General features: G+C 43.0%; 4 protein-coding genes, 1 long non-coding RNA gene and 1 pseudogene across 8 annotated transcripts; 4 read left to right on the top strand and 2 right to left on the bottom strand.

Annotated features, from left to right (window-relative positions):
* Positions 1-86,424: 86,424 nt before the first annotated feature.
* Positions 86,425-95,089, top strand: LOC133091306 (uncharacterized; annotated as a pseudogene).
* A 32,627-nt stretch (positions 95,090-127,716) lies between these two features.
* On the top strand, positions 127,717-426,176 carry SLC35F3 (solute carrier family 35 member F3). 2 transcript variants are annotated; one of them, XM_061198571.1, is made up of 8 exons: positions 127,717-127,855; positions 128,213-128,442; positions 341,234-341,558; positions 412,727-412,946; positions 419,748-419,873; positions 421,946-422,138; positions 423,163-423,252; positions 425,903-426,176. In XM_061198571.1, exons 1-8 carry the CDS (start codon positions 127,803-127,805, stop codon positions 426,136-426,138), a joined length of 1,473 nt encoding a protein of 490 aa, XP_061054554.1. In that variant the 5' UTR covers positions 127,717-127,802; the 3' UTR covers positions 426,139-426,176. The 2 variants fall into 2 exon arrangements, with proteins under 2 accessions (XP_061054554.1, XP_061054564.1); XM_061198581.1 differs by lacking the exons at positions 127,717-127,855; positions 128,213-128,442 and adding an exon at positions 325,125-325,301.
* Positions 381,717-382,080, top strand: LOC133094357 (putative uncharacterized protein FLJ46204; the record flags this gene model as incomplete). Its single annotated transcript, XM_061195267.1, has 2 exons — positions 381,717-381,770; positions 382,015-382,080. Coding segments are annotated over 2 exons (120 nt in total), but the record flags the coding sequence as incomplete, so codon positions are not given.
* A 15,870-nt stretch (positions 426,177-442,046) lies between the features above and the next one.
* LOC133096801 (uncharacterized) lies at positions 442,047-451,665 on the bottom strand. The gene is made up of 3 exons (XR_009701835.1): positions 451,018-451,665; positions 442,438-442,542; positions 442,047-442,324 (listed from the first exon to the last, which is right to left on the bottom strand). It is a non-coding gene; the product is annotated as an uncharacterized LOC133096801 (long non-coding RNA).
* A 59-nt stretch (positions 451,666-451,724) lies between these two features.
* LOC133085353 (cytochrome c oxidase assembly factor 6 homolog) lies at positions 451,725-457,382 on the top strand. Of its 2 annotated transcripts, none has more exons than XM_061182362.1 (3): positions 451,725-451,755; positions 452,495-452,654; positions 457,096-457,382. In XM_061182362.1, the coding sequence occupies exons 2-3, from the start codon at positions 452,511-452,513 to the stop codon at positions 457,189-457,191; spliced, it is 240 nt and encodes a 79-aa protein (XP_061038345.1). In that variant the 5' UTR covers positions 451,725-451,755; positions 452,495-452,510; the 3' UTR covers positions 457,192-457,382. The 2 variants fall into 2 exon arrangements, with proteins under 2 accessions (XP_061038345.1, XP_061038335.1); XM_061182352.1 differs by lacking the exon at positions 451,725-451,755 and adding an exon at positions 451,820-451,959.
* A 4,908-nt stretch (positions 457,383-462,290) lies between these two features.
* On the bottom strand, positions 462,291-525,399 carry TARBP1 (TAR (HIV-1) RNA binding protein 1). Of its 2 annotated transcripts, none has more exons than XM_061182331.1 (30): positions 524,449-525,399; positions 519,567-519,664; positions 517,994-518,063; positions 515,673-515,821; positions 514,536-514,588; positions 512,727-512,824; positions 510,127-510,262; positions 509,062-509,158; positions 507,812-507,901; positions 504,524-504,665; positions 499,691-499,790; positions 498,593-498,765; positions 490,331-490,440; positions 486,963-487,124; positions 484,591-484,778; positions 483,897-484,158; positions 483,600-483,788; positions 482,038-482,219; positions 481,790-481,861; positions 480,330-480,450; positions 479,370-479,480; positions 478,631-478,780; positions 473,089-473,175; positions 470,861-471,057; positions 469,172-469,253; positions 467,046-467,217; positions 463,870-464,061; positions 463,561-463,685; positions 463,011-463,147; positions 462,291-462,677 (listed from the first exon to the last, which is right to left on the bottom strand). In XM_061182331.1, the coding sequence occupies exons 1-30, from the start codon at positions 525,380-525,382 to the stop codon at positions 462,509-462,511; spliced, it is 4,848 nt and encodes a 1,615-aa protein (XP_061038314.1). In that variant the 5' UTR covers positions 525,383-525,399; the 3' UTR covers positions 462,291-462,508. The 2 variants fall into 2 exon arrangements, with proteins under 2 accessions (XP_061038314.1, XP_061038322.1); XM_061182339.1 differs by lacking the exon at positions 524,449-525,399 and adding an exon at positions 516,271-516,502 and having other exon boundaries at positions 519,567-519,650.
* Positions 525,400-540,568: the final 15,169 nt, after the last annotated feature.

The following is a 540,568-nucleotide window of genomic DNA, read 5'->3' as shown; positions in this document are numbered from 1 at the left end:
CTCAAAGACATCAGCATAATTTACCTGAAACTCCTGTGTTACTTTGTTCATGCTCTGTGTAAACACTGTTGCCTCAAATTGCTGCATTATTGGGAAAAGTGTCCTTTTTTTCATGTGCTCGATTGCATAATGAAAGCTTTCCTCTGTGCAGGTGTTCCCAACTTGGTACATGGTGTAATGATTGCAGTTTAGGACAGTGTGACCTTAAAACTGGGACTAAGCCTATTCCCACCCATTAAGCAGTGACCAAGCTAGATTTTAAGGATCACTGTAATTATTTTTTTTTTTTAATTGAAGTATAGTTGATTTACAATGTTGTGTTAATTTCTGTTGTACAGCAAAGTGATTCAGTTGTACACATACATTCTTTTTCATACTCTTTTCCATTATGGTTTATCACAGGTTATTGAATATAGTTCCCTGGGCTGTACAGTAGGACCTTGTTGTTTATCCATCCTATAGATAATAGTTTGCATCTGCTAACCCCAAACTCCCAATCCTTCCCTCCCCCACCCCCCTTCCCCTTGGCAACCACAAGTCTGTTCTCTATGTCTGTGAGTCTGTTTCTGTTTCATAGATGCGTTCATTTGTGTCCTATTTTAGATTCCACATATAAGTAATGTCGTATGCTATTTGTCTTTCTCTGTCTGACTTACTTCACTTAGTATGATCATCTCTAGGTCCATCCATGTTGCTACAAATGGCATTATTTCATTCTTTTTTATGGCTGAGTAATATTCCATTGTATATATGTACCACATCTTCTTTATCCATTCATCTGTCTATGACATTTAGGTTGCTTCACTGTCTTGGCTATTGTAAATAGCGCTGCTATGGACATAGGGGTGCATGTATCTTTTTGAATTAGAGTTATGTCCAAATATATGCCCAGGAGTGGGATTGCTGGATCACATGGCAACTATTTTTAGTTTTTTGAGGAACCTCCACACTGTATTCCATAGTGGCTGCACCAGCTTACATTCCCACCAACAGTGTTGGAAAGTTCCCTTTTCTTAAAGGTCGCTGTAATGTATGGCAGGTGCCATTGCTGTCAGAACTCAGTTAGAGCCAGTAGCAAGCAAGAGTGACAGAATGCTGGACAATGCCCCAGTCGTTCCTCCTCCCCCCGCCCAGGGCCGGTATCGGGCACAATTTGGAACATGGCTGAGCCTACATGCAGGGGGTCCAAGAGCTACAACGGACCCAGTTCGGGCCTGAGGGCAAAGAGGTGGCAGGACAGTCACAGAAAGGCAGAGGGGTTTGTATTATTATACTAGCCTACTTCAATAATTCAGGTTTTGTGTTTCAGGTGAAAGAAAAGGAACGGTGGGAGGCTCTGATTAGGGCCATCCTCTACTCTTTCTTGACATAAATTTAAACTTTCAGTAACTCTTTTCTGGTCTCCTCTCGCTTTGCTAGTCCTCTCCGTGCTTCTGTAACGTAACTACTGACATTAAGCTGCTGATGGCCAAGGCGTCCCTTTCCAAAGCCATCCATCTTGAATAAGCCCCTGCCAGCCTTGTGACATAGCTACATAGCTACCAGCCCAACAACCAGATAAGGAATTAGGCCACCCCCCGACCCATGAAGTTTCCCTCTATCAGGAAGCCCTGGGTGACCCAGATAACGGACCACTTGCGTGGCCCCATTTCTCCCTTCCGCACCCTAATTCCCACCCTTATGTCTTAAATTAGCCAATAAAGAGTGAACCCATGAAACCCTAGACACCCCACCCTTGTATCCTAACAACGGCAGAACCCCAGGTCCACACTCCCTTTACCCGTGACCTCACTGTGCAGGCCCCGGGCGTGCCGTGCATCCTCCAGGACCTGTGAGTAAGAAATCTGGATCCTCAGAGTTCCCTGATGGTTGTTGTGGAGATGCATCCTGCAGTCATAATAAAAATCCCAGGGACTGGTCCAGCCACAACCTTGACTCTGGTCGGGAAACGTCTGTGGGCTCAGTGGCCGGGGAAGGCCTCAGGCATCCCTAACCAATAGCATTACTATTAATAGGCGGGGACAGACACAACTTCATTTATTCCACTCATCTTCCTTTCGTGGACTCTGTGTGCCAATAACTACTGGGGGATAAAGGCACATTGGGAGCCAGATGGGCTCCTCGGGAGAAGACGCACCTCCCTGGTGAGGGGCTGCGTGCCCCCCTGACACCCCACGCTGGGTCACTGCCGAGTTCACGCAGGCCTTTGATGGCTTCCCAGCAGCTTCGTTGCTCAGAGCTTCTCAAATCATCTTCCTCTCCAGGACAGCACTCAGGAACATCCAGCCTGAGTGTACATCCCCACTGGCTGTGGGCAGTATTGAATAAGAAAGGGAGTTACTGGGAGCTGAATGCACCCAGGGCAGATTCAAGGTCTGTTAAATCACCTTGAGCCTGAAACTAACAGTGTGAGAGCCACAGCCTCAGAGCCATCCCCTCTGCTGGCTCAGAGCTGCTGGGGACGCTCCTCAAATGCTCACGGTTTCCAAAAACACAAGAAGGTTGCTTCTCCAGGAAAGCAGAAAGCCCTGCTGGAAGGGTGTAGGAATTAAGTGAGAAGAGAGGCAAGTGTGGACAAAAAATGTTGCTGCCATCCCAGTAAATAACAAATGTTGGGACTTCCCTGGTGGCACAGTGGTTAAGAATCCGCCTGCCAATGCAGGGGACATGGGTTCCAGCCCCCTTCTGGGAAGATCCCACATGCCGCGGAGCAACTAAGCCCATGCGCCACAACTACTGAGCCTGCGCGCTAGAGCCCACGAGCCACAACTACTGAGCCCACGTGCCACAACTACTGAGCCCACGCACCTAGAGCCCGTGCTCTGCAACAAGAGAAGCCACTGCAATGAGAAGCCTGCGCACCCAACGAAGAGTAGCCCCTGCTTGCCGCAACTAGGGAAAGCCCGCATGCAGCAACGAAGACCTAACACAGCCAAAAATAAATAAATAAAATAAATAAATTTATAAAACAAAACAAGTGTTGCCCTTCATCAAGCTATCAGCCACTGCAGCTGCCCCCTGACTGTGCACAGTCAGGGGATTCAGGGTGGAGAAAAGCAGGATACTGGCCCTAGATAGTTAAGATGCCTATATACACACTATTATATTTAAAATAGATAACTAATAAGGACCTACTGTAGAGCACAGGGAACTCTACTCAATGCTCTGTAAGAACCTAAATGGGCAAAGAACATGAAAAAGAATAGATACTTGTATATGTGTAACTGAATCACTTTGCTGTACACCTGAAACGAACACAACATTGTTAATCAACTATACTTCAATATAAAATAAAATTTTTTTAAAAATCAAAGGAGTAATTCCAATGAGCCCAGACCCTTGCATCTTCCCATACATAGAAAAGCACTAAAATCATTAACTGGAGATGTCTGTTTTTTGTGATCAGCAGTCATCTTTTGATGTTCAACTACATGTTTGTCTGTTTGTTTTTCAGCAAAAACTAGATATCCAGGCTCCTCCCTTCCCTCTTTGAACAGTTCCTCAGAGCGATCTGAGAGGCTGTCTCCTGGGCTATAGTCCTCAGTAAGGTCCCCAAATAAAACATAACTTGCAACTTTTAGATTTTTCTTTAGTCAACGCAGGTTAAGACTGTAATTGAAAATCTTTGTAAGAGTAGTTTTCATAGAGATGAGTGGATTCGACTTTCTATTTGCGAAGGGAAAGAGCTAGGAACTTTTACCCTTCCAGGTCTGGAAAGACCTTAGTCCTCACAGGGGAAGGGAAGTACGTCTGGTTGGAGCACACAGGTGTCAGGAAGATAGTAGGAGGCTTTTTGTTGTTTGTTTGTTTTCTGTACCCATCACCGTCAGTATTTCATTGTCCTCATTCTGATATTACATTTTTTTCTATAATTATTTTCCAGGCATTACCATCTCAAAGCACTTCATAAGTATTCAATTTTTAGCTATAAAATAACTGTCATTTAGGAAGCAAAAACAAAAGCAGAAAAGCAAGGAAATGTGTGGTACCCAGTACAATTAATGACATCAGCAAAGAGAGTCAAGTTTTCTGATGGACCTCAAGGGTCTCCCTCCCTATCGAACTTGACTTGCCCTTGGCTGATGAAAAACACAAGCAAGTGAAGAATTGTTTGTTACCCAAATTACAATCGAAATGAGAGTCTCATCGCATTGCGTAGTAGGACGGAATGTTCGCTGTATGAGAACCTGAAAAATGGCTTCAGAGCTAGGTCTCCTTAGGGTGAGCACTTCACATACCTTTTATGATCGTTAATGCCCACAGTATTTCCGTGAGATAAGTCAGGGTCCTTAGCTGTATAGGTAAAGATGTTCCAAAAAACACAAGATAGTTTAATCAACAGAGATAGAATGTGTGTGGCCTTGGCTTGGGCTGATGGTTTACAGCGGAGCAATATTTTGCCTAAGAGCTGCTTCCCTTTTGTATCAGTGATGATGGGGCCACCTCGAGGCTGAAGAAGCAGAATTTGACTTTTTAGATCTTCCAGCTCAACTGCCTCCTGGAAACTGAATTTAAAAAACCGTCACCTTTTTTTCTTCAAGCGAGGCATTATTCGATTTTTCCAAGCAGCTCTCTGACATCTGTACCATTCATTCTTCTCTTTACAATAAGAGTCTTTCCAGGAGAAAACAAACAAAATGTCACGGGATATCCTTAAAGTAGGTTTATTAACCTATTTCAGTGTAAGTCGTCTTCCTTTGGTAAAAGCAAAAAACGTATGCTCTTTCTTTGGTATAACAGGAAGCTCAAAATCTATTATTTAGTCTAAGACTGAGTGGCTGCAATGGAACAGAGAGCATGATTGCTTCCCAAGTGCAGCAGCTTCTGTGAGATTCCTATACCCTGTCTCTACCTGTCACCAGCACCCTCTCTGCCTCTGGCCCCAGAACGCTGGGACACTATTCCGTAAAGCATTCAAAGAACATTTATTGTCACTGTCTTACATTTCAAAAAAGAACTCCAGATGTAGCAGAAAGGAAGTCTTATGTTTCCATCTGTCAGCTTCTAAAACCACATTGTTTCCTTTCTAGAGCAAGAACTTGGAATGGCTGTGGCATCTGCCATAGGGTGTTTGATAAGGTCAGCCTGTAACCTCCACTCCTCGTGCTTCTGGAGACCTGGGGGCTAACCCTGGACGCTGTAAACCCACTTTGTGGGCCAACGGAGGGGACTCCCAAACACTGCCTGGTCACTGCAGATTATTTCTGCAGCTCAGAGATGTAGAAATGGGGCTGTCAGACCACCTTCCCTTAACTCTGCTCCTGACTCAAGCCAAAGGGGCCTAAAGTGGGGGGCAAATCTCATCAGAATTATCAAAACCCAGAGAGGCCTTTTAGGACCAATGGGCAGACAAAGCCTGGGTGGAAGATACGCTTGTGCTGTGGATATAAGTAAGCTGAAAGGTTAAATGTAAGGGAGATGCTAAAGGCAGTCGGAGGGCTTTGAGATACTGAATCGCTCCCCTCGTGATCTGTCCTCAGTGTTGGCTTCTGATTAAATAGCGCATTAACCATAAGTTTGATTTCTTAAACATGGATGGAATCCATTTAGCAGCTCGCTTCCTCAGAACCTTTGATGTGACTTTCTATCCTCAAATTTAGGCTGTCTCACCACCTACTGAGAAGGTCTGACACTTTCACAATGACAAGAGTGACTTAATTCAAAATGAGGCAGACTCCTAAGACAATGTGAATTCTTTGCAGGCTCCATGGGGGCCTTGGGCAATCAGTCTCACTATTTAAGTTTCATTTCCCTCATTGCCAGCTTTGCCTTCCCTTCTCCACCTTTTTTTTTTAATTGAAATATGTTTGACATATAACATTGTGTAAGTTTAAGGTGTACAACGTGTTGATCTGATACATTTATATGTTGCAATTTGATTGCAATTGTAGCGATAGTTGGAACTTCTATCACATCACATAATTATCATTTCTTTTTTTGTGGTGGGAATAATTAAGATCTAGCCTCTTCATATATCCAGACAAAACTATAATTCAAAAAGATACATGCAACCCTGTGTTCATAGCAGCACTAGTCACAATAGCCAAGACATGGAAGCAACATAAATGTCCATCAACAGAGGAATGGATAAAGAAGATGTGGTACATATATGCAATGGAATATTACTCAGCCATAAAAAAGAATGAAATAATGCCATTTGCAGCAACATGGATGGACCTAGAGATGATCATACTAAGTGAAGTAAATCAGAAAGAGAAAGACAAATACCATATGATATCACTTATATATGGAATCTAAAATAGGACACAAATGAACTCATCTACAAAACAGACCTCACAGACAGAGAACAGACCTGTGGTTGCCAAGGGGGTGGGGGGATGGGGAAGGAAGGAGTGGGAGTTTGGGATTAGCAGATGCAAACTAGTATATATAGGATGGATAAACAACAAGGTCCTATTGTACAGCACAGGGAACTATATTCCATATCCTGTGATAAACCATAATAGAAAAGAATATGGAAAGGAATATATATATATACATATATATATATATGTATGAATCACTTTGCTGTACAACAGAAATTAACACAACGTTGTAAATCAACTATACTTCGATAAAATTAAAAATAAAAAAGATCTAGCCTCTTGGCAAGTCAAAGTAAACTTAGAATTCTGCATCTCGAAAGATGGAGTAGAGGTACTTTCCCTACTCCTCCCATTAATTCAACTCTGCACATTATGTGTAAGATAAACACGAGAAGAGTGAAAAGTGGAGCCATGAAAGCATACCAGCTATGGAACTCAGGGTCCAAGAAAGACACACCACAGAAAAAAACTGTCATCCCACCTCATTTCATGGCAGCAAAGACAGAGTAGGGAGCCTAGACTTCTACCCTCTCTAGGCTATAACAAGCCACCCCCATGCCCCGACTCAGGTGGTGTCAGAAAAAGCCAAACAGGGGCTGTGGACTGCCCGTCAAACGGAGATAAGCCTCCACTTGTGCCCACTCACCCCACCATACACACAGCATCAGCAGAATTAAGACACGTCAGTTCTTCAGTGTTGGGAAATAACTCTCCGTGGGCATTTTCATATCCATACACAGAGGCTTCTGAGCAAACCTTACTGGCAACCTGGGTTAAAGGATGATTGAATGGCAAACATGCTTTGGAACTGAGATCCTGTTTATTGCTGTGGAGGAATTGAAAGTCTTATCTCATCTGGAGACATTTGCTTACATTCAAAAGAGTGAAAAAAAAAAGCAGGGCGGGGGGAGGGGGGAGGGGTAACTTCCTCTCCCTAGAGAGTATCTGTTTACAATGCAAAGCAAAGGCCTTTCTCTCTCTCTTTCCCTCCATCCCTCCCCTTCTAACCTTCTTACCCTCACCCACCCTGCCCAGAGAGGAAGAGCAGGGCAGATGCGCCAGCCAACTATATAAACTCCGAGTTTCATAGCTTGGGGGGTCCTCTCCTGTGGTACAACCCTGCACGTGCAGGTATATCACCCCACAGAAAGCTGGTCCTGCTGCAGCGCTCTGTGACCAAAGGTCTATTCTGTGATCCAGAGACATCGTGTTTCCTGTCCAAATAAATTAATATAGATATAAAAACTTGACAGACAGGTTCTCTTGCAAGGCAAGCCTTACCTTCTGAGAGCAAGGCTTTTTTTATTGTTTTGTTTTTTTTTTCCAAAGTTGAGGGTTAGCAATCAAATTCTCTACCAAGTGGCACGTTCCCTTTCCTCATGCATTGCAGATTTCCTACCCTCCTCCCGTTTCTTTGAAGCTTTGACACACTTGTCTGTGATTCATCCCACACAACAGATCTGCCCCTAGAGAGCCCTGTTATCCATACAGAGCCATCCTATTACAGGGTTCTGCTGTTCCTATAGAAACTGCTTAGTCTCTGGCATCCCCCAAAGAACCGTCATTTCTTCTTTTGTTTACTCCTTCTAGGTATTTAGGGGAAGTATGTGCCTGATGCTGAGGGAGAAAGAACAGGCCATGTAAACCCTTCAACTCTATGTCTCATCAACGAAGTTCCAGGTCCCCTGCCTAGCTCAGTCCCTGCCACATAGTAAGGACTTGCTGCCATATTACTATTGAATGCTTAGCTGCATGAATGAATGGGTCTTAGGCTACATGTTCATCCTTCTAACTTTACTTTTACTGCCACTTCAGTTTCCTCTTGCTTCCTGTTTTATTTGCTGCCATCGTTGGCTCCAGCTCGGTGCCCATGTGTCCTGACCGCAATCCGCTGGTGTTCTAATAGCCTCATCCTGCACTAGTGCCAGCCTTCACCTCAGTGTCTGTGCCGGTGCCAGTTATAGCTCTGTCCCTGCAGTTTCTAATTCTCTCTTCCTCCTCTTTTCTACTCCACCCCCTGCTAGGTACCAATATGGCATTCATTTCTAGATTCTTCTGTTGTTGTTTCAAAGCTGTTCCCGTGAGTCATGCTGTTCAGTCCCAATATTTTCTCTTATCCCCTTCCCCTCCATGGTTTGGCCACATGTCACACTCTATCTTCTTTTTTCTCCCAGATGGATGTTTTATATTTTGCTATTAAGTGATTTTGTCAGGCCATTGAACAGGAGCCATGGCTAATTCTGCCTTATTTCTAGTGTCTGGCAAAAGTGAGCCAAATATATGCCCAAGACAGGCAAGCTACGTGGGGAGCAGAAACTTCTTAATGCTTCGTTTATAGTGAGTAAAAAAGTGGAAGTGAGGATAGGGAACCGACATTTATTTTATCAACACATATGTCTTCAGTTCTTACAATGCAGCAGGCACAGTTCTAGGTACTTGGGACACATCAATGAACAGAAGACAAAAATATTGCCCCTCAAATACTTGCCCTTAAAAGAGCTTACATTTAAGAAGCCACTTACTCTGCACCAGGCCCCACTGAGAGAATTACATATATTATTTCATTTTATTCTCACAGCGATCCCATAAGCCAGGTACCGTGCCCAAAATGGCATTGGGAATGTTCTTTTGAATGTCTTTGTTCTCTCATCTGTGAAAAGTGGTGCATGCCCGTCTCATAAGGTAAATGTTAGGCGAGGACACTAATAATTGTGGAGCACCTACTGTGTGCTTGGCATTTTTTTCTAGTTACTTTGTAAGCTTTTCCTCACCAACTCTATAAAATGAATAGTCGTGTCTCAATTTCCAGATTAAAAAATCTCAATTGCCAGAATAATAGAATAATTTATGAAAAAGAATATATATACATATATATGTATAACTGAATCACTTTGCTGTACGCCAGAAACTAACACAACATTGTAAATCAACTATACTTCTATACTCTACTTCTATACAACTATTAAAAAAAAAAAAAAAAAAAGAACTCAGGAGGAAGTTATTTTTTATTGAGTATCTTATGTAAAAAGTAATAATACAGTGCCAAGATAGGTTAAAACTGCAGAAATAAAGTTCCTGCAATAAATAACTTTACAACCTATGGAGGAGATGTTTCATCCAGCTGTTAAAATTAAAGCAATTTATGAGACTATGGGAAGGTAGGATAGAGTCCAGATAAGTTGATTTAGGACACGGGGAGATTTGTCTTCCATTCTGGGCCTGATGCATCTTGGTTTTAGGGATCCTCGGGACATTTAATAGTTAATGGCCAAAAGGCAATTAGGCATGCGGTTGTAGGTCTCAGACAGGAGATCTAGGCAGAGCTGTGGCTATGGGCATTGGAGCTGTGAAGTGGATGGAATTGTCCTGGACAAGACAGTAGAATAGTGAGAAAAGATGCTGGCCCAGACAGGAGAACCCAAGGAACACCAGCATTCAAGGCAGTGGTCCTCAAACTTGACGGTGCATACAGATTACTTCGGGCACTGCTTCCCAAACTCTGTCACCTCTTGGCATCCACAGAAATGATTCTATTGCTAAGAAACCTGGGATAAATGAATGAAGCCATTCATGTAGGAGGACAACCAGCCCAGAGCCTATGCCTTCCTTTGCCACCAGCCCCTAGAAAGCATCTACATCTTGTTTAATTCATTTGTGGCTTGCTGGTTGGGAAGTTCAGACTTACAATGTATGCTAAAAATTGAGATTCTCAACCCATCTCCCCTGCGATTCTGGTTTAGTAGGTCCGGGACTCTAGATTTTTCATTAGCACCTGCCATGATTCTGATCCAGGTAGGCTGACGATCTTTCTTTAAGAAACATAATTCTCAGGGTCACATGGAAGGGGGATGGCCAATTCTCTGAGAAGTCGTGTCCAGAAAAGGAAAAAAAAAAAAAAAAGGAACAACTAGAGAGATGTGCTGTCATGAGAGCCAAGCAAAGAGTGTTCCAAAGTGGAAGGAGAGGCCAAGAGTTGTGATGCTGCCAGGAAGCCCAAGAAGGTATGAGCTGAAAAGGTGCACTCAGTTAAAAGCCAAGGGTAGGGATGGTGAGTTTGGAGATCTCAGGGGGGCAGTGAGCAGAACATAGACTAGAGAAGAAGAGATAGTGGAGGGAGGTGTAAGGTTGAGGAAAGATTTTTTAATTGTCTTTAAAGATGGAAGACACTTGAACACATTAAATGCTTGAGAAGGAACCAGTAAAGGGGAAGAGGTTATCATTTATGAGAACGATGGGATAATTTGATCTCTAGAAGTCTTCTAGGGGGATGAGAGATGGAGGAAGGTAAAGGGGCTTAATCTCAGAGAACAGCTATAATCATTTCAGGAGCGCTGTTCAAAGTCGGACTTTTCCCCAAATGCATAATCACCAGAATTGCTAGGGAATGTAGAAAAGATCAAATTTCTCCCCTTCTACCAACCTCTGGAGAGTCTAATTTAATAAATATGGAGATTTCAGTATAATAAAAAACACAATAACTTATATTTTTTTAAAAGCCCTCCAAGGAAATCTGATAATTAGCCAGGCTTTAAAACTACTGGCTTTTAATGTTCATTAACTCATGAAAAATCACTTTCTCTTAGTCTTTCCCGGAAAATAAAGACTGGAACACTTCACTGAGGTAAAAACAAAATATTCTGGGTTTGAGTATTTGGAGGTTGAGAGCAGGTTCAGTTAACCATTCAAACAACATGCAAAGACCAAGGTTAATCTCTTTCCAAAATATAGTAACAGCTTTTCATTATTTGAGGTGCCAAGGACCTTGAACATGCTTTTATTTTGTCATTTACAGCTGGTGGGAGTGCAAGAGATTAGCAAACTCAATTTCAGAAATTACAGCATGGGGATAGACTTACCCTTAATTTCACTTTAGAAACACAAATAGGGCATAGGGATTGGGCAGTGACAACAGGGAAATCAAAGAGCCCAGGGCTTGAGCATTTGGGGCAAAGGACCAGGGCTGCCACTGTAGAGAGCGGGTTCAATTACCAGTTCTATCAGTATCTGCATGTGTCATTAGGAGCCACACATCAGTTTTCTGATCTACAAAACTGTGGGTAATAGGTCCAGTCCCTAACTGCCTTCTGCAAAGGTCCTAGCATTAAAATGACATAATCGATGTAGTGGCATTTGGCATAAACATGCTGTATAGACCCAGTCATTGTACTGGTCAATGGCCTCAATGAAAAATGTATCACTCTAAACAGTTTGTCCGAGAAACTGGGCTATAAATCGTGAAGGAACTTGGCTTTCTACATGACACACTAATTCCATCTACTTCCTATCAGAATGAAACTAAGGTAGCAGAATTTTCTGGCACTTTAACAGTTTACTGATTATGGTGACATGATATACGTATGACATAAAAATATGTATAAAACGGCAATGTTAACCTTATTCAATTTTTTAAGCTATCAATTTCAGAGATCCCTGGTTCCCCGATAGACAAGGAACAAAAGCCTTTTTATGTCTTGAGTTTTAAATGAGTATTAAATCCCCTTTTAACCCTCCTCCTCTTCGTGGCCACTTCAAATATACGATAGGTCTAAAATGAACGTCTTGGCGACCCCAGAGCCTCTCCTATCTCAGTTCCAAAGCATGTTTGCCATTCAATCATCCCAGTAAGTTTTGCTCAGAAGCTTCTGACTGTGTATGGATATAAAAATGCCCACGGAGAGTTATTTCCCAACACTGAAGAACTGATGTGTCTTAATTCTGCCGGTACTCTGTGTTTGGCGGGGTGAGTGGGCAGAAGCGGAGGCTTATTTCCATATTGGATCTATTCCTTCAGCTCCAACTTTTGTTGCTGTTTTCTGCTCTGTTGTGCTGAGTCATGCTGGCTCTGCACCTTTTATAAAAGAATGTTGCCTAGAGCATGAAATATACATAATAGCCCTTTCTTAATGTTCTCCCTCCCAGGCTTGACCTTTAAAGGTAGTAAAATACTTTTCCATTCAACAGAGATAAAAAGTTGTAGAACAGAAAATATCAACTGTCTTGAAGGTTTACAGGAACCTCGTGACCAGACATATACAGACAGCTGCAAGAACAAAGGATGCAGGCACCAAGGAGTCTGCAACAACCAGCCACAGCACGCTGACCCCTTTTAGTATAAAAGAAGCCTGAATCCTAATTCAGGGAAGATGGTTCTTTGGGACAGTAGTCCACCTTCTTCTCAGTCTGCTGGCTTTCTGAATAAAGTCGCTACTCCTTGTCCCAACAACTCGTCTCTCCATGTGTTTGCCTGTTGTACAGCAAGCAGTATGAACTTGAACTCAGACACAGTAACAGTGTGTTAGTGTAAAGAAAAAATATCACCCATCATTCCAGTTCTACAAGGATCAAGTCATTAGCCATCCCAACTGCCCACTGACACTGCACCCTGAGGGGAATTCAGTATAGAAAAGACAGGAAACATTCTGTGCTTTGGATAAATGGGCCCCTGGATAGTTAAGATGCATATCTAAGGAAGAATTTCAATGACCTTAGATCCTTGCATCTTCCCATACGTAGAAGAGCACTAAAATCATTAACTTGACATATCTGTTCTTTGTGATTATCAGTAATCTTTTTATGCTTGACTACATGTATTTCCCAGCCCCAAAATTCATACATATACTGGGTTTTCCCTTACTTCTGCAGAACAGTTCCTCAGAGCTATCTAAGAGACTGTCTCCCAGGCTATAATCCTCAGTAAGGTCCCCAAATAAAACTGAATCTCACTGCTCTTACATGTGTTTTCAAATTCAGTAACAGTTTTGGTGACCATGAAGGGACGCAGAGCATCTTCCCCACCACCTGAACTCTACAAAGATCTGGAGCCTTGGTACCAGCAAGGGCCCTCATGCCTGTTCACCTTCTCAGCAAGCCCTGACGAATTTGGCTGAGTCTCTCCCGGTCTTGGGTCACCCATCACTGGTTGACAATCTTGAGTTTTATCCAGTGGTGGATAAGCTCCTGTCTGTGAGGATTAGGTTTTCTTTGAGATTACGTTCAAAAAGGGGTACCTGTATTCCCCAACTGGGAGACATTGGGAGATTTTTCTCAGTTGAGAGACACTGAGCTGGTTGGATTGGGTGACTGGGTGATGAGGTAGGTAGCATCTTTCCTCAGTTTGGATGCCTTAACAGAGTTTGTCAGAATAAAAGTAAAGGTACCATAGGAGACCTCTTAACGCCGAAGATAAGGGACACAGCTCTTCCCAGCTGGTAACGGCTTTCTCAGGCAACTAAGAAATTTACAAGAGTGGTGGAGGCCAGTTCTCATAACCGTGCAGTGGCTCCATAGGGAAAACCACTTATTGCTTTAAAGAAACTCATCCACCTGTGGGCATACACACAGGTTTGGCCATCCAGCGCTCTGAGTGCCCATGGTGGTGTCAGACTGCGTGAGGGAGAAACACAAAAAAGAGCTGAAATGACTCTATGGCGACACCTAGAGGAATTAAGCTCAAAAACAGTACACTGGCTCACCACACAGTTTCGTTAGCAATTGTACTCTGAAAAAACAGCTTTAAATGGGTAACAGTTTCCCAAACAGAGAAACAAGGGGTGTCAGCTAACCTCTGACAACACCCCAGATGGGTTTATGGAATTTACACTTGCAAGTACTTACTTGATTTGGAATTAAAGAAATCTCACCCTAAAAATGGCCAAGATGAGGGTCTTTTGACATTCCAAAACTGGTTTTTGTGTATGCAGTTAGAGAAAACCAGATTGATAAACCATCTTCTCAAAATTCTGACCCTAAGGGAACAAAAGCCCTTCTAGGAGCAACTTGCATTTTTCTCCCTATGCCTTTGAGATGTAAATGTTCTAACAGGGCTCTCTGGAACTCTTATCTTACTCTTATCTAGACCGGCTCCAATTCCTGAGACTGAGAAGAAAAAAAAGAGAAAAGAGGTCTTTTTAAATTCAAATGAGTAAGCTTAACTTATTCCAACTGTTATTTTTAAACTAGTAAGTTTTGTATTGTAATACCTGATTCATGACTAAATTTTAAAATGAAACTAAAAGATTTCTGGTTGTGTCTGTTTATATTCCATGTGTATGTTTTAGATACCTCTGGATGGTATTTCCAAAATTAATTTGTAAAAGAGCTCTATTTGGTTGGCTTAAAGAAAATTAAGTGCTTACATAACTTCTCAGAAATATAAATAAATAAGTAAAAATTTTTAAAAACTAACCCAAATGAATTTCAGGTTCATGTAATCTGGGAAATATTCAGTATTAAATTAATAGTTGGTATTAAAGTTAGCTTAAATTTATTGGTTTAGTTAATACAGACATGTCTTTAGAGTCATCAACGTTAAGTATACTTTTATTTTACCTAGGTTTACTAGAAGTCAAATAAGATCTTACCTCTGTTACAAAATTTGTCAGCAAGAAAATGAAATTGGTATGATGGAATTTTTGTAAGTAAATTAAACATAAATGAGATAAGATTTTTTAGGTGAACTCTTTAGGAATAATTATGTTTCATGCCCTGTCTACTTCAAAATAGTCGCCCCAGATTTTTAGTAACTTAAAACTTTAAAGTTTTGCTAAATTAAGTTAGACAATGAAAGTTTATTGATGATCTAGATCATTCTGAAACAGGAGGGAACGGGGCAGGGCACAACCTTTAAAAGAATGACATAGCCTGAGGACACAAAATAAACTGATTAGAACAAAATAGGTCCAAGATGACAGACGAGTCAACTTCCACTAGACCTTGAGCCTCAGTATACACTCACTGTAACACATCAGCAAGCTAAATGACACACCCACAGGCGCCATGACAGTTCCAAGGCTGACCATAAAGGTCAAAAAGTGGGTGGTGGCCCAGTTCCTGGAAAGTCCCACCCCTTCCCCAAAATAGCTGGAATACTCCTCCCACTTTTTAGCCTATGAAATTACCCACCCCTATAAAAACTGACAACCCCAAACCCTGGTGCCACTCTCGCCTTCTGAGATGGCCCACACTCTGTCTGTGGAGTGTATTTCTCTCTAAATAAATCTACTTCTTACCTATCACTTTGTCTCTCACTGAGTTCTTTCTGTGATGAGACATCCAGAACCTGTGCTTCATTAAGTCCCGAGACCAGGTGTGTGATCTCAATTAAAAGACCATGGGTTCAAGTCCCAATCTGAGCTGCATGACTTCAATTCCCAGCCAAACACATCCAGAATTCCTGAGAAGCAGGGGCCTGGCTACAAGCTGAAGTGTCGAGAACCTGGGAAGCAGGACCAGCCCTTGTGCAGACCAGCATTAAAGGAGAGGACTGGGGCCGAAGACGGAAGATCCAGGAAGGAAAGGAACATTCCTCGCTGTCTCAACTGAGGTAGGGAAGCCGAGAGGGGTGGAAATAAGGCCTCCTTATAAACCAGCAAAACGTGATGATGTAGTGGCACAAGGGCCCTTCCTGCAAGGTTCATGAAGATGTCTCTTCCTCAAAAGAAAAATCAGTTTCCAAATTCCTTAGAGTGAGCGCTCCATGGAGACAAGGTTGCAGGCCTCTCATCCTTGCGGTTTTAACCCATAGTGTGGAGTCAGCCCTCCTCGTGTCCCTGTGTCCCACCAGCCGCATGGAAAGCTGCGAGCATCCCAGGGCCCCCAGGCTGCAGCAGAGAGATGCATGTTTCTTGCCTGGCTGGCCTGTTTCTCTCTGAGTCATTTTGAGTCCTATGAAATGTGAACATATGTCACATCTGAAAGGAAAATGCCCTGGGAATCTTGCCACGTGTGAAGACCAGCACATGGTGCCGAGCCTGTGGGAACCACATGAGCACGCAGACCGTTGGCAGGTTATACCCCGGGTTTACTCACCGTCCACTCGCACCCCAGCCCACCAAAGCCTGCCGCTGAGAAGCGCTGATTCTCACCCCCTAGGTCCCCTGCTTCAGGGGCCTCCAGCTCTTGGAGGTTTTCCTAAAAAACCACATGCTGTGTTGACCTCTCTAAGTAGAGGAAAGCAACTCAAGCTTCATTTTTTTTTTTTTTTAGGTGATGACATTTCTTCACACCCCATGAGCTATTCTGACTCAGTCTTTCACTCTCCGGTTTTACTCTGACATTTAAAGTAAAATGCTGTCGTACTCACAGACGTGGAGAACAGACTTGTGGTTGCCAAGGGGGAAGGGTTTGGGGGAGGGATGGAGTGGGAGGTTGGGGTTAGCAGATGCAAACTATTACATAAAGGATGGATAAACAACAAGGTCCTACAGTATAGCACAGAGAACTATATTCAATATCCTATGACAAACCATAATGGAAAAGAATATAAAAAAAAGAATGTATATATATGTGTATAACTGAATCACTTTGCTGTCCAGCAGAAATTAACATAACACTGTAAATCAACTATACTTCAATTAAAAAATAAAATACAAATTTGTAAATGAAAAAAAAATTTTTTTTAAATAAAGTGAAAAAAAAATTGCTGTGAAAACAAATGGAGGCCCGGAATGGAAAAGGAAACAGTCATCTTGACCAAAAGCTTCACTTGAGGGTTGCCAGGGATGCAACAGCTGCTCTAGGCTCTGGCTACGGAGGCTGTGCTTTTCCCTAAAATTGAACAGAGAACCTACTCCTTGTAGCTGAATCCCAGTGCTGAAGGAAGCAGATGGAGTCCAGCGGTGCTGGGAGAAGCTCTCGGTTCCTGTGGGATTCTTCACTTGGCCCTTAGCTCTGCCCTCCACGCAGCCCAAACGGGATCTCCCCCGGTTACAGTGGTGCCAGCCCTGCTGCGGCCCCAGCAAGATCTTTCATTACATGGAATATAAAAACCTCGTGTTCCTGACTTCCTTGCCACGGCACTCCTGGTACCCAGGAGCCACTGGGCAGGACACCCTAAAGCCTGGATATGGCACTGCTCTCCAGGCAGAGTGGCCCCTTAAAGGCAGGCTCTGACCAGCATAAGTCCTGGATACTCATTAATAAATTGTACCGTTACTGTTTCGAATAAGTCATATGTGAATGAGTCATTTCTCTACAAAACTCATCACTCCCCTGTATCAGCAAGGCAGATGGCAGGAGGAGGGCTGGCCAAGGGCACAGAGCACTGGCTGCTAAGGGGCCTTTTGTTTAATGATGAAGGTGGCCCACGTGAGTCAGGAGCATAGTAGTCTGCACTCCTGGCCTGGCTGAGTAACAAGAGGCTCTTCCAGGCCCCAGTGACGGGTCGGGGGGACCGGGTGAGTGCACTACTCTTCCGGCAGCCGCTCTGCAGCTGTGAACCAAGGTCACACTGCACAACCTAGATGTCCTGTGTATTTGTGAAAGGAAGTAGAAACCCTGAACAGATGCATCAGCCACCTGCACCTCCTGGTTTGCTTCCTGCTTTATCTTCGATAGACTCTAAGATCACGAGGATAAGGAGGTTGGAGGTGTGTAAAGGGAAGGGTCTTACTCTTGACAAAGAGGTGGAGTTGATTCCAGGACCAGACAGACAGCCTGTGAGGCCAGACAGAGTGCAGGGAGCACCTGGCCATCCTGCCCTGGGACAACAGGCTGGCATGTCGGTGACTTGTCACACACTGGCAGACCCATGCTCTAGATCACAAAGCTAACGGCCTCACAGGTGTGCCCACCTGGAGTCCTGTTGAACAGGTAACCCCCCTGCCCACGGGAGGGCTAGCTGCTCCTCTGGACGTGGTCCTGTCTTAGGCAGATGAAGACCCCAAAATTGTCCTCGGAAACTTCCCATGAGTCTCCAATTACTCTGGCTGTTGTTCTCCAGACCAGACGATGCCTTCCAACAGGTCTTTTCTCGGAGTCCTGTCCCTCCTCATTCCCCAACCTTAAAATGCAAATTTTAAGATGTTGCCCTCCAGCTCAGAAAACCTCTGGGCTCGGGACTTCCCTGGTGACACAGTGGTTAAGAATCCACCTGCCAATGCAGGGGACATGGGTTCGAGCCCTGGTCCAGGAAGGTCCCACATGTCACAGAGCAACTAAGCCCGTGCGCCACAACTACTGAGCCTGCGCTCTAGAGCCCACGAGCCACAACTACTGAAGCCCACGTGCCACAGCTACTGAAGCCCGAGTGCCTAGAGCCCCTGCTCCACAGCAAGAGAAGCCACCGCAATGAGAAGCCCACACACCGCAATGAAGAGTAGCCCCTGCTCGCTGTAACTAGAGAAAGCCCGTGCACAGCAACGAAGACCCAACACAGCCAAAAAATAAATAAATAAATATATTTTAAAAAATTAAAATTAAAAATTAAAAAAAATAAAAGAAAAGAAAACCTCTGGGCTCCGCAGGCCCTGGTACACTAGCCTATGGAGAGCTCAGGCCACCTAGCCTCACCTCCTCAGGTCTGCTGCCCACCCTCCATAACCAACGACAGCAGGCTCCCAGGCACGGCAAAGGACAGACCCATCCCTCCACGTGGGTTCTCGAACCCGGATGACAAGGCCTCTGATGGAGCTGAATCTGTGGTTGTGCTCTGGTAAACTGGGAACCAGGAAGGTGCCCAAAGATCTCTTCTCTCCCTGACACACAGGAAACATGTACTGTCTCCAGTGTGGAAGGCTTAGTTTGTGTAACAAACCCAGTCTCCTTTTTTGAGCCCTGAGCTCCTGAATTTTTTTTCCTCTACTGTCCAAAGAACAGGGAAAATCCTTCCAGGGACTTCCACATTGAAACCCAACATGAGGTGACCAGTTCTCTCAGTCATGAAGAAATGGCTTTCTACTGCTTGGAAACAAATTATTGGAAGTCTCCCAGTAATGATGTATCAATGGAATGACACTATTTTTGGAAACAGAAGTTTGCTGTAACAATACCACTCTTACTTAAACCTGGTTCAGATGGAAAATTCATCCCTGAAACTGATTATATAAGTACAGAAAAAATTAGTTGATACGGAAATGTAATATACTTTTGAATATATATATATAATGGTTTCAACCAAGATGTTAAGTAGGAAACTTTCCTCATGATGCGTTCTTATTCTAATTCCTTCTTTAAAATCTTAAATTCTTCAAAATTTTAAATTTCAATTTAATTATTTTCCAAAAAACCCCAAATGTTTGTGGCTTGAGGTGTTCTGTGCTTCCTATTTTTACAATGCTTCAAAATTAAAACTTAAAAAGTAACATGCTAGAGTTGAAAACCCCGAAATGGATGTGTCTTGATATTACAATGTGGGATTCTCAAAGCTCATTCATCTAGAAATTCCTAGAAGGTATGATTTGAAAATGCAAAACCATTTAAGTGAAGCCTCAGAGAAATTGTAGCTTCCTTTGAAACATTAATAATTTCCTGTACGAGATGTGAACTTGGAGCAGAGTTCAACAGAAGGAACACAGCAGGGCAAGAGGCACCCATTTGGCTGTGGTGATCCTGGGAGCCCTGTAGAACTTCCTGATCTGTCCAAAGATTGAAGCCAGGGTGGTGTGATCCTGAAGTCACTCGTTAGGGCTTTGGCTTCCTAATTCTCCAGCTTCCTGGCAGTGGCAGAGTTAGCAATTATTTGGGGTGTTGTTCTGAGGGTCCTGCCAGCAATTCTGTAAGCCCTTTGCTCCTTGTATTAAACCCCTTTTGATTAAAATACCTGGAGTGGTTTGGAGTCGCCTTGTGACTAACACAATGCTAATCCTTCCCTTTATATCATAAGGTAGATATTATTTCCCCTATTTTATAGGTGAGGAATGTGAGATTTCCTGATCATTTATTTCAAAGAGTTATCCTTGCTTCTCTTACCCTCTTGGCTTAAGGAAAAATACTCATGGTTATATGAGAAATCATGGCTTATCACTGTGGGAAGTATACTTAATCACAGTTAAGAAAATATGTGAGATGCTTATTAAATAAATTGAAGAAAGCAGCCTTGGACTTGAAAAAAGATTGGCAACAGAAGGCATAAACTACTCCAAAGAAGGTAAATTAGAGACATTCCAAGGGCCAGGCTCAGATACAGTAATTAAAATAACAAGATTAGAGTGTGTATTTAAATACTTACGGTGTTCCTAAGAAATGTATCTCCTTTATTAACCTTAAGATCTACATATTTGTAAGATAATCATACCTGCCAAAGCCATGATGCAGGAATTGTTTTTGTTATATGTTGAGGCAGAGCAATTATACATACCATGGGCCGTGAGAATGCATTTCACAGATCTCCAATCACAGGGAGTTTAATTGAGCAAAGGCTCGGGCTGTGGTGCCCTAAAATCTATCACTGCCTTCGCCCTGAAGCCATGATGCTCAGTCGATGACTGAGAGAAGCCGGGTCAATAAAGCAGGCCATTCCCAGGAGCCAGTGGACATCCTGACATCTGATTTGGCTTGAGGACCTCCTGATGGTCCCGCTGAACCTTCCTCAGATGGCACCGGGCACAGTCATCTGAGATGGACGCTTCCATTAACCATGACCTTCTCTCTCCTTCACTTGATCTCGAGTGTCCTAGGCCTGCAGCGGCTTGAAGCAGGATTTCAGTTCCCCATCCAGAGACTGAAGTCAGGCCCTGGCAGTGAGAGCACCAAATCCTACTCACTAGACCACCAGGGACCAGTGGCCAGTGACAAGACCCCTGGCCCATCGACTAATTCCCACAAAGAGGCGAAAGAAGTGAAACAAGTAAAGTGTTTATTAGGAGGAAAAAGAATTCATGTGAATAGACTGATACGGGCAGACGCATAGAAAGAGTCGTGCTCTCGTGGTAGTTTGAATCACTTATATGGGACATTTCTTCCGGGTTTCCTCTGGCCAATCATCTTGCTTTGCCTGGCTCTGAGTCTGTATTTGGTTTGTCTCAGGGTCCTCCCCTGGGTGCACACACATCTCTTAGCCAAGATGGATTCTAGCGAAGAGGCCTATGGGTAGGTTGACATCACCTCCTATGGAGTGACGCTCCCTCCCTTTTTGAACTCCCAGGAGCTCTTCTGTGCGTGTGCAGTTGGGAAGGTCTCCTTGACCTCGAGAATGAGAAATATGTGGTCTCTTTATCTCTTATCTGGGCAGGGCTCAGCTTCTCCTCCCTCCTGCTATTTTGGAGTATCCGCCCACAGGGGACGAACTCCAGCTCCTCAGCCTGGGGCCCATCTATCTCCTGCCTCATACTCAGCGTCAGATTTGCATCAGGGTCCAGCAGCCTTCCTGGACCTCCTCATTTACCCTTTAGTAGAAGCTATAGCAGAGGTATAGCTTCTAATAAAGTCATTGGTGTTTAATCCCACCCTGGCATCAGCTTCCCAAAGGACCTGGACTAACACATACACGAAGTACCAAAGGAATACAATCTCATTCTCTGCAGTTGAGCCCAGGGAGTAAGGATACACTCCTACAATGAACTATATTTCATGGTCCGTACGTACTTGTGGGAGGCACCTTAAAATGCCTTATACTTGGCACCAGGCACCGAGATAAAATGTGTTTTCATATTTGTAGTGAGGTCATAGTTTCACTAAGGCTGAAATTCAGATGGGCAGAGTCCCTCTACTATTTTAGTCTTTCTATTGAGCCCTACATACCAAGCATAAATAAAAATTTAACTTTATTCATGTTTTACAACTTAGACTGATCTGACAACTGGGATAGTCTCATAAGTGCCTAATTTTTCTTGCATTAAAAGAATGTTCTTTCTCTAATAGCGTGTCCCATTCCCTGCCTCCGGTCCTGAAATGGTGGCCAGGCATACGGAAGGGATGTCGTAAGGGAGCCTGTGGGGGAGGCATAGACTCTGGGTTCTCAGCTCCTCACTGTCTGATCTCTCCCTACTTGTTCAGAATCCCACAGGGCCAGCAGTGGCTGGTTTGTCCTCATCTTGGTTTCTGCAGTGCTGGTCCCGAAGTCTCTGTCACACCCTCCATCCAGCCCCTGAGCCTGACGGTCCATTGCCAGTGTCTGCCATGGGGTCACCTGGCCCCGCCACCACTGGCATCACGGTCAGACATCTGGCTCTCATCTCATTGTCCATACTCTGTGGGGACTAAGCGTGGCTGCAGCAGGTAATACTCCCACGGCGACGTGGCCATGCCCCAACGGGTGAAGAGGCACTTTGAGAGATGATGATTTATCAGAGTTTGAGTGGGGACAGAGGCATCAATACCTCCATTCCCACCCTCTGCGTAAGTTTCACCTCCCTAAACCCCCCCCCCCCATAACACACACACATACAGTTGACCAAAGCCCCGAGGGGGAATGTCTACTTTTCCTCCTCCTTTGCTCCCTTCTTTCACCATCTCCCCAAGCTTTCTCTCATGTTATATCCTTTTCAGACCTCACTGAAGTTCCACTAAGCCTTAATGAAGAGCAGGGAACCCCGACTTCAGAATGTACATGGTGGGGAAGCAGGGTACAGAGTGTCCATTCTGCTGTGCAGGTCAGGGCAGAGGTAGAGTGTTTTTGGAACCAGCAACTGCTAATTCCTCAATTCCTCAGACAGCCTCCTGGCTCTTACAGCTCCCTACTATGTCAGGGGACACTCTCCACAGAAGCTCAGGTAGAGTCAGTTCTTCCACCAGCGATTTTGTAAACCACGTAACGCCCTGAAATAAGTCTCCTCCCACTTAAGGTAGCAGTAGTGGATTCTGTAATCTGCTGCCGAACACTGACCAGAGCAACGCCATACGGAAATTGCTTAGTTGTCTCTCTGCCTCACTTCGCTGTGGAGTTCCTTGAAGACAAGGACAGTGCTGGCATTTCTGTAGCCCCAGTGATGAGCACCACACCTGAGCCCTAGTAGGAACAAGAAACAATTCTTCCTAAAGGGGGAGATACCATGGGCATGTGGAGCACATCAGTTGCATGAGTCGCACATGAGTTGCTAGTCAACTAGCAACTTTGCATCAGGGTCTTAAACTTTTCATTCTTCATTCCAGGCCACCAGGATACTGGACCTCCCGTTCATAGTTTTCCTTTAGCACTTTATCATTAACTGTGTTTGTGCTGGCCATCGTCTTGTGGGTAAAAAATCTAATAAACTGTGTTATTTGCATGCTATGTATTTTGCCTATCATAGTTCCTTAGTTTTGTGAATTTATGGTGCTTGTCAATAGATACTTCATGTCTTTATATGAACTCATTTTGTCTTCTTTCATGTCTTTTGTGGATTTGTTCAACTTGTCTGAAAAAAAAAGATTTTATTACAGTTCTCCCAAATATTGATCGTTCCCCCAAGAAATGTCAAACTCAGATGAACAAACGTGGTAAGAGTTTCATATGACGTAGATTTTTACAGAAACAGTCTGATACGTTCTGAATTGTTATTAGTATCAAATGAAATTGTTCTCAAGTTTTCTTGGAGCGAGAGAGTTGCTTTCCCAGAGATTTTCTCTTTCTTGGTGATAGATACAAAGGTCAGTCTTCTAAGTGGTGGTCTAGTGTAATGTTTTTAAAACATTCAGTCTTGAAGAAGAACATTTATTTGTTCTAAAGCCCTATAACAATAATCTTATAACTTTAATCCTAAATCACTAGCTTGTAATCAAGAAAAAATTCTCTGCCCAGAAGGCAATATTAAACCACCTTTCATGCTGCAATTTCAGATTTCTCCATTGTGTTGGGATTAAATCCATGTTACTATGCTAATGGATTTAAAGGTTTTAGAAGAGGGAGAGAAAAAGGAAAACGTATTATAAAATTATTATTAACTTCTTGGTCTCCTTGACTACACAAGTCATGGTGCTAATCCCCTGACTACGAGCATAGGGGTCGCTAAAATGGTCTTACTGATAACCTGCATAATGTCAAGGAGGGTAACTGAGTTTGCTATGTTTCTGTAGAGGAACTGACTATACTTGTGTCAGATTATACACAATATGTTTACACACTCAGTCATGGAACATCCACAGTCCTCTCCCCTCCTTCCCTCCCTCAGTTCCTCTTCCCTGCCCACCTCCTCTTCCTTGCTTTCTTCTTTTTTCTTTCTAGCCTATTTTTATTACAAAATACGATTTTACTAAACCCCCTTAGGTCCTCAAACTAAGCAAGTTAAATTTTGTCATCTTCATAATTTTGCCTACTCTCTGCCTTTGATCAACAAAAAACTTTATAAAAAGGCATATTTGCATATATATTAAAAACTAAACCCATAGAAGGGTGTACAGTGAAAAAAAAACCCCAAGTCTTTCTCCATGCTTCCTGGCTCTCTCAGTATCACTTACCAGAAATACCATTATTCACTTAAAAAAAAATATATTGTATATGTATATGTATATTATATGTAAGGATTAGATATATATTTGTGTGTTTATATATATATATATAGGTAAGGATAGATTTCAATTGTGTGTGTGTGCGTATATAGATAGGTACAGATATAGATGTAGATCTACCATGTGTATGTAAGGATAGATGTATATTTTAAAGTTAATAATATTGTTATTATATAGCCTTGATGTTTTCATCTAACGCTACATTTTGGACTCCTTTTAATTCTTCATAATTGCCACATAGTATCATTGTATAAATATACCATAATATGAGCTTCTCTTTTTTTTTAATTAAGTGTTTTTTCCTGTTTTCAAAAGTCATTTAAGTTTATTATTGAAAATTATTAATAATTTTTAGTTATCAAAAACATTTTCTTCAAACTATCAAAATTATGCTTGATTGCATTTATTATGAATTCATTGCAGAGGTTATATCACAGTTAATGATCTCCTATTATTCTGAGTGCTACAGAGGTTATGCTTTGTTCTTTTCATGCAGCGGACTGTATCAAATAGAAATTCTATCACCTGCTTAGTAAGTAACTTGTATGCTACTAGTGAAATCAAATCTATAAATCCTGTAACTATGTTATTTTAGAAATTACCCTTGATTTGTGAAGGATGTTATCCAGGCTGAAATTGTACAACATCATTATTTTTTGGCTTGTATGTCAATGTGCTTTCAAATTAATAGACCAATTTTGAGAGTGCCTTATATTTTCTACAGGCTGGCTGAACACACAGTATGTGGAAGAGAGGAGCTACAGTACACGCAGGAGACCCACATCCACATACATCATGTCTCAGTTATTTTACAACAGTGTCATATGAGACAATAGACTCCTTTTCTTTTTTTCCTGGCCCACCGTCCTTCCCAACCCAATTATCAGATGTGGGAAAGAGGAGGAAGAAGTTGTTAAGCTTAAGAAGATGAGGGACTTCCTTGGTGGTCCGGTGGTTAAGACCCCACGTTTCCAACGCAGGTAGTGCAGGTTCTATCCCTGGTCGGGGAACTAAGATTCCACATGCTGCGTGGGACGGCCAAAAACAATTTTTTTTTTTTTAAATTAATTTATTTTATTTATTTATTTTTGGCTGTGTTGGGTCTTCGTTGCTGTGTGCGGGCTTTCTCTAGTTGTGGCGAGCGGGGGCTACTCTTTTGTTGCGGTGCGCGGGCTTCTCATTGCGGTGGCTTCTCTTGTTGCGGAGCACGGGCTCTAGGCGCCGCGGGCTTCAGTAGTTGTGGCACGTGGGCTCAGTAGTTGTGGCTCGTGGGCTCTAGAGCGCAGGCTCAGTAGTTGTGACGCACGGGCTTAGTTGCTCTGCGGCATGTGGGATCTTCCCGGCCCAGGGCTCGAACCTGTGTCCCCTGCATTGGCAGGCAGATTCTTAACCACTGCGCCACCAGGGAAGCCCAAAAAATTTTTTTTAAAAAGAAGAAGATGAGGGGTTTCTAGGTATATCAGCTCCCATAATGCAAGCTTCTGTACTAGCGAGCCCCAAATGCCAGAAATTTACCGCAATGGAATTTAATTCATACTGACGTCACAGCCCAGTGTGTGTGGCAGGGGTGACTTTCCATACAATGACCAAAGATTGAGCTCATTCCATTTTGTGACTTTAGAGTCCTTTAGTTCCGGCCAGAAGACAACAGTAGTATTTTTAAAAATATCAGATGTTGTTTCAATGTCAATAGAAGCCGAACAATCAGCAGATTGCCTGGCGAGGAAAGAATGAAAGCAAGGCTGGCCGTTATATGAGATGAATATTCAGTGTCATCAGGGTTCTCTGCAGGAAGGTGAATGTCTCCTTACAGACAGTACTTGGATGAACACTGCCCACTCTGAGACTCTCCTTTTTCCATGATTCCATTGCTAATTGACTCCTTCTGACCTACCCATTTTTCTTTCTAGCACAGGTCTGCCATATCCAGGAGGCCCCAGGCCACACTGATTCAGGATAGAGTTCTCGGCCTTGCCCTAGAGCAAGCACTAGTTCCTCCGTCCACTCCCCCTTCTCCAACAGTGAGGGCCCCCTGCACAGCGTTCACTCTGAATACCTGGTGGATACGGCTCACACTTTAAACTTAAGGAGATTCATCACTGAAACAATTCTAAAGAATGCAGGGAAGATGGAGACATAGGCCAATGAAGCTTCAATGACATTTACATCACATAGACAACATTATGAAATGCTGTAAATGTCGTGTACTCACAACGTATAAATGTGTCTCATGAGCCTGTTTAGGGAGGGATCATCAAGGTTCCCATTTCCAGAACCACATCCCAACCCTTCACAATTATGTCAGGATGTGCATGTGACTTTTTTAATGCTTATTTATGTATTTATTATTTTATTTATTGTTTATCTGTATCCCTACTCGTTTTCCCTCTCTCGTGTTACTTTGATGTAAATCATTTCACCTGTGAATATGTCAGTGTGTATCTCTAAAAGATAAGGACCCATTTTTAACATTACCACAATACCATTATCACATCTAAAATATTACCAGTAACATCACCAAATATCCAGTTGGTATTCAAATCTCCAATTGTCTCATAAACGTCATGAATTTTTTTTTTTACAGTTTGTTTGAATCTGGATCTGACTGGTTCATTGATTACAATTAGTTGATTTCTTTTAAGTGCCTCACCTATGTTTCTTTTTTCCTTGTTACTTATTTGTCGAAGAAGTCTGGATTCTATTTTTTTAATTTTTTAATTTAAAAAAATTTTTTTGCATGTGACTTTCAGTGAGGTTCTGACAGCCTAAGATCTCAGAGCCCTTCTCTTTAACAAGAACTCATGTATCTCTGCTGTAGGACAAGGGATTGTTTTTTTTTTTTTTTTTTGGCTGCATTGGGTCTTTGTTGCTGCATGCGGGCTTTCTCTAGTTGCAGAGAGAGTGGGCTACTCTTTGTTGCGGTGAGCAGGCTTCTCATTGCGGTGGCTTCTCTTGTTGTGGAACACGGGTTCTAGGCTCGCGGGCTCAGTAGCTGTGGCTCGTGGGCTCTAGAGTGCAGGCTCAGTAGTTGTGGCACACAGGCTTAGTTGCTCCATGGCATGTGGGATCTTCCCAGACCAGGGCTTGAACCCGTGTCCCCTGCATTGGCAGGCAGATTCTTAACCACTGAGCCACCAAGGAATTCCCAAGGGATTGATTTTTAAGGGCTTCAGACACCTCGCAGTTGTCCACTTCCACCCTCACACCCTCAAATGACCACAAAAGACATTCACTAATTATTTAGTACGGTATTTTATGCCAAACAAACAAACAAATCTAGAAATGCTACTAGAAGGAAATTAAGCAGTTTTGAGAGAAATGGTTGGATTAAAGAGAGCGTTTTCCATGAAGTGAGCTCATGGCTCTTGTGAAATAATAGAAAATATATATATTGATCTCTTCCCCTGGTTCCTGGCGCAGAGCTCTTAAAACCCTAAGTAATAAAACCACTACGAGCATCTTTTGTCCTTATATTTAGTCTCTGACCTGGGTTCCTGACACAGGGTTCCTAAACCCCTTGGAATTTCCTGGGTGATAATGTCTATGTTTGTTTTTTTTCCCATTTATTTACTTATTTATTTAGCTGTGCCGGGTCTTAGTTGTGGCACACAGGACCTTTAGTTGCGGCATGCAAACTCTCAGTTGTGGCATGTGGGATCTAGTTCCCTGACCAGGGATTGAACTCGGGCCCCGTGCATTGGTAGCACAGAGTCGGAGTCTTAGCCAGTGGATCACCAGGGAAGTCCCAGATAGTGTCTATGTTCTAATGAGGTGACTCTAGGTGGGCTCCTGGATAGGGGTTTGTCACCAGAAGGACCAAGCCAGCATTAGAAGCTAGAAATTTTCAGCCCCACCTCCAATCTCCAGAAGGGGAAGAAAGGCTGGAAAAGAAGTTAATGATTGACCATGCCTGCATGAGGAAGGCTCCATAAAAATCCCCGAAGTATGGAGTTTGGCAAACTTCCAGGTTGGTGAACATGTGGAGGTGAGGGGAGCATGGCGAACTCAGAGAGGGCATAGTAATCTCCGCACCCCTGCCCACATACCTGGCCCAATGCATCTCTCCACCTGGATGTTCACCTGGATCCTTCATCATATCCTTTTTTAATAAACTGGTAAATGGTAAGTGAACTTCCTGAGTTCTGCAAGCTGCTCTAGCAAATTAATTGAACCCCCGGAGGGATTTCTGGGAACCTCTGATTTATAGCTGATGGATCAGGAGCTCAGATCCAGATGAGAGCTAATTTGCACAGATATCACATCTTTATTCTAAAGAATTTTAAAAGTAAGTTACCATACTGTTACTACAACAGGAGCACTGTTCAGGGGTGGCCCCAACATAATAGGGCTGTGAAATTATACTAGAGATAGGAGGAGAAGCTCCCTGAATTCGCACAGGTATCAGAATTTTATTTATATGCTTATGTCTCATATCACTCACCAACCCTCAAACATAGAGGCATTTTTATAATACTTCATTTAATAACTGTATATAGTTCCCACATGTACCCTTCAGAGATTCTGAGGATCTCCCCACCTACCTCCCATCCCCGACTAATCTCTTAAGCTTTCCTTTACCCACGTGTGTTCATATCCAGCAGAAGCTCGATGACTGTGACTTTGACCATCGTTCATTGCTCAAAGGTTTTATCCACAACATTTTTTGTTTTAACTACAAATGCACTTTATCCCTCATATCCTGTGCTTGGGGAAAAACTCTTCAACATCACCTGAAAAAAGGGCAGGCTTGTCACATGTATTGGGTTATGTGACACATCTCCACCTACGGCTGCTGATAATTACCCTGAGTGTCTGTCGAAGAGAGCACGTCTCCTCCGCGTGCCTTCATCTCCCGCTGCAGCTGAAAAACTAATCCCACGACTCCACGGGTTCCAGAGCCGTTCATTTTAACAGGACGCGTGCCAGGTGCGCAGGAACGAGGCTACACTAAAGATGCACAGAGGCCAAAGCGTTGCCCGGGGAAAGGCCCCCGGGGGACAGCTACGTCCACTACAAGTGGAAGCACGGGTTCCTCCACGAAAGGAGCACGTGGCCACCCTCACCTGATGTCTCAGAACTCACATCTCCCCATCTCTGTCCAGAAGCCCCCTGATTGGTAAACGTGTCGGATGTGCTGACGTAATAATGGTTATTAGCAGGAGAGTGTTGCTTTCATTCATTCATAGGACAAATTCTTTTTAAATTTTATTTATTTGTTTGTTTATTTATTTACTTATTTATTTATGGCTGTGTTGGGTCTTCATTCCAGCGCGTGGGCTTTCTCTAGTTGCGGCGAGAGGGGGCTGCTCTTCATTGCGGTGCGCGGGCTTCTCATTGCGGTGGCTTCTCGTTGCAGAGCACGGGCTCTAGGCGCATGGGCTTCAGTAGTTGTGGCACGCGGGCTCAGTAGTTGTGGCACGCGGGCTCAGTAGTTGTGGCTCACAGGCTCTAGAGTGCAGGCTCAGTAGTTGTGGCGCACGGGCTTAGTTGCTCCGCGGCATGTGGGATCTTCCCGGACCAGGGCTGGAACCCGTGTCCCCTGCATTGGCAGGTGGATTATTAACCACTGTGCCAACAGGGAAGTCCAGGACAAATTCTTCTGAGCACCTCTTTTGGTTCTACTATGAACCAGGCACTCTGAATCAAAGGTGAATAAAACCCAGTTACTGCCCTGAAGGAACACAAGGTCTAGCGTGGGGAGGTGACATGTTCCAGGGTGCGGTGACAGAGGTATCCGTGGGGAATGATGAGACCGGAAAGTGAGCCCCAAAACCAGCTTGGGGAGGCAGGGAAAGCTGCCCAGAGGAAGGAAGGCTCGTGCTGACTCAAGTTATGATGCTTTTTAGTGTTGGAGACAGCACTAACAGGGGAGTCTTCAGGCGAACGGGAGAGGTAAATTGAGTAACTATTTCAGAGAGATGGGGAGTTGGGGATGACTCTCAAATCACAATATTTGAGTGGTATGTCTTCTGCACAAAAATAATTACTTTTACTTTACGTAGAATCCACAAGAATTACAGTGAACTCTGTTGGAGGAATAGAAACTCCTCAGTTAGGTGCTTTTTCATCTTAAGGTCGAGGTAGATAGATGGTATTATTCAACTCTCACCCTTCCAGCTCTGTAGCCAGCAGGTATTCTGTTTATTTGTTTACTTCTGGCTGGCTGGCAGGAGGTAAGACTGGGTGCTAGGCAGTGGTTTGAGGCCTGAGTCCTTCTTTCCCAGAGAAGCCCTTGCGATGCCCCCTAGTGGAGACCAAGGATGATGCTGGCAAACACAGTCCAGCTCAGTCCACCGTGTGGGGAAGACCGAAGGCCAGGGCATCCTTGGTCATCAGCACTGCTCGTGAGCCGGGTGGGCACCAGCACTTACACGTTGGTAATACTTGCAGTGGGAGGAAAGTTTGTGTTGTTCTTATTGTTTTCTGGAAAATGTAGTTGTAGTAGGGCTACCATTTTAATCCTAAAAGGTGTCCCTTGGAGGATGCAGCCATGTCTGACAGAGTTGTAAAAGGCTGGTGGTTGGGGCTCTGAAGGGGTTTATTTACATGATGCAAAAACAAGCTGCTTGAGAGAATGAGTCATCTTAAGACACAAGAGGCCCTTAAAAAGCTAAAAATAGAGCTACCATATGATCCAGCAATCACACTCCTGGTCATATGTCTGGAGAAAGCCATAATTTGAAAGGATACATGCACCCCAATGTTCATTGCAGCACTATTGACAATAGCCAAGACATGGAAGCAACCTAAATGTCCATCAACAGATGAATGGATAAAGAAGATTTGGTACATATATACAATGGAATATGATGCAGCCATAAAAAAGAATGAAATAATGCCATTTGCAGCAACATGGATGGACCTAGAGATTGTCATACTGAGTGAGGTAAATCAGACAGAGAAGGACAAATATCATATGACATCACTTATATGTGGACTCTTGTAATGAACCTATTTACAAAACAGAAATTGGGTCACAGATGTAGAAAACAAACTTATGGTTACTAAAGGGGAAAAGGGGGGATAAATTAGGAGATTGGAATTGACATATACACACTACTATATATAAAAGGTAACTAATAAGAACCTACTGTATAGCACAGGGAACTCTATTTGGTGCTCTGTAATGACCTATATGGGAATGGAGTCTGGAAGAGAGTGGATATATGTATATGTACGGCTGATTCACTTTGCTGTACAGCAGAAACTAACACAACATTGTAAATCAACTATATTCCAATAAAAAAAAATTAATTAAAAATAAAGACACAAGATGACCACGGTGTTGAGGTTTATTCCAGGGCCAAAGGAAGCATGACAGGGAGGGATGATTTTGAGAATAGTGTGATATTTGCCATCTGCATTTTTGATAAGAAGAATCTTCGGACAAGACAGTTATCAAACAAAAACATGTTACCCAAAAACAACAAAAAAACAACAACCCCATTAAAAAAGGTATGAAGGACTTGAAGAGATATTTCTCCAAAGACGTACAGATGGCCAAAAAACACATGAAAAGATGCTCAACGTCACTAATCACCAGGGAAATGCAAATCAAAACCACAATGAGGTAGCTCACACCCATTAGGACGGTTACTACCAAAAACCAGAAAACAAGTGTTAGAAAGGATGTGGAGAAATTGGAACCATAAAAAAGAATGAAATAATGCCATTTGCAGCAACGTGGATGGACCTAGAGATGATCATACGTGGTTCCTTCTTACCCAGAGGTTTTGCCACTTGCTGGCCAGGCTGGAGAAGATAGCGATTTTGGCAAAAGTGGGAGCTGCAGAGCTGGATCTGATTTCCCCCGGGTATCATTCAGTCATTCTCCCAGAGGTGATGTCCCCTTTCAGAGCTGTTACCAGAGCATCTGGTGAAGGTCCTCCTGCTTCCCAAAAGCACCCTCACCCTCTCCTCTCCTCAGGCACATCCAGGGACCCGGGAGGAGCCTTGATTTGAGGCTGCTCTTGCTTTGCAATGCACGCCCCCCTCTGAGGCAAGAGATTCCAGAGCCTGGCTGCTTACTTGATAGTGGGAGGGGGGAGCAGATAGAGGGAAGAAAAACACAATATAATTTTTTTTTAACATCTTTATTGGAGTATAATTGGTTTACAATGTTGTGTTAGTTTCTGCTGTATAACAAAGTGAATCAGCTATACATATACATATATCCCCATATCTCCTCCCTCTTGCGTCTCCCTCCCACCCTCCCTATCCCACCTCTCTAGGTGGTCACAGAGCACCGAGCTGATCTCCCTGTGCTATGCAGCTGCTTCCCACTAGCTATCTATTTTACGTTTGGTAGTGTATATATGTCCATGCCACTCTCTCACTTCGTCCCAGCTTACCCTTCCCCCTCCCCGTGTCCTCAAGTCCATTCTCTACGTCCACATCTTTATTCCTGTCCTGCCCCTAGGTTCTTCAGAACCAAATTTTTTTTAGATTCCATATACATGTGTTAGCATACGGTATTTGTTTTTCTCTTTCTGACTTACTTCACTCTGTATGGCAGACTCTAGGTCCATTCACCTCACTACAAATAACTCAATTTCGTTTCTTTTTACGGCTGAGTAATATTTCATTGTATATATGTGCCACATCTTTGTTTTAAATTTAATTTTATTATTATTATTTTATACAGCAGGTTCTTATTAGTCATCCATTTTATACATATTAGTGTATACATGTCAATCCCAATCTCCCAATTCATCACCACCCCCCTGCCGCTTTCCCCGCCTTGGTGTCCATACGTTTGTTCTCTACATCTGTGTCTCTATTTCTGCCTTGCAAACCGGTTCATCTGTACCATTTTTCTAGATTCCACATATGTGCGTTAATATACAATATTTGTTTTTCTCTTTCTGACTTACTTCACTCTGTATGACAGTCTCTAGATCCATCCACGTCTCTACAAATGACCCAATTTTGTTCCTTTTTATGGCTGAGTAATATTCCATTGTATATATGTACCACATCTTCTTTATCCATTCGTCTGTCGGTGGGCATTTAGGTTGCTTCCATGACCTGACTACTGTAAACAGTGCTGCAGTGAACATTGGGGTTCATGTGTCTTTTTGAATTATGGATTTCTCTGGGTATATGCCCAGTAGAGGGATTGCTGTGATAAAGTATTGTGAATGAAAAATATTGCCTGCCGTATCAGTAAACAAAGGCTGTTGCAGCCATCAAGCCATCACCTTACAGCCACCTGGATAGTGAGCCCTAAAGGAACTCAAGATGGAGACAAACAGGCTGCCCACTGCCAAGCCCTCAGCCACTGCAGTCACCCCCAACTGTGCACCCTGAAGGGATTCAGGATGGAGAAAAGCAGGATGCCAGCTTTAGATAGTTAAGGTGCGTATCAAAGGAATGATTTCAATGAGCCCAGACTCTTACATCTTCCCATACAAAGTGCTAAATTCATTAACATGAGATGTCTGGTTTTTCTTTAATTAAGAATAATCTTTTGATGTTCCAACTACCTGGGCTTTGTTGCAAAAACTCCTCTATATCCTGGCTCCCCCCTTGCTTCTTCAGAGCAGCCCCTCAGAGTTACCTGAGATGCTGTGTCCCAAGCTTGAAGTCCTCAGAATGTCCGCTGAATAAAACATAATTCTCAACTTTTAGGCTGTGCATTTTTTTCAGATGACAGCATCTTGCCGTGATGGATGGTGGGCCCAGTAGCAACAATGCTGTCTCCTTAGCACAGCTGTCACCTGCCCTTGATCACTGAGTTCCCCGGAGAGTCAAGATCCTGTGTCACAGGAGGAGCTGGTGATAATTCAGTTCTTAACCGGTGCTGACAACCCCTGCCCTCTTTTCTGAGATCCTCTCCCAAGGGGGAGTTCAGCAAACTTCAGAGATGTGGCAGAAAAAATTGCCTTGTCAATAGGGTTATGTGGAGTAGACTTTGAGATCTATTAGTGAATCACCTGGTATATATACCTCTTTCCAAGTAATAGGCCTAGAAAATGGAAATTCGGTGTCTCAAAGTACCTCTTCCAAGAAGCCTTTCCCAGAGATACCATCACCCTGGTCGCTCCAGGACTTCTGGCTGCTGGCTGTGCCTTTACTGGTGACTGCTTTTAGACGTTGAAGATCTTGCCAAAGAAAATTTGAGCCACAAGAGTACCTATCCCAGTGCCTTTTGAATAGTCAGCTCTGAATAAGTATTTGTTGAGTGAGTGAATGGATGGATGTCCTTAGGGTTCATGCCTTTGTAATTCTATTCAGGCTCCTTATCCTACCTTTCCAGACACTCTTTCCCTGAATGAAAGCAGCCTCTCTGCCAGGAGGGATCATTAACTCCCTTGTTCCATCTGATTTTCCTTCTGGAAGGTACAAAACAATCGGCAACCCCCCCCCCCCCTTGCAGGGACATGAATTCCTTCAGCCCCGCAGTGCCCACGGGGACACATCAGCCTCACTGTGCTCCTGGCAAGGGCTCGTCTGCACAGCCAGACTGTGTCCCCGAGGGCCCTCAGACCTCCAGCACTGCTGTCCCCCGGAGCCTGACACCTGGAGGGAAGCACTTGACACGTGCTTAGGAAAACTGCTCAAAAATTTTGACATTTGGTCCAGAGTCAGAAACCTGGCAGGTACCTGCCCCATCCCTTCTGGGCAGTCACTAGGCCCCCAAACACCTGAACTTTGACATCCTCGGGCTTGCCTCCCACCAGCTCCTTGAAGTTCTCCAGGAGGAAGGAACCAGGTCATAGCAAGTTATGACTCAGTACATCAGACAGCCCGATCTGTTCATGCGAAGAAGAGGGACGCTTTGCCGAGCACACCCAGTGCCCTGGTGCCCCTCAGAGTCTGGTTATGCTTGCCCAAGGGAGGCCAGGGCGCCTCTGGACAGCTGGCCCTGGCCTCTGTTCACGGGTGACTGTAGGAAATGCTATTTCCTTCTCTGACTGTCCCCGTCTGTACCATTCTGCACACCTAAGGTCCTAAATTACCCTGTGCTTTCTGCATTCATAACCAGCTATTTATCAACCATTTCTTATGTGCTGGACCTGTTTCTGAGCACTTTGTGTGTTATCAATTCACTTGATCTTCAGAACAACCCCAGGAATGACCACTCTTATTGTCTCTCTTTTTCACATGAGGCATAGAAGTTAAGTAACTGGCCCAGTGTCACCCCGATCATGAGTGATGCAGATGGATTTGAAGTGAGGACTCCAGACACCAGAGCTCGTGCCACAGTGAAATTATTACCAAGTCCAAGCTCGCTGTGCTAGCCGCACGACAGGCCAATGAATCGGAGACATGGTGTTGAGGTAGGGAATACGACTTTATTCGGAAAGCTGGCAGACTGAGGAGATGCAGACTAGTGTCTCAAAAAGACCATCTTATCGGGGTCTGGATGCCAGTTTCTTTTATAGCACAGAGAGGGGGAGGAGATGAGGAAGTAAAGTAAAAAGGCCATAAATTTTGCAAATATCCCCTGGAATGGCCAGCCTCGGGCAGGGGGTGTGTTAATTTCTTCTTTCTTGCAGCCATCCACAGGTGCATGGGGTCAGAGTGTCTCCCTGTGGGCTGAACAGAGGCTCTTTAGTTTAACTTTCAGGCAGAGGGGCAGGGTTCCCTGAGGCAGGCCATTATGTATGATTATAATAACAAAAGCAACGAAAAGCAAAGCTTAAAGTCAAAGATACAGACTGAACATGGAGTCCGATTTAGCTCTTCCCTGTTACAAAATCCTGCCTTCCGTAGCTGTGTTTTTATCTCACAGTCTGTGCAAATGTCTTTGCACATAATTTAGTGCGGTGATATAAGCTTCGATGCATGCAGCATATGTTTTTAATTTTTATGATAAGCAAGCTTCATCTATCTTGGTGAAGATGCTTGGACACCATCCAGTTTCCACTCAGGCTGTTCTCTTTATCCTCTGGCCCAACTGGTCCACTGGGGCCACTGAGGAAGCTCACCTCCTTGGCTTCAACTAAGCCACTGGTTTCCCCTGGCTTTTGGGGTAAGAGGTGCGTGATATGCTAGGCGGTAAAAGCTGTAAATTGTAGGGAAATGATTCCCTGTCAATTTCCGCTTTCTACCCTTACCTAAAGGGGCCTCACAGAGCGATGCCTGATGGCCCAGAGCAGCTTCGGCAGGTGAAGAATTTGCTTTACCGGCTTCCAGGCAATTTATTGCCATTAAGAACATTCTGCCCTCTCTTTGCTGTGGCCTATCATTTTGTGACAAAGCCCATATTTCATGTGGCATTATTTCTTTTCCCCTAGCGACAGCCTCTTCCCCTGAGATCTGAAGGGATGCTTGGGGGCACTAAACACTGGCTCTCTGTTCTTTGTCTATAAAACCGTATTAGCCCTGCTTCCAGGGCTGCTGCAAAACAGTGATAAAAACGGTTCTATGGCCACCGCAGAGAAATTAAGCCGGGAGGCAACATGTCCATAATTAGCTGTGATAATTTTCTAGGAATAAGTTACAGATGATCTGTTTCAATTCCGTATAGGTCCTTGAATTCTCATACAGTCCAGAAAAAGCTGATCCTTTGCCCTTGGCAGTGACAGGCAGGTCTTTTCAGACACTTGGAGCAGCCAAGATTGCATTTTTCAAAGTGCCACTCTATATTTACCTGGCCACATTGCCTGGGGCTCACTCTCCCTTTGTATCTGCACCACCTAAAAAAGTTCCCCTTCACATGCAAGGTCATAACAGGTCAGGCAGACAGTGATTCTGCGGGATGCCATTCCATTTGACTTTGGCAAAGTGCAGACACTGGAGAGAATTTTCACAAGTTTAGAGCATAGGGGTCCTGGCCTTCCCCTGGTAAGTGAACTTCAAGTCAATGTCAGGCCAGAATGAAGTCTCTGGATCAGTGAGTCTTTGGCAAGATGCCTTAGAGCTCCCATTCCAACTTCTTATTTTTCTTCTTCTTTCTCCTTCTTTCCTTCTTTCTATTCCATTCTCATTCATTAAGCTCTCACTCTATTTTGTGCAGTGTGCAAGGCACCAGTATTACTATCCTCGAAGGTTATTAAATAAAAAAAATTACTGCTCCTATTAGAGGGCTAGACAAACCAATGGGCAGTCATAGGAAGTATCATAATGGGATGGCGTGGAAGGAGGGAGGGAGGCAGGGAGGGAGGGCGCTCAGGCAGCCTGAGAGATGTCTGGGAAGGCCGCCCAGTGAGGGTAGCACCGAGCTGAGTTACTGCTCTCCCTAGCAGATAAAACCTATCCAGTCTTAGACTACCAGGTGCAGAGGGAGCGTTTCCTTTCTTGCTCCTCTGTGAAGCTCGCATGGGGACCAAGAAAGCGCTGTCAGTGACACTTCCTCTTGGGAGCCCCATCACCAGCTCTGTCGGGCATCACTCCTGGGTTTCTTCCACTCCTCTCATTCTGGCCTGGGGTGACAGAGCCCAGACCTCTTCTTAGAGGTTAAGAGAAGGTCTAGACACAGATGTAGAGAATGGACTTAAGGACACGGGGAGGGGGAACGTAAGCTGGGACGAAGTGAAAGAGTAGCATTGACATATATACACTACCAAATGTAAAATAGATAGCTAGTGGAAAGCAGCCACATAGCACAGGGAGATCAGCTCGGTGCTTTGTGACCACCTAGAGGGGTGGGATAAGGAGGGTGGGAGGGAGACGCAAGAGGGAGGGGATATGGGGTATATGTATACATATAGCTGATTCACTGTGTTATATAGCAGAAGCTAACACACCATTGTAAAGCAATTATACTCCAATAAAGATGTTAAAAAAAAAAAAAAGAGAAGGTCTAGAACTCAGAAAATCACAGAAGGAAAACAGTCATACTCCATTATACGAGGCAAATGTTTTAAGACTAATTACCTACCTGTTCAAGAAATGAGAGCTCTGAGAGTCGATGCTGTGCTCGCAGCCACGCTAAATCAAATATAAACTGCCTAACCAGTGAATGGAGATACCTTGTACTGAATATGCTTTGTTTACCTGAGGTGAGTCTTCTAAATAAAAGAGTTTACTCTTGGCTAAAGTTGTCTTGAAAATGAAAAGATGTCTTAGGGCATCTGTCCACAGTCACAGGTTAGATCTGATATTGAGAAGAATGATGTAGGGCGAAGTCTCCAATACTTAGGCTTCTGCTAGTGAATGACTGTGTGAATTATTAGAGATGCAACTTTTCATGTCTGAAAGTGAACTCTAGATTCCGCATTTGGAATCTTGATCTAGATCACTGGGTTTGCATCCTGGTACATTTAGCTATGGGATCTTGGCCGGTCTTTCTGTGTCTGGTGTTCTCACCTGTAAAATGAAGGTGATAATAGTCTCTGAGTCACAAGGTTGTTGGAAGAATGACGTGAGTTAATACATGTAAAACTCTTAGAACGGTATCTGACTCTGACGTTTAATAAATATTAACCAAGATCTATTTGGAGATTGTTTTTCCATTGTGAACAGAAAACACTAGATCTCTAGGTACTTCTCTTTGACTGAATTCTAGAATCTGATTCCAGTTCATTAGGGTCATATTAAATGATGTAACTTTTGCTAGTTCCTATTCCAGTATATTGTCCTTGACATAATGCCATTGTATATATACTTTTCTTGCCAACAGAGCTCTTATGAATGATGTAGGTAAGTTCATTGTTTTTTTTCTTATAGAGCTTTTCCTCCTAATTTTCAATTGAAGTCATATTTAATCTGCCTCTCCCTTCAAAATGCATACTAAAAAATCTTCAAAGCTGACAGTTTATGAACAACATGCCAGAAATAAAGGAATCATCATATTTGTATGCCTCCTTTACTTTTTTTAATTATGATTAAACATTTTTTAAAATTTTATTTATTTATTTTTGGCTGCATTGGGTTTTTGTTGCTGTGCTTGGGCTTCTCATTGCGGTGGCTTCTCTTGTTGCAGAGCACGGGCTCTAGGTGTGCGGGCTTCAATAGTTGTGGCTTGCGGGCTCAGTAGTTATGGCACACGGGCTTAATTGCTTCACAGCATGTGGGATCTTCCCGGACCAGGGCTCGAACCCATGTCCTCTGCATTGGCAGGCAGATTCTTAACCACTGTGCTACCAAGGAAGCCCTTCCCTATATCTTGATTCTGGGCTAGGATTGTCTCTTGCTTTGACCAATGAAAATGCAGCAGAACTGCAAAAATAGACAAATGGGACCTAATCAACTTAAAAGCTTTTGCACAGCAAAGGAAACCATCAACAAAACAAAAAGATAACCTATGGAATGGGAGAAAATATTTACAACTGATGTGACTGACAAGGGGTTAATAAAAAAAATGTACAAACAGCTCATACAACTCAATAACAAAAGAAACAAACAAACAAACAAGCAACCCAATCAAAAAATGGGCAGAAGATCTAAATAGACATTTCTCCAAAGAAGGCATACAGATGGCCCACTGGTGCATCACTAATTATTAGAGAAATGCAAATCAAAACTACAATGAGATATGACCTAACACCAGTCAAAATGGCTGTCATCAAAAAATCCACAAACGATAAATGCTGAAGAGGGTGTAGAGAGAAGGGAAGCCTCCTACACTGTTGGTTGGGAATGTAAATTAGTGCAGCCACTATGGAAAACAGCATGGAGGTTACTTAAAAAACAAAAAATAGAACTACCATATGGTCCAGTGATTCCCACTCCTGGGCATATATAAGGAGAAAACTCTTATTAGAAAAGATACATGTACCTCAATGTTCAGAGCAGCACTATTTACAATAGCCAAGACATAGAAGCAGCCTAAATGTCCATCAACAGAGGAAGGGATAAAGATGTGGTATATATATACAGTGGAATATTACTCAGCCATAAAAAATAATGAAATACAGTAATGCCATTTGTAGCAACATAGATGGACCTAGAGAATATTATGCTTAGTGAAATAAGTCAGACAGAAAGACAAATACCATTATGTTATCACTTATATGTGGAATCTAAAAACTAATACAAATGAATCTATATACAAAACAGAAACAGACTCACAGACATAGAAAACAAACTGTGGTTAACAAAGGGGAAGACAGGAGGGGAGGGGAGGGACAAATTAGGAGTATGGGATTAACAGATACAAACTACTATACATAAAATGGATAAGCAACAAGGATTTATTGTATAGCACAGGGAACTATATTCAATATCTTATAATAACCCATAATGGAAAATAATCTGAAAAAAATACTTATATATAAGTGAATCACTTTGCTGTACACATGAAACTAACATAATATTGTAAATCAACTATACTTCCATAAAAATAAAAATTTTTTAAATGCAGCAGAACTGATATCCCAGCTCCAAGTTAGATCTCAAAAGGTCTTGTGTGCTCTGATCTCTCTCACACAACTCTGCTGGCTGCCACGTGAACAAGTTTGGGTGGACCTGCTGGAGGATGAGAGTACATGGACCACAGATGAGCCTTTCCCGCTGAGGCCCACCTTGACCGGTCATCTCTAGCTGAGACACCAGCTGATCAGAGATACAGGAGCGAGTCCAGCCAAGACAAGCTGAGCCCAGCCCAGATCATCAGAACTGCCCAGCTGCCACACAGACCCATGAACTCAGAATGCTTGTTGCTTCACCCACTAATTTTGGTGGTGGTTTGTTACACAGAAATAACTAGCTGATACAAAAATTGGTACTTAGAAGTAAGGTGCTGCCGTGATAAAAATCTAAATTGGCTTGGAGACTGAGCGACAGGCCAGTGATCACATCGTAACTCTTGGTATTTGGCAATAGAAGAGGCTGGGCCCTGGAAATTGGAAAAATAAGTTACTGCCTCTGCATCCCTAACTGTCCTCAACAAAATCTTCTTCTAGAACTTATTATGATCACTGATAACTCATATTTCAAAGGAATCGGGAGTTGGGAGGATGAATTTAAAAAAAAACAAACAGGACTTTGGAGTCACAAAGTTTAAAAGCAACTACCTTTGGGACTTCCCTGGTGGTCCAGTGGCTAAGACTCCGTGCTCCCAATGCAGGGGACCCAGATTCGATTTCTGGTCAGGGAACTAGATCCCACGTGCCACAACTAAAGATCCCACATGCCACAATGAAGATCCCATGTGCTGCAACTAAGACCCGGTGCAGCCAAATAAATAAATAAATATTTTAACAAATAAATAAAAGCAACTACTTTTTCAGGATGCTGTAACAATGGATTTTGATTACATTATTTTCCTAACATAAAATATAAAGATGCAGTGTGGCTAGGTCAGACCTGGATGGGACGCGGCAGTGAAAGGAGGAAGAGGTTGAACAGCCAGAGAGCGATGGTACTGCACCAGCGGTAGGTAAGGAGGAGTGTATTGAGGTGACCAGCAAATGCAGAACTCTGGAATGGCACACTTGCACATGTGTACACACGTGCACACACCCTTGGGGGCACACGCCATAGATTCAGGCATTTTTCACAGCCCACCTGCTCTCCCTGAACCATCTAGCCCTGCTTATTCCATCTGGACTGGTGAGATGCCCATATGGGGACTATGGACCATCCTTGGAGAGCTGGCTATGTGATGCTATTTAACCTGAAGCCAGACTGGTAGACAAAGAGAAACCATGAGCTCAGGAATTCTTCGTGCAACTCTGCACACTATAGGTTGGCAGAACTCGTGCTTATAGGGATTTACTTTAAAATGAGGTCATCAGAAATAAATTTTCTCTGATAGCAAGAATTGCCTTGCTCTCCTGAAAGTGTTACCATGGGAATCACTCTCTAAGCTGCTTATTTGCTCTTCCTTGAGGCTTTCATTAAAAAAGTTAGATTCATCTCGTAATCTAGAAAAAAGTATGACTCAATTTTGTCAAATGTGCATCTGTGGAATCTATCCTTTGAGGAGAGTCCTGAATGACTGGCAATTAATTTTGTCCATGTGCCCCGAAGACCTTCAAGATAGGAAAGGAATTAAGACCTTCCACTGAAACAGCATCAGCTAGGGGACAAAACTGGTCGATTCCAATCACATATTTCTTGTGTCTGGGCTCTGGGCACGTCTTGCAGCAGTCTCTGCTATGACTTCATGCTTCACTTACTTGAATGAAATTGGCCACTTCCAAGAGCGAGTTAAGCCCAAGGCTGGCTCAGAGCTTGAAGAATGAACCTGCATTGGCATACCAGGCAAAGCTCAGCAAAAATGAGGCATTCTGCTGGTCTGATTTTCATTGACTACATTTTTAATTACTTCCATTTTGCATCTGGTCCAAGTGGAGAGGAGATGAAAACAAAATATAAATCACACTATCATAGTTTTAGGAATTAGGAGAAATAGCAGCAGGCATCTCATTAGAGCTCTGTGTCTGTAAGGAGAGCAAATCCTCCCAGAGCAGAGACATTGTGATGGCTTTGAGGCTGTCAAATAATAAGTGATAATAACCTAGAGAAAAATTTGAGTGAAGCTCAATTATGCTTGTGCTTGCTACAGGATCAATGTGTCAGAGTAAAACTATAAAATGGATTTAAAATGATAAAAATCTATGTGAAAAAACTTAGTTCTGTGTTGTTATTTTAAACGTAATACTTCTTTTGAATTCCTATCAATTCCTAGTCAAATCCACAAACCAGCCAAAGTCCAAATTTGTGAGATATATTTGTGTTTACAAATCTACCCTCATTCTAATGATGTCTGGTTCCTGAAGGTTTTAAAACATGGAATGTTTGACATATTTACCCCTAATAATTTGTTCCTAATAATGGGAATAAATACAAGTTACATTTATTATGTTAATATTCTCAAACAGTACTATCTTAATATTTAACAGCTTTATTGAGGTATAATTCACATACCATACAATTCACCCATCTGAAGTACATCAGTCAATGATTTTTAGTATGGTCACAGTTTTGCAACCATCGCTGCAATCTAATTTTAGAATGTTTTTATCAACCAAAAAGAAACTCAGTACCCATGAGCAGTCAATCCATATCGTCCTCTCCAATCCTCCCCACTTTTGGTCCTAGGCAGTCACTAATCAGCTTTCTGTCGCTATAGATTTGCCTATTCTGGACATTTCGTGTAAAAGGAATCATATAACATGTGGTCTTTTGTGACTTGTTTCTTTCACATAGCATCATTTATTGAAGGTTCATCCATGTTGTAGCATAAATCAGTACTTGATTCCATTTTATGGCTGAATAATCTTCTGTTGTTTTGATATACCATACTTTATTTATCCATTCATCAGCTGATGGACATTTGGGTTGTGTCCACTTTTTGGCTATTAGGAATAAGTGTGCCATGAACATTATCGTTTGACCATGCTTTTTATTCTTTTGGGTATACACCTAGGAGTGGAACTGCTGGATCATTCGGTTCCTCCATGTTTCACATTGGGAGGACCTGCCAAAATGTTTTTCACAACAGCTGCACCATTTTACATTTCCACCAACAGTGTATGAAGGTTCCGATTTCTCCATAGCCTTGCCAACACTACTGTCTGTCTTTTAATTATAGGCCTTCTAAAGGGAGCAAAATGATATCAAATTATGCTTTTGATTTGTGGTTCCCTAATATCTAATGATGCTAAGTATTTTTTCATGTGTTTATTGGCCATTTGTATATCTTCTTTGAAGAAATGTCTGTTGATACCCTTTACCCATTTTTTTGTATACTAATCTTTTTTATAATTTATTAATTTTTAAATTGAAGTATACTTGATATGCAATGCTGGATTAATTTCTACTGTACAGCAAATTGGGTTATCCTTTTGTTATTGAGTTTTATAAGTTTTTTAAGTATTCTGGATACAAATCCCTTATCAGAAATATAGTTAGCAAATATTTTCCCCATTCTGTGAGCTGTCCTTTCACTTTCTTGATGATATCATCTGCAAAAAAGTTTTTAATTTTTATAAAGTCTAACTTGTCTATTTTTTTCTTTCATTACTTCTGTTTTTGGTTACTTGTGCCTGTTTCAAGTTCATGAAGGTTTACTTCTATATTTCTTGTCAGAGTTTTATAGTTTTAACTCTTACATGATGTCCGTGATCCATTTTGAGTTAATTTTTGTGTATGGTGTGAGGAAGGTGTCCAACGTTATTCTTTCGCATGTAGATATCCACTTGTCCCAGAATAATTTGCTTGAATGACTATTCTTTCCCCCATTGAATTGTCTTGGCAACCTTGTGAAAAATCAATCGACCACAAATGTAAGGGTATATTTCTTGACTCTCAATTCTATTGCAATGGTCTATGTGTCTATTCTTAGGCCACACCATGTAATCTTGGTAACTGTAGTTTTGTAGTAAGTTTTGAAATCAGGAAGTGTGAGTCCTCCAAATTTGTTCTTTTTAAAGGTAGTCTTGGCTTTTCTGGGTCCCTTAAATTTCTACATGAAATTGAGGATCCTATATGAAATTTAGGGTCAGCTTGTGTCCATCAACAGGATGGACACAATTTTAGAAATTCTTATTTGATTTCACAGTATTATGGAATTCACATTCCTGCTAGAGTTAAGATATCGACAGAATAGACTGGATTATGTAGAATGTATCTATATGATGTTGACCTAGGTTTCTAAAACTATGGAAATTTTCTATCCATGCTGACAGCTTGTGGAATATCACCGTAGTCAAAATATTACATAAGAGTGCATTTCGCACACTAAATGATTGTTACTGTTAGATCTATTAACATATTACAATATAAAGTAGTTGAGGATCTTGCCCTTGATTTCCTGAAAAAATCTAACAAGATTGCTTTTTGCATGTATATAAATTTTGACTTAATTGGTTTTCTTTTAAGTAGTACTTGTGGCTGTGTATTTGTATACAATTGATATTACTCTCTAAAGGGCTCTAATGGTGGAAAATTTTGCGAGCTTTTCTTTTGGGTTTAGATCAGAAATTTAGTTGACTAAATCTAGCCCTTTGAGCCTATTAAAAAAAACAAAACAGGAGATTTGTTGTAAATTCACACTGTGGAATACTGCTTACCATAAATTGGAATGGGCTGCCACGTGCAACAATAGGATGAACGTCAGAAATTTGCTGAGTGAAAGAGTGCTTCCTGTATGATTCTATTTGTATGAATTTCTAGAATAGGCAAAACTATTGTATGAAAAAAATCAGAACTTTGAGGGAATGGAGACATTGAAATGATCTTTCCGAGGTGAAGATAATGCACTGTATCTTATAGGGGTTTGAGTTTCAAGTGATATATTTAAAGGATTTGTACATTTTATTTACTTCAGTTTAACTCAAAAGAAAAAATCTATCAGCAAATATGGCATTCTAATTGTATACAGCATGCATGCTGGAGTTTTTTGAGGTGTGTCTGATGTCTTCAACTTACTTTGAAATGCATAAAAATAAGGTGGATGATGGTTGGATAGATTGATAGAGAGATGGATACATATGTAATAAGTCAAGTACAGAAACTGTCATGGTTCAGTCTAGGTGGTAGGTATATGGGTGTTCAATGTAAAGTTATTTCACCTTTTCTGTATGTTTAAATTTTTTTATAATAAAATAGAAGACATTGGGTGAGGGTATCACACCACTTTGGTATTTAATATAAAAGGTAAATGTAACTGTTATGTCTTAAAATGACAATATGTACAATACTCAGAAATTATCATCTTTGCAACCGTATAAACTTAAGATAAAAAATTTTGTTGTCAACCTCACAATATGCTAGGTGATAGATTTTACATATCTTTCAGGAGCCCACAGGCCAAAGAACTTTGAAGACAGGTGCACTAATATTCCCCGAGGCTAACTGTCTGTGTAGCATTGCACCCGGACCTGCTCCTTCTCTGCGGGCTTTCATATTAGGGTGTCTCTCACTTCCTCCCCATTCCCACCTCAGATCTGAACATTTCTGCCCAATTTCTATTACTTCAGGGATGCATGCTCTAATACAGCAGTTAATGTGTTCAATACATGAATTCATGCCAAGCTGTTTGTTCTACGTCATTTCCAGGTAACATGTAAGTTTTGCAGTGATGCTCTGAAGAAAGCATATTAACTCAGACTAGTGATTCTAAGGGTAGACAGTTAAGGACTCTTGGAATCCAGTTGGGGAGATCATTTGGGCCAGACAGAGCCCAGAGAAGGCTGGCTCTGTCAGTGTGTTTTGGAAATTTGTGCAAGCATTTCTTGTTTGTCATGATTATTGGGGAGTCAGGTGGATATTGGCATTTAGATATGGGCCAGGAATGCTAAATATCCTTGGGCAAGAGTCACACCCCATAAGGAATTGTCCACACCTCCTGCATGATTTTCAGATATCCCACTGGACCTTTATGTCAGGAAAACCCGATTTATGTGTATCTAAGTCCATTTTATATGTAAAACTTTCTTTTACGTAGAAGCTCAAAGTATTTTCCCATGACTTAAATTCTCCCAGAATGTTACTGTAAGACTGTATTTTGTTTGTCTAGAACATAAACAGGAGTAATTTCTGGTTTCAGAAAATTCCATTGCTTCTGTCACTGCTCTCTCGACACTAATATAATATACCCCATCGTGTTTTTGTTTGTAGCTGTTGCATCCTGGTGATTCCATATACAGTTGGTACAAACATCCAACTACACCACCCACGATGTCCTGTAGTGCGGGCAGACCTGAGCATTTCCATATGGAAAGACACAGGATTTTATTACAAGCATCTTTCCTGTGGGTTTAATTTATATTGCAATTAGAATGATTTGTTTTCTTGAAATTCTACGTGTAGGTGGTAATATTTATAAATTTCATTTCAGAATAATGAGGAGGAGGTTACAATGTATTTGTTAAAAAGGAGCATTGGTTGGAGAGTATTGAGAAACTCTGGCCTATAACACCCCTGGAACTCCTTAGCACACCACACTTTTTGACCCTCCAGGCCATCACCTCACCAGTTTACACGCTCAAAGTAACAGCTGCGTCACCTGTGATCTTTCTCTGAAGATTCCTTTGAGTCCCCTGCTGGGCTGGTGGGTGAGTGTCATGAACTACATGTTTGCGTCCCCTACAAATTCATAGTTTGAAACCCTGACCCCTGAATAGGATGGTATTAGGAGGTGGGGCATTTGCAAGGTGATTAGGTCATGAGGATGGAGCCCTTAGGATGGGATTAGTGCTCTTGTATAAGAGAGAGGAGAGCTTGTTTCCTCTCTCTCTGCTATGTGAGGACACAGAATCTTGGATCTGCCAGCTCCCTGATGTTGGACGGCCAGCCTCCAAAACTGTCAGACATGAATTGGTGGCCAAGCAGCCCAGTCTATGGTAATTTCTTACAGCAGCCAGAAAGACTAAGACAGTGGGCACCTCTGGGACAGCCTCCGCAGATGCTCTTCATCTAAAAAGAAGCCCAGTCAGGTACATGTCAGCACCATTACGTGTCCCTTTGAGAACTAGGGCCCAAGATGACAATCCTTCACAAAGTAAGGCAGCGACATGTGCTGTCCACACGACAGGCACACAATTTCCAGATGGCCTAATGAGAGCAGGAGTGAGGAAAACAAATACGTGCAAAGGCAGAGCCGGAGTACACAAAAACACATCTGGTTATGGGACTCATCAGTGTATCTCTGCAAACGTACCCAACAGGCTAGTGTCTGCATGTGGAGAGGGAACACAGGGTAAGGAAATGGGGAAAATGATTGATCTTATGCCAACCAGCTGGCCACCTGCTAAGGAAAGGAAAACAGGTTGCCCCTGCCCCTGGGCTGTGACCCAGTGGGATGAGACGGAAGTGGATCTCAGGATTGAACCGCACAAGCATCAGGGTGCCATCTAGGGGTGGAGGCTGAACTGTCCCTGATGCCAGGCAGCCTTTTCCACAAGTTTGTCCAGGATCTTACGTGCAGGATTTTGCTTTGCAAGCACTATTATCAGGTTTTACTCCCATTGATTTTTAGGTTTAATAATTTTGTATATTGCACACATTTTCCATTTTTTTTTAATTGGAGTAGAGTTGCTTTACATTTCTCTGTCAATTTCTGCTGTACAGCAAAGTGAATCAGTCATACGTATACATATATCGTCTCTTTCTTGGATTTCCTTCCAGTTTTTTTATTAACAATATTTGGATAGGTAATATTTGTACATGTCATGAGATTGAGAAGTACAAAAAAGTATTAGCCATAAAAAAGGATGAAATAATGCCATTTGCAGCAACAGGGATGGACCTAGAGATTATCATACTAAGTGAAGTAAGTAAGACAGAGAAAGACAAATATTATATGATATCACTTATACGCGGAATCTAAAAAAAGATACAAATGAACTTATTTACAAAAGAGAAGCAAACTCACAGACTTCAAAAACAAACTTATGGTTACCAAAGGGGAAGGAGGTGGGGAGGGATAAATTAGGAGTTTGAGATTAACATATATGCACTACTATATATAAAATAGATAATCAACAAGGACCTACTGTATAGCACAGTATACTCCATATTCTGTAATAACCTACATGGGAAAAGAATCTGAAAAAGAATGGATACATGTATATGTATAACTGAATCACTTTGCTGTACACCTGAAACTAACACAACATTTTAAATCCACTATAGTCCAATATAAAATAAAAAATAAATTAAAAAAAGATATTTATTGAGTCATGAGATTATCCATTAGTTTATCCACTATTTTTTCAAATAATTAACTTAAAAAAATTTTATTAGCGCTAGTTTTATTGTTTTTAAAATATTATATAATATAAAAATAAATACTTATTTTTCCTATTAATTAAAAAAAAGTATTGGAAGAAGATAAGACGCCCTCAGCTCTCTGGTCCTCCAGCCACATGATTCTCCTCTCCAGGGGCACCTGTGTATCTTTCCAGAGGTGTTGTCTGCACACACATGTAATTGTTTTTAGACAAATTATTGCCAACTGTACATACTGTTCTGCATCAGGCTTTTTTTTCATTTATCAATGTATTTCATAGATGACTCTGTGTCATGATAGATGGCGTTGATTTGCTATTTTCCCAATTGCATGGAATTGCACCGAACTGTGACTCCTTTAACCTATTCTCTTTTGATGGCTATTTAGGTTGTTTCAGTATTTTTCTAGCATAAATAACGTGATTAATATTCACATCTTTTGTGTATGTGTGTGTGTGTGTGTGTGTGTGTGTAGGTATTTTGCACATGTATGAAGTATCTCGGAGAACACATTCTGGTGAGTGGAACTGCTAGGCTAAAGGGCATGTGTCTGTAATTTTGAAAGCTTTTTGCCAAATGTCCCTTCAGGGAAGTGACAACAATTTACATTGCCATTGGCAACATATGAGAGCTCCTGTTTCCCCATCTTCACCTGCACAGCGTATTATCAGACATTTCTATATTTGCTAACCTGACAGGTGAAAAATGCTCTCTCACTAGGTTTAATTCGCATTTACAAGATACTGTCATCATTATCCATCTCTCTTCATCCCCATCACAACCCTGTTAGATATCATTTTGTTAATTTTGCCCATTTCACCGGAGTGTAGAGAGGTTGAATGGTTTGCAGAAGGTCACACAGCTGGAATTAGAACATAAACCCAGATGTTCTGTGTCCAACACGGTTCTCTTTCTCCAAGAGCATAGTTGCCTCCACTGGGTAAAGTAGCTATGGCCCAGGGAGCAGGAGATTTGGGTTTTTGCTGAAAGAAAAGCCTAGATGCCTTGGTGGAAAGATACAGCGATACAAGAGAGGAACTGGTCACTGGAAACTGTCTTCTGAGATCTGGGGACCACAGCCCAGGCAACCTCAGACACGCTGTCCATTGACCTGAGTCAGAAGGCAAAGCCAGCAGCACCCAGGGAACATTGACTTCTTCCTGGGCAGCCAACCCTCTCAGGAAAGGACACCTCTGAGGGGGCAAAGAGACCAAAAGGGACCGCACTTCCCAGAAGTCAGGGTGTAGGAGGAGTCTGGACGCCGATGCTGTTCACAATTGAGGGACCTCTCAGGAAAACAAATCTGCCTCAGTAGCTTCTTGTTGGAGCCTTAGTTGCCCCTCTGCACCTGTTGAGACCTCTGGAAACTCTTTTTTTTTTTTTTTAATTGAAATATAGTTGATTGACAATGTTGTGTTAGTTTCGGGTGTACAGCAAAGTGATTCAGTTATACATACATACATATATATTCTTTTTAATATTCTTTTCCATTATGGTTTATTACAGGAAATTGAATATAGTTCCCTTGTGCTATAAGTAGGTCCTTGTTGTTTATCTATTTTATGTATAGTAGTTTGTATCCTCTAATAGAAACTCTTGCAGGAAATTCTTTCTTTGAGAAGACTGGCCAGAAAATAGGATGGCTGTTATTAGTGCTGAGAGACTGAGGTCAGGGCTTGGCTGGTTTTGGTCCAGTTTTCCCCACAAGTGAACCCCTGAGACTAGGGTTCAAGTGCAAGTAGTTTTCTTGGGAGATGTGGAGAAGACCACTAGGAGAGTGGGGAGGTGATACAGGGGTGGGAAGATGGCCCATATGCGTGCATCATTAAACCAGCTTCCACAGTGAGCTTTAGGGGCTTAATCCCGTGGTGTGTGTGTGGGACTCTGGGAAATGGTATAAAACACGCATCTAAGGATTAGCCCAACTGAGGTGTGCGTGAGCTGGAGTATTTATATACCAGTTCCCAAGAGTCACTGATCCAGGGCTGCTCTCAGGGGAGGTGAAGTCTCCAGTGCGTTGGGCTTACCATGAAGGAGGGAGAACAGCTTCCTATGATCCAGAAAAGGGCCCAGACAAGCCCATCCTGGCAGCCACAACTGGCTGGAGGGCATGGAAATGGCACCGTGTGAAGGACAAAAGCCGGGCACAGACAGGGCTGCGATGGCTGTGCTCGTCAGCATGGTGACCGGGAGGTGCCCAGGGCTTCAGGCAGGGACAGTGAGGTCAGGGAAATTCATCGCACTCTGCACCTCTGTCCCGACCGCAGCTGAACGGAACCTCTGTTTACACAGACCCCTGCCCCTCTCCTCTACTCCAGACTTGACCACTCTTATCGGTATCATATTTGAATATCCAGAAGTAAATGAATCACTTGAAAGTTTGATAGAAGTTATACTTCTCACAAAGATATACCATTTTGAATATAATGGCAGAGGTTTCCCCAGAAGGTCATCCGTGCACCGCTGGAAGGTCATTGGGAGCCCCAGATCTAAATTTCCCTTCCCTCTGAGTGTGGCTGCCTGCCTATCAAATACACATGCGAACCCCTACTGTTCCCCAAGTGTCAAAGCCTCCTGATTATCTTGACGCTAAAACTGATGACCAGATGGATTGAATTGCAAGGTTTTATTTTTGAAGGTTTTATAATAATAATAATAAGTATTATTATTATTATATTTTATTTATTTATATTTATTATATTTGTTTAATATTGTATTTATCCTTATTTAATTATGTTTATTTAATGCTATTATATTTATTATTATTTAATTATTATATTTGTTTAATATTATAGTAATTTAATTTATTTATATACATTTATTTATTATTTGTTATTATATTTTTATCATTTATTATTATTATATTTATTATTATTAATTATTTATTTTATTTTTGAAGGTTTTATTTTTGCCATTTCACACTACGATTCTCTATTTCCACAGGTTCATTAGGGGAAATTAAGAGCAATTATGCAAAAGTTCAGCCAGGAAATACATGACAGCTTGTAATCAGATGTAGTCCTAGCAGTCAGAGCCTTGAACTTAATTACCGTTCTCTTATTATGAATTTATATAATGTGCGTTTGGACATCCTTTTAAAAACATCTATGCTCTAAGACTATATGTGTTTTTTACCCTTTCTTCAGCAATAGTATATCTCAGGATTGATCTCAAAGGCATATTGATAAAAACTGCTAAAGATGATGTCACAAGTCTATTCATTGCAGCTGTATTTGTACTAGCAAGAGTAGGTACAACCAAAGTGTCCATCAATAGAAGATTAGTTGACTAAATTGTGGTACATCCACACAATGGTGTACTCTGTAGCTATTGAAAGGAGTGAGAGATATCTCTAGAAAGCCCTATGGAGTGATCTCAAGGGTATTGTTTTCTCAGCTTTTTTGGGGTATAATTTGTATACAAAACCTTCATGTATTAATGTATACAACTTAATGAGTTTGGACAAGTGCGTACATCCATGTTACCATCTCCACTATGAAGGTAATAAACATATCCATCACCTCCAAAAAAAAATAATAAAAAAAAATAATAATAATAACATCTACGCTTTACTTTTGTGCTACTTGTATTGAGTTGGGTGTCTCTTTACTGCATCTGTCACTAGTATTATTAACCAGGGCACCTGAACTACTGATCTTCTAAGAATTTATTTACTGGAATAATATACTAACGTAACTGTGTTACTGTGCATGAATAATGATCAGATTGCCAAAATGCCCTTAGGATGCAGGCTGCACCTCAATTTCTCTATTTGTACCTCTAGACAAATAATGTTGACTCAACTCTCAGGAGAATTGATTAAATCACGGTTTAACGTCCAAACTTCACTTTCTGGCCAAATCAAGGAAAGTCTAATTTAGAGAAACGAACTAATTATGATAAAGTAAAACCTCAATCATTTTCCATGTTATACATCTCTCTTGAAAGTTGCCTCTTCAGTTTTTCTCTGTGAGCACATTGGGAACTGCAGAGAAACAAGAGACTAAATGAATTCTGTGTGAACACGGTAAAACAATGCAGAGCCAGATGGCGTTCAGACTTCAGTATTGGGTTTGCCTTAGGAATAAAGGCAGAACAAAGACACTACCATTTACTGACTAGCCTTCTAAGGTGATTACGTAAAGTTGGGGAGGAGCATGGGCAGGTGTGAGAGTAGATGCTACCGTGATTGGTGCTATGGAAGGTTCAACGTTTTTCCTTTTGTCCTCCCTCTCTTTGGAAATACAAGAATGTCAAGAGTCACAGTAATAATATGCTTTGAAGGATATGGAATAGATAACGATAAACTTTCTAGAACCGAAATGTGTCTTTCACATGAAAAAGAAAGAGGGGACTTCCCTGGCGGTCCAGTGGTTAGGACTCCGTGCTTCCGCTGCAGGGGGCACGGGTTCGATCCCTGGTTAGGGAAATAAGATCCCACATGCTGCACGGTGCAGCCAAAAAAAAAAAAAAAGAAAAAGAAAGAAAGAAAGAATCCCCTTGTAGACTACACAATGTGCTACGGTATTCTCAAGAATTCAATTGGCAATACCAACAACTCTTTCTCAGAACAGAATGAATCCAGAGAAAAAGTGTAATTGTTGTCAATGGTTTCTTAAAACATACCTCACAGGATGTATTCCTGGAGCGTTTAGAAAAAAGCTTTGGTTCTTTTTCACTTTCAAAACAACAAAACTACTCTCGTTGTATAATATGAGTCACCACAAAATTGTTGGACAAGGAAAAACTTTAGCTTCAGTTCATGAATACCAATGAGTACGTGCTTTACATGCTGAAATCTAAAGGGAATAACAATGGATTAAGTGTTGGCCTTCATACAAGCACTTGGTCCATGCACTGACTGTTCTAAGACCTAGCAAGTGTTTGCTTTGAAATTGTTAATATTTTTTCGGTGCAAAAATGACACTGTGGTTAGGTTCTCTTTTTTTGAAAAAATCATATCTTTTAGAGGTATACACTGAAATGTTGAAAGATGAACTAATACAGCATCTCGGATTTGGTTCCAAATACTCCGAAGGGGAGGGCAGACAGAGTTGATGGGGAACAGATTGGCCGTGAGTTGATAACTGTCAACGCTGAGCGATGTGCCCATGGGGTTCATTATACTGCTTTTCTCTACTTCTGCTTATATTTGAAATTTTCCATAATAAAAAGGTTTTTTTAAAGTATTTTCTTGGAGGCCCATAACTAGTAACAACTAACTTACAAAGCACATACGGAATGTCAAGCATTGTTCTAAGCACATTACCTGTTTAATACTTACAGGGACCCCCGTGAGATAAGTACTGTTATTAAGCCCATGTTATATCTGGGGAACTGTAGGCGCAGAGAGCTAAATAATTTGCCAAGGACAGCATAGTTATTAAGTGGAAGAGCAGAGATTGGAATCTTGGCCGTCCAGCTCCAGAGTCTGAGTGCTTTAGCCACTTGGTAAAGAAACACGTCTTATTTGGACCCATGATGGAGAGGCAAAGAGCCCAGCTGTAGACATACAGTCTGCTAGGCAGCTCCATCCCCGAAGCTTTCCCCCTGAGGTTTTCCACTCCCGGAATCCCTCCTTGTGATAAACTTCTAGTTTAAGAAAACATTTTGAAATACTCATTTCCAAGGATTTTGTATTTTTATGGTTTTTCTGCTTATTTTCTTTACTATGAATTTTTTGTTAAATAAATCTTCTATAGCCTTGGGTTTGTGTTTGGGTTGGTACATGCTGTACTTATCCAACTTCACCATCTATCTTTCTCATCTTCATGATTCCTAATTTTTTTTTTTTTTAATATGGTATATAGGTTTCCTTCCTAGATGACCATCATCTTTTATTTATTTGTTTGTTTGTTTTGGCTGCACTGGGTCTTCCTTGCTGCGCATGGGCTTTCTCTAGTTGCGGCGAGCGGGGGCTACTCTTCATTGCAGTGCACGGGCTTCTCATTGCGGTGGCTTCTCTTGTTGCAGAGCACGGGCTCTAGACGTGCGGGCTTCAGTAGTTGTGGCTCGCGGGCTCTACAGCATAGGCTCAGTAGTTGTGGCACACAGGATTAGTTGCTCCGTGGCATGTGAGATCTTCCCGGACCAGGGCTTGAACCCATGTCCCCTGCATTGGCAGGCGGATTCTTAACCACTGTGCCACCAGGGAAGCCCCCATGATTCCTAATTTTAAAAATTTTTGCCTTTTTGGTTATCATTTTCTGCCTTTGCCCTTTTAAAGTTTATTTGTAAATTTTAAATTTCTTCTTTTATTTCATTATTATTATTATTATTTTTCCTATTCTGCTTAGGAGGTTTTGCCATTCTTCTTTATTTTTAAATTCTAGGGAATTCCCTGGTGGTCCAGTGGTTAGGACTCCGGGCTTCCATGGCAGGGGGACCGAGTTCGATCCTAGGATGGGGAACTAAGATCCCACAAGCTGCAGCGTGACCAAAAAAAAAAAAAAAATCTGTTTATAGAAATAATACTGACTTTGAATTTCTTTATGTAAAATAATATTTATTTTAAATTTTATTCATTTTGAAAATTTCAAAGACTCCGTTTTTTTAAACTTTTATTTATTATTCTACTTTCTTAATCGTTTTATTGTTCTGGACATCATGGGAAACTAAAGTTTGCTGACTTTCCCTGGATCTAAACCCTGAAGATGACAGAAACAACAGGCATGTAAATACAGACCTGAGAAATGGATGCAGAGACTGGGAGAAACCCCGGGGGCGCAGCAGGTGGCCGGTGAGAGCTTTGTCCACAGAGCCCTTACTCTCTCTCTGACACTGCATGAGGAGGTGCAGGGTCACCCCGCTGTTACTGAAATACAGCATTACACCAGCCTCACACCAGTGGACAGAGGGATGCATGAGACCAGCCCCTGTGCTTTTCTGTGATAGGCAGAAAATCATTGCCGTAGGCAGCGAGTGCTGGCTTGGGGAAAAGATGAGTCACCCAGTTAGACCTAAATTTTCCTTTTTTGCGGAGTCTGTCGAGTATCTGAGGTGTAACTCTTTTAAGTCATGGCTGGCTAAGCTCTTAAAACAAAAATCTCAGTTGTTGGCCTTTTAGATGTGAAGGATGATAAGAAGTTGTCAAAGACAATTCTGAAGTCTGAAGTCTGGATGATTAAAGGAAATGAAGAAAGAGCTATACAAGAGCCTAGGGTTTTGTTTTGTTTTGTTTTGTCTTGTTTTTGAGGGTGGGAGAGGTCATGTATGAGCTCAGTATTGAATCTGAGGAGATGCTGGCCCATCAGGTGTGGTCCCGAGGGGGCAAGGCAGTTCTGGGACTCAGGGCAGACAGTGCCAGGCTGCAGATGCAGAGGAGGAGGGATGGCGGGCAGAGGTAGAAAAAGGATACCTTACAGCCCAAAGATGGGGAAAAGGCACGGTGATGAGGATGAGATGGAGAAGACAGGGCGAAGGTTAGGTTCAAGTAGAAGCCAGAGTGTTTATTACAGAGAGAGAGGCTGGTGGAGAACAGACCACAAAGGGAGCCTGCGTCAGGTGACCTTAGTGATTTAGGAAATTCCATGTGGAAATTGTCAGCTTAGAGGCAGAGTTGATTCTGGGGACTTAAAGGGTGAGGGGCTCGTGTGGAGCAGCCCCTGTGGCAGCTTCAGTAGAAACAAGCAATAAATTGAAAAGAACCAAATGGAAGGAAAGGCAACAAGATCAACAGAGAAAGGACTTTGTGAGTGTCCATAACAGCAGTGGCCACACTTCCTCTGCCCTTTGGATGTGTCTCATCTTTGGCTCTCCTGGTCCCGTGCAGCATCTGATGAGATTTCACTGATGTCTGCCTCCAGTGTTTCTTTTCCTTTATGCCCCGTGGTTTGATCCATTTCAGAAACTCTTGTCCGATGATATAGCCTCCGTTGTAGGCAGAATAATCACAATCTCTGCTCCTCTTCCTCCACACAATCGCCTCCGGCCAGCATTTCTTCTTCTAATGACTCTCCGCCCTCACTTGCAGCCATCCTAAACTGTCCTAGCATCCTCGAACATTGGACAGATTTGGAGCAACCTCACAGGTGCAGTTTGGAGAGATGCTGTTAGTTAGGATGATACAAAGGGAGTGAAAAGCCCCATCATGTCCTGTGTGGTTCCAGAGCCATTACCTGCCCTGATCCACAAATTAGTAGAAAGAAATGATACTGCTGTAAAGGAAAAAGCGAAATCTCCCAAAGCCCAAGTCACATAACCACTTAGCAATAGATCGGAACCTAGAAACACCAGGTAGCCTGGCTGCTTGTGTTATGTCTTTGTTTTTATTTTATATTTTATTTTGTTGTCACACAAAAAGGACCATTTGAATTTGAGGTAGAGTAATCATGTTCACAAAAATCATTGCTCCCAGAGCCAAAATTTAACGTTTTTGAGTGTGAGCTGGATAGAAACTGTTAGGTCCTACCCCAACTGGAAAGATCAGTTTCCCAGGAGCCCAACTGAAGCACCAAGGTTTGCTTTCCTCCAAGCTGCTAAAAATTATAATATACGACACAGTGCTGATTTGCATTTACACAGCTCCCCCGTCCTCTGGGGACCTCAGAGTTCGTAGCAAACACTCACTTACCTATTTCCATGTTGAGACGGACAATGCCCTTCTTTCGAGGTGCCCAATGCAGCTGGCATATATTCATCTGTCCAGCAAACGTCGTAGCAGGTTTGGGAGTTAGGGAAATTGATCCCAAGCCTGCGCACATGTAGGGGTCATCTGATCCTATAATATAAGCAGACTCCAAGCCAAACATGGGGTAGATTTTCATAAATGGGGTTATCCAGGACCCAAGATTGTCATCCAGCTCCGTGTCACTCAAAGTGGGCTCAGGGAACCACCCATCTGAGAACTACTTGGGTGCTTAGTAAAAACGCAGATTCTCTGTCTCCAGCTCAGACCTACTGAATCAGGATCTCTCTAACTTTTAACAAGGTCATCTTTGAGCTACTTCAATGAGAATGCATCCGGTTCATTATTCTACTCTGAAGGTGATAAAAACACTGCCCAGGGAGGTGAAAAGACCCAGCTAAGGTCACACAGCCAGCTCATGGCAGAGCCGGGGCTGAATCTCAGGACCCTAAGCCAGCCAAACACTATTTTCTTGCAAAATCCCCCATGAGCTTCAGGGCTGTGTCTTTGTGCTCCCCCAGCTGTCATCTGACAGTCCTCAGTGGACATTCTCCACCCGACAAACAGGTGCGCTCTATTTCACCACTGTGCTCACATTTCAGGAGTTGAGCCTCACCATACTCTGGATGAGAAAAGGCGGGCAATCGAGGTTTATTTGAACTACGGGTAATTATTATGACTTAGTATTGAGAGCTGTCTCCACTGGGCTTCTTCACTTTGTGTGTCTGATCCCACTTAGGGTTCAAAACAAGAATTCATAAATCCCTTAATGAGGCAGGGAGAGGTGCATGGATTTACCCCAGGACGTGCGACTGGTTAGGGAGCAGCTGGGGTTTCCATGCAGAAGGGAACCTCTGTACCCCCTCAGACTCAGCATCACCCCGTAGGAGACCGGATCTGCCCACGAGCCCGACCACTCCATCAGCAGGATCTGTCGTCGGTGGTCACTGAGCACTTTGACTTTGTCACTGAGGTCATCCCTGATCCTCTAGCTGAAGCAGCCACCCCTACACACACACGCGCACACACACACACACACGCACCCCAGCCCTCCTCATTTGCTCTTGTCTCCCTGTTTTATTTTCTTCAGGGAATCTGCCACTAACAAGAACGCATTGGCTTATTCCTGTGCTCTTGTCTATCTCCCACTGGAATTTAGGTACCAGGAGCACAGGAATCTTGCAGTTCTTGCTCACCTAGGTATCGTCTACACCCAGGACAGCGCCAGGCACACAGAAGGGCCTTGGTGAGTATCTCTCACATCAATACGTGAAAGAATGCTTCACCTTTGGTTTCAGTGTCTTCCCAGCTTCTGTAGAAAAACTTCATCATGCTGGACTCCATCTGCTACTTCTAAAACGGTGTCTTTGGACCCACTTTTCATCCCTGATCCTCTGGGAGGAGTGTCGTGCAGCATTTAAGAAAGCCCATGTGTGTGTGATCGTTACCAGCTCTTACTTCTGACTGCTAGTCTTCTGCCTTCTGGAACCCTTTGGTGAATTAGGTACAACTCCCTATTTGTCCCTTGTCCCTGTGTTTACCAGGTCTACATAGGCTAGACTGCAGCATCCTTGTTGAGCTCTGGGACCACCTTTAGGTCTAGGTAAGCGGAACCCCTAACCTGGACCTCAAGGTAGAGAGGCCCTTTCACTCTGTCTCCTCTGGCTATGCCTCTCCCATGGAACGAGGAGTCTGCAGGGCCAGTGGGGCCTGCCCTCTGGGACCCCATGCCATCCCCCCTAGACTATGTGCCACGTATTTAAAAGCTGGGAATTCCCTGCCCAAATGTCCCAACCCCACAGGGGTGATGGGACCTGCATAGGCCTCTACCCTGAGTCCACTCCATTGCTGGTGCATACCCCGATATGCACCCAGGCCCCAAGGTCAAGCCCCTGCAAGAGGGTGTGAATGGAACCTGGCTGTGTTACCGAGGCAGGGGGTCCACACGCACATGTAAGGACCTTGCAGGGCAGAAGGGAAGCAAAGGTGGGAAGAAAAAGGGGTGGGTTTTCCCTGCCCCATCACCTTCCAGCCCTGGACAATGCGCATCTCAGGACCAGCCTGGTCTTCAGATCACCGTGAAGGTAGATGTGGTGACTAGGATGAGAAAACGTATTTTAGGTAAGTTTGCTGACTTGGTTCTAAGTAGTAGGTAGCCTCTATTGGTGCCCTCGCCTGGGCCCTGCCAGTGTTGGTGAGAACCCTGAGCGACTTCGGAAAGTTAGGCTTGATCGCAGCAATATTCAAATGTTCCATGTGTATATCTTACCTCTCAACTTAATTTTCAGGGTTTTTTTTTTACGTCTCTTCTTGCCTTAGTTGTGCCTAACACCTTCATACTTATGACCACTTCTGCAAAAAGAGCAGATCAATGTCTGGATAAACAAGAGAGTCAAACCCATGGTGATCTGGTGATCTGGAAACTGGCGTTCGCCTTTCCAGACTCCCAGCCGAGGGTGGACGTGCTCCACTAGTGTGAATTTTTACACAACTTAAGGCAGAGCCTGCAAGAATCCAACTGTTACTAAATGCAAGTTCGCACGCCCAATGCACAGTGAGACCAAACAATACCAAAACATCAGAGTTTGGAGCAGAGAAAGGTTTACTGCAGGGCTCAGCAAGGAGAATGGGTGGCTCGTGCCCCAGAAGCTCCAAACTCCTCAAAGGGTTTCAGCAAAGCATTTTTAAAGGCCAGGTGAGGGAGAGGGGTTGCAGGGTATGTGATCAGCTCATGCACAATTCTTTGATTTGTTGATGGTGAGGTAACAGGGTGGTGTCACAGGGGTCCTTAGGTGCCAGTAGGTCTGGGGGCTCCTGATCATCGAGTAGTGAATTTCTTCCATTTGGTGGTGTTTTTAGTATCTGTAAAACAACTCAGGAAATGTGCATCAAATACTGTTATCTAGGTACTTCAGAGAGAAGCTAAAGCAGAGGATATGGGGGACGGTCTGTCCCAGGGAGGCCTCATAGGGTCCCACTTGGTTACACAACCATGTTTGTGTGCTGCCTTTACTTACACCTGCTTAGAGGCTGTGTCATTTGCAGCAAATTTCTTGTCCTAAACTTTTCAATCATTCTCATTATGTAGATCATTATGTAGATGGAAGTGGTTTCAAGAATTCATGTCCTAACTGCATATGCAACCCTCTCAACACAGATACATGTGTACTTTTTTTTTTTTTTTTGGCCATGCTGTGCAGCTTGTAGGATTTTTAGTTCCCTGATCAGGGATCGAACCTGGGTCCTCAGCAGTGAGAGCATGGAATTCTAGCCACTGGGCTGCCAGGGAATTCTCTCTACTTATTTTTAAATGTTTTAAAGGGTTTTTTGCTTTGACAAATCAAGCAATTTAAGGAGCATCATGCAGGTGTCTATTTACTCCTCGGATGCTGCTATACAGCCATGTTGTTTGGAAGAAAAAGGTTGTTATCTAGAGGGAGCCGTATCACCTCTAACTGGACAAGTTTGCTTTAAAAGTTTATGTCTCAGTGACCGATAGAGATCAAAACATAAATAGTCCACCCCCCTCTGGGAATGTGCTGATGCCTTATTTACCACTGAAATAGCTTTTGGGGATGGAAAAATGTTCCATTAACCTTTAGATTTATAATATCATAAAGACATTATAATCTTTTAAATTTATTATTCAGAAAAGTGAGATAAAACCAAACTGAACCCTTAGATACAGAGAACAGATTAGTGGTTGCCAGAGGCGGGGGAGAGGGTATGAAATGGATCTAGGGGATCAAAAGGAACAAAGTTCCAGTTATAAAATAAATAAGTCCTGAGGATGTAATGTACAGCCCGGTGACTATAGTTAACAATTCTCTATTGCATATTTGAAAGTTGTTAAGAGAGTTGATCTTAAAAGTTCTCATCACGAGAAAAAAAACCTGTAACAATGATGATGGATGTTAACTAGACTTACTGTGGTGATCATTTTGCTACATACAAATATTGAATCATTATACTATACACCTGAAACTAATATAATGTTATATGTCAATAATATCTCAATTAAAAAAAGAAAAGAAAAGAGATATGAAAAGAGGGTTAAACAGTCTCAAACACAAAGAGGCTGCTTTCTCTGGGATTATTTATGTCATTTCTGGCCCAGCCACACCTGTGACTGGTTCCTTCTCAACCTCTCAGAAATAACTTGTTATTCCCCAAATAAGTTTCCTAAAGGGGTGGAAATATAAGTGATTCCTTAGTTAATATCCCAGAATATAAAACAATAATTGTTACACCTTTAAGTATGTAAAATCTCATCGACAGGAGTTTGAAAGCAACGACCAGAACTGAGGTGATCAACATTTATTGAGGACCTACAAAATAGATAAAATTCTGCCACATTGCCCTCTGCTACGTCTTGTCCGGATTTGGAGAAAAGAGGCCCGGACACAGGCTTGTGAGTCCTGACCATGGAAGACACACATGCAGTTAATTTACTGATCTGATGCTCTCTAGCCACCGAGACAAGCTCTCTGCGATACTCGAATCTGTGGAGCAGTCCAAGCTTTCTCTGCTTTTATTTTTAGCAGCTTTATTGAGACATAATTTACATACAGTAAAATTCACCTACTTTAAGCGTTAAGTTTGATGAATTTAGAAAATATATAGAGTCATGTAATCACCACCATAATCCAAATACACAATGTTTCTATCACCCCTAAAAGTTGCCCTGGGCCCCTTGCTTTCCTCTGTTGAAAGACAAGATAACCATTCAGCCTTAATCAGTGTTAAGGTTCAAATGAAGCCACAGACCACCATTGCTGGTTATTTGCACATCTTGCCAGCGAGAAATGAGAGATCACTTCTTTACACTCAAAATTTCTTTCTTTTCTTTGAGAAAGTAAACATTAAAATCCCAGAAAGCTAATGTTTGGTTGTTGTGTGTGGATATCAGGGTTCACTTGCAGCGCCTGAAATTGAACTTTCCCGAGGTGATCTGAAGCTACGTGTATGCAGTAGGCCCACGGGATTCTTTATTGCTCGAAGCAGAGTTATTTACATCAGCTCGGCCCCTCCGGAGCACACTGGGGATGAGGTTTAGGGGTGGCAGACCGAGCACAGACCTCTGGAGTCGGACAGATCAGGATTTCAATCCAAGGCGTCCAGTTTCCTCTCTCTGTGACCTTGAGAAACGTACTTAACCCCTCGGTTTTCTCCTCTGTAAAGCAGTAATAAAAACGTCATCTCATGGGAATACTGAGGGTTAAAAAGAATTGATGTGGGGTTTCCCTGGTGGCGCAGTGGTTAAGAATCCACCTGCCAATGCAGGGGACACGGGTTCGAGCCCTGGTCCGGGAAGATCCCACATGCCACGGAGCAACTAAGCCCGTGTGCCACAACTACTGAGCCCACGAGCCACAACTACTGAGCCCACGAGCCACAACTACTGAGCCCACGAGCCACAACTACTGAAGCCTGCTCACCTAGAGCCCGTGCTCTGCAACAAGAGAAGCCACTGCAATGAGAAGCCCGCACAGTGCAACGAAGAGTAGCCCCCGCTCGCCACAACTACAGAAAGCCCGTGCAGCAACGAAGACCCAACGCAGCCAAAAATAAATATAAATAAAATAAATAAATTTATATAAAAAAAAAGAAAGAAGAGTGTGACAGTTCCAGGGGCAGTTTTGCAACACGGCAGTTACTTTATTAAGAGAGTCACCTGAAGATGTGCTATGTTCACCTCATCAACTGGCAATGTCAGAAGAGACATTCCAAAAAAACACTTTGATCCAGAGCAATTACTGTGAGCACGTTTGTACATGAAGGATATTATCCTGTGGACAGAGCACGCGTAAGAAATCACAGCTTGGTATTCACACCTCTGTGTAATTAATGGGTAAAACATCATAGAGGCAGACAGAAAGTGGATGTTACGGGCAGGTCAGAGAGGAGGTCCATGTTCACATGCGAACTAGTAATAAAACAGAACTCCACGTGGTGACGACAGCATTCTACCCTCACCTGTGTCTCCTATTCTGTATTTTTTTTACATTCTTTTTTTATATTGTTTTCCGTTACAGTTTGTCACAGGATATTGAATAGAGTTCCCTGTGCTCTACAGTAGGACCTTGTTGTTTATCCATCCTATATATCATAGTTTGCATCTGCTAATCCCAAACTCCCAGTCTTTCCCTCCTCCATCCCCCTCCCCCTTGGCAACCACAAGTCTGTTCTCTATGTCCGTGATTCTGTTTCTGTTTCCTAGACATGTTCATTTGTGTCCTATTTTAGATTCCATATATAAGTGATATCATATGGTATTTGTCTTTCTCTTTCTGACTTACTTCACTTAGTATGATAATGTCTAGTTGCATCCATGTTGCTGCAAATGGCATTATTTCACTCTTTTTTATGGCTGAGTAATATTCCATTGTATATATGTACCACATCTTCCTTATCCATTCATCTGTCGATGGACATTTAGGTTGTTTCCGTGTCTGGGCTATTGTGAATAGTGCTGCTATGAACATGGGGTGCATTATAGTTTTGTCCCTCTCCTATCCTTCATTTTTTAATGTCCCATTGCCTGACAGTTATGACTGTACTACATCTCCAAGTGTGTCACGTAGCCTTCATTTTTTCTTCTCTCATCTTATTATTCTATTACAGTGTTTCTCAGCCTTTTCCTGTTATTGCTCCCACTAAAGGGAAAAAATAAATTGAACTTAAATTTTAATTACATATTTATTGATTATATTTATTTAAATTTAATTTCCTTGTAATGAGAGAAATTAAATACTAAAGAATAAGACTTTGTTGGGTAGAGGGGAGCTTTGGAGGGCCACAAACTATTATAATATCTAAGATCTTTTAACCCTCCAAGCACCAGTTTTCATCCCGTTGGTGGTGATATCATCCCCAGTGAGAATGCATATTCTCTTGAGTGTATGTGGGTATATAAATAAATGCATGCATATTTTATCATAAGCCATCCTAAATCTGTCTAGAAATAACTTCAGTATAAATTATAAACACCATTTATGACACAGATGCAGTAAGCTTTCATAAAGTAGAAGCTGAATAGGAGCTACTAAACCTAGCCAAGGAACTCATTTAAAAGGAAAACATCAGTCTGTGAATGATTTATTACTCAAGGGGGAATGTGGACCTTTATTTTTTAATTGCTCCTATACAAAATGTTCTGGGCCTTCCAAAGAGCATCACATAAAAATAAAAATTGTAAATGGCAGTGCCATTTAATGGAGAAACCTGGAATGATGTGTACAAGCCATAGGGCAACAGGAGCTGCTGATTCAAGGCGTTGGCCTGAAATTTAGTAAAGACTAAGAAGAAGAGAAAATAATTACTTAATGAGAAATTCCAAGGCGTTATAATAGATGAAATTTGAGTTGAGATTATTCAACTCCAAGAAAAAACAAATGAAGCTTCTCTGCCATATGAAATCCAAGACATAATTTAGTCCCAAAGTCCCTGGACATGATACTTGGGGCCTTTAACCAAAAAGCCTCAGTGAAGAGATTTTTCTCTGCAGACTGAAGGAAGTCTGCTTCGCTTATCTTCCTTTTCTTTTTTTCATAATTAGCCTTCAGTTTTCTTTGAAAATTAAAAAAAAAAGCACACAGCCTCTGTAGTTTTGTGAAAAAAGAATGTTATATGTGTAGAAGAAACTTAAAAATAATTTTGAATTGGCCTCTTATAGACAACTACTACAAACATCTTGTTAGATTTGCTTCCCTCTTTTCTTATATTTAAATATATAGATTTTTAAAATAAAACTGGGATAATACTGGTAGAGTTTTGAACTCTATTTTAAACAATCATGTTGTCAGCATTTCCTCATGGATTTAAATAATGTTTAATCAAGATTTTCAGTGGTTGCATAGTAATCTGTTATCTAGAGGTACAATATTTTACGTTTGTACATTTATTTTGTTTCTAGTTTTTTATTAGGATAGATAACACTAAAATAAATATCCTTGCAATAAATATTCTTTGCATGTCTGATTAATTTCCTTAGAAATGAAATTTGAGGTCAAAAAGATGTGGATGAACTTTTTAACATGTCTTTGATATGAGATAGAAATCAAACTTGATGCTTTCCAAATTTTTAGCCAGCTATTCCAATCTTTCTTCCCCACTCTCTTATATTTACACACACACACACACACACACACACACACACACAGGAATATATATGTACGTATGTATCCGCAGGTTCTGCATCCCCGGATTCAACCAACCACAGATATAAAATAGTTGAAAAAAAAAATTCCAAAAAGCAAAACTTGAATTTGCCACACACACACACACACACACACACACACACAGAACTATCTACATTGTATTTCCAACATTTTATATAGCATTTACAATGTATTACATTGTATTAGCAATCTAGATTTAAAGTATTCGGAGAATGGCGAATACTATGCCATTTTATATAAGGGATTTAGGGACTTGAACATCTTCAGATTTTGGTATCCCCAGGGGGTGGGTCCTGGATCCAATCCCCAATGGATACCAGGGGATGACTGTATACACATATATGTATACACAAACACACACACACGGACACACACACATTTTAGTTTAGCCTTTTTTTCTTTTTATTTGGTTTCTCCCCTGAATCAACATTCCTCTCCCTTCCTTTCTCTCCACCCAGATTACCCATATTGACAGCATACTTTGCATCCTTCCATATTTTAGTGTAAATATTTTAAATATTCCAAATTTTCCTTCAAAAATTTAAAACCAATTTGCTATCTTACTAATGAAGTATTAAAGCAGCTATTTCACAGGGTAACATTTTTTAACCGGAGCTTATTTTATTCCTAGTGAGTTTATTTTTTCAGATCATTAATTCCTTATATTATTCTTTTTAAAAAAAAAAAGCTCTATTCTTGTTTTAGCCCTATTTCTTTCTGCACTTGGATGCAATTTCTTTTCTTATTAATTTTTAAAATGTCAAACAGGTTGCAAATGTTCTTTCTCAGTTTTTTGCACACATGTAAAGTTGGACCAATTTTTTTCTTATTGTGGTAAAATATGCATAACATGAAATTTACTATCTTAACCATTTTAAAGTGTACAGTTCAGTGATACTAAGCATATTCATATTGTTGTGCAACCATCACCACCATCCATCGCCAGAGCTCTTTCCATCTTGCAAAATTGAAGCTTTGTCTCCATTAAGCAATAATTCCCCTTCCCCCTTTCCCTCAGCCCCTGGAAACCACCATTCTACTCTGTTACTATGAGTCTATGTTATATGTAGATATCACATACAAATGAGGTCACCCAGTATTTGTCTTCTGTATCTAGCTTATTTCACTTATAGTATAATTTCCAGGTCAATCCATGTTGTCACAAATAGCAGGATTTTCTTCTTTTTTTAAGGCTGAATAGTATTCCATTGTGTGTATATATAACTCATTCATCTGTCTATAGACATTTAGTTTATTATTTCCATAAATTGGCTATTGTGAATAACACTGCAATGAACATGGGGGTGCAGATATCTCTTCAAGATAGTGATTTTATTTCCTTTTCATATATACCCAGAAGTGGGATTGCTGATTTTTTGGAGGAACTGTTTTCCATAGTGGCTGCACCAATTGACATTCACACCAACAGTGCACAAGGGTTCCCTTTTCTTTACATCCTCACCAACACTTGTTATTTCTGGTCTTTTTTATAATAGCCATCCTAATAGCGTGAGGCGATATCTCATTGTGGTTTTGATTTGCATTTCCCCGATGATGAGTGATGTTGAGCATATTTTCATGTATTTATTGGTCATCTCTATGTCTGCTTTGGAAATATGATCACTTTTTTAACATAGAAAATTTAGATACTTTTCATTAATTTTATTAATCTTTACCTCTATGCTTTCTTTCCCCTAAGATAATATATTTATATTTATATTCACTTTTTCTGCATATTTTCATTTTTTAATGTTAAATACTGACTTATTTGGAAATTTATTTTTTTTAATTATGTGAGCTGGACTCCAATTTTATATTATATTAATGCAAATACTTTCTGTAAAAAGTAAGCATTTCCCCTAAATCTAACTATTCTCTTTCCCAACTCTGCTCTTTCAACTTTCAAGATTTTTAGTTTTGTTACTTTTTGAATTGGCTATTAGTATTTGTAATTAAGTAAATTAAGTTATATGTAATGTTATACCTCCCCCATTTAAGATTCGAGCTCCAGATAATGGTTTAACCTATGATGTAGATGTCTTCTTTGTTTGAAATGACTTGTATTATTTTTCTCCAGGTAAATACCAAGAAAACCAGACTTGGTCAAACCAGTGGTCCATTCACTTCATCTTTGAAAATCTTTCCAAGCGGTAGCTTTGAAAGACTATAGCCTTTAAAGATTGTATGATTGAAAAGTATAGTCTTTATCATATAGTCCTTCTAAGTTGTTGGGTTTCTGGAAAAAAATTTCAGTACCTCCTAATAACGCATTAGATCCATGTGACTTGGTGCATGTTTCTTAAATACTCTGCACCTCAGTTTTTTCACTTGCAAAATGGGGATAATAAGAAATAAGAATACCTACCTTATACTGTTGTCATGACTAAGTGTGTTAATATGCAGAAAGCATTTAGTACTGGGCCTGGTTGTTAGCCGTTATTATTATTAATGCTTATCAAATTTCAAAATTACCTATAAATGAATCTTTATGCTTAATTAAGGTCTTTGTAATCTCTATGTTCCCATCATACTAAGCTACCTGCAATTTCTCCAATGTATTTATCTTTCACATCTCACTCAGCATCTTTGGACATGCTCCCCCCTTTGCCTACAATGTTCCATCCTACTGCCACCTCATCTTCCCAAATCCCCTGCCTTCCAGCCATCCTTCAGGCCTCCTCTTCCCCAAATCCCCCCAACACCTCCTCTCTCCACCCCTCCTTTCATGATTCTTCAGCACCCTGTACTTTCTTCTATCATAACATTCATTCACTCACTCACTCTTTCATTTATTCACTCACTCACTCTTTCATTTATTCATTTAATAAACATTTGTTGAGTGGTTACCACACACCAAAAACTTCCCACACTACTGAATTATCAGTCTACCTGCTCTTGGAGGGCATGGTTTCCAACTGGCATAGAGTAAAAACTCAATAAATAATGATTAAATTAAGAAATGCCTTCCAATGTGTGTGCTGCCCTTAACCTTTATTTTCTGGGCTCCTTTCTCAAGCCTCAAAATCATTTGGGGGAATTCTAAAGTAGTCTGCAGTATAATCTGAGCCTAAGGAAGGAAGGATCCTCCTTACTAGAAAACAGATGAGAAAGTGATAATGTAACTTGGACATTCTATTTTCTTCCTGGGAGAAATAAATTACTTACCAATTTTACCACATGAGTGTGGACAGTGTTTTCTATGAGCTGAGTTAAAATAAAATGAAAAAGGCTTTCCTGCTGCTACCCGCACTGGAAAACACTTTCTGGTTATTAGGATTCAGGAGATGTTTCCCAGCTCCTGATCTAGTAGGAGACATTGGAAAGATTTTGCACAATTAGAGAATCTGCCTATGGCCCTAGACACACACACACACACACACACACACACACACACCTCTCTATACCACCCCCTCTCTCCATGGGGGTTTGCCTGGATTCCACGTCAGAGAACCCACACCCTGACCCCACCCAAGGAAGGCAGGTTGGAAACTGATTGAGGCCTTCTTGAGGTCTGTGCATTCCTGGATGCCCTTGCCCTAAAACTCTTTAACCAGGATCGAGATGCTCTCTCCTGTCTGCTCTTGGTGTTCCTGGAGTTTCCAGGAACAAAGGACACTCTGACAGTGAAACGCTGCTCTCCCAGTCTTATGATTGAGTTTGTTGCCAGTTCATTCAGTATTTTTGCAGAACAGATACCAAATGGAAGCATGGATATTGTGTCCTAAATTCAGTGGCAAGCATCCTCAAAGGTGCCAGAGTTCTGGGGACCAGGCATGTTAGTTAGCTTGTGCGCCCTCTAGTGGCTGTGCAAGAGCACAACACAGAAGTTCAGATAGAGCCATAGGTGACAGGCTTTAGGGTTCTGCACTTTGTTTCCCTTAAGAGTTAGGGGTGGGCCTGTTTTAAATTGTCATTTATTTCAAATATTAGGGACAATAGTAGGAAAACCCTACTTTGCAATTTAACATGAAAGAATAGTCAAATTTGGTGTTTAATCCTTCTTCTTGTATTTTAAAGGGTATTTCACTTTTAAAAAAAGTTGTAATTTGAACATAATGCAAAGGGGAATGCAAAATTCTAATTCATACTCTTATCTTTGAATTTCCAGTTGCTCCAAACTAGAGTAGAATATAACATGCTTACGTATTAAGCTTCTGAATAAAATATGACAAGCGGGGAGGCAGCTGTCATTTTGTGCCTTGGTTTGTGCTGTAATTTTCAGCGTGGCAGACAGAATGAGGGCACATCACGTATGGACAGTGAAGTTTAAATCTGTGCTTGGCCAGAGCTGCACTAATGCTCTGCATAGTCTGGCAGCAAGTTTTGTGTCTCTCCACACATCACATGCTGCAGAATCTATATTGCCTTAAAGGCAGCCTGGCCATGTGTCCTGGATGCCTCCTGGCACAGACAGTAATAAACCAGCAAGGCCAGCAACGGCTTCACACCATTAGATGGCTTATTTTACAGGCTCAGCCCTCCTCGCTGCAGTGTGATTTATTCAGCTCCATGTACTCTGGAGCGGCTTGTGCCTTTATTACTTAGCAGAAGTTTGAAAATAAGTAATCTCTGCCCCAAGCCATTTGCCACTGCACAGATGGCTAACCCAATCATGTGTCTTTTTGCAGAGTTTAAGCCGTGCTCACACCACCTATGTGAGGGCTAATTTTATGTGTCAACTTGACTGGGTTGGGATGCCCAGATAGCTGGTGAAACCTGATTGCTGGGTATGACTGTGAGGGTGTTTCCAGAGGAGATTAGCGTTTGAATGGGTAGACTGAGTAAAGAAGATCGCCCTCACCAACGTGAGGGAGTGTCAGCCCAATCCATTGAGGCTCCAGTAGAACAAGAAGACAGAGGAAGGGTGAATTACAGTAAGTCCCCTACATACGTACCTTCAAGTTGCACACTTTCAAAGATGCGAACATGTGTTCGCATGTCCGATCACGTAAGTTAGTTCACATGTCTGGTGTACATTGTCACGTGCGTGCATCCTCTACAAGTGGTTGTGCTTTTGTGTACTTTACTACAGTACTGTGGAGAGTACAGTAGTACAGTATCTTTATTTCTTGCCTGTTCACTAGATGCCAGCCCCTGTACGCCAGCTGTTGTCCTGGACTACTGCACTTTTCAAGGTACTGTACTGTAAGATTAAAAATGTTTTCTTTAATTTTTTGTGTTTGTTTTTTAATGTATTATTTGTGTGAAAAGTATTATAAACCTATTACAGTACAGTCCTAGATAGCCGATTGTGTTATTGGGTACCTAGGCTAACTTTGTTGGACTTACAAACAAATTGGACTTACAAAAGCGCTCTTGGAACACAACTCATTCGTATGTAGGGGACTTACTGTATCTCTCTTGCTTCTTGAGCTGAGATGACTGTCTTCTCCTGTCCTCAGACATCAGGGCTCCTGGCTCTTGGGCCTTGGGGCTCAGACTGGGACTCACACCATTGCCCCCCCTGGTTCTCAGGACTTCAGACTCAAACTGAACTACACCACCAGCTTTTCTGGGTCTCCAGCTTTCGGACGGCAGATGGTGGGACATCTCAGCCTTTATAATCGTGTGAGCCAATTCTTGTAATCCATCTCATCTTATCTGGATCTCTCTATATCTTATTGGTTCTGTTCCTCTGGAGGACCCTGGCTAATACACCACACAACATCCATATTTTCCGGGTGTCCTGAGTCCTTCCTTAAATGCCTTGTGTTGGGGTCCCTCTTTAAGGTACTTTCTAAAGAAACAGATCAGGTAATTGAGCAAAGGCATCAGGCAATGGGACCAGTTTACCAAAAAGCATCTATTGAAATCCAGTCAAAAAACCAAGAAAAACTGGGGAAACCGGGGTTTTGAGAAATTGGACCTAAGAGAGTTGGGTCAGGGAAGGCCCGTTCAGGGCAGCTAAAAGGACACAGGTGACAGAGATGAGGGGACCTGTCTCATGAGGTCTGAGATGCTAGAGCAATGCCTACTTCCTCACCTGCTGACTCTCATATCCTCAGTCTCTTTCTGAATCACAAACTGAAATTAGGCCTGAACAGAAGACAGTGAGAGTTGTTTTATTTAATTATTCATCATCATCATTGTTTCATTCTCAGCCAGCTTCCCCTCTCCCCCAGCACTCACCTCCAACGTAGCTGTTGCTTTTTCTGTGGACTTAGTGGGATACCAGGGGCTGAGAGAGCCCAGCCAACAGTCTAGGGGGTCCTAGAAAGTATGGAAATATTATCAGATATAAAATATGAAAGTATTATAAGATTCATTAAAAACTTTTCTTTACAAAGCAGCAGTGACTTTGGTAATTTAGCCTAAGCCCTTTGGAAAAGGTCAGTGTCACTTTGTAGAATAGAACATCTTAGACACACTGGGTTGTTTTCTAAGACTTGCTAGGATTGGTGGTGTTGTAACTAGACAGGATCCTATGGGGTCTTCCCAGAACAAACCACACCCCCTCCATGTCCTCTGCCTGCCTCTTGTCTGTAGAGAAACTTTAGCCTCTGAGGCCTTCCCCCAGTTCCAAAGGTAAATTTAATCAGAGAAGTGAGAAAATGCAGAAAGAAAGAAAAGCAGTCAAGCAAGACAAAATAATAATAGTCTAACCATTAAACAAAATCAAGGACCTTTCATTCCTCCTCAAGGGATATAGATAATATTCTGAGCCAAGTCCTTTGAGCTCTTTGGCAGATACTGAAACCCTCACCAGGTGGAAGAAGTTAACTGTACGCTGCTCACATACACCCCAGACCGGTTGGAACCAGAAGGATGACGAGGTTGACCTCCGATTACCTCTCCATCAGCCAATCAGAAGAATGTCCACGAGCTGATCACACACCCCACAAGCCCTCTCCCTCCCCCTGTCTTTATAAACCTTCCCCTGAAAGCCTCGGGTTGTTCGGGCCTTTTAAGCACTAGGCTACCTTGACTCCTTGCTTGGCGCCTGCAGTAGATGCTGCACTTCCCTTCACCACCACCGGGTGTCAGTAGATTGGCTTTACTTCTTGGGCAAGCAGACCCAAGCCTGGTTCGGTAACAGTGTCAGTGTCCTCGTATTCAAATCCCTGTGGGAAAGATAGGGTTAGTTAGAACGAAAGCCCGCGTTGGTAGTAGCAGTATTAGCAGCACTTGCTGAGTGCTTACTATCTGCCCGACACTGCTTTCAGTGCATTAACCGATTTAGTTAACAGGCCCACAAGCTGGGGACTGTTACTGACCTCCATTTTACAGGATGAACCTGAGGCTCGGAGCCTTTGGCCTCAAGGTCACACGGGGGCAGATTCTGAGTTTTGAATACAGGCTGCCTGACCCCAGATCCTGTGCTCTGAACCACCCCCTGCCTCTCCGCCACCGCGTGCCCTCTCACAGGACAGGGCAGAAATCACCGAATTGCGTGCGGTGAGGGCATGCAGTCCACTTTCTCAGAGACCAGGGCAAGAATTATTGCTTTCAGTTTACTCCCTAATATTGTCAAGTCTTGGTTCATGAGCCCCATTGTCTGGGCTTCTGCAACTTTTCTTCTTGATGTTGGTACTAGGATAATCTGAAGGCATTTTCTAACTCAATTATGGCTCTTTTTTCATGTGTGGCAGAGAGCAATAGGTGGGTAATGGCACATGCAGGTGTCTGAAGGCTTGTCCAGGTTGCATTGTCAAGGGAACTGAGACATCGTGACCGCCAGGTGAGTGTAGACCCCATCCAGCAGACATGGCACAGAATAAGACGTGTCCGGGCTTGGTCCATTTCATTCCTCTGTGAAGAAAAGAGCTATGACAGATGTGTTCTCAGAGCAAGACGTAGCCTGAGAGAGTGAAAAGGACTTTGCAGTTAGTCAGTCTTTGGTCCACATTTCAACCCTTCCACCTGCAGGCCTAGGTGACACCAGCAAAACTGTTAGCCTCTGTGAACTCAAGTTCCTCAGAACCGGGTATTACCGTGGCCCTGGTTGCTCTATATGGGTCTGGGCCTCACACATGGAAGGTGCTCAGTGAATATTTGTAGAAGGAAGGAAGGGAGTGGGGGAGGGAGGAAGGACATGGTCAGTATAAGATGCTTGGCAGGAACAGGGGGCAGTCAGTAGACCTTCCGTCCTCCCCCTCTCTGGTGTCACCTTCTCCAGGCACCTGAGGCCACCTGCCCCTGTCGGGGGTTGGTAGCGGCTGCACAGATGTTCAGAGATGCTCATTCCTACTGAAAGGGTGGGTCAGGCACAGGGACCCACCATCCTAGCTGAGGAGCCACCGTCCCTACAGAGAGGCCAAAGACAGGTGCTCCCGTTCCTGTCCCTTCTGCAGGCCACCCAGCCTCCTGGTTTGGGCAAGGATTTGGCTGCCGAGGAGATGAAAACCATCCCTGAGTCCCTGCTAGGCAGCTCTCCCAACAAGGACACTGAAAGTCGTGTTTTCCACCCCACAGAAGAAGTGGCCTGGGAGGGCCATGCTTGCAGGGTGTCCAGTGAAGGGGTGGGAGTGAGGGCTCTGCTGGGCAGCTTTCATGCCCTCCAGCCCCCCCTCAGCAGCACCTGCACTGGCTTCAAAGCCCGCTGCTGCCCTTGGAGAGGGCACGTCTGCTCTGACTTCCTTCCAAGATGGTGCATCGTCCCGAGGAGACAGAGCACGGCCAGGTCCGTGGTTGGCGTGGAGGAAACACTGCGACCAGGTGTGGGATGAATGGCGGGTGAGTCAGGATCCCCGATGCCCCGCCTCCACCATCCATCAATGCCACGGGTCACAATACCCACAGTGAAGGACGGAAAATAGCCGTGCTTGCCCAGGTGGTTCCTCTGTGTCTCCAGGAATGTCAGAGACACTCCTTACAAAATACTTAGGGCTGCTTTAGGGAAATGTGCCAGGGGCTCTTTCAACACTAACGTGTAGGATTTGGGAGAATTTATTTCAGCCATGCAAATTTCAACGCCCCACGCCCACCCTGGCTCCAGGGCCAATAAGTTAGAAGAGGCTCAGACGGAATCATTGAAATCCAAAATAAAACACCTCCCGGGTTTTTCTCAGACCTCTGCTGCCCTTCCTGCCACATCTGTCTTCTATACATCACTCTTTAGGGCCACCGTCGCGGTGGCTGCTCCCAGAGGTGGGGTGCCACCCACGGCAGCATCTGAAATCACCTGCACATTTCTGCATCTCAATCCTGAGTCCCTCCTTGACCTTTTCCTTCTTCCTTTCAAGTCTTCCTGTCACACGTAGCATCAAAGAAAAGGTACCTTCACTTCCTCAGCTTTGAAAATGCTTCTCTCCCTAATGTGTTCTCTCCTTCCCTTTTTCCAGGTTCTTTAATCATCCCAAAGGGCAAGCCTGGCCGTGTGTAGCTTTGCCAGGGTCGGTGCCTTTCATATAAGGGTAGAGGCTAAAGGTCTAAGAGTGAGATTTTGCGCTACTGTAGAGTGATCATGAGATGGGCTGGGAGATGGACAGATTCCATCATGGGGGCAATTCCTGTGTCTTCTAAGGCTGGATGACTTTCCAGGAATGGGGAAAGCTGGTTCAGGGCTCCACACCTGTTCTCGCTCTCCATGTGTTTCCCTGTACCAACCACAGGTACATGGGCTCTTCAGAACCTGTGATGTTTGACACCAACCCCATACGCTGGTTAATAATATTTCCTGTTATCTGCAGTGACATCATAAAACCACAACAGCCAGAGTAATTCTCTCAGTGAGTTAGAGCAGTGGTTGGTAAATGGGCTCCAGGTCTTAGACGAAAGGGGCCACAGTTTGGCAAATCTGAGAGTCAGCCCATTTTCGGGGAGCAGCCCTGAGTTCACTCAAAGCTCTGCGTGGTCACGGGAGCCGCTGGAGAGACGTGAAGAAGTGGGATGTGATTGCCCCGTGACTGGGATTGAGACAGATTTATTAGCCCACTGAGTTTTGCAAATTGTCCTAAAGCTTCATTCATTCAGATCCACTCATCTGGAATTGTAGGGTAATTCAGACAGACTAACTGAGGTTTGCCTTATTTCCTGGGGCTCTAAGGAGGTAAGCGAGATGGTGATGGGAAAGTTTAAGTCGAGAACATATTTTAAAGCAAGTCAGAAATTCACATTCCCATGAAGACAGCAAGGTGGTGAAAAGGTACAAAGTTCCACCTATAAGATAAACCAGTACAGAGAGGTAATGTACAGCATGATAACTGAACACCGCTGTACGTTATGTATGCAAGTGGTTAAGAGAGGGACTCTTAAGAGTTCTCATCACAAGGAAAAAGGTTTTTTTCTTTTTCTTTTATTTTGTATCTATAGGAGAGGATGGATGGTCACTAAACTTACTGTGATCGTCATTTCATGATGTGTGTAAGTCAACTCATTACGCTGTACACCTTAAGCTTATACAGTGCTGTATGTCAACTATATCCCAATAAAACTGGAAGGAAAAAAAAGATTTAAAAAACCCCCAAGGATGTGCGAACTAAACCTTCATTAAAGCAGATTATAGAGTCACAGATGTAGAAAACAAACTTATGGTTGCCAAGGGGGGAGGGGGGAAGGGATAAATTGGTAGACTGGGCTTGACATATACACACTACTATATATATGTATTTATTATTTATTTTTGGCTGCGTTGGGTCTTCGTTGCTGCGCGCAGGCTCTCTCTAGTTGTGGCGAGCGGGGGCTACTCTTCGTTGCGGTGCGTGGGCTTCTCATTGCAGTGGCTTCTCTTGTTGTGGAGCACAGGCTCTTCGCGCACAGGCTTCAGTAGTTATGGCTCACAGGCTCAGTGGTTGTGGCTCTTGGGCTCTCAAGCGCAGGCTCAGTAGTTGTGGCACACAGGCTCAGTAGTTGTGGCTCGCGGGCTTAGTTGCTCCGTGGCATGTGGGATCTTCCCAGACCAGGGCTCGAACCTGTGTCCCCTGCATTGGCAGGAGGATTCTTAACCACTGCGCCACCAGGGAAGTCCCCACACTATGATATATAAAATAGGTAACTAATAAGGACCTACTGTATAGCACAGGGAACTCTACTCAACACACTTTAACACACCTACATGGGAAAAGAATCTAAAAAAAGTGGATATATGTATATGTATGCACTTTGCTGTACAGCAGAAACTAACATAACATTGTAAATCAACTATACCCCAATAAAAATTTAAAAAAAAACAGACTCAGAGATCTAAATGAGGTGAAAACTCCGGATATTATAGATGTATGGAAGAAAACTTCAGTTGAAAATGGTCAGCAACTCAAAATCTCACAACTTCTAACTGGCCTTTTCTATCTTGCTCAGACTCGATTTAATTTAATCATTAGTCGCTAGAGGCGAGAGAGTCCCACACAAGCGCTGACCACCAAGCGGTGCCTATTTGAACCCTTTTACCTCTGTTGATCATGAACTTGTCTTAACCTCTCCTCAGTCTTTGACCTGGGATCACTGTTTCCCCCCAAGTACCTTTAATTCTTCTTTTGCAAAATAGGAAAAACAATTTATGATTGCCAAGGAAAACAAAGCTAATTAAAGAAAAAACTTGTACAGCATATCTGGTATCAGAAGAGTATTTTGACTTATGAAAGTGCTGATTAGTTATGGGCAATGATTGGAAAAACAAACCTTTCTCTCCCTGAGAGAGAAGACGGTATCTCACAGCAAACAATCGTGTGTTGACTGAGTCTTATCTCTTGTAAGCTCCTAAGGGGACTGAGAGAAAAGAGAATTTAATCTTTATTCATGAACTTCTTTCTCTAAGGGGGGAAAAAAATTGTAAGATGAACTGAAATGGTTTCTGTCTTTTGGGTATGTTCCAGTGAAATGAGTTGGGATAGCAACTATTATTTTGAGCACTGAGGCTCTGCTACCTTAAAAGCACTATAATCTTCACCTGGAGGGAAGAGTAGCAGATGGGCCAAACGGTTACTGAAGCAGCCCGTGGTAATTTTTGTTCACGGAAGTTTGGAATCAGAGCAGTGGTTGGTAAATGGGCTCCGGGTCTTAGACAAAAGGGACCACAGTCTGGCCAATCTGAGAGTCAGCCCATCTTCGGGCTCCATCTCATGCCCCATCTCTCCTGCATGGACCACATTGATGATGCAGTGGCCGTGATGAATGGAATCTCCCTGGTCTCATGTCCACTGCCATCACCAAAAACCTATGAAAGGGCCAGCTCGTTGGATTCCAGTTCATGGCTCAGATAGAGCCGTGCTTATTTCCACAGACACCATCACCATAGCGGAATATTTTTTGAGGGAACAGGACTTCCTGCCACTTTACTAAAGTGTTTACAACTTTAGTAACAGGATTCCTGTTTCCTGGATCACACATCCTTTGAGAGTTCATGTTCTACCAGAGTTTCTTCTCTTCCAGAGAACATTTTTCTCACAAAGATGCTCTCTGAGATTTTTCGTTTTCCGGTTGAAGGGAGAAATCTGGGACAGACCACTTGGTTGGTAATAACTGCTTAGCTCTGTTTGAGATTCACCTCTTTCGCCGGCACCCACCACCCACCTGCAGCTCTAGTACATCTGCTCTCACGGTGACTCCGTTGGCCGCTCAGTAGAAGTACTGGTCCTCATTCTGGAATCTTCCACGTGATTCGGGAAACGTGGAATCTGGGCACTGGGGCAGAGCAGTACGACTTCCAGGATTGATGGTCCAATCTTGGGCTGTGAGTCCTGAGACTCAGCGTGCTATGCTTTGCCTGTGTGGGGAAAACAGTAAGCATGAACCAGAGGTCCCTAAAATTCCCAGTGTCCAATCAACATCTCACGTCAAAGAGCACTCAGTCGTGCTCTCACACAGTGACAGGGGCGGAGAAAGAGAGAGTGCGGATCACCCAAGGATGAGCAGACGTGATCCCTGCTCAGTATGGGAAATGTTTTGACTTTTGACAGTTATGGTTGCCCCATTCCTCAGACTGTCCTGGGAAGGCCCCTTAGGGCCCTGCTCTGTTACACCATCTGATTTTGGGACCTCGTACTTGCTATTTTTTTTTAAATTAATTAATTAATTAGGTTGTGTTGGGTCTTAGTTGCGGCAGGCAGGCTCTTTAGTTGTGGCTCAAGGTCTCCTTAGTTGTGCCTCACCAGCTCCTTAGTTGCGACACATGGGCTCCTTAGTTGTGGCATGCGGTCTTCTTAGTTGCGGCATGCATGTGGGATCTAGTTCCCAGACCAGGGATTGAACCCGGACCCCCTGTATTGGGAGCGCAGAGTCTTAACCACTGCGCCACCTAGGAAGTCCCTTGTTGTTTTATTCTTAACTGTTTTATAGCCAAAAGACATGATCAGAATATATGTCCTTTTTTTTAAAGGTGTTCGCTCACTTTATTAACCATGCCTCATGCTTTATTGTCCCTCAGGCATGATACATTTATATACAGATACATATGTAAATTCCTACCAAATTGATAGGCAAAAAAATACATATATATCCCTGTTGTTTCAATTTGCATTTCTTTCATCACAAATGAGGTTGAACACATTCAGAATATATGTCTTAAAGAGTTGTTGAAAGGATGAGATTTTATAATATAGATAAATGGCCTAATTGAGAGCCACATGTATTCATTACTAATAAATGGGTCTTAGAACATTAAGAATACTAGGCCTTCCTCTGAATTACAGAATATATTTGGTTCTTTGCGGAAGTAAGGATGCATATAATAAATTCCACAGTAAGATGGGTTGTTTGAGGGAAGTTTTCATGCAAAATTGCTATTTACTTCTTTCTTAGGTAAATAAGGCAAAAGAATATCAGAACGGGCTGATTTGCCTTGTAACAGTGATATCAAGATGGTGGGGGCTTCCCTGGTGGCGCAGTGGTTGACAGTCTGCCTGCTAACGCAGGGGACACGGGTTCGAGCGCTGGTCTGGGAAGATCCCACATGCCGCGGAGCAACTGGGCCCGTGAGCCACAACTACTGAGCCTGCGCGTCTGGAGCCTGCGCTCCGCAACGAGAGGCCACGATAGTGAGAGGCCCGCGCACCGCGATGAAGAGTGGCCCCCGCTTGCCACAACTAGAGAAAGCCCTCGCACAGAAACGAAGACCCAACACAGCCATAAATAAATAAATAAATAAATAAACTAAAAAAAAAAAAAAAAAAAAAAAGATGGTGGAAGGCGCCCTTCCCGATATCCCTACCTCTGCAGGAGTACAGCTTACATTAGAACGTGTTCATGTTTTAGAAACAGGCGCATACTTACGGTTTGTATAGAAACCAAACTTATGGTTACCAGAAGGGAAAGGGGATGGGGGAGGGATAAATTAGGAGTCTGGGGTTAGCAGATACAAACTACTATATATAAAATAAACAGCAGGGACCTACTGTATAGCACAGGGAACTATACTCAATATCCTGTAATAAACCATGAAAAAGAATGTATAGATATGTTTAACTGAATCACTTTGCTGTACACCTGAAACTAACACAACATTATAAATCAACTGTACTTCAATTAAAAAGAAAGTGTTAAAAAAAAGATATGATCAGTACAATTGTTGAATGAGAACCTTGTCAGTGTTTCTGGCATCTTCCCCAAAGCATCTGCCAGAAGCACATGTAGACGCTCCTGATTGACTAATACAACCTTTTCAGTCTCAAAGCCAAGTCTTAATTATCTGCTTCAAGGGAGAAGATGGATTATCAAGAGGGTTGGTACGTAATCCAGTGTTCCTCTTTTTCTTTTTTTAATTCTCCTTAAGGAAATCCCCACCTACCCTTCAATATGCAGTTCAACTGTCACTTTCTCTGTGAAACCTTCTCAGATCTCAAGGCAAAGAATTTTTTTTTGCACATCTATTCTCAAATGCAACTCTGTTCTAGCACTTTTAATATTTCATTGAAATTATTTATGTTCAGGTTGCCCCCCATCAAAGGCAAAGATGGTGCATTGTTCATCTCTACGGCTCTACCAGCTTGGCACGAGTAGAAACTCACTAATTAATGAGTCAAACAGTACAAATTCTTATTAGGACCTAGGTAACAGATTTTATCCTCACCTGACCATTCTCTTCTCTTTACGCCTCAGTTACAAACTATGCCTCTGTCCCTTGTCACATGCTTAAGCTTAGCAAGTGTCCAATAGGCAAGTCATCATTCGTAAGAGACTGAGGACCTTTCACTTGAGAATCTGTCATCACTGCTAAAAAGCATCACGACAGACAGCAACAATAACCACAAAACCCAATAACAACAGCAACCACAAAATGCCAAGTGAACGCCCTCCTAATGACAGATCCACAGTCCCCTCCTTATAGAAGCAGAAGCGGTTGTATTATTTATTTGAACGGTCAAGTAGTATCCCCTCAGTCTGAGTGATCCTGGTTTCTTCGGGGATCCCCGCCTATGCATAAATTATTCATTGACATTTGACTACCTCCTGCCTAACCCACACACCGTGGACAGCCCTCCTCTTCTCAAAGTCCCACGAGGCAGGAATTGAGGTCTCTAAATGCATCTCTCCCTTCAGGCCCCTTGCTGACGTCCACATAGGCAGAGACCCTGAGAGCCGTCTATAGGCTGCACTGCTGCAGGGCTATTCATGGGGTTGGTGCTGACTCTCCAGCCAAGGGCTGGTCCTCTGAGGCCACCAGCGGCAAACCCAGTGTCCAGGCAAGGCCACACTTACTGTGGGAAGCTGCACCCAATGGAGAGTCTTCCCTCGTGCTGCACGAAGCATCCCACCTCGGTCCCCGTGACCCTGACTGCCTGCTCCCCTCTCTCCACGGGGCACATGAAAGAGTCTGTGGAGGGGCTTAGGACAAGCAGAGAGAGGTACGTTTCCTCCCCAGGTCTCACCTCTGCCAATGGGACTCACATCCAACCCTCATTTTGACAAGACTTCTAATGCCAAAAAATAAACAGATTTCTCTGGGCTGCTGCCATGTCTGAATCCCAGTGTTGTCTCTATAAAAACCCCCATGACAGACAGAAAGCTTACTGAGTGTTTACATTTGAATGTATGACTCTGATAGTCTTAATTATCATAACCCATATGGAAACAGCTTAGAGCTGGTCCAGACTGGAGGCGAGTCTCCCCATGCGAAGCACCCAGAAAAAAAAACACAAAACAGACTGGAGAAGATCACCAAGGACCGATCCTCACCCATGATACTTCATGAGAAGCAAAGAGCATTTCTGTTGCCTGTCACCCAACAGGACTTCCAGGGAATCCTCTTGAGACCTCTCCCCCTCCCCCAACGTTCTCTTCCAAGCAGAAGCGGTTTTCTTCCCCTAAGTTTCCAGTCACTTGGTGAGGGTGCTGGGGCTGGGGGGAGAGCGCCACCCAGCGCAGACTGGCTCTTCCAGCAGGCTCATGTGCTTTGTCATCAGCAAATGAGGGGAACCAAATTCCCCTTTCCAAAGAAATCTTGGTAAGACAATCCGTCTCTTGAAATTATTCATTTGTTCTCGTAAACTCCACCACTTAAGTGGAAAGCTGGTGAATTTTTTTTTAATCCTAAATTTCAATAACACAAAGTATGGTGTGACTACTGTATATAAAATAGGTAATCCACAAGGACCTACTGTAGAGCACAGGGAACTCTACTCAACACTTTGTAAAAACCTATATGGGAAAAGAATCTGAAAAAAGAATAGATATGTGTATATGTATAACCAAATCACTTTGCTGTACACCTGAAAGTAACACAACATTGTAAATCAACCATACTCCAATATAAAATTTAAAAAATGTTTACAAATAATAATTTAAAAAAGGTATGGAGTATGCCATCCCTATCCAAGATATTCGAACCATGTTCACATATAACAAATATGAACTAATGTAAGTTCACATACCAGCCCTGGATGGCTGTCTTGGGAATAAAACACCGTGGAATTTTCCACAGGGTGCTGTGGGTGTCTTTCCCAGGTCCCAGGGTCTAAGGCTTCTGTTAGAGGAGAAAGATGGGGTTTTCACAGAGTTCTCTCCTCATGGGCACAGACTGCCACCAGGCGTTTCTCAGCATCAAAACCCTGCCCAGTGCAAGGATATATGGATTGTTTCAAGTCCTAAGTGGTGTTCAGGTTTTCGTATCACTTCCATCACCTGAAAGCAAATCGGAGGCATCCTATATGATCCAAACCAGATGACTGGGGGGCAGGATACAGGTGGGGGGAGGCCCTGATGAGGGTTAGGAAACACATTTATGACCACCTACTAGGTCCCTATTTGCAGCATACTGAGTCACATATATGGCGCTTCCCGCCCCCTCCCAGGTCTCCAATGCCAATTTTGGTGCTGGTGTTATTTGGTCTTGTTTTCTGAACACAGGCATTGCCATATCCATCTAAATTAGTTTTGCTAGTTTCTAGAATTCATATGGCTTTTGGAGAAGTTTAAGTTTTTAAAGTAACTCCCAGCTACAAATTCTTCCTATGGTGACGTGATGGAGCCACGTAGGTTCTACACCCGTGTGACCCTATGACACCAGGGCAGTGCAGCAATTGTCCCGTAGGGAAGTCAGACATCTCTCCCCTTCCTACAGAATTGTGTCTCCCCAGAATTTGAGCCAAATACTCATTCCCAGCCTGCAAACTTGTGAGAAACTTTCTTAGGCTTTCCCTATCAGAGAGTGGGAGATCCATGCAAAGGGTTGGGTTTCCATGTGATATATATAGACTCCCGGTGCTTTCTCCCCAAAACAGTAATTCTGAACTCAAGAGTAATTTCCTTCACTTCTGTTCATCACAGATGGTGCTTGTTACACCCTGAGCCCCTCACAGCACCGGTCCAGTACCTTGGCAGTTGTGGTGAAATCACTCTGATGACCCAGTTCTAGGCTGGGATTTCAACCAAGGTATGGTTGGGTACATTGGCCTCCATTCCCAGTTGGCAGTCCACCAAACAAACCAAACCATCAAACAGGCCCCTTTGCTCCTACCTTGAACAGCACGGCATCCAGAAGACGCAAAACCCAACACCACAAAAGCACTGCAAAACAATGCAGGTCTTTTCTGAAAGTTTACTGGGGAAGTGTAGACAGCATGAGGGTGAGGTGGGTGTTTACATCCTACAACACATGGAGAGACTTATGAAAAACCTGTTTTGGACATCTCTCTTTCCCAAAGCATCACTTGTCACAAGGACTGTCCCCAAGTCCTGCTGCCTGCTGCCTCCAGACATTCCCAAGTCACGTCACTGTTTTCTCACTGCCCTTTTACTTTGGCCAAGCTCTCTCAGCCCTCCACACCTTTCAAGTTTTTGTTGTTGTTGTTATTATTTGCTCCAGGAATCTGTCTTGATGACCTTCCTCTTACAGACCATTCAGCCTTTCTCATTTTCTCCAGATCTATATCTCCACATCTAACACTATTCAGGGAAAACTGTTCACCCACCTTAGTTGGGGAACAGGGAAACCATGGGTTCTCCTTTGAAAGACTGGTTGGGGATGGGGGAGAAGTCACCAACAACCAGCATTTCTGTTCCTGTTACACTGAGTTAAGCTGTACTTTGAAGACCCAGTGGAAGGTTTATAAAAAACACTCGCTGGGGCTTTCCTAGTGGTGCAATGGTTAAGAATCCGCCTGCCAATGCAGGGAACACGGGTTAGAGCCCTGGTCCAGGAAGATCCCACATGCCGTGGAGCAACTAAGCCCATGCGCCACAACTACTGAGCCTGTGTTCTAGAGCCCGCGAGCCACAACTACTGAGCCCGTGCACCACAACTACTGAAGCCCGCATGCCTAGAGCCCGTGCACCGCAACAAAGAGTGGCCCCCGCTCGCCGCAACTAGAGAAAAGCCTGTGCGCAGCAACGAAGACCCAACACAGCCAAAAAAAAAGTAGACATGTCAATCTAACTTTAAAAAAACAAAACAAAACGCTCGCAAGCTTTTCGTTCCTGGGCTGCTCAGTCTCTCTGGCTCTGTTTAGCTGATGGGAAGTACCATCTTTCCCCCACTAATGAGAGAAACCTGGCTAAACACGGGTACACTTAGCAGCTCCCAGCTTGCTTCCTGCTGCAACAGTACCTGTCGATGAAGGACATAATTAAGTGTTTTGGTTGAGAGATGGATTCTGGAAACGCCTTCCTCTCTCTTTTCCACAGGGATGGAAACATCCATGTTCCTTGAGAAGCGGAGTTGATAAAGCCACATGGGAGCTGAGAACAGAGTCGAGGGAAGAAATTGTAAGAGTGGAGAGTTGCATATTTCAGTCAGTGCAGCTGGGAGGCTGGAGGGATCCCTTTAATAAGGGCTCATTGGGTATTCGTTTGGGACGTCCTCGTGGAAGAGCGTTTTGATCAGTATTTCAAAGACAGCAAGGTCGTGTTTTTAAAGAAAGAGGTAGAAAACAAGTTTCCAGGATAGATGCACCCCCCCACCCCCAGGGATACTCTGTGTAAAAGCTTCCCACCTCACAGAATGACTGACATACAGCAGATGCAAGGGGGCGATCATAAAGGGAAATGATGCACTACCTGAGATTACACGTGGCTTTCTGAGCGTTCAGACCTGCTCCTGGAGCTGACAGGGTCACACGAGGGAAAGAAGAGCAACCCGGTACAGGGACAAATAAAGAGATGTTTGTGGAGAGACTTCTGATAACCGTTATTGGGTCCAATCCAGTGTCAGGGAGCTTCTAAATTAAACATGGGACCTGTTTGTTTCACCTCAGAGGGATATGGACACTTCCTTGCTCTTGTCTGTAACCACTGAATTCTTAATTTTCTAGGTTTCAAGACAAATATTTTTTAAAGGAATACTGTTTAAGAGGTACATAACAGAGATGGAAATGAGTGAAAGATTGCTGGGAGGGGGTGGGGTTGGGTGGGAGCAGAGCATAGGGGGAGTTAGGTAAGAAAGACCATACGGTTGTCTCATGTAGAAACTCAAAATTACAAGCTACTTGTAAGTTTCCTCCTGGCTCCCTCTGGAATTTTAGTGTAAGCGCTGTGTGAATACAGCTACTACTTTATAAAGAGCGTAAGAAGAGAGTGTTGGTTTAGATCATTTTCGTTTGTCTTCGTTTCCTTTGCTGCGCTCTAACATCTAGAATATTTCAAGTATTGATAATTTTACACTTCGGTGCATATAATAATTTTAGATGCAATTATTAAAGGGTCATAAGATTGCCTATGGGTAAGGGAGAAGAAAAGTAAAAGATGTATTGCTAGACGTTAAAATAGAATCTGTGTGTGTGTGTGTGTGTGTGTGTGTGTGTGTGTGTGTGTGTAGTTTATAAATGCACACACACGTCAGCTGATGTGTGGCTAATTTTCAAGGAGAAATATTATTCCTGTGGTTAGAGTTGTCAGCTACTGGTTTTCCTTTTCTTTCCACTTTTCTCATTCGCTTATTGCCTAACAGGGGATAAAATTCTTTCCCCTTCACCTCATCCTTTATACCAAATAGAGAAAAAAAATCTACATCTATACCTGTACTACCTATACCTTGCTGCTATGCCTCACAAGAAAAACTGTTTTTCAAAGATGAGAATACTATCTTGTCTTCTCATATGTCTAAAGAATTTTCCAAAACCAATCGTCTTGCCCTAACTCCCCCCTTTTAAACAAATTAAGCTATTTATTGTTCACTCTCAGGAGCATGCCAAGAGAATAGCTAAGAAGGCAAAATCTGGAGCTGAGAGCTGGAGGCTGAAGATTAAAGCTGCTGGGTCTGAACAGCAGGGTGGCGATGAATGGAGACCCACCGGATGGAAAAGTGAAGGCTGTTTGTATTCAGAGCTTGCTGGAGCGAAGGAGTCAGACACCATCACTGGGAGACGCTGAAGGGCCGACAGAGGAGAGGGAAAGCTTCACAGTGGAACAAAGGAAGGTTCCAGGTGTGACTGGAGGCTCTTGGCCTGGAGAAGCTGGAGGCGGGGTAACTAGAGCGTCCAATGTGATTGGTTAGGGGAGCATATCTGGCTTCTTCTGATTGGTTAGATTTCTCTGGTTGGAAGCAGGGACAAAAATTAGGGAAGCTGTTATTAATCAAGCCCTGGCCATTTGGGGCCAATTGTTACAGAGGTTATTGTTTAGCTTCCTCGACTGTGACTAGAGACAGTAGTCTGGCTTCCTAACACGTCTGCCTGGTAGCCAGCTGGCCTCCTAGCCTGGTTATTGTAGATACAGGGGTTGGTTTCCTGGGCAGGTTGCTGCAGGTTCTGGGTCAGAGTTTTATTGTTTTACGTGTGGTCTGGCTGCTGTCCGTTTGTCCATTCAGTTTCTCAGCAGTGTTGCAAGAAGCGGAGGGAAAACTTGGCTCTAAAGCCAGCAGCAGGGAAAACTGGAATTTCTGAAGGCACAGAAGCTCAGAAGAGATTATTTGCCAATTTACATCACTTTGTGTGATAGCAACCAAAGCAGCATTGCAGCGTGAGTATTGGGATCAAGCCCTCCCACTGACTCCCCGACCCAGGCAATTGCCGATGGTGTTGGGTTGGAAGGCTGTGCTCTCTGAGACCCACTCCCACACTGTGGCCGGGTGGCTTCTGAGCCCCTGCGGAGCTCAGCATGGTAGAGGGAACACTCCCTCCCTTGGCGGTAACTGCTCTGTAATTTATTCATAAAGAGGGCACTCTACACTCGCCTTGCCAGGCAGAAGCATCTGAAACTATCCACAGACATTGAGCATGTTAAATGTGGCTCCCCATCTTCCTTTCCATCTCAATGAGGTTGGCCTGACCGTCCAAATCCCTGAAAACAAGACAGCAATCTGGGGAAGCTGTTTTTCCCCTTCATTTCTTAGTTTGATCTGGCCTACATCTTCTCCCTATTCTGCCCAACTCTGGGATTCCAAGGTTTGGAATAAGCAAAACAAAAATTCTCTTGGTGCTAAAGATTGAGAATCTGATCAGATGGCTAATTAAGGAGCAATTGTGAAGCAATTGATTTAAAGACTCATTTAATTGCACCCCTATGTTCATTGCAGCACTGTTTATAATAGCCAAGATGTGGAAGCAACCTAAATGCCCATCAACAAAGGAAGGGATAAAGAAGGTGTGGTACATATACATAGTGGAATATTACTCAGCCATAAAAAAGATGAAATAATGCCATCTGTAGCAACATGGATGGACCTAGAGATTATCATACTAAGTGAAGTTAAGTCAGACAGAGAAAGACAAATACCATGTGATATCACTTACATGTGGAAGCCAGAAAATAGTACAAATGAACTTACTTACAAAACAGAAATAGACTCACAGACACAGAAAACAAACTTATGGTTACCAAAGGGGATGGGGGCGGGTAGATAAATTGAGTTTGGGATCAACATATACACACTACTGTATATAAAATAGATAAACAACAGGGACCTACTGTATAGCACAGGGAACTATCTTCAATATCTTGTAATAATCTATAGTGGAAAAGAATCTGAAAAAAAAAAAATATATATATGTATAACTGAATCACTTTGCTGTATGCTTGGAACTAACACAACATTGTAAATTAACTATACTTCAATTTAAAAAAGGCTTGAGTTTTTTGTTTTGTTTTGGGTTTGGGTGGAGAACAGAAGAGAAAGCTGACTGGGAAATATATGATCTCTAGGTAGCTAATTTGGAGTGATACCAGCCTTTCCTTTTCAAAACAAAGCTATTCTAATTCCTTCCATGTGAAAGATCTGAATTTAATCTCCTTTTCTTGCAAATAATAGTCATGTGTGGTTTTATTTGTTTAAGAATAGCCCTTCTGGGGAATCAGCTGGCGGTCCAGTGTTTAGGACTGCGCCCTTTCACTGCCGAGGGCCTGGGTTCGATCCCTGGTCAGGGAACTAAGATCCCACAAGAGGCACTGAGTGGCCAAAAAAAAGAATAGCCCTTCTGCCAAGGCACCTGCGACTTAAAGGAGCTGGCTTCCTTGCGATGGTTTATGATGCTTCTCTTATCTTGAGCACCTACCCAGATATGTGGGTGATCTATCCATCCTGTTGCACAGCCTGGCAAGAATTCCCAAGAGCTCATAACCTCAGTGATTGTGCATTACAATCTGTAACCCACATACAGGACGCCCACTTCCTCCTCCATCTTTTGGGGGCCATCACTTACTGTCATGATTCCCTTCCCTGTACACATGTGGTCTGCTACTTGTCTTGGGTATGGTACCCCCAATGAACTGTTAATGCATCAAAAGAATTCCATTGTTAGCTAGCATTTGATACTCCAAAATCCCCATCACTTCACCTTGATCCCTTTCTAAAGACACTCAGTATTCCTGTGGCCTCATAGACTGCTCTACTGGCTGTGGTCCGGGATCACGTTGCTAAGGGATGTCTCCTCTGATCCTTTGTGATGCAGGAATCATGTGACAGGTCTTGTCCATGAGGCCACACTTCACCTTTTATTGCAAAGACCCTATATAGCTCAACTCCCACGTATTATTGTTAGAATTAAAATCAATAATCATCACCCATTTTTACCTTGTTAAAAAGTCTGCTATATCCCAAAGCAGAGATCACTGTATCGCCTGAAGACATAACCCAGCTCCTTTCAGTATTTCTTATCCCGTAGCTACTGACCAGGAATTGATGACTTTGACCCACTGTAGATTTGCCCCAAGTGTCTTCATTTTGGGCCTTCTCCTTAGAAAGAGGTGCATTCTTACATGAAATAGTGTACCCCAGCCTTCATCGACTGCCAGGGATGCCACCTTCATTGATCTCCAAGTCTGCCCTTCTCCAGTGAGAGAGGCGTTTTGTGCAAAAACTTGGCACGTAGGAAGCAACAATCACAACCACTGCTACTAAAACAACAGCCAATAAGGATTAAAGGCTTATGTTTGTTTATGTGTAGATTCTCTGTTTATTAAACAAACATGTGCAGAGCTTTCTTTGACACTGGGCAACAGGGGTAGGAAGATGAATAAGATGTGGTCTGTACTTCAAGATGCTCCCAAGCTAAAGGGGGAGATGCCATCTTGACACTATCTGTACCGTTTGGCAAGTACCAGAGTAGCTCAGTCATGCTTTGCTTCGGAGTGGCAGGACAGCACTGCAACGTAGCGGGGTGGAGGCTCTGAATTTGGCCATAAAGAATTAACGGGAGTTTGGGACAAAGGGAAAAACCTGGGGAAGACCATGGACTGCCAGGGCATTGGACACTGCACACAGATGTATAGAGGGAAAGGTCAGGGGGTGAGTTAGATAAGCTATATGGGGGTTAAATTCTTTAGTGGCTTAAGCTTCATGTTAGGGAATTTGATATTTTCTGTAAACAAATGAGTGCCACTTAAATATTTTGAAAGCAGAAAGTGATAAAATTAGTCTTGTGTTGCTCATGTTGTGGTGGTTTTATATTTTCCCAGTGTTGTTTATGTACTTCAGTGCTGCCTGCATTACTTCTTAAATCACTTGGCAGCAAGAGCTGGATCTGTGTGATGATTTATGAAGGGCTTCATACAGCATCAAGCATTGAGGTGTGCTTTATTAGAATCCTTTGATGATTACTTGTGGAACTAGATGATCTCTAAGGTTCCTTTCAGCTCTGAAATCCTGTAAGTCTAAGAGATTAACTGTTCACTACTGTATTAGTCAGAGTTCTCCAGAAGAACAGAACCAATAGGAGATTAGCAAGATAGATACGTAGATGGATAGATAAGAGATTTATTTTAAGGAACTGGTTCATGCAATTATGGAGGTGACAAGTCTAAAATCTGCAGAGTGGGTGAGCAGGCTGGAGACCCAAAGAAGAGATGATGCTGCAGTTCAAGTCTGAAGGCCATCTGCTGGCAGAATTCCTTCTTGCTCAGGGAGGTCAGTCTTACTTCTATTAACACCTTCAACTGATTGGATGAGGCCCACCCCCATTATGGAGGGCAATCTGCTTAGTCTCCCAATCTAAATGTTAATTTTGTCCAAAAATACCCTCCCAGAAACACCCAGAAAAATATCTGACCACTATCTGGGCCCCATGGTCCAGTCAAGTTGAGACATAAAATAACTATCACAGCTACCTAAATGCAAAGAAGAGCAATACTACATTTATTTCATTTTATGTAAAAAATAAAAGAAATATATTTTGAGATTGAACTGGAGACTTTGGTAGTTTATTGCTCATGTCTATTTAATATTATAGATGACTGAAATATATAGTTGTGGGTATTTTTTTAAATAATTAATTAATTTATTTATTTATTTATTTTTGGCTGTGTTGGGTCTTCATTTCTGTGCGAAGGCTTTCTCTAGTTGCGGCGAGCGGGGGCCACTCTTCATCGCGGTGCGCGGGCCTCTCACTACCGCGGCCTCTCTTGTCGTGGAGCACAGGCTCCAGACGCGCAGGCTCAGTAGTTGTGGCTCACGGGCCTAGTTGCTCCGCGGCATGTGGGATCTTCCCGGACCAGGGCTCGAACCCATGTCCCCTGCGTTGGCAGGCAGATTCTCAACCACTGCGCCACCAGGGAAGCCCAGTTGTGGGTATTTTTTATGAGACTGAATTTCCTGATGGAATGAAGCAGTGCGTTTCTCTCATGTTGGCATCTTCCACCATGATGCCCTCAGAGAGCCCAAAACACAGGAATGATGATAACACGGCATCCTTGCCATTTTTGGAAACCATTCAAAGAAGAGGCAACATCAATTGTGAATGCAGACAACTTCCACTTTAAAATGGCATCTAACTGGCGAGCCCTGTGCAACCTGTCTCACAAACACACTAAAATGCTTGTAAAAACAGAGAGAGAGCACTTTTATTAATTGTGAAATTTAATATTTATACTCAAGCTATTACCATTGATTTTGGTGCAGCCAGAGCCTGTACTCATAGACAAATTTATAGCCTTAAATGCTTTCATTCTTTAAAAAAGCAAACAGAGTGATAATGACAGAATGAGTGAACCACCCATACTATCCAAAATAATTGGAAAAGGATAATTAACATGAAGATAATAGGGAAAAAACTTGTCAATAAAGATAAGATGAGAAATCAATTCATTTGTAAACAAAAGCAGTAAAATTGATGGACTTCCCTGGCAGTCCAGTGGTTAAGACTCCGTGCTCCCAATGCAGGCAGTGTGGGTGCAGCCTAAAAAAAAAACAGTAAAATTGAAAACTATATTCAGGACCTAGTATTCTGGGTGAAAAATCAATATTTTAGAAAACGTTATGGAAATTTTAATTTTAACTGAAGAAAAATATAATTAATAGAATTAAGAATAGCAGAGAAGGGCTTCCCTGGTGGTGCAGTGGTTGGGAATCTGCCTGCCAATGCAAGGGACAAGGGTTCGAGCCCTGGCCCGGGAAGATCCCACATGCCGTGGAGCAACTAAGCCTGTGCGCCACAACTACTGAGCCCACGTGCCACAACTACTGAAGCCTGCGTGCCTAGAGCCCGTGCTCCACAATAAGAGAAGCCACGACAATGAGAAGCCCACGCACCGCAACAAAGAGTAGCCCCCGCTCATCTCAACTAGAGAAAGCCTGCACACAGCAACGAAGATCCAACACAGCCAAAAATAAAATAAATAAATAAATAAATATATAAATAAATAAGAATAACAGAGAAGCCGTAACTGTGAGAATGATCATTAAAAATGTTTAAGGATATATTATTTATTCTAATAAGATAAAAGCTTTCAAGGAAATGAATATATTCTTAAAAATATGAATTAGCAAAATTGGCTCAAGATAAAGCTGAAAATTTAAGCGGAGAAAAATCTATGAAAGATTGGGGGAAAAGTTGAGCAAATTTTTCTTTCCCTGCTGGTCTTTGTGGGATTGCACTTCACTGTGCTTAATATTTTATGTATACTATTGAATCTCCATGGTTGGTTCAGCACACAGAATTCCCCAAGCTTAATTTGATTTCAGGAACCCATTGTGAAACTGTTTATGAAACAGTTTGGAAAATTCTTCTAGAGATAAATTTTACTATGAATATAGATAGGGTGATCATAAATAAAATGCTAAGAAATAAAATTCAATGGTACATTAAAAGAATTCAAGTGTAGTTTAATATTAGGCAGTCTATTAAATCATCACTTCAATTGGTCCAGGAAAACAACCATATGATAATCTCAACAGGTACAGTACAATGTAAAAATATCAGAAAAAAATCTTTAATAAATTTATTAAAGTCTTGTGAAAAAAATGCTAAAATTGTATCAACATAAAAAGTTTTGAAGAATTGACAGCCCACCAGGAGTATAGTCATACTGTACAGAAGCATGAGAAATTATTCTTAATTAATAATTCTTTCTGAACTATTCTGGCTGTACCCGTGTGTATTGTAACTCTGAAAGCCTGATTCAATCTTTACAAAAACATTCATGACCATTGCTATTGCAGGGCAGAATTTCTCCATGCTGCTCATAATATTTCTTTCTCCTACGGGCAGCAATTACAGGTATGACAGGAAAAACACGCAGTAGAAAATATTTTAGCAAAACATAGCCTTGTAAAGCTTTATTCATTTCTATATCTTTGCAGGAGGTATGTTGCCATGAGAGGTCTATTCAGTAAGGGCCCCATTTTAAGAATGATAGCTGACTAGTGCATTTGTGTTTTACCTTTAAAGGAGACGGATGTGTGGAGAAGGGATTTAGAACTAGCCTGGTACAGACTGTACAGCATCTCCCTGCCTGAGGTCTGAAGAGGTGAGAATCATAATGGGCGGTATTTGTCACATATGGTTCCTCACATTTTCCCCACTTGCTGTGTTTAGGCCAGAATATAGAATGAGTAATTACATCTATAGGCAGACCAAAATTGCTAAAATATCTTTCAATTCTATGTAAAAGTTTTATTCACATATACAAAAACACTTTACATATTTCAGACATTCATCTCCACTAAACTTTATTTAGGTGATAATCATTATCATACCATTAGGAAGATATTGAGGCACAAGTCAGGTAAATGACTTGCCCTATCCTAAAACAAAATAGCAATTCGGAAAAAAAAAAAAAGGAATTATAAATAATATTTTCAGATGTCTTCAACTAGAGAAAATTAATGATGCAATGGTTGTCTAAGTCAGTGTCTTTCCCCTTCTCCTCTTGTAAACTATTCAAAAGCAACAAGGAGGAAAAAAATCCTGCAAATTTTTTTTTCCATGACACTAAAACACATGTAATTTACAGATTCAAAAATATATGTGAGTATACAAATGGCTGACATTGGGCCAAATTTATGCAGATAGAAATGAAGAGAAGAAATGTGAAAAGTAGCAAGAGGATCCAGAGAAAAATGGCACATTGCATGCAGCGGATCAAAGATAAAAATCACAGCCACATTCTCATCAGAAGCATAAGGGGAGAGAAAACTAGAGAATGAAAAACATCTTTAGAGTGCTCCAAGTAAAACGCAGTCCACCTAGAAATCTATATCCAGTGAAAATATTTTGCAAAAACTAAGGTGAAATGAAATTTCTCAGTAAAATTCTCAGTAAACAAAAGCTGAGATAATTCTTTCCCACCAAATCCACCCCGAAGCAAATGCTAAAGGAAGTACTCCTTCATGCTAAAAGGAAATGACGTCTCATGGGAATTCAGATCAAAAAAAACCAGATCTAAAACAAGAATGAAATCACCGTAGAGCGCGGCTCCCAGCAGCTCGGGCGGCGGGAGGAACGGCAGGGGCCGGGCAGCCCAGCTTCGCGGGCTCTCGGCGCGGCTCCCGGGCCCCCGGCACGCGCCCGCCCCGCCGCCGCGATGCCCAGGAGGAAGGTCAGCTCCGAAGGAGAAGCCCGAGAGGAGATCGGCGAGGTTGTCAGCTAACCCGGCTCCTGCACAAGTGGAAACGAAGCCAAAAAAGGCGGCAGGAAAGGATAAATCTTCCGACAAAAAAGGTGCAAACAAAAGGGAAAAGAGGAGCAAAGGGAAAACAGGCTGAAGTGGCTAACCAGGAGACTAAAGAAGACTTACCTGCAGAAAACGGAAAAACTAAAAACGAAGAGAGCCCAGCTTCTGATGAAGCAGGAGAGAAAGAAGCCAAGTCTGATGAATATCACACACCCGGTCCTATCAGTGGTCCCTGTTTCCCTTCTTGTACAATCCAGGGGAATATTTTTATCAACTATTTTGTAAATGCAAGTTTTTTAGTAGCTCTAGAAACATTTTTAAAAAGGAAGGAATCCCACCTCATCCCATTTTTTAAGTGTAAATGCTTTTTTTAAAGAGGTGAAACCATTTGCTGGTTGTTTATTTTTTGGTACAACCAGAAAATAGTGGGATATTGAATATGGGAGGCTTTGATTGTCTTGGGTGTCAGCTTAACATTCCATAGATGGGCGGTAGCTTTTATATCCTATAATACAAAGCATACTAAATGGCAGTTTGGAGTCAGTTGTGCATTTAATGTCTTAAACACTTTAAATTACTTCTCTTCCCACGTTGTTTTGGGTAGAATTGTTTCCTAAAGCAAACCACTCACCCCTTGATCTTGGCTCTCCTGGGCAGAATTTTGTGCACTCTGTAACATCTTTGGTCGTGGTAGTCCAGTTCTTCTAGTAACTGTTAATGTGCTGTGAACGATTGACAATTTGAGTATGTAGTGTATATGATATTAAATTGTGAATTAGTGGGACTTACGATGTAACAGCATATCAATATTTGAAGATATTGGTACTTGATATCCTGTGAAGGAAAATTTGCCCCCAAATTTTAAGCTGGAAAGTCACTGGAATAACTGTTCAGAAAAGAATCACAACTACATGATTTTTTAGGTTTTTGGTATGTATGTTAAGAATTGTGTACAAATTGAAATGTCCATGTACTGATCCTCAAAACAATCAATAAAATCTCAATTATGAAAGAAAAAAAAATCACCTTATACAGTAAATAATATGTGAATAAATATAAAAGGCTTTTTTCCTCTTAATTTCTTTAAAGACAATTGACTATTAGAAGCTAAAATAATAATGATGTATTATAGAATACATATGTTGATATATAGAAGTAAAATATTTGACAAGAGTAACACAAAGAACAGAAGGGGTTAAATAGAAATACTTTGCATAAGTTCTTACAATATATGTATAGAGGTTTAATATTATTTCAAGTTGAACTGTGATAAGTTAAGGGTAAAAACTGTAATCACTAGAGCAATAAATAAATCAAGCAATCAATAAAAAGTAATACAAAGAGTTAGTTAAATACTAATAGAGAGATAAAATGGAATGTTAGAAGGGACTTGATTTCCCCTCCAAAAAAAGCATGACAAAAAAAGGGGGAAATAGAATAAAATAGCAAGGTGGTAGATCGAAACCCAACATATCAATAATTGCATTAAGTATAAATGGAATAAATGCTCAAACTAAAAAAAGAACTTGTTGAATACAAATCCTTGGATTTGTTGGATAAAAATGTGTGATACAACTAAATACTGTCTACAAGAGATGTACTTTAAATATAAAGACATAGGCAGATAGAAAGTAAAAGATGGAAAAAATATACTATGCAAGCACCAACCAGAAGATATCTGAGATGACTATATTAACAATCAAACAAAGTAGCCTTCAAGAAAAGAAGCACTACCAGAGGTAAAAAATTCAGAAAGATAAAAGGATCAATCAATCAAAAGGAAGTAAAAATTTGAAGTGTATAAAAAATTCTAAAGAATCCACCAAAAACCTGTCAGAGCTAATGCATGAATTCAGCAAAATTGCAGCATATAAGATCAACACACAAAAATCAGTTGCATTACTATACACTAGCAATGAACAATTTGAAAATGAAATCAAGAAAGCAATTCTATTCACAATAGCATCAAAAGAATAAAATATTTAGAAGTAAATTTAACCAGAACACAAGACTTGTACACTGAAAACTATAAACCATTCTTGAAAGAAATTAGTAAGACCTAAATAAATGGAAAAACCTCCTCACAGTTAGAATGCTCTTTATTTCATGATTGCTTGATAAGGCTTTGGATCATAAAACAGAGGCAGTTTTAGAGTTAGAAACGTGATCAATCGTAAATAAGGAAATAGTAAATGTGCGATAGGCTTCCCAGATACTTCTGAATTTTCCCCAAATTTGTAGTCTTCAATATGGTTTTGTATAAACACATGTGTATGCACACATGTGTAAGTGTGTAGTACTGAACAAAGCTCATGATGTAATTCTGACCCCCCACACTTCCCCATTGACAACCACTATTACGAAATGTATAACCAAAAAAAATCGCAACATGTATATTTTGAATATATATATGTATCAGTGACATGTGTAAAGTCCCTCAATAAGTGGTAATTGACTAAATTGCAGTGTAAAATGCAGCATCATAGAAAATATTTTCAATGTTCATGAAAACATTCATTTTTATAGCTCCTCCTACTGGAGGTCCCATAATGCTCATCAACAACTCGACACTTTGTTAGCTCTTTGATGCAAGGGACCAGGTCTCTACTGACAAGTATGTACCCAGAGCCTAGCCCTGCATCTGGCGTGTCCAGCATGACTCCCAGGTTTCTGGTTTGGGAGTCTAATTGGATGGTGATGACAAATAATAATAGAAAGTGTACTCTAGGGACAGAAAGAGTGAGGAAAAAGCCATGAATTTGAGACAGCTATGGGAATATAAAGAATAGAGTATTCCACAGACTTGAATGCTGTCAAGAGAGCAAATATGAAAGGGCTACAGAGTGAAGGTCATCACTCTGGTGACCTTCATCAGAAGAGATTGTTGGTTACCATGGCAAGAACAATTTCAGAGGAGTGATGAAACGGAATCCAGCTCCACACTCTCCCCCGAGATTCTGGCACAACCTAAATGGTCTCCCAAGATGTACATTCCTCCATAGTGCTTATCACCTTCTAGCCCACTATATGCCTTTTTTTCTATTTTGTTTATTGCTTGTCCCTCAGTGGAGTCCAGCGGAACTGTGAATGGCTATGTGAGCTAGCTCTTCATTGCCTGGCAACAAGCCAGCTGGGACCAGAGGCTACACATTCCCCCAGCTGGAGGGACTACACATGAACTCATCTCCTTAGGGAACCAGGGATCCCAAGGTCTTGAAGTGCAGAGCAGCAGGCGTTTTCCAGTCCTCACCTAAATAGCTGGTAGCTAAGCTCAGATGTTTATTCTCTTGTGCAAGGTTACTCTCGCTTCTACCTGATAAAAAGGAGATCAACGAGGGCTGGGGTGTCTCTATTGGAACACAGTCCCATAGCACATCAGCCGTGATCTGTCTAAACATACCTGTCTGTAGATGCTGTGAGGATGAGGGAGGGGGATGACTATGGCCCTTCTGCCTGTGAGTTCCAGATGGCACCAAGTGATAGCTCAAGTCACACTATGACAGAGGGGTTGCTGAAGGGGGGGCAGAAACCACTGTGCCCCCAGAGCCTGGCAGAAGACTGACTAGACCACCTCGAGATGCTTTCATCACACACATCCCATTGGTGGCAAGGGGAGGTCGCTGGGAAGGTCAGCTATGGGCAGGGGAGATCTCATTAACTACGTCTGCAGGCTCTCCTGGCTAAGCTTGGCGATATGGTTTCCAGGGGCCACTAGAGCCTGGGAGTGAAGAGGTCCCTTGAGGACCAGGAGTCCATGATTACCTTGTCTCAGGAAGTGAAGTGGCCACTATGGAAACCTCAGGGTAGGGGAGCTGCTGAGCAGGTTCGTGGACCACTAAAGCCCAAAAGCAATTGGATCCCTCGGAAATGTGAGAGCAGCACATTCTCCATGGAAAAGGAATCCAGGCTGATGAGGAGACTGACCGATTAGGAGGGGCAGGTGTACATAGCCTGTTCTTGAGTTGGGGAATTTGAGTTCATTAGGAACAAGGAGAGGAGACCGTCAGGCGGTCCTAACTACAGGGTGAAGGGCCCCTGTAGCGCCTGCAACAGGGGACGCCCCTGGTAGTCCCTTCAAAGCTGTTGCAAGACAATTAGACCATCATCTCCATGACAACAGCAGGGGCTGTGTCTTTTTGTCACCACCGTATCTCCGGTATCTAGAACAGCTCCTGGCACGTGGTAACTGCCCAATAAATATTGGTTGAGTGACATGAATGAATGAATTTTTGTGTTGAGGAACAAGCGAGGAATAGAGAGGTGAAGTTATAGAGACATTCAGCCCCTACACCAGAAAAGGAACACAGTTCCTTTGGTTGACCACTCTACTCTTGGTTTAGCAATGCGGTTGTAAGGCTGTATAGTGGGTGTGTCACTCAACAATGTCACCTTGTGGTTCCCTCTCAGAGTTCACCTTCTCCTTTTCATGACCTGACCTTACAGAATGGAGTTGAGTATATCCCTTACTCCATGCAAGTCCTCCACTTCCTTCTGTATTACCTGTTCAGCTCTCATTCCCTCCCCAGCTAGACCCACTCAGGGATGAGCACAGAATGTCCTCACCATACACTTCTAGGTGTCTATTGGTATGTTTATCTGGGCTGACGCACAGTTGGCACACATGGGCTCAGAACCTCAGAAGAAGCTCATTCTGATGGGGTGGGGCCCATGCCACACCTATTTTTTTTTTTTAATAGATTTTAATGAGTTATTTTATTTTTTATTTATTTTTGGCTGCGTTGGGTCTTCGTTGCTGCCGCGGGCTTTCTCTAGTTGTGGCGAGCGGGGGCTACTCTTCGTTGCAGTGCGCTGGCTTCTCATTGCGGTGGCTTCTCTTGTTACGGAGCACGGGCTCTAGGCACGCGGGCTTCAGTAGTTGTGGCACGCGGGCTCAGTAGTTGTGGCTCGAGGGCTCTAGAGCACAGGCTCAGTAGTTGTGGCGTACGGACTTAGTTGCTCCCCGGCATGTGGGATCTTCCCGGGCCAGGGCTTGAACCCGTGTCGCCTGCATTGTCAGGCGGATTCTTAACCACTGCGCCACCAGGGAAGCCCCCATCATAGCTTTTAAACCGATTTATTCTAGCAGTGCACTGTGTCTCCAGGTACGAGGAAGGCAGTTTGGGGATGTAGAAGGAGCCTCTGCTGACTGTGGTCATTCACTGGTTGGCTGTCCTTGGACAAGACGCGTCAGCTCTCCCAGCCCCATTTCTTCATCTACAAATAAGGGGTTGTACTGTTTAGATCTGCACACCTTGCTCTCTAGGGCCCCCTGGAGAGAGGGAGGTGGGGTCCAGCTCCTCCCTCTGCCTCAACCCAAGAAGCTACACTTCGGGCCCCCGTGCCAGCTTAGATATGCTTGCATAGCGTGTTTGGGGCTTAAATTAAAAAAAATAAGGTACTTCCCTGGCGGTGCAGTGGTTAGGAATCCGCCTGCCAATGCAGGGGGCGCGGGTTTGAGCCCTGGTCCAGGAAGATCCCACATACCGCGGAGCAACGAAGCCCGTGCACCACAACTACTGAGCCCACACGCCTAGAGCCTGTACTCCATAACAAGAGAAGCCACTGCAATAAGAAGCCTCTGCTCGCCGCAACTAGAGAAAGCCTGCGCGCAGCAAAGAAGACCCAACGCGACCAAAAATAAATAAATAAATTTATTTTTAGAAATTTAAAAATAAAAATAAAAATAAAATTAAAAAAAATCACAAGCCATCACTGTGGACATTCCCAAGGCTCCCTCGCCCCAGTTGTAAATGTTACAGGAGTCTAAGGGATATTGCAGAGAAAAGAGAAGGGTGGGCCTCAAAGGTCAGAGAAAAACTCAGGCAATCAAGCAAGTGCTGACGCTGACCATCAAATTCTGCGCATGAAGCCTTATTTGCTCCTCTTTCCACGAGCTTTATTTTCCTCTTGTGGGTAAAATAGGATGTGCTTCCTTTCCAAGTGGTGAAATATTCTGCCAAAAGAAAGTGCTCTGGGAATGCTAATGAAGTTTTATGAGAGCAGATTTGGGGGTAGAGGCTGGACAGAGAGGAGAGAATTTACAGGCAGCCCAGGGCAGAGCTTAGCTGGAGCCCGAGACATTTTTTCAAACAGCATTTCTGTGTCCAGGTTATTGAATGCTTTGCTACTTCAAATATGAAAGGCTCATCAGCTACAGAAGTTTTCTTTCTTGTTTTCTTCACTCAGTGCATTTTCAGGGGCTAGAATTCTTTTCCTCAACGCTGGATCCACATGCCAATTTCCTGGGAAGCTTCTGAACAATACTGATGCAAAGCCCTCGTTCCTAGGGGTTGTGATTTGACTGATGCGAGGTGAGGTCTAGGCATTAGGTATTTTTTTTTAAGCTTCCAGGTTCTTCTAACGTGCAGCCCCAACTGAGGACCACCTAAGATGTGTGCAGATCTATCCTGGTGCTGAGGAGGAAATGCCAACCTGCTCAATGTGCCCCATGGGTGCCATCCACTCACACTTCCCTCCTGAGATGGAGGAGAATGGCCTCTGCTCAGCACCAAGGCCGGTTGCAACAGTGTGCAGTGGGTTCCATCCCTGCCTCCTTTACAGCATCATACTTTCTCCCCTGGCCGTTCCATCTACATGCGAGCATGCTGATACCAGACCCCATCAGCATGAGGTTGATCCCACGTCCCACGATGGACCAGTTGATCCCACATCCAAGTTCAACTGCTGCCCAAGTTCCCTGCAGTCTCTTAGATTCAAGTTTAAGAGTTCTCTGAACTTGAGATTATATATCTTTACTTCCCAGTCCTTTTTTTCATTTTTCTTATGATATATTTCATACCCAAAAAAGAACAAATGCAACGTATGTGTAATTTATGAAACCTCGTAAGACAAATACTTGTGATCCTACCGTCAAATTAAAGATTATGATATTACAACACCATGTGTGCTTACCATTCACTCGTTTTTATTTTTAAAATTATTTTGAAAGAAGTTGAGTAGGGACAAAAGATTGTCTATAATATTGTGCCAGGTAAAGAGATATAAAGAATAACAAGAAAGTGAGCATTCATGAATCTGCTCTCCTCTGAGCTCCAATATGAGTATCCAACAGCCTCTTTGACATCTCACTTTGATATCTAATTTAATATTAGCATGTGAAAAATATAATTCTTTGTTTTTCTTACCCAACTGCTTCTCTCCAAGTCTCTCCTATCTCAGGAAATGGCAATTGCATTCTGCCAGTTACTTAAGCCAAAACTCTTGGAGTCATTCTCAAATCCTCGTTTTCTCTCAAATATCACATCTATGGCGGATCCTGTGAGCTCGGTCTTTGGAATCCATCCTGAGTCTGCCCACTTCTCACTTCCTTCACAATCGTCCTAGTGAGAGCACCTTTCATGTCTTGCCTGGATCCTGCAAGAGCAGCCCGTCTGGTCTCTTTTTTCCCCATCTCGCTTGCCCTCTGCCCACTCCCACCCCAGTTAATTCTCTACACCCCAAGTAGAATGATCACTTAAAAGCATCTATCAGACAAGGCTCTCTCCTACTCTAAGCCCTCCAGGGCTTCCCATCACCCTACAATCCAAATCCAAGGCCCTGTGGGACATGGCACCTGGTTCCCTTACCAACACCACTCCCACTTCACTTTTCCTTGCTTACTCCAGAGTGAGCACGGGCTCACTCCCACCCACTCTGGGCTCACTCCCAGACACTCTGGGCTCACTCCCAGACACTCTGGCTTCTGTTCTTCAAATGCCAAACACGTTCCCATCTCAGAAACTTTGCCTTTATCATTCTTTTGCCTTCAGCATCTATGTCTACTCCCTAACCTCTGTCAGGTTTCTATTTAAATATCTTCTTTTCAGAGAGCCCTTCCCTGACCATCCTGTCTACTGTAGCACATCCTGATATAAGCATTTTCAATATCATGTTCACTATTGTGTTCTAGGCTCCTACACCAGTGTTTGGTACATAGTAGGTGCTTATTAAATATTAGTTGAATGAATGAATGAATGAATGAATGAAATAAAGTGCCATATTTCTTACGGTTAAGGCCTTGCAATGGAGTTGGGGAAAGGAGCCATGCCTTCATTCTACTTATTAGGAATTCTGTTTCAAAGCAACATAAACATATTAGAGCCAATTTACACAGAAAAGGGGAGTTCATCACAGATGTAGGACTATACCATTGAAGCCAGTGTTTTGAAATATCTCTGATAAATAGGGTATGCCTGGACTTTGTTTGATTTTTAAGCCAATTTTCATAAGAAATTTTAATTTCTTCATATATAGTTTCATTGATATGCTTTAACTTATTCCTCTCATTTTATCTTTTCTATTTTCTTATCTATTATCTATTTTTTGTTCCTTTCCTTTCTTTTAAAAGTTCTTCATTTAATTATGAAAAACTTCCCCCCCACACACAAATAGTTTGGAAGATATATTTTCTATTTCTAATACTCTTACCTTTTAAGCACACATATTTAGATGTAATATCTTTTCAATAGCTAAATAAATCATCATCTGCATCCTGCCTATTATTATGAAAAGAAAAACATTGTAGCATGATTTAACTTACCTCATCCCTCTCTTCTTTTGCTACTTCTTCTATGATGTTATCTGCGATTTTAATATCGCCTGTGGTTAATTTTTTTTACCTAATGATTGATACTTATGTTAACTTAACTTTGGCTGTTTATTACTATTTCTTGTATCTCACAGCTTCCTTCTTTCTTGAAAACATTCATTTGATTAGAGTATGTTTTCCAATAACTTTTCAGAGAGAATTGGTGGTCAATAAGCTTTATTCTTTCCACTTGCAATATCATCATTCTTTCAGCCATACATTTGACCAGTTTAGCTGGTTATAGAATTCTAGGTTCAAAGTCTTTTTCCTCAGACCTCTGAATTGATTTCTCCCATCACACAGTTATCAGTGAGGTCTGGTGCCCTTCTGACTGCCATCCTTCTGTAGGGGTGATTTACCCCATTAAGGGCCTACCAGCACCCATTCTACCTCTCTTCTTCTCAACACCTAGATTTTCCTTTGCAGGTTCATCTCTGTCCCTCCTACTCCATGCACTTTGAAGGAAGATGAATCTTCACACAGCTTCAGGGTCCTAGGTTGGCTTAAGCCAACGATCACAGCTCATTCTTGCGGACCCTTCATTGATCCATGTGTGGGTATATGTCTTAAAGAAATCCGCTAAGCCTAACCTTGGTTAGAATCCTGAGGTTCTAAAACAAAAGCTTTCTCTCGCGCGCTTTTTTATAAACAAAGAAGAATGTAGCTCCAACTGAGACAGGCAGTCAATATATAAGCCAGTCTTAGAAAGAAAAATTAATTCTGTGTATAGCAATCAATACTTAACTGAGATGGGGGGCAGCTGGAGGGGAGTGTGGGGTAGGAGATGATTCAAAGGCAGATTTCAGATGTGTTATTTCATCTCTAGGTAGAGGTGTCATATAAGCTGTTGGATGTATGAAGCTTTGTTTCAAGAGAAAGGTTCAGCCTGGAGATATAAGTTGGGGAGTCATCAGCATACAGGTGGTGTTTAAAGCCATCAGAATGAATCATACCATTGAAAGGGTGACTGTGAATACAAAAAGAAGTCCCAGAGCTGAAGCCTGCAACATCTAGAGCTCAGGAAAAAAGAACAAGCAAAATAGAAAGTGTTAAAGAGAGGGCTGGAGTGAGACACTTGGGTCAGTGGCTATGCACAAGTTTTTCGAGGAGATCTTATAAAGAAAGCAGAGAAATGGGGGTGGATGGAGGGATCTTAGAAGAGTTATTGATTTCCTTAACATGGAGGACATTTCAGACTGTTTGATGCTAATTTAGGTCTCTCTCTCCTAAAAATTATTTTCTCTCCATGGAAGTAATGGGGAAATGTTGATCAAAGGGTACAGAGTTGCAATTACATAGGATGAATAAGTGTGGAGATCCAGTGTACAGCATGGTTGACTCTGGTTAGTAATACCGTATTGAATACTGGAAATTTGCTGAGAAGATAGATTACAGGCTCTCTCCTCACACATAAATAACAGTAACTAGGTGAAGACATGTTAATTAGCTTGACTGTACTAATCATTTCACTATGTATATGCACATCAAGTCATCATGCTGTACACCTTAAACATATACAATTTTTATTTTAAAAAATCGATAGCTGTTTGCCTCTTAGGCAATGAGCGTAGAGGGGAAAAATTATTTCCTCCCTTCAATTCTCTGTGTTTTCTTAACTCACATTCAACATCTATCCTCCAGGTCTCCAAATTTTTCCATTATGATTTGCTTATATTTTGGTAGTTTTGCCCAGCATTCAGAGAGAATCTCTACTTGCATTTTCCAGTTCACTACTTTGCTCTTTGTATCTGTTATTTGGCAATTCACATCATGTGCTAAGGTTATTTTTTTAAATCCATGCTTATATATTTTTTCTAAGATTTAAAAAAACATAATATGTTCTTGTTTTTTGATGTGAAACCGTTCTGAGTCTCTCTGAGACTATTAATTATATCTCTTTAAATCTTCCTCGATTGTCCTAATAACTCAGGTTTTTGTGTTATTTTTAAAATTTCATTATTTGTGCCTCCCTTTTGTGTCCTTGTTTTCTTCATATATTTGGTGACTTTTGAGTGCTTGCTCATTTTGCTGTTTCCTGCACTTTCAGGTAGTGTCCAGTCCTGCAAGTAGAGAGCTTGGAAGGCATCAGTCCAATTTTTTTCTTTTCTTTCTTTTATTTTCCTCAATGCAACTTCAAGTAGCATTCTTAGAAACATCTTTATAACAAGAGTTCTTAAACACTTTTCAACATGCTTTACAGAATGGGTATAACTTTAATTCACCGATGAAACATGGTCTTCAAAGCAGCTTGCAAGTAGCATTCTTAGAAACATCTTCATAACAAGTGTTCTTAAGCACTACAGGAACTGAAGAACGGGTATAAGTTTCATTTACTAATGGAACACTGTTCCCAGTGCAGCTTACAAGTTGCTGTCTTGAAACATCTTTATAACAAGTGTTCATCACTCCAATTTTTGCAACAAGGGAAAAGCTGAACAAACTGAAAATCGATGACTCTTCTAAGATCTCTCAAAGAAGCATGGTCACAGGGCAACGACGACCCTGAAATCTGGAGAGAGAAGGGTATGCTGAGAATCGCAGCTTACCAGGAGCAGAAACCCAGGAGCCTGCCCAGGAGCCAGTACCGGCAGGAACACTTAAACTCTAATTGATAATTGCAGGAGACTCAGTGTGGACAAACTTGAGCGTTCAAAGCTCCAAGGGCCCAGTCTTAGAAGGGGCCCCATGCTTTTGTGAGCCCCACCAAGTTCTCACTGTGAAGATCTTAGAAAAATCCTCATTTGCTTTTGGCAGGGGGAGAGGAAAGTAGCCATTTTGAAATACGCTAGAACAGTTTGTTCTTAACAAGGCCTCCCTTCAAAGGAAGCTTTTTTGCCAGAGCTAACTACCTGGGGAAAGGGAAATACCCAATCCTAGCCTGCTCTATTCTTTGAAACAGGGGAAGGGAAATAGCCAACTCTAGCACTTTTTAGCCTCCGCACTAGGGGGAGGGACACACCTAACTCCAGCTCCCCTGGAAGCTTCCTCTCTCATCTAAAGGGGAAGAAGAAAGCTGTGAAACATTTGTGATGGTCACAGGCACTGGGACACAGGCTCATGAAAAGACTGAGACCTAATCGTAAGATTGTAGAATGCTTCCCTTCCCCCAGTGCCCTCCACCACATCAGTAGAGCTTCTGTATAAGAACAGTGGATTACAGTTTAAAGAATTGCAAGCCAAAACAGAAATGTAGATCAATGGAACAGGATAGAAAGCCCAGAGATAAACCCACGCACCTATGGTCACCTTATCTTTGATAAAGGAGGCAAGAGTATACAATGGAGAAAAGACAGCCTCTTCAATAAGTGGTGCTGGGAAAACTGGACACCTACATGTAAGAGAATGCAATTAGAACACGTCCTAACACCATACACAAAAATAAACTCAAAATGGATTAAAGACCTAGATGTAAGGCCAGACACTATAAAACTCTAAGAGGAAAACATAGGCAGAACGCTCTATGACATAAATCACAGCAAGATCCTTTTTGACCCATCTCCTAGAGAAATGGAAATAAAAACAAAAATAAACAAATGGGACCTAATGAAGCTTAAAAGCTTTTGCACAACAAAGGAAACCATAAACAAGATGACAACCCTCAGAATGGGAGAAAATATTTGCAAATGAAGCAACTGACAAAGGATTAATCTCCAAAATTTACAAGCAGCTCATGCAGCTCAATATCAAAAAAACAAACAACCCAATCCAAAAATGGGCAGAAGACCTAAATAGACATTTCTCCAAAGAAGATATACAGATTGCCAAGAAACACATGAAAGGATGCTCAACATCACTCATCATCAGAAATATGCAAATCAAAACCACAACGAGGTATCACCTCACAATGGTCAGAATGGCCACCATCAAAAAATCTACAAACAATAAATGCTGGAGAGGGTGTGGAGAAAAGGGAACCCTCTTGCAGTGTTGGTGGGAATGTAAATTGATACAGCCACTACGGAGAACAGTATGGAGGTTCCTTAAAAAACTAATAATAGAACTACCATATGACCCAGCAATCCCACTACTGGGCATATACCCTGAGAAAACCACAATTCAAAAAGAGTCATGTACCACAATGTTCACTGCAGCACTATTTACAATAGCCAGGACATGGAAGCAACCTAAGTGCCCATCGACAGATGAATGGGTAAAGAAGATGTGGCACATATATACAATGGAATATTACTCAGCCATAAAAAGAAATGAAATTGAGTTATTTGTAGTGAGGTGGATGGGCCTAAAGTCTGTCATACAGAGTGCAGTAAGTCAGAAAGAGAAGAACAAATGCCATGTGCTAACATATATATATGGAATCTAAAACAAAAAAAAGGGTTCCAATGAACCTAGGGGCAGGACAGGAATAAAGATGCAGATGTAGAGAATAGACTTGAGGACACGGGGAGGGGGAAGGATAAGCTGGGACGAAGTGAGAGTAGCATTGACATATTGACACTACCAAACGTAAAATAGATAGCTAGTGGAAAGCGGCTGCATCGCACAGGGAGGTCAGCTCCATGCTTTGTGACCACCTAGAGGGGTGAGATAGGGAGGGTGGGAGGGAGACGCAAGAGGGAGGGAATATGGGGATATATGTATACATATAGCTTCACTTTGTTATACAGCAGAAACTAACACAACATTGTAAAGCAATTATACTCCAATAAAGATGTTAAAAAAAAAATTGCAAGGCTGAAATTCAATATCAGACATGAAAGAGGGGCCACCACTGCAGATCCCATGGACATTAACAAAATAATAAAAGACTATTATGAACGACTGTATTCTCACAATTTTAATAGCTTCGATGAAATGGACCAATTCCATGAAAGACACAATCGACCAAAGCTCACACAAGGAGAGAGATGATTCGTGCTCAGCTGCACGTGGGCGTGCGAGGGACAGCAGGGTGTGCCAATGGCTTCTCTTCTTTGTATGGCGATTCCTGTCTCCTCTCTGGAGTCACCGCCTGGACCACTCCCCGTCTCTCTGGTTCCAGGGCGCTTGCCCATAAATGGATCTGAGGCAAAGGCTGCTGAGGCCACCGCTCAGAACAAGCCAGGAAGGAGAAGGCTTCTCTGATGGTCCAGGAGCTCTCAATGACTGACCTTACTCTCTCTGCAGACTTGGCTACTCCACTTGGGAGAACGTCCAGAGCTCATGCAGAAGTTCTGTCTTGGGCGTGTTTGGATTCTAGTCCCTCTAAATATTTCTTCATCAATCTTATTGTATCTGGTTTCTATCTTTTTAAAATTTCTCAGCATTTCCGAGTTACTCATGGTACACTTTCTTTTTTATCACCCCTCTTAATGGCTTTTTTTTTTTTTTGTAGATCTCTTGTCATTTAAAAAATTTTCAGATGGTACCAGTGACATGTGCAAATCTAAATCTGCTCGTTTTATCCAATCTTATATCTATTTTCTGAAAAAAAAAATGTATCCTTGACTCAAGCAGAACACTTGGAATATGATTTAGTAAGATATCAACTATTTCTTAATAATTAACATATATTTTAATGGAAAATTCAGTTGATTTTCCATAAAAGTTCAGGGTTTTGTATACGGTTATTCTTTGATATTTTCTTTGATACTCTTCAACTACCTCATTTCATGAACTGCTTTAAACTCTCTGCTTCTTATAGGGATGAACTGTAGTCACATTTCCCCTAACTGCTCATTTCAGGATTACTCATGCTTTTCTTTCCCTTTAAACACACATCTTAATTCCAAAATAATTGGTCACAACTATTTTTCCTCTCTCTATACACCTGTGTATAATGAGGTCTTCAAAGGGAAATAACCATGTACATAAAATGTTTATTGTCATTGTTTTCATATTATAGCTGTTCAATAAATATTTGTTGCCTAAAAAAATACAACTCTCTGCTTTTGTCTAAACCCCTGCTTTACAAGGTTAAAATATATATACAGTTGATTCTCGAACAATACAGGTTTGAACTACGTGGGTCCACTTATATGCAGATTTTAAAAATACTACAGTACTGTACAACCTGGGGTTGGTTGAATCCATGGATGCAGAACTGCTGATACAGAGGAACTTCATATATAGAGGGCTGATTATACACAGATTTTCAACTGCACAAAGGGTCAGCACCCCTAACCTCTGCATTGTTCAAGGGCACAAAGATTTGAGGCTTTCATAATGCAATAAAAGCATTTTCCTAGGAGACACATATGAGCATTAAGCTGTGTCACTGTCCCACTCTCATGGAGATCACCATGGTGAGAAAGAAGAGAAACAGGACTTCCCTGTCGGTCCAGTGGCTAAGACTCCACACTCCCAACGCAGGGGGCCCGGGTTCGATCCCTGGTCAGGGAACTAGATCCCGCACGCACAACAGCGAAGATCCCGCAAGACACAACTAAGACCTGATGCAGTCAAATAAATAAATAAATATTTTTTTAAAAAAGAAGAAGAAAGAATAGTAATCCTATTTTATTTTCTTCTCCATTATCTCCAATCTTTATCCACATGTACATACTCATTATCTGCAGATTCCTTATTTGTGAACTTGCTTCCTCACTGAAATGTATTTGTAACCCCAAAACCAATGCTTGCCGCGCTTTCTTGGTCTTTCACAGACTTGCATAAAGTGGTGGAAAGGTTGCGTCGCCCACATTCACCTCCCAAGCCGGGGACGAATGTGGTGATGCCCTGCCTTCTTGTTTCAGCTCTCAAAAAAAATAAAATAAAATAAAAAATAAAAAAGAAGAAGAAAGAAGAGAAAGGATTTCCCAATCCTCATCCAAGGAAGATGAAATCATTTTGTTGTTTTTCTTTCTCAGGCAGTCAGCAGAATGCTGTTTGGCTATAGTTAACAACTGACCATAGAGTTATAGCAGATAGATCGTTGGAACAACGTATTTGTCGAGCAAGTGTGTTTAAACCTGGTGAGGATGTGTGATGCTGAGTATACCTGTAGTAATGTCGGCTGAATAGGAAAGCCATGGCCTTCACTTATCATTGGAACCACACTGAAAAGGCATGGTGACGTGCGTGTGGGTCACAGCCTTTGCCCCCCATGCTCCCTGTGCCGCTAAACCGAGGTCGGGTCATGATTTCACCTGTGAGTTACCCTCCTCTACCCACTCTCCACCCTATGCCTCTGGTCACAGCAGAAGCTTTCTGCTCTCAAATACTTTTTCAACAGCAATACAATCAAAGAACCCTAACTCCACATCCGTGCACCAAATTTCAATGAGCTCTTCAGGGGACCAATGCTTTTGTTATCCTGCTAAAGCTGCTTTTATTCCGATTACTAGGCAAAGGCACACAATGACTTTCTCTTCCATCACTTGCCTGGCAGGATTTGGTCAGATTTCAACTAGGATCTTCCATGATGCCACAGATCCATCTGGGTGGCAGGCTGGTGAAAAGATGATATGCACTGCGCTGTCATTTAAATGTAGCCGAGGCAGAGGCCACAGATTTGTTTAATGTTCCTGCCGGGGAGGGGCAGGATGCAAGAAGGAGGCATAAAGAAATCACAAAGAAGCATTTCTGAGGGTGCCTGAAGCCAGTGTCAAGAAACTGTTTCCAGCAGAATCAATTTTTCACTGACTTTTTAATTTAAATGCATAGGATGTCCAGCATTCACTCATGGCTGAGACTTGACTTGTGCTAAAGCAGACAAGACACCAGAGGTCCAGGTGCAGAACTTGACATTGGGAAGTTTCCAATCCCAGAAATGCCTTTCAAGGGAGAACTGAGGTCTCTGTCCCTGAGGAGGGGAGGGGATGATCCGGGTCTGGGCTATCTATTAAATTTAATTCAGCAAATCTTTATTAAGTGCCTGTCTTGCACCGGGCATGATGTGAAATGCTGGGGATATATCAGTGAACACAACAGACAAAATCCCTGCTCTCATGAAGGTTGTAGTCATGTGGCTACAGTAAATAAGAGGCTTCAGGCTGGGAGGATGTCGGGAGTTTTCGATGGGTAGCAAGGAGGCCCCCGTAGCTGTTGATCAGTCAACTGCGCCTAAGAAGAGGAAATAATGAGATCAGAGAAAGCAGAAGGCTTGGAGGCTGTAAAGTCTTTGGTTTTTACTCTGAGGCAAAAACCATTGGATATTTCCCAGCAGGGGAGTAACATAATCTGACTTTATTATAATAGGATTATTCTGAATGCTGAGTTGGGAATGGACCCTAAGGAGTAGAGGGTAAGGGTAAAATCAGGGAGAATAATTAGTAGATTATTGCAATCATACAGAAAGGCAGCCATAGTGGCTTAGAGAGGGCTGGGGGTTTAGTAGTAGAAGTTGTAAGAAAGTAGCGCTAATGTGACTTGCTGATGGTTTGGATGTGGGATGTGAGGGAAAGAGAGGTTTCAAGAATGACTTCAAGGATTTTGGCCTGAGCCAGTGGGAGGATGAATCAACTGTTAATCAAGAGGGAAAGACTACAGGAGCAGTAAATTTCATGATGGAGGGGAAAATTGGGAGTTTGATATATTTTTTTGGACATGCTAAGCTCGAGATAGCCATTAGACATTCATGGGAAGATGGCCATTGCAGAAGTTTGGGCTGGAGATACATATGTCAGAATGTCAGATGATTGAGAGAGGTACTTCTCCCTTATGTCCAGTCCTTTCAGAAGGGAAATTATGGTTTTCACCTTCTCAAGTTCTTAAAACTATACACCACGCTCCCCAGCACTGTCACCTGACTGCCCCCAGGCTTAGGGATCCGCTGTTTTATGGTTCTATGATTTAAGAGTTAGCAAGGTTTATTATGATATCTTTGTCCATCCTAATTACTGCGTGCTCTTCATTTTCTACAGTCAAGATGAGCATCTGATCAAGATCTTTCCAGGTGTGTACCGTGCATGGATCCTGGAATAGTTATTTGGCAGGCAGGAGCAGTAGCTACAAGCAGACAACTTCTCCTTTGTGACTCGAGAAGCAGAGAAGGAAAGATCATAGCAGAGACATATGGCAGCATTGAATTGTAGATCTGCTGATGGAAACATTGACCTTATAGCATAGGAGATAATACCCACTTCACACTGAACTTGTGAGAGTTGAGTGAGACAATGTATGTGAGCCTATCTTTTGCACAAGTGAAGGATAATACATAACTTAAGATTTATCTCCTTTCACTGATAGTCTAAGAAATAAAATCATTGGATCAAGGTCTCAAAGCTGTTTAGTTGCAGTGAAATTCCAGAGTCAACATCTCCTGACCTTTAGTCCCATGCTCTTTCTCTGCCTTCAAATGGAAAACTGTAGCATACACGACAGTCCTTGTGCTTTAGTTGGAGCAAGCTTCAGTGCATGTTGCTGCATGGCAGGGTACAAACGAGTAGCTGTTAATCAGAACAAAGACTTCACATCACATTTTGGATAAAGTTAAGTCAATTCGCCAAGTAGACAGCTGGCATATTAAAATAAGCGTAAGAGTAAAAAGTGTCAAATGAGTGTTTTTGATTGGCAATAAGAGGTTTGAAGATGTTTGGAAAGATGTTGTGATGATGTAATGCTGCTTGAGGTAAGTAACCTTGTGTTCCTTCTTACACTGTAACACACGTCAAAACTTTCACTGGTTCAAGTGTCCTATGAACTTTAACAGAAATGCCCAAAGCAATAAAAGTAAATAAAGATGCAGATCCACTACACAGGAAAAGGTTAATTGTGTGAAAATTATACCAGGATGAGATTGTGGAAAGAATACTGTCATGGGAGTTCAAAACTTGGCTCTAGAACTAGGTTCTCATCCTGAAAAACTGAGTGACTTGAGACTCCGCTAGTACTATCTGCAAAATAATGAATTGCATATGGTGAAAATACAAAGCTTGAGCATTCTATGATGCTCTAGGGACAACACCTGTAAAGACTGTGTCCTTCTTTGGGGTAATGGTGACAAAATGTGGGTATAAATTGTTGTGATGGTTAATTTTGTGTCAACTTGACTGGACATGAGGTGCCCAGATACTCAATCAAACATTATTCTGGGTGTTTCTGTGAGAACATTTTGGATGAGTTTAACACTTAAATTGGTAAACTGAGTAAACCAGATTGCCCTCTGTAATGTGGGTGAGCCTTGTCCAATCAGTTGAAGGCCTGTGTAAAACAAAAGGCTGACCCTCCCCCTAGTAAGGGAGAATTCTTCAGCCTGCCAGCTTTCAGACTCAAACTGGATGTCTGCTCTGCAGATTTTGGAGTTACCAGCCTCCATAATTTCATGAGCCTATTCCTTTTTTTTTTTTTTTTAACATCTTTATTGGAGTATAATTGCTTTACAATGTTGTGTTAGTTTCTGCTGTACAACAAAGTGAATCAGCCATATATATACATATATCGCCATATCTCCTCCCTCTTGATAGGGAGGGTGGGAGGGAGCCTATTTCTTTTAATGTGACTTTCACAAACTCTTGAGGAAATGCCCAGAGATGAAGCAAAGGATTTTTGGTTTATTATTTTGAATATGATCTGAAAACTAAAATGAAGTTAACAATAGAAAAATGACAATGTCTTGGAGAGTCCAGAAAACATATGTGGCAAAATTGTTAAATGATTAAATGTTCATTTGTTTCTTTGACATAATGCATTGTTTATGTAGATTTTACTCTTTACCATCAAATAGTCCAGGAGAATCATCATGTAAAAACTGAAGCATCTGAGAGATTTTGTGCAAAAGAAAAAGACTGTGCTATGGCCCACTGATTGGTTTCTGTCTCCTGAGAATTCTCCAAATGTGTGAATATTTGGCAAAAAAAAAAAAAAAAACAACCCCACAACAAAAAACAAAACCCTAAATTGATTTCACTTTAGCTCAATCAACCACATTTTAATCAGAGTTTGATCCAAATGACTTTTGACTATTTTCCAAATCCGAAGCCACCTACATTAATAAAGATCATCACCACAGAAGATATTGAAAAGTTTGTGCTATAGAATCTACAAACAATTTCAAAAAATTTTTTGAGCATTAGCAATAGGATTGAATTGAAGGGGTCCCTCATGGGTGGCACTAAAGAAAATAGCACTTATTTGGGTCTATATGCTATATATACGTATAGGCTCTCTCTCTATATGACCTTAAGTCATTATGCTTTCATGTCTGTTTTGTGGTGAAATCAGACTTGAGGCTCCAGAGCAGTGGGTAACAATAATGAAGATAGGATGTCTGTACAACATTCATCCTAGTGGGCATGAAACAACAAAACCCTAGGGAAGCAGTATGTGAAGATCAGTCCCAGTGTAACTAAGCAGGATGCTATGGGGCCTTCTCGGAACAGACCCATGCCCTCCATGTCCTTCCCCTCGTCTGTAGAGAAACTTCAGCCTCTTAGGCCTTCCCGAGTTGCAAAGAGTAAACTTAATCATAGAGGTGAAAAAATACAGAAGGAAAGGAAAACAGTTAAGCAAGACAAATTAATAATAGTTTAGCCATTAAACAAAGTCAAGGACCTTTATTTCTTCCTCAAGGGCTATAGATAATATTCTGAGCCATGTCCTTTGAGCTATTTTGCAGATACTGAAACCCTCACCAGGTGGAAGAAGTTAACTGCCCACAAGCATGTAGGCCCCAAGCCGGTTGGAACCAGAAGGTTGATGATGCTGACTTCCAATTACCTCACCCCCAACCAATCAGAAGAAGGTCCATGAGCTGATCACACACCCCACAGCCCCCCTCCCTCACCCCGTCTTTATAAACCTTTCCTTGAAAACCATCAGGGAGTTTTGGCCTTTTGAGCACTAGCTGCCTGGATTCTTTGCTTGATACCTGCAATGAACACTGCATTTTCCTTCACCACATCCTTGTGTCAGTAGATTGGCTTTACTGGGCGTGGGCAAGTGGACCCAAACTTTGTTCCATAACACCAGTGTCCCAGTGCCCCAGGATGGGGCATTTAGTCTTGCAATGAGAGTATAAATAGCTTTTAAGTAATGGAGGACGTTTTTCAGGTGCCACCCATAAGCTCTTCCTCTTCCACCGTCAGCCATGGGACTTCTTGACTGCTTCCCATATAGAGAAGGAGAGAGGCTTGTTGCAGAAAACTGGGTCAGATATAGGAACAGAAATAGATGGGGATCTCGCAATGCAATTAACCATAGACTTGGTACTGGAAAGTCTAAACGTTCAGTCATTGCACAGATTCTCCCACAAATCTCTGTAATTAATTAGCATACCGGCAATGACACCAGAGTGACCAGACGGAGGTGGACTCCTGAGGATTAGCAGGAAACGTGGACTGGAGTCGGGTTCTGAAAAGGATTCTGGAAGCACGTGCAAAGAGGAGGAGGCTTGGGTGGGATCATTTTTCTGGACACTCTTGGCTGCCGGTTTCATCAGTGCCTGATAACATATGACACAGAGTTATAACTTAAAATATTTTAATTCGATGCACAGGGATAAATATATATTAGTGTATGTTTATATCCTTAGATTAACAGTTACGTTACACCATTCTCAAGTTATCCTTCTTTTCCTTGCTTCTATAAGGTCTAGAATAACAAGAACCCCTTTTGCTCTTATTAGATGTTCCAAATCCAAGTGGGCTCAGCAGACAATGGCAGGAGGGTGGAGGTGGCTGAGTGAGCAGCGCCCCTTGTGGCGAAGTGCTGGAGCGCATGAAGAGGATTGAAGGCTGCACTAGTGTGGTCCTCCAGCTGGGACCTCAGGACTGTCACAGGTGATAAAGCTGCTAGAGCTGGTGGGACCCAGACAGGAAGACGAAGTTGTCTTCTTTGAAATTCTCTTTTTTAAAAATATTCATTTTATTTATTTATTTATTCATTTCTTTATTTTGGCTGCGTTGGTTCTTCATTGCTGCGCATGGGCTTTCTCTAGTTACAGCGAGCGGGGCTGCTCTTCATTGCAGTGCGCGGGCTTCTCATTACAGTGGCTTCTCTTGTTGCGGAGCACAGGCTCTAGGTGCGCGGGCTTCAGTAGTTGTGGCACACGGGCTCAGTAGTTGTGGCTCGTGGGCTTAGTTGCTCCGTGGCATGTGGGATCTTCCCAGACCAGGGCTCGAATCCATGTCCCTTGCATTGGCAGGCAGATTCTTAACCACTGCGCCACCCTGAAATTCCCTTTTATCTATTCCTTTTTCAGAAGTCAGAGCCAAGAATGACAGGACCTCTGTGGCCTTGAATAGATGCTACCCTGGGTGATGCTTCTGCTTGTGAAGCAACTTTAAGAAAATTCTCTGGGATAGTTCTAATTGTAAATCCTTCTCAAGGTTATCTTCCAGAACCTGACCCTCTCCTCCACGCTCTTGGTATTTGCATTCTAAGAGTGTGATGTGCAGATCTTTCTCTACAGCTGCCCTCGGGCAGGATGAATCATTACTATTGCCAATTCTGTGCAACTCCCAGCAACTTTACCAAAGTTCCTCGACCTTTTATCAACTCTGAAAATAAGATCTACTCACAGTGTTAGCTCTATAGCCAAAGTCACCCAAACGTCAAGCCATTGTTAGAGGAAAGCTACTCTGAGAAATACCGTTGAGCCCTGGTTCCATAGAGCTGAGGGTCTATGACCTAGTGTGAAATGCAAACCCAGCACTAAGTTCTCCTACCTTCTGACTGGTGCCAATTCGTATCATTCACGTCAGTTGATTACTGATCCTCAGCCTTTCCATCCAGACCATGGACATAAAGACACATTACATAAAAATCAGTTAATGTGTATGAAGATATTTAATGAGATTAAAGATTGGGCTCAATGTTTGTGAATTCTAACCCGAGCTCTGCAGTTAAGGTGTGATTGTCTCCAGCCAACTTGTTTACCCTCCGGAAATGAGTCTTTTTCTCTATAAGGGTAACGGATGTTCTGTTCATCAAAAGATCTTAATTATTCAGAAGCTAATTATTCTGCCTCTGCACTGTCTTGGTTATCCTTCCTCTTCGCTGACTGTCTCTGGCAGTCTTTTCCCTCATGATTAGTAGAGTTTTCCACTCTGCCCTCAGTGGTGCAAAGAAAATTGGCTTTTGTAATTATCTACCCTCTTTTCCAACTCACTGGATAGTGGGGAAACTTCAACCAGCCCATTAACAACATATCTGTCTTTTTCCAGTTTAAAGGGTCTCCTTTTGTATTAAAACAATTGCTTTCATAATTGTATACCTTCTCCTTCTCCTCGAAGGAAGTATCTTAGCGTTGACAGTTAGTTGAGACTGTCCTGGATCAACGCAGGGTTCTCTGGATCCCTTCTGGTCTCTGTTGTGAAATAGTTAGTTGGGCTGGGACCAGTATCTTCTGAAGTGCAACTGGTCCCTCTGGCCTTTTGGTGAGTGATGGCATCTGTTGCCACTGACCACTGGCTTGCCTTGCCCCTAACCATTGGGAGCCCCTTGCACAGTGGTTTTGTCTGGCAGACCTTAGGATTGTGCCAATACTGTGGTCTTCTCATCAGTGGGGCATGTGGCCAACATTGGGAGGGAAGGGGCTAATGCACTCTCTGTTTCTGTCTCTGTCCCTGTCTGTCTGTCTGTCTCTCTCTGGCTCCTTTATCTGGAAGTAGCTTCTAAGTCTGGAAGTAGCACACATACCTTCTACCCACCTTCTCACTGGCTGCCAGAAGTGCCAAAGGCAGGTCATCTCCTCTATTAGGAATCCACAGCCTGTCTTTCTTCTGCCCAGGGAAACATGCCACAAGCCCTGATGTTCTGGGTGTCCCCGAGACTTACCAAGAAGTTTTACAGCACCTTGACCCCGCTCTTGGAGATGTAGCCTCAACTCTGGGACAAATGGGAACCTTGACTTCCAACTTCTTTGCTCTAATTTGGTCTCTCTCGCTCATCTCCCACAATCCAGGTGGGAGTTTCCCTTCTTCTCTCTATTTAGGTAAGACGTCCCTGACAGCACACTCTTCTCCTCCTTCCTGAGGCAACGTCAGCCCTCACCCACTTCCCCAGAGCTCTGGGGAAATGGCTGCCAGAGAATAGTCATTTACAGAGAGAGGAATGTGAAACACACTGGTTAAAGTTATCAAAGGGTCATCTTTACTACATCAAATTTCTATCAGATAGACAAGGGAAGAGGAAAAGAGATAAGAGCCCAAAATTTGGTTATTGACTGGCAGTTCTGTTGAATGATTTGATGAGATATTAATCAAAACTGTTGGTTTAAATGAATGATGAGGGAATCCTATCATATACGCATGATCTATTTCCTCTCCTCTGGATCACTGAGGGTTGGTTACAACGGCTGTTCTAAAGAAATCATTATTAAAATAGATCTTTGGGAGCCTGGAAGATGACTCATCAATGATGGTAGCAAGGAAGTGGAAGCAGACGTGGACAAAGGGGTGTGCCTAATGCTGATCCAACCCCTGGATTTAAGTGGATTCGGCCCACTGAGAACATACTGCTGTGACACAGGAAAAGCCCATCACAGCAACGCTCATAATTCCTGTTATTTGCCCGGACACCCTCCTGCTTTTCTGTGCAAATCCACTGACATTTGAATCTTTGACCTTATGGCTCCGCATCTTAACTTCAGAAACGTGCCTCGGTTCTCTTCCTCGGAAGCTCCCTTTTGGTCCTCTTCTCTGACACTCAGAAGCTTTTCTCTCTGGGACATGACTTTGCTTTCATCCACCTACACCTGTGTCCAAGAATAAGAGCTTCCTCCCCACGCCATGCCAGCTGGACCAGCTGCCTGGCCTTACTGCAGTTGGTAGGATGGAAAAAAATTACAAAGCCAAGTGCCGATCAACTCCAGCAGTGACAAACTATCTCCAATGAAAAACATTCCAGACATTCTTGCCAGTCTCCTAACTACCCAGGGTGGCAAGGATGTGATGATGAAAGACTGAACGTAACAGCCTTGCTGTTGCAGGATGTTTTCACATAGCCCCTCAATAGTCACAACGAAGTCCACTCGGCTGCAATCCATCTCGTCTCACTAGAAGCTCATTTAACCACCATTATGCATCAGAGACTGCTCTATATTACTACCGTATAATCCAGCAATCTCACTCCTGGCTATATACCCAGAAAAGACAAAAACACTAATTTGAAAAGATACATCTGCCCCAATGTTCATAGTAGCACTATTCACAATAGCCAAGACATGGGAGCAACCCAAGTGTCCTTCAATAGACCATTGGCTTAAGAAGATGTAATACATATATACAATGGAATACTACTCAGCCATAAAAAAGAATGAAATATTTCCATTTGCAGCAACACAGATGGACCCAGAGAATATCATACTTAGTGAAGTAAGTCAGACAAAGACAAATATCATATGATATCACTTATATGTGAAATCTAAAAATATAATATGAATGAATCTATATACAAAACAGAAACAGACTCACAGACATAGAAAACAAACTTCTGCTTACCAAAGGGGGGGAGGTGGATAAATTAGGAGTATGGGATTAACAGATACAAACTACTATACATAAAATAGACAAGCAACAAGGATTTCCTATACAGCACAGGGAACTATATTCGACATCTTGTAATAACCTATAATGGAAGGTGATCTGAAAAAAATGTCTCTCTCTATATAACTGAATCACTTTTCTGTACACCTAAAACTAACACCCTATTATAAATCAACTATACTTTGATAAAATAGAAGAAAACTTGCTCTATTAAAATTGAGTGTATGTCTACTTCCGCTTGAGAGGGTGTGTCCTTGTGTGTAGAGACTGTGCTTTCTTCACGTCTGACTAACGCCCAGTGCTGTGTTTGACCAGAGTCCGTGCTCAGTAAGTTCTTGGTAATTTGAACTGGATGCGAGGAGTCAGTACTCAGCTCTGTAGTAAGGCTCAGAGTCTTAACTTGAGGTTCATAGGTCCCCTTCAGGTCTGTGAATTTCTTAAAGTGATACTCAGAATCATATGGATGTGTGTTTGTGCACTCCTACACATCCCCCCAGACCCCTGGGGGATATTTCAGTGTTTGGCAGCAGCATCTTAAAGAGATTAAGGGGCCAATGTAACAGAGGACAAACTGTGCTGTGTTGAGCGCATCCATCACCAGTTCCCCCTTGAGTCTCCACCCCCCTGGAAGGGCACGTGGGCCTGAGCAGATAGAAACTGGAAACGCTTCAAACAGAGCTTTGGCATCACTGGAGAGTATGAAATGGTTCAGAGTGATCATCATGGAGTGGATGTAACGCCCCAGGACTTACTGGATAAAAAAACAAACATAAATCACGGGCAAAGCCACGAGCAGGAGGCACCAGGGTCAGGCACCTCTATCCTTGAGTAGAGGGGCTGTGGACAAATATCTATAGCTTCTCTCATTCCTTTGGTTTTTTTACTATGTAGGTATTCTTTTCTTTCAACTCCATATAACAACCCTTTCTCAATGAAGAAGTATTAGAAATAACAAAAGAGTTGAAGAACCAATGAATCAATGAAGAATTATTTGAAGTAATTATTTGAAGTTCAAAATGAAAGTGATTTATCTGCTTAGATTGATAAAAGTGGAGCTGGGTTTTAAGTTATCCATCAGCAGGAAAAGCTTCTTTGGAAGTCACGAGATCCCAGACACTGGGGGTATTTAAGCAGAGACTAGATTTCTCCCTCTTAGAGATGCCACGGAAGAGATTTCTCACTGAAAAGGCAGCAGAAGTAGCTAATTACTCAAGTCTTTCTAGAAAACTTAAATTTATTTAGTTGTTAGGAATCTTACATTGATTACCCGTGCATATAGAGGGCAAAGTCACTAAGTATGCAATACTTAAAGAACTTATGTTTGTTTGTGTGCTCTGTTTTTGAAATCAGTTTTCTGTACCTACCAATATCTGTCTTGGTTAAAACTGGAATTGGTTTAATCCCCAAAGCTCACATACACTGATAGGGGTTGACAATTCTGATATATGTTGGGTGACAGGCAGGAATCAGCCAAGAATTTAAAATCTGAAGCAGATAAAGTGTATGTCCAGGTGAAAAATAATTAGGAATGGAGGGAGGGGCATATTCATAATTTCTTAAAAATCAGGGCCATGGGTTTATTTGCATTTAATTTGCAGTACAGGAAGTAATCACTGGCTCCTCCAAATTCTTACAGAACTCTGTGTCTAACTTAAGCACCTTGTACTTTTTAGCTTTTATTTTAGTCATTTGTGCAGGTGTCTTGTCTCCTACTGCTTTGCCATTCCTTGAGGGCATAGCTTTCAACTTTATATCATTCAGAGTGCCTAAAAATCTTGGAAAGATACGAGTGGGTTATGTTTCTCCTGAAGCTAATCTTTTTTTCTTTTTAGTTTTCTGTGATTAAACAGAGGTGCCAAATGCAAGAACTCTGTAGCTAAGAGGAAATATAGGGCCAAGTAAAAGGGGAGAGGAGAACCACTGAATCTGTGGTGGTGCACTGTATTTGCCAAGACAAGCAAGTCAAGACAGTTCTTCCACGCTGCGGTGACAGAGACACTCGGACATGTCCATGGGTTAGTGCACATACAAAGTTTATGTTTATTTTTATTTTAATACAATTAAAGTTTTGCTTTTTGCTCATGAAATGTCCAAAAGGGATGTTGCTGGTTGGGTGGCTCTCCAAGACAGCCTTCCTCCAACTGGACACTCTGAGACCCAGGCTTCTTGTACCTAGTGGCACCATCATTCCCTAGCGCCAAAGCAAATAGAGAACTGCTCTCTGATGCTCCATTTCCTTCTCTACTCTTCTCCCAACACTGACTCAAAAATCCCTCTTCCATGCTTTCATAGAATCATTTGCTTACATCAGTCCTGGCCTGCATTGTACTATATTTCAATTGCTTGTTTATTTGCTTGTTTGTCTGTTTATTATACCGTGGGTGCATTAAGGGCAGAAAATGTCTCTTATTTGTATTACTAGACTCTATCACAAAACCTAGCACATGCTATACACTCAATAAATGTTTAATTAATTGTAAAATAAACATATATCTTAATATCATAAGTATTTCAAGGTACTTGGATCTTTTGTGAAGAATACATCTTTCTCATGTCAAACAGCATGCTTTTAGTAAAGTGATATTTAAAAGTTAATGAGGCCAACTTCATTTATTGATTTAAAAATTAAGCTATAGAAACATATTTGCAGAATATATTCCTTATTAACAAGCAGCAGTTGATTAGCTTGGCTTGTAACGCACCACCCATTTTGATGAACTTACTAACTGAGGTTTTATTATGGGCAGAAAATGAAAAATACATAACCTCACTCAGGTTAAAAAATTAGTAGGATTTCTTCTGACACAGCGTGCAGATATACAGACTCAGATTTCAGTCTCAGAACTGAAATCATTCAGAAACGAATAAAATACCAACTAAGCAAAATGAAGCCAGCACACAATCATTTCCATCCCTGACCTCTTTCCTTCAAATTAACCCAGGAGCCAAAGGGAAGCCAACTGAAAAAAAGAATCTTAACATAGCAAATTTATGAGGGTAGCTTGATAAAATGTGTTAGCTTTGATATAAGTACATGACTGCTTTAAAAAATGAAAAATACAGATCTATAAAAATAAGTATCAGGAAGACATCTACATTCAGGTAGGATGTACCAGGTGTTGGCAGATCACCAGTTTCATTGCAACAACTTGGAAAGTAAATAATGTTGGTGGCGCAGCAGGTGACAATAATTGCTATTGCTACTATTTATTGAGTACCAAGCCCAGGCTCTCCACTGTGCTAAATTCTTAATATACTTGAACTTAGTTAATCTTTGTAATAACTATTTGAAGTTGATATGAAAAAATGAAGCTTAGAGGAGTTAAATTAGGTTCCCAAGGTTATCTAGCTGGTGAGTGGAGAAGCCAGTATTTAAGGCATTTTATCTGACTCTAAATCCCATGCTAGGGGCTTCCCTGGTGGCCCAGTGGTTAAGAATCCAATGCAGGGGACACGGGTTCGAGCCCTGGTCCGGGAAGATCCCACATGCCGTGGAGCAACTAAGCCCGTGCGCCACAACTACTGAGCCCGCGTGCCACAACTGCTGAAGCCTGTGCTCCTAGAGCCTGTGCCCCGCAACAAGAGAAGCCGCCGCAATGAGAAGCCCGCGCACCGCAACGAAGAGTAGCCCCTGCTCACTGCAACTAGAGAAAGCCCGTGCACAAAAACGAAGACCCAATGCAGCCAAAAATAAATAAATAAATAAATTTAAAAAAATAAAATAAATTCCATGCTATTTATTTTTAAAAAAAGAGGGGAGTGATGTGGCTTAGCAACTGCACATGTAAAAATTATGTAGACAATTTAGGAAATAAACTTGGATATGAGTCAACAGTGTGATGTGGCAGTCAAAAAAATATAATCAATTCAACCTTTTGCTGCATTGCTAATAATAATAGCTCATATCTTTTAAGTGCTGGCCCTGGCCATGTGCTAGGCCCTATTCTAAACACTTTACATGTATTAACTCATTTTATCTTCACAACAATCTTACAAGGTGATCTTTTTTATACAGTTGAGGGGACTGAGGCTCAGAAAGGTCAGAGACCTTGCCCAGGGTTACAGTAGCCAGAATGTGGTGATTGAATGAAGAGAGACCCCCGTTTTCTTCTGGCTGTGCCCAGATCTTTCCTTGGGGTTAGTATTTGTGTCTGTAAAAGCAAGGTGGAGGATTCTGAGTTCATGAAACTTCACTTCTTATTTACATGAGTGGTTCTGAGCGTGCCTAGGGCCCATCCAGGGAATCGGTGGCATGGAGAGCTCCATGCCCACACTCAGAGGTGATAATTCAGGATCAGCATTTTAAACAACATTTCTGAGCGATTCTGACATCACATGGTCCTCTGAGGATGCTCTAGAAACACCAGTTCATGGCAGTCCAAGACCAGCTTAAGATGAGATAGGTCAGGTACAAGGGAAAAAGAAGAGTTGTTTCAAGTCTCAGAAGAAGAGATTAAGAAGAAAGTCTTCAGGGACTTCCTTGGTGGTCCTGTGGTTAAGACTTCACCTTCCAATGCAGGGGGTGCGGGTTCCATCCTTGGTCGGGGAGCTAAGATCCCACATGCCTCGCAGCCAAGAAACCATAACATAAAACATAAGCAGTAGTGTAACAAATTCAATAAAGACTTTAAAAATAAATGGTCCACATCAAAAAAATCTTTAAAAAAATAAAAAAAGAAGAAAGTCTTCACATACAAACACACGGGGGGTGGGGAGAGGGAGAGAGAAGTGCCTTGTTCCTAAGTCTCTCTCACACACACACAAAAGGATTAAAAAATATGTACAAAGATAGTAACTTTTAAAATTTATATACCTGATATTACTTGTTACTTTATTTTATAATGGTTTTGTTGCTTGTATGATCGTAACAGTCATAAAAGTTAAAATGCATCCAGTAAAACAATCTTTTAGAAGAATATTATGACACTGGAAAGCTGAAAAATATAATTTTTAAATCAATAGACTTTGTTTCTTAGAGCAATTTCGGGTTCACAGCAAAATCGAGAGGAAAGTAAAGAGAGGCCCCAAATTCCTGCCACCCCCATGTACACACACAGCCTCCCCACCAATGATCAACATCCTGCGTTAGTGTGGTATGTTTCTTACAATCAGGGAACCGACACTGACACATCATTATCAACCAAAGTCTATATTAGGGTTTACTCTTGGTTTTGTATAATCTATGGATTTTGACAAATGTAAAATGACATGTATCCACCATTATAGTATCATACAAAAGAGTTTCACTGCTCTAAAAATCCCCTGTGCTCACTGTTTCATTCCCCCCCCCCTACTTATCCCTACACACACCAGGAACCCCTGGTAACCACTGATCTTTTTTACTGTCTCCATAACTTTGCTTCTTCCACAATGCCATATAATTGGAATCATATACTATATAGCCTTTAAGATTGGCTCCTTTCACTTGGCAGCATACATTTAAGGTCCCCTCATGTCTTTTCATGACTTGATAGTTCATTAGTTTTTGTCACTGAATAATATATCATTATATGGATGCACCACCCTTTATCCATTCACCTATTGAAGAACCTATTGGCTGTTTCCATATTTTGGCAATTATGAATAAAGCTTCTATAAATATTTGTGTGCAGGTTTTTGTGTGGACTTAAGTTTTCAACTCAATGTAGATAAATACCTAGTTATGCAATTGGTGGATTATGTGGTAAAAATATATTTGGTTGTGTAAGAAACTGCAACACTGTCTTCCAAAGTGACTGTACCATTTTGCATTTCCACTGGCAATGAATGAGAGTTCCTGTGGCTCCATATCCTTGTCAGCATTTGATGTTGTCAGTGTTTTGTGACTGTATCCATTCTAGTAGGTGTGTAGTGGTATCTCACTCATTGTTTTAATTTGTAACCCCCTAACAACATATGATGTTGAACATCATTTCATATGCTTTTTGATGGTCTGTATATCATCTTTGGTGATATATCTGTGTTATCTTGCCAATTTTTTAATTGGATTGTTCATTTTCTTATAGTTGAGTTCAAGAGTTCTTACTTTGGATATTAGCCCTTTATCAGATATGTCTTTCACACGTATTTTCTGTCAGGCTGTGGCTTATCATCTCATGATCTTGGCAGAAGTCTTTACTTCTAATGAAGTCCAACTTACCAATTTTTTCTATCATGGAACATACTTTTGGTCTTATATCTAAAAAGACATCCAAAGTTATCTAGATTTCCTCCTATGTTATATTCCAGAGTTTTCTAGTTTTGTGTTTTATATTTAGGCCTATGATCATTTTTTTGCAAGTGGATGTCCAGTTGTTCCAGCACCATTTATTGAAAATACTATCCTTTCTCCAATGAATTGACTTTGCTCATTTGTCAAAGATCACTCGACTATATTTGTGTGACTATTTCTGGGCTCTCTATTCTGTTCCATTTACCTATTTGTTTATTATTTCCCCAATACCACACTGTATTGTTTACTGTAGCTTTATAGTAGTCTTGAAGTCTAGTAGTGTCGGTCCTCCAACTTTGTTCTTCTCCTTCAATATTGTGTTGCCTATTCTGGGTCTTTTGCCTCTTCATATAAACTTTAGAATCACTTAGTTGATAGCCACAAAATAGCTTGCTGAGGTTTTGATTGGGATTACATTGAATCTATACATTAAGTTGGAAAGAACTACATCCTAAAAATATTGAGTCTTCCTACCAATGAACCTGAACTATCTCTCCATTTATCTAGTTCATCTCTGATTTCTTTCCTCAAAGTTTTGTAGTTTTCCTCATACAGATCTCGTATCTCTTATGTTCTATTCATACCTGAATACTTCATTTTTATGTGCTAATGTAGGTGGTATTACATTTTCAGTTTCAAATTACAATGGCTTATTGCTGGTGTATGGGAAGCTGATTGACTTCTGTACATTTACGTTGTATACTGCAACCTTGCTATGATTCATATCTGTTCCAGGTCAAGTTTTGGCCGATTCTTCGAGGTTTTCTACTTAGACGATCATGTCATCTGTGAACAAAGATAGTTTTATTTCTTTCTCCCCAGTAGATAAACTTTTTAATTTCCTTTTCTTATCTAATTGCATTAGCTAGGACTTGCAGTAGAATATTGAAAAGGAGTGGTGAGAGAGACATCCTTGCCTTGCTCCTGACCTAAGTAAGGAAGTTTCTAGTTTCTTTCCATTCAGTATGAATGGAGGTTTTTGTAGATGTCTTTTTATTAATGAGGAAGTCCCCTCTATTCCTAGTTTGCTTAGACACAATATAATTTTAATATAAACAAGTACCCAAAATAGTGTGTACAGTTTAATCCTGATTTTGTGAAAAAGGTATTTTACATTGAAAAAAAAAGAAAAAGAGTGGAAGGACTACTTTGTGGACTACTTAATTCAAAGTAGTCATTTTTGGCTGGAAAATGGGTATTTTCTTCTTTACATATTTCTGTATTTTCTAAATTCTCCCCAATGAACCTATATGTATTTTGTATAACAGAAAAATAACATTATGAAAAATGATTAAGTGTTCTAGAAAGAATGACTTGCAGACAGAAAAAAAAAAATTAGAGGCCAAATAAAATGGAAATCTAAGAAGAGAGAACTGATGTAGACCAGGTCAGCAACGAGGACGTAAGCTCTCTGAGGGCCAGGCGTTACCGAAGTACGCCCACAGCGCAATAAATCAAGTCACATTGCGTCTCAGCTTTGACTATGAAATGCCGTTTATGTATTTGGCATTCTGAGCGTGGTTTTGGAACCAGGTTTGGAACCAGGTTTCTGTCTTCCCAAGTAGTTTTGCTCATTATTTTAGAATGCGGAGGCAGAAGAGAGAGAGAAACTGAACTGAACTACTGAACCAGGAACAGAATGATCTGATAGGTCCTAAGAGAGGGGAGGAGGAGCGCGCCCCTAGCCCCAGGGTTGCGGGGCGGAGCGCGGGTGCCGCGTGCCACACGCTGGCGGCGGGAAGGGGGCAGCAGCGCCCCCGCCTGGTTCCCGCGCTTGGGGGCCGGGCACGTCCCGCCCGCCCAGGTGCTTCGAGAGCGCACACCGCGGCCGGCGCTCTCCCGGATTCGGCGGCTCCCGCGCCTGCCGTGTGCCGGGGCGGCGGCGGCGGCGGCTGCGACAGGCGAGGGGCGCGGCGCCCACTGACCTGCGGCCGGCAGGCTGCAGCGAGCGCCGCGGACCGGCTGGAGCCGGGCTGAGCCGCCGCGCCCGCCTCCCGCCGCACACCGCGGGGGCGCTCGGGGACCGCGGCGCGGGCGCGCACGGGCGGCGCGGGGACCCTCGCCCGGCCTCGCGCCCACCTTCCCAGGGGCCGCGGCCGCGGGCAGCTCGGGCCCGCGGCCCCTCCGCCTCCAGTCTGGGAGCTCCCGGCCCCACTCTGCCATTGCCTATGGGGATCCGAGAGTTTCCCGGCGGCGCACCCGGGGGCAAAAGCATCGCCATGTGAGTAGCGCCCCGCGTGCGGGTGCGCGAGCGGGCGGCCGGGGGCCCTCGGCAGCCGGGACGCCGGGCGGTCTGGGGCTCGGGAGGGGGCGGCGCGCGCGGTGCAGCTGCTCGGGAAGTTTAGGGCATCCTCTCCCTCTCCACTCGCCCCAGCCTGCCCTGCCCCGAAGCGCCCGGCGCCGGGCTCCGGAGACGGGACCCGACGCCCAGGCTGCTGAGGGAGCTGGGGAGCGGCGGGAGCGGGGAAGCGCCGGCCCTGCGGCCGCACCTGCCCCTAACGGGCCCAGGCTGCGCCCTGCTCGCCCTCCGATCTCACCGCCCTTCTCTCCCTCCCCGCCCACCTGCCCGCGGCCTCAGTGGCATGAGGAGGTCGCCGGACGTCAGCCCCAGGAGACTGTCCGACATCAGCCCCCAGCTCCGGCAGCTCAAGTACTTGGTGGTGGACGAGGCGATTAAGGAGGATCTGAAATGGTCGCGCTCGGTGGAGGACCTCACCAGCGGGCCCGTGGGGCTCACGTCCATCGAGGAGCGGATCCTGCGCATCACCGGCTACTACGGCTACCAGCCCTGGGCGGCGAGCTACAAAAGTAAGACCCCCTCGCCCCATTTCCCCGGTCCGCCGGCGCATCTCCCCCTGCGGATGGCACGGCAGCCTCGGGGAGCGCGCGCAGCCCCGCGCCCAGCCGCCGCGCTCCCCCCGCTGCCCTGACCGCAGACACTGACCCGGGTTTGCGCCTTTTAGGAAGAGGCCCGGAGACGGTTCTCCGGGACCTTTGGGAATATCTGAGCCATTTTCTTAAATCTCCTCTCCTTCCCACAGATGCCTCTCTGTCTTTACCCCCTTGCGCTTGAGATGTCACAATAAGGAGACAGATTGGGAACTCAGTGTGTCCTGCACTGAGTGGCTTCTCTGTGGATACGAACGTGTCAGTCGCCCCGGGTCGGGGCTCAGCTGGCTTGGTTAGAGACGACAGACTTAGCACGCCTGGATTTTAACTCTTCCCTGGGTCCCCTTGGCCCCGATGATGGAGGACAGTTCTCGGGGCCTTCATTTTAGATCTCATTCACTCCCTTTGCCCCAGGTCTTTAGCTGTCTTCAGTGTGGAGGTTCTATATGGATCATTCTAGCGATTGGCATTTGGTCCCTGAGAGATAAACGGTCGGTGCCAGGCGGAGCAGCTGAAACTTTTCTTTGCCCGTGGGCCCCAGCGGATGGCTCTGGCAATGCCGTGATCAGTTATACAGACGTTACCTGTGTGACCAGGACTAATTTGGTGGACATTTCTTTCTCTCATTTTGGAAGGGAGAAGTTGGCTATAACAAATTCCAGAACCTATAACTGTAAAAGCCACAATTCGGTGGCCTCACCACTGTCGTTTGACAAGCAGAAAGAGAGCCCTTTACCACCTCAGTCAGTCAAAGAAATGAGTATTGCTTCGTTCCATTTGTAATCAAGACTAACAGCTTAATGATTCTGAGATATGGTTTTACCCTTCATGGCTTGAAATTGGAACATATTTCATTGGTCCTTAGGAACAAAAAATCAGGCTTTTGTAAATTAGTCATATTGAGTTCTAAAAATACGTCTCCCTTTAGTTTTTTCATAAAACCCTGGATTCCAAGCCAAAGGTCAGTGGTATGCTAGCAGTTAGCTGGTTACTTTTAAGTTATTTGCAGGAAGAAACATAAGATTTTAATGTTTTGTTTCATGCCGTTACTTGTTTTTAAAGGACGGTGGTGATTGCCTTTAACTCTGTATCAACCTTTAAAAGGTTATCTGCCTCTCCTGTAATCTGCTTTTGCTGCTAAAATTGTAGCTGATAAATTGGCTTTGGATCCCGGAAGGGAGACAAGGGACCAAGTTTTCTTTTCAGCTGAGAAATGTCAGGTATAGAATAAAAGAATGAAAACCCATTGGAAACCATTTCTCTTATAGATAGGGGTAGGACACTCAGTTTCTATTTCCACTTTCTAAATTTCTTTTAGGAATGGTCTGTTTCTTATTTCTCTTCTTAGCTTTCTTAGTAAGAAATTAGAATTGTCTAAAGACAGTTGTACAAATTACAGCCTTCATAGAGTCGTCTATCTAGCCCCTGGAATCATAAGGTTTATCATTGTAATTCTAAATATTTGCAACTGGCCCCATGAGCTTTACACAAATTTTCACCAAGGCTTGTGACTCTGCGGGGTTGGCGGGGAGCTTTCAGCAGTGATTGACTGTGTTTGGTACAAACACAGTTTATAATTAAGGCAGGGGGAAGGCCGTATGGAAAATGAGTCCCTTGTACCACCGGTGGTATTCTTAAATACCCTCTCTCTGAGGCTTCATTGAAAGAATAAAGAGGGTCAGACAAGGGTACAGTGGTCATTGTAATCAGAAGAAAATCAGCTCACTCCCCCCTCTATTCCTGTGAAGATTCTTCTTTATTCCAAGAGATTTCCTTTCTACTAAGATGCTTTAGGTGACACCTGACATTTTGATGAATGAATTGGATTTTAAGTTTAAATTTAGAGAAACTTATGTTTTATTAATGTAGCCAAAGACGTTTTAGGGTAGTACTTTGGCTGTTTGCTATTTCTACCCAAGTAGAAAAAAATAATGAAGAGGCTTATCTATCTGTTGGTATCAGTGAGTTATTTTGTTTGTCGGTTAATAATCACACTCAGCTAACTGGGAGAGATGATGATTATGAAATAAATATTCTTCTCAGGGTCTCCAGAGTAAGTTATGGGATGTTCCAAGCCTCATCCTTGACATTGTTGTGTCACCTTTGAGTCATCTTGCAAAGTGGCTTCTCTGTGTCCCCACTGAGGGAGTTGACAGTGGGAGTGTCTGGACTAGTTGAGAGTGTAAGTGAGCTGCCTTTGTAGCAGCAGAAATTATTTGAATGACCAAGAACTGACTGTTATCCTCTTAATTTTTAGACTTTGTTTGGGGTGGTGAAGATAAATGAGGTAATTGCAAACAGTGCAGAAATGATCTTTGTTTGGGATTCTCAGCCCAATCAGTGAGTTGAACAGATTTTACTCTCGACAAGTGACTTCTTGTGAGGAATTGTTTTAAAAAATCCTAAAGACCCCTGGGTCTGAGAGGGTCGGTTTGTATGTAACATTCAACTGAGAATTAAGCTGTTGATACAAACAAGCAGGTGGGAGGGTTGAATTCCTCTTCTCAGTAGCCACGGTCCTCCGATTCCACATTGCCTGTGTTTGAACCAAACCCCTGAGCAGTTTTCCTGCAGATTCCTTGGCTTCCCAGCTGCGCGTGTACCCAGAGCCCAGAAGGCGCGTGGTCCACAGTAGTTGCTCAGTTAATGTTGGGATTTAAAAAATATATATTAAAAAAAATTTTTTTTATTGTGGTAAAAATCACATAACATAAAACATATTACTTGAACCGTATTTAGCTGTACGGTTCAGTGGCACTAAGTACATTCACATTGTTGTACAACTCTCTCCATCATTCATCTCCCGAATTTTTCACCTTCCTAAACTGAAACTCTGTTCCCTTTAAACACTAACTCCCTATTCCCCCTCCCCACCTCCACCCCCGGCCCCTGGCATCTACCAGTGTACCTTCCAAGTCTATGAATTTGACTCTTCTAGGTATCTCGTATAAGTGGAATCAAACAGTATTTGTCTGCACCTAATGTATATTGGAATTCATTTTTAAAGTTAACTTCAATATATGTCCTGCAAACAGATTGTACCTTCTTTTTTTTCCCCCCCCCGTGCTATATAGTTGGCCCTCATCAGCCATCTACTTCATACATAGTAGTGTACATACGTCAATCCCAATCTCCCAATCCATCCTACCTCCCCCTACCCCCTTGGTGTCCATACGTTTCTTTTCTACGTCTGTGTCTCTATTTCTGCTTTGCACATAGGTTCATCTGTACCATTTTTCTAAATTCCACATATATGCATTAATATATGATATTTGTTTTTCTCTTTCTGACTTACTGCACTCTGTATGAGAGCCTCTAGGTCTATCCATGTCTCTACAAATAGCGAAGTTTCATTCCTTTTTATGGCCGAGTGATATTCCATTGTATATATGTACCGCATATTCTTTATCCATTCCTCTGTTGATGGACATTTAGATTGCTTCCATGTCCTGGCTAGTTGCTCAGTTAATATTTGTTGAATGAGTGAATGGATGCGGCCTGAAACATCGACCTCTGGAAGAGAGAACCTTTGAATGTGCCTTCATAGTGATCTGTATTATTTAATTCTCTTTTTTGGCCGCTCTGCACGGCTTGCAGGATATTAGTTTCCTGACCAGGGATTGAACCTGGGCCCTCGGCGGTGAAAGCGTGGGGTCCTAACCATTGGACCACCAGGGAATTCCCTATTACTTAATTCTTTATGCTGACTTATGTTAGGTTGGAACTGCTTTACCCTTTCCTTATTCTTCCATGGTAAGTGCCATCCTTGGCTTTCTGAACCATAGACTACACCAGAATCCTTTTTTTTTGGAATTGTCTTCAGTTTATTTAAATATAATGAATTACGTTGACTGATTTTCTAATATTAAAATAATCTTGCATGCCTACAGCAAACCCTCATGATGTTTTTGTGTGGTTTTGGTTTTTTTTTTAATTGAAGTATAGTTGATTTACAATGTTGTGTTAGTTTCTGGTGTATAGTAAAGTGATTCAGTTATACCTATATTCTTTTTCATATTCTTTTCCATTATGGTTTATTACAGGATATTGAATATAGTTCCCTGTGCTGTACAGTAGGACCTTGTTGTTTATCCATTCTATAGATAATAGTTTGCATCTGCTAATCCCAAACTCCCAATCCAATCCAACCCTCCCCCGCTCCCCTTCCTCCTTGGCAACCACAATAGACCAGAATTCTCGATGGCAGGCTTTGACTTAGCCCAGGGTTTCTCACCTTCAGCACTACTGACACTTTGTACTGAATAATCCTTTATTATGGGGAGAGGGGATCCTGAGCATGGGAGGGTGTTTAGCAGCATCCCTGGCCTCTAGTTCACACCCCCCCCCCAAGTTGTGACAACCAAAAGTGTTTCCAGACAATGCCAGATGTCCCGTAGGAGTGATGAGAAGCCCTCATTTAGCCTCACCCCAAATTTCTGCTGCAAGTGAACTGTCTTCCGTAGAGCAGTAGTGCTAACTGAGCAGGCCTGCCTTCTGAATTCCGGGCCTTCTCTTCTCTTCCTTCTTCCTGGACCACTTCTTGGGTTTCCAGGAGGGGCCAGGCTAGAATAAACAGCTTTCTGAAAGAGCCGGTTGCTTCTACAGCTAACGTGATTCCACACCCACTCACCATAAATGGATACCCTGTAGAAAGTGCTTCAGAACTCAGAACAGTTTGGAAAGCTTTTCTAGAGATTTCCTTTCCGCCTCCCACCTGTGCCACAGCAGAAGAGAAATGACTGGCTGGAACCTCTTCTGCCTCCCCCTTCCTTTCTTATTCCTCTGGGATAGATAGCAGCTGGGGAGGAGATGGCTGTGAAGAGGAAGAGGAGGGGCAGAGAGCAGGACTGAGCCATCCCGATAGTGAACAGCGAGGCCCAGGCGCTGGATGCAGTGGGAGACTGGCGGCATTTGGGCACAGGGATGCTTGAAGTAGTGGGTCTTGGAGATCCCAGACACAGGTTCTCATGCAGGATGAAAGAACATCTATATATGCTCCTCTATTTTCATTTATTCACTTAGCAAAGTTTTTGAGAGCATTTATGATGCCCATGGCTGAGGTGTGCCCTTGTCGAGAAACAGAAATCCACAGACACATTGTTTACAGGTAGCAGGGATGCGTTACTTAGCAAAAGGTTTCCCTAAAGGATGTTTTCAAAGAGTGAGCTCACAAACTTTTCTAGTAAAGAAACTTTCTACGAGTAGCTTTTGGAGCTATACACTTGACTATACTATACACTTGACTCCTGGGTGGGCTTATTCATACTTCATGGTGCTGGGATGTGCAGATACAAATGATGTTTTTTTTTTTTTTTAATGCTGATGGGTTTAGTTTTTAAGTCATTTTTAGAGTAGACGGTAGGCTAGTCCCAAATGACCACCCCATCTCCAGCCTATCCCACCCGGCCTGCCATTGGCGACTTGAATCAAGGTTAAGAGCCTGTGGATTACTGAGCAAAACCCAGTTTATGTCGGGGGAGGTTTCGTTGTTCAAGCTGAGAAAACGTAGGGGCATTGAATAGCTCACCTAGCGACAAGGAAATCGCATGTTTCAGGATCCTCCAGGTTTCAGATGTTAGGAAGGGTTTGTGTGAGGTGAGGGGGGAGGTCTATGGAGAAGGACAATCTTTCTACTTCTGTGTGCCCTTTCAGACCAGACCGTGAGTAGAGGCTGCTGACGTGGCTTCCAGTGATAACCGGAACAGTGGCTCATAGCATAATTGAATTCATGGTGAGCAACTTCTGTTTGATCCTCCCAACATAGTAAAGGTCAGGTCAGCAATTCAAAAATGGCCCACTTGGAAGAGATGTATAATTTGGTTGTAAAAGTTTATTCTAGAATGGAATTCATTTTCATAATCTTTTCCATTATGGTTTATTATAGGATATTGAATATAGTTCCCTGATACTGAATATAGTTTATTATAGGATATTGAATATAGTTTCTGTTACGGTTTGTTATAGGATATTGAATATAGTAGGACCTTGTTGTTTATCCATCCTATATATAATAGTTTGCATCTTCTAATCCCAAACTCCCAATCCGTCCCTCTCCCACCCCCTCTCCCCCTTGGCAACCACAAGTCTGTTCACTATGTCTGTGAATCTGTTTCTGTTTCGTAGATAAGTTCATTTGTGTCCTATTTTAGAGTCCACATGTAAGTGATATCATATGGTATTTGTCCTTCTCTGTCTGACTTACTCCACTTAGTATGATAATCTCTAGGTCCATCCATGTTGCTGCAGATGGCATTATAGATTGAAAAGATTTCAAAAGGAAAAAAGTTGGAGGGGGGCGGGGTAGGGTGGGGAGGGCATAGAACATAACATTTTCTAATGTCTCAGAGAATCAGTTTTATTCCTGAATATGAATCCGTGCTAACAATTTAGTAAAGAGCTTTCTGAGATTTGAGAAGATTAAAATGCAGAACTCTTCTTTTTGAAGGGAACACATTTCTCCCCAGTACACTCAGATCATTGACCGGGAGTTATAAACCCTTTGCAAATGGTCCCAGATTCTCACCTCCAGGAAAAGCCTAGTCTTCCTGGCTTTGGAAGAGGCTTGGGCAAGGAGATTTCTCACTGTTCTTCACAAGTCTATCCTGAGTCTCTACAAAGTGCCTAGTCTGAAATAAAACACTCCAGTGTTGAGTGTTTCTCCTTTCCTTAAGCAGCTGGAAAAAATCAGGTGAGTTGCATTAAAAAATGAATCCACATGTGTATGAGCCATTGAACTCTGTTAAGTGTTTCACTGAATGTTGATAAGGATACTGACTGAATTGTAGCCCCTCATGAAGGAGGGGACCACCGCAGTTTTTTCTGTGTTGTCGGGAGAAGCAGAGGGAATGGAATCCACACGGGGAGCTCTCTTCACATCCCAGCAATGTCTCTGCTGGCAAGTTGCTCACCTCTGTGAGCCTCTGTTTTCTCATCTACAAAATGGGGGCGAATATAACTGCTTTTCAGGATGGTCATGAGGATGAAATGAAATAATGAATATCTAGCATCTAGCCCTTTGCCTGGCATCCATAAATGCGCCTTTATTTTCATTTATTCACTTGGCAAACTTTTTGAGCATGTACCAGGTGCCAGAATATAGAGATAAGTGATGGGAGACAAGAGCTCTTTTTTTTTCTTTCTTAAGTAGCAAATGTGGAGTAGTCTGTTATTAATAAATTTCAGTATTTTTAAGACATTCTAAAAAAGAAAAGCCAGAATAGAAAGACAAGAAGATTCTTAAAAATTTCTTAGCCTACTTTTTAAGTTTAATAGGATTGAATCTTCTGAATCTGCAGGAAAACACAGACGAAATTAATAATAAACTTCAGTCTGACATATTTTCTAATTCTATGCAAAATTGAGAAAAGTCTAAAATACCATTTGATACTGTGCATGAATTACTACAAGACAGTGTACAAATTATTTGTATTGGGAAAGGAGTTCTTGCCTTCAAATCTTACAGACTGGAGGGAGAGGACAGTGAAATTATAGGGTGTGATAAAGGTTGGCTCTGGAGTGGTGAGTTTCAGGTGAGAAGCTGGAGGAGTAATAAACCACAGGAAGTGGGTGGAGGGGAGGTTGGCATTTCAGGCAAAGGGACAGTATACGCACAGCAGTGTACATGAGCTGTTACTGGAAGGTCATCCAGCTTGACTGGAACATAGCGTCACAGAAATGTACAAGATAAAGTTGTACTGTGAGTGGAAACTGACATTATGCTCTGGTCATTTGACGGGTGTCATCAGGAGGGCCATTAATGCACAAAGGCCACCTTACTCATCCAAGGCCCAGTCTGAGCGTCACTTCTTCCAGGGAGCCTCCCTGACCGTGTTGGATCCGGTGAGGTGTCCTTGCTTGGGCTCCCATGGTGCTGTCACTTCCCATACAGATTGTCATGGCTAGTTTAATCGTGTGGCTGAAACCTACAGATGGAAAGCTCTGCAAGGACAGGGCTCTTTGCCATGTCGCCAGCCCTCAGTGTGGCTCTTGGAACGTAGAACTGTGATGACTCTATCCCCAGATCACAGAGTGTCTCTGGCACCTAAATCGATAAACATTTGTTAAACGTACTAGCGAAAGGCCATTTACACACACACAGAAACAGTTCCTAAGCATCTCCGTTTCTGTGGGGTCTTCCAGAATTATCCTGCATAGAACACTTCTGATTGCCTTTCGCAGTCAAGAAATGGGACGCCCACTGCTTGGTCACCTAAAAACACTGACAAGCAATCTCACTCCTAGAGCTCACACTCGTCAGTCTCGTGTCAGAGTGTTTTGCCTCGTTCTGATAACCTCTCTTTAAAAGCAGTTTGGAAGAAATGAACAGGGAAGAAGAGAAAATGGATCAGTGAGATTTAAAAACGTGTTCTATAGGCAAGGTTTAAATATTGGGGGAGAGAGAGGTGAATCAGGCAAACAACATGTCTTTATGAGAACAATTGGAGTAGACACCTGTGGGAGTGGACACCTTCCCAGCTCACCGTAACCCCCTTAACTGCCCTGCACCGTGGTGTCTTCAGGGTGTGCCCTTAGCATCACCTTCCTCCTGGACACCATAGATTAGATTGGGGTGGACCCTTGACCCACAGTCACTTGATCAATATCTCCCTCCTGGAATTTGAGATTAAAACCAGGAGATTGTGGTCTAGTTGGTGTGGTCTTTTAAGTGGAGGAGAAGCTATGAGGGAGCTAGCCTGGCTTTCGTGTGGAGGGAGAGGCAAAGAAAGCTGGTCCACATAGAGGGAAGAATAAAGCAGGTGTGTAAGCAACCCAGAGAGAGCCTTGACGTTTTCCTGCAGTCCACGCTGGGTACCATTTCCCTCCAACGTCAAGATCTTGCTGTAGCTCCTCCAAGCTCCAGGAGACAACCACTGTTGCAACGCAGCAGCCCCTTCCTGTGAAGTGACCGGAAGCTAAGTTTTGTCCCATGCAACTGCGGACTCCTAGCTGAAAAAGATTTCTGAGCCACTTCTGCTCAGGCCCACGTAGGACAGAACAAGGATGTACATACCAAAGAATTTTTCATTGGAAATGAGAAATCACTTCCTGACTGCTGAGATAAAGAAGGTCCTGGAGCCTCCATCACTGGAGAGCTTCAAAAAGAGGTGGACACCCAACAACCCCAGGTGCATTGAGTATTTCCTTACCCTGTGTCAGGGGATTGAAGTAGATTTTTTTTAATACATGATGTCTTTTGGTTCAATTCTTTGGTGAATGTGCATTGATCAGTAGAGTTATAGACCAGTTTTGTTTTCTTATCTTATTGCAAAGCCTAGAAAGGGACTGGGACAATTAGGAATCCGGTCAATTCTTTTGGTTAATGATGGTGACAAGCCCTTGAACAATTGCCTGGGACGTGGGCACATTTTTCTCTTATGCAGCTGGAGGTAGCCTTAATTTATGACAGCCTTCGAGATGGTAGGAAATAAATTGCTCCTCTCAGGTGATTTGCAGCCCAGAAGGCTCAAGGCTGTTATGGAGCCCTGCGACAGAGAGATATTCAGTGTAACTTCTCAGAACCGCTTTCCAGTTGTGATACGTGTTTTCTGTGACATTCACATTTGCTCCTTGTCAGTCTGCGGCACATCACCCACAGTACTTGACTAGATAAGAATTTCTTAGGAGAATTATTTTTCTCCTTTTTCATCATCTACTTTGTACCCATGTAGTGTTATAAAAACTTGCATATGTCCTCAGAGTTTTATTCAGAAGGGCCAGAAGAAAGATGCTACTTAATGAATACCATCTTTCCTTCCTGAATTTTCTTTTTAGGAATTGTGTGCTCATTTTCAGTGAACGTATATGAAGATGTCCTGTCCTTAAAAAAAAGAATATAATTATGATCGTAGGTATGAAACAGTTCCGTTTTGTTTGTGCAGTGTTCTTCTCATGCCATGCACGTGTGAGAGTTTAAGAAACACTCTTTATTGACAAGTGCGTTATGCTAGCAGTCGATACCGAGGAAGGACTTGAACTTCCCACCTCTATACCATTTTTTTAGGAGAAAGAATGAAATCGTTTGAAGACCATTTAAATGCCATAATCCAGAACAGCAGATTTCAAGGGTTTATCCAAACTCTTTCCTTTTAAGTCAGCATTTGGTTTTATTAAATATTTAACATGAACATTTTTGGTAGGTGTATCTGATTTTATGCTGTCGGTGTGTTTTCAGTTCCATGTCAATGAAATTTATGTAATTCGAATTTACTCTAAAAACACTAGGAAAACTAGTAGTGGTGCATGTGTCATTGTGTTTGTTCTATCTGTAACCTGCATGTGTCTTGTGTTTCTCTCAGAATACATGGAAGAGTTTCAGTGTGGTGGCTGGAAGGTGGAGAGAGGAACACTTTCAGACCAGACCCCACTGCCACAATTCTCCCTCTTGAGAAGCCTGTAGGCCAGGCGGGGGCTTCAGAAAATCACTGCATGAAGTTTCAAACACTACTCATGGAAGGGTTCATTGGTCAGTGGTTTGGAAACAGATCAAACAATGGAACCTGCTGTGAATGCGTATTCGTTGATCCATTCATCCATCCATCCATCCCTCCAATCACTCACTCACTCACTCATTCATTCAGACATCAAATAGTTCGCTGCTTCTAATAGGCAGTAGATATTTTCACTTCTAAGATAAACATACACTAAATATATGGCGTATTTCCTGGTTACTATTTCCTAGAAAATTACAGAGCAGGGAGACAAGACAGACATATGCTACTCCATGAAGTCCCATACTTTCCTTGTTTTGGGGCCATCTCACAGGTGGATTACATGTTTCTTTTTGGTGCTTCCCTAACTAAACATCTTGGGGTATTTTGGATGCACATTGACCAGCCTTACACTAAACTCTATTGTACACACATTATTGCATAATATTTTATTATGGGCACCATGAACAGCTAGTTAGCGTCAGGATAGGGTCTGAGCCTCAGTGAAGTTCTTTTTCTCTTCCTTTGGAAACTTGAGTTCTGCTGTTGTAGTGAGAGTTCTCATTTGTTCTTTTGTTTTAGCCCAGGCATGAAACATTTTTTCTTTTTCATGTAATCATGCAACAACAAAGATTTTTGACTGAGTTGATGAGATGAAGCTGCTAAGCCCACACGTTTTTTTCCCTAATGTTTTCTGCCGCAGGCATTCCGTTTCTTTCCAGCTCTGAACAAAGCTAGCCTGAGACCTGAGACCTTTTTTCTTCCTCTAACTAGGGTCCTAACAGAAGTAGCAGTAGACTGGATTTCAAGGGAGTTGGGATTTACTTCCAGCTCTACGTGTTCTTTCCCGTGCTGCTGCCTCTTTTGCTTGTGCCGTTGTTCCAGTTCCTTTAAGAGAAAATCCCCATGTCCGTAGAAATACTCCTTTAAAGCTGTTCTCTTGGTTGTTCAGCTTAAGAATCATAACACTGTCCAGTTCTTCTAGACGTGAAGGGAGTGATTTTCTAAGAGGCATCTCGACTTTTCTCTGTTAATAAAAATCAAAACATCCTGATTAACGTGCCTGTTACTTTGAATATAGATATATGTATATATGTATTTTATTGAAATATAGTTGATTTACAATGTTGTGATAGTTTCAGGTGTCCAGCAAAGTGATTCAATCATATATATATATATATATTTTTTTCAGATTCTTTTCCCTTATAGGCTATTACAAAACATTGGGTATAGTTCTATGTGCTATACAGTAGGTCCTTGTCGGCTATCTGTTTTATACATAGTAGTGTGTTTCTGTTAATTCCAAATTCCTAATCTGTCCCCCGATCCAAGCGTAAGTTTGTCCTCTATGTCTGTGGGTCTGTCTCCATTCTGTATACAAGTTCATCTGCATCATTTTTTTTTAAGATTCCACATATAAGTGACATCATACGATACTTGTCTTTCTCTGTCTGGCTTACTTCACTCAGTATGATAATCTCTAGGTCCATCCACTTTGCTGCAAGTGGCATTATTTCATTCCTTTTTATGGCTGAGTAGTATTCTGTTGTATAAATATACCACATCTTCTCTATCCATTCATCTGTCCATGAACATTTAGGTTGCTTCCATGTCCTGGCTATTGTGAATGGTCTGCAGTGAACGTTGGGGTGCATGTGTCTTTTCGAATTATGGCTTTCTCCGGATATATGCCCAGGAGTGGGATTGCTGGATCATATGGTAGCTCTGTTTTCAGTTTCTTAAGGAACCTCCATGCTGTTCTCCATAGTGGCTACACCAACTTACATTTCCACCAACAGTGTATGAGGGTTCCTTTTTCTCCACACCCTCTCCAGCACTTATTATTTGTAGACTTTTTGATGATGGCCATTCTGGCTGGTGTTAGGTGATCCTGGAACCACTTCCCCATGTGTGGGTGAGTCTAAGACTCAGGGATGAGTTTGAGCTAAAATATAGGATGAGGTTGAGTTGTTGGAGGACAGTGTCTAGCTCCCTCCTCCTTTCCTGTCTTGCTTGCCTCCTTCCTAGGCCCCCACCTTCTCTTTGAACTGCACACACGGAAGTCTGAGCGTGGAGAGGAGGCTGTGCGTCTTTGGAACCGATGCTTCCTGATGGTCAGCAAGTGACCAAAAGTCACTCGAATCAGTACCTAGGGACCTGGATTTCTTTACTGTTTTCAGGTTGATGTGGCTTCTGTAGGGGAGGGAGGTGGCTTAGTCAGCCAGGGTCCCTTGGCCACCTTGCACTTTATGAAAGGCCAGGAGGTGACAAGATAATAGTTATCTTCTAGTGGCTTCCACCTCTTGTCCCAAGACCTTAGCAGTGTACTGAGGCTGCCCCATTTTCTGTGTAGAGGTGTCTGTGTTGCTTTGGGGGAAACAATAAAGAAAAACCACACTATTGTTTTCCTTTACATTATACTCTCTGAATAGTACCTCACTTCTGACATTTCTGGTCACCAAATGTGTGGCAGTTTTTCCCATACCAAACAATTCTGTGACACCAGCTAGGTGTGCTACAATTTAACTCATTTCTGACACTGTCTACCTGGAGATGGCATCAGATCCCACAGGTTAAGGGCTCTGTCCCTCAAGACTGCCCCTCACTTCAGATGCCAATCACTAGTAGAGATTCCTACAGTCCCCTCCTTGGGTTCATTTAAGTTGCTAAAATGGCTCACAGAACTCAGGAAAACAATTTACTTACTAGATCATCTGTTTATCATGAAAGGATGTAACTTAAGAACACCCTGGTGGAAAGATGCATAGGGCAAGGGAGGTGGGAAGGGGCACAGAGCTTCCATGCCCACTCTGGGTGCACCACCCTCCCAGCACCTCCACATGCTATGTCCATCAGTCTGGAACTTTCCAAACTCCCTCCTCTTGGGTGTTTTTGGAAGCCCCATTACCTAGGTGTGACTGATTAAATCACTGGCCAGTGGTGGTTGAGTCACCCTCCGGTCCCTCTCCTCTCCTGGAGATGGGGGTAGGTGGGGCAGAAAGTAAGAACCCTCTAATGAATTGGTTCCCCTGGCAACCAGCCCCCATCCTTAGGGGCTTTCCAAAAGTCACTTCATTAACATAAACTCAGGTGTGGTTGAAAGAGGCTTGTTATGAATAACAAAAGACATGTTTCCTGTTTTTATCACTTAGGAAATTCCAAGGGGTTTAGGAGCTCAGTGCCAGAAATGGGGATGAAAACCAAATACGTATTTTTTACTATAAATCACAGTATCACCCCTAGGTATAAAAGACATTTTGGAGGCAATTGGAGGAAATCTGAATGTCTACAGTTTATTAAATTATTTTATGGAATATTGTTATTTTTCTTGGGCTTAATAATATTAACGTGGTTATATGGGAGAATGTCCTTATTCCTAAGAGATACTGAAGTATTTAGGGATAGAGTGTTGCTACGTTTGTCATGTACTTCAAGTAGTTCAACAAAATCAATTATAGATAGATAGGTTGAATGACAGATGAACAGAATGTGGCGAAATTGTAATTTTTGGTGAATCTAAATAATAGATATATGTGTGTTCATTGGACTGTTTTCTCAGCCTTTCGGTAAATGTGAACATTTTTGAAATAAAAATGTCATTGTTTCAGCCAATGGCATAGCATAGCCCAGGCCTTAAAGGGTTAGAGCTGTTGTAACCAAGACCCTACCCTACGGGGCCTCCCCGGGACAGACCCTTCCCCCATATCCTCTGCTGTAGGTCCTCTCTGAAGCACCCAAATAATACTACCTCATGCATATTTCCTGAGTAGTTTTATTTATATTTATATATATATATATTTAATTTATATACTTTATATATTTTAATATATAAATATATTTATATTTATATATATTTATTTATATTTTGAAATCCTAACCCCCAGTGTGATGGAAAAAGGAGGTGGGCCTTTGGGAGGTGATTAGGGCATGAGGTGGAGCCTTCATGAATAGGGTTAGTGCCCTTCTAAGAAGAGTGCGGAGAGCTAGGTCACTGTCTTTATACCATGTGAGGACACAATGAGAAGATGGCCATCTACAGCCCGGAAGAGGGCTCTCACCAGAACCCAACTGGGCTGGCACCCTCATGTCAGACTTCCAGCCTCCAGAACTGTGGGAAATGAATTTCTGCCGCTCAGTCTGTGGCACCTGTGATAGCAGCCCGAACCGACCAAGACCCTCAGGGGGCATCTGCCTTGGTCTCCATCCCCCACGTCTGGCCACATCACTCTCCCCCAAACATGCGCTTCAGCTGGACGTGTTTGTGGCATAGATTGTTTTCATCAATGTATACCTATCCCCAAACTCATCCATTTGTATACATGAAATATGTATGGCTTTTTGTATGTTAATCATACCTCAATAAAGTGTGTTTTTTTTTAAACCTTTAATTTTTAAATTTTTTTGGCTGCATTGGGTCTTTGTTGCTGTGCACGGGCTTTCTCTAGTTGCGGTGAGCGGGGGCTACTCTTCGTTGAGGTGCTTGGGCTTCTCCTTGCGGTGGCTTCTCTTGTTGCGGAGCACGGGGTCTAGGCATGTGGGCTCAGTAGTTGTGGTGCACGGGCTTAGTTGCTTTGCGGCATGTGGGATCTTCCCGGACCAGGGATCGAACCCGTGTCCCCTGCATTAGCAGGCGGATTCTTAACCACTGGAAGTCCTGCACTATTGTTTCTTGACTATTCTTCTCTTGTCTCTGCATCGCCTCTCTTCCCTGATTAGCAACTGTTTGAACCTGCTCCTTGGAACTCAGAGAAGGTTGTAGAGGCTGAATGAAGCCTATTTCCTGTAATCAAGAAATGGGGGACACAGAAAGGCTTTTGTGCCCAGGAGCCCCCCAGGGTTCTGTTCGGTTTCAGCCACTCAGGGATCATATTACTTCTGCCTCAAGGTGAATGCATGAGAATTAGAGGCATTATTATAAGTTATGGGGGGGTTCCCTTGTTAAAAAAGGGAAGATCTTCTCCTTAAGAATAAGAAAAAGGGAGACCCTTTTGGAATCTGCAATGGAACAGAGAAAGCAGAAATGCTACAGTGTATTAAGACCAAGGCTCCTTGAGCTGGGGCTGGGAAAGATTGATTGGTTTCAGAATCAGGTCTGCTTGCAAGGTTGCAGGAAGAGTATTGAGTGGTAGGCAAAAGTGAGGTTTGAATTTCAAACAGCTTTTATGAGAAGAGGCATGTGTGAAGGTGCTAAGCTGAGGGAGGAGAGGTGACAAGTACCTTATAAAGCCGCTGTGAACATCTTTGTAGTTGTGTTGGATGAGCATTGGCACCCATTTCTTTTGGATACACATCCAGGAGGGGAATCCCAGGGTTGTAGTGTCATGGCGGACAAACTTGAAGGTGTTACGCATTGATGCCCGCTTCTGATCAACCCTTGAGTAATTCCCTCTTTTTGAGTGTGGGTGGGCCCTGTGACTTGGTTCTAACCAATAGAATATGACAGGTGATGGGATATCCCTTCTGTGATCGTGTTGTGTTACGTGAGATTCCATTTTGCCAGTAAACTTGCTTTAGATCTTCTCTCTCCAGCCTTGATGAAACGATTGGCCATATTGGGAGGCCTGTGTGACAGAGAACTGCAGGTGGCCTTGAATACTTGAGGATGGCCTCTGGCTGGCAAAAAAACCTGAAGCTCTCAGCCCTACAACCACAAGGAGCTGAAGGCTGCCCAACAGCCATACAAGTGGAAAAGCAAATCCTTCCCTAGTTGAGCCTTCAGATGAGAACCAGCCCTGGCTGACATCTTGCCGTCAGCTTCAACCCTGGCTGACATCTTGCCTTCATCTTCCTATATAGAAGTGAAGAAAAGGATGATAATGCAGTCTACCACAAGGGTAAAGAAACGAGCCAGGCATTAGGGCATACCTGAAGTCTGGGCTTGGTTCTGCCATTTACTAACTGGGTGTCATTGATCTGGTCCCTTACCCAGCCTGCCCAGGCCTTACCTTTTGTGTTCAAAGAAGGGATTTGGCAAGATTACCTCCTGAATCCCCACCAGCACAGAATTTTAATGAGTCTAAGATTTATCCACAATATCTGAGGAAGTCATCTCTTCTGTAAATGAGAGTTAAGAGGTCAAAAAAGAAAATTAGGAGGCTAAACAAATCTGGCTCCTATCTAGAAAATCAGCCCCGTCTGAATCACTTCATCTGTTTGTACGAGTTCATGCCCTGCTACTAAGTCACTGGAAAGGGAAACACATGGATAAAAGAGTTCCTTTTTATTCCACTACTTTTTCTCATTTCTTTTGGTACCTTGATCAAAGATATATTGACTGAATCTTCTTTGATTAATTATGTTATGATTAATTATAATCAACCATGGTAGATTCAGTGTTTGCATTTCAAAGCTTGGCAAATAAGAGAAAAAGCAGTTCCAGTTTCTAATGCAGCTCTTAAAGAAAATGAGGATTTCCTTTTGGGCCACAGGAGTACCCAGTCCTGGGGTTACACTTTTTAGGGAGCAGAATAGGTGACCAGGAGACTTAACATGGCTTTCACTGCATTGTCTCTGTAAGACGGTTTTAGGGCTTGGAATAAATTCCTTGCAGCCTTTGTGGTGAGCAGCTCTGCAGAGATGGTGCCGACAGATTAAATCTGGTGGGGAGCTCTTCTTGGAGGTGAGAGAGAAAATAGAAGTGGAGAAAATTTGAGAAGTTGTTGAGAGGACCAGCTCTGGGGAGTTGCCCCTTTAAGAGCAATTGATAAGGGAAGCTCCTGCACCCCAGACAGAAAGTGCTTTATTCTACCATTGCCAGTTTCTCCTGTACAGAGTCGTCCCTGGGAGCAGCTGCTCAAGTGTCAGAGGGGGAAGGACCCCGCTGTCCTTGGTCTTCATCCCTCTCTGCCAGGGCAGCAAGAGTTTCCTTTGATTTCTGGCGGGAAAGTGAGCTATGATTGGCTTTTTGATTTTTTTTTTTTTTTTCTCACTGCAAGGCGGTGTTATAATTTCCCACCTGGCCAGCTGTGGAAGCCAGAAGTCTGGGACAAGGGCCGTTGAACAATCCATTCATAGAACCCTCGTACTTTTATGTGGTTCTCTGAGTACCTTTGAAGTTGGTAAGCTTTGCAAAAGAGAATTATCCCAACATACTGTATGATTCCATCTATATAAAGTTCAAAAGCTGGCAAAACTACTCTGTGATGATGAAGTTTGGAAGAGTGGTTACACTTAGGGTTTATGGGCTGGGAAGGGCCATTAGGGAGCCTTCTTTCTGGTGTGGTGCAAATACTCTATGTGGGGATCTGGGTGGCAGGGTATATGTGTGTAAAAGGGTCTATGGGTATAAAAATGTATCAAGTGCTTTGCTGTTTGTGTTATAACAACGTAAAAGTCTCTTTTAAAAAGGTGGTCACTGGGGGGAGGGGACTAGTCTCTATAGAGACGTTGGTGCCTGGATGGATCAGGTTGTTTATGGGGGATGGTGACCATCGAGGACCTATGGGAATCAGAACTTGAAATTACAACTCTGGCTCTGCTGTTGTCATTGTCATGGTTCCACTGAAGTCCTGAATAGCAGGATCACTCTAAAACCATAGTTCCACTTGTTTTGAACATCTAGATGTTTGTAAATAGAAGCAGATCTCATTTTCCCCTTTTTAAAGGAAGGCCACTTTTCTTCTCTTTTTTGCAAAGTCAACTCACAGATTTAGGTACTGCTTTAGTGCGGTGGAAGTTCTGAAGAAGTGTGTGCCTAAAGAAAACCACAGGTTTTGGCTCTTTAAGTAATGGCGAGGCCATAGTAAAAATAATTGGGACTTTGGCTATGACCCTTTGTGCCGTTCCTCACCATCATTTTACTACTTACTAGTTTTCCGCCAGGAGATGACAGAGGTTGGTGAAGCACAAATTGTTTCACTTAAAAGTTTTATCCATGTTAATTGCAAATTTTTTTATAGAAGCAGCAGCTAAAGCTAAGGTTCGAGGGCTTTTCTTTGTTTAAATTTCTGTGCTTCAGTTAATTCCAGCCAACTTATTGTTGGCTATAATTTTGGATACCGTTTTCTCTGTGAATTTTGGTCTTCAGAAAATTGCACGTGCAAAGTGGAAGTTTGCAAACATGTAGTCTATCCGCCTGTTATCGAATGAATCAGGTCCTGCTGTTCACCGCTTACAAAATTAATTCTCACAGAAAGGAAAAGTGCCTTTAATCAGAATGTTGGCAATCTGGGGAGGTGGTGGACTCAGTGACCCCCCAAAACTACCTCCCAAGATTCTGCTCGGCCATGAAAGCTTTTAAAGGGAAACAGGGAAGTCATCTCAGTGAATCATTGAGATAGGGGGTCAGAGTCGTCGCCATACCCCACTGCGTGCAGGTGTGTGTGCAGGCTCGTTGACTTCTTGTGATTTTCCCTAGATGTTATCACACAGTTTGGTGACACAGTTTGTTCGCAAGATTACTGAAGGGGAAGCTAGGGAAGAGATCTGGCCATCTGTTCATTACTTATTCCTCATTTCCACTTTAATCTGCAGAAAGAACCAACAAGTTAGGCAAAGTAATGTGTGATTTAAAGATTTGAAAGCTGTGCTTGGGCAGGAGATGAGTAGAGCATGGGGGTGCCTTGTTTAAAAGTTAGTTACCATATAGCTTTGCTAAAGTGACAAGAAAAGGGGCTTCCTGCTGAGGGTGGTTTCCTGCAAAGAGCTGCTAACAAGCCTGTGATTTTTTTAAAAAATTGCAAAATATACTCAATATACTTAGAGCCATACTTTTAATACTATTCTTTACATGTTAAAAAGGGTGATATAGGATATCAATTATTCATCTAAGGAGTTGAAGTATGTCCTCAGGTTCAGATGTGCCCAGGCTATAGAATGGATACATATTTTATCCTATGAATCACAAGTGGCCTCTATCCATGTGAGCTTCCCTAAGTAAAGTTTTAGAGAAAAGTGAAGGCCTCAGGGATCCATATCCAGATCCTCATTTCCCAAGATATTTTTGCTGCTTGTGTTTCCATTACGTTTGCTACTAGATCTTTTCTATGCACTTGACTTCCTTATTCTTAAAAGAAGTCTTTATAAAGCCACTCATGTAATCCAGATAATTTCCCTGATAATAAGTAGTCAGCTAGATGGGTTATACTATTGAGTTATATAGCCCATATGTATTTAAGTTGCTTTTAAAAAAACTACCATTAGACAAGATAAAAATTAAAATTTTACCAGGAATATTTTAATGAGCTGTTTAAAAAATTTTTTTTAATTTTTTATCTTATATTGGAGTATAGTTGATTTACAGTGTTGTGTTAGTTTCAGGTGTACAGCAAAGTGATTCAGTTATACATATACATGTATCTATTCTTTTTCAGATTCTTTTCCTATATAGATGATTACAGAACATTAAGTAGAGTTCCCTGTGCTACACTGAAAATGAGCTACTTTAAAAAGACATTCTCTGGAATTCCCTGGTGATCCAGTGGTTAGGACTCCGCACTTTCACTGCCTAGGGCCCGGGTTCGATCTCTCTTCTGGGAACTAAGATCTCACAAGCCGCGCAGTCAAAAAAAAAAAAAAAAAGACATTCTCATTGAAGTAAAATATCCATAATGAAATGAATGTAAGTTTTAAGTGTATAGCTCGATGGATGAATTTTTACAAAACGAATATACTCATGCTTTCCGTATCTGGATCAAGACACAGAATGTTATAGGCATGTAGACTGTTTATTTTTGTGACACCTGCATGGGTGCCCTCCTTACTTAATTTTAAAGTGATCAAAAAAGCCATAGGCTTTCATTCTGTTGCAAAGGTGGCTTCCTACAGACATGAAAGATGTTTTGATGAAAAATCTGGCTGTATCCTGTCCTTTATAAGGAAGCCTTTTGTCTAGCACTGATATTTGCTGCAGTGATCAAGGTATCTTTCATACATTGTAATACGAGCATCATATGAAAAATGAGATCCCATCACGCTTCTTGGAAGCTCTAGGTTTACTTTGTAATGTTAATGCCCCTTTGGAAGAGCTGTCTCCCAGGCAGATTTCTCTGCTGAAATTCCTATCTGTTCATGCATGTTTGCCCACCTTTTCCATTAGATACCTTAACATTTTAATCATAGTTATTAAAACAAAGTTCCTCTCTGACAGAACCAATATCTGGTAGTCTTTGTATCTGCTTCTACTGATTGCTTTATTTCTTGATAGAGGGTTGTTTTTCCCTTGCTTTTTGTGTATCTAGTAATAGTTGATTGAATACTAAATACTATGTGTTTAAGAACAAAAGAGACTGGGTTATAGATTATTGATGCCCAGAAATGTGCACGCATCTTCTTGTATCAGGCCATTAGTATGGGGAGTTGAGCCAATCTAGCTGGGAATTGATCTGGGTTTGGGTTTTTTCGGGGGGGGGTTCCATTTTAACCCTCTCTCTCCCGCTGTGGCAGTGGCAGTGGATCTTTGCTTGTATCCTGGGGTCAAGAGGATTTCCTACTTCACCCCCAGAGTGAGCTGGCTTTGCTCCTACTTCTACCCTAGAAGCAAGAGATTGTTTTTCTTGGCGCTGGCATAAGAGAGTTTGCTGCCCAGTGGCTTAAGACTTTTTCTTTGTATGAGAGGAGGGATAGGGAAGTGGACAAGGGGCTTCGTGCCTGCCTCCCGGTAGCCCCTGGTCACCTCCGAGGAGCCAGTGCTGCCCTGAAAGGCTCTCTCTGTCTCCTGCCTGCCCCTAATGCTCCTAGAGAGCTACTTGGTGGAGGCTCAGGGAATAACCTCCCCTTGTGTCTGAGACTCCCAGCTCTTCCAAATTGATATACCAGTCTGTATTTTTCCTTTAAGAATTCATTAAACATTTTGGTGATTTCTTCTTACCCACTTGTATGGAAGCCTCCTCTTTCTTCCATGCTGTGCAAAAGGTGAAACAGGTGGTGTTTTCATGTCAGCTTTGAGGCCCTCGTCCCCCTTCGGAATTCAGTTTACTTGCTTGCTACCTCTGCTGTCTGCTGGGCTCAATAAATAGTACAATTTGTATATTATCCAACTCGTTGTTGTTGTTTGGTTAGAATAACGTTCTCTTGAGTCTTTCTGCATTTTGAGGAGAAGTAGAACTTGGTTCTAAGTTTTAAATGAATATTAATTATGTATTTGCCTTCTTTTAAAGATTGTTTTTTGATGTGGACCACTTTTGAAGTCTATTGAATTTGTTACAGTATTGCTTCTGTTTTATGTTTCTTGTTTTTTTTTGGCCACGAGGCATGTGGGATCTTAGCTCCCTGACCAGGGATCGAACCTGCACCCCCTTCATTGGAAGGTGAAGTTTTAACCACTGGACTGCCGGGGAAGTCCCTATATATTTTGTGTTTGGTCTTGGTAAATATCCCCAACTTACCAAGAGGTAAGGGATGATAAGTATTACTACACATCTTTCCTTCTAGGTTGCTGTGTCCTCTCTACAGTCCCTAGTGTTAGCCTAGTGAAGACAGAGATACATCTTAGGAAACGTTATTGACCTTTTGATAATTGTTTGTAAAAGGGGAGCAGACAAAGTGACATCTTTAGCTCAGGTCAAAGGAGTAAGCTTCTCCTGGTTCGGTAAGTTTTTATAGGTTACTTACTGTCTTGTCTGTATCTATGGGTCATATAGTCCATGCCTGTCATTATCAAAACCTACATCTCAGACCAAGACAGGAAGGGGTAGGGGAGCATTTGGTGCTTCCCTTTCTCATCCCCATCCAGAGCCTTGTTGTAGATTTTTGTGATAGCAAGACCTGCCGCTTAGCACTGAACGATCCCTCCCTCTCCTCCCATCTACCCCCATGAAGCCAGCAGTTCACAACATTTGGCACCAAATGCTTCCGCCACAGCAAAATGAGACACTCCCACAAGTTTCATAGAAAGGGAAAAAGATAAAGAACACCACCTTCATGCAGTAAGAGGCAAGAAAAAGCCTTTCGGTGAATTAGAAGGCCGTGTATGTGAGGACCTAGCCTTAGAAAAGGAGATGAAGGGCATTTCAGAAAGTGATTATCTTTGATAAAGGCTTTAGCCAGGATACAAAATGATCTGAATGTAAACCGAGTGGGTAAAGAGGGTTTAAACATTCAAGATGGGATATACCTTTTTGATTAAAAAAAAAAAAAAAAAAAAAGAAAGGGTAAGGAGAAAAATTGTCCAGGGCTGTCTGTCTATAGATCTCTGCCCTAGTAGAGATAAACCCAGCCCGTCTGATTAGCTCTCTGTTTATGCTTGCCCATTATTATGAAAATTAAGACTTTTCCTATGAATTTGAAGATACCAGTTATTTTATATTAACACTAAAGTGCCCTGTTGGAGTTGTCTAACGTTTGGAAGAACAGGTTTGAGGTTCTCTGATGGAGGCAAAGAAGACCCTTTGAAGTGTTTGGAAAAGGGAAGTGATAGGATCCTATTTGCATTTAAGAAAAGTCCACTTAACCAGCATGGAGACTGGACTGAAAGCATTGCCCGGTTAGGAAGCTTAAATGCTGTAATTTAGGCAAAAGAAAATAAACATCACAACTAAGTCTAGGTCACTAGGGATGAGGAGAGGCTGACATTCAAATTTCTGACTTGGGTGACTGGGTGATCTTCAGGTAATGAACAGCCATTAATTAGTTGGAGGTAGTTTCCAGAATTCGGAAGAGAGGTTTGGGTCAGCTCTTGTTATCAAACTATAGGTGACTAGAGATAAATGAAGTTTATCATTGCCATTGCTCTTATGGATTAGTTGGTGTTCTTGGTCACAAGCAACAGATATCCAGCCTGTTAATCATATGCAAAAAGGTACTTTCTGGAAGAGCACTGAAGACTCATATAAACCAAAGGTGATCAAATTGCCAAGCCTGAAAAATGGAAGTGATGCTGGGTCTCCAGATATTAGGAAGCAGAGACCACAGCAAAGTCCATACCTAAGAAGAAGGCCTGCAACTGATAAATCTGATCTCCAGTTGGTCCCTCTGTCTTTGCTTCACTTGCTCAAGATTTACAGACATCTGATTGGCTGAATCTGGGTCAGGGGATCTTCCTCTGGCTGTACCAGGAGGTAAGATGTTGAAGAATCTTGGGCCTCTAGCTTAGGTGGTTGGAAGATGCATTGAGAGTCATGCTCAGAATATTGCCTTCTGTCAAGATGATAGGCAGTGAGAATTTCCCCCCAGATGGATTTTGGGATACTAATAGAGGGAATGGCTTTCAGAAAACAACAAAAGGGTCATTATAACTAAGGAAGGTGCGGCCAAAGAGGAAAGAAAAGCTAAAACCAGGATGGATGGATGGATGGATGGATGGATGGATGGATGGGTGGCTGGACCGATGGATGTATAGACATACCGAGGTAAAGGAACTCATGTTGGCAAATGCAGTCAGAAAGACTGAAGGAGAACAAATAAAAGAATATAGGCTTACGGAAGCCAGGAAAAGAAAAAGTGATAAGGAAGCAGGACTGGTTAATAACATTAAATGCAATGTAACATTTAAGGAAGATGAGGACTGAAAAGCATCCGTTTGGTTTCTTAATAGATTATTGAAGCTCAGAGCACCCACTCGCCATTATCGACTGTAGAATTTGGAATGGCAAGCATATCTGTTCTTGCCAATCTTTCTTAGGATGTGTCAGTTTCTTTCAAGTTACCAGGATCTCAAAAGTGGTAGCTAGTGCTTGGAACACTGAGCTAAGTGCGTAAATCCTACTTCACGTCTAATCGGCTTTGATAATAGTGCAGTGAAGTATTGTTGGGAACTTTGGGAATCTCTATTTGCAAAGACAAGGTGAAGTCTCAGGTTGTGTTGGAAATGTCTTTATAACATCGAATAATAATGGGAAGCGTGTGTCACGGAGAGTTGTGGAGCATCATTGCCACGGCTGGGAGGTGTCAGAGTGCCTGAATCATAGGCATGGCTCAGTCCTGCTCTGACACTTGCGGGTTCACTTGTGGGAGAACCGCTTACAGAAAGCAGCGTGAATCCCATTTAGAAGAATGGTTCGTCACTTAGACTCTCTTGGGACCGAACATTTTTTGAAGCAAGGCAGAGCATGACATTCAGGGAAGAAGAAGAAGCTGAGGAGCTCTAGGAATCACCAAAAGCTCAGAGGTCAAAGGCCACAATGGCCTTTGTTTCCATATTTTAAAATATTTTAAAGACCATCAAAGTATTCTATTACATTTAAGCAGTGCGCCCAAGGAATAACATAACATAACTACCCTGCCCAATTTTCTGAAACTGCTCCCAAGAGGTGACCACTGTTTATATATTGATGGGAGCCTGACTCATTTATCATAGGCGTTTACACTCATATACATGTATTCACACCTGTATTTTTTTAGAATGGGATCATAATTGGCACATTGTTCTGCTTTTTGTTCGCCTAATAATACACACACACACACACACACACACACACACACACACAATAATGCTAGTACCTATCAACCATACGGCGAAAGAGCATTCTATGCATACTGAACTTATTTCCATTGAACTGTTTGGGCTTGACAGAAGGAGACCCAGAAAAAGACAAAGAGGTGCAGAGATGCCTGCACGGAGATCAGGAATGAAACACGATTTAAGTGGTTGGGCTGATCCTGCTTCCCCGCTGCTCTATCCGCTCCCCACTCCGGCCCCCCCCACCCCCTCCCCCCCATCCCCACCAGGGCTCAGGCCCGGCATCCTTGCCGCGTGCGCTCGGCCACACCGAGCCTGCGTCTCCCTTCCTGAGGATCCCTAAGCAGGGTTCCTAAGCACAAACCAACTCCTGCCTTTCCTACTCACCCGAGGAAACAGCAATCAGAGATCATTTCGACTAAGTCAAACCTCACTCCTGTGGAAGATGTATTGCCTCGGTTCCCCTGTTGGCAGGGGACTGTCGTTGATTTAAGCCTCTCCCTGGTGAGGGACAATGAGGTCGTTTCCAGTTGTTTTTTTTTTTTTTTACTATTATTAAAATTTCTGCAATCACCATCCTTGCACGTTTATCTCGTGGATTTGTCTTTGGTGTTTGCATCAGACAAGTACTTAGAAACGCAATTACTGGGTTGAAGGGAATGCATGTTAATATTTACCGATAAGATGCTATCACTGCGGAATGCCTTCCAGAAAGCGTGTACAGATTTACAACACTTGCACTAAGTGTCCATGAGGATGCCTAGTTCCTCGGGTACTGGATAGGCCATAGCTTCTTTTTCTTTCTTTTTCCTCCGTAAGAATCCTTGCCACCATAAGAATCCCTTGACTGGCTGCCGCACTGTGCCTGCATTTAGTGTAGGTGGTTGGAGCAGTTAAGGGAATGAGCTCTTCTCTTTCCAGGCACCTTATATGGATGTAGCTAAGGTACCGAGTCCCAGGAAGCACGCCTTTCTCTCATTTTTGTAACTATGGTATTTCTGTCCCTCCGTGATGCTACTGATGTTTTCATTATTCTTCACAGCACATCAGGGCCTTTTTCTGGAAAACTATTTAATCGGAGCTGTTGTGATCTTAACATCATAACTTTGTTACTGGAATAAGTACAAGCTTTAAAATCTCATAACAGAATTTGCTGGGAAGAGGGAAGAGATGTGTCTTTAAAGCTACTATAGAAAAACTGTTGCTGAATAACTATTTATTTAATGTGAATCTCTCCCATTAGACCAACCCCATTTAAGGACCCTCCAGAAAGGCAGGGATCACTTTGCTGTGCATTTTTGTACCCCGGCAGCTGGAACAGTGCTTGACACATGGTCTGTGCTCACAGCATCTTTGTGGAATAAATTAATCAATCAATTAAAGCTTTGTGGGTTTAAAAAAACCAATTACGCTACAAATTGGACACCCAAATGACTATCATAGCTACATGGTGGTCAAGTCGAGATCTACCCCTAATTATATCCGTGGTGCCAATGCTCAGACTATTTTTAGAATCCTTTGAAGGGAATTTCCTTGATAAATTGCATCACAGGAATACTTTTCTTTTGATTATCCTCGGGATGGCAAATCATTAACCTTTGAGGCTAGATTTTTTTTGACAGCTTTATTGAGGTATAGTTAATATTCAAAAAATTGCACACATTTAGCGTGTACCATTTGATGGGTTTGGATATATGCATATAGCTATGAAACCATCCCCTTATCAAGGTACTGGACATAGTCCATCACCCCCAAAAGCTTCCTTGTGCCTCTTTGTTTTGTTTTGTGATTAGAACACTTAATATGAAATCTACTCTCTTAAATTTTTAAGTGCACCATACAGTATTGTTAACCGTAGATACTGTGTTGTACAGCAGACCTCTAGAACTTTCTAATGTTGTATAACTGGAACTTTAACAACCTCTAATTTCTTTCCCCTGCCAGCTCCAGGCAGCCACCATTCTATTCTCTGCTTCTATAAGTACTATTTTAGGTACTTCATATAAGTGGAATCATATAGTATTTGTCCTTCTGTGTCTGGCTTATTTCTCGTAGCATAATGTCCTCCAAGTTCATCCATGTAGTTACAGTTGGCAGGATTTCCTATTGTTCACAGAAGCCATCATATGGAAACAACCCAAATGTCCATTGACAGGAGAATGGAGGCTAAATTTTGTTTTAGAAAATAGCCAAACATTGTTCTGAGGTAATTCAGGTGATGAAAATGGGAGACCATAGTGGCTAATGCTCTTTGACATTTGAAACAAACCTTGCTTACAAAGCAAGAAGACTATTGATCTCATTTGGAGTCTGTAGATCTCTATCAATCATCAGTAGTCCAAGGGGAATTTGGTAGTTATCTGAGGGAAAAATGGAGAAATAATCTTTTTCACAGATATTTTCCCAATTTGAAGAGTAAAATTGCACATGATTTTTCCATGGTCTCATTAAATTATTAATTATTTTGTTTTTTAAAGCTTGGTTAGCCGATAACACAAATCATGTTTAGTTAACAGAATGAAAGTAGATTTGGCTAGTATGTTTATGTGTCATTTTCCTGTTATTATTTCTACTATGTTTGCATTTTTCATGTTTCAGTTGTATTCCTGATATTAAAAAATGGATAAGTGATGCAACTCTGGTTCATCAAAGTGTAAAAGCATGGATAAAGGAATAACATAAATACTATAGTTTTAGGATAATCTGTTGAATTTAAAGAATGCAGAAGACCCCAGTGCAAATGTAGAACAAATATGTATGGGCTGGGCCATGTATATCTGTTAAGGTGATAACTTTATATAAGCAAATGAAACGAAAAGTGTAAAAAGATGAACCTTGATGAATAGCTAAAAATTGAAATTTGTTGGGTAACCAATCCATTTGCCTCTAGGCTCAAGTGTGTCATGATAAAACTTTACAAATATTGGGATACATATATTTTTTAAAAATTCAGCATCAATTTTAATTTTTCCCTTAATTTGGGGGAGGTTCCTGCCATAGTTGTTTTTTATTTGTTTGTTTTTGTTTTAGCTTCCTGGGTTGAACACTTGCTTCATCTATTCCTAAAAGTGATTCTGTTTAAAAATATGTATCTAAGGTGCTAAGTACCAATCTAATTACATTCTATGTTTTGCTCTATGGTGCTTATGTGGGCATTCAGTTGTAAATATTAGCCAGTTACCTAATTTCTGTTGTGGTTTCCAGTTTTCACTTTAGTTTCTGGGCCAGGGCTTCCACATTGAGTAGGAAGTGTGACAACTTGAACCTCACGTCTGGGGAAGAGCAGGTTCCAGTCCTTGGGGTTGACTTTGGTGACACCCAGGGTCTGGGGCAGGCATCTAGAGTCTGTTGTTGGTCAGTTTCAAGCAAAGTCCATTGACCTGCTGTAAATCAGTCCTTTCCAGAGAAGCACAGAATACATTTTTTCCACCACGAGAGGGTTGAATTTTGTTGCTAATGGTAGAGAAGAGATCCAAACTAAGGAAGGAAGCATCCATCATTAGTGGCCTCCTCATGGCAGAAACAGGTACAAGTCGTACCACTGCCGAGAAGCTTGTAAAACCAGCTGCAAAGCTAGTGATAAATTATGTTTTTATGACTGTGGAGAGAACAGAAGGAACTATGGCAGAATTCCTTAGTTAAAGGACACTGTTGGAACTTGGATGATATGCACCGCATCTAATTGGAAGAACAGTTGCTATTGGTTATGTATCCTTGGAGATATTTTGCTTTCACTGGGATGAAACCACCTATATGCAGAGTATGAATTAATATACTTGCACACATATAGGAGAGGCAAAGGCTTAGTGGGATTTGGTTGTTCTGTTCATAATTGAAAACCTATACAAGTAGAAGAGGTTTGGGGAGTCTAAATTAGGAGTGTGGGATTAACATATGCACACTACTATGTATAAAACAGATAAGCAACAAGGACCTACCGTATAGCACAGGGAACTATACTCAGTATCTTGTAATAACCTATAATGGAAAAGAATCTGAAAAAGAATATATGTATGTATAACTGAATCACTTTGCTGTACAGCAGAAATTAACACAACATTGTAAATCAACTATATTTCAATAAAAATTTTAGAAAAAGAAGAGGAGGTTTCCATTTGGTTAATGATTATGTTGCGAACTCTGATGTAGACCGGAAAAGGTGATTCAAGGTCAGTACTGATGGAGCGCCATTGAAATGTGCAAGCTGAAAGGGCACTGCTATAAAAGCCAGTTACCTGCCCTGTTCCCCCTCCCTCCCCCGCCCCCGGCAGCCAGGCTTCACGCAGCCTTATTCATAAGAGCACAGACTGTGGTCCACAGAATGCCTCTGGAATGTGATTCAGCAAGAAGAGGGAAAATGACCAATTCCGTTACGTCATGAGCAGTAAGTGTATTTCTTTTTGGAGGATGTGTAGGAAGAAATAGGAAGCAGGTACAAAACTATTCTTCCACAATGAAGGCTGGGCTATCCTTCGAGTACACAGGCAAGATGGGTGGTATTGAGACTCTCAGGATTGTCCATGGCATTGTGAGTAAAAACTCTTAAACTTTAATATTTGCAACTAATTAAAGCTTTTAAAAAACACTATAAAAAACTTAGCCAAAAAGTACACTTCCGTGAGCTGGATGCTTCTTGAGATCTGCCAACTTCTGTTTTTTGGTAAGTAATTTAAAGTCTGTTCCAACACAAAAAAATATTTAATCTATGAAAATTTATCTTATTAGTCAACTATGCCTCATGTGACCTGAATTTTAACGTGTCCCATGGGGTGTGTGTCCACACTCCTTTGAGCAGTAAAAAAAAAAAAAAAAACTAAGAGAATATGAAGATCTGCCACTTGATTCTTCCAGCTCCATTTTTCTTTCTTGGGATTCCTTTGGTTATTCGGGGTCTTTTGTGTTTGCATAAAAAGTAAAAAAATTTTTGTTCTAGTTCTGTGGAAAAATGCCATTGGTAATTTGATAGGAATTGCATTGAGTCTGTAGATTACCTTGGATAGTACAGTCATTTTGACAAGATTGATTGTTCCAATCCAAGAACGTGGTATATCTTTCCATCTGTTTGTGTCATTTTCAGTTTCTTTCATCAGCGTCTTATAGTTTTTGGAGTACAGGTCTTTTGCCTCCTTAGGTAGGTTTATTCCTAGGTATTTTATTCTTTTTGATGCGATGGTAAATGGGAGTGTTTCCTTAATTTCTCTTTCTGATTTTCGTTGTCAATATATAGAATTGCAGCAGATTTCTGTGTATTAATTTTGTATCCTCAAGATTCTGTAATAGTCTATATGGCAAAAGAATCTGAAAAGATCTGTCACTTGAAAACAAGTGTAAACAAGTAGCAAGATGACATATTCTCAGGGCAAAGAGCCAAACAAAGAGAAATCTTAGTCTATCACTCTCTAAATTTGTTCTTCCTCCTGTGCCATCTTTGGTTCTGTTTGTCCCCCCACCCCCTGAGGAAGGGGCCATTTCCATGTTAACCTCTGTGGTTTGCAGTTGAGGTCAATGTCTTGCGAAGTCAACAGCTCGGATGGGCATCACAGTAGTTAAAGTGTAAAGGAAGAAACTTTAGACGAACGATTGCAGCCTAGGCTAGGAAGAGGCAGAAATTTAGTTAAGGTGCTTCCCAGATAGGCTTGCCTGCCTGAATACAAATACAGCCCCAGCTTAGATGCTTTCTCCGATGGGAGGAGCTGGCTGAGCTGGCCTGAGGACACCCAGCTCGTGGTGGAACCAGCACTAGAGCCCTCAAATCCCGGCTCCAGGGCCCCTTCCATTGGCGTGAATGTGATCCTCATCCAGAAATTCTTCCCTTTACCCCACTCTGCCCTGTAGACCCGCTGATGGCTGGCTTGTTTTCTCATAATCTGACTAAACTTAATGAGAACCAAGAATGTCCAACATCAGGGAACCTAAGCTGCTGCTTGTGGTGAGGCAGCCCCGAACCAGATGTTGGCAAGGAAGCACCGTAAGACCCCAAGGGCACACCGCAGTTCCCAGGCAGAGATGCACACAGCAAGGATGTTCTTCAGAAGCAGAGGCGGTCTCTAGTCAGACCTGGTTGGAAACAGTCTGTTAGTCCCAAGTTGGTTTTCTCAGACACCTCTGCACTCGAGGTACGAATGCCTGTGCGCAGCAGCGTTTCTGGACACAAAAGCCAGCCGTCTATTTCCATTGTATTGATCAGTCCTCAGAGGGAACACTCCACGGAGGAAAAGGACAAAATAAGCTGGAAAACGGACATCAGTCAAGAAATGTTTCCTTCTGTCCCTCCCTTCTTGTGTTAAAGGGCACCTCAAACCAAAAACTGCCCAGAAAACAGGTTTTTCTAGGAAAAAAGAAAGTCTAAAAGAGCATCCCCTATTATGCTCTACCCCTTTACCTTGCCTTATTTTTTCCTCATTGGACGCTGCCCTTGATGTTACATATTTTTAGTTGTTTATCTGTTGTCTGCCTTCCCTCACTAGAATGGTAACTTTGGTTTGTTCTCTGCAGTATCTTCAGTATCTAGAATAGTGTCTGATTTTAAGGACACTCTGAACAAACCTAGCTTTTAGAGTAGTAAGCTCTAAGGATAGTAACCCCAAATGAGGAAAGAGGAAAGATTTCTTTTTTAAAAAATTTTATTGAAATATAGTTGATTTACCATATTGTGTTAATTTCTGCTGTACAGCATAGTGATTCAGGTATACACATACAAACACACACACACATATTCTTTTTCGTATTCTTTTCCATTATGGTTTATCACAGGATATTGAATATAGTTCCCTGTGCTGTACAGTAGGACCTTGCTGTTTATCCATTTTCTGTAAAATAGTTTGCATCTGCTAATCCCAAACTTCCAATCCTTCCCTCCCCCCAACTCCCACCCCCCTGGCAACCACAAGTCTGTTCTCTATGTCTGTGAGTCTGTTTCTGTTTTGTAGATAAGTTCATTTGTGTCCTATTTTAGATTCCACATATAAGTGATACCATATGGTATTTGTCTTTCTCTTTCTGAGTTACTTAGTATGATCATCTTTAGGTCCATCCCTGTTGCTACAAATGGCATTATTTCATTCTTTTTTATGGCTGAGTAATATTCCATTGTATATATGTACCACATCTTCTTTATCCATTCATCTGTCGATGGACATCCAGGTTGTTTCCATGTCTTGGCTATTGTGAATAGCGCTGCTATGAACATAGGGGTGCATGTATCTTTTTGAATTATAGTTTTCTCTGGATATATGCCCAGGAGTGGGATTGCTCGATCATATGGCAACTCTATTTTTAGTTTTTTTGAGGAACCTCCATACTGTTTTCCATAGTGGCTGCACCAGTTTACATTCCCACCAACAGTACAGGAGGGTTCCCTTTTAGAAAAGATTTCTGATAGACACATTTCTCCCTGGACAGTTTGAGGTGGGAGGAAGAAGGGGGAGTGGAGGCAGATTTCTCAGAGAGAAATGCTTTTCATGTACAGTGTACATCCTTGTCCTCGGCAATATGTGACACCGTGTCTCTTAGAGCAGGTGTATCTAGCTATGGTAGCTGAGGGCTTTGAAAAAATATAGTTCTGAAAGACAAGGCATCCATTAGCGTAAGCACGAGGTATAAGGTATTTCATGCTGCGGCATGCCCTGGGTATCTGAGCAGGGACTTCGGTGGCGCTACTTCTAAAATGCCCCATTGTGAATGGTTGGGATCCCCTGTTTCATAAAAACAGTGAACTCTCAAAGTATAGGAAGACATGGGTTGTTAAGGTCATCATTTCCAAGAGGATGGGTAATCAAGAGGGGCAGCTCCATCACACCAGACAAGTTGGCCTTGCTTCCATCTCCAAATCCTAGGAGAAGGATGGGCTCTAGGATTACACACTGCACGAGTCTGAGGGGATGAGGCAGAGTCACGGAGAACCTTGGGCTGCGTGTCAGGAGACCTGGGTTCTGATCCTGTCTGTGCTCATTCAGGGTCTGACCTGGAGCAGGTCACCTGGCTTCACTATCTCTCTTACCTTGACTGTCCTGTACCTGTCCCTCTGTGGTACCACAGAGCGGTAGCGCTAGGTGTGTTCATTTCCTGTGGCTGCCATAACAGATGACCACAAACCTGGTGGCATAAAACAACAGAGATGGATTCTCTCGCAGTTCTGGAGGCCAGAAGATCAACATGCGTTTCACTGGGCTGGAATCAAGGTGTTGGCACGGCTGTGCTCCGTCTGGAGGCTCAAGGGGAAAGTCTGTTCCCTCCTTCTTCCAGCCTCTGGCGGCTGCTGGCGGTCCTTGGCTTGTCGCACTACTCCAGTGTCTGCCTCTGTGGTCACATTGCCTTGTCTTGTGCGTGGTATCTAATCTCCTTCCACCTCTCTTATAAGGACACACAGGGCTCACCCAGATCATTTAGCATAGCTTCTTCATCTTAGAATTCTTAATTTAATCACATGTGCAGAATCTTTACCATAAAATGGAACATTCAGAGGTTCCAGGACTTCGGGAGCTATTATCGGCCCCGCCCACTAGGATCATCTCCATCTCAAACTAGGAAACATCGTTGATATTCTGCTCCATGCAAGGTACTGTGCTGGGTTTAATGGAGAAACAAAGTTATATGAATACAGTCCCACCCTCAAGAGGATACAGTGCGGTAGGGGAACAAAGACGTGTATAAACGACTAACAAGAAAGAGAGAATGAAAATATGATTGTAGGTGCTAAGGGTGAATCAGAACAGACAATAGAGCTTCAGGAGTTTATAAAGGAGGGAGCTCTGAGGTTGAGGTGGTCAAAGAAAGCTTCAGGGATCATTGAGATGAATCTGGAAGGCTGGGTACATTCACATAGACAAAGGAGAGGAAATCACAGCTTAGAGAAAGATACCCAGAAGCTTGGAAGCCAGATTCTAGGTAAGTTAAGAGGGCAGTGATGAGAGCATCCTGGTGAAAGCCAGTGTACCATAAAGCAGGGTGGAGAAAAGTAATTCTAGGCAGGAAACGTGTAGCCAGAGTGGAGATGGCTTTCCATTTCAGAGTGAACACTTGAAAAATGAGTTATTTATTGAATACGTAGTACATTCACATAGCTCAAAAAATTTTTTTTGTTTAAATTTATGTATTTTTTTATTGAAGTATAGTTGAGTTACAGTGTTGTGTTAGTTTCTGGTGTATAACAAAGTGATTCATATATATATATATATTCTTTTTCATATTCTTTTCCATTATGGTTTATTACAGGATATTGAATATAGTTCCCTGTGCTATACAGTAAGAGTTTGTTGTTTGTCTATTTTATATATGGTAGTTTGTATCTCACATAGCTCAAAATTTTAAACGAACAAGAGAGTGTACAGTACTATTAATGTTATCTGGTTTTTATTTAGCCTACCAAAGAAATGGGTTGTGTTTATATCTCTTACACACACACACACACACACACACACACACACAGTGGTACATGCATCTGTATGTAATTCATCTCCTCGTTCGTTTTTATAGCTGTATCATATTCTGCTGTATGGCAGAACCATAATCTATTTAACTAGCCCTTACTGAAGAACAGTTGGACCATTTACAATCTTTTGTTAACACAAACAAGGCTGTAAAGAATAGGCAGTACACACTCTGTTCCCATGTTTCTGTCTGCTAAGATGTATTCCTAGAAGTGAAATTGCTGGTCAAAGAGTATCCATTGGTGGTGGTGATAGGTACTGCCAAATTGTTCTCAATAAAGGTTATATCAGTTGGCACTCCTACTAGAAATGAATGAGAGTGCCTTTCCCCCATACCACTGTCAAAGTGGTGATATCTAACTAATTTTTGACAATCTGGTAAAACATAGAACCTTTGGTGGAATTTAATCTTTTCTCCTTTGATGATTGAGTTTAAGTATCTTTTTATATATTTAAGAGCTATTTGAATTTCCTTTCTGGGAGTTCTTTCTTTGTATCTATTGCCCTTTCAGTCAATTGCTTTTTTAAAATTTGATATACAGGTATTATTAAAGTTATATATCAAATGTGTGATGGGATTAAAAATACCTCCACATTCCATGCAGCTTTTTCCATCTGTGTTTCCATGCCTTGAATTGGGCCTGGTTTTGTGACTTGCTCTGACTTGCTCTGGATTGTGGACGGAAGTGATATTGTTTGAATTCTGAGCAAGGCCTCAAGAGAACTTCTCTCTCATCCCTTGCTGCCTTGAGAGAGTCATGTAAAGAAACTGGGCTAGCTTCTTCAAGGTTGAGCGATGACAAGGTACTGCCAGCTATGAGGCCTGTGAGTGAGGTCACCTTGGCCATCCAGCCATTCCCCCCACCAGCTGACTGTGATTGTGTATAAGTGAACCCAGAGGAGACCAGCAGGAGAACTGCTTAACTGAGCCCAGCCTGAATTGCCAACTCAAGGAAAGCGAGCAAATAAATGGCTAACGGTTAAGCCATTAATTTGTGGCCTTTCCCACTCCTCCCCCCCAAAGAAAGAACCAAAACCCAAAAAATACTAATTTGTAATAAAAATAATAAATCATTTTCACAGTTGGTCATTTGCTTTTGACTATATTTTGGTGCTTTGGCCATGAAGACTTTTATAAAAATTTTATTTTATTTATTTATTTTTGGCTGCATTGGGTCTTCATTGCTGCGCGAGACTTTCTCTAGTTGTGGCGCGCGGGCTTCTCATTGCAGTGGCTTCTCTTGTTGCGGAGCATGGGCTCTAGGCGCGCAGGCTTCAGTAGTTGTGGCTCTCGGGCTCTCGAGCACAGGCTCAGTAGTTGTGGCTCACGGGCTTAACTGCTCCGTGGCGTGTGGGATCTTCCCAGACCAGGGCTCGAACCCGTGTCCCCTGCATTGGCAGGCGGATTCTTAACCACTGTGCCACCAGGGAAGCCCCTTGAAGACATTTTTTTAATAGTCGAATTTATCAGTCCTTTTTTGTTTTTGTTTTTTGGCTTCTAGGTGTTGTGTGTTTATTAGAAAGGCATCTTTCACTCAGTGTTTTTTAAAAGAAGCAGGTACCTCTGCTTTCTCCAAGTAATTTATTTATTTACGCTACCTTTAAATGTTGGATCCATTAGGGATTTTTCCTGTGTTGAGTGTGAGGCATGGGTCTAGCTTTGTATACATTTTCTACATTGTCATGGTCTGCAACGTTGGTGTTCTCTTCCATTTCTTTAACTCCCCACATTTGTTTTAGTTTTATACTCTTGTAGTTAAATAAATTTGAGGCTCACCAACAATCCTTGTGCCAGCTGTTTCATCTTTTATTGTTTGAAGTTTGTCCTCTAGTGTTTTCCTCAATAAGGGATGATGAGGACATAACCTCGGTTGGGTTGGGTTATCCCTTCTTCCTTTGAGAATTGTGTAGTTGTGGTCCCACTGGGTCCCAGCATTGAACGTTCCGTGAAGAAGTCTGAGTTCAGCCTGAGTTCTAGTTCTCTGTTGTAAATGGCTGGATATCTTTTGCCTTACTATCCAAAGAGTGTTTTTTCCCCCTTCTTTGAAATGTAGTAATTTTACTACTGTGTCTTACAGTTGACTCTTCTGTGTCAATTTCTCATGGGACATATTGTAACCTTTCAGCATGTAGATTCAAGTCTTCTGTTTTATAAAGTATATCTTTAAGTATTTACTCTGCCCATTATTTCAGCATTCATCTTCAGGGATTACCATTATATGTATGTTGGCTGTCCTTTGCCTGTCTTTCACATCTATCATTTTCTTGGGAATCACATTAACTTCTGTATTTTCTTGCCATTTTGCTTGATTTTTCATTTCTAACCTCCGTTACCTGTGCTCTTAGCCGTAGTTCTTCTTCCTTGTGTTTCTTACCATTTTGCATGTATTTGTCATGGGTTTGTTTTGTTTTGTTTTTTCTTCTGCTGCTTTCCTGATTCCAAAGATATAAGAGATGTTCTTACTTCACTTTGTTCTTATAAATGCATGGAAGATGGTCACATTTTCTGTCTGCTCCAGTGGAAGCTCTTTTCTGTAACTTTCCTTTATCTGCCACTTGGTTTTACTGTGGCTTTCCTCCTTTTTTGATTACTTGTCATTGAAGTGGTGACTCTCTCCTAGCACAGTTATTTGTGGGAAGCTGGGGGTGAAGTAGCTACGAGCTGTGCTCCACGACAGCTGGGAACTCCTAGTGATCCAGGGATTTATGTTTAAATTCACTTAGATTTTATTTCTCCCTACCTACTGGGGCTAAGCAGTGTGGTTTTTCGCAGTGAAGTGTCTCTTTTCCCCACTGCAGCCTCATTCCTGGGTCTTCTCCTTTGACCCTGCCCCATTTCCACGCCCGGCCCAGGGTCTGCCATACGCCACACCGCTGCTGCAGCACCCACAGCCTTTAGGTTTTGCACCTCCGGAAACGCCTCTTGACTTTGAGAATGATGCCTTCTCAGCTCTTTTTAATCCTCAGCCTCTGATTCTTCTCTCCTCTTCCTGCCACGTGGACTCCTGTTCATTTGCCATTGATTCGAGGTAGACTTTCCACCAGTTTTTGGAATTGGGGATGTTAACTCTTCATTTCACCAAAAATGGAGTTTTGTCCTCATTTTGGGGGGCTGCTTTTGGATGATTTCCAGGAAGATAAGGGGAAAACACTGACTTTATGCCACCCAAAACAGTGGTCCTCCCAAGTGGAGGGCTTTGCCCTTTAGCCTGTGATGATGGATAGCCATTACAACACTTGAATAGTGAAACAAAATGGAAGAAAAGCTTGAGGATTAACATTGTGGTTGGATTGTGAAGGATCAGTTCAAAGTAAGAAACACTAGAGCCTGGGCAAGAAGCCTGAAATCTAAGGTAGCATCCTGGTGTGAGACAGTAATGGGCTGAGCAGAGTCAGGGATGATAGGATTGCCAAGGAGAGAAAAATACAAGAAATAGTGAGACGGAAACATCAATAATGCTTGAAGGTATATTAGGTTTGATGGGGGAAAGAGGAGTTAAGAATGATTTCAAGTTTGAAACTAAGGGAGAAATAGAATAAATGAGTCTGTGGCATAATGGCTGGGATTTCACTGAGGCTTAGTACTTTTTGATAAAAGAAATAAGATTACCCTCTGAGAGTGAAGTTAAAGTCAACACAAAAGTAATCATCGTGGAGCTGTACAGTTACCTTAAAATGATAGATTGGAGAGACACAGATGTCCTTCAATCGCATTCCAAAGGAGAGCAGTCTTGGTGGGCCATCTATCATGGCTCTGTTGGCACTGTCATCCCTGTGGAGGAGATTGATGCCCTGCATTGCCTTGGCTGATGGCATCTGTCTCAGCAGGAGTGAGATTTAGGAGAGAGGTGACAACTGCACAAATACAGGTGATAAGGAATCCATGAAGTTTCACAGGCTAGGATGAGAGAGAAAATCAGCGACTAAAGATAGCTCTTTTCGGAGCAATGATATTTACAGAATGGCAGGAGGAAGAGGACCTGGATCAGAACCAAGTCAGAGAGGCAGGAACAGTATTAGAAAGGTGCAACATCATAAAGAAAAAAAAGTGCAAACAACGTGAGCCAATTGGAAGATACATCTTGCTGAGAAAGCTAAGGCAGGGCCAAGCTGCATTACTGAAGATGGCATTTCCAGGCAATCATGATAGATAATAAACCCATTGTATTTCTTCAGTGCTAGGCTTCATGTGAACACAGCTCCAAAACTTAGAACCTCTTTTAAAGAAAGACACTGAAATTCTGACAACATAGGGTAGGGGCAGGGACCAGACGGTGAGCCCTGCCCTGCATCATGCAGAAGTTAGGTCAGGGGAAGAGAGTATCAGGGAAGAGGTGCTAGAAGGAGTCTCAGAAAACTGAAGGGCCTTTCTGGCTGACCTGTCTCTTTTCCATACTGGCAAGCAACTCAACCTCTAAGCATCCTTTGTAGCTCAGGGTGGCTGCCATAGTTTTGGGCAGTGAAATATCCATGGGAATGCCTGGGAAAGGAGTCCCTTACCAAATAAAAAGAAGCCTTTCTAAGAGAAAATGCTGTGTCCTTTGCCCTCCCACCTCCACCCTGCTGAGATATGGACACAGTGCAGTAGCCCTCTTGCAATCATGAGGATGAAAGCTCCCTGAGGAGGGTGCAGGCTGGGAAGGTGGAAGCAGTCTGGGTCTTGGCTGGCATCCATAAAAAGCCACACCAGCCTGGGAATGTGCATCTCCAGTCCTACTCCTACCTGAGAAAAATCGACCATATCTGTTTCAGCCAGTGTTGGCTGGCTTTCTGTTATTTGCGACTGAATTCATTTTTAACTGAGACAGGTATCCTATTCTGAATTGCAGGAAGAAAGATTTAAGTTCAATCAAGAAGGCCTTTCTATTGATTGGGGTAGTTCAGCGATAGAATGGACTTCCTTTATCTTTTTCTCTGAAACAGCTCTTACCCCCCTGTAACTCCCACCTTGTATCCCCACTTGATGAATGTCCGCACCAGCTATCTGGTCGACCAGGCCAGAAACTAGGAGTCAACCATCACTCCCTCTCCTACAACCTGCACATCTGATTGTGGACTTAGGTTGAACTTACCTCTGTAATGTTTGCGAGGTTGTGATGGAAAGTATACACATGATGATGACATGCATGAAGTACATGACATTATTTTCAGGTCACCCCGTTGTCCCCCTTCTTGCTGCCTTGGTCCAGGCTCTTACCATCTCTTATGTGTGCGACTAAAGGGCATTTCTAACTGTCTCCCAGCCTCTAATCCTTCACATGAATGCTAAGAAACTTCCTAATGTTAAGAAACTTCCACATCTGTTCCTGTTACATCTCTGCTTAAAAATCCTAGAGTACATCTCCACCACCCAAACTATTAAGTTTGTTTAAAAGTCAGAAGTTGAGTATGACTTTCTGCGTTGCCCTGGAATTGGCAGCAGAGTCTGTACTTTAAACAAAGTCAGCAAACATTGGGACCAGAGCACCCCGCTTGCCCACACGCAACCAACCAGGTGTCACTAAGGAAGCAGCAGAAGTGGCCCTGCTGCCATCACCTCCCGCAACCCCACACCAGTTCTAGAGGAAGAGGATCAGGCTGTGCCTTGTAGATGTAGCTGTTATTGGGCTGGGGGAAGGGCGGTGTTTGTGTCGAGACTTCCCTTCCCTCCTTCGGGTTCTTCCTCTCTCTGGAGGCCAAAGGAGGGGAGACAAGTGCCAGTAGAAGAGGAGAGTGGACATCTGCTTATGCACTGGGCCCATCTGAGCAGGAAGATGAATCGGAAGGAAGTGGCAGGGCAGAGAGAGAGGGCAGCAGGGAGCAGCCTGCATGCACCATTAACATAGTTGATGATGTGTGAGTTTTCCACGGAAGGTAACTAGATTTGAGACCTCTTACCAGTACCCCACCAAGGAGGCTGCCCATCAGGGAGGGGACTCCAGCAGCAAGCTGTGGATGAAATGCCTGGGGGATGGAGTGTGGAAGAGACGGAGCAGAAGCCTAGACTTCCCCATCAGGGGTATATGCAGTGGGGAGGCTTCCAGGGCTCCCAGGGACCCTACACTGTGCCCCACCACAGAGCTCGCATGTGGAGGGCATCACCCACTTCTGTCAGCTGTGGTGACTAACCAGGAATGGATGACAGCTGCCCCCAGTTAAATGAAGGGGCCTTTGCCTGTTCTGCTGTCCTGTTGTTACCCTGAAGAACCAAGATGCTCAGAGGGTCAGGTGGGAGGGGCATAAAAGAGCCCCCATCCCTGCTCCAAGACTTCAAGTCTACAGTCTGGCCTCCTGAGCAGGTAGAGATGGTTTTGTATCAGATGTGAAATTGGAGTTTTAAGCTGGACTAGTTCACTAATGAAAGGAGGCTGAAGGATAAAGGAAGATTAAGCACACACAGCTAGGAGTGACAGGCGGAAGTGAGACCACTGTGTCTTCATTCCACTAACTGGTGTTCTCGGTCCTGCTAGATCTGGGCGTGTCCCCCTCTAGCCTCATTACTTTCCTTCTTTCAGGATACTCTATATTCTAGCCTTACTATATAGTGTGAAGTTTTCTGAACATGTCAGTTATCTATTGCTGCATGACCAGCCACATCCAAACCGCGTGGCATGAACGCAGCCACCGTTTGATCATTGTTCGTGGCTCACGGGTTGACTGGGCTCTGCTGGGTGGTTCTTCTGCTGGTAGTTCTCGAGTCTCTTGTGGTTGTGGTCAGGTGGCGGCTGGGACTAAGCACATCCGGAAGCTCAGCTAGGATGCTGGGGAGACCGGATCTCTTCCAATTTTAGGACCTCTCACTCCACGTGGCCTCTTCATGGAGCATCTCCACGTGGTTACTCCAGTATCCCAAAGGGAGGAACTAGAAGCTGCCTCTTAGAGGCTAGTTCAGGATGGGCACAGTATCTCTACTGCTGAATTCCGCCTGCTGAGGACCCTCTTCTGTTTTATGTTTCTGATTTTTGGCTTGTAATAATCCTTCTGGCTGACACATCCTACCTGGTCCCTAAGTCTTCTCTGAATAACACTTATCAACTCGACTCAGGTCTGGTAACCTTTTGTGCCCTGAACATAGATTTTGGTTTCATTGCCATTTTCTCCCTGGTTAGACTATAATCTCCTGAATGGTCCTGACTTTCTCACTCTGGTTTCATTAGTGCTAGCAAGAGGACACACGATAGGCATGTAGTAAGTGTTGAATGAATGAGTGAATGAACCCATTCATACCTGTGAGGCCTGTTCCAGTAGGGGAGACAGGACCATCATAAGGATTTTTGTAAGATGTACCCCTGCATGTGTGACCAAGTGACATTTGAGGTCCTTTCCAACTTAAAGATTTCACGAATCTTGGTCAAGAGAGAGTTTCAAGACAAGAGTGAGACAATATATTACATGTAATAATACAGGAGGAAATATTTTTAAAATTACAAAATATAAAAGCAAAATGCTTTGTGATTGTCAATTTCCGTATACCCCTTGATAGCTATACCAGGGCATAAATCCAAAGTTACCCCACAATTTTTGGAGGGGGAGAGAGTTAAAGATTAGTTCCAAGTTACAAAATATAAAATAAGAAAATACAAACAAGTTCTTTCAAATTTGCTCACGTTTTACTTGACCTTTGAAGACTCAAGAAACACATGAGCTATTGCCCTAGCCCTTACCCTTTTTTCCATGGCAGAAAATAGAAAAACATCTCAAACAACTGTTTATATTGTTTTTTTATTTTTGAACTATGGATATGATCAGGTACCTCCAAGATGAACAAAAATAATAAAAAAAAAAAAACCTTGCTTCCCAAGGGAGCACGGTTTACTTTCCATTTGCCAGACATCTCTAGAGGCTATTATAAAATTATAATACACATTTGAACAGCCAGTTAAATGGTTTTTAATGGCATTTGCATGTACGACTAACTCTCACGCTTATTATTTTCTAATGACCTAATTTATTCCTCAAAACAGTAGTTATGCATCAAAGTTACTTATCACTTATTTAGGTTTTTTTTTTTTTTTAAAAGGCAGCTTAGTCTTATCTGCAGTTCCAGCATTGAATATTTTGACAGCCAGATATTTCAAAATACTTAAGGACTTTTTGCCTGCAGCTGTTGCGGAAAAGAAAAAAATGCAGTAAGTACACATAATGGAAATCTCTCCCCAATGGCCTTTCCATTTCCTCTCGGCCCAGGGGGAAAGTCATTGGGGAGCAGAAATAGGGAGGGTTTGCAGCCAGCAGTATTAAAGGGTGGAAAAAGACACAATTTTTTTCAGTAACAGGTCACCCTGGGAAACTAATGGAATTCTGTGGTTTGTTCCCTGTAAGTACTATGGGTGTCAGTCAAATTTTAAGACTACATGAGTAGAAACAACTGCAAGCTTTCAAAGTTTCGTGGAACGATGGAATGTTTATTACTGAAGGAGACCCTACGGATGGATCTTTCTTGTGTCCGGCGACTTGACCTGGGTTGTTTAGTTGGTGGCGGGGCTAGATCCACGCGTCCCACCTCTGCCTGCACCTTGCAGTCACCTGGGGGTTTCAACAATCCTGATGCCTGGGTCCACCCCAGACATTCTTACTTAGTTGGTCGGGAGTGACCTGCACATTGGGGGGCCTGCGTCACCAGCCTTCCTTTGCAGTTTGTTTTCCTGGCATCGTCTGTTCTGTGCAGGATTTTGTGGTTGGCAGCACGTATATTTCTTCCCTTCGTACAGACACATGTCTGCTCCCATATCCCATTTTCATATCCCTACAGACTCATCTCTGGGTCTCGTGCCTGCACAAGATCATTAAAATTGGGATCACAGCTGGTCTTTCTGGGTGTGGGTCCCCCTACTCATATCAGACTGTGTATTTTGATGTGCTAATTGGTACCTGCAGCTTCACTGTTGCTATGCCCTCTTGCTCTCCTTCCTTCACCTATGTGAACAGCCGTACCTTCTTACTACTTTCCCCTCACCCGTGACCTTGCCAGGAGATGACAGAGTACGGAAGTGCCTCTGTGACCTTCAGGTGAGGCAATTAAACACCTGTCTCTTTTTTCTTTATGTTCCAATACAGAGGACCATTTTTCTCCCCAGGCAGGTAACCCCGTGTCCCTTTGAAACCCAGAATTTAGAGTTGGAAAGGGCTTTGAAGATCATTGGTGTCTTGCTGGGCAGAAGTTCTCTCTCTGCATGCCTGGCAGATGGCTCTCCGGCTCAGACTTGGATGCCCGCAGAGAAAGGAGTCATTTCTCCCAGCGCAGGCTATTCAGCTGTTGGACGATGCTAGTTATCAGTGATCCTTCTTAGGTTAGATCATTTCTCACGTTGCCCCAGCAGACTCCCCTTGTTATAAATTCCACGTTAGGTCCTAGTTCACTCTGTGTTTCCTGAGGGAAGGCATGTTTGGAAAAGTGGCCAGAGCAGAGACCCACTGCTGGCATCCCCTTAAGGCACGGGTACAGTGGGCTGCTTGATAAGCTGTAAGTTCCTTCGACCCTGACATCGGGTAGAACTCACTTTCTCCATCCGCCTGGCCTGGGAGGAACAGCTGCTTCCTGTGCCGGGGCCAGCTTGCCAGACTGCTGAAGGGAGCCCTGTGCCCCTCGGGTCTTCCATGCCACCTCACCGCTGTCTTAGCCTGGACCAGAGAGAGACTTTAAATTTATTTATTTATTTATTTTTGACTGTGTTGGGTCTTCGTTTCTGTGCGAGGGCTTTCTCTAGTTGCGGCGAGCGGGGGCCACTCTTCATCGCGGTGCGCGGGCCTCTCACTATCGCGGCCTCTCTTGTTGCGGAGCACAGGCTCCAGACGCGCAGGCTCAGTAGTTGTGGCTCACGGGCCCAGTTGCTCCGCGGCATGTGGGATCTTCCCAGACCAGGGCTTGAACCCGTGTCCCCTGCATTGGCAGGCAGACTCTCAACCACTGCGCCACCAGGGAAGCCCCCAGAGTGAGATTTTAAATGGTTGTGGGATCTTCCGAGACCAGGGCTCGAACCCGTGTCCCCTGCATTGGCAGGCGGATTCTCAACCACTGCGCCACCAGGGAAGCCCCCAGAGTGAGATTTTAAATGGTTGTGTTACTGCTTATCCATGTCCTCATTGCTGGAAATTTAATGTTTTTTCTTTCCAGCCCTCTTCCTATATAAGTAACACTGTGTTCATCATTCATGTCCATGAATCTCTGGGAACACGGCACGTTTATCGAGTTCCTACTGAGCCTGCAGCTGCTAATTACTTATTGGCAGAGAGTTCGTAGTAAAATGAGTTGAGTGCTTTGGTAGTTTCTACAGAGGGTCAGAGTCGGTATGCTAATATTTTACCCTGTGTGTGTGTGTGTGTGTGTGTGTGTTTAGTTTCTTCCTTGAGGAACTGCTGCTTCTGACGTTTCACAGGTGACACAGCCCTTCATTGCTAAAGTAGACAACGTTGATAAGAATTTATCCTTGAGCATACAATGGTCAATGACTCAGACAGAACCTAAACATCACATTTTCGGGATGTTCTCAGACCTCTCCAGTGCATCCCTTTTCATAGTTGAGCCTAATGACTTAGAAGGCCCTGGAAGAGGAATATGGCATCTGGGGGCCTGGCACTGATGAATTCATTGACACTGCTCTCACAGGCCTCATAACAAAGAAAGCTGTTACTTGCATAGTAAAATAGCTTAGCATTTTGGAAGAGTGAATTTTGTGCGTAACTGCAAGCTTTTTCAACAGCCATGAGGATGTTGTCCGAAATCCTCAACTGTGAGCCCTCCTGGGGTACAGAGGCAGACATCAGGCAGATGGCTGTTTGGGGCTCTCTGTGGCCGTCTCCACTTTTGCTCTTGCAAACTTCCATTGGTATCATTGGGACTTCTCTCTCCACATCTTAAGTGATGGACCGCTCAGCTCATAACGGTGTCTTTCACGTACCTGACTCACTTTGCCCACTCTGTCTGTCCCCAGTGTGGAGAGCCTTTTGGGATGGCGAGGGCTCCTGCCAGCTGCTTGGGCACCCTTTAATCCAGGTCAGCTCCTATCAGAGAAAGTGCAGAGTTTCACAGGCCAACACAGGCACCTTGTAAGCTGTCTGACCTTGTAGGTTCAGGAGGTGAAGGTCTTACTTTGCCACTTGCCAGTGACAAATCTAGAACTGTGTTGGAGTACCTTACTGCAAAGCTGTAGTCGGTCATTTACTATAACCCAATTACTACCCCAGCTTTGCGCTTAAGGTTTGCTGTCCAGGTCAGCTGGAGATACTCCGGGTTTGAACCTCATTTCTTCCCGGAATCAGGTTGGCTGATACCCATGTGGACCCGTACCCCAGATCTGGGCTTCCCTACCCTGAGGAGGGCTTTGCCCACTCAGAGCAGGTTGAAAGAGTTGCCATCATTTCTAAAGAGTTCAACACAAACCAAGGCCACTTTCTGTATAAATATGGCAGTTAAAACTTATCATACTCCTCCTGGACACATCCGTGTCACCAAAACTTTCTAACATTCTGAGTTACTGCACCCCACTTTCACATCTAGTAAAGCTGGGCTCCAGCCCCGTGAGCTAATAAGAGATTTGCCTTGGACCACACTTGGGCCACTCTGAACTGTTTCACGTTTTGTTAAGGGGCGAAAATCATGTTTCTCATCTCCCAGAGGAGAAAACCACATCAGAAGGCAGATGTGGGATGTGACTTGAAACAGGTGCATCGACCCTTAGAAGCTGCCGTCAGCCCTTCTTTCTGAAGTGGCCAGGAGTGGAATGAAGGCTCTGGTCCACTTGTTCATTCATCCAAAAATACTCACCGGAGCCTCCTAAGTGCCAGGCATGTTGTCAGCATCAAGGACCCGATCGTGCATGAGGCAACGTGGAGTGAGTCCAATGACGTATAACAACGTAAATAAGGGAGGAGATTGCTTCCAGGGCCAAGGTCAGTGCTGTGAAGGGAGCAAATCAGGGTGATGAGACTGACCAGAGGGCTGCTTTGGCGCATGTGTTCAGGGAAACATCTCCAAGGAGCTGAATTCAAGTCAAGACCTGGACAGCAAGGGAAGCCAGCCAGTTGTACCAAGGGTCAGAGGACATGTTCCAGACAGAGGGGCCAACAAGTGAAACAGCTGTGCAGGAGAGAGCAGCATGCCGTGGTCCTGATGTTGCGCCCTGTGTCGTGCTCACGAGCGCCTCCCAGCCTGGCTGCCACCATTGCTTGTCCTGCCTTTGCCCCGACCATGATGTTTCCCCACTGAGGACATGGTACCCACCCCTGCCGTGGAGAATTGGGAAGACCACACCGTCATTAGAGGAGCTCAGAATACACCACCCTCTTGTGGAAGTGGAAGGAAATTGATCTGGACCAAGATTTTTATCAGTAAAATTGTCCCCAGCCCTCTGCCTTACTGATGTCACCAAGTTGCTATTGCTGTTAGACTCTGAACACTGGGGTCTAAAGAAAAGTAATTCCAGTAATTGTTTTTGATAAAATCTTTACCTATAGCCCGGTTCCTTTTAAACCAATTCAGGCTTTGGGTCTGTGGTCCTTCTGAAAATGTGCAACTAGAGAAGTTCTCTAAGAGTTGGTAATTTTAGAGGGACAGTAAATGGTGGTTGTTCAGATATGTGACTCAGAGAAGCAAGACACCAAAGATATACACATATTCTTTAGAATTGTTACTTGCACTTGGAATCCACAATAAGATGTCTAAGCAGCTCCCCAGGCTTACAGCTTGAGGCCTGAGCACTCATTCTTCCTCCTGGTTCTCATCCCTTCGTCTGGTCCCCTCCCCTGAGTCTGGGTGAGAGCTGTGCCTTGCTCCTAACCAGTACAGTATGGCAGACATGATGGGCTCTCACTCCTGTGGTTATGTTACATTATATGAAACTCTGTTTTGCTCGCAGACACTAGAGAGGCTGTCCTGTTGACGTGATGAAGCAAGTGACCATGTTGAGAAGCCCACATGACAAGGAACTAAAGGTGGCCTCTAGGAGGTGAGGACAGCCTCCAGCCAGGAGCCAGCCAGAATCCAGGGCCCTCATTCTTACAACCCCAGGGAAATAAAGTCTACCAATAACCTGAGTGAGCTTGGGAGTGGATTCTACCCCAGTCGAGTCTCCAGATGAGAACATAGCCCTGGACCCCAGCTTGGTTGCAATAGAAGATCCCATTAAGCTGTGCCCAGATTCCTGACCCATAGAACTGTGCTAATAAATGTATAAACCTTTAAATTTGTAGTAATTTGTTATGCAGTAGCAGGAAAAGTTGGGGAAGTTTTCAATAAACAGAAATGGATCTGGACTCTGTCAGACCTAATCTGGATGGGGGTGCTCACTTAGTACCACTGCTTGGCCGGCTAAATAGCCTCAAGACTGCCCACATCAAGAATTTCTAAGGATTCTTTGAAAAAAATAACAAAAGTAGAGAAACAGTCTCTGGTACTCTTAGAAGAGAACCAGAAGTCATCCATTTAAAGAATGACTTTAGTATTTCCTAAGTCATAGAGAGCCTTCCTCCTCTCACATGCTAATTTTGCTGAGGGTCAAATACAGATTTATGGGGGTGGTTCTAGGAATTTGATAGAAAAGCAAAGGAAACTCATGATTGTATTTTAGTTCCTTTGTTTTCTTTGGAGAGAAATCATCAATGCCGGCCTTGAATGAACAAGTATCAACAGACCTCCAGCTCTGTATGACGTGGTACTGAGATTGGCTTTTCCTGGATTAAAAGCTCCTTTCCATCAGTGGAATTTACCTATGGCAGTGACTCAGCTTTCCATCTATACTTTCAAAGTAGGGTTGCTAGATTTAGCATATAAAAATATAGGACACCCAGGTGTATTTGAATTTCAGATCAACAACAAATCATGTCTTCGTATAATTGTGTCAGATATTGCGTGGGACATCCTTATTCTGAAAAAAAATTAACTGTCGATCTGAAATTCAAATTTCGTTGAGCATCCTGTATTTGATCTGGCAATCCTATTGTAGAGTCATTTCATCTGAAAATTAGAGCCCTGCCCCAGACATATATTTTAAGTAATCTTTTAGAAATACTATTCCACTTTAAAGGCTGTAAAAAAGGAAACAGGATCATTGGTAAGGAATTCTGTGTATCCATATGTAGTTTTAATTTTATTTTATTAGGTAAGAATGATTTTTTTAAAAAAATTATTTATTTATTTTTGGCTATGTTGGGTCTTCGTTGCTGCACACGGGCTTTCTCTAGTTGTGGCGAGCGGGGGCTACTCTTCGTTGCGGTGCGTGGGCTTCTCATTGTGTGGCTTCTCTTGCTGCAGAGGCTTCTGTTGTTGTGGAGTACGGGCTCTAGGTGCACGGGCTTCAGTAGTTGTGGTGCACAGGCTTAGTTGCTTTGTGGCATGTGGGATCTTCCCGGACTAGGGCTCAAACCCGTATCCCCTGCGTTGGCAGGCGGATGCTTAACCTCTGTGCTACCAGGGAAGCCCAAGAATGATTTTTTAGATAGATTATATGACTAATGGAATACCCTGAATGTTAACAGTTGGGGGTTCATAATATCTTTTCCTCAATCTTTGTTTACATAAGAAGGAAATGTAAAATTTGATGTTGAACTTCAGTATTACTGCATTCTGTACAATATGGGAACCTTATTTTAATGATCATGTTTATGCTAATTAGTTAATGTGACAGCATCTTATGAGTTGAGACCAATATGGAACCGAATCAGAAGAAATTTTATACTAGAAACTACATGCAGGTGACTTTTCATTAAAAGAATCGTTTTAAAGCAGATTTAAGTGAGTCTGAAAAACTCCAGCCCATGCCTCCATCAGTTTTTCTGCTCTGGAGTATTGAAAGGCATTTATTTATTCTGAAGCCTAAGATAGATTTAATTACCATCAGAAAAAACTAAGTTCTTTGATGTTTTAATGTCAAATTATGTCTTTTGATTTAAAAAGGGGAAAAAAAAAAAGAGAAAACCTTGCCTCCAAACTGAAGCTACAATTTCTCCACTGAATGGAAAGTTTTAGGAATATAGGGTGAATTTTTTCCCCTAGGGCTGCTGTAACAAAGTACAGCAAACAAGGTGGCTTAAAATAGCACAAATTTATTGTCTCATTCATCTGGTGGTTAGAGGACTGAAATCAAGGTGTCAGCAGGGTTGGTTCCTTCTGGAGGCTCTGAGAAGAATCTGTGCCAGACCTCCCTTGTAGACCCTAAAGGGGTTGCCAGCAATCCTTGGTGGTCTTGGCTTCTAGACGCATCACTCCAGCCCTGCCCCCTTCTTCCCATGGCGTTCTCCCTGTGTTGCTGTGTCTTCACATGGCTGTCTTCTCATAAGGACACCAGGCATGTTTTATTAGGGGCCCACCCTACTCCAGTATGACCTTACCTTCAATAATTCATCTGCACAATGACCCTACCTCCAAATAAGGTCACATTCTGAGGTCCTGGGGGTTAGGACCTCAATGTATCTTTTATATATATATATATATATATATATATATATATATATATATATATATATATATATATATATATACACACACACACACACACACACACACACACACACACACACACACATACATATATATATTATTTATTTATTTATGGCTGCGTTGGGTACTTGTTGCTGCGTGCGGTCTTTTCTCTAATTGCAGCAAGCGGGGGCTACTCTTCGTTGCGGTGTGCGGGCTTCTCATTGCGGTGGCTTCTCGTGTTGTGTAGCACAGGCTCTAGGCATGCGGGCTTCAGTAGTTGTGGCACGCGGGCTCAGTAGTTGCGGCTTGCAGGCTCTAGAGCGCAGGCTCAGTAGTTGTGGTGCATGGGCTTAGTTGCTCTGTGGCATGTGGGATCTTCCTGGACCATTGCTTGAACCCGTATGCCCTGTGTTGGCAGGCGGATTCTCAGTCACCGCGCCACCAGGGAGGTCCCGATGTATCTTTCTTGGGGACACATTTCAACCCATCACATAGAGTATGCATGTTGCAATCAAAGAAAACTTAGGAAATGTTATTACATTTTCCCTTCTTTCTGCAATTCTCAGGTTTTCAGATGGCTGTGTATGTGGCTCTCCTGTGCTGTTTTGATAGATTTCCCATGGAATGTTTTCCCTTCCGTGAGCATTGTCAATTCAGAGGGGCTGTAGGGAGGGCCGGTTTTCAGTGGCCCACTCTCTCCTGCACTAGGACAGAGTTCCTTGTGGCAGCCATGTGTGTGGTCATCAGTGGCACTGCCCACAGAGAGGTGATGTGGTCTCCATCAGGAGGCCTGACTCGAAGGCTGGCCTGGACGCCTGTATGGTCAGGCCCCCCAGGATGGCTGTGCTCTTACTCTCTGTACAACCGCTGCTTGGACAGTCCATGCCTCACCCACACCCCACTCCCATGACTGACCTTCTTAATCAGTAAATGCATCCAGCCCCTCCAGTTATTGTTCTGACCTCTAGATCGGAATGGCTCCACCGTGATAGCTTATCAGAGGGGTGGTGTGAGGGGCGTGCCCCTCTGCTGGTTTCCCTGGTAACCGATGAGTCAACCTGACATCAGTTCCCCTATAACTGGTAACCTCCCTCTCCCCCTGGTCGCAAAGGCTGCCACACCCTGCCCGCCGTCTGCTGCACACGTTGGCACGGCGTGCCCCCCCAGGGCCTTGCTTCAGACGTGTAAGCTCCCCCATCCTTTAAGGCAGTGATGTCTCTGTTGCTGACTCTAGCTCTTCCTTTGGTCTCAAGGCTGGGCAGGTATAGGGCTTGAAGGCCTGTGGGTGCTGCCCAACAATGCTGCCTCCTACACATAGCATTGCTCTCTGGTTGCCCTTCCTCCTTCCTTTCTCCTCCCCCGTGCCCTTCCTGCCGGTCTGCTCTCCTGGTGTCCCTGCACCCCACGTTTGACAGAGGCAGATTAACTGGGTGAGGCTTCTCTCTGCAGCATCCCTGATTCTTCAAAGACAAACTGTCACATGAAAGCCACAACTAATTAAGTCCTGAGTGTGGACTCTAGCACACGCCTAGTGTCAGAAGGCAAGTTCTCTTTAATGGCTTTGTTAAGAGACCCGAACTAGTCCCTTAAAAAGATAGGTATCTGTCTTCTGTTACTTAACGTGAGTTCCAGAAATACACAGAGCTAATGAAGTGGTGTGCAAACCGAGCGGGACCCTGTGGGGCTCCCGGGCACAGAAGCCTTTCCTTGTGCCCCACTTCTTGTTTGTAGGGCACAGACTCCAGCCTCCATGAGCGGCCCTGAGTCCCAAGGGCAGATTCAAACAGTTGCTAATCAGGACAGGGAGGGGATGCAGAGACAAGGGAGTAGTAGTCAAGAAACAATAGTGCAGTCTTGGGGCAGGGTCCTGGTTCCCCCTCAAGGGATACACATAACAATATCTTTGAGCTCTTCATAGAACTAAAACCCCCAACAAATGGAAGATGTCAGCATTCTTCACTCCAGAGAAGACCCCCTGAGGCCAGACTAAAGGAACCAGAGAAGCTCATCAAGAGATTACCTGAGACCAGATTAAAGGAGTGCAGGCCCTGCACACACTCTAATCTTATCAGCAACCCTACCCTTGAACCATTGCTATAAAACTCACCAAATCCTCCTGGGTTGGGACACACCGTTTTGAGGGGCAGGATCCCACTGTGGCCCCCTTTGCCCGGCAAAACAATAAAGCTTTTCTCTTCTACTTCACCCAAAACTCTTGTCTCTGAGATGTGATTGGGCACTGGTGCACAGAGGCCAAGTTTTCGGCATCAGTGCCATGAGACCATGAGAGACTTGGGCCCTCTTGCTTTCCTGCTCCACCTTCATTGAGGCTGGCTTCTATTTTCAAGTCATGGGATCTGTGCTCGAGGCAGGAGCAATGAAGTGGGGGAGGGGAAGGGGACTCTCTGCTCCCCGAGGTCGACCCCCTTATAGAGCTCTTCTGGGCTTCCAATCTCATTGAACCCCCCTCCCCTTACAGGAGGCTTGGAAATATATTTCTAGTGGAGCAGGTTGCTACCTTTCACCAACACAGGGGTCCTGTTAGTGAGAAGAGGGGAGAGGTGGTGATGGGCAGACGCTGGTGGCCTCTGCCACAGCGAGCATGGCCCAGCCTTGCAGTGACCCTGGGGACCAGCTGCACCACAGAGCCTCTTCCTTCTCCTGTCTGCTGAGTGTACATCATAGTTAGAACCCAGCCACCCTCTAGGGGTGTTGGAAAGGGCCTAGTGGCGAACAATCAGTAAGAGCTTTCTAAGAAGCTACACACTTCCGGGGTCTATGACACAAAGAACGATAAGACCTGTGGCCTTAGGATGAACCATACCGCAAGTCTCACCCAAATCTGATTTAGATGAGATTTAGATGCGATTCAGTTGATGCTGCAATGGATGAAGACTTTGGGGCTTTGGGGATGGGACTGAAAGTTTTCTGTATGTGAGAAAGACATGAATTTTGCGGGGACAATGGGCAGTGTTACGGGCTAAATTGTGCCCTCCCGCAAATTCATACATTGAAGTCCTAACCCCCAGTACCTCGGAGTGTGATTGTATTTGGAGATGAGGGTCTTTAAAGAGGGAATTAAGTTCAAATGAGGTTAGTAGGGTGGGCCCTAACCCAATCTAACCCAAGAAGAGGGATTTGTACTGTATTGAGTTCCTAAACTTGCCTGATAATCTTTAGCTGGGCTTGTTCAATGGCACATAAACAGCAAGAGTGGTTTTGTTATTCTTTTTATGTCTGTGGTTATTCTCTTCACTCATCTCTAGACCCTGGTTCAGAGGCAGCATGTCTAAATCCAGGGCACTTCCAGATACAGGGCACTTGAAGCTGATGTGCAGGATTTGAGTGCTGAGCACGTTTGAATAACACTGATGTCCACGGCCCCTTCTCCAGTCACAGACTTGTCAGCTGTTTGGAGGAAGGATTGGATGCCCAGAGAGAAGAGATGCCCCTTTCCCATACCCACCTCGTCAGAGTTCTCTCTGACCAAAACTCAACATCGTTACAAAGAGGAAAGACCACTTCCAAGAGACATTGGCAAACAAAAGTTTAATGTATCATCTGGTGACAGCAATAAAAGAATGGAGAAAAAAAATCATCATTCAGGTCAAATCCTACGATAATGAGTAGGGTTATCAAAAGATGTCCAGGTCTCTTCTGCTGGCTCCCTTGTTGTAAGCAAGGAGGCCACAGTTAGTCTTGGACCAGGCCTCATTGGTGTGGGTACCAGCTGGACGAGAAGAGACACAGAGCCATCCTGGAAAGGACCAAACATCCACATAAACCCTGGGTGTCCCAGGTCTGTCACCTGATGGGAATGGATATCTCCCACGGCCCCAAGGGCTTGGCGGGGGCCCCTTGGCCATACAAGCCTCACCCTGAGTCAGTGGCATTCAGGGAGCAGCGACCATAAGTACAAGATGCTCCCGACAGCCATCGCTCTTCTCCCAGCCGTGCCTCCAGACGTGTTGGGAAGGTATTTGAAGCATTGTATTAAGGCAGTTTGGCCATTAATTGCCAACATTGCTGGCTCCAAATGTGTGACTGAGCATTTGCTGTGGAGGCAGTGTGGTGGGTGGTAAAACCCAGGAGCTTCGGCATTTGACTGCTGGGCTTCAGATACTGCCTCGGCTTCCCCAGGATCATACTGGTAAATTTAAAGGACTTGTCTGAGCCTTAAACAGCATAACATGTCTAAAAGCATTTTACACAATGTCTGACCCGTTATAAACAGTCATTGTGAGCTCTTTGTTATGATTTTACTTCCCCCTTTTCCCAAGGAGGGGGTAAAAATGAAGGTAGTGATTAAGGGCACAGTCAGGTTTGAATTCCACCTCCCCCACCTGTAGCTGTGCGACCTTCTCTACACCTCAGCTTCCTCGTCTTGAAAACGTGGGTGATGCTAATAACTATCTCATGGTTGTTTAGAGGAGTAAACGGGCCAAACATGCAGAGCTTGGTGAGCTCAAGACATCATGCTTGTCACCATCATTGTCATCATCACCATCACCATTATCATCATCATCACTATCATCACCATCACCGTCATCATGACCATCATCATCATGACCATCATCATGACCATCATCATCATCACTATCATCATCACCATCACCACCATCACAACCATCATCATTATCATCACCATCATCATCACTGTCATCACCACCATCATCGTCATCATCACCATCACCATTATCATCATCATCACTATCATCACCATCACCGTCATCATGACCATCATCATCATGACCATTGTCATGACCATCATCATCACTATCATCATCACCATCACCACCATCATCATTATCATCACCATCATCATCACTGTCATCACCACCATCATCGTCATCATCACCATCACCATTATCATCATCATCACTATCATCACCATCACCATCACCATCACCATTATCATCATCATGACCACCATCATCACCATTACCATCATCATCATCATCACTATCATCATCACCATCATTATCATCATCATCATCACTGTCATCACCATCATCATCATCATTGTCATTGTTGTCACAACAGAGTAACAGGAGAGGTCAAGATAGACAGCAACCATTTTTTTCTTGTTTCTATGTTCAAACGCATTACTTGGGTTATTGAACAAGGCATCCTGGTGACTTACACACCTGGTATAATTGCATCGTTGCTAAATGGTTAGCTGTTGTTACCTTATTTTAGAGAAGAGAGAAGTAAGATTCAGGTGTGTCACAAAGTGACAGAGCACCCTGCCCCACTGCCCCATGAGCTGCCCCGACACCTTGGTCTCCACTGTGACTGCAAGACAGACCTTGGACTCATCATGTCTCCATGTCCAGACCTCACCATTCTTGTCCCTGGCAATGAATGGATGTCCATTAGGGCCTAAAGACATTGTCACCATGGGTAACGATACAGCTGTGTGGCACGGGGGCCACATCTGCAGTCCCCTCTGTCATTGGAGACGTGTGACTCCAATGTCTCCTGTGGAGTCTAGAGTAATATCTTCTCTTGGTGCTGAAACTGACCATCCCTGATAGTCCCAGGTTGAGAAGCAGAGCCGTAGGACTTGGGGTCACAGTCGGGGCACCTCCGGCTGAGGGGCGGTGCCATGGAGAAGTGAGCAGTTACCAGGAGAAGTTACAGATGCTCTGTATCCCCTGAGCATGGTCCTGGGGGACCACATCGGTGCAGGTGAGGTGGACCACCAATCCCTCCAACTTGCACATCATGGGGTCCAGTCTGACACTGCAGAAGGGGACCTGCTGGCATTGACCCTGATTATAAACTGACCTTCGGAAGTACTCAGACATTTATAGATCTTCTCTTACATCCCAGGGTCTTGGGAGGAGTTGAGGATTCAAATTCCTGTTTGGAGTGTGTGTTTCCTGTTGTTGAGAAGCTTGTGATATAGAAGGGAGACTGAGGACGAAGGACATGGTTGTAATGCAGACAGGGAAGCCCAGAGGGATGGAGCCCAGGCCGCTGTAGCCACGTGGATGGGGAAGCAGGGTGGAGGCCCTCCTCCCCTGGATGCGGAAAGAGGGTGGGTTCAAATGCACGTAGGCAAACTGGCTTTATGGGCGGTTTTTGCTTTGGCTCTTTTTATTTTTTATTTTTTTAAACCTGTGCAGACTGTCCTTTTATTACATGACTGATGGCTGGTACAACATTTTTCAGAATTCTGAACAGACCTGGCTAGACAGTCGACTCTGAAGAAACATTTTAATCCCTCTAACACCTTCATACTGATTTTTAATTTTTTTCCAAGCCTCTGGCTAAACTAAAATCCTTGCTGATGACTTGGTGTGTTTGCTCATTATAGAGACCCTCTCTGATGGCAGTTTTCTCTTAGAAAGCTAGTTTTTCAGGAAAAAGCTAAATGCATTCTAGAGGCAAGTGATTATAACTTTGCAGGATCTATTTCCATTTGGTTTCTAATAAAGCTGATTTGATTGGTGACCCTGTAACCATGTTGGGTTCTTCCTCTTTACACAAAATCAGGGTGCCTCAGAGGGGTTCAGTCCTTTTATTTAATCTACCATCTCCCTTTACTCAGTGTTCAGTTCTAATAAAAAGTATGCATGCATTTGCTGTTTCGTATTGGTTTGCTCTCCTTGATTTCTGGAATTACTTTCTGTATTTTTTGAGCACTGACTTTATGTTTTCCAGCAACAGGGCAGTGACAGTAACAGGTTGAACATCCAGCAAAGGCCCCTGAGTTTCCTCAGAAGCCACAGTTTAGTTTGTTCTGTGTCTCAGATAAATGTGATGACACAGATAGGGGTTTGTACTACACACAAGAGATGTAGAGCTTAATTATTTTGAGATTGTAATACTTGAGGAGACATACCACATAAAATAGCTAGTGTTAGAGACATCCGTGTCATCAGATCCTAATCTGTGCATTGAAAGATGCAAATGCCAGAAAGTTCAGAGAGGAGGACAGACACGAGGAGGGGCTGGAGAAGCTGTGGACAGAGCCCAGAGGCGTGGAAGGCGAGCCAGGCTGCAGAGCAGAGGCTTTGAACATGTGAAGCACATCATTTATAGAAAAGCTGAAATGAAGATTTCCAGGCCCCATTCCCAGAGATTGGGAGTCAGGAAGTCAGGGCTGGGACCTAAGAATCTGCATTGTGATGCCTGCCCCCTATCCTTCTGCTATAGGTGGTCCATAAACCGTAGTTTGAGAAATAATGCTTTAAAAAACTGAGAGAATTTCTGTAAATGAAGAAGGTAAAGGAAGGCACTTTGATGTTAAAAGCAAAGCACTCTGCTGGGAAATCGTAGCTACCTGGCCGTTGCTGCTGGCCTGTGTCTGCGTCACTGGGGATGTCTCCTGCTGATGGGACCTTCTGGGTTGTGAGTTGGGATCTTGTAAAAATAACCTTACCATGTAATATCTGTGCAATACACGCCTCTAAGAAGCTAGAATAACCTTTGCAGGTTGCAGCCCTGTGCGTTTGGAGGATTGTGTGCTGGCAGAGAATGAAGGCAGAAGTTTCTCTCTCTCCCATTTGACAAAAATCACGGTGCCAGAAGGGGCCACCATTACTGTCCATTAGTGATGGACTCGGTGTCAGTAATGGGACCCAGAAAGAGCCCGGCCATGGAAGGGCCCCAGGCTCTTCCTCCTGAGCTGCCATGGGCGGGGTGATGGTTGGAAGGTCAACCAGAAGCCATCCATCGAGGAGTTAGTCAGCCAGAAACTCGAGCAGACGCATGAAGGACTGAGGGTTCTCCCTGGCCAAGCTCACATGTTCATTTGGGGGTACAGGTTGCTGGCATGGAGGAGGGCTGTGGCATCTTTTATCCCTGGGTATCCCGGCTTCTGCCTTGTGTATGGTAGTCCTGTCTCATTCCAAAAAGGCTTTGGGGTGTGCGTGGATAACTGACATGGGTGTGTCATGTCCATGGTGAGTGCGTCCAATGTGTGTGGTATAGAGATGGGCCTTCAGAGTCATGGGAAAGGGAAGAAAATCAGGTAACTGTGAGAGCTCAGGTCATTACCATAAAGGAGCCAGGGGCAAAGAAGAAAATATCTTGGTTGTGTAATTTTTCTTATCTTAAAAAAAAAAAAAAGGAGAGAAGGAGAAGGGGAGAGGGGAAGGGAGAAGAAGAAAAAAAATATAACAATACTTCAAAATCTATTTTTATGGCACACATTTTTAAAGTAGCCTGGTTTCTTCTTATAAAATATAATAGTCTTGTAGAAAATTTTGAAACTGCATATAAACAAGAAAAAACAGAAATCATCACTAATCCTACTACCCAATATTAAACACAGTTGGCATTTTATTGCATTGCAAATTTTTTTCATTCTGTTCTTTTAAACTTTTAATTATGGAAAATTTCAGACGTAAGGCAGAGATAGAGCAGAGTAGTGATTTCTCATGTATCAGACATGAAGCAATTACCAGTGTTCTGCTGTGCTCTGACAGCTTTTTAAGCTCCAGACTATATATCAAGATGCACCTCTTGTTTTCTCAATTAATATCCTATTGTGAGTTTATTTTTACTGCCATGTCACTGAAAATTATTTTTTTTAAACATAATGTGTAATGTTGTGCCTTATTTCATGGTATGGTTGGCATTAAATCTGAAAAACAAGGTATCACCCAGATGTGATCCTGGTAACGTTTTGACAATTGATCTGACAGTGGGTTTACAGCAAATACAGGAGCCACCTCCCTGAGACCTTTCTCAAAGCATCCTTGTTAAAGGCAAAGGCGATAACATTCAAATATCGCTTGGCGGACAGGATCCTGTGCATGCCCCGTGGTTAGCCCAGCTGTGTCTCGTCTACCTGCTCCCTGCCGGTCTGAGAGCTGGGCTTCTACCTGGCATGCTGGAGCCAGGCATCCCTCTGGGCTTGTGTTTTGCAGCCCTACATAGTTGCAAGGATTCTTTTCTCTTCCCACAATAGCTGTTCCTTGCAAGTAACTTTATTGGAGGTTTGAGCAAATCATCCACCTCCATATGCCTATGGAATTACAAAGTTGCAGTTTTGGCTTTAGAGGAGAAAATTCACAGTGAAGATAGACCTTTGTAACCACAGCTCTCAGATTGAAGAAGTATAGGTTTCTTCAGTTCCCTCACCTCCTGACGCACCGGAGCACCTAGTTCTCTTGTCCCCTGATGGGAGAGGGAAGTACGCTACACAGGAGGGTCTCTGCTGGTGTATTGCTTTTTCTGCTGCAATAATGACCTGCCTGCATTCATAATACTTACTGAGGGCTACTCCCTATTGTATATGTCAGGCACTGTTGCTCTGTGCTGATACATCACATGAATATCATCATCAGTCATGAAGCATTTTTGGCCAGTTGCCTGCATAAGTTATGGCACCAAGCCTATACTGTGCTTTACACTCACTATAGCAGTTTGGTTCCTCAATCACTGAGTGCCCACTGTTTTGCAGGCACTGGATGCAGGTACAGGTCTTATAACACTAGGCAAGATCTGCGATGGTCAAGCCAGGATGTTTAGGCTGGGTCAGTGGATGCTGTCCATTTCACAGTGGAAATGAGAAGGGACTCTGATGACCTCAGTTGGCAGGAAGGGGCTGCACATGTGCTTTATGCAGGTTCAGAGACGAGAAATGATAGTGACCCTTAGGTCCCCTTCTCAGCTGTAAGTCACGGGTCCCGCAGGATGTTTACACGTCCGGTCACTGTTTCTGCAGGTGGCTGAGATGTCTCAGGTGCTAGATTCCAGCGAGGCTGATCACAGTGGCTAGAGGCTAGCAGGTGTCTGCCAACCAACAAGGTACACCTCTGAGGAAGGAGAGAGGTGGGGAAGGAAGGGGGCCGGGACAAAGCAGAGGAGCTGGGTGCACGGTGGTTGGTTGGACCAAGCACACCTCACTCCTTCTTGGCCACTGTCAATCTGCGTGACCCCTCCCATAGAGATTGGAGGTGGCTCTTGTATTTGGAACCACGGCTTCCTTCATCCATGCAGAGATGGCAGCCTTCTTATTTTGCGAAGAAGCCTTCCTAAAAAAAATATGTAAGGGGATGAGTGGTCGTCTTCTGCATAGATTGTGGCTAGAATAGATTAGTCTTCAAAAGAACCTGGTTATTACCTAAAGCCATTCTTTAGTGCAAGACAGTGAGACCCAGAATGACTCTGTAAATAGCTAGACTTCCTGGACAAAACCTCAGTGATGCAGGGACTGCAGCTGCACAGAGATCAGGGACCCTGTGGAGCATCCAGGGCTCCTGAGCGTGGGTTTGTGAATTACTTTACGTCACCGCTCAGCTCCTGGGGTCTCACCTCGTCGTTCTGTCCATGACTGAGTGTGGTATCCGTGATGTTTATGGAACATCACCTCTGTTGACTTCATGCGGGAGGTAGAGGGAAGAGGGCCGATCTGTGTGGTGTGGTGAGTAAGAAATAAACGAAGTGGATGGTGTGATGCAGGGCAAAGATCACAGGGCGCAGTTTCAGAGGACTTGGGTTTGAATCCTGACTCACCTGCTCTACCCTGAGTGCCAGGAAGATCTGACCTTCCAGCCTCAGTGTTCTCATCTATAAAGTGGAGGAAGTGATTCCACAGGGACTTCAAGTCTCCCTGCCCAGTAGGAGATTTTTAACTCCCCCAAATGATTAGAAGAGCAACTTGAGTCAAAAAGCCCACGGGAATAATAACAGCAAACATATGGTGAACTATTCAGGCCACACAGAACCCAAGCCTGTCAGGCAGCGTGATTGGAAGAAGGTCGTTGTGTCCTGATGTCTGGCAGCCTGTCTTTGCTCCCTGACTTTGACAAATGACCGCAGCAGGCTCATTCATCTTGTGGAGACCTGACCAAGATGGACTGATGTTAAATAGCTCGTGCTCTGTGCCTAGATGCGCTGTCTTGTCATGGGCGGGCTGGGCGAGGTACCAGAGCAGAGAGGAGCAGCTTGACTTGATGCACTGAGATGCTGACCGTCACGCTTTGCTTGTGGGGGTGATGCATCGGGACCGCCTGCTCCTGTGGGTGGGTCGTCGTGGGTTCTGCACGGGCCGCGCCATCTAAAATGGAAGGATAATGTGAAGATGGAAGGAATCTCATCGACAGGGTCTTGTTCTGTAGTTTGACAGGTGAGGGATCTAGTGGCAGCAGGGGCTGTCTTGTCACCATCAACTTCAGCTGACCCAGTGAGGCGTAGGTGGGCTCCCAGAGCAAGCCGAAGTGTCACCTCCCCACCTGGTCCCCACCAGCTGTGCCTTCTACCGTGTAACTCGGCTTCCTGGCAGGGACGGGGAGGGCTCGTGTGTGTGTGTGTGTGTGAGAGTTCCAGCTCCTTGCCAGCTTTGCCTTCACATATATTTCATTTAATCCTCACAGCAGCCTCATAGGAACATATGATTTACCTTTAAGGATGGGTAGGACTTCGCCAGTTGGAAGGAGCATGGGAGGCATTACACAGCCTCGATTCAGCCAGTATTTATTTTGTACTCACTACATGCCAGACCCTATCTTGGGTTCTAGGGATTCAAGAGTGGCCAGCCTGGCCCACAGGACGGAAGGTGGGGGGCAGCTTAGAAGTAGAATAGATCAGCGGCCAGCTGGGACTTGGCCTTGGTCTCTTTCATCATGCTACCCGCTGAGGGCCTGTGGCTCCCAAGCCTGCATCCCTTGAAGATTCTTTCTGACCCTCCTGAGGGGAGGAAAGGGACAAGACCGAAGACTGAGGGCGGGTGGTGGATTCTCAGCCTATTTCAGCCCAGAATTTCCAAATGGAGTGAAATGATATTTTCATCATCGTACTTTTGTGAAACCACATTTTTTCGTAATGACTGTGATTTGGGGTAATATACTGAAATAAGTTGGAAATTGGAGCTCCCTTCACATTGTACCATCAACTGTAATCATGATAATTCTCATTATTATCATCAAATGATAGGAGCTGGCATTCGCTGGCACTTAGTTTGTGCCAAGCATTGTCTTAGCATCTTCTTATGCATTAGTCAATTTAATCCTCACGAGAAATCTAATAGGTAATATTATTTCCCCCATTTCAAAAGTGAAGAAAGTATCGCATAGATCAGTCATTTTTTTCCCCCTCTCCTAAACTCACATAGCTGGAAGGTGGCAGAGATAGGATTTGAACCCAGGCAGTCTGGGGAATCCTGTCTTGTCTTCTTTTAGGTCTGGCTGGAGAGAAATTTAAGAACAGAGAAACACTTTATGCTATCGCTTATATGTGGAATCTAAAAAATACAGAAAACTAGTGAATATAATGAAACAGAAACAGACTCGCAGATACAAACTAGTGCTTACCAGTGGGGAGAGGGAAGGAGGGAGGGACAAGATAAGGGGTATGGGAGTAAGAGGTACATACTGCTGTATATAAAATAAGTACGCTACAAGGATATATTGTAGAGCACGGGGAATATACCAATATTTTATAGCAACTATGAACGGAATATAACCTTTAAAAATTGTGAATCACTATGTTGTACCCCTGAAACTTGTATAATATTGTACATCAGCTATACCTCAATTTAAAAAAAGATGACCTCACTCTAAATATTGAAACTGACAGAAGTCAAGAAAAAATGTAACATGAAAAGTAATATTCTGAAATAAAATTTTATTTTGCCTGCATTTTAAGATTTTAAAAACATATCCTTTAAAACAATGTAAAATTGCTGTCTTTTTTGGAGAAGGGCTATCCTTTCTTCTGAGATCTTGTCCTGCCCACATTTTTTATGTTAATTTTTTTTTCTTTTGTCAATGTATAGTCATTGTCGATGGTCCTGGGTATGTCAGATATCTTACTTGGCCTAATGAAATGATGGAGAACGTAGTTTTTAAAAAATTTTATTGAAGTATAGTTGATTTACAATGTTGTTAATTTCTGCTATACAGCAAAGTGAGTCAGTTATACATATATATATTCTTTATCATATTGTTTCCCATTATGGTTTATCACAGGATATTGAATATAGTTCCCTGTGCTATACAGTAGGACCTTGTTGTTTATCCATCCTATAGATAATAGTTTGCATCTGCTAACCCCAAACTCCCACTCCATCCCTCCCCTACTCCCCTCCCCCTTGGCAACCACAAGTCTGTTCTCTATATTTGTGAGTCTGTTTTTGTTTCATAGGTATGTTCATTTCTGTCGTATTTTAGATTCCGCATATAAGTGATATCCTATGATATTTGTCGTTCTGTTTCTAACTTACTTCACTTAGTATGATAATCTCTAGGTCCATCCATGTTGCTGCAAATAGCATTATTTCATTCTTTTTTTAGAATGAGTAATATTCCATTGTGTATATGTACCACATCTTCTTTATCCATTCATCTGTCAATGGACATTTAGGTTGTTTCCATGTCTTGGCTATTGTGAATAGTGCTGCTATGAACATAGGGGTGCATGTATCTTTCTGAATTGTAGCATTGTTTGGATATATGCCCAGGAGTGGGATTATAGGATCATTTGACAGCTCTGTTTTTAGTTTTCTGAGGAACCTCCATACTGTTCTCCATAGTGGCTGCACCAATTTACGTTCCCACCAACAGTGTAAGAGGGTCCCTTTTCATTGAGAGCATATGTTGATACCCAACATTTTGGGAGAGATTTGGTCCGGGAACCCTAAGCCATGGGTCTCCATCATGGGGGCTAAGATTGGTGTACCAGTAATCAAGATAAATAATACAGTCAATTCTTGTTACTCACAGTAATTCTGTTCTATAAATTTGCTGTGAACAGTGAGTCTGTGAATAGTGACCCATGTTCCCAGGGGAAATATAGGGTTAGGCTCCTGAGAACCTCTGGTCACAATACATTTATCCATCAATACATAATCCCGTTTTGTGTGTGTTTCTCTTTAATGACACCTTATTTAATGTATTACGTTTCTTCATTAACACTGAACTCACAGCCAACAGCTCTGTAACTCATGCCTGAGTAAAGCTTATCTAACATGTATTTTTTCCATAAGGCACATCGCAGCCTTTTGCGCTTAGGAACACCTGACAGCACTTTAGGATCATGCTGGGGACTATCCTGAACAGCAAAATCACCATTACAAAACACAAAAATGTGAAAAATGTGGCACTGAGTAGATCACAAAGAGGACACCTGAGAAACAAAGTTTCTTTAGGGTTACCTTGTTCATCCCCAGCTGGGAACGTGAGCCTTTGGTGCTTTCAATCTTTTGCCCCCTGCACGTGCCCACAAATGACCCTGAAACTTGCAGGTATTGATTTTGAGGTTTCACATACATTTTAGTAAGTAGGCAAATTCACAGATGTGTAATCTGCAAATAATGAGGATGGACTCTATTTTGATGCAATATTTTAAAGAATCAAAGTTAATACCAAAAAATCCAGGATGAATAAAATAGAAAATTTTAAGTCAAGAGAGGATTAGTATGACTGAGTTTTCCTCGCCCCAGACTCCCATGTGGCTCCTTTGGCCCCTGCTTATTTACTCTGCCCCCAGCCATCTCCTGAGTCCCTGCCAGGCCCTCTTTTCTAGGGTCTTGATCATGTCCTCACCCTCATCCTGCTTTAAAGTTTTTTATCCTTATAAAACCATGATGGGGTCACCTCTAAGGGTGTCCAAATAATTTGCCACGCCCCCGGGCCCTCCTAAATGTGAAAGATGTTGCTAAAAAATCATTCCAGGTGTTAATTGATGTTCCCTTGAAGTACACTGAGGTGCACTGAGGTATGAGGCCACCTTACTTGGCCTGAGCCCTTGGGCTTTGACCGCCTCTACCCAGAGGTCCTGGTGCCCGTGCTGGTTGAGCCCAAGCTCAGCACATCCTTGGCAGCACGTTTAGTCTGACGATAAAGCCTGTGTCCTCATCTGCATTCATGCTCTTGCCAGTTTCCTGCTTCACCCAGGTCCTGCACAGCCCTGTTTTGTGGACCCTCGCACGCAAGCCCCGGTTGCTCGCCAGGGATACTGCTTTCCCTCTGAGCCTGCGGTTTCCCTCTCTACATGCATTCTCCTCAGCTCCTTTTACCTTTTTATCTGAAATAGTTAAACATGTACAGGAAGATGCAGAAGGAGAACAGAGAGATCCTGTACAACCTTTGCCCAGTTTCCCATGCTGGTAACATCATGCATAACTGTAGTACTGCATCATAACCAGGAAATGGACATTGATACCAGCCACAGACCTTAATCAGATCCTACCAGTTTTGTGTGTGTGTGTGTGTGTGTGTAGATTTGTGTAATCACCACCACACTCAAGGTACAGAACAAGTCCCTCACCACAAAGGTCTCCCTCGTGCTACCACTTCACAGTCATATTCAATCATATCCACCTCCTGCCATCCCTAACCCCTGACCCTCACTGACCTCTGCTGCATCTCTGTAATTCTGTCATTTCGGGAATGCTGTACAAACGGCCTTCATAACCTTTTGAGATCAGCTTCTTTCACTCATCAGAATGCGCTGGAGATGCATCCAGGTGGTTATGTGTTGCATGTTCGTTCCTTTTTCTTGCTGAGTTAGGGCTCCGTGGTATGGCTGTGTCGCGGTCATTTGACCTTTCACCTACTTGAGAACATTTGGGTCATTATCAGTTTGGGGCTGTTACGAATAAAGCTGCTGTGAACATTAATGTACAGGTGGGCAGATTTATGTGGACAGATTTTTTTCCTTTCAGAAAAATGCAGAAATGCAAATGTTGGGTTATATGGCAAATATGTATTTAGTTGTTTAAGAAACTACCCAACCATATTCCAGAGTGACAGTATCATTTTATATTCCCAGCAGCAAAGTGTGTGAGTGATCCGATTTCTTTGCGTCTTCATCAGCATTTGGTGTAAAGTCACCTTTTTAAACAGTTGTTCTAATAGGTACATAGTAATACTCATCATGGTTTTACTTTGCATTTTCCTAATGACAAATGATGTTGAACATCTTCTCATGTGCTTACTTGGATTCAGATATCCTCTTTGATGAAGTATGTATTCATCTCTTTTGTCCATTTTCTAATTGGATTGTTTTCTTTCTTTCTTGTTTTTAGTGTTCAGTTTGAGAGCTCTTTATATAGTCTAGATATGAGTCCTTTGTCAGGTACCCACATTCATTTTTATTGAGAGCTGACTGCATGCAAGGCACTGACCCAGGACCTGGGGATTCAGCAATGAACAGATGGTCTTTCTCTCTGCCCACAAAGAGCTTCTACTCTAGTGGGGAGGGAGACATTAACAACTGTTTATTACACTGTTAGAGATTTTTAGCTGTGGTCGTGAAGGGTCACGAAGGAGAACTGTGGTACCTGAGAGCAGGCAGTGGCTAGAGGGACGTCACCTGACCTGGGGGCCGGGGAGTCCAGGAACTGAACCAAGAACTGAAGGAGGAGGAGGTGACCTGGAACAGGTGTGAGTGGGGCAGGTAGGGGTGGGGTTCCTCCAGGTGACTTTGCATCTTCCCCTGCCCTTGCCTGGAACTGAGTTTTAGTCCCCGATGAAGAAATGCATACACAGCAGTAAAGAAACCCCAGAACTATGTCTTCCTTCACCTCTGAGATCAGATCTCCCTCCCCACTCTCTACCTGTAACTGCTCAGCCATCAGAAAGTATACTTCACCTTTTTTGCCATCATGAAACTTGTGATATTAAGATAAAAAATGTGACAACAGGCTGACCAAGCCAAAAGAACTACTGTTCTGTTCTTTTTACGACCCGATCCTTAGCTGAATTTGGGAACAAGTGCCCTAGTACAGGGGAAAGCTGATCATTCTATGTAGAACAGAACTGGATTTATAAATCATATATACCTCATGCAAATTTAATGTTTGCAAATTGAGTAATTTTACCAAACATCTAGAATCTAATTCTGTTCAGTACCTCCATAGAAGCTTAGCAAGCTTCAGGAGTGTAAAATTTGAAGAACTTTGGCCTCGATGCACACTATTTCTTAACTTATCTTTTTTTCACAGGTAGAATTGCTCACAAAGTATTCTCTCTTGTCTCCAAGATTGCTGACTTCATACTTCCCTCGCTAGTAATCCTTGCCAACTAACTCCTTTAGCAACCACTTCACCAACAGCATTTAAGAGAGTCTGGATCCAATATGCATAGTTTCAAATTAAAGTGAAAACCCCCCACTGGTTCCCTCACAGTCATAAGCGATACACAGGGCCCATTTCTCTCAACTGGAATTTTAGAAGCCAGTAGAAGAATCCCAGAGGTAGAATATCTAAGCATGTGTGGGTTTCCTTTAGATTTGGAGACAGCACTTCTTGAGCTGAAATCAGACTGCGTGGCCTGACACCAAGACACCATACAGGCGGACCTTGGAGATATTGTGCGTTGGATCCCAGACCATTGCAATAAAGTGAATATTGCAATCCAGCGAGTCACACGAAATTTTGGTTTCCCAGTGCATAAAGGAGTTTTGTTTACTGTAGTGTATTAAGTGTGCAATAGCATTCCGTTTCAACAGTGTACACACTTTAATTAAAAATACTTTATTGCTAAAAAATGCTGTCATCTGACAATGCAGGGTTGCCACAAACCTTCAATTTGTATAAAACACAGTATCTGTGAAATGCAGTCAGAGTGCAGTAGAAGGAGGTTTGTCTGTAGAGTCATGACTGTGACAGTTCAGGAAACGGGGTGCCCGTACTCAAGGCCTTTGACTTGCTCCTCTCTGTTGCCCTGATGCACCCTCCATTGTCCCCCCCCCCAGCCTCTGCTCGGGCCCTTCCCCTTCCATGTTGTCCTCAAGAGAAGTTAGATCAAGAGCGGGTCCCCGGGTGCTTGGTGACCGAGCAGTGGTGCTCTCTTTCCTGAGGTTAGGGGTTCAAAAAGCCCCATGACTCTCTCTCCTGGGCTCCTGGGCAGACTCATTGTGGGCATTTCTCTGTGTCCCTGCCGCCGCCGCTCTGTAGAATTGCGCAAAAACCCAAGGAGAGCAACGCATGTTTTGAAAAGTGTACAATGGGGTGTGAAAGCCTGTTAATGATGACGGCTCTCCTGGTATGAGGCCCACTCAAAGGCACTTGAAGGATAGGAAGAATTCCCGTGAATTCATCCAGCTCCCTTTCCTAGCAAATCAATAAGACCCCGCAATGACATATGACATCATGATTCCAGAGGAGCCTCTCCCTCTCAGAAATAATAACATTTACCAAACAGCGCTCAGGATGGTTTACAGAGAAAAATCGACCCAATGAGGCTTTTCATGCCATTTCTCTTTGTGCTCCGTGAGGATTCTTTGTGTCATGTCAGTTAAGTATTATATTAATCACGCAATCATTGTTTGCTTTTCTCTGTTCGTCCCACCCTGATTGAATCTGTATTGGAAGAATCTATCAGCTGCTTCCAAACTTAGACATATGGAAGATTGATTTGTCTGTATTTTCTTAATATTTCGTGTGGGTGTGCTGTGCTTTTCAGACCACACAGTTTTTCTTCCCCCTCATTCTCCTTACAATTACTGGTACCTCGTGTAAGTTAATGAGGGTGTGTGTTCAGCACAGCCCTTAGTAATCTGCCTTTCTGTAGATATTCTGGGGGTGCTTTATTAGGCCTTTTTTTAAATGGCTGTGTTGGATAATTCACTAAGCTAAAATCATGCATAAAAGTATAAGGCAGAGAATATTGGAACCACAGCTGCTCACCCATCTACGTGTGGGCACAGACCCAGAACTGTTCTCGGAGAAAACTCCGGCTTGCAGGAACCCCTTGCAGAGGTGGATGGGCTTTTATCAGACAAACGTTCTCAGTCTGCCTTTTAAATATCTTCCATTTCAGTATAGCAGAGTGGTTAAGAATGCAGGCACTGGAGCCATGCTGTGTGGGTTAAAATTCTACTTTTACTGCTTCCTAACTGGGCAACCTTGGGCATGTCACTTAGGATCTGTAAGCCTTAGTATCCTGGTCTGAAAATGGGTCTTATGATAATAAGGCTTTCCTCATTGGGTGGTGGGGCTTAGAAAATAAGTAAATATCTGAAAAGTGCTTCAAAGGTGTGTGCAGTATATGTTAGCTATTATCCTTTCATATAGGCCTTAATATTCTAATTGCTTTTCTTTTGATTTACTTTTTATTTCTTATCAAAATAATGCATGTACCTTAAAAAATCCATGGAGTTTTTTGAGGCTTATGTTTCACCCACCTTCTCTCCACCCCAAGTTTCCCACTTATGAGGGGCGGCCGCCTTCAACTCTTGTCTTTTTGTCTTGTTAATTACTTCCATTCTGAACATTTTCCCAGTTTTTAAAATGACTGTTTGATTTCCAAGTATAAAAAATAAGGAGTTAGCTCTCATAGTCCTCGCATCCCCTAGATATTAAATCAGTATTTAGAGTAGCTTTTGTGTTGGTTGGCTATCATATACATATGTCCGAGTCATCTTTTTTTTTTTTCTTTAAAGATTTAATTTTATTTTTATGTTTTTGGCTGTGTTGGGTCTTCGTTGCTGCATGCGGGCTTCAGTAGTTGTGGCGCACGGGCTTAGTTGCTCCATGGCATGTGGGATCTTCCCCGACCAGGGAGCGGACCCATGTCCCCTGCATTGGCAGGTGGATTCTTAACCACTGCGCCACTAGGGAAGCCCTGTACCTTCCTTCTGTATTGGATCCCCTGTTTCCTGGGCTCATTTTTCCCTTTCTGTTTTCTTCCTTATTTTGTTGAACCACGTCCTTTAGTAGCTTCTTGAGAAATCGTGTAAGATTGGTACAATTTTTGTGAACTTGGGTGTATGAAAATGCCTTTCTGTGAACCTCTTCTTGACTGAAAGATTCGCTAAGGATGGGATTCTAGGTAGCAAACCATTTTCTGCCTGAATTTTGAAGACATTGTGCATTGTGTTTTAGTTGGATTTCACTTTTGCTAATGGGATGTCTGAAACTATTCTGACACACCCATCTTTTGATTTTTTTAAAATTGAAGTGTAGTTGATTTACAATGTTGTGTTGGTTTCAAGTGTACAGCAGAGTGATTCAGTTATACACAAACACACACACACATATATATACACTCCATACTTTGATTTTGATTTACATTTTCTCTCTGGCAGCTTTTAGGATATTACTTTTATCTCTGATAGTTTGACACCTTTCAATAATACGTCTTGGTTGTAAGATTTTTAAAATTTTATTTCTGCTGACCACTTGGTGGAATCTTTCAATCTAGAAATGTATGTTCTTTCAGATTTGGGAAATAATCTTAGTAGTATTTCTTTGATAATTTCTCTCCCTGTAATTTTCTCTCTTTTCTTCTTTTGGGCCACCTGTTACTCAGATGTTGGACCTCCTGGATTAATCTTATAATCTAACCTTTTTACGTTTTATCTCATTTTCCAAATATCTATCTTTTATGAAGATTTCTCCAAATTTATCTTTTAACTCTTGTATTAATTTCTTTCCTCCTGAGATCATATTTTAATTTTAAAGAGCTTTTGTATTGTTGTTTCAGTTTCTTCCCACCTCTCAAGTGTTGAAGGTTTCTAATTATAGAAATAGTTTTTAAGCTTTCTTCTGCTCCTCCATTGATTCTGTTTCTTCCCATTTCTTTTCTTTGTTGGTTTGATTTGATCTCTGTCTTTTATGTCAGAATATGTCCTCTCATGTTTGATGACTTGCTGGTCATTCAGATTAAAGCAGAAACACACAAAATCTGTGTACAGGGAGCTCCAAGTGCAAGGGTAGTCTTTAGCAAGTGGTGAGCTTCATTTTAGGGTTAGTAGCTAAGGATCAAGTGGTGTCATTGGAGGACTGCAAGTTGTTAGTAACTGGAAATTTTATCTCTTGATTGTATCAGTTTCTCCAGAAAGCAATCATTCAGTTCGTTGCCTGAAAAATACAGATCTGGCTGCTGTTTTTTAAGGAAATGAGTGGGGAGGGAGGCTGAGCAGGGTCTTACCGTTGGATATGTAGACTTGAACTTAATTCCATACTTCCAGTTGAGTAAGCCGAACTTGGCATCCAGAGGTCTTGCCTAGCTGCACGATGATCTAGGGTCTAACTGCTTCTTATACAGAGTTTCTACCAATTCCCCTGTTTTCTTTGCCATCTGTATGTACCCTTGCCTTCAGAAGTACTGTGTGCTAATAAAGATTGAGCTCTTCAGAGGTCCTATCACTCAAACATGCTTGCTTCCTGGCTTACTTCCCTCCCTACACACGCTTTGTTTGGTCTGCTAAGTCACTTGCCATTTATCCATCTGCTTTTCTGCTTCTAAAATTATATGGCCGTCTCTTGACTGTTATGGGTTTCTCTCCTGTTCTCTCTGTCCTTGTGGAGAGTTTTGCCCTTGTTATCCCGTTACTATCATTTAAGTGTGATTCCAGAGAAATTGAGGTTGAACAGGCATTTACTCTGCCAATTCTTATCAGAAGTCTCCCTTTAATTTTCACAGGAGAATTTCAGCTCTGCTCTTTGCCTGGTTGATTGTCAAAGTAAGGCTGTAGTGGCTGTAGGACATCACGGTCTAGAGCAGTGGTCTCCAATCATAGCATTGGCATTAGGAAGATATTAGAATTTCCATTTATATTTTTAATCGAAAAATAAAAAGAATTTAAGCTTTGCTAATACTGTTAATATTATAAACTTTTTCTGATTTGATATATTTGTCAAGATGGTCATGAATCACCCGTGGTGCACAGGACTTCCTGATACCAAAGGAGTACAGGCAAAATGGACAGTGGGCCCCTTTCATTCTCATTTGGAAAATCGAAATATATTGCCCTTATAGTGCTACAAGTTATCTGGATCTGGTTAATTTTACAAAAACAGGATTGAAGTAGTATATTCGCACTGCACTTTATAATGAGATTGAGAATCGCTATGGAAATCTTTTGTTCCATACTAAGAGTCTTTGGTCACAACAAAGTACTTACTAAAAATATTATTGAACTTAAGGATGTTGTACATTTTTTTTTTTACAAGAAGGCAAAAAATATAAACTGTGGCCTTCTCTGTTACAAGAGCCGCTATCGGAATACAATGCTAAGCAAATATTGCAAACAAACACAGGCGTCTGTCTCTAAGGCAAAGGTGATGTTTTAACACTGAGTGAGAAAATAATATAATTTTAAAAGGAACTGGTGGTCTTTAGGGAGCATTTTGAAACTCAGTGTTTTATTTATTTTTGGATTCTTTTATTTTTTTTATTTTATTTTTAATTGAAGTATAGTTGATTTACAATGTCGCGTTAGTTTCAAGTGTACAGTGCAGTGATTCAGAGAAATATATATGTATGTGTATATATATATATATATATATATATTCTTTTTCAGATTCTTTTCCCTTATAGGTTGTTACAAAATATTGAGTTTAGTTCCTTGTGCTATACAGTAGGTCCTTGTTGGTTATGAAACTCAATGTTTTAAATGTGTCTGGAATTATGTAAATGTTTTTGTTGAAAACAATATTTCACACGTTAAACTTGTGCCTACATACTTTAAAAAAAAAAACTTGGTAACAGATTTTCTAACCAGTTTAAGAATATTCCAAATGAAGAGTGTCAGTAGGTTTTGAAACTATGAAAAATACAAAAACATCTTGCCTTGTGATTAGTTAGCAGCTAAGTTCAAGAAAAAATGGAAATTTTCTAGTTGAATTATGACAAAAATCTTTCCCTAGTTGGTGGGAAAGATTGAAAAATGAATGTCATTTAATAAGAACAAAGATGTACTGCATTTTTATCACCATATTTTAGTGATGAGTATCTGTCAAAGTAAACTTAACTTATAATCAGATCTTGGATTATGGTGTCATAAAGTAGTAAACCAAGACTTAAAAAAAAATAATATGTTGTTCACAATGTTAGTGACAGTGAAATATTGTACTGGTAATAAGTTTTTGAAAACTTAAATGTTTATTTCATCTTTAGCCTTAAAATATATGTTTTAGCAGTTTTACAATGGACATAATTATTCATTTATTAACATATATAAATTTTTAAGTGATATGCATATCATGGGGGGGCATGCTCAAATTTCATTTTTAGTGTTAGGGGTGTCTGAACTAAATTAAAAAATGAAGACTGAGTTTAAAGCCAAGGGTTTGGAGGAGACTGACCTAGATTCAGATCTCAGCTCTGTTACTTACTAGCAATGTGAAGGTGGGAAAATTAGCATCCAGTTTTCTGTTTCCTCAACCCAAATAATATATACACAATATATTAAAGTACTTAATTAAATGCCTAGAAAAATGCTCAATCACTGACATCTGTTAATAATTATGAAATGTTGATGGTGATAATGGTGACATGGCATGTGGACCCAGTTACATGTGGTAAAACTGGACACCTAGTATCTTGAACTCTCGGATGCCCTACTTTTTCAAAAGCTGAGTTGTGTTAAATAATGTGGCTCTCTCAAAGAGAGAAGACAAATGTCCTGCCTCTTACCCTACACTCATGTTGGAGAGCTGTGCCCTTCTTTCTTGGGAACAGAACCCTATCATGGCATTGGAATCCTCCTCCGGGAGCCACTAGAGTGAGCTGAAGAGGTAGAATTTTGTTGCCAACTTTGACCCAAAGAGTATTCAGTTGCTCCTTCATCCTTGGGTTGTGATCTCCCGTCGGAAAGCTATGGACTTTGCCACACCATTCAGCTTCCTTATAAACAGAATATCTTTAAGGAAACGTTGGGCTGACTTGTTTTTTACTTTTAGACTCTATGAATCTTTTAACTAATTATACTTTCTCCTTTGCTCTGGCCACCAGGAAGCTCAGCAACTAACGTAATCCATATTTTACAACCCTCTGGGAACCTTCTTTCAGCTTGCATTTGGAGGGATAAACCTTGCCTGTAGCTACTTAAAAAATATATTATTACTATTTTCTCATTGCTTTAATCACCATATCTATCTCATATTATACTACTGCATTATATGTTTTAACGAAATACTTCAAATTCTTTTTTTGGGGAACCAGATTGAAGAAGATAAAAAAGTCTATCTGTTCCTTCTCCCGATAGGAAGAAAACCAACAGCTCTTCCCTTTAAATGTTTAATGGCTAATTGCTAAAGCTTTCATTGTACTGGTAAGAGCTGGAACTACTGAGGAGAGTAAAGGAAGGAATTGGTAAAGTCTGTGGAAGACCGGAAGTGGACATTTCACTCACCGGAAGGTGAGTGACCTTCCTGACACAGGAGGCCAGGGTGCTCTTTGGACAAGAATGGGAAAGGACTGGTCTGTGGACAAAAGGCAGAGGGCAGGAGGAGGGACCCCTCCTCCACTCACTTCCCTCGAGAATTGTTTACTGCATCACTTTGTAAAAACAATAAGTAAATACTATTTTATTTGGTATAGGAGCCCATCTTGGACAATCCAGTTATGCAGCTCTTCTTACAAGAGTCTGGATAGGTGGACGGCATAGCAAGGGGATTGCAAGAGCTTCTTAGAAAACAGGGCATGTGGGGTAGGGCTGGGGCAACGGAGAGAAGAGAAGGCAGGAAGGAAGGTGAGAGGGAGGCTTGTCTGGGCTCCTGTGGAAGCACCGAGAATATTTCCCACAGCCTCGCTCCCCATGCTGTAGAGGTGTTCACTAATACACTTCGTCATTCGAACACGTTTGACATGCCTGTGCCTTGTCTGCTGCGCCCTTTGCTATTCACACGGGGAGTTCTTAGCTCATCAAAGCCTGCCACTAACTTCAAAGGAAAGAAAAAGAAAGTCCAAAGGATACAGTTGATCCTATCACCTAACTCGAGTGAGCGCAGCTTCATCCGTCTTTCCGGACTGGTTGTAGAGGCCAGAGTCCGCCCTGGAAGAGGACGAAATGTGATGGATTTGAAGATCTCCCGTCTTCAGCCTTGTGGGGAACCTGCTTTGAAGCCCCGACCCACTAGCTAAAAGTCATGGGTTTGTTTATAATAGGTTGATCAAAAATCTCTTTTAAATCTGAAGGGCATTCTTTGTAAGGGAATGGGTTTTTCCCATGCAAATAGCCGTTGTTATTTAATCACAGAGATTGAGGGCTAAGAGGCTCTTTGAGAGGTTCTCTACTTTTTTTGGTAGCTTATTTTATTTTTATTTTATTATTATTATTATTTTTTTGCCACATCATGTGGCATGTGGGATCTTAGTTCCCCGACCAGGGATCGAACCTGGGCCCCCTGCACTGGGAGCACAGAGTCTTAACCACTGGACTGCCAGGGAAGTCCCAAGAGGTTCTCTACTTTAACATCCTTGTTTCACAGGTAAGGAAACGGAGACCCAGACCATTAAATGACTTGTCTAGGATCACATGGCTTGGTGTGGGGCAGAGCCAGTCTTTTGAAGTCTGGTCCAGTGTTCATTCTCAAAAACACACCACCTCCTGAAAAGCTCTACTCCTAGGCCCCGGGTCCATGTGGAGTTCATGTGCACTGGAGATTCTGCCTCTGTTCTCAGCTTAGCCTAATACCTGGGGAATGATGCGTGGTTCTGCTAAAAACCATGGTCCCTAATTGTACCTCTCAGGAAGTACAGATGACTCAGCTGCCCAACTGGCTGCCTGCTAAAATGAATCAGAGTGAAGCATTTGCAACATTTTTATTGTGTGAAAAGACTGTCAGTTGCCTGGTTACCAGAGTGACAAATACAAAGTAATTGTGCTTCTGTGTGGCCATGGGGGCAGGGTATTTAATTGTCACCATGAATTTGGAGAAGTGGAGTCAAAGGCCACATCCCTGACAGATGGGAAACATTTGCTACTTCTGGTGGGTTTATCTTGCCGCGGTATCAGCATCTATTCCTAGTGCCATTGCAGAGACAGGCCACTGAGACAGGACTAAGTGAGAGACAGGCCAGTGGAGAAGTTAGTAGTAATGCTATTAGTAGTAATGATAGATAAACTTTGATGGGCCCTCACTATGGACCAGGCCTGACCTTTGAAACTTTATAAGAGCATTTTGTGGCATGTATTCTTATATCCCCATTTTACAGATGAGAAAACTGAGGATGAGGAAGGTTATCCAAGATGGCAGATGTCATAAGAGGTAGGGTAAGAATTTACACTCAGGTTGATGTAACTCTGGAGTGCAAACTCTTAACCACAATACTCGTCAGCCTCTCTATAAATATAGCAGAATGTCGTGTGGATTAGTTAATCCTCATGGGCACACGGCCCATTTTCTGAGACCACTAGACACTGGTTAAGTTGTGATCCAGAACAGAAACAATCTGCCTTACTCCTTTCTTGGCTTTCGTTTGAAGAGACTGCTCAGCCCCAAGGGGAATTCATCAGACCTCTTTAGCTTTCTTTCTCTTCTTCCCATGATGCAGTCAAATATTGTGGCTGGAGAGTCTTCCTGGTATCAATTAAAAAGTACCTCATGGGAACTAAGTGACTGGGTTGTAGCCCAGGCTCGACCACTACCTCCCACGTGACTTTGGAAAAGACAGTTCCCTGGGCCTCAATTTCCTTATCTCTGAAATGGAAGATTTTCAAAGAGGTGATTTCTAAGGTCCTTCAAGCTCTTTAAAAAATCCTCCAAGTATAAAAGTACTTCAAAGCTAATGGGAAGAAAGCCAGCTCTGGAGACAGCTCACCTTGGTTTGGATCCCTGTGCTTTCACTTTCTAATTATGTGCTCTTGTGCAGATTTCTTAATCTCTACAAACCTCAGATGTCACATTTGTAAGAATAGAGTGGTCTACCTCACAGAGTCATTGGGAGGATTAAACAAGCTAATATGCATAGCACGGTACCAGCCACACAATAAATGCCCAATAAATATTACCCATTATCACTGTCATCATCATCATCATCATCATCTGTATCATTATCACCACCATCATCATCACCATCATCTGTATCTTTATCACCACCATCATCATCATCATCACCATCATCGCCGTCATTATCATCATCACCATCATCACCATCATCACCATGATTGTCATCATCATCATCGTTATCATCACCATCACCATCATCGTCATCATCACTATCATCATCATTACTAATGGACAATATGAGATAAAAAATAGTGTAGAACTCAATACTAAAAATATATCTAAAACATTCCCATGTACACATTTTTTTCGACAGGACAGAGCCAGATACACAGGTTAGTGTAGTAAGGATTTGCAACTAGCGTTTCTAATAACAGAGGATGATTTGGCGAGAAGGAGACGGAGGGAGAATCAGGCAGTGGGTAACAGCATGATTGAAAGCTGTGGGAATAGGAACGGGGAGCCCCTGATAAGAAGGATGAAGCTGTGCCTGGCTGGACCGGCAGCCTGCATGTACATGAATGCTGTTTATTTGAGAGGAACTGTCGTCAGTGCCCGGACCCTCCACTCGTGTGAAGACTGATTGCTGATCTTTAAGGGGGAAGCTGCTTTGGTCTCTGATAAAGCCAGCCAGGCAGTCATATCTGAGTTGCTTTTAAATACTTTGTGATGCCCTGAGAACGGAGACTTTGCTTAGACAAGTCTCGGGGCACCAGCAGCGGAAGAGAGGGGAACGTAAGGCCTCCCTTCTCATCCCTGGTGAGTAGCACACGTGTAACAGCAAGCAGCTGGGCACGCCGTTGCTCACACGCCCGCCAGCCTCACAGAGTCCAGAAGTCACGGGAGGGGCCCTGTCTGTGGCCGCCATCCCTTCCCCAGCAAGGAGGCAGGGCTGGGATTCAGGAGACAGATGGGACCCCTGCCTCTGCTTACGTCCAACATCTGCAGCCTCTTGGTAAAACCCCATTGTAGTACATTTTTCTAGTGCGTCTTTCTGGGTACTTTAGGAATAGCATAGCCTGAGAGACGAGGTAGGTGAACGAAGCTTTGCTTATCTGGACTCTACTCTGGATGCCTGCACAGAGTTTCAGCTAACTAAATTGAATTGTCTTCACCTGTGGGCATTTTACTGTCATCTTTGAGTAGATGGAACATTTTATCAGTGATAAACACACACACACACACACACACACACACACACACACACACACATTCTGTTCTAATGCTGAACTCATCAAGGGTGAATTTGGAAGGATAGTTCAGCTGAGAAACAGTGAGCCAGGGGAGGTCCTCTGGGAGGATGAGGACTCGGTGGGCTCCCTGGAGCACTCACACTGGTTATCAAAACGTTCCCTTTCTGGCAAGTGCCGCTGAAGGCATCTTTCGGCTCCTGTGGTGAGCATCTCAGCGCCCTGAATTGTGTTCATCCACATGTAGAGTGTGTCTGAGGACGCCCCATTCTACAGTGATTAATACGGATTCACCATCACTAGGGGCTGATGGGGGTCCACGCCCTGTGCTGAGTGGTACTTCTTTGCATCCTCTCATTTGATACTGACAGCAAGCAGGTAATCTTATCCCCTTTTCATAAAGTGAAGAAACTGAAGCTTGACTTCGTTAAGAAACTTGTCAAAACTTGGTAACCGGTGGAATGAGATGTGACCCTATATGGGGTGACCCTGCAACCCAGGGTCATATGTCTAAGTTCTCCTGCTTTTATGGGTTGTGGTTCTCCTTCTCCAGGTCATGATTATTCCCTAATCTTTGGGGGCTTCAGGGTTTTTTTTTCCCAGTGAAATATAAAGGCTGTGTGTTTTTAACATGTAAACTCACAGAACACCGTGTAAATGTTAAGCATCCAGAGAGCAAGACCCACACTTCTGTTCAGTTACTTAGCTTCTCAGGGATGTCTGTTCCTAGGGAAGCCCTGGGACTTCATATAAAGAACCAGGGCATGTTTTTCATAATTCCTCTATTTTAACTACTAGTTAAGGACATGATTCCATCCCATATAAAGCACTCTTTTTGCAACAAAGCTCTATTAAGCATTTGCTATGAACGAGGTGCTGAATGAGGCTCACTGCATCCGAAGATGAATAAGGTAACAGCAGAGGAGGATAAATTGCTCCCAGGGTAAATGAGTGCGTTGGTACCCTCTCTCCTGACTGCTGCACAAGGATGCATTTTGCCAAAACTCGTGTCCTTATGGTGCCTCTTTTGACACCTGGGACTCACCTTCCCCCTTCCCTTTGTTATGTTCCTGGAGTAAAAGATGGTCCTTGCCCCCAGGGAGCTCACCGCCTAGTAGTTAGACAGATGGAATCAAAATAGCAATTGTGATATAAGTACAATTTAAAAGATACTGTATCAGTCTGGTCCAATCAGGAGATGGAAACCACACAGTGATTTCAACAGAGGATTTTAATGTAAACACTTATTAAGCTGTGATGAAAGAGTAACTATAAGGTGTAAGAGAGCTCTACAGGGTACCTTGGGGCTGAGAGAGACTACCCAGGGAAGGACAAACTTGGATGGAGGCCCCCTCTCCAAGGCTGGAAGGCTCACCCTACTGGAAAAGGTTTGGTAGCCTCCCCCACGGGCAGCAGAGCAGTTTCCTGGTTTGCTAGGGCTAGAGGTGGTCTGCAAGCAAAAAGCAACCCTGCAAGGCACAGGTGAATGGAGCTTGCATGGTGTGCAGAGGTTGTGAGGGCACCAGGGTGGGCGGGAGGCCGGGAGCACGCAGTGTCTGTGCAGGTAGAGCCATGGGAGACCGACCTCCTGGATGGGGGCAGGTGGACACAGGGAGTCAGGGCGCTGGTACAGGTGGGTCTGCACCGAGCGGTCTGCGGGAAAGGTCCCCAGGCTGGGCCAGTGCCATGAGGTTTCAGGGGGACCTTGAGTTCTGGGGTACGCCTGGGACAGAGCACCTCGACCCTCCATGTCCTCATGGCCACCTCGCTGGCCGCTGGCACCGCCCTGGAATCAGGCAGAGAAGTCCCCGCTTCCTGCAGGCTCCCTTAGCATCCTCCACTGGGAAAGTGTAACCTTGTGCTCGTTGCAACAGACAGATACCGAAATGAATCCATTCCGCTCACTGTCACGGAGCAGAGGAAGGGGGGATTTGGGGCTGAGAGGTCATACCTGGCCTAACCATCTGGAGGTTCGTTCAGGAACAGCTTGGCAGTAACATTTGAGAGGAGCCCTGAAGAATTCGCTGAGCACATCCTCCAGTGCCGCGCAGTTCTGCTTTCCTTGCCGGTCGGCTCTGGCCTCTCTGACTCTCCAGTTAGCTAGACTCTCCTGTGACTGCTCACAAGAGCAGAGAGGGACTCTCTCAACAGTCTTTCTAGAAAGACCCTGCAGCAGATGGTCTTTAGTGTAACGGTCCTGCCATCCTACAGCCCCAGATGCCTCAGTGGCCCCCCACTGCCTGCAGGGGAAGAGACTGGATGGTTAGTGGTGTATTTAAGCTCTCCAGTGACCCAGCTGCTACGTGCCTGTGCAGCGTCTGTCTCCACCCCCCAGCTCTCTGCTTCGCTTCCATCCAGACCAAACTGCTTCGGGGTTTCCCGAAACACCATTGCCGCTTCCTACGCCTCATTTTTGTCCCGGTGTTTGTTCCCACGTGACTTATCTTTAGTGATTCAGCCCTCGTGTCGCCTCCCCTTCAAGCCTCTCTGGATCCACCGGCTCTCCCCTCCTTCTGTTCTGCACGGGCTCCCTCCTTCCTTCACCGGAACACTGATTCTTTTCTTTTCTCTTTTTCTGTGCTCCTTCACTTCCTTCTTCGATTTTGTGTAATGTAATAAATAGTCTCAGTTGGGATGCACAACTGCTCACATGTTCCTATTTGCTTCAGGTCTGTCTTTAATGAAACATAGAAACGTTCTGGGTAGATAAGTATATCCACAAACATCATATGCTATTGCTCTGTGTCTTTAAATTTTATTAATTTATTATTTTATTTATTATTAATATTATATTTATTTTATTAAAATTTAATTTAAAATTTTATAGATTCTATTATTAATTTTATTTAAAATGTATTCATGTTTCTACCACAGCAGAAATATTGTTCCGTGATTTAATTTTTCCCCTCCGTGTTTTGATTGTATGACTTACCCATGTTGATGTGTGTCATTCTGGTTCAGTCATGTAAACTGCTCCTGTGGTATTCTGTGCTATGAATATGCCACGATTCAGTCATTCTCTGACGGAGGTGGTTTCCATATTTCAGATATCAATCGTTTGTCATGTATGTTGGAACTATGACAACATCTAATTATATTTCATATAGCTCTTCTTCCTCTTTTAGACTGTAACTCCTTCAGGGCAGAAATCGTGTTTGACTTTGGTTTGTGTCCCCCACACTTAATGAATATTATAGCTGATGGAGAAGAGATACCAAACAATTGCTTGCTGAAATTCTACAATGTCACTGGGGTGTAGAATGTGGAGGGCTCTTCAGAGAAGGTGGTCTGCCTGACTAGGGCAGGGACTTTCTACCTGGGAAAGTTTTTCTCCTAGGAAATCGTCTGAGGTTATAGAGCAGTGCTGTCTAAAAGAACTTTCTGCAGTAATGAAAGTGTTCTGTATCCGCACTGCCCAGCTCGGCAGTCACTGGTCATATGTGACTACCGAACACTTAAAATGTGGCTAGTTTTATTGAGAAACTGAGTTTTAAATGTCATTTCATCTTAATTACTTTAAATAGCCCCATACGGCTAGTGGCTATTGTATTGGACAGTTTTAGAAGCAGGATTTAAAGAAACACCTAATCACAGGAAGACAGAGACTGAGTGGTATCACTTATATGTAGAATCTAAGAAAGCTGAACTTGGAAAAGCAGAGAGTAGAATGGTGGTTGTAGGGGGGCTGGGTGGCGTGGGAAATGGGGGGACGTCGGTCAGAGGGGATGAAGTTTTAGTTCTGCAGGCTGAGTTCTGCAGATCTGATCTACAGCGTGGTGAGTATAGTTAATAATACTGTATCATATACTTGAAATTTGCTAGGAGAGTAGTTCTTAAGTGTTCTCCACACACACACAAAGGTAACTATGTGAGGTGATAAAAATGTTAATTAACTTGGTTGTGGTAATCATTTCACAATGTACACATATGACGAAACATCTACGTCTTAAATATATACAGTTTTTGTCAGTGATATCTCAATAGAGCTGGAAAAAATAAATAAAAATTTAAACTCAGTATCTGCTGATAGTGGAAAAGACCGTGTTTTTGTTGATGTGTCCGTAAATGACCAGTTTTGCTGAATGATGAATGATGAGTAATTTGACAAATATTTAGCAAGTATCAGCCTACTGGATGCCAGGTAGATTCCTTGTCTGTAGAATAGGGCCTGTGATGCCTGCTTTCTAGGATTATGATAGAGGCAAAGCCTTTCAGCCTGGTGTCCATGGAAGATGGCAGCTCTTCGTCTCCTTGTCAGTCCATTATTACCTTGCAGTAGGCACTAGAGATTTGGATGTGACTTAAAGTTCCTGGCCTCAGGTCTGGGAGGGAAGACAGATGGGGTAGACATGAGCCATGGTTCCCCCTTGATCTGCGTTCCTGCACAAGTTGGGGTGATGTCACTTTTTTCACTCCGCCTCCTATGTACCCACTGGCTTAGAGTGTGGACCCCAGGGTACTTTAACACCAATTCTTATTTATTTATTTGTTTATTTTGAAGTACAGTTGATTTACAGTGTTGTGCTATAGCTGTACAGCAGTGATTCAGAGATAGATATATATACACACACACACACACACACACACACACACACACACACATTCTTTTTTCTTTACATGCTTTTCCATTATGTTTTATCACAGGATATTGAATATAGTTCTCTGTGCTGTACAGTAGGACCTTGTTGTTTATCCATCCTATATGTACTAGCGTGCATCTGCTAATCCCAAACTCCCAATCCTTCCCTCCCCCAAGCCCCTCCCCCTTGGCAACCACAAGTCTGTTCTCTATGTCTGTGAGTCTGTTTCTGTTTCATAGATAAGGTTCGTTTGTGTCCTATTTTAGATTCCATATATAAGTGATGTCATATGGTATTTGTCTTTCTCTGTCTGACTGACCTGACAGTCTGATAATCTCTAGGTGCATCCATGTTGCTGCAGATGGCATTATTTCATTCTTTTTTTATGGCTGAGTAGTATTCCATTGTATATATATATACCACATCTTCTTTATCCATTCATCTGTCCATAGACACTTAGGTTGCTTCCATGTCTTGGCTCTTGTAAACAGTGCTGCAGTGAACATAGGGGTTTAGCACCAATTCTGGATGCCCATTCATAGCAGAGATTCTGGACAGCCTTCCTCTTCTCTGCCTTCTTTTTCATGCGTTTTGGGACTTGTTGCCCTGTGTGCCTCTCTCACCTGCCCCCACCCATCCTTTAAACATTTTGCAAGAACAGCAGCTGTGACCGTGTTCCTTCACTGCTCCTCTCCCTCCTTTGCTTGCTCTGCTTCTTGTCTGCACTGCCTGTCCTGTTCTGGCTGCCACAATGCCCGTCTCTCTCCTGCCTACTGAGACTCTGTCCCCCTGTGCCCAGCTCGGAGGCTGCCTCTGACAGGCAGGTGCTGGGACCTCGTGTGCTCCCCTCCCGCGCGCCTTCATCCCTCTGTTTGTGTATCTGTACTGCCTCACAGCATTTGTATTTGCATACATTTCCTTTCTAGACTTTAAAATCCACAAAGACAGGGTTGGTGTCTTTATCTCTCTGTGTTCCTCACAGTATCACCGTACCAAACCCAGAAGATGTTAAAGATTAATTAAAATGAATGAATAAATGAATGAGAATAGTTCAACATTTACGATATGATTCCTCTTCTAAAGCAGTCCTTTTATAATGAGAATTACCCCAGGCACTCACTCACAATGGGACCCTCTTCCTAGGAAAGCCCTTCGTTTATAAAATCACAAAGTACATCCTCTTCATCACAGGAAGTCTGATCTCTATGTAATTAGGATATTTTAAAATGAATATGAACACTGCCGGTGAATGACAAAGGTTCTAACTCAGGGAGGAATTCATGTATGCATTTAGTAGAAAACATGGACTGCTTTCATTTCTTTGGTAAATAAACAGCTTCCTATTCCTGGTGTAATAAGCATATATGTAGTTAATTAGGAGTGCAGTCTAACTCAGAAAAAGTCTTTGCCTTTCACTTTGATTTAGATTTAGGTTTGGTGTTGTCATTAATGTGAAAATAGCCTACTTTTGTTCCCAATTTTAGGCATGGCAGGGGACATATTGCTGGTTAGCAAGCCTATCTGAAATTGACAATGTATTCATGACATCCTGGTGGGCGTGACCCGGTACTAAGTGCCATAAAGAATCCTTAAGAAAGACACAGGAACACTCACCATGTCAAACAGGAGATGGTTTTATAAGCTATTGTTATTATGTCTGAGGATGCTGCTGATTGCTGGATTAGAGTCCAAAAGCAACTGTGGAGTGCCCCTCTGTGACCAAAACCAGTAATGGAACAGAAGCTAAGAAAGGTCTGAATTCACTGCAAATGGAAATTTAAAAATCCAGCTGTTTCTGATTTTTAGAGTGGAAAGGGAATTAACACATTATCGAGCTTAGAAATGAAGCTTCTCAGTTAGACCTTTGTCAGAGCCTGGAGGAGGGACGGGCCAGAATGGATGAGGAGTTGTCGTGGAAGCCAGTTTCTTTGTTCAGGGTGAGCTCTGCTTCCTTGGGCGATTTTTGCTGTAACTGGCATCAAGAGAGGATGACTGCTACTGTTTTAACAGTGACAGTGACATTCCCCTTGAGGGCTAATACTTTAATTTAGGGAGAGGCAAAGAAAAGGAGCAAGTCTTAAGCCTAGAGGCAGGAGTTCAGAGAATTTGATCCTTGCAGAGGCTGGCTTCTTGAAAATAAGAAGAATTGGACCCTAAAATGTGTGGCCACATGACAAAGCCCTGGATAAAACCATTTTCTTTGGGGTGATGCCTGCGGTTGGCTTGCTGGATCAAGATGATCAGCAAGGCAGAAATCTGCCAACCTCAAAGGGTTTTGCACCATCAGAGATGGAATCCTGCTTGGTGACATATCGGGATCTTAAATTCATGATCATTTTTCTTAATGAAACGGGGAAGCCAGTAACGCATGTGGTATCCCTCTCCTCAAACACCACTTGCTAAACAAGCAATACTTTCTGGATAAGCTCCAGAAAATATAGATAAGGCAGTACTACATTCTGTTCCTTTATCAAGCCACAGGTATTGGAAATTGGATTTCCAATATTGAATGAATGGCTCTTGGCATCATTTTTGCCAGTCATGCCATTGAAAGTTTTCATTTGTTTTGTGCTTTGTAAGACTCCAGGTGTCTTTACCTCAATAGTTCCTCTTTTCTCACAATCACCGTGGCAGATAAATGAGGTGGGTACCATCCCCATTTTACACTCAAGAGAATTGAGCCTTACAGAGGTTTTCACGAGTATGACTGATGCAGTAAAGATATTATTACTGCTGGTAGTCAATTTTCTCTAGGTCCTACAGTTGAAGAAATCTTTCTTCCATTCAGTGGAAAAGAAAAGAGTTTAGCAAGGAAGGTGGCAGAACCATAGCTTGGTTATATTCTGCATGCGGCTATATATATTGAAATGTCCTGAATCAATCCCCTGATCCCCCATCTTGGGGGGAGATAATCCCTGACTGATTGCCCATTTTGATGTATCCGTCATCTGCCCTGCTGGCTGTCATCATCAAGCTGTCCTAAATTTCTAAAGGCTTGGTAAGAGCAGTGGAAGGGTGGCAAACCAGTTTAAATGAGTTTGCTTCAATTGCTGAGAAGCAGGCATTGTCTCTTTCTGTAGGAGGACCAGCCTCTGCCTGGGGACCAGTTGGGCTCCTGGCTGTAGAGTTTTCAGCCTGTCTGTCAGTGACGTCTGCATGAAAAGATAGTCTCGCATATCTCCACCTTACCTACATAAGCATTTTATTTTGGAAGAGTTTGAGATTTACAGAAAAATTGTGTAGTATACAGAGTTCTCATAGATCCAGTTTCTCCTATGATTAACATCATACATTAGTGTATTATGTTAGTCACAATGATGAACCAGTACAGATACTTTATTATTAATATTAAGTCCATACTTTATTCATGTTTCCTTAGTTCTACTCAAATGTCCTTTTTCTGTCCCGGGATCCCGTCCAAGACACCACATTACCTTTAGTTGTCATGTCTCCTTAAGACTCTTCTTGGCTGTGACAGTTTCTGGGACCTTCCTTGTTTTTGGTGACCTGCACAGTTTCGAGGAAGACTAGGCAGGTATTTTGTAGACTGCGCCTCAGTGGGGCTCTCTCTAATGTTTTTCTCATGATTAGACTGGGGAGGTGGGTTTGGAGAAGACCATCCAGGCCATTTCCATCACACCATGTCAAGAGGACATGCCACCAGCAAAACTTTGCCCTGTATATATTGGCCTTGGTCACCTGGCCGAGGTAATGTTGATCACGTTTCCCCTGTGCAGAGTTGCCCCTCGCCCCATTTCCGTACCAGCCTCTTTGGAAGGACATCACCATGCTTAGCCCTCACATATGTAGTGGGGAGCTGTGTTCCACCTCCTTGAAGGCTGAGTGTCTGCGTAAATCATTTGGGTTTCTTCTTCAAGGCAGAATGGTTTCTCCTCCCCTGTTTATTTATTTATTCAGTCAGTTATGAATGGACTCGGATATTTATTGTATCCTTTGGGTTACAATCCAGCACTCTTTATATGCTTGCCCAAATTGTTTCACTTGGTCCATCAGGAGTTCCTTCAGGTAGTCTCTGCGTCACTTTGACTCACCTCCGTCTTGTGGATGGGATTTTTGTTATTGTTTTGTTTTGACCGTTTCCTTCCTTCCTGATACTACAAGACGCTCCAGGGCACATTTCATATGCTTCCTGCCCTAGTCCTAGAATTAGCCATTTCTCCAAGGAGCCCTAGTTCCTTTTATTGGAGAATAGTATTAGAAACCAAGGTGAGGGACTTCCCTGGTGGCGCAGTGGTTAAGAATCCGCCTGCCAATGCAGGGGACATGGGTTTGATCCCTGGCCTGGGAAGATCCCACCTGCTACGGAGCAACTAAGCTCGTGCGCCACAACTACTGAGCCTGCGCTCTAGAGCCCGCGAGCCACAACTGCTGAGCCCGTGTGCCACAACTACTGAAGCCGGCGCGCCTAGAGCCCGTGCTCCGCAGCAAGAGAAGCCACCGCGATGAGAAGCCCTCGCCGCTCAATGTAGCCCCCGCTCGCCCCGAGCGCAGCAACGAAGAAGTTAGAAGGTCAGTGCTATGGAAAGAGAGAACATTGAGCAGGGGAAGGGGGGATTGAAGTGCTGGGAAGATGAGGGCGGTGCCTTTACATAAACTCAAGGGGCTGCCTGAGCAAAGTTTCGGAGGTGAATGAGTCACATGGCTTTGTGAGGGCATCGTGTTGTGGGCAGAGGGAAGAGCTGGGCGAAGCCCCGACCATGAGGACGCCTGGTTCTGAGGAAGCTGGCCAGCTTGGCTGTAGCAGAAGGAGGGAGGGGCAGGAGTGGACGCTGAGATCAGAGAGGGAGTAATAAGGGCCAGGAGAGGGGGCCTTTTACCCTGAGTGGGACGGGAGCTGCTGCAGGTGTGGATTGGCCTCTGCGTGTGTGTGACCGTCCTCTTGGGTGTCATGCTTGCTTTGGTTCTCTTGCTCTCAGCAAACTGATAAAGCAGCTGTGGAAGGAGTAGGACAGCTTGGAATCCACAAGAGCATAAACTCAGATGTGAATGCTGCACTTTGAAGCTTTTGGTTAACGGGTGGTCGCTAAGATGCTCTGAATACGCTTTCATTATTATTTTAAAGATTATCATTAAAATGAAAGTATAAAAATGTTTAAAACCTACTATATTAAAATCATGGATTCCCCAGGAATATGTCCATAAAAAATGATTTCTAAGCCAAAAAAACTTCCATACACTGCAGGCTTTTAGCCATCTTCCTCAATCAGATCTGACTTTGGCTGGTGCAGGGAACCTCAACCACGGCATCCGTGGAAAGAATTCATGGGAAAAGGGAACCTGCATTGGGCGGGAGATGGAAGACAGGATCTATTTTGCCAAATTCAGACTGAAATTTAGTATTTCCTTCATTTTGGATGTTTGCAAACGCTACATTGGAATGCACAGCGGCCATGACTTTGTTACCAATAGAAATAACATTTTCATATCACATTATATTAGTTGAAGGTATTTTTTATATTAATCAATACTCCAAAATTGGAGTACTTATGGGGACCTCTGCAAGATCTTATTGTTGAATGCATTCATAAATGCATAAAGTACATATATGATTGTGCTCTAGAACTTTTTAGTAATTTGATCAGTGAATTTCAATAAAATGGATTTCTTTTGTAATCCTATGTGCTTTCTTTCAAGAGGTTAAAAACTTTATTCCGGAAAGGAGTCCATAGGCTTTATCAGTCTGCCAAAGGAGTCTGTGGCATAGCAGTTAAGGAACCCCAGCCTGGTGTCTCTGCAGCCACTCACCTGCCTCTGTCCCCAGGAGGGGTAGGAAGGTGGGTGGCAGGCGGTGTAGCCCAGAGGATCCATGTGTAGGCTCTGGAGTCAGACTAACTGGATTTGATTCCTGGTCCCTGCAGTTACTGGCTCTGTGATTACCTTGGGCAAGTCACTTAACCCCACTAGACCTCATTTTCTCAACTCGTAAGTCTTGGTGATAATAAGTCTTCGTGATAAGAGTCCATACCTTATAGAGTTACCAGTGAGGGTTATGTAAAATAATAAGTGGAAAATATAGGCAGTTCTCATTATTCCTGGTCGTTAAGTTCCGTGATCACTATGGACACTGAGTTAGTGAAAACTCACCTCTTGCCCCATTGGCTTCCAGCACTGGGGCCAGGATTAAGGTGGCAAAAAACTCAGTAATCAGAAAGATAATCATAACACAGTCAGTTCTCATTATTTGCAATACTTATGTTCTATGAAGTCACCATGAGCACTGCATTAGAGAAAACTGTAGCATCACTCCTAAGAGAAATACAGCGATAACTCTGTTTTATGTGAATTTCTGTTTAATGACACCTGATTTAATACATATGGTTGATCCATTAACCCTGAACGCGTGGCCAACAGCATTGTGACTTGTGCCTGAGTGAAGCTTATCTCACACAGAGGGCACGTCACAGCCTTCTTGCATGTAGGAACACTAAACGTCAGTACTGTGCTTGAGGGTCATTTTCAACAGCAAAATCACCGACAAAAATGCAAAAAATATGGCACTAAATAGAGCACAAGAAGGGTATTTCTTTATAGTCTGAGAGCTGGAACAAGAAGAGCAAAGGTTGCTCTTGTTTGACCTTGGGTGGACAGTGGGAGTCTGGGGACACAAAGAGTTCACCTTTCTGTGCGTGTCTGCAAGTGACTGTGACAGCACTTGGAGTCTTGATTTGCGAGTTGCCAAAAAAAAAAAAAAAAAAGTTACAAAAAAAAATGTTACCAAGTTGGAAGACTTGCAAACATGGGATCTGAATAAAGAGGATCAACTGTACTTGAACCTCTTTGCTGTTATTGCTACTCTCGTTACTTTAAGCTCCCAGAGGAAGACAGTGAAGGGCCAGGACACATCTGTGCTCCACCTCCTCCATTCCGATGGCTCTCAGGGGGGTGTGGCCAGAAACACAGGAAACAGTAGTGGAAGAGATCCTCCTGATTTCTCTTTGCTGACTGTCTCCTGTGTATTCTCTCTCTTCTCCTTCTTCTTTCTTTCCTTCCCTCCACACTTCTTACCATGTGCAAGGGTCAGCTTAGTGTGATAGTGGATGCAAAGACCCCACGACATTGCCCCTTCCCTCCAGGCATTACTGTACCAGGTACTGGGAAGATAGAGAAATACCAGCAGCCATGGGACTGGTGCAAACACACCACTGAATCTGGTCAGAGATCTCTAGATCCATCCTCCCTACCTCGCCTTCCCGTGTTTGTTCATAAGGTCAGTCATAAGAAGCAGTGATACAGCATCTCTGCCAAAAATTCATTTTAGCTCACCTTTCCTTGACACAGAACTTATGTTGCAATATGGTCCAGGGTGTCATTTGGGAAATTAAAATTTTTTTTCTGTAAATTTATTTAAGGTTCTATTTTTTTTTTCTTTCTAATATAATTTCCTCATTGACCTACAGTGATTATATGCTGTCTTTCTGGAGAGGGATCAGTTGCACGCATCAATTCCATTGGTAATTCAAGGAATAGCAGCTAGATATTTGAAGATGAAAGAAGATCAAAATCAGCTTCCATCTGGTTCATGTTCCAACCTGACCACGTGGGAGCAGGCTTCCATTTGGCCCAGAGGAACTGCCCGGCACGTGTCTGCCAGAACTGGAATTGAGACCAAATAACAGGGAGGCATATTTCACCAAGTCTAAGAGGAAACTTTCTTGACAACTCCTCCAGAATTCATGAGGTGGTGACTTCTCTGTTACTACGGTTTTCAGGCAGAGGTCAAGATGGTCAGGAAAGATGTAGTTTCCTAAACTGTTTAGTTACAAGATTGAGGGGGTGAGGTGTGGTCATGCTCTGTATTAGTCAGGGTCCTCTAGAGAAACAGAACGAATAAGATATGCATATGTAAGGATGTGTGTGTATCTGTGTGTGTGTGTGTGTGTGTAGAGAGAGAGACAGAGACAGAGACTGACAGAGACACAGAGAGACAGAGACAGAAAGATTTAATTTAAGGAGCTGGCTCATGAGATTATGGAAGCTGACAAGTCCAAAATCTACAGGGCAGACTGGCAGGCTGGAAGCCCAGGGAAGAGTGGTAGTTCAAGTCCAAAGGCCATCTGCTGGCAGAATTCCTTCTTGCTCAGGGGAGGTCAGTCTTTTTTCTACTAAAACTTTCAACTGGTTGGATGAGACCCACCCGTATTGTGGAGGGCAATCTACTTGACTCAGAGTCTACAGATTTAAAAGTTAATCACATCTGAAAAATACTTCACAGCAACATCTAGACTGGTGTTTGACTGAACAACTGGGTACCGTAGCCTAGTCAAGTGGGCACTTAACCATCATATTTCCTCCCTCACTAAGATGTCTTCAGACCCATCTATAGCTCAGCAAATGTGATTAAAATTCAAGCCTCAGGGGGAAAAAAAGCCATGCATTTCCCCTGTCTTAAGCATTTAGGAACTCCTGCTGGATTGGGTGGCTAAAATTACAACTGTGAAATCCGTAAATGCCAAGAGCCAGGGGTTAATCAGTTGACACATTCTGATGGTCCATTCAAGGGCAGTTTGAGATGCAGTGTGGCCTCATAACTATCGCTCCAAGAAGCTCATGAACAAGAAGATGTATGTTTAGGTTGGTGATATCAAGTTAGACAACAGGGTTGAAAATGAGATTCTGGATTGTTGTAGGGATTCCTGAGGCCACGTGGGTAAGCTCTTGCATGCCATTCTATCTCCTGCAGAAGTTTGGAAAACCAGTTTTGAAGAAGTAGTTACTTTATTGTTATCTTAGGGGATTTCATCCTGTTGTAGTGTTAACCATTCTGACCAATTTTTTAAATGTTTTTGGTTCCTATTCGTTATTTCTTGGCTTTCAGAGATTTCGTGTTCCTCTGTAGTTATTTATTTACCCTTGGGTGAATTCTCTAGTATGATATATTTCCATTCCCATTGTAACAAAGTGCTCTCTTTGTACTTAGAAATCTAGCTAAATCCATGGGCAGAGAAGCAGGCTGTTACTATAACCTTGTTCTTCCTGAAGTCAGCAGTCAAATATTCTGGCAGTAGAATACCTTTCCCTTTCTTTTTTCCCCTCCCTGCCTTCCTTTTCTCTTTTAGATTGTGCTTTATCTGTATTCTAAACTGACAGTAGGAGGATTCGCTTGCTACAAGTTTGCTTGAATTCAGACTACTCTTTAGAAGTTCATTCTTTCTCTTTTAGTAACGCCCAGGAACATTAGGTTGTAGAAGATTCTAATTAGCAGGAATTCTTTTGGTGCTACATAATTTTTTTTTATTGTGAGTTATTTTCTTTCTTCTGAAGAAAGAAAGAGCCCAAGATCGTAGGCTGGGAAATGGCTTCGAAAGTTGAGCACAGGTCTCCAACCCTCCCTGAACCTTGCAAATTCACCACACTGTTCCTAGGTTTGTCCTGCTTAAGAAAAGCATTTCATAGTTCACTCCTCAGAGGTACCATTTAGCACATGGCCCCAGAGTATTCAGTTGCTGCTTCAGGATCCTAGGAATGCAAGCTTGATGCAGTAAATGAGCAGCTCGTTCTCAGAAAGCCTCATAAAGGCATAGCTATGGAGAATTTAGATTTTGGAAAGACCCCCTATCCATCCTTTCCTTTTGTAGCAAGGAAGTTGAGGCTCTGGTTGCCCGTGGGATACATCAGGCCACCTGGCCTGCAAGGCAGAATGGGTCTTGTGCACAGGTCTTCTGATGCCAAGACAGAGCTTGTGACCCTACAAGATACTGCCCCATCCACAGTATCCCCAGGACTTTGAACATTAAGATCACCTCTGAGGCTGGCAAATCACCGTAAGTTGGTGCTCTGATAAGATGTGTTCCGGTACTGGGCAGTAATGTAAGGAAGCAGACAGCAAGGGTGAAGGAAGGGATTCTGCTGTTGGATTCTAAAATAGGCTTCTTGTCTTCTAGATGGTCGTACCCACCATCACTCATGCGGAATCTTTAATCCCACATTTTATCCTTTATTTGAAATGAAAAAGTAGAAAAGCTTCCCAAGGGCTCTCTACATTTTGAAATAGTTTTATCTACCCACTGGATTTATTGAGTGACTAGTTATTGCCTCATTGTTCATCCATCAAAGCCATACATAACTCTGTTTAACAACTATTGACCAGTGTGATATCCAGGCCTGCCACCCAGAGTGTTATAACCTGGCCAGATGCAGACACTTAATGATGTAATTAGGCTATGCTGTCTGCCAGGTTGTTGAAACTATGGGAAAGAGCTTGAGGACTCTCATGCTGCCTTTGGGAATCTGTCAGGTCTGGAACCACCTGTTGGTCACCACTGGCCTTGCTCTTTCATACACCATTCAGACTTATATTCTTGGTTAAGTGTCATTTTCTCAAACTTTTATCTACCAGAAAAATTAAAAAAGAAAGATGTTGCTGGTGACATGTAGCGTGATTAGCCTCAGATTTATACTGTCCTAAGGGTATGTTTTATGCCCAGCTTCCCTCCCATAATACAGCACCCTGGCTTGAGTCTTATATTAAGCAAATTCATTAGTTCCTAGCTCAGGCATTTCTGGGAAGTGCTTCTAGGGATGACATTGTTCACTAGTCTCAACAAGGTCCATGAAGAACATCAAAATATTTTGCGCACAAGATATTTAGTCAGGCATTTATGAATGCATTTGCCAAAAGAAATATCTAGTGGTAGGGCCTTTCTGAGTCTCACTCTTTTCTTAGAAGCTGAAAACACAGTCTGTGCCCAAAGGCAGCTAAGCCAGTGGAAGAGTCAAACAAATGGACTTCAGTACAATGCAGTGCAAAAGGGGCTCGTGTGACAGCAGAGCAGGACCCAACCCTCTACCTTGGAGGGAAGGCAGAGAGGTTTCCCTGTTAAAAGAGGTACCTGCACTGAGCCTTGAAGATAATGAAGACTTATTTCGCAGGGAAGAGGGACGGAGCGGGGAGTAGGGGTTCCGAGAGAGGCGGCCCGCGAAGGAAGCACGGAGGTGAAAGACCACTGGGTAGGCGCAGTGCACGCGTCTTCATTTCCAATACCCTTCTCCAGTAAGAGGAACCAAGACTTCCTGGAGACATGCTGGTTTTAGGGCTGGGGCAGGAATATGCAGATGAGCCTGGAATGTCTTGTCACGCTAAGAACATGAACTAAGGATGTGCTTAACAAAATGATGGGGGTATGGCTTAGGGGCACAGGAACCCATGGAAAGAGCTTCCAGTGGACAAAGTTGCAACAAGTGAACAACGAAATAAAGCAGTATTTGATTATAACACAAAGTATAAAATAAATATGCACGAATTCATACTGATATAAATAAACAGTTGAATAAATTAATACATGAGGGAGAAGGCAAATCTCCCTTGGAGAAGAATTCCAGATAATTTTTGTAGACAACTCTGCCTTAAGGAGGTGTCTTAGTGATGTCCATAGTGATGTCCTTCTAAAGAGGAGAGTTAAGGAGGAGAGGAGAGTGGAGTAGTAACTTTACAGTAGAGAAACTGGACAAACACGACCTTAGCCAAGTGATTAGGGTCAATATCACAGTAAGTCATGTTGGTAGCATGTCCCCTTGATAAGATGTGATGAGAAAGGCACTTTATCTCTGTGGTCTTCCTTCCCAAAACCCATAACCCCAGTCTAATCATGAGAAAAACATCAGACAGATCCCAACTGAGAGACACTTTATGTTAACACCTGGCCAAGTACATCTTAAGATCATCAAAACCTAGGAAAGCCTGAGAAACTATTACAGCCAAGAGGTGTCTAAGGAGACATGAAAACTAATTGTACTAACTAACTAATGTAACTAATTCTGGATGGGATCCTGAAGCAGAAAAAGGACATTAGGTAAAACGAAGGAAACCTGAATAATGTATGGATGTTAGTTAATAATATATCAATATTCATTAATTGTGATAAATGTATCAAAGTAATGTAAGATGTTAATAATTGGAGAAACTATGTGATGCCTATGTGCAGATATACAGATATATCTGTACTATCTTTTCAACTTTTCTGTAAATTGAAACTATTCTAAAGTAAAAAGTTAATGTTTAAAAAAAGAAGCATGGAATATTTGAGTAATGCAGATCGTCCGATTTAACTGGTGCAGAGAGGGTGACGTAGGAAGTGGTGCAGGAGGTTGCTGAGAACAAGAACAGGCCCAGGTCACAGAGGACTTTTTTTTTTTTTTACATCTTTATTGGAGTATAATTGCTTTACAATGTTGTGTTAGTTTCTGCTGTACAACAAAGTGAATCAGTTATATATATACATATATCCCCATATCCCTTCCCTCTTGCCTCTCCCTCCCACCCTCCCTATCCCACCCCTCTAGGTGGTCACAAGGCACCGAGCTGATCTCCTGTGCTATGTGGCTGCTTCCCACTAGCTATCTATTTTACATTTGGAAGTGTATATATGTCAGTGCTACTGTCTCATTTCATCCCAGCTTCCCCGCCCCCCGCCCATGTCCTCAAGTCCTTTCTCTACGTCTGCATCTTTATTCCTGTCCTGCCACTAGGTTCATCAGAACCATTTTTCAGAGGGCCTTTTATACCACGTTCAGGGCATCAGATCTTGCCTAGTATAGACCATGGGGAGTCATGGGAAGGCTCTAAGCGGAGCAGTGACATGACTAGTTTTGTGTTTCAGTCCATCTGGTGGTGATGTAGAGAAGGGAGGATAGAGAGTTAGGGCAGCCATAGGTAGACCAGAAGGCTGTTTTCTCACCTAAGCAAGAAAAAGTGAGGGCTGGAACTAACGTGGTCACAGATGATGGAGAGGAAGGAAACACGTGTGAGAGATATTTAAGAAATACAGTTGGTAAAACTTGGTGACCAGTTCTTTGGATGAAGAGAAGGAAATTTTGTTTGTTTGTTCATTTATTCACTCATTTAACAAAATTTTATTGGGAACCTACCATGTTTTAGCACTAGGTATTTAGCGGGAAAGAAAAAAGCTAATGTTCCCACACTCAGAGCTTGCATTCTAAGGAGAAGAGACAAATAATAAAAGAATAAGCTAGTATAAAAGCAAGATAATTTCGGATGGTGAAAGCAAGCAGGTTGATTAGCAAGCATCATCAGGTAGCAGGTGGGAAGGAGAAAGTGCCTGCAGGTACCCACGGGAAAGTACCACAACTTCTGTAATAAATAACCCCAAATTCTCAGTGGCTTACTGCATTAAAGGTTGGTTTCTTACTCTTATCACTGTCTGATGTGAATCCAGTGGGTCTATCTGGTCTTTCTCCTCCATGTTCTTTAGGGATCCATGCTGCTTCCATCTTGAACTGAAGACCTTTGGCACATGGTCTCCACGGAAGGGAAAGAAGAATATTTTTCCCGACCTTGAAATGGCATACATCCCTGTCACCTAATTTCACTGGCCAGAATCCAGTAACATGATCCCAGCTTAACTGCAAAGGAGACTGAAGGTGCAATGTAATCTTGCTTGTCCAGGAAGAGAAAATGAGATTTGAAAGCATATATTGAGCTATCCATCCAGTCTGTCTATCTATCTATCTATCTATCTATCTATCTATCTATCTATCTATCTATCTATCTATCATCTGTCTACATACACACACACACACACACACACACACACACACACAGCAGATTTAAATGACAGTAGCAGAACTGTAGCATGTTTTACAGTTATTCTGGTAAATGCTGTTCCAGTCCTGTGCCCATTTTATAGCAGAAGTTTTGTTTGCAAACCAAAGCAGCATTACAGCTTACCTGAAGGTGAATGAGGTTATATTCTGTTACAGCTAAATGAGTCCTGTGAAGCCTCAGTTTCCAGTATAAGTACATCGTACCCAGCACAGTGCAAAAACATACAGGTGTTCAGTAATCATATTGATGAGTAGATCCTTGGATGGGATGATGAGTAGACTGAACAAAGCAGAAATATTTTTTTTTTTTTTTTTGCTTTGGAGGAGTTAAAGGACTTTCTGTGCGGTGAGTGTTGTTAAAACAGAGTTCTCTCAAATGGCCTATCTTTCATCAGTTTCCCTTCAGTCGTGACAAGAATTGGATTCAGTGCGCATGTGCCTTTAACACTTTTATTTTGCCTGGCTTCTTAGAGTAGATTGAATACTATACCCCCAAACTCATGTCTACTTGGAATCTCAGAATGTGATCTTATTTGGAAATACCATCTCTGCAGATATAGTTAATTAAGGATCTTGAGATGAAATCATCCTGCATTTAGTGTGGACCGTATGTCCAATGACTACTAGTGTCCTTATAGGAAAAGAGGACACAGAGAAAAAGATCAGGGGACAAAGGAGGCAGAGATTGAAGTGATGCAGCTATAAGCCAAGGAATGCTGGCAACAATCGAAGCTCAGAGAGGGTGGAACAGATTCTCCCTCGGAACCTCCAGAAGGAACCAACTTTGCTGACACCTGGATTTTGGACTTTTCACCTCCTGAACTTAAGAGAATAGTTTCTGTTATTTTAAGCTACCTAATTAGTGGTAATTTGTCTTGACAGTCCTAGGAAACTGATACACCCCTTGATCACCCGCTGAATGTTCGTTTTTCCTCAGAAAGTATTTACTTATGATTCCATATATAGAAATTCTTTTCTTCATTTTTTCATCTAACCTGGCCACAGCATAGGCATGGTCCTTTCAACTTTGCCCAAATAAAGCCTTTGTCGCCACCTTTTGGGGAGACTTCCGTGAAACTGCCTTCCCTTAGTTTATCTCATACCCTGGAAGTCGTTCTTTAGATGCTCCATATTAAAGACAAAGCAAAACCTCCTAGACCCTTCCTTGGTCACTGCTTCTCATGATGCACGGGAAGGGGTGCCGGTCAGTGCCCTCTGGGCTCAAGCCATCATCTTTACGGACATGCGTGTCCACCTTGACTGCTTCGGTCCAGCCCGTGAATATAGAGCCAGGCCAATTCCTGCCTGGTAAATTCCCCTCTCTCACTGCCAGACTCCAGGGATTCTGCTTTTATCCAGCAAATAACTGTTAGACTGACAGAGTGAGAGGAAATGGTACGTAATAAAAAGCACAGTAAATAGTCCACTTGGACCTCTGATCTGGATCATTATCAAGTCATTTATATCAAAATTAATATTTGATTTAGTATGGTTGTAAGAGAACACTGAAAGAGACGTTGTCATGGTTAACACACTGATGACATGGTACCAATTTTGTATTATTTCATGAACTTAATTGCGTCTCTAAAGAGAGGCTCCTATAGTTACAAGATAAAAAAAGAATCTACCTGTGATAATAGTCTTTAAGGTAAAAAAGATTGGTAGCTACTGATGTAAAAAGAACCAAAGGAATAAAAAAACAAAAACAAAAACGATGTGACAGCCACAATCAGTTTCTTCCCCAGGAGAAAAAAAAAAAATATTATGTGTCTTTTTTGATACATTGCTAATTTTAAAATAATCCGCTATTGTATGAGCAACACATGCATTACAAAATATATGGAAATGAAAGAAAAGAAAATTTATCCATAATCCCAACATTCTAATACAATTGTTTTTTTATTTGACTTCATTTCCTTCCAGATTTTATTCTCATCTCTATGTTTTGCATAGTTCACATAATTTTTTCCTTTTTTTCTTATTTGTTGGGATGATTCTATTTTTATGAAAGTGCAGTGGGTGTACATCGTAACAGATGAAATGTTACAAAAGAGCTGCTGTGAAGAGCTGGCATCTTCCACTTTGCCCGCCCACCTCTAGTCTCAAGCCCGATTGGAAACTTCTTAACTATTTTGGTTATTAGCATTTCTGGTAATTACTTCCATCCCTCTAAATAATATGCTTACAACTGTATTTATTTTTATTCTGAACTATTTCAAATACAAAAGGTACAAAAGACAATGTAACCACCATCCAGCTCTGTTGAACTCTGTGTTGCTGTACCTTGCTTCAGTTTTTTAAGAAAAAAAATGTTGCAGATTTGTACTCCCCTGTCCAGTCCCCACGCCCAGACCCCATCATTCTGTCTCTTCCTCCCTTCCAGGGAGTAACTGGAACCTTGAACTTGATAGTCATCTTTCCCACATGTGCTTTTATACTAGCAGTGCTCAAACATTTTGGTCTCAGAATGCTTTTGCATTCTTGAAATTTATTGAGGACCCCAATATATTTTTCTTTATGTGGAATGTCACTCTCCAGATTTACAGCATTTGAAACAAAGACTGAGAAGTTTTAGAAATATTTATTAATTTATTTAAAATGGTAAACTCATTACACATTAGTGTAATTAACATTTTAATGAAAAATAGCTACATTTTCCAAAGTAAAGGAAAAGTGACATTGTTTTATATTTTGCAAATTTCTTTATGTCTGGCTTAATAAAAGGCAACTGGATCTGATATCTATTTCTACATTCAGTTATTGTGATGTCACATGTCGTGTGCCTCTAGAAAACTCTGTTGTACCTTCATGATGGAATAAGATTGAAAAGAATCTCAGTATTGTTATGAAAATAGTTTTGACATCACAGAATCCCTTGGAAAGGTCTCAGAGACCCTTTGAGAACCACTGTTTTGTGTCATCAGTAGATAAATATAACCACAAACTATATAAAATTATTTTGTTGGTTTTCAGACTTTATGTAGTTTGTGCTATTCTCTGCATATCATTATGACATTTGCTCTATTCTGCTTTCAACATTGTTTTTTAATATTTATGAACTTGCAACTCAAATTAATTTGTTTTAACAATTGTATAGTACATAAGTCTATGAATATATCATACTTTTCCTAGTCTTGTTGGTAGCTATTTGGAATGTTTTTAGTGTTTTCCCTGTTAGCAGGAAAGTTGCAATGAATATTCTTGTCCTTGTCTTCTTGTGAGATTTTGTATCAAATGGAGCTAGATGGGGAATTGTCCTGCTGAAAGGACTATGTACCTTTGACTTTTCTAGATAATTGCCAAATTGTTCTCCAAAGTAGCCACACAGATTTACACACCTACTGGATGTATGAGAGTTCCTTCTGTTCTACAAGATTGACACTTGCTGTCATCAGATTTTCAATTTTCGACCAGTTTGATGGATATACATTTATATTTCATTATTATTTTAATTTGCATTTCTTGGATTCTTAACACTTTTCTGTTTCCTCATCTCTGCATTTCCTGTACATTTCCTTTGCCTGTTTTTGTCAATTGAGTTTTTTTTATCATTTTCCTATGAATTTGTCAGAGCTCTTCATAAATTCTAATTCCTAATTCTTTGCTGGCTATATGGATGGTAAATATCATATGTTTTATTTTTTATTTTATTTTATTTTTTATTTTTTTGGCCACACCGGCAATGTGGGATCTTAGTTCCCTGACCAGGGGTCGAACTCGCACCCCCTGCCTTGGAAGGCGGAGTCTTAACCACTGGACCGCCAGGGAAGTCCCTACTTTTTAATTTTTTTCAACAATTTTTTATTGAAGTGTAATTAATTTACAATGTTATGTTAGCTTCAGGTGTACAGAAAAGTGATTCAGTTATATATATATATATATATATATATATATATATATATATACATATGTATATATACACATACACATATATTCTTTTTCAGATTCTTTTCCATTATAGGTTATTACAAGACATTGAATATAGTTTCCTGTGCTATACAGTAGGTCCTTGTTGTTTATCTATTTTATACATAGTAGTGTGCATATGTTAATCCCAAACTCCTAAATTATCACTCTCCCCCTCCCTGCCTCCACTATCTGCTATGGTAACCATAAGTTTTTTTTCTATGTCTGAGAGTCTATTTCTGTAAAGGTCATTTATATCATCTTTTTAGATTCCACATATAATTGATATCATATGGTATTTGTCTTTCTCTGTCTGACTCACTTCACTTAGTATGATCATCTGTAGGTCCATCCATGTTGTTGCAAATGGCATTATTTCATTCTTTTTTATAACTGAGTGGTATTCCATTGTGTATATATATCACATCTTTATCCATTCATCTGTCAAAATATCATCTGTTTTTATAAATGAAACGTTTATTTATTTGAGAAGCATATGGAGATTAGGAACGTAGACTCTGGAGCCAGACTGGTTCGAATCCTGATATATAATTCTTTGTATATTCTGAATACTAGTAAATCCTTTGTCAGTTTTCTACAATGCAAAATCTTTACTCATGAGTGACCTTCGACGAATCACTTAACCTTCTTTGTGCTTCAGAGTCGCTATGAGATTTCAGCAGTCCACATATATAAAGCATGTAAATAGCGCCTGCCTGGTTAGGAAGCACTTTGTGTGTGTTTGCTGTTATTACAGATGGTTGAAGTGCTTATTGATGGATGGATGAATGAGGGGGATCTCATTCCCCTCTCCCTCTCCAGTGGTAACCAACATGCAGAAAGGTATATAACCTGGGTTTATGTTTTCCTATATTTACCTTCGAGGTATACCTTTATAAACAATAAAGCTTGCATAAATAGAATCAGATTTTATTTATCATTCTACAACTTGTGTTTTTTAATCAACATTTTAATGTATTTCAAATCTTCTAATAATAGCTGATGTCTATTTAGGGTTCACTATATGCTTGTTCCTAGGCTAAGTGATTTTGATACATTAACTCATCTAATATCACACAGGTCCTCTGAAGTAGGTACTATTATTATCCTTGTTTCACAAGTGAAGAAACTGGAGAACAGAGAGCTTAAGTAACTCACCTAAGATCACACAGCTATTAAGTGCAAGAGCCGGGATTCCCAACCAGGCAGTACAGCTTCAAACTTGCACTCGTGACCACTAGCTCTATGCCTAGAACAACCCACAGAGAAGAGTAGACAACAGCAGAATAAATCTACAGGACTGCACCACCCAGCTTACTTAACACCTACGATTGTGCCATTTTCTTTTTTTTTTTTTAAAGAAATAGAGCATTAAAGATAGAATTGAGACCTTCCTACAACTTTAGAGACAATCGCTATGGCAAGTTGAGTGTTTATCATTTTTATGCATAGTTTTATGCTTTACAACATATCTATAGATGTATAAAGATTATATACCATCATTAGGTATGTTTTCAAATGTATGTAAGAACTGTACTAGCATTCAGCCACCTACTTGTTTAACTAACATTATTTTTTATATTTATTTATGTTGACACATAGATATGTTTTTATCTGCCACATGGTATTCTACTCCATTGCAGCTGAATAATGCTTTATCTTTTTCCTGTTGGTAGACATTTAAGCTATTTCCAGTATTGTGCTACTCAAAACAGCACTGCAGAAAACATTGGTATATTTTTGTTGTTGTTTTTGTTTGTTTGTTTTGTGCACGTGTAAAAGTTGCTCCAGGATGTGTACCACAAAATGAGATTCTGAGGTCAGAAGTTAGGTGCATATTCAGCTTTAAAAATGTATTCCCAATGACCAATATCTTACTATCTAATTATCAAGCTAGATAATATCTAACAATTAATATCTCCAAAGTGTTTAAACCTATCTGAGTTTACACTGGAAATGTGTAAAAGGAGTATAAGGCTGAATATAGTGGATTATTCTATATCCTTACTAATATTTGGTATTGAAGACTGGATATTTTGCCAATCTGATGCTTATGAAATAGATGGTATTTTATAGATTTAATTAGCAATTCCTTCCTTACTAGTGAGGGTGACCGTATTTTCATATGCTTATTGGCCATTTGGATGTCCTCTTTGGCAAATTGCTGTGTTTGCTTTTCAATTAAGTTGTCTTTTCTGTATTGATTTGTAATTCTTTATATAGTCTGGATAAGTCCTTTGTCAATTATCTGCATTGCAAAATAATTTTTTGTATTGTGAGGTTTTGTGGGTTTTATTTGTACTTTGTTTATAGGGTCTTTTTTATTTGTATACATTCACATTTATGAATACTTTCATTTGTGGTTTATCAATACATGTTTCTTGTCTAAGAAATACTTCTGTCTGCTAAGATTATAAAAATATGCTTCTACATATTTTGAAAACGTTAAGCACTTCTTTGGCCATGAACTGAATCATAATGTTGTTATTGCTGCAATAGATTTTTCTCTTTTTTTATTCTCAGCTTTTAGCATCAGTGTGTACAAAGAGCTAGAAAGGCATGGTTGTACTTGCAGGTCAGAATGTAAATGTCACTAGACTTGACATGTTAATAGTACAAGTGTTGTCTGACAGAGGGGGGTGGGAAAGAGGAAGCAAAGGATGGGGACTTGAATGTCCTCATCCTACATAGTAGGAATCAGGAAATCAGAGGTACTGAAAACTGACGGGATCAAATGTTAAGTGTGGGTATATTATTTAAAATTAATAAAGAAACCATTATTTATATATATGTATAAATAATTTATGTACATATATATACACACACATATATACATTGAAAGAAGAAAGGGGAACTATAAATGAATTGGACACCCATCTTTCAAATTGAAGGAACAATAGATAATCTAAGGCTGATTATTCGAGAAACAGAATTTTGGCCAGGACAGATCTGTGAGTTCATGCTTTGAAACACTTCCTATATTAATCATGTTTCTGTTTTCTTTATGATGTTTTGACATCATAAAAAACCTTTCTGGGGGCTTCCCTGGTGGCACAGTGGTTAAGAATCTGCCTGCCAATCCAGGGGACATAGGTTCGAGCCCTGGTCCAGGAAGATCCCACATGCCACAGAGCAACTAAGCCCATGTGCCACAACTACTGAAGCCCATGTGCCACAACTACTGAAGCCCGCGTGCCACAACTACTGAAGCCCGCATGCCACAACTACTGAAGCCCGCATGCCACAACTACTGAAGCCCTTGCACCTAGAGCCCGTGCTCTGCAACAAGAGAAGCCACCACAATGAGAAGGCCACTCGCTGCAACTAGAGAAAGCCCACGCTCAGCGAGAAGACCCAATGCAGCCAAAAATAAATAAACAAAATAAACAAATTTATTTAAAAAATAAATTAAAAGCCCAAGGAATTATAGGGAAAATAGGAAGAGAGAAAATAAGAACAGGTAGATATCTAATTATAAATTTTAGAAAAGAAAAATTCTGTCATTGCGATAGGTATATGCTATAGATGAGAAGTTCTCTCGACTAGATACAACTGAAGATGATTAGTAATATGAAGGTAGTACTGAGGAATTCATCTGAAAAGCAACAAAAAGAGAAAAAACAATTTTTTAAAAACTAGAAATAGTAGTTAAAAGACAAGGAGAACAGATCGAGGAAAAAATTCACCATTCAATTATAACAGAAGTTCCAGAAGAATAGAATAAAGGGAATAACAGAGGAACAATATTTAAAGAGAAAATAGCTGAGAGTTGTCCAGAGTTGAAGACAGAGGAGTTCTCAGATTGGAAGTGCACCCTAAGTAGTGAACAGACCCACATGGAGACCGATCAAAGCAAAGCTGCAGAGGATCAGGTCTCAGATGCCAGAAAGAAAACATAGATTTTTCTTGTCTAAAAAAATATATATTTTTATTTTACATTAACAAATATTTGGATATAGAATTTAGGTTAGAAAATAATTTTTCTTCAGACTTTGAAGGAATTTGTCCATTTTTCGTCTGTCGTTCAGTACTGTAGATTCCAGGATGATATTTCTCCTTCTGAAGCGACTTTTTTTTGTTTTTTTTTTAATCTCTGTGGCAGCTTTTTAGGATCTTTCTCCTTACATTTATAAGGTTAACAGGTTTTGTCTTTTGAGTTTTGTTTTGTTTATTTCTTTGAATTCTTTGTGCTAGGAATTCAGTGAGCCTGTTACTCTGAAAGGCCGTGTACTTTAGCTCTGGGGAAAATGTTCTTCTTTTTTCTTTCTCCCCTCTATTTCCTCTGTTCTTTCACTCTCTGACCCCTATTAGTTCAAAATTGGGTCTCCTGAATTGATTCATGTATCTCTTTTATTATTATTATTTTTTATGTTTTCTTTCCCTTGTGTTTTGCTCAAGATGCTAAGTATTAATTTATTCTCCACGTTATTGATTCATTTTATTTATTTTTAAAAACATTTTTGTTCATTCTCTTTTATTATACTATATTCTTATTTAACAGATATTATGAATCCCCAGTTTATTAAATCTCTTTGAGCACACTGATCACAATTAATTTTTAAAATTTTCTTCTGTTTCTTGAAACATCTGTTTTTTTTAACAGTTTTTTGAAATATAATTCACATACACAATTTGCCATTCAAGTGTACAATGCAGTAGTTTTTAGTACATTCACAGATATATGCAACCATCACTACAGTCCATTTTAGAACATTTTCATGACCTCAGAAAGAACACTGCACCCTTTAGCCTTACCCTCTTCCCCACTCTATCTACCAGCACTAAGCAACCACTAATCTATTTTCTGTCTCTATAGATTTGACTGTTGTGGAAGTTTCATTTAAATGGAATCAAGTAATAAGTGATGTTTTATGAGTGACTTCTTTCACTTAGCATAATGTTTTCAAGTTTCATCCAATTTATGTTTTTTCTTTTGCTGCTCATGCTTTTGGTGTCAAATCTAAGAATCCTTTGCCAGATTCAGTCATGAAGATTTATTCCTATGTTTTCTTCTAAAAGTTTTATTGTTTTAGCTCTTATATTTTGGTCTTTGATCCATTTTGATTTAATATCATATATGGTGTGAGGTAAGGGTCCATTGTCATCCTTTTTCATGTGGATATCCAGTTATCCTGGTACCTTTTGTTGAAAAGACTGTTCTTTCTCTGTTGGATGGTTTTGGCACACTTGTTGAAAAGCAGTTAATCATAGATGTATGGGTTTATGTCTGGACTCCCAATTCTATTCCTTTTTTCTTTTTTTTTTTTTTGGCCACCCTGGGCGACATGTGGGATCTCAGTTCCCCGACCAGGGATCGAACCAGTGCCCCCTGCATTGGAAGCGCGGAGTCTTAACCACTGGACCACCAGGGAAGTCCCATTGATTCTATTCCCTTGATTGATATGTTTATTGTAATGCCATTACCATGATGTCTTGGTGATAGTTTCTTTGTAGTAACCTCTGAAATCAGGAAGTCTGACTTTTAAAATTTTGTTCTTCTTTTTGAAGATTATTTTGAGCATTTGGGTTCCTGCTATTCAATCTGAATTTTATAATCAGTTTGTCAATATCTGTAAAGAGGTCAGCAGGGATTACTATAGGCATTACATTGAATACGTAGATCCATTTAGGGAATATTGCCGTTTAACGATACTAAGATTTGTGATCCAGGAACGTGGGATGTCTTTCTATTTAGATGTTCTTGAGTTTCTTTCAACAATGTTTTGTAGTTTTCAGAGTATAACTTTTGGATGTATTTTGTTAAATTTATTACTGAGTATTTTTTGTGCTATTGCAAAAGGATGTGTTTTCTTAATTTCATTTTCTGATTATTTATTACAAGTGCAAAAAAAGATTTTTATGTATAGGGCTTATATCCTGCAAAACTGCTGAACTAATTTATTAGATCTAATAGTTTATTTTTAAGGACTTAATTTTTTTAGAGCAGTTGTAGGTTCCCAATAAAAGTGAGAGTTAGGTTCAGGGATTTCCCATATAACCCCTGCCCCACCACCACACGCACAGTCCTCTCCCATTATTAACATCCCTCACCAGAATGGTGCCTTTGTTACAATTGATGAACCTATATTGGCAAATCATAATCACCCAAAGTCCATAGTTTATATTAGGGTTCACGCTTGGTGTTGTATGTTCTATGGGTTTGGACAAATGTATAAAGACATATATCTATCAATTATAATATTATATGGAATATTCTCAATGCCCTTAAAAAAAAAGTGGCTGTACTATTTTGTATTCCTACCAGCAGATACTGAGAGTTCCTGTTGTTCCGCATGCTTGCCACCTCTTGGTTTTGTCAGTGTTCCAGATTTTGGCAGTTCTGATAGGTGTGCAGTGGCATCTCCTTGTTGTTTTAATTTGCATTTCCCTGATGACATATGATGTGGAGCATCTTTTCACATGTTTCTCTGCCATCTGTATATCTTCTTCGGTGAGATGTCTGTTAAGGTCTTTGACCCATTTTTTAATCATTTTTAAATCATTTTTGCTTGTTTTCTTATTGTGGAGTTTTAAGAGGCTTTTGTATATTTGGGATAACAGTCCGTTATCAGATATGTCGTTTGCAAATATTTTTTCTCAGTCCTTGGATTGTCTTCTAATTCTCTTGACATTGTCTTTAACAGAGAAATTTTAAATTTTAATGAAGTCCAGCTTATTGACTATATTTTTCATGGATTGTGCCGTCGGTGTTGTAACTAAAAAGTCATTGCCATAATCAAGTCATGTAAGTTTTCTAGTATATTACCTTCTAGGAGTGTTATAGTTTTGCATTTTACATTTAGGTCTATGATTCATTTTGAGTTTATTTTTGTGAAGGATGTAGGGTCTGTGTCTAGATTCATTTTCTTGCATGTGGATGTCCAGTTGTTCCAGCACCGTTTGTTGAAAAACCTATCTTTGCTCCACTTTATTGCCTTTGCCTTTATAAAAAATTAGTGACGATATTTATGGGTCTATTTCTGGGCTCTCTATTCTGTTCCATTTATCCATTTATTCTTTTGTCAGTACCATACTACCTTGATTACTGTAGCTTTATAGTACGTCTTGAAGTCAATTAGTGTCAGACCTCCAACTTTGTTTTTTTCCTTCAGTATTGTGTTGGCTATACTGCCTCTTTTGCCTCTTTATAAAAACTTTAGAATCAGTTTGTCCATATCTACAAAACAATTTTGCTGTGATTTTGATTTGGATTGCATGAAAGCTATATATATTGTTGGGAAGAATGACATGTTGACAATATTGAGTCTTCTTAACCACAATCATGGAGTATCTCTAAATTTATTTATCTAAATTATCCATATTTTTTGGTGTATTTCTCAGGATTTTCTGTAGACAAGCTCAAATCATCTGTGAATAGAGATAGTTTTACCTCTTCCTTCCCCAGTATGGATGCCTTTTGTTTCTTTTTCTTACCTAATTGCCTTGGCTAAAACCTCCAGTGTGATGTTAACTAGAAGTGGTGAGTGATCTGTATCTTTGTCCTGTTTCTGATCATAGCAAGAAAGCATCCATTTTTTTCACCATTAAATATGATGTTAGCTATGGAATTTCATGGGTGCCTTTATGAGGATGATGAAGTTCCCTTGTATTTCTAGTTTACTGAGTGCTTTTATCATGAAAGAGTATTAGATTTTGTGAATTTTTTTTCACCTATTGAGATGATCGTGTGGTTTTTGTTTTTTATTCCATTGATGTGGTATATTATAGTAATTACTTTTGATATTAAACTAACCTTGCATTCCCAGACTAAATCCCACTTAGCAATGGTATATAATGCTGTTTGTATATATTGGTGAATTTCATTTCCTAGTATTTTGTTGACTCTTTTGCACTCATTTTCACTAGAAGTATTCGTCTGTAGTTTTCTTGTGATGTATTTGTCCTGTTTTAGTATGAGGGGGTAATGCTGGCCTCATGGAATGAGTTGGGAAGTGTTCCTCCCCTTCTTTTTTTGGAAGAATTTGTGAATAATTGTATTTAGTAGAATTCAGCAGTTAAGCAATTTGGGCCTGAGCTTTTCTTTTTGGATAGTTTTTAGGTTTTTTTGTTTTTACTTATTCAGTCTCTTTATTCATTATAGTTCTATTCAGATAGTCTATTTCTTCTTAAGTCAGTTTCAGTAGTTTTTGTCTTTCTAGGAATTTTTCCATTTCATCTAAGTTACCTAATTTATTGACATACAACTGTTCATAGTATATTTTATGATTTTTTTTTCCTGTAAGTTTATTTGTAATGTGCCTTCTTTCATTTCTGATTCTACTAACTGAGTTTTCTCTCCTTTTCTTCTTGGACAATCTAGCTAAATGTTTGTCAGTTTTGTTGGCCTCTTCAAAGAAATTGCTTTTGGTTTCATTGATTTTTCTCTAACTTTTTTTGTTCTGTATATCATTAAATTTCACTCTCATCTTTTTTATTCCCTTCCTTCTTCTTGTTTTAGGTTTACTTTGTTCAGCTCTTCCCACTGTCTTATGGTGGAAGGTTAGGTTACTGATTTGATATCTGTCTTCTTCCTTAACAAAGGCATTTACAGCTATAAACTTCCTTGTAGACACTGCTTTAGCTGTATCCTGTACAGTTTTGTAAGTTACGTCTTACAAAATTTTCATTCATCTCAAAGTATTTTCTAATTTCCCTTTTGATTGCTTCTTTGACTTATGGTTATATAGAAGTGTTTTAACTTCCATTTATTTGTGAGTTTCCCCAATTCATTTTTTGTTATTGATTTCTGATTTATAATTTCATTCCATTGTGTTTAGAGAATATACTTTGTATTGTTTCAATACTTTAAACTTTGTTAAGATTTATTTTATAGCCTAGCATGTGGTCTGTCCTGGAAATGTTCCATGTGTACTTGAGAAGAATGTGTATTGTGTTACTGTTGGACATCCTATAGATGTCTTAGGTGTAGCTGGTTTTCAGAGTTCAATTCTTCTGCTTCCTTGTTTTCGTTTGCCTGGTTTTTGTATCTATTATTAAAAGTGGGGTATTGAGGTCTTCAACTATTATTGTTGAATTGTCTGTTTCTCCCTTCATTTCTTTCAGTGTCTCCATCATGTATTAATACTCTGGTGCTCTGTTGTTGGGTGGGACTTTTTACTGGGAAATTGTTGGGGTTTGGAGCTCCAAATGTTAGACTAAGAAGGGCTTTATTCAGAGGTTAGTATAACATTCAACAGATCAAAAAAAAGTGTCTTGTTTTAATTTTCATTTATTTATCGGGGTTTTAGAAAGTTCTTCTAAGATCTTTTACAGCTATTATATTCCACGATTCAGTAAAGTTGTCATGATTCTGCTCCAAGATTATAAGTAAGTCCTACATGTTTTCCCCCAGCAGGTTGTGTCACATAACAAAACTGCAAATACTCCCCCAGGGACCCATGGCTCACCCTGACACACTTAATCACATGTAATATCTTTCTGTGTCATATTGGTGCTGTGGCTAATTCTATTCATTTTACATAATTAATTCCATAGGATTTTCATGTGTGCTCTTAAATCAAGTTAAAACATGAAAATTGTTTGACTTAACTGTCTTAAAATACCGTGTCCAAACAAATCCCAGGGTAAATCATGTATAGTTTAGGCATTGTAGTATCTGGGGACATGGATTATTTATTACCAAAGTTTCTTCTCCTCTTAGGGGATCCTGGTGCATTTATCCCTGACAGTTTGGGAAGCAGACACTCAAAGCCAGAGTAGGATATTAGAAGATTCAGTATCAAAACGCTGAAGCCTTTATTTTTGTAAAATTTTACTTCATTTTATTTTAGAATAACTTAAAAAGAAGACAATGAAAAACAATGCCAGTTGCCTCAAGTAACCTGAAAACAACAGAAACATGGAGCATGTCTATGATGAGAGGAGGGATAGTAGCACACTTGGTGTGTGTCTTTGAAAGGGTTGATTATATGATCCAAGGGCTCGCAGTCGTGAGTGTGGGAAGGGAGAATGTGAAAGGGATATGAGATCTGCTGATAAAATGTGCTTCTTTTTAAAAGAAATAGGCTTCTGGTTTGACAGTTACATTTTCAGGTCTCGGAAGATTCAGGACTTGAGGATGGAAAATTGGCTTTTATAGACATCTCTTTTCATTGTTGTTGTTTTAGAATAAGGTTTATATATCGTAATATATAAGTCTGCTGTGAGTGCTGTGAAGAAAATAGACCATGTCCTCCTTTGGTGGGTGTGTAAATTTAACATAAACGTTTAAGAACTCTAGGTATAACCTTTTGGGTTTTTTGGCTTGACCACACCTTAATGAGAGTCCGTTTCCTGCAGCTCTCCATGAACATAACTTTTTACTTCCAACATTGACCATTTCTCTTGATGAATGAGAGTTTAGCTAAGTGTGCTCCTGTTTCAGAAAATCCAATGAATGAAAAATTAAAATGAAAACAAATTAATACAGTCAAGATTCACCATCTGCGGGGTCCAGAAATTTCAGTGGCATAAGACGTGAGCTCACATTATTATGAGGTCAATGAAATGACCTAGCGAGCCCAGCTCCTGCAGCAAGCCATGATGGGCGGTCACGGGTCCTCTGAGGCCAGAGCCAAATCCATCCCAACCTGACTTCATCTCGGCGCCGACCTGGTGGCAATCTCCTGCTTTGCTTAAACATCAGTGGGAATGATTTGGGGGGTCCTGTATTGGGCTGGTTAAGGACTTAGAAAGAGAAACATTGTGAGTTGCCGGGACCATGGTTTTATCTCCAACCACCAGTTCCCCAGGCCTTTTCCTCATCACTGCGGCTGTCAGGCTTTCAGATCTGCCTCCCCGACTCCTGGGACAAGGGTGGGAAGTCTGCTCTCCCTTCTCCAGCCCTGGGCCTCGCCAGCACACCTTCCACCTGGCTCAAGAGGGAGAACTCGTCCAGCTGAGGAAGAAAGAAATGCCAGCCTCTTAAATGTGCTCTGAGCAGGAGTAAAGACTCATCCCTCTGTACTGGCCAGGTCCCCTGTGCACGTGGTAACAAGATGATCAAAACAGGCTGAGGAGGGCAAGAAAAAGTGGAACGCTGCTGGAGGAGGTATCTGCAGCTGAGGGATGTGTTTGCCAGATGCAAACACGTTAGCTAAGGCCGGCGCTCACTCTCCACCAGCTCTGTGCAAGCAGTGGACCACCCAGGTGGCAGGCGGGCGCGGCAGCAGAGTTTCCTTTGCACAGACCTGCAGTCATGTGCCTTCAGCTGTCAGATCAGACTCCCAGGAGGACTGGTCAAGCTGGGGTCTCCTCTGTCTCATTTCCTGCAGTGGGAACTTGCCTTTGCCTCTCGGAGCTGAGTCTTTGCCCAGAATTTGGTTCTGTCTGTTAATAGCAGCAACTTCCACTTGAGAGAAGTATTAGAAGCCTATTATTATTTTTTTAATTAATTAATTAATTTATTTTTTGGCTGCGTTGGGTCTTTGCTGCTGCGTGCGGGCTTTCTCTAGTTGCGGCGAGCGGGGGCTACTCTTCATTGCGGTGCGCAGGCATCTCACTGCAGTGGCTTCTCTTGTTGCAGAGCATGGGCGCTAGGCCCGTGGGCTCAGTAGTTGTGGCTCGCGGGCTTCAGTAGTTGTGGTGCGTGGGCTCAGTAGTTGTGGCACGTGGGCTGCAGTAGTTGTGGCTCGTGGGCTCAGTAGTTGTGGCACACGGGCTTAGTTGCTCCGCAGCATGTGGGATCTTCCCAGACCAGGGCTCGAACCCGTGTCCCCTGCATTGGCATGTGGATTCTTAACCACTGCGCCACCAGGGAAGCCCCCTAGAAGCCTATTATTTTTAAGACAAATGAAGGAGTCTATGCTCATCCCTCCTCTGCCTCCATTTTTGGAGGGAGGCCAGCTAAATGATACTCAGCTTCAGAATCCAACTGGAAGTGGTAGGAAATTGATTTGCCTTTTAAATCCTCTAAGTCCATGCTTCATGCAGTGATTTGAAGCTGGGCCTCAAATGGTAGAAGCACCAAGTGCTCATGGCTAAGTTTCTTAAGCCTGCTCTGCATCAGAGGAAAGATGCCCTGCTATCAGAGAGGCTGTTTGGGTGCTACAGGCAATTCTCAGTTGATGCCTGATTGTGTTAGTAGTTTCCATAGAAACAGCATGTAACTGATGGTCGTTTCTGAGGACAGCACTACCTAACCCTTAGAGGAACTGTGCACTGATCCAGAGCCCCAGGGTTTGAGGGCCACTAATTTCCAAATGCCTCTCTATTTCATCCGTTTCTGAATCTCATGGCAGCATGGGAGTTGGGGGTGATGGAGCCTCAGGGAGGCTTGCTGGTGAAACCGAATGGGACCCTGTGGGGCTCCTGGGCACAGATGCCTTTTCCGTGTCCCCTGTTTCTTGTTTGTAGGGAATAGACTCCAGCCTCCGTGACCTTCCCTGAGTCCCAAGGGCAGATTCAAACAGTTGCTAATCAGAGAAGGGAGGAGATGCAGAAACAAGGGAAGAGCAGTCAAGAAACAATAGTGCAGCCTTGGGGCAGGGTCCTGGTTCCCCATGAAGGGATACATGTAACAATATCTTTGAGCTCTTTATAAAACTAAAACCCAGTGGAGGATGTCAGCATTCTTCATTCCAGAGAAGCTGCCTGAGGCCAGATTAGAGGAACCAGAGAAGCTCATCAAGAGATTACCTGAGACCAGATTAAAGGAGTGCAGGCCCTGCACATGCCCTGATCTTATCAGCAGGCCCACCCTTGGACTGTTGCTATAAAAACTCCTCACCAAATCCCCCGGGGTTGGGACACACAGTTTTTAGGGCATGAGCTCCCTGTGTCCCCCTTCGCCTGACAAAGCAATAAAGCTATTCTTTTCTACTTCACCGAAAACTCTGTCTCTGAGAGTTGATCTGACACAGGTGCACAGAGGCCACATTTTCGGCAACATCAGGGACTCTGGTGGCTCCAGTGGCAATTGTGGAAGTAGATTTTTATCTAAAGGGGCAGGTTTGGCAAGTGATGGCTTAAAATGGCAGGAGGGTGAAGAGCTCTTTCACTCTATCTATCTACGTGGATATACATACCTACACATTTATGTACCCGTATGTATCTCCATACATACATGAAAGGGACAGGGAAGAAATATGCCTGTTTACCTGCTACACTAACTGGTCAGAAGGCCATTGTTGGTGTTACAACTTCCCTCTCACACTGTACGTCATGACCTTTACCCTCAGCCAGGTACTTGGCTGGTTGGGGTGTTTTATCTGATGGCATATCTTAAACCTTCATTCCTGAAAGGCCTAAATTGTCAGTGGTGCTGCCCTTTTCAGGTTGCTATCATTTTCCATGAATTTTACTGCTGAACCTGAAATTACCCCCAGAGAAGGGAGCAAACCATCTAAGCTTAGGAAACTCTAGCAAGATTGCAGGAAAGCACCAAGGGCCCACATGAAGTTAATGGTCATTCACTTCAAGCAGACCAGCCAGTATGGCCCTGTGCTGTGTGATTAACCAGATTGGGGCTTTTGCTTGGTGAGTATGAAGGTGGGACTGTATCTAAGAACACGTACATATGATGACGAGCCACGTGGTCCAAGCTGGATGAGGGGAGGGCAGGCGTGAAAAGGGAACAGAGTGTGAATTAGTTAAGACTGATGGACTCAAAGCCAAGAGAAGTGATGTGACTTGACGTGTGTTATTCTGCAGGTGACTTGCACTCCTTATAAGTCCGTACTAGTGATTTGGAGACCATATGAATTTCTTAGGCACACTTTATTTAAATGAGAGAGGATTTGATGTGTCAGAACGTGGGAATCAGTATTCTGAAGGGCAGCAAGGTGTCATAAGTTGATAAGGGCTTCCCTGGAGCCCAGCTGCCTGGAGGCCAGTGATAGATCTGCCACTTACTCACTGGAGGAATTTGGCAGGTCGTTCAACTTCTCTGCGCTTCAGTCTTCTCATCTGTGAAATGGGAATAGTAGCAGTAACTCTTATAGGGAGGTGGTGAGGACGAAGGAGTTCATGGGTGTAAAGCACTTAGAAATGTGCTTGGTACGTCACGAATACTCAGGAAGTATTAGCTATCACTCTTGTAATCAGAGGATACTTTGATACCGTGTAATGAGGGAGTAGATTTAGTCCTCGTGTGTGGAACAAAGCTGATGTCCAGTAACTGTTGGATGACCAAAGGAACGAATAGGAAAACATCCGAGCGGAATGTAAAATGGAAACGTTTTGCACCTTTGAGTTGATGTGAATTTGTTATCACAAACCTGATTTAGAAATAGTCACTAAGTTCACAGCCCAGAGCATCCTACAACTCTATTAACAGAGTTAATACAAAGAAAGTTCTTAGAGTGTCAGTGTGCTTTGAAGGACAGTTGCTTTCTGTAATACACACCAGTCGTAGGACATGAAGACCCAGTGTATTCTAAATGATTGGGTGTGTGGACCTTATTTCTTAATTAAGTAAATATAAACTAGGTTTCGTGTTGTTCATAAAACATGACAGCTAAATAACACTCAAAAGAAGAGAAAGAAACAAAATGAGAACAAGTGAATGGCATTATCACCACCATCGCACGCTAGCTTTCCCTGAACAACAATTACCTTTGGGTCACAGTTCCGAATAAAACCTTCCTGGAAAGAACCAGACCTTCTCAGATACTTGACTTCTTCCTGCAGCACCCCTCAAAGAAAGCAGCCCCTCCGCCTGTGCTGCAACATCTCCAATAACAGTTACAATGGATATCATTATGTATATGCACCCACAGTACCCTCTCATTTTCTGTATGTTGTTCCTCAAGGGGTATTTTTGTGTGAAACCCACTCTGAAAAGTAAAAGGGCTCCCAGGAAGCTGGTGTCGCCTAATAGATAGATAATTAAAGAGGATTGGTGAGTTCTCCCCTTTGGAATCCCTGGGAGATTTTGGTCAATCCCTCTCTATATATTTCAAGGAAATGTTCAGAATCTTCCCTAAATCTGTTTGTCGTTATAATGAATCCAAAGAGTCCGGGAACAACTTGGTGCTCTAACTTGGAAATAAATAGAGTGAAAGTGTGGACACACATATGCACATTTCTGCTCTGTGGGAGGAAGACAAGAAGGAAGGGGGGGAAGGAGGGGGTGGTCCTTTTATCTCCGCCTGACACGATGAACTCAAAGTCAAATGCAGTCTTTCCAGGGAGCCCAAAATTGGTGCCTTGGATTATGGATGTGTTTCTTCCCTCAGAACATGTAACTTCTGCCAGAAAGGGCACTGCCAGGATGGGGCAGGGACCCGAGCTAAGCCACTCTGTTATTCATGCCCTTTGTTACATATCCTCAGAGAGTTTTCTAGAGCTCTTCTTTGGTGGTGACCAGTCTCATTAGCCTCCCCTCTTATCCCTCTTCCTTTCACCAACTATACTTCAACCTCTTGGGTCTTCTTTTAGTCCCCAGAACATGGGCAACTTCCCATCAGAAGGTCTCCACCCATGCCTTGCCCTCTGCTGGGAATGCTTTTTAGTCTAACCTTTCCATCCCAGGTAAGCTAACTCCTCTTCCCCTGGCAGGGCTCAGAGAAGACATCCATCCCTGAGCCACCGAGGCAGCCAGGTACCCTTGGGACAGTCTCAGCCTCTGTACTTCCCAGCACCTCCCTGCAGTGGTCATTCATTCAGCAGTTGGGTGTGCCTTCCTTTGCATGCTCTGAGCTCCATGTGGACAGACAGCCTCCCTTTCTCACTCAGTAAATATTCTTATTCAATGAATACTTCCTGTTGATTGCCTGTGTACAAGAAACATGCCGTCATGGTTTGGCCTCAGTGCATCTGAGAGCTGGATGGCACGGACATTACAATAGACCCTCACCTGGCTGATGTCACGGTCGTGCCACTTTCTCACCTACTATGTCTGTTGTTAGTCTCTACAAATTATTGTTAATTTGGGAAGTTAGCACACATGTTCTGTCCTTAGCAGAATTACTCTGAGATTATCTGGGTTGTTGTGAGGATTAAGTACGACAGTATAAGCTTCGGATGGTTCCTGGCACACGGTAAGTACTCAGTAAGTGTTGGTTATTTTCCTGAGCCCAGGAAGATCCTTAGAGCCATCCTCCAGGTCATTTTGTGCCCAAGGATTCTCAGGCGCAGTGGTTGGAGGCGGAAGCACTGTGATAAAATTTAGCAAACGAGTCAGGGCCCGTTGTCTTTCCACATCCTTCCAGAAACGTATTGGAAGGCCCGTCGGTCAAACCATGGCAGACGTTCTTCATCCTGCAGAGTCGATTAACTCTGGGCAAAGCATTTGATTTTTGTTGTGGCAATACCTAGATAAGCTTAAAATTGGCCAAGTGCATTTTCTGCCTCGGATTCAAGAAGCCTAAAGCATAGATTGGAGGAGGCCCGTCCTACTCAACAGAGAGGAGAATGCCTGAACCCCACGTGGCTTTTCACCGGAGGAGTGCGGGCCTGCCAGGCCACACGTAACTGCCGTGGAAGTTTCTGGGTCCAGCTTCCAGCCCTTCAGAAAGCATCAGTACCGAATCTGAAAAAGCACGGATACGCGTGCACGTGTAATTGAATCACTTTGCTGTACACCTGAAACTAACACAACATTGTACATCAACTATACTCCAATATAAAAGAAAAAGAAAAGAAAAAAAGAAAGTACCAGTGCCAATAGTTACGTAGAATGAATTTATGACTCTTCCCTTCTTCGTGTGGGAGGAAAAGAGGAACCTCATAGCTTCTATGTCCTGGGAGCTCTTCAGAAAAGAGATGCCCTGTCTGTCGAATAAAAGCTTGAGTTGTTTTTTTTCTAATTTTTATTTATTTTAAAAAAATTTTTTATGGAAATATAGTTGATTTACAATGTTGTGTTAATATAATGTTTATAATGTTGTATTAATATATATTCTTTTTTTAGATTCTTTTCCATTATAGGTTATTACAAGATTTTGAGTAGAGTTCCCTGTGCTGTGCGGTAGGTCCCTGTTGGTTATCTATTTTATATAGAGTAGTGTGTATAAAAGCTTGTGTTTTGAAGCCAGATCTGCCCTTGCATTCTTGGAAACTTGAGAACAGGATCTCAGCCCAGATTCTTATCTGGCTCAGTTTTGTTTGGGAAGATTTGTCGTTATTGTTGCTGTTGTTCGTTTCTTATCTTGATTCCTTGTTTGGGAGAAGACAGAAAAGCAAGGTTAGGGATGTGTCTTGGATTGTCTGAGCAAGGAAGGGGATGGAAGGCCATTCTTCCATCCAGAAGAATCCAGTCTTATGCAAGATCCAGCCTTTCAGCACATGTGCTCATTTCCTAGTCTGTAGACTGTGAACATTATTTACATCCTCCCCAGGGTGGATAAAAGATGAGTGAGTGAGTGAGGGCCTGGGCTCCGACATGTTTCGTTGCCTGGGAGGTGAGAATCAAACTGGGGTGAAAAACACCGAAACCCAAGATGTCGCCCCAGCTGTGACTGCTGCCTGTGACATAACATCTTCAGGTCCCTCCACGTCCCCTCTCATTCCGTCTGCAATTACACACCCCAGTAAACACGCCCAGGAGTTACGCTGCTCAAGCAGCTGTCGGCTTTCCACACGAAGGTTCCAAACCACAGCAGCTGAAGTCTGAACTTCTGAAAAAGTGTTTGGCAGGAGACACCCACAGATGGCTCAACAAGCTGATTTATCTGCTTGTAACTGAAACAGAAGCCAAACACATGGGAGAGAAGGAAGAGTGGACGGGGCAGAGCCTGGGAAACTCACTGATGGCAGTGTTATCTGCCTAAATCCACCTTGTGCAAAGTGACATGTCACTCTATACACGCATTCGAGTGCTTTGGGAAAATAAAAAGAAACAAAATATACATGTAAGATTAGACTCACTATAAATACATGGAAGTTGGAGGAGAAGGCACAAAAGATGAATGTAGCTTTCTGGGCAACATTTGTAACCCAGCCTTCTGGTTAATATGTGAGAGAGACAGCAGTGCATTAAGGTCAGCCTGCCTGTCCGTGTGTCCATGGAAAGGTGACTCAGGAAAGGATGTGCGTTCATCTGCCTTGGTAACTTCTCACTCCCACCCCTTCTCAACGCTTCCCTGATGTTGCCTTGGCAATTCTGTTTCATTATTATTCATGAGAGAAATGCACTGCATCTGAGCATCTGCCTCTGATCACAGCTACATCTGGCCTTCAAGGCCACCCTCAGAGGCCAAGGATCGTAGAGCTTGTGGGTAGGGGGAGAGGTGGCCTGATCTTCAGGGCTGTACATAAGCAAAAGTTATCAAGGACCGTGTCTTCTGAGTGATGGGCTCTGTAACGGTTACTCACAAGCATCAGCAGGCTGGGTCATGGCCACAGGTGTGTAGGTACAACATGGGATGTCCAACACCATAGCAGCAGACTTTACACTTGGGGAAGTTTTAGTAATAGCTCTTAGAATGATTCAAGTCCAAGCTGAAATACTGAGTCCAGTTCTCTGTCTAGGCAAGAACCTCCGATCTGGGGCAGATTCTACTTGCCCAACGGCTGTTCCCTCTTTGTTAACAGAAACATCCTGCTAGGCTGCATGATTGTTTCCAAATATGCACTGTCCTTCCTTTGGGAGAGGACTCCACTTCCCCGCTCATTGACGGCAGCTTGGCCGTGGACCTGCTCTAGCCAGTGAAGTGTGAGCAGGATTGATGTGTGTCACTTCTGAACAAAAGCCATGAAAGCACGCATGTGGGCCACCATGTCACTTTCCCTCAGCCATGAGATCAGCAGCATTTCAGAGAGAGGAGTCCCATCAGCCGAGGTTACAGAATGAAGTCAACACGGAGCCCAGTCACAGCTGACCCACCAGAAACATGTAACTTGGTTTTTTTTTTAGCCACTGACATTTGGCTGTAACCTTGCCTACCCCCATTAACTGGCACCGGACATGGACAACGTTGGCTTTGGTTCTGGGACGTGGATACAGAGGGAACTGTAAGAAGGTGAAAGGATGACAACCTGTGTTGTGCAGTGGTGAAAAATTAGGTCAAGTTCTCACCTGAAATAACTTGGAAGGCAGATAATGTCCTTAATGTGTCTGTGGCTTTAGGCAAAAAGGTGGGAAAACAGTGTTAATAGCAAATTTTCACTGCTCTTGGGTGTAGTTAGCAAAGTACAAGAAAGGAACGATAAGAAAAGGATGAACTGCTCTGTCTGCAAACAGGATTGAAAGGGAATAGAGTGCCCAGAAGTTCAGGGACATGTACCATGAAATGATGCAAAGGATAAATGGTCAGACTGAGTAGGCTTTCAAATGACAGTGGCCAATTAAAAGTCAGCCTTGAGCTGAGGCCCACATCAATGATGTAGCCATGGTGCCCTTGGGTAAAACACCTGAATTCATCGAGATGAACTCTAGTAAATATATTCCTTTGAGCAAAATGGTTCAAGTGAAAGAGACTAAGGGCATGGCTGTGCCAGTCTCAGGGTACGATCCGTTACGTCTAGGGATACCATACATCTCAAAAAAAATAAAAATGTAGGCATGGTGACCAGCGTATGGTGTTGACTAAGAATCAAATTGGTGTAATACAGACAATGGAATACTGCTCAGCCATAAAAGAAGAGTGAAATGATGCCATTTGCAGCAACACGGATGGACCTAGAGATGATCATACTAAGTGAAGTGAGCCAGACACAGAAAGACAAATATCATATGATATCACTTATATGTGGAATCTAAAAAAAGGATACAAATGAACTTATATACAGAACAGAAAGAGAGTCACAGATGTAGAAAGCAAACTTATGGTTACCAAGGGGGAAAGCGGGGGAGGGATAAATTGGGAAATTTGGACTGACACATACACACTACTATATATAAAATAGATAACTAATAAGGACCTACTGTATAGCACAGGGAACTCTACTCAATACTCTGTAATGGCCTATATGGGAAAAGAATCTAAAAAAGAGTGGATATATGTATATGTATAACCGATTCACTTTGCTGTACACCTGAAACTAACACAACATTGTAAATCAACTATACTCCAATAAAAATTGTTTAAAAAGAATCAAATTGGTACAAATATGACTGCGTGTTGAGAAAGTGACCCTGACCAATGAACCACCAGCCTGGACTACGGAGTTCGTGTCATTCCAAATTTAAAACAACCCTTGAGCAGGGCGTGATACAAGCATGACTGTGGCATAAGACACCCCTAATTTCCCCCCCTTCAACAACAAAATTTGGCATCCATCCACAGACAGAAATGTTTGAGAGTCGTGGGACCCAGCATCATATGCAAGGGGCCCAGGACGAATCTCGCCCACCAGAGCCCTGGGTGGTGGGCAGATGGGCTTTGTTATGGGCTGTGGTCCCTGCAGGAGACTGTGAACCAGCTCCGGCCCCTCTGGGTTGTGGTCCAGGAGTGCCTACAGAACACTGATTTGGGCGGTCACCTATGGACGAGTGAGCCTTTGTGCAAGCCCAGGTTTCCAGAGGAGAAGTTCCAGCACCTCACTGGAGGGAAAAAAAAGAAGAGTTTGGACACAGCGTGAATGTGCCAGCATCACTTCCCTCCCCAGGCAGCACACTTAGGGCTAAACAAGACAGCCTGTGATTCTCCTGTGGGAGGAAGGGAGAGCCAGTGAGTAAAGCCCAGCTCGCCCAGTTTGGCAGGATGCTGCCAGAGGGACTCATTTCTATCTCTCACAGCATCCAGACTATTGAATTAGGAGCTCCGTGGCTGGGGAGAGGGAGGACGTTGGGAGAGCAGCATTTAAGATTCCTGGAGGGCAATAAAAGAAATGGTTCCTGCTGACAGCCTTCTGGGTTCCATCAGGAAGCCAGCTCATGAGCTGCGGGGAGAATCTCACCCACAGATCTCCCCAGCTGGCCTGTGCGCACCCCCAGCACACCATGTGCCAAGCCCACACCTCCCCACTTTGCAGCCCGGCTCCCTGTGTGAGGGCCGCAGGGCAGCGGCAAGAGTGAGCCCTCCTGGACCTGGAGCCCAGGCAGAAAGCTGGCGGAGTCCGCCCGCCAGGGAGAAGCCACAAACTTGAGCCGCAGTGCCACCTTCAGGAAGACAAGGGAAAGGCGATCAGCAGCCCACCTGGTGCATTGTAGGAGGGATAGAAGACCCTCAAGCTTACGAATTCTACCACGAGAGGGAAGCTTGGAGCAGGTGTATGCATACGCGGTCTGAGAAAGCCTCAGAATCTGTAGCAGGGCTGACAAAAGTTATTTTACCCTGAAGGCACTTAGTACAAATTAGACAAAGTGACTGCTACCCCAAATATGAAAACAAGGGGACTTCCCTGGCGGGCCAGTGGCTAGGACTCGGCGCTCTCACTGCCCAGGGCCTGGGTTCAGTCCCTGGTTGGGGAACTAAGATCCCGCAAGCCAAGTGGCACAGACAACAAAATGAAAACAACAACGCAAAACTCCAAGGACCATGAAAAACCAAGGAAATGTGACATCACCAAAAGATCACAGTAATCTTCCAGTAATCGAACCCAAAGACATGCAGGTCTGCAATTTACCCAATAAAGAATTTGAAATAGCTCTTTTAAGGAAACTCGGTGAGCTACAAAAACACAAAGACAATTCAATGAAATCAGGGAAACAATACACAATCAAAATGAGAAGTTTAACAATGAGACAGTAATTAGAGAAAAGACCCAAACAGATTCTGGAGCTGAAGAATTCAGTGAATGAAGTGAAAAATGCAATAGAAAGAATCAACATTATAGTAGATTAAATAGAAGAAAACAGGCAGTGAGGTAGAGAATGGGAGCTTTGAAATAACCCTGTTTGAGGAGAAAGAAGAATGAAGAGGAGGGAAGAAAGCCTACGTGATCTATGAGACAACATTAAGAAAACCAATAACTAAATCATTGGAGTTCCAGAAGGAGAAGAGATGGAAAAGGGGATAGAGCACTTATTTAAAGAAATAATGGCCGGGTGCTTCCCAAACCCAGGAACAGGTTTGGAATTCCAAGTTCATGAAGCTAATAGATCATCCTGTTACTTCAAACCAAAACAATCTTTTCTAAGACACATTATAATAAAACTGTCAAAAATCAAAGACAAAGAGAATCCTAAAGGCAGTAATAGAAAAGATTATAATGTACAAAGAAACCCCTACTAGGCTATCAGCGGATTTCTCAGCAGAAATCTGAGAAGACCTGTAAGGTCTCCCATTTTCCAGGAGAGAGTAAGATGATATTTTCAAAGGGCTGAAAGAAAAAAAATGGCAACCAAGAATACTCTATTCAGCAAAGTTATCTTTCAGAAATAAAGGATAAAGACTTCTCAAACAAAAGCTGAAGGAATCCATCACCACTAGACCTGCCTTAAGAGAAATGCTAAATCAAAAAGATACATGCCACCCCTATGTTCATAGCAGCACTATTTACAAGAGCCAAGACATGGAAACAACCTAAATGTCCATCAACAGAGGAATGGATAAAGAAGATGTGGTACATACATACAAAGGAATACTACTCAGCCGTAAAAAAGAATGAAATAATGCCAATTGCAGCAACCTGGATGGACCTAGAGATGATCATACTAAGTGAAGTAAGTCAGAAAGAGAAAGACACATATCATATGATATCACTTATATGTGGAATCTAAAAAAAAAAAAAAAGGTTACAGATGAACTTACTTACAAAATAGAGACAGACTCACAGACATAGAAGAGAAACATGGTTACCAAAGGGGAGAAGCAGGGGGAAGGATAAATAAGCAATTTGTGATTAAAAGATACACACTACTATATATAAAATATATAAACAATAAGGACCTACTGTATAGCACAAGGAACTATATTCAGTATCTTGGAATGAACTGTAATATAAAAGAATCTGAAAAGGAATATATGTATGTATAACTGAATTACTTCACTATACAGCAGAAATTAACACAACATTATAAATCAACTATACTTCAATAAAATACATTTGAAAAAGAAAAGAAAAGGGAAAAAAGACTCTTCTTTAAAAATAGAGGAGACAATAAAATGGGGCTTCCAAGACATAGTGAGACATTTAGGGGGAGGCTGACCTTGTCTCTCTGTGTCCTGTGGAACCCCTGTCAGGATTCTGGGGGAATTGGTAGTCACTCACCCTTGCAGTGGGGCGGGGAGAGTTCAATGCAGGCCATCCTTTCTGCAGCACCTTGGGTCTCCTCCCATCCTTGCTGTGGCTGCCTGGTTAAATCTGTGCTGAGACACACAGAAATGTATTCTTACCATTAAAGCAATGCTCAGAACACCCTGCTCCCTGTCTTCTCTCAGAAAAATCACATATCAGAATTTATCTTCTACCCCCTATTTCCAAAAGAAATCTCAAACATCCATTCTTTTTTAAAAAAATTTATTTTATTGTAGTAAGTTGATTGACAACGCTGTATTAATTTATTCTGTACAGCAAAGTGATTCATCTATCTATCTATCTATCTGTCTATCTATCTATCTATCTATCTATCTATCCTTTCTTTTGTTATATTCTTTTCCAGTATGGTTTATCACAGGATATTGAATATAGTTCCCTGTGCTATACAGTAGGACCTTGTTGTTTATCCATCCTATATATAATAGTTTGCATCTGCTAATCCCAAACTCCCAATCCATCCCTCTCCCACCCCCTCTCCCCCTTGGCAACCACAAGTCTGTTCTCTATGTCAGTGAGTCTGTTTCTGTTTCGTAGATATGTTCATTTGTGCCATATTTTAGATTCCACATATAAGTGATATCATATGGTACCTGTCGTTCTCTTTCTGACTTACTTCACTTAGTATGATAATCTCTAGGTCCATCCATGTTGCTGCAAATGGCATTATTTTTAGCTCTTTTTAATGGCTGAGTAGTATTCCATTGTATATATGTACCACATCTTCTTCATTCATTCATCTGTTGATGGACATTTAGGTTGTTTCCATGTTTTGGCTATTGTGAATAGTGCTGCTATGAACACTGGGGTGCATGTATCTTTTTGAATTATAGTTTTGTCCAGATATATGCCCAGGAGTGGGATTGCTGGATCATATGGTAATTCTGTTTTTAGTTTTTTTGAGGAGCCTCCATACTGTTCTCCACAGTGGCCTCACCAATTTACATTCCCACCAACAGTGTAGGAGGGTTCCCTTTTCTCCACACCCTCTCCAGCATTAAACAACAACTCCTTTGCATTGTACTACTTGGGAATTCTACCCAGTCTTAGGGAGAAGTTTATAACTTGCCTTCTTAATGGCTGGTTCCAGGAATAATGATATCAAAATAAAGTTTCTCAGGGAAGCAAAGAAGTCTTATAAGCCTCTCCTGGTTCCCACATGTATCCTCTCTGTCCAGCTGCAGATGTAATTGCCATAGTCATCAAAGTAAGCTCTGGGACTGAGGGCCAGGACACAAAAGAACTAGGATGGGACCAGTGAAAACCTCGGAGCCCTTCAGGAGATCCCTTAAACATTTGCTTTTTGCTTGCCTTTCCAGGAAATTTGATTTTGGGGGAAAGCTCTGAATATACTTGCTACAGGTTGATATTTATGGTCTTTTAAGATTAATGTTGAGAAAAGATGATAGAGGAGGAGGGAGCTGATATATGTAGATACAGTGTTGGAGGGTACCATTGGGATTAAAGATATTTAACTGTTTAATTATATATACCCTGAAATGAAGTCTTTCTCTTTTCCTTGGCTTTATTAGTTCATGGCACATGGTGACACGTAAGATACTTCTCGCCAAAGCATGCAGGCTGATGCAGGTGTTCTCTTGCCCACCTTATGCATTGATGCACTGGTAAATGTTTCACAACCAGATCTCCCGGAGTGGAGGGGGAGCTCTGCTTAGTACCATTTGTCAATTTCCATAGTGGCAATGCTGCCACCATAGATGATTTCAAACTTCCAGTGTGACATCGCCAAATGTGTGTTTCGGAAAAGATGTACACAGTAGTCTCACGAACCAGCAGGAATTAGCTTGAACACATCACTGCATACCATTAATAGATTTCTACTGTTATTTGGAAGGTTATAGTATGTGTCTTCATTGCTGATGGAAATATACTGAGTTTTTGCTTAAGTATGGAAAAAAACAAATTTGAAAATGTGCACTTGAATCACTTGAATTTCTGTGAAAGGTTTATAATTCTTTTCTTTTTAAGATTGCTTATTTGCTCCTTTAGATGTGAGAAAAGGAGAGTGAATAAAACTACATATTTAATGTGGCTGATTTATCTTTAATTATAAACTGACATATTTAGGAGAGGTTCCGTTTTAATGGCGGACTCTTAGTTTAAGGGGAGAATTGCAAAAATACTGTATGGTAGTTAAAATATTTGTGAGTCATGACTGATTTGGTTTTGTTATCCTACTTTGTACAGAACCATCAATCTCTCCTTGGGTTCATGTACACTTGACATTGAAAATGATGTCCTTGTTTATTGAGAATATAGATCTGATTGTTTTTAATCTGTTTTTTTTTTTTTAAATTCAGCCTCAGAACAAGAGATTTAAGCACCTAGCAGAATTTTAGGTTGGCCTGAGAAGGAATGTCCTTTCTTGGACATTTGGGGGAGAATTGGGAAGAGAAATTTTTCGTTACGTAAATGCAGACGCAAGATGGTGCTGAAGGAGTGTCTTTAAGCATGGCTCTCTTGTTTTAAAAGAGTATTTAGAAATGAGTAATTTTAAGATGTGATCTATGTGTCGATGTGTGTGTGTGTGTTTTTTTAAGGATCTTTAAAGAGGAGATTGGTACTGAGTTAATATAAAAATGTGGTGGAAAAGAATTCATCAAGTCTGTGAAATGAACAGATCAATGTGAGGAGGGCAAAAGGCTCTGCTTCTGTCCCCTGACTTCCCTTCCCTGCAAAGAAGCACATTCGTCTTTCCTGCTGTTGCTTGTGGTTGACTAAGAGCTCAGGTTGGTTTCTGCTCCAGGAAGGAAGCGTGTCAGAATCTCCTGGAAGGACCTTGATGTGCAAGGTTTCTCTCTGCCTTTGGGAGGACTTCTTAGTCTGACCACCCATCCCATCTTTACTTGCTCGTATCTCTGCCCCTTTTGCCCACTGCTGCCCATATGTCTGTTTATGTAGATGCCTCCACTTGTGGTGCTTTGGGAATTTGTGGTTTTCATTTCTGTCTCTCTTTGTCATCTGGTCCCTGTATGCACTTACATATGGGCTGCTCAGAGGACCAAAACTCCTGGCTGCTTTCTGATTGCCAACCCAAAGCCTTTCCCTGGGACTGTTCTACTCCCGTGTTTACCCTGTGCTTCGCTTTCAGTTTTGTCTCAGGGCTTAGGACCCCAATTTGTTGCCCTAAATTACAACCCATTTCTGAAGTCCAAATGATGGAGAATAAGGTAAACCCAAGATCTAGTTACTAACCCCGCTTTACATGTCAAATTATTTTGAGATAATTTGAGACTTAGAAAAGAAGTTACAAAAATAGTAAAATAATTTCCATATATACTCAGATTCTTGAAATATTAATAACTTACCACAGTTGCTTCATTATTCTCCCTCTTTTCCGAACCATTGGAGAATCAGATACGGTTATATTACTCCTAATCCTTTACCTCTGAATACCTCGAGTGTATTTCCTAAAAAAACAAGGACATTCTCTTATATAATCTTAATACTTTTATCAACGTCAGGGAACACTGATGCAATATATTCCCTAATCTGCCTACCTCTTCAAGTTTCACCAACCATCCTATTAGTGTCCTTCATAGGAAAGGAAAAAAATGTTTTGTCTGGTCCAGCATCTGATTCAGAACACATATCGCATTAGCTGTCACATCTCTTTAATCTCCTCTAAGATGAAACGGTTTCTCTGTCTTTGTTTGTCACGGCCTTGACATTTTTGAAGAGGCCATTTGTTGTTTTGTTGTGTTTTTTATTGAAGTATAGTTGATTTACAATGTTGTGTTAGTTTCAGGTGTACAGCAAAGTGATTCAGTTATACATATTCTTTTCCATTATAGGTTATTAAAACATACTGTGCTATACAGTAGGTCCTTGTTGTTTATCTCTTTTATATATAGTAGTGTGTTATCTGTTAATCCCAAGAGAGGCCATTTTTTTTTTTAAACATCTTTATTGGAGTATAATTGCTTTACAATGCTGTGTTAGTTTCTGCTGTATAACAAAGTGAATCAGCTGTATGTATACATATATCCCCATATCCCCTCCCTCTTGCGTCTCCCTCCCACCTTCCCTATCCCACCCCTCTAGGTGGTCACAAAGCACCGAGCTGATCTCCTGTGCTATGCAGCCGCTTCCCACTAGCTATCTATTTTACATTTGGTAATGTATATATGTCAGTGCTACTCTCTCACTTCATCCCAGCTTACCTTTCCCATCCTTGTGTCCTCAAGTCCATTCTCTACATCTGCGTCTTTATTCCTGTCCTGCCCCTAGGTTCTTGAGAACCTTTTTCTTTTTTAGATTCCATATATATGTGTTAGCATATGGTATTTGTTTTTCTCTTTCTGACTTACTTCACTCTGTATGACAGACTCTAGGTCCACCCACCTCACTACAAATAACTCAATTTCGTTTCTTTTTATGGCTGAGTAATATTCCATTGTATATACGTGCCACACCTTCTTTATCCATTCATCTGTCGATGGACACTTAGGTTGCTTCCATGTCCTGGCTATTGTAAATAGTGCTGCAATGAACATTGTGGTACATGTCTCTTTTTGAATTATGGTTTTCTCATGGTATATGCCCAGTAGTGGGATTGCTGGGTCATATGGTAGTTCTGTTTTTAGTTTTTTAAGGAACCTCCATACTGTTCTCCATAGTGGCTATATCAGTTCACGTTCCCACCAACAGTGCAAGAGGGTTCCCTTTTCTTCACACCCTCTCCAGCATTTATTGTTTGTAGACTTTTTGATGATGGCCATTCTGACTGGAGTGAGGTGATACCTCATTGTAGTTTTGATTTGCACTTCTCCAATGATTAGTGATGTTGAGCATCCTTTCATGTGTTTGTTGGCAATCTGTGTATCTTCTTTGGAGAAATGTCTATTTAGGTCTTCTGCCCATTCTTGGATTGGGTTGTTTGTTTTTTTGATATTGAGCTGCATGAGTTGCTGTATATTTTGGAGGTTAATCCTTTGTCAGTTGCTTCGTTTGCAAATATTTTCTCCCACTCTGAGGGCTATCTTTTTGTCTTGTTTATGGTTTCCTTTGCTGTGCAAAAACTTTTAAGTTTCATTAGGTCCCATTTGTTTATTTTTGGTTTTATTTCCATTTCTCTAGGAGGTGGGTCATAAAGGATCTTGCTGTGATTTATGTCATAGAGCGTTCTGCCTATGTTTTCCTCTAAGAGTTTGATAGTGTCTGGCCTTACATTTAGGTCTTTAATCCATTTTGAGTTTATTTTCGTGTATGGTGTTAGGACGTGTTCTAATTTCATTCTTTTACATGTAGCTGTCCAGTTTTCCCAGCACCAATTATTGAAGGGGCTGTCTTTTCTCCATTGTATACTCTTGCCTCCTTTATCAAAAATAAGGTGACCATATGTGCGTGGGTTTACCTCTGGGTTTTCTATCCTGTTCCATTGATCTATATTTCTGTTTTTGTGCCAGTACCATATTGTCTTGATTACTGTAGCTTTGTAGTATAGTCTGAAATCAGGGAGCCTGATTCCTCCAGCTCCGTTTTTCTTTCTCAAGATTGCTTTGGCTATTCGGGGTCTTTTGTGTTTCCATACAAGTTGTGCAATTTTTTGTTCTAGTTCTGTGAAAAGTACCATTGGAAGTTTGATAGGAATTGCATTGAATCTGTAGATTGTTTTGGGTAGTATAGTCATTTTCATAATGTTGATTCTTCCAATCCAAGAGCATGGTATCTCTCTCCATCTGTTTGTATCATCTTTAATATCTTTCATCAGTGTCTTATAGTTTTCTGCATACAGGTCTTTTGTTTCCTTAGGTAGGTTTATTCCTAGGTATTTTATTCTTTTTGTTGCAATGGTAAATGGGAGTGTTTCCTTAATTTCTCTTTCAGATTTTTTGTTGTTAGAGTATAGGAATGCAAGAGATTTCTGTGAATTAATTTTGTATCCTGCTACTTTACCAAATTCATTGATTAGCTCTAGTAGTTTTCTGGTAGCATATTTAGGATTCTCTATGTATAGTAGCATGTCATCTGCAAACAGTGACAGTTTTACTTCTTCTTTTCTGATTTGGATTCCTTTTATTTCTTTTTCTTCTCTGATTGCTGTGGCTAAAACTTCCAAAACTATGTTGAATAATAGTGGTGAGAGCAGGCAACCTTGTCTTGTTCCTGATCTTAGAGGAAATGGTTTCAGTTTTCCACCATTGAGAATGATGTTGGCTGTGGGTTTGTCATATATGACCTTTATTATGTTGAGGTAAGTTCCCTCTATGCCTACTTTCTGGAGAGTTATTATCATAAATCGGTGTTGAATTTTGTCGAAAGCTTTTTCTGCATCTATTGAGACGATCATATGGTTTTTATCCTTCAATTTGTTAATATGGTGTATCACATTGATTGATTTGCGTATATTGAAGAATCCTTGCATTCCTGGGATAAACCTCACTTGATGATGGTGTATGATCCTTTTAATGTGCTGTTGGATTCTGTTTGCTAGTATTTTGTTGAGGATTTTTGCATCTATGTTCATCAGTGATACTGGCCTGTAGTTTTCTTTTTTTGTGACATCTTCGTCTGGATTTGGTATCAGGGTGATGGTGGCCTCGTAGAATGAGTTTGGGAATGTTCCTCCCTCTGCTATGTTTTGGAAGAGTTTGAGAAGGATAGGTGTTAGCTTTTCTCTAAATGTTTGATAGCATTCACCTGTGAAGCCATCTGGTCCTGGGCTTTTGTTTGTTGGAAGATTTTTAATCACAGTTTCAATTTCAGTGCTTGTGATTGGTCTGTTTATATTTTCTATTTCTTCCTGGTTCAGTCTTGGAAGGTTGTGCTTTTCTAAGAATTTGTCCATTTCTACCAGGTTGTCCATTTTATTGACATATAGTTGCTTGTAGTAATCTCTCACGATCCTTTGTATTTCTGCAGTGTCAGTTGTTACTTCTCCTTTTTCATTTCAAATTCTGTTGATTTGAGTCTTCTCCCTTTTTTTCTTGATGAGTCTGGCTAATGGTTTATCAATTTTGTTTATCTCCTCAAAGAACCAGCTTTTAGTTTTATTGATTTTTGCTATTGTTTCCGTCATTTCTTTTTCATTTATTTCTGATCTGATCTTTATGATTTCTTTCCTTCTGCTAACTTTGGGTTTTTTTTGGTTCTTCTTTCTCTAATTGCTTTAGGTGTAAGGTTAGGTTGCTTATTTGAGGCCATGTGTTTTTGTAGAATGTCTCTCAACTTGGTTTGACTGATATTTCCTCTTTATCAGATGCAGGCCATGCATTTTTGTCAGAACCACGACAGAAGTGATACTGTGTCCTTCTCAGTGCATCCTATCAGGAGGCCCATGATGTCACCGCTGCTGATGTTAATGTCAGTCCCTCAGTTAAGGTGGTATCTACAGGTCTCTCCAGTATAAAGTTACTTTTTATTACCTTTGTAATTAATAGCTATGTTATGGAAAGACACCTGGAGACTAAATTAATATTGTGTTTGTCATTACTCTTTTCCCATTTATGATTCATGTCTGAAACTAGTATTATGATGGTCTTTGCCAAACAGTGATTTTGTTTTTTTAATTCCATCATTCCTTCTACACTTATTGACTGGCTTTCTGCTTTAAGGAAAAGCTTTCCCTTCTCCTCAATTTATTTATTTGTTTGTTTATATCAATAAGGGTTCATGTATTCTTATTTTAAATTTTTACTGGAATATAGCTGCTTTACAATGTTGTGTTAGTTTCTGCTGTACAGCAAAATGAATCAGCTATGTGTATACATATATCCCCTCTTGTCACCACAGAGCATTGGGTAGAGTTCCCTGTGCTATACAGTAGGTTCTCATTACTTTCTGTTTTGTACATAGTAGTGTATATATGTCAATCCCAATCTCCCAATTCATCCCACCCCTCCTTTCTCCCCTTGGTGTCCTTACATTTGTTCTCTCCGTCTGTATGTGGACCTGTTCCTATTATTATTTCTTCTAATGCTTACATTGTCCCAGTTTCCCCAGTGAAGTTTGCCTTGAAGCTGGATGTTGTATCCTTTTGACAGGTTCTAATCATTCATTGATCAGTTATTTACTTTCTACTGCAACAAGAAATCCAGGTTTATCTTGTACTTTCTCAGCCTCAGCCCTGGAACCAAGCCATTTTTCCAAGGAGTCCTGGCTCATTTTGTGGAGGATGGTCTTTAGTAAACAGAGATCTAGACTCTACTGGAATTATCTCAGGATAGATTGCTTTTTTTATTACCTGTCTTTATTCTTGTCACCAAAAGCAAAGCAAATTCAGTAAAAGAAAGTTCATTAATATCTTTCCCTGGCTCCATCTATGTATTCCAAGCTCTAAAATTTCTGGGTTCCTCAAAATATGGAGACTAAGTGTTGCTTTGTTGGGCTCACCTCTGCTCCCAGGACCCTGGGCATGATTTTCAACTCTGTGGGTTGAATTCAGATGTTGATTCCAGACAGCTCTAGTTTGAAGTGTTTTTGTGCACGTATCACCTCAATGCAATAAACAAGAAACCACAGAAAACTGTGAGCTCTGCAGAAAGAACTCTAATCTACCTTTAAACCTGGAGTCCATTTCACTCTGCCAGGATGTGATAAGACGTGGGATACCCAAACTATTGAAATTACTGGTTGACATTTTTGTGGGTTTGTTTCTTTCTTTTGTGGGGTTTTTTTTTTCCCTCAGATAGAGTATCTAGTCTTCTAGAAGATAAAACAGTCCTAATGTGTAGCCATCACTTCCTGTGTCCTTATGCAGAAACTTGATACCCTGTAGATGCTAACTAACATCTCATCCTGATTCGGTGATGCCTGGGCCTGTGCTCGTCCTGATGCACTTCTGTCCCCCAGTTCTGCTGACACCGGGCGGGGACTGGGAACGCACATTTTGTGTAATGAGTTTATCACCCAATTTCCACCACCCCGATCTCAACCTTTTTGCCCATTCATGATCCTTTCACATTCTAGGCTCAGCAAAATAGGGCCAGAGACCCAAATTTGTCCCAAGCCCTGTTTTTGTATAAGAACTGGTTTTATAGTTTCAAAGTGTGGGAGGAGGAAGAAAAAAGGAGGAAGAGGGGGAGGAGAGAAGAAACAAGAGGAAGGAGAGTTAGGGACAGAGACCAGAGGTGGCTCAGAAAACCTAAAATATTTCCTGTCTTTGTGATCCTCTCAGCATCAGTGTGAACAGCAGAAGGATTCTTAGTCTCATTTTAAAATTGAGGAAACTGCGGCTCCTGAAGGTCAAATGACTTGCCCAAGGTCACACACTGATGCTTGGAGGACCTGTTACCAGCTCTTCTGACTGAGAGCCCTTTAGATGTGTTAGTTTGCTTCTCCTTTAATGAGATGTGAACACTGTTTATTCTTCATTAGAGGAAGGTGACAGAAACAGAGCCCAGGAGGTCTGGGTGTATTGTCTGAATTATACTGTGTTGATTGGGCTTGGCTGCAAGGGTCAGAAGCCAGAGTTGGCAGGAGCTCAGGACCCCTCTGGAAGCTTCTACCTGGACAAGGCACGTGTTATCTCCACACACGTCAGCTGTGGCACCCCTGACTGAGCTCAGGGCACTGGGGGGGTATCTGCTCCCCCCACAGGATCTGCAGAAACCACATGGCAGAGCTAGGGTGTAGGAAGGGGCATGCGTACCGTGCACAGTAATACAACCTACCCGCCCCCCAAATCCTCTGCTGCCCAGACCTTGGACTCTAATCCAGTACCCTTTTCATAACCCCACAGTGCTGAAATTTTTTTTTTTTTTAATAAATTTATTTATTTATTTATTTATTTTTGGCCGTGTTGGTTCTTTGTTTCTGTGCGAGGGCCTTCTCCAGTTGTGGCAAGCGGGGGCCACTCTTCATCGCGGTGCGCGGGCCTCTCACTATCGCGGCCTCTCCCGTTGCGGAGCACAGGCTCCAGACGTGCAGGCTCAGTAATTGTGGCACACGGGCCCAGTTGCTCCGCGGCATGTGGGATCCTCCCAGACCAGGGCTCGAACCCGTGTCCCCTGCATTGGCAGGCAGACTCTCAACCACTGCGCCACCAGGGAAGCCCCCTGAAATTTTTTATTTCAAAGTGTTCGTGAAAACAAAATCTCTTAACTGCCACAAAGTCATGAAGGTACCAGGGATGGAAAAATCAAGTTAATCACGAAAAAATCTGACTCGCGGCCACCTGTAGCTAATTCGTTATGAGGATGTTGAGAATAACGTGATGGGTCAGCCGTGGTGTAGAAATGTCCCATGTTTATCAGCAGCGTTACAAAAGCTCTGGTGCAGGGGAGTGGGTCCTTTGTGTGTCCTATGCTGAGCTAAAGGGGAAATGAAGCCCTGTTACTTCCTATGTGAGCCTGGCATCTACTCATTAGATAATCTCTGAGGTGCAAGTCAGAGCCACAGGGATGAGGATGAAAGATTACTTTCTCGGTGCAGAGTAAATGGAATGTATTTTTAAAGAGAAACCTGGAGATGTCAGATGCTTAGTAAAGCTTAATAGTAATTCAAGTATTAATCATTCAGATAGTTTAAGTTTGACTTTAACGTTAATGCCTACAGTAATTAAGAATTTTGCAGGTTGGTCAAAAGCATTCATAGGTCGTCATGATCCATCAGAGAGCCTTTGCATAGGATCAGGTACCCTCTTTCTCTGTTAACAAGTCGTATGCCTCACGTCATGCTCATCAGAAATGAGAGGCACTATTTTAATATACAAATGGCTGTACCAGTATTTCAGTAATGATTTTGGAAAATCTGGCTTCAAATGGCCTCCTATTTGGAGCCACTTGGGCATATTGGGTGGGTGCCATGTTAGCACACATAGTACCAAGCATTGACGTCTAGTCCAGGGCTGTTTGCAGTGACGTCCCCTCTATCCGTGGAGGGGAATTAGGAAAAGCAAAGTGATAATGTGAGAGACAACCTGAAAGCCTATCTTTGGACCTCCAAATCTGGGTCAAAGGGGGTCAGCCTACCTTAGCCTGGTGTGCAGCTTGTATTTGTACAGCTGTGATTTAAAAGAGCATTCGGTTTAAGACACCAGTTCTTCGTTCATGTGCCTTGGTGAATCGAATCAGCTTAGCAACCTGTTGGGTCCCAGTGATGGTTGGTCCCTTGGGGCTGGTCCCTCTGATGTGCCCCCTGCAGGAAGCCATCTATGAGTCTGACTTTTGGGACTTGATGATGTCACAGGGGACAGAGCCTGCAGCAGAGACGCAGTGTCATAGAGGGCGCGTAGTTTTCCTGTTAAGGGTCTTCAGTGCTCTTTATACCAACAACTTTGAATGCTTACTGGATACCAGCCACTGTACTAGGCACTGAAGATACAGGGACAAATAACGGAGCATCAGTGAGCTAGAAGCTGCCCGTGGAGCTGCTGGACAGTTCCCAAATGCTTTCTAGGCCATCCAGCTATCCTGGATGGGGCAGTAAAGAGAGCATTTTGTCCAAGACTCAGAGTTTATCACTACTAATCAAATGCCTTCCAACCAGTATTCCTGCTGAGCTTTCCCCACAGCTCCTGTTTGCACATCTTTGAAGGTAAATAGGGAAGTCAGGCTTGGCTTTCTTCTTCCTCTTCCCCCACCAACCTGAGGACATGTTGCTCCCTAGAGGTTGAAATGAGTCATGACCCTGCAGCACAGTCTACAGGTGAGAAAATAATGAAAACAAAGATGATGAAAACAGAGATCAGAGAGGATTACAGAGAAAGAATGAAGCTAAAGAAATTGTGAATCCCGAGATTCTTAGTTCTGGTGATGGGGATCGTGTGTGTGTGCAGGTATTAGATGTACTCAACTTTTCTCAGTTCTGTTTTGGTTCATAAGTGAACCCCTGGTGACGTCTAGGTGGCAATGCCCAGTGCCAGATTCTAGACATTGTACTTTATAGTCTATCCCTTCTACTGAGATTTGGATGGAGAATATCTCAGAAAATAACCCAGTGTGGCTCCTCTATGTCGCCTTGGATGGGCGGGATGTCTTAGAAAATAACCAAAAAAAAAAAAAAAGGAAAAAAAGAAAGAAAATAACTGGTATGGCTCTTCTATGTCACATGACCATCCTGCCTTCCAGCCTGGATACAATAGCAAGTGGTGAGACCAGCACTGCTTTCCTTTTACAACCTCGCACCTGACCTGGCCACTTAGGTCCTTTCTCTTCCCTCTTATTATCCTGCTTGTGTCAGTCAAGGTCACCCAGTTTATGCTGCAGTGACAAATGACCCACAAATCTCAACAGTTAGTAACAATGTAGGTTTGTTTCTCACTTGAGCTGCACGTCCAATTTGGGCAGACTTAACTCAGTTCGACATCATCTTAATTGCAGGACTACCTGTCACATTTCAATGTCCGACCAATCAGATGAGTGCTCTTGACTTTGTCTACTCAAGACGGGCACCCTCAGTCCCTTGACTGTGTCTGGTATCCGTGGAGGAAGGAGATATAACCCACCCCATCTCCATCTCCATCTCCATCTTCCCCCATAACTCACAGCACCCCTTACACCAGCTACTCAGAACCCCTAGCTCCTCTGGGGACATAAAGGATGTGATTCAGAGTGTGGCCTCTGAAGTTATACGGCTGCGTCACCCTGGGCTTCTAAGTCAGCTGTTGAATGGGGATCATCGTGTCCACTTTTCGGGGTTGCGTGGCATCCAAGGGGTTAGTGTATGATGAGCTTATGCCTGGCCGATGTGATGCTCAGTAAATGGGGACTCTTGTTTCTGCTGCTGTGACTGGTTTTATTATTATTGTTTTAGGTGGAAGAGCTTTCAGATTCACCCATCTCAACCCAAGCTGCTTCTTCCACCCTGAAGGCTTCTCTTTCCACCTCACCCACACTCAACTCAGCTCTGCCTGTTAAAGTCCTCCTTACCTTTCTGCTTTAACTGAATTTTTAATGGACGTAACCATAAATTCACACGCAGTTTTAAGAAGTAACACAGAGATACCCCATGTACCCTTTACCCAGTTTCCCCTGTGGTAACATCTTGCGAAACTATAGTCCAACCAGGAGATGGACATCGATACAATCCAGTGATCTTAGTGTCAGCAGTCTCACTTGTGCTTGTGTGGGTGTGTGCGTGCACGCATGCACGTGTGTGTTTAGTTCTGTATCATTTTATCACGTATGTAGTTCGTGGTTCCACCAACTCAGTCAAGATACAGAATAACAGCTCCCTCACAAGGGTGCCTCATTGCCCTTGCATAAATGCACACCCCCCCGTTCCCACCACAGCACCCCTTCCTTAACCCATGGCGACCCCTCACCTCTTCCTCCATCTCTACAATTTTGTCATTTCAAAAATGCTACATAGAGGGACCCATACAAGATGCAACCTTCTGGGATTGGCTTTTTTCTCTCAGCATAATTCCCGGGAGAATCGTCCAAGTTGTCGTGGGTATTCATACTTTGTTCCTTTTTACTGCTGCCTACTCATCTTTGAAGGCTTCATGACACCATCTCAGGGCCCCCGATTGGAATTAATCACTTGTTCTGTGCTCGCTTACCAACCTTGAATACTTCTCTGTGATTCAAAGCTATATAATAGCCAGGTTTTATATTTGCATAACTCTTCAGGGTTTTAAAGGTATTTCTGCACACCGTATTTCACGTCATTTCCTATAAAAGCCTCTGTCGTGCCATTGTGTGCATCTTGATACAGAAGAGCTGTGCCCTCTCCTGGCTTTGTGAATGTCAAGGGCAGCCCCTCTCCTGGTGGGCCCCCAGTAACTGCTAATGGTGAGACTCTTTGAGACATATTTTGTATGTGAAGCCGTCTCCTGGTATGATTCAAGAAGACTGAATAACCCTGTCATTTGGGTACAGCTGAAGGGGCAGATGCTCCTGGCTCTGTGTAGAAGAAAAATTGTAGAACAAGGAGATTTTTTTAAAAAAGTAAGATGATATCATAAATACACTGATTTAAAAGCCTCCTTTGGGGGATGATAGCTTAAGTGTTGTGATATATAAGTATTACCATAGTAAAAGCAGAGTATTAAAAATATGATGCCCTAGGTTGTCTTTGAAGGGAATAAATTGAACACCGGTTTAGAGCAGAAGAGATTAGTAAGCGTGGCAGTGTTCCTTTTTAGCATAAATCTGGAAAGATTATATGTTGCTTACGAATGCACTGGAAGTGTCAACATAAAAATATACTTAAACATCATGTATACATACATAACCCCCCACACACATACATTTAGGGCTGAGGTCCTCACAGGGCATGAGTCAGCTATGGCTGGTGATTTACAACATGCATTCGAGAACCATCTGTCCATTGCTCCATCCAGAGGACCAGGGCACACTCCGCAGGCCTGACATCAGGTTGGGGTCCCGGGAGGGCTCAGAGAGGCGAGGTGGTGAACAGAAGTCAGCAGAGCCAAAGGGCAAGTGCCAGCCAGCTGTTTCCTCAAAGTGGCGAGAGCAAAACTGGAGAAAATGAATTGGCATCATGATCATAAAGAAGAATCAAGTCTAGAAAGGTCAGGAAGGAAGTGTGTTCAGAAACACAGTAGCAGTCAGGAAGGAAGCGAGAAGATCCAAGAAACTTACTCTTCGGGGAGCAGTTGTGTCTGGGGTGCATCGTGATTTCATTTCCAACTGTTGGATGCAAATGCACAGCAGGGCCATGTTCTACCCTTCACTCTCTCTCTTCAGCTGGCTAAGGAGATTGGAAAGGCCAGCCCTGAAAGCCACGGTCATTGTGGATTGAGTTCTCCAGGATGAGGCTAGTCAGGGGAGAGGCACATCCTCGGGGTCTCCGGGGTGGAAGGTGCTGCTGACTCCTTGGATGGTGGGATGAGGGATGAGAATCAGGGTAGACTTAGCAGAGAGCTGGAGAAAAACTGCAAATGAACAAGAGCAGTGTCGGAGACACAGCTGAGAACCTACTTCAGTGGGGAAATATACGAAGAAGAGGTGATGTTTGAGCTTAATTTTGAAAGATAAGTAGAGATCAAGTGGAAAGGGCATTCTAGACAAAGAAAGAACTTCCGAAAAGACCGTATGGAAAAGACAGGTTATGTTCAGGGAATTATCATAGTTCCTTGGTGCTGTAATGTGGAACCTGTTTCCTTACCTAAATTTTGAGAGTCTGGAGATCAAGGATTGCACCTCACACCTTTTTTGGTTTATCATAAAATCTGGGACATCTCAGTAGACTCATAACGTAGGGGACGGGCTCTAAAGGCAGTGTGCAAGGGAAAAATTAGAGGTTAAAGTTGCTCTTGAAAAAATCTCTGAAGTTGTCCGTAAAATGCTGTGAATTCAACACAAACATGTTTTCCTCCAGCATTGGAAGAGATCAATATTTCTGCAGCTGAACACGGAGTGAAGTGGTGGGTTTGTACTTTTGCTCATCAGGAGAGTAAAGTGGTAAGCAACAGAGCAGAAGAAGATATTTGCAACATGTATACCCTAAAAATGGCCTGTGTTCAGAATATATAAAGAGTCCCTGCAAATAAAGAAGAAAAAGGCAGACCGTTTTTGTTGACATGACCTAAAAACATCAACAAGCACTTTACAAAAGAGGCGCTCCATTGGTTAATACACATGAAAACGTGCCCAACCTCATTGGTCATCAGGGAAATACAAGTCAAAACCAAAATGATATACCAGTACCTCCATCCAGTGGTCATAGTTTAAAAGAAAATAATAATACAACAGACCCCCAAACCACCAAATACGTAGGCATAAATACAACAAATAAAAGATGTACAAGACTTTCTGATGAAAACCATAAGACGTTGCTGAGAAATACTAGAGAAGACCTAAATAAATGGAAAGATAACATCATGTTTATATTATGACATCAATATTAAGATGTCGGTTCCCCAGAATTGCTCAATAGAGTCGGTGAAATCTCAATCAAAGTCCTTGAGAACTTTTTAGAAATTGACAGACATTATAAAATTTATAGCAGAAAATCTAGACCAGCAAAGAACAACTTTAGAAAACTAGACCACCAGATTCTAAAAATTATGATGCTACACTGATTAAGAGTATAGAATTGGTATTAGGATAAACAAATAGATAATAGAAAAGAACACAGAGGTCATAAATACAGCCAGCCCCCAAAGCTGCTTGATTTTTCATGAAGACGCCAATGACACAGTAATATGAAAAAGAGGGTCTTCTCAATAAATGATGCTGACACAACTGAATACCCATGAGGGAGAAAAAATAAACTTTGACCTGTACCTCTCACCATAAACAAAAATTACTTCTAGATGAATCATAGGCTTAAACGAAAAAGCTAAAACTATAAAACCTCTAGAAGAAAGGACAGAAAAATATCTTTATTACCTTGAGGTAATATTTCTTTAAAAAGGGCACAAAAAGCACTAACATGAAAGAAAAAAGTGATAAATTCATGTCACCAAATATAAAAACTTGATGACCATTAAGCAAAACCAACCACAAACTGCAAAATATATTTACAATGTGTCCATCTGAACAAGAAATTCCCAGGTATATAAATAATCCTTTAAATTAATGATAAGAATTCAAACAACCTGGTTTTTTTAAATGGGCAAAAGACTTGAACAGGCGTTTTACAAAATAAATTACCTAAATGAACAGTAAGCAGATGAAAAGTTGTTCAGCGTCATTGCTCTCAGATAACAGCGTATTAAAATCACAGTTTACGAGAAAAAGACTCACAGACGTAGAAAACAAACTAGGGTTACCAAAGAGGATAGTGGGAGGGGCGGGGGAGATAAATTAGGAGTTGGGGTTTATCATATACACACTGCTATATATAAACTAGGTAAACAACAAGGACCTACTGTACAGCACAGGGAACTCTACTCAGTATCTTGTAATAATCTATAATGGAAAAGAATCTGAAAAAGAATATATATGTATATAAAACTATATATAACTGAATCACTGTGCCGTACACCTGCAACTAACACGACATTGTAAACTATACCTCAATAATAATAAAAAAGAAAAAACACAGCTTATACCACCTAGCCATTCTGCACCCAAATCCAGTGTGTTTTTTTTTACACACCACCAAGCAATGAACTCAATTCTGACACTATCTACCTGGAGAAAGCATCATACCCAACAGGTTAAGGGCTCAGTCCTACAAAACTGTCCCCCAACCCCCCTACTTTAAGACATCAATCACAAGTCCAGGTTGTCACCCATGTTTCTGACTGACTGGCTATAGATTGGAAGTTTCAGTGACCCCCCTCTTGGGTTTAATTTGCTAGAGTGGTTCACAGAACCTGGAAAAATATGAGTATTTTGCCAACTAGATCACCAGTTCACATCCACACACACCCACTCAATAATTTAAATTTTTAAAATTTAATTTAATTTTTATTTTATATTGGAGTATAATCTATTTACAAGGTGGTGTTAGTTTCAGGTGTACAGCAAAGTGATGCGGTTATACATATATATATATTTTTCAGATTCTTTTCCCTTATAGGTTCTTACGGAATACTGAGTATAGTACCCTGTGCTCTACAGTAGGTCCTTGTTGGTTATCTGTTTTACATATAGTAGTGCGTATATGTTACTCCCAAACTCCTAATTTACCCCTCCCCCACACCTTTCCCTTTTGGTAACAATAAGTTTGTTTTCAAAGTCTGTGAGTCTGTTTTATAAATAAGTTCATTAGTATCATTTCTTTTTGGATTCCACATGTAAGTGATATCATATGATATTTGTCTTTCTCTGTCTGACTTACTTCACATAGTATGAGCATCTCTAGGTCCATCCATCTCGCTGCAAATGGCATTATTTCCTTCTTTTTATGGCTGAGTAGTATTCCATTGTATATTATCTACCACGTCTTCTTTATCCATTCGTCTGTCGATGGACATTTAGTTTGCTTCCGTGTCTTGGCTATTGTGATAAAGGACACATTTAAATTATCTTTCTCTAAGTATCTTACCATGTATTTAAAATTTAATTTAAATTTTAAAAGATTCTTAATACCAAGTGTTGGCAAACGTGTGGAGCAAGTGAAACTCATATACTGCTGGTGGGAGTGTCAATTGATAACAGTCACTTTGTAAAAAATGTGGGACAGTATCACTAAAGTTGAAGATGCCAAGTGACCCAGCAGTTCCATTCTGAAGCTTAATCCACTAGAGATGCAGGCGCAAGTGGATCAAAAAACCTATGTAAAAGGCATTACTCATGACAGCTGAAACATGGAAGCCACCCAAACGTTTAGCAACAGTCTAATGGGTAAATAAATTGTGGTCTATTCATATATTAGAATACTACACAGCATGAAAATGAAGAAACATGGTTAAATGAAACGTGAAAAAAAATCTCACAGACAAAAGCATGCTGTACCGTGTTATGTTTATATAGTTCAAAAAGAGGCAAAACGAATCTCTAGGGTTAGAAGTCTGTATATTGGTTAATTTCGGGATGAAGGAAGGAATAAAGATAAGGAGGGCCAGGCAGGTAATTTCTGGGGTCCTTCCAGCTCTTGATGTGTATGCTTAGGATTTGTCATCTTTCAACGTTGGTGTTATACTTAAATAAAAAGTGGATTAAAATGTTATTATCTCTTTAAGATGTGTTTAAGATTTTAGAAACTGTGGGAAATAGTTAACTGAATATTTTCATGTCCTTTTTTTTTTCACAGCTTCGCTCTTTATTTTCATTTGTTTTTTTAATTTTTTAATTTAATTTTATTTATTTTTCTATACAGCAGGTTATTATTAGTTATCCATTTTATACATATTAGTGTATACATGTCAATCCTAATCTCCCAATTCATCCCACCACCACCACCATCCCTGCCGCTTTCCCCCCTTGGTGTCCATACGTCTGTTCTCTACATCTGTGTCTCTATTTCCGCCTTGCAAACCGGTTCATGCATGTCTTATTTGCATATCTATCTTTCTGGTTTTCCACTGTGGGAGGAAAGTCAGAAAGGCTGTTTGCTGCTCCCACCACCTATCTGGCTTCAAGCGTGTGAACCATCCTCCCCCGCCCAGGCCCCCTCCTCCCCAGCCCTGTCTCAGCAGCAGCTATTCCCTTGCTTGACATCCTCATGGAGTACTTATGGACACCATGTGAATGCATAAATTAAGCCAAGGTCAAAAGCAAACCAGAGCTGGAACTAGGGTTGAAGACTTTCACTGTCATACATCACATCGGTCTAAGCTCATGGTTGTGGAGAGAAGGGATCCAGCCCAACATCCATCAGCACCTGTGTTGGTGGGCACATCATTTCCCAACTAGAATCTGTAGCAGATTCAACCATGCCGTCTTCCTCCTGATTGGAGAGAGGAGTCTGGAGGGGAAGAGCTTTTAATAGACCCCAGACTAGAAAGCATTTGGCAGGTGGCCATGTTGCCGAGAGCCAGGCACTTATTAGTCAGCCTAATTTAGAACAGATCGCTCGTCTCTTTTTATAAAGAACTGTTGATGCTTAGCAAATAATAAGTAATAATAATAAGGCTGTCTTGTGCAAACAACTTTCTTGTTTATCCTAGACTGTGGATCATCTGGGGGGAGTGGGGCGGAGGAGAGGCTGCCCCCCTAGTTCTTTTTCCCTAGAAGCAGCTGAGATGGGGAACATCACAAACATTGCCAGAACACAGAGGTGAGAAGGAAAATAGTAGGAAGGGGTTTTGGAGCGTGTGGAGCATGAAACTTACTTCATCTAGCAAGGTGGGGGTCAGAGAGGACTGCTGTCCTCCTGCCTTCCTGTCTCTGTCTGTCTGTCTGTCTCTCTTTCCCTCTCTCTCTGGGGGTGTGCGTCTTGTTAACTTTTTGCCTATCACAAAATTAATTCATGCCCACTAGAGAACATTTAAGACAAACAAAAAGAAAGAAGGCACCTACCACGTCATTGCTCAGAGAGCGCCACTGTTTGTTTTTCCAGTATTTCTTTCTGTTTGCATATGCTTTTTAAGAAAAATTTGCTGTTGTGCAATCCTGTCTTTTAATTGCGTTCATTACTGAAAAATATGTTTTGAACATCTCACATTGTAGCATAACCCGCTTCAACACCATTTGTAATTGCTGCCTAATAAATTGATAATTTAAACAATCTCCTTTTGTTATATATTTAGTTTATTTAAACTGTTTCTTTGCTCTTAGCAGTGCTGTGATGAGTATACATTGGTATACGTCCATAGTTATTTTCCTAAGACAGCTGGAAGTGGATTTGTTGACTCTAAGAATATGCAGATTAAAAAAATTTTTGGCCTTATGGCCAAGTTGGCATCTGAGGTTGTAATTCCTACCAGCAGTGTGTGAGCACGCCAATTTCCTTGCACCCTTGACAACATTGTAAATTAACGTTTTGTCTGATCTTTGCAATTTGATTTGATAGAGGAAATATTGTATGTTGTGATGTAAATATTTATCTTTTTATGACACTTTTTTCATGTTTTGACCATAGTTTTCATTTAAGAATTGAGTTTTTCAATCTTTTGCCCATTTTATCATGGTGTTAATTTTTTTATTATTGATAGGTTAGAGCTTTTTACATATTGAGGATCTCATCCTATGCTACAAATTTTTTTCTTTGCATTTGTCTGTGAATTTTATTCATGGTGGTTTATGATTTCAATCTGTTTTGTCATACTTGGAAACGGTAATCCCATTCTAATATTATATGACTATTCACACATATTTCTTTTAGAACTTTTATGTTTTAATTTTCACACTATATTTCTAGTGATAGCCAACAGCTATTAAGTGCTAACTTTGTGCTGGGCACTGTTGGGAGTGCTTTACATGTACGTAATCATTTAACCCTCCTTACTATCTATGAGGTAGTCTATTATTATTGTGCCCATTTTACAGATGAGTAAACTGTGGCAGAGAATGGTTAAGTAACTCGTCTACGGTCCAAAGCTAGTAAGTAACGAAGCTGGAATTTTAATGTAGTAAGTCTGCGCATGATATTCTCTCTTTCAATTTTTTTCTGGGAGTGCCTTTTCAAAGAATTATAGCAACTTCCTTTTTTATTTACTGAAAACTCACCCCAAAATAGCTGGAATAATTTGGAATAAGGTCATATTTTTTTGAAAGTATAAAAATCTCTAAATCCACTCTACAACAAGAAAAACAATATAAATTTTTGAGACCCAGAGAAGTGAAACGTCACTTAGATTCCTGAGGCAGCTTTCCTTTGACTCGTTTGAAGAGGCATCCGGAGACCTAAGTGAAGGTTTTCCATGCTCTGGAGGACCAGCTATACTGAGGAAGCATCCTCCACCAAAGGATCCCCAGCTGTTCAGAATTCAGATTCCCTGTTGCACATGAAACACAGAAAAATTTGACACGGGATTAGTGTTGGAACTACCACTATGACCTCTTGGAAGACTCGTCATTTTCCATTTTCTACACCAGGGTCTCAAACCTGGCCCAGCTGATCAAGAGTTGAATGTAGGAGAAAAGAAAGCAGGCATTGGACAGTGATGTCAGGCATTTTAGCAATCAGTCGGAGTTCCAAGTTAGGAATAAGATAGCGGCTGTAACCTTCTCTTCTGGTAAGCTGTTCCTTCAGCGGCTTAATTGAAACCAGTGGCTTAATCCAGTGGCTTAATCATCCTTTCTCTGAAATGTCATTGACTTTATGGATCCAGAACACATTCAGTGCAATCCACAGGCGGGACACCTGCTTTGAGCAAGGCAGCATCCTCAGTGAGCCGTGGGAGACAGATCTCCCGTCTCGTGGAGGAGGTGGATGGGTATGTGCCCAGATGGGTCCAGTGTGGAGAGACTGGGGTGAATATGAAAAATGAGGGGAGCCAATGTAGCCCATGATACATGGAGTATATTTGAGAGAAGAGAATGAGAAAGGCAGGATAAGCTGGCTTTTTCAGATCACAGAGAGCTCTGAATGCCACACCAGAGGATAATTTATTCTTTCATTTGAAAAATATTTACTGAGCATCCACTGGACGACAGGTACCATTCTAGGCACCAAGGAAATAGCAGTGAAAAAAAAAACTCAGACCAAATTTCTACTCTTACGAAAAGTATTTTCTAGTGGAGAAGACAGGCAAAATCTTTTAAAATTATAATTATAACTTATTAGGTAACACTAAGTACGATGAAGGAAAATAAAATAGGATAAAGAGAGAGAGCTGTGGTCCTCAGCCTCAACCCTGCCTGCACACTGGAATCTTCCAGAGAGGTTTGGAAAACGGTGATACCCAGATCCCTGCCTGAGGACAAGGGGATTAAAACCTTCGGGATGGACCCTGGAGGTGATATTTTCTGATGTGCAGCCAGGGTGAGAACCACCAAGTCAGAGAATGAGCACAGTGCCCTTTAGAAGGGCTGGTCAGAGAGGGCCTCTCTGTTTGAGCAGAGACTAGGGTGGAGGGACAGGCCATGCGGATATCCAGGAAAGCTGTGTTGCCAGCATCCAGCCCGACATCCGGCACTTAGTAGTCATGGAAGAGTGAATGAATGAATGGACAGACTGCATCAGTATATGGGCTGGTGTCAGCGAAGCTTGTTTGGAGAGGATTAAATTAACTGGGCACCTTAGGTTGGGGGTTGCCAAGCCCACCCCAAGATTCCACGATTTCCTAGGAGGACTCACCATATGGTCGTACGCAGGACTGAGGTTTCTTACAGCAAAAGGATAGAAAGCAAAATCGGCAAAGGGGAAAAACACATGGTGTGAGATCTAGGGGAACTGGCTGCAAGTTTCTGAGAGGCTTCCCTCCGTGGAGTCACACAGGACACGCTTAAGACCTGGAGAGACAAGTCGTGACAACACGTGTGAAATGCCATCCACCAGGGAATCTCCTGCGACGCAGTGCCCAGGGTCTTTCTTGGGGGCTGGTCCTGTAGGCGCCCTCGCCTGACACATACCAAGATTCCAGACTCCCAGAAGGAAAGCAGGTGTTCAGTAGAAACCACTTGTTTGTGATTTCTCTGAAATCTGAGTCCCCAGACGCCAGTCTTTCTAAGGAGAGCAGTCTCAGGCCTGCTGTGTTAACCCTTTTTCTGCACGGTGCCATGTACCAAGGGTCCGATGGGTTCTCTGTGTCTTATAACAGCCCTATGTAATTCCCAGAGGGGCCATTTTTTAAAGTTTCACAAGACTAAAATCCGTTACTGCATGGCTACGTACAGTTCCAAATTTTTCCTTCCTTGAGATATTAGGACAGTTTTAGAGAAATGTAGTATGTCACCTCTGATATCTATTCCAGTTCAGGGTCTAATTCAGGTTCTTGTATAAGATGTAGGAGCCTCAAATGGACAGCAAACCATAGTTATTCTTCTTGCTGAAACAGTGCTGTATGTTCCCCAAAGATAGGTACATTACCCTTAAAAAAAAACAACCCTCCAAGTAAAGGCACTCTGTAATATTCTATAGAAATATCATATAGGACATGTGAGTATAAGACATACAGCTTTTATATCACCCTTTTATATTAATTCATCCTTTTTTCAATGAATAAAAAGATAAATGAATTAAAACATAAATAGATAAATAAAAAATTTTAAAAAAGAATAGTGAGATACTGCCCTCAGAAATACTTGTAAGTGAGAACGAAATGAGTCTACCGCCACTGAACTGCTTCTCCCCATCCTTTCTAGAATTTAGGCTTTAGTAAATCATACAGAAGTTCAAAAATGAGAGGTGAGCCCTCAGTAAGATGTTCATATTAGAAATTCAGCAGTGGAAACAATTTGGCATACTCATTCCTCCCTTATCTCTGCTTTGGGTTCAGGGAGCGTTACTGAGCCGGCTTGCCTTATCTAAAAAATAAGATTAATAAGATTGACCTTGTCTGTCTCACATCCTTTTCCCGATCAGTTTTGCCCGGAGGCAGTTTGATTTATGCCTGGAGTTGTTGCCAAGGAATCACTGTTCCCCTGGGTCGACAAAACGTTTCACTGCACAGTAAGCTCTTCAGAATCCTTGATGGGTGGACCTGAAACTTCAAAGAGGGAAGGATGACAAGGGAGGGGGCAGCTATTAATTGGACCAGGTGGAATTTATCACTGGGCATTTTGCACAAGGTGGCAGTTCAATTATGGAGCGGCCATGCGGTTCACAGAAGCCAGTTTTCAGGGCAGTCACTGAGGCTGGGCCTGGCAGAATGACAGTCTGCATCCTCTTGTTTGAGATGCTGGTGGTGTCCTCCTTGGCTTCTTCCTGGATAATGTATTACCAAAAGAAGGCCTCTAATAAATGAAGAAGTAAAACTCGAAATAATAACAGAGCATTATAAGCTGTTGGGTGACATCCTTTCTAAAGCCTTTCGGGTGTTCAGTGCGTCTCCTGTTGCATCTGGTGTAGGTGGACACCCAGGTCCTGGGCCCGGCACTGCCCCTCGCTGGTCCCGTGGGATGAGAAGCTCACCTCACCTCTGTTTGTCCTTCGGTGGCTCCACGATGCCTTTCAGATCAATTCCAAACCGGTCCACGAGGGTCTTTACAGGCGCCAGCTCTTCTTTGAAGAAACCCCTCTTTGTATCCAAGTTCCACCCAGTGAACCACTTGCTAAATCCTCTGGAATTCCCAGACCGTTGGCCATGGTGAGCCCTTGCCTGAAACACTCCTCTCTAGTTCCCCCTCCATCCTACTCACCCTTCAGACGTGTGCCGAGTATCGTTTCCTCCCATCCCCACCGTCCTGGGAGCCCCCGCGGTGGCCTCAGCCCCTCTCTATCCTAGCACTTGCTTCACCGTATCGTAGTGATCTTTGCCCGCATCAGACGTAAGCCAGGCCACTTCAAAGACCACATCTGCCTTATTCACCGCTCTATCCCTCACCACCTTCCACAGAGCTTGGTCACGGTCACCCCTCAACAAATATGTAGTGAATAAAGGTAGATAATCATAAGAATAAGCTCACGCTACTAGAAAGCAGACTTAAGAAATGCTTGCACCTGTGACTCTGTTTCTGTTTTGTAGATGAGTTCATTTGTACCCTTTTTTTAGATTGCATATATAAGCAACAGCATATGATATTTGTCTTTCTCTCTCTGACTTACAGATGTAAAAAACAAACTTATGGTTACCAGGGGATGGCAGGGAGGGATACATTGGGAGATTGGGATTGACATATACACACTACTGTATGTAAAGTAGATAAATAATAAGGACCTACTGTATAGCACAGGGAACTCTCCTCAATATTACGTAATAACCTATACAGGAAAAGACTCTGAAAAAGAATGGATATACATATATATGTATAACTGATTCACTTTGATGGACACCTGAAACTAACACAACATTGTAAGTCAACCATCCTCCAATAAAAATTGAAAAGAAAAAAGAAAGTTGGACAAAGTGACTTTCAAGTCCTACGCTTCTGTGAGCCTTTTTTTCTTAAAGTCCAATCCGAACGCTCAGTCTTTCTTTACAGCATTGACGTTTTTAGTTGTTATGCATCATTAAGGACTCAGTGATGGTTTTCGAGCACGGTAATGTGCCTACCGATTGTTAGGAGATATTCCAAGCGGCCGTGATCCTGTAACTGTGACATTTGCTTGACTGGCTTCCACACAGTAATTTAATGCTGAGAATTCCCTGACAGTTTACTCCCGTCGATCAGCTTGTCCCTGATGACTTCCTCCGAGAACCAAAAAAAGGCATCCCTGATCCTGTGAATTCCAGGACATTTCATATGCTCTTTTCTTCCTCCCCTTGAGAAACACCCTGGGAGCTATGTTCTCATGATTGATATTTCAGAAGGAAGGTGAGCTGCCTCGTGTCACTGGCCAAAATCAGTGGAATCAGGAGCAGCCTTTTCGGGTGACTATACATGGTTTTGAATTTTCCTATAAGAAGTCATTGCATTGTTCCTATAAGAAACATTTACAATGTAAATAAGTCAATAGTTTGTATCTTGGTCATGCGCAATTGATTGTAACTGCCCAGAACAGTCCAATCTCCAGCAGACCAGATGGTACCTGGAAATCAGATCCTTTTAGCAGGGTTAATGGTAAGCACGTGGTGTGGGTAGCATTTTATGCCTTTCTCCAGAGAGATGCCTAGTGCTGATTCTCTGCCATGGAAAGGTTCCAGGGCCTCCAGGTTTCCCCACACATCCTGACCCCGTGGGCTTTGGCCCTCCTATGGCCTATGGAACTGGAAGTGAAACCACCCTCTGATAGTATTGGGTTGGCCAAGAAGTTCATTCAGGTTTTCTCTGGAACATCTTGCTCACCCAAACCCAATACTCAAAACCACAAAGTCTAGGGAACGAGATTTATTCTTTCAAGTTTCAGCTAATTGTCTGCATTTAAAGTTTGCTCAGACGTAAGGGGTAATTATCTGTACTTCCTGAGGCAGAGTATGTATGAATGGAAACTCATTGTAAATAAAGCAACCAATTTTCTTTGAGTTTCTTAAGGGCTAGCCTTATGTGATGACCCAGTTGGAGGGAAAGATGCTATTGGTTTTCAGACTGTGGGGTAGGAAGGACCGGTGACTGTGGCATTCTCTGGGCTTCTCTTTTTCTCCAGACAGTGCTATACCACCATCTCATACATTTTTGTCAGGTCCATGAGTCGAAACTTTGTCTACTTCTGTGCTGTCTAAGCATACTTAAAGACCTCTTTGCGATCCCAAGATTATTTTTTTAAATGCGTGTTCACCTTCTTTTTCATCCTTCTCCCCTCCCATATCTTACCTTGTTGGATAATCTCATCAGAATATATCTCATTGAAATCTGCCAGTGATTATCTAAAGGTTGGCCAGGTGTGGAGAAGATTCCAGGAAGATGGTAGCAGTGACAGTGTAAGTTTTTCTATCTGTCTGTATCCCTGACAGAGGAATGGATAAAGAAGATGTGGTACATATATAGAATGGAATACTACTCAGCCATAAAAAAGAATGCCATGCCATTTGCAGCAACATGGATGGACCTAGAGATGATCATACTAAGTGAAGTAAGTCAGAGAAAGACAAGTATCATATGATATCACTTATATGTGGAATCTAAAAAAATTGTACAAATGACCTTATTTACAAAACAGAAACAGACTCACAGACTTTGAAAACAAACTTACGGCTACCAGAGGGGAAAGGTGGTAGGGAGGGATAAACTAGGAGTTTGGGATTAACACATGCACACAACTATATATGAAATAGATAACCAACAAGGACCTACTGTAGAGCACAGGGAACTCTGCTCAATATTCTATAATAACCTCTATGGGAAAAGAATCTGAAAAAGAATGGGTATATGTATATGTATAACTGAATCACTTTGCTGTACACCTGAAACTAACACAACACTGTAAATCAACTATACTCCAATATAAAATAAAAATTAAATTAAACTTTTAAAATAAATAAAATAAAATAACTAGATAGCAAAGACAAAAGCCCATGGGAATTTGTAACAGAATGAAATGAAAAGATATCCCAGGACCCCAGAATACAGGGGGGTAGAGACCGACGATCAACAAGCCACAGGTCCTGCCTGGTCCTGGCACCTGTGAGGGAAAGAAAGAAGATGCGAGAACAAGAGGACTCCAAATAGCCAACAGGTATTCTCCGGAAGGAACAGGCCATTTTAAGAACCTCCCTAACACTGAATGGGGCTTTGCCTTTTCTGATACCAAGTCAGTGTAGGGGGCCCAGGGCAAGGAAGACTGAAGGGGCTGGAGCCAGAGCCCCTGTGATGCTGGAGATGACCCCCCTCAGCTCCCTCCTGAGACGAAACCCACAAGGAGGGGCTGCTGGGAGGGGTCAAGATTGAACACGATGGGGACAAACGGGAAGGAAGAAAAGAGAAATTCCAGAGCACAGCTGAGGAGGGGGACAGAGCCAGGACAACCCAGAGACAAGTTGCCATATATATAAACTACACACAAAAACAAAGCCCTGTAGAGCTAGAGAAACTTTTCCAAATCCCATCTCATTCTAAAAGTTCAGGGAACAGGGCTTCCCTGGTGGCGCAGTGGTTAAAGAATCCGCCTGCCAGTGCAGGGGACACGGGTTCGAGCCCTGGTCCGGGAAGATCCCCCATGCCATGGAGCAGCTAAGCCCGTGCATCACAACTACTGAGCCTGTGCTCTAGAGTCTGCGAGCCACAACTACTGAGGCCCGCGCACCTAGAGCCCGTGCTCTGCAACAAGAGGAGCCACCACAATGAGAAGTCCGTGCACCGCAACTAGAGAAAGCCCGTGCAGCAACGAAGACCCAACGCAGCCATAAATAAAATAAATAAAAGTAAATAAATTTATTTTAAAAAAAGTTCAGGGAACAATTTCACATCAAAATGAACAACAGAAAAATATTATAATCAAATCCCATACAGAGTTATTATAAGAAAAAAGAGACTAAGGAGCAGAATAAAAACCCTACACAATAAAAGCATGATGGAAAGACATGCTCACAAACAGAATAACAATGTCACCTAGAATTTCAAAATAGTGGGAAATTCTATAAGATATGAAAGAAATAACATAAGTCAGAATTAGCCAAACTCAGAAAGGAGGTGACACACAACTCAGGAAAGAATTAGAAATAAAAGGAAAAGTCATTTCAGAGATTAAGATCAATCTAGAAGGAACACAGGAACAAACAAACCTAACACAATGCCTTAAAAAAAATAGAAGGTAAAAAGGAGAAAAATGTTACAATCAAAAAGAAATGAAGAGATGAAAAGAATTTGAAAGTTGCAGATATGGACAAAAGATGGACAAAAAAGATCAAACTTACGGCTAACAGGAGTTCCTTAAGAGAAAAACCAAAGCGATGGAACAGAACAAATACTGAAAACTATAATTCAAGAAAACTTTCCCAAAATAAAGAAAAATTGAAACTACATGTGAAAAAAGCATGATGTGTGTCTAAGAAGAATGATCCCAGAATGGCCAACACCAAGACTTTGTCTTGCATCAATAAAACAACTGGATTTTAGACACAAAGAAAATAAATCCCTTGGCACTTAGGAAAAAAAGAATACATAATGTAAGAGGGAAAGAAAAATTGGTTATCATCAGTTTTTCAACAGAAATCCCAGAAGAAGATGGAATAACCTATTTACTCAAGTAAAAAAAAGTGTGATCCAAGGGCTTTATATCAAGTATAAAGGACAAAAACTCTTATCAGCATGAAAGAACTCAGGGCACATTGTTTCCATGAACACTTCCTGTGGAACCTTCTAGAACACTGGCTTCAGACAACCAAATGACGAGCAAGACGTTGATGTAAGGACTGGTGTGGAGCGTTAATCTAAGTTGAGGTGAGCTCAGAGTGTTGGGGTGATGCTCTGATAGTGCAGGTAGAACCCAACTAAGAAAAGGGGGAAGGCTGGGAAGAACACATTCAAAACCTGAGTATTTTCAGCAATCACGTGGGAGGTCGCATCAGACCGTTATTCAGAGACTGTTGTGTGTGTACTATTAGATGAAGCAAGTGAGTAATTATGATAGGCTGTATTTTAATTCTGTCATCCCCTGTAGTCTTCGAAAGCCCACATTCTGTGTGTGCAAGAAAGGACATCAGGTACAGCAGGGGATGGTAAATAAGAGCCCTGAATCTTGCACTTGACTTGGAACTCTCAGTAAGAACTCATGAGGTATTTCACAGATGTGTTGTCCAATATCTGTCTCCGTACAACCCACGAGCAATGAGCATGTCTCACTCATTAATAGAAACCAGGGATTCTTGCAGGAATAGCTGATTCCAGGTCTGGGTAGGAAAGATACAAAATGAACCTGGATTCTCTTGGAATATCAGATAGTGAGGAAGCCATCAGAAATCACAGAGTCATACTGTACTGTCACTAAAAGCGTAAAAACCATCAATGAGAATGAATATGGGTGCAGTAAATGGACTTTATTTCATTTTCTGGACGATCAAGGTTTCACTGAGAAAGCATAAAACAAAGCATGGTCGTGCAGGGGCACCAAAAGCAAATTCAAGGAGAACAAATTTGATGTTGGACATTTTCCCCCCCGCTGCCCCCATCAGAACTAAAATTTTAAAAATCAGATCTTTGTCAGATTTCCTTACACTTCCTTTCATGTCAGCAAAATTTATTTAATACATGGGCACAGAATGCCCTCATAAGCATTTTTAGTGCTTGGTATTCTAAAGGTTTTAAGCCAGCCTCCTTCAGCCTGTCCAAGAGCCCTGATCCACCACTTAGAGGGGCCCCTGCCTGCTGTAATGACAGAAGAAATCCAGCAGGGGGCAATATAAGCAAGTACAGGCAGAATTCGTTTCCTTGTTTTTGTTTCTTTGTTTGGTTTTGCTTTAAGACAACTTTACTTCAGGGAGAAATATTACTTAGGGACAGATTGTCTACTAAAGGTTTCTGTCATGACTAGTGCCTCGTCCCCTTCTTTTAAAGGGTCTTGATAAATTTCCCTGTCTTTCTAAGTGAAAACTGCTGTTCGCTTGCTTGTTAGCTTCCAGGTTGAATCAGATAGCTGGCTGACCCCTAGGCTTTATCAATTACAAACGCAGACACACTCAAAACATCCAAGGTAACTGATCGGAATTTAAATTGGAGTCATTTAATTGGAAGCAAGTTCTATCACCGATATTGACAGATTTTGAAAATTGTTAGTTTCTCATTCTTATGCCGAGTCAATTCGTAATTGTAAGGTTTTAAAGGATTTCCTTTCTTTTTATTAACAGTCCACCAAAACCTCGTTCATGTCCTTCTGTCTACTTTAAGAGGTCAGATCTTCATATCCACATAGTTGATTGACCACATCTTAGATGCTAGCATAGTGTTCTATAAAATTTCTTGGATTCTTTCATAGCCCAAGAAGACCTGAGCAGACCAGCTTATGTGATTCTCTGAATTGGGTTGTCCGATGAGTTTTCCCCTGCACCCGTTTTGCATCTGCAGCAGGGGGTCCTAACATGGGGCTCCATCAGTGACCCGTGGGACCTTGGGCCTGCATGCCGTTCTGCAGCCTGCTTTGTCCTGAGTACCAGGGGGTCAAGAGCACATCTTCCCACCATGTGAGGTGGTCATCCATCTCTTTAGAAGTAAGGCCTAAAATTATGTGTTTTCAGAAGTTCTCCAGGCAGTGAATCCGAGGCACAGCCAGATTTAGAGACCCCTGATCAGGTTCCATGTCTGGGCTGGAGGACGCCATGAACGTTTTAGTCGGCTGTTTACATGTGTGTATGCTCATGTGCACAGCTTTTCAGGCAGCAGGAGCCATGGTTTTCAACATGTGCTCAAGAGAGCCTGCAGCCCACAAAGGGGCATGAGCCACTGCTGTATCAGGAGTGCCTCCATCGTGGAGTCCCCACGCCTGCAGCAGAGGATCAGTCACCATGGCGATGACAAAGTGCTTCTCTCTTCGATTGAATTCTACCAATTAAAGTTTCAGTGCCTCATGCGGGACCCTTGAGTGGACACAGGCTTCTGGTTAATAAAGGCTGCAGCCAAACAGGCACTCTTGATCGCAGAGAACCAGGAGGCGTGAAGAGGTTTGCGAGCCTCTTTAATGACCTGGCCTGGGACATGCTCTCTGGGGGGCTTGCCTGGCTCCAGAAGATGCTCCGAGAAAACATCGAACATTCGCATGTCTGCATTTCGTATTCATTCAGTTGAGCAGCTCGTGTACCTTGAGGAGTCGACAGATTCTTGATTGTAATGAATCCGTGAATATCAATGAGGTGCCTAGCTTGGACAGAGTTTGGTAATGATTTTGACTGTGTTAATAACTGTCAGAAAGATGATGGTAATAAATAGGACTCCAGTTTCTGAGTGGCTAAGGTGATCTAGAATCCCAGCTTCATCCAAATCAGTTTTCCTGGGGCACGCAGGATCTGTCAGTCTCGGTTCCAAATTGCAGCAAATGCTGCTGAATGGCGCCGGCTTGCAGTGAATGTCACTTCTCTTCTCCTCCAGACAGCTGAGCTGTAGACCAAGGCCCCTTCTCATGGGCCAGGAAATGCCAGGGTTAGAATGGACGGGGACAGTGGAAAGGGCACAGTTACCTAAGCCACCACCAATCCTGATGAGCCTAGCCTGAGAGGGAAAACATAAAACAAACCTGTTAGAAAGATAGATGTAAACAGCAATGAGGTAACCACCTCACACCATTCACGGGAGGCAGCTGTGCTCACCACTATACCACCAATGCCGATTCACACCAGTCAGAATGGCCATTATTAAAAAGTCTACAAATAATAAATGCTGGAGAGGGTGTGGAGACAAGGGAACCCTGCTACACTGTTGGTGGGAATGTAAATTGATACAGCCACTATGGAGAACAGTATGGAGATTTCTCAAAAAACTAAAAATAGAGCTACCATATGATCCAGCAATCCCACTACTGGGCATATACCCAGAAAAAAACTGTAATTCGAAAAGATACATGCACCCCTGTGTTCATAGCAGCACTATTTATAATAGCCAAGACATGGAAACAACCTAAATGTTCATTGACAGATGAATGGATAAAGAAGATGTGGTATATATACAATGGAATATTACTCAGCCATAAAAAGGAATGACGTGGGACTTCCCTGGTGGCGCAGTGGTTAATAATCCACCTGCCAATGCAGGGGACACAGGTTCGATCCCACATGCCACAGAGCAGCTAAGCCCATGCGCCACGACTACTGAGCCTGTGCTCTAGAGCCCGTGAGCCACAACTACTGAGCCTGCGTGCCACAACTACTGAAGCCTGCGCACCTAGAGCCCATGCTCCACAACAAGGGAAACCACTGCAATGAGAAGCCTGTGCACCGCAACGAAGAGTAGCCCCGCTGACCGAAACTAGAGAAAGCCCGCGCACAGCAACAAGGACTCAACGCAGCCAAAAATAAATAAATAGATAAATTTATTTTTTAAAAACAGCATGAATTAATGCCATTTGCAGCTACATGGATGAACCTAGAGATAATCATACTAAGTGAAGTAAGTCAGAAAGAGAAAGACAAATACCATATGATATCACTTACATGTGGAATCTAAAATATGACACGAACTTATCTATGAAACAGAAACAGACTCACAGACATAGAGAACAGACTTGTGGTTGCCAAGGGGGAGGGGGATGGAGGAGGGAAAGACTGGGAGTTTGGGATTAGTAGATGCAAACTATTGGGTTGGCCAAAAACTGCGTTCGGGTTTTTCCGTAACATCTTACGGAAAAACCCGAACGAATTTTTTGGCCAGCCCAATATTTTATATATAGGATGGATAAACAAGGACTTACTGTGACGCACAGGGAACTGTACTCAATACTGTGTGATAAACCATAATGGAAAAGAATATGAAAATGAAAATATATATGTATAACTGAAGCACTTTGCTGTACAGCAGAAATTAACACAACATTGTAAATCAACTATACTTCAAAAAAATTTAAAGGAAAAGATAGATGTAGAAATCCTAAATAAAAGACTGGCAAATCCAACCCAGCAGTACAATAAAAAGGGTAATGTACCATGAACGAGTAGGGCTAATCCAAAAATGCAGGAATCATTTGATAATTAGGAAAGCTATTCATGATGGTTATATTAATGTATCAACAGTGACAATCCATGGTATTCTCTTGTTAGATGCTTAAAAAGTTTTCAGTATAAGAACTGATTCCCAATTTTAACTAAAACAGTTCTCATTAAACTAGGAATTAACAGATACTTCTTCCATCCAATGAAAATGTGTGTGTCTCAGACCCAAGGCCCACACTGGGACCCTATGGGGAAGAAAAAGCAGCCAAGGACGCCCACTAGGATCGTCCTTATTTACTGTTGTCCTGAAACCTCTGGCCAGTGCAGAAATAAAACAGAAGTAAGAGCTATGCGTTGGAGAGGAAGCTGAAAGACTACCATTTGTGGGTGATAATGACTCTCTACCTGGAACCCAAGGGAATCAACTAAAATCTATTAGCATAATAGGTAGTGTAGTAATATAGCTGATGACATAAGGAATGTGAAAAAAATCAATGCTCTCCTACCTACTAAAAATAACCAGTAAGAAATACATTAATTTTAAATCCTGTTCAAAGTAGACACAAATGTAAAGGGTTTAAAATAAACTTAGCAAGAGGAGTGTAAGATCTATGACGATAAAAGAACAAGACATCTAAGAACCATAAAAGAAAACATGAGTAAATAGAAAGTTCTCTCATCCTTGCATTGGCAAATTCCATGTTATAAAGATGGCTGTGCTTACCTAAGTTAGTCTGATTTAAGTAGTGTTTAATTTATAGATTATCACTGGATTTTTTTAGGTAGGAGCCTGAAAAATATCAAAATTCACTTGATAGCAAAAACAGAAGATAATCAGGAAACTTTGGAGAGGGGAAAATACTAAGGGGATATTTGCCTTAATAGATTTTAAAATATCCTTTATAAAATACAGCAATTAAAATATTGTGGAACTGTCTGAACATATATATTTTAATAGAAAAGAATAGAAAGTAAAGGGATTCATGAACATGTAAGAATTAAGTAAATGCTAACAATTACTGAAAAAAATGGTGAGAAAAGGATGGATTATTCAGAGATGAACGAGAGCTCTATTTCATACCACCTCCAAAAAAATAAATAAATAAAAGAATGAGGGTGGAATAATTTTTAAATGTGAAAATGAGAACCTAAAATTACTATAAGAAAATAGCTTTATATTTGTGTATTCTTGCGGGAAGTAAGACTTTTCTAAGCATGATATCAAATGTAGAAACAATAAAAATGATATTGATAAATGTATCTACCTAAAAATTTAAACTTCTGTTTGGTGAAGAATACCATGAGGAAAATTAAAAGGTAAACAACAAATTGGAAAAATGACTTCTAACTTATACAATAAAAAGTTTCTGTCCTTAATATATGAAAAATATTATTTAAAATAAGGTAAAGAGCAACCCAAATGAACACATTAAAATATATTTTAAATTAACAATAAGTCAAAGAAATATAACAGAAACAGAGATTGCGTGTTTTCATACTGGATTGGAAAAGATTAAAAAGAATAGTATTGCTCATCGTTGTTGAGAATGTGTGAAATTGTCAATTTTATGCCGTCTGTGCCGTTACAGATTGGTACAACCTCTCTGAAAGATAATTTTGCAGTATATATCTGATGCCTTTGAAAAGTACACACTCCCTAACCCAGCACTGCTACTGAGACTTGAACCCGGTTCCTGCATGTCTCAGTGTCTCAGAAAAACCTTCTTCCCTGCCAAGGAAAACAACCAATAAAAAGAACTGCTGGTACTTCCAATACTGAAGAACCATGAGATCTACAGAGAGAAGAAAGTTTTAGAAATAAAGCATTAAGATGACATTACCTTAGGAATTGTCCGATATGCTTTACCAACTAGGACCATCATTTCTCCCTATGCGTCATCTCACCCCTTTGATGACCTTCTTTTCCATCTAATCAGATTTTGGTCCAGTTCTAGAATTTTCCTTCTAGAATTGACTTTGTAGACCTCTGATTCCTTCCTTCCTTCGTTCCTTTAGTCAGTCACATATCTGCCCTCACAGTCTGGTTGGAGAGGTTAACAGTAATCACCATACAGGGTCATGGCCAAAATGGGCATGAGGTGACAAGGGTGTACCCTGTTGTCTGGACTGATTTCTCTTAAAATTCTAGACCAGGATGGGTCTCAGGAATTCCAAGATCACTGTTATCAACCAGGAGTTAGATTCAAGGATAAAGCCTTCTATTTCTGTATCAAGGGCCCAGCCTCATGCCATATGGGCTAAGGAGAATTGCCATGGAAACTCAGGATCCTCATTAAGCAAACATGATTATCTTTTAGAATTGAAATATATAGCAGGCCCATACATAACAACTTTGAAAATATGACCCCTGCCCCTCTGCCCACTGCCTACGGTTCTGGAGTAGACAGACCAACACAAACACAGAAACCACGAAGGACCCAGGCCCGTACTTTGAAAGGAAGTCGGAGAGACCTGACAGCAGTCACTGATGATTGGAATTGCTGGGGACAAGACTGTTTCCAGCTTTGGCAGTCGGAGGGACAGCAGCTTTGGAGGCTGGTACCCCAACTCCAGCGGTGAAGCTCACAGCTCCATCCTTCCCAGAGCGAGCATGGGGGCTTCACGTGTAGTCTTTCCCTTTAGAGTTAGATTAAACATGGGTCATCCAAACCGGGATGCAGGAGAGAGCAAAGGAGACACCATCAATATTCACCAGGGCAATTGGAAAAAGAATAGATATGTGTATATGCATAACTGAATTACTTTGCTGTACACCTGAAATTAACACAACATTGTAAATCAACTGTACTCCAATATAAAATAAAAAAAATATTCACCAGGACAATAGCGTAGACCAGGACTGTCCCAGGAAGACCAGGGCATATGGTCATCTTCCTTATAATAATTCCCAAATCTTCTCCCCTGTCCCAGCCAACCAAGAACATCAAGACGCACTTAGCTCCTTGTTAAGGAGAATTTTTCACCAGGTCTCTCTGCAGCTGTTCCCTGCTCAGTGATAAAACTTTAACCCAAGTTTATGTGGTATATACATCGAAGCTGAAATACATCTGTGACATATACAAACGGGCATTCTTTCTGTGTGTGGATCAGCATTTATCTCTGTCAAACTCCAGGTTACTCCTCCATCTCTCGTGGCTCCCGCCCTCCTTGCTTCTCTCCATTTCTGCAGCCCCAGTGGTCCAGGCCCCAGACCTTGCGCTTGACATTCACCTCCCACTTCTACCATCTAGTCTACGATCGGCAAGAAGAATCACCAGCTTCTGTTCAATTATTTTCTTATTGTTTGCTCTGTGCCAGCCATTGGGCTGAGGATTATTCATTCAGTATCTCACAGCAGCCCTTCAAGACAGGTAGCGTTTTTATCGCGATTTTACAAATGGAGAAACAGGGATAGAGGTGTTAAGTAACTTGTCCAAGATCAAACTGATAGTAAATTTAGAGGCTGTCTTTCTCCAGAGGTGGAGCTCTTAATGCTACGCTACCCTGTTGCCCATCATTTGGCAAATTCTGCCTCTTCCTGGGAACTTAGAGTGACTATCACTGGCTCTCCCATCAAACCCAGACACGTTGGTTTGTACATAAACTCCTGGTCTGTGACCCCTGTGTATCCTTTCTGGACTTGCTGGGGTTTTTTTTTTTTTTTTTTTGGCCACACCCCGCAGCATGCAGGAATCTTAGTTCCCTGACCAGGGATGGAACCTGCATCCCCTGCAGTGGAAGCGTGGAGTCTTAACCACTGAACCGCCAGGAAAGTGCCTGGACCTGCCGTTGAGCCGAGGCTTTGATGTGTGCCCTCCTCTGTCCGCACCCACTTACTGCCTACGAGTAGTAGCAGGCTAACACCTCCGCTCTGATCAGTACCTGAGCCCAGCATCCCCCCAGCCCCTGCCGCCCTGGACTTGTGTGTGCAATGCCTGTGCTCTGTCTGTCCCAGTGCCATCCTTGTCTAATTGTCCCTGCTGTCTGGGGCTCCCACCTGCCTCGTTACTTTATTTTCCCTGAGGGCAGGGTTTGTCATTCCTGGAAGGCAAGCTTTGAAACCCTACTCAGCGGCAACCCAGGAGCCCTCAGAGCTCCTGGGGACCAGCCTGGCCCGAGGTGTAGACTCAAGTGAAATGCCACCCGCCAGAGTGAGAGTCGCTTGGGAGTGCTGGCACCTGCCCTCCCTCCCGTGGGTGCTCAGGGTGTTTTCTCCTACCCACCCCCTCTCACCCCTGCTGCCAACTCACCGCACCCCCAAGAGGGGAGGGGTACCCAGGGATTTCAGGAACACAGCCAGGCTTCTGGGCTCAGAGCAGGAATCTTCACCAGGAGGAGAGAGTGTCAGAAGGGGAACCTGGGCGACACGCTCTTGAGTCGTGTCCTTTTTGGTGGAAGGTTGTCTATCCTGTGGGACAGGGCCGCCTTCTCCTCGCGCCCCTCACCTGGCACTCCTCTGCTCTCCCCCCTCAACCCCTTCCCCCAACTCCCACCAAAGGCCAGCAAAGCTGAGATGGATCCAGGAAAAGGATGCTCGGAATAAGTGGCTGAGGCCACCTCTGCCTGCCCTGGACCTTAGGGGAAAAGACCACCTCACGTGGGGTTCCTCTTTACTTGCCCTTTCCAGCTACTGAAGCCTTCATACCTCAAGGCCTTAGAAAAAGGGACCAGGGACGTGAGAGCAGGAAAGTCACAGGAATCATGACGGCTCTGTGCAGCTTGCTGGGAGGATAGCAGGAGATAAGGAGCAAAGCCCTATGTAACAAGCCAGGTCTGCTGGCCTGAGGTTCCCGTGGCATAATTCTCTTGGGAACCCGACGTGTGAAGGTGGCTTACTATGGCCGTGTTTCTCCTAATTAAGAGTGAGGTGTCCCGTGTGCTACTTCTCTTGGATTTCCATATAATGCTGCGTGTGTTAACACTGAAAAGGTAGGTGGTAATCAGAACAGTGACCTAGGTCTCATGCTGCGCGTCTGTAAACTTCAGGTCCCCATCACAGCTGCCGTAGCTGTTTGCAGACAGCTTTGCCCCTTGGGGAGTATCTCTCTGCCTTGCAGTTTGCTTTGGATGCTTTGCCCCAAAAGACTGTCTTATTTCTAAGGCCTCACGACATTTTGAACTTTCATCAGTTGTTTTTTTTTTTTTTTCTGGCAGTATTCGATATTTCTACCACAGATTGCTGCATATAGCTGGATGCTGATACTAATATATTCCTTCTCGCCTACACACCAACGGGTGTTGGGAGTGCAACACACCTCTTATCTGCTGGATGCTGGTGTTCGGGGGAAAGTGGAGAAGAGCAGTGTGGTGGGTGGCACAGGAGTGATTGCAGGCAGGATGGAAAGGAGGACCAGGCAAGACAGGAGGAGATGTCCTGCAGGACAGGGTCTGCTCTGCTGAGGCAGAGGGGGTGAGGGGGAGAGTGTTTGGGCGGCGGGGGGCAGGGGAACAGGATGCTGACCGTGCTGGTGATGGAGGGATGGGGAAGGAAAGCAAATGGGCCGGTGAGAGGGATGCACTTGCGATGCCAAGAGGAAGGGCAGCCTGGAGCCTCTGTCCATTCCATAGGAAACTCTCTCATCTTGACAGATTTCCCAGAGGAAATTCTTTCTAGAGGGGAGGAGACCACGAACCAAACAGATTTGTCTGCGCCCCATCAAAGAGCTGGTCATGCTTTTAAATGCATTGACCAGACTTGGCAAGGCCCTTTCTCTCCCGAGCCACCTCTGAACTGAACTCTGATTGTCCTCCAGCTCTGCCAGGCCTTCCTCCTGAGAGGGTTCTCTTTTGCCGTCCAGTGTCCTCAGAATCATTTATCTTCTTCCCTTTGCTCAGTGCCCAGGGGGAAAGAACTTATTCAGAGACTGTCAGCTTTCTCCTCTCCGTTTCAAAAATCAAAGTAATATTCCTCCTCAAAAAGAAAGAGGGGGAAAAAAAATAATCTCTCCCTAATAATGCCAAAAAAGGGCTTCCCTGGTGGCGCAGTGGTTAAGAATCTGCCACCAATGCAGGGGACACAGGTTCGAGCCCTGGTCCGGGAAGATCCCACATGCCGCGGAGCAACTAAGCCCGTGCGCCACAACTACTGAGCCTGCGCTCTAGAGCCCGTGAGCCACAACTACTGAGCCTGCGAGCTGCAACTACTGAAGGCCACGCACCTCAACAAAGAGTAGCCCCCTGCTCCCTGCAACTAGAGAGAGCCCGCACGCAACAATGAAGACCCAATGCGACCAAAAGAAAAAAAAACGCCACACACACACAAAAGTCTGATTAAAATGCAGGAGAAACGGTAGAGAAGGGATCTCACTGGTAGAAATTTTCCTCTCTGTTCCCCCTCCTCTGTTTCTCTTTACCCGTCCCTCCTCCCATCTTTCTCCCCCCTCCCCTCCCCTCTTCTTGTCCCCCTCCCCCAGGCTGTGAGTGACAGCTGAGCCTCTCACTACCTCTGTCACCCCAGGCCCAGTGATTAGAACCCTGGTTCATGCGGCTTACGCGGTCAGACTTTAAATACAGATGCCCAGGCTTTTCCAATTGTCGTTTTTCCTTCTCGTTCAGCAGAGTGCAGGGTTGCCTCGCTCCTGCTGGCCCATCCCGGGTAGCGGAGATGAAGAAAGAATCCTCCCTTCGACTAGGACGGCCTCCTGGTGGGGGGTTGCTGGTTTCATTTTGTGGTCAACTTGTCTCTAGCTTCGATTTTTTTTTAAAAAAACAGTAGGCTTTATTTTTTGGAGCAGTTTTAGGCTCACAGCAAAATTAAGAAGAAGTTACAGAAAGTTCCTAGATACCCCCTGCTCCCCATCATCCCTCAAAAAAAACATCATAGCCCAAAGCCATGGCTTACCTTAGGTTCACTCTTGGTGGTGTACATTCCGTGGGTTTTGACAAATGTGAAATGATGTGTGTCCATCACGATCATGCCATGAGGAAGCCTCGGTTTTAATAAAAGAGGAAATAGGAAAGTCTGTCTCCATGCCCACGTGTTGTCCTGGCAGGGAGGGCAGCTCTGTCTTGAGGGGGGCTGTGTGACTGCCTGTCCCACGCGGGTGGCGGCTTCTCTCCAGGGACGTGTCAGGCAGGACAGGCTGGGGGAGCCCTGGGAATCTGAAGGGGGGATTGGGTGGTCCTGGGGCCGCAGCTCCTGAGTTTCTGTGTCCCTCCAAGACAGGAGGGGGCAGGGGAAGCCCCTCTGACCTTGATCAGACAGAGCATCATGTCAGTGGCACTCAAATCAGGGACCCTTGAACAATTTTGGATGAGGGAAGGCCTCTTGGCTCACACCGAGGCATCTTATGGTCTTTTTATAAAGCTGAAAAATCCTCCTTGAGGTTCCCGTCTGAATTTGCGGTTCTTCAGTGTTGCTTTCAGGGGAGTAAGAAATATCCCCGATGACCAGCAAAAACTTAAAACCTGCCTGGCTCCCCACTCCAGTTCCATGGGGGCAGGATTGTAAAGGCTTTTTCACCTCCTCTTACTGGTGTTGGCCGCCCCTAGTGTGTGGGAGGATCACTTAGGGTCCCAGGTCGCTCAGGGGTCCACCCAGGGATGGAGAGATGGCGCCTGTCCCCCGGGGTCGGACCCACTGCAAGGGCCGCGTCAGGACCACATACCTTTGTGGATGGAGGATTCTTCATCATTCTCTCCCGCCATCTCAGGCCCCGTGCAGATCAATCCCACTCTGCCAGCTATTCGCTGCAACTGTGGCTAGAATGACAATGAAAATAATAACTAACATTTTAGAACTTCCTGTCTGGAGTTCTTTGTGTGTCATTACATCTTATTATGTCCTTACTGCACTTCTCTGAGAAAAGTGTGATTGACATCACTGTTTTTCAAGTGAGAAACGGAGGCTCGGAGAGGCGAAGGAAATGCCCATGGTCTCACAGCTCACAAGGGCTGGAGCCCTGGTGGGAAGGCAGGCCGCCTCCAGGAAACCCCGTGAGGATGCAAGGGAACAAGTAATACAAAGGGCTTTGAGTTCACATCCGTGGCTGGGCAGGTTTCTCACTGACATGTTAATCAACACAGAACTATTTACATCCACCTTGGCGTGCAGCTCCAGACTTCTCATCTCAAGAATAATACTTGTAATGGGGTCTTACAACTACAGAACACTTTTAACTTTTCAGAGTGCTTTCACATCCATGATAAACTAATAAACACTTTTGAAGCGGGTCGGGCCGCCATCAGCAGCCCCATTTCGTAGCAAGCAGAGGGAAAGATGACTATTGAAAATGTCCCTTGTGCCAGGAAATCACATCGTCTAATCCCCCCACATATGACTTGGTGAAGTGGATATCGTGATCCCATTATACAGATGAGAAAGCTGGGGCCGTGGTGAGGCTAATTTGGCTAAGGTTCCCTGAAGGAGCTGACCCACTGCCCAGCCCATGTTCTGTCCCCTAGTCCAGAGGACAGCAAACTTCTGGAAAGCGTCAGATAGTCAATATATTAGGCTTTGTGGGCCATGTGGTCCCCAGTCACAGCAACTCAGCTCTGCACTTGCAGCCCAGAGAAGCCATTGACAATACCTAAGCAAGAAGGTATGGCTGTGTCTGATGAAACTGCACCGACCAAAGCAAATGGCGAGCCAGACCCTGGTCCGCATAGCTGTTTGGAGTCCAGAACCTCTGATGCAGCTGAACTACCCTCAGGTTGTCCTGAAGTCACAGCACCAGAACCCTGCACCTTAGGGCCAGAATATGACTTTCAGATGATCTAAAGATTTGCTGCAGCTTCGTGTCATCGAGCTTCTCAGAGAACCGATGGTGGCCAAGATGCTCCCTCAGGGCTCCCTCCAGGTCACCCCACACAGCCCAGCCAGGCTGCAGTCACTTCTCCAGGGACTTCCAGAGCCCTGCATCCTCATTTCCCGTAATGAATGAGGCAGAGGTGCCGGGCTGTGGCTCAGCCCATCCTGGAAGTGTTGGTGCCATTCCGGCCATAGGCATTCCAAGTGGACAAGACAGGACAGCTGGCCGGAGGGTCACCGTTATTTACCGCAGTGGCTGTTAATGGCTCTTGGCCTGCGGAACACAGCATCTGCGATTCTGCTGCTGACTGCCTGCCAGGAAATGCAGGGGGAGGGTTCAGGGCTGCGATTTACCATTCCCGGTACGTGGTAAGGCTGGGACGGCTGCAGGGGGAGCCTCTGGGGTCTCAGGAGCTTGACCCGCCCCCTGGGGATGCCCTCCAACCAGATGACTCGGGGCTGGAGCAGACACCCAGCCAAACGCCCCACCCCTGCCTCTGAGGGACTCAGGGTTCGTCCACACGGAGGAGGCACACGTCTGCCCACCTGCCTCCAGTGGCTCAGGGGCCAGGGCTGTGGGTACCACACCTGCACACGCAGCATCGGGGCGTGGGCTGGGCTTCCGGCTGCCCTAAGCACAAAGGAAATTCTGGAAGAGGACCTGAGGTGTTTCCCCGGAATCCACAGAATTAGGGGACAGACGGGCCAGGCGGCGGAGGACGGGACCGCTGTGACGCATGACCCGCAGCATGGTGGCAGTGCACGGCCGCCTTCAGGAACGCGGCCCCAAGACTCCCAGTCTGTGTGTCTCGGCCCATGTTCTAGTCCCACCGAGAGGGAATTTGATTGGCCTGGCTTTGGTCAGGTATCTATCGTGGACCACCAGCTAGAGCTGGTACGGATGCCCATGTAGACAGGTCGCAGGGGAGGCCCTCCCCCAGGAGGTGTGGCTGCCTTTGGGGGGCTCCCCACCTGTGGCTGCAGCTGGTATAGGAGCTGTAGTCACGGGGCCTGGGCTCTCACACCAGCTCTGTAACCAGTTAGTGACATCACCTTGGAAAAGCTGTCCCCTGCTCCCCAGTTTTCCCATCAGGGCCTCTGGGCGCTGACATTCTGTGGCTCTATAGCATTGGGCCGCCAAAGGGCTACTGGCCTCTGCCTGGAAGCTCCGGTGGGTTCGCAAGTGGTCCTGGCTGTGACTGTCTGAGAATAATGCCCTGGACAGGGGCGTCCTTCCTGCTCCCAGATGCCTTGTTAACCACGGGGCTGACAGTCCCACCGTGGGAGGCAGCCACCCACCTGTTCCACAGGGAGTCCATGCTCAGAGGCTGCCACTCTCTGGTCCAGAGGATGGATGCAGAGCCCCCAGATGCCCAGCAATGAAGGTGAAGCATGTTATCCCTGAGTGAACATCACTTTATGTCATCAGCCTTTATGTGTCTTCTCCAGCCCTGCCCTCAGTCTCTGTGACGGTTAATTTATGTGTCCACTTGGCTAGGCATAGTACCCAGCTATTTGGTGAAACACCAGCCTATATGTTGCTGTGAAGGTACTTTTTATAAAAAAAACTTATTGAAATATAATTTATTTACAATGTTGTGTTAGTTTCAGGTGTACAGCAAAATGATTCAGTTATACATATGTTACATATATACACATATATATTCTTTTTCAGATTATTTTCCATTATAGGTTATTGCCAGACATTGAATATAGTTCCCTGTGCTATACAGTAGGTCCTTATTGTTTACTTATTTTATATATAGTAGCGTGCATATTTTCATCCCAAACTCCTAATTTATCCCTCCCCCTGCTTTCCCCTTTAGTAACCATAAGTTTGTTTCCTATGTCTGTGAGTCTATTTCTGTTTTGTAAATAAGTTCATTTGTATCCTTTTTTTAGATTCCACGTATAAGTGATAACATATGGTATTTGTCTTTCTCTGTCTGACTTACTTCACTAAGTATGCTAGGCCCATCCAAGTTGCTGTAAATGGCATTAGTTCATTCTTTTTTATGGCTGATTAGTATTCCATTGTATATATGTACCACATCTTCTTTATCCAGTCACCTGTCGATGGGCATTTAGGTCGTTTGCATGTCTTTGCTATTGTGAATAGTGCTGCTATGAACACTGAGGTGCATGTATCTTTTCGAATTAAGTTTTCTCCAGATACATGCCCAAGAGTAGGATGGCTGGATCATATGGTAACTCTGTTTTTAGTTTTTTTAAGGAATCTCCATATAGTGAAAGCGTTTTTTTTAGGTGAGATTAATATTTAAATCAGTAGACTGGGGAAAAAGCAGATTTCCCTCCATAATGTGTGTGGACCCCATCAAATCAGCTGAAGGTCTTAAGAGAAAACAATTGACCTCCCCCAAGCAAGTGGGCATTCTGCCTCCAGGCTGCCTTTAGATTCAAACTGTAGCATCAGCTCTACCCTGGGTCTCCAGTCTGCTGGCCTGGCCTGAAGATTTTGGACGGGCCAGGCTTCACAATCACGTGAACCAGTTCTTTAAAATGTCTCTAGGCAGACATGAGGCCCCCTGTGCGTCGGGCCCTGTGCTGGGGACATCACATGCATCCCCATCTCATTTCATCCTCACCAGAGCCTTGAGAGGCAAGTAGCCTGCCCCCATCACAGAGGAGCACATTGTGGATCCCAGAGGATGAATCACGTGCTGGGAAGGGAAGTTGCTTGGGCTCAAGCTTAATCTAACTGATGCCCAAAACAAAGCTGTTTCTCCCTCACCATGCCGCCTTCCGAGTAGGGGCTGAAGCCCAGGGACCGGCACAAAGGTGAAACTTCAGGCACTGCAGCTCATGCATTTTGGCTGGTGGTCCTTAGGGGGCTCCGTGGTGGTTAGGCCACCCACTGGCAGGCAGACCCCAGGGTAGGGAGCACCCATTCCAACCCAAGTCCAGCCCCAAGTAGACAGCGGACCCTGCCCAGGTGCCCACCCCTTCCTGGGCACAGAGGCGAAAGCTCCGTCTCCCATGGCGTCCTTCACCCTCTCGCTGCAGCCCTGTGTGTGTCCTGGCTCCTAGGAGCCCCAGAATCCAGCTTTATAGTGGCAGGATCCACAGCACGTACAGAGGCATCCAGGGAGTGTTCAAGGAAGTGCATTTACAGCAAGTACTTAAATTGCAGTAAAGCATCATTTCCTTTCCTCCCAAGTCACTGTGACGTGGCCCTGCCACGGGCACAGTCACCCTCTCAGGATCTTGGCAAGCCAAACTGGTCCTTGTTGGGTGACACCAAGAGTACAATTAAGAAACTTAATTTGCAAATTCATGCTTAGCTCACTTCAGAGACGCGTCCGTACATCCTGTGATAATGTAAGTAGGTTAAGTACCTCACGGCCGCGAGAAGCCACATTCTGTGCAGTGGTTCTCAAAGGGTGGTCCTCGAACCAGCAGCCTCAGTATCTCCTGGGAGCTTGGTAGAAACACCCATTCCCAGGCCTCCCTCCAGACATCCTGAGTCAGAAACCCCAGGGCTGGGGCCCAGGAATCCAGATTGCAGCAAGCCTTCCAGGGGACTCTATTGCACGCCGCCCAAACGTGGCTGCGCGTGGGATCACCAAGTGACCTCTGAAGAGTACCCAATGCCCCAGCCCAAGTCTCAGAGGTCCTGTTTACTTGGTCTCGGGGGCACCTGGACACAGCAAGGGATTCTCAGACTACGATGTATGTAGGTAAAAATCACCTGGAAAGCCTATAATGCATGTCTATACCAGGGCTGGACCCTCAGGGATTCTGATTCTGTGCAGCAGGGCTGGTCCCAGGAATCTGCATTCAGAATACACTCTCTAGATGATTTGGACATTGATGGTCTGCCAGCCTTAATCTGAGAAACACAGGCTCAAAACACCCAGCTGTGCTTATGCCCACTTTGATGTATAGACTACAGAACATGGATGTATTCATTTCCTAGGGCTGCTGTAACAAATAGCACAGACCTGGTGGCTTAAAACAAGAGAAATTTTTTCTCTCACAATTTTGGAGGCCGGAAGTCAGAAATCAAGGTGTTCTCAGGGCCACGCTCTCTGCATAGTCTCTAGGGGAGGATCCTTTCTTGCGTCTGCCAGCTTCTGGCGGCTCCAGGTGCTCCTTGACTTGCGGCCGTGAAACTCTAGTCTCTGCCTCAATCGAATCACCTGGCTGTCTCCCTCCTGTGTGTGTCTCTGTGTCTCTCCTCCTCATCTTATGAAGACGCCAGGATTATTGGATTAGGGGCTCCTGACTCCAGTATGACTGCATCTTAACTAATTGTACCTGCAAGGACCCTATTTCTAAATCAAGTCACGTTTTTTTTTTTGTTTTTAATTTAATTTTTATTTCATGTTGGAGTACAGTTGATTTACAATGTTGCATTAATTTCAGGTGTACTGTAAAGTGATTCAGTTATACATATACATATATCCGTTCTTTTCCAGATTCTTTTCCCATGTAGGTTATAACAGAATATTGAGTAGAGTTCCCTGTGCTATACAGTAGGTCCTTGTTGATTATCTATTTTATATATAATGGTGTGTATCTGTTAACCCCAAACTCCTAATTTATCCCTTCCCCAACACCTTTCCCCTTTGGTAACCAGAAGTTTGTTTTTGAAGTCTGTGAGTCAGTTTCTGTTCTGTAAGTAAGCTCATTTGTATTATCTTTTTAGATTCCACAGATAAGTGATATCATATATTTGTCTTTCTCTCTCTGACTTACTTCACTTAGTATGATAATCTTTAGGTCTATCCATGTTGCTGCAAATGGCATTATTTCATTCTTTTTGATAGCTGAGTCATATTCTATTGTATATGTGTGCCACATCTTCTTTATCCATTCCTCTGTTGATGGACATTTAGGTTGTTTCCATGTCTTGGCTATTGTAAATAGTACTGCTGTGAACACTGGGGTGCATGTGTCTTTTCAAATTAGAGTTTTCTCCGGATATATGCCCAGGAGTGGGATTGCTGGATCATATGGTAGCTCTATTTTTAGTTTTTTAAGGAACCTCCATATTGTTCTCCATAGTGGTTGTACCATAAATCAAGTCACATGTTGAGGTGCTGAGGGTTAGGATTTCAACACGTCTTTTGGGGGGACACAATTCAACCCCAGCCGTGGGCCAGGTCTGAGTGAATTCCAAATGTTTAGATGGCGGAGGGCATGGGAGAGGCGGGGCGGGAGGTGTGGGAGTATGAAAGCCCCAGAGTAAGAGTGCCTCACTCCTGCCTTCTGTAAACACTGGCCTGGTGAGCGCCGGGCCCTCCCTACCCAGGCTCCTCTGCCTTCTCTCCAGCCCTGTTTGCTCCTGTGAAATCTCCTGGCACTTACGTCCTATCTGCAGAGCAGACAGCCCTGCCAAGCAAGACAACAAAATGACACAGAGCTCTTGTCTGGTCTGGTTCTTCTCAAACAAACCCAGGCCACTCGTGTTCCTCACGTCATTGCATTTGGATGAGAGGACACTGAACGCCATTCCTTACAGAGCTGAGGCAGAGCAGGAACCTCTGGCGCCAGCTCTGGCCCGTGAGGAAGGCCTCAGCACCCCCTGACTGATGCCCGTCTCTCCCCAGTGCAAAGCGATCAGGAGTGTCTGGGTCATCTCTGCGTGAGCACAGGTTTGCACCTGACGGTGGCCTGCATGGATTTCTGTGTCCTGACCTTTCCTGACCTCCAGCCTTGAGCCATACTGCTTCCTAGATTTCAAGCGGCCACCTGCCCTTCTAACTAGCTCCTGACCTGAAATCTCAGGATGCCTTGCAGTGTGGTCAGTGTCACAGCCCCAAGAAGCTACCTATCATTTTTTTAACGATCACTTTTGAAATCGCTTAGACTCATAGGATGTCGTGAAAATGGGATGAAGACGTCCCGAGTGCCCTCCATCCAGCTGCCCCAGTGGTAGCATTTTACCTGCCTGTAGTTGAGTCATATAGGTACCAGAGTGTTAACTAGATTGGAGACCTTATTCCCATTTCCCCAATCATTTTTTTTGTGCTTTTGTAGTGCCTGTGTCCCATTTCCTAAGGGTTCTGATAGCTAGCTTACCAAGGAGTGGATTTCCCAGTCCAGCCTTACATCGAGAGCTAGTGGAGGGGCTGGAATAGAAACTATGATCTTCTGCTTCCCACTTAAAAGCTCGTGAACGAGAATCATGAAAATATCAAACACTTTCATGATATCATTACTTGCCAGGCATGGTTCTCAGTACTTTATGTATATTGACTCGTTAGTCCTTACAAAAGTCCTATAAGGTAGATACTCTTGCTGTCATCCCAGGATCACAGATGAGGAACGAGAGGCACAGAAATGTTAAGTGACGGACCCCGAGTCACAGAGCAGTAAGGAGGGGGGAACCGGAATCTCAGCCGGGCAGCCTGGCTGCAGGGTCTTTGCCCTTCAACCCTTTGCCCTTCTCCTTCTCACACTGTTAAATCCACATTTCCCAACCTGGGGGACACACAGCCCCTCGGGTCACAGAGTGGAAAGCCACGGGTGGGGAAACAAAAGCATTGCTTACCCCAGGGCCAGATTTGGGGAGGGTGGAATATTTGATATTACTCCAAAAGTAGTCATCCTGAGGAGGAGAATGCAAAGTCCTTGGGAACTTTGAGGATAAGGTGTGGGATTTTTAAATACATTTTGCCTTGACCGAGGGTCATTCTGACCACAGCGTCTGCCTTCAGGGGCCGTACAGCCACCCGCTAGGCCATTGGGACTTTCTCCGTGGGAAGCAAGGGCTTCCTCTTCGCCCTGACAGATTCATCAGACCTAAGAGTGAGAAGATGGGCTTGTGAGTGGTTTTTTTTTTGCCCTGGACACTGGGCAAGGTGCCCCTGGGCGCTGAAGAAGGGGAGGCTTCCCTCCTGTTCTCACAGCTGCTGCAGGCATCTGGACCCTTCCTGCCAAGTAGCAGAGGGCTCCCTGGGTAATTAGACCAAGACCTGGGCTGGGGTTGTAGGGGTGGCTTGGCCAGCAGAGCCTGGGCAGGCGCAACCCCCATGCATCCTCGCCTGGTGCAGGTCCAACCTGGGCAACCATGTGAAGCTCCTGTGCTGCCGTTGCCATGGTGCCACGGATGCCTTGTCCCTGTGCTGGCGGCCTCCATGTGGCCACCAGCTCTGCTACTTCACTGCACATCTGTGACAAGAATGTGGGACCAATCAAGGGAGGCTCCTGGGGCCCCTGCTCGCCCCGTGCTCACGCCAAGGGCAAGCAGACAAGACCTCTAACAAGACCCAATGGAGATGGAGTCCCTAGCACTCCCAGTACCCCCCATCCCACCTTCTCCTGTTAGCTTATGACAACCTGACCTTGCATCAGTGGATTAAAAAAACAGTAGTTTTAGCCATTTTGGATGCATAATGATTATAATAGCTGCTGTTTATTGAGCACCTACTATGTGCCAGACATTGTGTTGATGTGTTACAGACACCATTTTTAAACATTTATTTTATTGAAGTATGGTTGATCTACAGTGTTGTGTTAATTTCTGCTGTACAGCAAAGTGATTCATTTATACACAGATATACATTCTTTTTCATATTCTTTTCCATTATGGTTTATCACAGGATACTGGATGTAGTTCCCTGTGCTGTACAGTAGGACCTTGTTGTTTATCCATTCTCTATATAATAGCTTGTTTGCATCTGCTAATCCTAAGCTCCCAATCTACCCCCCCCACCCCGCCCCCCTTGGCAACCACAAGTCTGTTCTCTATGTACAGACATCATCTTATTTAACTGCCCAGGGTCTCTAGGAGAGAGGTGGTTTTGGTCCCCATTTTGCACACGAGGAAGCTGAGATTCAGAGCATCAGCGACCTGCCTGAGGCCAGGTACCAGGTGCTGAAATAGATTCCACTCCACCGTGTGCATGTACATGAGCGTCTGTGTGGATGCAAAAACTCATACCTCCCAGCCAGAGGTCCCAGGGAAGCCCCATCGCTGAAGAAAACCCAAAATATCCACAACAGGAGGGTATGAGATCCCCTTTTTGAACAGGCAGTCTTGGAAAACGTTTGTAGGAAATGTCATCCTTGATAACCTGTCAGTCTGATTGAGGGAACAGCCCTGATGCCTGCCCACCAAGAACAACGTTCTCACCTGAGCCACAGGGGAAAAGCTTTTGCTGTCAGGGAGCGTCAGGCAGGGAATGAGGGAGAGAAGGCTGAGGTCCTTTTCCAACAAAGATTTCAGTCCCAGTGGGGACTGAAAGATCCTATTATCTGCTGATGGACCAGCAGATTTGAAGGTTCATTTTATTACCGCTCACCACCCTGTATTTTTTGTTTTTCGATCTCTTGTGAATTTCAGAATTGTCTTGGGCTCAGAAACAAGCCTACAGGTTCTGTATCTCAAGTGGAGATGTCACCATAGTTAACCTGTCCAATAAACTTTTTCATTTCTGTGCCTCTCAACTTCCATGTATTATTTTATTCAAATCTCTAATCAAGGAAGCTCCGGTAGTATCTACCCTGGGAAAATCCTCTTCATTTGGATCAAAAAGAACAATATTAGCTATTTTTTTTCCCCTCGCCTTGTTTAGAAGGAGGACAATTAATTATTTTTCATTCTTAAAAACCATCTTCACTTCCTCTGGTGCACAACAGGCAGGAAGAAACATTTCTTCACCCTTGGGTGAAGACAAGGAGACAGGGGCAGGAGGAAGTGGTTAATGAGGGCCGCTCTACAAGCCTAGTTAAGTCATCCTGTGTCTTGGAAGAAATGGCGGCTGTATATACGTCGGCTAGAAGGGAAGTCTGGATAAGGCAGTGGTCTGAAAGGCTGTCCGTGGATTCTAGACAGCAAGGAGCCATGGCCAGGAGCTCAGGTGTGTGTGGAGGGCAGGATGGCTTCCATCCTTCAAAAGTAATCGAGACTTTTTTCCCAAGTATTTTTACAAACTCATGGTTTCAAACGCATTTGGTGTGTTTGAATCCATTATAGTTATTACCGTTATTGATATTCCAGTTGTATCCAGAGACCCCAGTCACTGCACTGGGAGTGCTTGTTGCTTTCTTTAGCTGCTTAAGACTCTGTCACGTGATCATGCCCTGGTTTACTCTCCATCCCCTCTTGGTGAACATTTGTGTTCTTTCCAGTCCTTTGCTGTTAAAAATAGTGCTGCAACTAATACCCTGTACAGATGTCTTTAGGTACCTCTCTTGAGATTGACTGCTAGAAGAGGGATTATCGGAGCACAAGGTAAATGCATAATTCTTCCGCATCAGCCTGATCTCGAATATTCTGTTCTGTTGACACAACTCGCATCCAGTGAATCCGCCATTTCAGCAATTATTGTCAATAACCGTGGAAATAGTGACTCACTGGGTGCAAAGTGCTGGGCTAGGCTCTTCGTGAGCACGCCTCACCTAATCCTCACGGCACCCTTTTGCAAGGTCATAATCTCTATTATTATCACGATGATGATGGGGCACCATGGCAGGAGGCCAGTCATGAGCCTGGCCCTTGAAAAACGCTCGGGGCTATGGAGCCTCTTCCCTTTCCCTTGGCTCTCTGGCCTGGCTCTGAACCCTCCTTCCTCATCTTAGCTACCCCAGCTTTCCTACCCTCCCCTGTATGCCCAGCCCTCTTGGCTCTCCAAGGAGGGAAATTGGTCTGATACACATAGCAACTCTCCTATCGGGAGGGGAAAATTGACGGTAGTTCCTTAGGTTCTTAATTCTGGGGCTCTTGTCACTTTCCATCAGCACCTCTGCAGGGGCCCCAGTTATTACCCGCTGATCCCACCTTGTGTGAAAGAAGATTTTTAAATCAGATGCTCTACCTAAAGCTTCCAACCTCCTAGGTAAACGGAGAACCACCCAGGCTCGCCCATACAAACACAGGGTTGTCAGGAAGTGACTCAGGTGGGGAAGAGAGCAGATCCCAGACACAGGAAGTGAGGATGAGCAGCTCCTGGATACACAGAGGGTCAGCAGGACCCCTTAAGGGCTAAGGAACAGACGTGAGCACTTACATAAGAAGCCCTGGGCATCTCCAGACTCTCTCTGTGATAGGAGGTGACTTGTCTATGTGCATCCTTGGTCCCAGAATGTTCCAATCCTGGTGATTTTCAACCCATTTCCCTGTTTCCTACCATACCCAGTTCTGCAGAAGAGCAGTTAGAAAGACAGACAAGAGGGACTTCTCTGGCGGTCCAGTGGTTACAACTCCGTGCTTTCAATGCAGAGGGGGGCGGGTTCGATCCCTGGTCGGGGAACTAAGATCCCACGTGCCTCACGTCGCAGCCAAAAAAAAAACAAAAAACAAAAATGTCTGTATGTTTGGAAAGAGCTCATATGCCTGGAGCCTTGTAAGCATCCTTCCTGCCAACCTTTCAGTGAGCTGGAGACACTCCTCTCTGAGCAGGGGATAAAACAACAGTTCAGCATTCCTGCCTCTTAAAACTGCACGTGGCTCTGAGAAAGGCAAGGAAGACCAACCACAAGCAAGTGGACTGGTGGAAAGGGACGGAGCGACCAGAGGGCACGTGAGGTCAGAACCCTTCTGCTGTCTGCTGCTTTCTCTGCCCCGCGGCTGTCCTGGCCAGGCCTTCCAGGGAGCAGTTGCTAAGACAGTCTTTGTCAAAGAACTCACAAGCCATCCCAGCACCCCTTTCACTCCAGCCTCCCCCAGGCATGCAACGATCCTGACTATTGCACCAGAAATTTATCTCTTGCCTTATTTCCATCCCATTGCCACAGTACAATGTCTTGATTCAAATTTGACTTTATTCCACCTGGTTTCCCGCACTTTTGGCTCCCCACCATGACCCTGGCCAGGTGCAGAAGGAAATAAAGGAAGATTTTAATAATCCGGAGGTATCGAGGCCTCAAGACCAGGTGGGTTGGGTCCCTACCTGCTCTTTCAGCCTCACCTCTTGACGCACGTCTTGCTTGCTCTGTTCTTGGGACATGCACCTCCTTTTCTCATGTCTCCTTTGGCTGCAATGTTCTTCTCCCAGCTCTTAGCTTATTCTTCCTTCAGGTTTCAGCTAAGTTTTCACATTCTCAAAGGGAGCCTCCCTGACCCCCACAGACCTAGCACGTCACCCCACTTCCTGCTCTGCTTCTTCACTGTCTCCCACTGAAGTGTAAGCCCCGTGAGGGCAGGTGCTTGATCTTGTCCAAGATGAACACAGCTGGATGTCAGTAAAAGCAGTAAAACGGGTTTTATTCAGTGACCGCTGATGGTAGCGGAAAGCACTGAGCTCCACTCTGATGGTACAGATGTCGACTGAAAAAAAAAAGCACAACCTAAAAGTTCAGAGTTACGTTCTATTCGGCAGACATTCTGAGGACTTTAAGCCCGGGACACAGCATCTCAGATAATGCTGAGAAACTCTTCCGAAGAGGCAAGGGGGGGAGCCAGGATATATAGGAATTTTTGCAACAAAAGACCAGGTAGTCGGAACATCAAAAGATTACTGTTAATAAAAGAAAACCAGAAATCTCAAGTTACGGAATTTAGCACTTTACTATGTATGGGAAGATGCAAAGTCCGGGCTCACTGAAATCATCCCTTTGATATGCACCTCAGCTACCTGGGGCCAGTATCCTGTGCTTTCCCATCCTGAGTCCTCTCAGGGCGTAGGGTTGGAGGAGGCTGCAGCAGCTGAGGGCTTGGTGGTGGGCATCCTGTTTCCATCCTGAGTTCCCTCAGGGCTCACCGTCGGGGTGGCTGTAATGTGATGGCTTGATGGCTGCAACATCCTTTGTTTACTGATATGGCAGGTGGCATTCTTAGTTCACACAGAGGTGACTGGAAAGGGGTGGGTGTGGGACTCAGCAGCGTCAAGGACAGTGGACAGTAGAGGCAGGGAAGTGAACAATTAGAAAATGCAGGACGGGGGTGGTTCCTAAGAAACCCATCTGGGTTCGTTACCTGGCACTTATTGAAATCTGACTCCTACCCTCCCACAGAGACCAGGAGACAGGGTATCATCAGGGGTTGGCTGGAACAAACAGTAAATTCTTTGGGCAGCCTTGAGTTTTCACAGACAGGCTCTTTAAGGGAAGGGGCGTCATCCCAGGGATGTGCCTTGGAGCTGTTAGAAAGTATACACAGGGAACTATACTCAATATCCTGTGATAAACCTCACTGGAAAAGAATATGAAAAAGAGGGGACTTCCCTGGCGGTCCAGTGGTTAAGACTTCGCCTTCTAATGCAGGGGGTGTGGATTCAATCCCTGGTCAGGGAGCTAAGATCCCACATGCCTCGCGGCCAAAAAAACCAAAACGTAAAACAGAAGCAATATTGTAAGAAATTCAAGAAAGACTTTACAAATGGTCCACATCAAAAAAATCTTTAAAAAAAAAGAATATGAAAAATAATATATATATGTATGACTGAGTCACTTTGCTGTACAGCAGAAATTAACACAACATTGTATATCAACTATACTTCAATAAAAAAAATTTTTTTTTTAAAGTATGTTAGTGTTTGTTGTAGTCTCTATGGGCCCGATTGAGAAGTGGGCTCAGGGGAGCTGGGCTGGACTTTGGTCAAGGACAGTCTTTGTCAAGCTCCAGCCACCGGCACAGTGCCTGCTGTGTAAACTAAAATCCTGCCTGCCGTATCAGTAAACAAAGGATGTTGCAGCCATCAAGCCATTACATTACAGCCGCCCTGACTGTGAGCCCTGGGGGAACCCAGGATGGAAACAGGATGCTCCCCCATCTAGCAGTCAGCTGCTGCAGTCACCCCTGACGGCGCACCCTGAGGGGACTCAGGATGAGAAAGCACAGGATGCTGGCCCCAGGTAGCTGAGGTGCCCATCAAAGGAGTGATTTCAGTGAACCCAGACTCTTGCATCTGCCCATACAGAGAAAAGCACTAAAACCACTAAATTCTTTAACTTAAGCTATCTGGTTTTCTTTTATTAACAGTAATCTTTTGAGGTTTCTGCTACTTGGTCTTTGTTGCAAAAACTCCTCTGTATCCTGGGTGCTCCCTGCCCCCACACACTTTGCCTCTTCCGAACAGTTTCCCAGAGTTCTCTGAGATGCCGTGTCCCGGGCTCAAGTCCACAGAACGTCTGCTGAATAAGACATAGCTCTCAACTTTCAGGTTGTACATATTTCTTTTCAGTCGACAAGTAAGTACTCAGTAAACATTCATTGAATCAAGGAACAAAGGAGTGAATGAGCAACAGCCTGGTGTAGGCTGGCAGGTGGGTGCAGGGAGAAATGTAGGACATTCTCTTGCCCATGAAGAACCCCAGGGCGGAGGGTGACATCTCTGCAGACTCCAGGCTGTGAAATCAGGCCACGTGCCTCCCCCAGACAACACTGCAGTCCTTGTTCAAGAGCAGCTGCAGAGATGCTTCCGAACCTTCATTGACCTTGACTCAATATCACTGATTCCAGAGAACAGAAGTTTTAAAAGAACCAACATCAGGTTGTAATGGGAGCGTATTTGCAGTAATAACACATCTGTTGTGATGAAAGACCAACCAGAAAAACACAAGGCAGCTGAACGACACCCACATTCTTTATTCTTAACAAGATTAAGGTAGATTTACTTCTCTGATATCCTGTACACACCGTGATCATCATTAGCATTGAGCTGTTAGAAATGCCCTCCAGGTTTTTCCCCTCACCTGTAACACACTGTAAATATAAACACAGGAAGATGTATTGACACATGGATACCAACTCACACCCCAGAGGCACTGGAGAGATTTTTAGTAGATGGTTAACCTAGTGAGTATCAACTCTGGCAGCTGAGCGATTTCAGAGGAAAAAGAAAGGAAATATCTTTTCCTTTCAAAGGAAAAAGAAAGGAAATAGAAGAGCCCTCAATCAGTGTTCTAATGTATTGAGTAACATCTTTTGCTGAAGTAAGAAATGAGTTCCTGGGAAGGCGTTTTGCTCATTTTCCTGTTGATTACCAGGATTATGTATTTCTTTTAAAAGATGAAACTGTTCCCGGGAAACTGTGATGGATAAGAGAATAAAACATTCATGACAGTTGGATGGAATAGGCAAGAATTACACTCCAGTTTCTAAATTGCCGTGGAGTTGGTCTTTGTAGGAACGGAGCAGAAACTCAGCATCCCCCTTCTGAGCAAATATTTTGAAAAAGCAAATGCCGGAAATCCTGAGAGTTGAGATTTTCAGAGAAAAGTCACGAGAGGTAACAAAGTATTCAACAATTTGTTCAAGAAACGCATGCTAATGCTCAAAGTTTGCCAAGTAGCAAAGATGGAAAGCTAAATAGACATGACCCCTGTCTTCCAGGAGCTCAGAGACCAGTCCGGAAGAGAACTATGTTTAAACAAATAATTACAGTAACTCCTGAGGAATATTCCTAAGTGTTGGGCTGAGGAAAATGGGCCCGTGATCAAATAAGTGTGAGAGACAGTGGGTTAAATCAATTTCAGCGGGTTTTTGTTTTGTGTTCATTGTTTTTATTGCAGATCTTCTCAGAGCCTTTAATAAGCTAAGGTACACTGTGGATCTTCTGGCGGGGGGTGGGGGTTGGTGGGTATGTGTTGTGCAGCCCTTAACGTCTCCCGTAGTCCCCACCCCTAGAAGCTAGAGTTCCAAGGAACACACTTTGGGACCTGCACGTGCAACACAGTGCTGCTGGAAGCATGCAAGAGAGCAGCTCTACCTGGAAGCATCAGGAAGGGCTTCTCAGAGAAGAGAGCATCTGATCTGGGTCTTCAAAAGTGCGGAGGAGGAGTTTTCCATCCAGAGGGCGGTGGAGGTGGAAGAAAGGCATCTCCAAGGTCATACAGCTGGTTCTAGAAGTCAGGGATGTGAGAGGTGGGTGTGGAGTCTGGGGAGGGCTGAGGTGTTGTAGGGGTTTATCCTCTAGGTGCGTGGTCCTCTGTCCTCATTCTGCAGCAGGGTCACCTGGGATGCTCTTCAGGAATGCAGATGCCGAGGCAGGCCTCATCCCTCCCTCCCTGAGATGATTTGGTTGGTCCGAGATAGGAGTCTGAGCATCTGTATTTTCACGGGATCCAGTGAGCAGCCAGAGTTGCAAACTCCTGCTGTAGACGATGGAGAGCAATCAGGGGGGTTAAGTGGACAAGTTCAGAGTCCTTTCTCAGCGCCTCACATCTGTCCTCATGCCAGTGACTGAGCAGCTCCCCCTGTGCCCTGCATCATCCAAGCCCTAGAGATGAGGCTGGACAGACGCCTGCCCTCCCGGAGCTCACTCAGATCAGGAAGAGCCGAGGCTCGAAGAATCCGTGCATGGCGGCCTATTTGGGGAAAGGGTGACGGATGCTGCAGAAGGCGGCCGACCACCACGAGTGTGTGTGTGAGACATGGACCAGAGGGCTGAGGGCCAGCGGAGGCATCCTGGTAGAAGTGACACTGAAGCTGAGCTCAAAGGAGTAGAAAGCAACGGACAGGAAGGAAAGGTGCGCAGGGAAGCTGAGCATGTCTGCAGGGAGAAGGCAGGTGGGTGATGGTTGGGATGGATCATCCGAGCCTGGAGCGCTTAACGTTTCCGAAAGACCCCTCTGGTGACAGCAAGCGGCCATGAGAGGCTAGGACTCAATGCCAGGGGACCAGTTAAGAAACCAGCAACCGTGCCGGCCAGGGCGCTTTGGAAAATGAATGAGAGTGGAGACAGAGGAGGGACAAGACAGTTTAAAATATATTCGTGAGAGTCAGCAGAATTTAATGAAAAGCCACATCGGAAAGAACGTTGAAGCTACGATAGACTGGGTTTCGATATAGCTGTCAAAGGACTGGGCTTCCCCTGTCTTCGCCGTTGCAGCCAGCCAGCCCAGGGCGGGTTAAAATGTGATGGATAACTGGGGTCATGTGAGCCTCAGAGTCCGAGGACCATAATGGGCAGTTAAGATTGAAGAAGTATGCTTTAGTTGATTCACTAACCCCTCTTACTGATACGTACTCAGACCGTGGTGCTGTAATCACTGACCTGGGTGGCCTAAAATTTTATTATCCTTCATGTGTTCTTAAATACACCTAGTGGTATGCTGAAGCGGGCTTATGCCAGTTCACAAGAGGCAATTGTACACATCTCCCAGTTTCAAGTTCAGTGACATCATATTGATAGCCTGAAATGGACCGTATCATCAGTATTTACATCAGGGCAGTTGGCAAATGCTGCACATCAGGGCTTTTATTTTTGGAGAGCTGGTTTAGCACTTCCCAGGATATAGAGTAAATCATCTGGATTGGACTGTGTGTGGCCTTCAAGGATTTTGAAAAAGAGAAACATACAAGACTCACTGTAAGGTGTTTTCTCTATGCTTGGTCAGTATAACCTTGTCCCGAGTGGCTTTGATAAACTAGTTCCCTTGGGAAGCCTCCTGCTTGGTTGGTAGAAGGCACGTGTCCAGCCTAGTTTGATTGCCTTTGTGAAGGGGGTAGATATTCTGATTTCCTAGAAAGAAAAAAAAGTAATTATACTGTAGAAAATCATGGACTGTAGAAAAAAGGGAAGAATGAGTCCCTATTTTTTGGCATTATTTTCCCTATTTTGGCATTTAGGGAAAACATACATAGAAAAGGGGAAAAATTAAGTCTGGGATAAGCACTGACGAGAGAACTTTTGTTGGAAATCTACAGCAGCCCTTGGCATTCCTAGACTTAACTCTTGCATTTTTGGGCCATTTGTAAGCACCCTTGACACCCATGATGTGGGCGGCTTGTACTTTGCTGAGGGACAGAGTTGAAAGAGTCACATGGGGAACCAGGCCAGCACCTGGCGACCTTGCCCAGCCAATGAGTGGATGAAGTGGTTGGCTCCAGGCCACATTGCTGCACTGCTGGGCAGTTCTGATTGATGCAGGGTCCCACTCAGTCCTCCCCACCACCATGCCAGGAAGATAGGGGCCGGCCCGCTTCACAGAGGCAGGAGGTGAAATATTTAGGTACGGATTATAATCATCTCTAGTGATTTAATGGGCTCTGAGGACAAACGCTTAACGATGTCAAAGGCCTGGGACTTCCCTGGTGGTCCAGTGGGTAAGGCTCCGCTCTCCCAATGCAGGGGACCCAGGTTCAATCCCTGGTTGGGGAACTAGATCCTGCACGCATGCCGCAACCAAGAGTTCACATGCCGCAACTAAAAAAAGATCCTGCATGCCAAAATGAAGATCTCGTGTGCCGCAACTAAGCCACAGTGCAGCCAAATTGATTAATTAATTAAACTAAAAAAATATTTTAAAAAAACAAAGAATGTCAAAGGCCTAAGGAGTATACGGGTAGTGAGTAGATATATTGAACATTTGGTCTGAAGACTGTATGTAGCCAGTTTTAAAACCTGACCAATCTTTTGTTTGTTTTTATGACAACATTTTTAGTACATATTTGCTTAAGAAAAATCAGTCCCAAAAAATGGAACAAGAGAAATGATTTTCAACGTCACCTCGCAATGCCACCAAACACAGTAAACTACGATTGATATTTTTGTGAAAAAACCTTACTATTTAATAATAGATACCAATAGATATGTGTGACTATAGTTCAGAATAAACTTTTATATTAGATTTGAAGAAGCAGTTTTAAAGATTTTAAGTTTTTTCAGTAAGTTTTATTGAGATGTAACTCACAAACCACACAATTCACCTAAAGTGTGCAATTCAGTGATTTTTAGTATATTCACAGAATTATGTAACCATCACCACCTTTAATTTTAGAACATTTTTATCACCCCCAAAAGAAACTTCTTACCCATTAGCAGTCCCCCCAATTCTCCCCCCACCCCAGCCCCCTAGGAACCACTAGTCTACTTTTTGTCTCTATAAATTTGCTTGTTCTGGACATTTCATATAAATGGGATCATACAAGATGTAGTCTTTTACCTAGCATGATGTTTTCAGGCTTATTGATGTTATAGAATGTATCAGCGCTTCATTCCTTTTTACGGTTGAATACTATTCCTTTCTGTGGATACACCCAAGTTTTCTGTATTCAGTTCATCAGTTGATGGCCATTTAGGATGTTTCCATGTGGGGCTGTTATGAACAATGTCGCTATGAACATGCATGTACATGTCATTGTATGGACACGTGTTTTCATTCTCTTGGGTACATACCTAGAGGTGGGATTTCTGGGTAATAATAATAACTCTATGTTGAACCTTTTGAGGAACTGACTGATTGTTTTCTAAAAGTGTCTGCACATTTTACAATTCTACCAGAGTGTATGAGGTTTTCCTCTCAATTCCTCCACATCCTCTCCAACCCTTGTTATTGTCTGACTTTTTGGTTCTCGCCATCCGAATGGGTGTGAAGTCATATCTCCTTGTGGTTTTGATTTGCATTTCCCTGAGGTCTGTTGATGTTGTGCATCTTTTCATGTATGTTCGTTGGCCATTTGTATATCTTTTTTGGAGAAATGGATATTCAGATCTTCTGCCCTTCTTTCTTTTTCATTTTTTAAAGATTGAATTGTTTTGGAGCAGTTTCAGGTTTATAACAGAATTGAGAGAAAGGTACACAGATTTCTCACACACCCCCGACCCTGACACATAAATAGCCTCCATTATCAACATCACTTACCAAAGTGGTACATGTTTTACCAAGAATGAACATACACTGACACATCATAATCACTCAAAGTCCATAGTTTGCCTTAGGGTTCGCTCTTGGTGCTGGACAAATGGGTAAGGACATCTCTCCATCATTATAAGATCATACAGGGTATTTTCACTGCCCTAAAATTCCTCTGTATTCTGCATATTCATTTTGCCCCCCTTCTACCACACCCCCTCTCTGGCAACCACTGATCTTTTTACTGTCTCCATAGTTTTGCCTTTTCCATAATATCATATTGTTGGAATCCTATAATGTATAGCCTTTTCACATCAGATTCTTTCACTTAGTAATATTCCATTGTCTGGATAGACCAGTTTATTGACCCATTCACCTACTGAAGGACATCTTGGTTGGTTCCAGGTTTTGGCAATTATGAACGTAGCTGCTGTAAACATCCGTGTGCAGGTTTTTGTGTGGGCATAAGTTTTCAGCTTCTTTCAGTAAATACCAAGGAGCACGATGGCCAGGTCATATGGTAAGAGTAGGTTCCGTTTTGAAAGAAACTGCCAAACTGTCTCCCAAAGTGGTTGTACCATTTTGCACTTCCACCAACAATATATCAGAGTTTCTGTTGCTCCTCATCCTCGCCAGTATTTGGTGTTGTCAGTGTTTCAGATTTTGGCCATTCTAATGGATGTATAAGGGTATTTCATCGATGTCTTAATTTGTACTTCCCTGATGACATATGATATGGAGCATCTCTTCATCTGCTTATTTGCCATCTGTACATCTTCTTTGGTGAGGTATCCATTGGTGAGGTATTTGGCCCATTTTTAAATCACCTTTACCTATTTTTAAATTGAGTTGTCTTTTTATTATTGAGTCATCAGAGTTCTTTATATATTTTGGATAAAAATCCCTAATCAGATATGTGGTCTGGGAATATTTTCTCCCATTCTATTTGTTATCTTTTCAGTTTCTTGATGGTGAGAAGCATATGAGTTTGCTATTTTTCCTATGTCTTCCTTTCTGACAAAACCAGATGCTCTAATTCACCTAATTTCACCTTGTGAAACCCCCGTCTCCCAGAGAACTTCCGTGTGGAGCTAGGAAGCACTCATATTGTCTTTTTTTTCTTAAGATTGAATTTTTTTTTTCCTAGAGGCACAACTTCCTTTCCTAAAAACGAGTCACTTTAAAGGCATTAGAATTTTCCTGAATCTCGTCCAAAGTTTAAAATTGAAGTCCAAGGAAGAATAACGTCTTTATTTTACCTCCAGAAGAGTCTCTGAAATGCAGGTGGGTCCCATCGATCTAAAATACTCTCAGCTTCCTAGCAGCAGCAGCTGCAAGACAGACCTCCTCATTTTGGCCCTTGTGCACTTCTGGAGGTATATTTAGGTTGCCTCTATTTAGTGTTCCCAGAATAGCCATAGTCTTTTGTTTCTCTGCATTCCTGTTAGTTCTGTTCCTTCCTGGCCCAAATTAAGAGTGATGCACTAGATGATTTCCAAAACCCTTTCTACCTCAGAAGGTCCGTGCTCTTAACCACTTGCACTGGGCACAGGGTGTCATCTGTAAGCCATACCCAAAGCCCAAGCAGGACTGAACTTTTGCCAAAAATCCAAAAGAGGCCCCAGCTGTGAATCGGATTAGGCACATGCTTTCCAAATCCCAGCTTGATTCTGTCACGACCATTCAGATTCATAGAGAGGTTTCCTATAAATATGTATCTGGGTGGAGACAAATTATGTTTACCTATATCATTTCTGGGCAGGGTTGTGGATAAATACTTTGCAATGAAAGTGACTTTTTTATTCCAGTTTAGGCTAACACCTTAAGTTATCTTTTTGGTTTTGGTTTTGGTTTTTTTTGTTTGTTATCTTCAATTAGCTCCAAGGATAGTTGGATTGAACCCTCTGTGGTTTATTTTTCCCATCTCATGAATGAACCAAATAATGCTTCCAGGGCCACGGGTGAAGTGTGCCTTAAATTCTGAGAATGCCACTGCCGGGGACGGATTTTCAAGCATAGTCATCATGTCTTAGATGTTTTAGGCTGCTACTCATCCCAAATTAGAATACTGCTATCAATAGAGCGTTTGATGCCAGCTCACTTTAAATAAGCAGTCAAGGTTAAAACAAAAATCAATAAGTTGCTCTCATGTTTCCCATAAGTTGGGCCCCTCACGGAGCTGTACCAGGCTTGGTTCTCACCGCCAAAAGCAGGGAATTCAAGACTTGAATGCAAGTGTCCATGACAGTTTCCTTTTTAAATTATTTATTTTTTTTAATTAAAAAAAAGTTTTTTTATTGAAGTATAGTTGATTTACAATGTTGTGTTAGTGTCAGGTATCCAGCAAAGTGATTCAGCTATATATATATATATATATATATATATATATATTCTTTTTCATATTCTTTTCCATTATGGTTTCTCACAGGATATTGAATACAGTTCCCTGTGCTGTACGGTAGGACCTTGTTGTTTATCCATTCTATAGAGAATAATAGCGTGCATCTGCTAATCCAAAACTCCCACTCCATCCCTCCCCCACCCCCCTCCCCCTTGGCAACCACAGGTCTGTTCTCTATGTCTGTGAGTCTGTTTTGTAGATGAGTTCATTTGTGTCCTATTTTAGATTCCACATATAAGTGATATCATATGGCATTTGACTTTCTCTTTCTGACTTGCTTCACTTAGTGTGATAATTTCTAGGCCCATCCATGTTGCTGCAAATGGCATTATTTCATTCTTTTTTATGGCTGAGTAGTATTCCATTGTATACATGTACCATATCTTCTTTATCCATTCATCTTTTGATGGACATTTAGGTTGTTTCCATGTCTTGGCTATTGTGAATACTGCTGCTATGAACATTGGGGTGCACGTATCTTTTTGGATTATAGTTTTGCATGATGGTTTCCTTTTGATGGTCTGGTTTTTTGTTTCCATTTTTATAGTTTTACAAGAAGAATGGGCTTAAAGGAGGGGTGAGGTGGAGATGGAAAGGGGCATGTTTTAGACAGCATCAAGGAAAGAAATCAAGCTTGAGAGAAGGAGGGGAGAGTGAATTGTGTCACACTTTGTACATTTGAGCTTTCAGGAAGTAGAGAGAATGGATCAGACCAAATAAATCCAAGCTGAGAAGTATTTGTATTAATAAACAATATGTAATGGGTATACACAAATCCATTAATAAAATAATGTCTTATAATAATTTCTACCCCGTGCCCTGAAACTGAGGTGATGGGGCAGCAAGGAGCCCAGCCAGGATGCAAGGCGATGGCCATCCTCCTGTCTAAGACAGATGCTGACCCATTAGCCTTTTCACTCATGTACACTCAAGGGCAAAATCTAAAGCTACATTGAAGCAGGAATGAAAAGATGAAGGAGACAGAGGACAGGGAAAGATTTCACTGAGACTGGCGCAAAGGCAGAAGCAGTCAGGTCAAGGCAACTGGTCATTGCTGAGCCCAGGAGATCTCCACCCAGGTAGGAGGGGCACCAGTGCCTCTCACCAACTCAAGAGCTTTCAAGGTCTGCATTCCTTCCCTCCTGCAGGAAGAAGTCAATGCTGTTATTAAAGCACCTTTCTCATTCCTGCCTTCTCTTTGCTCATTACTAGCATGTTCTGAAAATTTATACAGCAAGGATATAAAAAGGATGTGAGAAAGCAAAATATTTAAAATACAGAGAACAGAACTGTATGTTTATTTTTGATATTATAATAGACACTTCTGCAAAGACAGAGGAACAATGGCTTTAAAAGCACGGATGTAAAAAGATTTTCTATAAAAAAAGAATAGAAATTGTCTAAATATTTTAAAAGAAAAACCAACCACACCATTATTTTATGCACTCCTGTACATGAAGACTTTTCCTGTTATTATTAACGTTTGTATGTTTACAAGAGACACATTTTTAGACCCTTTAAACTATTCTTAAGCATCAAGATTGGTCTCAATCCCGTCCTCTACTGAACAACCTTCTCCTTTAGAGAAGTGTCACGGAGAAAGTGAATGAATCACTGTTTTTATTTGTGGTGGTTAGAAAAGAATGGGGAAAAAGTGGTAGCCTATTTAGTTTTTTCCTGAATATATATAATCATATATATATTATATGTATAACATGTTATATATATAACATATATATTATTATATATATATATATGAATGACATGGTCTACAGATGAAGGAACTATGTAGTGTATGTAAAGATCACATTGGATAAAATGTGTAGTTTGTTTTTTCTCTAGAACTTTCCCTGTGTTATTGAACAACTTGTTTCATCAGCTGTGTTAAACTCTTTTGTGTAAGTACACCATACTTTATTTCCCATTTCCCTGTGGTTGAACATTTAGGTTGTTTCCAACTTTTTACTTATTAAGAAGAAAACTTGGATGAACATCTTTGTAATATATCTCTATTCACATCAGATGATTTCTTGGGGGAAATTCCTAAAAATGGAAATAGTGGGTAATAAGCTGTAAAAACTTTTATTTTGTAGGAATTTCAATAGATTCTGCCAACTTTCAGAAAGAGTATATTTTTGCTCCCATCGAAACTTCCAAAGTACACGAAACTTCCAAAGACAATCATCTTAAAAGCAAAGTGGGGACTGACAAAAATCCAAGAACAAATTTTGTCTAGATAATTTCAAAACGTTCCCATTGGCTAGAAAATCATACTTGTGTTGACGTGCTATGGCGAACCTTAAACCAAGCCTAGTGGTCTCACCAACGAGTGCTCTGGGCCGGTCCCTAATCCATTGCCTCAGATGTGCCCTTGAAGCACTGAGAAGCTCACCTTTGTCAAAGTGACCAGGAGTTATTCATTGGAACATAGTTCTGGAATCCACAAGACAGAAATACTCTAATACCAGCAAGATAATTTTAGGAACAATCATGCATGCATTTAACCCTCCAAATCCCAGTAGAGCTTTAGGGAAACCTTGGGGCTTGTCCCCTTGTTCTACATCAGCCAATCATTTGGGTGGGAAGACGTAACTAACTGCCTCAGTCAGGAGCAGGATGTAACCTCCAGACCTCTGGCCTCGTCTTGCTTTTGTCCAAAATTGGTGGGACCTTCTCTTTCAGCCCCCAAGCAAAGAACAGACTTGGCCTTAAGCAGGATTTTGGTTTGTTTGCTTTTGCAAAAAAAAAAAAAAAAAAGAGGTGTGTTCCTTGTATCTGATTAAATTGTGGAACATCTTTCTCCCTTTGTCCTGCACCTGCATGTCTTCTGGTGACCACTGCAACCAGGCCCCCATATGCCCAGTACAGGTCAATAGATATCTTATGCAAAACAAGGGAGAAAAGGGCCATTCTCAGTGCTTTTGGGGAAGACACAATTGTTTCTTTGGAGCACTTTATACTTTTGGGCCAGTGGATCATTTGGTAATCATCTCTGACAAGCACAGTTGTCACTTTCACGCAGGGAGCTCACAGAGTTTCACTAGACTCGGTCAGCTGTGCTCTGAGGTGTGGCCTCAGCATGTCATGCGTGGGGTGTCACTGGTCAGACCTCACCTTCATTGTCACCGAGCAGGGAGCACACCCCCAGGAACAGAATATGCGCTTCATTGAAGCCTTTCAGCGAAGTGATTGGTAAGCGTGAGTTGCAGAGAGCAGGAATGCTAGAGCCACACTCCGGTACCTCCCCCGCCAAGAACCTGGCTTTCCTGGCCTCCACCAGGGCCCCCCTCTCTCTGCAACCAGAGTCTGAGGTGGCAGAAAACAGCCAGAAGCCAGGGCAGGGCCTGAGGGCTTCTGAAGACAGCAGCTTGGCCAAGAGTGAAACCTTCTGCTGGGAGCAATGTGCTTTGTTCTTTGGGTGGAAGCAGAGGGCACCAATAGCCAGAGGAAAGTTTGTCCTCAGGGAAAAAAAGAGCCAGACCAGGACTTCAGGGAAACCAGTCTAGCAAGGAGGAGGATTTTAGGCACAGGAATTCCAGGGTCAGGTCAACAGAAGACACTTCCCAGGACGGTTTGCTTGGCAAGGAGGATGGTGGGCCTGGAGCCGGGGGGTAGAGGAAGGGGCAGGTGGGGGGCGTGTAGCAGCTGCTGGCACTGGGAAGACGTGGGGAGGCGAGCAGCGGGTGTGTTGGGTTGCTCTCAGGCTCCTGTGTGTGATGCTCAGCGACCACCCCCTTGCACCAGCCTTCTAGGGAAACACAGACTCCATGATCTTTGGAGGCTTCTGGTACTTCTAGGATGTATGGAGGGGCCAGGATCCAGGGGGCCTGAGCTGTTTCCTGGACCCACCAGCCTAAACGAGGAACCGAGGGGGAGAGCCAGGTCCTCAGGAGAGGAGAGAAGCCAGCGGGGGTCAGCGGTGGCGTGAAGAGCACACAGGAAGCTGTGCTGCCTGGAGCTCCTTGGACGAAGGGGCAGGACTTCCCTGATTCCTGCAGGGGCTGCTTCAGGACACCCATGCTGACAGAACCTGCCTCTTGCAATCTGGCTGAATCTCCTTCTCTGGAGTCAGCTTCCTGTCTGTCTCCACCACTGGCAAGTTCCAGCTCTTTCTGCCCTGGTGATTTTTCATTCCTTCCCTCCATGATGCTTACGTAGGCCCTGTTCGTGGGCAAGGTCCCTGCCTCACAGGGTTTACAGCCCAGCAGGAAGCTGAAAAGAGTATACAAGTAACTGTAGGGCATGGCAGAGGTGATCACTGTCTCGGACAAATGCAAATGGCGTTCTGAGTCAGAGCAGGCCCCCATCTCAGAAATCAGAACTTCTGAACTTCTGTCCGCCCAGCTTGAATGGTCCTCGTGGAACGGCATCCTTGCCTGTGGGTGTGACCTGCCCTGCGCTTAGTAACTCAAGAGTGGAGTGGCTCCTTCCCAAACCCATACATCTTTCCTCTTTTCAAGCTGAGTCAGAAGGCCAGTCCCTTTGTGTCACCCTTGGAAACAAACACCAGCCAAGGGAGTCTGCCCCGGCGGTTGACAGGGATGTGATGTAGGTCAGTATCCTCGTTCCCACCCCGCAGAGGGGCCGGACAGGAGGCCAGCTGTGGTTGATGAATCATCCGGAACACGGCAGGCAGCTATTTCTGAGCTAAATGCCATCGGATCTGGTTCCTCACCTGGAGTCCACTGTCCCGGTCTCTAAAGCACTTGCTCTGAGATGAAGCCAGTGAGGGCCAGAGAGCCCTGGGCACAGGGGAATCAGCCAGCGCGGTTAGTCACCCCTGGTACCACGCGGGCAGAAGGCACAGTCCTGGAGGAGGGTGAAGCCGACAATTCTAGAAGACTCTGAACTCTGGGTCCTGTGAATTTCCCCCTCCCTCCCTCCCTCCTCCATCCCTCCCTCGTCCCTTCTTCCCTCTCTCCTCCCTCCTCCTTCCCTCCCTCTCTCCCTTTTTTCCTTCCTGCCTTCCTTCCTTCCTCCCTCCCATCTTTCCTTCCTTCCCTCCTTCCTCCATCCCTCCCTCCCTTCCTTTCTCTCTTGTTTCCTTCCTGCCTTCCTTCCTGCTTTGAGCACTTACTACATAAGCCATACACTGTGTTCGGCCCTGGAGATACAACAAAACAGAGATGGCCCCTCCCCATTAAAGAACCTAGCGGGAGAGACTGAAAATAGTGCCTGATGTGTTCTGAGTGCTTGCCATCCGCCACATACTATTGTAATCACTTACCATGGTATCAATTCCTTCACTCTTCACAACAACACCATAAGGTATCTACTATTATTATCTCCATTTTAAGGATGAAATGGCTGAGCCTGGAGAGATGGAACAACTTGCCCTAATGAAACCATTTGTAAGCAGTGCCCCTTTCTGTACTGACTGAGGGTGTTGGAAGGAGTTCGTGGCAGCTGGCATGTCCATTTCCCAAGGTGGAAGAGAACAATCGTTTCTTGAGTACCTACCGGGGACCAGACACTGTGTGGTCCCTCTACACCCTTCAACTGTGTTGGCACCTAGCTAGGTCTCTGAAGTCCCAGGAGAGGGAGCCCCAGGCTAATCCAGGCGTCCACCTAGGAGCGCCCTGAGCTGTGCTGCTCTCCCTGAGCACAGGACAGCCTAGGATCCACAAAGGAAACGACCGGACATCCTGTTCCTCCCCCATCGTTCATCATGATCCCAGCTCTGGGCCCGGCATGACCACAGGGCCAGCTGTTGTCTAGTCACCATGGGGCAGGCTTGGAGGTGCCTGAACAGGATGTGTCTGGAAGCCCACTGGTGACATCCAGTGATCCGGCCTCTTGATGTCCTGCCTGGAGTTATCCAACCTTGACATTCCTCCTTAGAGAAAGAGGAGAAATCCTATGGAACCACAATGAGTCTGAGTTTATCCTGGTCATACACATTGCTGAAGAAGAGAAGGGAGATGTGAAGATGGGGAAGGCCACCCTCTTGTTTCCTGCACTTGCACTTGAAGTTATGGAAAAAGGTTATCAATTATTCCTGCCAGATCAGGGCAATGAGCTGCCCAGTGCATGAGAGTTAATTTCTTTTCATCATTAGACTTTCTCTCCTGTTGGAAATACCAATGTTTGCTCCACTCTGAAAGCTCCTGAATGCTGCAGACTGACTTATTTGGGTAAAAGTCCATTTCTGGTTCCTGGAACTACTTTAAGTGATTATTTTTAAATGGTGGTAACCACAAAAATAATTTATAACTCTTACTACTTAATACTGTAGGAGGACGATGAAACAGTGTTAATATTTCAGAGTGAATTAATTGAAGTGGTCTGCTTTCTGGCTGTTGAAAACCTTAGCTGGATTTTAAATTTTTATTATTTATTTTGAACCGATTAAGTAAAGATCTTCACATACAAAGAATATTATTGTTAACAATATTTTTCAAGTCACATGGATTATGACCCATGAGTAAGGTATAAAACCAACTAAGTTGATCACAATTGGCAATTTTTTTGCAATGAAAGAACACAAAAGAATAGAACAAAATGAATAGAAAAAGAATAGAATAGAATAGCCAAAACATGGTAAAAGGTATATTTTATTAAATATTGAAATCAGTTATATATATGTTTGTATATGTAAAACATATTTTCCCAATTTTAAAAATGATATATAATTTACAAACAGTAAAATTCATCCTTTTTACTATACAACTTTATGAATTTTGACAAATGTGAATGTGTTTCTAGCTTTGTCCAGAAAGTGAGAAAACCACTTAAAGCAAGAGTCTACTTAACTAAGTGGAGATATTCACAAAGAATAAGATCCTTTTAAGATCTTTGGAGGCAGTGACAATTGTCTTATCTAAGAAGATAATTTCACACACCCCAAATTTTAAAGCCAAACAGGATCTTGGAAACTATAGAGTCAATGGTTTTCAGAACTTTCTTTTTACAGTGACAACATTTTTATAAACCAAATCTAACATGGAACCCCGACAGGCAAAAGTAGAATTGCTTTGCATAGAGACCAGGAAACACAGTTTGAAAACCCTCTCGGGCCCAAATTAGGAAACTGAGGCCAAAATAGGCTGAGTGACCACTCAAGGTTGGCCACTCCAATTGGCAAGGCTGGAGTTCAAACTCAAGCTCTTGGCTGTTGTTCAAGACATTTTCCATGCTGTCTTGGCCTCAAGAGAATCATAAGTACCACTTAACCCCACCAAAGAGATTGGATGCCTTCTTGGAATAGTACAGTTGGACTCTAGGTATTCATATACCAGCACAGAGGAAAGAATAGGCCAGTGACCCCCATGGATGGCAGAAGTACGAGTCTGCTCAGGAAGGCAGAACAGGTTATTTGGGCAACACGAGTTACTTAGGGAGGCTGGAGCCTGAGTGTAAGCCCAGAGCTGGGAGCCCAGTGCCAGGAGGAAGCATGGTGAGCGTCCAGAATTTGAGGAATCAGCCAGGCCCTGCATAGCAACCCCTTCCTGGTGATTCACCCCAGGCTTATCTGCCTTTTTCTTCCTAAAGGGTCATGGGTGGATGCCCACCGCTGGGTTGCAATTGAAATAGAGCCACTTGGTGGTAGGAAAAACTGGCTGTTTCACCTCCTTCCTTCTCTGGGCCCCCTCTTTTTACTTCTTCCTCTCTGGTTTGCAAGTGGGAAGTGGGGCGACGGTAGAGACGCTGTTGGGGGCAGGCCAGGGAGTGTAACACTCAGGCTTGTGGTATGTAAGTTCTGCATCCAAGCCTTGTTACCCTCGTATCTATTCAGTGAACTTTCAGTGATCGGGCTGTAATACTAAGGACACAAAGACCATCTTGTCTTTATGAGCACACCATACCAGGCAGCCACAAACTGCCATTAAATATCCCCCCTCCTCAACTGCACTGATGAAAAGAGAAAAACAAACAAGGGAGTGGGGTTAGTGACAAAGAACAGGCTTCTATCAGAACAGCTGCTGTCTCCTGTAGAGCTAAGGAAAGGCTTGGCTTTGATGGGCGAACCACTGTACCATACGTTTTCAGAAGATGACAAGGAAGATCTGGTAATGAATATGACCTGAAAAGTCACCCCAGATCTCCTTTCAGATAAATCCCTGTAATACTAAATTTAAGACAGGTGGATGCCCAGTGATATCCTTCAGTTATTAGCTCACACTCATACCCTCCAAAGAGAAATGGAGGTCAGAGGTCAAATGCTCCATCCTCTGGCCTGGATATTACTTATACAAAGTTGTTTCCATTGATATTTCAGGGATCATGTCTCTCTCTTTGTTGAAAGAATTATTAGCACCTTTTTTTTTTTTTTTTTTTGGTAATTTGAGATTCAGGTGTTAAGTGGGGAACTTGGTGATTTTCTAGATATCCCTGAGTTAGATCATTATAGCCTAACTCCAGCATAGAGTTTTAAATTGTTGGAATTCTCAAAATACTAGTGTGTACTCATGCACCAGTACACAGTTAACTTTCTAGAATAACTTTATGGATGTAAGTTTTTAAATATGCCTCCGCATCACACCTACTCCCAAAAAAGATGTATGCTGAGGGGTATCAGTACTCGTATGGAAATCAGCAGGGACTCCTGATTTAAAATGGAGTGGAGGAAGTTTGTTTTTTATTTCAGGAGGGAGAGTACTTTTTTTGTTTGTTTGTTTGGAACACAACTTGAGGGAGCACCCAAGGCTGATCGAGTTGAATATAGAAAAAAAGAACAGCACTGAGTACTTAAAATTAAGGGGAGGAAATTGAGAGTTGGTACCGCCTCTTTGGTAAGCAGAAATTGACAGCCATGAAGAGGTGATGACCTCTCAGGTATCATAAGGTCCTGGGGTATCCTGCAGGGGGAAAAAAGGTTTAGGTAACAGTTAATGAGTGAAATTAATGACAGGGGTATTTAATATTGATAATATTTAATTACCTATTTGGCTTGTACATAACATTGCGATAAATAGAAAGTAGATACCTAAAAAACAATCAGACAGATATTTATTGGACAGTTTGGTTGTGACCTGTGCAGTAGAATGAGTGTGGACAGTTCAGACAAGCGTGAGCATGATGAACTTTTCCAAAACCACATTCAAATGAATGGAAATGGATTATGGATTACTTGTGTCTCCCACCTCAGTTGGAATAGTTACGTGGAATTTTTGCATTTTACATTTATAATGTAAGAGAATAGCAGAGCAGTGGTAAGTGCAGGCTTTTGATTCGTTCAGACTTGGATTTAAATTCCTGCTCAGCCTGTTGACCTGGGACATTTTAGTTAACCTCTCCTAGCCTCAGTTTCCACATCTGTAAAACAAGGTAACAATGATTTTTACAGAGCTTTTGTGAGTAGAAGATGAAATGATTTATGTAAAACTCTTAGCACAGTACTTGATACATAGTGCTCAAAAAATGGGTACTGTTATGATGTGATACTTATTTTAGTTACTGTGTATGTAGTAAATGTTGATTGATGAACTTGATGAAATAACACATAAGAATATTATAGAAGAGGTTTGTTTTTTTGTTTGTTTGTTTTTGGTTTTTTTTGCTTTAAGCTTATTTGTGCTTAATATTTACGAGGAAGGGAATGGCTTAGTGACTTACTGTAATGTCATCTCGGGATCTGGGGACAAGCTCCCTGTGAGAGGCGCACAGTGTGGAGGCCACCACTAGAGGGCTCTGAGGAGACCTTAAAAACCTTTCCTTGGCTATAATGATGAGGCAGCAACCCTGGGAAGCCCTGGCTTTTTGGAGACCCAGGAGCCATTCTATTCATCACGGCTGTTCAAGAGGGCAGGTGATAACAAGAACCCTACAAGAGCAGCTTGTAGGAACCACTTCTACCACAGACCTGGGAGCATGCAGGTGGATGTCACCAGAGACAGCTGGTAGGTGCCAGGCTAGGGAAACCCTGTAGCTCTGAGGTCATTCTCCGCCTCTGCCATGCCACTGAGTTACCCTTATGGGTGCTGAGGATGCCGTCACAGAGTAGACCATCAACTTTGAGACAGGAAACCAGGTAGAGTGGGTGGGGGGGGGTTCCGAAACTCTGGGTAAGGACTTAACAATAACAACGAAACCCACCTTGAGTCACTACGGAGCCTTCAGATTCCCAGTGGAGACTGAGACCAAAACGGATAACTGATGGCTGCGCATGCGTGAATGTGATGCCCATAAAACCCTTGGGAGTTTGGGGGCCACACAAGTCCTGTGCATCCTACCTGCAGAGATGATGGCAGGGTGTTTTTGATGGTGCATTATCATGGGATAAACGCCCTGGGTACCAGGGAGTCACTCAGGGATCGCCCAGCTAGTGATGCAAGAGGTATGTCATTGCTTTTTATCAAGCATCATTGGTCAGTGGCTTACAGGTGGGTCTGAGTGGGAGCAGTGAGACCAGTGCCTGCAGAGGCAAAAGCTGCAGCACGAACCTGGGATCTGGGCGGAAATGAAGCTTTCCCCGCTTCCCAGGGAGTTTGGCCTCTCCGGACTGGGGCAGGGGCAGAAATCTCAAGCCTTGGTTTTCTTGTGGCTGCCCTGCTTCTCTGGACTTGGCATCGTCTCCAAAAGAAAAAAGAGCTGTCCACCGGGGTCAGGCAGAAAATGTGCCCTAGACTCATTCAAAGAAGTTAATGCCAGCCGCGGGAAGCTTCGCTCTTTTCTGAGTCTTCCCGTAAACCAATAATTCAGGAATTTGCGCAGGGAGGAGGCAACTCTCCGTCCGAAGTCGAACAACTCCCCGTTTAAACTTGTGAAGCGCCGAGGCTAAGTTTGCAGGGCCTCCCTCCCCTGCGATGGTCCCAGGAAAGGGCAGGGGCGGCTGTGGAGCTGCGGGCCGGCCCGCTGCCCGGACCGGAGGCTGCACCCGGGGCCGGGCTCCGAGGGAGGAAGCCGGGCTGCGGGGCTGGGCGGCCCGGGGCGGGGGCGGAGCAGGTGAGCCCGCGGGGTGGGATCGGGGAGCGCACTTGTACGTGACGTTGGAGTTTGCGGCAACCTCGGAGCGGGAGGCTGTGCTCGCGGGTGCGGAGTGGCTGCGCGGCCGGAGAAGATGCGCTCCGCGGGGCGGCCGCCGCAGTGAGCCCCGCGCGGAGACGGCAGCCCGGGAAGGCAGGGCCGGGGCGGCCAGCCGCTCGCGCTCCTCCCCGGAGGAGGCCCCCGGGCCCGCGAGGCGCGCTCCAGCCGGCCCCAGCATGTAGGCGATCGGCGGCGGCGCTCCTGCAGGCGGAAGGCTCATCATGAAGAAGCACTCGGCCCGGGTGGCCCCGCTCAGCGCCTGCAACAGTCCGGTCCTGACCCTCACCAAAGTGGAAGGTAACGGCCCGGGGCGGCGGGGCCTGGAGCGGGAGCCCGGCACCCTGTTACCTGTGGCCCCCGGGCAGCGCCGCGCGCCTGCGGGGCTGACGACTCGGCCGCCCGGCTGCCCCGAGATGCTGCGGGCTGCCCACCCGGCTGCCTCTCTCCCGGGCTCCTCGGCTCCTTCCAGGCCTGTCCTGAGTCCCCTGGGTCTGGAGCATCCCACCGCCGCCCCCCCCCACGCCCCCAGGCTGACCAGAGGCGTTGCTCAGCTGCCGGAGGCGGGAGAGGGTTGGCTGCCGCAGGCTGAGACATCCCCCCCCCCCCCCCCCCCCGCCTCGCTCTGAGCCTTCCGCAGCCCACCAGCCAAGTGATGCCCCGCTCCGTGGCACGGCCAGCAGGTGAGCGAAAAGCCACCAGCAGCCTGGAAACGTCTTCTTTCCCCCCAGTCCGGGGGCTTGAGGCAGAGCCCAGGAGAAGGAAGAGCCCCCCGGCCCCGGCGGCCCGGAGAGCTGTGCCTTACTCAGACCCAGCGGGCATCGGGCAGGAGTACAGAGGACCTTGCTTTCCCATGGCTGGAGAGGGGAGCAGAGAGAGACAGCCTCAGCCCCGGACTCCTCCTCCCAGGAGGCAGAGGTGAAGTGGCTGAGTCTCCCTAGAGCTGGCCAGGTTGGCCAGGTGGGGGGCTGGGAAGGGACCGGCAGCAGGGAGAGGAAAGCAGACCCCTCAGTTCCAGGCCCTCACTTTTCCTGAACTAAGGAGCCCAGTCAGACAGGAGCCCGTGGGCTCTGAGAGTGAGCCCGGCTTCTGCTGTGTCCCTGGGACGGCACCCTGGAGCTGGGACCTCTGTGTGATGGTCTCCGAGGACCCTGTGTCCCCTCGCGAGCTCACGTTTGTTACAATGAGGCTGAGAACCAGTGAGAGGAAGACGGAGGCTAGCAGGGCAGTTGTGGGCTCCGCACTCGGCGGGCCCACAGAAGTCCGCCAGTAGCTGTCCTGGTACCATTACCCCCCATCCTAGAGATGAGGACTCAGGCCCAGAAAGGTGGATGGACTTGTGCAAGACCCACAGCTAGTAGGTGGGGAAGCAGGAATGGAATCCCGCGCTGTTGGATACATGCTTTTCAGAACATCACTTTGCACTAACCTGCAACTACTTACCTATTTCTCATTTCCTACCTTTAGGCGGTTGATTTTTTTTTTCCCTTCGAGTGGCTGTCTCCTCCCTCCCCCCATATCCCAGTCTTAGGAAAGAGTTGGTATCAGTGAGCTACACCTGAATTCAGTGCGTGTGCTGACTCTGGGGTCGGGGTGAGGCATTGCATTTTCAAGCCTTCTCAGGGACCTTGCCTAGATATATGCGCAAGTTGGGAAGGGGAAGGGTTGGATATTCGCTTCCCTTGGGGAAACTGGAAGTGTCTGCTCGTTCATGGGGTCTTCCTGGCAAGTTGCTCTGCCCGCACTGTTTAAGTCAGCCAGGTCAGCTGTGCTCTTCAGCAGCGGGTACCTTCCCCGGGCAGCCCCCAGCCCACCTTGGGCAGGACACGTCCCAGGAGCACTCGCAGTCAGGCTGGGCATGTATGGCGGGCCTCCGAGGCTGGGCACTGTGACCTCACGTGCTGCAGGGGTCAGGGGGTGACACGCCAGGCACAGGTGCTTCCCTCTAGCCAGGCCTGGGGTTTGCCTTCAGGGGGTGAAAATGGGGATACCCTCCCCCAAGTTCCTCAGGGCTACTGCCGGGTGAGCTTAGCCTCCTGTTCACAGGGAAAATCATGGCAAACCACGAGCTTGGTTTTTTTTAAAATAAATTTATTTATTTATTTTTGGCTGGGTTGGGTCTTTGTTGCTGCGCGCGGGCTTTCTCTAGTTGTGGCGAGCGGGGGCTACTCTTAGTTGCGGTGCGCGGGCTTCTCATTGCGGTGGCTTCTCTTGTTGCGGAGTACGGGCTCTAGGCGCGCAGGCTTCAGTAGTTGTGGCACGTAGGCTCAGTAGTTGTGGCGCACGGTCTCTAGAGCACAGGCTCAAAAGTTGTGGTTCACGGGCTTAGTTGCTCCGCAGCATGTGGGATCTTCCCGGACCAGGGATCAAACCCGTGTCCCCTGCATTGGCAGGCGGATTCTTAACCACTGTGCCACCAGGGAAGTCCACGAGCTTGGTTTTTAAATTTATTTATTTATTTATTTATTTTTGGCTGTGTTGGGTCTTCGTTTCTGTGCGAGGGCTTTCTCCAGTTGCGGTGAGTGGGGGCCACTCTTCATCGCGGTGCGCAGGCCTCTCACTGTCGCGGCCTCTCCCGTTGCGGAGCACAGGCTCCAGACGCGCAGGCTCAGTAGTTATGGCTCACGGGCTTAGTTGCTCCGCGGCATGTGGGATCCTCCCAGACCAGGGCTCGAACCCGCGTCCCCTGCATTGGCAGGCAGACTCTCAACCACTGCGCCACCAAAGAAGCCCCATGAGCTTGGTTTTTAAACCAACATTTGCATGTAAATGTCTGTGGATAGTGGAAAGTGTATTAAACTAAGAATCGGACAGATCCGGGGATCAAGACTCCCCTTATGCAGTTTGATGTATATAAGTCATAAACACTGAGCCTCGGTTTCCTCAGCTGTAGAAGAGAACTAACAACCTACCTCAGCAGAATTTGGGGAATGAGTGCAGTGAGGAAGGTAGGTAGGTGACAATACCTAGCACATGGCCTGGCACACAGTAGGTGCTTAATAAATACCTGGCAATCCTCCAGTCACAGACTGTCTCGCACCTTCAGCAAACCTTCTTGCCTGTTCTCAAAAGAGTGCGTGTGTGGGGTATCTAGAAGTATCTACAAGCGTCTAGAAGTATCTAGAAGCAGCGTTCCAGTGATACTAGAAAGTCTCCAATGGCCTTTTGGTTTAGGATACCTATGTGTGTGTCAGCAAGAGTCTGCAGGGCAAGGCTGATTAAACCTGCCCTGGGTATGCCTAGACTTTCATATAGCTCTTTCTCTCTGCCTGCTTTTTTTCCCTTGGTATTTGTGTTCAATTTGGCTTTGGGTCTATTTTTTGAAACCATTTGCATCCTGCGTGCTTGTTTTGGAAGTGTTGAATCATTTTGTTTTGCCTCGGATGCACAGAATAAGGTGGTCCCCATACTGTGGCTGTTTCTGTGTGGATGGCAGGCAGGCTTCAGGAACGGAACACAGCCAGCAAGGAATATTTATTAGCTTGTGCGGTGTGTCTTCTAAGGGGAGGCAAGAAGGCACCAGCATGTGGTACATATAAAACCAAAATAGAAAATACAGCGCTTAGTGGAACTCAGACACAGGAAGGTGGATGAGATGACTTCATTTACCCAACAAATACCTCCTCCGACCCTGCTCTGCGTCCTTTGTCTACTCCGTTAAGCCCTGGAAATGCAAAGAGGAGCAGCGCTAGCTTCATTCTCTTAAGGGAGTTTCAGTCCAATGGGAAAGAGACATACAGATAAATAAATTATCCAGTGCAAGGTAGTAAGTTGTGGTTCAGAGCTGGGGACAGAGTATTACAGGGACACTGATAGCTGGGTAATCTGAGGAGGCCTGAGCTTCTGAGGTAGAGGCATTGCAATGGAAGTGAGAAAACTTGTCAGGCAAGGAGGGGAGAGGCGGCATTTTCGGGCAGAGGGAATGGCGTGTGCACAGGTCTGGCCAGAAAGCATGAGGAGTCCGCAGCTGGGCCTCAGGTAGGAGTCGTGGCTTGAAAAGGGACTTCCAGCCAGGGTGGTGGCGTCTGTCCTGTCTGACGGCACATCTTGTTTTCATGTTCCTTTCCTGGCGTTCCCACTGGACTCAGACCCTGAATATTGATCAGGAACACATCTTTAGTAGAGTATTTACTTGGATCATCTATATTCACAACCAGCTAATTCATGTTCAGTAAAATTACATGCACTGGAATTAATGGTTGAGAACAAGACAGTAAATTCCCGCAAGAGGCCGGCCACGTGTAGAACTGTGGAAAGAATGAGGGCTTTGGAGTTAGAAGGACTGGGTTTGGGGCCCGCCACTCCTGCTGAACCAGGTAACTTTGGTTTAATGATTAGAGCTCTCTGGGAATCAGTTTTTTGGTATGGAAGTGACAGTTACAATATATCCCTCTTGATCATGAGAGTAGGGAATTCCCTGGCTGTCTGGTGGTTAGAACTCTACGCTTCCACGGCAGGGGGCGCGGGTTCAATCCCTGGTCGGGGAACTAGGATCCCACAAGCCGCACGGCGCAGCCAAAAAAAATAAAATTAAAATAAATGAGAAAGATTAAGATGCCATTGGCAGTCACAGCAAGGGAGACAGGGGACGTCCAGTTGAGACAAGTTGAAGGTGAGGCTTTGGCGGTTCCTTCGAGGGCAGGTGTGGCATGTAGGAGACAAGGACCCGGGAGAAAGAGGTGGTGGCGGCCGAGTGACAGCTCAGGTGGGAGGTGGCCCCGTGGAGGTGTACAGGCTTGCCCAGAAGCCTGCTGGCCACAGATGCCAGGGAGACAGGAGGCAGAAGAGGAGGCAGACTCCAGATCCTAGGGCATCGTGGAGACCCCAGGAAGAAAGCCAAGAAAGAGGAAGCGTGGTGGAGCATCAGGTATGGCCAAAGGATGTGGTGGTGTAGAAACAGTTTTAAGTGGGTGCTGGTCCCCCAGCCAGATGGCAAGGGTGAGTGTTTGGGGAAGGAGAAGAAAAGCGGGTAAAGGTGTCCAGCAGGGAGAGAGGTGGGGGGAGTTATGCTCTGTTTAGGGGGCAGGGGAGGGACTTGGGGAGAGCAGGCAGTTCTGGAAGCCAGAGGAAGGAGGCTGGTGCCGGGACGGGTCTGTGGTGGCCCCAGGAGAATGTGATTGACGCAGCCGGAGGCGGGGGAGGGGGAGGGGGAGGGGAGGGGGAGGGGGAGGGGGGCCCTGGGAGAGCAGAACCAACCAGAGAAAGGGTGGTTAGCCCAGCAAAGGAGAAGGGAAGAGAGGAGGGCAAAGACGCAGAGAAATGTGGGCTGCCGGGGAGGGAAGCCGAGGACCTGCATCTTCTTTGTCATGTGTGAAGTGGCACCATCTCCCAGAAGTGATGGATGGGGATTCGAGTGAAGGATGGAAGGCTCGCAGAGGTGGGACAGTGTTCGCAGGAGCTGTATGGGAGAGGCAAGAAGAGATGTAATTCTTAAAAGCCTTTTAGGCGAGTGACCCGTTCTCACTGGTTAAGACACCGTGTCACTTGGGGGGAGCGTGTAGGGGAAGAACCCCGCCTGGGGGCAGGGCACTTTTTGTGTCCTGCTCCGCCACTAGCTGATTCATGTATCGGACGTGTCTCCTCACCTCCTGGAGCCCAGGCCTCTGTTTTCTGAAAAGAAAGGGGATTAGAGTAGATCTTCCATTGGCTCTTTCAGCAGGAACAGTCTGTGAGTCTAGTAAGTAGCTTACTCATTACCAGAGCTTGGTTTATTTGATTAAACCCTTTCCTAGCTCTAACCAGAGAGCAGAGCTCTGAGGGAATTAGACCCAGGACAAGTCAGAAGTTTGGCGTGTGTGTGCACGCGTGTGTGTGCATGTGTATGTGTGTAGGTGTGTGTATGTGTGTGCTTGTGTATGTATGTATGCGCATGTGTCTGTGTGTGTGCGTGTGTGTATATATGTGCCTGTGTGCTTGTGTGTATGTGTGTGTATATATGTGCTTGTGTATATGTGTGTGCGTGTGCATGTGTGCATATGCGTGTGTGTGCACGTGTGTGTGTGCATGTGTATGTGTGTAGGTGTGTGTATGTATGTATGCACATGTGTCTATGTGTGTGCATGTGTGTATATATGTGCCTGTGTGCTTGTGTGTATGTGTGTGTATATATGTGCTTGTGTATATGTGTGTGCGTGTGCATGTGTGCATATGCGTGTGTGTGCGTGTGTGTGTGTAGGTGTGTATGTGTGTGCTTGTGTATGTATGCGCATGTGTATGTGTGTGCGTGTGTGTATATATGTGCCTGTGTGCTTGTGTGTATGTGTGTGTATATATGTGCTTGTGTATATGTGTGTGCGTGTGCATGTGTGCATATGCGTGTGTGTGCACGTGTGTGTGTGCATGTGTATGTGTGTAGGTGTGTGTATGTATGTATGCGCATGTGTCTATGTGTGTGCATGTGTGTATATATGTGCCTGTGTGCTTGTGTGTATGTGTGTGTATATATGTGCTTGTGTATATGTGTGTGCGTGTGCATGTGTGCATATGCGTGTGTGTGCGTGTGTGTGTGTGTAGGTGTGTGTATGTGTGTGCTTGTGTATGTATGCGCATGTGTATGTGTGTGCGTGTGTGTATATATGTGCCTGTGTGCTTGTGTGTATGTGTGTGTATATATGTGCTTGTGTATATGTGTGTGCGTGTGCATGTGTGCATACGCGTGTGTGTGCATGTGTGTGTGTAGGTGTGTGTATGTGTGTGCTTGTGTATGTATGTATGTGCATGTGTCTATGTGTGTGCGTGTGTGTATATATGTGCCTGTGTGCTTGTGTGTATGTGTGTGTGTATATATGTGCTTGTGTGTATGTGTGTGCGTGTGCATGTGTGCATATGCGTGTGTGTGCGTGTGTGTGTGTGTTTCAGGGGTAGGATTTGGCATTGGAGCAGGAGGAGGAAAGACCAGCTAGGTGAGCACTTAGATTCTGTGAATCTTCAGCAGCAGGAAAGCACGGCACTCCAGACAGCACCCCCCGATGATGGGGGGTACAAAAAGAGGTCTAGAAAGACCCCAAAAAGGAGCATGCAACTTCTCAGCTTTGCCTGGGGCTGGCCCAGGCGTTTCCACAGGAAAGCCTCTCTGCCCAGCATGAGCTCAGCCCATCACCCTCAGCCCACGCAGAGGGCCTCCCCTCGGGGACGAGTGAAGCCGAGGAGGACACCTGTCATACCTTAAGGCCAAGTCCACTTGGGTCCTTGACCACGCAAGCTCAGTCCTGCCTTACAGATGTACGTTACACGGCTCCACATCCCGAGAATGGGATGTTTTAGAAGACACTGCTTTGTGCATCAAGATGAGTTGTGTTACCACCCAGGCCACCAGTGAAAATATCACCCTTGTTCCCCTGCTCCCGTCCAGGGGGGAAGGCTCCACGCACCCCTTGCTTCCTGGGGGGCCGTGCTGCATGCAGTCTGCCCTCCTGAACCCCGCTCTCCCCGTGAGACATGGCAGCCAGACTCCCACCACATGGATGTGAGGGCATCCTCTGATAAAGAGAAATGGCAGAGAAGAGGGGGGTGTGCTCGTGTCTGTGTTCGTGTGCGGGTCACCAGCAGCGCTGGAATATCCCCTGATCTGTCCCTGGTGAGCGCCTGCTGTGTACAGAGGTGTCATGTGCCCGGGCGGGCGGTGGAAACGGTGAGACTTCGGGAGGCTGAACAGGCCACGACTGGCAGGCACGGGGATTAAAACTGATCCCCTCCAGCCCAGGTGTCTTCAGACCACGGGTCCAAACAGGCCCTTGCTCCCCTCCCAAGTGGCCTCTTCCCTCCCGCAAGGCGCAAAGGGCATTATTTCAAGCTTACCCATATCCAGTCACGTTCTCACAAGTCACATGCGCCTTGGGCTGTGAACATTCCAGAATTGTCTTAAATCCACTGCAAGAGGCACTGTGATTTGGACATTGGGAGTTATTCGGGGACTTCTAAGGATGTGAGGAGTGGGGCAGAAAGGCCGGTACAAGTGTCTGTTCACTAGAGTGATGGTGATGGCAGGAGAGTGGACCGGATCTAGGCCTGATTCAGACTAGCTCTGCAGCCGGGTGGAACTTCCGGAGAATCTCGGACAAACCTCCCGTCATCCCACTCCACCCGCCAAAAAGCAGCCTTCATTCACCTCCCAATTCTGTATCCACACCAGGGAAAGAATTTGGGTTTTTAAAAACAACTTTGCAGCTGCCATGTTTTCTTCTATCTCTACACACTGATCTCCAGGAATCACAACAAAGACTTAAGCAATTCAGAGAAGGCAGACAAATATAAGGTAGCACCTGATATTTCTAATCTAGTCATCTGCGGCAGTTCTTTCTTTCTTTTTTTTTAAAATATATCTTTTATTTTAGAATAGTTTAGATTTACAGAAAAGTTGCAGAGACACTGCAGAGAGTTATTAAATACTTCACATCCAGTTTCTTCTATTATTAACATCTTCTATTAGTATGGTACATTTGTCACAATTAATGAACCAATACTGACGCATTATTATTAACTAAAGTTCGTACTTTATTTGGGTTTCTTTAGTTTTTAACTTAATGTCCTTTTTCTGTTCTAGGATCCGATCCTAGGATACCACATTGCATGTCTTTCTAGTCTTCTCTTGGCTATGATATGGCAATTATTTCTTCTCCTAAGAGGTTATCACAGTAAATAGTCATCCACAGCTTGTCACCACATCCTGTCCAGCACAGTGACAGCTCTTGGTCCGTGCCTCACACCTTCACAAACACACCACAGTCCCCTCTGTAATACCCTCAGGTCAGTCTGCTCAGGTTGCCATGACAAAGTACCGTAGCTTGGATGACTTAACAGACATTTATTTTCTCACGGTTCTGCAGGCTGGAAGTCCAAGATCAAGGTGTGGGCAAATTTGGTTTCTGGTGGGGACTCTCTTCCTGGTTTGTAGATGGCCACCTCCTTGCTGTGCCCTCACATGCCTCCCCTCTGTGTGCACAAAGAGAAGACAAGAGAATATAAGGCCACCAACCCTATCAGATCAGGGCCCCACCCTCATGACCTCATTTAACCTTCATTATGTCCTTAGAGGCTCCATCTGCAAATACAGCCATACCGGAGGTTACAGTCGTAGCATATAAACTGAGGGAGGACACAGACACTCAGCTCATAACAGCCCTCATTCCATGGTGGTGAGTCCCAGCCCAGAGTTCCATACATACTCAGGATGTTCCAAATTTAAAAACAGAGTCTGTCCTCTTGGAATCTTGAAGTTCCTCTTTAGTGATGGGCAGTTCTGACTGGGGTGTTCAGCACCATGGCCCTGATCAACTTCCAAAGGGAAGACTAAGGATGCTCTGCATTCCTCTGGATGCTTTGGAGTCAGACAGATGCTTGGAACTGCATTCAGCCCCTCACTAGTCTGTGACCTTGGGAGAGTAACTGTCAGACCCTCAGCTGTCCCATCCGCAAAGCAAGGATAGTCACACTCCAACATTAAGACAGGTTTTTAAAAAAAGGTATATAATCTCCTGGCAGAGGACATGGCATATATGCTGTGTGTTTAACTGGCACTTGGGGGATTCCCTGGCCATCCAGTGGTTAATACTTGGTGCTTTCACTGCTGTGGGCCCAGGTTCAATTCCCTGGTTGGGGAACTAAGATACTGGCAAGCCACGTGGCACGGCCTAAAAAAATTAAAAAATAACTGTCACTTGTCTTTTACTTCCCTGTGCCCTCCTTCTTCTCCCTTACTCAGAGTCAAGTTTAATTATCTGTGGATTCTATCTTTTCCCAGGGACAAGTGCCAGTCAGGAGCACGGCTGAGGCCTCAGCATGTATGAATAGTGGGAACATTTTCTGACCCAAAGTCCGAGAATCCAAACAAATGATCTGGCAACTGCAGGTGGGCATCATTGGTCAGGATATGTAAAATCAGGATTGCTTTGGGGACACCCAGGGCCCGTGGTGGCCTGATACACGTGACAGCCTTTTCTTCCCTTTCCTCCCAACCACTGCCTGAGAAAAAACAATCACCCGTAAATTCACTGAGCAAGTATTTAATGAGTAGATGAGATGAACAAAACCCGAACTGCATTTTTGGGAGATGAATTACACTTGCAAATGGCCATAAACAAAAGCTTTCTTCCAAGCTCCTGATTTTATAAAAGCTATTTAGTTGGGTGGCTGGGCCTTGAACGGGTATATGCATCAGTGATCAACAAATGGGAAAATTGTTCATCAAGCCCTCTTCCCCTGGGCAATCCAGAAAAATAAAAGGGTGGTGGCTGTATTCCCAGAGCAGCCGTCAACTGTGTTTGTTTGGATTGGATTTGGAGACACAGAACCATCTATGACGTGGACACTGTAAGCCCCTCCACTCAGGTTGAGCCAGCTCTCCTAGGGAAGGGGGTGTCTGCCTTCTGCCCCACAGTAGGTGGCAATAAATGTTTGTTGGCTGAGTGGCCTAAAAATTTAACTAGTCCACCCAAGAGAAATGAAAACATATCCACACAAAGACTTATATGTGAGAGTTCATAGCAGCATTATTCACAGTAGCCAAAAAACTGGACACTAGACCCCTGTCCATCAACTGATAACTGGATAAACAAAATATGGGCCTTCCCTGGTGGCGCAGTGGTTAAGAATCCGCCTGCCAATGCAGGGGACACGGGTTCGATCCCTGGTCCGGGAAGATCCCACATACCGCGGAGCAACGAAGCCCGTGCGCCACAACTATGGAGCCTGCGCTCTAGAGCCCGCGAGCCACAACTACTGAGCCCACGTGCCACAACTACTGAAGCCCTCACGCCTAGAGCCCGTGCTCCGCAACAAGAGAAGCCACCGTGATGAGAAGCCCTCGCACCGCAACGAAGAGTAGCCCCAGCTTGCCGCAACTAGAGAAAGCCCGTGCGCAGCAATGAAGACCCAACGCAGCCAAAAATAAATAAATAAGTTTAAAAAAAAAACAAAAACAAAATATGGAATATTCTTATAGACTACTACCCGGACGTAAAAAGAATGAACTCCTGACGCATGCTATGTATGCCACGGAGGAACCCCAAATACATTATGCTAAGTGAAAGAAGTCAGATGTGAAAGTTTACAAATTCATATGAAATATACAAAGGAGGGAAATCTGTGGAGATGGCAAGCAGATTTGTGGTTGGCTGGGGTTGAGGGGGAGAATGGGGAGCAACTACAGATGTGCATGAGGACCCATTTTGAGGTGATGGAAATATTCTAAGACTGGATGGTGGTGATATAGTTTCACAATTCTGTAGATTTACTGAGGATCATGAATTGCGCTCCTGAAACAAGTGAATTTTATGGTTATGAAAATTAAGCCTCAAAAAAGCTTTGAAAAATTAACTGTATAGATCTTACTGATGGAGGTGTCATTGGGAGGTGTCTTCTCCTGCTGTCTACACGATGCTATCTCTCTGCTTTCAGGAGGCTGGGACCAGGCCAGCCAGTGGGTGGTCTTTGAGCCCAGCGCTGGGTCCCTCATCCCTAAGACATGACTCTTGCACTTTCTAAGTGCAAAACTTCCTGGACACTTCTTCAGAGAGCGTCACCAAGGGTCTACTTATTCTCAGGGGACCTCAAAAAAGAAACATTTGTGTTCTCTTGGAAGTTTGCAAGAGCCATTTTATGGGAACTTGAAGTTGAGAGTGAGTGATTTTCCAACTGTTCTAGCTTTCTCATTGGAGAAATGGCTTTCACTAAATAAACTTAAAAAGCCCCCAGTTCATCATTTGCTCAGCAGAAAGCAATGGACAGCTCATGAGACAGAGGACTTGCCTGGGTCCCAGAATGAGTTAGTGGCTAAACCAGACCTCCAACTCACCCATTAGGACCTAGAGTTTCCTTCCACTGAGCAGACATTGCCTCTAGGTACTGCTTGACTGAAGAGTGAGTATGTTTTATAAATTCCTGGTAGGAGAGAAGTATCAGGTGTGATTCTGCAGGTAGGACTAATATATGGTTTCAGTAAATTGCCTGACTCTGAACAGAGCTCAGGATGGAAGTTCACGCACAGGTATGGTTATATCTTGGCACGCCGTGGAGTATACATTGTATACTGGAGAACACTCCCCTTATACACACACACACACACACACACACTCCTTTCTCCAAAATGCTCAGTGGAAGCAGCTCTGGTAATAGAACTGGGAAGAGCCTGCCTGTCCCCCAGCGCTTCTGAGTGAATTAAGTGGAGTAAACAAAGCGTTTAGAGGCAACAGTGACTGCATCTGTCAGCACCACCATTGGGCCAGAGAATATAATCTACTTTGCACTGAGCCCAGAACTCTTGGCTCAAGTGCAAGGTTAGGGTGGAAAGTTCAAGATCATAAGTAAAGGGGTTGTTAATGGGGAGGGGATGTTAGTGAGTGAGGGTGACATAAACAGTATTTCTAGTTGTGTGATAATAGTCAAAGGAGCTGGGACAGGACACAGCCTGAGGCTCATTCAGTACTGATTTCTTCGAGGCACTGTGTACTGCCTCTTTCAGGGGTGATACAAGAGAGATACCAAGCACAGAGGAATCCCTCGACTTGTTAATTTAGGAGGGGAGAGAAAGTAAACCAAAGTTTCTTGCACGGGAAGATATGAGAGGCTTTTGAGAGCGGGTATTCCCCCCCCCGCCCCGCCCCCAGTGTAATTCCTTCTCTCTGAAATCTGAGCATCAGTTGGAGAGCTTGTTGAAAATGACCTTGAGAATGGTAGGGTGGGATGCATTTGTTGCGTTTCAAATCGCGGAGAATAAACGCGTCTGCTAACCAAATTCATTATGTCATTCTATACCTATGCTTCAACTAATTTTATCTGTTTGTTATGGACACTGGGGCATGTATAATGTATATTTACTTCCTAGAGAATGTAAATTCCAAAATCTGAATTTGCTGAAGTCCCTTCCACCAGCCTGGCAATTTCTCCTACCGCGTGTCTGACCAAAGCAAGATTGAGCGTCACAGTGGGGCAAGGAAACGGTGGATTTCAGATCTCACCACCTTCCTCACCGCTCCTGGGGCAGACCAGGTGTGTTCCTGACCCTGAACTTTGCTTCTCTTGTTCCTCAGCCTTTCTATGCTGCAAGGCCCAGGCCAAGCTTCTGCTTTCTCCGACTCTTCCTGCTGTGGTCACAGCGCACACTGGTTGCCCTGTCTTCAGAATTTGTGTTTCAGTCAAATCTCTCCATTTGTAGTTGTTCTGTAATTCTTTCATAGATCCATTTTGTCACTCCCAGATAGACTGTAAGTTCCTGAAGAGCAGGACGTAATCATGTTTTAAATTTATTTATTGACCGCCCAGAGTTCTTGGCACATGGCAGATGGAGACGTCATGGCAACTTCCTAGCGGATTGAAATGCTCCTAGGATGCGTCGTACTATACAGAGCCCTGTGAGATTTATAAAGTCCATGCTCTTATGCATCAGGTTAAATGACTGCTGGCCGAAAATACAGTATGATCCCAGTTTTGCTGTGTGAGTGTGTGTGTGTCGTGCAAAGATACAAAAGACTGGGGAAAGTGCAGCAAAATGTCCAGCGATATCTCTGGGTACTAAGATTAGATTAGTATACAGTTCATTGCTTTTTATTTATGCTATGCAGTACTTTTCTAAAGATTCTATAAAGAATATTTTTAGTTTACATGAAGTAGGTCTAGTTTAAAAGAATTATTAGGGATGAGCGGGTATTGAAATTGCTAAGTGATTATTACTATAAGAGACTCAGTGTGGTGAAACGGAAAGTTTGCAATGAATTAGGTTTGGATACCTCTGATTCTTTATGGGTCTATTCCAGTGTTTCCCAAAGTGTGTTCCAAGGGACCCCAGTCCTATCACAGGTGTTACATTTAGATAATATGGGAAGCACACATTCTCTAGCTGCCTTTTGGAAATCCACCACATCCATTAGCCCTGAATACTCCTACAGCAAAGGAACCTGTCTGACTTACCTAGTGTTTCCCAAACTTTTCTGATTGTGGGATCCTTTTTTTCTTATAATACCTGTTAACTGCATTACACTTTGGGAAACATCGTTCTATCTTATTTTTAAATAATAGAGCACAAAATGTCTTTATTTTGTTTGTGTATTATCAGTATTCCCCTGGTCAAATTAGCCAGAGAGGTTACAAAGTTAGAGAATAACTTCTTTAATCCAAATCTGTAAAAGCATTTTAACAGTACAATCTTACATGATTTGATGATTTTTCTCTTTCATTGTAACAGCAGCATAGCATCAGTCTTCGCTTCATCCTTTAAGTTTTAAAACTTAAAACTTAATCTGCCATAATGCAAAACTAGATGAAAAAACATGCTGTGAGCCTGAATTTTTTTCAACCTCCTCCAGACTCCCTTCTTAAATGGCCAGTTAGTACCGTGAAACTGCACTTCCTTTCTAGGTGGACTTTTTTTTCATCTCCGTAATTATCTTTTCAGTAGGACTTTCTGATAGTTGATGCTGGTAGTCAAGGAATCTGCCAACCTGCAACACTGCTTGAAAATTATCCCAGTAGTGAAGGGTTGCAGAGGCTCACCCCAAATGTCAGAGAACCAGTGTATGAATTGAAACGTGCATGCTTCTGTCTGAAAATGAATTTGCCGTAAGTTGTAGGGATTCACTGTGAACAAAATCAAGATGTCCTGGTGGGAGGGCATCAAACAAAAGGGGAGGAATCTGCCTTGCTTTTGCCCCGTCTGCTTCTCCCTGCCCTGCAGCCCATGCCAGAAACAGACAACTTGTTGGAAGTTCAGAGGTGGTCAGCCATTTGGTTTTCCAAGGGCTTTCTGACTCAGATATACACACACATGAAAAGAAAGAGAGAGAGGGAGATTAAATATTAATAAAGCAGGTAAAGAAGCACAGTACAGATGGGGTCAAGGATTTGGGGTCAGTAAAGACATTATCTCTCCTTGACCAGCCACGAAGGCTTAGGATGACCTTTGGCTAAAAGAGATACAACCAGGGAATTCCCTGGTGGTCTGGTGGTTGGGACTCAGTGCTTTCACTGCCAAAGGCGCGGGTTCGATCCCTGGTCGGGGAACTAAGATCCCACAAGCCACGAGGTGAGGCCAAAAAAAAAAAAAGAGATACAGCCAGACCTGGCAATTAATGATAGGATTAGCTAACCCCTATATAATAGGCTACCTTGAATCAGGATTTTGCCTCAGAGAATTATTATATTTCAGACAGTATGATGTACAAAACTTGGTTTCATGGTATTAGAGCTATTTAAGTTACTGCTAAGTTTAAACAAAGTCCATAGAGTACATTTGACGCCAGTGTATTTTGTACCCATCTCCTGTACCCCTATAATGTGTGCCCTCATTCAGCTAAGTGCCTGGCTGAACATATAAAAGGCAAGTAGGCTGTCCCCTGGAAATTCACATCCATCCATGGTCACACCTTATACAAGTTACAGCTCTGTTTAAATTTCCAGCTGACTGACCTGCACACAATCATGAATGAAAACCAAACAGTGGAAAATAACGCCTTTTCCACCTTCTCATGGTCTGTGGGAAGAATGCTGCTGCACAGCCGTGCTGTGGCCTGTAGCCTGGTTTCCAGAAGTCACACAGTTCCTAAATGGAGCGTCTGAGGCCTTTCACAGCACCAGCTGCCAGAGGCTGTGGTTTTTAAGTAACGCTTCAAAGTGGGACTGACGGCCATCAGCTGGAAGTCAGTAAGAGCAAATAGAGAAATAAGAGAGACAGATCTTTTTTGGCTCTACATGCAAAAGAAGATGAGACTCTTGGCATCCCTGCCCTTAAGTAACAGGCAGGGAGGAGCTTCTCTCAATGTCCTGGGAGCTTTTAGAGGTCAAGGCCTATGACCTCCTCGGGGGGGGGGGGAATCCCCAGCCCCTAGCGCTGCTCAGGCCGGGTAGCCCATCACTCCGTGTGAGCTGACACTTGGTGAACTATTTCAGCCACTCTGTGTGTTCTGGAGAAATGCTTCCACTTCTCCAGATGGGCCCAGAGAGCACCTCTTGAAGTAAAGATTCTGATGCCAGGGTTCCTGAGATTCTGCATTGCCAGCAGGCTTGGGGGATGGTTCTGATGCTGCCAGACCATGGGTCAAGATTCTAGAGGATAAAGAAACCACTGAAAATGCCTTTAAGTTTTGTTTCAGGAAGCTGCCTGCAGGCCCCCATCCCCATCCCCCCTCCCCTCCCCCGGGTGGCTGGCCATGACAATGACAGTTGGTTGCCCTCTTGCTCCTGTTCATCCTGGCCACGGTGAACGTGTGGAGGCCCCGGTTAACCGTGCCCCTCTCTTCCCCCAGGGGAGGAGCGCCCCCGGGACCCCCCGGGCCCGGCAGAGGCCCAGGCGCCGGTGGGGACCGACCCCGGCGGGAGACCGAGCCCTCGCTGCTGGAGATGTTCCCAGGCGCAGCTCAAGAAGATCTTCTGGGGCGTGGCAGTGGTGCTGTGTGTGTGCTCCTCCTGGGCCGGTGCCACCCAGCTCGCCAAGCTGACCTTCAGGAAGTTCGATGCTCCCTTCACCCTGACGTGGTTTGCCACCAACTGGAACTTTTTATTCTTCCCGTTGTACTACGCGGGACACGTCTGCAAGTCGGCAGAGAAGCAGTCGGTGAAGCAGAGATACAGGTAGGTGCCTCCGGGATGCCAGGATGCCGGCCCGGCACTGGGCTGCTCTCCCGAGCGCTGATGCTACCGGGCTGCCCTAGTGGCGGGCACTGGGAGGGGCCGGTGGGCACCGTGGTGAGAGGTCACCGTGTCACCTGCTGTCTTAGTGAGGTTCCAGGCTTGGCGTTCTCTCCCCTCAGAGTGGTGAACACCTTTCCTCTGCCTCGAGCCCCTCAACGCTAGGAACTCCTTTATGTTAGACAGGAGAAGGCAGCATCTTCCAGAGGTGCGCTGTGGTAGGTCCCCAGAAAGGGTAGAAATGGGAAAACTCTGTAGCTCTTTTATCCCTCCTCAGACTGGGCTGGGGACAGGTCCATGGAGCCAGGTGGCTCGACTGCTTCCTGTAACTTACCTTCCCACGTGGCAATGTTCGTGGTGAAGATTACTCCTTTCCTCTCCAACCGAAGCCTTTTCCTCCTTCGGTTATGTGGTTGCATGGGTCTGAATATCTGGCAGACCCATGGGGCTGTCAAAGTCAAGGTACTCTTTGAGCTCTGTTGACTGTATTTTCTCGTTGATATGATCTCACTGTATTTCCTCATTGATATGACCTCCCTTTAAAAGAGGTCAGAAACCCTGATGCCAGCCCTCTGCCACAACGTACAGCAGGGCTCCCCCAGCCTCCTTGGGAGTTGGATGGTCAGTGTTGGCCTTGGGGGTCTCATCTGTGCCAGTCCCTGGATCTCATGGTCAACCAAAGCTGAGGTCTTCTGTGGCTACGTCAAGGACCCACTGTTGGCCCAAATCAGATCTACTCAGAAAAAAAAAACCCAGGGAAAGAATGCTGGCCAAGGTGACCAGATAGGCCCTGGGAATGTATCTTTCGTCAGCCCCAGAGGTGGGAAAAAATTTGAAAGCTGAGGGCTGTATTACTCTTTCACTACCGCCTTCTTCCCCACTTTACCGCCACCCCACCAAACACCGCCCCCCCATACAATCACCACATCCCATTTACCATCTGCTTCAGACTTCAGCCCCATTCTGAAAAGTTACCCTTAGAAGTTGCAAGCTAGCTAAAAACGTCATTGGGTCCAAGGAGCAAGGAGGTTTGGGAATGGAGGTTACACTCCGATCAGAATTTTTACTGAGATTCTACCATTTTGTCACTGTAAAGTTAGACTTGGAGGTGTAATGCTCAGAGGGAATTTGGACCGGCTCCTTTAAAAGACCAAGTTGTAATTCAGAGCAGTCATTCTAGAAGAAGGAGCACCGATGGAGCTCACATTGAGTCACAAGACCAGAGTCACAGGTCCCCGTGGTGGAAGGGACTCAGAGGGGATTCTCAAAGCGTGCGGCAGCCTGGAGCCTGGAACCGGAGCCCAGGCCTGGGGCATTGCCAGCGTTGGCTTAAACCAGTGGCTTCATGGACCAGCCAGAAATTGCTCTGAACAGCAGCTAAAAGCAGACTGAAACAAATCAGTTTAGAAACTTTGACAGGGCCCCAGATTGTCCCAAAGGCAGGAGAGAAATAATGGCCTGCTTTTAGTCACAGGGAAAAGCAAGTATTCAGTAAATGATGTATTTAACAGTAAAGTAGCCCTGAGTGTATTCAGTTTGTAATTAGGAGTTTGCCTTTCTTTAAACGGAGTAGAATACTATGATGCTGCCTCTCGTAAAGTGAGCTTATGTGCCCTTTCTTGATGGAGAATTACTGGAGGGGAGATGATGAAATGGTCTTTCCCTGCTTCCTTCAAACATGGCAGCTCAAAGAGGGCCTCCCCTGAGGAGCAGTACCCTCTACTGCCCTAAAGATGTATCCTCAACATGACACTTACCTTGGGGCAAGACTAGCATTGCTGGCCACTTAGGGCAGGCCTGGCACCATTAACCAATTGTGCTGAAAACAACACAGGAGGAACGAAGCTCTTTTACCAACGAAGTTGGGTAAAAGGTCAAGGGAGGGAAAAATGAAAGGTCATTGAAGCAGATTAAACATAGAAAGACATCACACCTTGACTTCCTTGATTTCCTTGATAAGGAAGCTTATTGTCTTCCTGTAAAAAGTATCTGGGAAGAATCATGAGAGAATGATGGTGACTGGCGTGTCAACTGGAGAACAGTGGAGGGCAGCGGGCAAAACCATAACTTGATTAGAGAAGCCAGTTAAAACCTTACCCAATTTCTGTAATAAAGCTTAGCTCACCACTTAAAAAATCTTTCTGATTGTAAACTGTATTCTCCCTGTGGCTAAACAGAGCTGCTAATTTAGCAACCAATTATTGGGTAGGTCGGTTAAGCCATGCACACCACTGGAGGAGTGAAGGAACATTCTTTCTCAAAAAAGGGAGAGAAAAATGTTAACATCACGACTTTACTTAGGAAGTCATGACTGTGTCACAACTCAAACTGGGAGTTCTTTTTTTTTTTTTGGCTGCGTTTTTTTGTGTTAATTGAAGTATAGTCGATGTACAATATTATGTAAGTTACAGGTGTACAATATAGTGACCCACCATTTTTAAAGGGTATACTCCATTTATAGTTATTATAAAACATTGGCTATATTCCCTGTATTGTACCATATATCCTTGTAGCTTGTTTTATACCTGGTAGTGAAGCCGAATCAGGCGTCTGTACCCCGACACCGAACTGAATCTCAGAGACAGAATTTTGGGTGAAGTAGAAAAGAAGAGCTTTATTGCTTTGCCAGGCAGAGGGGGCCACAGCAGGCTAATGCCCTCAAAACTGTATGTCCCGACCTGGAGAGAGTAGTGAGGAGTTTTATAGCAATGGTTCAAAGAGGGTGTGATCAGCTCGTGGACATTCTTCCGATTGGTTGGTGGTGAGGGAAGCGGGAGTTTGCGTCATCAGCCTTCTGGTTCCAACCAGTCTGGGGTCTACGTGCTTCTGGGCAGCAAACAGTTAACTTCTTCCACCTGGTGAGGGTTTCAATGTCTGCAAAACAGCTCAAAGATACTGTTCTGTGTATCCCTTGAGGGGGAGCCAGGACCCTGCCCCAAGGCTGCGCTATTGTTTGTTGACTGTTCCTCCCTTGTCTCTGCATCCCCTCCCTTCCCTGATTAGCCTCTGTTTGAACCTGCCCTTTGGAACTCAGGGAAGGTCTTGGAGGCTAAATGAAGCCTATTTCCTGTAATAAACAAATGGGGGGCACACAGGAAGGCTTTTGTGCCCAGGAGCCCCACAGGGTCCTGCTTGGTATCAGTAATTTGTACCTCTTAATCCCCTACGGAATTGGGAGTTCTTTAAACAGATTTTAGGAGTCCCAGAAGTCAAGGCAAACTGAAATCACATCTTCCATGTTTGTGCTTGTATCAAAATGAATGGAGAAGATGGAGAGTCAACTGAGGAGATACGTCTTTGGGTGAAAGTGTTGCAGCAGGGAGCTGGGGAGAAAAGGGAAAAGGTAGAGACCGTTTTCAGAGAGGGAAGCTGGCCCAATAAGCCAGCTTTTCTTGTGGTTTTCAAGAAGCAATCAGGTAGAAGTTTCTTTTCTCTGAGCCCTCCCCGCCGAGGCTACTTCCCCAACGTGAAGCTAGAAGAGTCAGCCAAGGCACAAGGAGGAAAGCACATGGTGCCTCACACAGAGCTCCTCAAACCCTAGGCGTCTCTGAGATCTTGTTGCAGAGCCGACGATGATGCCGTAGGTCTGTGTGGACCCAAGGTTCCGCTTTCCTAACGAGCTTCCAGGAGATGCTAGTTCTGCTGACCCACGGGCTGGGCTTGGACTGTAAAGGCCCTGGAGTTGTTGAGTCTCAGCTGCACGGTTTTTAAAAGGTTGCCGATCTGCCCAAGCAAGTAGGAAGCAGGACTCACCGTACCACGTGCAACTGGCGAGTGACTGGCTTCAGGCCCCAGGGCCTGAAGTTTGAGTCCTAGTCCGATGCCACTTGCAAGGGAGGGGAGGCTCCATGGGCAAGTCTTTTAAGCTCCGGGAACCTCAGATGCTCGTTTGTAAACGGAGGGTGATGACACATGCACCGCCCAGCACAAAAGGTTGTCGTGTGATCGTATGAGACCCCGTACGTGCAAGTGCCCTAAGGGCTGTGAAACGCCATAAATATGCCAGGAACCCTATCGTGATATTCTCCGCGGGGTCCGATGCAGCCCCTGCTCCGTTCATCGGCCGCCTCATGGTGGCCTGTTTAAACTGCAGGGGTGGGTCTTACACGGAGTGGCCAACCCCTGCAGGGTCATGCAGGTATTACACCTTGCAGAAATCAGCTTGCAGGTCTGTTGGCTGCACAGGGCATTCTGGAATGATCAGGGCTTCCTGTGATGGGGCACTGTTGTCAGGAATTAGAGTGTGGATGTGAAAGCCTCTCAAGCCCAGCTGTCCTGGGTTTTCAGCCTCAAGCCTGTGGTCTCCCCAGTGACACCACCCCCAGACTTCCAGGAGTAAAGCGAGCTCCTCTCTTTCCTCAGACCATCAACACCCCTCCCTCACCTTCCCTGTTTCTCACTGACAGCCAGTCTCAGGGATGCCCTGAGGAAGCAGTAGTGTCCAGGACCCAGGGAGGGCTCTGGCCACAGAGATGCGTGTGGGCGCTGCAGAAACTGTAGGCGTGACCTGAAAGGGGGTTCAGCTCCCAGGAGTCTGTGCAAAGCCAGGCACCAGAGGGAGGCACGCGGGGGAGGCCGTGTCAGGTTCATGGCCCTGGAGAGACTGTCAAGGGCAGGTGTGATGACACACAGCCTCCCAGCCCCTCTGACCCTGGGACAGGAGGACAGCGTCTCGGATCCCAGGGCTGCCACGGCCAGCAGAAATCAGCCAGAGCAGATCTGGGGCACTTGCAGGCTTGTCAGAAGGCCTTCCAGGAACTTCTCCCAGTAGTGACCTCTTTTCATGAGCAAACACTAGAAGCTTCTGCTCTCCTGCGGCTGCCAGAGAAGGGAACGAACGATACAGTGGTGACAGATGTTTCCCTCAGTCTTTTGTAGGTCCAGGCTTCTGGAAGCTAGCCAGTTGATTCCGCTTCAGAAACGCCCACAGACGTTCTGAGCCAAGAAAGGGCAGTTTTGATGCCACTCGTTTGTCTTCAGTCCCCCAAGGGCCGGGTGTGCGTTCGTCGCGGCACAGACTTACGCGGGATCCATAAGGGGTCTCACCGCTGTAACTTTCAAAGTCTAAGGAGCGGAGCAGAGCGGTCACAATCTGGAGGTTTGGTCCTTCTGGAAATGTTTATTGCACATCTTCTCAGGGATAGAATCATAACTGGTCCTTGTCCTCAAGGATACCACAGCCCGGCAAGGGAGTCAGATAGCCAGACAAGGTGAGGGTGTGTGCAGGGGGCCCAGGGGAGAGGCCCAGGTGCGTGGGTCCTGGGACAGGCGGAAAGGTTTCTTAGAGGAAATGACCAAGGAGCAGTCTCTTGGAAGACAAGCAGGTGGTCCTGTAGGCGCTGAATCCCAGGCAGGCAGAGTAGTGTGGGGATGGCACAGAGGCTGAGAGAGCACGGCACATGGGAAGCTCTGATCGGGGGTGCAAAGCGGGTGGGGAGCCGCAGAGGAGCGGGAGGGCAGACCCCCTGACTCCTACATGCATATGCAGAGAAGGTTGGCTTCTGGTGCGAGTGTGGGCAGGCGGTGGGAGGCAGAGAAGCCATCAGACTGGACCTTCAGCAGTGCCGCCATCCCTCTGTTGAGGACGGAACGGAGGGCATGTGGAGGCCGGGCCCGTAGAACAGGTGTGGGCTCGATGTCTGTGTGTCGAGGTGTCGACTGAAAAAAATGCACAACCTAGAAGTTGGGAGTTAGGTTTTATTCAGTGGACATTCTGAGGACTTCAGCCCGGGACACAGCCTCTCAGATGGTTCTGAGGGACTGTTCCGAAGAGGTAAGGGGGGAGCCAGGATATTGAGGAGTTTTTGCAACAAAAACTGGTAGTCGGAACATCAGAAGATTACTGTTAATTAAAGAAAACCAGATATCTCAAAGTTAAGGAATTTAGCGCTTTTCTATGTATGGGAAGATGCAAGAGTCTGCGCTCACAGAAATCATCCCTTTGTTATGCACCTCAGCTATCTGGGGCCAGTATCCTGTGTCCAAGATTCTGGCCCAGTTTTCCCATCCTGAGTCCTCTCAGGGTGTAGGGTTGGAGGAGGCTGCAGCAGCTGAGGGCTTGGTGGTGGGCATCCTGTTTCCATCCTGAGTTCCCTCAGGGCTCACCGTCGGGGTGGCTGTAATGTGATGGCTTGATGGCTGCAACATCCTTTGTTTACTGGTATGGCAGATGGCACTTGTCATTCGCAGGGGCATGTGGGCACGTGTGAGTGACACAGATGTGGTTCCCGATCTTAGGAGCTCACATCCAAGTGGGAGAGAGACCCGTATGAAAAACAGAATGGGGTGTAATGGCGGGCGAGAGTGGGGCAGACTTGCTGGGCTGCAGCTTGGATTTGAGGACAGGACCAAGTGGAGGGTGGGACTAAACAGCGGCCAGGATGGGGAGCCCTGTGGGTGCTGGCTTAAGGGGCTGGGGCTTTATTCCCCAGGCAGTGGGAGCCTCTGAAGGTTTTTGAATCCAGGACTGATATAATCAGAGCTGCTTTCAAAAGTAGGAGAGTGCTAATCACATAACTGGTTACAGAACATGTGCCCGTTTCACTTCAGAGGTAGAATGACTCAGTATTTTGGTTTTTTGTTTGTTTCTTTGTTTTGAGTGTAGACCTTGAAGTATTACAAAGCCAGGTCTCTTGCTTTGAATTGTCAGCTACTTCTTCAGTTGAAAGCAAACTCCTGTGTTGGTGAAAAGCATTTCAGTGGTTATTTTCTCACTCAACTCAGGCGTTCTGGAAATTGGCGGGGGAAATCTCCTTTCTGGGAAACACTGGTACATGTTTTTCAGGCCCGATGTGAATATGAACGCGTGGCCGAGGCCGCCCTAAATAGCGATGCCCCAGCACGCCCTGCCCTCCTGGCACTGTCAGGCCTCCTACCTGATGTGAGCTGATGGGGCCCCTTGCTTGCTTTTTCTCCCCTGAGCCCTGGACGTGCTCTGGCCCGTTGCTGCCATCAGCAGTTCTTCTGCAGAGGGTGAGGGCACTCTGTAAACAAGTCCACAGGGACCCTCCATTCTAAGAAGATAGAGATAGCCCTTCACTCATTCCACAGAATCTGCCAAGGGTTTTCTGTGTGTCAGGCATTGTTTTATTTTTTAATTATTTTTTAAGTAAACAAATTTATTTATTTATGGCTGTGCTGGGTCTTCGCTGCTGTGTGCGGTTTTTCTCTAGTTGCGGCGAGCGGGGCTACTCTTCGTTGCGGTGCGCGGACTTCTCATTGCGGTGGCTTCTCTTGTTGAGGAGCACGGGCTCTAGGCGCGCGGGCTTCAGTAGTTGTGGCACACGGTCTCAGTAGTTGTGGCTCGCGGGCTCTAGAGCGCAGGCTCAGTAGTTGTGGCGCACGGGCTTAGTTGCTCTGCGGCATGTGACCAAGGCTCGAACCCGTGTCCCCTGCATTGGCAGGTGGATTCTTAACCACTGTGCCACCAGGGAAGTCCCTCAGGCACTGTTTTAGGTGCTAGGGAAACAGCAGTGACCCAAGCAAATGAAAATTCCTGCCTTCATGGAGCTTACCTTTTAGTGGGGAGACAAACAGCAAACAACTAAAATACAATAGGTCAGAGGGTGCCGAGTGCTGTGAAGAAAGATGGGGCAGGGCTGGAGTAGAGGTGCTGGGCAGAGAAACGTTGATGTCAGGCTGGGGACCTGTCTGTCTGTCTTTCTGAAGGCGCTTGTGGTTATACCAACATCTCCTCACCCCGTCCACACCCAAAAGCCTGGGTTAGCCCCCGTTACTCACTCATTCATTCATTCCCACGGTAATGTACACTCATGACTGTCAACTCTGAACATGCGCTACAGGACCCTGCCCTTGAGATGTCCAGAGCCCAAGGGTTAAGCCCCACTTAGAGCCCAGGATACGGGAGTCCAGTGGCCAGGAGGTCTCACCAGCATGGCCTCCATGGGGTCCAAGAGCCCTGTGTGGCCACCAACTCCAGGCCCAGGGACAGAGGCATTTCCTGGGCTCAGCCGTCTCTTTGCCTTTTCCCTTGCTCCTAACTTGTAGCCTTCTTGTTTCCTGTCTTATTTCCAAGAATCAGCCACCTGAGGAGCAACAAGCTGCATCCAGAGCCCTTGTAGTTGATGTTGTTGTTGCTTGTTTTTGTAACTGGTTTAAGAGAAATGGGCAAAATATTTGGGAACCGCAGTTGTTCATTGGGCCCGTGTTTTCTGTTTGGTGGTAAATAATGGTAATTATGCATAAACATCTTCAAGGGGAACGGGGAGAAAGGGATAAATTAGGAGGTTGGAATTAACAGATACAAACTACTGTATAAAAAATAGATAACTAACAAGGACCTATACTGTATAGCACAGGGAACTATACTCAATATTTTAAAATAGCCTATAAGGGAAAAGAATCTGAAAGAGAAAATATACGTGTGTGTGTGTGTGTGTGTGTGTGTGTGTATATAACTGAATCACTGTGCTGTATACCTGAAACTAACACGGCATTATAAATCAACTATACTTCAAATAAAATAAAACGTTTAAAAACATATCTTCATACCAGGAGATTTTGGTCAGATTTGCTATTGAGGCAAAGCACCTTCCCCCTAAACACAGACACGTACATACACATACACACACACAAACACACATACACACATACACATAGCCATCAGGGTATTAGAACCTGTGGTACAGCCACAGGACGGCCCATAGTCAATGCTCTGAATCTAAGTAGGACGTCATAAGACATCATAATGGGTCCCAGTGTCAGCAAAGGCAGAAATGAGATGAGGGTGGCTGACAAAGGCTTAGATAGTCTCTGCCTGTCTTAAGACAGCATTTGAAATATTCAAGGATGCGTCAGTGGAGAAACGAAACACAGAGCATCAGTCCTGTGCCCTAGGTGGTGACGCTGACCTCGCACATTTACGCCAGGTCCCCGCTGCTCTGTCCTGTCATCATGGTATTTGTAGTTTCCCCGTGGGTGTCACCCCCGTCCCACCTCCACATCTCAGTTCAACAGCTGCTGGCCTCATCCCAGGGAAGTTCAGTGACAGCCGGACACCCACAAAGATGAGTCCAGAACATTCTACGAGTGACTCTTCAGCTTTCACTCAGGCAAATAGGAAATGTCGTATTAACTCCCAGTCTCCTCTGTTCTCATGTACTTCAGCCACCGTTCAACCCCCAGTTACCTGAGCTCTCTGTCCATCCTTGAACAGATATCAAGGATGGGTCTCTGCAGTGCAGCACTTAAAGGAGGTTATGCTAATTTACGCTTGTAGTTTCGGAGCAGGTCTAATTCAGCTGCAGCCGTGTGGTTTCCCCATGCAGTTTCATTGAAATTTTGCCAAAGGTCGGTTCCAATGCTCCTGATGGTGGGCTTGAAGAATGCCAGCAACTTAAATAATTGCCATATCAGGGTGATTATGGCTCTTTGAGGGTCAAGTTACCCTAGGCTGGGCTTATTAACAAGAGATTTAGTAACAGATTTAGCACAAATCACCATGGTCCCTGTGAACCTTTGCAGGATTGGTGTTGCAGTGGCATAAGAGGTGGAGAGCAGGGGATCCCCAGATCCCAGAGGGGGATCCTTCGGCCAGCGGGTCCTGAGGGGCAGTTAACATTGCACAGGTCAGGCGATGGAAAAGGGCTCCTGTGCGTGGCGTGTGGGAAGGTGCAGAGAGGCTTGTGCAGATGCGTATGGGCTACAGGAAGAGGGGGTGCCACTGATGTGACCAGGAGGCACAGACCCCGCCCATCCCACCAGCTCACGTTGAGCCATTTTTTACTTTCCATGTGCTTCCTAATCAGAGAATCAAGACTAGCAAGTCAGCTCATAGGCGCATTGGAATTTTAAAATCTTACTACATTTAGGAAGAAGATATCTGCATAGAGATCCCAAAGATGAAAAGGGGACTTTGACAACTCTCTAATCCAAATCATCCATGCTAATCTAATCCATACTAAAGAGGCCACAGATGCTCAGAGAAAGGGTGTGAGACCTTTGTTCGCTTCAATCCCAGACCTCTCCAGAAATGCTAGCAGGGAAGAAATGGCCAAAACTCTTCCTCACAGGAAGGAACATGGAGGTGGTGCCTGGGCAGGATAGACGACAGGGGAGAATGCTACTAGCCCTTGCTTGGGGCACTGTGATCAAATGATAAGAAGGCAGGCTTGCCATCAGTCAGCTCATGTTTGAAACCCAGCTTTGCCTTCATTTGGCTGTATTGCCATAGCTTAGTCATTAAAAGCTCTAAGCCTCACTCCTTATCCATAAAATGGAGACCCTAATACCTACATCTGAGTGTTGCAATTGGCATTTCCCTTCTTCCGGGCTTTCCCAGTTTCTGCAGAGATCTTGTGTTTGAACTGAACAGAATTAAATATGATAGTGGCTGTAAAGCCCCAAACCTTGCTTGGTCCAGAGGTTTGCTACCCGTCTTTGGTTGACTCCAAATGTGAATCCCCAGACTCACACAAACCCTGGCTCCGGCTCTTTGCAGGTCATAAGATGATGGTGATGGTGATGATGATGGTGATGGTGATGAATCTGATGATGGTGATGATGGTGATAGTAATGATGATGGTGATGGTGATGATGAAGGTGGTGATGGTGATGATGATGGTGATGGTGATGAATCTGATGATGGTGATGATGGTGATAGTAATGATGATGGTGATGGTGATGATGAAGGTGGTGATGGTGATGATGATGGTGATGGTGATGAATCTGATGATGGTGATGATGGTGATGGTGATGATGATGGTGATGGTGGTCATGGTGATGGTGGTAATGGTGATGATGATGGCGATGATGGTGATGATGAAGGTGATGATGGTGATAGTAATGATGATGGTGATGGTGATGGTGAAGGTGGTGATGGTGATGATGGTGATGGAGAACATTCCAACCATGCATGACTGAGTCTTTCTCCTCATGAAGATTCAGATAAGTCATGTAACTGGTGTGGAGTCCACAGTAGAGAGGGCAGCTTCATGCCTTGTCATTACTTTGGGCTGTTGGGAAGGGGGGCATTTCTTGGCAGAAGTGAGCTTTGAGACAAGTTTGCCAGGAAAAGGGCAGAGAACTCATGTGGTACATGCCATGTGTCATTCTAGAATGAGCTGAAAGCAAGACAGAAATGCGAGGTGATTCATACGTCTAGAAAGCAATGTCCTGTCAAGCTCTTGATGTTCTTTTTGGTTTTTTGAAAGCTAAAAAAGAAAAAGGGAGTGGAAATGCTAGTACAGTGCAGAATGTTAAAGCAGACACGCCTTATCGTGACATTTTTCTTCCACGGGCACCACTCTAGCCTTGATTGTATACAACTCAGAGCTAAATTGGAGTGGTCACCCCTGACATGGGAACAGCCATTATAATGGCTTCCACAGCCTTCACCCCGTTTCCTGCCCCATACAGCATTTGCACACCTACTAGTGTGATGCTCGCACCAGACACCAAGGATGCAGAGAGGAGCGAGACCACATGGTGGAGGGAAGGGACCCCAGGCATTGGAGTCCAGTTGATTCAGGTTCCCAAACCTACTGCTTACAAATCTGCACAACTCCAAAGTTTTCTTTCACTTCAGTGATCTGATATTTAACGATGGGCCAGTACTGCCTATTTCCGCAGGCTGGCTGCAAGATTTGGGGTACTTGTCTGAACTTGGCTGTTGGTTGACACTGAATTAACAGTGGTCATGGCGCCCCCCCCACTGCTGAAACAATTATCCCTATGGTGGTGATTGTTAATTTGCGTACTCTGCCTTAACAGCCTTACTACACATACATATTTCTCTGAGCAATTGCATTTCTAACTGAGCCACAGAGCAAAGGGGCTTTTTGGTACTCGCATTCTCTCCTACCTTATTTCATTATATTACATTCCACATAGGCCTTCCTCAGCTAAGGAGTTGGGAGCCTATGGGGAGAGCAATCACTAGAAATTGTTATGCCTGATTTTTTCTTTTCTTTTGTGGTTCTAAATTTTTTTTACATTTTTTTTTATATTCTTTTCTATTATGTTTTATCATAGGATATTGAATACAGGTCTCTGTGCTATACACTAGGACCTTGTTGTTTATCCATCCTATATATAAAAGCTTACATCTGCTAACCCCAAACTCCCACTCCATCCCTCCCCCACCCCCTCTGCCATGTGTTATGCCTGATTTTTAAAGCAAAATCAAATCACATTCTCTTATACAGCCAGTGTCCATGCTGAGTGCTTCAGAGAGTCAGTCCTCCATTCACCAAATCACGTTTTTTTTTTTTTTGGCCGTGCCACACATTATGGGATCTTAGTTCCCTGACGAGGGATTGAACCTGGGCCCTCGGCAGTGAAAGCACGGAGTCCTAACCACTGGATCACCAGTGAACTCCCAAAACATGTGTTATCTACTTCAAGCATGAGCCAGAGCAGACCAGGCTCCCTCAGGCCAATCTTCCCCTCCACCCATCACCCAGGTCTGGACCTGAAAGCTTGGCGAGGGGCAGGGGGCGGGTCTCCAGCTGAGGGTCCCTGAGAACCTTCAGATGCATTTCCCAGCCTGGGCCGTCATGTTCTAAGAGAGACCCCAGCTGTTGGTGGGTCTCCTGTGCCTCAGAGCCCGTGAACCTGGCCCTGGCAAGCTCTCTGTCATTGAAACTGCATATTGGTTTGATGGCCACACCCCATACCATCTAGTTGAGTTTGTTACAAAAGACGACAAATCTGATTGCCTTTTCGATGTTTATGCAAATTCTATTCTCGTGCTTCCTGGATATTTTAAAATAGAATCATAGTCATTACATTTACCTCCTCAGCTGTTTTCTACTTCAAGTAGAGAGGAAACAAAGTGATTTATGTGCTTAGATCCTTTCTCGCTTTTCTTATCTAAGTGCCTGACTCCGTGACACTTACGTTTAATGAGTTACTCTCTACCATACATACATTATTAATTTATAACATAAACTAAATTAAAAGCACTGGAAACTAAAGCTCCCTCCTTGCAGGAACATATTAGAACCATTATGTGGAATATTTTGCTGTTTGTTTCTCTGCAGGGGGGTGGGAAATGGAAGTGAATTTTTTCAGTGACGGGCTTTAGATGCTCCACCCGCAGGATGGAGACCGGCTTGTTAATATTTTATTATGGATGAAAGTTGGGGGGATTGGGTCTTTTCAATGCTTTATTGGTTATGTTTCAAGTGTTTGGTTTTATGAAAGTTAGATCGAAGTTGGTATGTTTAAGTCCAGCTCAGAGAGAGCCCTTGTCTCTTGGTGAAGATGTTTTCTCCCATGTAGGGAGAAGAGGGAATTGACAAGGTGGCCTGAGAGGCATGTGCACACATGCATTTTACAGAATCCTTTTGGGGGACTTGTGAGGCTTTGTAGATCTTCCCTGGAGAGGAGGGACGGAGCCGTGTAAGCTTCCTGGGCAAGCCCCCAGCTCTCGGGGGGGAGCCAAGCCCCTGGCATTCCGTAGTGTGCTGGCACCGTGGAGAACTTTGGAATCATCCTGCAGCAGAGATGGGGAAATCCATGACGAGATCCCTACTTTTCCTACCACATTGTCGGGTTATCGCCAAGAGGGGGTGTCCAGCCAGGGACTATATCTCCCAGCCTCCCTTGGCTTCTATGTTGGGCCAAGTGACTTCCTCCCAGAGACCACTTGGGGGTGTCAAGCAAGGCAGATTAGCACCAGGCAGGCATCGCCCACCCTCCTCTTCTCTTCTCTTCTCCACTGGCTGCCCACATGGGATTCCCAGGTTCCCAAAGATGGCAGAGCCTCTGGTTCCCAAGTGTGATGAGATTTTAAGTAACTGAGGTTAAAGCAGAACAAAAGGCTCCTCAAAAGAGCTGTCTCTACTTGCTGTCTCCGTTTTTTTCTTCCTGGGTTCTTTCTTGAACACACTCCTTTTCATCCCCACCACTCGGTGAAAATGGATCATGGCAAAACCACCAGTGATCTCCACGTCGCCAGTGTCCGTGCTCAAAATCAGCCTTCATCTTCTTCAACCTGGATGGAATGGGACCCATATCCTGTGGTCCTTTTTGAAATGCCAAGGGTAGAAACAGCATGATGTGCGTACACTTTTGGCGAAGCAAATAGGAGAATCACCAAGTGGTAAAATACCCCCTGTCTTCCAACACCATGACTCAGAACTGAACTTCTGTTGTGCTCTGCTTCCAGATTAGGGGGGTAGACACAGCAGCCAATATGCTAATCAGTACAGTCCCCACCCTTCTACCCCAACCCATAGAGCTGCCGTCCATCTGAAAACCTACTTCCTCCACAACGTGCACTCGGGCATCCTCACTACCCAAGAGCTTCCATGGGGTTTTATTTTTATTCTCAATATAATAAAAATTGTAAAAGTGTACCTGGACAGAAAATGGCAGCCTCTAAACACAAGGAGAGGGTCTCCCCTGTGTATCTCTAGCACCTAGCTCAGGGTCTGGCACAGAGCAGACACAGAACGGATGGATGTTGGTAGGAGGGAGGGCAGGAGGGGGAGGAAGAAATAATCACGTGGGCATTGTCAGTATCATCACCCTCATATTCACTGGCAGAGCAGATGCTGAGACCAGCTCTCGGAAGGCGCTTTGCTAGGGGGCAGCTCTGGGAGACACCCTCTATCCTTACAGCAAGCCGTTCCCTTCCCAGCCAGAATGATAAACTGACCGCATTCTGAAAGAGCTCTTTAATGATGAAACAATTTTAGATAAAGAAGTGTTTGATTATCGGCCACTCTTTGGAAATTAGGTCTGAAATTAAGACACTCCAGTTCAGTGGATGCCCCTTTAACTGTCTGATTAAAGCCAGAGTAAACACCCAGCCTCATGTAAGTTCAATGTGGCCTTTTTACTGGCTAGAATTTCACATTCTTTTAAAACTACACGCTCATTGCATCCCAGAACAGAGGAATTTAGAGGATTTGTGTATTCAGGGTCTTAAACGTCTTGCAGACATTTTAACCAGCTGTGAGGTTTGAGATTTTACATCTGTTCCAGTTACTGTTGCTGTTTAACAAGCTACCCCCAAACTTCATGGCATCAGCACCCCTTTCATTATGGTCTTGGGTGAGGAATTCTGACAGGGCACGAGGCATGGGTTTTCCCTGCTCCATGATGTCAGAAGCCTCCACTGGGAAGATTTGCTGGGTGGGTAACTCGGTAGCTGGGGCTATAATCCTCCGGGGGTCTCCCCTCCAGGTCTGGTGGTTGATGCTGGCTGTCACCTGCTACCTCTGCTGGGGCTGTCAACCTGAGCACCTACATCTGGCCTCTTTGGGTGACCTGGGCTTCCTCACAACATGGCAGCCCAGGAAAGTCAGACTGTTTTCATGATGACTCAGAGTCCCAACAGTGAGTGTCCCAGGGAAAAGGGATCTCATTCCTTTTAGGACTTAGCCCCAGAAGTCACAGTGACCTTTTCACTGTACTTTTTCTGTCACAAGCCCACCCAGTTTCAAAGGGAACATAGATCCCACCCCTCAGCTGGAGGACGGTGAGATCCCCGGAGGAAGAGTGCATGGAGTGGAAGCTTTGTTGCCACCACCTTTGGAGAATACACAACATCTAAAGCCAATGTGGGGCATGGGGGAGGGTGGTGGCCTCCCTCTGTCAGAAAAAGGTGTGTCTGGGCTACAAAACGCAGGCCGGAGGCTTGGGGAGAGGTGACAGGGGACATGGCTCTGGAGGAGGATTCTATCAGGGAAGCAGCAGGGCCTCAAGGCACCTCTGTCCCCTGACCTGGGGGAGACATCAGAGCCCTGCTATCCTCCTGAAGCCGGTGAGTGTGGCCAGACCACCTCCCAGCCCATCTGGGCACCTGGGGCATCTCCAGGTCAGATTATGCTCCAGCTTCACCCCAGATTTCCGCCGCCATCTTCTTTCTTTGAGAATTAGCACCTTTATCAGTAAAGCAGAAAATAATATCACCCCGGGTAGAGAAGGCTAATAAAAGTGATAATAACTGATTCACACAGGGTAAAACTACTCTGGAACTGCTGAATTACAAGAACAGACACATGATGTGTTTACCGTCCAGGTATCTCCTTGCTACCTTTTTCTGTACTGATTTTTCCCCTGCTAAAGATGTGGATTATTTTTATGCAAATAATGTAAGGACTGCAGTATTACAGGCCCTTGCCAACACAGGAATTTATAACTCAAGTCACGTCCTCTTATGCACTGAGCTGCCAGAAAAACTCTCATTAACTAAAGCCACACGTAAGACAAAAACAGCCGTGTGATGGGTTAAAGCGTGACTAGGAAACTGCTCCCAGAAGCGGCCAGGATGACAGAGCATAGTGTCCTTGTGGCTCTGTGGACCGAGAGCTCTGAGAACTGGGAGCCTTTGCTGGCTGCCACGTGTGCTCAGGTCAGATGGTACAGGTGAGTGATAAGGCCAGACTGTGCGCTGTCCCAGGAGCTGGGGGGGCACCAGAGAGGCGACAGACATGGCAGGATGTGGTGGTCTCGAAGAAGGGAAAACCACAGCCGAGTCCAAGACCTGGCAGAGTTCATGGGGCAGCAGACCAAGGTGTGGAACCAGATGGGATGGAGCGCAGGTACTAAGCAGTTCCAAGGCTAAGGGCACGAGCATACTGGGTGCTGCTTGCTGGAAAGAGAGAAGGACGGGGGTAGAGGAAGGGGGAGACAGAACAATGGCTTTTTTTTTTAATAGTAATCTTTATTTCCATTTAAGCTTTGGCAAATCTCTCTCTCTCTCTCTCTCTCTCTCTTTTTTTTTTTTGGTCGTGCTGTGAGGCATGTGGGATTCTTGGTTCCCCGATCAGGGATCGAACCTGAGGCCCCTGCAGTAAAAGTGCCGAGTGCTAATCACTGGACCACCAGGGAAGTCCCATAACAATGGTTTTTAACTTTGTTGTTCGATAGGTTGGTTAGTTGGTTGGTTAGTCAGTTGATTGGTTTGGTTGATTGGTTGGCTAGTTAGTTTTTGGTGTGGGGATGTTTAGCAGAGAAATACTTTCTTCTGGTTCAAAGAAAATCACACAGGGAAATGCTATACAGAAAACAAGATTCAAGAATCGCGGCTCCTCTGACCGGCTTACAGTTCATAAGTGACCTTGACACTTTAGCCCAGGTAGATAATTGCTGTCACAGGTGTGCCCAGCAGAGGGACTCAGGCAGACCTGGGTGCTTCTTGTCGTGAGGCTGCGTCCCCCAAAATGTGTTCCCCGAATGTGAGGAGTGCAGGGTGTTAATTAAGCTTCCGTGGGCAAATCCACTTGCGAAATGCATAATGTGTACTCCAGAAATTCTCGGTCCTTAAAGTGTTAACATGCACTGGGACCTTACACGTGACATACAACACGGGCTGTCTCCCAACACAGCGAATTATCAAGCCCTTTCTCTACTGTATGTAACGCATGTACTAGCATTCTAAGAAGCATGTTTTTGAAGATAATTTTTGAAATAATTATTCCAAATAGAAGAAGAAATGGATGGAACTCTTGATGAAAAAGAGATGTAATATGTGGCAGTTGGTAGAGAGAGCGTTTGGTTGAGACAGAAGCAGAGGCAGAGAGCAGAATAGCTGGGCCATGGTCCCCAGCAGAGGGAGGCCAGAGATGAATCCTGCTTTGTAGAGATGACAATGCCAGCGAATTCCAACCGGAACATGCAAGAGCGATGGGTTATTCTTGACCACTGCTGGATGCCTCGTTGAGCTAAACTTTGGTCCTCTCATAAACCTTTGACCTTCTTTAGAGTAATTTCATTGCTCAAGAGGTAAAGGAAATAACGAGGAATGGTGTTATTTGACCAATAAGGAAAAACAACTTAGTGAGTGAAGATTACAGGGACACAAGAGAAAGTGACCGTGGCATCCTAAAGTTTATGAAAGGGAAGCACATATTTGTGGGCGTGGAGAGATCTTAAAATAAGAGATCATTTGAGTTTGACCCTTTGGCCCTCTAGGCTAATAATGGGAATAATCACCAGATGGAAACTATATGGAAGAAAGCAGCCCATTTACAAGTTCCACCAAAACAATTTGAAATCCCTAGTAATAAACATAACAAAATTTTATAGGACCTCTATGAAGAAGGCTTCAAAATTCTGGAGACTCAACAACATAAAAATGTCAGTCCTCCCTCCATTCATTTCTGAGTGTAATGGTATCCCAATTAAAATACCGAAAAGTTTGTCTTAGGAAATGGACAAGAAAACCCTGAGAAAGAAAAGCAGTAAGGGGAACTCACTGTTCTAGAGGTTAAAACATGGTAGGAGGCCATGTTTTGGAGGAATTAAAGCAGTGTGATGCTGGCACACGATTAAACAGAAGACTGATCAAATGTAACAGAACGTCCACAAGTAGATCTAAATACATAAAGAAGAACTTTAGTATATGTTAAGTGTGCTGTCTCATGTAAGCAAAGGAAAGATGAACTACTTAGTAAGTGATGTTGGGACAACTGGGAAGACATCTAGGAAAAAATTAATTTGACTACTCAAAGCCTAGAGAAATTCCAAATGGAATTTAATTGTAAAACCTAAAATTTTATGAGTGCTAGATAAAACATGAGGTAATCCTGTTACTACTTTTCTTTTATTACCTTTCTCACTGTGATTCAAAGCCTAGAAATCATCAAAAAAAAGATTAATAAATTATAAATTAAACTACATTTTTAAAAAAGTTTAAAGACTACTGCTTGGCAAAAAAATAATAATCACCATAAGCAAAGTGAGAAAAACAGACTGATAAACTGGGGAAAATGTTTGCAATTCATATAATAAACAAAGGGTTAAGCTCTCTAATAAATAAAGAGCTCTTACAAATCAATATAAAAATGACCAACAACTCAATAGAAAAACGTGCAAAAGATGTGACAAGTAGTTCATAGGAAAGGAAATGAAAACAGCTTATACATGTATGAAGAAATGCTTAATCTTACTCATTATGAGAGAAATGCAAATTAAAACTGGTAATTTTTTTTACCTGTGTTACTGACAAAACAAAGACAAAAACAAAAAGGTTTGATAATATGCTGTGTTGGCAAGATTGTGAGAAACAAGTACTTTAGTACATTGCTGGTGGGGTGCAAATTAGTAAACCTTACATAGGGCAGTTTGTATAGTAGTACCTATCAAAATCACAAATATATCCACTTTGACTAGGACTTACCTTCTAGGAATTTACATTACAAGATGTACAAGAAAGCCCGGATCATGAAGTATAAACAAAGCAGCATTGCAGCATTGTTTGTAATTGGCTAAATATTTCTCCCCAAATATTCATCAGTGGGAGACTGGCTAAAGAGATTATGGTACAGGCTTATAGTGGATGCTATTCAGCTGTAAATAAAGAGAGGATGCTTTCGGCCAGTGTCAGCTAAAACCACTTACCACCCCATTTTGAACTATCTACCACCTTTCTGACCTCAGTTCCCATCCTCAACTCTTGCACGTTCCATAAAATACCATCACGAATGCTGAATGAACATGACACTTATTTTTATAGTTTTCACAGATATTAGCCCTACTTCTGTCTGCCAACATGGTGAGAACTGCTATGACTCTTATACTGCAAAGATCAAGCAGTTTAATGATACCCAGTGTAAGTGAAGGCAAGCAGAATTTGACCTTCTCACATCCTGCGGAGGGAGGATAAATTGGTACAATAGTTTTGGAGGTCAATGTGACAATGTCTATAAAAGTTTTAAATGCCCATTAACCCACCGATTCCACTTTGAGAAATTTATCCTATTGACACCTGCATATATAAGGATGCTCACTGTATGTTTTATGGCTTGGCTCCAGGTTTTTGGGTCAATGTTGAATGGTAGTCAGAAAACAGGTTCTAATGCTTACTATTGTCAGGGTCTTATCTTCCTACCTTATATGCAGGCTAGTCTGTGTAGCTATTACTGCCACCACATGACTGATTTTACAGCAATAAAGGAAATATCAACTGCTGGTCAGTCAGGAAAAAAGAAGGACCCTACAGGTAGAAACCAAAGCCTGTTACCTCAAATGCCATCATGTCTCCTGTCTTTCAGACCATAGTCTAGAACATTAGTTTCCCAGTGATGATAACTGGATGCCCAGAATATTAAACTCATCTCATGACTATAGCCAAGAGATTAATCATGGGTATATTCTAGTTAACCTAAATAATCAAAGAAATGTACTCAAGAAAAACTAACTGAAAAAAAATTAGTTTTTTGCTTTAAAAAAACGAAGGTAAAAAGTAAAAGGCTACTAGAGACAAGGAAGCATGGAGTGCATGGTTGTTTCAGAATATACCCCCAAATTCTTTGATGTTCCTCCCTTCACATGGTATAGGTTAATTTTCCTCCCCTTAAGTATGGGCTGGATGTAATGAGTCTTCTAATGAATGAAATATGGTGGATGTGATGGTGGGTGACTAGGTCATCAGAGACATCGTGGCCTCTTCCTTGCTTTCTCTTGGATTGTTTGCTCTGGGGGAGGCCTGCTGCCCTGCTGTGAGAACACTCAGGTAGCCTATAGCGAAGACCCCTTAGTGAGGGATTGAGGCCTGCTGCCAGCCCCTGCTGACACCTTGACAGCAACTACATGCGACACCTGCTAAACCACTCACGAATTCCTGTCTCTCAGTAATTGTAAAATGATAAATGCATTTTTCTTTAAGCTGTTAAATTTGGGGAAAATTTGTTATGCAGCAAGAGCTAGCCAATACAAAGAGGGAAAAGCAGTCTGTGGTTAATAAAGATGAACGTTCCCCGAAATTGTGCCATTTGCAGAGATGTAGCTAGACCTAGAGACTGTCATACAGAGTGAAGTAAGTCAGAAAGAGAAAAACAAATATCGTAAAATATCACTTATATGTGGAATTTAGAAAAATGATACAGATGAACTTATTTGTAAAGCAGAAATAGAGACACAGACGTAGAGAACAAACATATAGATACCAAGGTGGGGGGGTGGTGGGATGAACTGGGAGATTGGGATTGACACATATACACTAATATGTATAAAATAGATGACTAACACATATACACTACTATGTATAAAATAGATGACTAACACATATGCACTACTATATATAAAATAGATGACTAACACATATACACTACTATGTATAAAATAGATGACTAATGAGAACCTACTGTATAGCAGAGGGAACTCTACTCAATGCTCTGTGGTGACCTAAATGGGAAGGAAATCCAAAAAAGAGGGGACATAGGTATACATATAGCTGATTCACTTTGCTGTACAGCAGAAACTAACACAACATTGTAAAGCAACTATATTCCAATAAAACTTAATTTAAAAAAATAAATAAAACAAATTACCACCAGCATCTTCCGGGAAAAAAAAAAAAAAGATAGACGTTCCCACTATGTCAGGCTCAGGATATGACTTTATGAAGCCCCATTATCCAAGACTCCGTGTCATACAGGATCCACTGCACCAAGAAATACCATTACTATGGTTGAGGTTGGATATTAGCTTATGGTATATTATTGTTTGAATAATCTGAAGAAATTTAGGTTATAAGAATCTTTTGATGCTTTTTGAATAGCATTTGATTACCCTATATTTTACCTCAAATTTTCATCTCTTACATTTTCATCACCCAAGACATGTGCTTTTGACACTTTGTATACAATTCCTAGTGAAAACTGGTCAATGTAAATAGAAATCTCAAAGCTTTAGCAAATGAATAAGTAAATAGCAGCTGCATATGCAGTGATAAGGAAAGATCTCCAAGAAATATTGTTCATGAAAAAGAAAAGTATACTAGCATTTGTATTTTTTTAATAAAAAGAAGGAAAAATGAATAGTTATTGGTATTTTTTTTTGAATATGCATTAAAGGAAGGATAAGCAATAAATTAAAAACTGTGGTCACCTATTAGTGGGATTGGAACAGAGAAAATAGTTTACTGCATTATCTAGTCAAAGAGAAATACATAATTTTTTTTAATTAAACAAATTTTAAAAGTGAGGGGCACCAAGAACACCAGTATGGACCATCCAGGTTGCTCTCTGATGAGTTCAGAGTTTTTTAAAAGTGTTGATATGTACAGAAAATAGGAGAGGCACGTACCCAAGGCTGAATGGCAAGGAAGGGCAAGAATAACCCCCAGGATGAGCTAAGCCTTGTGAAAGATGCCAGGAACAAGGACATTTTTGGATATTTGCAGCGAAAACATAACACAAAAGGCTAACACAACCACTGCCAGAGGAAGATGGCAGGGTTGCTCCTTGGCAACAGACAGAAAGTCGAATTGCTTTCCTGTTTGACCCTACTGCTTTTACATGTGGAACCTTTAAGCCCTGCTTGTACAGGTTGTTCGCTCCCGTGTAGCTATCTGGGTTCATTGACTTATGCCAAGATTCGCCTTGGTTGTCTGGGGGGTGTCTTGGGGTGTTTTGTTTTGTGCTGGTTTTTTGCTTACTGACCTGGGAGCATTGTGCTTGGCTCGACCTTGTTCTCATGGGCTGATTGTCGTCCCCTTTATGCTCTTGTCTCCTTCAAAGCCAAAATGGGCACTAACTTTTTGTATCCTTGAGTAGTGTTCACACTCTCCTCTGTTCTCAAAACTCATTTTGGAGTTCACTTCAGCCTCCAGCCAGCTGCTAAATCAGCCAAGAATGCTTCCACCAGGCCTTGGCCTCTTTGTTCCAGAGGCCGCTAGTGGTGCAGATGTGGGCTTCGCTCTTTGGGTACCAAGCCATTGGAGAGAAGCATTGCCATCTTCTCTAATCCAAGAAGGATAACCTTCAAATGGAGGAAGGAAAATGAAGCACAGACTTTACTAAGAAGGGGTTAAAATCTACAAAAGGAGGCAAGATTGAAGAAGTACACTTAGCCACTCTAAATATCTTCAAGTCTTCAGGCCCAAGTTAATACTATCCCAGGATAATGAAAAAAGCATTCAAACATGACTGGGAAAGATATTATAAGAAAAGGAAGGATATTGGAGGATCATTTCTCAGTTTTCCAAATGGTGGGAAAAAATACTCTCCACCAAATAACATGGATTCATAGTAAAACTCATGAATGAATTATTAAACAGTTCGTGAGCACTGAATATAGAAATGCAGAAGCCAGATGGTTCGTTTATTAAAAAATTATGCCAAATTAGCTGTGAAATCTTTGTCAGCTTCTTCTGATTATTGTCAACCTGGAGGGAGGTATCCAATGTTTAACATCTTTGAACTGTCCTATTCAATAGTTTTGTCAGGAACTAAGATGCGCATATGTAGTAGAGGGCTTTGTTATCCTATGATAACATTGTTTTACATAATGTATTTTAAAATTTCATAACTAATTAAACTTGTCCTTTGTGAAAGATCCTGTTAAGGGAATGAAAAGGCAAGCCACAGGCTGGAAGAAAATATTTGCAAAACATCTTTAAAACTTAACAATGGGACCACCTTACACCTATTAGGACAGCTACTCTAAAAAAACAAAACAAAACAGAACAGAAAATAACAAGTGTTGATGAGGATGTGGAGAAAATGGAACCCTTGTGCATTGTTGCTGGGAATGAAATGGTACAGCCACTGTGGAAAACGGTATGCTGGTTCCTTAAAAATAAAATTACTGTATCATCCATCAATTTTACTTCTGGGTATGTACACCAAAATCGAATTGAAAGTAGGATCTGAAAGAGACATGAACGCCTATTTTCACAGCAGTATTATTCACAATAGCCAAGAAGTGGAAGCAATCCAAATGTCTCTTGATGAATGAATGGATAGGCAAAATGTGGTTTATACATACAATGGAATATTTTTCAGCCTTAAAAGGAAAGAAATTCTGACATATTTTACAACATGGATGAACCTTGAGGACATTATTCTAAGTGAAATAAGCCAATCACAAAAGACAAATACAGTATGATTCCACGTGTATTAGGTACTTAGTGTAGTCAAAATCACAGAGACAGAAGGTAAAATGTTGGTTGCCAGAGTCTAGGAAAGGGGGAAATGGGAAGTTATTATTTAATGGGCACAGAGTTTTAGTTTTACAGGATGAAAGAACTATAGAGATGGATGGCTGAACTGTATACTTAAAAATAGTTAAGATGGCAAATTTTATGCCATGGATATTTTATTACCACAATAAAAAATAAATCAAAAAAGAAGGAAAAAATAGTAGGAAAATACAATTTAAAAGTGGGCAAAATACATGAACAGACACCTCACTAAAGAAGGTATACAGATGGCAAATAAGTGTATGAAAAGATGCTCAACGTCATATCATCATGGAATTGCAAATCAAAACAACGATAGGATACCGCTATACACCTATTAGAATGGCTAAAATTCAAAACACCGACAACACCAAATGCTGATGAGGACACTGAGGTACAGGAACTCTCATTCATTGCTGGTGAAAATGCAAAATAGGACAGCCACTTTGGAAAGCAGTTTGGTGGTTTCTTAAAAAATCAAACATACTCTTACCATATGATCTGGCAATTGCGCTCTTTGGTATTTACCCGTAAGATGAAAACTTATGTCCACACAACAGCCTTCACAGCGATGTTTGTAACAGCTTTATTCATAATTGCCAAAATATGGAAGCAACCAAGATGTCCTTGAAGGAACCTTAAATGCATACTGCTAAGTGAAAGAAACCAATCTAAAAAGGCTGTATACCATGATTCCAACTATATGACGCCTGGGAAAGGCAAGAACCATACATAAAGTAAAAAACAGATCGGTGATGGAGGGGGGAAGGGAAGAGACAAACAGATGACGCACAGGGGAATTTTAGAGCAGTGAAACTATTTTGTATGATACTGTAATGGATGCATTACATTATGGATGTAATGACATTATGGATGCATGACATTATGCATTTGTAAAAACCAAAACCAAAAATGAAAAACTGTACAACACAAAGCGTGAACCCTAATTTAAATGATAGACTTTAGTTAATAATAATGTATCAATATTGGTTCATCAATTGTGACAAATGTACCTCCAATGCAAGATATTAGTAATGAGGGGGTAGAGTATATAGGCACTCTCTGTGTAAATTTTTCTGTAAACCTAAAACTGCTCTAAAAAATAAGGTCTATCTATTTTTTAAATGTCAAAATTAAAAGTAGAAAAAAATACTTGGTTGGGAACTTTTCTGAAAATGAAACTAAAAATTAAGAAATAAGCCTTTTAAAAATTTAGTTTATAAATGCAACAGTGAATTCTTAGAATGAATGAAGAGTGAGTCAAGTAACCTTTAGGGGTGATGGGAATGTCCTACCTTGATAGTAGTAATAGTATCATGATTGTATAAATGTATCAAAACTCATGGATTTTTACACGTTAAAATAATTCATTGTGTTGTATGTAACTTATACCTTACTGAAGAATTTTTTTTAATGAGGTGAGTGAGTTGGGGCTATAATTTTTATGCCAAAATTGTATGAAAGCACAAAATACCATCCTTCACTGTGTGACTTTTACTGCATGATTCTAAAGAGAAATATTTTTACAAGGGCTTTATCCGTTTTTTTCCAAGTCTCCTTTAAATACTTTCATATTTAGACCATTCTCTTTTAAACCTTCTTTGAAGTCATCACCCTTGTTAAATGTCTCTTCTTTAGTTGGTAACTCTTCTAAATCCCCTGACCTCCATTGGTCAGTGGTTTTGTATATGACTTGATCTGTTCTCCAGCATCAGTGCCATGGATTACTGGTTTGTTTTGGGTTGTTTTTTTTTTTTTTTTTGGCAAGATTTGCCATATACTTTGCAACGAATTGCCCTGTATTTGCACTCAGCAAAAGAAGATGGACAAAGATGTCGAAACAAAGGATGAACATAGATGCTCGTGTTGAATGGGGAAAGATAATTTGAGTAGGAAATACTTTTACACTGCATTAGAGTTGGTTCACTAGAGAATAATTTCATGTTAGGATGATTTTTGCTTTCCTATGCAGCTTTGTAACTACAGAGACTGCAATCATAAAGGTGTGAGAATGCCTTGGAGAAACAGGATGCATTTTTAAAATCACATAATGTAGATGAAACCAAACTGAACTAATGGGTTAAAGAGTGGATGGTCCTATCAGGATTCAAAAAGATGTTGACAAGATGGAAATGATCAGCCTAAACCAGCAAGGGGAGATTTAACACACATTACGTTTAATACATCATCTATTTGAGTTTAAGAGACTAATTTCATTTTTTTTAACTTTCTTTTAAAAAATATTTATTTATCTATTTGGTTGCGCTGGGTCTTAGTTGCGGCAGGTGGGCTCCTTAGTTGCGTCTCACAGGCTCCTTAGTTGTGGCATGCGAACTTTTAGTTGCAGCATGCACGTGGGATCTAGTTCCCTGACCAGGAATCGAACCCAGGCCCTCTGCATTGGGGGCGCGGAGTCTTATCCACTGCGCCACCTGGGAAGTCCCAAGAGGCTAATTTCAAATGTTCAGTGTAGATTGCCCCTGTGGCTTGTTGCACCTGTGCTTACAAGTCTTACTTTTAGTTCATGTCCAGATCAAGGCAAGCCAACAGCATCAGACAGCTACTTAAGAAGCTAATGTCATTCTTGTCTGGGTTAATTAAACGACACCATCCTGACTGGTGGAGATGAGTCACCCTGCATTCTGCACTAATGGGACCATGTGGGGTAATGTGTCCACACTCTTAGAAGGGTTTTGATAAATTATTGTGTTCAGAGGAAGGTGTATGGGGTAATTTAGGAGTGGGAGTGGGGAGACTAAAAGCCATTTCATATAAAGAATGATTGAGAATATTTATCCTGGACAAAGCAAGACTTCAGGAGAGCCTGAGACCTGCCTTCAGATCCTCAACCTGAAAAAGGAGAATTCTAGCACTTTCCTGTAGGACATGATGACCTCTAAGAGTCCATCCCCCTGGAGATTCTGATTCCTACTGTTGTGTTCAATCTTCATTTTAAAAGACCTCATCCCCTACATTCTACTTCTTCCTCCAAAATACTGCATAAACCCTAAACAAAAGCATTATCACTGCCTTTTAGTAGCAAGCTAATCGCTTCCCACCTCCCATTAGCTAATTGAAACCGGCAATAATAAGAGAGAATGAAAGAGGGTTAGCTGCCACACGCATACCTGGGCTGCTAAGTACAGTTCTAGGGTGCTTTTTCCAGCTGCAGGCTGGGGATGCTCAGGCTCCTCCAGGGCAGGGCTGCTTCAGCATCAAGAAGCCATCTCCTGATTGATGCTAGCACCCTTGTCTAGGCAGCGTTTTGCTATTTTTATCCTCTGGTGGTTGTGTCTCTATTAGTCAGACTGCTGTATTCAGTGATATCTTTGTTTTGATGTTGATGCCCTTACCCAGTGAGATCACAGAGAAATCACATGAATTCAGGCCCCTTTAGTTGAGAGTGAATTTTGACAGACACTGAACTGTGGTATTTTGAGCTACTCCTGAAGAAAAAGTTTGCCAAGGAGGGGCTTCCCTGGTGGCACAGTGGTTAAGAATCCGCCTGCCAATGCAGGGAACACAGGTTCAATCCCCGGTCCGGGAAGATCCCACACGCCGCGGAGCAACTAAGCCCGTGTGCCACAACTACTGAGCCCGTGACCCACAACTACTGAAGCCTGTGCTCCACAACTACTGAAGCCTGTGTGCCTAGAGCCCGTGCTCCACAAAAAGAGAAGCCACCACAATGAGAAGCACGGTGCACCGCAACGTAGAGTAGCCCCTGCTCACTGCAACTAGTGAAAGCACATGTGCAAGCTACGGAGACCCAGCAGCCAAAATGTTCAGGCAAGGGCGGGGAGGGAAGGAGCCCCCCCATCGCAGCATCAAGAAAAAAAAAGGCGAGAGAAAGGAGGGGGGGGGGGGGGATCTCAGGATAGGGGAAAGGAAAAAGAGGGGAACGAAAAGATGAAAACATTGGGGGGCACTTTACTTTATATAAGAAGAAAATGAACAGGCTTGTGCATCTTTTTGAAGCATTTCTTGCAATTAGTTGGTGTGATAATTGAATAATCTCTCTTCTGTACATCAGGCTCTTTAGTACTGGTTACTGTGTCTCAGCAGTTCTCAGAGTTTAGTGTGTTGAGGAATCACCCAAAGAACGGGTTAAAATGCCGATTCCAAGGCTTCGTGTCCACACATTCTCATTTCCTCTGCCCAGAGGAGACCCCAAGTGCTGAGTTTATCATAAAGGTTATACTGCCTCAGGTGATTCCACAGTTTGTGAAAGGCTGCTGTGTAGAACTCAGAAGTGGAAATATGCCCCCTCTGTTCTTCTTTCATATGTTCTCACTTAAAGAAAAAAAACTCTACCAGTTTAGACCGAAGGAGTGAAGTTTTCCTTTGGAATTCAGAAATGAATGCAGTGATAACCATCTGGAATGAAGGTCAAAGTCACTTGGGAGTCTGCTTGGGGTCCCAGAGAGCCCGCCAGAGGGAAGTTTTGGTCTTTGATTCCAGTGACCTTCTTTTACTGTTCTGAATGGTGAAGGCTAACTAGTCTAGGCTAGCTAGAATAAAATTCTGGTGTTGGAGCTTGGGATAGAGAATTCCAATATCTGAGTGCCATGGGCAATTGGCGTAACTTTTCTAGCCTCATCTTTTCACCTGTTGAGATGGGAAAACACATAATCTTAACATAGTAAGGCTAATCTGCAGCAACATGGATGGAACTAGCGGTTATCATTATAAATGAAGTCAAAAAAAGACAAATACCATATGATGTCACTTACATGTGGAATCTAAAATATGACACAGATGAACCTATGAAACAGAAACAGACTCACAGACATAGAGAACAGACTTGTGGTTGCCAAGGGGGAGGGGGTTGGGGGAGGGATGGAGTGGGAGGCGGGGTTAGCAGATGTAAACTATTACATATAGAATGGATAAACAAGGAACGAAACTGGGTCATTTGTAGAGACATGGATGGACCTAGAGACTGTCATACAGAATGACGTAAGTCAGAAAGAGAAAAACAAATATCGTGTATTAACGCATATATGTGGAATCTAGAAAAATGGTACAGATGAACCGGTTTGCAAGGCAGAAACAGAGACACAGATGTAGAGAACAAACATATGGACACCAAGGGGGGAAGCGGGGGGGTGGGATGAATTGGGAGATTGGGATTGACATGTATACACTGATATGATATGTATAAAATAGATAACTGATGAGAACCTGCTGTATGGCACAGGGAATTCCACTTTGCTGTACAGTAGAAACTAACACAACATTGTAAAATAACTATACCCCAATTAAAAAAAAAAAAAAACGATGGATAAACAACAAGGTCCTACTGGATAGCACAGGGAACTGTATTCAGTATCCTGTGATAAACCATAATGGAAAAGGATCTGAAAAAAGAATGTATATATGTGTATAACTGAGTCACTTTGCTGTACAGCAGAACTTTACACAACGCTGTAAATCAACTATACTGCAATAAAAATTCATTAATTAACGTCTCAATAGTAAGACTAATATGAGGATTAGATGCGATGAGCCATTTCACAGGTGAGCGCGTGGCTCGTGGGAGAAGCCGGCAAACCTTAGTCCCTCCTTTCTCCCTCACTTCCTATCCGCCGGGGTCATTAATTATCCAGGAGCGGCAGGAAGGAGACGCTTGGCTGGACTTCTCTGTGCTCGCCTCCCGCAGTTGTAGCCCCAAGTATACACAGCACAGTGCCCATTAGAGGGAAGAAGTTAAAAATCAATACTTCAATATGGACAACTTTTTTTTTTTTTACATAAAGCCAAATGAAGAAAAGCAGAAAGTTTATGGACTGAAATTCTTTTTCTCTTAAAGAGGAAAATAATTTTATCAAGTCCGGTTTTGGCTAACACAGTGCCAACCAGGGTTTGCTGCAGGGACACCATCCGGCTTGTCTCCCTCACTCACCCTCTTCTGGGCAGGACAAGGGGATATGGCAGGCCTGGAATCCCCTTGATGGTCCTGCTGGTAGGACATTGTTTGGGGATACTCTTGCACCTCCCCTGAAGGAGATACATGGATAAGGAAACGGAGAAAAACTAAAAGACTTAATTAGTGTCCTGTCGTCAGCAGGTTGAAGACTCACATCTGGGTTTGTAGGCAAGAAATCCTATGCCCTTATATCGTCACGAGATTGACATCTCTCCACCCTCTAAGTCACCCCCAGGACTATTACCTGGCAAGGTACAGAGAAGGCTCTTGGTGGTCAACAGATAATTACTTAATATTCACTATGTGCCAAGCTCTGTGTTGAGTGCTGGATGGAGGGCAAAATGATGACTAAGACATAACCTCAACTCCCAAGGCATCCCATAATGGGCTAGTACAGGCACAGACCTGCTGTGACACTGACTCTGTGTGTATCTGGGTAAGGTATTTATTCTTCCGAGCCTTAGTTTTCTCACCTGTGTGACGGGGCTGATAAGACTGACCTTACCGTGTTGTTTGCAATGACTCTACGAAATAATTTGAGAATAAACGCATTAATAAAGAGTGCATGTACTATAGTTATATAAGATGTTAACATTTGGGAAAGCCTGGTAAGGCATATAAGGAAACTCTTTGTACTATTTTTGCAACTTTTCTCTAAGTCTAAAATTAGTTCAAACTGAAATGTTAAAAAAAAGAGTGCATATAAAAGTCCTAGCCCAGTGCCTGGCACAGGGTTGGCACTCGAGAAATGGTGGTGATGGCTGTGCTGGCAGCTTTCGTGTCTGGCTCTTCTTACAGGAGAAGGACACAGCTCCACTTCCTTCCAGGAGAGCTTTCCTCATTATTCCCCTTCCTGGTCCTCGAGAGGTCCTCTGGCATCTGATTTCAGCAGAATCAGGACCCGAGTGTACCAAATGAAGCCTCTCTCCTGCCTATCCCATCAGCGTGTTTCCTGTGGGTAAACTGTGACCTGCAGCAGCTTCAGGGTGACATGTCGCTGGTTCCAGAATGAGGTTGTGGTTGTGGCCTCAGGGCAGGTACCAGGGGTCTGGTCCCCTCCTTCTCACTCCCCCCTAACCAGCCCCCAGCTGGGGGTTCCTGGAACACCATCTGCTTTAGGGAAACCGGACTGTTTGTGTTCTAACATTGTTAGCCAGACAGAGCTGAGTTTTTATTAGGCAAACAGCTATTTGACTAATGGGTTTGGCCTTGGAACAAGAGCAGGCTGCTTACGTGTCCAGGTTGTTGCCATTCTGGGTTACGGAGCAGGTGTGCCCGTTGCCATGGGGCTCTGCGTTTGGTTACCTTGCTAATGGGATCAAACACGCGCACACAAGACTGCTGATGAAAGAAAAGAGTTGCTATGTACAGTAACTCAAATGTTTGACCCTGGTAACACGGCTCACTGCGCTGGCTGCTGTGGAGACCAGAGATGCCCTGTCTGAGAAAGGGAGAGACGTGCAGAGGCACAGAGGGAAAATCGGGGGGCTAGGGATAGATTCAGTTCTGATGAGAGTAAGAAGCAGACGTGCTTAAAGAAAAATTTTTAAAGAAGAATATCCAAGAGAGCTGGGAGAATTTTAAAGGAAAAGAGACATTTCTAATGAGAATTTTAATTCTTATAAAGAATAGTGTTTCACATGCAAAATAAATCCTCTCTTCCACCTCCCTTGTGAAACCTTAAGTAAAATGTATCCCGCTTACTTCTCTGTTCTGGGCTCTGTCACTGGGCAGGGGTGCGGGGGGAGCCCTAGGTGAGCCTTGGACCCAGCCTTAACCTTGGGGACACGTGCCCCACCCCGAGATTGGGAGCTTCCATCCTGACAGCCCTGGGGGACCCAGGGGCTTGGTGATGAAGTGAAGATTGGTCAGGTCGACTACATGAAAATTAAGAATACCTTTCAGGAAAAGGCACCTTACATTGAGAGAAGATATTAGCAACACAGATTACTGACAAAGGATTAATATCCTGAGTACCATCTGCCATGCTCATCTCTGAGAGCCGGGGACCTTCCGCTTTGTCTCCAGAAGGACATCACGCCAGCAGCTGTCCTCGCTCTCTCCTGCTCATCAGCATTCACCTCTTGGTGTATCATTCCCATCAGCTAACTGTAATAGGGTAGCTCCAAGAATTTAAAAAACACCTTTGCCCCAGGGCCACCTCGTTAATCTCTCTGAATACAGCGAAACTCACCAGCAGAGTAGTCTTTCCTCTTTGGCTCCTTTTCCCTCTTAAACCCTCACTACCACCAAGAAGCCCTTATCAGAGTCATATGTGCCAAGTCCAGGGTCATTCTCAGTTCCGGTCTTACTTAACCTCTCACGTGGTCACGCCTCCCTTCTGGAAACACTTTCTTTGCCTGGCTCCTGGGACACCTCATTCTCTGTGCTGGCCCCTGCCACCCTGGCTCTTCCTTCCCACCTGCTTTACTGGTTCCTGCCTCTTCCCTGACCTCTGAACAGTCCAGGGCATCCAAGCCCTGCCCTCTGCCTCCTGCTTCTGAGTATCTGCCCTTTGTTTCCCTTCTGTCTAGAAGTCTCTCCCCCTGTATCTGCAGAGCTCAGTCAGGTCTCAAATGCTCCTCCCCCCCTTCAGTGAGGCTTTTCCTGACCCTACAATTCAGCGTGCTCTCTCTCTCTTTCTCTCTCACCCACCCTGCTCTCTTTTTCTCAACAGTACTTAGGAGCATCTGGGCCACTCTTTATTTACACGTGTGTTTGCTTGTGTCCTCTCTCTTCTAGGATGTATGTTTGGTTTGCTCACTGCCATATCCCAGAACCTAGAATACTGCCTGGCAGAGAATAGGCGTTTGATTTTTTTTCTTTTTTCTTTTGGAAAATGTTTTTATTTAGCCTTTAAGTTTGAAAGATATTTTTACTGGATATAGAATTTTATGGTGACGGTTATTTTTTTCTTTCAGTATCTAAAAGATGTCTCTCCATTATCTTCTGGCTTGCATAGTTTCTGACAAGAAGTCTAATGTAATTCCTTTGTATGTTATGTTTCTTTATTTTTATTTACATTGGAGTATAGTTGATTTACAATGTTGTGTTGATTTTTTTTAATTGTAGCAAAATACACATGACATCAAGTTTACCATCTTAACCATTTTTAATTGTACAATTTAGTGGCATTAAGTGCTTGACACTGTTGTGCCACCATCACCTCCATCTGGCTCCAGAACTTTCTCCTCTTCCCAAACTGAAACTCTGTCCCCATTAAGCAACAGCATCCCATTTCCTCTCTTCCCCAAGGCCCTGGGAACCACCATTCTCCTCTCTGTTTCTATGTATCTGATTATTCTAGAGACCTTGTACAGTATTTGTCTTTTTGTGACTGACATTTCACTTATTATGTCACTTATTATGCCTCTTAGCACTATGCTTCATTAATGTTATGTCCTCCAGATTCATCACGTTGTATCCTCTGTCAGAATCTCCTTCCTTTTTCGAGGTTGAATAATATTCCATTTTGTGTTGATGCCACATTTCGTTTATCTATTCATCCATTAATGTACACTTGGATTGCTTCCACGTCTTGACTATTGTGAATAATGCTGCTATGAACATGGGTGTACAAATACCTCTTTGAGATGGTGTTTCAGTTCTTTTGCATATATACCCAGAAGTGGGTTTGCTGACTCATATGATGATTCTACTTTTAATTTTTTGAGGAACCATCATACTGTTTTGCATCATGGGGGCCACACCATTTTCCATTCCACCAAAAGTACACAAGGATTCTAATTTCTTCACATCCTCATCAACACTTGTTATTTTCTGCTTTTTTTTTTTTTTTATGTTAGCCATTGTAATGGATGTAAGGTGATATCTCACTGTGGTTTTGGTTTGCATTTCCCTAATGATTAGTGATTTTGAACATCTTTTCATATGCTTGTTGGCCATCTTTTTAAAAAAAATATTTATTTATTTATTTGGCTGCACCAGGTCTTAGTTGCGGCACATGGGATCTTCATTGCTGCATGCGGGATCTAGTTCCCTGACCAGGGATGGAACCTGGGCCCCCTGCATTGGGAGCGCAAAGTCTTAACCGTTGGACCACCAGGGAAGTCCCGCTTGTTGGCCATCTTATATCATCTTTGGAGAAATATCTGTTCAAGTCGTTTGCCTATTTTTTAATCAGGTTATTTGGTCTTTTTGTTGCTGTTGAGCTGTAGGAATTTTGTTAATATATTCTGGATATTAACCCACTATCAGATAAATGATCTACAAATATTTTTTCCCATTTCATAGGTTGTCTTTTCACTCTGTTGATTGTGTTTTTTGTTGCATGAAGTTTTAAACTTTGATGTAATCCAGTTTATCTACGTTTGCGTTTGTTGCCTGTGCTTTTGGTGTCACATCCAAGGAATCGTTGTCAAATCCAGTGTCATGAGGCTTTTCCTCTGTGTTTTCTTCTAAGAGTTGTATAGTTTTAGGTCTTATGTTTAGATCTTTGATCCTTTTTGAGTTAATTTTTGTATACAGTGTAAGGTAAGGATACAAATTCATTCTTTTGCATGTTGTTTCCCATCACTGCTTGTCGAAGAGACTCATTTCCCCCATGGAACGGTCTTGGCACCCTTGTCGAAAATCACGTGACTATATATTCCTATTGGAATATGCTAAAACTCTGTATACTTGCCAGAAGATGGTCAGCAGGATGATAAAAGAGCAGTTTATCACTATTAATGAAACTTTTACAAGAAGATGGGAAATAGAACATAAGGGCTTTTAGAAGCAGAACAACTCATATCAGCTGTAGACTGCAGGACCAGGAAGGTTAAGAAGTAGCACGTCAAGGGCATCTTCAGCCCTACCTTTGCGTACATAGTTGTTGGAGCACTGTTCTACCTGTGACCTCCTCATTTGTGGTCCTCCCCTGCATGTGAAGCTGTCCTGAGACAGAGTGGGCTGGAGGGTAGGCAGAGGGTGGGGTGCGAGCATTGGCCAATGCAACCATCTTCAGATTGGCTGTGAAGGAAGTCAGGAGGTGGATGTGAGGTTGGCCTTGGTGCTCTTAAGATCTCTTCCACCCCTGAGAGTCTGTGTCTTATGACTTAATCAGAGCTTTATTGCTCTTTGTAAAGATGTGTGAAAGCAGTATCAAATCTTTCTTAAATCCCACATGTTTTCCCATCCTCCTCCCCTGTTATAATGGTGACCACTGCTTCAGCACAGTACCAGAAGTATTAGATGGACTTTGAAGTCCTCACAGGATAGCCGCAGCCCTGGGATTTATTAACAAGAAGGGATTGAGTCTAGACCACACGGCTTGAAGTGACTCTGTGCTCTTCCCTTGGCCTCTTCCCTCCATTATTTAATCATGTAACCATTATGTTATCATCTGACACCTCCTGTGTTCCAGAGATCTACCAGTATTGACTCACTCTAGCTGTCCTGTCTGTTTTTCTGTAGATGAAACTCCCTCCTTCAATGCACTGATTTTTTTAGATCGAAGTATAGTTAATCTACAAGGTTTCAGGTGTACAGCAAAGTGATTCGGTTTCCTATACACACACACACACACACACACACACACACACACATAGTGTGCTTTCCATTATGGGTTATTACAGGATATTGAGTATAGTTCCCTGTGCTATACAGTAGGTCCTTGTTGTTTATCTGTTTTATATATAGTGGTGTGTATCTGTTATTCCCAAATTCCTAATTTATACCCCCCCCCAACTCTTTCCCCTTTGGTAAATTGCAAGTTTGTTTTCTACATCTGTGAGTCTATTTCATAGACTGTTTTATAAATAAGTTCATTTGTATCATTTTTTTTAGATTCCACATATAAGTGATATCATATATTTGTCTTTCTCTGACTTATTTCACTAAGCATAATATTCTCTAGGTCCATCCATGTTGCTGCAAATGGCAGTGTTTCATTCTTTTTTATGACTGAGTAGTATTCCATTATATATATGTACCGCATCTTCTTTATCCATTCATCTGTTGGTAGACATTTAGGTTTTCAAGTCTTGGCTATTGTAAATAGTGCTGCTATGTACATTGGGGTGCATGTTTCTTTTTGAATTAGAGTTTTCATCTTTCCCAAATATATGCCCAGGAGTAGGATCAATGCATTGATTTTTATTTGACTCATTTCCAAAGCCAGGCATCAGACTTCTGCTGTGCCTTTACTTATTTTTTCTACCCTTTACGTAGGCTGTTGCCTATGAGACTTCAGAGTGTCAGCGATGGATTCCTTAGACTCATCCTTTATCAGTGATGCCCAGAAGGGCCAACACAGGTGTAAACGAATCATCAATTATGTGATACAGATCATAAATGATACAGGATTTCGGGACAGGTCACGGGAAGGCTTGGAGTGGCTGGGAAGTCTTTCAGAAGGGTCACTGCAGTAATCCACGCACAAAGTGTGAGGGTCTGGAATCAGGTAGGAATGGGTCTGGGGGATAGTTGAAGGAACACATGGAACCTTGGTGAAGGATGGCAAACTCATGAAATGACATCTAGAGCAGTTAGAGGTATGGGGGAAGTAGAGAGCAGTCTGGGAAGTCCCTGAGCCCAGGGGTGTCAGGAAACAGTGCCTGGAGGCACCCAAGTCTAGGAAAAGTTAAGACTGACCAGTCAGAGGGATTTTGAGCCTCTCTTTCTTATCACATACTGTTTAGTAACATTTGTGTATAGAATAGGTCGTACTCTAGGACATAGCATTTTGGTTAAAAAGTTATTCATATACATTGAAGTCCACTTAAAAGAGAGATGAAATAAGTAACTTATGATACAGCTCAACTCCTAGGCTTGTTGGCAGTAAAATTTTGATAGTCCTCAGGGGACTACTGTTTCTAATTAAAGGTACCTTGTTGGAGTTTCTGGGCGTTCAAAGAGGCAAAAGTCTTAATAAAGGCTTAGTGTGTGCTATGACACATAGAGGCATGGGTGGAGGCATCAGGGAAATGGGAATAGATACGAAAAAGACATGGTCTGGTGCTCCCAGGGAAATTATGATCTATTTAGGAAAACAAGTACACATAACACGTTAAAAAGAAACCCAGGAAACTTCACAAGAGACAGCACAAAATCAACTGCCAAGTGAGATAACTAGGCAGTCATTTCGGGAGAGGGGAGAAGTGTAGGAACAAGCCCAGGTGGAGCCCTGGGCGAGAGACCCAGGTGCTCCGTGCTGGCCATCGGTGATGCCCTGCTCTGCACATCTCCACACCAACGGGGAAGAGCCGTCCGAGCCGAGGAAGGTGTGGTGGTGCAGACGGCATTCATGGGGGAGGAACTCCCTGACTGGTGGCTTTGCTTCCAGTTGGTGTCTGTCTTGTCCCCACAGACTTTACTCTTCAATGCTGCAGACTGAGAATTGTGCATTTCACCTCTCATTAGTTCAGTAAGATTCCAATTGCATTTCCCTACATTTCTCATTTTACGTCATTCCTAGTTAAGGGGACACAGATGCTCTTTTCAATGTTGCAGAGACAGAGGGGTGTTTAAAACTCCTATGTAAGCTAAATAAATGTATACATATGTACACACGCACATAGGTACCTAGATACAGAAATACATAGATAGACGTAGGTGGTAGGTAGATGAAAGGATGGATGGATGGATAGAGGGACAGACCAATGGACAGTTAGATGGACAGGTATATACACTACTCAAATATATATGAGTATGTGTATGTCAGTATACTTACATACACATACATACATGCATACATGGGTGCACCACACACACAGAGGTTACTCATGTCTTAATCTCAGTCAGTTTGGCTTTTCTTTTCTGCTTTATGGTATGTTCTCTGATCAAGTCAACTCAACTCTGATGGCTGAAACATCATTGATGCACACTGCAATACGATAGATACAGATATAGATATATACACACAAAAGATAATAATGATAACTAACACTTATTTAGCATTTGTTATGTGCTAGGTACTCTTCTAAGGACTGTGCTTCTACTAAATAATGTAAACCTACTAAGAGCCCCATGGAATCAGTGCCTTGATTGTCTTCATTTTCCATGTAACGCTGAGGCACTGGCAGCTTTCATCACTCACCTGCCCAAGACACATGTCTATAAAATGAAGAGTGGGAAGCTGAGCTTGGTGGTCTCAGCCCAGAGCCCACGCTTACTCATCCCCGAGGCAACGCTGGGGGAGGTGGCTACTGGGAGACCTGGTCACGGTCACTGATCTGGCATTTTCTTACTCCTCGTCACGGCCGATGAAGTGGAATATTTTTTACAACAGAAATCAGGAACAGTCCTCACACAGGCAGTCTAAGTCTCTTCTATTTCAGAAACACTGAAACACAGCATATATTCCAGGTTCTCAGGCACGACATGGCCTTGGACTTGAGCTAAGCCCTCCAGGCCTGTCTTTTCTCGTCCACCATGAGACATGCCAGCAGAATCTGCAAGTGCTCAAGAGCAGAGCCTTGGGGTGGGAGGGACAGTGGACGATGGGGCCCTGGAGGGCGGTGCCAGCAGCTTCCCAGCATCTTTGTGGGCCTGTCTCTACTTTGCCTGAAGCATGTTACACATAGAATCTGACAGCACAGTACGTGCTTTCTAACCAACTCAGTGGACACCTCCGTGAAGGCAGGACCCATGTCCATCGATCTAAATACATCATTAGGGCCTAGCCCAGTGCCTGAGATGGGAGAGCCCTAACCCTAACCCAAACCCTAACCTGAGATGGGAGATCGTTAAAAACACAGTGGGAGTGCACGGAGGGCCGGGTGGAATGAGTCCCAGGCCACGTCATGACAGCTCTCCCTCTGGCAGATTCTTTCTCGAGATGGGTCACTTTCTGTGCCTCTGTTTCTGCTTTATAATGGCCTGCAGGCCTGGAGGAAACCAAAAAAGAAAAGTATCATGCAGAATAATAGGTAGGAATTATAGTTGAATTAAATGAAAAATGAGGACAAATCTTGCCTTGGATGTTAGTGGACTCCAGTGAGGGCCTTGTTATAAATAACACTTGGTGCCCACAAAGGCCGACAGCTGGCCGCTCGCCACCGGCATCTATGGTGAAGGCAGGTGGGAAGCACAGAGGGGCCCACTCGGAACTGTCGGGGCAGCTTCGGGGTGTCTCTCCCGCGTGCCGGGCTCTGAACACCGGGGACTTAAAATAGCAATTTCTCAGTTGCTTAAGAGGAAAAGGAGAAAGACCAGAGCCATTCTAACAAGGAGGATGCTGCCTCCTCTGACATCATCGGGGAGGAGGGAGGTAGGTCTTTACAAAATCTATCACCATACACTGTCCAGCAGGAGGTAACGAAATCCAGCCTCCAGGATGCCATGGCTGGGAGGGTCCATGTGAGCGGGTGTAACTGGGGCACATGTGGTTGTTGGGGACCCCGTCAGTATCTGCTCAGGGAAGAAGAGGTAACTGAGCATGAACTTGAAAGTGATCCCTTTTTATAAAATGCCCCATTCAGTGCAGTACCGTATCCCCCATAGTGGGCCTTATACCACCCCTAGATCCAGAGCTTGGTCCAAGCGCCCACCTACCATGGCTGGAGAAGAAGGAAGAGACGGAGGAGCCTGGGTTGGGGCTTTTCTTTCCCCTGATCATTGCTGGCTTCTCTGTAATCTTGAGCAAATCAGTTAGTCCTTCTTTTGGCCGGCAGCCTCATCTGCAAAATGGGAGGAGATTCCTAACACCCGCCTTGTTTCTTTTCTGCTTTATTTTGTAGTCACTGATTTATTCAACCACTTACTTGTTCTTTTTTGCCCCCCAGTTTTATTGAGTTATCATTGACACCTAACTTATTTGTTCTTTCAACAAACATTGATTATTTAAGATGTACCAAGCCCTGTCCTAGTCGCTGGTGATAGCACAGCCATCAAGACCCAGTGTCTGTCCTCGTGGGGCGTGTGTTCTTGGGAAGGTGGCAGACAGTAAACACATATGTGCACGCACATGAGTGTACACATGCATGCGTATGCGTATACACACGCACACACGAGCATACACATGCACGCACATGCATATACACACATGAGCATACACATGCACACACATGCATATACACACACGAGCATACACATGCACGCACATGCATATACACACACGAGCATACACATGCACGCACATGCATATACACACACGAGCATACACATGCACGCACATGCATATACACACACGAGCATACACATGCACACACATGCATATACACACACGCACACACGAGCATACACATGCACACACATGCATATACACACACGAGCATACACATGCACGCACATGCATATACACACATGAGCATACACATGCACACACATGCATATACACACACGAGCATACACATGCACACACATGCATATACACACACGAGCATACACATGCACACACATGCATATACACACACGAGCATACACATGCACGCACATGCATATACACACGAGCATACACATGCACACACATGCATATACACACACGCACACACGAGCATACACATGCACACACATGCATATACACACACGAGCATACACATGCACGCACATGCACATACACATGCGTGCACGAGTATACATATGCACGCATATGCATATACACATGCACACATGCATATACACACATGAGCATACACATGCACACACATGCATATACACACGTGCACACACGAGCATACACATGCACGCACATGCATATACACATGCGTGCATGAGTATACATATGCACGCATATGCATATACACATGCACACATGCATATACACACATGAGCATACACATGCACACACATGCATATACACACACGCACACATGAGCATACACATGCACGCACATGCATACACACACGAGCATACACATGCACGCACATGCATATACACACGTGCGCACATGAGCACACACATGCACATGCATATACACAGCCATGAGCATACACATGCACGCACATGCATATACACACGTGCACACATGAGCACACACATGCACGCACGTGCATATGTACATGCACAGGCGTGCACACACACACCACACCCAAACACACATGCACACATGTATGTGCTGGCATGTGTACACATGCTTCTATACATGATGTATGTAAAGATATGTACAGGCATATATAGTACACACATTCATGCAGTTTCACGTGATGCGGGTCCTCTGGAGAAAATTATTTTTCTCCAGACTCTGGGCTGATGAGAAGTGTGAAAGTGAGAAGGACCAAAGCAGTACAGTGTGATTGGGGAGCGTGGAGCCGGGGTGAGCGAAATACGTGGCCTTGATACCTGTGGGGAGGAGCTCAGGTTTTATTCAAGCTTTGGTGGGAGGCTGGCGTGAGGCTGTAGGCAGAGGAGGGCTCGCAGAGCTCTGTGTGACCTTGTCAGCCTTTCCTAGCATGTTACTTTAGAGACCGTATATCTAGTCCCATTCCCAGTTTTAATGATGGGGAAATAAAATCCAAGTCAGTTCAGTGACCACCCGAGCCACACAGCCAGAGCTGGGGCCCAGCCTGCACACTCCCCACGGGAGTTCTTTCACTGCGGATTCCTCTGCTCCTGTGGGAATGGCCGGTTCTTCCCCCCGCCCACCCCAAGCTCCCCAAGCCACCAGCCAGTCTGCTCTCCCTGGCTGGGTTCCCTCCACCCCTAGGGCCACCAGCTTCCCCAGCTCTAGGAAGAGCTACGGCTCTTGCAAAGGGGGCAGACAGTAAAGGCTGTGGCTGCCCAGAGGTGTTCCGCCATTGTGGACCCAGCCCATCTTTCCGCTGGGGTAAACTGAGTCATCCCAGCCCAGCTGCACAAGTGCTAAGTGGCAGATAGTTCTCTGGCATTGCCCTTCCCTGCCAGCTGCTACAGCTTCCCCTTCCAGCTGCCAGGAATCCCTCCCCAAATAGAATCTGGAGGTGCTGACAAAGTCACTAGGCTCCAGGGGTGACCCAGGCAAAAAGAGGGTCATTTCTCATTATTGAGAAAGTGATGACAGTCCTGCTTTCATTTGCCAGAGAAAGGCCCCTTCAGGCTCAACCGCTTCTGGAAAGTCCATAGCAGCCTCTGCTATTTGGGGGAGCTTGTTGTTTAAGAAAATGGGAGGTTCTCAAAACATGATGCGTGGTCCCCCCTACAGCAAATCACTTGGGAACTTGTTAACATGCAGAGTCCTAGGTCCCACTGCACTTGCTAAATCAGATTTTCTCGGGTCCCTCGCTTTGCAAGTGGTCTCTGGCCAACCCATTCCCAACTTAGGCTCCTTGGCTTCAGCCGTTGAATGTTCCAATCTGACTGAGTCACCATAATTAACCCAACTAAATATATTAGAAATCTGTACCCCAAAAGTGCTGGCGCGTGAGAATGCTGATGAGATTTAGGGTGCCAACGAGGCCCTGATGGTTGCAGACGGGCATCTTCGGCAGAAGTAAAACCTCAGTTCTTGTAAAGATAGATGCTGTCTGTCCCCCACTTTCCCCGCCGTCCTAGGGAATTAGTCTCATGAAGCAGCCAAAGCTCTTGGACCTCAGGCAGGGCTGGCAAACTTTCTGAAAAGGACCAGCTAGTGAACAGGGTGTTAACCCTGGCACTAAGTTCCATCTTTAGATCCAAAATAGGATTCCCAACAAAAGCCCCAGATCTCAAAGTGTGTGCTGATTCTGTTCGGCATGGCCCTACGTGGCCTATGCTGTGAATACGGGGAGTGGGTCCTAGCACGTGTGTAGCAGATGCTAAAGTGTCCAGAACAAGAGCACTGGGAATTCTGCACTAGAGGCTGGGAGAAGGGTATCTCTTCAGTGTTTTCAAATATGTTGAGGCACTGTCATGTACCAGGGTGGTCAGAATTTCACTTTTTTTTAAATCGCTTTGGAGGGCAAAATTAGAAGTTTCCAAGAAGACTGGACATTGCTTGTGATGGTTATGAATATAGTGGAGCCTAGTTTCTTTTCTTTCTTTCTTTCTTTTTTTTTTTTTTTTTTTTGCTGGGTCATATGGTAGTTCTTTTTTAAAAATTTTTATTGAAATAAAGTTGATTTACAATGTTGTGTTAGTTTCAGGTATACAGTAAAGTGATTCAGGTTATATGTATATATAAATACATATATTTTTTTACATTCTCTTCCATTGTAGGTTATTATAAGATATTGAGTAGAGTTCCCTGTACTATACAGTAGGTCCTTGTTGGTTATTTATTTTATATACAGTAGTGTGTATATTTTAATCCCACACGCCAAATTTTTCCCTCTTCCCCCCTCCCCTTTGGTAACCATAAGTTTGTGTTTTATGTCTGTGAGTCTGTTTCTGTTTTGTAAATAAGTTCATTTGTATCATTTTTTAGATGCCACATATAAGTGATATCATATGATATTTGTCTTTCTCTGTCTGGCTTTCTTCACTTAGTATGATAATCTCTGGTTCCATCCATGTTTCTGCAAATGGCATTATTTCATTCTTTTTTATGGCTGAGTAATATTCCATTGTCTATATGTACCACATCTTCTTTATCCATTCCTCTGTTGATGGACACTTAGGTTGCTTCCATGTCTTAACTATTGTAAATAGTACTGCAGTGAACATTGGGGTGCATGTATCTTTTCGAATTATGGTTTTCTCTGGATATCTACCCAAGACTGGGATTGCTAGACCATATGGTAGCTCTATTTTTAGTTTTTTAAGGAACCTCCATATTGTTCTCCAAAGTGGCCACACCAACTTACATTCCCACCAACAGTGTAGGAGGTTCTTTTTAAATTTTTTCAATTTTTTTATTGACGTATGGATGATTTACAATGTTGTGTTAGTTTCTGGTGCACAGCAAAGTGATCTATCTATCTATGTATAAACATATACATATATATTCAGATTCTTTTCCATGATGGTTTATCACAGGATGCTGGACATAGTTCCTTGTGCTACACAGTAGGACCTTGTTGTTTATCTACTTTATATACAGTAGTGTGTATCTGCTAATCCTGGAGCCTAATTTCTTGAGTTCATATCCTGTTCCACCACTTCATAGACTGTGGCTCCCATGTCCGTCAGCTGTGATTGTTAACACTGCATTGTTGCTACACAGACACTCAATAAAGAAAGAATGTCTGAGTCTTGGAGCTGTGCAATAGTGGATTGGCCTTGCCCTCCGTTCCTGGAGGGGTCTCTGAGCTTCTGGAGCTCCAGACTGGGGCTGCTGGAGGTGAAAGAGGGTGGGACAAGAGGCAGGTCAGCCCAGATGGCCTCTAAGAGCAGTGATCCTTAAGGCTAAAAGGGTCTGAGAGCAGAGAGGAGCGGAGGTGGGAGCCTACCCAGATGGAATTCTCTGAGGTGGGAGCGGTGCCGGCAGAGAAGAGTCTGGGAGGAGATGCGCAGGAACCGAGGAGCAACTCCGGATTGCTGGCAAGGACGTCGGGGCCTCCAGCAGAAGAGCTTCCGGGACCTTGTTGGCAGATCTGCAGACAGTACTAAGCCAAGGCCACAGAGCTACAGGAATAAACAGCACGGTCCTCTGTAGGGCACAGGGAACTATACTCAATATCCTGGGATAACCATAATGGAAAAGAATCTGAAAAAGAATGTATATATATATATATATATGTATAATTGAATCACTTTTCTGTACAGCAGAAATTAACACAACGTTGTAAACTAACACAACATTGTAAATCAACTATACTGCAATAAAATTTAAATAATAAGAAAAGAAAGAAAAAGAAAGCTATGGGAGAGTAATTTGGACCCGTACTCCCAGGACTGAGGACCCAAAGAGAAAGCCACCTGCTTTCTTGACGATTGAGGGATTAAAAAGGATGCCTCTTATACCCGGAGAAAACCATAATTCAAAAAGAGTCATGTACCACAATGTTCACTGCAGCACTATTTACAATAGCCAGGACATGGAAGCAAACTAAGTGTCCATCGACAGATGAATGGATAAAGAAGATGTGACACGTATATACAGTGGAATATTACTCAGCCATAAAAAGAAACGAAGTTGAGTTATTTGTAGTGAGGTGGATGGACCTAGAGTCTGTCATACAGAGTGCAGTAAGGCAGAAAGAGAAAAACAAATACTGTACACTAACACATATATATGGAATCTTAAAAAAAAAAAATGGTTCTGATGAACCTAGAGGCAGGACAGGAATGAAGATGCAGATGTAGAGAATGGACTTGAGGACACGGGGAGGGGGAAGGGTAAGCTGGGACGAAGTGACAGAGTGGCATGGACATATATACACTACCAAATGTAAAATAGATAGCTAGTGGGAAGCAGCCGCATAGCACAGGAGGTCAGCTCGGTGCTTTGTGACCACCTAGAGGGGTGGGATAGGAAAGGTGGGAGGGAGACGCAAGAGGGAGGGGATATGGGGATATATGTATATGTATAGCTGATTCACTTTGTTATACAGCAGAAACTAACACAACACTGTAAAGCAATTATATTCCATTAAAGATGTTTAAAAAAATAAAAATATAAAATTATTTTAAAAATGCATTCATGCAAAACAACAATACATATTTTGTAAGAACCTATTCAAATAAAAAGAAACCCACTCAAAAAAAAAAAAAGAAAAAAGAATGCCTCTTATGTGGTTTGGAGGAGATGGTGGCAAAAGAGGAACCAGCAGGACGAATAGACCCTCCATATGATCTGGTCAAAGGAGGAGCTTGGATATAAAACTAGGGATGCTTGGAAGAGATTTTCAGCCAAGTTAAGTTGATCTGCGTTGCCTGACATGTGCCATGTAACCCAAATCTATCTGTTTGGTAGATAGCTCTCAAAGACACAGGGATTCAGTGTCGTTTTAATAACACCCATCGGTTTCTGTACTGCAGGCAGGGCTGGGTGAGGTAGTGTAGCGGAAAACAGAAGAAGAAGGACCCTGTGTCCCAGGGGCTTGACCTCTGGAGGAGGAACGTCCGGTCCCTGTGGATGAGGGTCGTGGACAGGGGCCAGTGGGCAGCAGAGGCAGCAAGGCGGAGACAGGACTCCTTCCCATATGGTTTGGAGGCTGCTTGAAGCACATTTGTCAGATATTATTTTCTGATTAAGGAGCTTTAGAGAGAAGGCAGCTCACCCAACAGCCACGTTTTGTCTTGCTGTGATTTTGTAAGGAGAAGAGAAGTTTGGGTGAGACATTGAACGTGGAGGCAAGCACTTTGTGCTCTAACCAAAATATCTAGGAAAAGGGCTGGTCCCTTATACCCAGACACACAGGACCTCTCAGCCGGATTTACATCAGTCCTGCGTAGGTGGGAAAAGAGTATCTACACTTAGGGCCCTTTGATACTCTTCTAAACTACCAGCTTTGGAATGGGTTTGTGTTCTAGCCTGAAGTCTCATTAAATGCTGATCTCACTTTTTCTAAAGAAGGAACAATGAAGGGGGCTCCCTCTCATCCCCCCGTAGCTCCTTCACTGTGGATTTCTCTTGTTCTTTTCATCATCATCAAGTGACCGTGGCCTTCTGAAAAAGGCAGTGGTAGACTCTGGCTAGGAATTAGAACGAACAAGATTTATGGTTTTAAATTGGTTTTCTGGGAGGCAAAAGACACTGCAGAATGAGAGCGGGAATGGCTGAGAAAGGAGTTCCTAACTCTAGAAGGAGGACACTGCATCATTTAGGAAGAGAGAGGACCAAAGCTGGAATGTTGTCGTTCGGGTGTCTTTCTCCTAAGATAACTTTACGCAAGGCTTGCGTGGACTCATGTGGTTTTTAAAAACAGAGATGGGAAGGCAGAGAGGAGAGGAGCAGGGGGCTTCCAACTTTCAAGCCCCTCCCTAGACTGGGGACCTGAGAGTCAGGCGGGCAGGCAGGGCCAGCAGGTCCCAGCAGAGTGGTCGTGGGGTGCCCAGAGACCGCAGACAGAGCAGGATGGGGAGCAGAGCCCCTGGAAAGCAACGCCAGGAGCCCAGCATGGAAGTGCAAGCGGGCAGGATGTTGGGGAAATGGCCAGGCTACTCGAGCAGTGGGTCTGGGGGTTGGCTTCCCTTACAGGCTAGGTCTAGAACAGGAAAAAAAAAAAATATATATATATATATATATATAAAATATATATATTATATATATTATATACATTATAGGTTATATATATTATATATATATAATGTATATAATATATTTATATGGCCAAAGGCTGTCTCCCGGTTGAGAACAAAAAAGACGAAAAATGCTAACCTGGGAATTGGTCCCATTTACAGCTGTGTTATCAGAAGTTGACTTTGCTCCATTATGTAAATAAGTGATTTTTTTTGTTTTTTTTTAAATTTTTATTGGAGTACAGTTGATTTACAGGGTTGTGTTAGTTTCAGCTGTACAGCAAAGTGAATCAGTTAAACATATACATAAGCGATGTGTGTGCATTTCACAGCATGTGAGTTAGACTTTCCTGGATTCCCTGGCACGTCGGGTACCGTTACCCAGTTCACCCCGCTCTGTTAATAAATGATGGTGTCCAGCAGTGGCACCAGGCCCGTTAACTGGCTCGGTGGTTCTTGTGGCTGGAGAGGCCTTCTCCTCGCTGGCCTCTGATCCTGACACCAGGGGCAGGAAGAGCCCCACCTTTATCCACCAGGGGCCACTTTCCTTCATAAAACATATTAGCATTTCAACGGCAAAGAGTCCTCATTTGCTTCCATCCCCTGTACTTTTAACGGAGATGGTTCCTGCTTCATTTTCAGCTCAAGGCTTCACCCAAAATGAGGATGCTCACTGAATCGCTTTGGGTACCAAATGGACTCCCTCCTAGACAGCGCGCACTTTTTATCTTCTTGCTCCTGTTCACCACCTACTTTCAGATGCTGGAGCGTATTCACAATGAGAGTAGCTAATGGTGTGTTTTAACCTTTCTACTGAGATTTCATCATTAAATGAATTCACCCTATAACTGAAACACACTTTGCCAGTCTGTTTATTGGAAGCCAGCAGACAAAAGAATAACAAAGGATGACCTGAGGCCAGGAAGTCACAGCACAGTATTCTTTGAGCCTTCTGCTTTCCAAGAGGGGTCTGGGGTGGGACAGGATGATGGTTCGGTGGCACTGAATTAAAGACAGACGGGGAGCAGGGTCGCTGGGCCCTAGGCAGCCTGGCTGACTCTCCCCGTGCCAGGACAGTCCCTTTGCTTTGCATGTTATTATCATAGCCCCACTTCTGAGCCCTCACCCGGCGCCGAGCACACGTACGTACTTCATCTCCTTTCTGCTGCACAGTCATCCTAGGAGGTAAGTATTACTACCATTTCCCCTTTAAAGATGGAGAGGCTCAGAGAGGTTGAGTAGCTTGTCAGGTGTCACAGGCAGGGTTTGAGCCCAACAGCGCGTCCAGATGCTGCCTTGCTGACAGCATCCTCATCCTGTCTGCGACGGCTGGGTCGCTTGGGACACCAGGATGAAGTGCCTGCAGATTCTGCATAGCAACTGTGGTCAGGGCCGGATGTCCTCCTGAAGGCATCGGTCAGCAGGGCCACAGTGGGGAGGGCAAAGTGCCTTCCCAGCCTGCTGGGTCCTTACCTGAGTTCTGTGGGCTGAGTTGTATACCCCTGAAATACGTATGCTGAAATCCTAACCTCCAGTACCTCAGAATGTGACTTTTTTTTTTTTTGGAGACATGGCCTTTAAAGGTGTGATTAAATCAAAATGAGGTCATTGAGGGGGTGGGCGGGGAGGTCCAAGAGGGAGGGGATGCAGGTATACATGTAGCTGATTCACTTCGTTGTACAACAGAAACTAACACAAGACTGTAAAGCAATTATACTCCAATCAATCAATAAATAAAATGAGGTCATTAGGATGGGCCCTAATCCAGTCTGACTGGTGTCCTTATAAGAAGAAGAGATTAGGACACAGACATACACAGAGGGAGACCATGTGAAGGTAGGGGGAGAAGACGGCCGTCTGCCAGCCAAGGAGAGAGGCCTCAGAAGGAACCAGCCCTGCTGATACCTTGATCTCAGACTTCTGGCCTCCAGAACTGTGAGGACATAAATGTCTGTTGTCTCAGCCGCCCAGCCTGTGGTACTTCGTTACGGCAGCCCTTGCAGAAAAATACACGTGGTCTGAGGCTTTTCTTTCCTCTTTGTCCATAGTTGGCAGAGAAGAGAACGGACATAAAGTCAATCTACATCAATCTCTGGAAAAACAGAGATTTAATGAGGTGTTAAAACAGACTTTTTTAAAGCCTCAGAACAACAGCCAAAAAAATAGCTGGTAGTTTAAAATACGATCTGCAGGCACACATCATAGAATAAGTATATGTAAACAAAGGCAGCTCAGGGTTTCTCTTGAACCGGAAACGGGTCCAAGATAAGTGGTAAAATAACCCACGCCTCCAAGGTGACCTTCAAAATGGCTCAGCCTTTCACTTGGAAAGAGACGCCCTATGTTGTCAGCCCCTGGGAATCAATCGTATCCAGCTTGTCTGAAGACTTCTGTGTACTTTGTCTCAGGATTCCAGCGCATTGTGAAGCCCCCAACCAACCACTTGCTCATCTATTATGCATCATGTCAAATTACTGTCAGAGCCGCAGCCCTGCCCGGGGAGCAAGGAGTGAGCTGGGACTGCTGACTGCAGCTGAGCTAAGCGATCTGTCCTCTTCCAAAGCGTCCGTTTCCCCTGGTGCAGGGGGGAGAGGAGGATCCCGGCCTCACAGCCCTGTGCAGTGAGCTGCCAGGCGGAACGAAGGCGCCTCCCAACACCTTTGGACATTGTTGTGCCTGGATGCACACAGGCACTCTCTACAGGAGAGAAATGATCCTAAATTCTTCACCAGACAGTTTCTGCTGTGCTCGATTCTGGAGGAAAAAAATGTTCAGAGGACCCGCCACACTGACACACAGTGCCTGATGTTAACCAGGACTGCAGCCTCAGATGCTCATCTGGTCCATGAGCCTGACAACACACTGCGGGCCCCTACTGGGCCTTTAATTCATGATCCAGGTGGGTGAACCCGGTGGTTTCTCCCACTCCTGCCCTTGACCTGGGTCTGACCCAGAGGAGAACCCCTTTCCATGGTTTAGAACAGAGCCTTCCAGGGGCCTTCTGTTGGAGGACTGACTCCACGGCCCTCTCCCATCAGGCTGGCCCACACCCAAGTGCACGTGACCATAAGGCAAGGCTTGATTTGGCAGGAACTATTTTGAACAGACGGTCTCACTTCCTTATGCTTTATCCAGCAAATATTCTTAAAACACAAAGGACGATATTTTCTACTAATTACTGTCATTTTCTCATAAATAACAAACAATGAACAATTGTGCAATTCAGGGCTAGTTAGTAGCCAAGAGTTTAGGTCTACTTGAAGCTTCGTTGAAAGCACTGGCAAATACAAAATAGCACTGCGGGCCAAAAGGAAATTGGATTGGACCAGTTGTCCCTAAGATAGACCCTAATAATGTTGAGAGTAAAAGGATTCCATAATGTGAGGCACCGTGGAAACACAGGCAAATTCTGGACTGCTTGAAAGGGTAGAAATCTTTGAAGGCAGACGAATCCAGCCTACCAGGGAGGATCAAGCCTCACGACTCTACCAGCAATGATGTGCAGACACTCTGCAGTAGAAGTGTTGATGGGTGGTAAAAAGTGTGGTGCCCGGGCACTACAGCAAGAGAATGGGCACCTTCAGAACCCAGAATTTTTAAGAACACACTCATTATTAGGAGGATGATGGTGATTGAAATCAAGAACAGATTTCAGTACAGATACCACTTTTGGAGCATTTACTACAAGTCAGGAAGCTTTAGATGCAATATCTGATGAAATATTGATCATAACTCTTTTGATAGGTATTATTATCCCCATTTGATAGAGGACAGATATGAGGCTCAGAGAGGGAAATTAACTTTCCCAAGATCACACAGCTAGGAAGTGATAAGAATTCATAGCTTGGTGTGTCTGACTTGTACGTTTGTGCACAAAACAGCTGTTTGCTGTAGGGCACACGTCCGCCCCTCCCTCTGCTTCTGTTCGTGTTCCACATAAATGTTTACCTTGAACTCTTCATCACCACCCCTCTCCCCCGTGAGCTGTTACTGGAACCATTGGTTCAGTTTCAGATAGAATTCGTACACCTAACAAATGTTCGTTGAGCTGCTTCTACGTTCCTGGTTCTGTTCTAGTGGCTTGGGGAATGTGGGAAAATGTAGAAGAGAAGGCAGAAAGCCTTTCACTGTAACTCTGTCTCCTGTGTTAAAGAATTCAAAAGAATAGGAGGAAAAATTAGAGGCCACCAAAGGCCCAGAAAGAGGAGGAGGGGGTTAGAGTGTGCCTGGCTTCTCTAAATGCAGGGGTCCAGGTCACTTGATCCAGATGGTGGCTTTCCAAGGTGTCAAAGGAACTAGCAAGTGAGAACACTGACTCCCAGCTCCTGGTCTTTGAGGAGAAAGGAGAGCAGAAGAATAGAGATGGGCGAGGGAAGAAGAAAAATTCCACAAATTCCAGCTTGCATGCAAGGTTTGATCCCAGGCCGAGTGCTAGGCTGGATTACTTACGGGATGCTTTGTGAGCCTTTAAGTTAACACAAGTGGTGTTCATCGCAGCATTATTAACAATTGCCAAGGTATGGAAGCAACTAATAAAGAAGATGTGGTACATATATACAATGGAATACTACTCAGCCATAAAAAAGAGTGAAATAATGCCATTTGCAGCAACACGGATGGACTTGGAGGGCATTATGCTAAGTGAAATAAGTCAGACAGAGAAGGACAAATACTGTATGTTCACTTACATGTGGAATCTAAAAAATACAACAAACTAGTGAATAAAACAAAAAAGAAGCAGGCTCATAGATGTAGAGAACAAACTAGTGGTTACCAGTGGGGAGAGGGAAGGGTTATTATGAGACTATATGAAATCATATGTGTGAAACTTTTGAAAATTATAAAGCACTATAGAATTAAAGAATCTTTCATTCAACTAAAAAAAAAACAACTAAAAAAATTAACATAAGTGATGATCACTAGGGGGACAGCTGACGTTCTCCAAGGATATGTCATGTCAGTTGAGCACTATTTCCTTTCATGGTGAGAATTCCTTAGTGGTAGCTCAAGAGTATATGGTAGACCCTATATAGACGAACTTCAGCAAAGCATCCGACCTCATCTTATAAGAAGCTGGAGTGGAGAAACAAGGGTTGAAAGCGAGGCATGTAGGTGCTAGAATAACGGCCCCCAACGATGTGTGTCAAATATCAGTGTCAACCCCAAGGGAAATTTCTCAGGACCTCTAACTGGGCTTAGTCTGGTAGATATTTTTAGCAATGACTTTGGTAAAATCATGAAAGTTACATTTGTCAAAATTGTAAATGACCCAAATTGTAGGAGGGATAATGCTGTCGTATGTTAAAACCAGGATCCAAAAAGATCTGGCTGGCTAGAAAGCAGGGCCAGATACAATAAGAAATGTAATAGGAATAAGTGTAGTGTCCACATGGCTCCACAGACTACAGGAGCAGGCTGGATGGCGGGGAGGGGCAACGTGACAGCCACACCTGTGAAAAGGACGTCAGTGGATTATAAGTGTAACATGAGTCATTTGCGTGATGAAGCCATCAAAAAATTCTGATTTAATCTGGGTTACATAATAAACTACAATCATTTGAATTTAGGAACTGACAGTTTTGTCCTTTTCTGCAGTGATCAGCTTATACTAGTAATGTTGTATGGGGCCACATTTTAAGAGAGACAGGGATGAGTGGCCATGAGGGTGGCAAGAAGACCCCAAATCAAGTCCCACGAGATGTGATAGAAATCGGGGATAATTAGTCTGGAGAAAAGGAGCTTCCAAATATTTGATTGTCCATATAAATAGGAAAGGTATGAAATTGGTTTTAAGAGGTAGAATTAGGACCACTATGTAGTAGTTTTATGAAGCTAGATCATACATCAGGATGAAAAGAGAACATTCACTCAGAGCTCTCCAAAGAGCTGCGGACTTCAGCAAAAGTAGTGAATTTTGCATTAGTAGAAAAAGTAACTAATATTCATGAAGCACCAGCCAGACTCTGCACTTTTTCGCATACTCTCTTATTTTACCTGTGCAATAATTCTGAAAATTCTGCCTTCCACCCATATTGGATATAAGGAAACAGATTCACAGAGGTTAAATAACTTACATAAAGCACGTAGCTAATAACATAGAATGAAGTTTTGGCTCCAGGTCTGCCTAACACCCAAATCCATGCTCTACTGGGATATGTTGCCTGGTGAGCCTTCTTAAGGAGGGATTTATGTACCTAAAATCACTAACAATAATAATAAAAATAATAGTAATAAGAGCTAATGTTCATTGAGTGCTTACTTTGTACAGGCACTAATCTAGGCAGCTTATACAAAGCAGTTCATTTAACAGCTGTATGAGGTGGATATTATTATTATTCGCATTTTACAGATGATGAAGCTGAAGCACAGAGAGGCTGTGTAACTGGCCCAGGTAACTATCCTACCCAGTATTTGGACTCAGGCAGTCCGGCTCTAGAGCCTGTGCCTTTAACCACATTTTTTGTTGCCTGTCTGCGTGCTCAGCATCAATGAAGGGCCGCCGCAGTGTAGTAAAAACTTTTGCCCAAGGATGTGAGACTTCAGTATCTGAATGGGATCATTTACTTTGACTCTAAGCTTAAATTCCCTTTCCTTCATCTGCATTGACTTTGGGTTGAAAGACAGTTGTCTCCATGTTGAGGTTGGTATAGGGCAAGCCTTTGTGTTACCCAGATGTTCAAGGGCAGGGTCTATACCACATTGTAGACTCCCCGTCTCCCAAGCCAGAGCACTGCACCTGTGAAAACAAGAACGGCAGTAAAACCCACAGCCTTAGGAAGCTGAGATGGTTGAATACCATCTAGAACTTGGTAGAACTTTAATTAAATGCTCAAAATAACAATCATTATACATTTAGTACTTTTCAAAAAAAAAAAAACCCTTACGACTCTTGCAGTGTAGCAACTATTAATAAAAGTTTCAGAAATGCAGTCCGACTAATCCCTGTGTCTACTGTGATTTGGTACAAAATGCTAAGGACATTTTTAGTCTGTTCTGTTGGCACCATGAAAGATTAGACTCAAGCCTCAAAGTATTTTCCTTAAATTGAAGTCTGTCCTTTTAAAAGGAAGGAATGGGAAGGGTGGTGAGGATAATATATAAGGTGTTCCTACAATGGCAGCCACTTTGGTGATTGCTAAACTCGTTTTATCTCGTTTAACCTTGGTCCTCCAAGGCTGCTATTTTTTTTTTTTTTTTTTTAAAGAATTTTTTTTATTTATTTATTTATTTATTTATTTATTTATGGCTGTGTTGGGTCTTCGTTTCTGTGCGAGGGCTTTCTCTAATTGCGGCAAGTGGGGGCCACTCTTCATCGCGGTGCGCAGGCCTCTCACTATCGCGGCCTCTCTTGTTGCGGAGCACAGGCTCCAGACGCGCAGGCTCAGTAGCTGTGGCTCACGGGCCTAGTCGCTCCGCGGCATGTGGGATCTTCCCAGACCAGGGCTCGAACCCGTGTCCCCTGCATTGGCAGGCAGACTCTCAACCACTGCGCCACCAGGGAAGCCCCAAGGCTGCTATTAAAATGCCCATCTTCCTGATGAAGAACTTAAGGATCCCAAAGATTCCACAAGTTGTTTACAACCCCACCAGTTCAAGTAGTAAAGCAGTGTTTAATCTTTGTCTCTCGGGCTTCAAAAGTTACTGTCTTATACACTGACCCATGCTGCCCCCTGGTCAAGGCGGTAGGAACCAAAGCCTAAAGGATGACCGTAACTGTGGTGGTACTCATTTCAAATGCGATTGTTCCCTACGGAGGTCATCAGAAGCCTCTGGCTGCCCCAGTTGTTTGCCCGGAGAATTACACGCATCCCAGTGAGAGAACTCAGAGGCAGAATGGAGAAAGAGAAAGTGTATGTATGATGAGCGCAATTCTTTAAGTTAGACATGGTGCCCAGAACCTTGAAAGGCTAATTAGCGGGTACCCAGTGATGATGTGTTAAGCTTCCATGGGAGAGGACCACCCTCCCTGGGATCCTGGGGGGCCTTTGTCACCAGAACTTCCAGTCAATATGCAGACCAAGTTGATGGGAGAAACATCAAGATATGGTCTTCAACTTCAGATGTTCCACTTAGGAAGAATAGACTCTTCTCCACCAGGGGTTTGACAAAGCCAAGGGCTGATGACTGTAGCTGTTGTGGGTGACGGCCTGGAGCCCAGCTTGGGTCACATGCCTGACCCTCCGCACCACACACACGCACACTAATCACCGTGGCCAGAGGGCACTAGGCAGCACCTGCCATTCAATCCCGATGGCTGGCGGAGCGCCTCTCAAGTGCTCGTGTGCACACAGATCGCCCGGAGAGCTTGTTCAAATGCAGATTCTGACGTCGAGAAGAAGGTCTGGGGTGAAGTCGGAGAGTCTGTGTTCCTGACAAGCTCCCAGGCGATGCTGACGGGGCTGGTCCCTGGACCACACCATGAGGACCTTGGCTGGAGCTGGCGGGGAGTCGGGGTGCACCAGGAGGAGTTGCAGTTTCCCCAAAAAACGAGGGTTAGCACAGAGCTGGCCACTTAGAGGGATTTTTGTGATTAGAGAAACCACCACAATTTGTGTTCATCACAGTCAGGGTGTTCTTGCATTCGGAAAGCAAAAACAACTACAGTTGGACCTGGTACTTTCCAAATACGTGTAAAGGCAAAAGGCAAAAAAGCATCCACGAGCTGGTGGAGGTCCTTGATGCGTGGAGGACAGAAAAAGAGCCCTGGGCTCTGAGATGGGATGAGAGTTACAGGGGAACATGAGGTGGAGAGTGGCAGAGGGTGATGCCCAGCTGTCCTGGCTCCAGGGACACCATAGCTCACCAATCTTGAGTTGCACATGTCTGGGCTTGGCTGCAGGGCTGGTGGCTTGTGTTTCTGTCTCGGGATGAAGTGGGCAGAGATTTGTGAGGGCTTGATTTATCCATCCCTGTAAGTGTTGTTCTGATGCCTGTCTACGGCCTTTTGTGCTGAGTTTTGACCACTTGGAACATTTAGAACCATGACAAGCAGAGCAATGGTTGAGGCAATTGATCCCTTCCAGGTCTACTGAGGACAGCAGGGAAGCCATCTGGCTTCTGAGCTGTGGCCCTCTGCAGGCCAGTGGGATCTCCATTCAGGGCTTTCATAGGGAACATGCTCAGGGAAGATTCTGACTGCCTAAATCATCTGCTTTCTGAAATGCTACCAAGAAATGATGAAAACAATTGTGACGCTTGGTGGAGCCTTCTGGGAGGCTAGAGTAGACTTAGAACCCTGACACTCCCAAATGCCCTGCCTTAGATGGGAAAGAGCCCTGCAAGTTTGCAGTGTGGGACGCAGGCCCCCATTGGGCTGGTGTTTTTTGGGTTTTTTTTTAATTGAAGTCTAGTTGATTTACAATGTTGTGTTCGTTTGTGCTGTACAGTAAAGGGATTCAGTTATACATATATAACTGGGCCGGGCCCGGGCCTCTGCTCCAGGGTGTTACTTCGAATTTTAAGCTACTAGAATATGAATCACATATTCATAGATTATTGACTGTAAATGGATCTTGAATGGGTCCTCCATTTCACAGATGAGAAAACTGAGGCCTGGAGACATACAGCTAGTTGATTTTTAGGCCTAAGACTCCTACGACTCATTATCAGTTTCCCAAAAAGGACACTCGGGCAACATCTTGCCTCCAGACACTTCTACTGTCCCCAGGCAGATGGGGGTCACTTTACTTTGGAAACCTCCACTTTCCTAGAAAGCACAGACAGCCTGTCTCACAACCAGAGCTGGCTGTACTAGGTGTTTGTAGATTCTGAGCGAACAGAAGGGAACCATAAATGGGAATTGTGGTGAGATGGGAAATAGGAAGGCCCATCAGGAGCCTCAGGGAGTAAACAGGACCCCTGAGAACGACAGCTCCTGGGGCGCAGGCCAGAGTCTAGGATGGGAGGAAACGACAGCAGGAACTCAGGTGTACCCTGCAGTTTTCTCTGAGCTAGGGAACACCCCAAAGCAAGGGCAGCTCTCTCTCTCAGCCATTTTTTAGTCCTTGAATCTCAGGAAATCACCAGAATCTTTTTCAAGGGTGTACAATGTTGTCTGCAGTCAGTAGTCAGGACCAAGCAGTATGTATCTAGACAGTTCCTAGGGTCCAATCTAATTTATTTTTAAAAGGAGCTGTTGGTATGTGCCATGGAATCCATGCAGCTCTGAAGAAGTCACTGCTGGTGGTTTGGATGAAAGCAGTCCTGGCTGTGTGTGAAGGACACACAGGGAAACTGCCTTCAAACATCAGTGGGCAGGGCTTCCCTGGGGGCACAGGGGTTGGGAACCTGCCTGCCAGTGCAGGGGACACGGGTTTGAGCCCTGGTCCGGGAAGATCCCACATGCTGTGGAGCAACTAAGCCCATGTGCCACAACTACTGAGCCTGCGTGCCACAACTACTGAGCCTGCATGCCACAACTATTGAGCCTGCACTCTAGAGCCCACGAGCCACAACTACTGAAGCCCGTGAGCCACAACTACTGAGCCTGCATGCCACAACTACTGAGCCTGCCCTCTAGAGCCCACGAGCCACAACTACTGAAGCCCACGCGCCTAGAGCCCATGCTCTGCAACAAGAGAAGCCACCGCAATGAGAAGCCCGTGCACCGCAATGAAGAGGAGCCCCTGCTCTCTGCAACTAGAGAAAAGCCCACACCTAGCAACAAAGACCCAACACAGCCAAAAATAAATAAATAAAAACAAATAAATTTATTTAAAAAAAAAAATCAGCAGACACATAACCACACACCAGTCTCCAGCCTTGAAAAGCTTTACAGCTACTATAAATCAATTCCATCCCAAATGGCACATTATGGAATTGGCCTTGTCCATAAACACTTCTGTCCTTGAAATACAACAAAATTTCATTTCAACTTTTGTAAAATTGTTCTCCTGAGTTAACAACCCTGATTTTTTTAGCCCCTGTTGAGTTTGTGGCGTCTTTGTTTTACTCCAGGTTCAAGGTCAGGAGAACACAGACTGTTCATCTGACACTGAGTTACACAAATCTTTACATCTCTTCAGTATGAAGGAAGCTGTTTTTTAAAAGCAAAAATCCATTGATAAGCCAGAGGTAGAGCCTTTAGGATAACTTCCCTGAATTTTTCTTTCTGAAGACAAAGTATGCCCATGGTTTTAAATAGTTTGGGCACAGCTCCTGAAAATAGCAAAGAGCATTGCCCACACATCTGTATAATTAGTTGCAGGGAATATACCCTAAATCCACATGACCATTTCTGCAAAATCCAGGGAAGCAGATTCTTTATGGTCAGCACTCCACACAGGCCCCTTCCACAATCACTGAGCATGAAGTGGCAAGGGAACCATTGCAACAGGCTGTGCTTGGTTTTCTCATCCTGTCCTGGCCGGTCAAGTGGGAGAGCACCTACTCTCTCCGTGATAAAGATATTCCACTTTACCTGGCACATCAGACACCACTAAGGTTTCACCAAAATAAATCCGGAGAGTGGAGAAGTGAATTGGGAGCCCCTAGTTCTACACTCAGCCCTGCCACTAACTAGCTCTGCAACCCTGGACAGAGCTCTTCTCCTCTGTGCCTGAGCTTCCCTATGTGTAAACAAGGAAGTCGGGTGTCCCACATCCCTGCCAGCCTGGGTAGTCCAGTTTTACGATATCCACTTGCTAAACTTTCTACAGGATAAACATGCTGGTGTTGCCAAATATGCCTAGATACCAAGAGCCGATTTGTGGTCAGTTATTCACCTAGGACAGTGAGATGCTCTCCTAGGTCCTGGCAGGTACAAAGGTGACTAAGACTCCTTCATCCAGGAAGAGACCAGTAGTCAACTGGAAGAGACATGGATGCAAACAGGAATTAGAAAACTCGGGGGGGATGTGAGGGAGCTGACACAGAATATTGCAGGGGCAGATTTGCAGGGTGCTGGCAGGAGAGGGAGGTCGAAGAGGAAGCCCTGGTGGAGGAGATGTCTGGTAGCTCTGTGGAGGGGATAGCAGTGGAGGGGTGTCTTCAAAGTTCTGAAGCCCATGAGAACTGCCCTGATTCCTAACGAGGCAGGACCCCACCTCCGTGCTCTGCAGTCCTGCCTGGCTCTTGTGACAGCAGCTCTGATTTCCTGTGGCCAGCTTTAGAGGACAGACCATCAGGACAAGTATTGTTCATTCTCCTCTGAGAAAGGCCCAGGACAGCGGAAGATACAACATGAATGACAAAGGGACTAAAGTCAAGCTAAAAGTCTTTTGGAATCCCCATAGCATAATTTAACTATCCCATTATACCATTGTTGCCTATCTGTGGGTGGATCTATGAAACAGCTGTATGAAATCGCTCACTGTACATTGCATTACTCCCTTCAAAGCTTGGGCTTTGAAGATTGCCATTCTGGCCACTGACCAAATGCCATTGCCTTTCATTGTGACAGAAGCAGAGAGCACCCCGGTCATTGGTCCAGGCCTCAGTCTCAAGCCTTGGACTTTCCATTGCAAAGATGGGAGACGGGCTGGGACAGAGAGGGAGGGCTGCTTACTCAAGGTCTTCAGGAAATTCAACCAGATTTTTGGAATTTCTGCTGGTCATCTTGCTGCATGGATAGAATCCCAGGTCCCTGAAAGGTGGTGTGGGAGAACGAAAGCGAGCACACAGGCTCGGTTGTTGAACAAGGCTCTTCTCTTGTTGAACAATTATTAGAGAGTTCTTCCTCGCAGTGAGCTAAATAGGCCCCTTTCTCCCACTCCAAAGCCCCAACAAATAGCCACCCACTGGGAAGAAAGCCAGTCCAGCCAGCAGGTGAATGCAGGCGTGTGCTGTAGCTGTGGGTTCCGGTTCCAGGACTCTGGTGGGCACCATCAGATCCCATATTACCCTATCCTTACGAAGTCTGAGCTCTAGCTTTCTTTAGATGGCCAAGGAAAGAAAGGTCCACAGATCTGACATGACTTCTCCACTGTGATAAAAATGCTATTGGGTCATGTGTTGTAAAAATGTATTCCTGGTTCAACTCTTGACAGCTTAGTGAAACTCAAAACGAGTCCTTGCTGAAAGGCAGCAAAATAGATGCAAAAGCTCAGCAGCTGTTATTTCCTGGGACCCATTGATCAAGTGCCGGGTGCTCTGTCCCTCTGCTTTATAGCAGAACGTGCTTCATTAACGCAGTAGATGGACTCTTCCTGAAGCACCAGTCCCATCTCAGGGCTAACAACTCTCATTAGAGCCCATCTCCAGCTTGTCTCCTACCTGCACAGGAGAGGAATCCCATCTTGCAACAAATGGTCCTGTGATGTCTTCTGCTACAGGAAACCTCGTGTCCAATCTCATTGGGTTAAGCGGACCACGAGCCAAGGTTCCCAGAGCAGCTTTATTCTGAGCGGCAGATATTTGAAAGAACTCCCTAGAACAGGAAGAATGGTTTCTGATACCAAGCGGCTGTTTCAGATTGGGACGAAATGCACAGCAGTTCTGGGGGCCCACCCTTCTTAAGTGGCCAAAGGACTTCAGCTGGCGTTTGAGTCTCCACGTATAAATGGAAGCTGTTGGTCATCCCTGTCTTTGCTGCTTTGATCTTCACCTTTGGATGGAACACAGAAGTACTTCACAGTGACCGGCAGGTTAGCCAGGAGCCCTATGGGCAGGACAATGATCAGGGAGCAGGCACTCTCTCTGCACTGTTCAGACGTTTCTGCTGTTTGATTACGCGTGCAGAACCAGCTGAGCCCCAAACAGCGAACAGATTCCTGTGGAGCAGGCTGTGGGATTCCTAGTTAGTGGGACACGTGTGCAATCTGTGCTTCTCTGAGACACGGTTAAGGCTCGACCATTCCTGGGGGAAAATCTCAGGGAACAGAATTCTTGGTACACTATGAATGCCCTTCACTTCTCTCGGATCCCTTTCCAAAAAGGTCATCTCCACTAACATCATGGAAGACCTATCTTTTTCTGCTTCTAAGTGTCTCAGGTATATGTTTTAGGAACAGACCAATAACAAGATAGATAGATAGATAGATAGACAGATAGATAGATAGAGGCCAGATGAATGATAGATAATGGATAGATAGATGGATGGATAGATAGATAGATAGATAAATGATAGATAGAGATGCATGCAGTTTCAGACAGACACAATTTTTGGACTCACAACTAACAGATCACTCTGCTAGTTGCTCAGAAAACCTACAGTGTAGGAAACCAAGCTAATAAAATGATTCAGTATTTTTGCTGTGCTGTAAAAGTTAATCTTTTAGATTGTTTAAGCAAGTCTTTACAACTTGATTTTAAGATACAAGGATACTTGGCTAAGCCTGGGTCTGCTGGGGAAGGGAAGATGTGTAACATTAAAACATATTCATGGGAAATACAAACACATTTTCACCTACTTACGAACAAGAGTGGCTTACGTGGGAAAACCCATTTTACTTAAAACTCCCCCAAAGATGTCTTAAAATGTTCAAAATAAACTAAAGCCTGATTCATAACTTTGCTTAACTGGTCTCTGCTTCTTCTGTCAACCTAAAGCTCTAAATAAGTGCAAACGCAAAAAGGGGGGCGGTATAAACATTTACCCCAGTGTAACTGGATGCCACTCTGACTTTTGCCCTTTAGAAAGGTTTTATTTCCTAATCGCAGAATCTCAAAGATGAAAAGCATTCAAGACTATGGAGTCCAACCCCCTGCTAACGCTGGAGTGATAACTTTTACAACCGCCTTACAACCTGCTCGTTGGCACTCTGAATGAAGATGCCAAGTGGCACAGGGCTGTATAAATATGCTGTGCTTCTAGGCCTTTCTGCCATCTACCTTCCAATAAAGTCCTTCAATATGTGCTGAAGTCTAAAGAACTACCCCCTGGATGCTAAATGAGCATCCAAATACACCCCCCAGGGGCTGGAAGCTAATTCTCTCCAAGACACCTGTTTTCTTTATAATACAGTTAGGTATCAGATATGCCCTAATCATGGGAGTCGGTAGTGAATTTTAAAGTAACGCTTGGGTCATCATTAAACCCCCTAACATTCTATTATGAATGCAGTTATTCTTCAGGAAATTTTTCTAAAGTGTACAGAAAACTATAAGAATGAAGATATTTGTCACCTTTTTATTATAATAGGAAAAAATGGGTGTAATATAGTGTCCAATAATAGGGGAATAGCTGAGACTCTCACAATGTAATCCACCAGCCCCAGTTCTATGCAGACTATCACAGAATATCCATGCAGGTATCCACGTGGAATCTCACTGCCCCAGAGCTACATAGATGAAACAAAAAATAATCCAGTAAGTAGAAAACCATGTAACATCAAGGGAACATTCTTAGGAGATGTCATCAGTTAAAAAGCACGATATGGGCTAACGTGACACAGTGATCACACCTTTGTAAACACATCTCTGGGGAAAAGACGGGAAGGATCATCTCAGTCTGTTACCGAGCAATACTTTGGGAATTTATCCTGTGTCTCTGTGCCTCTGCCTTTCCCCAAACCCCCAATTACTGCCCTGTTGATTTACTATTTTGCTTCTTCAGAAACTATTTTCATTTCTTCCATTACATTCTTTTACTTCTCCCATTTTCTTATTCCTTTTAACGTCTTCTGAGCCAGAACCCACACGTTTAACTTTCTTTTGCGTATCCAAATGTACTTAAATGACATTTCATGTTTTTTCTTTTTTTTCTTTTTGGCCGCGCGGCTTGCAGGATCTTAGTTCCCTGACCGGGATCGAACCTGCGCCCCCTGCAGTGGAAGCGCGGAGTCTTAACCACTGGACCGCCAGGGAAGTCCCATTAAATGACATTTTGTCTTAACTGACTGTACGCCTTAAGACCTATGAAAGGAAGGAGATCAAAGGGTATCACTGTGATTACGGTTCTAATTTTTGCAATGCTAATATTTCCAGTCATGATTTTTATTTTGAATAAGTACAGTTTGTATTTGCAGCCAAAGGGAAGCCCAAATTAGTCATTCAGTTCAATTATATTTTTTATTTCATACATTATTCAGTCTCTCTTTTTCAATCTATCTACCTAAATCTATATATTTTTTATCTTTGACTCTGTGTGTGTGTGTGTGTGTGTGTGTGTCCCTGAAATAGGATAACATATTCTATCACCATCAATATATACTAACATTATTGCAAGCTTATTTCAGTACAAGCTGTGGACAGGGTTGGTGGGGGTCCAAAACATTGGCAGATTGAATTATTCCAATGACCCTGAGTCACTGAGTAAAAGAAACCAGACACAAAAGAGTACATGATGTACAGTTCCATCTTTATAAAGGAAAAAATAAACCATGGAGACAGAACTCTCCATACTGATTATATTTAATGGGACAAATAATGACTAGGAAAGGGCACAGAGGAAGCTTCTGGAGTGTTGATATATATTCTATATCTTGGAAGAGATGGTGTTACACGTATGATTTTACTTTACAAAAATTAAACTGTACATTTTAATCTTTGTGCACATAAAGACATATGTGTTATACTCCAATTTTTAAAAAAGAAAAAAGTAAAATAATTCCATTTACAATATGATCAAAAAGAATAAAATACTTAGGAGTAAACTTATCTAAGGAGGTGAAAGACTTGTATATGGAAAACTACAAAACATTCCTGAAAGAAATTAAAGACGCAAACAAATAGAAAGACATCCAGTGTTCGTGGATGGGAAGACTTAATGTTGATAAGATATCAATAATACCCAAAGCTATCTACAAAGTTAATGCAATCCCTATCAAAATCCCAACAACATTTTTTTCAGAAATAGGAAAATCCATCCTAAAATTCATATAGAATCTCAAGGGATACCAAATAGCCAAAATGATCTTGAAAAAAAGAGAACAAAATTAGAGGTCTCACACTTCCTGATTACAAAACTTATTATAAAGTTACAGTAATTAAAACTGGTGTGAAGTGTGGTACTGGCATGAAGACATATAGACCAATGGAACAGAATAGAGAACCCAGAAATAAACCCTCACATATGTGGTCAAATGATGTTGACAAGGGTGCCAAGACCATTCAATGGGGGAAGGGACAGCCTTTCTACAAATAGCGCTAGGAAAACTGGATATCCACATGCAAAAGAAGGAAGTTGGATCCTAACTTTACAACATACACAAAAATTAACTCAAGATGAATCAAATATCTAAATGTAAGAGATAACACTATAAAACTCTTAGGAGAAAGCATAGGGGCTTTATGGCATTGTATTTGGAAATGATCTCTTGGATAAGACACCAAAAACACAGGCAACAAAAGTAAAAATAGATAAATTGGATTACATCAAAATGTAAAACTCTTGTGCATCAAAGGACACAATCAACAGAGTGAAAAGGCAACCTATGGAATGGGAAAAATATTTGCAAATCATATATCTGATAAGAGGTTAATATCCAGAATATATGAAGAACTCCTATAACTCAACAACAGCAATAAAAAGAAACACTGAAAAAATAAGTAAAGGACTTGAATAGACATTCTTCAAAGATGATATATAAATGTCCAACAAGCTCATGAAAAGATGCTCAACATCACTAATCATGACAGAAATGCAAATCAAAACCACAATGAGATATCACCTTACATCCATTACGATGGCTAAAATTTAAATTTAAATTTAAAAAACCCAGAAAATAATAAGTGTTGATGAGGATGTAAAAAAATTGGAACCCTTGTGCACTTTTGGTGGAATGTAAAATGGTACGACCACTATGCAAAACAGTGTGATGATTCCTCAAAAAATTAAACATAGAATTATCATATGATCTAGTAATTCCACTTCCAGGTATATGTACAAAAGAATTGAAATCAGGGTCTCAGAGAGGTATTTGTATATCCATGTCCATAGCAGCATTATTCACAATAGTCAAGAGGTAGAAGCAACCCACATGTCCATCAGTGGATGAGTGGGTACACAAAATGTGAAATATACAACGGAATATTATTCAGCCTTAAATGGAAGGAAATTTTGACACATGACACAATATGGATGAACCTTGAGGGCATTATGCTAAGTGAAGTAAGCCAGTCACAAAAGGACAAATACTGTATGATCCCACTTATATGAGGTGCCTGCAGTAGACAGATTCATAGAGACAAAGTAGAGTGGCAGTTGCCAGCAGCTGTAGGGAGGGAAGAGTGGGGAATTGTTGTTTAATTTAGAGTACTAAGTTTCAGTTTTGCAAGATGAAAAGAATTCTAGAGATTGGTTACACAGCATTGTGAATGTTTTTAACACCACTGAACTGTATGGTTAAAAATGTTTAAGATGGTAACTTTTATGTTATGTGGATTTTACTATGATTTTTAAATTTTTTTTAAAGAAATAAAGCAAACAGTGAGAGAGAGAGAGAGACAGCATGAACTTTTGGATCCAAACTTAGCTGCACTTGAGAATCATTTGGAAATTCTTTAAAATACAGTGCAGTCGCATTTTAATGCAAATTTGCAGTAACAAAATACAGGTATGACTAATGTTTCATTTATGCATAAAATTTCAAATAATGTGACTCCCTCGAGATTTTAAAAGTTAAACAAGAATCACAGTGTCAGCTCGGAGAGGCCAAGGGAACTATAAATGCCAGGTGTCAGTGTTAACATGAGCTGGCAACTAGAAACATGGTGCTACTGTGGGAAAACAAATCAAGATGTGTAAATGCTGAATTATGGAATGCTGTCAGGAATGTCACCCTCATATAAACTGCGCCATTCTCTACAGAATCCTAGGCCCCTCACAGGAAAGTATGATTGAATATGTCTAGAGTTGAATCGAAGCAATTCGTATTTTTAAAAGTTCCCTGAGATTTCTAAGACTGATGGTTTGTGCATCATTGTTTGAAAACCAGTGGTCCCCCGTAAAGGAATAAGCACATTCATTCTGTAAAAATAAATTATTTGTTAACACATATCATGAGCCAAGCTCGGGGGATATAAGATGAAGCAGAAATATAATGGCCCCATGGAGCTTACGTTCTAGTGAAGTCAGATGATTAAATAAGCAGTTACAATAAAGGGTCCTATACGTATGATGGGGCGTCCAGGGCATTCGGGGAGCACATATCAGGGCACTTCACTGAAGGGGGTATATGAGCTGATACCCAGTGGTCGGAAAGAAACCAACTAAAGAAGGAGGAAGAGTGTTTCAGGGGAATAGAGGATCCGATGAGACCCAGAGCGGAGAAAGAAAGAACACTGAATCCAAGTGACTGAAATGAGTTCAAGGTGGCTTAAATTCAGAGTAGGGGTGGAGAAGTGATGGATAAAGGCTACAGGATGGGCAGAGGCCAGGTCAGAAAGGACCTGGTAAGCCTGTGGGGAGCTTGACCCTCATCCTAAGGGAAAGTGAGGGAAGAGGAGGATCTCTCTGACTGCAGCATGGAGTATGGAATGGATTGAATTGGAGGAGAGGCAACCGTGGAGAGAAGCTCAGATTCCAGTGACCGTAGTCCAAGTGAGAGGAGACAGAGGCATGGGCCAGGTGGTGGTCATGGCAATGAGATACTTAGGAGAAGTAACCTGTAAGCCTTGTTGATGAATGAGATGTGAAGAGGAAAAAGGAGACGTTAAGAATGATTCCAAAGTATCTAGCCAGTAGAAGAAATATGAATCGTGGTACCTTATGGTGATTGAGGGGAATATGGGGAGTTCATTTGGGGAGGCTGAATTTTTGGTGTCTGGGAATGTCCAGGATGCAGATGGCACCAGATAGGAGAAGCATCCTGACTACAGAGTCACTGGCTGGGCTTTGAAACTCTTGACAGTAGATTAGACTGCTCAGTGACTGTTTGTAGGGTCAAAAGAGGGGGAACTAGAAGAGAGCCCTAGGAAAATACCAAGGAAGCCTTGGGAGGGTGTGGAGAGGTAGGAGGAAACCCGGGGGAGTGTGCTGAATTGGAAGCCAAGAAGGTTGGTTAAAGGAGGAACAGTCAGCAATGTTAAAGGCTCCCAAAAGTAAGACGGGAAAGTACCCATGGGATTTAGCAACTGGGAGGTCATTGGTAATCAGTCTAGGAGTTTGGGTGAGTGGTGGGAGCGGACACTGGATCAGAGAGAGCTGAAGAGTGAGAGAGGTGGTCATGGGGACATGAATGCAGATGACGGTTCTAAAGTCTTGCCTCTGAAAGAGGGGAAGAGAGAGGAAAAGGGGCTGAAGGTGCTTGCTCTTGCTTTGGGGGCGTATTTTAAGGTTGGCAGGGCCTAGACATGTTGAAATGGTGATGGAAAGGATCCAGAAGAGAGAGGGGATCATGGGGAGTGTTCATTGAGGAGTGAGCACAGGCTGCAGGTCTGGCTCCACCACTATCTGATTGAACTTGAACGTGAGCGCATCATTTAATCTGTCTGAGCTACAGCATCCTTATCTGTAACTAGTAGGGTTTCCCTCTATCTATGGCCCTCAAAGCTATCTCAGGGCACTCACTTTGCAGTTTCAATCACAGCAACTTGACCTCTCGTGTTTTAAAATAATTTTTATTTTTAGCACTTTAATACTTGCACATACGTTGGAAAAGCAAATGAATAATAAAACAATTATCATTAAAAAATGGTAACTCCTGTTCCACACCCACTCCCTCTCAGTCACTCCCAATTCTCCCAATTTTGTTTTATTTCTCTTGGGAGCCTTAAGTCTTATCTTTATCCCTTTTTGCCACAAGTATATGCCTTGTCGTGGTTCTTCATTTTGCTTGGTACTTGGTGAGTCCTTTCATTATGAAGACTCATGTCCTATAGTTCTAAAAAACTTTCTTGAATTATTTATTTTGTAATTTCCTCCATTTCATTTTTTCATTTTCTCTTTCTGGTGTTTCTTTTTAAGTTCAATATTGGACCTTCTGGCTTGACCTTCTCATATTAGCTTTTCTTTCCATCTGTCTCGCTCTCACTTTCACTCTCTCCCCCTCCTCGAGTTTATCTTGACTGTATATTCTAACTCTTCTATTAATTTTTAAAATTTGGCTATTCTGTATTTAATTTGCAATATTATTTCCATTTTTATAGCCATTTGTTCTTGTGTCATGGGTACAATTCCTTCTCTCTCTAAGGATATTATATCTTCCCCAACCCCGACTGTATAAATCCTAGCTATCCTTAAAGGTTTAACTCAAAATCTTATCTTTTATGAGACCTTTTCCAATCAATCCAACTCTCTCCACTTGATAGGAATTCTATAGCATTATTATATTCCACACCACCTAATAGGAGATTTTATTTAAACTTGCATTACTTCCTATTGAGGAATCAGTCTTATCTTCCCAATTTTGCCATAATTTTTTCAAGAGGAGGGACTATTTACTTGCTTTGTATCAGCTACAGTGTCTAGAATTGTGACTATAACAAGTGATAAACAGGTGCTTGTTGATTTGAATTAAATGGCAAGCCAGCCTATCCCAGTCAGAGTTCTTTAAAGAGCACCAAGAACATAGGTCTTTGTTAAATAATATGAGCGTAGAACTTATAGATTTTTATGGTTTTCCCTATCTTTCACAGTGTTTCATTCACACCTAATTCGGTAGCAATATTTTAGTGACTTGCTTTTATTAAGTCTTCCTTGAAGCTCTCCATTTAGATTTCATAGGAAAAGCACAACTTTCTTTTCTCAGTCATACTTCATTGGTTTAGGAAATATTTAATTGAATTACGAGCTTGAAACAACCAAGAACAATTTACACAAGCAGGACTGGAAACAAAGACATTGAAATCTTGGCCAACACATGATTCAGTCAGTAGGAACCGCAGGGCTTGGGCATGCTGGGCAGTAACCTGCCAGCCTCAGGCCTTTATTGTGCCAGCAATGAAAGGCATTAGGCTGTCGCATCAGCCAAGTGGAAATCAGTCAAGAGAGTATCTACTGTCCTCTATTCTTGGTACACCAAGAAGAGGTGGATTTGTGCTTATCATCTCTCTTGGGTCCCCTTGCCATCAAGGGTATATATGGGCCATATACCCAAGCCAGCTGACATGGATTAGTGCACAGTCTTTGGTCTTAAAACAGCACTAGGCTCACTGGCTCAGGGGTCAATCATCTTGGTCTCATTAGAACCAAGATCTACCCACCTGGCCTGTAATCCCCTGACCGTGAGTCCTCAAAGGGCCAACAGAGCTCTGCTGGGCCCAGAAGTCTTGCCTTTTCCATCTCCAGGATGGATCCCCACTCTCCTCCCCACTTCTGGTCAACAGCTTGGGCCGTTCACTACCCAGCTGTGTCTGTACCCCACCCATCACTTCTACAACCATCACACATTGGATGAATCAAACGTAGATTCTCAGAGAGGACATAAGGTGTCCAGTTGACTTTGTATGGCCCCTGCAACAACATGAATCATTTTTTATAATAGTCAGGGGAAACTTGGAAATCGTCCTTGTTTTATGTTCCCTTAAGCAGGATAACAACCTCTAAGTTTGGTTAAAATAGGTTGACATTAATGACAAGAAAGAATACTTGCATTTCCTGTTGATCATTCTCAAGGGATCGGCATCACTTTATAGCCGCCATAATCACAAACATGAAGGAAGCTGCCCCTGGTCACCGTCCCTGGGGGAAAGAAGACTGCCCTGTAAATAGGGACTGCAGAAAGACCCATGGAAAATGCAGCTGAACTATTGTATGAAAATTACACGGCAAACAGAAATATCAACATGTCAGTTAGATGAAAGTTCCATTCATAGAAAGCCAAAATGGAATCAATTCAGTTGAATTGGTTTCATGGTAAATTTAGTGATTGAATGTTTTATATTTACCTGCTGCTGGTTTAGAAGCTACGTAAGACTCTGGGTTCAGCAAACGGTGATGAGTTTTCTGTTTCTTCTATGGATATCCCACAGTGGAGCAATGAACAAAGGCAGATTGCATTTTAGATTGATGAAAAGAGCAAACAAGATTAAATTTAAAATCGCATCAAGTCCCCTTTGACTCTTGTTTTCCATTTTCCTCCATGACTGCTGCATTTTCATGCTGAGTGGCATGGGCTTGCGGCTCTTCCCCACCTTAGCGCATTTGCCTCATTCTCGTTCCATCTTTTCTCTCCCTGACTGCTCACTCGCTGGTACGTGGGCCACCCTGGGCCCTGTCGTGAGCCTGGAGAGTGATGGCTGCGGGGCAGCATGTCCTCACTCGTCCCTGTCCTTGGCCGGGCTCGTGGGGCCCAGCAGCACGATGCTCTCCACTCCCACCCAGGGCAGCGGGCAGCTGTCTGTAGAGCCAGTCCCTCAGCCTTCTCTCCACACCCTCTGCCCACAGCCTCCTCTTCCCATCTTCTTCTGCCTGGGCAAGGTTGGCTTTCATTTTCTTTTCTTTTAAAAATTTATTTATATTATTTATTTTATTTTTGAGTGCGTTGGGTCTTTGTTGCTGCACGCGGGCTTTCTCTAGTTGCTGCGAGCGGGGGCTACTCTTCGTTGCGGTGCGCGGGCTTCTCACTGTGGTGGCTTCTCTTGTGGAGCACGGGCTCTAGGCGCGCGGGCTTCAGTAGTTGTGGCTCGCGGGCTCAGTAGTTGTGGCGCACGGGCTTAGTTGCTCCGCGGCATGTGGGATCTTCCCGGACCAGGGCTCGAACCTGTGTCCCCTGCATTGGCAGGTGGATTCTTAACCACTGCACCACCAGGGAAGCCCGGCTGTCTTTTTCTTAAGCAGCTTTTCAGATATCAATGATCCTTCCCCTAGAATCTGTAATGACGGCGTTGGAAAACTTTCTTCTACAGGCATTTCCTCACCTCCTCCTCTCTTAAGATGCTGAGCTCTTTGACCTACTCATTCCTTCTGTGCTAACCTCTCAGATGGCGTGGGGACAGGCCCTTCCACTCGGTGAAATGACAAACTCTAGAAAGGGCCTCGTGGAGAAAATGTGTAGACAGTTAGCACCACTGATATCATAGCCAAAATATATTAGATGGGCCCAGAAAATGACTGCCACTGCCTGATCACAGACAATTTCATTTGGGGGCAAATTTGTTAAAAATAAGTTTCAGTGAGTTCTCTTCAATATCCAGCCTCCTGAGAAGAAAAGATCTAGGGATGTCCTTCTCTTACTAACCAAGTGGCAGAATCCCTTAGGCAGTCACCGTGGAATTGGGGCTTCTTCAGATCAGATGGTCCCAACATTACCTTCTGCCAGCACCATCCATTCCAGAGCCAACACGGACAGAAGGAATAATCCATGACAGCAGATCCTTGTGCGACGCTTTCTTCCATGGACTGAAGCATAGGTTGAAGGGCTTTGATAGAAAGATGTTGCTAAAACATAATAATAAATAAAAGGACCCCACCCCGTCCTGCATCTGCTAAAAATAAATAAATAACTAAACTGGGTAGAGGGGGGAAAAAATGGTCTGTCTCAACCCAAGAATATAATAACACTGACTCTCTTTCCTTGTTTTAGGGAATGCTGTCGATTTTTTGGAGACAATGGCTTGACTTTGAAGGTGTTTTTTACCAAGGCAGCACCCTTTGGTGTTCTTTGGACACTCACGAACTACCTGTACTTACACGCAATAAAGAAAATAAACACTACGGATGTCTCTGTATTGTTCTGCTGCAACAAAGCTTTTGTGTTCTTGCTCTCATGGATCGTTCTCAGGGACAGGTTCATGGGAGTGAGGGTAAGTTCCTTATTCTCTGTCTTCCTCCCTCACTCAGTCATGCCAACCAAAACCTGCCCATCGGCTTGCTTAGCTCTATGTGCTGGGCCGTTAAGCGTAAGCTGCTAACCACTTTCCTTCTGATTTGCAGCAGAAAAGGAGCCCGGCTCTCGGGGTGCCTTGCAAACCTTCTTGCTTGCGAACCATTCTAGACAAGCGATCATTAAAGCACCTTTCATTTCAAGCATTTCAACAAGCATTCCCTAAAGTGTGTGCTGCTCGGGGACCCCCCCTGGGAGGAGTGATGTGCTCACCCCGCCTTTCAGGGGTCCCGCGGCCTGGAGCCCTCTGCTAACACTGCCACTGTCTGCTTAGGAGGTATCTGAAAGCCAAAGGTCCTTCTGCATCCACACGGACGTGCGGTCTTGGCGGCCCTTTGTCTGGACCGTGGGTTCAATGCCCAAGTGGGCCGGACACACTTATGCTAAGTCCAAACTTTGGAGGGACGGTTTCACTCCCTTCAACCCCAGAGCAAGGGAGAATGAAATGATACCCCTGAATTACCTCTGGTTGTTACATCTGAGACTGCGGAAATTCCCTTAAAATCAAGTCAGATTTAGCTAGTCACATTTCAGAACAGTTGTGTGAAATGTGACAAGTGCGCTATCAAGCATGAGCCAAAATATAGATAAAAGGAACAGGTGACATTTAGCCTTGACAGAATCCTGCCGGCTTCTGCTTGTCTCCCTCTGCTGGCCAGGATCTGCCACTGCCCCACCATCACCTTGTCACAAACAAGGACAAAAAGGATTCGACCAGGCAGCTAGTAGTCCTGTAGTCAGGGCGCCTCGCTTACTCCTTCCTGCACCCTGAGGCCGTGTAGGAAGCCCACGAAGCTCAGAATCCTTTTGAAGGGCAGCCCCTTTAGAGCAGCAGTCCCCAACCTTTTTGGCACCAGGGACGGGTTTCGTGGAAGACAATTTTTCCACGGACGGGGGTGGGGAGGTGGGAGGGTGGGAATGGTTCAGGTGGTAATGCGAGTGATGGGGAGCGATGCGGAGCGGCTGTAAATACAGATGAAGCTTCGCTCGCTCGCCCGTCCGCCGCTCACCGCCTGCTCTGCGGCCCGGTTCCTAACAGGCCGCGGACCGGTACCGGTCCACGGCCCGGGGGTTGGGGACCTCTGCTTTAGAGTGGACCCTGCTGGGAACCCAGCAAGGGGCAGACTCCAGGCCCTCTGCTTGTGTCCTTGGCTAATTGTCCTGGGAGCAGTGCATCACCTTCACGGTGGATTCACGCCCACCTAGTTTCTCAAACAGCAGTGGGGACGTTAGTCAACTGCTGAGTCGGATTTTAGCTTGCTGTAGGGGGAAAATGTGTTTTGAGGCTTCATGTTAATTTTGGAATAAGAACTCAGCTCACTGTGCTACCACCTAGAAACACTTTGAGCCAATAAACCATCGAATACACCTCCACTAGAAATGAGGTACGGCCAGAGGCAATCGGTCCAATCGCCTGTCTGCCTGGACGCTGAAGATTCGGATGTCCTAGGACCCACTGTGGCTTTATTGTGATGTCAAAAGCCAGGGGAATGCATGGAGCACTTTTTGGCGTGATTCTGATGTCCAAAACGAATTCCGGATAAGACTGCTACTGTGAAAAGAGGCTTCAAGGTTCATTCTGCATCTAAGCAGAAGAAAACAGAAAGTTTTTGAGGTTAAAAGAAGGAGGTGTGAAAACACTGAAACCCACTTGGACTCACAGAGAACAGAGTGGCACACCCAGATCTTTTCCTCGTTGCTATTCATGGGTAAGAGGGTTTCCGCTAACATCCCTGAGCTGTGATTCAGTCCTGCCATCCTGGCCACTTGCTCAGCTTGGGCTGTGCCGACCACTGTAGACTGAACAGATTTTCGTGTTGAAGCCTTTGGCACGAGGCCAGCGCTGAAATGAAGATCCAGGAGCCGGTGTCGGTGATGGAACTTCGTAACCTGTAAAGCACCACGCGGTTGTGGGTCTCTCTGATAATCATCACTCCTCTTAGAAGTAAGTGACCTGTCCTCTAAGGTCATCCCGCTCCAAGTCAAGGTGGAGCGCCCTCTTCTCATCTTCAAGAGTTCAGAGAGCTAGTAAAATCTGTTAAGATGTCAGCAGCTGGCCGGTGTGACTGAAAGGTCCCCCTTGAGAAACAGATGGAGATTTGAGCCCAAGATAAGACCTAACCAGTACACAGGTTCTCTGAGACTTCCCTCGGACTGCTGGGTTAGCTGGCACCTTCTACTGGGTCATTGCGAGAGATTGAAGGGAACTGACTCTCTTTTCCATCCTGGAGGGCTGAGCATACTGGCCTGAGAGTCACACAGATGTAGAGGACAGATGTTTGTGGAACAGGTGACATAGAGGGCCTGAGTTATTAAGGCAGTGACTCAAATCGCAAGGGCTGTGGTTGCTAGAAAACATCAACAGGGCCGAGTCATGCAGACAGACCAGGGAGAAGAAAATGTTTATCTTTGAATGCTGGGGAGATCGTGGCCACATATGGCATCAGAGGCGAGTGTATGAGAGGAGCCCACGTTGGCCCCCATATCACCCCTTGACTCTGTACTTAGATGTGCGTTTCACGTGTCTTCCAGGCTTGGGGTCATAATGGGTCCTCTAACCTAGAGTCGAGCGATGAGGGTTTGGGTCCACTCTCATGAGCTGTTGGACCTTGAGCTAGTTACTTAACATCTCTGAGCCTTAATTACCCGATGTTAAAATAGAATGTTAGCACTCAGAGAACAGTTGTAAGAATAAAATAAGGTGTGCACGCCCGACACATGAAACCCAATACATGTCATCTTTTTTCAGTGTTATTCTTCTTCTTATTCCTTCTCAATAAGAGGCATTTGACGGACCTGCCCAGTTCCTTGGTTGACAGTGTCAGAGGCTGGCAACTATTTAGGGAGGCGGTTTGGTATAGCAGAAGCAGCAGGAGAATGAGAGCAAGTAGAATTCTGGGGGCAGGAGGTGTGGCCTCTCCCAGGCCCAAGCCCGCCCGGCTGTGGTCCGCAGCTGGATGAAGGAGGGGTTGACCAGCTGCACCACCCGCAGCCCGCACGTCAGAGGAGGTGGCAGATGGGACTCTCAGCTCTTCAGAGCCAGCTAGAGCGTTCACACCAGGAGGACTGGAGAAGGAGCGAGAAGACACGCTAGGGGATCATCTGGGTGGCATCCAACCGCAGCACACGGTCCTGGGGAGCCTGAACTTTTTCCAAGAGCAGTTCCCGTCTCAGTAAGATCCCAGCTGACGTCTTCCACAGTTACACGCTGGCGGCCTTTCACCCGGGGCCATCCCTGAACGGTAACCCCAACCGCTGATCCCCACTCCAACTTCTGTTTGGGCAGCTGTCCCCTGCCACCCGAGCACAGCCTGGGGGAGGGCACAGGGCACACAGAGCGTAGGGGAACCCGGGGCGGGGGGTTCACGGCTCAGACCCCTTTCCAGCCTCCGACACGAGAGGGGTGAACTAGAGCATCTGGAAATTCCTCCGGACTCTCTTGGAGTCGATGAGGGCAGCACAGGGGTCGGGAGGGGAAATGTTAGGGGGAGGTATATTTAAAAATTAGCCTGTCCTTTCCCTTTTTTTAAACTGCCCCAAACTGTGCAAATCTGAAATGCATCGCAGACGGGGCTCTGTCTGGCAGAGAATGTGCAGCCCGTCACACCTTTAGCAGGAGCGGGGAGTGGCGCTGGTCTGAGAGGCGGGCCGACGCCACTGAGGGCTACACCTTCCCTCTCGGCCTGACATCTGATGGGGAGCAGTGCACCATGGGGGGTCCGGGGGCATCGGTGGGTTGCTGGGGCCCTGAATCCAGAGCCCTGGGGGCCGGGCAGGTTATAACCACACGGGCAAGGCCCCCGTTAAGAGGTTAAACGGCAGCACGCTGGCCTCAGCGTCCCCCATGCCCATGTTTCTTCCTCTTCTCCGGGCAAATTTTCCCCAGCCGAAGTAGAGATAGTGGCTGTCACCCCTGTTGGTCTCAGGCCACTGTCACCCATCTGTCTGGATCCCCAAGTTCTTGTTCATTGGGGTTGGGGGCAACAGGAAAGTGTGAGAAAGGAGAGGTGGGGGGAAGGAGGGAAATTCACTTGATCCCATCCTGAGACTCGCCGTTCTCCCCCAGGGGGGCCCGGATCTAGAACGTGAGGACCACGTGAAATCACAGGACACGCAGGACCGGCCTTCCTGGAGAGTTCATCTGAGTGCAGGAAACAGGCAGGGAACATTTCCAAATGTAAACCAAGAAACCAGACATGTTAGGGTGAAAATGTAAACTCTGCATTTATTTTTTAAAGAGATCTGGCATCTTCAAGGGAATGGCAGGCTTGGGGAAGGACGCTCAGGCTCTGCCCCCCAGACCCGCAGGGTATGTTTCAACTCTGCTCTGCTCTTAGGGGTACTGGGCGCGAGGTCAGCACCAGCTTCCCCTCCAGCACGGCGGTCAGGGCCTCAGGCTCAGGGTCGGGGGTTCCAGGGGGACTGTTGATGCCCAGAGAGTGAGCCCTGTAATCAGGTGGGTCAAGCCTGTGACGTGTGGCGGGGACCCCCAAGAGGAGAAGCTCTGGAGGCGTGAACGGGGGGAGCGCTGTCCCCGGTGCCACCTGTCGGAATGAACCCACCGGCCTGGACTTGGCAAAGGTTGGCCAGGAAGCCGGTGGCCACCCACGCTCTCTATTTCTTGCCTCTTCCCTCAGCTCTTCTGCACAGCACAGCTCAGGCAGAAGGTTTTAGCTGTTTGTGATTTAATCAATAGAGAAAAGAGAGTAAGGAGGTCCAGAATCTGCCTTGTAAATCTTCAGGGAAAAATAACTCTTGTTCTCCTTCATTCCCTCAAACGTCATCTTTATGTTTGGAAAGACTCAAGTACCTTTGGAGATGCACCACATCATCTGAAATGTAGCTGTATTCTTCCCTCTTTCTCTCTCTCTCTCCTTCCCTTCTTTTTCTAATTAGTTCCCTCTCTCTGTTTACCTGACTGCCTAGCCCGGTCCAACTGCTGGGTGCAGCATCTTTGCACCGTGCGTGTCCTCTGGAGCAGAACCCACACCCCTTGCCCTGCCTGCTTTTTCATTAGCCCCTTGTTCTCCTGGAGGGAAAAAAGTCACTTACTGTCTTGTGCCTCTGTTTCTTTCTCTTAATGAAGAGTCGTACGCAGTACGTGTAGCATTTGAATATAAAATATGTGCATTATGTGATAATGAGAGAGAAAGGTGAATCACTAAACCAGAAAGAGCAAGTAGACAGAGCAGGGATGGCGCTTCTCTAGGAAATGATGATCTCCTGCTCTCTTAAGGGCCTCTGTGTGTGGGTGGATGTGTCTTTATATGAAAATACTGCATGAGGAATGCACAACGCAAGCTGCTGAGACCCAACCACTTTACCTCTCACTAACCTAAACATATGCTTCAGCCATGCAGGAAGCCTCACTTTAGATCTCAGAGTAGAATTGGCAGCGGCTGATTATGTGAATCCTACTTTCTGTTTATATATATATGTGTGTGTATATATATGTTTATATATATATGTGTGTGTATATATATGTTTATATATATATGTGTGTGTGTATATATGTTTATATATATATGTGTGTGTATATATATATAAAAACACTGACTTTGCAATTAGACCTGAAATGTGTGTCCCTGCTTTGCCACACACCAGCTCTGTGACTTTGGGCAAGTTGCTGAACCTCTCTGAGCCTAAGTGTCCATGCCTATAAAATGAAATGAATGATAATGTCTACCTAGTTTGAGGATTAAATGAGAAGATACACAGAAAACATGTATCCTGTGACCACTCAGTAAATGTCAGCTACTCGATATTGCTACAGAGAGCGGAGGGAATTTTGAGCAATCCGTAAGAGAGAGAAACTCCCAGTAGATCCAGTGGTCAAAACTTGTGCTGCGCACGTTTGTCCTGCCCTCCCCGGGTTCTGCCTACAGCGGCCCCTTACCACTTGCCACCCAGCAACGTTTCTGCAGCTCCACGACCACCTCTGATTAGAACTTGTACTTATTCTGGGTGCTCATGCATTTCTCCTTTGGGAAATGCTATCCCAAGTTAGTTGATCTCCTGTGCGCTCTGACAGTTTGACTTTGCACAACAGGAATGTGTATGTGTCCCTGGAGCGTCCACTCCACCTGAGAAGTTCGTATGTGGATGAGAATAGGATTGGAGGTGGTGGACCGTGGAGGTCAGGCCCTGCAGCAGCCAAGGAAAGGAACTGCAGCGCCAGGGTTAGGACACTGTTTGTAGCCCTGATTGGCCCGTGACACACGCTCCCTCAGAAGGTCCTACTGCTGGCGTGTAAAATGGGGCCAAGGCCTTTGGTCGTCACTGTGCCTTCTCTGTTGAGATCTGAGATACATAAAAGCAGGACCCTATGAGGTGCTAACGGAAGGTTGCGAGGGAACTAAGAGGTGGTCACGACCAGGCCTTGTCACGACCAAATAGCCTGTCATTGGGATTATGACCACCTCCTCTCGGGTGCCCGGGAATCACGTGGCTGCCCCCCTCCCACGTGATGCCGAGCCACGGTGCCACTCCTTGCTGCCAACCGTTGCCAGTTCCTGGGTCATTCCGGGCTTTGCCGAGTGCCCCCTTGCAAGCAGGGGCAAATATTTAGACAGGAAAGCAGCCTTTGCTTGGTCCCCAAAGAAGGACTGAAAAGGAGCCTCCCCGCCATCGCATCCCCATGAACATGCCTACCCCTTGGCACGTAGGGGGCCCCTCCGATTCCCCACCGCTGCCCTGACCACCGTGTCTTCCTTCCATCCAGATCGTGGCCGCCATCCTCGCCATCGCTGGGATCGTGATGATGACCTACGCGGATGGCTTCCACAGCCACTCTGTCATCGGCATAGCCCTGGTGGTGGGCTCGGCATCCATGTCCGCCCTCTACAAGGTAGGCGCGGCGAGCAGGCTCTCTGGGCCCTCCCGGGAGGGAAGGGCAGGCCTCGGCGTGGCTGGCCTGTTGCTTTGGGGGGACCTTTGATGGAGCCTGGGCCTGAAGATGAGCAGTTGTTTTCCAGGGGCGCCGGGCACACGAAGCCTCGCCATGCTGAGACGCACAGCAGCTCTCAGCCCTGGCTTTCTAGACCTTTCCATCAATGGCTGTACATTTGCAGCGTTTGGGATAAAACGGGTGGAACCATGGATTGGCTGAGTCCGATTGGTGACTTCCTTGTTTGGCAAGGACTGGAGAAGGATCAGGGGCCCTAACTGGCTGGCTCAGTGTTTGATCAGATACTTTCCCACCAGATTGGACATGAAAATTTTAATATCTGGTACAGCTTTGAAATCTTTTATCACCTGGTTTTTGAGGCCACCAGTATTCAACATGAATCCATATGCATTTCAAGCGTTGCCGGTAGACTGAATGAATAAAAGCACAACTACTATCATATGGGGAATTATCAAATATTTTTGACAAAAATGTTGGGAACTGCTGGGAGGCGTGGCCAACTGCAAGTCTCGAGAGAACAATTTTTATCCCCACACTCATCCCTCACTCTCTCCCCTGCTCCATCATGCCTCTCGGCCACTCTCTCCCCTCACTTGCCCTTCTCTTTGGATCCGAAGTCAAGAATCCAAGTATTTTGTGGTTTCCAGGTTGGGAAATTGAACTGGAGGATTCAGTGAGAAATGAGATTTTAGCTTCGAGACTTACTGGCCCTTTGTGGATCCAGACGGTCGGACAGAGAACATAAAGGACTGTAGAAAGTTCTAAGAAAAGGAACTTTTTTCCAGCACTGGGAGGAACACACTTTTGGAAAGTGAAACGTCTGTACCGTCTCACCCTTCATCAGCTCCCTGCCCTCACTGCCCACCACACACAGGCCATCTTCCTCCTCTGAGACACATCTCACTCAGAGGATGTGATAGTCTAGCCCCATTCTGTGACTCCAGAGCCATGGTCCAAATGCAGAAAATATTGGGAGGCCACAGTCTGCTCTCTTCAATGAGCCGCATGCTAATGGGAAGCCGAGAGCGGATAGAAACGCAATCCACGATGAACACAAATATTCTGATTTAGACTTACATTTCCATCTCCTCCACTGCCTGAACTTTATCCAGAGAGGCCGGTAGGTGGAAGGGTGAAAGCAATTGACGGTATTTCCCTTTCCGTGCTTCCTGCCCAGAAATGCCCAGAGATAACCTGAAAGAGATGTGAAATGGCTGGAAGAGGAAGAAGGAGGAAAGTAGGAAGGACAACAAGGCAGAGACTGAAATTGGACCATCAGGTCCCTAACTGTGGACGGCTCAGTAAACATGGGGGCTGGACGGGGGCCTACTGCCTCTGGGAGCTCGGCTTCCCGGCCTCTCCAGTCACCTTTGTCCCTCTCCTGGCTTTTCATGAATCTGAGATATGTACAAACAGGAACAGGTGCACGAAACCAAAGTCGGGTGTGCTCCGCTGAAACCCATGCCATGTCTGGAACAGGGGTGGTGAGCTGGAGCAGAGAAAGCTGGGAGTCTTATAATCCCTCTCCCTTTGATTGATAGGAAATGTCTTTGCCCCTTTTGCTTGGGGCAGTGGTTTTCAAACTGTGTTGTTCAAGGTCAGAGATTAATGTTAGGGGCCCCCGAGAGGAATGTGTAATCACGGCAGATACTTCTAATTTAAGTGGCTTCTCATTTATGTGGCTTCTAATTTATGTGGCTTCCTCACCTTCAGTGCTCTGAAGAGGGGATGTGGTGTCGTCAATACAGCCCAGAGGAATCAAGCCTAGTGTGACAACCTATGGTTTCTGGAGTTGCTCTCTGTGTACCTGGAGAGTAACTCTCCATCGTGTTGCTACTGGGCATAGGTAAAGCCCACCGCCCCTCACTGAAGGCCATACGAGGTAGCATTTACCCGTCACATGGCTGTCGGTCCCGTGGTCCAGCCCCAGCTTACCAAGTGCACTCGCTTCTCCGTGGCAAGTTGGAGTCCTAGGTGAGCCATCACCCCTCCTCCTGTGCTCTCTCCGTCAGGTCCTGTTCAAGCTCCTCCTGGGCAGTGCTAAGTTTGGAGAAGCCGCCTTATTTCTGTCCATTTTGGGTGTGTTTAACATCCTCTTCATCACCTGTATTCCTGTCATCCTCTACTTTACCAAAGTGGAATACTGGAGCTCTTTCGATGACATTCCATGGGGAAACCTTTGTGGATTTTCAGTCCTCTTATTGAGTAAGTGGCGATCACCCTGTCAGGATCACCAGAGAGCGGGGACTGACAGAGCGGCATCTGGGCAGCTCAAGGGGAGTCTTTGGAAACCCGTGTCCTGAAGGAGAAAAACGAGTCTGTTATTATCCTTAAGTTCCTCGCGCTTTTCTAGGTCATTGTGCCGCGAAAAGGAAAGCCTTTGAAATGATGACACTGGATTCTAATTCCGGGACTACAGTCGCTGCACTAGTGGCCATGGTCATTTGGTGCTCTGAATAGTGAGCTAGTAGCCCAGTATGCTGCGTGTTATCTACTAATAATAGAACATTCCTTATATAGGGCTGGTAAGAGGTTAGCAAATTAGTGCGTGCAGAGAGCTCTTAGAACACTGCCTGATAATGTTCGGTAAATACTATCAATTATCATTATCATTATCATTAATGGTGTCATCATCACCATTGCTTGATCATCATCATCATCACCATTAGTTGATACAAGGCTGGTCCTAAGCAGGAAAGCAACCAAGGAGATGCCTCACCCCATTTCCATCAAAAACTGTACATACCACTTAAAAACGATTAGGCTAATAAACTTTATGCTATATGTATTTTACCACAATAAAAAAAATTCAAAACGAAAAAAAACTAAATTAAAATAAATTTAAAAATAAAAATAAAAACGTACATTCCAGAGCTCCTATTCAGAGTCATCCCAGAATCATTGGCAGCAACAGAGAAAAGCAAAGTTAGTAGGATACACAGGAGGGCCCCAATCCTCTTTTCTAGTGCCTGCTCGCTGGTTACCTTTTCCAAATTTCTTTTCCCTTCTTCAAAGCTCAGGGAAGAGAGGAGAGCTGAGTCAGCAGGATGTTTGGCCCTAATCCCCCAGTTCTGGAGCCCTTGCAGGAACCCCGAATTCACTGAGTCAGAGTAGAGGGCAAAACACCTACGACTCCAGCCTCATCAGAGAAGCTGGGGTCCGACGGACCAGGGGAAAGTCCAGGGCCAGTCGTGAATAACACCTGTTTTTTTTTAATTCTGTATTTCAGCATTCAATATTGTATTAAATTTTGGAATTGCTGTTACATATCCCACTCTGATGTCTCTTGGAATCGTCCTCAGTGTACCTGTGAATGCAGGTAAACCTATATGGCTTTCTGTATCTGCTTGTAATCACACACACGCAAACACACACTCACAAACACACATGTGCGCACACATACTCACATATATTCTTGCTGTGTCTGGTATAGCAGGCATGTTTAACCTTCTCTGTAGAAAGAAAGCACTTCGGTAAAACATTGATGTCTGTGACACATGCAGTATTTTCTCCAGGGCGGCTTGATTTTCACCTACCACACCGAGATACAGAAAGTCTAAAGCCATCTCGATTCAAACTGGCGTGGGGATCAGATGAATATCACGAATACTATTGATAAGTATAGACAAATATGTAGCAGAGAAAATTTCTAGTTTTTGTTAAGTGGCTTTCTAGAAGAGACCGCTAGCTCAGGTTATGGCAGGCCTGAGGTAGAGGCATGTCTGCAAACTGCAGAAGCGTAAACACTGTTCCCCGAGTCCCAGAAGAGAGCCCTTCCCCCAGCTGCTCAGCACCTGGCTCTTTCTTTCACTGGGGACTCGCCGACACACTCAGCTGGCAGCTCTTCCAAAGCCTGCCATCACCTGCCCCTCAGCTCCTTCCTTTTCCTGGCTCCTTCTGCTATGAATTTCGGATTTTCCTCCCAGAATGCCCCCCCCTCACACCCGCCCTCCCTGTAGAACCTGTTTGTGAATCACTTCTCCCCAGAGCATTCACCCCCTTGGGCTTCGCACAGCTCCCGCCAAAGCCATCTCCCGACCCTCCCACTTCTGGGCCATTGGAGGATTAGGCCCCCAGGGGATGGCAACCCCTTATCCTGTTCAGTCTGGCGTTAGCAAGCCTGGAAGCATAGGCAAAGCCGCACTCAACTTCCTAAACCTCTTCCTGCTGTCCCATTCCACACGTTCTGTATATGCCTCACCCTGGCCCCAGACTCCTTGGGCCCAGCACCATCCCTGCCCAGAGGGAGGATGGCGGTCCCCACGCATCACCTCTCTGGGCCTTTGCTTGTCCCCTAAAAGTGAAGGTCGTCCCCACGTCATCACCTTGGTTGATACGAGAACCACATGAGATGACCTATGAGGCAGAACTTCCAAAGGCAGGAAAGCCCCTGAGCTCCTCGAGAACTGGTAAAAAAGTGGTCCAGCTTGTCAGTTTCCACACACTACAGGCTTCTGAAAAATAACACATCAACTTACCCCCGCTGCATCTTGGTGTGTCTTTATAGTCCCACAGTGTTCTTATTTCAAGGAGGCATATTCCAGGCGGCCCTGGTATAGAAGCTACTTTGACCATATCATACAGCCGGGTGCGTGAGAGGTTAATCAGAATCCTCTTACTACTTACCTGCAACGTAAGAGGGTCCGTAACGTGTCAGGGGGAGGAATTACATTCAGTTCTCCAGGGGAGGAGAGACGCCGAGGAGTCGTCGGCTGTTACCCGACCTGTCAGAGCAGAGCCCTTGCTGGGCTTTCTGACTTTCCCTGACGCCCTCTCTAGTGCAGCTCGTATGGCTTGCTAAGTGACTCTCCCCATCTGTGAATTAACAGGCCATTCTGCCAATATTAAAAATCAAACTGCTTCTGAATTAGAGTGAGATAAAAGCGGCACTTTAATTCCACAAAAGGGCTACTAACAAAGTGCTGTTTTCAGGTTTAACTTTTACCTCTCTACCCACCCTCCAGACAGAGGTGAGAGTCAGGTGCAAGGGTAGGGGGCGGTGCAGGAGGATGTGGAGGGACATGAGGGGGGGTGACAGAGCAGCCCCCTCATGCGGCGGGCAAGCTGGGGGGGAGCAGTGGTCCAGCACGTCAGGCTTCAGAAGCTGCACTTGCAAGTCAGAAAACTCTATTTCACAAAATGCGTTTAAAAAAAGCAATCTAATTCTCCCTTGTGGAGAGGCAGGCTTCAAATTTTCTTTGTTTGATTTAGTTAGGAAAAGAGAAAAAGAAAGCAAAGAAAGAAAAGAAAACCAACATTTGAAACGCTTTTGATCTTTAGTTACGAAGAGAATGATGATCTAGATTTGTACGAACTGACATGAATCCTGTTCTCATTTTGTTCCCTCACCTGATGTGGGTCAGGAATGAGCTTCTTGGGCCTTTAATAAGCTTTCATCATCGGTGGTGACACAGGTGGCATTAGAGCCTCACACTAATAATATCCTGGGGTGGAACAAAAGTTTGTGTTTATTATCTTCAAAGAACCAGGTCAAGTTTGGTCTTCGCAACATATATTATATATATAATGCTCTTAAATTATAAAAATAAAGTATGTCACTGTAGCAAATGTGAAAAGTGCCAAGAATATAAAGAAAGCAGTAACGTTTTAATTATCCTGCCAACCCGGAGGTGGCCACGATTAACTTTGGTGGATGTATATATTAATACACACGCGCATCCGCAACTGCCCCTGGTGTTTCGTTTTGTCTCTCGCACAAATCAGTGTCGGAACTAAGGTACCAGGTCAATTGGGGAAAGTGAAACACAGCGCAAGGCCTCACAGCAGACAGGGTTTGTAAAGTTAACGGGGGATTTCTGGGAGGCAGCCCCTGCCCGCCTGGTCAAGGGAGAACAGCTTCGGCCCCGCGGAAAGGGGCGCCCCAGGCCCTGGCCTGGCCGGGGCCGCCCCCCCTCCTGATGGCCTGGCACGATCGCCCCCCGGTAACCCACGCTCTCCATCCCCTGCAGTTGTCGATCGCTACACCAGTAAGATCGTCTTCAACGGGGTCCGGGTCGTCGCCATGGTCATCATCGGCCTGGGCTTCCTCCTCCTGCTCCTGCCCGAGGAGTGGGACGTCTGGTTGATTAAGCTGCTCACCCGCCTCAAAGTGAGGAAGAAGGAGGAGGCGGCCGAGGGCGGCGCGGACCTGGGCTCGGGACCTCAGAACAAGAGCGGAAGGGCACGGCCCTCCTTCGCCCGCTGATGGTCCGCCCGAGAACTCTGTGGCGACGCTCGCCTGGGTGATTTGGAATCTCTTCCCCGCAGGGGGAACCTCAGTTTGGTGAGGTGTACATACCTGTACAGTTTTGGTAATCTGCGGTAAGTTATACGGTATTTATTGGCATGTCCAACTTGCTTGCACTTTTTTTCACATCAGACCTTTCACTTAAGGGTACCAGTTAAATACGGGAGAGAAAAGAACCTCTCCGCTCTTTTTAAATGAATGTAAAGCAGCTTAAGATGATCCTTGCCTAGATTGTTTGGGAGGACAGATGTTCTTGACAAGGCAGGGCAGATGTTTTGACGCTTCCCAACTGAAAATTACATTGCACACTGTGATTATTTTTCAGCTATGGTAGGTCATACTTTGTTTTATACCAGAGCTGTACTCTTCATTTGAAGGGATTTCAATGAACCAAAAGATGACTCTGAGTTAATTTGGATAAACGGCTTGTTGGATGGCTGGGTGGATGGGGCGTGAAGAGCTGGAGCAGAAAAGGATAATGGACGTGGAAAACCATTGACTATGGCTAACTGGGGGTGGCGATTGGAGGAGGACAGCCCCGAGCCAGGGAACAGAAAGGGAAGGTCAAGTCCCAGCCCCAGCTGGCTTGCTCTCGCGTGTCTGTGTAAGATCATGGAAGAGAAATTACAGTGCCTTCTACAGAATTTTTGTCTTTACCTATGTGAAGTGAGGTGACATTATAGGTCACTGGTGCCGTCTTACCATTTAGATGTAGAAATCTTTAGAAACAAATAAAAGACTATACATATGTGTGTGTGTGTGTGTACAAAAGTGGCAAAGCTGATGACCAATGGAGTAGAACACAGGTCACGGTGTGCATAAAAGGTAGACTCCGCAGAAGATGAATCGCTGGTTGCTTTTACTTCCTGACCAAGACCGCAAGATTTACTGAATCTGCAAACCTTTTTATGAAACTTTTAAGCACCAGGCTGTTTACTTCCACAATTTAGGTCTGCCAGAAAATTCTATCTGTGATAGATCTGTAAAGAGGGACCAGGGGGTTAGAGTTTACTATTTTTGAAGTTTACATTGTTACATAACGAATTGGAAACCTTATTTTGAAACGGTGTCATAACCCAGTGGTGTGCTCTGTAACCATGGAGTCTTTCGTTTCCTAGGGGAAAGGGCATTTGTGACCTGAACTTTTTAAGCAAATTATTATTCTCAGTTTCCATTACCTGTTTAACCAAACAGATTAATAAACAATTTAAAAAAGAAGCATTTGGTGCTGTCTTGGTGGCAACTCTGTGTACCTTTCCCACTAGGCTAGATCTGACTTTCCGGTTTCCTCACCTTATACTTTTCTCCCAGCGAGCCCCACTCTCCTGCACCTTCAAGGCACAGAAAGCCATTCAACCGTCTCAAGGGAAGAAAGTTCTTATTGCAGACAGAGTTGACTTTCACAAAAGAGAAATGCAGGACACAGAGGCGGCCTCGAAGGAAAGGTCTCCGGGCAGCGTTCCCCTCCCGTCTTCCTGCCCCATCCTGTCTCCTCTCCTCGGATGCCGTCCTCGGTGCAGCTCTGGGGTTGCTCCGTCTCCCTTTCCTGTGCAGCCCGGTTCCCTGGCTCCCTTACACTCAGGCCTCAGAATGGCAGCCTCAGTCCCTAAACTGATCTGGTCTTCCAGCTCAGCTCCCACACCTGACTTCTGCCTTAGGTGCCCTGACCTGCTCTGGCTCTAGAGGGAATTTGATGTAACGTGTACGTCACTGTTCCAGGCAGCTGTGGCCAGGCGCTCTGAGGTCCAATGTCTCTCATCCTCTGGCCACAAAGGGCTGTGTTCTCTAAGAGGGCGTGTGAATGGAGAGGAGATGACAACCTCTTTAGGACACTTTGCCCCGCCACCCATCCCTAGAGCATTGGCACACCATGCACCACTTGCTACGGGGGGTTGTAACCTGGGGAGTGTAGTCGTCCAGATCAGAGGGCTCCCCTGCCCACGTGTCCCGTGTATGCCAGGAGCCCCGCAGTGGAGCCCGAGCCCATCACCTCCACGACTGTCTGGGCTCCCAACCTCTCGAGTTACCCCAAGGTGCCAAACAAATATTTCCTTTGTAAGCCATAACCTGAAAAATTGGGAAACCCTACACGAGAGCAGATTTACCTTCTTCTCCCATGGGCATAAAAGACTATGAAGACCCAAAAGAATTGAGAGTAGGAACTCAAAGAGATATTTGTACACCTATAATCAGAGCAGCATTATTTACAGTAGCCAAGGGGTGGAAGCAACCCAGGTGTCCATGGATGGATGGATGGATACACAACACGTGGTAAATACATAAAATGGAATAGTATTCAACCTTAGAAAGGAATGAAATTCTGACCCAGGCTACAACACGGAGGAACCTTGAAGACACTATACTAAGTGAAATAAGCCGGTCACAGAGGACAGATATTAGCTGATTCCACTAATACGAGGTACCTGGAGTAGTGGAACTCACAGAGACAAAGTAGGATGCTGGTTACTGGGGGCTGGGAATGAGGAGTTACTGTTCAGTGGGTACAGAGTTTCAGTTCTATAAGATAAAAGAGTTCTGGAGGTCAGGGGTGGTGATGGTTGCACAACAGTGTCCATGTACTTCCTGCCTCTGAGCTGTGCACTTAGAAATGCTCCAAATGGTAACTTTTTATGTTATGTATGTTTTACTCCAATTACAAAAAAGACTATGAAGGTATGTGAAATAGAAAGGTTAAAACTTGCAGGAGAGGTTAATGCCCCTTTCAGGACATTATAAACGTGAGTTGGGGTGAGGGTTGGAGGATGTAAGAGATTTCTTTCCAAGAATACAAACCGCAACTCCTCTGACCCCCTCTATCCCTACCATGTAGATTCCGAGAATTGGGAGGAGCTATGGCAAACCAGGAAGGACCCATGAACAGAAAATCTCAGGAAGGGGTTCCTCCTGATGGAACCTTGGGGGTGGCTTTGGGAAACAGGCTGCATTTTTGCCCCCCCTGGGGGACTGTCTGCCCCCTAGAGGCCAGTCTGGAAAGCAGTTAAAGGATTTCTCTATTTTGCTCCTTTAAGGAATAAAAGTAAAATGAAGATGGAAGGTACAAAGAGGCTATGGGGTCCCTGCTGCTCCAGCCCGCCCCTCTCAGAATGTGGACGTTTGGGGCCAGAGGATACAAAGTGATCAGCCAGCGCCCCCCTGCCACACTGAGTCAGCGCTGTCTCTAGGAACCCACCCGCTGTGCAGACCCTGAGCTCCTCCTTACTTGGGCTGACAAGGGTAAAGAGACTCCAGAGGCAGGAAGCTGTGGTCAGTGACCTACCTCCTTACAGAACAGAGGTGTTTCCGAATCTAGGCAACGATGTGTAACATGGAGTTCTTTATCTTCAATTTTGAATATAAATGATTTGTTCTAAAATTAGAATGTAGTGGTAGTTGCACAATCCTACAAATATGCTAACATTTGATAAATTGTACACTTCAAATGGGTGAATTTTATGGTACGTGAGTTATTGATATATCTCAGTCAAGTGGTTTAATGAATAAATTGTTGCCTCACAAAATGATTTAAAATTCTTTTGCCAAAATCTTACCAGTAGAAAGGACATCTGTGGGGTTGTTGGCTTGGTTTTGGCTGCCCAGCATCTGATCTCTGTTGGAAATACCATCTTGCTGTTGTTGCAGAAGCTGAAGGGAACAGAGTCTCCATTTCAGACCCCAGCGTCCGGGGGAGAAGGGGAGGGTGTGAACTGGACTTGGCCAGGGGGCCAGTCTCCCAGGACTTAACCAGACCCCACGGAACAGCCCAGGAAGGCCATGCTGACCGGCCAGGCCCCCAGCGTCCTGCTGTGGCTCCAGCCTCCTCCCACCATGGAGGTTTGCATTCCTCCCTTTTCCAAACAGATCCTTCAGACACGTACGGTTCCTAAGAGGCTTCCAAAAAATGTTTCTCTGATTAAGACAGCAAGAAGCCACTGCTGTTGCTTGAATCCAAGCACTCTGAATAATACGTGGGAGAAAACTGGAATGTTCAAAGAAAAAAGTTGGACTCTTATTTGGGGGTTTGTTTGTTTTTACTTTCTGGTACTCACACTTCTTAATCTGCGCTCCTTATGGCCTAGCAGGACTCCTTGGTCAAACTGCTTTAAAGAATGGATGAGACTGATTCATAAGAAATACACCCATGATATATAAATAAAGAGGGTTTAAAACTTTTTCACAGTGCTTAAAATACATTTAAAAGTTTTTTAAAGAATAATATTTTCCCTTACATACTTTTTCATGTATTCAGCATTGTCAAAATCTTGAGAAAGTCATTTTCTTGAGTTAAAATAGTGGTAAGCTTCAGCTAAGGTAAATCTCTAAATTATCCAAAAATGTGGAGTTACTAGAATCATAACAAATGAGATTTGTATGTAATGTAATGTATTATGTATTGTAAATTTTAACTCAAACAAAAAATTGTGCATTTTTTCTCTTATTGAAAAAAGAATAGGTTTCCTGTAAAAAAATGGGAAATACCCATCAAACCACAAGCCAGCAAGAAGTGCATTTGTACCCAAAGCAGCAGTAGCAGTAATAGCAGTGGCCTCTGACACAGGAGAGTGAGCCCAGAGGGAACCCCATGCCCGGCAATCTCACCAAGAAGGGCTGGAGGGAGCCCCCAGGCTCTTCCCCTCTGAGGGTGACAGGCACCCCACAGAAGAGGCTCTCTGCCATAAGAAAAAAAATAGAGGGACTTAAAAACCTCCAGATGGAAATTTCAGGAGTCCCCAGTGTTTATTCCCCATTGGAAACAAGACCTGCTGGCCCCCTAAAGCTTTCAGTTTGTTAGGAATCTATGCTATGCTGACAACGTGGGGAATCTCAGAGGCTAGGAAGAGACAAGGGTTAAAGGGCCCTGCTTATGCCCACATACAGCAGTACCTGTGAAGGGGAAATTTGGGTATAAATAAAGAAAAGCTGTTAGTATATCACTATGGTGTTCTTTTTCAACATAAACCTATGTATCAGGGACTAGAGTTTGATGGTTTTTATGCCCCTGACCACCCTCTTGTGACACCTCCATTTATGGGAACTGTAAATTCAGTTACACCGAGTAGATGTACTTATTCAGCCAGTGTTCCCTCACTCTCCCTGTTACCCGGTTTTATCCCCATAGTGAGAAAACTGCATTTATGACGTACTTTCCTTTATAATCTGGAGGGTGCAGAGCAGGCAGCCTTGTGGGGATGCTGGTAGCCTAGCACTTTTCAAGGATTTTGCAAATGTCTATACTTTGTAGATAGCCCTGCTGAATGGTACTGCACCAGATGTTGGATTTCCTCAGGGACCTCATGTGTGAGTGTGTGTGCATGCATGCATTTGCCACATTTACTGTGGGCATATAATTAGCACATCTTTCCAATCAATTAGGCTATTTCTATTTTGTTTAAAATTTTGTTTAAGTAAATCATTCATGCAAACTAATCACTACATAATAATCACTAATTTTTTTAATGATACCATTTAGAGTTAGACGTATACTTATCCAACTACAACCTAGTGACTGTCTTTAACCCCTTATCCCATGCAATCATCATTTAGGGACCTGGTGTTTTTCTCCAAATCTTAACTTTTTAAAACCAAATCTTACCATTAGCACCAATTTAAAGTCCAAAGTACATTTGGACATTTAGCTGCCCCCCAGATCTGACTTTCCTGAGAGCGTTATTGCATCAAAAGTTTAACGTGTTACTTTTGTCTAGATTTTCTTATATTTTCTGATAGCATTTAATTTCCTGTCTTTTTTTTAAGCAGAGAGAAGGTGCTGAGTTACTGTTTAGCAGTCTCAACTACTTTTCTGAATTCTCTGTCAGATCCTTTGCTCTCTCTTACCAATAACCATTTAGTAAGATGAAATTCTAGTGAATTCTAGGTTTTATCTGTTGCAGAGTATTTTCACTTGGTGTTTCTCAGAAATTAAGAGAATAAGCCATGTTCTGCCATCTTTTCCCATACAGGACAAATGCTGTTAGAACTTTAGATGCCAAGAGATCATTTAAAAAACATTTGTCCAGGACTTCTGAGTATAAGAGGAATGAAAAGGTTTTGAGGCCAGGGACAGTAGAGGGCCACCTGCTTCTTAAATGTCAACTGCTAAAATCAATCATAATACATAAAATGCAATGAAACCTGGTCCCCAGAGTTGTCAAGGATATGTTTGTGAAAGTAACTTACAATCTGCAGAATGTTCTATGGCTCTGTTAAGTAATTATCAAGGGACTTGCACAAGGCCATATGGCTGGGAGAGGCCGAGCAGGTTGTCCCGTCCCCCAGGCCCTGTTTGTGGGGAGACTGCACAAAGGGAAGAGGTCTTAGGACAAGCTTCCCTGCTGAGTGATCTTGTCTAGGGCCCTTCTGAAAGAAAAGTCTCCTGGGACTTTGAAAGATTTCAATTATCATGAAAGCTCTGTAGGCTGGAAGTTTTCTACAAATACCATTATGCCCATAAGTTCCCCTCTGTTATTTCTTTCTAATTAAAGTCAATGGTAGGTTTTTTGTCCTATCTCCAGATACAGTCCTCCACCTAACAATAGCAGAATATATGTTCTTCTCCAATGCACATGGTCCATTCTCCAAGATAGACCACATGTAGGTCACAAAACAAGTCTCCATAAATTTAAAAGATTGAAATCATACAAACTATCCTTTCCAATCACAGTGGAATGAAACTAGAAATCAATAACAGAAGGAAACTGGAAAACTCACGAATTTGTGAAAATTAAACAACATATTCCCAATCAACCAACAGATTGAAGGAGAAATCATAAAGAAAATTAGCAAATACTGAGAGAAAAATCAAAACAAAACATATGGGATACAGCAAAGGCAGTATGCAGAAGAAAATTAATAGCTGCACATGCATACATTTAAAAAAGAAAAAAGATCTCAAATCTCAAAATCTAACTTTACACCTTGGGGAACAATAAAAAGAAGAGCAAACTAAACCCAAAGCTAATAGAAGGAAGGAATAATGAAGATTAGAGTGGAAATAAATAAAATAGAGACAGTTTATTAGCTATTTATTATTTATTAGCTAATAAACTAATTCAACAAAGTTGCAGTGTACAAGATCAACACACAAAAATCAATTGTGTTCTGTGTATATGCAATAAACAATCCAAGAGAGAAATTTAGAAAGAAAAAAACTTCCATTTACAATAGAACCAAAAAGAATAAAATACCTAGGAATAACTTTTACCAAGGAGGTGAAAGATTTGTACACTGAAAACTACAAACATTGCCAAAAAAAAAAAAAAAAATTAAAGAGCCCTAAATAAATGGAAAGATATCCTATGTTCATGAATTGGAAGACTTAGCATTGTTTAAGATATCAGTACTATCCAAAGTGATATACAGATTCAAGCCAATCCCTATCAAAATTCCAACAGCCATTTTTGCAGAATAGGAAAAACTGATCTTCAAATTCGTATGGAATTTCGAGAGACTCAAATAGCCAAAACAATCTTGAAAAAGAAGAACAAAATCAGAGGACTCACACCTCCTGATTTCAAAACTTACTTCAAAGCTATAGTAATTAAAATGGTGTGGTACTGGCATGAGGATTAACAAATAGACTAATGGAATAGAAATGAGATTCAGAAATAAACCCATATATCTATGGTCAATTGATTTTTGACAAGGATGCCAAGTATACCCAATGAGGAAAGATCAATCTCTTTAACAAATAGTGCTGGGACAACTGGATCTCCACATGCAAAAGAATGGAGTTCAAACCCTACCTTATGCCATATACAAAAATTAACTCAGAATGGATCAGAGACCTAAATAAAAGAGCAAAAAACTCTTAAAACTCTTAGAAGATAAGATAGGAGTAAATCTTCATGACTTGACTTTGGCAATGATACCAGAAGCATGAGAAACAAAAGAAAATATAGTAAGTTGAACTTCATCAAAATTAAAAATTTTGTACATCAAAGTACATTATCAAGAAAGTAAAAAATACAATCTACAGAATGGGAGAAAATATTTGAAAATCATATAACTGATAAGGGTTGAATAATCAGAATATAAAAACTTCTAATGCTCAACAATAAAAAGACAAACAACCCATTAAAAATAAGCAAAGAACTTGAATAAACATTTCTCTAATGAAGATATGCAAACGGCCAATAAGCACAGAAGAAGATGCTCGACATCACTAATCATTAGGGAAAAGCAAGTCAAAACCACAATAAGATACCACTTCATACCTACTAGGATGGCAATGTTTATATATATATATATTTTTTTTTTTAATTAAAATTTTGGTTTGCCCCAATGCCTCTCTGTTGAATAAATGAGTGGGTAAAGTGAGTATTTAATTTCGCTTTATACTCTTAGTTTCTAGGACATGCCTCCTACATGGTGGGTGCTCAATAAATATTGAATTATTTATGACCTTTTACTTGGATATTAAAAAACTTACAACTGCAACTGAAATGTCAAATCCCAACCTTTGCCTGAATTCGGGAACAGTCAAGTTTTGATCTGAAAAACCTAAAGAGCTGCCTCACTCCCATTTTTGATTGGTTGGTGGGGCCCTGTTATATATATATATATATATAAGTATTTTTAAACAGAAAACAAGAAGTGTTTGTGAGGATGTGGGAAAATTGGAACTCTTATACATTGCTGGTGGGAATGTAAAATGGTACAACTGCTGTGGAAAAGTTTCCCAGTTCCCCAAAAAGCTAAACATAGAATTACCATATGACCCAGCAATTCCACTCCTAGGTATAGACCCCAAAGAATCAAAAACAGGAATGTGAACAGATATTTGTACACAGATATTTGAACATTTGTACAATGTTCACTACAACATTATTCACAACAGCCAAAAGGTAGAAACAACCCAAGTGTCCATCAAAAGATGAATGAATAAACAAAATAAAATATAGACATACACTGGAATATTATTCAGCCATAAAACGTATGAAGTTCTGATGCATGCTACAACATGGATAAATCTGGGAAATATTAAGCTAAGTGAAATAAGCTGGTCACAAAAGGACAAATACTGCATGATTCCACTTTTACAATGTACCTAGAATATTAGGTACTCCACAAACTTACTGTCATAGGCTTAGAAAGTATATTAGAGGTTACCAGGGCCCAGGAGGGAGAGAAGGAAATGGGGAGTTATTGCTTAATGGGTATAGAGTTTCTGTTTGGAGTGAAAAGTTTTGGAAATACATAGTGACAATGGTTACATAGCAGTCTGAATGTAATTAATGACACTGATTTATATGGTTAAAGTTGCAATTTTTATGCTACATTTATTTTACCACAATTTTTTTTAAAGCATGGGCTATGGATAGAGACAGCAAATAGAATGTGGTAAGTACTACGATGGTCATATATCCAAGGACAGATGGGGTGAGACTGGAACTGACTAATGGCCTAGGAAAGAAAGAGCCCAGGAAGACTTTATAGATGACGTACCACTTAAGTGAGCATTTTCAAGGTAAATAAAGTGGGAGAGGAGTACTAAAAACAGAGGAAAGAGCAATATTTATGGCAGAAGATAATGCTAGAGAGACACGTAGGGCACAATCATGAGTATTAATCCTTTCAAATACCCACCTTTTCCTGACTGATGCATAAACTGTAACTAAAAAGAGCTTAGGCCAAAAGTACCATTGGGGAGGTGTCCCATCCTCACAAAGCACCATGATGGAACTCTAGGAGGGAGCAGGTAGCAGACATCTGTCTAAAAATTTACAAAGAGCAGAGCCAGGGGTGATCACACGCTGTCAGAGGAGGTGGAGGCAGGCTGGTCCTAGAATCCCATCTGGGACTGTACATGGGTGCCATGCTCATAAAATCAGCTAATGGAATCAAGAGTGGCTGCTTTCAACAGAGATGTGACGAGGTCAATCAAGCAAGCAAAGAATCAATAAGGAGGGCACTTCAGTTCCCCGGCCAAGGTCTGGCAGAGAGAGTTCCGTGTGGATTTCTGATGAAAAGTCAGCAAGCGGATAAGTCAACTAAAAATAGAAACTCTTTTAACTTTTATGGGAACTCGTAAGTGTATACTACACGATTTTATTAACATTAGAATTAATAATAGATGTTTGCAGGAAACACTACATATTTCCAAACAACTCAACCATAGGGAATCCTAAGACTCTTTTAGGCTGTTGCCAGGTTATTTTATACTTCACTTATGATGAAGAAATCGATTCTAAAAATTCTGTGTATACTAAAGAACATATTTACTCTTTCATCTGTAGTAGTCTGTCACTCTCATGTATGAATCTGGGAATTGTTCTAAACAATTAATACTAACAACTAGAAACTAAAGTGATTTCTTCAGCATCTATGATGTTTTGCTTTAGTGCATTACTTTTGAGGTTCTATTAATTAAATTCAATATTTGATACAGTTCTAGCTGTACAGCAACAGCAAGAAAAAGCAGCAGTCATTATATTCAGTGGCTTGCAGTTTCTATCCAGTCTACACCAGGCCTCTGAGCACCCCCGGGAGTGGGGAAGCAGAAAAGATTCTTTAGATCTGCTCTGGGTACGTGTCTACAGCTATTAGCTCACTACCTTGGTCACTGGGAAACACTATGGAGTCACTGTTTTGAGGCAAAGCACATCATCTCCAGAAAGGCCTTTTTGAAATTCAAAGTCAGAATCTGGAAAGAGCCATCTGCCATCCACTGAACTCATGGAGCCTGTTACTTAGAATTCGCTTCAGTGACCGGCCACTAAGTCACCCCATACACCCCTGAGAGAATGTGACACAGGGCAGCTAGGCTCTTTTTCTTAGTCAGATAGTGCCACAATGATGCCGCATTAAAAGTCCACCTGGATCTCAGTGGCTTAAACATGCATGTGTGTGCCTAGGCTCATGGGTCTGCAGGGATTGCGCTGTGGCTGACAGGCCTGGCTCAGCTGAGCAGCCCTGCTGCAGGTGAGGGTCTGCCTGGACTGGGTGCCAGGCTGGTGCAGGGCTCAGCTTAAGGGGATGCTCACGTCTCTTCTACTATGCAGCTGCCCTTGTTCTTTGTTCTTATTTTTTTCTTTCACTGTTTTTCTGCCTTTTGTGGTTTTAATATTGAGCACTTTATATGATTCTATTTCCTCTCCTTTCTTAACATATAAATTATACTTATTTTTTTAACTGTTGTTTTTTAACTGTTATTGCCCTAGAGTTTGCAATATACATTTACAACTAATCCAACCACTTTCAAATAACACTATACCACGTCACGTGTAGTGTGAGTACCTTATAATAACAAAATAATCCTAATTTCCCCCATCCCTTGTTATCATTGCTGTCATTCATTTTATTTATATATAAGCATACATACACACACATATGTAAAAGATGCATAAGCATGCATAATCGCATACATTGTTGCTATTATCATTCTTAATAAACTGTTATCCACTAAGTCAGTTAGAAGTAAGAAAAATAAAAGTTTTAATTTTACCTTTACTTATTCCTTTTTCAAAGCTCTTCCTTTCTTTATGTAGATCCAAGTTTCTGACCTATTTTTTATTCTCTCTAAAGAATTTGTTTAAACATTGCTTGCAAGGCAGGTCTACTGGCAACAAATTTCCGTGATTTTTGTTTGTTTATTTCTCCATTTTTGAAGGATAATTTTGTGGGATGAGGAATTCTAGATTGGTGGGGGTTTTCTCTCAACACTTTAAATGTTTCACTCCTTTTTAAAAAAATTTATTTATTTATTTTTATTTTATGGCTGTGTTGTGTATTCGTTGCTGCACGCAGGCTTTCTCTAGTTGCGGCGAGCAGGGGCTACTCTTCATTGTGGTGCACGGGCTTCTCATTGCGGTGGCTTCTCTTGTTGCGGAGCACGGGCTAGGCGCACGGGCTTCAGTAGTTGTGGCTCGCGGCTCAGTAGTTGTGGCTCGCAGGCTCTAGAGTGCAGGCTCAGTAGTTGTGGTGCATGGGCTTAGTTGCTCCGCGGCATGTGGGATCTTCCCGGACCAGGGCTCGAACCCATGTCCCCTGCATTGGCAGGTGGATTCCTAACCACTGTGCCACCAGGGAAGTCCATTTCACTCCTTCTATTGCCTGCCTGGTTTCTGAGCAGAAGCCACCTGTAATTCTCATCTTTGTTTCTCTGTAGATACAGGATTCTTTCAGGATTTTTTCCCTATCTTTGATTTTCTATAGTTTGAAAACGATATGCCTGAGTCATTTTGTTTTTGTTTTTCCATTTATTTATATTATCGTGTTCTCTGAGCTTCCTGGAGTTGTGTTTTGGTGTCTGACATTAATTTGGTAGAAATTATCAGCCATTATTGTTTCAAATATTTCTTCTGTTTCTTTCTCCCTTTCTTCTCCTTCTGGGTATTCCCATTTTGGGTGTGTTACCTGTAAGTGTTGTCTCACTGTCCTTGCATATTCTGTTCTGTTTTTCCAGTCTTTGTTTCTTTGCTTTTCAGTTAGGGAGGTTTCTATTGATACATCCTCCAGCTCAGAGATTCGCTCCTCAACTGTATCTAGTCTACTAAGAAGCCCATCAAAGGCATTCTTCATTTCTATGACAGTTTTTTTTATCTCTAGCATTTCTTTTTGGTTCTTTCTTAGGATTTCCATCTCTCCCCGCTTACATTGCCCATCTGTCCTTGCCTGCTGTCTCTTTTACCCCTTAACACATGAATTATAGTTGTAATAAATTCCTGGTCTGAAAATTCCAACATCCCTGTCATGCCTGCTTCTGATGCTTGCTCTGTCTCTTCAAGTTATGTATTTTTGCCTTTTGGTATGCCTTGTAAATTTTTTCTTGATAACCGGACATGCTGTACCAGCTAAAAGGAACTGCTGTTAAGTAGGTCTTTAGTAACGCGGTAAGGTATAAGGGGAGGGGAACCATTCTATAGTCCTATGATTAGGTCTCTTTCAGTGAGCCTGTGCTCTGGACTGTAGACTTCTCAAATGAGTCTTATTTTTTTCCTCCTCTCTTAGGTGGGAGAGGATGGCTGGAGTGGGCTAGAGTTGGGTATTGCCCTTTTCCCACGTGGAAGGCTATTGCTGTCTGGAGTTGGGGATTTCCCTTCCCCAGGTCTCTTAGGGTCTGATAACACCCCCAGCAGGTTCGGCTCTGGTTAACTAGTTTCTCCTGATGGAAGGCTTTGTTAAGAAGAACAGAGCACTCCAGCATATTTCAAAACGGCTCCTTTTCCCCTCCCCCTGCTAGAAGCATGAGGGGATTTTTCTCCGATATTTACTGTGGGAACCTGGTTGAGCTCCTGGAGGTAAGTTTCACAATTGTGGAGGCCCCCTATGACCGGGCCCCCCTGGAGTTTTTAACTCTCAGAGTCATCCACACTGAGCCTCCAGCATTTGTCAATTACAGTTCCGGCTTTCCGACCTTGCCACTGGTTCCCACGTAGTTTCTGTTTGTTTGTCTCTGCTCTGGTAAGTTTTCTCTGTGTTCATCTGTCTGTCTCTCCAGTCTTGGGGGCAGTGGTTTGCCCTCTGTCCTAGAAGAGTTGATTTTTTAGTCTATTCAGCTTTTTACTTGTTAGGATGGAGTGGCAAATTCTAAGCTCCCTACATGCAGAGCTGGAAACCAGAAGGGCTTTCCTTACTCTTTCAAAATACTCTAAGAAGTAATGAGGTGGACCAAAACAGAAATGATTACAGAAGCACAAACTGCCCAGACATAGACGCCTCTCCCATCCGACCCTCTGATCCTTCAGCGAAAGGGCTGCTCCACTCTGCAGGCTGCCCCTCCCCTTTCTCCAGTGATCACCCCCCTCACGGCTCTTGGCTTGACACGCAGGTTTTCAGCCTAACTCCCGCAGTGGTCATCCTTCTTGGGCTCCCATGCTGATTCATGATTCTCATCCTGTCCCTTATTTCCCACCATAAGATAAACCCGTTCCTTTTTGGCCAGTGTGTCCCCATTCCAGCCACGGCCAGAGACATAGGATTCAAGCTTCTTCGTCTCTGTAGGGCTGAGAATGTGGAGAGATTTAATCAGGTCCCAGGGTGAGGAATATGCTGTTATTGGCAAGGTAAACGATAATTCACCGCCCTGCAGGTGAAGCCCTTCCCACCATAAGCACATCGTGTAGCAATTCTCTGAGCATTCAATAATCAGAGGCCATATAGGATGATAATTGCCTCCCATCTCGTAACACAACAGTTGTTCACTCATCTGGAGAGTGTAGCCTATGTTTACATTAGCTTTTAGTGCCCACAGTAATTGTACTTATTTTACTTACAGTCAACTAGACCCCTAAGATTTAGTTAGATGTTCATTCTGTCCTATTCCCTTGAAATTGTTTTGTTTTGGACACAAACAGGATTTCACACTTACCATTTATTTCTTTGTCCCATAAATACTTTAAAAATGGAATCTGCAAAACTGAACCAGCTCCTGCCTTTAAGAAACTTTGAAATTAATAAGAGGACTGATCAAGGTCACCAGGACCTCTGATATAAGGCAGCGTGAGACCATTGACTCTCAGGGGCAGACTTTGTGCTGTTTGGATCTGGAGGGATTGCGAACTACTTCATGAAGAAAATAACTTTCTGAGCTGGGCCTGATAGGATGAATAGGGTTTTCAGAATCAGGTGGGTGACTGGGCAGTTCAGATGACTGGAAGAGCAGGAAGAGAGGCAGAATGTTAGAGGCAAGATCTGGGAACAGCAAACAGCTAAGATAAAGAGATGGGCATCTGTAGGGAGTGGTAGGAGATAATAAGGTCAGAAAACAGGCTAAGTCCTAATGTGAGGGTCTTCAGTGCCATGCTGGGATATCAGGGCATTTGCTGGTCAGCGATAGAAAGCCACTAGAAATGATTAAGCGGGAGAGTAGCGTGATTAAATCTTCTTTATGCCAGCCCATCATCCCAACCTATTGATATCCTTGAGTCTTTCATTAAAACTATGAGCTATCTCCTCCATCCCCAGACCCTATGCAGGTTTGATAAGCATCCTTGATTACGCTTCTCTAATTCAACTACAAAATATATAAAAGTTATAACCCTAGTCACAACTCTGAAAGTGACCTTCCTCCAGGTTGATTACTCAGATTCTTTGGGCTGTGCTTATCCAACCATGTAACAGTCACGTATAGCAGCATCTAGTACACAGTTCTCAAGAGCAGATATTATTGATTGCTTATCTCAGTACACATGATTCACACTCATTATCTTTCTTAAACCTTTCACCAGCCCTCTGAGATGAAGCTATTGAAGTTTACTGTGCATTCTTTTAAACTGCAAAATCTTTCCCGTCCCAGACACTTGAATCTCAACCTTGAATTGATTGGTCTTCAATCTTCTAAGAAAGTATGGATTTTATCAAATACATCCTTCATAAAACCTTTGGTCAACTGTAACTCCTTTAATATCTACCTGGTTAATATAAAGAATTGTAGAATTCACAAGATCAATTAGAAACTTCATTATTGTTTGTGTTTATTGAGGCTAACTGGAAAGTTTCAAGTCTGGCACAGGGGAATAATGAAATAGAGTTTCAACCTAGCCAAGAAGCTAAGTAGACCTGAATTTCCTGAAAATTTTTAAATAATCTACAGTACCAGCATGAGCCCTTAGTTGCCTAGGTAATAAAGCAGGTTCCCATGGAAACCCATTGGTCTATATCAAAGAAACACTTTGAATTTTAATAGGGTGAAAGAGCATCATCTAAGAAAGACCAAATAGTTATTGCTAACTGAACTGTTCTTGGTGGTGACGGCCTTTTATGTTCATATTTGTTAATAGCGGTGGTTGTTTTTGCCAGAAAAACAAGCTTTAGATGTGCAAATAATCGTAATAGCTAATACTGTCTTCTCTCCTCTACACACCACAAGAGAGTTTCTTTTTTTTTTTAAAGAAATATTTATTTATTTATTTATTTATTTATTTATTCATGTTTGGCTGCGTTGGGTCTTCATTGCTGCGCATGGGCTTTCTCTAGTTGCGGCGAGCGGGGGTTACTCTTCGTTGCAGAGCACAGGCTTCTCACTGCAGTGGCTTCTCTTGTTGCGGAGCACGGGCTCTAGGTGTGTGGGCTTCAGTAGATGTGGCACGTGGGCTCAGTAGTTGTGGCTCGCGGGCTCTAGAGCGCAGGCTCAGTAGTTGTGGCGCAAGGGCTTAGTTGCTCCGCGGCATGTGGGATCTTCCCAGACCAGGGATCGAACCCGTGTCCCCTGCATTGGCAGACGGATTCTTAACCACTGCACCACCAGGGAAGCCCTACCAGTACATTTTATATACTTAAACTATATACATACACACAAACACACACTCATTTTATACTTACAGTAACTGAGGTTGAATTCCCTGGCAGTCCAGTGGTTAGGACTCCGCGCTTTCACTGCTGAGGGCCCAGGTTCAATCCCTGGTCGGGGAACTAAGATCCCGCAAGCTGAGTGGTGCAGCCAAAAAACAAAAAAAAAACAAAAAACAACAACTGAGGTAAGTGGTATTATTATCCTCATTTTACAGATGAGGAAACTCAGAGATAAGAAATCGAATAACTTACCTAACATCATACAACCAGTAAGAAGAGAGCTGTGATGTGAAGTAAGGCAATTTGGCTACTCCACACTAAGCCTTTATTCTGTTAGCTCTCTATATCCCCCTCGCCATCCCAGCTTGTATTCCCTCCATCCCCCTAACTTAATTTTATTATGATTTTTTTGTTTTAAGACTTTTTGATGTGGACCATTTTTAAAGCCTTTATTGAATTTGTTACAATATTGCTTCTGTTTTATGTTTTGGTTTTTTGGCCCTGAGGCATGTGAGATCTTAGTTCCCCGGCCAGGGATTGAACCCATGCCCCCGGCAGTGGAAGGCGAAGTCTCAACCACTGGACCACCAGGGAAGTCCCTATTATGATTTTTAAATGAATAGTTAGTATTTACATTATTGTGACTATGCCAACCTTGCTAATTGCTGAGCCAAGTAATATACTATTTACATATTTCTTTTCTTTTTTCTCCTTCCTTTTTACTGAGGCTTGATACTAGCCCTTTTGGGGAGTCTGAAATTCTACCTACCTATTGTTAATTTTTTTCTCAAATGTGCCAATGTTTCTGCCATATGCACATTAACAGTTGTGTGTGTTTATTTCCTGAGAACACTTTCCTTCCTTCCTTCTGCTACGATACCTATTGGTTGCTCTCTGCAAAGATTTCATTGTGAGATTTCCCTTTGTGCCAGAGATCCTCTTTCCTGGATCCTGTGCCATGTCTTTTGATTTCTTGTTTTGGTGGAAGGTATTCTCCATAGCCTGTTACAGGAAAGTATATGAGAGGTTTTCGAAAATCTGAAAATGTCTCTATCCTGCCCTCACATTTGATTGATAGTTTAGCTGGCTCTCGAATTCTAAGCTGCAAATAATTTTCCCTCAGAATCTTGAAGGTATTTGATTTGTTGTCATTTGGCTCTGATGCCACTTAAGAAAGACAAAGCCATTCCGATTGCTAGTAATTTGTAAGTAGTCTTTATTTAGCTTAATAGAAGTTTCCAGGGGCATCTCTGGTGTTCTGAACTTTCACAACATGCCTCAATTTGAGTCTCATCCACACCTTTTGCTGGGCACACGGTGAGCCTTTTCAATCTAGAGTCTTGTGTCCTTTGGTTCTGGGAAATTTCCTCCCCTCTCTTTTCTCTCTTTCTTGAACTATTAGTAGGATGTTGGATTTAAAGGACTAATCCAGTAATTTTCTTTCTTTCTCTTATATTCCATTTTATTCTTATTTTGTTTGTCTTTCAGGAAGATTGTATCAAGTTCTTTTTATTTCTGCACCTCAAGTAACAAAGACTTAGAGTCATGCCTTCAGCAAGATAGGAGTTTAAGTATCTCTCATGCAAAAGTCCAGAGGTAGGCTGCCCAGTGTTGGCATGACAGCTCTGCTCTATGAAGAGGCCCCGTCAGGCTCCTTCTATGCCCAAATTTACGTTATGGATCACACCAGTTATCTTTTTAGGAAAGTTTCCTTAGTTGTAAGAAAATACTTTTACTCGCATGTCAAGAATTAGTCACATAGCTATATCTACATCTCAGTTGGAGAATCCACTCGGCCACATATTTTATGCGTGTCTTGGACAATTTGAATTCTCTTGTCATCTATAACTACATTGTCTAATATGATAGCTGCTACCTACATGTGGCCACTGAGGACTTGAAATGTGATGAGTCCAGATTAACATGTTTTAAGTTAAAATACATACTGGATTTAGAAGAGTTAGTATGAAAAAAGGAAAATCAAATATTTTAGGTTGATTATAGGATAAAATGATAATATTTTAAATATATTGGGTTAAAAGAAATATATTATTATAATTCATTTCACCTGCTTCTATTTTACTTTTTTTAATGTGGCTACTAGAAAATTTTAAATTACATATGTGGCTTGCCTTATATTTCTATTGGATCATGCAGCTCTATAAAATGGGAATAATAGAGTGCCTACCTCAATGGCGCTCTACTATTAAGTGAGAAAGATTAAATGAGATCCTAAGTGTAAAATGTTTAGCCCAGTGCCTGACAAGGAGTAAATACTCGGAAAAAGGAAAATAGACTAGTTAATAACGTAGTATTTCATTGACTCTAACACCTCCATTCTTGTTCCTGCATTTTCACACCTCGGACACTCGGACACATCGTACAGGGGATGGCACCCAACTGTCGCCAGACCCCAGTCATAACATAGCTGTCACTGCCTGTGTGTGCATACACATCGAAAGCACTAGCATTCCACACTTGCAGAGTGAGTGTCCGTGGCCTAGAAGACAACCTAGGAGATCAGAAGGGGGCACTCTTAACCTCTAAGAATCAAAATGTTAAGGAGACAGGTGGTGCAGGGTCATTCTGATGTGTTTAAGCAACATTCCCAAAATAGGAGTGAAGAGTAAGCTCCTTGTACCTAATTACAAAGTTGGCTGAATTGTTCAGCACCAATGGCTTCTAGCTCTTTAGTGGATCTGGAAAGACAAGAGGAGGGGAGGGGAGAAGATATGGTAAGAGGACTTGCTCAAAGTGCCTAATGCCATAGATGATAAGATTGGTGGAAAAACACAGACATTGGTGACCGAATCAAAAAGTGATTCTGAGGAATGGAACTCGAAATGTAATGAAGTTTCATGAATACCTTAATCAATTGCTGCTTTTATTTTCCTTCTTCTTTATGTATTACTGTGATATGATTTTTTTTTAATTCATGCCTAAATATGTCTAAATAAGTTTAAGATAAGAATATTAAGTAATGAAAAAGCATTGTGTTATAGTTTAATTGGCAGCGCTTTTTCCTTTCTTAGGGGTACATAAAACAATGGGGCAAATTATAATTAATGCATCTTAGATTTGATGAAACATAGTATTATTCCCTTTAAAGGACTTCTAAGTCCAAGATCAAGTGACCTCTAAAATATAGTAATACTAATAACTAACATTTATGTTTTTCTTTTTCCTATGACACTTATCTAACATACTATATATAGAATTTATTGTTTATGGTTATTGCTTATTGTCTCCCTGCTAGATTTCACATTCCATAGAGCAGCAATTTTCATCTATATTGTTCTCTGATGTCTCCCAAGCCCCTAAAACAGTGCCTGGCACAGAGTAAGTTCTCAATAAATATTTGTTGAGTGAATGAATGAAATCTTTGTATGTGCTGTTCTAAGTGCTTTGCTTGGATTATTCCATTTAACTTTCACAAGAAACCTAAGTAGATACTACAATCATCCACATTTTCAGTTAAGGAAACCCATGTATGTAAAAGTTCAGGAACCTGTCCAAGGTCACACAGCTTGACATCACTGGCGGGGGAGGGGGGTAGGATTCAAGCCCAGTCTGGTTCTGAACCTACACTCTTATCCACTGAACTTTGCTGCCTCTAATACTGCCTGTGTTTCCCTTCTTGATTTAACTCCTGCTGGGCCCCCCCTGCATTTGGTGCGTGCCTCTCTCATAGGTCTTATTACTCTTTATTAGAGGAGAGTATGGCCTATGTCCTCCATAAGACTGAGCTTCTCAAGGACCAAGATCTATCCTTATTCATCTTTATATCCCCAAGGCTGACCACAGTGCCTGGCACTGTGCAAGCTATGTACAGAGCAAGAAGCATGAAAGAAGGATCAAAGGTTCCCATCTGGCAGCTGAAGGACTGGTAGATCCGATGAAAGGGAACAGCTTAGAAAGTGAAGCTTTCCTGGAGAAAGAATACTATGAGTTCCGGTTTTGAACTTATTGGAGTGATGGAAGGACAAACAAATGGAGATAGCCGTCAAGGGACTTGGAAAGAGAAAATGGGCACAAAGGTTCCATTAGGACTAAAACATAGACTTCCAAGTCTTTTTGAAAGAAGTGTTAACGGAAGCTCCGGGGGTGAATCAGCTCACCATGGAAAACAGAATGCAAAGAAAAGAAAAAGAGAGAAAAAAAGGCAACATCTTGGAGCGTACCTATAGTTAATAGGAGGAAAAAGAGCAAGGAGTCAGCATAGAGATCTAAAAGAAATTCAGAAGGATCTCTGCAGCAACACTGAAGTCAAAGGAATCTTTCTTGTTTGTGTCCCTGAGTAGGTGTCTGTGATGACTGCTTTGTAAAACAGTACAGATTATAAATAAAAAAGTCTGTGGGCAGCAACAGAAAAACAACACATACGTTTTCAGTGCTACTGGGTCTGTCTGGCCCTGCCCACCATTGGTTTGGGGAGCGACTTAGTGCAGACCGGAGAACACCCACATGAAACTTCGCTCGATGGTAACACGACATGTCTTCCACCTCTTCACACGGACTTCTCTTCACCTCCTCTCTCCTCCAAACATAGGTTGGAGATTACACCCTCTCTGTATCAAAACAGCACATCTGAAATCATCTCATGGCACCCACATTCTTTTACTTGCCCATAGTCTTCCAAATTTTGTAAGGTGAATTTGGCCTCTCCAACTCTTATCCTGCATTATTGCTGTTGTTATTAACATATATATACATACATACATATATATATATATATATATAAAATTTTTTTTTTTTAACCATATCTACACCTCAAAATTTCTCTCTTCTAGTTGTTTTTGCTCTGTTGGCTAGACCACAGAGCTCCTTGAGAGTAAGCGGGTGGGGGAAGGGGCATTATTGCAATTCATTGAATCTCTTTGGTAATACTTTCCTTATCTCTGCCCTAGGCCTACTACTGACCAGTAGGAATTGCTTAGCTGCCCAAGTGACAGCACTAGAGACTACTGACTTTTGACCTTGAAGGCCACATAAGATGGTAAATCCATTAAAAACTTAGTAATCACACTATAAATATTCTGAATGACCATGATTTTCACCTTTCTGTGAATCAAATGTACTAAAGATGACCTTTCTCAGGCCAACTACTCTACTTTACTTAAAAATTATGACACATATCATGCATATATGTGACATATATTCATTCTTATTCACAGAAGAGTGTATAAGATTTACTTGTACAGTTTACTTAAAGAATAATTATAAAACAAACACCCAGTTTCAGAAACAGAACATTGTCAGCCCCTCAGAAGCCCTCCCTGGTCACATCCCAGTTCTCTTTTCTTAATAGTTTTACTATTTAATGTATGTATCCTTAACAGTAGAGTTTTGCATTTCTGAACTTTATGTAAGTGGAAACACATGGTATCTATTCTTTGATTGACTTGCTTCTTTCACTCAATACTGAGATTCATCGTATTATAAATGGTTATAGTTGTTGTTCATTTTCATTGGTGCATTATATTTCACCTGATGACCACATCATAATTTATCCATTCTATTGTTGATATGTTGGATTGTATGTTGTTTTTAGCTATTACAAACTTGCACATATACAAGAGATTCTGAATAGAATTGCTGAGTCATAGCGAATGTGTATCTTCAACTTTACTGAAGTCACAGCTTTCCAAAGTGACTGTATCAATTTATACTGCCATTAGAGTATGAGGATTCTCTTTGCTTCATCCTTCTTAAAACTTGTTATTGTCAGGCTTAATTATTCTTTGGTCTGGTGGGTGTCTACTAGTATGGCATTGTGATTTTCATGTTCATTTCTGTGGTTGCTAATATAGATGTGCATATTTTCTATTGGTCATTTGTATTTCCTCTTTGGTGTTGTGCCTACTTAAGCCTTTTGCCTATTTTTAATATTAGGTCATCTGTCTGTTTCTTATTGATTTGTAGGTGGGTTTTTTTTAGAATTAATTTTTTTTTTATTAATTTATTTTTGGCTGCTTTGGGTCTTAATTGCTGCACGCAGTCTTTCTCTAGTTGCTGCGAGCAGGGACTACTCTTCATTGCGGTGCGTGGGCTTCTCATTGTGGTGGCTTCTCTTGTTGCGGAGTATGGGCTCTAGGTGCGCGGGCTTCAGTAGTTGTAGTTGTGGCTCGCGGGCTCTAGAGCGCAGGCTCAGTAGTTGTGGCACACAGGCTTAGTTGCTCCGTGGCATGTGGGATCTTCCCGGACCAGGGATCGAACCCATGTCCTCTTCATTGGTAGGTGGATTCTTAACCACTGCGCCACCAGGGAAGTCCGATGTAGCTGTTTTTTACATATTCTGGGTACTAATTCCTTGTTATATGCTTTGCAAACTTCTTCTCCCATATTGTGACTTCTCCACTCACTTCATGGTGTTATTTGGTAAACAAAAGTCCTTAATTTTAATGTAGTTGAATTTATTGATCTTTTCCTTTATGGCTAAAATAAAAATTATTCTCAATCCTAAAGTCATAAAATCATTCTTCCATACAGGTCCACAAAATTTATCTGAAATACTTGGAGACAGATGTGTTCTGGAATACAGACTTTTTTGGATACTGGAAAGGTACCATGGAACATACAACATATACTATGTAGCAAGAACTGGGACAGTACCTATAATCAAAAATATCAATATTCCTACAGCAAAACATATAGTCAACTAAGTGATATATAAATAATGACTATCGTGACACTAAGTCACATTTTTCACCAAATGAGTTCCAAAGAGTTTGATGTTTCAAGGTTTGGGGATTTTGTAATTAGTACAAAAGTTATGGTAGCCTCATACAATAAAAATGGAATTATTTCAAAGTTTGGAGGAACTTACTGGTGAAGCCATTGACCTGGAATTTGTGTGTGAACCTTCATTACTACTGATTCAAATTTTTAATGGTTTGGGACTATTCATATTTTCTTCTCTTTAGTCAGCTAGTTGTTTTTCTTGAGATTTGTACAATCATCTACATTTTATTTGCATCAAATTGTTTACAAGATGTTCTGTTTTGATTTCTAAAGTATAGTTTTCGTTATTGACATAGGTTGTTAACACCTCTCCTTTTATTGCTCAATACTGTTAAATATTTGTCAATTTTATTAGTCTTTTCCAAAAAAAAAAAAATCAACTTCTGGATTTTTAAAATCTACTGTATGCAGTGGTGTGCTAGTTAATTGGCTCTGAACATAATGAAACAAAACACTACCTTGCTGGCTGATTTCCAGTGTGAAGATTCCCATCGGGGCAATTTCAAGCTACCAGATTGATACTATTGACCATGGAATTGGGAAGAGGTGTGCACAGTTGGCTCTCCTGAGCCAGGACAGGCAGTGTCTGGCACACCACTACTTTCATTTCCCATTTCATTCATTTCTGCTTTCAGCATTATGTCCCTCCTTCCACTTTCCTTAATTTTGCTCTCCTTTTTCTAACTTCTTGAAACGGAATGTTTAGCTAAAGACCTTTCAGCCTCTTTTCTAATGTACTTACTTAAGGCTATAAACTTCCCTCTACGTACTATACGTTAACTTTATTCCACAGGTGTTGCTATTGTATTTTATTATTCAGCTCAAAACATTTTCTCATTACCATTATGACTCTTTGGCTATGGGTTATATGGACTTGTTTTTTATAGTTCTTTATTGATTTCTAGCTTAACAGCACTGTGCTCAAAAAACACGTGCGGAATGATTTCAATCTTTAAAATTCGTTCAGAGTTGCTTTACAGCTAAGTATGCGGTTGATTTTGGTAATGTCATGTTTGCATTCCAAAAAACATGTTCTGATTTTGGTTGTGTTTTTCTGTGTATATTCATTAGGTCAAGTTTGTACATCATGTTATTCAAATTTTCTATACCCTTACTGATTTTTCTTTTGTTTGTCTTAACAATGACTGGGAAAGGCTTGTTAAAATCACCCACTATGGCCATATATTTTTTTCTTTATAATTTTGTCAAGATTCCCTTTATATATTATATATATATTTATCATTAAGTGCATAAAAATTTTAAACTTTAAATATATTTTTTTTCAACTCATAAGTCATTCAAGATTCCTTCCATCCTTTTTGTATCTCATTAGTCATACTTAAAAGATACTATCTTTACATAAACTGCCCTTGATAGACACAGTATAAAAGAATTGGTGGCCCTGGTAAAGCTAAAGCAATCCACTTATTAGACTCCATTAACTATTACAGAAATACTTCCCATATTGTAGAACATGTGTTTGGTGGTACTTAGGCTTCACACAGCCAACCTGAAAATCTGCGTATGTTTATTTGTAAAGGATTAAATACCAGCACTGAGTGCAGAGCTGTAAACTGCTTGTGAGTTTTATAAGCACTTAGAATTCAACAGGACTAGATGATGGAGAAGATGGGATCTTTAAGAGAACTGGACGACTGACCTGTGTCTACACACGTGCTTTCAAATAAAGATTCTGCTGAGATATTCACTAAAATATTAAAAAGGGCATCTTTCAAAATATCTGCAGCAGCGCTTTTCATTCCTTTTAAAACACACCTCGGCGTTTAGGGAGTAAACAAAGCCACAAGTAAGATTAAAACAATAATACAGGTATTAATTTTACCCACTCTCCTGACCAATTCGTATTACCTCCGGCAACTTTCAGATCCAAGGCCAAGGATCTTAGCTGTAAACTCTAATCAGGCTCACATTTTAATCCCACGAACTATCAGATCTCAGCCGACTGGAACTTGGCTTTCATATTCTTTCACTAGATGTCTCCAAATACCAACTAAAAGGATCTTGTCCATCTACAGAAGAAAGCCGCAAGGGTTCAAGCAAGGGAAAGGTGATAATGTTGGTAAATGTAACAGGATCAAATCTGAATCGGGAAACTGGGAGCTTGGTGCCCTGGGTTCTCAGCTCAGTCACTTATTTGCCATGTGTCCTGGGGCGTCACCCGCCTCTTTCTGGGACGGTTCCTTTTTCTTTTTTTTTTCTTTTAATTTAAAAAGCGAGGAGTTAAGTCTTCGCGGCCCTTTAACGCTTCGTCCCGCTCTCATCTCAGGTGCCAACTTCCACACAAAGCCGCCGTTTCCGGCAGGGCTCGCACGTTAAGCTTTAAGACGGCGCTTGGCGAGATATATGCAGAAATTTAGATTCATGAAAGAAGCACAGTTCGTTAAAATCACGAAAAACTGCAGGGAGAGAGGCACCGAGACGTTTACAATGCCAAGGCCGCTCTGAGGAGTGACCGGATCCCACTCACTGTCCATCTCCACAGCCCCAGGACCCGCCTCCCTCGCCCGAGCAGGCCCGGAAATCCCTGGGACAGGTAAGAGAACGGAACAGGAAGTCCCGCCCTCCTGGAACAGCGAACGGTAGCCCGTAAGGATCATTCCAAGGCCAGCGCATTCGCCGCGTGAATTCTTTCCTTTGGGGGGTGGGGGGTCTACGCCGCTTGGGCTCAAGCGGGCGAGGCGACAGTGCGGCGCCAGTCCTCGGCCCCGCGCCCTTCTTTCTCGGTCGTTGGGCTGCGTGACTCTCCTCCCGTCGGCGCCGAAGGGAGCCTGGTTCTGGGCGGGCGGAGAGGTGGGCTTGCTGGCGGGGCTGGCGGGGCGCGCCGGGGAGGGTATGGACCCCGGAGGTCGCTGAATTTCCGCGAGCCTCGGGCTCCTCTTCTGCAAGACGGAGCAGCACTCCTTGTCCTGCCTGGTGATTTTGCCCTCGTGCATTTATTTGTATAGCACTTTGGTTCGAACAGCAACCTCGTAAAATGGGCACCGCTCCCCTGTTTTACCGATGGGGAAACAGGCTCGAGAGAATAAATGAAGTGTCTTAAGTGACAGACCGTGTGAGAGCCATAATTCTAACTCCGGCTTTCTGAGACCAAGCTGCCACTCCAGCAGTGGAGCAAATTACATGGTGTAAGGGATAAGCGTCAAAAGCGAGTGCTCTTAGGATACCGTTCATGTAATAGAACTGATTAGTTTCAGTCGCATCGTTAAAATCCGGAGGCGTAACTTTAAAAAAAGAGGGGTTTGGAGGGAACAACAGTATTTTTTCTTTGGCTTACCTTCTCTCGAATTACAAGTTCCTTGTTAATATCACATATTTTGGTTGACAGCTTGAGCCCACTAGGAATGGCAGCCCCATCTATGAAAGAAAGGCAGGCTTGCTGGGGAGCCCGGGATGAGTACTGGAAGTGTTTAGATGAGAACACAGAGGACGCCTCTCAGTGCAAGAAGTTAAGAAGCTCATTTGAATCAAGTTGTCCCCAACAGTGGGTAAGTCACACTGGGACGTGTTTCTGTTTGCTGTCAAAATACATAGAGCTTACGGTGAGTGGTGGGCTATGAAATGAGGCACTGTTTGAGGCGTGTCAAATGAGCAGTTTCCGTGAGCAGCAGAGAAAACCTTGTCTCGTAATCCAGGCTTGTTTTATGTACATAGCAGGCACACCTGTGGAAAATGTCACCTGACACTTTAAAGGTGATTGAGAAGCAAAACATACGCACACTAACCAAAAAATTCCAACCTTCTAAATTGGTAGATTTCTCCCGGACCTTCTGAAGGGATAGTATTTAATCTTGGGCAAGAGTTGGCAAATTCATTGGCCTAGAGCTGCTCTCAGAAATAAAGCATTCCCAGTTGCCCACCCAAAATCAGTACCCTTTGAGATGGGCGGTGTTGCCGTCAATTTCCAGAGGAGGCAGCTGAAGCCCAGAGCATTGAAATAACTTGCTTTCTCACTCTTGGGGCTGGAGAATGGGATGCTCGGAATTGAGATGAGGGCAGGGCTGTATCTGTTGGTAAGGACGAGGACTAGGCTTTGATCCTGGCAGTAAGGTAGGTTGGAGGACAAGATCATTGAAGAAAGAGGTCAAGGACCTGAGAGGCCAGGGTACTGGGAGGATCAACCACATGGATACTGAACCACCCAAGAGTTATGACGTGAACACTGTTAGAGAAACTGACAGCAACCTACAAAGTTATAGATGACTCCAGCAAAGAAGGGAGCAGTAGAGCAAAGCAATCAAAAAAACTGCTGCCGCCTCTGACAGTGACAGCCACGCTCCTGTGGAAAACCGTTGTCTTCTGCAGACTATTCTTTTTTTTTTTAATTTTATTTATTTATTTATTTATTTATTTATTTATTTATTTATTTTTGGCTGTGTTGGGTCTTCGTTTCTGTGCGAGGGCTTTCTCTAGTTGCGGCAAGCGGGGGTCACTCTTCATCGCGGTGCGCGGGCCTCTCACTGTCGCGGCCTCTCTTGTGGCGGAGCACAGGCTCCAGACGCGCAGGCTCAGTAGTTGTGGCTCACGGGCCCAGTTGCTCCGCAGCATGTGGGATCTTCCCAGACCAGGGCTCGAACCCGTGTCCCCTGCATTAGCAGGCAGATTCTCAACCACTGCGCCACCAGGGAAGCCCTGCAGACTATTCTTAGTCTGTAAACCGAGCTCCCTTTCCCAGCCTGCGCCCTCAGGCCTTTGCTCCCTTTTCACCCGTGCTCTCAGGAGTCATACCCGGTGGCCATAGAATAAAAGCGAAAGATATTTACAGAGATTTGTGTGAGAAGGTGGGGAAGGAGACAGAGGGAGAAGTGATGGGAGTACTCTCTGAGTGCATTCTGTGTGAGAAATTGTGTTTTCATTAGCTTTAATTTTCATTCAGTCTTGTGAGGTACTATTGTATCTCTTTTACATAATAGAAACTAAGGCTCAGAAAGGTGAAATAATTTGTTCAAGATCGGCTAACCAGCAAAGTAGTAGAGAGGGGATTTGAAAGTAGATTGCAAAGTTTGTATTCTTTTACTTAGCTGAAGTCACAGCCAGAGAATAAAGATAAAAATAAAACCACCAAATAGAGATTCACAATGAATACTTCTATGATAAAACACTAAAAATAAAAATTTCTTACATAATAAATATGCCATAAAACTGTGCTGTCACAAAACCAAATTACTCTTCTCTGCCCCTTTGCTTATCCCTTTTATAGCACTCATCAGTCGGCCTTGTATAGTGGCCCAATTTAAAGTTTCCTATTGGTTCGTAACTTAGGAAGGAGCAGGGATCAGGTCTGTCATTGTAGCATCATCCAACGCAGTCTTCCACAAATAGAGCAACTGGACAGCCAAGATATTTGATCCTAACATCAATTTCAGATCCTGTCTTTTCCCTGTGAACCTTTGAAATGTCTCAGAAATTCCAGTATTTTGGCATTCATGCTACTATCTTGCATCTCATCTAATGGCTTAGAAGACACTAGCATTATACATACACAGTGCTTCTCAAGAAACGCTTGTTGATTTATTAGCCTTTTGGACATTAGCCTCTTTGAGGTGCCGCATGTCGAGGGTCCTCAACTGTTAGTTGAGTGGAAAAGACTATGGAGCAGAGCTTTTCAAGCAGAGAGTACAGTATATGCATAGGCATGGAAGCAAGATGCATGAGAAATCAGCACATTCAGGAAATGGGGTAGCTCTGGACGGGTTGCATTTCAGGGTCTGGTGGTAAACCCAGAAGATAGACAGATGGGCAGAGATTAAGCCATGGACGACCTGATTTGTCTTACTGAGGAGTTTGGATGTTGACCTTGAAGGCAATAGGGATACCTTGAAAGACCTTTAAACAAGCAGTGCCATGATCAAATTGGAATTTCAAAAAGATTATTCTTGGCAGTGGTGTGATGGATGGATGAAGGAAGATAGAGAAACCAGTTAAAGAGCTATTACAACAATCCAAGTGAGAAATGACGTGGGCCTGTACTGTCGCGATCGAGAGGGGGAAAGAGATCAGAGCATTTGGTTGGATAGTGATGCAGTCACTGAAATAGGTGATGGGAGGAGAAACATGTCTGGAGAGGAGCTGAGTTCCGGACAAGTTGGGACTGAAGTGTAAGTAGGACCATTAAATGGCATTGTCATTTAGGCAGTCGGAGATGTGACAAGAGATGCAGAGATCTATTGATTTGCCACAGAAACGTTAAGAGCATTGTGCACTTCTTCGTCTGGTGCCCCTTACATACAACACCCGTCCCAGCTCAGTCAGCCTAAGGACACCAGGGGTGTGGAGTCTGACAGTGAGATTTAATAACGTGCTGTAACCAGGGAGCCCCACGCACCGGCGCTGCTGTGGGCGTCTCACCAACCAAGGGAAAGGAGCTGTCAGAGGGTTTGGGGAAGGGTGGAGTTCAGGTGAAACTGAAATGAAGTGGTGCTTTGATAGGCTCAGAGCAAAGCAGGGCTGTGTATAAGCAGGTCGTCACCTCTGGACTGAGAAGTGGACCCAGGGTCTTATTTTCCACAAAGATAAATGCTGCCATGTCGTCATGCTCAGAAATCCTTATGTGAAGTCCTGCAGCTGAGTTGGAAATCAAGACTGCTGCTTTTTGTCAAAGTGCCTATCAGATCCCGCAGGCAAAAGTGGGGTGTTTCATTCTTACCGAAAGAACTTCAAAGAGCAAATTTCTGATAGTTCGATTTTAGAGAACAAAGTTTCTTGGTGCATAAGAAAGCAGTAGGGACTTCCCTGGTGGCGCAGTGGTTAAGAATCCACCTGCCAATGCAGGGGAGCCCTGGTCCAGGAAGATCCCACATGCCGCGGAGCAACTAAGCCCGTGCGCCACAACTACTGAGCCCATGTGCCACAACTACTGAAGCCCACACGCCTAGAGCCCATGTTCCGCAGCAAGAGAAGCCACTGCAATGAGAAGCCCACGCACCACAATGAAGAGTAGTCCCCGCTCGCCGCAACTAGAGAAAGCCCGCGCGCAGCAACGAAGACCCAACACAGCCAAAAAAAAAAAAAAAAAAAAAGCAGTAGTCACTCAAAGGGGTCTCTTAGGACAGTGTCTGGCTGCGGTGTGTCCTGCAGAGAGGAACGTTAACTTTGTAGCTGGCTTTATCTGAGTCTCTTATCCCAGCTTGAGACAGGGCAGGCACAGTTTTACATTGTTAACTTGGGCTCTACTGAAATATTTAAGAATTAAATCCTAAGAAAAGCTTTTCTGTTCTGACAGTGAAAACGTGTGTGGTATCATGCCTTTGTCTTGTCTGCAAAGCAGCTCAGATGCAGATGCTATGAGGATTTGGTGGTTGGCCTTGATTTTCTACTTCTGTGATTTTACTGTTTCAGGATATGGGGCTTTAAGATACTCCAAATTCCCTATGGCAAGAGGAGGATGTAAACAGAAATAATAAAATGAAATACTTAGTGTATTAAAGTTTTACCATTAGTTTACTTATTCATAGTTCATGAATATAATTTTTAACTATGTGTCTATCTCCTTAAATGTATGTTTCTGGATAAGATAAACTTAATACAAATATGATGGCTAGTGAATTACAGAACTTGTTGAACTTACAGTTGACGGGAAAAACTTGTACAATGTCTTTAAATCATGAAGTCTTATGACCTGAGAGTCCTATGGACTCTGAACTTGCATAGTACATTTCACATGTGTAAATACAGATATACTTCTTGAGAAGGTGCACAGGGTACTCAAATTCTCAACACGGTCAGTAACCCAAAAAGGGTTAGGACTCACTGGCCTATACTCTCTTTAGAGACTCTTATACATAAGATACACTGATTCAAAATGGTTCTAAAATATAAATTACTTAGGCCACTTATATGATTTATATTGAATAATTAGTTACATTTAAATCTGTGCTTTTGTTTAAGCTGCATAGCTTGCCCTTATCGCAGACCCTTTTTTCTCAACAGATAAAATATTTTGATAAAAGAAGAGACTACTTAAAATTCAAAGAAAAATTTGAAGCAGGAGAGTTCCAGCCTCTGAAAACGGCCGCAAAGTCCTAGGCTGTTCCTGAACATTTCAGAAAGGTTGAAATTATTTTTTCTGGACATTCAGAAATGCTCTGTGGGACAACAGTAATCTGAATGATGGCAAACACCAGTGCTTGTTCCATATATACAACTCTTAATTTAAATGGTCAAGTAACAAGATTCCATTTTTCAAAAGACAGACTTGAAATAAAATGGTATGAAATATGCTTAATTGAATAAAAAACACATATTTTAAGAAAAAAACAAATTTAAAGCTTATTATGAAAACATGTGTACCTTTTTTGTTTTTGGAGGATGGGTAGTAGGCAAATACTATTATTGATAGAGATATGGATATACACTGAAAAAAATAAGATTTGCCATCGTCCTGGGAGTTAGCATTTTAATACAGACAGAAAAAAATGAGGAATGGGAGAAGGTTCAACTTAAAATATACAGGTAAAATAATAGACCATCTACAAAAAACCCTACAGCTAATATAGTTAATGATTAGACAATGAATGCTTTTTCCCTCAAATCAGTAACAAGGGAAGGATCCTCACTTCTCCTATTCAACATAGTACTGGATTCCTAGCTACCTCAAAAGAAAAAAAGCACACAAATGGGAAGGAACAAATAAAACTGGCTCTATTCATGGGCAATATGATTATCTCTGTAGAAAATCCCAAAGAATCGACAAAAAGAGCACCTAGAATTAATAAGTGAATCTTAGAAAGGTGGCAGGAAACAAGGTCAATATACAAAAGAAAATCATATTTGTGTATACCAGCAATGAACAACTGGAAGCTAAAATAAAATTTAAAATATGCCATTTACAATAGCACTAAAAAAACTAAAAATTAAAGGAATACTTAGATATAAATCTAACAGTATGTGCAGGACCTATATCCTGAGAACTACAAAACACTTGAAATCAGAGATCAGCTTAATTGGGGGGACGTACAGTGTTCATGGATTAGAGGACTCAGTGTTGTTCATTTACTAAGTTTGTTCTATGGGTTCAAAACAACCCCAATCAAAATCTCAAGATTTTTGGTAGATATTGACAAGCTGATTCTAAAATTTGTATGGAAAGTCAAAGGACCTAAGATAGCCAAAACAATTCTGAAAAGAACAAAATTGGAAGATTCATATTATATGATTTTAATGCTTATTGTAAAGCTACGGTGATTAAGATAGTATGGTATTGGGAGAAGGATAGACACATAGTTCAGTAGAACAGAACAGAGCCCAGAAATATACCCACACAGTTAGAGTCAACTGAGTTTGGACAAGGTGAAAAGGCAAGTCCGTAAAGGATAATCCTTTCAGCAAATGGTGCTGGAAAAATTGGATGTCCATGCACAACAGAATGAACCTTGACATAAACTGCACCTTATTAAAAAAAAAAAAAAAAACTCGAAATGGATCATAGACTTAAATGTAAAATATAAAACTATATAACTTCCAGAAGAAAATATGGAGAAATTCTGCATGATTTGGGGTTTGGAAGTGAATTTTTGTAACTTTTAAAATTTTTTAAAAATTTGTTTTATTTATTTTATTTTTGGCTGCATTGGATCTTCTTTGTGGTGCGTGGGCTTCTCACTGCAGTGGCTTCTCTTGTTGCAGAGCACGGGCTGTAGGCACACAGGCTTCAGTAGTTGTGGCTTGCGGGCTCTAGAGCGCAGGCTCAGTAGCTGTGGCGCCTGGGCTTAGTTGCTCCGCGGCATCTGGGATCTTCCCGGACTAGGGATCAAACTCGTGTCTCCTGTGTTGGCAGGTGGATTCTTAACCACTGTGCCACCAGGGAAGCCCTGGAAGTGAATTTTTAGATGATGACCTCAAAAGCACAATCCATAAGAGGAAAAAAAAAAAAAGCTAAGTTGGACTTTATCAGTATTAAAAATTTCTGCTCTGTGAAAGATACAATTAAGAGAATGAAAAGATAAATTAAAACTGGGAGAAAATATTGCAAATCACATATCTCATTAAAGAACTTGTATCCAGAATAACAAACTCTTATTTTAAAAATATCCCAAGTTTAAAAAATAGGCAAATTACGTGAATATTTTCACAACTCTATTCATAGTGTTAGAAATAATATTATGAAAAGATGCTCCATATTATTTGTAGAGTAAATTAAAACCATGATGACCTATCACTACACACCTGTTAGAGTGCCTTAAATTAAAAAAAGTTGATAGTACCAAGTGCTGATGAAGATGCAGAGCAACAGAAACAGGCATTCACTGCTGGTGGGGAAAGGGGTTGACTCTGAAAGGGTTACACAAAGGAAGTTTTAGGCGGAAGCTGTTTTCTATGGCACTGTGGTGGTGCATCCATGTATGCACTTGTCAAAACCCACAGGACTGTACACTGTAGAGAGTGACTTTGTGTGCACATTAAAATCAAATCAACCAGGGGGACTTCCCTGGTGGTCCAGTGGTTAAGACTCTGCGCTTCCAATGCAGGGGGCCCGGGTTCGATCCCTGGTCGGGGAACTAAGATCCCACGTACTGCAGCTAAGCCCGCATGCCACAACTACTGAGCCCACGCGCTCTAGAGCCTGTGGGCCGCAACTAGAGAAGCCCGTGCGTCTGCAGCAACGAAGAGCCCACACAGCCTAAAGAAAAAAAGAAAGAAAATACTAGTCCCATCCATCTCAAAATAAGTAAATAAATAAAAATAAAATCAACCAGGATTTTGGAGGAATTCTAGTTTGGAACAAAGAATGATAAATGAATCTAACTATTATAAATATGACAAACTCACTGAAAGGAATGGATAAGAAAGGGGCTGACCCACATAACTTTGAAAAATGGTGTTCTGACTGGATTCTGTAAGACTGAAGACAAAAAGAACTACGCAAATCGCTAACTTTCACAGGGGTGTGGTGCAGCAATTCTGAAACTACAATAATGAGAACCAGGTTTGTGTTAGAAAAAGCAGTTAAAAATAAGCAAGAGGTGCATGTTAGAACGAACCTTGTGGTGTTGGATTGGTGTCAGAGATAGCGGGAAGAATTCCTGTGTATGTGAACATATCTGGACGTAGTACTTGTACACACATGGGCTGGTGGACACCCAGGTCCCCTAGCTCTGTCCACTGAGAGGACCTGCAGTGACAAGTCCAGGAGCAATGAGCACATCCAGCACCCAGACCTCGATTTCTAATAGTATTCACCAATAACTGGAACCAATGATCCTTGGTGAAATGTCTGGCTCTAGAACTGGTATAGAGAGAGTAAAGATGAGCCTGGAGCATTGTGTATATAATGTAAGAATGTAAGGAAGTACTTAAAAAAAAAAAAGAATGGGAGCATGCCAAAGGACGCAAGAGCCAACCATCCACCCTGCCATAAACAGATGACTGACGAAAGGACAAGACTTCCTTACAGAGGAATTCCAAGTAATAAAGGACATCCACTAATGAATGATAAAATCATTAAAAGAGAAAAGTTCAAGAGTAACAGCTTATTAGCATAGCCTCCAAGTATCTCTCCCAAAATGTTTATTAAATACTGTGGTAGTTTTTTTTAAAAAATTATGTATTTTTGGCTGTGTTAGGTCTTTGTGCGAGGGCTTTCTCGTTGTGGTGAGCGGGGGCCACTCTTCATCGCGGTGCGCAGGGCTCTCTCCAGCATGGTCTCTCGTTGCGGAGCACAGGCTCCAGACGCGCAGGCTCAGCAGTTGTGGCTCACGGGCCTAGTCGCTCCGCGGCACATGGGATCTTCCCAGACCAGGGCTCGAACCCGCATCACCCTGCATCGGCAGGCAGACTCTCAACCACTGCGCCACCAGGGAAGCCCAATACTGTGGTAGTTTTAACAGTTGCCTCTGAATCCTCTGATACTCCTCCCTCCAAGAGGGGAAGTTCATTTTCCCTCCCCTTGAGTGCAGGCTAGGCTTAGTGACTTGCTTCTAACAGACCGTGGAAGTGAAAAATGGCAACTTTACAGAGGAGAACATGACAAACACTGCCTTAAACAAAAGATCGAGGTAGTAAAGTCATGCTGAGAGGTGATGAGAAGAGCACTTAATCCTTCCTTGAAAACCATGACCTCAGTCTGATAGGAGAAAACACCAGACAAACCCAAATTATGAGACATTTACAAAATACCTGACCGGTACTATTCAAAAGTGTCAGGGTCATGAAAGAAAAGGAAAGACTGAGAATCTGTCAGAGACTGGAGGAGACCAAGGAGCAGCATCCTGGAGGCCAAAGCCAGTGCTCCTGGAACAGAAGAAGTGTTACTAGTGGGAAACGGGAAATCTGCATACAGATCAGGATTGTGGTCTGCTTAGTGAACAGCACCGTTATCAATGTTAATTTCTTAGTTTTGATAAATGTCCATGGTTATGTAAGATCCTATTAGAGGCATCTGGGTGAAGGGCATATGGAAATGATGTACTATCTTTGCAGCTCTCCTGCAAAACAAAAATTATTTTAATGAAGCTACAGAAGAAAAAAATACATACAGGTAACAAACTCTGAAAATTATTATTAAAAAAGGACCTAGACATGAGTGAAGTGCATTGCTGGATGGTGATAGTTACATTAAATAATAAAGTGATCCTAATATCAAACAAAAAAACCTCAGAACAGAAACAGTAAATCAACCCTCGTGGGTTCCATTCTCACTACTGGTAACGATGTGCAAGGGTTAAGTCACCTCCTTTGGGTCCACGTTGACAACCGTCAGAAGATAGACTATTTCTAATCACTATGAACCCTGAGCGAAGATGGCATATGAAAATTTCCTAAAAACTTCATATGAACGATTATGGCCTCGTTTATGGCTTTAAAAATAAATTATGAACTTCATAGGGAAGCCGGTTTGGCACCTGGCCAAGCATGTTTCCTCCCTGCGCAGGAGGAGATACAAATCAGCAGAGAGAGGCCAATGACTCCTCCTCAGGCTGAAACGTTGCTTCCACCCCCGCCCCTGTGCTTGTGCTTGACAAGGGTGTGGTATTCACAGATCATCAGAGCTGCCTTAATTCTGCCTTCCTCCCACCACGATCTACATTTCTGACAATACTAGTTTCTAGGAAAGTAATGATCTTTTTAAAATACATTGTTTTATTTCCACAATTGCTTAAAATATTTTATTAAAGAAGCAATACAACTTAGCTTTAAAAAAGGTTTATTAAAGGGGACAACAAACAGCAATATAGTTAAGGCACGTGACAAAGTTTTGGCATTAAACTGCAAATAAAGAAATGCAAATTATCCCAAGAGATTTCAGAATCTATCTCATCAGTCCAAATAGTTTTAAAACAATGTTTCAACAGCACCGATAGATAACTCGATAACTTGATAACTCGTCTCAGGCAAGGCACAAGCTTCAGGACCCGGGGCCCCCCTGCTTCAGCAGCTGCTGCCTGGTGTACTCCCAGATGAGCAGAGCTCCACTCACGTGGACGTTGAGGGAGCGGATGATGCCCTGCTGAGGAATTTCCACACACACGTCCAACTGCTGGATCAGATTTGCTGGAATTCCTTCCCGTTCATTTCTGATTCAGAAAAATGAGAGAAGAAAGGTTAGTTTTCTTATGATAAACATTTTTTTTCTCAGATAACCTGGATGTTACTGGAAGAGACAGGTTAACAAAATGACACAAGTCTATGGTACCAGGAAAATAAAGAAGAGTGTAACAAGAAGGTTTATGGGTCAATTCTGTGTTCACCTGACCATCCCCAACGGGTGAAATAAAATGAAAACTAGGGGGGCTCTCCATAAACCTTGCAAGTCAAAAGCCAGGTACAGGTGTATGATCAAGGGTCCAGGTAAAACTGTAAACCTTCTGAAACGTTTTCTAGACAGAGACTCAAGACAGTGTTCTTACCCCAACAAGAGTAGAGACTTCTCAGGGAAGCAGTACTGGGTTAGGTCTAAACTTTTCACAGTCTGTTCCACACCCACGATGGTGTAACCTTCTGCTTTTTTCTGTTGCAGATAATCGATCAGCTGAGGTGGTTTTACCTTAATATTCGTTTAAAGAGCAGAATATTAAATCATGCATTTATAGCCCTCCTGGGGATAAAATCAGTTAAAGAAAATACAACTTTTATGAAACTGAAATTTGTTAAAAGGAAAAGAACAGAATTATATACTATAAAAAAGAACGCTCCCAACATCTCAAATTTATCAAACAAGAGTGACTTATAACAGGACACATTTTACTGAAAAGAATTCTACATTATTGATTTCTAAAAATACAACAGTGTGAAAGATAATAAGAACAGGAGAACAGAGTGGGCTGTATTTTACTTTTCAGTATTATTTTTAAGCTATTAAAGGCTGGACTACTGCAAAAGGGTTGATAACGTGAAGACCGAGTACTACGAAAGAGTCTAGCAAATGAAAATTTTAATAATAAATCACTTCGCGCCCACCTCCACCAAAGGAAGCCACTGTTCGGCTGAAACGCTGAGGTGCTGAAACTGCTTGTCTCTGATGCACTGAAGGTTGCCGACCACGAGCGCCGAGGCCCCGAACACCTCACAGGTCCGGCACAGCCCTGCACAGGACAAGCCGGGGTTACTGCCGCCAGTCTAAGGCCAAGTTCTCTAGGTCCCAGGCATTCCTCTGAAGCTCCCGGAGAGGGGGAAATGTGGAAGAGAGGCCACAAATGGCACTGGGTCAATTACAGATTTTCAGGGTCAGAAGATGTTAAGCAAGCCCAGTGGAAACTCTAATTTTACCTCCTAAGTTGGTTGGTTTGTCAATGAGTGAGGCCACGACAATCAGTCTGCTGAGGGACTTTCCAAGTTTGGCCGCACGATCCTGAAATACCAGCTCCAGGTCTAAGTCGGGAACACTGTTTCTCCATGGGATAATCTTCTTCTGAACATCAGTCCACTCTGACTCGTTATCTGCTTCGCCTGAGTTAGAACCTGGGAAAGAAAAAGAAAATACAAATCTCCCTCTCTATTGATTTACATGCGTATATACTTTTTTAAGAGCTTAAAATGATAGTTTAGAATGAGATTCATTGACTAAAGAACTTTACTTGGATTCAGATACAATTGTCATTTTCAGTAACAGTTTAAAATGTTCAGATTCTACCCTGCTAGCCAAAATATGACAACATTTCATGAAAATCAAAGATGCACATTTTTTCCATTTTAGCATACCCCAAATTGGGAAGCATCTTAGAATCCGTAAGGGTATCATGGGTTTGGTAGCATTTTTTTCTTAGAGTTACATAAAATAATGGCATATCTTACACACAATGGTGTTATTAGATTAGAATTTCCTGCAGAAATATTATACGCCGGAAAACAACATAAATAGTCTTTATCTTAAATTATTTTCCAAGTACTCGGGGGACCTTTTCTAAAAACGAGGACTGTTCTTTGGAGCAGTTATCTCCTGGCTACCCCGATGAGTACACGGATGTCATTGACCTGCCTAACGCGCGTTGTGATCTCTAGTTCAGGACTGAGACTCTCCTTCCAGGCTCTCCTTCCCACTCCAAACCTGACTGAGCAAATGGGGGCACTTAGGTTACTGGGGGGGGGAAGAGACACGCACGGAACCACGACGCGGTACTGTACTGAGGGTGTGCTCACACAGACAGGAGTTGCTAATGTCTGGGGGAGGGAGGGGCAAAAGAGCAAGACGCAGGAGGGCTCAAGGGAAGGGAGTATGAGAGTCTGCAAAGGAGAGCGCGTGGGAAGGGCGGGGCAGACCGTGGACACGTGAAGGACAAGGACTCAGGCAGCCGCGGGCCTTGGCTGCCTTGGCGTCGCTCACAGCCTGCAGTGGAGGGAGGGGCGTGATTCAGGCCAGGTCCTTAGGGCTTTGTGTATAAAATGATAAAGAATTTATTCTACAGACAGGAGGCAGTACAGGGTTTTAAGAAGGGGGGTAACAGTACTGGTTTTGTGTTGCAGAAAGACCCCCTCTTAAAAACGATGTGGAGGATCAGTTGGGGAGGGAAAACCACTGAGAGGCTTTTACACTAGCCCAGCAAAGACAAAAACAATCTCTGCAAGAGGGGCTGAAGAGGAAGAGCGGAATCGCCCGCCCAGATCTGGTAACGGACGGATGTGGCTAGAGGGACAGCAGAAGAAAGACTCCTGTGAGACCGCTAATAGGAAGGGGGTTAGAGGAGGCGCGTCTGGGCAGAAAGGTAACGTGGATTTGGATACCGAGTTGAAAGAGCTTATAGATGAGCTGGTGGGAGCGTCCCGAAGGCTCAGGAAAGAGGCTGGCCGGAGATAAAGATCTGAAAGTTGCAGTTACATGGGTGGTGGTTTCCAGTTGTGGAAATTAATAAAAATGTGCAGGGAGAGCAAACAGAATGAGAAGAAAACCAGGCCAATGAAAGCATTTAGGGGACCCTAGCATTCACGTCTCAGCAGAGAAACCCTGTTGCAATATCCCTCTCTTTACCAAAAACAAAACAAACAGAAAGACCTGTGTAGCCTTTTCCCCATCCGGTAACTCCCCACTTCTCTGCTCTACTCCCTGCGTGGCAGAGCTCAGGTAAGATGTCCAGATGTGCTTGCCCCCCTCTCCTCTCCTCCCAGTCAGCCTGGCCCCTCCACCTGGAAAAGGCTCTTGTCACTGTCTTTTGCCCCCAAATCCACATCTGCTCTTCCCCAGGCTTTGCCTGACTTGCTCTCACTTCATGTACGCCTCTGCTCAATGTCAACTCCTTAAAAAGGTCTTTTTAATCCTCTCTCACACTCTTTACCCTGCTTTATTTTCTCCATAGTACTTTTTACTACCTGACATCTTATCTGTTTGTTTAGGGTTGTCCCCCAGTAGGAATGTAAGTGCCCTGAGGGCAGGGCCTTTGTCTTCTGTTCAGCACACTGGGGGCAATCAGTAAATCTTTGTTGACCGAGTAAATAAATTTAAGGTGATAGTCTTAAAATGAACCATCTAGAGTATTTGATAAAAAAAATGTACTTTCCTAGAACTCTCCTCCAGACAAAAATCTAAGGGTGGGACCCAAGAATCTGCACTTTTAACATGATGTCCAAGGGATTCCTGAAAACACTAAAATTTGAGAGAACTAAAAATATAAGGGACAAGGGAGGGGAACTCAAAGGAGAGTGAGAAAAGTCAGACTGAGGAGAAAAATCAGGATAGCAAGAAATGAGCAAATAAATGCCACATAAGGTCAGGTATGGTAAGAAAAGAGCGTCTATTTAGATTTTGTAAAGAAGTAGACAAAGACAATTTCTGCTTTTCTGAAAGAAGTTTTAATGATGCTTATGGGCTGGAGAAGCCAGAAGGAGGACAAAATGTGAGTGACAGAAATGCTGAGAATGCAGATCACTACTACACATCTCTTCAGGTTAGTTGTGACGTTAAAAATGGGCGGGGGACTTGATCCCTGGTTTTCTGGGGCAGCTGGATTGTGAAGGGAAGGAGGAGGAGGAGAAGCAACAGAGGATGGGGGCGGGGGCATGTGAAAGGAGGGCTGGAGCCTCAGGGAAAAGATGGGTAAGAGATGAGTAATGTTCAGCCAGACCGAGCCGGGAATGCAGAGCTCCGCTTTACTCCCCAACAGGACAAGAAAAGAGATTTCTTCATTTGGCCCTTTTTTAATATCTATATTTTTTCAGAAATATATAGTAGAAGAGCAATGAATATTAATTAACAATACTTCAAAGAAGACAGAAGCCTTTAGCTTTATATAGTAAAGCACATCAAGCTCTCTTTGGCTATTAAGAGCAAAGCCAACGTCAACTGAAAGTACTAGTCAGAGTGACACCACACTCTCTCTTTCCTCTAAGTGAAGGAGCAGAATTCACCACATCAGTGAAAAAGTGACACTATCAACCACCTATTCTAAGTAACGTGAATCAATGAGCCTGACCAAGGCAACAGGGAGAAAACGCAAAACAAAAGTTTTTCTTACCTATGTCCTGCTGGGACCAGTCACCTGGTTTTAGTTCACAAAGTTGAGTTGGAGAAAGGTACCACTGAAATCCTGCATCTAAAGGAATGTCAGTGAACCTGGTAAATTTACCAATGGCAATCCATTCGTCCTCAACAAGGCCGGAAAGGCGTGGAAGGATGTAAAATATGGTCTGAAAGGAGAATTGTAAAAATCTAAATTTTTTTCCCTTAAAAATAACAAAGAAATACACGATAACATGTTTAAAGTACAACTTATTATCACTGATGTGTTCTCCCAAACTATCACATCTGATCAAATTACATACTTTCATTTATATCCTGTAACAATTGTCTATCTATATTTCTTATCTTCTCTAAGAAATTAAGGGATTAATTTAGGAAATCCTTGAGAGCGGCAGATCTTCCACTCCAGTATTTCTAACTGTGTGTAACATAATATACACCATGCTCTTAATACAAGCAAGAAGTGTTTTGGAATTAATCAGCATTAATGTTGGACAACATCTGGATAAGTGCTGTTTACTGACCACCAGACACCTCCATGAGCAACCAAGTTCAAATTCTTGTGATGCCAGATCTTTACTCTCGCTGCCAATATACAAATTTAGAATCTAGATTTTGCCTCGACTGTATCTTAGCTGTGTGACGTTAGACAAGCCATTAGCCTTTCTCAGCTTCAACTTCCTCATTGGTAAAATGAGGGTAAAATCGGTTAAAAGAGCACATGAAAGTGATCTGTAAACTGCACAGTGTGACACCACTGTGAACAGCAGTTATTCAGTCATTACATAACAATCCTCCTTCCCTTTTCTTACCGATGACAAGAAAACTGAGATCCAGATAATCCTCAAATGTGAAAAGGCACACAGGAAGCAGAAGCACAGTAGGCAATTTTAAAATAAAGTAATAAACTTATAACAATGTCCAAGTCTTCATAAAAGTTCTTAGAATGCATATGGTTTTCTCTTTATTAGCAGTATTTGTGCAAATTGAAACTGGCATAATGAATGCAAGCTGTTTATTAAGTAGGTACCAAGTATAGCTCCAAATGTATAGAGAAACAGAGTCTTGTGCGCCATTATTTTATTGACATGTACAGTTATGGTTCGTATAATTAATAGAGAATAAAATATATAAAACATATGAGGGTGAGGCAGTCAAAGTCAGGATGAAGGAAAAGGGGAAGCAAGGGACTTACTCCTGCTGGAGAACTGAATAGAAAAGGCTGACTTAGCACTAGAGAGTTATTAAGAGTCCTCAGAAAGATGTCAAACAAAGCATTCTGGGCGCTAAAGGACACAGAACAGAGCACGTTAAAATGTTTGAAAAATCCTAAATAATTTTTGCAATGAAGCAACAAAGTACACAATAATGTTCTATGATAACTATCTCACAATATATAGATCTGTATTTTTTTTAAAGGCCAGCTTATTAGTAATCCACACACACACACAACCCAACAACAAAAAAAACTGCTTATGCACAGTAGCTAAAGTTTCTGATACTTCCAAGTTCCTAGATCACATGTTTTAAATTCCAAGGCAGAACACTATAATTGTAGTCGAAAAAGGGAGAAAGTAATATCATATGTACAAATTTTAATAATCTATATATTAAGTTAATTAATTCACATGCTAACTGTAATAAGTTTAAAGAAATTATATAAGCACATTCTGTTACGATCAGTGAGATGGTGGATCATTTGCTATACAATTCCAGTCATCCAGAACCTAAAATAGGCACTTAAAAGAGTAGATCTTTTCGCTCTTTCATAACAATGGGCTTCGTTACAACAGATCTCACCTGCACAAATGTTCTCACTCATTTCCTTTTAATGTCAGAACAGATTTCTGTTCAGAGTTAAATATTCCCCCTTCCAGTGTTTACAAGCCAGACACTGCCTGAGAAACAGAAAGTGAAAATGACTAGCCAATTTTCACTGCTGAAGAGTGAAGCGCAAGCAGCCATCTGCACCAAGTGACAAAATGACACGGAGCACTTTACGACATGAAGGCGGTGCTGTAGGGACAGTTAACCTCATTATACCTTCAACCACCGCGGCAGAAAGGAAGCACCGGGACTAAAGATACAGAAGAGAGTTCGCAAATGATATTCTCTGCTCACCTCCAGACAGTAATCCTTCAGTGGGTGGAACGTTGCAAAAAAGAAATGCTCCTGGATCCGTTGCCAATTCTTCTTCGCGTTCCTAGGTGTTAAAGATACAAGTGGGGTACAGACTAGTGAACCCACTCTGGTAAGGGGGAAACCCAAGTAGCTCTCTTAAAGAGGTACTGCAGAATTTAGAATGAATGGAAAATCTTGTGAATTTTATCCCAAGACTTATAACCCCTATCTCCAAGATCAACATCCTTTAAAAGATGACCCTAAATCTGACATTTTGAAATGAAACTCAAAGACAGACAAAGAAATTAAATAACTCTCTCACAGTCCTACATCAAACAATGACTCAACAAGAATGAAACTCAGGTCTCCACTCCATCAAAGAGACAGTCATCAGTCAACAGAAAACGATGGGAAAATCTCACAGGAACAGCTGCCGCAGGTACAACTCACATGCTTGGGGAAAAAATTCTAAAAGGGAACCATGTAAGAAATCTAGGCTGGGATCCTTATGTCTCTCTGGCCATAAATGCTTTTTTTTTTTTTTTTCAGGAGAGAAAATCGTTACGTAAGTTACTTTTTTTTTTTGGCTTCACTGCGCAGCATGTGGGATCTCAGTTCCCCGACCAGAGATCAAACCCACGCCCACTGCAGTGGAAGCGCGGAGTCTTAACCTTGGGACTGCCAGGGAAGTCCACATAAGTCACGTTTTCTACCCTGAAGATTCATGACACGCAGCCAAACTGTACCAACTTTCATAAGCCAAATGAAAGTAATAGGTTTTACATACTTAGATACACAGTCACAAACAACAAAAACCAAAAATTTGTTAAGTTTTAGAAGGCAAAAGAGGTAGGAATAAAAAAAAACATGGCCACCAGCAGGTTTCAGTTTAAATTCATGACCAACAACCCAAAAGCTAAGCAGCAATTTCAAGACGCCTTCCCGGCAAGATCATTCTCCTGCTCCGGCCAACGTACCTTCTTCACCCCCGAGTTCCCAGCCCAGTTCCCAGTTCCCTGCCGGCTGGGCCTCAACATCAGTGGGGTGAGAAGAGGAGACCTGAGATGAGAGACTGGCCCCTCCTTATGCACCTGTCTTCTCTGCCCCTTGGCTTTCAAGGGTCTCTTCAAAGGACAACACCCCAATATGCGTCCGAGCTCCCATCCCCCTGGGTTTTGCTCTGAGTCGTGCACCCCGACCTACTCCATCACAGCAGCGGTGTTGTATCTGTTTGATATTGAGCATCTGAGTAGGATTTTGTTTGGGGGATAGAGAAGTTCTCTTAGAAAAGAAAAAGGCAAGAGCTTCCAGCTTTAACCGGGACATCTGAGGGCTCATGAGCACGGCTTTAGAGTCAAGTCATGCTGCTTCTCAGCAGTTCTTTGACAACAGAGGATGAAAACATTTGGCTACGCTGAAGAGAAGCATCTAGAGGTCCCTAAATTAAAGATCAAGGATTAAAGAGCAAAAAGAGAAAGAAAAAAAAAAAAAGGTCAATGACGGAGCTGACAGCACTTACAACTGTAATTAAACTGCACATCAAATAGTGAGCTGCTTACATGCTGCCTAATCTGAGCTCTGTGCCCTGCAGCGTGATGGGCTCAACAGAAGCTGCTGAAGCTGGGCACCCTCTATGCCCTCTCTGCACACAATGCTGGACCGAGGGGTAAGGGGACAAGGCCTGCTTACCCTGCTCCATGCATGTTTTCCACTTGATTCAGACTGGATTCAATAATGGAAGTCAAAGCATCAAGTTCTTCAATGTGCAACGTCTTACACATGCTCCAGATTTTCTTCAGAGCAACTAAGGCATACAGTCGAATGCTAAAATTGTGATTAAAACACCAGTGCAGTACGATAATAAGGGCTTGCTTCAGAATTAGTTTCTGAAAAGGAGAAACATTCTTCAGATGTAAACATGGACCATTTTACCCTTGGCTGTATGACCAAGAACAAGGTGTACAGGTGACAAAAATGCTACAAAGTAAAATCTTACTTCACTGGTTTTGCATTGTCATTCTCAGACAGACACAATGGCAGGAGTAATTTCCTCAAGAAGGAAAGTATCTTCCCAGCTCTTTAGTTTTTATTTACCATGCTGCCACACATGTTTCCCCCCATACTCCAGTACTTAGGTTAATCTGAATGAAGTACCTTCATGCTAACCTTTGTATGACCAGTGTTTTAAGAAGTCTCCATCACTTATTACCTTACCATGGGCTGAAAAAGTTAGAAATATTAAGTGAACTTGAGCAAGGTATCTCATGAAGTGCTGTTTCCCCCCCCTGGTCTGAACTACTTACTCTGTTTTCCCTAATGGTGACCTTGGACCCACACAGCACTGAGTGGTGGCAGGAAAATTAAGAAGTGGGGAGAAAAATAATAAGAGTTTAAACTTCCCTGCAGTCTTTTCCTGTGAATTCACAGAGTTTTTCACCTTCACAGCCAGGAGATTTTATGCAGTGATAATCCCTGATTTCTAAAACCACACAGTTCAACAGATATTGAAAGGCAAAGGAAGTGACATGTATTAATGTGGAAACCAGATGGGCTCAAACTTTTAATACAGTATATCAGGAGCTACCTTAATGCTCCTACCAAACGGCTCATGTGTAAATGTTACTGGGCTGCACCACGCTGAGAGCCCTGCAATAGTACAGTTTCTTGTCTATCTTACTTCTCTCAACAGATTGCAAGCAAATCTCTTCCCTGCACATATTTAAAACAAAGATAACAACTGGTATTATCTGATGCTAGAGCTTTCTTAACTCTTACCAGAAGGTGTTAACACAAGTTTTCACATAACTGTAACTAACACACTGCCATCTGGCTGACAGACGCTGTAACACACCATCAATTTTAAGATATTATCATGGTTTTTGAGGTTAAAATGTGGTGGGGAGAAAGCCCTGTTTTTAGGATTGATGAAGTAGGTTAACAACGAAATCTGATTGTTACTGTGCTTAAAGACAGCACTTTGAAAAATTCTAGGAAACCTATCCCCCCAATATTTTTACCTCACTTTCAACACTAAACAACATTTATTTCAGACAGCTGACCATTGAACAACAGGGGTTTGAACTGTGCAGGTCCACTTATATGTGGATTTTTTTCACTAAAGACGTACTACAGTGCTACATGATTCTCGGGTGGTTGAATCCACAGATACAGATGAGGAACCTTGTATTACGGTGACTGTAAAGTTACGTGTGGATTTCCCACTGTGCAGAGGGTCGGTACTCCCAACTCCTGTGTTGACCGAGGGTCAACTGTGTTAAGTTTCTCCCAGAGTTTATAACATATAAGTACATTCTATGTAGATCCAATAATATAGAATCTTGCTCTAAATCTTTGCCGGCAGGTTTTCCTGAATTCTCCGCAGTTGCCATAGTGATTAACCAGAATTAGCTAAGATCTCTACTTATCTAGGGAAGATGCTTTAAACCTGAGAAAGATGAAGAACTGGCTTTCACACTCTGAATAATGACAGTCATTTTATATAAACCTTCAATAACACAATGGCTTTTAATACTCTGACCATGAGTTTCTTTGTACTAGCATTTGTTAAATAACTCTGCCAGCCAAGGAACAGTTAAATGCAATAAGGGAAGTCTTATTTAAATAATCTTACATAAATACTTGTATAAAGTTAAGCATCCTATCATTAAAAGTTGCCCATAATTTGTCTAGAGATTTAACATGTGCTCAGGCGTTATCTCAGTGTGTGTGTGCCCGTGGGTAACACCTTATTCTGCATTTGTGTCTAAGTGCGTGTGCCATTAGGAGGGGAGCGGAAGGGAAGGGGAGAAATTGCAAAACACACAAGGACTACTCTACATGAAAACAATTAGTACAAATGGATAAATTCTATTTTGATAGTCAAGTCTGAACTCTTCTTAAAAACAATATAAACTCACCTTTTCTGGAATATTTTCAGTAATGATGTCCAAATGCGACAAAGCTGATAAAAATGTACAAATGCTTGTTTTAAGGTTTTCTTCACCCTGAAAATAAATCAGATACACGAAACAGTCATTCAAGGCTGCCACGAGCCCGTGCACATCAAGGCACCGGGCCGGACGCCTGGGGCCCGGGCCGTGAGGCTGGCTACTCCCCGACGCAGCCACGGCCTGGGTGGGGTTAGAGGAGGAAAAGCGAGAAAGGACAGGAACGTCCCAGAGCCAAACGCCCGCACACACGACACTCAGCAGACGTACGCCCGCTACCCACTCAGGCGAGGAGTGACTGGTGGGGACCGGGGCGAGCTCACGGCAGGGAGAGAAGGGCTGGCTGGAGAAAGGGGGTGGGCAGGGGAACAGCAAGGAGGAGGAACAGGTGAAGGAGAGCAAGACGAACAAAGGCAGGCAAGTGGGAGGCAAAGGCCCCCGTGCGGAGGGGAGCGGCAGAGCTTAAATGGGGCCCTGCAGCTGCTTCAAAAAAGCCTCAATGAAACGCTACTTGTAAGAGTGTTCAACTGGAATTCGGAAACCTTCCCAATGATAGTGACTTGGAATTACACATTATTTTAATGATAAAAAACTGACGGACGCCAGGTATACTGGAAAGAGACTAGACACCACAGTTCAGAAACTGTTCCAAAAGGCGCATCAGATGATTAATTCCTTTCTGTAACTTGTAGTTATTGACTGTCTTCCATGGACCAGTTACTGTGGCAGAAACAGAGAAAACAAAAATAGATAAGATTCCTGCCTTCCTGGAGCTTACGGTCTAATGGAAAGAAAAAATCAAACCAGACAATAAATTAAAATTCCCATTATACAAAGAACTATCTATGTGCTACAAAAACCCACACTAAGGGGATCTAAACTACTCAGGGAGGTAGAGAACTGCAATCTGAAGGAAGAGAAGCAGCTACGCAGGCAAAGAGGAGGAAGAACAGAAAAGGTCAGAGCGGTCCTCGGCCACGTGGGGGCGTCCCCGATGAGGCAAGCTGTCCGGTAATCAGGCCCTAATGCAGCCCCGCCCAGCTGGGGGCTCGGTCACGCCACCTGCTCTGGCCGACGGGCAGCAGGACGCGATCAGAGGCTGGCTAAGCGCGGGTACGCCAAGACGCGTCCTCCTGGAATGCCCGTCCTTGGAACCCTGAGCAACCACAGAGAGAAGTGCAGAATCAGTGGTGCCCGGCGCCTCGGCTGTCCCCACTACTGCAGCCAAGGTGACCAGCACGTGGCCGAAGAAGTCGTTTGCAGGTCCCAGCCCAGTGGACACCACATGCACAACAGCCCAGCCCGGTCCAGTCAATCCAGAAGCTGGAAAAATAGCAGAGTGTTGTTCACACCCCTGGCCTTTGGAATGTTCCAGCAACAGAAAACTCAGCCCATCCATGCATCCATGACTCGAGTGCAGAGGTGGGGACGTGGGGCACGCGGACTGGACGGGGAGGGGGGCACAGACCACGTGAGACCTGCAGGCCACTCAAGACTTTGGTCTTTGTTCTGAGAGCAGCGTTTTAAGAAAGTGGACGACCTGATCACGTTTTCATTTTGAAGAACCTGCTCTGGCCTCGGTGTGGAGAGCAGACTGAAAGGGAGGAAGAGGGGACGCAGGTGGTCCACCGAGGGGAGCAGTGCAGTGGACGATGCAGCCTGGACCAAGGCCAAACGCAGAGACGGGAGATGGTGACTGAGAAACACTCGGGAGGTAAGACCGACAGGATCTGGTCCAGAGTCAGGAAAAGCGCTGAGTTCCCTGCTTTGTGCAGCTGTATAGACGGTGGTGCTGTTTACAATCGTAGAAAAAGATCAAGTTTGGGGCAAAAATAAGGCACCTGGTGTCAGACATCCAAGTTTTAGATGATTTATAAACATTCAAGAAGGATGTCCGCAGCAGGGGTCAGCAAAGCTTTCTGTAAAGGACCAAACAGTGAATAAAAATACAGCTGTGAGGTCCATACAGTCTGTTGCGAACACTCGACTCTGTCCTTTTAGCTCAAACACAGCCATGAACGACATGTACTGATATATGAACGGACATGGCTGTGCTCCATCAAACATGGCCAGGCCGGGTGTGGCTGCAGTCAGCCTGATGGAGCGCTTAGGGGAAGATGTCTGGAAGAGAGATATACATTATTGGGTCATTCACATCAGATAATAAGTGAATCCATGACCCAGATAAAACTGACTATAAAACAAGGAGAAATTAAGGAAAGAAGGCAGTCCAGCCTTGAGAAGCACTAAGATTTAACAGCTGGGGAGGAAAGGAAATGCCCAGAAAGGACACGGAAAAGAGGAAACAGAGGGGCAGGAGGAACCAGGGAAGTGTGCTACTGAACCAGGAACAAGGAGGTCGTCTGCAGCATGCATGGATGAGGAGACGCAGGAGGAGGCTGACCACCGACCCTGGCAAAGGGTCGTCGGAGAAGTGACCGAGCTGGAGGTGGGTCCGCTGGATTGAACTGTGGGCAAGGAGAACATGAAAACCCCGAAACTGTGGCATACAGACACTTCTTTCAGCAAGTCTGGCTCTGACAGGGTAGGGAGATAGGTGATTATAGGCGTCCTCCACAGGGGCAGCTCAGTGTAAATACCCGTAACAACAGATGAGAAACCATCTGGTTAAGAAGGGGAGACTAGGTATAGGAGAGAGACTGAGGGCTAAGGTTCCCGAGAAGGCAGACAGGAAGAGAAGCCAGAGAACAAGCACAGGAATTACCTCAACAGCAGATTCAGGTCCTTGATGATAAAGAAGGGAAGCAGTCTTGGGTGGATGTGGACAAGGTATTGGGTTGGCCGAAAAGTTCGTTCGGGTTTTTCCAGACGATGTTATGACAAAACCTGAATGAACTTTTCGGCCAACCCTATATATTTATTTGCGTGACTGCTCTTGGGAAGGTAAAGGTATTCCTATGCGATGACTGCTATTTTCTCGGAAACATAAAAGCTAAGGTCACCTGCCTCAAATATATGGAGGAAAAGGGTGTAGTGGACACTGCCTGTTCTGGGGTATCTATTCTGAATCCCCTTCCAAGTTCAGGGAATTCTTCACCTTATAGGTCTTGTGAGAAGCTGGAAATGCCAGACATTCATTTTCCCAGCCTCCTTGCAGCTAAGAGAAGTCACGTGACCTGGACCCAGAGACGCCTGCCCTGAATGCTGGGTTGAGGACCCATTACCCAGAGAGGCAGAGCCCACAGAGAACCCACTCCGTGCAGGCGGCAGAGGCGGCAGGCGGACAGCTGGCCAAGGCTGCAGCACTGCCGCGAAGGCACCAGGCGTCCAGTGGGGTGAAGCAATGGCCCTGGTGGACCTGCTCTACGGCACACCTGTGGCTACAGTTCTGGAAACCACTGAGCCCCACCATGTTCCTGCCTATTTTCCAAGCTGGATTCTGCAGCTTTCTGGGCATTGTGTAAGCTACCTCACTTCCCCCATCTCCGCTGTTTTCCATCCCTTTGATTCAATCCGCAAACGTTTTACTTGCTTACAGTGAAAAACCCTGACTGATGTCCACGAGGAAAAGATGTGAAGAGAATATACCAGCTCTGAGAGCTCTTTATGGAAAATGAGAGACTGAGCAGAGTGGAAAAACGGGACGGAATTGGCGGCTTGACCAGGGACAGGAGAGTCAGGGAGGCTGGAAGCACACCAGAGCCAGGGGCCTTCCGTGAGAATTTCTGAGGCAGCGCCCACCCGCTTGAGAGCAGACAAATCAAGCAAGATTGATAAAGCAACAAGTCTGAGAAGCAATGCAAGGAAAAAATGTCAAAGTATGTTTCTTAATTCTACGGACATGAAGAGAAGGAAGAGACAGGAGAGGAACCCTGGAACAGTGAAGACGAACGTGGCTTCTGAAATGAAACAGACGTTTGAATTAGAGCTTTGTCGTTTCTTAGTGGTGTGACAAGTTACTTAATCTCTCTGGACTTCAGTTTTTTCACTAAGTAAAATGTAAACATTCCGAACTACTTTTCAGGATCATCGTGAAGGTGATGCCGCCATGCTTATCGTAACACCCAGGTTTCAGGAGAGGAGCCTGGGACAGCGAAGGACCATGATGCGTGCGTGCATGCGTGTGTGTGTGTGTCAGGGATTTCAGGCAAAGACACGCTAGTCAATTTCGTGTTATACAGGATGCAGTTTGAAGTGATTATGTGAGAGGGCCTAGGAGGTGGCTGGGATGCAGGGAACCAGCAGAGACAGGGTGTACAAAGCAAAGGGAGTTTAGAAAGAGAAGGACAAGGGACTGGAGAAGGGATCACCACAGTGCACGGTCAGCTGGAGAAAAAGCAACAGTCAACGAGAAAGGCTGCATGGCAGTAAGGAAGATGAAGACGAAGACTAGGCTGTTTGTGGCTGCACGTGAAGCCCTCAACGTGTGACTTCTGAAGATGCGGCAGAGCCCAGTGGTTTAAGAAGAGCAAGAGAGAAAGGCAAAGATACTCACTCTCGAAGTTTAATAGAAGGAAAAGAAGACACTAGGATGACGGCCAGATGGAGGAAAAGTCAACAGAATAAGAGTGAAGAACTCAGGGTAAAGTCCCAGAAGGAAATGCACATAAGGACACACGATACAGATGAGGAAGACAGAACAAGTTTCTCCCCCTGAAACAGAAAGGGAGAAACAGAAAGAGATACTTTTCACACACAGAAGGCAAGGTCATTTACCGAGAAAGGGAAGGGTGAACTTGGGAACCAGCAGAAAATACTCGAGGCAAGTATTTAGAACTGATGTTTAGAAACAACTTGCTATTTGTCAGGAAGCCCGCAACTGCAGACTCTATCACTAATCTTAGTATCGATGCCTTAAAAATGATTTTCAAGATATAAGAATGTTGGGGATGGGGTGTCAGAGGTGTGCGTGAGGGTACAGAGGAGGTAAGAATGGAAACGAACTGACACTTGCTTTTGGCTGGGTGGTAGGGGTTCCCTTCTACTCTCTCTGCTTTGGATATATTTGAAATTTCCCTACTAAGAAATTCTTTAAAATGTAAGGAATGCATTTAATTCCTCATCATTCTTTTTTTTTGTTGTTTTTTTTACTTTTTTGGCTGCACCCTGCAGCATATGGGATCTTCGTTCCCCGACCAGGGATCGAACCTGCGCCCCTGCATTGGAAGCACGGAGTCTTAACCACTGGACTACCAGGGAAGTCCCCAATTCCTCATCATTCTTATCTCTAAGATCAAACAAGGACATTGCTTGGTAAATAAAAATATAGAAGGCACCTATTTCCCTTACTTCTTAATAACAGAAGCCTTTTCCATCTTTGTTTTGTTGGAATAGAAGAACTCTCAAATAAAAATTATGCTGTACTCAAGATAAATGCCAGGGCTTTCTGTCTCCTAAATTAATTCAAATCCTGCAAAACACAATTTAGGATGTCAGTACGTTAGAAGCAGGGCAACTGACAGCCAGAAAACTATTAAAGTAAAACAATCTCCCAGCAGAGCTAAGATCTTTTCTTCATTAAAAAAAATTATGAAAAATCTCCTTTACTTACATAAGAAAAACAGTCCCAGAACTTCGGAAGAAATTGAGGGAATTTATGAAGAATCAATATGATAATCCATTCTATAAAATATTTTATGGATGCTTGATTACTGATGAAACCAGCCTGGAAAATCTTGTCAATAATTCTATTCAAGAAATTCTGAGAAAAATAAAGCACACAAATTAAACTGTTATGGTTATTAATTTTAAAAAATTTATTTTTATGGAGATATCACTGACATATAATGTATAAGTTTAGGTGTACAACACGTTGATGTGATGATACATTTATATATTGCAGTATGACTACCACCTTAGCAGCACTAGCCTCTATCATGTCACATAGTGATTTCTTTTCTGTGGTGGGAAAAATTAAAATCTATTCCTTATCAACTTTGAAAATGGTTACTAATTTTAATTAAGAAACAGTCACTATTAAAAAAACAGCTTGAAGTTTTATCGTGGCACATGAGACTTGAAACGGTTAAAATATTACAATAAAATACTGAGGGGGAAAAATATATTAAATGGGGCCATGTAAATCAGTTTCCAATTTATTTCTACAACACCTAATTGCCTTAGTATTCTAGTAAAAAAACTTCTGAATAAACTTCAATTTTAAGAACTAAAGTATAAATTTTAAGCAGATGACTTTCTCAATTTTAAAGTAGCACATGACAGTTTCTACGACATAGTTTATTCATATGAAAACATGATGCTTAAGTGCACGAATGTAATAAATGTTATACCTGATCGAATCTGGGTAGAAGTACAAGGAGAGTCTGCCATATTCGGTTTTTCACTCGATGTTGTTGAGAATTCACGTAGTATCGAGTTCTTGACTTGGACACCATTTCATCCTTGGGGGGGGGAGGGTGGGACCAATATTAAATTACCTACTGAATTTGTGATTAATGAAAACAAAATCAATGACAACTTCAAGTTTAAAACGTATAAACTGGGCATAGGAGCCTGTTATACTCCAAAAGGCAGAAGGATAAGAAAGCACTTTCTTATGATATTTTTTCCAAGTTTAACTTATCTTTAAAAAAAAAAAAAAAAAGTTTTATTATTCTTAATTAATTAATTAATTAATTAATTAATTTTTATTTCTGGGCCATGCCGTGCAGCATGTGGGATCTTAGTTCCCTGACCAGGGATCGAACCCATGCCCCCTGCATTGGAAGCGTGGAGTCTTAACCACTGGACCACCAGGAAGTCTAAACGTATCTGCTTTTAAAATGAGAAAAGGAACCATACAAATTTACATAGTAAAAAAAAGTACTTGAAAATATACTTCTCTTTCCTTGTGCCCAGTTAAGGGGGTGACATAGGGTCACAGGGGTGGACTTTGCACTAAAAATTTTTTTAAGTTTATCGTATTTTAGTAAATAGTGACAGATCTGAAGAAAATGTATTAGCAAGGGAATATAATGCCCCTTGATTGTGTAAGTTTGGAATAATGGGATCTGCAATTTGATACAAACACCACTAAGACAGGGGCACCTCAGTAAATGGACAGTGCAATGCCATCACCAGACACAAGGCAACAGCAGCACGCAGTCCTTCTACATTAGCAGCGCTCTCCCCGGCTTTAATGGTCTGTACTGTCTAAATTCAGCCAACTGCCAGGTTTACTTCTGTTACATCACTGCTAGTGCTTGAACTGCTAAGTTAAGATACTTTAAGGTAAAATAAAGCATATTTACTTTTTCTAATAGCTTGATTGCAAGATCTTCCATAAACAACTTATGAGACATATTTGAGCCATCTAATAAACACAGGAATTTGACAGCACAAATTCTCACATAGTGGTCCTCTCTTTTAGTACTAAAAAATATAAAATGATAGATTATGTTAATACATTTTCAAAATTAAAAAATACATTAGATATTAATTTCAAAATATCAAAACCTTCCAAAGTTTTCTAAAATTAAGTAGCTTCATATTTAATGACAACGCATTTTAAATCAGGATAGACAGTGGAAGATAACAAACAAATACATCAACAGGAGATCCTGTACACAAAGTCTGAATGAGCACAAATTCACCCAGACTTCTGGAAAAACAACGCACACACTACTGATACTGTCACAGTAGTATCTTATCTGTGGACAGAACAGATCACAGCTCATGACACTGTTCCTGGAAGAGGACCACTGACACCTCCTGCTCAGGGGCAAGAACACACATCAACACCTCGATGCTGTCATCACTGTGCACTCTAAGTGCACGTCTCTAAGTGAAGGGCAAACTCAGAAAGCACTCACTGTGAGTGCTGAGCATCCCAGCATTTTCAGTATCCAAATGGGGAAAAATAAATTCACTGAAATTGTTAATTAAGTATTTCCAAGTTCATTAAAACTATTATAATGTGAATAAATGTCATTTTAATTTAACAATATCTATCTAGTAGAGATCAAAGTATTCTGGAAACGTCAACTAAAAAAATTTTACTTATTGTTATACTATAACCAGCCAAGAAAACAAAAAATTAATTAAAATAATCAACAATGAAAAATGTATATATTTAATGAAGAGAGGCAGATTTAAAACATAGCTATGACTCTTAGAATAATAAACACTTTGTGGTAACTGTACACAATTGTCATTTGTTTTCCTAAACAAACTCTAAAATCAAAGTGAATCATGACAACACAATTTATTATCTTCTTTATAAACACCTATGCACAAAGTTTTGAAAATTATGTGAGAAAATAAAAACTTTTAAAAAAGCTCCAAAAAAATTATTTCAGCCGTTAGATAAGAATAGGCTTATCCCAGACATCAAAACTTTAGGGCCTATTCTAACAGTAATTTTATCTTTGCGTGAGCATAGTGACTTGTTAAATAGTGGATTTTAGCCAAAAAAAAAAATAAACTATGTGCGCTGATGATCACCCCTCCACCCAAATAAAGAAGAGGGATAGGGATTGCATGTTCCCACAGTTATTTCCTTATTTATGCTGGACTTCGCACTAAATTTTTTTTAAGTTTATCATATTTCAGTAAATAGTGACAGATCTGAAGAAAATATATTAGCAAGGCAATATAATTTCTAACACAATTTGGAAGCCTCATGAAATATCTTATACAGAATGTTTCTCACATGATGTTATATTTTGAATGCCACATTTATATCAAGATACGGAGGACCCACCATACTTACTTTTCAATAACCATGTTCGCTGCACACTCATGCCCAAGATTTTCTATGAAGGTCTGTACATCCTGAATAAGTCTTTCCATAAAACACATGTGACAAAGAACAACAAGTTTTAGAAGAAAAAAATTAAAGTCCCAAATTAAAAATTAATCAATATTCTTCTAACTGAAAGCCTTAAAATAAAGACCCAATTCTACCCAAATAGACACTTAATGTAAGTTATGTGACGCTGAAATAATGGCCTCTTTTACCTTTGATCACGCCGAAACACTGTTCCAAATATACACGCCTCATAGACAAGTTCGCTGTAATTTTTAGCAGTAGATAAAGACACATTTGAAGCAGAAACTATCCAAGATTTGCAGCAATAACTTATCAATATATTGAAGACTCCAGTTTTTATAGTAGACATTTCAATTATCCTGTACATAATCTGGAATGAAATAACAATAGTTACTTTATCCTTTGACCAATTAAGTTTTTTCAAAAAAAAAAAAATTCATGTTGCTAAAAACTGTTACTTGAATGCCTTCAAATGGTAGTTTCAACATAACCATAAATAGAGTCTAAAAAATTAAAAATTCTTTACTGTTTGCAAGATGCTAACCAATCACAGAATGCTCATTTTTCATTTCTTAATACTAAAAATAAATAAAATTTTACTGATACTGATATTCACCCAGAACTATCCCAGAGGAACAACTGCCCAGAGTGATAGAATGAAAGGGAGAAAAAACGCCTCATCCTTGACATTTTCAGTTTTCTTTGCACTTGCCAGGGGCCTCCCTTTCCTCAAAACAAAAGAGGCCCCACTCTCTAAGTGTGTACCGTGGGTCAGGAAAGGACGCAGAGACAGCAGGGTAATAAATGGATTTATTTTCCATCTTCCCCTTTGGATAAGGAGTGTATGTGAATCTGAGGCATGATGTAATTCCATCACTGTATGTTCCCTACTACGTATCAGTGACTGTAAACACAAATGCCTCCAGAAACCAGAAAGACCTTTGGATAGGTTATATTCAGAGAAATATTTCCTTGAACAAGAAAAGCAACAGCACAGATGCACTGACAAATGGCACATGACGTTTGCCCTCAGGGTCCAGGAGTAATCAAGCCACCGTCTGGAATGGAGCAACAGAAAGGGTGTGTCCCACCTGGATGGGCCAGGGACTTCACTGCCAGGCCACTGCTGTCATGTAGAGATGACCAGTACTGCCAGATCATCCAATTTTCCAAGAGAAGAGGAAATACAGGTTTTCATGCAAATTTCCCAATTCTTAAAAGCTGGCAACTAATTCAAAAAATCTTAATTTGATTATATGAACCAAATACGTTTGTAAGGCAGATGTGGTTCATGGGCTACCACTGTGCACCTACTTCTTTATATCTAACAGATTTTCTTGTTCTTACTCTTGACACTGAAGAAGGTTCAAAATATTTACTGACTGAATAAATAAATAACAACAAATCTAATATGTAATTACAAATATAACTCTCTTCTTCTTCATGTGCTACAGGTCACACAAATTAAAATGAAAACAAAAAGTTCCCTCTTTTTTCTAAAATCATCAGATTCAGAGAAACAGAAAGTAGAACGGTGCTTGCCAGGGGCTGGAAGGCGGCGGGGGGGTGGTGGGGAAAGGGGAGATGCTTAATGGGGACAGAGCTTCAGTTCCACAAGATGAAAAAGTTCTGGGGGGTCTGTCACAATTATGTAAATATAGTTAACACTACTGAACAGTACACTTAAAAATGGTTAAGATGCTACATCTTATGTTACGTGTTTTTTAATCCCAATTTTTAAAAAAGTTACCTCTTTGATTTTGAAATATGCCTGGCCCTTGATTTTTGCAGCAATGGTAAGAACTTTGGGATCAAAAACAAACTGAACAAAAGCTTTTAAATTAGACCAGAATATCAGCTGAGTGTTGCTTAAAGAAGCTATGATTTTCCAAGCCATGTCAAAAGAGACTATGCAGAGAGATTCAGAGGAGGTCAGAAGCTGGTAGGGAAAAAAAAAAAAAGAAAGAAATACATAATTATCACAATTTCAGAAACTGATGGTCTGTTCTTATGGTTATTCTTCAATTCAGGTCTCACTGTATCTTACCTTGGGAACCAAAATTTTCATGCAGTGGAACACAGGTAAAACTTGATCAGAAGGAAGAATTGTGAGGGCTTCTAGTGCGGACTGCAAAGTCCTTATTGGCATTTGAACAGCAGGTAGAATGGGTTCCAGAATTTCATCCTCTGAGGCTGGTATAAGGGTGTGATATTTTTTCAACAAGAAAGAGAGGCAGACCCACTGATCATGAATATATTGTGCAACTATTTTCCCCCATCCTTGGGAAGATGATGACTCTTCAAAAAAACTGAGACAAAAAATAAAGTCACTACCCCATCCTTCTTTAAGTCTGTCTCAATTTCTTTTGCATGTAGTAGTACACTATCCTTACAAGGGGAGAAATTAAACAGTCATTATTAAATATCCTGTCTACCAAAAAACAAGGAAACCGCATAAACCTCAATTTCCTAACTACACTGAAAGTAGGTACTTGCACTCACTTTAAATGATTCACTGAAAACTAAATGCAGAAAAGTTAATGGGTTTCCAGTAATAGGGATGAATAATTTGATAATATATTATCATCCTGAATGAAGCCTCATCTTGAAGCTTCCATAACCCTTCACGTAAGGTTGAACAATCACTAATTATCTCAATGACTCAAACAAAAATAGATTTTTAAACATTAGCAAAAAAGATGCCTTTCATGTATATGCTGCTCTCCAAGGGGTGAACACACCTGCTGTCCTCCTCTGTGTGGGGCTTCTGCAGCGTCTGATTGAGCTGGAGAGAGGAGAGGAACCTTTCCGTGGCTCCCGCATCCCGAGAGTCCAGCTGTAGCTCTGGCTTCTGGTCAATGGCCTCACACACCATGGCCAAGGCAGCCATACTAACAACTCTCTGAATCTGTCTACCCAGTGTCGGTTCCTGGGGAGGAAATGGGACAATCTTTTATTGAACATAAGCAAATCCTAACCAATAAGGACCTGAGCTCCCAGTCTATGGGAATCTCATGCCCTCCTTTCCCTCTTCGTGCCTGCTACTGAATGTCAGAGGAAATAAAAGGAAATCCAATATACGTCACTCAGTTTACCATTTCTGTACAGATTGGTGGCAAACAAACAAAGTGGCAATAAAAATTCAGCAATTCAGACTAAAAGACAATCTGGATACAACGTTCCTATGGGTGAGTCTTATTTCAACTGTTTGGCTAAAGTAGACTTAAAAAAAAAAAAAAAAAGACTCCTGGCATATATACAAACAACCCCTTCAGTCAGCTGTATGCTGCTTTTGGTGACACAGCACAGCAGTTAAGAGCCGGACTCGAACCACATGGCCTAGGTCTGGACCCTGGCTCTGCACTTACCACCAGCTGACTGTGGACACACTACACCTTGGTTTACTCATCTGTAAGATGGGAACAGTAACAGAATCTACTTCACAGGATTATTGTGAAGATTAAATAAATCAGTTATTTCATGTAAAGCACTTGGAACTCTACAGGTAGGAGCAGAAACGAGGAAACCAAGACAGCCTGGCTTTGTTCTTACAGAGAGAAAGTCAATAATCTCAACCAAGAAGCCAGGAGTGCCGGTAAGAACCTAGATAGGGAAAATACTTCCCTGAGAGACCAAAGCAGTTCTCCCAAATACCGCCCACCAGTGACATCTCTACAGAAAGGAACCTTCTACTACTTATTTCATACCTTCCCTCACCACCATCACAGAAAATCAAGGATCTCTGCAGATAAATTTTACTTAGCAACACTGCCAATATAGGAAATAAAATTTAGGGCTACTTTTGAGCCAATACAGTCCCTATTAACCTTAAAGTAATTCAGTGAATTAGTAAAGAAAGTAAGCCAATCTTTAAAAATCACTGTGGTATGGTTCACAATTCTGATCTACATTCAAAACTCACAATGTCCTTTTGTAACACTAATACACTAATATGCAGTAGACAGGATGCTGAAATATTAATCAGTCCTCCTTATAATTTTCTTTTAATACAGTTCTTGAAAACTACTTTAAAAATTAGATTATTAAAGCAATCAAGTAGCTATTTTAATTAGCAGCCCAGACTAGACTATGATTCAGCTCAAATTTTTAAAACCCTTACCATGTATGTTAAGTGAAAACAGCTAACATTTACTGAGGACTTTCTATGTGCCAGGTACTGTTCTAAAGGTTTACCATGCATGAGCTTGCTTTAATTCTCACATCAGCCTTATAACCCTTATTTCGCAGGTGCAGTAAATGAAGCACAGAGAGGTTAAGTAAGTTCCCCAAGGTCACACAGCTAGCAAAGATAAAGCCAGGATTCACAACCAGGAAGTCTAACTCCACAGCCTGTGCTCGTAACCACTGTGCCTTATTATATCATGTTTCAGAAATGCCTCTAGGTACTAAAATCTAGTGGAGAAGACATATACACATAAATTATTCCAAAAACAAGTAAGATGGAAAAAAACCCACAAAAATGGAGGCATAAAGAGCAACAGATAAATGAAGAAAAGAATGAGACACTGATCAAATTTCATTTAAGAGAAAATGTAACTTGAGCTGGGACGAAAAGGATGCACCAGATACTGACAAGCCTATGTTGAGGGGAGGGCGCTCTCAGTGGAAGGACCAGACACAATGAAAGCCCCGATGAGGCAGGATATAGCACGTGCTTGTGATCTGTGAAGCTCCCTATGGTGGCCTAGCGTGACTGCAGCATAGGGGGCTCTGTGGAAAGGAAAGGGAGACGCTGTGAACAACTGGGCTAGAAAATGGGGTAGAAATCCAAGCATGGAGGCTCTGGACACTGGACTGGTGAATCTGGACACATTAACATGTCCCTTACTGGTACCCAGGCAAAAGACCTAGTGAAAATCCACTATCTGTATCTAAATGATTTTACGATTGCAGTCACCACACCTTTGTTATGTACCTAATATTATGATAGGAGTCCCAATCTTCATCAAATATTATGAACAAGGGATATTATTTTCAAAATTAAATTTCAGCAGATGCTTTTTATGTATCAAAATATTGTCTAATAGTCCAATATGTATTCTGCGTATGCCTTACTCAACATAATTACAAGCCTTGAAGCAAAGAGGATTACCTGCCCACGGTCCATCTCTTGAAGATGCCGAATGGATGCGTTTTTCAAAGGAGAAATAACTCTCCAAATAGGGTTGCCTCTTTTCCATCCAACCTTCAAGTGGAGATTTATAAGTTCAGTTAATACCATCAGGTACAAATGGCAACGATCCAGATCTGAAACCTAAGAGAAACAATAAAACACTTAACAAGCAAGGTTCATGATTTTCACAAAGCTATGGAAGTTTAGGCAGGAAATAAATTAGTTTATCTAAAAGTACTGAAAGACGACACTGATGAGAGGAGAAGTCATCTCTTCCAAGAAGCCTTCCATCAACTCCCCAGGCAGAGCTAAGCACGTCCTCCTCTGTGCTTAGACGGTGACTCTGCATTCAGCATGACTTACTCAGCTGGCTCCCCACCTTGATTATGAGACCCTGGAAGGCAGAAACTATGTTCTACCAATTCTTGCATCCCAGGCTAACACATCATAAATAATCACAATAACAAGTGTAGCAACTGCCACTGCCACTTCCTTTGCTTCAGGCAGTTGTAATACTCCATTCTCACAAGGAATGGTCACTGTCCCACTTTCCTAAGACTAAGTTCAGAGAGGTTAAACAACTTACCAGCATATCAGAGCTAGTAAGCTGGATGGGGGGCAGGGAAGGGGACAGAATTAAAGGCAGGGCTTCTCGACTCACAGACACAGGCAGACTGGGTTCGGTCCAGCTCTATCATCACCAGCTCTGTGACCTACTGCAAGTGACCTAACCTCTTTGGGCCTCAGATTCCTTACCCGTAAAATGGGGAGGGTAGTATCTCTCCATCACAGGGTTTTTGTTGAAAGAATTAAGTGAGAGAAAGCATTCTGAAGGGACTGGCCCTGAATGGTAGCCTTGCTTATTATCGCTGTGCCAATTACTCTACCCTCAGGCTTCCGTGGCACACAGGAAGCACAGAATTCATCAGTTTATCAGTTTTTACTGAGCAACGCTTAGATGCCAGGCGCTCTGCCGAGCGCTAGGATACAATGCAGAGAGAAGGAAACAATGCCAGGGCTTGGTGCCAAGACTGAACACAGGGGGTGAGAGTGAGGGATAAAGCTGCCAGGATTCCCAAGTTTTAGGCTTGAAGAAACTGGCTGGATCATGTACATCCACCGAGAAGGGAACCTGGGGCGGGGGAAGGCGGATAACCTCCTGCAGGAACGATACGGAGTTCAGTTTTAAATAGTGTATATGGGGGAAATTCAACCGGAGTTGTCAAATGGCAACTGGCTGAATGGGTGCTCACCTCAGAAGGTCAGTCTGAGGTAGAAACGAGTGTGAGGGGCCCTGGCATAACTAAAGCTGGGGATGCCGATGAGGTCCCCTAGACAGGAGAGAATGAGAAAAGGAGGGGCCCGGGCCAACCTGAAAAATGCTGACTTCCAAGGCTACGAAGCAGAGAATGGACATTCCTGGGAGTAACGGCCAGAGGGATGGGAAACAACAGGAAGATGATGTCATAAACGCCAGCGTTTCAAGGCAGAGGCGTCAACAGTGTCCACTGGGGCGGAGGGGGTCAAGAAAAACATGGTCTGAAAAGCATCGCCAGGTGCAGGACAAAGGAGCCACTTCTACTCAGAGGAGCTGAGGGGTTTGTTTACAGACCAGCTCACAAAGGGAAGGAAACAGGGTACCAGAAGGAACGCGGAATTGAGCGGGTTCTTGTTAGATGAGGGACCTTTAAAGCTGTTTCAACGCTCACGGAGAGAATCCAGGAGGAAAGGAGAGGTGAGAAATACGAGAAAGAGAGGCTGATCAACAGGGTAAAGTCGCTGAGCAAATGGGAGAGGATGAGATTCAGACCGCCTTCCTCTCCTGTAAAGGGAGGAAAGGCGGGGAGGATGGATTCAGGGGTGGGTGAGGCAGACACAGGGCAGTCTGAATCGGGGGTGACGCTGGCCGAGGCTGCTGTTTCCTCTGTGAAGTGAGGGGGACGGTTCTTCTCTCCCTGATTCACGGCCCCGTGCGGGTAGCTTGAAATCAACCACGGAAACTGATAAACACTACAAATCAGGGCTTTCCCCCCAAGAGCCACTTGTTAGATACTGACCATCACGCTGCTGAGGGGAAGGAAAATGCGGGAAGAGATTTTTATTAAACTCTAATAAGCTACCAAACAAATGTGCTTAATTGGGAATTCTAATACCTAATGTATTAAGGAGTGGATTTTTCAAAATAATTTTAAACTATTATACAATGAGTTTACTTTTTAAAATCTTTCCATCTGAAGGATAAAATCACATTAACCTTTCCCTTTTTAAAGCAAATTTTAGCTTCAAATTCCAAACAAACGAAAACATTTATGTTATATAACGGGTACATGGGGGTTCACTACACTTTTGTGTATGTCTGAAAACGTCCACAATAAAACGGGAAAGTAATACTGATAACAATAAAGCGATATTGGAACAAAACAAGAAAAGTTACGTCTTAATTAAATGCCTTCTTGGAAATGTAGGTGTAGCAAAACTACTATTAACAATTGTTTACGAGAAATGCAAAAGAGAAACACTCTCCCCTCCAGAGGATTTTTTCTTTGCCTTCTTATCACAATAACTCAAGTCTTTCGGTATAAAACTTGTCTTTTTATATTTTCACACTTGCTTATCAGCTATCAAACAAATGTCCTTAATTGGATATTCTAATAAAAGTTGTTAAAATAAGTATGTTTTCTCACTCTATTGACAATCTAATGATTGTAATTGCTTCAACATTTGTCCCTAGAGATTTCAAACACCCCCAAAATTAGTAATAGGCATTTCTATAAAATTGATATTTTCAAAATATTCTTGAAGAAAGGGAGAAAACTTTGTTTTTTTCAGATGTCCTAGAAAGAACAAAGTGTGTGGACAGTAGAGACAGAGAAGATAGCTACGTTCACAGAGCACCTTCTTTACCTCAGATCAATCGTTCCCAGCTCTAACTGCATTTCAGGATCACGTACAGAGCTTAAAAAATATGTGTGTACTGATACCTGATCCCATCCCACATCTGCCAAGTCAGAATCTCCGGATACTGGGACCAAATTATGCATTCAATATGCTAAGTACTTCAAATGTGTTTTACCATTTGACATTCTCTAAGCCCTAATAAGCAGATGTATTATCTCCACTTTGCAGATGAGGAAACTGAGGCTCAGAAAAGCTACAACTTTCCCAAGGTCAGTTATACAGACTGAACTGGAACTAGGAGACTCCAAAGCTTATATTTTTTTCTGCTCCCAAAGGCCGCTTTTTGAGAAACTATCACGTTAATTTTCAACTTAATACAGTGCCTGCCAGTCAGTAATCACTCAAAATATTGGTGAAAACACTGAAAAGTTACTCCAATACATACTTACACTACTTAGTTCCTTCATAGTAAGTCTTCTGAGAATAAATTCCGAAATGCTCTCTGTGGTAGACATGACAAAGTTCTGAAGAAGAGTACACACCTCATCTGTAGGCGCAACTAAAATGATAGAAATAAGTTTATTTGGTACAAAGTACACCCGACAGTCTAGTAAAAGCTCACCTATGTTAAGCATATACATGAATCACTTACCAAAAATGAATTCTAACAATACAATAGTCATTAATACCATGGGGAAATCTACAATTAATCTTAAAAATCATTTAGGCATTTTAGTTCTGGATAAGATGCAACAAAGACACACTGCACTCTCTCACTGAATTCAGCTACAAAACCTGGACGGAATATTCGAAACAGCCATTTGAAGACTCTGAAAGGCAAAAAGCAGCAGATGGATTCAGAAAGAGGTAACCCTGAACAGCGGTGACTTTGCTCCTGTCTTCCTACAGACTGGACCCAGATGGAGAAGCAGTCAAGAAAGTGGGCAGCAGACTGGGCGCCCACCTTCTGGTCAGGGAATGAAAAAGGAGAATCTCAGGGAACCGGATGGTGAGTACTTAGGAGATTCCAGAGAGGGAGGCGCTCAGGAAAATGGCCCCAGCAAGTGGCTTATGAAGTGCTGGGCTCACCCCTGAGCTGCTAGGCCTGGATGTGACACTATTCAGCACGTCAAAGACTTTCAGAACGGAACTAACAGACAAGTGCACAGGTCCCAGCCTGACCACCAGATGGAACACATGGGGCACAGGTCAAGATAGCACTGCAAAGGACATGAAAACAAAACTGACAGTGGAACCAGCACCCACAAAAGCCAGAACATCAGGAATTGAGGCCTAAACCAAGCCAGGCTGACTGTCTGCTACACAAAAATATCAACATTGTCCACAGGATCTGACCAAGATCCAGGGTCTCACAACACAATATTCAAAATATCTAGGATACAATCAAAAATAACTGGGTATGTGAAGCGTGAGCTATTCCCTATCTCACATGGGAAAAGAATCTACAAATGAAATCACCAAGATGATGGTGATATTAGAATAACCTGACCAAGACTTTAAAGCGGCTATTAAAAAATGCTTCAACAATCAATCAACACATACTCTTAAAACAAATGGAAAACCAGAAAAGTCTCAGGAAAGAAATAGAAGATATACACAAAAACCAAACAGAGATTTTTTCACTGAAAGTACAATAACTGAAAATTTAAAAACTCACTGGATGGGATTAATAGAAAGGAGATGCAAGAGAAAAGAATCGGTGAACTTGAAAACAAATCAATAAAATATGCAATCTGACACGGTATAGCCAAACTGCTGACAACCGAAAACAAAGAAACAATCTTGAAAGCACAGAGAAACAACTTATTACCTGGGGGAAAAACAATGTGAATGACTACAGAGTTCTATTGAGAAACCATGGAGGCCAGAAGCAAATGGAACACTTTTAAATTGCTGAAAGAAAAGACCTATCAAACCAGAATTTTATATCCAACAAAAATATTATTCAGCAGGCAAAATAAAGACTTTCTCAGATGAAGGGAAACTATGAGAATTCATTGCCAAGAAACTTGCTACAGAAGAAATATTAAAAGACATTTTTCGAACAAACGGTATACAATGCCACAAGAGAACATGGAACGTCAGGGAAGAAAGAGCAAAAGAAACTGTAAATATCTTAGTAAATACAACAGACCATTCTCTTGAGTCTTTAAAATGTGTCTGATGGTTGACAGAAAAAAACATAACATTGTCCAGTAGGGTTTTCAACAAGAGTAAATGTAAGATATCTGTAATAAATGGGGGAGAGGAGGTTAAGGGACCTATAAGGTAGTAACATTTCTATGTTAATTTTAAGTGGTAAAATATTAATTCTAAGCTGACTGTAAAAAGTATGTACATCATAATCCCTAGAGTAAGAGATAAGTCCATAATTATAGTTGGGTTCAACAATCCTAAAATCAGCAAGAATACAAAACTGAAAAACACCATGAAGCTCTTGAATACAATTGACATTTATAGAACACTCCCCCCAACAACAGCAGAACACATACTCTTTTCAAGTGTACGTGGAATAGTCACCAAAATAAACCATACCTAGATCATTAAATAAACCTTAACAATTTTTTTAAAGTTGAAATTGTACAAAGTATGCTCTTTTGACTAGAACAGAATTAAATTAAAAAGCAATAACAGAAAGACAACAGGAAAATCTCTAAATACATTTCCAAATAATTCACGGGTAAAAGAGAAAGTCTCAAAAAAAAAATCAGAAAATATTCTTAACTGAAAATACAACATACCAAAATTTGTGGGATGCAGTTAACAACAAAACTTAAGAAAATTCATAGCATTAGATGTCATTTTAAAAGAGAAGAGAGATCTAAAATCAATAATCTAAGCTTCCACCTAAATGTCAATAAAAAGGCAAAATAAACCAAAAGCAAGCACAAAGATGTAAACATAAAAACCCAGAAATCAATGAAATTGAAAAGAGAAAAATCAACAGAGAAAATTCAATGAAACCAAAAGTTGGTTCTTTGAAAAGGTCAATAAAATTGATAAACCACTAGCCAGTCTTAGAGAGACAGAGAGAGAGTACTACCACTACCACTATCAGGAGTTAAAAAGGAATTACTTCAGACCCCAGATCCTGCAGGCATTTAAAGGATAAGGGAACACTATGGACAACTCCAGAAATATAACTGTCCTCATTCACAAATGACATCACTGTCTACCAAAAAATCCCAAGGACCTATTAAAAAAACTGCTACCACTAATAAGTGCTTCAGCAAGGTTACAGGATACAAGGTCAACACACAAAAATCAATCACATTTCTGTATACTAGCAATGCACAATTGAAAACCAAAAAATTTTTAAATATATCATTTACAATAATCTTCCTCCAAAAGATATAAATCTAACAAAACCTGCATAGGATCTATATGCTGAAAGCTAAAAAACTCTGATGAAAGAAATAAAAGACAGCCTAAATAAATCAAGAGACTTACCATATTCATGAATTAAAAGTCTCAATATAATAAAGAAAGCAATTCTGAAAAAATTGATCTGTAGATTTAATGCAATGCCAATCAATTCCAGCAGGATTGTTTTTTTTTGGTAAATGCAAACAAGCTGATTATAAAGTTTATATTGAAAGGCAAAGGAGCTAGAATAGCTAGAAATATTTTTGACAAAGAAGAATAAATTTGAAAGAATCACAATACCCATTTAAAGACTTACTGTAAATCTACAGTAACCAAAACAGTACAGCATTGGCAAAGGGATAAAAATACAGATCAAAAGAATCCAGAAATAGATCCACATAAATATGGTCAATAAATTATTGAGCTATAAATCACATCTTACAATTCACCCATTAAAAGTGTATAATTTAATCGTGTCTAGTACAGACACTCCCACTTACCACTGCAACAAAAAGAATAAAATACCTAGGAATAAACCTATCTAAGGAGACAAAAGACCTGTATGCAGAAAACTATAAAACACTGATGAAAAAAATTAAAGATGACACAAACAGATGGAGAGATATACCCTGTTCTTGGATTGGAAGAATCAACATTGTGAAAATGACTATACCATCCAAAGCAATCTACAGATTCAGTGCAATCCCTATCAAAATACCAATGGCATTTTTCACAGAACTCAAACAAAAAAATTGCACAATTTGTATGGAAACACAAAAGACCCTGAATAGCCAAAGCAATCTTGAGAAAGAAAAACAGAGCTGGAGGAATCAGGCTCCCAGACTTCAGACTATACTACAAAGCTACAGTAATCAGGATAATATGGTACTGGCACAAAAACAGAAATACAGATCAATGGAACAGGATAGAAAACCCAGAGGTAAACCCACACACATATGGTCACCTTATCTTTGATAAAGGAGGCAAGAGTATACAATGGAGAAAAGACAGCCTCTTCAATAAGTGGTGCTGGGAAAACTGGACAGCTACATTTAAAAGAATGAGATTAGAACACTTCCTAACACCATACACAAAAATAAACTCAAAATGGATTAAAGACCTAAATGTAAGGCCAGACACTATAAAACTCTTAGAGGAAAGCACAGGCAGAACGCTCTATGACATACATCACAGCAAGATCCTTTTTGACCCATCTCCTAGAGAAATGGAAATAAAAACAAAAATAAACAAATGGGACCTAAGGAAACTTAAAAGCTTTTGCACAGCAAAGGAAACCATAAACAAGATGAAAAGACAACCCTCAGAACGGGAGAAAATATTTTCAAATGAAGCAACTGACAAAGGATTAATCTCCAAAATATACAAGCAACTCATGCAGCTCAATAACAAAAAAACAAACAACCCAATCCAAAAATGAGCAGAAGACCTAAACAGACATTCCTCCAGAGAAGATACACAGATTGCCAACAAACACATGAAAAGATGCTCAACATCACTAATCATTAGAGAAATGCAAATCAAAACTACAATGAGGTTATCACCTCATACCAGTCAGAATGGCCATCATCAAAAAATCTACAAACAATAAATGCTGGAGAGGGTATGGAGAAAACGGAACCCTCTTGCACTGTTGGTGGGAATGTAAATTGATACAGCCACTATGGAGAACAGTATGGAGGTCCCTTAAAAATTAAAAATAGAACTACCATATGACCCAGCAATCCCACTACTGGGCATATACCCTGAGAAAACCATAATTCAAAAAGAGTCATGTACCACAATGTTCATTGCAGCACTATTTACAATATCCAGGACATGGAAGCAACCTAAGTGTCCATCGACAGATGAATGGGTAAAGAAGATGTGGCACATATATACAATGGAATATTACTCAGCCATAAAAGGAAACGAAATTGAGTTATTTGTAGTGAGGTGGATGGACCTAGAGTCTGTCATAGAGAGTGAAATAAGTCAGAAAGAGAAAAACAAATATTGTATGCTAATACATATAGATGGAATCTAAAAAAAAAAAAATGGTTCTGATGAACCTAGGGGCAGGACAGGAATAAAGATGGAGATGTAGAGAATGGGCTTGAGGACACGGGGAGGGGGAAGGGTAAGCTGGGACGAAGTGAGAGAGTAACATTGACATATATACACTACCAAATGTAAAACAGATAGTTAGTAGGAAGCAGCTGCACAGCACAGGGAGATCAGCTCAGTGCTGCGCTACCACCTAGGGGGTGGGATAAGGAGGGTCAGAGGAAGAAGCAAGAGGGAGGGAATATGGGGATATACATATGCATACAGCTGATTCACTTTGTTATACAGCAGAAACTAACACAACACCGTAAAGCAATTATACTCCAATAATGATGTTAAAGAAAAAAAAACGGTTAAAGTGTAAATTTTGTTATGTATATTTTACCACAATTTTTAAAAAATAAAAGCTACCTGAGGAAGAAAAGTTCAAAGAGACACAAAAGATCAAGGCCAGAAAACAAAAGCAACTCAGGAAAAAAGTGACAGCAACAAGGATTACATGTGGATATTATATGTGGATATATCCATATATATTGGGTTGGCCAAAAGTTCGTTTCGGTTTTTCCATAAGATGGTATGGCAAAAACCGAACGAAATTTTTGGCCAACCCAATATATTATATGTGGATATTGTGACACATTCAGCAAGTAGTTAGGACAGAAGAAGTGTGATTAGGCCAGTTACTTTGACCCATATAATCCAATGCAACAAAGGGAGAGTTATAGTGTAACTGTAAGTACGTTTCCTCAAATATTAAAATAAACATTGTACAGTTATTCTGAATTAAAAAAAATAACCACTGGAACATCATTTATTTAGAGCTTTAAGCTGACAGAAGCAGCAGAGACCATTTAACCAAAGTTATGAATTAGGCTTTAGTTTATTTTGAACATTTTAGGACATCTTTGGGGGAGTTTTAAGTAAAATGGGTTTTCCCACGTAAGCCATTATTGCTCATAAGTAGGTGAAAAGGTGTTTGCATTTCCCAGGAGTATGTTTTAATTTTACACGTCTTCCCTTCCGCAGCAGACCCAGGCTTAGCCAAGTATCCTTGTATATACTATATAAATAGCTGTAAATACAATGTAAATAGTTGCTGGAGCACGGCAAATTCAAGTTTTGCTTTTTGGAACTTTCTGGAATCTTTCCCCTGAATATTTTCAGTCCATGGTTGGTTGAATTCATAAATACAGACGGCTGACTGTACCTAGTTATTTCTGACTTTACCATTATGTGTTCATTGACCCTTGTACTATTAGTTAATCCTAGATTATTTACTCATTTATAAAACGGAAAAACTATTTTCCTCTTCCCCCATCAAAGAAATCCTTTCAGGATTTAGATCTATTTAAAGCTAGTTAAATAGATCTAAATTAGCAGATGTAAGCTATTATATATAGAACGGATAAACAACAAGGTCCTACTGTATAGCACAGAGAACTATATTCAATATCCTATGATAAACCATAATGGAAAAGAATATTAACAAAAAGTAAATATATGTATAACTGAATCACTTTACCGTACAGCAGAAATTAACACAACAGTGTGAACAACTATACTTCAATTAAAAAAACATAAAGTTAATTAAGCTTATTATGGTTTACCAGTTATCTGGAAATCAACTACTATCAAAATTACACACTGATTTCTTTGGCTCTTACTTGTAGTATAATGAGAGATGCATGAGGAGCAATGGGAACTTACATTCTGCAGATGAGAACATAAAATGTGTACACAACTACTTAGAAAAACAATTTTGCATTATCTTAAAAGCTGAATATGCACATACTCTAAGAACCAGTCACTTTGGCCCCAGGGGCACGCACGTGCCCTGGAGAGACACAGGCCTAGAAGAGACACGTAGACAAGTGTTCAAGGCAGCACTGTACATAATAGTAGTAGACGAAATGCAATCCAGTGTCCAGCAATAGAAGAACGCGTAACTGTGGTGTCATCACACAATGGAAGGTAACACAACAGGGAAAATGCAGAAGTGTAAGAAAGGACATGCATGGATGATTCTTAGAAACCTGCTAAGTGAAAAAGTTACAGAAGACTTCTTACAGTAAAGTAACATTTCTATAAAGCTCAAAAGCAGGAAAATGAGACAACATATTGCTGAGGAGTATCGATTTATGTGGTAAAACTATTTTTTAAGTGCATGGAAGTGATACAGATAAAAGTCAAAATAAGGAGGCAAAAGGCAGGGATTGAGGAGTCATAGGTAAATTCATTCTTAGCAACAAATGCCATGGTGGTGCGTTCATGGGTGTTTGTTTAATTATTATGCATCATAATGACATATAACCATCACACGTTCTTGTGTGTATCAAATATCACCACAATTTCCCAAAAGGTACCCGTAACCCAGTCCTGCACTTGAAGGCACTGAGTCTAGTGCTTTCAACAGTCAAGACATGTCAAATGAACCCAAATTTATGCCCTTAAAGGAGTTAGAAGTCTTATAAAAAGTTACTGTTATGTGTACAGCATTCGGTTCTGCTACCATTACCAAAAATACCAGAACTTGGAAACAAGCTTTAATATTTCACAAGCCTATATTAAAATCTAAACTTTCATATTATCCTCAGGTTTAACCTAATACCAATGCTTCTCTAGAATACTCTTTTCTAAATAGAAAATTTCTAAAATTCCAAATGAAACTGGTCAGAAATATTGGGAATCAAGGCTTACCCATCGATATTCTCATATCTGATGTCCATGGGTTTTCAACTACTGTTTTACATAAATCTTAGCTTAAGGAACGAAGAAAGTGCTCAATGCTTCCATTACCACCACTGTACTTCCTGGATGAAGTATTTTCTACTTAGAGGTGCTGAGGGGTGAACATATTTAAAAACAAATAATTATAAAATTATTGCTATTCTCATGCTTTAGTTTACTTTCTGCAACATCCAGCAGCACAGTGGCAATTAGAAATGGATCTTGGCTTAAAACATGTATGAAATAGTGATCATTTTCAATAGTCTGGAAATCAGTGAGAGCCCATTGGGGAAAAAAAAAGCAAAAGCAAATGAAATCACATTCTAAAATCAACAGTGAGCAACAAATGTAAACATTAAAATGTCAGCTTGGTGAGGGCAGTTTGCTACTTTGCCTCTGCATCCCCAGCACCACCAGGAGATACTCAGTAAATATTTGTTGAATGCATGAAGTTAAAAGGTCAGGAATTTCCTCTCATTCTGAGTACCAACGATATATCCAGCAAAACACCAACAGAAACTAATGATCCTCACCATCTTGGGTACTGGAACCTTTCAACAAGCAAGTGTGCAGTAACTTCAACAGCAACTGCAGGCATCTGTCAGTTTTCAGCAAGGGCATGTAGGCATTTGTACCAAACTTCACAAGGGCATCCAGGAGAGGATCTAAGAATATCCTTAATACATTCTGTGTCCTCCGCTTTTCACTAGACATTAAAAGACACGCCCAAATCAAGCATTTCAAAAGCATAAAGAAATTGTTTTCCATCTACAGTCGTGGAACTGGTTAGCTAATGATTCCATTGGACAGAACTACTCTTAGGGATGATCCAAACACCTAGAACCTATTAGGATGGACCTTTCTGTTTGTGCTTTTTCAGTGAGTTCAGCGATTCACTGGAGAAGAAGGCACAGGGAGCAACACATGTTCTCAACTCTGGGCACAGTATGAATGAAATCCTATATCCAATTTACTGGCAAATTAAAATGTTGAGACCCCGCTTCCATATTTCAAAAAACCAAAAAACAAAACAAATATATGCCAGTCAAGGAAATGAGACATGTTAACAAAAAAATATATAAAGAACTAAAGATTTGTGAAAAACTGTTATCACTAACTTTAGTACTAAAACATTGTCAAGAAAAGAGATTTGATGTTAATCAAATTAACTGTATTATCATGCAAATAAATACACTACCTAATGAAGCTGCTTTTTGCAACAATTATAATCTGGTGACAATCTGCTCACGTTTCTCAAAATATAAATGAGATTGTTTTATCTTTATTACCTTTTAAAAAATAACACATTTTACAAAAGGGTAAAATCTAGTAAATGTCTTTACCTAATCTTATGCTAGGACCTTACAACCCATTCTTCTAATATTCTTACACAAAACCTGTGATTCGTGTATATAGTTTTTTTTTTTTGACCTTCTCTAGTTTAAACCTCTAATCCTATGAACTTATTGTTAATTTTAAACATTTTAAAAGTATACTGCCAATGTTCTAGTTCTTTCCTTTAATACACTGTGATCAATTCCATACCAATCATTTAAAAGTCTGAATATGTACCATAAATCTGATTAGCCTTTTTTAAAGAAAGTTTTCTTTTCAAGTTTAGAAACACTTACCTATACTGACTCTTCATTCCTTCCACATCTATGGCCAGCAAGACCATCATAGCAACAAGCTTGGCTTCAAGCCAATCAGGCATACAGCAGTTTTCTCCTCCTTAAATAACAATAGTTAAGGTTTGCAAAGCATTAACAAAATTCTTCCAAGATGATGTTTCAAAAATAACACAGCTAAATGATTATGTTTTATCCGTATTAGAGAAATACAGCTGAGAAGAAATATAGTAGAACACCCCACAGCACAGCTCATTGTTACATACTTAACTGTGAACACAAAGACATCTCTGCGTGCCGACTACATGCCATGCACTGGCCTCAGTGCTGCAGACACAATGGTTCCTGTCCTCACGATATTTACCGTGCAGGAGAAAAGAGATATCAAAGAATATGCAGAGAAATGTAAAATGATAACCGTAGTGAGTGCTCTAAATGGTGCAAGGAGAGTGTATACTGGGAAGTAAGACAAAGTCACTCTGAAGCAATGACAGTTGAGCTGGGTATAAAAGCTGGGAAAGAATGAGGTAGGTGAAGGGAGACATGACCTTTCCAGGCGGAAGGAAGTACATGTCAAGGGCCTCCAGCAGGGGAGAGCACACCATATTCCAGGAAAGGGCTGGGGTACACAATAGGGGGGAGCACCAAAGATGAAGTTACAGGACCAGGCGGGAGAGACCAGGGATTTCGTAGGCATGTAACGGGTTTCTGTCTTCATCCCAAAGGCAAGAGGAAGACACTAAAGGTCAAAGTGAATGTGTATAATGAAGTGGAGGAGACATGTGTAAGATCAAAGTTTGTATTTTAAAAAGATTTCTCTAGGTACAATGTGGAAAAGAGATTTTAGAGGAAGCAAGAGTAGATGCAAGGTGACCGGTTAAGAGGCAATTCTGGCATCTCAGTTGAGAGGTGAGAGTTCCCTAAAATGGAACCAGAAAGGGGATGGAATGGATACAGACACAAAGGCTTTGCTTCTTAGACCTGTGTTCAAACCCCAGTGCTACTGTTTGTTAGCTGTGGGAGTCTGGGACAGCCGAATGTTCTCTCAGAAAGCTTAGGTCATCTTCTATGAAATCAAACTAAATAAACCTATGACTTTCCTTGGGTTTATTATAAAAATTAAATAATATATGCAGAGTTCCTAGAACAACTTTTGGAAGACAGAACTTGGTTAACTGATAAAATTATTTACCTATCACTGAAAGCCAGTTAAAGTAAAATAAATCATAGATAGAACATTTCATTTTCATTCTATTGTAAGATTATACTCTTCATCTCAACTCCCAAGAAAAATTTAGTTAAGGGGTCTAGTTTTCCAGCCCAGCAGTTCAGATACTTAAAACATATTTTAAAATATTCTAATATATTTGGGGAGTAATTTAATATATTTTGATACAGATTTGTTAGAATAGTACAGAAGACAGACAACACTAAAAACATACTTGTATGGAGGGTAACTTAGTTTAATAATGCAACAAAAGGATAAACTTTATTCTTTAAAATGTTATAAATATCATTTAGTTATCAGTAAGAAATCTGTATTTTTTAGAAAATCTAAAAGTTGGTGCTCTCCAAAATAGGTTAAGTTGATAGGTGTTTATAAAAGTGAATTATTGAAACTTCTTCTCTGAAACATTTTTACTCACATTAGCTTTATATCCCACATTTACATATAAAAACTCATTAATGAAAACTAAAATGAAATCAAATGCCAATTCAGTATTCAGTTGCCTATAATTTCTAGCAATCATATAATCAGATACCTTTTGACCTTGTAGGAGGCAGGGGTCAGGTAGGGGTGCTATGTGAGAATGAAATGTTTCCAATCACAATGCCACTTTTTGAAGTCCTAAACAATTTTTCACTTCGGATACTGAAAGGGAAGGTTATAAATCAGAAGTTTAGTGGATTTTTAATGATTTCTTATTTCAAGGAGAGCCACAGGACCAGGCTGATAACATTAGAGTGCCTGACCTGCGCCGTGGAGGACACTCCTGCAGAGATTTCTGCCAAGTCCTCTACCACCACACTAGGGAAATCCAGACTACAGAACAGTGGGTCGCAAACCTCAGCATGTATTAGAAGTCCCCCAGAGGGCTTGTTAAAACCCAGAGGGTGAGCCCTACACTCAGAGTTTCTGATTCAGCAGGTGTGGGATAGAGTTTGAGAATTCACATTTCTAAAATGTTTCCAGGTGATGGTGATGTTGCCTGTCTGGAAATCCTTCTCGGAGAACCACTGGCAGAGAATCCTTTATACACGCTCCCCCCTTTATCTCTCTAAGGCTAGAAAAGTGAAAGTAAGCAACAATGGTCTTAAAGAAACAAAAGGTCACTGGCTATCTTCAATCACCTTAATTTACCCCTAAATTATCACTCAAATCTTGCTACCACGAATTCTAAAAACTGAGTGTAATTCTAGAAAATGCAAAGTAATCTACAGTGTCAGAAAGCATACCAGGGTTGGTCTGGGGATGGAGAGAGACAGGCAGAAGTGGGAGACGGGGATTATAATACAAAGAGGTGTGAAAACACTTCGGGGGGTGATGGACGTGTTCATTATCTTGTTATCCTGATGGTTTCGTGAGCATACACAGAGGTCAAACCCATTACACTAAATAGTTTAAATATGTGCAATTTAATGTATGCCAATCATACCTCAGTAAAGCTGTTTCTAAAATTTGTTACACAGCTGCAGCATACTACTTTGGGATTATTACGTATCTTCAGCTTGGTTACATTTTAAGTAGGCACATCATTTAACTACAAAATCTTTACTCAAAATGTCCTTTCTGATGGACTCTAATTTAAGTATAAATTTCTTCAAATATATTTCACTTTTTGGTTGATCTTAACATGTCCAAGTTTTGACAAGCTTTTATTGCTGCTTCCAAACTATATCTCACTTTCTCTATTTCAGAAAGCCTTCTCTGAAAGCTCTCCAACATTTTTGCTTGTTGATGATGCTGGTTTTGTGTGGTTTAGTTGTTGTTGCTTTGTTTTGCTATATATCACATATATGGTATGGTACATATATATCTACCTAACATATATCCATCCTTATCTCTTAACCATTCCTACCTGGGCTCCATGCTATAGACAGACAGAAACAGATGGATGCCTACCTACTTTCAGTTCCCTGGATGCAAGTTCATCCAAGCCTTGCAGGATACGCCTTCTCCCTTTCCACCTTAATTTCTATCCACTCGTTAGCTGTCACCTCATCTGGTGACCTCTCCTGACCCCCACAGGTCTACCTGTTCTGGATCAGTATTGCTCACCCGGGTTCCCCATCCCAGTGCCTATGGCTTTCAAGGCATTGCGCTAAGATTATCTGCTTACTTATCAACTCCCTTGCTAGACCATGCTCTCTCTGAGGGTGGGGGACATATCTTTTATTTCTGTAACTCCAGTGTCTGGCACTTAGAAAACACTTGATTTATGGTTGCTGAATAATTAGTGTAAAATCTATCTGTACTGACCATGTCAAACCCAAAGAAAAAAGCTACTTTAGGTGTAGAATCTGATCAAAAACGTTTGAGCTGATGAGTCTTTATATAAAAACAAAATTGAATGTTATATGTATTTTATGCTCAAAAACTCAAGTTAAATAATGTTTGCTTTGGAATTTATTACCTTGTTCTGAAAACTGCCCAGTAATTGATAACTAAACTAAAATTTTATAAAGGCACTTAGCCAAGGGCATTAAGAGTCAAAAATATTACACACACACACACACATCTCCTTTGCACTTGAGATCAATTTTTTAAAAACTTAAAATAGCATATTATATAAACAGTATGTTTTAAGTTCTAGAAATGTTAAGGAAGAAACTCTAAAGATCTTATTTTATCCAATTTTGAATTATTTAATCAGACCTGATGCTGTTATGCACTGAATTATAAGACAAGTTCTATAGATACTTCAGGGAGTTGAATCTATGTTTACTGTAGTAGGGACTAAAATTTATTTACTTTTATAGGCCTAAGAAAAGAATCTCGCAAATAACAGTACAGAAAATTTACTAGACAACACAGAGAATAAAACATAAAAGAGAAATGTTCTAAGAAGAACAAACAGATAAACTCATGTATTTTGGAAGGATAATTATCTAATCATTTAAGACCTATTCCATGATCAGATTAGAGAAATCGGGAGATGAAAACGACTTGGTCTGAGACAAAGCTAGGAAATTTAAGACATGTTAAATTCAAAGATGCAATTTACCCCAATTATCACTAATGACTTTAATGATGAGGAAGCATTAGAAACGTAAAATGAAACCTAATTAATGAATCTGCTAATGGTTGTTCTCTCACGCAGTCTTAACACATTTCCCTAAAGAAGATGCAACATTGATCTTTGCTAAGTATCTGGTAAAAAGAAGAAACTAACAAACATAATTTTTCTCTAAAATTACTTGTCATAATCAGTTCACACTAAATGTAATGCTTTGAAAACAAACAAAAGATGAACAGATTTATCTACAAATATTTCCACTACCGAGGCTCCAAAAACACATCGGCAGATGGAGCCAACAAAGATTCAGTAATTGTAGAATAAATTAATAAATGTATTTGTGTCCGAGTCCTACCCAGGCAACGTCTTAAAACGTTTAAAATAGTTTAAAATCTCAAGTTCTCGAACAGATAAAGTACAAGTTAGGAAACAGTATTTTTACATTCTGTTTATTCACATTATTTGGCTGAAATACAAGTCTGACATCCATAAATTGGCATATATTTGGTTAAGCCTGAATCTCCATCTGAAAAACTACTAAAAAGCTCTTTGAAAATGTTTTGGATATATCAGTCCATAAAAATGATTTCAGACTTACCTTCCCAGGCAGGTGACTTAATATACTCTTGGACTAGGTTCTTTACATAAGCATTTAAAGAGGATGTCTCCTGAAGTCCAATGGAGCTACAAGTTGAGGGTCGCCTAAAACAGCTTTCATTGACACGCAGCCAATCACAGAGCTAGAAAAGAAAACAGTTATTACTTATTTTAAAAGCTTAACTGAACAAAGGGTTTCTAACTTCCCTAAGCCAATTTTCTTTCCTCCACAATAAACTGAATTTAAAGGACTGAACACAACAAAGTAACAGAACATTTATTGTCATGATTGAGTTCCACAGATAGCTCAGACAGAAAAGTGTTCGCATGTATGTGTGTATATACACATACGTGTGTGTGTGTGTGTGTGTTTTCTAACCTCTTCAAAGAACTTATAAACTTCATTAACAGGCAAGAATTTTTAAAGGACCTAATATAAAATGCACATTTTGATAAGGTGTTCTAACGAACATCTCTACGAAAAATAACTCATTATGCAAAACAAATTACAGTCTTAAATTAAAATTTATTCCAGCTTCATACACTAAAACAAGGATTTATTTATGAGAGAACGTAGAATTTGAGATCTAAGTTATAATGAAAGTTCCTACCCTCCTTGCAAGTTTATTTTCTATGATATGTGCATTTTAAAATACAGTTGATCCAAATGTAAGGCCAGGACTTCCCTGGTGGTGCAGTGGTTAAGAATCCGCCTGCCAATGCAGGGGACACGGGTTCGATCCCTGGTCTGGGAAGATCCCACATGCCGCAGAGCAACTAAGCCTGTGTGCCACAACTATTGATCCTGCGCTCTAGAGCCCGCAAGCCACAACCACTGAAGCCCGGGCACCTAGAGCCCGTGATCCGCAATAAGAGAAGCCACCACAATGAGAAGCCCGCTCACCACAACAAAGAGTAGCTCCCTCTTGACGCAACTAGAGAAAGCCCACGCGCAGCAACGAAGATCCAACACAACCAAAAACAAACAAACAAAAAGAGTTAGGTTTAAAAAAACACACACACACAAATGTAAGGCCAGACACTTTAAAACTCTTAGAGGAAAACATAGGCAGAACACTCTGTGACATACATCACAGCAAGATCCTTTTTGACCCACCTCCTAGAGAAATGGAAATAGAAACAAAAATAAACAAATGGGACCAAATGAAACTTAAAAGCTTTTGCACAGCAAAGGAAACCATAAACAAGATGAAAAGACAACCCTCAGAATGGGAGAAAATATTTGCAATCAAAGCAACTGACAAAGGATTAATATACAAGCAGCTCATGCAGCTCAATATCAAAAAAATAAACAACCCAATCCAAAAATGGGCAGAAGACATAAATAGACATTTCTCCAAAGAAGATATACAGATTGCCAACAAACACATGAAAAGATGCTCAACATCACTCATCATTAGGGAAATGCAAATCAAAACTATGATGAGGTATCACCTCACACCGGTCAGAATGGCCATCATCAAAAAATCTACAAACAACAAATGCTGGAGAGGGTGTGGAGAAAAGGGAACCCACTGCACTGTTGGTGGGAATGTAAATTGATACAGCCACTATGGAGAACGGTATGCAGGTTCCTTAAAAAACTAAAAATAGAATTACCATACAACCCAGCAATCCCACTACTGGGCATATACCCTGAGAAAACCATAATTCAAAGAGTCATGTACCACAGTGTTCATTGCAGCACTATATACAATAGCCAGGACATGGAAGCAACCTAAGTGTCCATCGACAGATGAATGGATAAAGAACATGTGGCACATATATACAATGGAATATTACTCAGCCATAAAAAAAAAGGAACTGAGTTATTTATAGTGAGGTGGATGGACCCAGAGTCCGTCATAGAGAGTGAAGTAAGTCAGAAAGAAAAAAACAAATACCATATGCTAACACATATATATGGAATCTAAAAAACATGGTTCTGATGAACCTAGGGGCAGGACAGGAATAAAGATGCAGATGTAGAGAATGGACTCGAGGACACGGGGAGGGGGAAGGGTAAGCTAGGACGAAGTGAGAGAGTAACACTGACATATATACACTACCAAATGTAAAATAGATAGCTAGTGGGAAGCAGCCGCATAGCACAGGGAGATCAGCTTGGTGCTTTGTGACCACCTAGAGGGGTGGGATAGGGAGGGTGGGAAGGAGACACAAGAAGGAGGGTATATGGGGATATACGTATGCATACAGCTGATTCACTTTGTTATACAGCAGAAACTAATACAACATTGTAAAGCAATTATACTCCAATAAAGATGTTAAAAAAAAAATACAGTTGATCCTTAACAACACGGGTTTACACTGTGCAGGTCCACTTACAGGTGGATTTTTTCAACAAAAAAATTACCTGCCATTTTATTATCTGCCATTACCTTACTCTATGCCCTCATTATTTTACGCCTGAATTATTTTAACATAATCCAAGCTGATTTCTCTTGTTTCTCTCCAGGCGTACCTAGCTGGAATTGCTTTCTAAAGGAAATAATCACATCTCTAGCCTCAGTGATCTCTTAGGCACTGGAGAAAGACAAAATTTAAAACAAAAAAAGGTTCCTGCCCTCAAAAAATATATAATCTAGAGAGGACACAGATTAGGATTCTGGATAAGAGCTACCAGCAGTATGGATTGAGTCCCACAGTTTAAAACAAAAAGGAGGAGGGCACGGACGACTGAGGAACCCGCAGAGAAGGGCAGCCCCTCGGACCACAGCAGGACCTCACGGCCCCGCACGTGGGGTGAGCAGAGAGGGCTCGGTGAGAAAGCAGTCAGCGCAGGGGAAGGTCTCCACGAGCGGCGGCTGGAGAAGAAGGCAAGACACTTATGGTTTCATGGTGAATGAGATGCAAAAAGTTGGGAAGAATTATGGATCACCTACACGTCAGGCTGGGGAGCCTGAGTAGATGAAAGTGCCAAGAACCGACAGAAGACGACAAATAGGAGGGTTGTGTTACTGGTTTTGAGTCTAACGTCGTTACTCCCAGTACATCTCATCCAGAATCGGGATCTGCCCACTAACACTGCCCCCCCCAAACCGGTCCTTCTCTATTCCAGATCCTTCCTGCCCCCCCCATTTCTCCATAGGAACCTCAGCAGCGTTACTGGTTACATCCACTCAAAGCAAATAAACAAGTTTTAAAAACCTCTGGTGCTAGATAGCAAAGCAATCATATTTTACATAAAAGGCTAGTAATGAATTCAATTATATAACAATTTTTCACAAAGTTTTCAAAGACCTTATCAGTAAATTATTTTCAGGCTCACCTCTGTCCACAATGAAGTTCCTCGTCCGAAGGACTCCTCTTGTCTCACTGACATGACAAGAGATGAGACATCAGAGAGGGACACTTTCTCCTGGGGGGGGGGCAGGGCAGTTTTAAAAAATTACTCATTTAAAAATGTTTGAATCAAACATCACTGAATCAAAATCACTGCAAAAGCAGTCTAGCAGACTACTTACAGTAGAATACTGTTAGGCAAATCGAAAGCTACTTTTTAAAAAGAAAACATTATTCAACTTTTAATAGGAAGACATTGATTACAAACGCGCAATTATATGCAATTATATACGACCATTATAGAAAATGAAAGATCACTTTATAAATCTAGTTTCCTTAAAATCGAGGTTGCTATCTTAGAGGTAAAACAGTCACAGATCTAAAAGCAAAAACAGAAACAGCCTATAAGAAATTACTGATTACTTAAAAGTGAATCTTACTTCTCAACGCCGCAAAAATGACCCCGCCTTAAGAAAACCACCCGGGTCTTTTCATTCCCTGAAGGTTACGCATCTTCAGTTAAGATACCTTGCTCTAAGTTGGGGGTCGGCAAAACCACTCACAGCCTGTTTTGTAAGTAAAGTTTTACTGGAACACAGCCCTGCCCATTTGTTTATAAACGGTCTATGGCTGCTCTTGAGTAGTTGTGACAGAGACCGTATGACTCAAAAAGCCTAAAATATATACTAATCCAGCCCTTCACAAAAAAGTTTGCTGACCCCTGTTCTCAGCAGTAGTGTTACTGGAGCTCTGTGAAAAACATAGAATAAAGGTTTTCCTTGAATGTCAATTTCCTGGAAGACGTGCACAAAAAATACAGAGGAAACCAGGTGAAAGCTTCCAAGAGTCCTCTCCCGGTACGGTCACCCAGCTACCCCGCCGACGTGTAAAATGCCTACCAGGGGAGCTCCTTAGAGACCCAGCACCCAGGGTTTTTACTGGGAGCTGGTCACACAGACACCCCCTGCATCGCACCTACAATTCCAGACCCCGGGAAGGAAAGCAGGTGTTCAGTAGAGACCACACTGTTTGTATGAGTACTGCAGGCACAGTAGGTAGGATGGTGGGAACCCTCCTGAAATCCAAGTTCCCAGATGCCAGCCCGGGGCCAACCTTATAAGCAGGGCTTTCTAACGACAGCATCACAGGCCTGCTGTGTTAACTCTTTTATGAACACCCGCTCACCAAGAAAGACTAGGAAACTGGAGTTAACATTAGGAAGAAAGATAAACTCACCACGTCTACCAGATTCATGGCCGTCTGAAGGAGATAGCACTGCGCTGCCCCTCGCAGCAGGATCTGATGTGTGATCATGGTGCACTGAAGAACGTCCCTGACATTGGAGAAAACACATGCACTTCCATGGTCTCAGGACAATTCTGATAGTTTGTAATAACTGACAACTTAATATATCTATACTTTCTAACGCAGTCACTGCCAGGAGAATTTCAAAGCCATTAAATAATTAAGGCCTCTAGTGGAGCTCAATTTTAATATGAAACAAATCTTCTTTTAAAAACAACAAGATAAGGACTTCCCTGGTGGTGCAGTGGTTAAGAATCCGCCTGCCAATGCAGGGGACACGGGTTCAATCCCTGGTCCGGGAATATCCCACATGCCGCGGAGCAACTAAGCCCGTGCGCCACAACTGCTGAGCCTGTGCTCTAGAGCCCGCGAGCCACAACTACTGAGCCTGCGTGCCACAACTACTGAGCCTGCGTGCCACAACTACTGAAGGTCACGTGCCTAGAATCCACGCGCCGCAGCAAGAGAAGCCACCGCAATGAGAAGCCCACGCACCGCAAAAAAGAGTAGCCCCTGCTCGCCGCAACTAGAGAAAGCCCGTGTGCAGCAATGAAGACCTAAGCAATGAAGACCTAAGACCTAACGCAGCCAAAAATAAATAAATAAATAAATTTATTAAAGAAAAAAAGACAATTTCAAAGTAAGAATTTTACATTTTTTTGAAATACTTTGTAATCAATATTAATATTTGTTATTTTATCTCTAGTTTCCTACATATCAATGTAATAAAAACAACTTACTGGCCTTATTTTTAAAGTGACCATAATCCAATAGTATGTATTATGGCATATATTTAAATTAGTAATTCATAAAACAAAATAAGTTCAACTATATGAATAAATTTTTTTACTTTTTTATTGTATAAAATTAAGAGCGAAAAATCCTGATGCCAATATTAACTAAAACCACTCACTATGGATTAAAGCAGAAGGAAAAACAAAATTTACTAATGGAAAGGTACGACACATATATGTGAACATACTCAGAGTACATTACCTCAGGGCAAGAAGCCCTTCTATACCCAGGGCTTTACATCTTGGGATATTTGCCAAAGCCTTACATAGAAACAAAATGGGAATAGCACACCAATGTCGGCTTGTCATCTTTTGAATAAACTTTAACAGGAAACTACCTGAAAGAAAAAGTTTTAAGACGTCATTGTTGCCAACAAGCACATGAAAAGATGCTCAACATCATCGGACTTTATGTAGGGAGATGCAAATCAAAAACCATAATGAGATACAACTTCACACCCATTAGGATGGCTATAGTCAAAAGGACAGACAATAACAAGTGTTAACAAGGATGTGGAGACATGCACTCTCAGACATTCTTGGTGGAAATGTAAAATGGTGCAGCCAGTGTGGAAAACAGTTTGGTGGCTCCTTTAAAAGTTAAACATAGAGTTACTATTTGACCTAATAATTCTACTCCTAGGTATACAATTAAGAGAAGTGAAAGATTACATTCATATAAAAACCTGTATGTGAATATTCATAGGAGTTATTCATAATAGTTAAAAGTGGAAACAATCCAAACATCTATCAACTGATGAATGGATAAACAGAATGTGAAGTATCTACACAGTGGAATATTATTCAGCTACAAAAAGGAATGGAATATTGATAAATGTTACAACATAGGTGAATCTTAAAAACATTATGCTAAGCAAAAGAAGCCAGACATAAAATAAAAGGCCACATATTATATGATTCCATTTATATGAAATGTTTAGAAGAGGCAAATCTAGAGAGACAGAAAGTAAATTAGTGGCTGACAGGAGCCAGGGGAAAGGAAAATGAGACTTGATTACTTATGGGCAAGGAGTTTCTTCTGGGGATGATGAAAATATTCTGGAATTAGTGGTGATAGTTGTATAACTTTGTGAATATACTAAAAACCACTGAACTGAACAATTTAAAAGGGTGAATTTTACGGTGTGTGAATTATATCTCAATAAAGCTGTTGGGAACAAAAAAAAAAAAATCAATGTCATTTCAATTTCATTCCTTTTTAGTAAGGTAAGTATTCTAGTGTATTGTAGAAATTCTGACAACCATGTAGCTATATATTTAATAGTTAAGGTAAAAGGTAAATTTTTTACTGTTGGAAACCATTCATCTGTTGGAGATATTAAAGAAACACAGGATAAGAAGTACCAATGGTAGCTGGCCTCTGGTATCTGCAAACAGTAATATTAGATCTTTCTCACAGGTTATTTCGTACCTACCCTGGACCTAATCACTGTAATTAATTTAAGTATTTTGAGATACAAAAGGATGGTGCTCTATCCCGCTTTCTCTGCTAATATGTGATATCTTAAGGATCTTCAAGTCATGTAGTTAATAAAAATGTCTGTTTCCTCAGATCATCACTTAGAATGACTTTTAAGAAATCCCTGGGCGCTCCTGAAAGGGTATTACATGTATTTTATATCTCCCAAAGTGCCTAGCCCAGAACTAGATATGCTTAGGATATTGTTGACAGAAAAAACTACAAAGTAAAAACTGTAAATAAACATTCTACCTGCCCTCCCTCCTGTTGGACTAATTAAGTTCCCATCTTCTGCCTCATAGCTCTCTCATGACACAAGGAGGATGGCAACAGCCAAGCCTCTATTGCTTATTCACTCACCACACTGACAGGGTCACACGGCCACAAACTCTAGGCGCTCAAACTCTAGGGGGCACTGATCACCGTCGTGTCACTCACACTGAGCTGTGGACGTGAGATGTGCCAATGTGGTCGGCAAATTAATCCCCAGACTGTAAACTTCCAAATTCTAGCAAACTAAAGAATGGCTCTGACAGTTATCTTCTCCAGTTTAACTTTTTAAAAAAGTAATCAAAACAATCCATTTTCTATAAATCTAAAGTTGTGATATACAGGTGACCATCTTTTCTCTTTCTTCCCTGACTTTTCAATACACAGTGCCACTGGTCATCGTTCACCCTATATACAGATTAAATACAAAAGAAAAAGTATATATATTTCATAGCCAGGGTCACTTTCTAAGTCACAAAGCCCAGAATGAAAAAAAGACTCGGAAAGAAGAGTGGGCCCTGCTACTCAAGCAAAAATAACACTGGTTTTGTGCTTTGCTTACCAACATAGCTCATCAGAAAGAAAAATACATCTCCAACCTGAAGAAGTGGGATATTTCTAGGATACAAGGTCTTACAAAAAGCATTTTTTTCTTTCTTATCTTTCTGAGTCAATATCTATAAAGGGACAACTTTGCCACAATAGATATTCTGTTTATAACTTTTTCCTAAGCCCAGGTTCTTTCTTTCTTCGACCTATTTTTTCGCTAATTTTTGAAACTGAATAGAGACAATTGGAAAGCACAGCAAACTGCAGCACACATTCCAAAACTGCTTCCATGCTACGGATACCAATACTGGTATCATGTTATATACAAAAGTAAAATTGTGTACTCAGTTTCAATGGACGTGTGTATAATTCTGACAAAATTTGCATATTCTGGAAAAAGGAACTATTTTGATAATACTGATTATAATAGTCATAGGTTGGTGCTTACAACCAACATACTAAAAATTTAAGCTAATAAAAAGAAACTCTTTGCTGACACATACTCTTTATTTCTTCTGGAAGAAGAGAAATGTAAGTGACTAAGAACTTCTGTAATTTCAATCCCAATGGAGAACCACTTCCTATCAGCTGGCCTGGGGACCTACAGACAAAGGGGAAAAAAAACAAATATTTTAAATCTATTTACAAATAAGTATACTGAAACTAAATGGAATATGGCCCAAATGTCTTTCAACAATAAAACAATAAAACCATCTTCTTCTAAACCTGCATTTTATTTTTCAGTAAAATCTTGAGGATCCTTCTGATAAAAACATCAGGGATCTTCTAGGAAAACAGACGTGAGTTAGTAATGTGCTATACTAAGCAGGCATGGATTTCTTTTTTATGATACTTTCTCTGACACACATACATGAATCTTGCCAAATAGTATCGTTTTAAAAAAAGTCTAAAAATGATAATTTAAAATTATATTTTATTGTTCCCAACACCTAATCCAATGATTTTAAATCTTTAAGTATTAAATAAAAGAAATAACATTCACAGAAAGACATATGTTAGTAATAAGTAACTTTTGCAAGAGCATTTAATTGTTAACATCTACTAAAGTCACATTTTTTTCTTTTGCTATATGCTTCGGCCAGGGACATTATCTGTTAATTGAACACATTAGGGTGCTAGGGAACTGAAGGCATTTCGTAATAAATGTGTTTGTCAACTCTCAGAAAGCACCAAGTTGGTTTTACTGCTTTCCAGTCGTCTAATTGCTTCAGAAAACTATTCAACAGTAATGATTATTTGAAAATCAAAAATAATTGGCAAATCTAGCATTGCTATGCTCTTTCGATATTAAATAGGACTAAATATTAATATAACTTAGCACAGACTAACTTAAAAATTTTAAAGAAGTTGGTGGTGAGAGTTTTTTTCTATTAGAGATATACCAAACAAAAGACTTGCAAGTATAAATAAACTTAGTTTTCAAAATTAGACAACATAATTTCAAAAGCAAGGGAAATTTTTGAAGATATAATTCAAGAGTACAGGTAATGCTCAAAAAATGAGGAAAAGGCACAATACTGGCAAACTCTTCCCAGTATCAACCTTGACAAAGGGTAATGGTGTCAAATAAGCAATATGTCACGGAGAATGGCCTCCACCATCAGATATGGAAAGGGGAAAGTTAGAATGAACCCTGTGGTAGTAGACTAGAAATGGATGTGCTGGTGTGAACTGATGGTTTTTAATATGGATGGATGCACAGACAGACAGACACTGAAATATAGATGGTAAGTCTGCTCAGCAGACAGAGCTAAGAAACAGAGGTATACACACACACATACATACACACACACAGGGAGAGAGACGACGATTAAGCAAATATGGTTAAACAGTATCATTTAGGGAATGTGGATAAAAGATAAATGAGAATTCTTTGTATTATTCTCACAACTTTTCTATAAGTCAAGATCAAAAGTTAAAAGAAAAAGGAAAAAAAAAAGTGTCAAGTGTTGGTTAGCCAAAGCCACTACAATTTCCAAGAGGGAAGAAATCAGGAGTAAGGGAAAAGAAGTAGCTGTGTAAGATATCCTTCCCAAAAGCCCAAGAAGGGATGGGTTAAAAGTAGGAAAGAAAAGAAAAAGAGAAGCACCTGATGCAACTACTGGAAGAAAGGCAAGAAGAATAACAAACACAGAAGGGATGCCATGGTTAGAAAAAGCTGAATATCTACAAGGCAACGTATATTTATGTACCAAATTCATTAAACAATCTGGTCATATTTCATAATCACATTGAATTTATATACCAAATACATATAACTGCATTGCTGCTAAATAACAATGTTTGTTTACCTGCTGTATAGAGAGCTCTCTGAAAGTGCATCCATTAATGGCCCAATAATAAACTAAAAAAAAAAAGGAAAAAAGTATTTGATGTTAAGTTGTAACTGTAATTTTCAACAGTCAGCTTGCTGTAACTGCACATCCTACACAGGGCACCAGAAGAGTTGTTACAAGCAAAGCTGATCTCTCATGCTGTAGGTTGGTGTATGATAGTCTTGGAGGATACCTTAATTCCACCAGAACGACAAAATAAATACCGAATTTTCCCACCTGATAAAAACATATGGAATACTGAGAGGAGAGTACATGTTGTGCTAAGAAGGAAGAAAAGAATCCAAAGAAGGGACACATGGTGGAAAATAAAGGTAGTAACAAAGGAAAAACAAAAAGATACTCAAGAGAAAATTCAAGCCCCTATTCCTGGAAGACAAAGGGGGAAAAGTATATCTTCAAAAATATCACTAGACAAAAGCAAGCTTCCAGGAAGTGCAAGAAGGCTAGGAGAATGTAGAAAAATGATGCATATTAAAACACTATACATGTAGTTGGACAATTAGGAACGTTTACTTCAGTTACCTCTAAACGAGAGGTAAATTACTATACCTACGTCAGTGTTCACCTGACTCATGTGGCACCATAATATAAAACTTTAAATCACAGCTGTAGTTTTCACAATCTCTTTGCTTTGTGTGATTTCTGATAAATGGAAGCACAGATGCTAATAATATAGCTCTAAAGGCAACCTCTGCTCAGGTACAGTAGACAGTAATTCATTGACTCAGAACTGGGGGTGTAGCATCACTAAACAAAGAGTGATAATTCAGTGATTCAGAACTGTGGAAACAGTATCACTAACACGCTTCTATACCAGTTTTCATGCTGCTGACTTTTGTTCAGAATATTGATACCAAAGAACCACTGGTAATGATGCAGGCAGCCTATCGACAAACTACATTACAGAAAGCGTTCTCCCAGTACGATAGCTAAGTTTAGAGAAATAGGATTTGTTGTATGCAAATCTCTAAAATGTTACTTGCGATTTTCAAGCCCTAGTATATATTTTTGAAGATCACATAGGATAAAACAAACACCTTCGCCCCTCATCTCTTGACAAAGGGAAAAAGGAAAGAGAAAGGCTGTCATTACCTCAGAAAATTCTGCTGAAAATGGAAGAACCCTTGTTTCATACAGCTCCAAAAAATGGGTAACGCCTTCTTTGGTCAGGATTTTATTTTCACTTTCAAACATTCTTTTATAAATACACAGATGCCAGGATGGGTGAAAGAGCCAACATCCTGTGGAAATAAACACCAAATGTTGACTTAAGAGTCTCACATTATGTTGCCCCATGTAGACTATATATTCAAAAATAAACACATTAACTTCATTACAACACCACAAAAGTGAGTCTCTTTTTAATCGCATCTGAGGGTGTTTAATTACTGAATAACCAAAATAACTTCAGTATTTGGTATTCCATTTTCAGAGAGATTCATTTAGAAAGACTGCAAGCGAATGTCATAGCGGCTACAGCGTACAAAAATTAAATATGACCCCATGCAAGTTGAAACTTTAGGTTTGGGGTGATTTCAACCAATTCTTCTCTCACCTTACTTCAATCCATTTTTCATACAGAAACCTGAAACTGTCCCTGCTCTATTTAAAACCCCTGTGTGGCTTCTCAAAACTCAGACTAAAAAACAAGCGAGGCATGAACTGCTTCTGACAACTACTCCAACCTTACCCCGCCTTCCCACGCCACTGTGCTGTGGCTGACTGGTCTGGTCCTCCACCCCACTGAGCTGTTCCCATCTCAGGGCTTCTGCACCCAGAGCTGTCTCCTCAACTTCCGTGTCACTCTTCAGGCAGGTCTTTCCTAGCTGCCCTCTCCAAGGTGTGGCCTCACTCACTAGATAACTCCATTTCTGCCTCTTGTTTGTTGCCTGTCTAGAACTTATAATCAAAGCTATTTTTTCCTGGAAAACAGACAAAAATCAAGTGAAAAACAGTACATCTGTCTCACCACTTTATCCCAGCGCTTAGCATGTATTGGACACTAAATAAACATCTACTAAGTAAATATACAAATGAGTGAGAAACAAAAAATGGAGTATGTACCTTGGACATACTTTAACTTTTTTGAAATATCCTTTAACACTATTAGAAAAAACCTCAGCATTTTTAACTCATGGCATTCTATAAATAAATCAGTCCTTTTTTTTTTTTTTTTTTTGTAATTTACACCAAGATGCTTGTTCAATCCTTTGGCAGTGGTGATTTTTCAAAATCTGTCACTGCTATTTGATTTGGTTTGCCAAGAGCTGTGGGCAAAACGTGGTAATAAGAGACTCATTTTAATAGTAAATGCATAAGTGAAGTCACAACAGGATTCAATTAAATTCTAGACCCAGGTGGGACTACAGATTCTTATGGTCTGTGAAAAATCCCAGTGTATCAGAAAACAACCATAGCAATCAGCTGAATAAAGCTCAATTCCTAAGGGGTCAAACTATTAAAGTTGTAATTATCTAAAGTAGGCACTAAAACCCATTTACCCAGGTTATTTCTCATGTGCAAACATGATAATGTAGCATTTTATCATTCATATGAATACAAAACACCATTAGCTTGCATTTAGCTGTCTCGTTGATCTAAACTTAATTTCATAAAATAATTTTAGGAAGCTCCAGCTTCATTTTATTTCTCCTAAAAAGCTCTCATAATATAGAACTGATAAAGGACTTAAAAACCATATTTAAAATAGCATCTTGGAATTTTCTCTTCCTAAGAAGTCCAACCTACAGAACAATAGCTAAAACCTCAAGAAAATAACTCTAACAATGAAATAGATATATTAAGAGAATAAGGATGGAAAGCACTTAAAATATATAATACCAAAGAGCTCTTATTAAAAATGAATAATACACCATGATCAAAACATTACCAAAGAGTCCTTATCTTTTAAGGATATATACTGAAAAAAATTACAGATGAAATGATATGCTGTCTAGGAATGTGCTTCAAAATCATTTGATGGGGAGGGAGCAGGAGAGGCCACATATGATGTAAGACAGAGACTGGCACAAGTTGATCACTGCTAAAGCTGGGTGGTGGGGCTCATCATACAAACTCTTCCCCTTCCGTGAATGTCTGAAATTTTCTATAATCAGAAGTTTATAAATTACCATACCTCTAAATTATAGAAAACTCTGCAGCCATTTAAAATTAAATTCTCAAAGACTATTTAAGGACATAGGTGAATGCATTTGGTTATACTGCTGAGTGAGAAAAAAACATTATCAACAATCAATCCACAAGGTATGTATCTGGAATGTTAGCAGCTGTCTCTTGGTAGCAGTAAATTCATATATTCCTATAACATGCTCTACAATGAATAAAAGTTAATTATAAAATTAAGGGGAAAAACCATAAGTGTTATAAAAAAGCGAAATAAAAGTAACTGTTACCATTTTCCTCTGACACTGCATATTCAAACAGATTGTTTAGCTTTGGTAAAACTGGCTTTATAACATGTATCTGAAAAAACAAAAGCAAAAAGCCACAGGAAATGAAAATTCACCGTTCAAAACTCAAAAGACTTTTCATCTATTTATACAACAGTCACTCTGTTCCTCCTCACCACCCTGGAAAATAGGCAGGGCCTGTATACCAATATATTACAAAGAGGAAAAAATACTGCAATGCTTTCTCTAGTTACTCACGTTGTTCAAGGCCACACATTTAGAAGTAGAGTCAGTTCAGAGTTCAATGCTCTTCGTTCTTAGACTCTGCTACAGATACCAGCATCTAATTTACATACCCTTACAAACTAAAGGTAAATCACAGTTTCTAAATAGTGAGGGTCTTGAGGATATACTGATTCAGGAAAACCATAACAGTTTATATGTGTTTAGAAATGCTTTTCCTTTATTGCTCATCCTTGTATCGACATATATTTAGTACATATGAGTAATTATTTTAGTCCACAAACAATGCATCTGGACTGACACCTCCCAGTGGCTCCACGATGGCGGGCCCTGCAGCTACGGACTGGGAACCCCTACAACAGGGGTTCTCCAAGTGTGGTGCCCAGATGGCAGCTTATGGATCTCCTAGGAACATGTAAAATATCTGAATTCTCAGGCCCCACCACAGACCTACTGAATCAGAAACTCTGTGGGCCGGACACTTTCATAAGCCATCTGGGTGATTCCAGTTAAAGTTTGAGAACACTGCACTAGAGTAGGTAATCTTAAGAGATTCTTCTCAACTTAAAAACTCTAAGATCCTACAAAAATGAACTCAAAGTCAACTGCAAATGGTTTTTCAAGTTTCCATTCTCAGGACCAAGAATGCAAAGATGTAAGCGAGAGAGGAAGGGAGGAAGAGAGGGAGGGAGGGAGGGAGGGAGGGGAGGGAGGAGGGTGGGAGGGAGGAGGGAAGGACAAGGGAGGGAGAGATGAGGAAGGGACGAGGGAGGGAGAGAGGGGGAGGGAGGGGGAGGGAGGAGGGCAGGAGGGAGGAGGGAAGGACAAGGGAGGGAGAGAGGAGGAAGGGACGAGGGGGGAGGGAGGAGGGGGAGGGACGAGGGTGGGAGGGAGGAGGGAAGGGAGGAGGGAAGGGAGGAGGGAAGGGAGGAAGGAAATCTACAAAATCAAAGGGCCATTATAGGGTCATTATTTACTTAATAACAATTTACCTCAGACTTTAAGTAACATTTCCCTTAGTGTGTATTTCTTAGGAGATTATTCATAACATCAAGAAACTAAAAACTGGTAAACATTTCAGAAGTAAATGTCAAGGGAAGATCAAATAAGACTGAATTCTTTGAATGATAACTTAAGTCAACTGAAAGTATTCTTTAATTTCCTGAGTTTATATTCAATCTTAAATTGCACCTATGCCAGAAAAAAAAGTACGCTTGGACTCCATTATGCTATATCCAAGTTGGCCTTTTTGTATTGCTTTTACAGAATGTTTGGGGGAAAAAACCCCAAAACTGCATCTACATAGGATTTGTTAAAATATGAAAACACTTACCTGATTTCCTTCAAGAGTTTCCATAATTAAAATATAGTTTTCCCAAAACTTTAGAAGCTCATCTTTTTTCTTCTCAGACCACCAAAACAGACTTGGGCCTGATACGGTTTAAAAAGAAAATTAGTTCCTAGATTTAGTTCCTAGATTACAAAATTTCATAAGCTTCTAAATGATAACAGTTCTTAAAATTATGCTACTATTACCAAATGTTGTTTTCTCTAACAATGGAGGGTGCCCCTGGATTAGAGCCTACGTAGGAGGCTTGGGCAAACAAGAATCTCAAATGGAGGTTTTTTCAAAAAAAATTAAGGTTACTACCTTGGAACTCTGGGTAAGGGTGACAGATTTGAACACATGTACTCTACTTTCTCTCCCTAAGAATCTCACTATAACAGTAAGAGATTTTTCAAAGGCAAAAACCCAAGAATGGAGAAAACAGGGGAGCAGACAACAGCAATGAAATTAGGATCCACAAATCAGATGAAAAGCAAGCAGAATCAAGAAAAGTGACTATTAAGTTGGCACAAGGAAAGCAAAGAAAAAAGTCTGATTCACACTACAAAATCCCCCCAAGCCTAAGGAATTGGCAGCAAAAAATACTTCAGTAAGTAGAGGTGAAAATCAAGGCTAAACTAAACAGGATTTGTTTAATGTGTTTAAGAAACACATCCCCAGATGCCCTTTCCTGTGTTCTGAACAGGAAAAAGACTGGGATTTATTCTCTGGGGAAGGTAAAAGAGTGGGTCTCCAGATTGAGGGGCACTGGACACGGCTGAGGTCAGGGTGAGTGCCACATGAAAATGGGAAGTGAACATGTATGCACCCTGGATGCTGAGACCCCCTTCCACCTGCCCCCATCACTGTCTTGGCCTCTCAGGTCCCAGAGGACCTTCTCCATGGCGTGTGGCCACCCCAAGAGGAAAGACCTGAAAATACTTTCACCAGAGATTACCTAACAAAATGCCCTGGCCAGATCACCTTACAGCGAAGTGCACAGTCAACAAGCACCACTCATGTGTTTAGAGCTTTAAACTTGACTTTTCGTCCCACATTCTTACATATAAGCAGGTGTCTAAGGCTCACGAGACATCTAGGGAAACCTCTACACTAAAGATCAAGACCAAAACAAATAAACAAGGAAATCTGGAGAAAACAAAACTACACAGGAAAAAGAAAACCTAAAAAAGAAAAAACTTTCACTAATATTTTAAAGGAAGATAAGATAGTGTAGTTATGATATAAACACAGGATACTATTAAAAAGGGGGCACTCCAAGAACAAAAAAGATCTCATGAGAATAAAAATCTGATAGCAAAAAGAAGAAACTCAAAGAAAGGACTGGAAATAAAGTTGAGGAAATCACCCAGGAAGTGGAGCAAAAAGACAAAACCACAGAAAACAGGAGAGAAGAGATTTGTTAAAGGCCAGTCCAGGAGGTTCAATAACCAAAAAGAGAACAGAAAGCAAAAAAGGAAGGGAGGAAATCAAAGCAATACAAGAGCAGTTCTCAGAACCGAAGGACATGATTTCCAGATTGAATAGGCCCGAGTGCCCTACACCAGGATGTAAACAGGCCCTCAAAACTGAAATGGCAGAAAGCTGGGGACACAGTCTCTATAATCATCCATGGAGAAGAAACAGATCACACACTAATAAACACGATTCAAATTGTTTCAGACTTCTCAACAGTAACAATGGAAGCTCGAGCTCCTAAGACATCAGATGGATGCCTTTAAAATTTTGAACAGAAATGTTTTCCAAGCCAGAGTTCCACCCCAATCAAACCATCAGTTGAATGTGAGGGCAAAATAAAAGTGTCTAGATACGCTTGGTCTTGGCTTCCAAGAAAGCCACAAGAAAACATTACTGCCACACCAACAAAGAGAAGAAAGAGGCTGGATTATCAACCAAACCCTAAACTTTTGGGGGGTCCATCAGAGAGCTGAGGTTGCATTGCTCTCTGAATTCCAAAGGGCAAAAAGCCTCTCCAAGAATAAAACAGGACACACGAACTGCAGTTAAAAAATAAAATAAAAATTGGCAAGTTTTTAAAGGCCAAGTGTGGACAACTTAGAAACTCTGGGAACCCCAAGGGAGTCCACACCCACTCACCAGCTCTTTTCCTCAAGGCCTCCCCCATGTGTTCAAGAAAGACTGTGGGCAAGGGAGGGGACCCTGGAGGCGTGGGCATGCAGGGCCCACCGAGGCATGAAAGGGCAGCCCATCCATGCCCTGCAGGAGTACAAGGTGGTGGTCAACTAAAGACGCCTGCCTGCACCCTGGACCCTTCCCTGACAGGAGGCCAAAGCTGTCGGCCCCCGGAGGAAACCCTCCCACAATCCCACCCTTGTCCTTGCTCTCATACCAGGCAAAGTTGGCTGCCCCTGGGGATGGCTAAAAACTTGCTCTCCCCTCGACCCTGCACTGACACGAGAAAAGCCTCTTATGTGTCCGGCACTCATATGAAGCAGGTCTGCTGCTGTGGAGGAAGGGCAGAATATCAGCACCCAAGACCCACCACAGATACAAGCAGAATGCAGCCGCCACAGGAGAAGTTAAGGAAACTCGTAACCCTTCATTAAGTGGGAGGCAGAGGTTATGTGCCACTGGAGAGGGAGCAGAGATGGCTAAAAAGTTTGAACCCTGAGGATCGGGCACATGGGGCCTAAGGAGAGGCTGTTGTAGGAGAAATGAAAAGTTCCCTCCTTCCCCATCTCAAGCTTTGCACCAGGTAACAAACATCAGCAGTCTACCCTTGAGGGAAGGACAAAGGCATGGAGGAAGCTCTCCATCCGTGGAGTCGGCATCGAGGGCTTGAGAAAAACTAGAACACTGAGAAAAACCTTATAGGCTTCACACTAAACATTAGGAGGCAACAATCCACCACCAACAAAATCCAAAGCCAGCTCACCAGAGTGACTCAACCCAAATAGTCTAACAGAGAGGAGTGCCTATCTCAAAGGCATAAATATTTCAGTCTCTGCTGAAAAAAGTGATCCCATTGCCAAGAGATAAAACAGCAAACAAAACCAAACTCAGATATGGTCCAAGTACAGAACTTGTACATAACTATGATATGTTAAAGGATCTAATGGAAAAGGTAGACAACATGCATGAACAGTTGGGGATTTTCAGGAGATGGGAACTATAAAAAAGTGACAGAAATGAGAGCAATGAAAACATATCAGACATAAAGGATCCTTTGATGATCAGATATGCAAGGTCTTAAAAAATTTTATCTCAGGGAACTATTAGAAAACACACTACACCAAAACAAATGAGTCAACCAAAAAAGAGGATGAACTCCAGGAAACAAGAGCTCCAACAAAGAATCAGGTGAAGGGAATCCCCCAGATGACAGTGAAGGCAGATCTAAGAATGCCAGCTGTGCACCAGACCGAGCTTGTAAGAGGACTCTAGGAGACACTTCTTCAGGAAAATTTATAATGCCTGATATCTGACTTTGTACAGGAAAGATTTAGACAATTAACTAAGAATCTGGGGCTGAATGAGTGATAAGTATGGAGACAACCAAACATAAATGACATTACTCTAGGAAAAACCTGCAGGAAGGGAAAAAAAAAAAAACCTATCATATATACATAGCTCACCTGTGAACAGTATTTTCATAGTCATAATTTTGTTGAACTCACATTTAACCAAAATTACAACTATGACATTGGACTTTATGACATTACTAGATCATTTCAAGATATGGGGGTAAATACCAAAATAATCAGCTAAAGGAGGTAAAAGTGGCTGCCCTCTGAAATGAAGGAAATGGGGGGGGCACAAGCATAAGACCACTGCTTATCTTTAAAACTGCAGAATGACTGACTCTTTAAAATAAATGAGTGTTTAACTTTGGTAATTTAAAAAATGTTTTCCAGTGACAACTCTCATTGGATGATCACCAACTTGTGGACTGTTAAAATATTTACTACCTGATGTTTTAAGCTTATATAAAAATCTAATCTACTCACAACTTCAGCCAAACAAAAATCCTTTACCAGTATAAATAAGTAGGCAGCTCCAGTTGAAAAAGTAGACATTTTCTATCTATTGAGGCAGTTTTGAATCAGTCAATCCATTTTTGACTTTGATAGCTCAGAATTAATTTAAGATGACAAGTGTACTTTCACATAATTTCAGTGAACAAATCAATCAATAAGAACATACCAAATTGAAGGGAGGCCTTGCTATTTCATCTACTCTTGTTCTGCAATAAAGTGGTAGGAAGCACAGGCTCAAAATGTAAAAAAATTAAAACCTCATTCAACTAAATCAATTTCAAAAAAATACTCTCCAAAGGTCGACTTAAGGCCCATATGCTTAACAAATATTAATAAATCCTGCTAAGAGAACTACCAAGGGAAATTTCAAAAGAATGTGATAGAATTGTGTCATGGAAACTAACTCTCGAGACTCAATTCATCGCTCAGTGAATTGTGAAAAGGAAAGGAAAAATAACTTTTTCCTTTCAATAATTTTCGCTCAGTGAAAGGCAAAATAATTTTCCTTTCAATTTGATGGGCGCTAACTCTTCTGTTAGAACGGACCTACCACGATATAGTGCAAATTTGGTCTGTAAAATCCTGCCTGGGCTCGTTCCTAAATGATTCCACGGATGCAGTATTCCACCTGCTCTGAGTCAGAAAGGTGAGGAGATGCAGACTCTTCTCGACTGCAGTGATCTGTGTCAGTTCAGAAAACACCCTCGACATGAGGTTCCCAAGGTTTTTCAGGTTTTATGGGGACCATGAGAATAACCCAATTCAGTACGTATCTCGGAGACGACCCCAGGAGCTGACTGTCGGAAGCAGGGGGCCTCCCTCCCAATAAAGCCAAGTAGGGATGGGCCCGGGGGCAAAGAAGCAAGTACCGGTTCCTTCCTGGGGGGCGCACGCGCAGTCGGCCCCCAACTCCGCCGACACCTCCACCGCCCGCTGCAGCAGGTAGCGCGCCCGCTTGCGCGTCAGGGCGTCCTCGGCCCGGGTCAGCCCCGCCTGCACCGTCCTCCAGAAGCGCCAGCAGCGCCGGGCGTCCGGGCCCGCGTCGCGCGCCGCCGTGGCGCGCTCCGCGCCGGGCTCGGGCAGCAGCTTCTCCGCCAGGGCGCTCAGCACCAGCAGCTTCGGCCCGACGCGGCCCGGCCCCTCGGGCGCCCCGGGGGCGACCAGGCCGCCCCACACGGCCCGCAGCGCCGCCCCGCCGCACCGGCCCAGGGCCGGCAGCAGCCGCCCGGCCACCAGCGCCGCCGCACCCTCGGCGGGCCCCGCCTCGTCCCCCCCTAGCGCCAGGGCGAGGGCGGCCCGCGCCACCCGCTCCAGCAGCGGCGCGTCCTCGCGGGGCCGCAGGCAGGGCCCCACGGCCGCCAGCACCTCCACGGCCGCCTCGACGGCCCCCTCGAGGCCGGGCGCGGGGCCCGCGGCGAGCAGGTCGCGCAGCGCCTCCTCGGCCAGCGCGGCCGCCAAATGCGGGCCCCCGGCGAGGCGGGCGCACGAGTGCAGGGCCGCGCCCGCCGCTCTCATCACGCGCCGGCGCTGGCGGGCCGCTGGGCCGGTGTCCGCGCCGCCCACTGGACGCCCGCGCAGGCCCCGCAGCAGCGGCACCAGGTACCCGGCGGCGACCTCGCGCGCCGCCTCCGGGAGCGCGCCCGCGCCGCCGCCGCCGCGCGCCTCCTCGTCCTCCAGTCGCTGCAGAAGAAAGCGCAGCGTCTCCACGCGCTCCGCGGACGCCTCCTCGCAGCACAGCGCCCCAAGCAGGACCCGGGGGTCCCGGCTCTGCGAGAGCAGTGCATCCGCCAGCACCCACTCCATTTGCCCCGCCCGCCGCCGACCCCGAGCGCCCACGGGAAGGCGCCGGCGTGCGCTAGTGCGTGCGCGTGCACGGTGGGCCCGGGCGCGCGCCCGCAGGTAGGGGGCTTGCAGCCCCGCCCTAGTCCCACTAGGCGAGCTTTGGGCAGGTCTCACCAGAGCTGCCTCGGATCTGATACTCTCGCTTCTGCCCCTTACTTTTGTTAAGAGGAAAAGAGGCCCTCGTTAAACGTTAATGTCGTATCTATACCAACTCCATCGATTCCTAATTGGAGATTGGCCTGCCCGAGGGCTTTAAATCATTCAGGCGTGCCTGTGATGATGGGCCAGAGGTACACCAGGAAGGTGTACTCACCATCACCTAGAAGCTCATTTTCAAAAAGGTGCAGCCTGGCACCACCCACACAGAGACTGACACAGTGGGTCCGAAATGGGTTCCCGACATCTGCTTAAAAAATAAATAACGAAAACCCAAGAATGAGATAGAGGCCCTGAAAAGTACTATAGCTATGAGCCAGGGATAGGGCTGAAAACGAGATACCCACCACGACGCTGGCAGTCAAATGCCCAAGCGGACTCTTGCACGCAGCCCTTCACACACAATGCTTATGCTCCCACATGTGGTCCCCCAAATAGTCCATGTGTCTGAATGTTCTGTGTATCTGACAGCATCTACTGCTAAGTACAGAAACAGAAACCTCACCTTAGCATGCACGGTACTGGTTTGGTTTCTAGCTCAATCCTAGGCGAACTGAATCAGTGACGTGGGTTTTCACTTTGCCTTCAACCATAGAGATCTCTCCCTTAGTCCATGGAGAAGTCACAATCTCACCTTCAAAGAGCTTGACGTGTAATAAACATAATGGATCAAGTGTAATTTAAAGTTATTTAAGTTTATTTTATGAATTTAAAATTATTTAATTTTTAGATTTTTGGTTTTATATAATTTAAAGTTATTTACAGTTATCTGACATCATATATGCACGATTTTTTTTCCGTATTTCAGGGTCATTCAGTTTTCCATTGACAGATGCATAAAGGGTTCAGTTGTAAGCCTACGTAGAATGTGTCAGTAAATATCCATTGCCTTCAACATTTAATGTGCCAATAAACATCAGTTTCCCTCAATATATATTCTTCATATATCTATCAAACAAAAATGTGCAAATGTCTTGAGCAGACACTTAACAACTGAAGATATGCAAATGTAAGCATCTGAAAAGGTGTATCATTATTCCTTAGAGAAATGCAAATTAAACCCTCAAAGAAATACCACTTCACATCCATCAGAATGGCTAAAATTTCAAAGATTGAAAACACCAAACGGCTGTTGAGGATTTCCTTTTCTTGAAACTCTGTCTTCCTCTAGTTTTCATCATATAGCTTCTTCCTGTTTTTTTCTTTTTCCTGTTTCCCCAGCTGTTCCTTCTCCATCTCTTTGGGGAAGAATCCTCTTTCTCTTCCTGACCTGTTCATATGGATGTTTCCAGAATTACAGCTTCAGATCCCTGCCTGTTGTTCTCACTCTAAATTTTCCCTGAATAACTTCATTAAAACTATAGATTCAACTATGATTTACATGCTAATGATGAAAAAAATCTAGATCTCCTGCACAGATCTCTCTCCCAAACTGCAAACTTATCTACCTACTGCCTACCAGATGTCTCCATTGGATATCACTCAGGGCATCATTCTCAATCTCCACTTTTATGAAGGTCACCTCACTACCTTCATTCCGCCATCATCATTACTGCACCCCACTACCACCAATATACTTCTTCCCAGGTATTTCCTATTTAGGGGAATGGCTGTCACTCACTGAGTTGCCCAAGTCAAAAAACATGGGAGCCAATATGTTACCAAACCAACCTTGGGTCCCCTTGCCTGCGTGCAGCAGTCAATCTACTGACACAGGGTCGTGGTGAAGGAAAGTGCAGCATTTACTGCAAGGCGTCAAGTAAGGAGTCCAGGTAGCTAGTGCTTAAAAGGTCCGAACTCTCTAAAGGCTTTCAGGGAAAAGTTTTTAAAGACAGAGTGAGGGAGGGGCGTTGTGGGGTGTGTGATCAGCTTGTGGACACTCTTCTGATTGGTAATCGGGAGTCAACATCATCAGCCTTCTGCTCCCGACTGGTCTGGGGTTTATGTGCTTGTGGGCAGCCTACAGTTAACTTCTCCCACCTGATGGGGGTTTCAGTAGCTGCAAAACAGCTCAAAGACTATGGCTCAGAATATTATCTATAGCCCTTGAGGAGGAACTAAAAGTCCTTGACTTTGTTTAATGGCTAGACTATTATTATTTTGTCTTGCTTGACTGCTTTTCTTTCTTTCTGCATTTTCTCACTTCTCTGATTAAATTTACTCTTTGCAACTCGGGGAAGGCCTAGGAGGCTAAAGTTTTTTTACAGACAAGAGGCAGGCAGAGGACGTTGGGGTAGGTGTGGTTTGTTCTAGGAAGGCCCCATAGGGTCTTGCTCAGTTACAAATAGACTTCCCACTCTCTTCTTTGATTCCTGAAATCTATCCATGAAACTTCCTAAATTTTTTAGTGTCCCCACCTCTCTGTCCCCCACTAACACCTTAGTTTTAGACTTTCCTCATTTCTTACTAAGATAACAGCAATAACTTCCTGCCTGATTCACTCCCCACCCCAATACACATGCCGTATTACTACCAGGATGATCTTGCTAAAATTAAACCACGACTATCCATAGCCCCCAAATGATGGCTGAATTTCTTAGCGTGACATCCCAGATGCCCCTTGAGGTGGTCCTGCCTACTTCTCCAGCCCCATCGTCCTCATGCCCCATATACACCTGGATTTTGAAGTCCCTAAAGACAAAACACTTTGTCTTTTCAAAAGCCCTTTCATCTTCTGGAAAGCCCTTCTTACCTCTACTCCACTTGTTCAAGACACATGGTCAAATGTCATCTCTCCAGAAAGTCATTTCTTAATACCTCGCTCCCACCACCAACACCCACCCCACCTAAGTGAGGTCACCCTCTTCCAAATTCCCCAAACGTCCTAGCGTATCCCTAACACAGCATTTGTCACGCTGTTATAACTGCAGGTTTACTTCTCTGCCCCCTCCCCTCCCAAGAGCAATTTGAGGGCTAGGCAGGGGTTATGGAGTTATATCTTTTATCACATGAATCCCAGTACCTGCCCTTCTTGTTATATCATGCTCAAGAAATGCTTATCTTCTACTCCTCAATGAAGACCCAAACTACAAGGCATCTCTGAGAAACCCCTCAGAGTGCACCTAATCATACTTCTTCTGTCGTCCCCAAACTTTCAGTTGTGATAATAACAATGGCTAACAGTTACTTATCATACTTATAAAGAAGACATGGTAATATCTTTATACTACTGCACTGAATCCTCAAAACAACTCATAAATGAAGTGCTATTATTTTTCTCATTTTATGGATGAGGAAACTGAGAATAGGAGAGGATAAGTAACTTGTCTCGGTGTCACACAACAAAAAAGCAGCAGAGCTGTCTGACTCAAAGCTGTGCACTCTGCTACATTACCTCCAAACCATCAAGAAAGAGGAGTCTACAGTTACTATCAGGTTTACCGCCTACATAATCTGCACTCCCAGGGTCTAGCAGACAGTAGGCACTCAGTAAATGATTGTTGTAGGAAGAAATGAATGAATATGTGTGTTTCCGCCACAGTTTATGAACTCCTTGCAGATTAGGATTTTGTTTTTAATTCATTTTGTAGCCTACACTCCAAACACAGTACCAGAAGCATGGTAGCTACTCAAAAAGTGCTTGAAACTGGGTGAACAAGAATTCAGTATTTTATAGTGAGAGTGTTATAAATTGATCAGTCAGAAAATTTCCAGGGACATAATGACTCTTGAAACATGAGCATTTGAAAGCTGAAGTCCTTGTCGCCTGGTTCAACATGCAACAATACACTGCTTTGAGACACAGAGGAGACCCCGTGTGAGACCCCTCACGAAGATGACGGGTTGCATTGGAAGTGATATGTGAATAGGGTTTACAAGGGTTTGCTTCCCTACCCTTTGCAAGTTTCCTGTTTTATCCATAAATGAATTAGGGTTTATGACAATTTTTTTAACGTATAGTTGATTTACAATGTTGTGTTAGTTTCATGTGTACAGCAAAGTGATTCAGTTATACATATACATACATATACATTCTTTTTCAGATTTTTTTCCCTTATAAGTTATCACAAAATATTAAGTATAGTTCCCTATGCTATACAGTAGGTCCTTGTTGGTTATCTATGTTACATATAGTAGTGTGTATCTGTTAATCCCAAACTCCTAATTTATCCCTCTCCCCCCTTTCCCCTTTGGTAACCATAAGTTTGTTTTCTATATCTGTGAGTCTATTTCGGTTTTGTATATAAGTTCATTTGTATCATTTTTTTTAGATTCCACATATAATTGATATCATATGATATTTGTCTTTGGCTTACTTCACTTAGTATGATCATCTCTAGGTCCATCCATCTTGCTGCAAATGGCATTATTTCATTCTTTTTCGTGGCTGAGTAATATTCCATTGTATATATCTACCTCATCTTTATCCATTCATCCGCCAATGGACATTTAGGTTGCTTCCATGTCCTGTCTACTGTGAATAGTGCCGCAATGAACGTTGGGGTGCATGTATCTTTTCGAATGATGGTTTTCTCCAGATATATGCCCAGGAGTGGGATTGCAGGATCATATGGTAGCTCTATTTTTAGTTTTTTAAGGAACCTCCATACTGTTCTCCCTAGTAGCTGTACCAGACTAGTTGTTATTTTAACCTCAAAAACAGGTGCCAGTATGGGCACGTGTTAGAGTTGCCCTATCTTCTGTTCAGCAACTACACTCTAGCCCATACATTCATGTATTCATTCAACACTCTCTGGCATCACTTAGACCCCAAGCCTGCCCCGTGCTGCTTCCTCAGGCAACACATGTGTGTGGTTCTGAGGAAGAAACTCTGCCTGTGCTTTGCCTTGTGGATGTGAGTGTCCGGAAGTGGCCTCTGAGGACCCATTTCAGGGGATGCGCTCCATCCTCCGCCTCTGGCTCTCACAGCTGACCAACTGTCTATCCGCTTAGGTGCTCACAACACTGGTTCCAACCTATGAATAACTCACATGTATGGGCATTGGTTGTCTACACCATATATTTTACATCTTTCCAAGAGATCTTGGAAGATGGATATCCTTGATTCCCTTCCCATCTGAAATAGAGCACCCATAAATGTGATTGCTGGGAAGCACCTCTGAATTTTAATCCCTTCTCACTTTCCCAACTTAAAATGGATACTGCTTCCCTCTCAGTAAAGGTAATGGAGAGTAGAGCAAGAGTGACTGGGGAAAAGGATGTGTAAGTGAGGGAAAAGGATCCAGATGAATGTTCTCTCACATGTCTCCTTCCTTTAGGAGTGTTTGCATGAACTCACTGTTTGTAACTGTTGAGAGCCCTGCAGATATTTAATTTGGTTTTTCATGGTGCTGCCAGGGAAGCAGTGGGCAAGAGCACCACGACAGGATGAATAGATATCCACAGAAAATAAGAAATGACGAACATGCTGACTTCAGATAGGTACACAGGGTGCAACCACCACGGGAAACATTGTGGAGGCTCCTCAAAAAACGAAAAATAGAGCTGCCGTATGATCCTGCAATCCCACTCCTGGGCATATATCTGGAGAAAACCATCATTCGAAAATATACATGCACCCCAGTGTTCACTGCAGCACTATTTACAGCAGCCAAGACATGGAAACAACCTAAGTGTCCATCGACAGATGAATGGATAAAGAAGATGTGGTACATATATATATACAATGGAGTATTACTCAGCCATAACAAAGAATTAAATAATGCCATTTGCCGCAACATGGATGGACCTTGAGATGATCATACTAAGTGAAGTGAGTCAGACAGAGAAAGACAAATATCATATGATATCACTTATATGTGGAATCTAAAATATGACACAAATGAACCTATCTGCAAAACAGAAACAGACTCACAGACTTAGAGGAGAGACTTGTATTTGTCAAGGGGGAGGGGGGTGTGGGCATGGATTGGGAGTTTGGGGTTAGCAGATGCAAACTAGTATATATAGGATGGAAAAACAACAAGGTCCTACTGTATAGCACAGGGAACTATACTCAATATCCTGTGATAAACCATAATGGAAAAGAATATGAAAAAGAACATATATATGTATACATATACATATATATATGTATAACTGAATCACTGTGCTGTACAGCAGAAATTAACACAACATTGTAAATCAACTATACCTCAGTAAAATAAATTTTTTAAAAAGATGGGTACCCAGGGCTCAAAACCCACTGCAAGAGTTCTTCTTAAGTGCATGCATCTTACATGACTATATGCTCTGGAATGAATGGGCTGTGGCATAACCCAAAACTCTGATCTGTTGAGAAGCTGACATTTCTTTGGACAGAAGATGGTGCTATTGTCAATGCAGTGTGCTTTTTCCATCCTTTCAACTTGGTGCAAAGTGGAAGTCAGCTACAGAAAGAGAATAGCAATTGCAGAGCAAGATTTCAGCTGGAGTCTTCAGTGAGCCTCTGAGGGTCTAAGAACGGACTTGAGGACATGGGGGGTGGGGAAGGGTAAGCTGGGACGAAGTGAGAGAGTAGCACTGACATATATACGCTACCTAATGTAAAATAGATTGCTAGTGGGAAGCAGCCGCATAGCACAGGGAGATCAGCTCGGTGCTTTGTGACGACCTAGAGGGGTGGGATAGGGAGGGTGGGAGGGAGGCTCAAGAGCGAGGGGATATGGGTATATATGTATACATATAGCTGATTCACTTTGTTATACAGCAGAAACTAACACAACATTGTAAAGCAATTATACTCCAATAAAGATGTGGGAAAAAAAAGTTTCTGCCACTAATGTTCCTCAAGGGCTCATATTTTTTCTCATCTTTTCAATCATTTCAAATAAAAGTCCATAGAGCAGCAAAAAAAATAAAAATAAAAAAAATAAAGAATGGGAGGGAGCTGCCTGATAAGGTCCTGAGATTCTTGCCTTGTGATGTCTCCCCTGAAAGCCCTTCAGAGAATCTCCACGGACAAAATTGCCATCACAGTATCGGTAATAGGTTTATGTGAAGGGCAACATCTAGAAAACTCAAATTCCCTGTGGGGAGTCAATGTCAGCCACCATTAGTTACTAACCCGGTATCCATCCTCCCTTCTCCTTTGCCCACAAAACTCTGGTTTCCTTCAGGATGTCGGTATGTTAACCCTTGAGGCAATGTCCCATGCTCACAACACCCAACCTTCCTTACAGTTAGGGGATGGGGGCTGGCCCTGTGTCCCAGTCCTGGGCAATGAGACTTAAGCGGGTGTCGGTTAGGGTATGTCTGGGAAAGCTCTTGCTTTGTGATGAAAGGAGAGAGACCACCACTGCCTCAGCCTTCTTCTACCCCTTCCTGCCTGAACACAGTGTGTTCTCTGGACCTCCAGCAGCTCTCTCCAACCCACGAGACAAAGGACCAGAGGACAAACTCTGCATTAAAGGTAGCAGGGAAGGAGACTGAGAAGAAGCCTGGGCTCCTGGGAGCTGCTCAGCCGACAAAAGTATCCATTTCTGGACTTACTATTCTAGGAGAAAAATTGGCCCCTATTTGCTTAAGCTTCTTTTGTTGGATTTTCTGTACTTGCAGCCAAGTATCCCTCCCTGATAAGAACTCCTACCAGTTGTATATTATTTAGTATTATTAGCTCCGTTCGTTTTGAGCATCTTACTCTTTCCAAGCTGAGGAAACTCTTTCTGACCAATCGCTGCCATCATTCCTGCCTTGAAACTCACGTTCCCTGGGCCAAGCCCCGCTAGTCCTGGCTGGCCCAACACAAAAGGAGAAGGCTGCACAATTGGTTCTAGACATCCACTGCCCCTTTCCCTTTTCCTCAACTCAAAGTCAAGTGACTGATCAAGGTGAAGTTTGTTAGGACTGTCACAAGCATCTGATGAATACGTGCATGTTAGCTCTGCCTTTCTAGGAAAAAAATCTTTACTTGTGTCGGCCTAACCCGGTGGTTCGCATCTTGGTACCCAGTAGAATCACCGGGAATCTTTCATTCCTGGGAGCAGCGTGTTTACACAGAATGTCTGGGCCTCACCCCAGACCAATGAAAGCAGAAACTCCAAGTGCAGGGCACAAGCATCTGAATTTTTTTAAAAGCTTCACAAGACGGTTGAGAAGTGCCGCCCTTGCTCCTGCATCCCCACTCTCATTATAGATGTTCACAGGAATTAGGGGAGGAAGGGGAAAAAATATTTGGGGAGTAGCCATCCTTTCAACCCTCAGCAAATTACCCTATTATGGATAGATACTGTCTCATTTCCACTCGAGATGGCCTCGCTCATTTTGGAGATGCCCAGAAAGAGAGGTACGGGGTGCTGAGCGATTCACTTGCCTAAGTACGAAGAGGGAAGGGGTGTGACTGCGGTCCCCAGGAGGGACATGCCTATTCTGGGCGAACCGGGTCCGTGTCTCGCCTGAGATCCCAAGGAAACTGCCATGAAAGCCACCAAATCTTCCACCAGTATATCTTTAAAAACAATCTAAGAGCTTTTAAAAAGAAAAAAAAAATCACTCTTACTCCCATCTTTCCTTTCCTTGTTGATTTTTCCGCAAACAAAAGGGGTCCCGCGTGAGTGTGCTTCTCCGATGCAGTGGTTGTAGAATGACCCACGAGATGCTTCAATCCACGGGCCTCAGTTGAGTCAGATCTGCAAGACTTTGGCAGGCAGGGAGTGCAGGACAAAGCCTGCTCATCCGGTCTGTTTCTGAGGCAAAATCAGAATTCTCAGGCCTTCTGTCACTGTCAGAATCTCTCTCTGCTGCTTCCGGCCCAGGGAAGCAATGGCAATATATTCAGTCACAACGAGGATTCCTGTTAAATGACGAATTGTGATTCCATAGCGAGCAGCCCACCACTGCAGGAGAGGTTGAAGCCCAGGGAGCTGTCGCCAGTGTAAGAGCACTGGAGGGGCCTTGCACGGCTGCAATTGCAATAAAGAAGGAGGTGAAATCCATTAGTGGCTGTCTTTATTTTGCTAGCCCACTGCTAAGCGAACTCTACAGAAAGCTCTTTCCATCATATTTTACCTGCTTCTTTTAGCCAGACTTGGACCTATCAGGCCAATCAAATTCTCACCAATAATAGCAGCTACTCAAGGAGCTTTTCCTGGAATACTGGGAATTTCCTTTCCCTGCAGGATAAGTAGAAGTCCTTAAAGAAGGTTTGGCACATGGATTTAAATGTTTGTACCTGGGTTTAGAGCCAGAGAGCAGTAAATAGATATTGCTGATTCCTCATTTAGGAGTGTGACAAGGCTCTGACGGTGAGCTCTTGAGACAGTTTCCAAGGTTTTGTGCAGGGATATTGTGTGGTTGATAGTTTTCCTGCTTAGCTAAGGCAGGAGTGGTTTATGCCCCTCAGAGCAGATGCCATTGGTGTCACTCACCTCTGCAGTGCAGTTTTCAGGCTTGGTTCTAGTTCTTGCGCAGGCTGGCACCTACTTTTTTCCCTCACTTATATGTGTTCTCTACCGGGTTCTCTCTCTTTGTAAATGTGTGCATACAAGAGACGATTCATTTTATGGGTCAACTTAGAGGGTGTTTGGGGTTGAGATTAAGAGTATATTAGTGAACTTTGAGTAAAGCACATTGCCTTCTCTAATGTGGGTGGACCACAGTTGACGGCTGAATAGAACAACCAAAAAACCCCAGTCTCCCTAAGCAAGAGGAAACACTGCAACAGATGGCCTTCAGACTTCATTTGCACCGTTGGCTCTCTGGGGTCTCCAGCCTGCCAGCCCACCCTGCAGACTTGAACTTGTCAGCCTCCATAATTGCCTGAGCCAATTCCTTAAAATAAATCTCTTTCTCTCTATATCTATAAACATAACCTATTGGTTCTGTTTCTCTGGAGAATCCTGACTAATACACACGAGTTTCCAAACATGTAAGTATGTCTGAAAACATTGTTTATTAAATGCAATGTTAAAGTAAAAAAGAAAAGACGTATTTGCTGAGTGTTTCAAGTTCATTTTAAAGACTGTTGTATTTTTAAGTTGGAGATCTCATATCTTTCTAATGATGGGCAGTTTTAGTTAAGTTCAGTGTTGTTCTCGTTGGCTAATAAATATTTCAATGTTTCTGAGTCTATAGGAGGTAGGTACTCTTTAACTATTTCATTTTTTGCAATCAAGTAGTCAGTCAATCAAGATGTATTTATAGGGGCTTCGCTGGTGGCACAGTGGTTAAGAATCCTCCTGCCAATGCAGGGTATACGGGTTCGAGCCCCGGTCGGGGAAGGTCCCACATGCCGCGGAACAACTAAGCCCTTGCGCCACAACTACTGAGCCTGCGCTCTAGAGCCCTCGAGCCACAACTACTGAAACCTGTGCGCCTAGAGCCCGTGCTCCGCAACAAGAGAAGCCACCGCAATGAGAAGCCCGCGCACTGCAACGAAGAGTAACCCCCGCTCGCTGCAACTAGAGAAAGCCCGCGCGCAGCAACGAAGACTCAACGTCGCCAAAAATAAAATAAAAGAAAAATAAATAAATAAAATCGTGAGTTTGAGTCAAAAGTGATTTTTTTAAAAAAAAGATGTATTTATAAACTGTATAGTTTATAAAAATCAGCATAACAAGGCAGGTTTATCTCCCTCCCACTTTCCCTGTTCCAGCACCTCCCCAGGCTAAGGTAAAAGAAGGGGCTAGAAGGAAGCAGACAGCCACTCAGCCTAAGAACATACAGGAGATGTGCTAGGAGGAGGCTGATCTTTTCACCGTAAAAGGTTGAATTGTTTTTTAAGGTCCTCTACCAAGAGAACAGATGAACAGACTTTGGAAAAGACTTCTTCTTGCTCTCTCCTACACACACACACACACACACACACACACACACACACACCCCAGAGCATTCCACCCCTTATCCAGCAGCAGATGGTGAGAACTGAAAAAGTGTGAACATTGTAACTTCAGGAGGCCAGATCCAAGAGGAAGAAGACTTTGGGGGCAGGTGGAGTTGGGGGGGGTGGGGAAAGGAGAGTTATGAGCCAAAGTGTTAAAAAAGGACAAAGTACAGAGGAGATAGAGAAATAATCCTTTATCCATTCATCTCTCGATGGACACTTAGGTTGCTTCCATGTCCTGGCTATCATAAATAGAGCTGCAGTGAACATTGTGGTACATGACTCTTTTTGAATTATGGTTTTCTCAGGATAAAACAGAAACTAACACACCATTGTAAAGCAATTAGACTCCAATAAAGACGTTAAAAAAAAGAAAATCCTTGACCTTGTTTGCTTTCAACTTGAAAATCTAGGTATCGGCAAACTACCATTAAATCTAGTGTTTGGACAACTTCTTTTTGTATCTAGAGCTGACATGATGGAAACTTAATGTCCCTGTGAGTGGGCGGGACCATGAGTTTAGCCCGTGCCCACAGTTCTCTGTGAATACGGGTTCCCATTGGTTATGGACTATGGTGGAGCTTGGTATTGCTTACATTAGGAACCACAGATGGCTGTACGCAAATGAATTTACATTGCCTGGGGTCTTTTGTCACACCCCTGCAGATGGGAGTGGCAGAAAGAGTCCACATCAGTAAGGACATGAAATCGGGCTTGTTCATCCAGCTCGTTCATAGTGCCTGCTATGTGCCAGGCATGGTGTGGAGGGCAGCGAGTAGCCCTGTCCCCAGGGAGCTTATGATCCAAAAATCTTTATAAATAATTAATAACTGTTAGGATAAGTACTATGCAAGAGAAGCAAGAGCGTGCTGAGAGCCTGCAACCAGAGGCCCCAGTCTGGTCTGGGCTAGGACTGACTTCCTTCTTAAAAAATATGTCAGCTGATACCTAAAGAACGAGGGGAATTAACCAGTTCCCCAGGGGAAACCCTGAGAGAGGAGGGAGCAGGGACAAGGGTGTGAAGGATGAAAGAATGGGGGGTGGTGGGGAGAGATGAGGCCAGCCAAGTGGGCCAATAGACAAGGTTAAGAATCTCAGACTTGGGCTTCTCTGGTGGCGCAGTGGTTAGGAATCCGCCTGCCAATGCAGGGGACACGGGTTCGTGCCCCGGTCCGGGAAGGTCCCACATGCCGCGGAGCGGCTGGGCCCGTGAGCCACAACTACTGAGCCTGCGCGTCTGGAGCCTGTGCTCCGCAACAAGAGAGGCCACGATAGTGAGAGGCCCGCGCACCACGATGAGGAGTGGCCCCCGCTCGCCGCAACTGGAGAAAGCCCTTGCACAGAAACGAAGACCCAACACAGCCAAAAATAAATAATAAAATAAAAATAAATAAATTTATTTAAAAAAAAAAAGAGTATATGGATTTGTAATTAAAAAAAAAAAAAAAAAGAATCTCAGACTTGATTCTTGGTGGGAAACCACTGTAGGGCTTTTTGAGGGGAGAAGGGGATGTTGAAGGCTGTGATTTGCATGTTTTAAAAGTCTAACCATTATGTTGAGAGAGCGGGACTGCAAAGGTACAGTGGAAATCATCCACAAACGCCTTAATTCAACATTCCAGGCCTATTTCTTTCTTTTTTAAAATTGGTGTAAAAGACACATAACATAAAACCTATCATCTTCACTATTTTTAAGTGTTCAGTTCAGTGGCATTAAGTACATTCACACTGTTGGGCAACCATCTTGCAAAACTGAAACTCTGCCCCTGTTAAACAATAACTCCCCATTCCCCTCCTCCAGCCCCGGGAACCAGCATGCTATGTGTGTCTCTATGAATGTGACCTTTCTAAGTATCCCATATAAGCGGAATCATACAGTGTTTGTCCTTTTCTGATTGGATTATTTCACTTTGCACAGTGTCCTCCAGCTTCATCCCTACTGTAACATGTGTCAGAATTTCCTTCCTTCTTAAGCCTGAATAATATTCCTTTGTATGGATATAGCACACTTTGTGTATCCATTCATCCATTGATGGACACTTGGGTTGCTTCCACCCCTTGGCTATTGTGAATAATGCTGCTATGAACACGGGTGTACAAATGTCTCTTTGAGTCCCTGCTTTCTTTTTTTTTTTAATTAATTTTTACTGGCGTATAGTTGATTTACAATGTTGTGTTAGTTTCAGGTGTACATCAAAGTGAATCAGTTATACATATACATATACTTACTCTTTTTTAGATTCTTTTCGCATATAGGTCATTATAGAGTATTGAATAGAGTTCCCTGTGCTATACAGGAGGTCCTTATTAGTTATCTATGTTATATATAGTATCAATAGTGTGTATAGGTCAATCCCAATCTCCCAATTTATCCCTCCCCCCTCCCCTTTCCCCCTTGGTAACCCTAAGTATATTTTCTACATCTGTGACTTTATCTCTGTTTTGTAAGTAGGTTCATTTGTACCATTTTTTTGAGTCCCTGCTTTCAATTCTTTTGAGCATATACCCCAAAGGCTATTTCTTGAACTCCCTTTTCAGGTATGACACTACACTAAATACTATAGGGGTTTAGAAAAATGAAGATGACACAGTCCCTGCCATCCCAATGTAGATAGGACAATGCCTCCTCTCTCTCTGAAGATTTTGGTGGAGTAGACAAAGAAGAGATGGCTGATACAGTTAGAAAGACAGGGCTGGTTAAGGGTATTAGGTTAATTCAGTAAAAGACATTGAACCACTGAAGGATTTGGTTTTTGTTGTTGTTGTTTTTTGTTTTTTGCCTGCTTGGTTAATTGGCTGTTTGATTTGTTAAAAGCCAAATGAAATTAAAAATAGAACAACCTGAACTGAATTGGGCTACAGAAAAATGATCTTGTAGTCCATAAGTAGAATGCTTTGGGGTGGGCAAAATTGGAGACAGAAGGCCCAGATCAGAGGCTATGGCACTAGCCCAGGTAAGAAAAAAATCAAGGTCTTAATGAGTGTGATATCAGTGAGGATGGAAAAAAGGCATTTTGCTTTAGAGTTTGTGTTAGCCATGGCCAAAGCCCATGTGCTCTTGGTTGATTTCAGAATGGCCGGGTCTCCACCCACGTGGCAGTCTCCTCTCTCTCAGGAACCATCAGCCTCTGTCAGAGGGAGAAAGTCTCTTCCTCCAGGGTTTCCTTCAATTAAGGAGCATCTCGGTCCACTCCAGCTCCTGCTTCCTTGTGACCGGATGAAAGGCAGCCCAGGAGAGCGCCCAGCGCACGCCAGCTCTGGGGGCTATTTGGAGCAGCAGCTTTGAAGGACAGATTCTGGAAGCAGGAACTCCCACCGGGCAACTCAAGAAGGCTCTGGGCAGCTCAGTCCCTTTAGCTATTTTTAGTGTGCCTTTTAGATTTAGAAACAGCAGCATTCTGTAAAAACTCATTTTTTTCTGCTTCCCCCAGGCAGAAAATTTCAATCCCAAACCTTCACACTAAATGACACAGCATCTGAGCATTCAGGTTGCTTTCTTCCCTCTATGTTACCTTTCCATCATACCTTGAAGGATGCTAAAAGCTTGAAATCTTACAGTCCCAACTCAAGCAGCAGACAACTGCAATTCATGGGGTCCCTAACCATATGAAGACCATGATGTCAAGCTGTGGGGAGAGGATGCAATAATTGTACAGTAGTTGAGAGATACGAACCTCAATGCCTACCCCCCCAAAGTAGTACCCCAAGTCTGAACATAAACATACTCTAAGTGGTCCTGAGATCCTGGGTTCATCTTAAAAGATTCATTCCTTTTAAAAGTACTCTTTGGGAGTATGAGAAATCTAGTTAAAAAAAATTCTACCTTATCCCCTTCACATGGTACCATTAAGAACGCTTTAAAAAAAAAATGGAGCCATATGACAAGAGAAATATCGATGTTCCATTTACTTATTCTTATTTGTGGGACCCACTGCTAAGAGTCAGATGGCTAACAAGTGTCTGTAATTGGCCACTCTCAGAAGTGCTGAGAAGCATCCAGAAGTATAGGACATGGGCCGGCTATACGCTTAGCTGGGAATATGATATAAATTTATCCTTTCAATTTTGTTTTTCATTTTGAAAATTGTCAAACGTACAGAAAAGTTGAATGAGTGATACACCATTCAAGGACATCGTATGACTTTCACCTAGATTCACTGGTTGTTTATATTTTATTATACATGCTTTCTCTTTCTTTTTCTCTTCATACATATGTATAGATATAGATAGAT

The sequence above is a fragment of the Eubalaena glacialis genome, chromosome 1, assembly GCF_028564815.1.
Source record: "Eubalaena glacialis isolate mEubGla1 chromosome 1, mEubGla1.1.hap2.+ XY, whole genome shotgun sequence".
NCBI classification, from domain to species: domain Eukaryota; kingdom Metazoa; phylum Chordata; class Mammalia; order Artiodactyla; family Balaenidae; genus Eubalaena; species Eubalaena glacialis.
Note: the sequence above shows the minus strand (reverse complement) of the source record. Positions and strands in the feature narration are given on the sequence as shown.

Excerpts from the sequence above, each read along its gene's own strand:
- SLC35F3 (XM_061198571.1), top strand. The coding sequence starts at position 127,803 with ATGGGGATCCGAGAGTTTCCCGGCGGCGCACCCGGGGGCAAAAGCATC. Across the intron at positions 419,874-421,945 it reads CCATGTCCGCCCTCTACAAG|GTCCTGTTCAAGCTCCTCCT; the intron begins GTAGGCGCGGCG and ends TCTCTCCGTCAG. Across the intron at positions 422,139-423,162 it reads ATTTTCAGTCCTCTTATTGA|CATTCAATATTGTATTAAAT; the intron begins GTAAGTGGCGAT and ends TCTGTATTTCAG.
- LOC133085353 (XM_061182362.1), top strand. The coding sequence starts at position 452,511 with ATGGCAGCCCCATCTATGAAAGAAAGGCAGGCTTGCTGGGGAGCCCGG. Across the intron at positions 452,655-457,095 it reads CAAGTTGTCCCCAACAGTGG|ATAAAATATTTTGATAAAAG; the intron begins GTAAGTCACACT and ends TTTTCTCAACAG.
- TARBP1 (XM_061182331.1), bottom strand. The coding sequence starts at position 525,382 with ATGGAGTGGGTGCTGGCGGATGCACTGCTCTCGCAGAGCCGGGACCCC. Across the intron at positions 482,220-483,599 it reads CATATTTCAAAATCAAAGAG|ATTATGTACAGGATAATTGA; the intron begins GTAACTTTTTTA and ends ATTTCATTCCAG. Across the intron at positions 464,062-467,045 it reads CTGGTCCCAGCAGGACATAG|GTTCTAACTCAGGCGAAGCA; the intron begins GTAAGAAAAACT and ends TTTCTTTCCCAG.